Genomic DNA, 576716 nt, shown 5'->3' on the forward strand with positions numbered 1-576716 from the left:
TGGGGAAAAAAATTATGGGAGAGAGGAAGAAAAAGAGGCAGAAGAGTCAGCACTGCTCTACTCCACCCCATACACACACAGCACTTGGGGTCAGTTCCAGAACCTGACTCATGCTTGTCCTGGGCTCTAACCCCATTCTCAACCCCAGACAGCTAATGCAGGTATGATGAATCAACTCTAAAAGATGTGTTTTACACTAGAGACTGTGTACTTCAGTGGTAAATACACACTGATGTGAAATAAAAAAAAAAAAAGAAACATTGCTGGGTGGAAAAGCAATGCTTTTTTTTAAAGGAAAAGACGAATCAATCACATTTGGAGGGAGAAGATACTTGACAGGATGTTTTCTTTTTGAGTGGTGGAGAAATTCACTTATGTCTACTTAAAAGTAGGTTCAACTCAAATGGTTTTATTTGAAACTTTGAAAACACTGAGGTTGAACAAAGGATGGAAACTAGAATGAATGTATCTTCCACATGGCCAAGTGTTCTGCCAAGAGACAACAGTTCCTGCTTTAGATCTCTGCTGGGTGGGTCCTCAAGAGGGTTTTCGCCCTCTGCTTCAGAAAGGTTCTTCTTTCGAGGGCTGTGACCGAGTGGGATTTCTCGTGTTGGCAAGCGTAGATGTACAGAAGCTTCTCCTCCTCCTGCCAGGCACACTAGATGAAGCGGCAGCAAAACCCTCCCTGTTCTTTTTACCTTTATTGTTCTCTTTACCTGGGATGGAGGGGGGCACTCGGGCTGTTTGTTTAGAGGACACCATTTCTTTTCTGGGGGATAGACTTTCCATCCCTTTGTGGTCAAATGCACATATTGTTCTCCTTTTGTTCTGGGGAGCAGTGCAGGAAGCAGAAGAGAATGGCAGTGAAATCCACACAAGCCCTTCATTTTCCAGATCTTTCTGCAGCCTAGTGCTCCGTCTGACTTTGGTCTCACGGTTTGTTCTCTGGAAAGTCTGCTCGATGGCGTCAGATAAGTCTCTGTACAGGTCACAATTTTCTAAACCGTTTTCTATGGAGCTGCTCACAGAAGACTGCCGATTTCCACTTTTATCCAAATGTATTCTCTGAGTATCAGGATGACACATGGAACGCCTTCTCTGTTTCCTTTCTCTACTACTTACTCCACTACTATTTTCTGTGGCTGCTTTTCCCAAATCCTCACTTTGACTTTCCTTTATACTACTAATTAAGACACCATCTGAACAATCATTTTCTTTTAGTGAGTTGGGCATGGAATGCCTGGCCTGCAGCTTTTCTTCTCGAGATCCTAAGATATCAACCTTTTCCTTACATCTTACATTGATACCTTCTGATCTTTGAAGAAGGTTTTTCACAAGTTGACCAGTAGCAGAGAATTCTTGGGACTCCCTGAGATAATCAGGTTTGGGGTCGTACGCAACAGTGTGTGGTGCCATCACAGAATTACAAGAAATAGCATTGCTTTCTTTTTCAGTCCCTGTTTCTACTTCGTTTTCACTTTCCAATTTGATTTCAGCTTTTGGAAGCTTTTGATTTTCATAAACTTTTTTAGCATTTATATGTGTGTCTTGATCAGAAGTAGAGGTAGAAGAGGAAGAGGAACTTTTTATGCAGAGACTACAGGCCTCAGACACATCACATTCAGTAAAGCCTTGGTATAGCTGTAAATCTGGGCTCTCTGGCCAAAGATTCTTTCTTTCAGTAATGTTTCCTTCTTCAAGCTCACTATCTGAGTTGACGTTATCTATGGGCATGGAAATAAGGATGGATTTAATTAAAAATTAGCAGTGGAAAAGAACTTCAACAAATTAAAGTGGCCCTGTTGTGTTCTTTATTTTAAACTTTTATTTAAACAGGAACAGATTTATAAATGTCAAACTAAGTATTGCCTCACCTGTCATGTTATTCTTTTCCCCAAACTCACAAGGAAATAAAAATTTAATGCATGAATAACACAAATAACTTGGACCATGGAAAGGAGAAGTTTACTTAAATTTAAATTACTACCTCTATTATAATACTTTCCACACTAAAAGATCAGGTAGCATACAGTAATCACATCGCCGAGTACCTCCCAAAAGAATTATTGAAAACATGTTTGCTTCTGCAACTTTGCTGTGTCCCCTAAAATGGAGGAGGGAAAACTTGGCCTTTGGGGGGTGGGAGGGAGTTAGGGGATTGGCTAAGTCCACACACACACTCAGGTCTCATGGCCTGAGTTAAATCAACATAAGCTACACTGTGCTCTCAAGCTGAGTCACGGTTATTTCAATATTCTGAAAATCTCTTCCTTCTGCCTCAATCTCTAAAATTTCTTCATCAAGAAGATATGCCACATGAAGTCTATCAGTTTATAGTACATGGTGTCCCATCACAGGGGAAAAAAATGATTAAGTTTCTAAAGTTCACATGTAATGCAGCTGAAATAGATTCAGTTTTTCTGAGTTCTAATTCTCAGGATGATTAGATGCTCTCTCAAAATGTTTAAAAGAAAATCAAAATTGAAAGTCATAAGGGACTGAGCTATGTGCACACGTTACCATGCATAAGGCCCTAGGTTCAAGCCCCTGGCCCCCACCTACAGGGAGCAAGCTTCACAAGTGAAGCATGTCTATAGGTTATCTCTTTCTCTGCCTACTTCCCCTGCCCTTTGTATTTCTCTGTTTCTATCCAATAAATACATTCATATAAAAACAACAACAACAAAAAAAAAAACCTTGAAAGATATAAAAATAAAAGTAGGCCACAAAATCAAAAATCCATGTTTAAGTGTAAAAAGATGTATGATCATAATTTGTGTACTTAAAATCATGTCATGTGAAGAGAATAACATAGAATAGGACCCACTCAGTGTCAATTCATGTGTCAGTTGGGTTCTTTATACAACTTAAAAAAAAAAACCTCATCTTTGTCTTTTTTCATGAAAGTAACATAGTAGAGAAGAAAGGGAGGAAGAATGAAGAAAGTTAGAGAAAGTAAGAGGTGGGAACAAGGAGGGTGGAAGGAAAGGATGAAAAGAAAAAAAGAAAAGCGAAAGAGCTTTAAGCTTTCGTAGCAAGTGATATCACTGACCATACACAAAAAAGTGCTCCAGATGTTTTTATAGAGAAAACAACTCGGGGGTCCGGCGGTAGCACGACAGGTTAAGTGCATGTGGCGCGAAGTATAGGACCAGTGTAAGGATCCTGGTTCAAGTCTCCTGCTCCCCACCTGCAGGGGAGTCATTTCACAGGCTGTGAAGTAGGTCTGCAGGTGTCTTTCTCTCCCCATCTTCCCCAACTCTCTCCAATAAAAAAAAAAAAAAAAAAGAGAGAGAGAGAAAAAACTTGTAGGAAATATGGACTAAATCACTGTTTAAATTACCTTTGTTTGGAAAAAGTGTTAGGAACTAGGGTGATGAAAAAGAAAATAAAATTTAACTAAATCTCGGGGGACTGCAATTTGCAAGGGAAGGACATGAAATCATTATAACCCATGGCAAAGGTGTAATGCAAATGAAGAGTTTTCCTGAAAAAGCTGCCAGAGCACAGCTAAGTCTAAAAGGATAAGGAACACTAAACCAGATTTAGAAATGAGTGAGTGTGTGTGTTTGTGTGTGTGTGTGTGGGGGGGGGGGGTTCCTGATCTAAGACACACAAGAAGGAAGCATTTAAGGCAGGAGTGTCAGCCCTGCCAGTACCTTGGGGCTGGAGAAGCCTGTGTGTGACAATGGGGGATGGTTGTGTGTACTTAAACCTCTGTGCTTTTCTCAAGTACAGAAGTCTATTATAGACAGGGGACTGGGTCATGGTGCACCTGGTTGAGTGCACATGTTACAGTGTTCAAGGACCCGGGTTTGAGGCCCCAGTGCCCACCTGCAGAGGGAAAGCTTTGCAAATGGTAAAGCAGGGCTACAGGTGTCTTTCTCTCTCCCTCTCTATCTCCCCTACCCTCTCGATTTCTGGCTGTCTCTATCCAATAAATAAATAAATAAATATTTTTTTAAAAGACTATAGACAGTAACATGCATAATAGTCACCCCTGGATAGGCCATAAATCCTAGACAGGATGTTGTTGCTAGTGGCACGCAGGCTATAAATATGCAATGACTGACAAAGGCTATTTATAAAATAATTTTATACAAAAGTAATGTGTGCCAAATGGCTACATGATCTTATTATTTGCAGCATGATTTACTCAATTTAAAGCATAGGCATTATAAGGCTGATGTAATTCAAAGCCAGTTTTTCTATCTACTAAGGATACCAATAGATTTAATCTTCACTTAAAAAAAGCTTTCATGATAATCAAGTTCAACTTATATTATTTCTAGAAGATGTTTAGTAGCACCATAGCTACTTGAAACGAGTATAATTTTGTCCTTAATTCATAGAGGATATATATATTTTTAAAGATTTTGTTTTTAGAATGTTTTTCCTTTTTTTTCTCCTCCTTTTGTTGCTCTTTTTTTTTAATTGTTGTTGTAGTTATTATTGTTGTTGTTATTAATGTTGTCGTTGTTGGATAGGACAGAGAGAAACAGAGAGAAGAGGGGAAGACAGAGAAGGGAAGAGAAAGACAGACACCTGCAGACCTGCTTCACCACCTGTGAAGTGACTCCCCCGCAGGTGGGGAGGTGGGGAGCCGGGGTAGAACCGGGATCCTTATGCTGGTCCTTGTGCTTCAAGCCACATGCGCTAAAGCTGCTGTGCTACTGCCCGACCCCCAATATATTTATTCCTGTGTCACCAAGCTTGCTCACTTTTAATAAAGGGTTAAACCACCAAATAGTAGTACTCATTTTTGCTTTAACAAAATGCTTAGAAAGAAAAAAGGGGGGAGGCAGGTGGTGGTGCACCTGGTTGAGCTCACGTTACAGTATACAAGGACCTATTCAAGCTCCCAATCCCCACCTGCAGGGGGAAAGCTTTGCAAGTGGTGAAGCAGTGTTGCAGATGTCTCTCTTTCTCTCCTCTATCACCCCCTTCGCTCTTAATTTCTCGCTGTCTCTATCCAGTAAATAAAGATAATTTAAAAAGGGAGGGGGATGGGATGAAAGGGAAGGAATTTCCCCTAAAATTATACGCAAGCTCTTTCCTCAGTGGTTCTGCTGATACTTTCATTTAAAATCCCTATGATAATGAGAGGAACTCCTGATGTTTCCATGTATGTCCTCTTTGTATAATGAATGGAGAAGAGAGAAGAGAAAGACAGTGAAAGAGCAGTAAAGGGATGAGGTGAAGAGATAAATGTAAATAACAGAAGAAAGATACCTAAGCAGGTGCTTTGGGTGCCTGGGACTGAGGGTGTCAGCTCAGAGAACTCAGGCAGTTCAGGAATGGGACTCAGGAGTGGCTTCTTAGAAGCAATCTCTCGTTCCCCATACAGAGACTTCTGGACAGCTTTCTTTCCTCTTCCTTTCTTCTTTCTGCCAGTTTTTAAAACCTGAGAAGACATATTACAACACTGTAAATGAAAAGGGTACGGTATATTTTCAGTGTTCACCTTTTTATTATTTTTTTATTTTCCCTTTTGTTGTCCTTGTTGTTTTTTGTTGTTGCTGTAGTTATTATTGTTGTTGTTATTGATGCCGTTGTTGCTGCATAGGATAGAGAGAGATGGAGAGAGGAGGGGAAGACAGAGAGGGGGAGAGAAAGATAGACACCTGCAGACCTGCTTCACCGCCTGTGAAGCGACTCCCCTGCAGGTGGGGAGCCGGGGCTCGAACCGGGATCTTCACTCCACGTGCGCTTTACACGCCACATGCGCTTAGCCCACTGCACTACCGCCCAACTCCCCAGTGTTCACCATTTAACCAAAGTTTACAGGAAAACTTAAAACCAGCTTATGATGCCATTTAAAATCTGAAGAATTTCCGTCAAGGGTTGGGAACGATGTAGGCTATACAAAGTCAAGTTATATACGAAGCAGAACTCAACTTCCAAGTATTAAGGTTATGGTCTAGGCTTCCACGAAGTATTTATTTGCCAAAAAAAGTGATTAAGAAATCATATGCTTGTAGAGCTAGACTATCTTGAGATATACTTATGGAGTTTTAAATAAAGATGTGATGTTATACAACAATCACCTCAATAAAAGTTTATTTAAAATAAACGAGATACTTGTAATAGGATGTAGTTCAGATGACTCAGGATTAAGTTATAAAGGAAGAGATGGGAGATTTTTTTATTCATAGATCTGGAGGAAGAAATAATTGGTATGTACATAAAATGTGAAAAGAACATATAATTCCCTTAGCTTTAAGCAAAAGATTTAATCAATATTAAAGTGAATGGATTTTAAAGATGAGAAACAACAGCTTGGCAATAACTGATGGAAAATGTAGATTTTTAAAAATTAAATTACAAAGTATTAATTCAATTCTGACGGACTTATCAGCAACTAAGAACTAATGATATATGCTTTAAAAATGTTTTATAAATAAAAGACTTAGAGAGGGATTAGGGAGACAGCATAATAGTTATGCAAAAGACTTTCATGCCTGAGACTCCCAGTCCCCAGGTATAATTCCCTGTACCACAAGCCAGAGCTAAGCAGTGCCCTGCTGTGTGTGCATGTGTGCGTGTGTGTGCGCGCGCGTGTGTGTATCTTCTCTCTATAACTGATTACAATCAATAAAATGTAAAAAGGGGCCAGGTGGTGGCACACCTGGTTAAATGTTCACATTACAGTGTGCAAGGACTATACAGTGTTCAAGCCCCTGGTCCCCACTTACAGAGGGAAAGTTTCACGAGTGGTGAAGCAGGGCTGCAGGTATCTCTCTGTCTCTTTCCCTCTCTATCTCCTATTCCCCTCTCAATTTGTCTGTCTCTGTCCAGTAATAAGTAAATAAAAATATTTTTAAAAATGTAAAAAAAAAAATTAAAGGAAAGGGAAACTCAGATACCGTATTGTAAGAATAAAATGGATGAAGCACATTCGATGTGGTAACACCATAGAGACCCAGGCTTGAGGTCAACATAAGGAATATATTTATTTTTTTTATTCTTTTAATATTTATTTATTCCCTTTTGTTGCCCTTGTTGTTTTATTGTTGTAGTCATTGTTGGATAGGACAGAGAGAAATGGAGAGAGGAAGGGAAGACAGAGAGGAGGAGAGAAAGATAGACACCTGCTGACCTGCTTCACCACCTGTGAAGCGACTACCCTGCAGGTGGGGAGCCGGGGACTCAAACCAGGATCCTTGTGCCTGTCCTCACGCTTTGTGCCACATGTGCTTAACCTGTTGTGCTACCGCCCGACTCCCAAGGAACATATTTATAATATTTATAATTAATATATTTATTAATTAATGCTATATTTATAATTAATGCTTCCAGAACATGGAACTCTTCCCAACATTTTCTGACAAACGGCTCCGTGCAGGTAATAGCTTGCTAGGAATGACATAAAAGCGAACAGTATGTGGTACTCAATGATCTCAACAGTCTAGTGGTGAATCATTACACTATACACATCCCAAGACAGACTTTCCATGGGCTGCATAGATAGCTAACTGGCCTACTGGAGGTGTTCATCACAGGTGACAACGACCACGTAAAATCTTTAATTTTTTTTTTAATCGTGCAATTTTCTTTTTTTTTAAGAAATGAGACATTAACAAAACCATAGAATAAGAGGGGTACAATTCCGCACAATTCCCATAACCCGATCTCCATATCCCATCCCCTCTCCAGATAGCCTTCCCATTCTATATCTCTCTGGGAGTATGGATCCAGGGTCATTGTGGGTTGCAGAGGGTGGAAGGTCTGGCTTCTGTAATTGCTTCCCTGCTGAACATGGGTGTTGATTGTTTTGGTCAGTTGTGGCAGGAGTTTTTTCAAAGGGGAGGGAAAAGTACATGCAAAGACTCTCAGTGGAGTAGTACACAAGAGGCTGAGCTCCAAGAAGACACATGTGCCTGCTGGTCTTACCTAGGACACAAGCTAAGGTAAGAAGCAGGACTAATGGGAGTCGGGCGGTAGCGCAGTGGGTTAAATGCACATGGCACAAAGCGCAAGGACTGGCGTTAAGGATCATGATTCGAGCCCCCGGCTCCCACTTGCAGGGGAGTCGCTTCACAGGTGGTGAATGAAGTAGGTCTGCAGGTGTCTATCTTTCTCTCCCCCTCTCTCTCCATTTCTCTCTGTCCTCTCCAACAATGACAAGAACAACAGCAATAGTAACTACAACAATAAAAAAACAACAAGGGCAACAAAAGGGGAAATAAATAAATATAAAAAATAAAAAATATATTTAAAAAAAGAAGCAGGGCTGGTGCATGCAATGAATATGACTGAAATGAAGAAGAGCTCACTGCATGGTGACTCGGAGTGACAATGCTTGCTTTTCCATTTAGGAAAAGTCGTTTGGGTTGACAGCATAGAACATTTGGGTGAAAATAATGGTGTGAAAAGAGTAGATGGCATTCAAGAATACAGAAATGGCACAGAACGGCATGTCCATGAGATCTATATGATATCCTGAAGTAACAAAACATTCCATGGAAAAATTATTTTAGAACAGAAAAAATGTTCCTCTTGGTGATTTACAGTATACAATTAACACTAAATTCTCTGAGAACTCCTTAGTATAAACAGTATCTCTATATATTAAGAAAGTACTAGCATAAAGATTTTTTGATTTTTTTTTTTTTTCATAGAACATCTGCTGACATTCCATGGAATAGTTGTGAGAAATGACAACTCGGTCAGTGGATGTGGGAACCAAAAGAAAAATCTCGGGAGTTGGGCTATAGCGCAGCGGGTTAAGCGCAGGTGGCGCAAAGCACAAGGACCGGCGTAAGGATCCCGGTTCAAACCCCGGCTCCCCACCTGCAGGGGAGTCGCTTCACAGGCGGTGAAGCAGGTCTGCAGGTGTCTATCTTTCTCTCCTCCTCTCTGTCTTCCCCTCCTCTCTCCATTTCTCTCTGTCCTATCCAACAACGACAACAACAATAATAACTACAACAATAAAACAAGGGCAACAAAAGGGAATAAATAAATAAAATAAATATTAAAAAAAAGAGTTAAATATCAGAAAAAAAATACTTTTAAAAAAAAAATTTATTTACTTATCAATGAGAAAGATCAGAGGAGAAAGAGAAAGGACCAGACATCACTTTGGTACATGTGCTGCCAGAGATTGAACTGAGAACTTCATGCTTGAAAGTCCAATGCTTTATCCCCTAGGCTACCTCCTGAACCATAAGGAAAAATCTGAAGCTGGGTTCCATTGATGAGTTGCAAAAGAAAAACAATTGGTGTCCGACCTACCCCATTAAAGACCTGTTTAGGTTAACTAACAAGCTTCATAACTGAAGATATTTATTATATATTTATCAAATGAGGATCTCAATAATACACGATAGAAAACTGTGGTATTAAGGGGCCAGGCAGTGGTGCACCCAGTTGTGCACATCTCTTCCCATAAGCAAGGTCCCAGGCTCAAACCCCAGGTCCCTATCTGAAGGAGGAGAGCTTCCTAAGCAGTGAATATCTCTCTCTCTCTCCCTCTCTGCCATCAGGGTTATTACTGGGGGTCAGTGCCAGGATTACTAATCCATCGCTTCCGGTGGCCATTTTTTTCCCCTTATTTTATTTGATAGGACAGAGAGAAATTGAGAAAAGGGCAGGGTGGAAAGGGACAGAGAAAGACAGACATCTGGAGACCTGCTTCACTGTTTGTGAAGCATCCCTCCCTGCATGCATGTGGGGAGTAGGGGCTTGATCCCAGGTCCTTGCATATAGTTCTATGTTTGCTTAACTGGATGCACCAATGCCTGAGCCCCCCTTTCTCTCTCCTTCTCTGTCTTCCCTCTAAATTTCTCTCTGTCCTATCAAATTAAAATATTTAAAAGGAAAACTATGGTATTGAGTTAATATATGAAATGGTTAAAATAGGGTTTGACTCTAAAGGTTATATGTTATCTCTTCTTGTTCTTTCAGATTTCTTCCTATTTCAGAATTGGTATGAGAGAAAATATTTTTAATGTCAAATCATGCTCTTACTATTACTGGGCACAGTAGATGTCATGAAATTATAACAAGTAAAACAGTCTCTGATTCCTATGTAAGAAAAAGAAACCTTTCCAGCAGGTTTACAAATACATATAAATATACTTATAGAAACAATAGTATTCCTCTCCTGGGGATATATCCTAAGGAACCAAACATACGCATCCAAAAAGATCTGTGTATACCTATGCTCTTAACAGCACAATTTGTAACAGCCAAAACCTGGAAGCAACCCCAGTGTCCAACAACAGATGAGTGGCTGAGAACATTGTGGTCTATATACACAATGGAATACTACTCAACTATTAAAAATGGTGATTTCACCTTCTTCACCCCATCTTGGATGGCACTAATTAAAAAAATAATAATAATAAAAAAGAAGTAATAGTCAACCCATACCTGTGACCTTGGAAGAACTACTGCAGTAAGGAACGGGGACACAGAACCCTGATGGTGGGAACACTGTGGAATTATACCTGTTATCTCATTACATCAAAGGACCCCAGAACACACAACCTTAACTGAAATAGTGGCTATTCAACAAAGGAATTAAGTGTATGAATAAATGAGTGAATGTAAAAGCAAAAGAGGTACACTTTGACTTAGATAACTAAACCTATGATCTGCCTGTAGATCTCAAACTACATCTGGCAATGCTGATCTTATTCATGAAAAGGCTTCATCTGCAAAGGCTAGAACCGTAAACTAAATTAGAATGTGCTCAAATAATCTTGCTTACACTGCGACAAATTGATGAAGCCACAGATGAATGGAATTTGATAAGAGTCATGTGCTCAAGAAACGGCTGTTTCAGCTACAGACATGAATCAACTTGCCAGTGCTCAAGTGCAGCAAAGAACCAATTACAGAAGCCAGACCTTCCACCTTCTGCATCCCATAAAGAATTTTGATATATACTGGGGGGGGGGGGGGGCAGGGAGGGCAGAGGAGGAGGAATGTTAGGGGAAGATAACCAGAAGGCTTTGAACTCCAATTCTATCAGGACTTGGAGAGAGAAAAGGGAAAAAGATTCAGAAGCAGTAATAGGTGTAGGTGTGAATTAGAAAAAGAAGGTAGGATCATAGAAAAAAATGGGCAAGTATATATAGTTATATAGAGAGAGATAACAGTTAGAGTAATGATAGTTAAGCCCCATTTGTGACCTTGGGAGAACTACTGTGGTTTCCAATGGAGGGAATGAGAACACAGAACTGGTGGTGGGAACAGTGTAGAATTATACCACTGTTATCTCATAATTTTATAAATCACTAATAACTTTTTTTTTAAGAAAGAAATGGTTGTTACATGACTTGGAGTAGACAAAGGGCAGAAAACTGCAGATATTCACCATAAAGAGTTTCCACTTACTCTAGAATTACTGTTATTTCTTCTCACACAATGAAGGAGGTCATGAAACTAAGTAAATACGTATCTATTTTTTAAAATTACTTACTTATTCCCTTTCGTTGCTCTTGTTTTATTGTTGTAGTTATTATTGTTGTTGGACAGGACAGAGAGAAATGGAGAGAGGAAGGGGACACAGAGAGGGAAAGAAAAAGACAGACACCTACAGACCTGCTTCACAGCCTGTGAAGTGACTGCCCTGCAGGTGGGAAGCCAGGGGTTCGAACAGGGGCTTTACGACACGTGCGCTTAACCCGCTACACTACCACCCAACTCCTGTAAATGCATATCTTTAATTTACACAATTAAAACAAATTGCAAAGTATTTTAAAATAATTCCCATACATGGCAACATAAAGTAGAGGACAAGTTCACAATGGACAGCATATACTTTCCTATCATTGATGCTTATTCATTAGTTAAGATTCTTAATTCTTTCTTTGTTTGCTTGTTTGTTTTCATCTCTGGCTTCAGTAATGCCGGATATTGGACCAGGGACCTTGGAGGCTCAAGCATGAAAGTCTTTTACATGACCACTATACTAGTTCCCCAATCTAATACTAGTTTTGTAACTAGTTTTTTCTGTCTAAATAAGAGATTCACAGTATATTTTTAACTTATAGTGAAAAATTTTAAACACTCAAGTTTAAAAAGAGTAAATAGTATACTGAACATCCCATGTTCCAATCAACCAGTTTCTAGACTTATACAAAAATTATGACTCATTTATTACTCCCTCCCCTCAGGTTAAAGAAGATGCCAAGCACCATATAGTTTCAATGGAAAACTTAGTATCTCTAAATTACACAGTTAGCAGGCATTTGATTTTTCTTTTTTTCTTTGATAGAACAGACAGAAATTGAGAGGGCAGGGGAAGGGAAATATAGATAGATAGAAAGACAGACAGACAGACAGACTAACCTGCTTACTTTACCACTCATGAAGCTTCCCCTCTGCGGGTAGAGACTGGAGGCTTGAACCCAGATCTTAGTGCATGATAAAGTCTGTGTTTAATTGGTTGTGCCACCACCCTTTATTTGTTAATTTTTTTCCCCTCTTTTGCAATATTTTATTCATTTCTCCATCTCTCGAGATATAATTGACATGTAACATTGTCAGAGTTTATGATAGCCAATAATTTTTTTTTTAATTTATTTGATAGAAAGAGAAACTGAGAGGGAAGGGGGAGTTAAGAGAGGGAGAGAGATGCACCTGCAGTACTGCTTCACTGACTGCAAACTTTCCCCCTGCAGGTGAGGACTGGAGGCTTGAACTTGGATCCTTGCACACTGTAACATTTGCATTCAACCAGGTGTGCCATGACCTGACCCCAGGCATAATAATTTGATAGATGGTTACACCACAAAATGATTATTTCTTTTTATATTAGCTACAAATACTACTCTGCCTGACAAAGACCTCCTAAGACAGCGAAGGGAAACATCTCCAGAGAAGTATGCTGAGCGAAAACTCCAGTCCAAAAAGGCTACAAATGGCGTGAAGTCATTTAGATTCCATTCTTGAAATGAGAAAATTAAAGAAATGGAGACCAGATTGACTGGCAGGAGTTAAAGTAAGGCAAAGGTTGGAAATGAACCTAGCTACAAACGAGAGCCAGGAAAGATCCCTGGGGTGATAGAAGTGGTCTCTTGTCAGTATATTAATGCATTATTATGATACTGTAAGATAATTCACAAAACACTACCACTGGTGAACACTGGGAAAAAGCTATAAAGGGAAGTTGAGTAATTCTTACAAATAGCAACTCTACCTTTAAGGTTAAAAAAAAAAAAAAGGTTTAAACATACAACAAGAATCTTAATATTTGTCCAGAGTTCAAATATCCCAATTGGCCCACCAATGTCCTTTCACAACGTTCAAATCAAGATTCCAACAAGGTCTTCATACAGATCTTTGTCCCTTTGTTATTTATCTGGAGAATAAGTTCAGGTACCTATGCTCCAGAATAAAAAAATTCTGGATTTGGTAGACTTCAATCATGGTGTATAATTCCTTGTATCCTCTGTATTTCTTATACCAATCAGTTGCTAGAACTAGATAATAATGACTATTATTTTTATTTAACAAGGTTTTCATGAATGGCTGTGATGTACTTTTTGTGTCAGGAGATCCAGAATTTTCTCCTGTGACATCATGACTGACAGTAGACTCAGGGCTAGAGTCTGGTCCAGCCATAAGCTCCTATCAGCCTCCTACGCAGAGCATTTTAATAGCTTTCACAAACATGCACTTTTTCTCTCCTAACAGAGAGGACGAAAGAGGGAGAGAGAGGAGACAGTATAGCACTGCTCTATTGTTCCTGAAGCTTCCCAACTGCATGGTGCTCTCATGAGGTGGCAGGACTCAAATTTGGGTTCTAGCATAGGGATCTATTCTGCTCCACACGCTTTGCACAACCCCCATGCATCTTTGTCTTTTGAACGTATTAGCTAAAATTCTTCTTAAAAACAAAAAACAAAAAAACCTTTCCTTGCATCTATTTGTTTACCTGAACTGGAGTTTAGATTGTGGTTTTTTTTTTTTTTCAGCTTTGAGAAAAATGATGTGTTGTCCTAGACAGCTTCTAAGAAGGCCTTTAAATTCTGTGGTTTTGATTATAAACTTGGCATGCTTTTAAAATGTAATTAACTTATTCATTTATTTTAATTGTTGCAAGGGCTTCACCACTCCAGGCTGATTTTCTTTCAGAAAAGAGACCACAGCACTGAAGCCTCATCCAGTGGGGGGGGGGTGGGCCAGGCTTGAACCTTGGTCTGGTACGAGACAAAGCAGGTGCACTAACCCAGATGGGCATATTGCCACTCCTTGGCGTGTATGCGTCAAGCCACTGCAATCAGTATTTCTGGTCACACTGTCCCATCTTTAGTCAGAACTCATTCCAGGATGGTATTTATGTCCTGCCGTAGATTTTTATTCTGTCTTTCTTGTTAATTGGTTAAACCGTAAGCTCATTTCCTCCATCAGTGGCTGTACATCAGAAAAGTTAATTCCCCCCAACAAGGCCCTGGTCCCTTTTAGTGAACACCTATAAGAAATACTATCCTAGGCATGCTTACTGTGTTTTTAAAATATTTATTTATTTATATTTATTTTCACTTTTTGTTGCCCTTGTTTTATTGTTGTAGTTATTATTGATGTCGTTGTTGGATAGGACAGAGAGAAATGGAGAGAAGAGGGGAAGACAGAGAGGGGGAGAGAAAGATAGACACCTGAAGACCTGCTTCACCGCTTGCTTGTGAAGTTGACTCCCTTGCAGGTGGGGAGCCAGGGGCTCGAACCGGGATCCTCACAGCAGTCTTTGCGCTTTGCACCATGTGCACTTAGCCCGCTATGCCACCACCTGACTATTTATTTATAACCAGAGCACTGCTCAACTTTAACTTATGATGATGGTACTGAGGAGTGACCTTGCTCTAGAGCTCAGAGCCTCAAGCATGAAAAGTCTTTTTGCAAAACCATTATGTTGGTACCCCAGTCCACCTAACTGCTTTTCAGCCTAATTTAAGAAAATTATTATTATCTTATTTATTTATTTATTATTGTATAGAGACAGACAAAAATTGAGAGGGAAGGGGGAAAAGAGAGAGAGACAGACACTTGGAACCCTGCTTCACCACTTGTGAAACTTACCCCCTGCAGGTGGGGACCAGGGGGCTTGAACCTGGGACCTTGCACACTATAATGTGTGCACTCCACCAGGTGCACCACCACCTGGTCCCAAGAAAATGAGTTCTTAAATGTTGTTCCTGATGGAGATGACCAAACATGGTGAAGGGGATGGGATACGGAACTCTTTGTTCTTTTTTAAAGTTTGTCTATTTGTTATGAGAGAACCTGAGAACTGTCCAGTTCTGTCATAAGGTGGACTGGGGACTAAATATGTCGCCTCTGGGGCTTCAGGCACACAGATGAATGCTCTAGCTGCTAGCGCCATCTTTCCAACCCAAGCAGTATTTACTTGCCCACAGATCTGAGGACTGGGAGTCTGAGATCAAGGCGTTCCTGCCACCTCCTCTTCTCCCCATGGGCATTTTTTTTTCTGCCTCCAGGGTTATTGCTGGGGCTCGGTGCCTGCACCACAAATCCACTGCTCCCAGAGGTTAATTTTTCCCCTTTTGTAGCCCTTGTTTTATAATGTCGTTGTGGTTATTATTATCACTGTTGTTACTGATGTCGTTGTTGTTGAATAGGACAGAGAGAAATGGAGAGGGGAGAGGAAGACAGGGAGGGGAGAGAAAGACAGACACCTGCAGACCTGCTTCACTGCCTGTGAAGCAACCCCCAGGAGGTGGAGAGCTGGGGGCTCGAACCGGGATCCTTATGTTGGTCCTTGCACTTTGTGCAATGTGCACTTAACCTGTTGTGCTATCGCCATCACCGACCCCCCCCCCACCATGTGCATTCTTAATGTCCCTTTTATGTCTAAATTTCCTCTTACACAGACACCAGCCAGACCAGCCTACAGCTCATCCTAACAGCCTCTTTTTAATCATGTAATCATAACTGTAAGGGCCCCAGCTACAAATATAGCCACATTCTAAGGCACATGATGTCAAGGGCTTCAACATATGAAGTGAGGGAACAATTCAGCCCATGACATGCAGGGCATTTCACAACTCTTCTTTCACCAACAATGAATACATCCTGGCCTCATTCCATTTTGGAAAGTATCTGGAATACTTACTGATCTGTAGTTAAAAAACACACACTTTATGAACATACTTTTTAACCGACCAGTCTCATGATGATGGAACACTTGCTTTGCTTTTTAATTTTCTGAATTATAATGAGTGTTACAATAAATAGCTTTGTACACATCTTTCAGAACTTTTGTCACAGGATCATTGAATTAGATTCTTAAAAATGGAACTTCAGGGTCAAAAAAGTAAATGAGTATGTGGCACAATAGTGCCAAATTGCCTTTTATAAGGATCTGTATGACCAAAACTGTTTGCCATCTAATGTCATTAACAGAGAATTTCCTCAAATTTGGGGGTTTCTGCTAATCTGAAAGGTTAAGAAATGGCATCTAAGGGGGCCGAGCAGTGGCATACCTGGCTAAGCATACACATTACCTAGCTCAACAACCAGGGTTTGAAACCCCACTCTCCCCAACTGCGGACACACACATGCGCACACACACTACAGAATCATGGTCACAACCAAGGTAACAAACATATCCATCGCATCATAAAGTTGCGGGTTAGCATTTCTGCATATGTGGTAAGAACACTGAGGACAATGACACATAATTTTTATCAAATCCTGAGTGCAATATAGAGGTCTATGGACACCTACCACAACTGATAGAGAGATCACTGCTCACTTAGACTAAAAATCTGTTTCTTAGGTTAGTTTTGATCAGTTACTTGTCCTTGAATTTACTTGTCTAGTTCTTTTCACCAACTTGCAAAATTTATCTCTTTAACCCCTAATTTATAAGAGGCAATTAGGTAAGTCTGAGTGCATTCACAAAGGCCAGGCACTGTTTTGAGTTTTGCATGGGTTTGACTTATTTACTACTCACAGTAAACTTGAAAGTACTATTACTATATCCTTTTTTTTTAATATTTATTCCCTTTTGTTGCCCTTGCTGTTTTATTGTTGTAGTCATTACTAATATCGTTGTTGTTGGATAGGACAGAGAGAAATGGAGAGAGGAGGGGAAGACAGAGAGGGGGAGAGAAAGATAGACACCTACAGACCTGCTCTACCACTTGTTAAGTGACTCCCTTATAGGTGGGGAGCTGGGGGCTTGAACTGGGGTCCTTACCCGGTCCTTGAGCTTTGTGCCACCTGCACTTAACCTGCTGCACTACAGCCCAACTCCCTAGATCCTTTTTTTTTTAAACCAGAGTACTGCTCAGTTCCGGCATGTGAAGGGGACTGAACCTAGTACTTCAGAGCCTCAGGAACGAGTTTCCTTGCTATCTACCTGCCCCTACTGCATCCATTTTAAAATTAAGGATCTTGCCCCAAATTTCCACTGTTAGGAAATGGTCAAGCTAGGATTTAGAAGCTACCATTTGACTCCAGAGCCTGTAATTTTAACTATATCACTCTCAGCACAACATTTATGTTTCTGTCTTTTCTACCAACTTTCCCCCTCTTGTTATCAGCTACCTTTTACTTAGCATCACACAAGAATTCATTTGTTTTGACTTTAGCTGAAAACATCACGGCTGTATAGACATTTTTATGCTTTAGTCAGAGATAGAGTTATCACGTGCCTTAAGTTATATTTTTCTTTTAATCTAGAGTTAAGAGATAAGCCACACTAGTCAAAAATTTGCTTCATATTTGTTCCAAAACTTTTCTTTCTTTTTTAAAAATATTTTTTTATTTCTTCCCTTTTGTCACCCTTATTGTTTTATTGTAGTTATTATTGTTATTGATGTCGTCGTTGCTGGATAGGAAAGATAGAAATAGAGAGAGGAGGGGAAGACAGAGGGCAGAGGGGGAGAGAAAGACAGACACCTGCAGACCTGCTTCACCGCCTGGGAAGCGACTCCCCCGCAGGTGTGGAGCCAGGGGCTCGAACCGGGATCCTTATGCCGGTCCTTGCACTTTGCGCCACATGTGCTTAACCCATGTGTGCCACCACCCGACTCCCTGTTCCAAAACTTTTCTACAAAGAATTTTGTTGGAAGTGATTCCTAACGATCCCTTCTCTCTCTTTTACCACACTGTCCTCTTTCTCAAACATAGTAGTGGTTTTTGGCTTGTTTTGTTTACTGCTTTTCTCTATAGAGACCAGGTCTCCCTGTGATACTCATTCTCAAATTTGGACTAGGTTGGCTAAATATGTGTAATGAGTTTTCTCTTATATTGCTTTCCTACTATTAGATACTACTATGCTCTGAATTCTCAAGCTTACTTCCTCATCTTACTACATAATTTTTTTTAAATTTTTTATTATTATTATCTTTATTTATTAGATAGAGATAGTCAGAAATGGAGAGGGGAGAGAGAGATAGACATCTGCAGTCCTGCTTCACCACTCGTGAAATTTTCCCCCTGCAAGTGGGGACCAGGGGCTTGAACCAGGGTCCTTGGGCACTGTAACATGTGCGCTCAATCAGGTACACCACTAGCTGGCCCCGTCTTACTACATAATTTCTTCCAATAATATCCAAAGAAAAACTTTGAACCCTCGAGTAACTGAATGTTATCCTTTCTTTCATGTTGGATTGAACTTAGCTGTCTATAGAGTATTGGGTTGAAATAGTTTTTCTTAACATTTTCAGTGTCCTGTTGAATTATCTTTCCATAATTGGAAAAAAGCTCAAATTGACATGACTCTGATTCTTGTTACTTGATAGGAAAAACCCACTTTTCTCATTATTCTTACTGCTCAATTTCCCATGCCCAAGTTCAATGTGACAAGTCTAAGGCCTAACCCAACCCCCACTTCTTCTTTCTAGACTGGGCATCCAGTGGTCCTTTTAATATGAAGACTACTTTTTTAATGATGGGAAATCCTTCATTTTGATAATAGCTTCCATTCAGGTTTTTAATGTTCTCTCCAAGAATCCTATTTAGTTTCCTATTAGCCTTTCACCATTAGACTGTCTCTTGTTAGCTCTATTTTCGAAAAGACTTTTATTTTTATTTCCCTAATCCAACTACATTTTCTATTTCTGCAAATATTCTATGACTTCTTGTTATAGCATCTCCTTTGTAGTTTCATGCAGATAATACTTAATCAAATCTAAGTATATCAGTTTTTTTTTTTTTTTAATAAGGGTCTGTTCCAGATGTTGAATAGCCTTTCTTCCTGGAATCAGTCCCCCACACCCTCATATGTCAACATTGGTCTTTCATGTACTTGGTTCTATTCAGCTGTCTAACAATTATTTAAGGAACGACTCAATAAATTCATAGAGGTTTCCTCTGCAGGCCAACTAAGTCTCTCTCTTGCATGGATATTATTAGAAACGTGTGTTTTGCAGGGCAATGTGGATGGGGAGTGTCAACTTTAGTCTCTGCTTTAGGGCATGAGCTGCATGTCAAGATTGAGGGACTATTCAAATGCCAGAATGAAGGCTTAACCTAGACGGCAACATCTGTTCTGAACTTCAGTATGGGGGGGTGGGGGCTGGTGAGGTGCCAACTAGTGAAATTTGTTTCATAGATAGGCCTTCAATTAATCTCTCTGTTTTTCACTACCACTTCTCACTCTCGCCATCCAATGTACCTGCCAAACTGGGTCCAGAGTCTCCTGGGATTCCATGAGCAGGCTGGCTCCCAACGCCTCTCTAGCTTCCTCCTAGCACATTCTGGGCTGTAAATCTTTCCACCTCTTTTTATCTGTCAACATGCTTCCATCTGCTTTGTCTTCAGAAATTCATTGAAGGCTCTCCTCTGCATTAACACCCATCCCTTTTCTCACTGCTTTCCTATTTCATTTCTTCTTCTCCTCCATTTTTTTAAAAATATATTTTGTTTTTATTTCAATGAGAGCGTGGCATAGAAAGATCAGACCACTGTTCAGTTCTGGCTGATGGTATCGCTGGGGATTGAGCCTGGGCCCTCAGAGGCTCAGGCATGAAAGCCCTTTGCAGAACCATTATACTGTCTCCCTAGCCCTGCTGTTCTTTTTTTCTTTTTTCTTTTCTTTTTTTTTTACTATATCAATTATCTTAATTTAGTAGGGTCCTGGCAAGGCCTAGTGCAAAACTTGAGGCTTTACCTTTCTTGAACTTCTTGAATAATGAATGTATCTGAAAAAAATAATAAAAGTACAGTCCTGATAACAGCAGAGTATTTCTAAGTATAAACAAAGAGAACAAATTACTAATGCTAAAAAAGTTACATTTAAATTTATGTTTGCTTGAGTGTTTTGCCACCAGGGTTACTGCTTGGGTTTGGTGCCTGCATGACTCCACCATTCTAGCAGTATTTTCTTCCTGTGTCTGTTTAGATATTCCTTCATTCCTCTAGACAGAGGATGAGAGACAGAGACAGGAGTGATGCCATAGCACTGCTGGTGAAGCCTCCCTGGAGGCACTGCCATGTAGTGAACTACTGCTTGAACCCAACTGCTTCTGTATGGTAGCATGTGTGCCTCGTCAGGTGAGGCACCTGCTGGCTCCCATTAAGTATTTATTAATTAAGATTTTTAAAAAATATTTATTTTGTTCCCTTTTTGTTGCTCTTGTTGTTTTATTGTTGTAGTTATTATTGTTGTTACTGATGTCTTTGTTGTTGGATAGGACAGAGAGAAATGGAGAGAGGAGGGGAAGACAGAGAGGAGGAGAGAAAAATAGACACCTGCAGACCTGCTTCACTACCTGTGAAGTGACTCCCCTGTAGGTGGGGAGCAGGGGGGCTCAAACTGGGATCCTTACGCCAGTCCTTGCGCTTTGCGCCACATGCACTTAATACGCTGCGCTACCACCCGATTCCCCAATTAAGTATTTCTTCTTAATGGGGGGTTGGGGGGAAATCACTCACACGTGAGGCCAAGGATCAAACTCAGGGGCTCTCATGCTTGAGGTTCCAACACTTTCTTAGCTACACCCCACCTCCCAAGCTGCAAGTCTATTCTATATTTAAACACCTTTTTTTTCTTATATTTACTTGTTTCCTTTGTTGTTTTTAACCATTGTAGTTATTGTTGTTATTGATGTTGTCATTGTTGGATAGGATGGAGAGAGATGGGGAAGAGAGAGAGGGGGAGAGAAAGACAGACACTGCAGACCTACCTCACAGTTTGTGAAGTGACTCCCCTGTAGGTGGGGAGCCAGGGGCTCAAACCAGGATCCTTAAGCCGGTCCTTGTACTTTGCGCCAATTGCACTTAACCTGCGGTGCAACCCCCGGACTCCCAAACACACCCTTTCATACCTGATTCTTTTTAGGAAGTGCTTTGTCTGTGCGCTTGCTTTCTTGAGACTTCTTTCTCTTAACTTTCTTTTCTTTACAAGGTTGAGTGGTGTTCTGTAAGTTGCAAGCACTCTCTTCTGTGAAACCAACCAACTGTTTAAAAAAAAAAAAATTAAAAGTAGGAACACTATAGAACATAAGCAGTAATATTTTAATGTATATCCCTCATTTTTACTTTCCTTCCTGCATGGGTTCTATCATTTTACATTTAATTAAATTATTATTATTATGTTATTGTCACCAGAGTTATTGCTAGGGCTTGGTGCCAGCACTATGAGTCCACTGCTTCCAGCAGTCATTTCTTCCTTTTTGTTTTTTCTCTTAATTTTGATTAGGTAAGACAGAGATGAAGTGAGAGAGGAGGGGGAGACAGAGAGAGGAAGAAAAAGAATGACACCTGCAGACCTGCTTCATCACTCACGAAGTGTCCCCCTGCAACAAGGGGCATAAACGCAGGTGCGTCACTGCCCAGTCTCCCATTTAATTTTACTTTTAATTCAAAAATTCCATTAGAAATACTTTAAACAGCTTTAACTCTAATGGGAAAAGCAGTAATCACCACTTTCCAAGCTATCAAACATTTAGATGTATATGCATCTGACCAAATTCTTTTAAGAAAAAATGAAGAATGAGCTGATTTAGGGATGGCCAAGTAGCTCACCTAGAAATAAATTAGCTGATTTATTTGTTCATCAAAGATTTATTGAGCATCTGCAATTTAGCACATGACTGCTGTTATGTTATGGTAGCATAAGATTGTGAACAACTAAATTTTATTTAAAAAATTGAATATGTTTATGACTTATGACATCAATGACAAACAAAGTTTTATGGAACTTAATAAGAATAGCAAAAGATATATTAGCATTGGTTAATTTTTGTTGTTTTCTTTGAAAGTGGAACTTGAGTCGCTGAAGATACCTTTACGACTTACAGAGTTCTGCCAAAATTTTTCTCTAAATATTTGATGGTTTCTGGTTTAAGATACAAAACACTAATCCACCTGGAGTTAACAACTGTGTATGCTGAGATGAAGTGGTTCAGTTTCAATCTTTGGCATCTTTCAAGTCAATGTTCCCAACACCATTTGCTGAAAAGACTCTTCTACATCTACTATTTAGGGACCCCTTAGTCAAAAATGAGATGTTCAGGGGGTTACTTCTGGGCTCTCAACTCTATCCCACTGGTCAGTGTCTACTCTTGTTCCAATGCCAGGCAGTTGTGATCACGATAGCCTTATAACATTGTTTAAGATCTGGGAATATGATGTCTCCTATCTTGTTTTTCAAGATTGCTTTGGAGATTGTAAATAGACTACTTAAAGAATGGAAGATGATTTATTAATGCCATATTTCAGGCAAAAAAATTAATGACCAAAACATACAAAGAGCCCATCAAGCTCAGCAACAAAAAAGCAAACAGCCACATCCAAAAGTGGGGTGAGAATATGGACAGAATATTCACTAAGTAAGAGAACCAAAGAACCAACGTCACTGATTAAGAGCAATATGCAAATAAAGGCAACAATGCATCAACATGCAAACAAGTGACCCCATCCAAAAATGGGGAGATAATATGAACAGAATATTCACCATAGAAGAGACCTGAAAGGTCAAAAGACAGATGAGGAAATGCTCCAAGTCTTTGACTGTCAGAGAAATACAAATAAAGACAACAATGAGATACCACTTCACTCCTGTGAGAATGTCATACATCAGAAAAGGTAGCAGCAACAAATGCTGGAGAGGCTGTGGGATAAAGGAACCCTCCTGCACTGTTGCTGGGAATGTCAATTGGTCCAACCCCTGTGGAAAGAAGCCTGGAGAACTCTCAGAAGGTTACAAGTGGATCTATCCTATGACCCTGCAATTCCACTCCTGGGCATATAGCCTAAGGAACCCAACAAACCCATCCAAAAAGATTTGTGTACACATATGTACATACCAGAACAATCTGTAATAGCCAAAACCTGGTGCAACCCAGGTATCCAACAATAGATGAGTGGCTGAGAAAGTTATGGTCTATATACACAATGAAATATTACTCAGCTATTAAAAATGATTTCACCTTCTTCTCCCCATCATGGATGGAGCTTGAAAGAATCATCTTAAGTGAGATAAGTCAGAAAGAGAGGATGAATATGGGATGATTTAACTCAAAGAGAGAAGTTGAAAAGCAAGATCAAAAGGGAAAACACAAAGTAGAAATTGAACTGTAGTTGGTGTATTGCACCAAAGTTAAAGACTCTGGGTAGGTGGGAGATTTCAGGCTCTCGAACATGACGGCAGAGGAGGACCTCATGGGGGTTGAATTGTTATGTGGAAAACTGGGAAATGTTATGCATGTACAAACTATCGTGTTTTACTGTTGACTATAAACCATTAATCCCCCAATAAAGAAATTAAAAATAAAATAGTATAGATTTAGGAGGCCAAGAGGTATCTTGCCTGGTACAGGAGCCTGGAGCCTGGTCCTGTAGCATGAATGAGGCCCTGAGTTCCTTCCTGGCACCATATGAAATAAAAAGATTTTTTAATGTGATATTTATGCCATTATTCTGGTTCCCCTAATTATATGCCACACTTCTTTACTTTATACTTCAAATAAAATTCATAAAAACAAAATTTTTCAAAGAAATTACCCTCCACAATAACACAGACACCAAAAGCACATACTGTTGTTGGATTTTTTTCCCTAAAAGAACACATTAACATCAAACCAGGAAAACATCATTCCTCTGGGTTACGTGCTAGGTAGAAGCATCAGTTCTGGTGCCAGGTGGTGGCGCACTTGGTAGAGCGCACATGTTATAGTGAGCAAGGACCCAGGTTCAAGCCCCCAGTCCCCACTTGCAGGGGAAAAGCTTCACAAGTGGTAAAGCAGAGCTACAGGTCTCTCTTGTCCTCTCTACCACCCCCTTCCCTCTCAATTTCTGACTGTCTCTGTCCCCAAATAAAGATTTAAAAAAAGAAGAAGAAGAAGCATTAGTTCTTACTGGCTTGATTAAACCTATTTTTTTTTTCTTTTTTTTTTGCCTCCAGGGTTATTGCTGGGGCTTGGTGACTGCACTACGAATCCACTGCTCCTGGAGACCATTTTTCCCATTTTGTTGCCCCTGTTGTTATTGTTGCCACTGCTGCTGCTGTTGTTGGACAGGACAAAGAGAAATTGAGAGAGGAAGAGAAGACAGAGGGGGAGAGAAAAACTGGCACCTGCAGACCTGTTTTACTGCTTGTGAAGCGACTCCCCCTGTAGGTGGGGATCCGGGGGCTCAAACTGGGATCCTTCCGCAAGTCTTTGTGCTTCACGTCATGTGCACTTAAACCACTGTGCTTACCACCTGGCCCCCGATTAAACCTAAATTTATCTGTAATCACTTGATTATGAGAGCTCAAAAAAAAAAGTCTACTGAGATATTTAAAAGCAAATAAATGTGACAAAAGAAACACTCACATTTCTTCTGTTTGAGGGTCGTGTTACTCTACCGACTTTATGGGAGGACTTATTCTCGTGGTTATTTGAAGAATTAATAACATCAGTCCCTGATCAAAAGAAAAGTCAGTCAAACAAACAAACAGTTATAAAACATTATATATATAACTATTGCTCAGCTCTGGCTTACGTAGGATTAGGGACTGAAACTAGGACCTCAGCATCTCAAGAATTATAGCCTTTTTTACATAAGCCTTATGCCATGTCCCCAGCCCCAAAATCCATCATCTTCTGGACACACAGTACATTCCAATATTCCAATAGATAATTATCTTCTTAAACTTTGTTTCTTAACTATACAGAAGCTTTTCTCACCAGCAAAGTAGACCGCAGAAAAGAAAAACAAAAGGTTCAATTTTGTCATAATAAATGCCCATATTTTCACTAATGTCCATTTATTACTGGTTACGCTTTGTATGATGAAACCGCAATAAACAACATTAAGATAATCAGAAAGTATTTTGTTTAATTTTCAAAAAACTTAGAAAGTTTAGAGAGCTCTTTTTTTGTCATCACAAACCTTAAAAAAAAAAAAAATTTAAAAAGCCAGGGGAGTCAAGTGGTAGCCCAGCGGGTTAAGCGCACGTGGCTCAAAGCGCCAGGACCCACATAAGGATCCAGGCTAGAACCCCCGGCTCCCCAGCTCCCACCTGCAAGGGATCACTTCACAAGCAGGTGAAGCAGGTCTGCAGTTATCTGTCTTTCTCTCCCCTCTGTCTTCCCCTCCTCTCTCCATTTCTCTCTGTCCTATCCAACAATGACGACATTAATAACTACAACAATAAATAAATAAAGCCAAAAAAAAAAAAGCCAGAGATCTTACAAAGGACATGTACCCAAAATGCCATGTTAACAGTGATAAACAATTCAGATATTTAAACTTGAAATGGATGTACTTTAGATAGTACCTAACTATTCCGAGCAGATATCTCAGAGTTCAGAGGGCAACTCCACTGTGTGAGCAACTTGGAAAATGGGTAAGCAGCTAAGGAAGTTGGTCCTGTGAGTGACCATAAAGTACTGGGATGTGTGGACAGACAACCCCACCAATGTGTCCTAGAGTTCCGATTCCCCAGAACCACACCCCACTAGGGAAAGAGAGAGACAGGTTGGGAGTATGGATCAACCTGTCAATGCCCATGTTCAGCAGCGAAGCAATTACAGAGGCCAGACCTTCCACCTTCTGCATCCCACAATGACCTTGGGTCCATACTCCCAGAGGACTGAAGAATAGGAAAGGTATCAGGGGATGGGATATGGAGGTCTGGTGGTGGAAATTGTGTGGAGTTGTACCCCTCTTATCCTGTGGTTTTTGTCAGTGTTTCCTTTTTACAACAACAACAAAAAATAGTATGGGATGTGGAATGAAAAGAGACGGATATTAAGTTTTATGCACTACTGTTTTGTTTTTTTTAAGTTTTTAATATTTATTTATTTTCCCTTTTGTTGCCCTTTTTGTTGTTGTAGTTATTGTTATTGATGTTGTTTTCAGGACACAGAGAAATGGAGAGGAAGGGAAGACAGAGAGGGGGAGAGAAAGATAGACACCTGCAGACCTGCTTCACTGCCTGTAAAGTGACTCCTGTGCAGGTGGGGAGACAGGGCCTCGGACCGTGTTCCTTACGCCAGTCCTTGCACTTTGCGCCATATGCACTTAACCCACTGTGCTACCGTCTGACTCCCACACTATTTTTTTAATATACTCAACCTGTATTGTTATAATCTCAATAAAAATCTAAATGCAAAATCAGTTTCATAATACAAGATATGCCATTATAGGAAAAAAGGAAATCACTACCTGAAAGTGTCTCAGAGGCTGAAGACTTATTAAGAGGACTCAGAACTGCAAATGATTCCTGAAGAGGCTCTATATTTTCCTTTAAAAAACAAACAAACAAAAAAATAAAGCAAAAATGAGATAAGCTAAATTCAGTGAATGTAAATAATATGCCCAGAAGGAAACACATAGGACTAAAATCTGTAGGAAAAACTGCAGTAAGTCTACAGATAAGATTCTCTCCTTAGGCTCCTCCCTGTCCAAGAGCCCCACGTGTTTGCACTCACCAGTGGTTTGGTGTGTCCTTGAAGTCATGCTAGTCCTGCCTTCCATTTATTAGTAATGTTTAGCCCTACATTTAACATTCTGATTTTAACATTATTTGGTGGGTAGAATTGCTATTCTTCAGAGACAAGCAGAGTGGCAAAAAGAGACTAGAGCACCAAAGTCTCCTTCAATGAAGTTAGGTTCAGACTCAAACCTGGGTCACAGATATGAAAAGCAGCATACTATCCAAGTGAGTTGTTTCACCAACCAGATGGGTGTTGTTTTCTATCTTAACTCCTCTAAAATCCAAGTTCATCTTATAATAATTCATGTTCTGCCACAGCTTAGTGTAAGACAATTTTTCTCGGTAGTACAAAAAAACGATGGGAAATTTTACAGTCATCAACAGCATTTAGATCTCATGACATACTCTAAGTACATACAGTCATGAAACTAATCTTTTTTTTTTAACCTCCAGGGTCATTGCTGTGGCTCAGTACCTGCACTACAAACACACTGCTCCTGCAGGCTTTTATTTTTTCCCTTTGGTTGCCTATGTTGTCTATTGTTGTCGTTATTGCTGTCGTTGTTGGACAGGACAGAGAGAAATGGAGGGAGGAGGGAAAGACAGAGGGGGAGAGAAAGATAGACACCTGCAGACCTGCTTCACCGCCTGTGAAGCGACTCCCCTGCAGGTGGGGAGCCAGGGGCTCAAACTGGGATCCTTATGCCGGTCCTTGCGCTTTATGCCACCTGCGCTTAACCCTCTGCGCTACCTACCACCCGACTCCGATTTCAAAGTCCTAAGTATTACTGATAGAAAAATAAGGTTTGATCAAACTGAAGACTTTTTATTTAATTTGCCACACTTACAAGATTCTCCTCCTTGTCGTCATCATCATCAAAGTTTGGTTGTGGCAGGGGTAGAGCCACCGGAGACTGGTCAGGGGGCAGGGGACTAGCAGCACTCACATCCTTCCGACTAACAGGAGTTCCTCCTTTGCGTAGTGGAGTGTTTGCTGGCAGGGATTCATCAAAGACTTCAGGGCTCAAGTCCTCTCCAAAAGTAACTCTCTTCCTCTTCTTCATATTTAAAGAGGTGGGTTCCTTAAAACTTTCTTGACCTATAGACAACATACCAGAATATATTTAATATATTTAATATATTAATATATTTAATATATTTAATTTTGAAGAAATTTTAATTTCTTGTTTAAAAGGCAAATCCTAGAGCCTTTCAACACTATGTTAGGGTTATTATTTATATAATATAAGAACATTATGGGGGGGATCAAAATGGAGAAACTAATCACTGTTTGTTGTTTTGCTATTGTTGTTTTTTTTTGGTTTTTGCCTCCAGAGTTAATGCTGGGGCTCGCTGCCCACACTAAAAATCTACTGCTCCTGGAAGCCATGTTTTTCCCATTTGGTTGCCCTTGTTCTTGCCCTTGATGTTATGATTACTACTATTGTTGTCACTGATGTTGCTGTTGTTGGATAAGACAGAAAGAAAGGGAGAAAGGAGGGGAAGAAAGAGAGAGAGAGAAAGATAGATGTGTGTAGACCTGTTTCACCGCTATGACGCAACCCCCTTGCAGGTGGGGGGCCTGGGGTCAAACCAGGATTCTTACACCAGTCCTTGCGCTTTGTGTCATGTGCACTTAACCTGCTGCGCTACCACCTGACCCCCCTAATCACTGTTTCTAACATGTAGTAGACTTTAAGACATAAAATGGTCTGAGTACAATAGCTTACAAAACTACATTCCAAATTATCTTTATAGTGTCTACCATTATATGAAAATGGATGGATAAAATAGGTCAATTGCTAGACCCTCCAAAGAGATTCCATCCCTCCTATGTAACTTCAAAAGTACCAAGGCATTTGCAGGTTACTGAAATTACCAGGGGTCAGGCAGTAGTGCAGTAGGTTAAGTGAACATGATGTGAAGCGTAAGGACAGATGCAAGGATCCCGGATCGAGACCCCCGGCTCCTCACCTGCAGGGGGGGTCGCTTCACAAGCAGTTAAACAGGTCTTTAGGTATCTATCTTTCTTACCCCGTCTCCCCCTCCTCTCTCCATTTCTCTCTGTTCTATACAACAAGAACGATATTAATAACAACAATGATAATAACCCCAACAATGATAAAACAACAAGGGCAACAAAGGAGAAAATAATAGCTCCAGGAGCAGTGGATTTGTGGTGAAGGCCCCAAGCCCCAGAAATAAACCTGGAAGAAAAAAAGCAAAACCATATACTGTGGTCCAGGAGGTGGCACATGGATAAAACATTGGATTCTCAACCATGAGGTCCTGAGTTTGATCCCCGGCAGCACATGTACCAGAGTGATGTCTGGTTCTTTCTCTCTCCTCCTATCTTTTTCATTAATAAATAAATAAATTCTTTAAAAAAAAAAAAAGAAAGGAAGGAAGAAACATATACTATATACCAGACTTCTACTTATTTTTGCCACCAGGGTTATCACTAGGGTTCAGAACCTTTACAACTCTATCACTCCTACTGACCAATTTTCCTTTCTTCCCCTCTTTCTCTCATTCTTCTAGATAGAGGGTGAGAAAGAGAGCAGAAATGGAGGAGACAGAGAGAGAAAGAGATAGACAAACAGAGAGAATGAGCAGATACTGTACCATAATTCTACCATTGGTAAAGCTTTCTCCCTGCAAATGCTCCTATGTAGAGAGAGGTTTGGGGCTTGAACCCATGTCCTTACTCATGGTAACACATATGGTTTACTTAAGGTGAGTCACCTGCCAAATCTCTGTATCCGATTTTTTATAATAGGAAAATAACAGCTTTAAGCTTCAAAATAAACACAAAATCTTACCGGTCTTTCGTTCTTTGCAACAGTTTGTAAGTTTTGAGGTCAAATTTGGATGAGTTCCATCTTCACAGAAGTTGTCACGATGTTCCTTAAAAAAAAAAAAAAAAGCATCAATAAGCATCAATGAGTAATTCTGCTTATATAAATAGCCATGAAGAATGACAATTTTGACTTTTATTTTCTACCAAGAATAGACACAATACTGGAGATCACTCCTTCTAATGGAGAAAAGAGAGACAGATACTAGAGCATTTTTCATGCCATACACATGTTAAGCTCCAACCCAGGGCTACCTCACATATACAAGGCATGAATTCTATCACTGAGCAATTTCCCTGGCCCATCTGTAGAGTAGTACAGTATCTGTATTTTCATAAATGTTCTAATAAAAAAAAGTATCTTAACAGTACTTTAGGCCAAAATGAAAAAATAAATATATGAGGGCTAATGTTATTTTCTCATTTTTAATCTGACAAGCAAAGGTCACTGAAATGTAGGTAGCTCCAGAATTTTAATGTACTATACACACTGTCAGAAAAAAGTAGACAAAATAATGGCTTAAGATGTAAGAATTATGGTCCGGGAAGTGGCGCAGTGGTAAAGCTTTGGACTCTCAAGCATGAGGTCCTGAGTTTGATTCCTGGCAGCACATGTGCCAGAGTGATGTCTAGTTCTTTTTCTCTCCTCCTATCTTTCTCATTAATAAATAAAATCTTAAAAAAAAAAAAAAAGAATTGAACTAAAACAAGGGAAAAAAGAAAAATAAATGATATAATAGGGTTTTTAACCTTATAAACATGAGGATCCACACTTCTTAAATTAAAAACAAAAATGCAGGTGAAGCAATGGTGACTTAAGGCAACGAAAGGTGGCTTTTCCCCAGAAAACATTATTAAAACAAAATATCTCAACGAATCTCCTCAAAGCACAGTTGGGATTTCTGATACATAAAATCAGTGTCAGAAGGTTGGGGATTGCACATGTACAGTAGTAACCAAGACAGGAGGGAGAAAAAGCATCTAGTAAAGACACAGCATTGCACTGTCAGTGGTGCCACATATGTAATTGCTTCACATCTACATAGTAGATTTAAAGCACTTCACACAGAACCAGTCAGGAACCAAGTGGTATAGGAAAAGGAGGTCAGAGCTCATATTTAGAGCTATAGAAGTCTCAGGCTCTTGAGTGAACCTCAGGAAGACATCCAGGGGAAACAGCTGAACTGAACATGTTAACCTTACGGCAGCTGAAAAGTCAAGCAAACTTTAAGGTATCCCAGCTGCCAAAGAAACCCTGGTAATTGGAGTCAAGTTTCCCTGCAGGCCAAAAAGTGACTCTGAACTCACAGCAGAGATTCTACTTTCAGGAAACAGGTCGAGAAAGGAAGAAGGTGGTTTGTTTGGGACCCCTTCCCTTTCTTCCCATACTAGGGCTCTAGTTAAGGGTCATTAAATGTCATAATACTACATCACTTAATGAAAAATCCTCCTCTCCCCTACAACTCATATACAAAGCAGGCCCCAGCCAATACCCACCGACCAACAAGAGAAATAAAACAGATGAGTAAAAGTAGAAAACAGACATTTAATGATGCCAATCCAAAAGAGCTACCCAAGAATTTAGGAAATACATTGTCAGGAAATTTGATGAAACACAAAGCTCTTAATTTCATATAGGAAAAAAAAAAAAAAAAAGATTAAGAAAAAACTTGTTGGGGGCTAGATGGTGACATATGCATTAAGTATATACATTACTTTGCACAAGGACTCAGGTTCAAGCCCACACACTATCTGCAGAGAAGGTTAAGTGGTGAAGCAGGGCTGCAGGTGTCTCTCTTCTCCTCTATCTCCCCTTCCCTTCTCAATTTCTCTGCCTATTCAACTAAAATAGAAAGAAAGAAAAATGGCTCACAGGAGCAGTGGAGTCATAGTTCCAACACCAAATGCCAGTGGTAACCCTGGTATCAATAAAAATAAATAAATAAAATCCATGATCTCAAAGATTCACTTAATAGGAAAATGGGAAACATGAAAACAGATCTACAGGATGTGAAGGACGCTCTCAATGCATTCCAAGCAAGTCAAGGGAATAGGCTTATGAATGTTGAGGACAGACATCAGAAACAGGGGGAAAAAAAAATGACCACATGCTTTGACTGCAAAGTAAAAAACACAAATAGGAAAAATGAAGTAACTCCTTGAGAAGCTGAGAAGTCCACTAGAAAGACAAAGACCAGAATTACAGGGGTCTCAGAAGGAAAAGAGAAAGAGAAGGGAGCATAATCACACCTCTATAATCTATGATCTTATAAATCACTAATAAAATATTCTTTTCTTTTCTTTTTTTTTTTTTTTAGTGTTTTAGTGATTTACTTCACTTGCTAGTTGTGGTTATTATTATTGCCCTTGTTGACGCAATTCGTTGTTGGATAGGACAGAGAGAAATGGAGAGAGGAGGGGAAGACAGAGGGGGAGAGAAAGACAGACACCTGCAGACCTGCTTCACCGCCTGTGAAGCGACTCCCCTGCAGGTGGGGAGCCGGGGGCTCGAACCGGGATCCTTACGCCGGTCCCTGCGCTTTGCGCCACATGCGCTTGACCCACTGCGCCACCGCCCGACCCCCAAAATATTCTTTTCTAAATCACTATACTCTTGAGGAAGATATGAAATGTATACTGAAATGTAGGTAGCTCCAGAATTTTAATGTACTATACACTGTCAGAAAAAGCAGACAAAATATTGGCTTAAGATGTAAGAATTGTGGAGGGCGGGCGGTAGCGCAGCGGGTTAAGTGCACATGGTGCAAAGCACAAGGACCGGCATAAGGACCCGTGGTTCGAGCCTCCGGCTCCCCACCTGCAGGGGAGTCGCTTCACAGGTGGTGAAGCACGTCTGCAGGTATCTGTCTTTCTCTCCCCCTCTCTGTCTTCCCCTCCCCTCTCAAGTTCTCTCTGTCCTATCCAACAACAACGACAACAATAATCGTAACAACACTAATAAACAAGGGCATCAGAAGGGGGGGAAAAAAGGCCTCCAGGAGTGGTGGATTAGTGGTGCAGGCACCGAGCCCCAGCAATAACTCTGGAGGCAAAAAAAAAAAAAGATGTAAGAATTGTACTAAAACAAGGGAAAAAAGAAAAAGAAATGATATAATAGGGTTTTTTTTTTTACCTTACAAAAAGTACACTTTAGTACTTTTTCACCCTTTGTATTTACCCTGAAGAAAGAGAGAAGAGCAGAATTACAGAGCAGGTCTGGAACAAAGCAAGACAGTGTCAGGACTGTGGTCCAGGAGATAGCACAGTAGATAAGGCATTGGACTCTCAAGCATGAGGTCCTGTGTTCAATCCCTGACAGTCATGTACCAGAGTGATGTCTGGTTCTTTCTCTCTCTCCTCCTATCTTTCTCATTAATAAAATCTTAATTAGACAGAAATCTTAATTAAAAGAGATAGAATATGTCAGGACCATAGGCTACATGAGAGTCCCCTCAAATCATCACCTACTGGCCCCATCCCCTATAAATCCTTGACCAGGCCTTGTTCTTTAGAGCTGTCCATTTTCTCCAAGAATCATTCCAAAAGCAGTACCTATTTTTAAAAAAACCAGACATCTCTAAACAAACCTCCTTAGGGCCAGCTATCTCCCAAGTCAGTTATTTTTCTGAGCAGAAAAAATGTATTTATCAATATTTATGAAGTAAATTTCTAAAATATGTGTTACCTTTCAGATTTGCTTTTAATTAAAGGAGACCTGACTACTCAAAACATTGGGCAGCTAAGCAGAAACATTATTAGTTGTAAGTAGTAATATGATTTTAAGATGGTACTTAATTTTTACTATGTAACGAAACTAAGAGTATTAAGAGCCCTAGCTTGGAGCAGAAGTAGCAATTAGAAGACATCACCCAGTAGTAAACAGAAACCAAAATCAGTTCTGAATAGCAAAATTGTTAAAATGTTACAAATAAAAACTGACCACATTTTTATTTAGATACAAATTAACCTAGCTTATTTTAGCTTTAGAATCAAAGATGCAGGTATATTTGTATGCCAACATGCCTGTAGACTGGAAAATAAAAAAATAAAACAAACAAAAAACTGGGTGCTGGACAGTGGCAGACCAGGTCCAACACATACAATTATCATGTGCAATGTTCAGGGTTCAAGTCCCCACCTCCACCTACAGAGAGGGAAGCTTCACAAATAGTTATGCAGAACTGCAGGTATCTTTCATGGCCCTCTCATCTCTATTTCAAGGAAAGAAGGAAGGAAGGGAGGGAAGAAGGAAGAAGGGAGGGATGGATGGATGATAAGGTCACTGGGAGCAGTAGATTCATTCTGCGGGTACCAAAGCAAAAAAAAAAAACACTACTTCCCAAGCTAGCAGTGCTGTAAGCTAAGCTGATTTCCTGTCTCATTATTTTAATGTTCACATTTCCCTGTAAAGTTACTAATAGTGTCCTTATATAAATGAGAAAGTAAGAACACAAACATACATGGTAAAATCATCTGCTCATGTTTTTTTCAGTCAGGACTTGAAACCAGAAAGCAGCTTTGATTCTTGAACCTATTCTTGCACTTTCTCATTGTGTTTAGAGTCTGCCATGGATTTGAACACCAGATTCACCTGGATTCCTTGAATAAGCTTGTATAAAACTAGAACTAGGGATCAGGCGTTGGCGCACCTGGTTAAGCGCACACACTACAGTGCGCAAGGACCTGGGTTCAAGCCCCGGTCCCTACCTGCAGGGGAAAGCTCACGAGTGGTGAAACAGGGCTGCAGGTGTCTGTCTTTCTCTATCTCCTCTTTCTCAATTTCTCTGCCTCTATCCAATAATAAATAAAAATATTAAAAAAAAAAAAACTAGAAATAATACCTTTCTGGAGCACTACTGCTATATGCACACACAACATGCAAGAACTTCCACAGAAACGAACAAAAAATACCAACTAATGCCTATCAATCTACTCTTCTCATGCGAGCTGAGCTTACAGGAAAACTGTATACTGGCAGAAGACCAAACTTTTGGTTCTAAAACCAAATAACTGGGATGGAAATAATCAACAAACTGGCTCGTTAATATCTAAAACTCTTACAACTATAATCTACTTATTTATGGTCTATACATAATATACCACACTGAGAACAAAAGTCAAAAAGAATAGAAAGACACAAAGTTTGCAGTGCTATAAATAAGAAGGGAAATACCTTAGGACATTTTTTTAAGCCAGTATGACAGAAAAACATTTCACAGGTATTGTTTTGAATCAAAAGAAATTTTTGTGCCATCAACTCTGGAAAAGTGTTTTTTCTAATATTCACCTGTAGGCTTTCCACGCATGCCTTAACAGAAGGTTTCTTCAGTACAGAACGAAGGACAAAGGTCTCAGAAGGTGGAATTTCCCTCTTATACAGTGTAGAAAACAGGGACCTGATTTCAGGAGCTGTATCTGTGCTCACCTCCACAGCACCACTTGACTCTTTGCTTTCCACACAGTTAGCAACCTTGATCCCTGCAGAATAAGCATGTAAACATGAAAGGTGAAAGGCATCCAAACCCACTGGATCTAGAACAGAGCAGTAATGTATTTGCAAAGGGAGTTACATCTGGAATTTCTCTCTCCTTTTTTTTTTTCTTCTTTTCCTATTGCTGGGCTCGGTGCCTGCACCATGAATCCACCGCTCCTGGAGGCCATTTTTTTCCCCCCTTTTGTTGCCCTTGTTGTAGCTTCGTTGCCCTTGTTGTAGCTTCGTTGTGGTTATTATTATTGCCCTTGTTGACGAGGACAGAGAGAAATGGAGAGAGGAGGGGAAGACAGAGAAGGGGAGAGAAAGATAGACACCTGCAGACCTGCTTCACCGCCTGTGAAGCGATTCCCCTGCAGGTGGGGAGCCGGGGGCTTGAACCGGGATCCTTAACGCCGGTCCCTGCGCTTTGCGCCACATGCGCTTAACCCACTGCTCCACCGCCCAACCCCCTGGAATTTCTTTTAGAGCTATAAGGAGACAGGGAAGTGGCACAGGGCACAGCTTTTACCTCAGGTCTAATCACTGAGGGCAGAGGTAAGTAAGGAGTTTTGGTTCCCGTGGAAATCAAAGGAGCCGTACCTCAACCATTTGTCTTCCTCTGTCTACTCAGATGTGCAACAGATCCCTATGATAGAGCTGGTTTCTACTGTAATGGAATGTAGTCAAAGCAAACAGAGATGAATGACTGGGACAGGAAAGGTAAATAAAATGTTTTAGTTGCTATTAAGACAGCTTACCTGGGAATGTATCATGCACACAGTACAGGTTTGAGCTCTGCCCTTAGCTCACTGGAAAAGTTTTGGTATTACGGTCTTTCCTCTCCATCTCCCCACACCCCTGCCCCCAGTCTGTCTATGACTGAAAAGGCTTGGCTGAAGCAGTGAAAGCCTGACAAAGACAAACAACAAACAACAAATCTGTTGGAATACGTTGTGGAAGGACTGCAGAGGGTCAAGGAAGCTTAACTTAGCCGTTCCTGTGTAGAGATGGCAGCCAGATTTAGCAAATGAAACAGCATAAATAAATCAAACTTAATTTATCTGTGACTATAAGCACACAGATATTAAATAAAACCATTGCAAGGGACATAGCTACTCTAGAGAATTCATTTCTGTTCATAAGAAATCAGTATCTTAAGGGAAAGCAGCAAAAGGAAGGTTGCAAACTTGATGGAAAAGAGGAAAGTATGAAACAGTGAACCGGTTAAGGGACAAAAGTGCTGCCAAGGGAGTCGGGCGGTAGCGCAGCAGGTTAGGCGCACATGGTGTAAAGCTCAAGGACCAGCATGAGGATCCCGGTTTGAGCCCCCGGCTCCCCACCTGCTCGGGAGTTGCTTCACAGGTGATGAAGTAGGTCTGCAGGTGTGTCTACCTTTCTCTCCCCTCTCTGTCTTCCCCTCCTCTCTCCATTTCTCTCTGTCCTATCCAACAACAATGGCAACAATAATAACTACAACAATAAAACAACAAGAACAACAAAAGGGAATAAATATTTAAAAAAGAAGAAGAAGTAGTAGGAGAAGGAGAAGGAGAAGGAGAAGGAGAAGGAGAAGGAGAAGGAGAAGGAGAAGAAGTGCTGCCAAGCAGAACCGAGGGGCCAAAATGCGTGAGGTAAACATTTTGGCATGTTCGCCAACATACAAACAGTTTCAGCATAGATACGTGGGGGGCAAGAACAGTGAGCAGAGATTCACGGGGATGGAAACTTGACAAGACGGACAAATGAAGTGGAAAGAGCAGCAAGAGACATACTGAGGTGTTGTGTGGGCTCACTCTAACAAAGAGTTGTCTCTGTGAGTTGACAGGCTCTTTTTTCACATCTTCCTTAAAGGGGTACAATTGGAAATAAAACCATTTCTGGATGCTACTAGAGAACTAATTTAAAGCACAGAAGTCAGCACGAGGCACCTGTAATCAGCCCTTTCACCATCTCATACCATTATTTGAGCTTAGTGAGGTGTTAAAATGAGATTTGTTGACTCTTACTGTGATGTTCCCACTTAGAGAAATTTGACAGTAAGGTGTTTGGTAAGATGACAGTTTTAAATGACTGTACTTATACATTCTATAACTACTAACGAATAATATGTCACTCTAAAGTCAAAGACCCATGAGAATAGAACAAGGAGAATTAGTAAGAAATGCTGATTGTAGGGAGTCGGGTGGTAACGCAGCTGGTTAAGTGCAGGTGGTGCAAAGCGCAAGGACTGGAGTTAAGGATCTTGGTTCGAGCCCCAGGTTACCCATGGCAGGGGAGTCGGTTCACAGGTGGTGAAACAGGTCTGCAGGTATCTTTCTCTCCCCCTCTGTCTTCCCCTCCTCTCTTCATTTCTCTTTGTCCTATCTAACAACAATAATAACTACAACAAAACAAAAGAAAAGTTTACCTTAAAAAAAAAAAAAAAGAAAAGAAATCCTGATTGCAAAAGCATCTGATGTGGTATGGGAGGTGGTGCAGTGTAAGGCTTTGGACTCTAAAACATGAGGTCCTGAGCTCAATCCCTGGCAACACATGTACCAGAGTGATTTCTGGTTCTCTCTCTCCTATCATTTCTCATGAATAAATAAATAAAATCTTAAATTAAAAAAAAAAGCATTTTATTTCATCTGGGGGACCAAACTCAACCCAGAACTATCCTTTATCCACCATCATATTCATCATATGATTAAAAGTCAGAGCAACATAGAATGACCCTGGGTCCATGCTCCTAGAAGGATAAAGAATAGGAAACCATTCAAGGGAGGGGATGGGATACAGAACTCTGGTGGAAATTCTGTAGAATTCTTATCCTATGGTCTTGTTGATATTTTTTATTTTATAGATAAATTAATAAAAAAAAATTTAAGTCAGAGCAGACAGACACTAAGAGAACTAAAGTTGAGTTCTTTTTCAGGTTGAAGGGGAAAGTTATCAGAAGGAAATTCAAGATTGTCAATAAGGGGATGGAAGACATAGCATGGTGCTTATGCAAACAGACTCTCATGCCTGAGGCTTCAATCTCAGGTTCAATTCCCCATAGAGCTGGGCAGTGCTCTGGCAAAATAAAAAAATAAAATAAAGTAAAATAAAACTTAAAAAAAAAAAAAGATTGTCAATATGGAAGAAAGCATCAGAAATGATAACTGTCTATATAACTAGAAAAGGTGTCCCCAATGATTTTAAACCAAAGAAGTATTATCTTGTGAAGTTTAAAATAAATATATATAATCTACAATGTAAATGACAGGCATGGAGTAACAGATCATAAAAGGCACAGAGGGCAGATAGAACTACACAGCTTGTAAAGTTTATTTTACTTGAAGTTTTACAATATTCACCAAGAGTAGGATGTGTAAGGTTAAGGAAATATACAGCAATGGCTAGAGTAACCATTCCAACATGGTACAGTTTAAAAGATAATGGGTACATGGGTACCTATATGCAAACAGACAGGACAACCTAGATGAAATAGAGTCATGTCAACTCCCAAGACTGACCAGTAGACACAACCTCAATAGGCTGATAACTTGTATAGAAACTGAAGACTTAACCAAGTTTCCCTAAGAACAAAAATCCAGACCTAGATGACTTTATTAACATATCCTACAAGATTTTCAGAGAAGAACATTAACCTGACTCAAACTCTTCCAAAATATTTAAGTGGGAAAAATTCTCCCAAAAATATTCTATGAGGTCAACACCATTCTGATCTTAACACAGGGAAGGACTCTACAAAAAAAAAAAAAAAAAAACCTCAAAAGATCAAAATCCCTAATGAATATTGGTGCAAAAATTCTCAAAACATTATTGGTGAATTAAATCCTGCAACATGTAAAGGAAATAATCTATCATGACCAAATAGGATTCACTCCAGGGACATAAGAAGGGTTCAAAGTAAGCAAACCAATCAATGTTTTACACATCTACAAAAATGAGAAAAACATGATTATATCCATAGATACAGGAAAAGCATTCAACAAGATTCAACATCTATTTATGATAAAGACTTTGAAGAAATTAGTAACAACAAAAAAATTCCTCTGTATATAAAAATCCATAAGTGATAAATCCAGGGTCAGTATCAGACTCTTTGGGGAAAAACTAAAAGCTTTCTCTCTAAAAACTGGATCTAGAAAACAATGTCCACTTTTATCATCACTACTGCTCAACGCAGTCCCAGAAGTCCTTGACAGAGCAATTAGTCAAGAAAGGAACATAATGGAAACCATACTGGAAAGGAAGATATTAAACTGTCACCATCTGCAGAAGGCATGCTATAAGACACAGCAAATCCTAAAGACGTCACCGAAATCATTAATACATTTAGTAAAGTGTCAGGATACAAAATTAATATACATAAATTTGGATTATTTCTGTATGCAAACTAAGTCAGAGGGAAGGGAAATGAAATAAGCAATCCCAATCACAACTGAACCAAAAATTCTAAAATACCCTAGAGTAAATCTAACAAAAGAAGTGAAAGACCTTTACAATGAAAACTGTAATACACTGTTATAAGAGACAGAGGCACAAAGACCAGCCAGAATACTCCCTGTTCATGAATTGGGAGAATAATTATTGTTGAGTTGGCTATTCCACCTAGAGGAATTTATAAACTGACTGCAATTCCAGTCAAAACTCCAAATACACTCAAGGAAACAGAACAAACAGTACTAAAATTTGTGTGAAACCAAAACAGCCAAAATGATTTTGAGAGAAAGAAAGTGAAGACATTGTACTCCCTGTATTCCAAGTATACTACAGAACAACACTAATTAAAACAATGTGGTACTGATACAAAGAGTTCTCAGATCAACGGAACAGAATAGAGAATCCAGGAAGAAAACTACACACATGGAAATATATGATGAAGGATATAAAAATATTCAGTGGGGGGAAAAGAAAGACTCTTTTAACAGATGGTGTTGGGAAAACTGGACTGCCACATGTAGACAAATAAAACTAGATCTATTAATACCAGGTGTCAAAAATTAACTCAAAGTGAATCAAAGGCCTTGACACTAGACCTGAAATTATAAAACCCATAGAAACACACAGACACACACAGAGACACACACAAATGAAATATCAAAAGGTTAGTTAGCATCAAAGACGTATTTGGAAACTCAACCCCAAGGACCTAAAAACTAAAGAAAGAACAAGCAAATGGGATTATACCAGATTTAAAAACCATCTACAGTTAAAAAGAAACTGCCTCCGAAAGATTAAAAGGAAAAAAAAAAAAAAGCAGTCAAGCAACTAGCAGGTATCTGCTCATCACACATGTGCAAAGAGTTTGATTAGGACAAATGTGTGTACATGGAGGAGAAAGAATTCTGGTACACTGTCAGTAAGAATGCAAACTGGCGCATTATAGCCACTATGGAAAACACTGTGGAGAGTCAAACACATACAAATGGAAATACAAGCTAGATGGTGACACACCTGGTTGAGTGCATACATCACAGTGTGCAAGGACCAAGGTTCAAGCTTCCAGTACCTACCTACAGGGGTAAAGCTTCATGAGCAGTGAGGTAGTGCTACAGATGTCTCTAACTCCCCCTTCTCTTTCAATTTTTGTCTCTATCCAAAAATAAATAAATGACTTTTTTTTTTAAAAAAAAAAAAAGGAAATTAAACAAAAATAAAAAAAGCAAATGCCCTACAGTCCAGCAATATCATTACTAGGCATATATTCAAAGAACACAGAAACACTCCTATGTTTATAGCTATTTAACTATTTATAACAGCTAACATATGGCAACAACCGCAATGTCTAACATTAGATGCCTATGTAAAGAAGTGATGGGGTATATAGTCAATGGAAAATGACTCCACAATCACAAAGGATGAGACTGAATCATCTAGAATAAAATGGATGAAACTGGAGGTGACTATGCCTAGTGAAATAAGGAGTAGAGAACAACTACTGGATGATTTCACTCATATGCAGAATGCAGATGGTTAAAATAAATGAACTTGCAAAAAAAGGGGGAGTTAGCCAGAATGTCTCTAGACTGTGAGAATTAAGGTGGTTGGGAGTTCAAGGCTACACAGAATTTTGGTGGAACAAGTGGTGATCTACACACATCATATGTAGGTATGAATACATCCCTGAAATCTTATAATTTTGAAAAACATTGTTAAGTCTCTAATAATAATTTTTTTAAAAGTTAACTGGTAAGAGGGCCAGGTGCTGGTGCACCTGACTGAGTGCACATGTTAACATGCATAAGGACCCAGGTTCAAGCCCCCCAGTCCCCACCTGCAAGGAGTCTGTCTCCCTCTCTATCTCCCCCTTTCATCTCAGTTTCTCTGTCTCTATCTAAACAAATAAAACACACATATATATGTAAAGGAATTTCTTTTTAAACAATCTAGAAAAGGAAGAAGAACAACAACAACAACAAAAACCCAGAATAAATACATGATAAAATGGTATATTTAAATCAAACTATATTAATAATGACTTGAAAGTTACTTCATCAAAAGATACAACTGAAAGGCAGAAGCTATCAAAATGGATAAAAAAAAAAAAAAAAAAAAGACCCAATTATTTGCCTACGAAGATCTTCAACAAGTCACAGAAATATTGAAAGCAGGTTAAGTTTTGAATGCTGGTCCTTTTTCTCGACAACTAAAATCAGAAAGCATCATGTAAGGAATTTTCATCAAGAAATACATTTAATATACTTAGAGATGCTGTCACACATAATAGACTCTATCTGCTTGAAAATATTTCACTAGTTCTCACTGACAGCAATTTAAAAATATGGAAGGCATCTCGCACATAACAAAAATTCTGACACATTTCCACTCAATGAATTCCCCAAATTCAGGGAACTGTTTTCATTTTCACAATTCTAGTAGAGAGCTACACCAACTATTAATGTTGACCGAGCAAATGCTTCATTGGGTGATCTGACACCTGTTCCATGAAAAACTTTAATACTCACCCAGTGAAGCCTCTGTGATATCCGAAAGTGGAACGGACTCTTCAGCCAAGGATCCAGACTGTGATAAACAAGTCTCAGAAAATTTCTCAGGGGGAAAAAATTAAATAAATATTAAATTTCTACTGTAAATTTTTACAGTAAATTTACGACTGTAAAATTTACTGATACCAATATAAAAAAAATTAAACACTACAGATTTTCTGGAAATCTTACTATAAAATAAACCGAGTCACCTTCATTATTTAGTTAACTGTTACCAGCGTATCGAGGAATCTAATTTAAAAATGACTATGGTATACTCTCATCTGCTATTTTGCTTTCCCAGATTATAATTATCTACAGACAACTAATTTCCAGACATTCTACATGCAGTGACTTTTTGGAGCAGACCAAGGTCCTTACACATAATAATGTGTGGGCTCTACCGGGCGTGCCATCACCTGGACCCCAATTTGAGAGAGAACACATCCACCCAATGTTTAGGAACATATGCTGCTATGTTTGCTCTACCATAATTACTTATTGCAAATATCTCTTACTATATATTCTGTGTAATCAAGTTTTGTCACAGATATAGATAGATATATGGCATAGCATATATATATATAAGGGGCCAGGTGGTGGCACACCTGGTTAAACACATGTTACTATGTCCAGGGACTCAGGTTCAAACCCCCAAGTCCCCAACGGCAAGGTGCATTAGCTTCCAGCCCATTAAAGAAATGGGAATCAGCTTTATCAAATCAGAAATAAAAGCATAAAACATGAAGTCAGTTATGCTTGTTCCTACAAGCTTCTAATTTTCATTTGAAAAATGGTTATAAGTCTGCATTGTTTTTACTTAACTCATGACAGTCATCTTGTGGTCATTTTGCCAAGTTATGGGCAGTTAAGAGCGACAATATCCCTACCACTTGTAACAAGTGGACAGAGCACAGGAGAAATTGCTAAGCAGCATGCTGCCTCTTGGCAATGAGCCAGCTCAAGGCCAACAAGAAAGAAGAGCCAGACCCCAAAAGCTTCGTCAAGTACGAAGTATGTATGGATGTGTTACTGCGTAACCCCCCTACCCCTCATCGAGAACACGGTTGTGACCTTCTCAGTGTTGTGGCATTGGCATTCAGAACAACAGCTCGCCTGAGGATAAAGAGGTTGACTTCTCATAAAGTCTTTTTCATAATCAAAACCATCATATTAATAGAAACTGTCTAACTGTCTATCTCCTCTGCAGAACACAGATAACTGAAATACATGAACTTGCAAAAAAAAAAAATTAAAAGTAACCAACCTATCTCTTAAGACTTTATGAGAAGTATGGAGGCTGTGTGTACACATACATACACACTGAATTTTCATGATGAGTGTCGTGTCAAGCAATACCTCTACAATATTATCATCCTGTTAACCATTGTTAAATCACTAATAAAATTCTATTTCATCTAAAAAAAAGCACTTCTCGTAACAAACAAATTGAAAAGTAGAATATACACAAGCACAATTTTAAAACTCAGCTATGAACACAGTACAAGGTATTACAGGGTTGTTGGAAAAGTCATGATATTGTCCCTACATTTTTCTACGTAAAAATGCATTGACTTCTCTGACAACTTGATATAATTGAGAAAAGGTATTGGTAATCTTAAATTGTCTAGCCAGAAAAACCAAAGCTTCATTTCCCAGTTTCTAGTTATTTAATTACCTCGGGAAAGCCTGGGAGAGAAGTTTCAACAGCACAAGTTTTGTCTGTATTGGGAGCAGAAGCGATATTAAATATCTGGAGACCAAGTGCAGCATCAGTTAGATTTTCACAAGAATTGCTGTGAGAGGATATTCTCCGACGTTTGGACAATAACTTTGCAGGTAACTCATACTGGGGACATTTATCAATGCTTTTCTTTTTGGCTACAAACACAATGCAAAACAAAAAGGAAGAAAGAAATTATACAAGCATGAACATGTATATTTGTAAACTGGAAGGATTTGTGTAAGATGTAATGCTAAGGCTAGGTAATTTGTCAAGGAAAAGAGGAAATTGAACTTTTTTTTATCTCATATTAATTAGTGATTTATATGACTACATAAACACCATTCCTGGGGAAGGGGGGCGGAGCCAAGATGGCGACTTTGAAGCCGCAGCCGCCCTGAGCTCCAAGAGGCAGCAGCTTGCAACCGGGGATCTGCTGAATAAGGTAGGATTCTGGGCTGTCTGTAGGAGGGTGAACACGGGCTGGTCAGAGTGACACCAAAATACAGTCCCATAACTCTCTTGGGCTGACAAACACCATTCCCACCACCAAAACACTGTCCCATCCCATCCTTCCCCCTCCACGCCAGTGAAGCCGAACTGAAATTTACTTTATTCAAAAAGAGGGGGAAACCTATGGACCTAGAAGGTGGCTCGACAGTGGAGTGCTTGCTTTGTACGTGTCTGACCCTCCCCCCCCCCCCCCCCCCGCCCCAGCCCCAGGCCACATAAATAGCAGAAAGGTGCCATGGTCTCTTCTCACAAAAACTTGGGTCAGTGAGCCAGAGCACCGAGGGAGGTTCCTGCTTCACCATGTGTGTCACCCAGGTTCTAGCTCCTACCCCCTCTCGGCACTGGGGAAAGTTTTACTGGAGTGATTTCTTTTTGTCTATTTCTATCTGAAAACGTTGGCCTAGAGTGGACAAACCCCAGACATAACTACTGATAACTAACTAAATATATATATATATATATAAAGAAGTGAAGTTTAAATGAAAGTGCTGAGGACATTCTAAAACTTCATCAAGGTTTAATAATCAGAACTATTTCTTTCCAGACTTTAAAGTGCACAAAGATATGCTAAAATGCACTGCAGAGACGGCAGTTTCATTTCTGAATTTTGCAATGAGACCTCTTCTTTTTCCCCCTTTATGTGGTGCTGAATGAAAAACCCAGGTCTCGTGTGCATTTCACCTTCCCCACCTTCCTGACCCAACTTTCCACCCACCCCCTCACCTTTACCAGGAGGGAGAGGGGAAGAAAGAGAAGAGAGCATTCTATCACCATCCACCTGGGAATTCTCCCTGCTATTCCCATGTGGTGCTGGGGACCGAATTAGGCACTTAGCTCATGCCAGTCAGATGCTGTACTGCATACTGTCTCCCTGACCCCCAAAACTTTTTCTTTTGAGCATTTTAAGAGTGTTTGTTGTGGTTACAGTCTAGCTATGCAGTTATTCTTTGATGGTATGCAGCTTTGAAAAATACAGTCACATTGTGCCTTGGTCCTTAAGCAGTCATTTAGTCATCTACTGAACTACAGCAATTACAAAAATATTTTAAAACTCAGCTGAAAATTGAAAAGCAGGTAGATTACAAGCTAAAGCTGAGTCTGGTCAGCTGGGAGTGGGTCCCAGACAGGGGAATTGGACTTGTCTGAGTAACAGTCACTACACATAAGGTCTTGAAGTTAAGATGATTCAAGAAATCAAAATAAAATCAGTTGGGGAAAGGAACACCAAAAGTTCTGACAGGCTTTTTCTTTTTGTTTTGCCTCCAGAGTTATCGCTGGGGTTCCATGCCGGCACCACGAATCCACTGCTCCTGGAGGCTATTTTTCCCATTTTGTTGCCCTTGTTGTGGAAGTTATTGTTATTGTTGTTATAGCTGTTGTTGTTGTTGTTGTTGGATAGGACAGAGAGAAAATAGGAAGACAGAGAGGAGAAAAGACACCTGCAGACCTGCTTCACCGCTTTGTGAAGCAACCCCCCTGCAGGTGGGGAGCCAGGGGCTCAAATCACGATCTTTAAGCCGGTCCTTGTGCTTTGTGCCACGTGTGCTTAACCCACTGTGCTACCGCCCAGCCCCTGACAGGATTTTTCTAATACTGCTATTTGAAATGAATTGTGACCAGCAAATGTCCCCATATTTAATACCATAATTCATTTAAAAGTAGTTATGGGCCAGGAAGGATGGCTAAATATTACTGCATCAGCCAGTGCTGAGCAGTGCTCTGGTCTCTCTCATAATAAATAAATAAATAAAAAAAATCTTAAAACGACAGCACTCCTATGCTGTGAAGATACTGCTTTCCACACTGCAGAATGAAATCTCTTATATATCAAAAGCGTGTTTAAATAGATATGTTATGTGGGAAACTGGAAAATGTTATGCATATACAAATGATTACATTTACAGTCGACTGTAAAACATTAATCCCCTAATAAAGAAAAGACAAAAAAAAATACATGAATCCAAAATGAATTCTTTCTACTCACCAGAGTCTGTTATCTCAAAATCTCCTTTCACCTCTGAGAATTTAGGAAGGTCAGTCATTTTCTCGTTTTCCTTTATGGAGTGAAAAGCCGACTGGAAAGCAGACATTCGCTCTCTCAAAGAATTAACATTTCTATATAATCCAGGACTGTGCTGTTGAAGTAGAGAAACAGCGGACGTACTATAAATCAAGTCAGTTTTTATCCTTGGTCTAGAACCACTACAATCAAATAAGTCATGACTTTTCTGACACCCTAATATATATATACACAAAAGCTTATGATGATCAAAGGAAATTATAGACCAGAGGCTCTTAGCTGGACACCACAACTTTTAGTCTGAACACTTCAGGTGCTGCTACCATCTGAATTTTTGTTCTTTTCCTAACCCAGCTTGTAATAAAACGCAAACAAAGAGAAACAGTGATCCATGGCACAAGTGAATTATAGGCAGGTCAATACAAACACCAACTACTCCCACGGACCAGAAAAGAGAAGTGTGGGGCAGGTGAAAAGATACCCAGACACAGCACATTCCCAATTATTTGTGGGCTAGACAACTCTTATTAAATGGTGGACTCTTTCCAGAGGGGCTTAAGAGTTCTCTTTCATAGCCTGGAGTCTATAACTTACGCCGTCACAGTGGAGTAAAACTAGAAGAGGGAGAAGCTTAGCACAAAAATATGAAAGAGCTAAGAGGTCATATAGAGAACACACAAAAGGAGTGAATCTGGAGATGGCACAAGGGAAAGAGGGCGTGGAGATCCTGCCTGCCTGAAATGTTTACCAAAGATTTGCTAAAAATATCCACTGAAAAAATCACCTATTAGCATGCCTTTGTTACACACAGATCCCCGAGTACCTCGTTACCCCAAGCTAGTCTACCCACACCTCCCCAGAAAAGTCACTGATTACCTTTACTCTTTTGGTTCAACCCAGCTGAGTTTTCCTACTTTTAGGGAACCTTACACTTCCTTAAAGTTAAAATCCAGTCATTCACTTAAAAATACAAAGCTGAAATATTAAATGAGCTAAGCACAGGCACTCTCTAGGACCCCTAAGGCAGTCGTCCTCATCAGACGAAATTATACTACCAAGCTTAGAACCGCCAAGTAAGGATAAACAATTTTAGTAAGAATAAACAATTTTAGAGTTCTGTTTAGCCAGAAAATAAATTACCAGTTTAGTCCTCAGTCCAGGTTATTTTTATTTCTTTTACTGTTTCAATTAACATGTTCCTACTCATTTGTAGCTTATGACAGTTTCAGAAAAAGTTAGAACAGCAGGCAAAAGTTCAAAGTAAAACTCTACTTCCCTATTAGATATTATGTGGAGGTAAACCAGTTAAAGCCTTGGAGCCATGCTTGATGGTGAGACTGGTCACATACTTGATTCTATTCCTAGTTTCACATTCCTAAAACAACCTATTATATGGTAATAGAACATCTGAAATTCAGGTATGCCTGATGATGTAAGCCTTTATGACATCAGCAGCACATAACATTCCCAGAAAGCTTGTGGAGAGCCAAGGAAGAAGATAGTTCAGCAGCAGAGTGCAGGACTTCAGGACTGAGGCCCTGGGGTTTGACTCATGGCACTGTTTATGCCAGAGATCATCAGTGCTCTGGTCGTTCATAAACAACTAGATGGGTTTGTGTGCATAGTCAACTTCTATCTGAGAGATAAAGAGGTTAGCCCCAAGTTACAAAAATTTTCTGAGTGTTCTTTTTTATTTGTTTCGTATTCATATTCAAATATGGCAGAGGCAGGCTACTGTCCTAGGGATTTGAAATGCCTTGGAATACTGCTTTACAGTAAATTAAAGGTTCTCTAGGCGACACTTTTATGGGGATGGAGGAAGAAAACAATGGTTATATGCAAGAAAAAGTAAATGAGACATTCAAAATGCAGTGCTTTTCCCCTTGTGGTTTATACAGACCAGTCAACATTCCTCCCATGAGCCAGAAATTTGAGAAGCTCAGAATACAGAGGCAAAATTACACTTGAGGGTGGAATTTGAAAAAAAAGAAGACTGAGAAGAGGGAAAAAAAAAAAAAGTAAAGCGAGCCAGTAACAGTAACAAAGAGAAAGTAGTAGTTAAAGGGAGATACTGAGGGAGGAAGACATTCTGCAAGAATAAAATCCAGAGATAGGAAAAGGATGTTGGAGCAATGTGGCCAGAGTGCCCACAAAATGGCAGGTGGGGAGAAGAGCCAAGGCAGTGAGGACTTCAAGAAGTGAGCTGCGGGGCCAGGTGGTGGCGTACCTGGTTGAGCGCAGATGTTACAGTGCACAAGGACCCAGGTTTGAGCCCCCTGTCCCCACCTGCAGGGGGAAAGCTTTGTGAAGTGGTGAAGCAGAGCTGCAGGTGTCTCTCTGTCTCTCCCTCTCTATTATCCCCTCCCCTCTTGTTTTCTGGCTGTCTCTATCCAATAAATAAAGATAATTAAAAAAAAAACAACAACAGAAGTGAGCTGGGTAGTAAACTCTTAGCATAGCAGGCAGCTGTGGGAAAGTTCTAAGGATATACTGGTTTAAGCTTTCAATGTATCTCTTGGACAACTTTGGGAAATAGTGGGTGAATTAAAGAAGGAAATATGGAGACCAGATAGGAAGAAGCGGGGTTGTACTCATTTTATCTATGCTGCTTCCCTGTAGTGCTTTGTACTCTCCCCTGAAATATAAAAGAAAAAGACTGAGTCAGAGGTGGCTGCATGGTGGTATGTGCATGTGCACGACCCTGAGCTCTATGTCCAGTATTATGTTAAAAAAAAAGATTCTGGATAATAGCTAACCCATACCTGCAATCTTGGGAGAACTGCTCTAGCTTATAATGGAGGGACTGGGGATTCAGAACTCTGGTGGTGGGAACAGTGTGGAGTTGTATCCTCGTCATCTTGTAATTCTGTAAATTAATATTAAATCACTAATTAAAAAAAAAGGAATTAAAAAGTATATTTGTGGGCTGGCAAAATAACCCATTTGGATAGTGTGCTCAGTTCTTGCCATGTGTACAACCCAGGTTCAAGCCCAGAGCCCACAGCAAGGAAGGAAGCTTTGGTGCTGTCGTCTCTTTCTCTCCCTCTCCTTCTACCTGTCTCTAATTAGGAAAAAAAAAGGAACAACAAAAACGTATTTGCAAGAAAATTTTATACTGTTAAAAATGGAATCTGCGGGAGTTAAGAGGTAGTGCAGCGGATTAAGCGCACATCGTGCGAAGCGCAAAGACCAGTGTAAGGGTCCCGGTTCGAGCCCCCGGCTCCCCACCTGCAGGGGGGTTGTTTCACAAGCAGTGAAGCAGGTCTACAGGTGCTCTCTCTCTCCCTCTCTGTCTTCCCTTCCTCTCTCCATTTCTGTCTTATCCAACAGCGACGATGACAACAACAACAATAACTACAACAATAAATAAGAGCAACAAATGGGAAAATAAATCAAAAAAATTGAAATAAAAATAAAATTAAAAATACAGGCCAATTTAAAAAAAAAGGAATCTGCAGGAGTCAGAAGGTAGTGCAGTGGGTTATGCGCACATGTCATGAAACACAAGGACTGGCTTAAGGATCCCGGTTGGAGCCCCCAGCTCCCCACCTACAGGGGAGTCACTTCACAGGCGGTAAAGTCAGGTCTGCAGGTGTCTCTTTCTCTCCCCCTCTCTGTCTTCCCCTCCTCTATTTCTCTCTGTCCTATCTAACGATGACATCAGTAAGAACAATAAATACAACAATAATAAAATAACAAGGGCAAAAAAAAATAATAACAAGGGCAACAAAAGGGAAAATATTTTAAAAAGGCGTTTGCATTGAGTAAGGATTAACAGAAGAACTCCTACTTTTTGGTTCCTGTTCATTAACCATTTTGTCTCAATTTATTTCCTGACACCAAGATACAGATGGTACCATGATTCATCCTGACTTCTCTGGGCAGATGACCTCACCAATGTGTCCCGGAACCTTGCCTCTCCAGACCTCTGGCCCACTAGGGAAAGAAACAGATTGGATCGACCTGCCAATGTCCACATCCAACAGAGAAGCAATTACAGAAGCCAGAACTCCTACCTTCTGCACCCAAAAACAAGTCTGATCCAACTCCCAGCAGGGGACAAGTGACAGGAGTCAGAAGATAAGATGGTTCTGAACTCTGGCTCCATCAGCACCCGGAGAGAGGGGAGGAAGAGACGGACATATGGAGGTAGTAATGTTGTCATGAGTGGCTTGGAGGGGTAAAAAAGGAATGGATCAGGAAGAAAAAGAAGGCAATTTTGTATAAATGTAGACAGACAGTTGTAGGGAAGGGATGATGGTTGACCTCTGTCTACAACCTTCGGGGAACTGTGGTGGCTTGTAGTTGGGAGACTGAAGATTCAGAACCCCGGTGGTGGGAACAGTGTGGAATTATACCCCTGTTGACATGTACTTTTGTAAGTCAGTATTAAATCATTAATAAAACAAAAATAAATACAATTTTAAAAAAGGATGAACACAGGACATACTGTGTGGGTAACAGACAGTGAAAATGTAGGCAGCTCAACAGTTTGGGAGGTTTTAAAGAAACTGAAATGATAAAATGCAGGGAGTGAGATAGGTAAAATAGACTACAAAGGCAATATGCTAGCAGGTGACTGCATCTGTAGGTGACGAAGGTGGAGGAGAAGATCACCGACAGGCATGACAGACAGCAAGGACTTGAGCCAGTCAGGATGTTGAGTGGAACGGTTATGTGGTTGCTCAAATACTGAAGCACGAAGATGAGCAGTATGAAGACGAGCAATGAGAAGACAAGAATTATTATTTTTCTATGAAGTGTTTCATTCTAAAACAGGAGAAAATAGAAATGGAACCAATTACTTAATATACTTTTATACTTTATAAGGACATAAAATGGGTCTTCTAGCAGACCTGGAGAACTATTCAGTTAATTAGCATATTAACAACTATTTAAAATCATTTCAGTTATGCCATCAAGAAAATTGTTGAGCAAAGAGCACAAGAGATGAGAATGGAAAGGTTAAATTAATTCTAACTACTTGTAAACCTCAAAATGAAAACAAAAGGTATTTATAGTAAAGGCAAATCCCAAAAAGTCAAGAAGTTATAACGGTCTAGCCAGACAGTTCACCTGAATAAGGCACCTGCTTTGTCATGCCCACTATATCCCAGTTTGAGCCCAGCTCCAGCTATGGTATCTTTCTCCAACCCTTCTGGCCCTGTCTCTGTCTTTCTATTTGAAAAATAATTGATCCAGGTAAATGAAGCCCTGTGATCAAAATCTACATGTGCTCTCACTTGTTCATATAATATACTCAGATTAGGGCCAGGGAGATGGCTCAGCATGTAGAGTACATGGCTTCTACCCATGCATGAAGCCATGGGTTCAATCTCTGTCATCATAGGAGTACCAAAAACAAAAAGAGTAAAAAATTACAACTGCCAAGATGGCTCACCTGGCAGGGTACCCATCTTGGCATACACACAGCCCAGGCTCAAGGCCACAGTACATGTGGGAGTTCTAAGGCATGGAATTGGGGAGCTTCAGCACTTCTTCTCTTGCGGCCTGTCTCTATGTACCTGAAAAAGTCATCCCAGGTGACAAAATTATACCTGCACTGCATCGTGGCAAACAGAGCCACAACCAAAGTGCAACTCCACAGCCGATGGAGCAGTATTTGGGTATTTCTCCCTCCCTCTCATAAAATCTGGGTCAGGGAGGTACCTCAACAGTAGAGTATAGGCACAGTCCCTGGGCTCAATCCCTTGCACCGCCTTAAAAGGCAACTATTCCTAGAGTCAGGCGGTAGCGCAGCAGTTTAAGCGCACGTAGTGCAAGGACCGGCGTAAGGATCCCCATTCGAGCCCCCGGCTCCCCAACTGCAGGGGAGTCACTTCACAGGCAGTGCAACAGGTCTGCAGGTGACTCTCTCTCTCTCTCTCTCTCTCTCTCCCCCTCTCTGTCCCCTTCTCTCTCCATTTCTCTCTGTCCTAGCCAACAACAACGACATCAATAATAACTACAACAATGAAACAAGGGCAACAAAAGGGAATAAATATTAAAAAAAAAACAAAAGACAACTATTCCTCGGTAAAATTGTTACTTATAGATATCTTCTGTCTTCAAACTTGAAACCTGGATCTCAGATTATTCAGAACAGCTTCCCAGTTAACTCCCTCAGATCACTGAGCAGTTGGCCTTTACTGTGGTTCTTCAAGCAAGAGGATAAGCTATAGAAACTGGGTAGTGGGAGTCAGGCGGTAGCGCAGCGGGTTAAGCGCAGGTGGCGCAAAGCAAAAGGACCGTTGTAAGGATCCCAGTTCAAGCCCCCTGGCTCCCCACCTGCAGGGGAGTCACTTCACAGGCAGTGAAACAGGTCTAAAGGTGTCTATCTTTCTCTCCCTCTCTCCGACCATTTCTCTCTGTCCTATCCAGCAACAATGACAACAATAATAACTACAACAAAACAAGAAGGCCAACAAAAGGGAATAATATTAAAAAAAAAAAACTGGGTAGTTAAGTATCAGAACTAATCAGGATCATGTCACCTGAACTTTTAAGAAAGATTTCCACTAAATGTGCAGATTAAAAATCTGTATTTTCCAACTATACAAGGTCTATAAATATGTTAATTTTTTAATATATTATTGGGCCACCAGGCTCCATCCTTTTTAGACAGTGATACAGTGAGGGATAGAGAGACAGAGAAAGGAGAGACACCACAGACCAGCTTCACCACCACTGTGAAGCTTCCTATATGTAAGTACTCCCATGTAGAGGCTGGGGGCTCCAACATAAGATCTGGAGTATGGTAAAGTGTGTGCTCTACTGGGTAAGCAAGCTCCCCCAAGTAAAATTTAAAAAACAATAAAGAGGGAGTCAGGCGGTAGCCCAATGGGTTAAGCGCATGTGGCACAAAGCACAAGAACCAGCGTAAGGATCCTGGTTCGAGCCCCCGGCTCCCCACCTGCAGGGGAGTCGCTTCTCAGACGGTGAAGGAGGTCTGCAGGTGTCTATCTTTCTCTCCCCCTTCTTTCTCCATTTCTGTCTTATCTAACAGTGACAACATCAATAACAATAATAACTACAACAACAATGAAAAAACAAGGGCAACAAAAGGGAAAATAAATAAAAATAAAACTTTTAAAAAATAATAAAGAAAAATTAAGAGAAGGTGTAAAGTACCAGAAAAGAAAACTCACTTAGGCCAGAAAAGGCTGGGGCTGATGGGAGCTCTTTAGGGCAATATGACAACAGGGAACAAACAGACCTTCTGCAGAACCCCAGAAAGACTCAGGTAACAGAAGCATCAAGTATTTCTCAAACAAGGGTCAAGGGCAAGACTCAGAACAGGAACACTGGCACTGTACCAGCAGAACTTAAACCCACATATCTCACTACAAATAACTTCCTTGATTGGGCAGAGGACCCCAGCATGTGTCTTGGAGCCCCACCTTGACAGATCCCTGTCCCACTAGGGAGAGAGACAGGCTGGGAGTATGGACCAACCTACCAATGCCCATATTCAGTGGAGAAGCAATTACAGAAGCCAGACCTTCCACTTTCTGCACCCCACAATAATCTTGGGCCCATATTCCCAGAAGGATAAAGAATAAGGAAGCTATCAAGGGAGGGGACTGAATTGGATATGGAGCTCTGGGGGTGGACACTGTGTGGAAATGTACCCCTCTTATCCTATAGTATTGTCAATATTTCCATTTTGTAAATATAAAAAAAATAAAATTTTAGAGGGTACGTATTTGGGATTCTGAGAAAACAGGAACAGCTAAGGATAGGAGACCCACATTGGGAAATTGGGATAGTCCAAAGTGTCCCCAATGAACAGTGAGACTTTTGCCTTATTCCACAGCCTACTTCAATAGTTGTAACACTCAGATTCATACCTCCAGAAATTCCTCAGAGAAAACAAAAAGAAAAGACTCATTATTCTGACATTTGGGAGTTTTTTTCAATAAAAAAAGAGGCCCTTCTGGGGGCCGGGTGGTAGAGCAGTGTGTTAAGCACACATGGCGTGAAGTGCAAGGACCTGCATAAGGATCCCAGTTTGAGCCCCCGGCTCCCCACCTGCAGAGGGGTCACTTCAAAAGTGATGAAGCAGGTCTGCAGGTGCCTATCTTTCTCTCCCTCTGTGTCTTCCCTTCCTCTCTCAATTTTTCTCTGTCTGATCCAACAACAAGAGCAATAATAACAACAAGGACAATCAAAATGGGAAAAATGGCCTCCAGGAGCAGTGGATTCGTAGTGCTGGCACAAAGCACTCTGAAGGCAAAAAAAAAAAAAAAAAAAAAGGGAGGGGAGAGAGGCTTTTCCTATATAGAAATATACCAGTTAGTGCATATTGAGCCCCCAGTGAGTGTTTCAAAGTGCCTCACTTTTAGAAATGAACAATCTAGGCTCAGCAGGCATGTGGGTGGAGAAAGATCTGAGCATGAAACAGATCCCAAGGTAACTGAACAGCAAAACAGAACCTGAAAGAAAAGAGCAAGGAGAAAACTTAAGCAGCTCTATACGGTCCTTAACACTTCATGATTAAAAGTATTCCAACTTGAGGTAGAACTTACAGGACAGAAGCAGACTACATAAAAGATCAGGAATCCAAATATCTGTTGATTAAAGGAATTAGTAAACAGACTTTTCAACTTTGTGAACTAAACTACAAGGGAGCAATAGTTTAGAAATTGATGGGGAGGGAGTCAGGTGGTAGTGCAGCGGGTTAAGTGCTGGTGGTGCAAAGCGCAAGGACCAGCTTAAGGATCCTGGATTGAGCCCTTGGCTCCCCACCTGCAGGGGAGTCGCTTCACAAGCAGTGAAGTAGATCTGCAGGTGTCTATCTTTCTCTCCCCCTCTCTGTCTTCCCTTCCTCTCTCCATTTCTCTCTGTCTTATCCAACAACAATGACATCAATAACAACAAGGGCAGCAAAAGGGAATATATAAGTAAATATATTTTTTAAATGATAGGCAAGTTGGGTGGTAGCATACCTGGCTGTGTGCACATGTTAATGTGCGGGAACTCAGGTTCAAGCTGCTAGCCGCTACCTACAGGAGGGTAGCTTTGCAAGCAGTGAAGCAGTGCCGCCAAGTATATGTCTGTCTATCTGTCTGTCTACTTATCTATCTCTCTCTATTCCTCTCTGCCTGTCCAATAAGTAAATAAACAAAATAAATTGATGGGAATGTTCCTAGCCTAGATTGCTAAAACAAAGATAACTAACCATTCACAAGTGCTCACAGAATAAAATTATACAGATATGTAGATGTTTGAAAAGTGTGTAAATCAAAAGATGGAAACAGAAGATCATATTGTTGAGAAAAGGAGAATTAGCAAGGATGGTGAAAGAAATCCACAAAATCGCAGCAGTCTTATAGTACATGGGAGCCACACCAAGAGAGGAGAGACGACAGAGGACACCAAAGACTTAGAGTTTATACATTTGCCAAAGTTTGGGGACGGTGTTAAATAAGTGAAAGACTACAAAAGGGGAGGGGGAACTTATTGTCTAGAGGAATTAAAAACAAAAACTGTGTAAGAAAGAAGATTCAACTATAGTATATTACTTAACAAAATGTAAAAAAAAAATACCTCTGTGGTTAAATAGTAGTGAGTCCAATGTAAACTAAGTGGCATTGCCTTACTTTATAAAGTGGCAGTGTCTTGTAATGTCTTTGCGTTATTAGGGGAAAAAAATACAATGTAGACATCCCTGAAAGGATTCAGGAAACCCTATGGATCTACAAAGCAACTCTGAGAATAACTGGGCTATATTACATAATACTACACTATGCAAAAATAAATAATGTTTTTCACAGTAAGCTTGGTACTATTATTTGACTTTTGAGAGCATATAGTATTCTGGCAAAAATCTGAAAGGAAAAAATTATTTCCCCACCAGCAGAAAAATAACTTGCTTCCTTCCACAAACTTGTACCAAACACACTTTTTTCCTTAAGAAACTCTTACCTTTCCATGCCAAGCACGGCAAGAAAGACTTTGATACTCAGACCCAAGATAGTAACAGAAAAAAGACCGGGAAACAGCACTTTCTCTCATTTTAGAGATAGCAGATACTAACTAGAAAAAAAAATGCAAAATAAAGCCATCTAGAGTTCCATAACTCTTAAAAATCCATCCTCAGGGAGTCGAGCAGTAGCGCAGGGGTTAAGCGCACGTGGTGCAAAGCGCAAACCGCAAGGACCGGCATCAGGATCCTGGTTCAAGCTCCCAGCTCCCCACCTGCAGGGGAGTTGCTTCACAGGTGGTGAAGTAGGTTTGCAGGTGTCTATCTTTCTCTCCCCCTCTCTGCCTTCCCCTCCTCTCTCCATTTCTCTCTGTTCTATCCAACGACATCAATAATAACTACAACAATAAAAAACAAGGGCAACAAAAGCGAAAATAAATAAATAAGAAAAAAAAATCCATCCTCAGCATCACCACTTATGCCAACTGTACAGTCTCTGTAAGACAAAGAGAATTATCTTCCCTGATTCAAAATATATGAGATGCAACAGAAGGAACAAACACTGTACAGGAAAGCAAAACAATAACCCTAGAAGAATTCATGATTTAAAAAAAAAAATTAAAAGAAACTCATACCTGAAAAGGGGAATTCAGCAGCAAAGGTGATTTCTCTGTGTTCTTTAAACTGCGCTGTTGAGCAATGAAGCGAATAAGATGGTTTGTTTCAGGAGAACCCCGAGCACCGATTGTAGAGCGCCTTCGGGATTTCTTAAGAGAGGACAGTGTCTTTCCTGTAATGAAAACTCTCTTTGAAAGTGGGAAGGAAGCTAAAAGAGTTGACTGAGCAGATGAAGCAGATGCTTTGTTCTGGGTACCACATGAGAGTGCCAAGGACAGCATACCAAGGGAGCCCCATGGATGGCTTTGGTATCTTGCCTTCTTTCTGTCTTGTGTATGAAGAGTAAAAATTGAATGACTGAGTTTACTCAGCAGTATCATATACCAGGCCCTAAATTCAATCCCATACTGAAAGATGGTGAGTAAAGCTGTTTATACATGATCAGTCGGTCAGGTCCATTCATTCATTCCATACCCCCTGAGCAGTGTCTGGCATGTAGAAGGCACAGGTCAAACAATGAATACTTCTCATTTTTGTGTTGTAGTTCCTGGACACAGAGGTGAGTAATGCCTTGCTTGGGACTAAGGACTTCACTATTTCTGAATCAGTCATCTCCTCAAGGACTGCAGAGGAAGCATCTGCACCCAGGCACATGTACTTAATGTGTTTATTATCTCTAGATAACCTGGTTAAGATCTCTTAGATATCTACCTACCTACCAAACATTAGTATACTACTATTAATCTTGCTCACACATCTAGAGACACAAAACAAATATGGCTTTTCAAAGGGCTAAGAGATGGTTTTGAGAAAGGAACAAGACACTGGTTTATGCCAGTCTGGTCTTGTCTCATTCATGTTATCACCTGTATGTTTTCACTTAAGGTCCTCACCACTCTCCTCACTTTCTACCTGCACTCTAACTGCATCCCCTACCCCCCCCCCCAAATTCACAGGTGTCTTTCATTTCTGCTCCTTGAAGATTAGCCTGAGTCAAATTTTTGTGATTGTGAAAGCAGCAAGCCCCAGTCTTTCATATCATAACATTCTTCAGTGTTCTCTTACTTTTAGTATACATGATTTATATTCTTTTTTTTTTTTTCCTCCGAGGTTATTGCTGGGGCTCAGTGCCTGCACCATGAATCCACTGCTCCTGGAGACCATTTCCCCCCCCCCCTTTTATTGTCCTTGTTATTGTGGTTATTATTGTTGTTGATGTCGTCCGTTGCTGGATAAGACAGAGAGAAATGGAGAGAGGAGGGGAAGACAGAGAGGGGGAGAGAAAGACACCTGCAGACCTGCTTCACCACCTGTGAAGCGCTACCACCCGACCCCCCTCACCCCCGGGATTTATGTTCTACACCCACCTATAGTCCAGGTGTTGTGCCAAAAAGTAATTCACACATGCTGTTCCATGGAGCACAAGTGGCTGAGGGGAACTGTCACTCCGGATGTATAGGTGGGCATCAAATTCTCCCTGATCAGCATGACTGCAATCAGTCACTTCCAATAAAGCAATACAGATGATGACAGCACCAAGAGAACAAAATTAAGTACTATCAAAGTTGATTCTTAGATTGACTGATTTATTATGCAGAGGAAAGAACCACAGTACTTTCATCTCTGGCTTAAAATGGTGTCAGGGATTGAACCTATGTACACTGGGGTCTCAGGCATGCTGATGGCAGGTCTCCCCTGGATAGAGTTGTTTTTAAAACCTTAAAAGAACTGACAGAATAACAACTTCTCTTACCTGCAGAGTTCTTGACAAAGCTCTGTGGCGTAATTCCCAGCTGCTCTACAGTTACAGTGGAAAAGTTCATAGGTGATTTAAATGTATCTGGAGTACAAAGACTGGAAGTCACTTCAGCTGAACGCTTCTGAGGAGATGTACACCTATTTCCCAAAATCAAAGAGGCATTTTCTGGAACAGAAAACGGGAGGGGTTGGGGGGAGGGTGTGAGGGCGGGGTCTAGACATCATCCAGACAAACACCTAAACCCTAAATTTCACCCAAAAAAGCAAGAGATGACTGCATACCAGCGGTAGGAGTTAGAGGCCCCTTAGCTTCCAGAGACTCGCCACCCTCGGAATTGGCATCCATCTAAAAACAAAGAGAAGAGAAATGAGTGTGATTCTCCATCCAGATCCTCATTCAAGACTGAATTCTAACACCATCTCTACTGGCATGAAAACAGAAGTGGATTAAAAGGTGGAAAGGAGGAATAAAATGTTGATCCCATCCTAGAAGGCAATCCTCGCCAACAGTCGGAGCGTCTGGACAGACTCTGAAGACGCGGCTTTGCTCCAGGAGGTCTGCTCACCCCGCACCCCGCCCCCGACCTGCAGAGTCAACAGCGCGCGGGGCCCCGCACAGTCACGCCTGCGGGCAGGGCAGCGGGAGGCACCGGACACAGACACCGAGCCAGCAGCACCGGGACGCGGGGACGCCGCCCTACCTCTCACTTCCGCTCCGAGGTGCGGGGCGCCCGGCTGCAGCAGAGCGTCTAGGGGCCGTGCCTCCCGGGCAGCCGCTTTGGGGGCTTGAAGGCTTTTCTCGAAAAATGACAACGAGCGCGGTCCAGTCGGGGGTCGCGGACACCGCAGCCCCGCAGCCCCGCAGCCCCGCAGCCCCGCAGCCCGCCTTAGCAGCCCCGCCCCTCACTCTCCGCCGCCCGCCAGCAGATTCAAATCGCGGCCCCGCCTCCCAGGCGGACGGCGTTACTCTACAGATCTCTGCGCCGCTGCCGCCCGCACGTGTCGGCGCGCACCATGCACCCTCACAGATCTACACCGCGCCGTCTCCGAAACAGGCTTCATAGATCCGGGGAGAAGCCCCTCGCTAGCTGCGGGTGACTTAAGAATCAGCGGCCAGCGGCTAAGCTGGTGCCTCAGGGACTACTTTCCGTGAGAATCTCGCGGAGGATTTCCTAGAACCGCTTTACAACGCTCCGCACCTTCCGACTGGATGCTGCAAACTTCGAAAAGAATCACTGGGCCAATCACGATGCAATGCCTGGCTGGCTCTTCCCCTGTCAGCCAGTCCGGACCGCTGCCGTTTCCTCTGTGGGTGGAGCTAGTGAGAGGGCTTATAGGCAATGAGAAGTGGCTGGAGTCTCTCCCAGCGCTCCACCTCCTTCCCTCAAGACCTGCCTTCGTATGCAAATGAGCTCTACCTGGAGCTGAGTTTGCGCCTGCTCAGTAACGCTTTGAGCCGCCTTTCGGCTCCAGGCTCTTCTCTGATTGGTTGATAGCCCTCCCGTCAACTAGACTGCAGTCTTTCAGCCCTCCCTCCACCTGGGCTGGCTTAGTAAGAACCCACCCGAGGCTGAGCCATGATTGGCTAAGCTTTGACCGCTTCTTCCGCTTGATTGGCGGAGCTCAGCGTCAGTCTGGCGAGGTGGGGGAAGGGCCCCAGCCAGGCTGAGAAGCCCAGGGGCGGGGTGGGGAAGAGGACCCACGGAGCCTGGGCTGCGGGACAGAGTGTGCGCCGGTGTGTGTGTGTGAGTGTGTGTCTGAGTGTGTGTGTGAGTGTGTGTGTGAGTGTGTGTGTGTGTTTCTGTAAGAGCAGGAAGGTGGCGAAGGGCGGAGAGTCCGAGTGGGTGGAGGGAGGGGCCGGGCGGGAGAAGAAGAAGGTGGGAGGAGAGCCAGGTGGGAGGGTGGCGGCTCTCTCCGGACCTGGCGGGGGCAGCGCGATGAGGCGGGTGACCCTGTTCCTTAACGGGAGCCCCAAGAACGGAAAGGTAAGGGGCGGGCCGTGGCGCGGGGCAGGCGGCGCGGGCCGGGGCCGGGGCTGAAGTTGGGGAGCGGGCTGAGGGGGGCGTGTGCCGGCCGCCGGGCCCCGGGGGTGCCAGGTCGGGTGCCCGCGGCCTCCTCCCGGCCCGGTTTGCCCGACGCCAGCCCGCCCTGCACCCCCGGCCGCCCGGGGCTCCAGCGCCAGGTCAGCGGGCGCCCGGGTCCAGGTGTGCGGTCGGGAGGCTGCGGCCACCTGCGTGCCCGGCGCTGTGGCTCCTCCGTCCGCCGCCTGCCGGAAGACCCCGGGCGGCCTGCCGGGGGCGCTGGCTGGCACCTTCATGCTGAGTAATGGTCCCCTCATCCAGGTGGTGGCAAAGGCTAAGGCAGGTGTGGGTGAGCGGGTGAGAGAGCTAACCTCTTTGCGGTGGGTAAATACAGTGACCTTCCATCCTAGGTCGAGTAGAGGATTGAAAATCCGCGGGTGTCTTGATGCCGCCTGCGCCCCCCACTACGCTCCTTCCAGCTGCCCCGAGTCCCCTCGGCGCCCAACTTCTCCAGCTAAGCTTCCTTATCTCGCTTTGCCTTTTTAGTTCCAGCGTGACAGTAGATCAAACCGGGTGGATTTGTCACGACAACTAGCAGTTAGGCCTGTGTTGAGGGTGTGGTGCTGAATATTTTCCCAAAGCTGGAGCAAGCCAGAAATGAATGCCATGTCTCCTGATTTCTTGCCCCACCCATGAAAGTTAAGCTTTTTTTCTTTTCTTTTTTTTTTCTTCTTCTTTTTTTTTTTTCTTCCCCTTTCTCAGTTTTCCTTGGAAAAATTGAATATACCAGGCAGGCAGTTATGGTGTGGTTGAGATCTACAAGTTAACTAAGTGAGGTGAATTGCCCTCACTGTATTATTTGCCAGAAAGCTTTCTTTCCTGAGTCTTTGGGGAAGGTAAGTTTCTAAGTGGCATAATTGTGCTCTAGAATTAAAAACAGAAAGGAGGGAGGGAAAAACCTTTCCAGCTACTTGGAGTTTTGAGTAAACATTCCGTAAATGTCTGAACCACTGTGTACTTTGTTGACTATGATTTTGTGTTCTGAACTTTAGTAGTCAAAAACTTGACATGAATTCAGGTTAAGTTTGCTTAAGTGCTGTCTTATTATGTGTTAAGAAATTTCATTCTTTCTGACTATTGACGTTTTCTAAACCCGTTTGTCAGTAATACAACCCATAACATGAAACTCAAGGTCTTTACTGAAAGATTTGGTGTTATTCAAAGTAAAAGCTATTACAGGTCTCAAAAACAGTTGTCTGGTTGATTTTTTTTTTTTTATCCAATATCTGTTATGTTATGAAAGATAAGATGTTTTAGAGCTGGTTATAAATATTTAATTTGCTATAAATCTCTTCTGAAAACACTAAATGTTGTTTTTGTTAAAAGTTGGCTGTGGGCCTGGGGAGATAGCAAAATGCTTATGCAAAAAACTTTCATGCCTGAGCCACCAGAGGCCCCACTTTCTTTCCCTCACACCACCCTAAGCCAGGGCTGAGTAGTGCGCTGGTAAAAGTAATAAAACACTTATTTTTAAAAAGTTGGCTGTAGAGATCTGGGCGGTGGCACAGTGGATAAAGCATTGGATTCTCAAGCATGAGGTCTTGAGTTCAGTCCCCGGGAGCACGTGTACCAGAGTGATGTCTAGTTCTTTCTCTCTCTCCTATCTTCCTCATTAATAAATAAATCTTAAAAAAAAAAAAAAAAAAGTTGGCTGTAACAGTCTTGTCACATTATTTTAATAAAGTTTTCTTGCTCCCCTTCTCTCTTTTTTTACTTTTTGGCCTCCAGGGGTTATTGCTCGGTGCCAGCGCTGTGAATCAACTGTTCCTGGTTGGCTTTTTTTTTTTTTTTAATTATCTTTATTTATTTATGTATTTATTTATTGGATAGAAACTGCCAGAAATCGAGAGGGAAGGGGGGATAGAGAGACAGAGAGACACCTGCAGCACTGCTTCACCACTCATGAAGCTTTCCTCCTGCAGGTGGGGACCGGGGGCTCGAACCTGGGTCCTCATGCATTGTATCATGTACACTCAGCCAGGTGCACCACCACCTGGCCCCGGCTTTTTTTTTTTTTTTTTTGGTATAGGACAGAGTGAAATTGAGAGAGATGGAAGGAGGATAGAGAGGGAAAGAGACAGACACCTGCAGACCTTGCTCACTGCTTGTGAAGCTTACTCCCTGCAGGTAGGGAGCCAGGGAATCGAACCTGGATCCTAGCACAGGTCCTTGTGCATAGTACTCTGTGCACTTAACCAGATGCACCTCTGCCTGGCCCCCACAAAATACTCTAAAGCTATATTTTTAACATTTTTTGAGGTTTATTTATTGATTTTACATAGAGACAGACAAATTGAGAGGGAATAGGGAAGTAGAGATGAAGAGAGAAATACACCTGCAACACTGCTTCATCATTCATGAAGTTCCCCTCTGCGGGTAGGGGCCAGAGGCTTGAACGTAAGAGCTTTGCACACAGTAACATACGTGAACTACTAGGTGCTCCACTGACCATCTCTAAATCTATTTATAAATACTTATATCATAATCTATCTTTTTTAAGGTAAATTTGCTTGTCTCAAAGATCATAAAAAAAATCCAAACTGGAGAGTACTGTTACAATCAGTATAAAAAATAACCCATGCCATAAGCCTTGCTACTCAGCTAGAAAACATACTCTAAACCAATGTTGTATTTCCTGTCCTTTCCCTTGGGGGGGTGTGTGTGTGAGTGTAAATAATGAGCTATTCAGCAGTGGTTGGCATGATTACTGCTGCATGATGCTTATGAAAAGCACCAAGCTCTTACTATATAGTGTTGATTTCCCATCCAGCAGTTGGAATACCTGTGACTTTTATATGTCTGACTTCTGTGTCTGATTTTTAACTGAAGTTTTCCCTCTGTAAGACTTTTAAGTGGTTTCTAGACTAGATCATCAAGCCCCTGACTGGGGGTGGCACAGAGTGACCACTGGGTGGGGAGCAGGGGTTGTATCAGACCTTTCTGTGTAACCAATAAACCTATGTGTCACTCACTAGTGAGCATTTGAATCTATCAATAGAAGAGGGGCTTCCTAGTCACTAAAAAGTGCTTTTCGGAGGGTGTGCAAAATGACCCCATTAGAGTCTGAATAGTACTATACTTTTCAATTATTTTTTTAAACTTAAAATATGTAACATTGTCAAAATGTGATTTTTTTTTTTTTTTTTAAATCTCATTTGGAAAGGCAGACACACTTTCATTTTTTAGTTTTTGGTCAATAGGCATTTGCCATTTCACTACTCCCAGGCTGACTTTTGTAAAAATTTTAGATGGGGGGAGGGTGAGAGACAGACAGGACACCCCTTAACCAGGAGGGAGAAGACGAGAGTCCAGTTAGTAAGATTTCAAATATACTTTCCAGCACCTGACATAGAGGTTTCAAAGTTTTTTCTTTCTTTTTAAGGATTTAAAAAAAAAAAATCAATCTTAAGTTTGGCAGAATTTCACTAAAATCTGTAATATTTAAGTTCTTCTTGGCCAACTCAGGCATAGCTCTATCACAGATTTTAAATTTTGAAGGACGTATTCTTTCCAAGTGTGGTATATATTTGAGGACATACCCCAGTGAAGTCTTACTGTTAGGGGCAAAGTTAAAACATTTAAGTATTGACGTCGTTACCTGGGCTTTCCTACTGTGTTTTTTCTTTGTTTCACTTTCTCGATACTGATGCCAGGCGGTGAAGGTTTATTTTACAGTGTAATTGTTGTCACATAGGCGCAACCTCCTCCTAACAGGTAGTCTGCAAGATCCTCTGTCCCCTAACCTCCGCCATCATCATGTCCCAGCACCCCTAGGCCACACCCCTTTCCCTTCTCCTCCCCCTTAATCCTTTACCACAGTACACCACATCCAGTCCAACTTTCACCTTGTTTTCCCTTACTGTTCGTGCTTCTTGATTTTACCTATGCGTGAGATCAGCTGGTATTAGCCCTTCTCTTTCTGGCTTATTTCACTCAACATAATGACCTCAGGGTCCACCCAAGTTATATACCAACGGAGATATCATCATTTTGGGGTTGTTTTTTAAACTACCCCAAAAGGGTCAGTTATGCTTACATCTTTCACCCTTTCTCTGTGTGCCTCAAAATCTCAGTTGTTCTTTTTTTAGTACGTCCTGTACTAAAGAGCTGATGATGAGCAGGTAAAGTAAGGATCCAGACATCTGAATGCAGTGAATGACTCCCGTGTGACCTGATGTCAACTAAAAACTTCAATGCTTTTTTAACCTTCAGAATGTTTCCATGCAAATCAGAAGCCTTTGGTAACTCATGTTGGATGATTCAACCACCATTCATTTGCTGAGTCCCATCTTCACATGTGGGACCACGCCACTCACTGTAGACATAGTATGTTATGAAATAAATTTTAATTCTTTTTTAAATTTATTTATTCCATTTTGTTGCCCTTGTTTTTTTATTATTATTATTATTATCATTGCTGTTGGAGAGGACAGGTGGGGAGCAGTGGGCTTGATCCTTACACCCGTCCTTGCGCTTTGCACCTTGCGCCACATGCACTTAACCTGCTGCACTATAGCCCGACTCCCAATAAATCTTAATTCTATGCTGATGATTACTGTCTTCACCCAGGGAGGGGAAGGGGACATTCTTTCTGCTTTTGATGAGTCAGACATATGTTGTATTGATGACATCAATAACAACAGGAGTTGGGCCGTAGCACAGCGGGTTAAGCGCACGTGGCTCTAAGCACAAGGACCAGTGTAAGGATCCCCATTGAGCCCCTGACTCCGCACCTGCAGGGGAGTAGCTTCACCCGAGGTGAAGCAGGTCTGCAGGTGTCTTTATCTCCCCCTCTCTGTCTTCCCCTCCTCTCTCCATTTCTCTCTGTCCTATCCAATAACTACAACAATAAAACAACAACAGGGAATAAATAAATATTTTTAAAAATAGATAAATAACAATAAAACAAGGGCAACAAAAGGGGAGAAAATCTTTAAAAAATAGTTAAATTATGTGTATAGGGTTTTCCCTGTATTTTCTTTTTCTTTTTTTCTCAGACATTTCATTGAGTAGTTAATGGTTTGTAGTATACCCACAGTTGTTCACACATGGGTACAATTTCTCATCTCCCAGTGATAAGTGTCTGCAAAACACTCTTCCATCTTAAGCCCGTTTCTCCCATCATGCACCAGGACCCCAATACCCTCTCAACCCTCTCTCTTCCCCTTAGTCCCAGAATCTTTTGCTTTGGTGTAATACATCACACCCAGTCCAAGTTTCACTTTTTTCCTTTCTGTCCTTTTGTAAGTTCCACCTAAGTGAGATTATCCAGTATTCGTCCTTCTCTTTTTGGCTTATTTCACTTAATACAATTCCTTCGAGTTCCGTCCAAGAGAAGGCAAAGGGATACTTTGCCATTTTTAACAACTGAGTAATATTCATATATATATATATATCAAGCTTTCTTAGCCACTCATCTGTCTTTGGGCATCTGGGTTGCTTTCAGCTTTGGGCTACTATAAATCATGCTGCTGTGAATATAGGCATACATAGATCTACATAGATATCTTTAGATAGGATTTTTTTTTATTTACTTCCTTTCAGTATATTCCCCAGGAGAGAAATTGCTGGGTCACAGGATATGTCTATTTCTAGTGTTTCTATCTTACTATTTCTAGTTTTTCTATCTTACAATCAAATTTGACTTCAATGGAGAAGAAAGGCAGATGGTAATTACTCAGCCCTCTGCATTAAATGGCAGATATTTTGAATTGGACTCATAGTTTGTTGCTGTAGATGGCTATGTTGTAGTGACACTTAACAAAATTAAAATAGGTCATGTTTTTGTTTTCTTAAGATTGATTTATATTTCAGAGAGAGAAAAACCAAAGCAGTGCTTGCTCACATCTGGCTAATGATGGTACTGGGGACCAAACCTGGAACCTTGGAGTTGTAGGCATACTGTGAATAATACTGTGTTTTAACACGATGAGCTATTTCTCCGGCTCAAAATAGGTGTTTCATTATTATTTTATTCTGCTCTTTGAAACAAATAGCTGTGTCCGATTGAACTTTCTGAGATGATAAAAATAACCCATATTTGTGATGTTTAGTATAATAGCCACTAGCCATAGTGGTTGTTGAGCCTTTGGAATATGGTGAGTGGGAATGATGAGCGTGTGTGTGTGTGTGTGTGTGTGTGTGTGTGTAGTGTGCGGCAGGAAATGAACCTAGAGCTATACCCATGCACATTGCCTCTACTGAGTGGTCTTCCTGGGGCTATCTTTTTTACTTTCTTAATTTTAGGGACAGGGAACAAGACCTTAGCACCAGTCCACAACCTATGGAACTTGTTTCCTATCCTCACAGTGCTGTCCATTTTATTCCCTTGTGTCAAGCTCAAATCTGAGTCCTACTTGGCAAGGGTCAAGCATTACTGAATGTTGTAAAAAGCTCTTAGAACTAGACCTTTTAGAGAGTCTGGCGGTAGCGCAGCAGGTTAAGAGCATGTGGCGCGAAGTGCCAGGAGCAGCGTAAAGATCCCAGTTCGAGCCCCTGACTCCCCATCTGCAGGGGAGTCGCTTCACAAGCAGTGAAGCAGGTCTGCAAGTGTCTGTCTTTTTTTCCCGTCTTCCCCTCCTCTCTCCATTTCTCTCTGTCCTATCTAACAATGATGACATCAGTAATAACTACAACAACAATAAAAACAACAAGGGCAACAAAAAGGAAATAAGTATTAAAAAAAAAAAGAACTCGAACTTTCAAAATACTCAGATCAGCTGTAAGAACATGGTGAATGGCCTTTACTTTATTTGGAGACAACTAAACAACAGGAAAAATCCAGTCCATCAAATGGAAATAGAAAGCAATCTCACTTGTATTCTTTAGAAACAAGTCATTAAGGGAAGGGTATATAGTGTAATGATTATGCAAAGAGACTCTCATGCCGGGGCCGGCAGTGGCACTGCAGGTTGAGCACACGGTCTTTGCGCTCCAGCTGAAGGATCCAGGTTCGAGCCCCTGGCTCCCCACCTGTGGGGGGGGCCTTCACAAGCAGTGAAGTTAGTCTGCATGTATATCTATCTTTCTCTCCCCTTCTCTGTCTTCCCCTCCTCTTCCCATTTGTCTCTGTCCTATCCAACAATAGCAGCAGTAACAACAATAACAGTAACAACAATGATAAAGAACAAGGGCAACAAAAGGGGGAAAATGGCTACCAGGAGCAGTGGATTTGTAGTGCAGGCACTGAGCCCAGCAATAACCCTGGAGGCAAACTAGCTAGCAGAGGAGGCTCCAAGGTCCCAGGTTTAATCCCCCACACCATAAGCCAGAGCTGAGCAGTGCTCTGGTAAATAAATAAGAAACAAGTCATTAAAATGTCATGCATGCTCTAATATTTAACTACAGAACCGTAACTCAGCCAGTGACTTGATCTTGGTTATAATATGATGAATTGGGATAATGTTGAGGAAGAAAGTTAGTGTTGCATCCAGGTAAAGGAAATTTTAGACAAAATAAGGCCCTGTAAAAATATAAGAAGTATGGGAGTCGGGCGGTAGCACAGAGGGTTAAGCGCATGTGGCACAAAGTGCAAGGACCAGCGTAAGGATCCCGGTTCAAGCCCCCGGCTCCTCACCTGCAGGGGAATCACTTCACAAGTGGTGAAGCAGGTCTGCAGGTGTCTGTCTCTCCCCCTCTCTGTCTCCCCCTCCTCTCTCCATTTCTCTCTGTCCTATCCAACAACAGCAACATCAAGAATAACTACAATAAAAGCAACAAGGGCAACAGAAGGGAAAATAAATAATTTTTTTTTAATTATATATATATATATATATATATATATATATATATATATGAAGCAAAACTAGAGGGGACATAGCTTTATGGTTATGTAGAAAGACTTTCATGCCTGGGGGCTCTAAGCACCCAGCGTAAGTCCTCAGTATCACCTTAAACTCGAGTTGAGCAGTGCCCTAGTTTAAAAAAGAAAGAAAGAGTAAATAAGAGAAAATTCTTAGTGTGATAACAAATAATTAGAGTGCTGCTGCAGCTGCTGAAAAGAGGAATCTTATTTCCTCCCCGTAATACTTTCTTTTCATTTTTTATTAACTTTTAAAATTTTTATTAGTGACTTAATACCGATTTTCAAAATTATAAGATAATGGGTACAATTCTGCACCATTGCCTACCGCCATTGGAAGCTACAAGTTCTCCCAAGGTTGCAGATATGGGTTGACTATTATTGTTATAACTGTCTATATTTTTATATATTTTCCCTATGGTACTGTCTTCTTTCTCTTCCTTTCTTTTCTCCTCCCCCCTTCCTTCTTCTTTTTTTTTTCTTCCTCCAGGGTTATCCTTGGGGCTCAGTGCCTGCACTACGAATCCACTGCTCCTGGTGGCCATCTTTTTTCCATTGTTGTTGCTGATGTTGTTGGATAGGACAGAGAGAAATTGAGAGAAGGGGAAAGACCTGCAGACCTGCTTCACCACTGGTGAAACGACCCCCCTGCGTTATGTGTGCTTAACCCAGTGCACCACCACCCAGGCCCCTTCTCTTCCTTTCTAAGTCACACCTACACCTGTTACTATTTCAGAGTGCCCTTCCTTTTTTTCTTCATCTCTTTCTGAATCCTGATGGAGTTGGAGTTCAGAGTCATCTTCCCCTCACCGTTTCTCCCCCTATGGGAATATGGACCAAAATTCTTTATGGGGTGCAGAATCTGTAATTGCTTCTCCAATGGACATGGGCATTAGCAGCTTGATTCATACCCCCAACCAGTTTCTGTCTTTCCCTGGTGGGGTAGGGCTCTTAAGAGGTGAGGTTCCACAGCACATTGGTGAGGTCATCTGCCAGGGAAAGTCAGGATGGAATCATAATAGTATCTGCAGCTTCATGGCTGAAAGGTATTAAGATATAAAACAGAACAAAATGATTAATGAACAGGAACCAAAAAGTAGGAGTAGAGCAGATAAGGATTCTTAGGGTAGAAAGAAACTAGGAAGTCTATTTTAGGAATTTTCATAGAGGTGCATGACTTTTGTAGTTTTTGCTTGAGTTTGATAGCTGACATGGAATTGGACAAAAATACTGTCTGGAGGCAGGAGTATCGATCGACCTGCCACCGCCCATGTTCAGCAGAGAAGCAGTTACAGAAGCCAGACCTTCCACCTTCTGCACCTCATAATGATCCTGGGTCCATACTCCCAAAAGGATAAATAATAGGAAAGCCTCCAGTGGAGGGAATGGGATGTGGAACTCTGGTGGTGAGAATTGTGTAGAATTGTACCCCTCTTATCCAACAGACTTATCGATCATAATTAGATCAATTTAAAAAAAATTCTGTCTGGGAAGATGGTGTTCTGATGGTGAATATAGAACTAGGAAATTGGATTAGGATAGACAGTAACCCAACTTGAAGAAAATCTATTGATAAAATTAGCTATCTACCCCATCAACCTGATACAGGGCCCATGTCTTGTCATACTTAGCACAGGAGCCTGTAACATCTGAGTCCCTTCAGTCTGAGCTCGAAGTTCATGGTCACAACTGGGAACATTCTAGGCTACACTCATTTCAGGACCAGTCTTCCTCAAGTAGCAGGGTAGGATGGTCCAGCCTCCCTTCTGAAAGTGGGGCACTCCCTAGTGTTGCTACTTTCTAAGGAAAAGTTCCTTGAGTGGCCTGTGAGAGGGCTTATGATGACATTCCTGATGGAAATGACATTGATGGTGAAGAGAGGGATCTGTTAGAGGTCTAGGCCCATCCTATCTGTGTGTGAATCCAAGGATTCTCTAACAAAGGCCCCCGATGATATAGTGGTCTGGTATTGACCAAAAAGGCCATCATTAAGTGTGCCAGTCTCTTGCCCTTATCCAGTTTTGTAATCCTTTCTTTATCTGAGGAGCTTAGACTTTTTTTCCAGTTGCTAAAGCGTTGAGTGTCACTTATTGTATCAAAACCTGTATTAGATTTATGGGGTCTGCCTACTTTGGGCCTTTCTCGTCGACTGCTAAGCTTACTGGGTCTAAGTCGATTAGAGGAATTTATGATGCTTTCTTTAGGGCCTTCTGTTAGGATCCCAGGCTTCTTCTAGCGTTTGCCCTTCTTCCGTAGCCAGTCAACAGCGTCAGGTTGAGCCTGATGTAAAGTTTCGAGACCTCCTTTGAATCTGGAGAGGTGGCAGTCGTTGACTATGTGGGTCATAGTCTGTCTGTAGCCGCAGGGGCAGTTCAGGTCGTCTCTGGCTCCCCAGCGATGGAACATAGCGGCACACCGGCCATGGCCTGTTCAATAGCGATTGAGGAGGGCCCAATCATAACATGCTAGGTCAAAGCCGGGTTGACGCTTACAGGGGTCTGTGATGAGGTACTTGTTCTTTACCTCAGCTGACTGCCAACTCTGTTTCCAAGAGTCTGGAACAGAGAAGTTCAGTGTAGGCGTAGGGGACCAGATTGGGTGACGAGACATCAAGCGTTGGACAGGGTGGGCGAAGATATCTGCGTATATTGGCAGGTCCGGTCGAGCATAGACGTAGGAAATGAACTTAGATGATGCCGCATCCCGACGAATATCTGATGGGGCGATGTTGCTAAGAACTGGCAGCCATGGAACCGGGGTGGAACGGATGGTTCCAGAAATTATCCTCATGGAGGAATATAATTTGGAATCGACCAAGTGGACATGGGGGCTACGGAACCATACTGGGGCACAGTATTCTGCAGTGGAATAGCATAATGCCAGAGATGATGATCGTAGTGTGGAAGCGCTCACACCCCATGAGGAGCTGGCCAGTCTTGCAATGATGTTATTCCTCGCGCCCACCTTTGCTGCAGTTTTTATGAGATGTTCGTGAAATGACAGGGTGCGATCGAGAGTAACGCCAAGATAGACTGGCTGGGCTTCATGCCGGATTCTCGTATCGCCAAGCTGCACATTAAGCTCACGCGAGGCCGAGGCATGGTGTAGATGGAAAACAGATGATACCGTTTTTGCGGTGCTAGGGATTAGTCACCATTTTTTACAGTAATCAGATATCAGAGACATGTCTTTCGTGAGTATTTCCTCGAGGATGTCGAACTTTGATGCCTGAGTTGCAAGCAGATGTCATCGGCGTAGATGAACTTCCTTGAAGAAGTTTCTGGGAGGTCATTGATGTAAATATTAAATAGCGTAGGAGCCAGAACAGAGCCCTGGGGGAGGCCACTTGAGACAAGTCTCCATCTGCTAGACTTGTCACCCGGAATCTTCTGTTTTGGAGAAGAAACCATATAGTGTTGGCCACCCATGGAGGCAGGCATCTTGAGATCTTGACCAGGAGGCCACGGTGCCCGACCGTGTCATAGGCTGCTGTGAGATCAACAAAGACAGCACCCGTCTTTAAATTCTTCTGGAATCCATTTTCAATGTAAGTTGAGAGGGCCAGGGCTTGTTTGCAGGTAGATCTTCCTGGGCGGAAACCAGCTTGGGCGGGTGATAGGAATTTCTCTGTAAGAGGAGAAATTCGTGACAGAAGCAGCCTCTCAAGGAGTTTGTAACACACGGAGAGGAGAGAAATTGGTCTATAGCTGGCGGCCAGTGTTGGGTCTTTCTTTGGTTTCAAAACCCAGGCTTATTAGGTCTAAGTCTAATCTTGGAGCGCTATTGAGCACTTTTACTTTGAGATATATGATTACCTGTTGGTTATGGATACATGTACACCTGTACCCAGTACCCTAGGCCCTAGCCTATTATCTAGTGTCTGTAACTTTGTTAGATGTTGTGCCATCTGAAATAGAACTAGGTAATCCCGTGTGACACCTTCTAGACTAGAAAGGCTGTTTTGCATTTGCTTTAGTCAGTCTCTTCTTCCTACACATTTTAGATTTCTTTCTCCAGGTCTCCTGCTTCAGCTTCCCATGTCTGCAGTACATATGTACTATAACCACCTTCTCTTTTTACTCCCCAGAAATTTGTCTCTACATTAAAGGTAAGAATCCCAGGCTGTTAGAGAAGTGAGGAAGAAATACATAAATAAGATAGGAAATATCAGGGACACATTTTTTTTCCAGGCTTCAGCTATTTATCACGTCTGCTATGCACAAGATACTGTGTCCAGGTATTTTGCATTTCTTTCTGTAGTCAAATACACATAATAAAAGTTACATGGACCACTTCAAGTATAAAGTTCACTGGTACTAAATCCAGTTATGGCATGTGTAGCTGTCACCACCATTTCATTCCAAACTGGTTTCATCATCCCAGAAGGGAACTCTATACCCATTGACACTAATTCCCCATCTTCCCATTACACCCTGGAAGCTTCATTCTACTTTCTGCCTCTGTGAATGTGCCTGTCCTAATTACCTCATATAAGTGGAACCATACATTTGTCCCTGTATGTTTCTGGCTTCTCTGGTGTAGCTTAATGTTAAGATCTGTCTATGTTTTCGCATACATCAGAATTTCTCTCTATCCATTTGTCTGTTTATGGACACCTGGCTTGTACACCAATTTCCCTTTAAATTGCGCTTGCCTACAGCCCTACTTCCTCAAAATGCCCTTGCTTGAAACACTGCTATCTAACCTTTGACCTTTTTCCCAAGAGGGGACAGTTAGAACTGAAGTTCTCTGCTACTGAAAGGTTGCACAGCACTATATTAGCAGCAGTTCTTCCCAGACTCTGATGATAATTCTTTTCTTTAAACTATGAACTCAGTATATAGTGCAGTCACTCACACACAAAGGGCCAGCCCCCAGCCTCATTTCAAAGGCACCTTTGTCTGGGACGCTGTGGGCTCTCAGCTGGCTACTCCTGCTTCTTGTTCAGCTTCCCATCTACTTTTCTTGTTGAGAACCTAACCAGTGATGGTGCAGCTGTGCTACTCAGCTACGTGATACCAATACTTACAGTTATGACCAGAGCAAATAGTTACCTTCAAGTAGAGTCTCAGCTCCCTTCCACCTATGTCAGTCAGACTGTACCTTATTTGAAAGAGGACTGATCATCTCATTATAACCCAGCTATTTGCTGTATTCAGAATGCTAGCTGAGACCTGGCTTTTATAAAACAACATAGGTAGGGACCAGGTGATGCACCTGGTTGAGCACACATGTTACAATGTGCAAGGACCCAGGTTCGAGCCGAGCCCCAGCTGAAAGGGGTAAACCTTGTGAGTGGTGAAGTACTGTTGCAGATGTCTTCTCTGACTCTCTATCAGCCCCTCCCCTCTCAATTTCTGGCTGTCCCTATCAAATAAAGATAATAAAATAAATATAATACAAAGAACTTTTTCTAATTCTTAAAAGACAAATAGTTATCAAAGAATTAAGTGAGGCGAGTTATTGTTGAAGCAGTAAATGTCAACAGTAGTTCATTCTTCCTGTTTAAAGAACCATTCCTCTAGCAAAGGGGTCAGGTAAAAGCAGTATTAGAACTCTGCTAAACTCTTACACGTTAACTCTTCATCTTTGTGACAGCCTCATGGAGGTACAGCTTTTTGGACTGTTCCTGGTTAAAGCAACAGAAGCATAAAGTTAAACCTCTTGTATTAGAAGACAGCTCCAGAAAAATCAGAATCTAAATTCAAGTGCAAGTCTATCTTCAAGACTGGAGCACTGCTTAATATATCTTCAGATTGTTGATTGCTTTTAGTCATAGAGGACTGTGTTCTGTTTTAGATTTCAGTGTTATTAAGTACTAACATTTGCACCATAGAAAAAGGATGACACTTAACATCTTGAAAACCATCTGTAGTGTGGTGATTTAAATTTGGGGGTGACAAAAGCCACTCTGAAGTTGTTCAAATGAATCTGGTGTATTTTCAGGTGGTTGCTGTATACGGGACATTATCTGATTTGCTGTCTGTGGCCAGCAGTAAACTGGGCATAAAAGCCACCAGTGTGTATAATGGGAAAGGTGGACTCATTGATGATATTGCTTTAATCAGGTAACTTTCCTTTTTGTTTGTTCACTTGGATTTCTGAATATTCCAGATAGATGTATGTCTTTAAAGCAGTGTCTGTCTAGTTAGATTACCTGGTGGGATAAGAATTTTGGAGCAAGAAAAGGAACCTAAAGAAAAATTAAGGACAGATTATATGCAGGTTATTTTTTTATATATAAACCTTTTAAAAACATTTGTTTGTTTATTGGGTAGACACAGAAATTGATAGGAGAGAGGTAGACAAAGACAGAGGAAGAGAGATACCACAACAGTCCTTCATCACTCATGAAGCTTAAACCTGGGTCCTTGCACATGGTAAAGTGTGCCCTCAACCAATTAGGCTATGCTAAAATTGCTCTGTCCAAGTTACCATGTTTAACTGGCAAAGCATGGATTTTTTTTTTCCCTCCAGGGTTGGGGCTGAGTGCCTGCATACGAATCCACTGCTCCTGGTGGCCATCTTTTTTCTTTTTTCCATTGTTGTTGTTGCTGCTGTTGCTGTTAGATAGGACAGAGAGAAATTGAGAGAGGAGGAGAGAAAGATAGACACCTGCAGACCTGCTTCACCATTTGCAAAGCAACTTGCCCTGCAGGTGGGGAGCTGGGGACTCAAACCAGGATCCTTGCTTTTTGCATTATGTGTGCTTAATTCGGTGCCTACTGCCTGGCCCCTGGATTTTTTTCTTTCTTCCTTTCTTCCTTTCTTTCTTTCTTTCTTGTCTCCAGAGTTATTGCTGGGGCTTGGTACCTACACTACAAATCCATTGGTCCAGGAGGCTTTTTTTTCCCCCCCTTTTGTTGCCCTTGTTCATCATTGTTGTTATTGTTGTTGTTGATTGTTGTCATTGTTGGTCATTATTATCATTGTTGTTCCATAGGACAGAGAGAAATGGAGAGAGAAGGGGACGATAGAGAGAGGAAAAGAAAGATAGACACCTGCAAACCTGCTTCACCACTGTGAAGTGACTCCCCCCACACACACACAGGTGGGGAGCCAGGGGCTCGAACCGGGATCCTGAAACCAATCCTTGTGCTTTGTTTACCCTGCTGTGCTACCACCCGACCCCCAGATTTTTTTTTTTATTGATGGCATGTAGATAATAATCCTTTGAATTACCGCAGTATGTAAAGTGTAATATTTGTTTAAATCCATGCTAGGATGGGTTTGTTTTTTATTTTTATTTATAAAAAGGAAACATTGACAAAACCATAGGATAAGAGGGGTACAGCTTCACACAGTTCCCACCACCAGACCGTCGTATACCAAGGATGGGATTTTATTTTTTCTCTTTGTTTCTTTCATCCCTTCCTTCATTCCTTTTTTCTTTCTTTCTTCCTTTCTTTTTTCTTGTTCTGATTGCCACCAGGTCTGTCACTTGGTGCCAACACTACAAATCCATCATTCCTGGTAGTCATTTTTATTTATTTATTTTTCTTTATACTTTATTTGTTAGGATAGAGAAAACTAGAAGGAAATGGGGAGATCGAGAAGGAGAAAGGCATCTACTGACCTGCTTGCTCATAAAGTATCTACCCCTGCAGGTGGGGAGCAGGGGTTCGTTCTCCAGGACCTAGCCCATTGGTAATGTGTGCGCTCATGGGTATGTCACTGCTTAGCCCACCTTGATGCCTTTTCTGTATAATATATTGCCCACTCCAAGCTGGGGAGACAGTGTAATGGTTATGCAAAAGATTCTCATGCGCTTCAACCGCCAGCACCATTAAGTCCAGCGGAGCAGTGAGTGCTCTGAGCTCTCTCTCTCTTTCCCCCTCCCCCTCCCCCCCCCCCCCCCCCCCCCGTCCTCTCTCTCTCTCTCTCTCTCTGATATATGACATGTAAAGATCTCTCATTCTGTAGGAGGTCTCTTTGTTTGGATGATGGTTTCTTTGCTGTGCAGAAGCTTTTTACTTTGATGTAGTCCCATTGGTTCATTTTTTATTTAGTCTTCTTTGTAATTGGATTTGTTTCATTGAAGATGTCTTTAAAATATATATGGAAAAGAATTCTGCCTCTCTCTCTCTCTCTCTCATTATAATAAATAAAATATATTTTTTAACTTTTTAAAAAATTTTATTTATTTAATTTTCCCTTTTGTTGCCCTAGTTGTTTTTATTGTTGTAGTTATTATTGTTGTCGTTGTTAGGTAGGACAGAGAGAAATGGAGAGAGGAAAGGAAGACAGAGAGGGGAAGAGAAAGAGAGACACCTGCAGACCTGCTTCACCACCTGTGAAGCCACTCCCCTGCAGGTGGGGAGCTGGGGGCTTGAACGGGATCCTTACTCCGTTCCTTGCACTTTGTTCCACATGTGCTTAACCCCCTGCACTAACGCCCAACTCCCAAAATACATTTTTTAAAATGACCATTATTCCCTTCGCCTTTAGGTGGTGCATAGTCATCTCTTACATGAATCATTCAGTGCACCTAATTTTCTCTGTAGTGGCGCAGTCCCTACTTGTAAGAAGGAAGGAAACACTTTAAGATCATATGAAACTTTCTGAAACATAATGTCCTCACCTGTTTTACAGTGTGTAGTTCAATCTCTCCTGACTTTAATTTATACAGATAAGGCAAGGAAGGAGAATTGTGTATGATGTACTCGGTTACATTTGGAAGTGGTTGGTGTATAGTGAGTGAGTCACTGTTTACAGAAGAGTTACCTCCAATTTTCTTTTTTTTTTTTTTAATTGGGGGATTACTGTTTTACGTTCGACAATAAATACAATAGTTTGTACATGCATACCATTTCTCAATTTTCCACATAACAATACGATCCCCACTAGGTCCTCTGTCATCCTTTTTGGACCTGTACTCTCCCCCCAACACACCCCAGAGTCTTTTACTTCGGTGCAATACACAAGTCCAATTTTATTTTGACAGATAGAATAGGAAATTTTATCTTCACTTTCAAAGCAAAAAAAAAAAAAAAGCCAATGATTTAGTAGAAAACATAGGTAATTTTTTCAGGGTTAAAATTAAGGTAGGTATTGGGAGGTGGCACACCTGCTTGAGTGCACATGTTGCAGTGGTCAAGGACCCAGGTTCAAGTCCCCAGTCCCCACCTACAGTGGGAGCTTTGCCAGTGGTGCTGCAGGTGTCTCTTTTCCCCCTTTCACTCTCAGTTTCTGACTGTCTCTATCCAATAAAGAGAAATTGCCTACGACTCTAATATTGTTTGAATGTTGGATTTCCTGCAGTTGCTAAGAACAGTGAATTCACATAATTTGCATTGTGATTTTTTTCTTGTTTTTCCATTTCAAAAGCACTTTCTTGAACAAGATCTTATTTTAATTAGACCCAAGGAAAAGTTAAGTTAGGGGTTAAGCAAAACACTAGAAGTTCAGTCAATTTCTATGAAACATAGATTGATAGAAAAACCCTATGTAGAATTTTAATAACTTTAAGAAACAGTTAAAGTCAACAGATAAGTTAAAGAGATTTCTGGATTTTGCTGATGACTTTTTAAATTATATTTCTCCAGGGATGATGATGTTTTGTTCGTATGTGAAGGGGAACCATTTATTGGTAAGTAGCTTCTTTTATTTTTTTCAATATTATTATTTTTTATTATCTTTATTTATTTATTTATTGGATAGAGACAGTCAGAAATAGAACAGAAAGGAGAGACAGAGAGAGAAAGAGACAGAAAGACCCCTGCAATCCTGCTTTACCACTCGCAAAGCTTTCCCCCTGCAGGTGGGGACCGGGGGCTTGAACCTGAGTCCTTGTGCATTGCAACACGAGCGCTCAACCAGGTACGCCACCACCTGGCCCCAGTAAAAGACTTCTGTAAAGAGCCATTGTATCTGCCAAAATATGAAAATGAAATGGCAGGCATTTCACAGGGACTTAACTAAGTTCAGCATGAGAAAGTTCTCTGCGGTAGCATTCAGATCTTTGATTCTATTTTGAATGTGTGAAAGTAAAATTTTATTTTAATTATATAATCATCTTTAGTGTGGACACCTCCTCTTTTACATGCTCCTTAAAGTGCTCTAGATGTGCACATTTCGTCACAATGATATAGAGGGTGGTTTTGAATTTAAAAACTACAGCTGCTGGGGGCCAGGTGGTAGCACACCGGGTTAAGCACACATAGTACAAAGCGCAAGGATCCTGGTTCAAGCCCCCTGGCCCCCCACCTGCAGGGGCGGGCGTCACCTTGCAAGCAGTGAAGCAGGTCTATAGGTTTGTCAGTCTTTCTGTGCCCCTCTCTGTCTTTCCCTCCTCTGTCCTATCCAGTAACAGCAACAACAATGGAAAAAAGATGGCCACCACGAGCAATAGATTGATAGTGCAGACACTGAGCCCTGGAGGCAAAAAAAAAAAAAAAACACCACAGCTCTTTAAGTTTCTTTTACTTAGGAGTAGTAGGAATTCCTGTGTTGATGGAATCGGGCGATAGTGTAATGGGTTAAGTGCACATGGCACAAAGTGCAAAGACCACTTACTGTAAGGATCCCGGTTCAAGCCCCTGGCTCCCCACCTACAGGGGAGTCACTTCAGAAGTAGTGAAGCAGGTCTGCAGGTGTCTGTCTTTCTCTCCCCCTCTTCTTCCCCTCTTATCTCCATTTCTCTCTGTCCTATCCAACAACAACATCAATAACAATAGTAATAAGTACAACAGTAATAAAAAACAAGGGCAGTAAAAGGGAAAATAAATAAATATTTAAATTTTTTTTAAAGTAGTCCGGGAGGGTGGCACAGTGATAAAGCTTTGGACTCTCAAGCATGAGGTCCTGAGTTCGATTCCCAGCAGCACATGTGCCAGTGATGTCTGATTCTTCTCCTATCTTTCTCCTAAATAAATAAAATCTTTAAAAAAAAATTTTTTTTAAGAATTCCTGTTGTTAAATATTTATTATCTCTCTCTCATTCTTCTTCCCCCCTCTTCAATTTTTCTGTGTCCTATCCAATAAACCAGAAAGGGGGGGGGGGAACCTGACTTAAATAGGCAAATATTCTTTAATAAATATGTGTATAGTTATTGGGTTGTCAGAAAAGTTATAACTCACTTTTGCATAGAAAAAAAATCTCATGACTTTTTTCATCATAGTAATTACACTTAATGAGTAAAAGTAATTCTCAAGATTGCCAAACAGACAGTTGGCCAATTTTAAAGTATATGGTTAAAGGGCCAGGTGGTGGCACACCTGGCTGAGCGCACATGTTACAATGCACAAGGACCCAGGTTCGAGCCTCTGGTCCCCACCTATAGGGGGAAAGCCTTGCTAGTGGTGAGGCAAGGCTGCAGGTATCTCTCTGTCTTTCCCTCTTTATCTCCCGCCACCCCTCTCGACTTCTGGCTGTCTCTTATCCAATCAATGAATCAAGGACAGTGAAAAAAACTTCTTTAAAAAAAGTATAAAGTCTTCTCTGTCTCTACATTAATATTGTGAGAAGGACTTTTTTTCTCAGCTTTTATCTATTTCATCTTCATAATATCAGTAACAGTGGTCAGCAGATCATAATCTTGTAACTATATTGTTGCATGCGTATATATAACCAACAAAATTAAAAGTAACCAACAAAATAAAAAGTGACTAAGTAGGGTTTGTTTGGTCATTTTTACCAAATGGATAGACCCTTACATTGAAAATTATTTAGTATGTTTTCATTCTCTGCATTTGTTGATGATCAGATTGTCTTATTTTGAACCCATGAAACACAGAGCATTATTATTTTAGAATGTTTTTACTGTCTGGAACAGCAAGTACAATTTCATCTTGTATTTCTCCAGAGACCATAAACAATGCTTGTTCTAAGAACCCTTGATTTCTTTTACTGGAACTTGGCTTTTTTTTTTTTTTTAAGATTTTATTTTGTCATTGCTAAGAAAAGTAAGAAAGAGAGGGAGGGAGAGAACATCACTCTGGCATATGCAGTGCTGGAGATCAAACTCAGGGCCTCACGTTTGAGAATTCACTGCTTTCAATACTGTGCAAGGTTTCTAGCTGCTGTGTCACTTCTAGACATAGTCTGCATGCTGCTGTCTTCATCATTACTACTACATTTTATGGTGCAATGAACAGAATAAATTGTAAGTGGAAAATTGCAAATGTATACTTTCACCACTTGTGGTAAAACTTTCCTGCAGGTAGAGAGACATTACAACACTATAACCCTCTGCCATGGCATTCCCTATGTGATGCTAGCTCTTGGCCTTAAGAGAGAGAGAGAGTGTGTACACATATATATACGTATATATATGTTTATATATATTTGAGGGGATGAGAGTGAACATGCCTTTGCACAAAGCACTGCTCCACCATCCATCTATTTCCACTCTTTTTGTCTTTGTCACCCTCAAGTTGCACAGGGTACAAGCCCAGGGCTTCATGCCTTCAAGGTAGATACGCTGCCCACTGAACCATCTCCTATGCAACTTTCCTTTATAAATTTCCTCACTTTGCCTCCTGAAAGGTGTTGCAGTGGATAAAGAATGAACTCAAGGAATTGAGGTCCTCTCAGATTTGAACTCTAGCATCTCATTTGCCAGAGGGACGCTCTGGTTCTCTTTTAAGTAAATAAGTATATTATAAATGTCCTCACTGTTAAAAAAGATTTGTTATTCAAATCATATAAGAAAAAAGAAAAGCCAAGTCACAGGGTTGTGAGTGGGGAGCCTTGTGGATACAAGTTCTGTGCTTTGACGACTGAGTTAGTTTCCAGGTATTGCCATAAAATTTTGATGCAAAAAAAAAAAACCTCATCTTTCTTAAGTACTTTTTTCCCTAGGTCACTCAAAGGATTTTTTCTCTCTTTATAACACAGTGATTTTAGTAAACTGTCTTAGGATCCTCTGGGCTGATTCAAATAGTGGTAGGACATTTAGTATGTCATTTCAATTATTTATTTATTTATTTATTTTGGCCTCTTGCTTCAATTTTTTTTTCTTTCAGGACTCCTGTTGTATGGTAATCTATACCCTTCCTTTTTTAAAATATTTTTCCCTTTTCCTACCCTTTTTTTTTTCATTGTTGTAGTTGTTGTTATTGATGTTGTTGCTGGATAGGACAGAGAGAAATGGAGAGAGGAGGGGAAGACAGGGGGAAAGAAAGATAGACACCTGCAGACCTCCTACACCACCTGTGAAGCGACTCCCCTGCAGGTGGGGAGCCGGGGACTGGAACCGGGATCCTTACCCGGTCCTTGAGCTTTGCGCCACGTGCGCTTAACCCGCTGCGCTACCGCCAAACTCCCCTATACCTTTCTTCTATATTTAACTCTTACTGGTCTTATTAGTCTTATTAAATCTTTCTGCTTCTTTTTGATTTTTTTTTTAAGCTTTCCTCTTTTTCATCTTCTGTTTTCCTTAAGGCCATTACTTATTGTCTTCACCCATTCCTTTATTCCTTCTAAGTCTTTATTTCCATAAGAATTTTTCATTTATTTCAAATACTCTCATGAGTTCTTTAGCCTCATTCCTGAATTTTCTTATTCTATTTTGTTAGTCTGTCATGTGTGGTAGTACTTAACTATGTTTAGCGTGGTTTGTGATACTAGCCTATACTTTCTTTTCTGTTTTGTAAAGTGTTAAAAGATAAGGAACTTGTTCTGATTCTATTATACTGTCATGACTTTTATCCAGAGGCCTGTATTTATTTTTTTATATTTATTTATTTATTCCCTTTTGTTGCCCTTGTTGTTTTTTATTGTTGTAGTTATTATTGTTGTCGTCATTGTTGGATAGGACAAAGAGAAATGGAGAGAAGAGGGGAAAACAGGGGGAGAAAAGGATAGACACCTGCAGACCTGCTTCACCGCCTGTGAAGCGACTTCTCCTCAGATAGGGGGCCGGGGGCTCGAACCGGGATCGTTACTCCGTTCCTTGCGCTTTGCACTACCTGTGCCTAACCTGTTGCGCTACTGCCTGACTCCCAGGCCTTTATTTTTTGTCTGTTGATTCTGTCCTATTCATCATGGATTCTTTTCTCAGCTCTTTGTCCTTATGGAGACCTGTCTTTGAAGAGTTTTGGCTGCTGGGCATTGGGAGTTCATTTCTGGCCTCCTCTGTTCTGCTGCAAAACTACCACCATTAAAGTAGTTATATCATTCCCACCTTCATTTTGCTGTTTGTTTTTATGCCACCAGGGTCATTGCTGGAGCTTAGTGCCTAAGACACAAATCCACTGCTCATGGTGGCCTTTTTTTTTTTTTTTTTTAATAGTACAGAGAACTTGAAATGGTAAGGGAGATAGAGAAAGAGAGACGCCTTTAGCACAACTTCAATTATCCTGAAGCTTCCTCTCTGTAGGTGGTGAATAGGGGCTTGAACTAGGTCCTTGTGCATAATAATGTGTGCAGTCAACCTGGCATGCCACTGCCCAACTCCAATTTTGTTGTTTTCAAATAGATTTGCTGAGCTCTGAAAAGCACACTTAAAGATTACTTTGGTTTTTTTTCTTTTCTTATTTTTTTTTAACTATAGCACTGCTCTGCTCTGACTTATGGTGGTGTGGGAGATAGAACTTTGGAGCCTCAGGCATGAGAATCTCTTTGTATAACCATTGTGCTCTCTCTCCTGCCCTAATGATTACTTTGGATTCTAAGTTTCATCAACAACCTCTTGTTTATTTCTGTCAGATTCTTCCTTCAAAGATACTCATACCATGCTATTCTGTTAAGCTGTTGGTATTAATGGGAATGCTATACCACCTAGTTTGGCTTTAAATGCTCTCTGAGTGTGGGTTTTGCTGCCCAAGTGACTTTGATATATGTATATGAACATGTGTTTAGAAATCTTTGGTCCATACTTCCAGAGGAATAAAGGATAGGGAAGCTTCCAGTGGAAGGGATGGGATACAGAACTCTGGTGGTGGGAAGTGTATGGAATGGTACCCCTCTTATCCTACAACTGTCTAAAGAAGTGTGTGTGTGTGTGTGTGTGTGTGTGTGTGTGTGTGTGTGTGTGTGTGTGTGTGTGTGTGTGTGTGTGTGTTTTCAATTTATTTTCAATGAGTCAGAGAGAGACCAGAACATTGCTCAGCTCTGACTTACGGTGGTGCTGAGCATTGAATGTGGGACCTCAAAGCCTCAGGCATGAAAGGCTTTGCATAACCATCATGCTATCTCCTCAGCCCTGGGTGTGCTATTAGTATAAAAAGAAAATGCTTGTGGGGCCAGGTAGTAGTAGCACACCCAGTTGAGTGCACATGTTACAAAGTGCAGGGAAACCTATTGAAGCCCCTAGTTCCTGCCTGAAAGGGGCGTTGGGGGAATTTCACTCATGCTGAAGGAACATTGCAGGTTCTTTCTCGCCCACTGCCTCAATTTCTCTCTGCCTCTATGCAAAACTAATAAATAAATAAATAATTTTAAATGCTATTGTCACCTGCCCCAAACCCCAGGTCTTCATGGTTTTTATTATCTTCTGCATATCATCTCTAGACCCTCAGGCAGATTCTAAACCACCAGCAGGGTCATCAGGATCTCATACAGACTGGCTAACACTGAATGTTGGGGGCCGGTATTTCACAACTACAAGGTAGGTGCGCATATGTCTGTGGCTTTGTGGTGATGGGGCACTTTGTACTAATTTTTTGTCCCTTCCATTTGCTGATTTTTCCTTAAAAAATATATAAATACTGCTTAAATATACTATAAACTGAAACTTTTTATAAAGTTAGTTTTATAGAGTAGAAAAATAGTTCATAAGTCATTCTAGGAGAAACATATGAAAAGCATGAATTGACTGTTTTAGTTAGCAGACTGTCTAAACACAGAGAGAATGAATGATGTTGAAATTGTGCTTCTAGTTCAAGGAGTCAGAAAACTGGGAGTACTGTGAAATAAAAGCTTGCAAGAAGGATAGATGAGTATTTAGACTAAAGGAAAGTAAGACAGTGCTTAATCAAAGGATGTGCCAGATTAGAAGGGATTTTTGATCAATGGCCACTTATTACGTTTCTGTTTCCCAGCACCACTCCTCCCAGGCTATAGCATGCATCTTTTTGAGAGAGCAGCTGTGATCGAGTATCTCTTGACTTAAATATGTTTGTTTCTAAAGACAAATGGAGAAATCAATTTTTTCCCCTGACTTCTTAGGAGCACTTTAGTGAATAAAGAACCTGACAGTATGCTGGCCCACATGTTTAAAGACAAAGGTGAGTATTAAGACATCGTTCCAGTATGTTCTGTGATCTGTTTATAACTGTATTGATGCATAGCTTCTCCTCTTAATGATGTCGGTAATTTCTAAGACAACAGAAAGCTACTGACTTATTGGACAAATGTGTAGCCCTGAGTTTCTAACTTTTTTTTTTTGGGGGGGGGGGCTTGTATTTATTTCAATGGTTAATCCAGGTGTCTGGGGAAATAAGCAAGATCATAGAGGAGCTTTCTTAATTGACCGAAGCCCTGAGTACTTTGAACCCATTTTGAACTACTTGCGTCACGGACAGCTCATTGTCAATGATGGCATTAATTTGCTGGGTAAGTTCTCAGTATTTTAACTTTAGGATTTTTGTTTTGTTTGTACTTAATGTAATCAGTTTCATAAAGTGAAAGTGTATAAAACTTTTCAATTCTTTTTTTTTTTAATTTTTAAATTTTCCCTTTTGTTGCCCTTGTTGTCTTTTATTGTTGTTGTAGTTATTATTGTTATTATTGTTGTCGTCGTTGTTAGGAGAGAGAGAAATGGAGAGAGTTGGGGAAGACAGGGAGAGAGAAAGCTAGACACCTGAAAACCTGCTTCACTGCTTGTGAAGCGACTCCCCTGCTGGTAGGGAGCCAGGGGCTTGAACCGGGATCCTTAGGCCGGTCCTTGCGCTTTGCACCACGTGCTCTTAACCCACTGCGCTACTGCCTGACTCCCCAAAACTTTTCCATTTTTGAAACTAATTCAGCATTCTGTATAGGTAGATAAATTCAACAGATATATATAGGTAAGACAGTTCTTGCATATATGGATATATGTCTAATTCATTGAGTCCTAATTTTAGATTATTTTTTAATTTTTTTTATATTTATTCCCTTTTGGTTTCCTTGTTTTTTTTTATTGTTGTAGTTATTATTGTTGTTATTAATGTCGTTGTTGGATAAGACAGAGAAATGGAGCGAACAGGGGAAGACGGGGAGAGAAAGATAGACCAGCCCTGCTTCACCACTTGTGAAGCAACTCCCCTGTAGGGAGCTGGGGGCTCGAACTGGGATCCTTAGGCTGGTCCTTGTGCTTTGCATCATGTGCACTTAACCCGCTGTAATACCGCCCGACTCCCTATTCTTTTTTTTTTTTTTCCAATATTATTTATTTATTTATTTTCCCTTTTGTTGCCCTTGTCTTTTTATTGTTGTTGTAGTTATTATTGTAGTTGATGTTGTTTTTAGATAGGACAGAGAGAAATGGAGAGTGGAGGGGAAGACAGAGAGGGGGAGAGAAAGAGAGACACCTGCAGACCTGCCTCACCGCCTGTGAAGGGACTCCCCTCCAGGTGGGGAGCCAGGGGCTCGAACCAGTCCTTGCGCTTTGCGTCATGTGTGCTTAACCCGCTGTGCTAACGCTTGATTCCCTTCTTTTCTTTTCTTTTTTTTTTTATATGTGTGATACTAAAGATCAAACCCTGAACCTCACACATACGAACATGGCTCTAACACTGAACTAACTGCACACCTTGCCTTAATTTTAGATTTGAAATAGATTTGTTTTATCCAGAATAACTTTAAAGGATTTTTCTCCCGTTTTTTGTGATTAATAGTGGATTACAAAATTGTAAGATTATAATGTATAATCCCAAAAATTTTATTTTATTTTATTTTATTATGATTTTTTTGCCTCCAGGGTTATCATTGGACTCAGTGCTGGCACTATGAATCCACTGCTCCTGGCACTTTTTTTTTTTCCATTTTATTGGCTAGGACAGAGAGAAATTGAAAGGGTAGGGGGAGAAAGAGAGGGAAAGAGAAAGATAGACATCTGCAGACCTGCTTCGCTGCTTGTGATCTTTCTCCCTGCAGATGGGGAGCGGGGGCTCGAGCCTGGATCCTTGAGTGGGTCCTTAGGCTTCATCCTATGTATGTTTAACTGGGTAAACCACCACCCCGACCCTTTTGCTATTTTATTTACTTTTAAATAGAGACAGAAGTTGAGATGGAACGGGGAGATAGGAAAGGAGGGAGGCAGGAAGAGAAAGAGAGCTGTAACACAGCTTCACCACTTAATGAAGCTTTCCCCCCTACAGGTGGAAACCAGGGGCTTGAACACGGGCCCTTCTGCACTGTACTGTGTGCACTCAGTCAGGTGCACCACCACCTGCCCCCCCCCTTTCTTTTTTACATTAAATTGTAGTTGTCACTTGACTTCAAATTATGGACACCCATTATATTAAGAAATGGAATGGATGGGGCAGTATATTGGCACACCTGGTTGATCACACGTGCTGCAATCCCCAAAGACCCAGGTTCCAGCCCCCACCCCCACACCCCCAACTCTCTACCTGCAGGGAGAAAACTTCACGAAAGGTGAAGCCATGAGTGTTACAAGTGTCGCTTTCTCCTTCTCTACCATCCCTTCCCCTCTCAATTTCTCTCTGTCTTATCAACTAAAAGGAAAAGGAAAGAAAAAAAGGAAAAGATGGCTATCAGGAGTGGTAGATTCCTTATGCAGGTATCAATCCCCAGTGATAACCCTTGCAACATAAGGGGAAGAAAAGAGAAAACTGGGGAGTTGGACGGTAGTGCAGCGGGGTAAGTGCACGTGGCACAAAGCCAAGGACTGGCCTAAGGATCCCAGTTCAAGCCCCCGGCTCCCCACCTGTAGGGAGGTCACTTCACAAGCAGTGAAGCAGGTGTGCAGGTGTCTTTCTCTCCCCCTCTCTGTCTTCCCCTCCACTCTCCATTTCTCTCTGTCCTATCTAACAATGACAATATCAATAATAACTACAACAATAATAATAAAAAAGACAACAAAGGCAACATAAGGGAAAATAAATAATTTTTTTTTAAAAAAGGAAGAGAAAACTGAGGGGGGCCAGACAGCAGCACACGTGGTTAAGCATACACAAGGACTGGTCCTCACCTGTAGGGGGAAAACTTCACGAGTGGTGAAGTAGAGCTGCAGATGTCTCTCTGTCTCCTCTCTCTCTCTCTATCCCCCCTCCCCTCTCAATTTCTCTCTGTCTCTATATAATAATAAATAAAAATCTGAAAACAAGAACTCCTTTCTTGGGGCCAGGTGGTGGTGCAGTCTGGTTGAGTGCACAAGGACCAGGGTTTGAACCCCCGCTCCCCACATGCAGGGGGAAAGCTTTTCGAGTGGTGAAGCAGTGCTTTAGGTGTCTGTCTCTCTCCCCCTCTACCACCCCTTCCTTTCCCTCTCAATTTCTGCCTCTCTGTATCTTATAAATAAATAAAAATAGGGAGTCGAGCAGTAACGCAGCAGTGCAGCAGGTTAAGCACACATGGCGCAAAGCACAAGGACCGGCACAAGGATCCCAGTTCGAGCCCCTGGCTCCCCACCTACAGGGGAGTCACTTCACAAGTGGTGAAGCAGGTCTGCAGGTGTCTGTCTTTCCCCCTCTCTGTCTTCCCCTCCTCTTTCCATTTCTCTCTGTCTTATCCAACAACAACCTCACTGACAACAACAACTACAAGAACCATAAAAAACAACAAGGCCAACAAAAGGGAATGAATAAATAAATAAATAAATTTGACTCCAATCTGATTATTCTGCTAATTTAAGAACTTGTTCAGTTTTTGTGTATTTTTTGCCCATGAAGTTAACATGAATTGTATGAACCCCAATTTGATATAACAAAAAAAAAAAAAGAATGCTCAGAGTCAGAAGGTGTGGCCTTTCATAATAATCATGGTGATCATTTATTGAGGTTGCACGATGTCTTTTAACACGTCTGATCCCTTTGTGAGGAAGGTAATAGTGTCCCCAGTCCTGTAAGGCTCAGTGTCAGGCTGAACTTCACTGATGGGTAACAGACGACCTGGGACTCATGGTTGAGCTGTAGGCAGTATCTCTTTATTCATGCAGGACGCAGCGCAATCTATACCAAGCTAAGCTAAACTAAACTAAAAACTACAAACAATCTTGTCCTTATAACTATACTAGCCCAGTAGGGTGGGAACAGGATGCCAAGCAGAGAGGGTGGGAACAGGGTGGGAACAGGATGCCACGCAGAGAGGGTGGAGAGAAAAGTGACTGGTGAAAATCAGGGTATGATAAGGAGAGGGGGCCGGTGCAGGCGAGAATTCCATCACTGATCCACCAATGCCCTGGAGGGAAGGTGGTGCTTGTTAACAGCGGTTATGTAAATAGAATGAAGTGGTTATGTAAATAAAATAGTGTTAAGCAGGGAGGATTAAACCAAATGAAACAGAAGAAGTTTTTTAAAAGCATACCAATAGCTCAGTATCTTCTCTAAGACTAAAAACCTGGTGCTTGGCAGAGCTGAGGTTGAAATCTCGGCCTGCACTGCTAGGAACAGAATATACACCTCATTAACTTCAGCTGTTCTCTATGGGCATCTTTTGTGTTTATAAGATTTTTCGTGAGGTTTTAAATATTTAACTCAGGTATAGAAAAAAAAAAAAATCCTGGGAGTCAGGCGGTAGTGTAGTGGGTTAAGCACACATGGCGCAAAGCGCAAGGACCGCTGTAAGTATCTGGGTTCAACCCCCCGGCTCCCTACCTGCAGGAGAGTTGCTTCACAAGCGGTGAAGCAGGTCTGTAGGTGTCTCTATCTTTCTCTCCCCCTCTCTGTCTTCCTCTCCTCTCTCCATTTCTCTCTGTCCTATCCAACAACAATGACAACAACAACAACAGCAATAATAGCTATAACAATAAAAAAACAAGGGCAACAAAAGGGAAAATAAATATTTAAAAAACTTAAAAAAAGAAAAAAAATCTTTAGCACATTTCCCAACGTGTTCCGATTTACTAAGATGACATCATAAACCAAGAGGTACACTAGAACCCCTTTTCTGTATTTTTTTAGCAGGTTTTCTTTTGGGAGGTGGGGGTGACTGGGTTGGTGCCTACCAGGTTCCACCATTCCCAGCATGTTTTTCTTTTGTTTTGGGGGAGAAGTGTTGGGGTGAGGGGGCTTCCGTACCACAGTACTGCTTATGAAGCCCCCCCAACAGTTGGGGCTGGGGGCTTGAACCTGGGTTCTTGAGCATGATAATATGTGAACTCTTCTGGGTAAGCCACCATCTAAGCCCTCTATATTTTTCCCAGAGACGGAATTTGAAGTAGCACTGCCCTTTGAGAATAGCCCAGTGGTGCGACCACTGTGGTTGCTGTGGTGTTAGGCCAGTACAGCTATCTGAATGCTGTGCTCATCTCATGACCCATGGAATACATTTGGGTTATTGCAGTGGAATTTTGTTTTTAGTAATCTTTTTTTTATATTTATTTATTTCCCTTTTGCTGCCCTTGCTGTTTTTTCATTGTTGTTATAGTTATTGTTGTTATTAATGTTGTCGTTAGATAGGACAGAAAGAAATGGAGAGATGAGGGGAAGACAGAGAGGAGGAAAGAAAGACACCCGCAGACCTGCTTCACCACCTTTGACGCAACTGTCCTGCAGGTGGGGCTTTAACCGGGATCCGGGATCCTTGTGCTGGTCCTTGGGCTTTTTGCCACGTGCGCTTAACCCACTGCGCTACCGCCCGATTCCTATCCCTAGAGAGATCAAAACCTTCTTCCCTCCCCCCCCCAAAAAAAAACCTGATACTCATAATCACATGCACTGTATCAGTTAGTATAGGAAGGTATCTAGGATCAGGTGCAATGAGGACTGAACTTGAATCTGGGTCATCCACATGACAAAGTAGGCACCTTCTCAGATGAGTTCTCTTGCCAGCCCTTAGGATTCTTGCCTGTATGCTATTTAAAGTGATTTTCATAGGGGTTTGGGTGGTGGCGTACCCAGTTAAGCACACATATTACCAAGCACAAGGACACAGGTTCGAGACCCCGCTCCCCAGCTGCATGGGGTCCATTTCAGGAGTGGTGAAGCAGGTCTGTAGGTGTCTGTCTTCTTCTCCCTCTGTCTGTCTCCCCATCCTTTCTTAATTTCTCTTTGTCCTATCTAATAAAAAAAAAAATAGGGGGGGAAAAGGAAAAAGTGACTGCCAGGAGCAGTGGATTCATAATGCTGGCACGGAGCCCCCCACTGATAACCCTGGTGGCAATAGGAAAAAAATTAATAATTATAAAATGGCAGCCAGATGGTGGTGCACCTGGTAGAGTGCACATTACCGTGTACAAGGACCAGGGTTCACTCTCCTTGTCCCTACTCTCAAGGAGATACTTCACATGTTGTGCAGCAGTGCTGCAGGTGTCTCTCCTCTGTTTCTCTCACTGTCTAAGGGAGGAAGGGAAAGAAATGACTGTTGATCAAGTTGTTTATGTGGGCTTCAAACCCCAGTAGTAACTTATTGCCAAAAACTAAAAATAGTATTTCACCAAAGTAAAAGACTGGGGAGTGTTCAGGTTCTGGAACATGATGGCAGAGAAGGACCTGGGGGGGTTGAATTGTTATGTGGAAAACTGAGAAGAAATGTTAAACATGTACAAACTACTGTATTTTGCGGTTGACTGCAAACCATTAATCCAACCCAGTAAATGGGGAAAAAAACGAGTTTACAATATCAGAAAAATTCAATAAATAAATAAATATAAAACCTTCAAAAATAATTTTGAAATATTGAAGGCTTATTTTTAAAATATTTATTATTTAATATTTATTTATTCTCTTTTGTTTGCCCTTGTTTTATTGTTGTAGTTATTATTGTTGTCATTGTTGGATAGGACAGAGAGAAATGGTGAGACAAAGGGAAGACAGGGAGGGGGAGAGAAAGATAGACATCTGCAGACCTGTTTCACCGCTTGTGAAGTGACTCCCCTGCAGGTAAGGAGCCGGGGGTTCGAACCAGGATCCTTAAGCTGGTCTTTGCGCTTTGCGCCACGTGCGCTTAACCCTCTGCGCTACCACTCGCCTCCCTGAGGGCTTATTTTTTTCTAAGTGCAAACTTGAAAACCTGTTTGTTTCATATATACATTCTAAACTTTATTTTTCTTCTACATTATTTGAAAGCCTAAATCGTTGGTCTTTATGGTATTTACAAACAAAGAATAGTATAAATACTAAAGTGGTGCTTTCATTTGTGACAGGTGTGTTAGAAGAAGCCAGGTTTTTTGGTATTGACTCATTGATTGAACACCTTGAAGTGGCAATAAAGGTAAGGGTTTTTTTTTTATGTTAACTATCATATTTATTGTAGTTAGTTCCCAAAATGTCCCACTAATTTCCTACCTAATATCTTTTTTTTTTTTTTTCAGAATTCTCAACCACCAGAGGATCATTCACCAATATCTCGAAAGGAATTTGTTCGATTTCTACTTGCCACTCCAACAAAGTCAGAATTGCGCTGCCAGGTAATTAAATTTTTGTGTGAACTTATTGTCAGCACACCTATAAGTAAAGCTTTACATTCTTCTAGAATTTCTTGTTCCTTTAGTTAGTATTATTATTTTGCTAAATTTTCTTTTTTTTTAATGCAAGGTATGATTTAATTACGGTTTATAGCATTGATTGAATCCCAAAATGGTAAGTAAGGAAGAGATGTAATTGCCTTTTTTATTATCTAACTATGCCTCATGTAGCCATTTCCTGAGTAATATAAGGAAATGATGGCAATTAAAATCAGTCAGTTGTTTGTATAGTTGCTGTGTGACTAGTCGGTCACAGATTCTTTTATGTGTTACAGTGCTAAAGCGTTTTAAGACCACAGTCATCATATTTGAAAAATGAAAGTGATGGAGGTTGACTGGTGGTACAGCTGGTCAAAATGCACAAGTTACTGTGCATGAGGACACAGGTTCAAACCCCCAACCAGGAATGTTATGCATGTACAAACTATTGTATTTACTGTTGAATGTAAAACATTAATTCCCCAATAAAGAAATAAATTATTTAAAAAAAAAAAACCCAACCAGCCCTCACCTGCAGGGGGAAGCTTCATGAGCGGTGAAGCAGTTCTACAGGGGTCTCTCTCTTTCTCTTTCTTCCTCCTCTCTCCCTGCTTCTCTCCATCTCTATCACAGTTAAATATTTTTAAATAAAAGTGATGTATTGAATTAATAAAATAATTTATTTTTGCTTATATAATATAAATGCATATCCTATTTATATTGTTTTATAAAATGAGAAATTCTATGTCTCATAAAAGAAAGCTGGGAGTTGGGTGGTAGTGCAGCGAGTTAAGCGCACATGGTGCAAAGTGCAAGGATGGGTTAGTATCCCAGTTCAAGTCCCCGGCTCCTCAAGTGAAGGGGAGTTGCTTCACAGGCGGTGAAGCAGGTCTGCAGGTGTCTCTCTGTCTCTCTTCCTCTCTATTTCCCCCTTCTCTCTCAATTTCTCTCTGTCTCTATCCAATAACAAATAAAAAAAATAAAGAAAGAAAGAAAGAAAGTCGGGGTCGGGTGGTAGTGCAGTGGGTTAAGTGCACGTGGCGCAAAGCACACAGACCAGCATAAGGATCCCAGTTCGAGCTCCTGGCTCCCCACCTGCAGGGTAGTCGCTTCACAGGCAGTGAAGCAGGTCTGCAGGTGTCTATCTTTCTCTCCCCCTCTCTTTCTTCCCCTCCTTTCTCCATTTCTCTCTTTCCTGTCCAACAACGAACGACTTCAACAACAGTAACCACAACAAGGCTACAACAACAAGGGCAACAGAAGGGGGGAAAAATATGGCCTCCAGGAGCAGTGGATTCATGGTGCAGGCACTGAGCCTCAGCAGTAACCCTGGAGGCAAAAAAAAAAACAAGCAATATTTTAATGTGTGAGTAAAGTTTCTTTTACTAAGAACCCATTAAAAACAGTTGTTTTATGTTTCTGTATTCATTCAGTTACATCTTATAATAAACTCTAAATGACTGAACTGCCAGTTACTTCTAAAAAAATCCTGGTGGTTGGTTATAGTAATTAAATTTAATGTAAACAGATGGCTTAAGTATTGTAATTTTGTTTTTCTTTTTATAATTTTAGGGTTTAAACTTCAGTGGTGCTGATCTTTCTCGTTTGGACCTTCGATACATTAACTTCAAAATGGCCAATTTAAGCCGTTGCAATCTTGCACATGCTAATCTCTGCTGTGCAAATCTTGAGCGAGCTGATCTCTCTGGATCAGTGCTTGACGTAAGAATCACTTTTGGTTACAAAAGAAAAAAAAAATTCAGTTTCTTTCTGAATAGTTTCAAATAGTAGAAATTTTATCTGTTACTGGAACAAATTATGAAACTAGACCCTGCCCTCCTCAATGCTTTATTGCTCAGAGCTCTTAATTTCCAGAAAATTCTAAGGGTCTAAACTGAAAGAGACCTCTGACATTTTGCAGTACGCCTCACTCTTAAGTGAAAATGTTAATGCTTTAGGGCATTGGGCAGAGAAGTTTTTGTGAATGAATTTTATTCATTTACAGTTCTGTAAAACTTTGGGACTAAAATCTGTGCAGAGATAATAAAGGAAATATGATATGCACCAACTTGAGTAAATGAGCGTCTTGGTGACTAGCTCCTTTTCATGTGTGTTTGCATGTCTATATCTGTTTCCTTGTATACATGTATCTATAGTGTACACATGTATGTAGTGTATTTATGTAACCATTATCTGTTCTAGTCTGGGGCTAGAGTTGGTATATGTTACCAGTAGCGTAGCTGTCTTCACATTTCACATTTCATCTACCTCCGTAGCCATAGTTTCTGCTAGCCCAGTCACTACTGATCATTAGAACTCAAACCTGAGACATTACTTAGAGGTGAATCAATATAATTTAAAATTCCAACACCCATTCTAGTTGTTTCACCCCACATTTGGTGCTGAGAGTTGACTGACTACTCAGGGATGATAATGTCACTTTAGCGGTGGTTGGCACACAAAGACCCAACAGCCATCTTGTTAGTGTTGGTAATTAGATGATGCTTTGAATTGCTGATATTTGAAATAAAGGCAGTAGTAGCATCATTGATATCAAGAATGTCATTAATTTCCTAGAATAATAATAACATCAGTGTTATGCTTTCCTTTTTTTTTTTTTTTTGTTTTGTTTTTTGTCTCCAGAGTTATTGCTGTGGCTTTAGTGCCAGTCATAGAAACAACAAATCCACTGCTCCTGGTGGCCTTTTTTCTTTCTTTCTTTTTTTTTTTCCCCTTCCATTTTATTTGATAGGACAGAGAGAAATTGATAGGGGTGGGGTAAGGAGAGAGAGAGAGAAAGAGAGAGAGAGAAAGACAGAGACCTGCAGACATCGAGAAGCATCCCTGCTGCAGGCAAGGAGCAAAGGCTCAAACCCAGGTCCTAGTGCAGGTCTTTCTGCATAGTACCAACCCGGTGCACCACCGCCCAGCCCCACAGTGTTAGGCTTTTCTTACCCAGTTGTCATATTGTCACAGCCAGAGCTGTTTAAAAAATATGAAAGCCATAGTTCTTTCAACTTCCTTAAATTATTCAACAGTTGTAAATTATTGTTGGGTTTAGTAGGAAAAGCCTTAGTTGTAGAAAGTGAATGTGAGTGTGGCAGGCTTAGCATCCCCCCCACACACACCTTCTTTTTTTCCCCTTTACTGTTTGAGCCACTATTTTCTTTTCCAAACAAAATTCTGGACCTTAAAAACATGGTCTTTTTTTCTTTGCCAGTATGCAAATCTCCAGGGAGTCAAGATGGTCTGTTCTAATGCAGAAGGGGCATCTCTGAAACTGTGTAATTTTGAAGATCCTTCTGGTCTTAAAGCCAATTTAGAAGGTGAGATTCTGTCTTTAATTACCTTTCCTAAGGTGAAAAAGTAAAAAAAAAAAAAAAAAAAAGTCCAGCCAAATTAAATAATTGTGATAGATAAACTATGATAACTGTAGGGTGATGATTTTTTTGTTGTTGTTGTCATACTCAAGAGAATTTTTAATCGGGTATTAACATCTTGATCTCAGACTCGTGTGCTAACCATCAAGACCTGAGGGATTATCCAGCCTCATATATTTAATTCAACCTTAGTTGGAAAATTAAATATCACCATCTTAAATTTTCAGATAGAATATTATACCCCTGTGCTGATCAAACGCTAGGATTTCAGTTTGCATAGTCAAGCAGGTTTTTGTCATTTTAATTAATGTTTCGTTTATAAATTCATAACTGCTGTGTTGTGTCTGTGAAATGACCACTTTATGTATTTGGAAAATAGTGTGTCTCTTCCCCCCCCTTGTCATCTGCTTCTAGAGGCTAATTATCATAAAACTAAACTGAATTCATCCACTAAAATTGAAGACTGACACACTCTTAATTTATAGTAAAAGCAAACCATTAACAGTGAATTCTCTCTTTTTTTAGATTAGCCTGAAATTCATACTCTCGGAGTTATTTCCAAAAGTTAAAAGTGATTGTCATTATTCACTTTTATTAAGTTATCGTGAAGCCTTTAAGTTTTGGGGTTGTTTTGTTTTCTTGGTGAAGGTGGGTAACTATAAATCTTTTTATACTCAACTACTCTCTAAATCTGTTCACCTCAGGTGCTAATCTGAAAGGTGTGGATATGGAAGGAAGTCAGATGACAGGAATTAACTTGAGAGTCGCTACTTTAAAAAACGCGAAACTGAAGAACTGTAATCTCAGAGGAGCAACCCTGGCAGGAACTGATTTAGAGGTGAGTCAGTAGCTTTGAAGAGTTTTTGTTAAGGTAGAATCACTGCAGAAGTGTCTCATGCAGAATTGACTGGAAACATAAAGTTATTGACTTTGTAAAGACCGCCAGCGGTTGCCAGCACAGCTGGGAGGTTATTTGCCTCTCAATTGTTTGTTTAGACAGATTTGAGTCCCAGAGTAGGACATCAGTTACCTCAGTCATAGATGCCAGTTTCACATTTGCATATTCAACTCGCACTCTGAGTGGACTGATTGTACCTCTTCCTTTTGGGTCACTCTTAAGTAGATACATATTACAAACTTAAAAAAAATTTTTTTTTATATGTATTTTCCCTTTTTGTTGGCCTTGTTTTATTGTTGTAGTTGTTGTTGTTATTGATGTCGTCGTCGTTAGATAGGACAGAGAGAAATGGAGAGAGGAGGGGAAGACAGAGAAGGGGAGAGAAAGATAGACACCTGCAGACCTGCTTCACCGCCTGTAAAGCGATTCCCCTACAGGTGGGGAGCCAGGGCTAGAACCGGGATCTTTACGCGGGTCCTTGAGATTTGCACCACGTGCACTTAACCTGCTGCGCTACCGCCTGACTCCCATTACAAACTTTTTTTCCCCCCTTCCTTTTAGTTTTAATTCCAGACAGAACTAAATAGGGTCAATTATTTTATGAATGACATGGGAAATTTAAACGATATCAAGGTTCTAAAAAGCTGATTCTAAACTGACGTCATGTTCTTCCTGAACCTCCCCTTGAGATCTTAATATTGCCCAGTAAACTCTTTCATAAAGGTGGTATAATCTGTGTTCTCAATTTGAAGGTTTAGCTAGCAGCCTCAGAAGCTGTTGCCCGATCTCCGTTGGCACTGTAGAATAGTAATTTTGACAGTGGTGGACATAGTCTTTGTGCTGCTCAGTGCATGTGGCTATTGTTCTCTTGTGACCAGTACAAACTAGGTAATGAATTTGTTTTTTTTCCCTACCAGGGTTATGGCTAGGGTTCAGTGCCCACAGAGTAACTCTACCACTCCTGGCAGTCATTTCTCTTCCCCTTTTTCTTCTCCTTTTATTTATTTTTTTTTCCTCCAGGGTTATTGCTGGGCTCGGTGCCTGCACCATGAATCCACCGCTCCTGGAGGCCATTTTTTCCCCCTTTTGTTGCCCTTGTTGTTGTAGTCTCGTTGTGGTTATTATTATTGCCATTGTTGATGTTGTTCATTGTTGGATAGGACAGAGAGAAATGGAGAGAGATGAGGAAGACAGAGAGGGGGAGAGAAAAATAGACACCTGCAGACCTGCTTCACCGCCTGTGAAGCAACTCCCCTGCAGGTGGGGAGCCGGGACTCGAACCGGGATCCTTACGCCGGTCCTTGCGCTTTGCACCACATGCACTTAACCCACTGTGCCACCGCCCGACCCCCTCTTCCCCTTTTTCTTTGATAGTGTGAGACAGAGATGGAGAAGAGTACCTTTCTCTGACCCATCACTCCTGAAGCATCCCCCCTGCAGGCTTAGCCCCTGTCTTCTTGAATGTACTACCCAACCCTGAGAAATGGATTCTTTAATTTTAATCTATTTAAATGTAAACAGCCAGGCATGGCTGGTGGCTGTCCTACTGAATGGTCCAATTCTGTGCAAGAAGATCTGGTGTAAATTGTAGTGCAGGGATAGTTTGTTAAAATGTAGATTGCCTTGGTTTTTAAAAAGCTACTGCTCTTTTCTTTTGATAACAGTCAGATGTAGGATAGCAGGCCCTTTAAACATAAAGGCAAAATTTATCAGCCAAAGGCTAAAGGTGTAAACCAATGATTTCATATACAGTTTGCCTCCACGGTTATCGCTGGGTTCAGTGTGGCCGTTTTTTCCCCTCCCTCCTTTCTTCTTTTTTCTCTTCCTTTCTTTCCTTCCTTCTTTCTTTCTTTCACTTACTGGACAGGTCAGAGAGAAATTGAGAGGAGGGAGAGGAAAGAGACAGAGACCTGCAGACCTGCTTCCCTACTAGTGAGGTGACCTTCCTGCAGGTGGGGAGCCAGGGACTCCAGCCAGGATCCTTGTACTTTGTAACCTGGCACACCACCTCCGAGCCCCCTTCATTATGGTATAGTCACATAAAATGATCTTTTCCCCATGGTTTTAGTTGCCATGTCATTGTTGTGGTTAAAACAATGAAAGGCTCCCTCTGTCTAGCTGATTACAAAGACTATTAAGAGATAGCTGCTGGCATTCCATCATCCTAAAAAGTTAGGTAACCTCACCATGTCTGTAACCGCTGTTCCCACCATCTCCAGAATGGCTGTCTCATCCGTTACTCTGCTCTAAAGAGAAATTTAGAAGCAACTCTCAGTCACAGAGGCTACACTGTTATTGGTTAAAAGTCATTGAAATGTGCCACCCATGAAGGACAGAGTGTTATAGTTGGGGAATAGAAAAATGAATTGCATAATTTATTAAGCAAAGTCTCAGATTTGTTACCAAAAAAATATTTTCATATTTTATGAAGGAGGGAAAACAGAAACCAGGACACCCCTAAATCAAGCCTGGGGCCTCATGCATGCAAGGAGTGTGCTCACCAGCTGAACCCCTTTCCAGCTCCATCTCTCAAAAAAAATTTTTTTAATCATGTTATTGGGAGGTTAGTGGTTTATAGTACAATTGTTGATACATGGGTACAATTTCTCATCCCCCCATAATAGCTGTGTCCTTCCCCAGAGTCCTTTTGGACCACATGCAGTTCAAGTTTCACTTTGTGATTTTTCCTTTTTGTCCTCATTTTTTGTTAACTTCCCTCAGTATGTAAGATCATCTAGTATTTGTCCATTTTGGTTTATCTCCTTGACATGATTCCTTCAGGTTCCAGCCAAGAGGAGGCAAAGGAGATGACTTCAATTATTTTTAACAGCTAAGTAGTATTCCACTATATATACCACAACTTTTTTAGTTTTACCACAACTTTTACCACTCATATATCACTAGACATCCAGGATGCAGACTCTGCTTTCTCATACATTTTTTTGGTTTTGGTTTTAGTTTGCTTTGTTTTGGGTGTGTGTGTTGGGGGGTGGGGGACACCAAGGCCTTGCACATGTGTGGTTTCACCACTCTGGGCTGACTTTTTCAGGTAGAGAGGTAGAGATATACAGACAGACAGACAGACAGACAGACAGACAGACACAGGAGCTCCAATCTGGGCCTATCAGGTAAGCTATCTTGTCAACCCTTGCCTGTGCCTTTTATTGTTTTTGTTGATTTATTTTTGCTTTGTTTTGTTCTCGGATTCTCGTAAATGTGTTAGATAATATTGGAGTCCATTCTGGAGCTTAAGTGCTTGATTCTAAAATCAGTGAACATGCTTTTTGCTTTAACTCTTGTTTACACATATTCCTGTGGTGGACAACCTAAGAATAAACTGGGGAATAAAGAAAAATAGAAGAAAATCTGACTTTCTTCTCAAAGTGCCTGAGAAATAATTAAGTTGTGCAATGTGGAAGCATTATATTAATGTGCCCCAGAAATCATTTTCAGGAGCTAGGTGGTGGCACACCTAGTTAAGCATACACATTACAATTTGTGAGGACCCAGGTTCAAGCCCCTAGTCCCCACCTGCAGGGGGAAAGCTTCACAAGTGGTGAAGCAGGGCTGCAGTTATCTCTCTCCCTCTCTACCTCTCCCTTCTCTCTCAATCTCTTTCTATCCAATAATAAAGGAAGGAAGGAAGGTAGGGCGAAAGAAAGAGAAAAAAAAAGAAATCATTTTTTAGAGAGAACAGATAAATCTCAATGCTGAGTATTATTTGGTTTTTTTTTTTAATTTATTTTAATGTATTTATTTATAAAATGGAAACACAAGACCATGAGAGGGGTACAATTCCTACCACTGGAGCTCCATATCCTGTCCCCTCCCCCGTTAGCTTTCCTATTCTTTAACCCCAAGGGAATATAGACCCAGGTTCATTATGGGCTGAAGAAGATGGAAAGTCTGGCTTCTATAATTGCTTCCCCGCTGAATATGGGCGTTGACAGGTCAATCCATAGCTGAGTATTGTTTTTTTTTGTCTTACAGAACTGTGATCTTTCTGGGTGTGATCTTCAGGAAGCCAACCTGAGAGGTTCCAACGTGAAGGGAGCTATATTTGAAGAGATGCTGACACCACTACATATGTCCCAAAGTGTCAGATGAGAATTTTAGAACTGGAGGAAGATGCCCCAGCTAAAAATTAAGCTTTCCTTATCACGTAAATTTCTCCACCCACTCAGTTGTCTAGAAGAAGTAACACTGTAAGGGAATAAAAACACATTTAGAGGATTATACTTATTCTCAGAAGTCTTATAGACTTTTGGGGGGAAAAATGACTTTTTTCCCACATTCTGATTTTTGCCAGAGCAGCACCCATTTAATAGATGTAGGGAAGCTAGGGTAGACTGTTGCCTTTTGAGTGTGGTTGCAGGATTTGCCTGGTTTTGTGACCAGGAATAGTATCTACTATATATGCTTTTAAGTAGACATGATATGGAAATACCATCTTGGTTTGAAATGCGTTTGAGGATTTTAATTTATGAAAAGCACAACGTATGCAATTATATTTATTTAATCACTAGATGCAGTATGGGTATTTAAAGTGTTAAATGTAATAAAGATTTTGGGAAAGGTTGTTCAGGTTTAAAAAAAAATAGCTTTAGTGATGCCTCCCTACTTTCTGTACCTGTCACACCATGTGAATATGGTGAGGTCAGACTCCCCAAGGGGCTCTCTCTCCAGGTTCATTTTTATAACTTATTTTTTTAGAACAGAAAGAGTAGCTAAATTGAAGGAAAAAAATTCTCTGTTCTTAACTAATTGGGACAGAGTGGAAGAAAATACATCGGCAGAAGGTACAGTTCAACCTTCTAGAGAGAGGAGGACTTGGTCTGTAGCTACATCTTCTAGAGTAGCATTCCTTAGAATCTTATTCTAAACAAGTTCTGTTCGACATCAGTTTTATAAGTACTTATACTACTAGCGTCATTTCCTCCTATTGCCCAAACAAGTATAGGGAGATACTTCAAAACCAAAAATCCAAGGTGCATTTTTAATTTCCTTTCATTCAAATGCCAAATCACTTAAACCAAGCCAGCTTAGAGATTGGTACGACATCCTAATCCATTGTCGTCAAAGCTATACGATAACGTATATTTAGAAGTGAACAAAATGCAGTTACATCTAAAATCCGCCGATGGAAAGTTAGGATTTTAAAAATCACTAAATATAGCCAGCAAAACAAACAAAACAACAACAACAACAAAAGCCGACTTAGTAAAAATAAAGGCATCTGAGTCATCTAAGATGTAATACCGATCAACCAGCACCTGTGGTTCTTTTACTTATTCTGATAGCGTTTTGTTTATTCTTAGCAGATTTTTTTTTTCTCTGTAGCAGCAGAGATAAGGCCTGTATTTCCTTGCCAAAAACTGGTATCCTTATGTCTGCCCCAAGAGCAGGGATAGAAGCTGCGTCCAAATGGGTTCTGAATTCTACGGACTTACCAGTTGGAGGCAATGTATCATAAAAAAAAAGAAAAACTACATGTGTCTCCTTTGGGAGAATGACACGTCTTCAATATTTACATAGCTTATTCTTCTATATATACATATGCAAAGCTTTCCTTGACAGTAAAGGCTACACATGCATAGTGGGAGGAGATCAGACCTTTCCAGGTGAAGGAAAGCTACTTCAGAAATGAATTATTTTCTTTGCTTTATTATTTTTATCAAGACAGAGAAGTATTGTACTGAGAGATATCTATTTTCATAATCAATATGTGCCTAAATTATATTTAAGTCATTTCACTCTGTACTATATTTTCAATAATTCCGGAATGTGTTGTTCATCCACATATGGGTACCTCTGTAGACATTACCTTGAAACTGCAGACAAAGATCTGGTAGGTCTAAACAGTATGCTTAGAAACTGCAGATGAATGTATACTGTATTAATAAACGATGTGAAATCTTGAGAATGAGTTTGTCTTGCTTCTGAAAATCATCACTTGAGGGAGCCGGATGGTGACACACATAGTCAAGTGCCTTTAGTACTAAGAGCACCCAGTTAAGCACACATAGTACTAAGTGCAAAAACCTATACGGGGATCTGGATTTGAGCCCCCTGCTCTCTGCCTCACGGGGGACGCTTTACAAGCGGTGAAGCAGGTCTGTAGGTCTCTCCCTCCCCCCCTCCCCCTCCCTCCCTATCTCCCCCTCCCCTCTCAGTTTCTCTCTGTCCTAACCAATAAAATGGAAAAATGGCTGCCAGGAGCAGTGGATTCGCAGTACAGGAACCAAGCCCCAACGAAAGCCCTGGAGGCAATAAATAAATAAATAATAGGTTGGAACAAAAACTGTCTTCAAATAATTCACTTACTCTTAATTACTCTTTAATAGATGATCATTTACCATTTAGTTAGCTTACTAGGTTGATTAAATATAATGCTTCCAGAATCTCTTCATCTTGACAGGAGAGAGAAGTGTAAAGCAAGAGAATTGACTACAGCAATGCATGTTGTAATCTAGTTCTTTCAAGTGTAGTTTCAAGGAAATTGTAGTAGGAAGCTGTGCATTTGTTGTTTTAAGATGGTTACAATTATAAATGAAGACTTGGAGTATTTTTCTCCAACTTTTTAAATGTTTTATGTGTTTTTTTTATAATGTAAATCTACAACTTAACTTTAAATGGTCTTTTGAAATATGAAAAGTGTTTGAATTTTACTAAATTCCAAGAAAGTATTATCTTTAAGATTGAAAGTTATGTCTACAAAGAAAAGCAATGATTATTATTTTCCATGTAAAGCACTTTAGCCAAGGATTAAATTCTCAAAGACTTTGCATGCCTCTTGGTAAGCATTTACTGAGTTTCTTTCTGCTGAGATTTTTACATTAGGGCAAAAACAGATTTTCGTGTCATTCAATAGAATCAGTAAATTTTCAATATTGCACTTCAGTGATTTTTGAGGTAAACTTTATATGCTGAAACTGAAGCTTTTTACGAAACTGGATTTTAAAATTTAGAAAAATTCTAAACTCAGAAAAAAAATCTTAACTGTAAAGTCCAGTTATTTAAACTTGATTTACTAAATTCAACTTCTTGGTAAACTGACCTATGTTACTATGAAGAGGTCCAAGGTTTGTCATCACAAAGTCATTAGTTGCTATTTACTTGATCGTACCTTATTTAATTAACGCTGCTGTAGAAAATAAATTTGGGGGGCCAGGTGGTGGCAAACCTGGTTGAGCACACATCTTACAGTGAACAAAGACCCAGATTGGAGACCCCAGGTCCCCACCTGCAGGGGGAAAGCTTCACAAGTGAAGCAGTTCTGCAGGTGTCTTGTCTGTCTCTCTCCCTCTGTATCACCCCCTTCCCTCTTGATTTCTGACTGTCTCTATCCAATAAATAAAGTTTTCTTAAAAAAAATATTGGGGGCAGTCTGGGAGGTGGCACTATGGATAAAGCATTGGACACTCAAGCATGAGGTCTTGAATTCAATCCCTGGCAGCATATATACCAGAATAGCATATGTACCCTGGCAGCTTATGTCTGGTTCTCTCTCTCTCCTATATTATAAATATAAATAAAATATTTTTTAAAAAAGAAAATTGGTTTTTGTACCTGTGCCCTAAGACAACACTAATACAAACTTACACAACTTAAAAGGATATTACGTGAGTTCAAAGATGCACCTCTGTTCCTCTAAAAATTTCAAAGCATTTCCCAAACAGACAGGATAAATTAAAAGAAACAATGAAATGAGTGAGTAATCTGACCAGGTCAAAAGTCTTAAATCCCATTTCATTACTCCTAACCTAAGACCACATCTGTTTAAACAACACAGAAGCACATCTCTAGCAAACGGGAAATCATTTGAATAATTTAAACTGTTCATACATCATGAACTCTTTCTGAGAAGCAACTTACTACTTTTATATCATGATGAGACGGGCTTCACACCTTCCTGCAGATTGGCATTTTATTTTTTTATTTAAGAAAGGATTAATTAACAAAACCATAGGGTAGGAGGGGTACAACTCCACACAATTCCCACCACCCAGTCTCCATATCCCACCCCCTCCCCTGATAGCTTTCCCATTTTCCATCCCTCTGGGAGCATGGACCCAGGGTCATTGTGGGTTGCAGAAGGTAGAAGGTCTGGCTTCTGTAATTGCTTCCCCGCTGAACATGGGCGTTGACTGGTCGGTCCATACTCCCAGTCTGCCTCTCTCTTTCCCTAGTAGGGTGGGTCTCTGGGGAAGCTGAGCTCCAGGACACATTGGTGGGGTCTTCAATCCAGGGAAGCCTGGCCAGCATCCTGATGGCATCTGGAACCTGGTGACTGAAAAGAGAGTTAACATATGAAGCCAAACAAATTGTTGAGCAATCATGGACCCAAAGCTTGGAATAGTGGACAGGAAGTGTTAGGGAAGTACTCACTGCAAACTCTAGTGTACTTCTGCTTTCAGGTATATATTTTGCAGTAGTTTATGGATGTGTGTGAACATATGCTCTCTTTCACAGAAACTGGTGTATATCTAGGTTTGGGGACTTTGTTAGAAAGTGAACCACCTGAGATGGAATTAGAGTATACTATGAAAGGAAAGGTCTCACCCAAGTAATGAAGCTGAAGGGTTGTCATTCCACACATGAAGTCTCTGGACACAGTCTGAAGTGAAGCACGTTCATTTTATTTTTCTCTTTACTTGTAGTTCATTTAGAATTTTTTTTAATATTCCCTTTTGTTGCCCTTGTTTTATTGCTGTAATTGTTGTTGTTGATGTTGTCATTGTTGGACAGGACAGAGAGAAATGGAGAGAGGAGGGGAAGATGGGGAGAGAAAGACATACACCTGCAGACCTGCTTCACCGCTTGCAAAGCAACTCCCCTGCAGGTGGGGAGCCGGGGGTTCAAACCAGGATCCTTAGGACAGTCCTTGCACTTTGCACCACCTGTGCTTAAGCCTCTGTGCTAAAGTTAATTCTATGCTTTACCTTCTCATGAGGATCTCATAACCTCCATAGAGGTGTCTATGCAAAGAGATCTTTACAAACGTAATCATGCCTGAGGACACTAAGCAGTGACCAGTTGGCTTAGTAAGATTTTTTTTTTTTTATCAGAGCACTGATCAGCTCTGGTTTATGGTGGTTCAGGGGAAATATTTTATTTGTTAACTTTAATTTGATAGGACAGAGAGAAATTTAGACAGAGGGTTGGGAAGTAGGGAGGGAGAGAGACACCTGCAGACCTGCTTTAGCATTTGTGAGACTTTCCCACTGCAAGTGGGGACCCGTGGTTTGAACCCAGGTCCTTTCTGACTGTAATGTATGTGCTTAACCAGGTGTGCCACCACCTGGTCCCTGATTTAGTAACCTACCAAAGGGAAAAGTGGTAATACTTTTAAAAATAAATATCTAGTTATATATTAACTAATTAATGTAATAACTAATAATATTAACCAATTAACTGTTCAGCTAATTGTGTATGAAGGTTAATTCTATGTCAGACCACACACATCTTTGATGCAGAAATAGAGAAAGTACGAGGCATGATCTTGTTAAAAGGCAGTTAATTTCCATTTACTCATGCATTCATGTGCTTATTGAACGTCTACTAATATTTGCTGGATGGTGTGGGGGGCAGGAGTGCACCAGCGCGGGTGCACCTGATTGAGCACATGTTACCATACGCAAGGACCTGAGTTCAAGCCCTCACTTCCCACCTACAGGGGCAAAGCTGAAGTGGTATTGCAAAATATCTCTCTCCCTCTCTATCTTTCCCTCTCTCAACTTCTATCTTATCTAATTAAATAAATAATAAAATCTAGGGGGCCAGGTGGTGACACACTTTGTTAAGTGCACTCATCAACATACACAAGAACCCGGTTTGAGCCTCCACTCCCCACCTGCAGGGAGGAGCTTCATGAGCAGTGAAGAAGGTCGAAAGTATCTATCTTCCTCTCTCCCTCCCTCCCCTACCCTCTCAATTTCTCTCTGTCCTATAAAAAAAAAACATTAATAGTAATATTTTAAGTATATGCAAGACATTTACTAACAGATGTTTGAATAACATGATGTTCTTATATTACAGTCCAAGCACAAATTACAAGACAATCATACAGGGGTCGGGCAGTAGCACAGCGGATTAAGCATACATGGCGCGAAGCAAGGACCTGCTTAAGGATCCGGGTTTGAACCCTCGGCTCTCCACCTGCTGTGGGGGGGGGGGGACTCACTTCACAAGTGGTCTGCAGGTGTCTGTCTTTCTCTCCCCCTCTCTGTCTTCCCCTCCTCTCTCAATCTCTCTCCTATCCAACAATGACATCAATAACAACAATAATAATAACCACAAGGACAATAAAAAACAAGGGCAACAAAAAAGGGGGCTAAGTAGCCTCCAGGAGCAGTGGATTCGAGGTACATTCACCGAGCCCTCAGCTATAACCCTGGAGGCAAAAAAAGACAATCATACGTTCAAATTGGAATAAGAACTACTAACAGTTCTTTTTTGTTTGTTTTGTTCTTTTTTGTTTTCCTTCAGGCTTATTGCTGGGGAGAACCCACTGCTCCTGGAGGCTTTTTTTTTCCCCCTTTTGTTGCCCTTGTTGTTTTATTGTGGTAGTTATTATTGTTGTCATATGGATGTCATTGTTGTTGGATAGGACAAAGAGAACTCCAGAGAGGAGGGGAAGACAGAGAGGCAGGGGGGAGAAAGGAAGACACCTGCAGATCTGCTTCACCACTTGTGAAGCTACCCCCCTGCAATTGGGGAGCCGAGGGTTCAAAACAGGATCCTACACGGGTCCTTGTGCTTCATGCCATGTGCGCTTAACCCACTGCGCCACCACACAACCCCCTAAACCACTAATGGTTCTCTTTTAAACTCTTTTAAACATCTATGTGCAAAATTTGAATAATTATAACTATTGGTGCACTTCGGATGAGTGGAGTTGTTCTTACATCTTGTGTAAATATTATTTACCTTGTGCTTATTTAGCATAATAACAGGCATGTTGTAAACTAAGAGGCCTCTACTGAAATGATTTGAACTGTAGATGTAAGACTAAGTTCTAAAATACACTGTTCCACCATTCACTTACTGCTTTGGAGATGTATAATTGATAAGCAGGCATTTAAAATGCAGTGACATGATATATACTGAAAAGATTCCCTCCACTGAGTTAAGCAGTATACTCACCAGACCCTATGCACTTAGCTGCCACATATGTGAGAAAATTCAGATCCTACTTTCTTAGCAAATTTCAGTTACTAATGGAGTGTTGTGATAAACTCTAGTCGGCATGTTCTATAGTAAGTTCTTTGACCTTGGTCATTTTATAACTGAAAATCTGTGCCATTTTACTAACCTCTCTCTATTCACACTGCACAGAGTTCATGGCAACCACTTTTCTGTTCCTATAGAATTTGAGAGGTTTTTATTTGTTTTGTTTTTGTTTAAGATTCCATGTGCAAGTAAGACCATTAGTTTTTGTTTGTTTGTTTGTTTTTGGTTTAGTTTTGTTTTTCCTCCAGGGTTATCACTGGGGCTCAGTGCCTGCACTATGAATCCACTGCTCCTGGAGGCTATTTTTCCCCTTTTGTTTTCCTTATTGTTTATCATTGTTACTACTGTTGCTGTCATTGTTCTTGGATAGGACAGAGAGAAATCAAGAGAGGAGAGGAAGACAGAGAGGGAAGAGAAACATAGACACCTGCAAACCTGCTTCACTGCTTGTGAAGTGACCTGACCGCCCTGCAGATGGGAAGCCAGGTGCTGGAGTGGGGATCTTATGCCAGTCCTTGTGCTTAATGCCATGTGCGCTTAACCCACTATGCTACTTGCCTGGCCCCGAGACCATTCGTTTTTAGTACTAGATTTTCTCTATTAGGTAGATTTCACTTAATAGAGTGCCATTAAGTTTCATCTATCACAAACAGTTTGCTTCCTTCTCATGCATGAATAATATTCTATATGTTTAGTTACAGCACTGCTTTTTTCCTTTTGTTTATAAATATTTATTATTTTTTACATTTATTTTCCTTTTTGTTGCCCTTGTTTTTTTTATTGTTGTTATAGTTATTATTGTTATTGATGTCATTGTTGTTGGATAGGACAGAGAGAAATGGAGAGAGGAGGAGAAGACAGAGGGGGATAGAAAGAAAGACACCTGCAGACCTGCTTCACCACCTGTGAAGCGATTCCCCTGCAGGTGGAGAGCCGGGGGCTCGAACCTGGATCCTTATGCTGGTCCTTGTGCTTTGTCCCACTTGTGCTTAACCCTATGTGCTACCACTGGACTCCCATTTATCATTATTTTTAAAGTGATATGACAGAGATAAATTGAGAAGGAAGAGAAAATAGAAACAGATAAACTTATAGTATTGTAGGTTCACTGCTTGTGAAGCTTGCCCTGTACAGGTGGGGACTGGGGGCTTGAACCTGGGTCCTTGTGCATGGTAATATGTGCTCTCAACAAGGTGCACCAGCACTTGGCCCCTCCTTTTCATTTTGGAAAGAATTTATTTAATAAGAAACCTCAGAAACTATCAGATACTTAGAGGAAAATAGTGGCAGAACTCTTTTCCACATAAATTTTAAAGACATCTTCAGTGAATTGAATCCAATTACAAAAAAGACTAAGGTGTCAGGCTAGTGTCTTGAGAGAGATAGAGATGACCCAGGAACCAAGCTCGTGGCGGCAGGACAATTCAAATCTTTATTCATCCGAACACCCCAAAGTCGGGCGGTAGCACATCTGGTTAAGCCATGTGGCACAAACTGCAATGGCCAGCATCAGCCTCCTGGTCTGCATGCCTGCCCTCCTCCAAGTCAGGACACTAAAGAGACAAGACAGAAACATAAGTGGCTTGACAATACCATACCATGGTTAGGAAAGGGGCAGAGAAAAGACAAAGGGGGCTGGGAATGGTATGGAGGGAATGGTATGGACCTTCCCAGCAATTGTTGGTAGGGGTTTTAACCTGTAGGATTAACAATACCCTGTGGTCTTGAGGGTAGAAAAGGAATATGTTAAAGGAGCAGAATGGGTGGGGAAATAGGGTGGAGACCTTGAGCCATTTGTTAGACAAAGTAGAATATTGATATGTAGATAATACAAGGACAGGCTATAGTATCAGGCAATGTAGGATGGAGCAGGCTTAATGTTTGAAGGAATGTCGGGCTCCTGGAGGCGGGAAGATGTAGGGTGTTTTTGTGAGGCAGGAATGACTTAAAATGGCTGCCAACCTTTTGAGGTTTATGTGTCCCCACTTTAGCTCAACCCCTCCGTAGAGAGACTTACCAGAAGGGACTCACCTCTCAGGTCAAGCCCTGCCAGGCTCCGCCACATCCCTACAACCTCCCTTCACTAAGCAAGTATAAACCTGTGGGACTACATCAAATTAAAAAGCTTCCGCACAGCAAAAGAAACCACTACCCAAACAAAGAGACCCCTCACAGAATGGGAGAAGATCTTTACATGCCATACATCAGACAAGAAGCTAATAACCAAAATATATAAAGAGTTTGCCAAACTCAACAACAAGAAAACAAATAACCCCATCCAAAAATGGGGAGAGGACATGGACAGAATATTCACCACAGAAGAGATCCAAAAGGCCGAGAAACACATGAAAAAATGCTCCAAGTCTCTGATTGTCAGAGAAATACAAATAAAGACAACAATGATATACCACTTCACTCCTGTGAGAATGTCATACAGCAGAAAAGGTAGCCAGCCGCAGCAAATGTTGGAGAGGTTGTGGGGTCAAAGGAACCCTCCTGCACTGCTAGTGGGAATGCCAATTGGTCCAACCTCTGTAGAGAACAGTCTGGAGAACTTTCAGAAGGCTAGAAATATACCTACCCTATGATCCTGTAATTCCTCTCCTGGGGATATATCCTAAGGAATCCAACTCACATATCCAAAAAGATCTGTGTACACATATGTTCTTAGCAGCACAATTTGTAATAGCCCAAACCTGCAAGCAACCCAGGTGTCCAACAACAGGTGAGTGGCTGAGCAAGTTGTGGTCTATATACACAATAGAATACTACTCAGCTATTAAAAATGGTGACTTCACCATTTTCAGCTGATCTTGGATGGAGCTTGAAAAAATCATGTTAAGTGAAGTAAGTCAGAAACAGACGGATGAATATGAGATGATTTCACTCTCAGACAGAAGTTGAAAAACAAGATCAGAAGAGAAAACACAAGTAGAACCTGAAATGGAATTTGTGTATCGCACCAAAGTAAAAGACTCTGGGGTGGGTGGCAGGGAGAATACAGGTCCTAAAGGATGACAGAAGACCTAGTGGGGGCTGTATTGTTATATGGAAAACTGGGAAATGTTATGCATGTAAAAACCATTGTATTTACTGTTGAATGTAAAACATTAATTCCCCAATAAAGAAATAAAAAAAAGAAAGAAACCAGCACACCATGAAATCATATATGTGACTGGCATTGAACTCAGGACCTCATGCATGCAAATCATGCGCACCTCCCTGACTGATCTGTCACACAGACACAGACACACACACACACACACACACACACACACACACACGCACGCACGTTTTGTTCTTCCACTGGCTGGGCTCAGTGTAAGCATGACTCCACTGTTCCTGGTGATCACCATTTTTTTTAATAAAGAGTAAGAAGCAGACAGAGAAAAAAGAGAAAGAATGAAACCTACAACACTACTCCTCTTCCCGTGAAGCTCTGCTAGCCATGCCAGTAGGGACCAGAGTCCTGGTGATGTCTGTGAGCAACCACCTAGCCCTTTGGACACTATATCAGTACTCGAGACTAACCCCTTGTGAACATGAACATGCAGAGAGCTCTTTGCCATCCTGTTTTAATTTTCTTTGGACTCACATCTAGAATTAGAACAACTGGATTAAATGGCAATTCTGTTTTTCTTTTTTAACATTTTTGTTTATTTATTAATGAGAAAGATAGGAGAGAAAGAACCAGGCATCACTCTGGTACATATGCTTCCGGGGGTCAAACCCAGGACCTCATGCTTGAGGGTCCAATGATTTATCCATTGCGCCACCTCCCAGACCACGGCAATTTTATTTTGAAGTTAGGAACATTCAGATGGCATCTCCTCACTAATGTATCATATCTCTCCACCTATTTTAATGTTATAAAGTTTTTCAAGATAAGTTGAGGAGGGAATATGGTAGGTAGAAGACTGCAGAATTTTCAAGTTCATTTGATCTACTTGCAGACCCTTCCTGGGTTATTTATGTAATCCTGATAATCACATTATTATTTAGTAAGTCCACAATTATAAACTAACAGTAGCTCTATGCCCTGAACTAAATTCTTCCTTTGACAAAGGAGGAGTCTAAGAGCTGAGATTAGCTTCCAGACATTCTGACTCAACTTCTTGCTATAATTACTACATGACCTCCCTTGTAAAAACCTTGTATGTGTGCCTTTCACTTCGCTTAATCTAAAACAGTTATTTTCCTCAAACTTTTGATAGAGCTGTCACTTTCCTCAAGGGAATCAAACTTCACTAGATTTTAATCTCTTCAAATTGTGGTCTGAGCCATAAAAGTCTTAGTCAAGGTTTTAATGGGCAAGATTTAAGTAAACAGATAGAGCAGCGGGTGTCCCAATTACACACACCATTAAAGGGCTTTATGTAGGGATTTTACAAAACTACTTAAAGAAATCATAGTCCATGTGCAGTACAATTTATCAGCAGGAAAGATTTCAGTGTCCTGGAAAAGCCTCCTATAAAAAGGAAGCTAAGAAAATTAAAAAGTCACTATACTTCGTACACCAAAGAAAGCTTGGAATCCCGTTGGCTCTTTGCCCACAAACAGGTAAAAATGCTTTGCCTTCCTAGCACTGTTTTTAGACCTTCTGTCTAGGGGACATCTCACACCCTGACGGCTAGAAGTCTAGGTGTGATATTGTCTAAAGATGCCTTGCTCTTTGTTGTCCTTGTCACCCTTGACCACAGAGATCCCGTCTTCAGGGAAATTGCAACAGATCAACAACCAGTATTGGGTTTTGCCTTTAGCTTCCCACTCATCAAACAAAAATTAATTTGAAATCTCTCTGTGAGAATTCCACGTGTCATGAGATAGCTTGAAGCCCCCTTGACCAAGGAGGCATCTGCTCTGGGGCTCAGTCCAATGAAAGGTGTTGAGTCTTCTCCAGTCTTGCAGATGGTCCAGCCAGCAATTACCCAGGAATACTAGAAGGTGGACACTCAGCAAAATACAATTAGTAATGGAGGATAGTCATTTAATGTCAAGAAACTATACAGTCAGTTTTCTAAAAGGAGCTACTTTTTTTTTTCTTTTTGCTTCAAAAGTTATCTCTGGACTTGGTGCCTGTACTACAAATCCACTGCTCCTAGCAGCCATCTTTTTTCCCCATTGTTTTTGTTGCTGCTGCTGTTGTTATTGTTGGATAGGACAGAGAGATATTGAGAGGGGAGGGGAAGATAGAGAGGGAGAGAGAAAGACACCTGAAGAGTTGCTTCACTGCTTGCAAAGGACCACCCTGCAGGTGGGCAGCCAGGGGTTCGAACCAGAATCATTGTACTTCTCCTTGCGCTTTGTACTGTATGCACTTAACCCAGTACACTAACGCCTGGCCCCGGGAGCTACCTTTTAGAGCAGGTGGCCCAATTCTCTGTCTTAGGGATGACAACAGTGGAGAAAACCAATTATTTGAGGGAGGTGTTAAAACAGAAAATAGTCCGACAAGGGAGGTATCATAGAGTTTGGAAAACTAGCTAAAGAAAGAAAGGAAGGGAGGGAGGGAGGGAGGGAGGGAAGGAGGTAGAAAGAGAGAGAGAGAGAGAAAAGAGAAAGAAAGAAAGGAAAGGAAAGGAAAGGAAAGGAAGGAAAGGAAAGGAAAGGAAAGGAAAGGAAAGGAAAGGAAAGGAAAGGAAAGGAAAGGAAAGGAAAGGAAAGGAAAGGAAAGGAAAGGAAAGAAGGAAGAAGGACTTGGAGGGAGAGGGAAGCCTACTGTCTTATGGTGGAGGAGGCTGATGGTTTGGTGGTGAGGTGTGATGACACATACCAGAGGAATATATGGAACTATACCTCTGTGACCAGGATCTTGTAGATCCATATTTCTTCAGTAAACTGGCTTAAAAAATAAAACAAGAGGGTCAGGTGGTAGTGCAGCAGGTTGGGCTCATGTGGCACAAAGTGCAGGGGCCGGCATAAGGATCCCGGTTCAAGCCCCCAGCTCCCTACTTGCAGGGGAGTCCCTTCACAGGTGGTGAAGCAGGTCTGCAGGTGTCTGTCTTTCTCTCCCTCTCTCTGTCTTCCCCTCCTCTCTCCATTTCTCTCTGTCCTATCCAACAACGAATGACATCAACAACAACAATAATAACTGCAACAAGGCTACAACAACAAGGACAACAAAGGGGGGGGGAAATAGCCTCCAGGAGCAGTGGATTCATGGTGTAGGCACTGAGTTCCAAAGATAACCCTAGAGACAAAAAAAAAAAAAAAAATTCAGTACTCAAATGTGCTGAGCATATGAGTTTAAAGAACTGGTTTTACTGTCAGTGACAAAACTCCAGGCTAAGCCAAGGGAATGGGTGTTTAAGTGACTGTAGAAACTGTAGATGACTTCTCTTCTGCAGAGTTAATTATGAAAGTGGGGTGTGTGTGTGTGTGTGTGTGTGTGTGTGTGTGTGTGTTTATCCAAAGACTAGGTCTCTGTGTTTGCTCCATATAGCCTGAGTCTATTCTGAATGAGCACTAATGTTCCCCAGGATGGAGCCACTCCCCAGACTTCTCACTGGACTTTTCCTGCTCACTCTCTGTGTCATGGGCTGCTCTGGGCAACACTGGTCCTACGGACTGCGCCCTGGAGGCAAGAGAAACGTGGAACACTTGGCTGATTCTTTCCAAGAGGTAAGTTTCTCTCAGGCCCCAAATAAGATGTCATTTATTTGATTCAATTCAACTATGATAGATACTCAGTATGAACTGCTACATAGATGCTATTGACTACATGAGGCTCTGCCCTCTTATCTGGAGGAGATGAGTCACAGAATTCCATTTCCTGCTTTCAATTCAAATAGAAGCTAAATCTATATAGAGTATTAATTCTTCACAGAAATTAGGGGGGAAAATCAGGTAGGTCCCAAGTGAAAGATTATTCTTTGGTTTTGGGAAACTAAATATTAGGACATTTGTTTGTGTCCTTTTAACTTAATATAAAAGTTATATTAAGTTAAAAGTTATATTAAGTTAAGTTATATTAAGTTATATTAAGTCTCTGGACTCGGTGGCTGCCCCAACAAAGATCCTCTTTTTTGGTCCCCTCTCGCCTCTCTCCGCTCTCCTCTGCAACCGTGTCTGACAAACCTGACACGGTTGGAATCGAGAAATTCGATAAGTCGAAACTGTAGAAGACAGAAACTACAAGAGAAAAACCCACCGTGTTTAAAAGAAATGATTGAACAGAAGCAAGCTGGTTCATCGTCATGAGGCAGGTGTGGCCTCTCCTCACACACTGCACACTCCACAAGCATTGAATTCTTCTTTTCCTTCTTTCTGCTGTTTAACTTTGTAAGATGTAAAGAGGTTAGATCAAGGTGTTTTTTTTTTGTTTTTGTTTTTTTCCTCCAGGGTTATTGCTGGGGCTCAGTGCCTGCACCATGAATCCACTGCTCCTGGAGGCCTTTTTTTTTTTTTCACCTTTTGTTGCCCTTGTTTTGTAGCCTTGTTATGGTTATTGTTGTTGTTGATGCCATTTGTTGTTGGATAGGACAGAGAGAAATCGAGAGAGGAGGGGAAGACAGAGGGGGATAGAAAGAAAGACACCTACAGACCTGCTTCACCGCCTGTCGCCTGTGAAGCGGCTCCCCTGCAGGTGGGGAGCGAGGGACTCGAACCGGGATCCTTACACTGGTCCTTGAGCTTTGTGCCACATGCGCTTAACCCGCTGTGCTACCACCTGACCCCCTAGATCAAGTTTAAATGACTGTGCTGACCCTTTTCACATCCAAGAACTACTGGCAAGGATAGCTGGTCCTGCCTCTCCCACCACCTGGCTGGCAGGGAAGGGAAAGAACTTGCGTGTTGGTGGAGGAGGAAGTTGGGTGGGAGACAGTGAAATCTAGAGTCAAAACTAAGTTGGTCTAACATGGCCTGCAGGCTATAAAATGCAGTTTAATCAGAGTGTCATTTTGTTGTTGTTGTTTAATTAACTTGATTATTGGAATGCACAATTTTTAATATGCAAATAAAAAGTTTTAAAACCTGGGGAAGAAAAGAAAAACATATATCTGTCCTGGGGCTGGGGAGATAGCACAATAGTTATGCAAAAAGACTTTTATGCTAGAGGCAACAAAGGTCCCAGGTTCAGTCCCCAGCACCACAATAAGCCAGAGCTTAGCAGTGGACTGGTAAGATAGATACATCTATGATGGTAGACCACCAATACAGTTTTTTATTGCCAACAGGGTAATTGCTGGACGTGGTACCTGAATGACAAATCCACCACTCCTACTGGCCATTTTTTTTCTTTTTTCTCCCTCTCCCCCTCTCTTTTCCTTCCTCCCTTTCTTTCCTTCCTTTCTTCTTTCTTTCTTCCTTTCCTTTTCTTTCTTCCTGTAGAGACAAAGAAATAGAAAGGGGGTAGAGGGGGAAGAGAGAAAGAGAGACCCTTTTTTTGTTAATATTTATGTATTCCTTTTTGTTAACCTTGTTTTTCTTTTATTGTTGTAGTTATTATTGCTGTTGCTATTAATGCCGTCATTGTTGGATAGGGTAGAGAGAAATGGAGAGAGGAGGGGAAGACAGAGAGGGAAAGAGAAAGACACTTGCAAACCTGCTTCACCACTTGTGAAGCGATTCCCCTGCAGGTCAGGAGCCTGGGGCTCGAACCGGGATCCTTATGCTTCGAGCCATGTGCGCTTAACCCACTGCATTACCGCTCAACTCCCTTGAGTTCACTTTCTATGGACAATTTCTTGGGAGAAAGTAGAAAATACTGTTTTTTTGTTTTTTTTTTAAATTCTGTCTCTAAGAAGTATGTTCATTTTCATCAGATAGCCAAAGAAGTTGATCAAGCAGCGGCACCTCAACACTTGGAATGCACCCTACACCAGCCACGTTCTCCCCTCAGGGACCTGAAGGGAGCTCTGGTAAGTGGAGATGGTAACAACATGGAGCCCAAGACACAAGCTCTTTTTTTTTTTTTCTTTATTGGGGGATTAATATTTTACAGGCGATAGTAAATACAGTAGTTTGTACATGCATAACATTTCGCAGTTTTCCACACAACAATACAACCCCCACTAGGTCCTCTGCCATCTTTTTCCAGGACCTGTAATCTCCCCACCCCCCACCCACAACAGAGTCTTTTACTTTGGTGCAATACAACAACTCCAGTCCAGGTTCTGCTTAGAAGACAGAAGCTCTTAGGTATCCACTTAGGACAGTATCTCTCAGCTGCTCCAAGGCTTACCTTCTTGATGCCCTGAATTCCCCATTGGAGCCTTAGGGCGTGAAAGCCATTTTGCAGGACTTGTATGTTATGCTTCTAACTACCGTTCATTTAAGTGGTTGGGAACTTTCTTTTTCTTCCTTAAACGGAAATGAAATCCCTCTGTAAGTCTTTCGGATGAACCACAAAACAAATTTCTCCCCACTGCTCCCTGAGAGTTGAGAGTCTTTCAAGTGTGTCTATAACTTCCTGAGATGACTCTTTTCTAAGCTAATCCATGGTGTGTGTGTGTGTGTGTGTGTGTGTGTGTGTGTGTGTGTGTGTGTGTAGGGACTCATGCATGTGTGATTTCTGTGCTCTGGGCCACTACTTCATTCAGACAGACAGAGAGAGAGAGAGAGAGAGAAAAACACCACAGCAGCTGAATCTCCTTTTTTGCTAGAGCAACTCCCACGCAGTGCCAGGGTTCAAACCTCGGTCACATAAATGCCAATGCAGGCAATCTCCCCATGAACTGCTTCTTTAGCTATTCCACTCCACTTCACCAGATTCTTTCACTGATCTTGGTATAACATGATTTTCTCAAGTCCTGGAGAATGTAGAATATAATATCTTTTTCCCTCTTTTGGAAAAAAAACAAACAAACCCACATTAGTAAAATTATGTTTCAGAATCTCACATTTGATTTCCAGTTTTCCTGATTGGATTATAACAATTTCAGTTTCCAGGGGGGCAGGCAGTAGTGCAGTGGGTTAAGCACACATGACGCAAAGTGCAAGGACCGGCTTAATGATTCTGGTTCAAGTCCCCGGCTCCCCACCTGCAGGGGAGTCGCTTCACAGGCGGTGAAGCAGGTCTGCAGGTGTCTGTCTTTCTCTCCCCTTCTCTGTCTTCCCCTCCTCTCTCCATTTCTCTCTGTCCTATCCAACAACGAATGATATCAACAACAACAGTAATAATAATCACAACAAGGCTACAACAAGAAGGGCAATAAAAGGGGAAAAAAAATGACCTCCAGGAGCAGTGGATTCATGGTGCAGGCATCGAGCCCCACCAATAACCCTGGAGGCAAAAAACAAAACAAAACAACTTCAATTTCCACCAAAAATGGAAACCTATTTACCAAATGTAAGTTTTTCATGTTATCAAAATCAAAATAATTAAATTATATAAATTGAATATTGAAAAAATGAATAATGAATTCAATATCAGTACTCTATGATCTTAACGGACTACTGGTGAAGCAGTTAGATGGCACTGACTTTATTTACCCGTCACATGTGGAAGCAGGGAAAGCTTGAATAAAGAGGGAAGGAAGCACAATGGTTATGCAAAAGACTTAAGTGTGTGAGGCTCTCAGGTTCAGTCTCTAGCACCATCAAAAGCCAGACCTGAGCAATGCTCTGGAATTATCATTTACTTCGCTGACTTCAGTTTATCCACCCATAAGACAAAACAGCAATACAAACCAAAGCAAACATCTTTAGTTTTCTCATTCTATTAGCTATATGATAAATGAAAGGATACATTTAATAGCAATCAACTAAAATTCCAAAATATGACTATTAAAAGGAAGGAATTGAAGCCAAATATAGATGAAGAGTAAATCAATGTCTCAGACTTCTCTTTCACCTTTTGAAAACTTGTTTTATTAGGGAAATAATGATTTACAAGACAGTTGTCGTCACATGGGTTGTAATTTCTTCTTTTTCTTTTTTTTAAAATTTTTAAATCTCTATTCATTTGTTTATGAGAAAGATAGCAGGAGAGAGAAAGAACCAGACATCACTCTGGTAAATGTCCTGGAGCTCCAGTTCCCCAGATCCCCACCCTACTAGGGAAAGAGAGAGAGATCCTGGGAGTATGGATCGACCTGTCAACGCCCATGTTCAGTGCGGAAGCAATTACAGGAGCCAGACCTTCCACCTTCTGCATCCCACAATGACCTTGGGTCCATACTCCCAGAGGGATAAAGAATAGGAAAGCTATCAAGGGAGGGGATGGGATATGGAGTTCTGGTGGTGGGAATTGTGTGTAGTTGTACCCCACTTATCCTATGGTTTTGTCAATGTTTCCTTTTTATAAATAAAAAAAGAATAAAAGTGATAAGTACTATTTATGGAACAAAACGTAAACAAGAAAGTTGGTTCTGGGGAAGCAGAGCTCCAGAACACATTGGTGGGGTTGTCTATCTAGGGAAGTCTGGATATCCTGCTAGCATCTGGAACCTGGTGGCTGAAAAGAAGGTTAACATACAAAGCCAAACAAATTGTTGATCAATCATGAACTTAAAGGCTGGAGTAGTGCAGATGAAGAGTTGGGGGGTCCTCCATTTCATAGATAGCTAGTAGGCATATTTTAATTATATCCCAGAGGGCCTCTGGCTATACTAGTTATTTTTTTGGTGGTTGTTGTTTTTTTTCCCTGAGCCTGAAATCTGATATGCAGGTGGACCCAAGTTATTGTCTGGGGAGATGATGTCATGGCTGGAAAAGGAACAGAAAACTGGATCAGGGAAGAGAGTAGCTCCCAAATATGGGAAAGGGGTATAAATATTGTTGGCTGTAAACCCCATTGATTTGATTTGCTATTCGTGTGAATTTGAGTAATACTTGAGGTTCGTGTGTGTGTGTGTGTGTGTGTGTGTGTGTGTGTATGTGTTTGTGTGTGTGTGTGTGTGTGTGGCGTTTTTGTTTGTTTTTATAAGCACACAGCTCAGCTCTGGCTTATGGTGATGCACTGGGATTGAACCTGGGACCTCAGAACCTTAGGCATGAGTCTCTTTGCATAACCATTATGTTATCTATTCTGCTGTTTGTGTGAATTTTATGCTTATTATAGACAACTTTGAGAGGCAGTCTATTCTATCCTCTAGCACTTCCTAGTGAACAAAACTCAGCAGACTTATTCTTTCTGTGTTTATATTTTAGAAATTAAAATGCCAAACATAATGAACTTTAGCCAATAAAATCAACTCTGTAACATTTATCACTCACCTATTTTTCAGGAAAATCTTATTGAAGAGGAAACTGGGCAGAAAAAAAATGTAAATCTGCTGTAACAGAAAGTCTGACAAAATAAATACAAGTCTGACACAAATTTGTGGCCCATGTGAATTTCAGAATTCTCATGCTAGGCTGTATATATTTCACAATGAAGTACTGTGTTATGAATAAAGAAGCATAAATGTTAATCAAGTCTCTATTTTATTTTTTAAAAAACTTTTTAAAATGTATTAGTGATTTAATGTTGATTTACAAAATTACATGTCAACAGGGGTTTAACTCCACACCGTTCCCACCTCTAGGGTTCTAAATCTTCAGTCTCCCCACTATAAGCCATCTCAGTTCCCCTAAGGTTGAAGGCATGGGTCAACCATCATCTCTACAAAACTATCTGTCTACATTTATATTGCCTCTTTTTTCTTCCAGATCCAATCCTTTCTTCCCCTCCAAGCCATTCATGACAACATTACTTCCTCTGTACGTCCTTCCCTTTTTCCTCCTCTCTCTCCGGGGTGCTGATGGAGCTGGAGTTCAGAGCCCTCTTATCTTCTGACTCTTATCACTTCTCCCCCACTGGGAGTATGGATTAAGATGGTTTTTAGGGTGCAGAAGGTAGGAGTTCTAGATTCTGTAATTACTTCTCCACTGGACGTGGATGTTGGCAGTGCGATCCATACCCCTATCGTATTTCTCTCTTTCCCTAGTGGGCCAGAGCTCTGGAGAGGTGAGGTTCTGCGACAAACTGGTGAGGATGTCTGCCCAGAATCTATCTATATTTATTTATTTTTATTGCCACAAGGATTTCTAGGGATCAGTGCCAGCACTATGAATCCACTGCTCCAGAGGCCTTTTTTTTTTTAAGTCAGTCTATCTATCTATCTCTCTTTCTTTCTTTCTTTCCTTCTATTTATTTATTTATTATTTGACAGGACAGAAAGTGAGAGGGGGAAAAAAGATAGGGAGAGAGAAAGATAGACACCTGCAGCCTTGCTTCGCCATTCGTGAAGCGGTCCTAATGCAGGTGGGGAATAAGAGCTCAAACCCAGGTCCTGCACATGGTAGTATGTGTACCTAACTGAGTGCACCACTGCCCAGCCCCCAAGTCTTTCTCTAATTCCAAACTCTGATGGGGAATGTCGGCTGTAGGCCCACAAAGCGAGGTCCTACAAGTGAGTCTGTAAAGGGAAGATGAGAGACAACATGAAATCAACATTATTGGTCACTAAAAGAATCACCCAGTTTTCCCCCACCACAACCATAAGGACAGTGACATAATGGTTCAGGTCAAAAATATTGACTCAGCCTGTTTCCTCTTTCTTTCTCTCGCTTCCTCTTTTTCTCTTTCTTTCTCTCTCTCTCTCTTTCTTTTCCTTCCTTCCTTCCTTCCTTCCTCCCTCCCTCCCTTCCTTTCCTTTCTTCCTTTTTAATTATCTTTATTTATTTAGATAGATGAGTCAGAAATTGATAGGGGAGGTGCCGTACTTCTTGTGGGGAGGCCTCTTCTCGGGCACAGACTCCCAGCTTACCTGCCCTGTTATATACCAGATGCAGAGGCCTAGAAGAATGTTCTGAGGCAGCAGGAGTGAGCCTACAGGACTAACTCAGAGTCTGGGGCTAGTGCTGCAACAAGACATGACCCAGGGACTTGTGTCTGATAACAATCCAATCCATTTATTGAACAGCAAAGCAGGGTTTATAAGGAGTTGTGGGAAGAAGTTAAGTTGTCTGTTCCATATATGGTTTGGGAGAAAAGGGACAAAGAGAGGTAAGGGGTTGGGAAAAGGTCAGAGCATTCCTAACAAATGTTGAGCAAGGGGCTTAATTGATCAAAGGAATGAGGAAAATAGGGTTATCAATAACCAGCAGACAGAGGGAGGTCTTAAGGGCAGAGAGAAGATAGATCATGTGAGATCAAAGGACCAGAGGGGGTGGAGGAGTAAGGAGAATGCTCCTAGTTACTGTTTGATGGAGCAGAACAATGATATATGGGTCATATGTGATCAAAGATTGTTGTTAAAAATTCATGGGCTCTAGCTGGCTGGGCTAGCTTCACGGGCGGGTAACAGAGACGACCAGAGACATACGGCTGGGCAGGGAAGCTGTATTTCTTTATTCGGGAACAACGATTCATAAACTAAACCAAACTAATCACCAAACAGAACTCTGCTGTCTCTTTGCAGTGGCGCAAGCACTCTCTCTAACTCTGCAACTCTGCAACTCTCCAACTCTGGAACTCTGGCGGGGTTCCTAGGGGCGGGGCCAAGCAGGCCTGCGAAACTAAGTGGACTGATCCAATTCTCTTGGGGGGGGGGAGAACTAGAACAACCCAATGTAAAGCATACAACAAAAGAAGATGAACTTCTACTAACCTCTTCAACTAACATCTGGTTTGGAAACAAGAAAATGGGCTGCGTGCAGAGTCTTTGTGAGGCAGGGGGACTGACAGAGGGGACATTTCCTGGTGGTCGTTTTCCTCCATGCTCCATCTCAGGTAGAGACTAATAGGAAGGTCATGGCATCCAGGCCCCCATCTTTCAATAGGAGATCCCACACCATGCTCAACCATATCCTCGCAATTTCCCTACAGGGAGGGGGGAGGAGAGGGAGAGAGACAGAGAGACACACCTGAAGCTTTACAACTCACAAAGCTTTCTTCCTGCAGGTAGGGACTGGGGGCTCAAACCTGGGTCCTTGTACATTGTAACATGTGTGCTCAGTTAGGTTTACCATCATCCAGCCCCACTCAGCCTGTTTTCTATGGGTTTATAATTTTATCTTTGTCTAGACTCTGAGTTTATGTTCAAGGCTTTCTTCCACTTGGGAAGAATCCATTCTAGATTGCCTCCAATCTGAAACTAAGAAAGGATTAAAAAAAAATTAAAAAAAGAAAAAAGAAACTAAGAAAGGATTAAGGGGAAGATGGCTTCTCAGAGCTCCTGATCCAGTGGTCCTCCTGGCTCCCTGTGGTCTCTTCCAGGTCGCCAGAGCAAGGGGTACACATTAAGATAAACTATGAGTGTTCACTTGCCTGGTCTTTTTGGTGTTTCTCTTGAGAAGATAAGTCTAGAGTGAGTTGAAGACAAGACTTCAGTGTTCTCTTGTGCTGGCTGGATAGGATTCTTCAGAAACCAGTGTCAGGCTCTCAGTTAAGATATACATGTTTTCATGAACTCTTTCAACTGTGGGGAGTCAACTTGGTGGTGTTCCATTTACAGTGAGGAAACTGAGGCTAGTGAGATAGCTCACATGGGAGAGGGCCTTCTTTGTATGTGATCAATCTATGTTCAAGCCTCAGTTACACCGTATGAGAAGTTCTACAACACAGGGGAAGCTTTGGTGCTATGATGTGTCTCTTTCGCTTTTAAGATTTTTTAATGTTTCATTTTATTTTTCTTATATTCGATAAGGCAGAGAGAAATTGAGAAGGAAGAGGGAGAGAGAGGGAGGTTTGTAGTACTACTTTACTGCTGAAGCTTGTTTCCTACAAGTGGGGATCAAGGGCTTGAACCAGGATCCTTTTGTGTGGTAACATGCACTTAACCAGGTGCACCTGGCCTTGTGTCTTTCTTACTATCTGAAAAAATTCAACCCAGAGCAGTGAACCCTTGCCAATGGCAGATTCCATGATTAGTACTCCTGTTCTATTATTACCTTGGACAACTAATGGAGCTTAATGTCTAAGCCTCCTTATTTTAGTGACTGAGAAGATGATTCAGTAGTAGAGTACAGGATTTGCAGGTGTGAGGTCCCAAGTAACTTATTTGGCACTGTACATGCCAGACTGATGCTCTAGTTATTTCTCTCTCTAATAAATGCTTTAAAAAGAGAAAAAAAGTTGGGGAGTCAGGTGGTAGCACAGAGGGTTAAGCGCAGGTGGCACCAAGCGCAAGTTCCAAGCGGTTCCAGCCCCCGGCTTCCCACCTGCAGGGGAGTCCCTTCACAGGTGGTGAAGCAGGTCTGCAGGTGTCTATCTTTCTCTCCCCCTCTGTATTCCCCTCTTCTCTCCATTTCTCTCTGTCCTGTCCAACAACGACAACATCAATAACTACAACAGACATCAATAACTATAACAATAAAACAAGGGCAACAAAAAGAGAAAAAAGTTGCTTGTAGATAGCATAGTGGTTATACAAAAGACTTTCATGTTTGAGGCCTCAAAGACACAAAGGTTCAGGCCCTGGCTCCACCACAGACTAGAGCTGAGAAATTTCTGGAAATATTTATTTATTGCAGAGGGACTGACAGAAATCAATAGTGAATTAGAGGGGGGAGAGAGTGATAGCTGTAGCACTGCTTTGCTACTCAACCTCCCCTACAGGTTGGGACTGGGGGCTTGAACCTAGGCACTTTTAGATTGTACCATGTGTGCTCTACCAAGTACATCACCACCCAGCCCCTATGCTCCATTATTTTCTATTGGAGCTGAGACAGGATATTGGAGTTCACATATCGACTTAGTTTTATAGGCCATTTCTAGCTAAGGTCATAAGTACTTATAACACCAGTATCCTCATTTATTCTCCTGACCCTCAGTTCTTGGACATAAGCCACTGTCTGGCCACTCCTGCTTTGTTGTTATTATTGTTTTAAGTACTAGGTTTTTTTTTTTAAAGATTAAAAAAAATATTTATTTCATTTTGTTGCTCTTTTTCTTTATTGTTGTTGTAGTTATTATTGTTGCTGTTATTGCTGTCATTGTTGTTAGATAGGACAGAGAGGAATGGAGAGAGGAGGGGAAGACAGAGAGGAGGAGAGAAAGACACCTGCAGAACTGCTTTACCGCATGTGAATTGACGCCCCTGCAGGTGGGGAGCCAGGGGCTTGAACCGGGATCCTTATGCCTGCCCTTGTGCTTTGTGCCATGTGTGCTTAACCCGCTGCGCCATCGCCTGGCTTCCAAGTACTAGTTTTTTATTTCACTTTGAGGAAATCTTGGTTTGCAAGCCAATAAAGCTTTAGAAGTGTATAATCTCTCACCTTCTTGAAGTGTGTTACCGCACCACACCTCCACTAAAGAACAAGTGTCCCTCTATCTAGGTCTACTGACCCACCTGCTTCCTGGCAGCTCTTACCCAGAAGTCCTCTTTATTGACTGACCTCAGTTCTTCAATCTGAGTCCTCAGTGTTGTTGGGCTTTGCTGATTTTCCTATAAATGAAATCTATCTATATTTTCACTTTATCTAAGTCCCTTTAGTATTTCTTGTAGGTTTGATTTAGTGGTAATGGATTACTTTAGCTATTGCTTGTCTGAAAGTCTCTTCACTCCCATGTGAAATTGGGGCTCAAACATGAGCTACTTAAAGGACATGGATACAAAGTAAACTATCACCCAGCCCTCCATTTATTTTTATTTTTATTTTTATTTTGCCTCCAGGGTTATCGCTGGGGCTCAGTACCTGCACTACCAACCCACTGCTCCTGAAGATCATTTTTTTCCATTTTGTTGCCCTTGTTATTGTTATTATTGTTGTCATTGCTATTGTTGTTCTTGGATAAGACAGAGAGAAATTGAGAGAGGAGGGGAGAGAAAGACAGACACCTGCAGACCTGCTAAACCTCCTGTGAAGCGACTCCCCTGCAAATGGGGAGCTTGGGGCTTGAACTGGGATCCTTACACCAGTCTTTGCGCTTCGTACCATGTACGCTTCACCCGTTGTGCTACCCCTGGAACCCTCTTTTTTGTTTTTAACAAGCATACTTATGTATTGACAGTGCAGAATTTGTTCCAAGAAGTAAATGATTGCAAATATTTGAAAGCATTGGAACATTTTCTTAGAAACAAGTCTTAGGAATTAAAGCAATGTCACTCTTCCAACTGAAGAGCAGCTGCCCTTTCTCCAGCTTAACTCAAGGATTTGAAGAAATATAACTTGAACAATATTTTAAAGCTGTATAATGATTTTTTACAACAGTAGCTCTTGGGGGCTGGGCAGTGGCACACCTGGTTAAGCGCACATAGAATTAAGCACAAGGATCCAAGCAAGGCTCTGGGTTAGAGCCCCTGCCTCCCCACCTGCATGGGAGATGCTTCACAAGTTGTGAAACAGGTCTATAGGTGTCTAGCCTTCTATCTGCCCCATCCCTCTCAATTTATCTCTGTCCTATCTAACAACAACAACAACAACAAATGGCTGCTAGGAGCAGTGGATTTGTAGTGCAGGTACCAAACCCCAGTGATAACCATTATCAGAAAATCTTCAGTTCAGAGGGCCACATACAAGGGTGGAGGTGAGGAAGAACCACATGATTTGCAGTTCCATTGCTTCTGGGCAAAGATGACTGCTTGATGTCACAGTATAGATTTAAATTAGCTTAGACGTGTAATGAAATGAGGTCACCGGGACTCTGTGATGTGCCAAGGTGTCAAAAAAAAAAAAAAAAAGATAGTGACTCTCGACCTTAACCTAACATAGTAAGTACATGAGACTGAAAAATAAAGACCAGATGCTTGAATCCTATCCCGTCCCTTAGAATTTATCCTGCTTTAATTGGTCTGGAGTGTCATTTCTTCTCTGGTGATACTCTAGTTTAAGACTTGGTTTCTGTCCTTCCCTTGTAAATAATTATTATATTCCTTATAACCTCTCTATTTCCAGTTACCTCTAATTTTTTGCAGCAAATAACTGAGTAGAAGCTTTGTGCACTAAATGAACCATTATCAGATAATCATCAGTTCAGAGGGTCACAGACAAGGGTGGAGGTGAGGAAGAACCACATGATTTGCGGTTCTATTGCTTCTGGGCAAAGATGACTGCTTGATGTCACAGTATAGATTTAAATTAGCTAGATCTGTAATGAAATGAGGTCACTGGGACTCTGTGATGTGCCAAGGTGCCAACAGGCAAAGGCTCAGGAGTGATTTCGTTCATTAATGCAAGGATAATAAACACATTGTAAACTTTAAAATACATTTCACTTTTAATTTAAAAAATAAATAACAGCAAACCTGGACAAAATATTCCTGCCTCAATCCACATTTTCCTAACTGTCCATGCTAGAAACCCAACTCAACTAGTTTACAAAACCATGACAACAGAACTTTGACAGAGTTTGAATGAATAGCTAGTGACATTTGACAAATAGATGAGTTTGGGTGGCATATACTAGAAACCAGCTTTGGTTGGATTATATGAATCAGCCTGAAAGAAATGTTTTTTTTTTCCCTTTGGGGGGTAAATCATTAAAACTGATGATTCTACTCTCAGCTCACCAAAGAGAAATTTATCTTTTTTCATTTGATTTAAAAATATTACAAAGTCCTGGACCTAGACTCTTTGTATAAAGACTTAGCTTCCTTCTAGTATTTTCATTTACTGAAAAGAAAGTTGGGGTTAAAAGGAATCCTTATATAGTTTGCTTCTTACATGAGGAAACTGAGGCATAGGACCACATACAAACTCACTTGCCAATAGGCAGTCTGGACTGTTGGGTCGACTACAGGCTTTTTCTCCCACCATTTCAGGAAGGGGTATCATAAAAAAAAAGTCCAAGAATAATTACATCTCATTAACATCATAGTTATGTGGGAGGAGGTGGCACAGATGGTTATTGCTTGTAAATGAGCATAGGCACAATGTGGAACTTTCTGGTGTGCTGGACATAGTCTCAAAATGGCTGGAGACATGGGGGCACAGGCGTGTAGTTCAACCATCTATACACTTGAGACATGTGCACTATTCTCTGTGTAAGCTCTACCTCCACTTGAAAATAAGAAATCTCCCCCATGAAACGTGAGGAGTTAGTAGTGGAGAGTTAACAAAGGTTGACTATTAGCTCGAATCTTGCCTGACCTCTTCTTGTCTCAGGCATAGGAGCAGTTTGCTACTGATTTCTCCCTGGCAAGAGAAAATCACTGCACTTCTCAATTCAGGGTGTGAAGATGGAAAAGGGGAAGACAGCCCATAGCCCAGCTGCCTGGTGGGGATCTCTTTCCTCTAAAATCACTTGCCTTCCAACTCCACAGTATGCCTTAGTCTTTGCACACATGACCTATTTTTATTGAACACACTGAGTAACTGCTTCTTGAGTGTTTAGTTGGTATTCAGTAAGAACTTAATGTTTGAGTAAAATGGTTCTTGAAAAAAAGTCTCAAAGCAAGACAAGTTGCCAAGACAGAGAGAAGTTAAAATAATCTCATAAACCGGTATCCACAAGTTAGTGACACTTTCCTACTCAATGGTTTCCCAAGATAAAACTTCAAGATTCACTGTAATTTATTATTTCTAACAGTATCTGGAATCCTCTGTATCCCCAGTGGAGACCTCATCTTTTCATTAATGCTGAAAGGGGATCACATGTACAAATATGTTATATTAAAAGGGAAACTATCTGGTCCATTGGCTTTGTCCAGTCTCTGACTAAACACCAGCCTTCAGGGTTCACTTCCACTGTTCTGGAGGGGCTGGTCTGAGACTGGTTTTTTTTCTCCCTTTCCAACATCATGTCGACCTGGAAAAAGGACTCTCTTCTTGGTGGGCAACATCTTGGAAGTTACTCCAGGCTCCACACAAGCCCTGGGTAGCTTTCTTGCAGCTTCCTTCACTCTCCCTAAGGTTCCAATTCTTCCTACAGAAAGCCTTGCTTATTTATTTTTATATTATTGATTTTGATAAGACATAGGGAAATTGAGAGGAAACTGGGAGATAGTGGCAGAGACACCTATAGAACTGCTTCACCACTCATGAAGTTTCCCTCCTGCAGGTGGGGGCTGGGGCTTAAACTTGGGTCCCTGCATATGGTAACCTGTGTGCTCGACAGGGTGTGTCACTGCCCCCTCCACCCCAGTTTAGTTCATAAAATCACTTCATCTCCAATAATAAGTCATGATGTGGGAAGACTCTCAGAAGGTGCCATTTGTTGAAAGGGACCGCATGTGCAGAATTATGCTCACTCATGTTTTAAAGTACCACAAGAAGAAATCCTGCTATAGGATAAGCCCAGCTTGAATTTAGGCCTAACAGAGAAGGCCTTTTCATGAGCACCTGCTACTTACTGTACTTGATCTCATTTAATCTTCACAATAACTGACATTAGCCCTATGTTGAAGGGTGAGGAAGTAAAAGCTCAGAGAATTTCAAATCATTTGTGGAGGGGAGCTGCAAAGTTAATCGCTGGCAAGATGGAGGATCTGAAACTCAATAGGTCGAATTTCAAAGTTCATGTTCTTTCCAAGACCCAACATAGGGTGTCCCGAATGGGGTTAAGGAATCCCTTTCTCTCTCCACTTCTACAACATGCACACTGGTTTCTTGAGTGACAAGGGACACAACCCTGGAGGTTTGGTATCTGGGAGGAACTAGGATTAATCTCCTAAAAGGGGAGAGTGATGAGACAGGAATACCCAGAGGCAGGCGAGCTGATCCAAATTATAGGAGCTAAACTTTCTCTCCCTGTTCTTTAACATTGGGGGAAAGGAAGACTGGCTGGGCAAAGTGGAGAGAGAGAGAGACCCCAGAAAATTCCCTTATGTGATCAGCTAGGGGATTTATAATAAAAATGGTTTCTATGTGCTTTATATGCATGAGTAGAGATCCCTGGGATTTTCCCACTGCTGTTCCAACTACGAATTTATTTGAGTTGTCTTTTAGATTTTAGTCTTATACTGTAAGAGTCTAAATAAGCAAGCTGGGTAAGATATTCTGTATTATGATATTCTGTGTTTGGATTTAATTTCTATATCTATCCAAATGAGGAGATTGCTTATATGAACTTTAGGAACTTTCCTAACTCAAAATATTCTCCCAGGGGCTGGGTGGTGGTCCACCTGGTTGAGCGCATGTTACAGTGCTCAGGGACCCAGGTTCAAGCCCCCAGTTCCCACATGCAGGGGGAGAGCTTTGCAAGTGGTGAAGCAGTGCTGCAGGTATCTCTCTGTCTCTCCCTTCCTTCTCTCTCGATTTCTGGCTGTTTCTAGCCAAAAAATAATAAAGATATTGCAAAAAAAAAAAAAAAAAAATCCTCCTGTCTTTTGTTGTCTGTTTGTTTTTTTTTGCCACCAGTATTATTACTGGGGTTCAGTGCCTGAGTAACCAACACTTCTGGTGATAATTATTTTTTTTTTTCGAGAGAGACTCTGAAAGAGGAGACACACCACAGCACCACTCACAAATCTGGCTTCTTGTGCATGTAACATGTGCAGTCTACTGGGTGAGCCACTCCCTGGCCCCAGGTTCAAAACATCTTAAACTGTATATGGCTGCTTATGAATGTGTTGGAAATATCTGATGATGTAAATTACCCCCATTTTCCCTTTGAAAGAAAGACTGGCATTGGGAAATACACTCAGATTAACTCCACAATTTAGAGGAGTAATCCAGAGGAATAAATAATACAAGAGAGATATTTCACTGCATTCTATGGGGTTAAATCAGGTTACAGATAGGGGACACTGAGTGGGATTAAATCAGGTTACAGATAGGGGCCACTGAGTCATTCGTATGTGTTCTGGAAGAGAAGCTGTGGAAACCAGACTTATATTCAGTTCTTTATATGTACTCAAAGGAGAATAATGGAATAGGAAATATATGTGCAAAAGAAAGAACTTCAAAGGAGTCCGAACAGAAAGGAACAATTGCCCTGCAGTGAGGGTCATTAGGTGTGTCAGGCTCTGGGCAGGTGGGGGCAATTTCCAAGTGGGGGGCTGGGGGGAGGTGCTCATGGTTCATAACTGAGTCCCTGTTTTTACAATAATTCAATAATGAATCTATAACCTAAGGCAACCAATCTCCACTCAAAGGGTATCCACTGCCTCAAAGGAGACACGGTGACACCAGAAAAACCTGATTATTTCAGTTACAACAGTGTCCGTAGCATCAGTGTCTCTTTCAATGTTACATGAGGTGGAGTGTATCCATGTGAAAAAAGCCAGTCTCAAGAACAGTTTGTTCATTTGTTTTTTGGAAACAAAGCAAGAAATGTCTTCCAGGAACAGGATCATCACAGAACTTCTCTGGGCATCTTCAGGGCCCAGTGGCTCTGTGCTGGAGGCTGAGATGGAGCCATGGTGAGGGCAAGTTTGAGAAATGCGATCCACCCAACATGGAGTCCCTCATCCTGGCGCAGGGAAAGCAGTCAGCAGGGCACCTCGTGAAAGGAGGACCCTTCCAGGCCAACTTCCGGCCCCTTCCAGGCCAACTTCCGGCAGCGTCTGTCTAAGGCATTCAAGTTCCAGGGGACAATGACCATCACTGGGATGCAGGCTCAGATGAAAGCATACTAGATTTTCGAGCTTTTGGAGGCGGTGGAGGTGGGGCTTTGGCTTCCCTTCGAACAGGCAGTGGGGGAGCAATCTGAAGGAGCAGACCCGGGAGAGCAGAAATGAATCCCATCTTCCTAGTAACCCCTTTACTCTCCCCACTTTACACTCTGCTTTAGCTCTGAGGTGAGCAGTTTATCCACCTAAACCTTTGCGAAGAGCAGGGCTGGTGTGTCCTCCCTCATGCCCCTTGAGTTAAGTTAGATATTCAGGGGCACTGCTATAACTTTAATCACTGATGTGCAGACAGTGGACACTCAACAAATATTTGGTGAATGAATGCAGGAACTTCCAGAATGATTTCCATTCATTTGAAAGACGGAAAAAAAGGGCTGGCAAAATAGCTCGATTGGATAGTGCCCTGTTTTGCCCTGTGCACGATCCAGCTTCGAGCCTGCCTCCCATCACACTGAAGGGCACATGGATGCTGTGGTCTCTTTCACTTTCTCTTTTTGCCTCTATCTCTAAAAAAAAATTAAAAAGAGGGATAGGGCAGTGGTGCACCTGGTAGCACATTTACATTGCAGTGAGAAAGGACCCATGGTCAAGTCACCGTGAAGGGACCCAAGTGAGCAGCACTGCAGGTGTGTATCTCTCCCCTTCTCAGCCTTTCCTCACTTTCTCTCTATCCCTATCCCAAATAAACAAAATCAATGAAATATTTTTAAAGAGTAAAACTCTTCAAATGTGAATCTCACAGAGTAAAGTAACAGAGAAGAGCTTATTTTTTTTCCTTCTCAGTGAAATTTTCTAAGCTTTGTGACTTCAGGATGAACCAAGAATCAATGGGAGAGATGAATCTGGGGGGAAGCCTGCCTGCCTGCTGAGAAGCCTGGGAAATCCTAGGCCCCACATCTTCCTGGGACATGCCCTCTGTCCATCGGTGTCCCTACCTCCGTGGAGTGCCTCTGGCTGCTCTTGGGGGGTGGGGGTGGCGGGAGAGTAGCAGTTATCAGCCCATCAGTCTGCAAAGATGGGGAGCCTAGAAACAAAACAAAGCAGAAACAGGGAGAAGGCAGTCATCAAAGAATGTAGAACTTACGTCTGTCTTCGTAACACCCCAGCCAACCTGGTCTCTTGATGAGGTCAGAGTCTGTGGCTTCTCTAGACAGAATGGAAAGGACCTCTCACCCTTCATGAGGAATGCAGCACCTGTAGCCATTTTTTTTTTTTTTTAATGTTTTGGATAGGACAGAGAGAAACTGAGAGGGGAGGGGAAGATAGGGAGAGAAAGACATCTGCATCCTCCAGGAGACTTTTCAAGAAATTATTGGCTAAAATCTCATTTTTCTATTGCACCAAAGTAAAAGACTCAGGGATGGGAGGGGCAGTTCCGGCCCTGGAACATGATGGCAGAGGAGGACCTAGTGGGGGTTGAACTGTTTCGTGGAAAACTGGGAAATGTTATGCATGTACAAACGGTTGCATTTTACTGTCGAATGTAAATCATTAGTCCCCCAATAAAGAATTTTAAAAAATCTTATTTTTCTTTTCAAATCAGGGGTTTGACTATGATATTAAAGATTCTAGAAGTAAGGTATTTCACTATTTGCTGGGGCATCTAGTCCATCTACTTAGGAAAAGAAAAAGTCCTACTATATAGTAGGTGGTCAATGACTATTGGTTAAAAGTACTCTCTTAGCTCGGTCATTTAAAGGGTGCAGTAGCCACTTCCTCCGGGAATTCCTACCTGAGTGGCTCTAATTATTGGTTGAGTATTGCTTCCCATTGGATACTGATGGCTCACTTAAAAAAAAATGTTTATTTTTGATCTTTATTTATTTTCCCTTTTGTTGCCCTTTTTTTTTATTGTTGTAGTTATTGTTGTTAATGATGTCGTTGTTGTTAGATAGGACAGAGAGAAATGGAGAGAGGAGGGGAAGACAGAGAGGGGGAGAGAAAGCTAGACACCTGTAGACTTGCTTCACCACTTGTGAATCGACTCCCCTTCAGGTGGGAAGCCGGGGCTCGAAATGGGATCCTTACGCTGATCCTTGCGCTTTGCGCCACGTGCGCTTAATCCGCTGAGCCACCACCTGGCTCCAATGGCTCACTTCTTATAAGCATTTTGCATTAATTTCCTGTGCCAGGTTATAAGTACTATATAGAATGGGTCTGTTTCCTGTCCTTGGACATTTTCATATGTAACATGCTCCTCTAAAAGGCTATTTACCTAAATGTCATAAGTTACTTGCTTCCTGTCTGGTTCTAGTCTGAAATCCACTTCATTTCTATCTTCATGATTGGAAACGGGACAATGAGACTAAACTTTCTGCAAACAAGTAGCTCCTTCCAGACTTCTACTCTAATTGTATTATATCTACAGCTGATGAATTGAACCAATTGTACAAAAGTCTTATATGGTCTGTGGCTGGTGTGGTTAAAATGAACTGGGTTAAGTACACACATTACCCCATGCAAGGACTGGGTTCAAGTGCCCACTCCCTACTACAGGGGTGTTATTTCACGAGCGGTGAAATAGGCATACAGGTGTCTGTCTCTCTTCCTCTCTAGGACTCCCTCCTTTCTCAATTTCTCTGTGTCATATCCAATTAAAAAATAGAAAGGAAAAAAAAAAAAAGGAAAATAGCTGCCAGAAGAGGTGGGTTTGGAGTGCAAAAAGACTCTCGTGCCTGAGGTTTCAAAATCCCAGGTTCAATCTCTCACCACACCATCATAAGCCAGAACCTAGCAGTACTCTGGTAAAAAGGAAAAAAAAAGAAAAAGTTGGTTCTGTGCAATTGTGCACAGGCCTTGACAGTCGTGTTCCCATTCCCACCCCACCTCAACATGCACACACACACGCACACATACATACATACACACACACACACACACACACACACACACACACACACACACACACCTAGTTTCACAGTAGCAGAATATAAGGAATACAAGAAAACTTACTTAGGGTCCTGGTAGCTTTAGGAGTGAGTGGAGGTGGGCTCAGGGGTGTTGTTTGAGGAGGTGAAGAGCTATGAAATGGTGTCAGCCGACTATCCACCAACTGGAGACTCTTTGGCCGCTGTGCTTTTCTGGATGGGCTCTAGTCCAGGGGGAAGAAAGGTAACATTCACATGGTGAGGAAGGCAGGGCTCATCAGTGATCTAAACAACACTGTCTGTTGAGCAGAAGCTTATTTCAGGGCATCATTCCAGGAGCCATTTTCAAATTTCCTGCATTGCCATGGGGCAGGAACCATCATGACAATGACATTAACTGGGATGATCTTCTAGTTAGATGTGGGCTTGATTTTGACCAAACCTGAGTTGTGTCATTCAAGCTAGATATAAGCCACTGTGTTCTCTCAGAGAAAGCTGGTGTCACCAGCACTTCACAATGTGATGTGACTTTTTCTTTCTTTCTTTCTTTCTTTCTTTCTTTCTTTCTTTCTTTCTTTCTTTCTTTCTTTCTTTTTTTTTTGTCTCCAGGGCTATTGCTGGGGCTCGGTGCCAGCACTACAAATCCGCTGCTCCTGGAGGCCATTTTTTCCCCATTTTGTTGCCCTTGTTGTTATTCCTGTGGTCGTTGTTGGAAAGGACAAAGAGATATCCAGAGAGGAGGAGAAGACAAAGAGGGGGAGAGAAAGATAGACATCTGCAGACCTGCTTCACTGCTGGTGAAGCGACCTCCCCACACCCTGTAGGTGGAGAGCTAGGGGCTTGAACCGGGATCCTTACATCGGTCCTTGTGCTTCACACCATGTGCGTGCTTAGCCTGCTGTGCTACCCCGTGATGTGGCTTTTGGAAGAGAAAGTACCTTTGATGTATTTAAGTTAAAGAAGATAGCAGCAGTGTTTGGACTGATTCATGGGACATGGTAGCAAGAACCACAACTCTTAACACCAACCCACATGTTTACACTTTGGATAGATCTTGCGGAAATAATGCTTTAGAGATTTGAATTTTCTGTGTGCTTTGCTGAGCATGATCTAAGAGCTGACACTAATGCAGGCTGCTGTGCTGTGAGAGAGCCACTGCCACAGCCAGACTTTCATCCGGTGACTCATGGCTGTGAAGCCATGGCAATGTGCCTGGCTGCACAGGAGGCCCTGGCAAAACTCCAGAGCATTTTTTTTTTCTTCTTACCATCAGATCAGGTTCTGGTGCTTTCTCTGCAATGACTTGGGATTTGCTCAGGTTCCAGTCTTTTCTCTTTAATTTGCCAACTCGGTTCTCATTGTCCTCTTTGAGGGCCAGATCTTCAACTCTGGCACCCGATGAAGCCCTGCGCTCTAAAAGTGGCTCAAGAATTGACCTGCCAGTCAGGAACAAGGAGAGAAGTCACTACACCCTATCACTTGACAGGCAGCATTTATTCCAGAAAGAAGCACTCAATCTAATCTTCACTTGGGACTTTCCTCTCACGTTCAAAGTCTGAATTTCCAACTGACAGCTGAACAACAATAATAACACACACACACACACACACACACACACACACACACAGTAATCTAAGTAAAGGGAAATTATTGGTGAATAACATATCCCAAGAAGATAAGGTCATATTAAACTTAGAGGCACAGAATCCACACAACAGCAGCAAGTGGAATAAAAACTTTATGTAATAAGAACACGACATGTTTGGAGCCAGAGAGACTGTGTTCAAATCCCACCTACACTGGGTAGTTGGGTGACACTGGGCAAATAATCTATCATTCTTGTTTCCTGGCCTGTAAATCAGGGATAATAGTGGCCTCTGCTCTAAAGGGTTGTTACAAAATAGTATCTAGCACAGATGTATGCTCCTTTGATGTTTTTTAATTAGTGTTTTTTAATTTTTGCATAGAAAAATACAAGGTGGCTTTTCTGACAACCCAACATAATGATGCATTTTTAAACACCAGTTAAAGTCCATTCATTTAATCAGGCTAAGACACTGTATACAGGTGGGAAGAATCTGACAAGAAATAGGAGTCTCAGAGACTGAGTGGTGACATGCTCAGTTAAGCAGATGTTACTACGCACAAAGAGCTGGGTTCAAGCCCTCAGTCCCCACTTGCAGGGGGGAATCTTCACGAGCAGTGAAGCAGTGCTTCAGATGTCTTCTTTCTCCTTCTCCACCTCCCCTCTTTAAAAATGTTTTATTTATTTATTTATTGGATAGAGACAGAGAGAAATTGAGAGGAAGGAAGGAAAGAGAAGGACAAGAGACAGCACTGCTATACCACTTGTGGAACTTTTTCCCTGCAGGTGGGGACCGGGGGCTCAAACCCAGATCTTTGAGCATTGTAGCTTGGACACTCAACTAGGTGCACCACCTTCTGGCTCCATCTCCTTCCTCTTTCAATTCCTCTCTATCCTATCAGATAAATAAACACTTTACAAACAAACAGGAGCCTCAGAATATATCTCTAATAAATTAATCTTGCTGTGAATCTAATACTGCCCTAAAAATTAAGTAAAAAACTATGCTTTGGGACGAGTGGTCAGTTTTTAATTACTGAAAAGCTGCAGGCTGTTCAGTATAAAACATCATTAATAGGTAGTCGGGCGGTAGCGCAGCATGTTAAGCGCACATGACAGGAAGTGTAAGAATTGGCATAAGGATCCTGGTTCGAGGCCCCAGCTCCCCACCTGTAGGGGAGTCTCTTCACAGGTGGTAAGGCAGGTCTGCAGGTGTCTATCTTTCTCTCCCCCTCTGTCTTCCCCTCCTCTCTCCATTTCTCTCTGTCCTATCTAACAATGACGACATCAATAACAACAATAATAACTACAACAACAATAAAAAACAAGGGCAACAAAAGGGAAAATAAATAAATATAAAAAATTTAAAAAACCATCATTAATAAACTAAAACTATTTACTGTCCACATTTTAGACAGAGGGCACATATCTTTATTACTCAAGAACCATTTAAAAATTATAAAGAAAAACAAATGTGGTTTAATTATCTTAAATTGTTGAAAGATACGGGCAGGAATTTCATTAAAAAGGTCCAGATAAGGGGCCAGGTGATGGATGGCACACTGGGTTGTGAGCATACGCTACACTGTCGAAGGGCCTGGGTTAAACCCCTGACTCCCACTTGCAGGATGAAAGCTTCACAAGTGGTGAAGCAGAGCTGCAGGTGTCTCTATCTCCTCTTTCCTCTGGATTTCTCTGTCTCCATTCAATAAATAAAATAATTTAAAAAAAGAAAAGAATGTATACAAAAAAAGAAAAAAGTCCAAATAACTGTAAAAATTTGTTGTAATTTGTCATTACATACAGAAATGTCAACTAAAGATATTTTGTAGAGATAATTGGGAGAAAATATTTTTGTATTTTATTATAAAAAAGGGAGAAACTGCCTCTTTTGTCCTAAATCATATTGCTGTTATTATTATTAATACTCTTTTTGTCACCAGGATTATCACTGGCACTAAGTACCTGCAATGAAGTCTCCACCACTTCTAGTGGCTAATTTTTTCCTCCCCTTCTTTTAGTTGATAAAACAGAGAGAAATAGAAAGGTTAGGGAGAGAAGGAGAGAGTTAAAAAAAAAAAAAGGCCTGAAGCACTGCTCCCCTCTGGGACATTGAACCTGAGTTTCTGTATGTGGTAACGTGTGTTGTAATGGCAGCGTCACTACCCAGTCCCTAAATTCTATTTTATTTATGAAGAAGAGACAGAGAAAGAAGATGACTGCACAGCTCCATGGTACCTGGGGTTGGGGTCATGCTCAGGGCCTCAGGCATACAAGGCGTGCAAAGCATGTGATCTACCACTGAGCCACCTCCTTGGCTCCCTAAACCACTGATTTTTAAGAACTCATTGCAATTCTGTTGTGACAGTAAAAGACTGAAGCCAGTGTGGTCCTGGAGGTGGCGCAGTGGATAGAGCACTGGATTCTTAGCCATTAGGTCCCGAGTTCAATTCCTGGCAGCACATGTACTAGAGTGATCTCTGGTTCTTTCTCTTGAATAAATAAGTAAATACTTATTAAAACTAACAAATACTTAAAAAACTAACAAACAAACAAAAAAGACTGAAGCCAACTAAATGTCTACATGAGGAGGGAATCACTGTGAGAAATGCTGTTCAGAGAGGAGGCTCAGAAATGGCACAGTCATTCAGGATACATTCAGTGAAAGAAGCAAGGCAGAGAATATTCTTCATAGTGTTTTATACTAGAAATAGTGCCAGGAAAGAATGTTTACTTAGAGACTGCGAGTGCATACATGTGCATTCATGTGTATGAGTGTGTGTGTGTGAGAGAGAGAGAGAGAGAGTAAAAAGAGATGTTACCACTGGAAATTAGTGACTCAAGGGGGTGTTTTCATTAGATAGTTTTCTGAACCTCTGAAATCTCGTATCACATAATTGGATTATTTATTCTTAAAAATAGTATGAATTTAACATTGCCTTAAATGTTAACTAATGAAAGAAATCAAGCAATAACCATTCAATAAAAAATGGTATGTGATATGAGTGATATTTTTTTTATAACTTCTGTGGTCCTTGTGTAGAGAGTGCTACTCCTCATGAGAAAGATCAACGACAATTACCCAAAAGCTAATAACCCTGGCACCCTGAATGATTGATATTTCCCTTATTATTGGATGATACATCCAAACTGACCAAATTTCATTTTTTTAAAATATTTTATTTATTTATTCATGAGAGGGATAGGAGAGAGAGAAAGAAACAGACATCACTCTGGTACATGTGCTGCCGGGGATTGAACTTAGGACCTCATGCTTGAGAGAGCAATGTTTCATCCACTGCGCCACCTCCCGGACCACCAAATTTCATTTTAGTGACCAAATGCAGACACTGGTCAAGCAGTACCCCCAGCTCTCCCATTGACTATAGATCAAACCTTACCCATCAGATCCTGGCCTGGAAGGAGCATTATCAGATGAGTTTGAGGAGGTGGAAACCACAGAGGAAGCCACTGAGGTGACGGACAATCTCCGCAGTGTAGATGACATGATGTAGGGTAGCACAATAGACCCGGTGCGACTTTTCTTTCTATCCGTCAAGTTGGGAGGCTGAAGAACACGTGATCCCTCATGTTTTAAGTGGTCTGGAATTCAGCCCAGGTGAATGTACCACCCCACCCAATGACAGGTTTGCATCCTATCCTGACTGGTTGGTGTCTGCACTGCCTCAGTTATTAAACACTGTGAACACATATTCTTAGCTATAGAGAGAACTTCAATGAAATCTACTTTCATTCTAAGATTAGAGAAAAATTCATCATAATTTTCTTCTTTTTTTTTTTAATTGCCACCAGGGTTATCACTGGGGCTCAGGGCCGGCACTGAAAATTCATTGCTCCTAGTGGCCATATGTTTGTTTGTTTCTCCCTTTTTGTTGCCCTTGTTGTTTATCGTTGTTATTATTATTGCTGTTGTTGGATAGGACAGCAAGAAATCGAGAGAGAATGGGAAGACAGAGAGGGGAAGAAAAACATAAATACCTGCAGACCTGCTTCACCACTTGTGAAATGACCCCCCGCAAGTAGGGAGCCGGGGGCTTGAAACAGGATCCTTACACCAGTCCTTGCGCTTCGCACCATATGTGTTTAACCTGTTGTGCCTGACCCCCTCTTTCTTTCTATTTTGACTGGACAGAGAAAAATTGAGACAGAAGGGGAAGACAGAGAAGGAGAGAGGAAAAAAAAGACACCTGAAGACCTGCTTCACCACACGTGAAGCACCCCCCCCCCCACAGGTGGGGAGCCGGGGCTTGATATGGTGATATTTGTGCTTTACTGGGTGTGCAACCACCCTGCCCCTCATCATAATTTTCCGTCAGACACACAAAACAGGGAAAAAACCAAAGTGTTAATTATTTGTAAAACCCCCTATCCGATTCTTGAGTTGAATTATCTTGTAAACAAAACAAAACAGAACAACAAAAACTGGAATATTGCTCAATAGAAAAGTTTTAGGTTGAAATGACAGACCTGAAACTAACATAGAGAATCTTAGGAAGTAAAGGGACACTGATATTCTTTCATAGAAATGGCACCAGCATGACTGACTGCCTCACATAATATCTTATCAAATTTACATGCTAATACTGACCTGATTCTAATGACTACTAAATTCATTCAGTCAGAGTTATAATTTTTACCATCTAGGAGCTTGTGACAAATGTCAACTATTCTAGAAGAAAATACCTTTTCACTGATGATAAGGGAGAAAGTTAGTTCTTACGAAGGCATGAGTTAAATACTTGGGTATAAAAAAAAAAGAGATTACTGAAAAGATACTCAGTGGAAAAAATTAGTGAAGGAGTTATGGGGCAGGGGAGAGGAGTGCATGAAAAAACCCAGTTTTTGATTTGAGGAAAGAGATGTGAAAACCAAATGCTTAAAAATAAGATAGTAAAAGAGACTGGACAAACCATGCACACAATCAGCTGTTGGACAGAAAAAATTAATGTATGTGTACTTCCAGCCAAATCCTTAACAGGTCAAGAGAAATTTTTTTCTTTTTTTGCCTCCAAGGTTATTGCTGGGACTCGGTGGCGGCACTGTGAATCCATTGCTTCTGGAGGCTATTTCCCTCCCATTTTTGTTGCCCTTGTTGTTATTGCTGTTATTGATGCCATTGTTATTGGATAGGACAGAGAGAAATGGAGAGAGGAAGGGAAGACAGAGAGGGGGAGAGAAAAATAGACACCTACAGACCTGCTTCACTGCTTGTGAAGCGACTCCCCTGCAGGTGGGGAGCCGGGGGCTCAAACCGGGATCCTTAAGCCGGTCCTTGCGCTTTGTGCCACCTGCACTTAACCCATTGCACTACTGCCCGACCCCCAAGAGAAAATTTTTATCTGTGAGAAATCTGTTGGCTCAAACTGGCAAAGCATCAGACTCGTATGTCTGAGGTTCCTGGTTCAGTCCCTGGAATGGGATGTGTGGTGTGGAATGTGATTGCATATAAATAAAATAAATTTTACAAAGAAACATGAACTTGACCATATGCACTGTGGAGTATATTTGCTAATTCTTTTTCTCCTTCATTTCTGGAAAGATACTCTATTTTATTGAGAGACACACAAGAAAGGGCAGATTGATAGCGATCAGCTCTTTCTTATGGTGGTGCCAGGGCTTGAACTTGGGAACTGGGAGCCTCAGGCACAAAAGTCTTTTGCATAACCATCATGCTGATTCTCCTTCAAAGGTGTAAAGTATATAAATTTTTCATCAAAACAAAACACAACAAAACAAAAAGATCAGGAAAAATTATGAGAAATGAGTGAGAAAGGACAGGAGGAATCAGTGTCTGAGATCTGGAAAACCCTACCTTCTAGCAGAGTGGACCTTATACTGAAGTACTCAGACAGCACCACTTGGGACCAAGTTAGAAATGCAAAATCTTGGGCCCCATCTGAGATCCAGTGATTCACATTATGGGGATGTTGGCCAGCCATCTATTTGTATAAGCCTTCCTCGTGGTTCTGATGGCCATTCATGCCTAATGATGGCTGAAGGTCCTCAAGCACAGACTACGTTTTCTTCGACTTGGCCCTTTATGTTCATGCTGTATCTATACTGTCATGACTCACTTGGCCTCTGAAAAAGTAGATTAATATTATCAAAGCTGAGGGAAATGAGAAAAATCCTACCAGTGTTATAACCCCATAAAGCTTTTCTACTTTCTCCTTGAGTTCCCGGAAGCAAGAAGACAGTCGCTCATGCAGCGGCTTTAGCTGTTCCGTCAGCTTCTCCCCATGGATGCGGATCCCCTCTGTCAGCAAAGGCATCTGGGAAAAAGTGAATGAAAGGAATGAAAGCTGATTTAAGAAAATAGATATGAGGAACTGGAGGTTGAGGGAGGGGATGGCCATGGAAACTAGTCAAAAGAATAGTATCAAACGGCAACACTAACTTCTCATAGTGTGGCTTGGGAACTGGATGGCCTTGGGTCACAGATGTGGAGAAAACACATCCCAGTGCTACAAGTAGGACTAGGCTGGAGAAAGGCAGACACATAAGTTAAATCCACCTAAGCCCAGAAGCTTTTCTGTGGACTTATGACTGGTAGATTGTAATCTTTGAGTCTGAATTCATGGTTCTAATTTCTCTCACTGAAAAAGTGAGAAAAACTAAAGCCAACATAATATCTCTCAGCTGGAAACAGGCCAGGAAACCAACTTGCTAAGTCCCTTTGCAACAGTGTGTAGTTCCGTGGCAAACAAAACAGTAAACTAGTAAATTCTGATGCCATATAAGATCAAAAGGAAAAAGTAACTTTAAAGGTGGGCTTTCAGATTTAAACCTCATTGCCAGGCACCCTCCTTTCTGAGGCATACCTGTAGTGCTATTAGTCTCTTCAACAGCTCAATCTTCTCCTGGTCTTCAGGATGCTCCTGCAAGTACTTTTCTGTAAAAAAGGCCTAAACATAATACATATAAGATTTTAAATCAGTGACTTAATAGTGGTTCCCACTTGTGAATCATAAACAATGTATTCCTATCTGTGTACTTAATCCTAGAAGGGACAGAATCCACTCAAAGTTCTATTCTATCCAAGTTGGTTACCAGGAGTAACCAACTAACTATGTAATTAATTATTCATCCCTGTCTTGGACTAGCCCTTACAGCAAAGTGAACAGTTCCAAAAAGTTTCAGTGTCATTCTATGGTCTCTCTGGAAACCTACAATTCCTAGGGATGGGACATCCTCTGCATTATCACAAACACAAATATGCAAACACATACATCAAACACACTCATCACTAGCATAGCACCAAGCATAAAACAACAACAACAGCAAAACCTGACACTATGAAAAGGTCATTCATTAGATTAAGTGCATAGATGATATAAAGGAAATAGCAATAAATAATCAAATAAACAAGGAAATAAAGTACTAGGTAATAGATACCGTCACACATTCCTCCTCTGCTATTTCCACTAAGTGGAAATTAATATGTGTATTTTTCTTGTTTACTTATTATTAATTCAGAAGGTTATTTAGGAGACTGGTTAACAAGTTTACTTAGTGTCTATTCAAAAGACTAATAAATATGAAATATGGATGTCAAATATTATAAAGACATTAAATGCAGGCTGCCTGTATTATTTATCACGGCCATGTATGTTACCTAGAACGTCATTATAAAACACTCAGGGTCCCCATGGCTAAGCCCAATAAAAGGGTAGTAACACTTAACACTCAAACTATATCCACATATTTTATATAGAAAACCATTTTAAAGCTAATTCATAAGGGGGATTAAAAAAAAAAGCCGGTCTGTAAGTAAATATTTCCAAGTAGAGTCCAAAATGTTTACGTTTTTTGTGTTTTTTTTTTTCCTTTTGGGCGGCACCATAGCCTTGCACATGTGTGATTCCACAGACTCTGGTCTGATTTGCTGTTGTTGCTGTTTGTTTTTTGATTGCCACCAGGGTTATTGCTGGGGCTAAGTGATGGCATCATATACCAACACTCCTGACAGCCATTTTGTCCTGTTTTTTTTTTTTTAATTATTCATTTATTATTGGATAGAAACAGAGAGAAATTGAGAGGGGAGGGGGACAGAGAGACACCTGCAGCCCTGCTTTACCACTTATGAAGCTTCCCCCCTGCAGGTAGGGGCTGGGGGCTTAAACCTGGTCTTTGCACACTATAACGGAGTGCTTAACCAGATGCGCCACCTCCTTTTTTTTTTTAATTTAATTTTTTTCTTTCTAATTTTTATTAGATAGGATAGAGATAAATTGAGAGGAGGAGGAGGAGGAGGAGGTAGAGAGGGAGAAAGACAGACACCTGCAGACCTGCTTTACCGCTCATGAAGTGTCCCCCTGACCTTAGTTGGGATCAGGACTGATGAAGATGGAATCAATTAAGATGAGGTTCTCCTACAGTAAGCTGGGTCCCTATTCCAATAAGACTGGTGCTCTTATTAGAAGAAATCTGAAGACAGCAAGGTGCAGAGAGGGAGAATATCCTATGAAGAGGTACAAGAAGATGGTCATCTATAAGTCACAGAAGGCCAAGTAAGTAACCAGAAGCTGAGAGAACAGTAGGGAACAGATTTTCCCCTCCCAGTTCAGAGAGGGAATCAACCCTATTGACATCTGGGTCTAAGAGTATTTATTGGGTTCCAGAGTTGGGCCAATCAAGTCAGTGGCTGGCTTGCTACGACAGTTCTAGTCATAGCAACATATGCAACATAGAACAAATGCAACTGAGAGTAAAGTCTATTGAACCCAGTTAACACAAATAGGAAGGGAGACCATGCATGTGCAAAGCAGGTCATTCTAAAAGACGGACTGTCAACAGAAATCAACGTGTTCTTTCTATTTGAATCTTCATTCGTCTTTACTCTGCAAACTGCTTGTGCAGATTAAATTTTGCACCATGTGCGCTTAACCCGCTGTGCCTCCGCCCAACTCCTGCAGATTAAATTTTGAGGAGTTAAAAACATATATATATATATATATATGACAAAATGCACTGAAACTCCATTCTCTAATAGAATCCAGCTTTGCAACAGAAAGGCCTGATGGATGAATTACACCAAACAGCTCGTATGTTATCACTCAGATAGTAATTAAGGAGGCTGTTTTAAGTAGGTGGGTTATGATGAGTTCCTAGTTGGTCACAATAGATGACAGCACCAATAAATTTACTGTTTTCTTATATTCAGAATGGTAGAGAGTTAAATATATTAAGAGCCTCAATTAGTGGGTTTTTTTTTGCTACCAGATCTACTGCTAGGGCTTAGTGCTTGCATAACTTTACTGCTCCCAGCAGCCATTTTTTTTTCTTTCTTCCAGATAGATGAGAGACAGACAGAGATAGCAAAAAAGAGAAAGGCAGAGAAGGAGAGACGCTGCCAAGGGTTCTACTGCTCATGAAACTTCTGCCTTGTAAGCACTCCTATGTGGTGGTTAAAGAAGTTATGGGATACATACTCCAGGGAATACTACTCTGCAATCAAAAAGATGATATTGTGTCCTTTGGGAGAAAATGGATGGAACAGAAGAGAATACCAGATGGTTTCCATTATATGTGGAATCTAGAGAAGAGATACACACTTGTCAACACCCATGTTCAGTGGGGAAGCAATTACAGAAGCCAGACCTTCAACCTTCTGCATCCCACAATGACCTTGGGTCCATGCTCCCAGAAGGTTAAAGAATAGGAAAGCTATCGGGGGAGGGGATGGGATACAGAGTCTGGTGGTAGGAATTGTGTGGAGTTGTATGCCTCTTATCCTATGGTTTTGTCATATAAATAAATGATGATAGTAATAATAAAGAACAACAAAAAATTGAAACAAAGAAACTGTCTCTAAGACTTTGCGAGAGGACTATGGTGCTTACTATTGGGAGGGTAGGGGCCCAGAACTTTGGTGGTGGTGTGGTGTGGAAGGAACCATACCCTGTAATCTTATAATCTTGTAACCCACTATTAATCAAGAGTAAAAAAATGGCTTAAAAAAAGGAGAATCAACACACTCAATATCCACTCATCTCTACCTCCGCTCCCTGTTCACTCCTCTCAACTCCACGGGGGGGGGGGGTGAACTAGCTAAACATTTATTTATATTCAGGGAGAGGACTCCAAAAATCATTTCACTACTGAAAATGTACCTCCACCTGCCCGATTAAAAAAATCCTGCTTTAACATTGGACTCTCCAGTTTGATCCTTGTCATCACTCATGCCAGAGTGATGCTCTGGTTCCCTCTCTCACTCTTTCTCATTAATAATAAATAAATATTTATAAAAACAAAACTAGCATGTTGCTTTAAGAAAAAAAGAAGGGGAGTTGTTTGTTGTCCTTGTTGTATTGTAGTTATTACTGTTGTTATTGATGTCGTCGTTGTTGGATAGGACAGAGAAAAATGGAGAGAGTAGGGGAAGATGGGGGGCGGGGGGAGAAAGATAAACACCTGCAGACCTGATTCACGGCCTATGAAGCGACTCCCCTGCAGGTAGGGAGCTGGGGGCTTGAACTGGGATCCTTACGCTGGTCCTTGTGTTTTGTGCCACCTGCACTTAACCTGTTGAGATACTGTCTGACTCCCACAAAATATTTTTTTAAGCAAGGTTTACATATTTCTTCGTATAAAGAAAAACCAGAACACTTCTTGGCCCTGGCATTTGGTAATGCTGAGGATTGAACCTGGGGCCTTTGCCGTGAAAATCCTATATGCTACCACTGTGCTAGTTCCTGGGCACTGAAATAAAACGTTCACCAGTTCCACAATGGACTGTTTGCGCATTTTGACAAACCTACGCAACTAGGAGTGTAACCAATCAGGTTAAATCTTTTCGTTTCACAGAATGCGACAACCGAACTGTATCTTTCACTTTGTGTTCACTTACATCTTGGCGGCCCAGATTGGGCATGGAATGTAACCAATCCACCCCATCCTACCTTTTACATACCTTGATGACTCATAATGTGACCAACCCGTTTACACATTAGCCTTGTACCTGAGCACACCTGATTGGTGAACCTTGTAACCAACTAAAATGTACCTTTTCCAAAACCACCCTGTAACCAATCAATGCACACTGTGCCTGGCTTGAAGGGTATATAAGTGGCTTTCCAAATCATGTGAACAGTTCAGCAGGGCAGGAGACTGCCTGCTATGGGGTTTTGGCCTCAGGCTCATTCTTTGTAGCTGCTTTACCTTAGAGCTATAACACCCTAGAGCTGTAACAGCATTACTTTTTTTTTTTTTTAAAGCCCAAGCCAGAGAATTGAACCCAGTATCTTGAACATGTGCAAAGCCACTTTTGAATGAACAACTCTGGTCAAGCTCTTCATTAGAGAGTGAGAGAGAAAGAAAGGAGTAAGAAAGAAAGGGGGGGAGGAACCCATGAGCTTTCCAGATGCTACCCATAGTTCTCCCATGTGGTATTGGGATTTGAACCCTGGGTCCTACACATGGTGAGGCATGTGCTTTACAGTGTGAATTCTTGCTGGACCCCTGTACCACCTCCTTTCTAAGGCCTGTACAGTGTAATCATATGTGGTGAGCAACCTTAATGTGTTTCAGATAACAAGACTAAGCTGAACTAATTTAACGGTCAAGCCAGATTCATCTGTCCGTAACACCTGTGACACAGGTAGGGATTCCTAGAATCTATTTCTAAAAAGAGCAAGGGTCTGTTTTTCCCAATGACTCTGCTTTACTTCCAGAGTGAACCCAGTTCTGAAATCCACCTGCAAGTTTCCATGTCCCAGGGTAGAGGGCAGGTGGGAGAGGAAGTACGTGAGTCACCCGGGAAGAGGCAATTGAGTGACCACTGCTCGGCCATGTTGGGTTGACTCTTAGTCTGACCGTGCCTGGGCTTCTGAGAGCTTCTGGGAGGAATGAGGTCAGGGACTAGCTTTTCCTTTATTTTATCTGCCTATTCATAAAGAGGGAGAGCGAAAGCCTCTCAGAGAATCTGTCAGAAACAAATTTGCCCACTGTACAATGCCTCAGAGGAAAGCATGAACCTGGGGTCCCATGTGGGCCTAGGCCCCAGCCCACCTTTTCATAGTTGGCGTAGCCTCCCATGACTGCAGGGTCAACGATACCATTGAGCAGCATGGAGAGGGGGTGCACAGACAGGGTCCTGTCCCAGGCGTGCTGCTGCACACAATTGCTGATCCGCTCGTTGGTGAGCTCCATGGTTTCAATGGCATTCTCCAGAGGACTGATCTCCTCCTGGGGGAGAGAGGGGGAGAGAGAGAGAGAGAGAGAGAGAAAGGGAGAGAGAGGACACTCTTGTGAGCTTAGCAGAACTGCAAACAAAACACAATAAAACAAAGAACAAAGGAAAAACAAACAAACAAAAACTCCTTGATATTCAGGGCTGGGGAGACAGTATAATTTCTGCAAAAGACTTTCATGCCCAAGGCTCTAAGCTCCCAGGTTCAATCCCCAGCACCACCAGAAACCAGTGCTGAACAGTTCTCTGGTCTTTTGTTAAATAAATAAATAAGGGTCAGGTGGTGGTGCACCTGGTTGGGTGCACATATTACAGTGCACGAGGACCTGGTTTCAAAACCACGGCCCCCACCTGCAGGGAGGAAGCTTCATGAGTAACAGAGAAGAGCTGTAGGTGACTCTTCCTTTCTCCCTCTTCTTTGCCTCTCAATTTCTGTATCTACCCAAAATGAATAAAATATTTCAGACTAAATAAAACATGTTGAAAAGACCCTATATAGTCATCTCGAAGGGTACAGAAGGGCTAGAGAACAGCAGAAGTGCATAGCATTTGTACGTGAGAGGTCCCAGGTTCAATCCCTGGTACCACCAGTTGACTAGAGCTGAGAGCAGTACTCTAGTCAAGCAAATGAATGTATAAAGTATCCAGCAAGTTCTAGAGGCAAACTTTTCTTGTCAAGGTCACTTGTTAGGTACTCTACTTAGGGAAGAAGCTGTCGATGAGAAGTCTCTTTGAAAAAGCACATTCATACTTGCTTGAAGAGTAATTAATTTTTCACTAGTGATATGGACCACATCAAACTTTAGTTCAGGGGCCGGGCAGTGGTGCACGTGGTAGAGCACACATGATAGTATGTGTGAGGACCCAAATTCAAGCCCCCAGACCTCACTTGCAGAAGGGTAGCTCTACAAGTAGTGGAGCCGTGCTGCAGGTGTCTTTCTTTCTTTTTCCCTCCCCTCTCTATTTCTGTATCAAGAAAAAAAAAAGAAGAAGAAGGTTGTCTAGGATGGTGATTCTTTATGCCCCAGTGGTAATCCTGGTGGCAGACAAACAGACAAAAACCCCCAACAAAACAAAATAAAACAAAAACCTTGAGTTTATAATTTTTTTTTTTTGGTCTCCAGGGTTATTACTGGGGTTCTGTGCTGGCACTACGAATTTACTGCTGCTTCTGGTGGACATTTTTTTCCCCTTCATTTTTATTGGATAGGACAAAGAGAAATTGAGAGAGATGGGGAAAATAGATAGGGGGAAAAAAAGATAGCACCTGTAGACCTGCTTCATGCTTGTAAAGCCACCCCCCCTGCAGGTGGGGAGCTGGGGGCTCAAACTGGGATCCTTACGCTTTCACACTATGTGCGCTTAACCCGGCGCGCCACCAGCCGACCCCCTGAGTTTACTTATTTTTTATTTTTAAAAAATATTTATTCCCTTTTGTTGCCCTTGTTGTTTTTATTGTTGTAGTTATTATTGATGTTGTTGTTGGATAGGACAGAGAGAAATGGAGAGAGAAGAAGACAGAGAGGGGGAGAGAAAGATAGACACCTTCAGACCTGCTTCACTGCTTGTGAAGCGACTCCCCTGCAGGTGGGGAACCGGGGGCTCAAACCGGGATCCTTGTTGGTCCTTACGCTTTGCGCCACCTGAGCTTAACCTGAGTTTATATTTGTTGCAGACATATTTTCTGAACACCAACTTTATGCTCAGCACTGCTCTACATGCACCATCGTCACAGAGGTATGAGCAGGATGGGGAGGAGTGGTTTTAGTCAGGGCTCTAAAATGTAAACATGGCAGGCACTTGTCAGAAATAAGACCAAGTTACCCACAGGCACAGAGAAATGTCACAGTAACCTCATTTAGGAAGAGTCTGGGAGGACCTGGTGAAGCTGAATTGTCTACAGGAGTCAGTTAAGCAGTAGTGAGAGTGCAGTTAGAGCTGAGAAAAACCACTCATTGTTGAGGAGGGCAAAGAGAGCATGGAGTGTACTGTTTAGCTCCGCAGATAGCGAGGTAGAAGAGCTGAGTCACAAAGAATCTGTATGTATGAGCTCAGGGCTTTATGTTCTAGGCACCAGGCAGCATGATACTAACTAGAAAGACTTATGCTTAAGGCATTCACTCCTGAGGTACTGAGGAAAATGGACTTGAGGAAGTCAGTCATGAGGCTATTTCAGTGGTATCAACATGAGAAGAGAGACCAGAAACAAGTCAATAACAGGAGGGCTAGAAATAAAGAAATCATGGGGGAGGGGGAGTTGTGGTGGTGGTGCTCCTGGTAAAGTGCACATATTAAAATGCTCAAGGACCTGGGTTCGAGCCCCCAGTCCCTACCTGCTGGGGGCGGGGGTCGCTTTACAACCATGAGGCAGGTCTGCAGGTGCTTTCTCTCCCCCTATCTATCTTTCCCTCCTCTCTCAATTTCTTTTTGTCCTATCCAGTAAAAATGAAGGAAAAAAAAGAAAAAGTCCGCCAGAAGCGGTAAATTCATAGCACCAGCACCAAACCCCTAGTATTAACCCTGGAGACCAAAAAAAAAAAAAAATTCTAAACTCATGTTTTTTGTTTTATTGGGTTTTTTTTTTTGTCTGTTTGTCTGTCACCAGTGGTAAAGCAGGGCTGCAGGTGTTTCTCTCTCTCCTTCCCTTTTTCTTTTCTTTTCTTTTTTTGCCTCCAGGGTTATCACTGGGGCTCGGTGCCTGCACTACGAATCCACTGCTCCTGGAGGCCATTTTTTTCCCTTTTGTTGCCCTTACTGTTTATCGATGTTGTTGTTATTAATGTTGTTGTTGTTGGATAGGACAAAGAGAAATCGAGAGAGGAAGGGAAGACAGAGTAGGGGGAGACAAAAAACAGACACCTGCAGACCTGCTTCACTGCTTGTGAAGCGACTCCCCTGTAGGTAGGGAGTCGGGGGCGCAAACTGGGATCCTTATGCTGGTCCTTGAGTTTCACGCCATGTGTGCTTAACCCCCTGCGCTACAGCCCGACCGTGCTCCTTCCTTTTCTATCTACCCTTTCATCTCAATTTCCCTATCTAAAATAAATAAAAAGTAAAAAGGATATTTTTAAAACTAAATAATTCACAAAGTATAACCCAAAGCAATCAAAAAGAAGTCAGAGACAAAAACATCTCTAGAGAATAGTTAAATGGTTGAGAATTGCATAACACACATACTTAAATATGCCCTCAGATAAAAAGGAAATTAAAAAAGAATCTGAAACATATTTGGGATGGAATGAATATGAAAACAAACTGCACTTTGTAGAGTGCTACCACAGCAGTACTTTCTTGAGGTTTAAAGGGTTGAATTTATACCTGGGTGTGAGCTGTTGCAGCAAAGCCGGGGGAGGGGAGGAGGGCAGGGTTAAGAGGGTATTGGGGACCCAAGGCACAGTAGTGGAGGAGGACTTAAGTTGGTGGTGGAAGTGGTATGCAGATGCCTTTCATGGCGAGATGAGAAATTGTGCTTATGTGACAACTATTTTGGAAATCATCATTTCCCTAATAAAATGTTTTAAAAAATCAGATTTGATAAATATAAAAAAGTAAGATGGGCAGCTTTTGAGGGTAATAAAAATGGAAGTGTCTCCAGTGATGGGATTAGCTGAGAGGAAAGGTTCTGGGCCAGAACCCTCAGAGGAAGCATTCCAAAAACGTTTCTGGGTGTTAGGGCAGGCTCACTGAGGAGACAGTGCTCACTTGGCCATAATGGAGTCATTTACTGTGAGTAACCTTCAGGGTCACTGTTGTCACATCAGTTTTACAAAGCAGTTCTGTCATAAAAGCATGTCTTTCATTTCTCTATTGGAAAACGAAGTTAGTCAGAGGAGGCTGCCCAGGCTGGTGACAACCAGAGGGGGACATTTAACAAAAGCTGGTATTATTTTTGGAGCTAGAAAGGCTCCCCCCATGCCCCCAACCCCAGTTCTAGTTTTCAAATGACTCACTGTTGAAATCTGTTTGGCTTCAAACCACTTGAGAATCCCAGGGAAGGTATATGCAGTTGTATATGTGGTCCTTTCGATCCACATGGTCTGGTGGAAGGAAAAATAGGATGTGTCAGTCAGTTCTCAGGCAAAACAGAAAGACTCTTGAGTTTGGGTTAGGGAGACCGCATAGCAGTTATGCAGAAGACTTTCATGCCAGTGGTTCTAAAGTCTGAGGTTCAATGTCCAGCATTAACATAAACCAGAGCTGAGCAATGCTCTGGTCAACAACAACAAAACCAACTCCCTAGTTTGGCTAAATGAAATTCTACTCCTAAGTGCCACTTAAGTGGGCCATATCTGCTCAAATTTTTCAAGGACTCCGGGATGTTTAAAGTTATAAGAGATAGAACAAGAGAAGGGGCTTAGTGGAGGAGGACAAAACTTTCACAGATAGGCCCTGGATTCGCAGAACATCATAAAAGGCAGAGTGGGGAGTTGGCGGTAGCGTAGCGCATGTGGCGCAAAGCGCCAAGGACCAGCATAAGGATCCTGATTCGAGCCTCCATCTCCCCACCTACAGGGGAGTCGCTTCACAGGCCGTGAAGCAGGTCTGCAGGTGTCTCTCTTTCTCTCTGTCTTCCTTTCTCTCTGTCTTCCTCTGTCTTCCCCTCCTTTCTCCATTTCTCTCTGTCCTATCTACCAATGATGACATCAACAACAATAATAACTATAGAAAACAACAAGGGCAACAAAAAGGGAAAAGTAAATATAAATAAATATTTTTAAAAAGGCAGAGTGATGCTCTAATTTTCCTGTATATAAATAAAGCTTATGGGGTCATCAACACGGGCAATATGCGATACAGAGAGGTGTGATCTGCTCAGTGTCACACTAAGGCCCACACATGGAATCTCATTTCTGGACTTCCGATTTCAAGTTTTGCACTGAGGGCATAGCCTGCTGTCCAGGAAGTGAGCTAGGAAGTCTCTCTCCCTAAGGCTGCCATTGCTTCTGCTACATATGCTGGTCAGGTGGGAGACCTCCATCGGAAATGTCTGCTTCATGTTTTAGAAGGCAGGAGGGGAAGACTCACCGCAAATTCATTGTCTGGATCCTTCTCTCCTTTCCGGAACGGCCGGGAATAGCTGAACTGCTGAACTTCATTGGCTCTATAGTAGCTGGGGGGGAGGGGGGGAGGAAGAGCCATGCTGTAGTTTCGAACGTAGTCTGGCTAGACTAAGCACTGCTAGTTTAACTTTAACCAAACCTGCAAGACCTCTTACACAATCTAGTCTTACCCACGAAACTATCTAACACTGACATGACTTCCACAGTGAAGGCTGGAGGCACTCACTGCCCAACCTATTTCACATCTTAATTATTCATGAATCTGCTCTGTAGATCACTGTCTAGAAAGGTTATATGTGAGAGGGGGTAGATAGCATAATGGTTATGTAAAGAAATTCTCATGCCTGAGGCACCAAAGTCCCAGGTTCAATCCCTCACACCACCATAAGCCAGAGCTTAGTACTCTGGTAAAAAAAAAAAGACTGTATGTATGTCCACACGTGTCTTCTTATTTGCAGCATTTTCTATCTGTTCTATAAATCCTCCTAAGGACTTCAACTTCTCAGGAGAAAGGAGTAGGCCTCTGATCAGAGGGGACCCACCAGGCAGAGAGAGGTCAGCCACTACTCAGGGAAAGTGACGGACTGGAAACAAGAGCCAGGAGACGGAAAACCCGAGCATGAAATGACCGTTTTTCCTCTACCTAGGATAATACCTCCAGCCCACATCAGCTTACGAAGGTCTTGAACTGAAAATGGAATAGAGAGCTTTTGTGATCTGATTATTTACATTCCATGGGGTTCACATGCTGAAATACATTTTTCTCCCCCTCTGGACATCACTGGGGCTTGGGGCTGTACAAATACTTTGCTCCCAGGGGTCATTTTGTATTTTCTTATAGGGGTGTGTGCGAAGGGAGAGAGATAGATAATAAAGATACTTGTAGCACTGCTCCACCACATACGGAACTCCACCCTGTCGGAGGGGGGTGGGGGCTTTAATCAGGTCCTTAAATATGGTAACGTGTGAGAGTATTCTGGGAGTGAGCCACCACTTGACCTTAAATTTTCATTTATTTGCTTATTTTTTTATTTTTGTTGTTATTGATGTCATTGTTGTAGGATAGAACAGAGAGAAATTGAAAAAGGAGAAGACAGAGGGGGGAGAGAAAGATAGACAACTGCAGACCTGCTTCACCACCTGTGAAGTGACCCCCCTGCAGGTGGGGAGCTAGGGGCTTGAACCCAGATCCTGAAGCTGGTTCTTGCACTTTGCGCCATGTGTGCTTAATCCACTGCGCTACCTCGAGACCTACCTTATTTTTAATTTTTATTTTTTTTTTACCAGAGCACTCCTCTGCTCTGGCTTATAGTGGTGTTGGGTATTGTACATGGGACTTCACAGCTTCAGGCATGAAGTTCATATGAATAACCATTATGCTGTCTTTCCAGGCCAGAAATATATACATTTTTTTCTTAAAGAATTTTATTTTAGGGCTGGGGAAGGGGGTGACAGCAGCAAAACAGCTATGCAAGACAACTTTCATGCCTGAGGCTCTGAAATTCCAAGTTCAATTCCCAGCCCCACAAGAAGCCAGAGCTGGTCAGAAAAAATTTTTAACCAGAGTACTGCTCAGTTCTGGCTTATAGTGGTGTGGGGGATCAAACCTGAGACTTGATGGAGCCTCAGGCATGAGAGTCTGTTTGCATAACCATTATGCTACCTACCCCCAATAATTTTATTTTAAATGTATTTATTTTTATTACAAGAAAGGAAGAATGAGAAAAGAGGGAGGGGGAAGAAGAGTATGAGAATCAGAGCACTGCTCAATTCTGGCATTAGATGGTGTCAAGGAGTGAACCTGCACCCTCTCGGGCCTCAGGGAGACAAGTTGGTGCTCTAACAGGCTGAGCTGTGTCCCCGGTCCTGACACCTTACTGCCAAATGTGTATTTACTAGGAGGCGAAGCCTTTGGACTGGGGCCAGGTCATGAGAAAGCAGCTCTTATGCAAGGGATTTCCTTGTAAACAAAGAGAACTCTGTCCTTCTGGCCACCACATGAAGGCACAGGAAGGAGGCAGGTGTGTGAACCCCAGGCAGCTGATGCTCCCCAGACACTCAGCCTCCCAGCACCTTGATCTCCCAAGACTGAGAAATAAAAACATGCTGTGCATAAGCCATCACATCTGTGACATTCTGTGATAGGAGCCCCAACAGACCAAGAGGCAGAAAAACTCGCAAGCTGTAATGAATTTAAAGCTTTGATTTTGAGGGAGTTATTGAGAAAGTATGTGAAAGAGACACATATTTGAAAACAAACAAACACTTACTTTAAGATCTGCTCTGGAACTGGCTTATCCTTGTAGTTGGGTGGCAGGCTCATCACGGGCTTCACGGTGAAACACTGCATGTCTGAGATGCTCGTTAAGGAAGGGAAAGGAGTCAAGCCCTCACACTGTTAGCAGACAGGGGAAACCGCATCTACACTCCTTATTATGTGAGGAGTGGTCTTCCCTTATGTATGACCATGCCGCCTTACTAAGTTGAAGATATTTTTCATTAAAACACCTGGCAACCAGCTTTAACACAGAAAAAAGGGGCATCAATGAAAAAAAAAAAATCAAGAACTAGGGATTAGAGGCCGTCCAGTCAGATCTTCAGGACAAGTACCCTTCCTCAATAGATAAGAAAGAAAGAAAGAAAGAAAGAAAGAAAGAAAGAAAGAAAGAAAGAGGAAAAAGAAAGAGAGAAAGAGAAAGAGGAAAAAAAGAGAGAAAGAAAACTCAGGGCACAGGATTTTTTGTGCATCTTCAGATAACCAAGCAAGACCTACACAATTATTTTGCTTGAGAAAGGTCAAATGCATAAGCCAAAGTTGACAGACGGCCCAGAACTCAGATGTATGTTTCTATACCCACTCATTGAACTAAGTCCAAATGTCGAATAAATCTTTTCATTCATACACAAAGGTGACACCTCCATCATTTTCTGAACCCCCAGCAGCCAGATGTTGAAGCCTAGACGATCTTTTGACTTCAAAGACATGACTACTTTTCATTTCAAGATGTGCCGGCTGTTTGTCTCTTCTTTACCTATTGCCTATTGTTTGTAGCTATCATAACAGTTAACATGTATTGAATTTCCACTACATACTAGGCGTTGTTCTGGATATTTTACATATATTATTTGACTTAACCTTTACAAGAACTCAAGAAGAATGATCATCATACCCATTTTACAGATGATAAAACCGAAGTAGACATAAGCAACTCACCCAAAGTGACACAGTGAGTGATAAAACGAGGGACCGGAACCCAGGCAGTCAGAAGTTGGAGCCTTTTTTCATTGACCATGTCACACTGGCTCTATCTCCCTCTCTTAGAATACTGTTCAATTTCATAAGGCCTTCATTGTGGCGGGGAATATAGTAAAAACCAAAAAATTTGGGGGGCTGGGTGGTGGTGCATCTGGTTGAGAGTACATGTTACAATGTGCAAGGACCCAGGTTCGAGTTCTCGGGCCCCACCTACAGGGGGAAAGTTTTATGAGTGGTGAAGCAGGACTGCAAGTCTCTCTATCACCTCTTTCCTTACCTCTAATTTCTGGCTGTCTCTATCCAATAAGTATATAAAGATAATGAAAAAAAATTTAAAAAATAACTGTTAGGGCCAGGTGGTGGTGCAATTCATTGAACACACACATTACAGTGTGCAAGGCCCAGGTTCAAGCCCTCGGTTTCCAACTGCAGGGGTGGGTGGGCGTGCTTCGTAAGCAGTAGAACAATGCTGCAAATGTCTCTCTTCATTTATCTCCTCAATTCTCAATTTCTCAGTCTCTATCCAAAATAAAATGTATTTTAAGAATAAAATGTTAAAAATGTACTTAAAAAAAGTGTTATTGCCCCTCTCCACTACTGATTCTTTTTCTTTAAAAAAATTATCTTCATTTATTAGATAGACAGCCAGAAATTAGGAGGGAAGGGGGTGACAGAGAGACACCTTCAGCACTGCTTCACCACTTGCAAAGCTTTCCCCCTGCAGGCAAACACCAGGGGTTTGAACCTGGGTCTGTGCATTGTAACATGTGTGTGTGCTCAACCAGGTGCACCATCACTCAGCTCCTTGATTCTTTTCTTAAAAGAAAACAAGTTTAAAACAACGAGGGCAACAAAAGGGAATAAATAGATATTTAAAAAAAAGCAAAAAGCAAATGATTTTTCAACAAATTGTTACATTACAGGGGGATAAAAAAAAAGAGCTACATATCTTTAATCCAAAACTCTGAACAAAAAAGGTCCTCATTTTCTACAAAATCTAACTTTTCCCATTTGAGATTTGTTCATCTATTTATATAATTATAAGGTAATTTATAACCTTTAGTTCTTTAAAACCATAAGTGGGACATCAGGACCTCAAAGCTTTGATAATAGAAGGGAAAGCAGAGTCCAAGTAACTACATGCTTTAGCCTGAAGATATAGATCTACTGTGTGTTGAGAGGTGGATGGATGGAACTCTTAGCCTCTGGTTGGCTGGGGTTCCACCAGACAGAAGGACCTCTGGCCTGGTCTCCCGTTGGCAAGGATACATTGCTTTGGGGAGGCCTTAATGTCCTCGCCCGGGGGTGTGGTGCTGGTCATCTTCTCTGCGTTGGGGAACTGGGTCAGCAACCTCAGGCTGAAGTCTTCGCGCCTCTCATATTCCTTCCCCCGATAAATGAAAATTTTATTCTGCACGTCAGAGAGAAAAAGCAAGAGGAGCCATTAAGTATAAAGAGCAGTGAGGCTATTGAAAATTCTGGTACTGAGAAAGCCATTGTCCTCCCCGGGCAGAGTGCAATTCACCTTAAAAAACATTTCATGTGGCGGTGGTGCACCCAGTTAAGCACACATAGTACTACAAGCAAAGACCTGTGAGAGGATCTGGGTTCCAGCCCCCGGCTCCCTACCTGTAGCATGGACACTTCACAAGCAACGAAGCAGGTCTGCAAGTGTCTTTCTCTTTCTCTACCCGCCCCCACCACTCTCTAATTCTCTCTCCCCTCCCACACTCTTAATTTCTCTGTCTTAAGGAAAAAAAAAAAGGAAAAAAAAAAAAACAGTTGCCAGGAGCAGTGAATTCATAGTGCCAGCACTGAGCAACGGTGATAACCGTGGAGGCAAAATAATAATAATAATAATAAAAATAAAATTTATTTCATGCAGTATTTCCCATAGACTAGCCCAATAATTACAAATATCCTGAAGACTACCTATACCTGACCTTCAGATAATAAAGATCAATTTAGCTGATCTCTCTCTCTCTCACTCTCTCTCTATATATATATCTTGCCTTCAGGTTTATTGCTGGGGCTCAGTGCCAGCACTAAAAATCCACTGATCCTGTGGCTATTTTTTTCAAATTTTTTTTTCTTTTGGATAGGACAGAGAGAAATTGAGAGGGAATGAGGAAGATAGGGAGAGGGAAAGATAGACACCTGCAGACCTGTTTCACCACTTGTGAAGCTACCCCCCTGAAGATGGGGAGCCGGGGGCTCAAACTGGGATCCTTGTGAGGGTCTTTTCACTTCATACAATGTGCACTGAAGTGTACCACTGCCTGACCCCCTTAGCTGATATTTTCCATAGCTTACTACTAGGAAAATAGCAGAGGAACTAAATGCAGTGATTTACATTTAGACAAAAGCTCCTTATCATATCAGGGCCCGTAACATTCTGGGGGGCCACTACTTTGAATGGCATCACTGTAGAGAACATACCAAGTAGAAAAAGAATCAACACTTCTGATGCTGGGTCATAGTAAAGGGATAGGCAACTGAGCGCAGGAGTCAATTACAGCAATCCCCAGTCAATTCCAAAAAATCACTAAGAATGACACCATCAAACTGTCACAGAAAATGCCTGCGCTAAACATTATCTCCATTTCCAAGTGACAAGAATAAGGGTCACGGGAAGAAAGTATAGAGTTCAGATTGAAGAAATAAGGTTGGGCTGGTAGAATGACCCAGTCATTGGACCCAGGCAGTCAAAATTTCCAAAGGCCTGGGGATCCTCTGAAAGCTCTGGAAGTAGGAGGCGACATGATGAAAGTCGTGTAGACATGCTGATGTGGCAGTGAGTGTGTGTTCTACTGTCAGAATCCAGTGCTGGACTGAGGGGGCAAAGAAGTAAGACATCCGGTGTTTGTGGAAGACACACAGAGGGGGCAGTCAACAAGTATGAGATGAACAGTCTTGGAACAGTGGTGTCATTGACAGAAAGAATGTGCCATGTGCGTTGGAGTAAAAGGAAGAACAAACACAAAATCATGTTTGTGTTTGGGGACATAGTCTATAACATAGAGGTATGTAGGTTATATGTCATTCAGGAGGACTATGTGTTTTTCGGTAGGTGTTGTCAACATGTAACATCTACAAACTATAGTTTGTAATACACTGCATCATGCTATTTAATCCTCAACCCATCCCTGTGATGTGGGCACTACTTCTCTTAGGGCCAGAGAACCAAGACCAGACTTGGTGGTTATGTGAGCTTTGGTCAGCATCATACAGTCACTCAGATGATTCAAACTCCAGTTCTTTCAACTCAAATGCCTAGTGTTCTTGATTTCACAGAACCACTGCTATCTCTTGGTTATTTCCTGTGACACAATGATCTTATGTAGCAAGGTGCTAGATCAAGCACCCAAGTTGACAGCAAACCTAAGACTAAAACTTTCTCTTTCACAACCATGGTTAAAACTACACAGTGACTTTTATTATTTATTTATTTTTTTCCCCTTAATTTTTTTTATTATCTTTAATTATTTATTGGATAGAGGGAGGCAGAAATCAAGAAGGAAGGGGGGGGACAGAGAGGAAGAGATACAGAGAGACACCTGCAGCACTGCTTTACCACTCATGAAGCTTTCCCCCTGCAGGTGGGGACCGGGGACTTGAACCTGGGTCCTTGCGCATTGTATGTAACATGTGCGCTCAACCATCTGCACCACCACCTGGCCTCTTTTTTCCCTTTTGTCGCCCTTGTTGCTTATCATTGTTGTTGCTATTATTGTTATTGCTGTCATTGTCACTGGAGAGGACAGAGAGAAATGGAGAGAGGAGGGGAAGAGAGCTGGGAAGAGAAAGATACACACCTGCAGACCTGCTTCATCACTTGTGAAGCGACTCCCCTGCAGGTGGGGAGCCAGGACTCGAATGGGGACCCTTATGCAGGTCCTTGCGCTTTGCACCATGTGTGCTTAACCCGTTGTGCTACAGCCCGACTCCCACATTGCCTTTTATCTCCAGTTCAGAACCTTCTTTTCAGTTCCACAACCATAATCAGATGATTGTGATTCACATTTTTTGGACATTTCAAATTTACACTGAGTATGTCCAAAACCAAGATTTGATTATTATTATCATCATCACCATATTTTTTACAGAGCATATTTTTTACTCAGCTCTGGCTTATGGTGGTGTTGGGGATTGAACCTGGAACTTCAGAGCCCCTGGCACAAAAGTCTTTTGCATAACCATAATGCTATCTTCTCTACCCTAAAACCTAAAGCTTTTAAAAATGCATCTACTAAAGATCTCAAAGGGCCTCTGCATCTCTGGTAGCCAGAGCTTGCTGGCTTTGTTCTTCTACTTATCTTCTTGTTCATGCTTCTCCAGCCTTACGGCCTTCAGCCAGTGATTCTCACTGTTCGGTGTCCTCCCTCATCCTTGTGATAGCTACCCGGCTTTTCCCTTCATTTCCTGTCAGGTTTTGGCTTCAGTGTCATTTCCTTACTGAATTTTTTTTTCTATTCACCGTATTCGATTCGATTCACCTTCCCTCCCTCATGTTCTGATCGTCACCAAGAGCTTGCACTGTACAAGGCACTGTTATAGGCCTTCTCTTAAATATCACTTTTTTTTTGGGGGGGGGCTCTCCAAGCTCCATCATTTCAAGGACTTGGACTCTTCTCCTATGCCTACAGAGCAGCTGGGGACACAGTAGAATTTAGTAAATATTTATTCAATTAAGTGGATTGATTCTCTTCTCACAACCCCAGTATTTTCCCATATTGACGTCTTAGCAGGGTACAACTCCACATAATTCCCACCACCCGATCTCCGTATTCCATCCCCTCCCCTGATAGCTTTCCCATTCTCTATCCCTCTGGGAGTATGGACCCAGGGTCATTGTGGGTTGCAGAAGGTGGAAGGTCTGGCTTTTGTAATTGCTTCCCCGCTGAACAGGGGTCCTTCTTGACAGTTACTTCTTCCTCACTTCCCGTAAATCAGCCATCAGAGACTACCACTTTACCCTCCCATCATGCTAATCTTTCTCCTGCTCCCTGCATAGTGCAATCTGTCATCTCTTGCCTGAACATCTGTAACAGTTTCCGGTGGTGGCTTATCTGCACATACCTTCTACCCAACTCCCCACCTCAAAGCCAGTTGACTTTGTTAACACGAAGATCAACAGTGATACCTCACTGCTTTCAGGATGCGGACAAGTGCCCCAATCACCCCTGAGCCCTGCCTGCTCTCCCCACACTTCCTGCCCACTTCCACCCTGGCTCTCTTCTGCTGGCTGTTCCCACTGTGCAGGTCTTCAATTCCTAGGTATCACCTATGCTCTGCCAGCTGTTTCCTCTTTCTGCAACGCTCTTTCACATCCCTTTTACCTCTTCAATTACGAGCTCATATTTTCAAATTGTAGCTAATGAAGAAATTCTCAAGAAGTCCTTCCTTCCTTCCTTCCTTCCTTCCTTCCTTCCTTCCTTCCTTCCTTCCTTCCTTCCTTCCTGTATGTGTGTATATATATACACACACACACACACATACACACATATGTATGTATATATATATATACACACACACACACATACATCACATATGTTAAAAGGCATCCTTTTTAGTGTAAAATTCTTTGAGTCTTGGTAAATAAGACTATGACAAGATATAGAAAAGTTGTTTCACCATCAAATATTTCCCTGTGCTTCACTGAGCCAACTCTCTTCTCATCCGCAGGAGAATCTGGTCCTTGAGAAATCCTTAGCTTGGCCATAATGTCACATAAAGAAAAGCATCCTGTATATGTAGCCTTTAAGGTTTTATTTGTAGCATGGAGCAGAATATATCTGAGATTCAACCAAGGGGTTGTATGTATCAGGAATTCATTACTTTTAATATTATTATTATTATTATTAACCACAACATTGCTCAGCTCTGGCTTATGGTGCTGCAGGGGATTGAACCTGTACTTTAGAGCCTCAGGCATGAGACTTTCTTTGCATAACCATTATGCTATTTTCCCTACCCGCATTACTTTTTTATTATTGCATGGTATTCCACTGTGTACATAAAATAGTTTGTTTATACCTTTACCAGTTGAGGAAATTTAGTGTTTGGTGATGAATGAACGAGTGAACTTCCTCATTAGGCCTGTGCTTCCTTTTCTATAAATTATTATAAATAAGAGGAGGGAAGATGGCTAATATAGCCACTTAAGCATAGCTCACTGCTGAGACTTCCTTCTTGTGGGAGGAAATATGAATATTTGTTTAATAGATTAAAAAATCAGTATCTTATTATAGAAAATTTCTAATAAGAAGGAAAATATTGTCCTCACTAAAAACAACATGACTGTATGATTGCTCAACAATTTGTTTGGCTTTGTATGTTAACTCTCTTTTCAGCCACCAGGTGCCAGATGCCATCAGGATGCCGGCCAGGCTTCCCTAGACTGAAGACCCCACCAATGTGTCCTGGAGCTCAGCTTCCCCAGAGACCCACCCTACTAGGGAAAGAGAGAGGCAGACTGGGAGTATGGACCGACCAGTCAACGTCCATGTTCAGTGGGGAAACAATTACAGAAGCCAGACCTTTTACCTTCTGCAACCCACGACTCTGGGTCCATGCTCCCAGAGGGATAGAGAGTGGGAAAGCTATCAGGGGAGGGGGTGGGATATGGAGATTGGGTGGTGGGAATTGTGTGGAGTTGTACCCCTCCTCCCCTATGGTTTTGTTAATTTTTCCTTTCTTAAATAAAAAATAAATTAAAACAACAACAACAACAACATGACTGTTTTGATTTTTGTGAACTCCTGCAGTCTTGTCCTTGGGATATTTGCTCTCAAAGTACTTCTGGCGGGATACAAAATAAACAGCTGACTACATCAATCCACACACATGGGCCTGACCCATGGCAAACGACCAGTGGAGGGCGGTTCTGTTGTTCCCCTTCTTCGTTCCACCTGGGAAAATCATTTTACAAAAGCGCAGCCAGGACAGCAGAGGTGGCCGGGGTGTGGGGTGAAGAGGCGGTCTGTTCAGGAAGTGGTTTCCCTCACTGACCTCCCACAGTGAGAACACAGGTCTGCAGCTGCGAGTGCACTTGGACCCATCTGGAAAAGAGATGAACACCTTCCCTCCTCCAGACTCTACAGCTTAATAGCTCTGGAGGCTACCCTCGGGGCTCTTACCCGCAGGAAAGAAGGGAAGCCCTGTCCGTAGTATCCAACTGCAAAGTATTCGGGCTGTGGCCTCATAGCCTTAATGATGTTCTCATAGAATGAGGCTCTTTTTTGCTGGAAAACAAAAGAGAACATTTTATGGGGGAGGTTACAAGGATGCTGGAGAGAAAGAAACAAAAGGAAGGAAGGAAGGAACATGCAGAGAGAAAGACTATTTGCTTTGTCCCCATATAACACAGAGAGATGAAAACTCTTTGGAAAATATCTCCTGGCCAAAGAAATATATTCTTGGTGGCGGGGCGATAGCACATGGGTTAAGTGCACATAGTACAAAGCACAAGGACTGGTGCAAGGATCCTGGTTTGAGCCCCCGGCTCCTACCTGCAGGGGGATCGCTTCAGAAGTGGTGAGCAGGTCTGCAGGTGTCTCTCTTTCTCTCTTCCCTTCTATCTTCCTCATCTCTCTCAATTTCTCTCTGTCCTATCCACTAAGAAAAATGGAAAAAAAAAAAAAAAGTCCACCAGGATCAGAGGATACGTAGTGCTGTCACTGAGCCCCAGCAATAACCCTGATGGCAGAATATATATTCATTTCCTGATCAGAGTCTTTTGGAGCCAAAGTCCCAGAATGCACCTTGGAGAGTCTGAGAATTGCCAAAGTCGCACACAGAAAGTTGTGCATATGCGCCTTTTCTATGGGGAAAGGCAGTGCAGAGGTTTCACCTCTGTTGTGAAATGTGTTTGGGCCCTTTACAAGTTAGGAAATACTTTTTGAGAGGTGTTGAGAGAGTGGCTCCATTGAACCAGCGACTTATGAGAAAAGAAAACAAAGAACTTCTATTAAGGACAGATAGGGTTAAAGACCCTGATTCAGTTACAAGTGCCCAGAAGGTGGTAGCAATGTTCTGTTTCTCAACAAGATGATGCTGGTCTGATCTTTAATTCTTCATATGGGCAGAGGCTTCCAAGCTGGGGTTCAGAGTCAGAGCACCCCTACCACCCCATCCCTTTTCTCTAAACTTTTTTTTTAATTCCTTCAGATTTTGCTCCCCCCCTTTTAAAAATATTTTTAATTTTATTTTGGATAGAGACAGAAGTTGAGAAGAGAGAGAGAGAGAGAGAGAGAGGTCTTCAACACTGCTTCATTACTTATAAACCTCCCCCCTGCAGATGGGGATTGGGAACTTGAACCCAGGTCCTTACACACTGTAATATGTGTGCCTAACCAGGTGCACCACCACTGGGCTCAGGAAACTTCTGTTACTAGCAATTTAACAGTGGTTTATAAAACTGCAAGTTTCCAGGAGGTATACTTTCACACGTGCGTGTGAAAGTCAGTACACACACGACCAAACTCACCCCTCTCAACCCCTCAGATAACCACCATAGTTCTTGCAAAGCTTAAGAGGCAGTTTGGTTACTTCTACTTTCTTCTGGAAAATAAGGGAGCTTAACTGGCTCCCTGAGCTTTGAGGAATGTCACTAAGGCCCTCCCAGACACTGAGGCAGGACTAACTAAATGGCTTCTTTCACAATAAGGCTTCCTTAGAGAAGTTGAGCATGTTGTATTTCTAACATCTTGGATCAATTCACATAAGAAAAGAATCTGATTCTGTGTGTGTGTATGTGTGTGTGCGTGTGTGTGTGTGTGTGATAGCAGGAGTAGGTATATTACACTGGTAAACTTTTTACCAGGTGACTGTAAAACCATCTTCTCAAATCAATTAATGGGACATGACAGTTACCAGACTTTTTGTGCCTCCTCTACTAAAAATTTCAAGTGTGATACTTTGACTACTGCTGAGCTTTTCAAAGTCTACCTTTGTTTTTCTTTCTTTTCTTATTTATCTATTTATTTTTGTACTGCCACCAGGTTTACTGCTAAATCTTGGTGCCTACATGGCAAATTCACCATTCCTGGTGACTGTTTTCCCTTTATTTTTGGTCTTGCTTCTTTTACTTGATAGGACAGAGAAATTGAGAGTGGAGGGAGGGAAGGAGAGGGGGAGAGGGAGGGGAAGGGGGAGACGGGGAGGGAGAAGGAGAGGAAGAAAGAGAGAGAGAGAGAGGGAGAGAGAGAGAGAGAAGCACTAGCTTCACCAGTTGTGAAACTTCCTCTGTATAGGTGGTGACCATCGATTTGAACCCAGGTCCTTGTGCATGGTAACGTGTGCAGTCAACTGGGTGTACCACCACCCTCCACCTGCTTTTCTTGACTGTTTTAAATAGCAGAACTGTGCCTATGGCCAACGGCAATATATATATATATACACACACACACATATATATATATATATTCAGGGAAGAGCTACATCCCAGTGATACTGAGAAGGAAGGTTCAAGATGAGGCACACACATTTTACAACTGTCAAATGTACACAAGGAGGCTCTTTAGAAAAAAAAAAAAGTAATACAGTAGTAGGGTCATGGGCCCCTTGGAATATACCTACAATAGACCTATTAGCTTTTTCCAAAACGGAGACCCCAAATCTTCATCTGCAATATTCCAGCCCTTAGGTTCATGACTAGTTAACATTTTGTTCTGTCTTATACCTTAACTCTTTTTCAGCTACCAGGTTCCAGACGCTATCATGATACCAACCTGACTTCTCTGGGTAGATGACCACATCAAGGTGACCTGGAGCCCCACCTCCCCAGGTCCTTGCCCCACTAGGGAAAGAGAGAGACAGGCTGGGAGTATGAATCGACCTGTCAATGATATGTTCAGCAGGGAAGCAATTACAGAAGCCAGACTTTCCAGCTTCTGCATCCCATGATGATTCTGGACCCATACTCCCAGAGACAGTATGAGTAAGAAAGTATCGAGGGAGGGGATTGAATATGGAGTTCTAGTGGTAGGAATTATATAGAATTGTACTCCTCTTATCCTATGAGCACTTTGTTTATCTGGCAGGACCCTGAGAACATGGACCACCGGACAAATGAGTTGGATGATAGGAAGACAGCAGAAACAAACATCGGAAATATGAGAAGAGAGGATATAGGAAGGTCAGAGACATGAAGGGTCCAGGAGAAACAAGGAACAGAGGGCTGCGGGCTGGGATCTTGAGTCCGCTGTTCAGGGTAACCTGGAGAAATGCTAATGAAAGCTTAGGGACCACATCTTTGTTCACTCGTATTTCCCAGCAGGGTTTATGTTTTCATTGTCAACGGCAATGTTTATTCTGACTTTTAAAAACTTACAAAAACATTTCTGTGGACACTGATTTCAGCAACCCCATTGGCAACCTGACATCCTCTGACCCAGACTCACCAGGAGATTGCTCAGGCCTTCATAGTCAAATACTTGGCTTTCGTACATCTCGGCCAGCTCTTTGCTCATTTTGATCGCCTTCTCCCACATCTTTAGAGAAAGAAAAGCAGGATTACGAGTTACGAGCACAGAACAATCACCGACCCAGTGGCAAGTGCCATTTGAAGGCCGCTAGCAGGGAGCAAGGAGTCAGGTGGACTGGGTTTCTACAGACCTCACCTCCTCGATCACCTTACTCCCTATTCTTCTGATGTCATAAAGCTACTACAGAGCAGCTGATTTCTCAAGGGGCACCTTCAATAATTCTGTTCATAAGAACATAAAAAAACACCCTTTGTCTCTCTAACAAAGTGAAATTGAAAGGGCAAAGCACCTTAGTTCACTGAAAGAGAAGGGAGGGGGTCAGTTCTGAAGCCAAGGCCTGGGAGCCAAAGGGAGAGAAAGATGGTGTGGGTTATGCTTATGGTTTTGGGCCGAGTGTGTGTGCACACATTTGTAGTTAGGTTGTTTGAGGTGTGAAATCCCTTTAAGCACTTAAGACCCAGTAAGTTATAGCTTAATGTAAATATCTGGTATCAGAGGCCAATACCCTAGAATAAGCCTGTCAGTAATTTTGGCATTTTATAAAATGTCTCCTAGGTAAACATTTATACTTTATTTAAAAGGGCTGGGGAGATAGCATAATGGTTATACAAAGACTTTCCTATGAGCCTGAGGCTCCGAGATCCCAGATTCAATTCCCAGTACCATTATAAGCCAGAGCTGAGCAAGTGCCTTGGTTAAAAAACTGAACTTTTAGGCACTGGGCATGGTAGACCTGGCTGAGTGCACACCTGGGTTCAACCCCTTGTTCTCTACCTGCAGGTGGGAAGCTTCCTAAGTAATGAGGTATTGTTGCAGGAGTCCCTGCCCATCTTCTGCTTCCCTCTCAACTTCTCTGCCTCTATTCAGAACAAATATTTTTTTTAAAAGCCTTTTAGCTGGGCATACTATCTCCAATAGACTACAGACTCTATAACCTCCTGATTCAGTTCATGTTTGTATTTTACTTTGTTGGCCATCAAAACATCTGAGTTACTTATGACCTGTAGCCTAAGGTATAAAGGAGGGGCTGACTTGGGTTTGCGGTGTGAGGTAGGTATTAGTCAAAGATCTCTTGAGAATGCATACAAAATAATGCACACATTACACACACACACACACACACACACACACACACACACACACACACACACACACACCAGGCCCTAGCAAACACCTATCTGATAGTAAAATTACAGTTCTGGAGAGATGAGGTCTGCGTTGCCTGCTCTGTTCCCCACTGGGTTAAATGTTACCAAGATAACTGATCTTCATTTTTTTTTTTTTTTAATAAACCTGAATAGTTCTATTCCCTTTTTCACCCATTAAAACATATCAAAATTCAGGGAGCTATGAGGAAAAAAAAATAAAAGGGTAAGTCATGAGTTGTTCCTGTATAATAAAGAATCTGTTTGGTCTTTATTCTGGGTTCTGGGTGTGGGGGAAGATCAGAGATAGATATTCTTTATTTTTTTGCCTGTCTACCCTTCTACCCCTCTTCCCTCTCTTCCTCCATGCCTCCCTCTTTCTCATCCTTTTCTTCTCTTTCTTTTAATTGATAGGACAGACAGAAATTGAGAGAGGAGGGGAAGAGGGAGAAAGACACCTGGAGCACTACTTCACCACTCATGAAGCTTCTCCCCTGCAGGTGAGGGCCACTGCCTGACCCTGGAGATAGAGCTTCTAATTCTCTGGAGTTCCCAAGTGGAAGGACTGTTTCTGCTATTCCCATTGAACTTCTTCTACCAAACCTGGCTTTATGCTAATGAGATAACTCAATGTGGCCACTAAGCTGTCTCAGGATGAGGGAAGATCAAACAAAAACCACCGCCCATGTGGTTAGAGGCCTGGGGTCTTCAGTGACATACTGTCACCTAGACCTCCAGGGAGGATGTAGGGGGCTGGAGATCGTGTTCACTCATGAGGGGGGGAAGATTCACTCAGTGAGGCCTGTGTAAAGAAACTCCAACAAGAACTCTGCACCGAGGCTCAGATGAACTTCCTGTCTGGTGAACACAGCAAGATAATATCAGGTGACCTGCTCTGAATCTACAGATCTTGCTATGTGAGTTTCTTCATTTGGCCGGGCCTAATTCTACCCTTTTAAGTGAAACTGTAGTAAGAAAAAAAAAAAAAAAGCACATTACCAAGTTTTTTTCACTGTCACATACACAGCATATTATCAAACCCTGAGGGAGTCAGGGGACACCCTCCCACACTTACAGTCAACTGAATTGAAAATTGGGAGTTGCTAAGGGAGCCTGGAACTTGGGATTGGCATCTGACGTGACACCATCTTGCTAGAGATTGTATTTAGCCTGTGGAGTCTGCGCTAACTCCAAGGTCAGCAGCAGAACTACATCAGTGCTCAATTGCTTCTCTCTTTACCCTCAGACAAACACAAACCTCCCAATACTCACTTTGCCTTTGTCAAAATATGATATAATTTCTTGGTACAGCTTCTCTTTGAGCTCTTGCTGAGTATAAACATAGTAGCTATCCCTCTGAAGCAGATGGGGTGCACAGGGCTTGTCAGACCACTGAAAGGCAAACAGAAGGAACAAAAGAGATTAAAGTGAGAAACCAGTTAATCAAATTAATAAACCAGAGGACATCAATGTAACACAAAGGGCCATAGAAGCTCAGTCAAAAAAAAAAAAGTCACTCAAGTATTTGTATGTATCATTGATTTATCTTCGATTATTTAAGAGTAAAAATCATACTCTCTCTCTCTCTCTCTCTCATAAAGGCCACATAGCCAGCAGCTTGGGAAGTGGCACAGTGGATAAACACATCACACGTGACAAATCGATACTGCTGGCTCTCTTTGTCTCAAGCCCTCCCCTTCTTTCTCAAAAACACACACACACACACACACACACAAAAACACATATATATTTTAAAATCTCGATCACCAGTCTATACAAGCGCTATTGTACAGGAGGTATCATCAAAACAACGAGGTAAGAGAGAAAATAAAAGCAGAATGAAAATAGGAAGCAAGGTTACTGCAGGTGGTGAGCAGGGATGGGATTCTTCACAATCCCTTCACAAAGGGAGCCACAGCTCAGATACTAGCACAAATAATGGCAGCACTGGTGAGTAGTGGAGACAGGAATGTAGCATGTGCACCACTAATTTGTATGTATCACATACATATACAAAACCAAGCAGAAGGAGCAGAAGGAAAGACGCCATCAAGAAGAGGTAGGGATATATCAAGGAGGGGAGGGGAGTATCCTTCCAACATGTTAAGTTTGAGTTGCTGTCTAATCAAAAGACTGGTGTTGGCAAAATTAGACCCATTGTCAGAGCAAGAACTACTTGGTTGAGATCCAGGTTATATAGGAATACATTTATGCATTTGTATCCCTGGTACAATACAGTTTTATTTTCTTCCTTTATTGGGAGGTTAAAGGCTTACAGTACAGTTGTTGACATATGGGTATAATCTCTCATCTCCCTGTGACAGGTTCTACAAAACACTCTCACTCCCAGCTGAGATCCTTTTCCCTCACCATGTACCAGGGTCTGAAAGCCACTCCCTACCCCAGCTCCACCCTCTACATATTTTCCCAGAGTCCTTTGCTTTCGTACAGTACACTGAAATCAGTTCAGGTTTCACTTTGTGTTTTCCCCTTTCTGTCCTTGTTTAAGTTACACCTAAGAGTGAGATCATCTGGTATTTATTTATCCTTCTCATTTTTGTCTTTTCTCACTTAACATGATTTCCTTCAAGCTCCATTCAGAATGAGGTGAAGGAGATGACTTCCTTTTTAATAGCTGTGTAGTATTCCATTGCATCACAACCTGTTGTTAGGCAACTGGGTTGCTTCCAAGCTTGGGCTGTTAAAATTGTGCTGTTAGGAACATAGGTATACAGACATTTCTTCAGAGTATATTTGCTTCCTCTGGATAAATCCCCAGGAGAGGAAATACCAGGTCATAGGGTAGGTGCATTTTTAGCTTTCTGAGAAGTTTCCAGACTTTTCCACAGGGGGTGAACCAGTCTGCATTCCCACTAGCCGTGTAGAAGAGTTTCCTTTTCTCTAACATCCTCATCAAAATTTGTTATTACTGTCCTTTCTTTTTTTTAAATAAGTTTTTTATTGTTTATTTTCCCTTTTGTTGCCCATGTTGTTTTATTGTTGTAGTTGTTGATGTCGTCGTTGTTGGATAGGACAGAGAGAAATGGAGAGAGGAGGGGAAGACAAAGAGGGGGAAAAAAGAGAGACACCTGCAAACCTGCTTCACCGCTTGTGAAGCGACTCCCCTGCAGGTGGGGGAGCCTGGGGCTCGAACCAGGATCCTTACACTGGTCCTTGTGTTTTGTGCCACGTACAGTTAACCCATTGCACTACCTGCCCGACCCTCATTACTGTCCTTTCTAATGTGACAGTCTCACAGGCATAAAACAGTATCTCACTGTTGTCTTTGCTTGCATTTCTCCAATAATTGATGACTTTGAGTATTTTTCCCCCATGTCCGTTGGCCCTTTGAATCTCATCTTTGCTAAAGATTCTGTTCATGTCCTCTCCCCATGTATTCTTTCTGTCTTTTTTTTGTTGTTGTTGTTGTTAATAGGTTTATGGGACTTGGTGCCTGCTTGGCGAATCTACCATTCCTAATGTCTACATGTCTACTTCTTTCCTTTCTTCCCTTTGTTGCTACATATTTTATTTATTTACTGAAGACAGAGAGAAATTGATAGGGTTGGGGGAAATATAGACACCTGCAGCACTGCTTCATAGCTCAGGAAGTGTCCCCCTGCAGGTGGGGACTTGGGATTTGAGGCAGAATTTTTGCACATAATGTGTGCATACAACTGCTTAGCCTCTCTCTTCCTATTTTGTCTGTGCTTTTTTTGTTGTTGTTGTTGTTGTCGTCGGTTTGGTGAGCTTTTGATATATTTTGGCTATTGGTCCTTTGTCCAATGTGTGGCATGTAGAGGTCTCCTATTCTCTAAGGGGGTCTCTCAGCTTTACTGGTGGCTCCTTTTGCCTTGGGGAAGCTGTTAGTCCCACTGGCTTATTTTTGTTTTGGTTTCCTTTGCAGAGGTACTTGAGTCACTGAATATGCTTTTAAAGCTTAGATTGAAAAGAATTTGGCAAATGTTTTCCTCTAAATATTTGATGATCTCTGGTCTAACACCCAAATCTTCAGTCCACTTGGAATTTGCTTCAGTGCATGGTGAGAGGTAGTGGTCCGGTTTCATTTCATTCTTCTGCATGTTTCAACCCATTTTTTTCCAGTACCACTTGATGAAGAGACTCTCCTTTCTTCATTTAATATTTTGAACCTAGTCACCAATTAGGTGTCTGAAGGTGTGGGGACAGTACGGTTTTATTCAGAGGCTATGACCAGCAAAGCATCCTGTGGACAATACTTACTCATTTACAACACATTTCTTGGCACTTTTCTGAATATTTTCACATCTATTATTATTTTTAGATTTTTTTCTTTTCTTTATTTATTGGACAGGGAGAAATTGAAGGGAAAGAAGAATTTAGAGAGACAGAGAGACACTGGTAGCACTGCCTCAATGTGTGCTTCTTCAACTACTGTGGCCCTCTATGCTACATTCTACTGGCAAAGGATTTGCTAAAAAAAAAAAAAAAAAAAAAAAAAAAAAAAACTTAAAAAATTTTTAAAGACTATTTTTTTTTCCCCTGAGGAGGAGACTAGAGCTAGGGACTGAACTTGGAATCTTTTTTTTTTCTTTTCTTTTTTTTTTTTCTCCTCCAGGGTTATTGCTGGGCTCGGTGCCTGCACCATGAATCCACCGCTCCTGGAGGCCATTTTTTTCCTCCCTTTTTGTTGCCCTTGTTGTAGCTTCGTTGTGGTTATTATTATTGCCCTTGTTGACGCAATTCGTTGTTGGATAGGACAGAGAGAAATGGAGAGAGGGAGGGGAAGACAGAGAGGAGGAGAGAAAGATAGACACCTGCAGACCTGCTTCACCGCCTGTGAAACGACTCCCCTGCAGGTGGGGAGCCGGGGGCTTGAACCGGGATCCTTATGCCGGTCCCTGCGCTTTGCGCCACGTGCGCTTAACCCACTGCGCCACCGCCCGACCCCCTGAACTTGGAATCTTAAGCCTGCAAGTCCAGAGCTTTGCACTGAGCCACCATCTTCACTCCCTAGGATTTTTTTAAAGAAAAAAACAAATGATAGCTGACATTTCCCCAAACTTAATCTGAAAATTAGCTGTTCCTACAAATGTACTTGGATGAAAGAAGCTCCTTCCCAGAAATGTCTTTCTCATTAAAATCTTGAAATGCACGGACGGGACTTGGGTCTGAAAAGACTGTTGATATACAATATTTTGTCTGCCACCCTGTTGAAATGAGTGTCTCCAACCGACCTACTTACTTGCAAAAGCTCAGCGTGCAAGAGAAGTGTGTAAGCAGCTTCTGTGTAGTTCTCACAGTCCCGGTGCAAATCACGCAGCTTGTACAAATACCTGTAGAGGAGGGAGAGAAGGAGTGCAATTGTGTTTAGGCTGCCCTCTAGGTTCTTCTCCCTGACTCTGTGAGGTGAAGTGTTTCCTTTTCTCTTAAGCAAAGGATCCCTTGATCTTCTATTTCTGAATCTTTTGTCTTGCTTCCTGCCAGTGTGCCTTTCCCACTCCAGTCATTTGTCAAGAGAGTGATATTGAAATGTTTACTTTCTAAGAAGTTAATGAGAACTACAGAATCATTACCCAAGAAAATGCACACACGTTCTGTCTGAATGCATTTCACGTTCAGGTCTGCATGGAGCCCAGCTAACAGTTGTAGAAAGACGATACGTCTCCTGGCCTCTCCCCAGTGCAGCCTTGCCTGACGGCCTTGTTTAGTCTTCTGTTCCATGAGCTTCCCCACACGCCCTCTTGGACTTCACTGATTTGTGTATCTATGCAGAGATTTCACACTTGACTGGGGAAGGAAGGAGTCTACCACCTAAGTTTTGGTGTTTCTCAAAGTAGCAATGATGGTGAAATACGGTTAAGAAATAAATAACCAAGCCCTGACATGAATGGTAACAGCAGACGTGTCCTTGAGCTTACCTTATGTATATGTCCTCTCTCTTCTTTTCTTTATAGAAGTTCTAAAAAAAAAAAAAAAGAAGAAAGAGTCATAAAAGCAGTGTAAATCCAAAACCACTGATGAGTTCCCCATGGACCAACTACAACTTCTGCTTTTTCACAGTTTCCCTTTTCCAAAGAGCCAATGCTTTCTCTTTAGCAAAGAGCCCCACGAGTTTCAGAGAAGGAAGCATCATTTTTATAAAGATCATGTGAAGAACGGGAGGCAGGAGGGGGGGCAGACAACTCCAATTTTTGAGAAATGTGAAAAAAATGGTCTAAGGAAATAGTTCATACTCAAGCCATCTGTCAGGCAAGGAAGCTTATTGATTTATATTGAAAAAGATGCACTTTAATCTCAAGGTCTGTGATCCCAAACACCAATGTCTAGAGAAAGGCAAGACCAGAGTTGTATAACCATGAGGACTTTGTGGCATGTTTTTAAATATTTATTTATTGTCCTTTCTGTTGCCCTTGTTGTTTTTTATTGTTGTTGTTATTGATGTCGTTTGTTGCTGGATAGGAGATAGGAGGGGAAGACAGAGAGGGGTTGAGAAAGATGGACACCTGAAGACCTGCTTTACCGCTTGTGAAGCGACTCCCCTGCAGGTGGGGAGCAGGGGCTCGTCCGCCGGTCCTTGCGCTTTGCGCCACGTGCACTTAACTATGGCATGCTTTTTATACTTAAAAGCCTGAGCTCAGTAACCCCAACCACAAAGCAACCACATAGAAACAAGACAGAAGGGACCTGGTGGTGGTGCACCCAGCTGAGTAGACACTACCATGCCCAAGGACCCAGGTTCAAACCCTAGTCCCCACCTGCTGGGAGGAAGCATTATATGCAGTGCTGCAGGTGTCTCACTGTCTCTCTCTCCTTCTCTATTCCCCTTACCTCTGAATTTTTCTTCTCCAAACCCTTGCCCCCCCCCCAAAAAAAAATACATCAGGAGTGGTAGCAGAAAAAACAAACAAAAACAAGACAGAGGAACAGGCTGAGGATGATCTGCAGACAGAATGAATGAAATGGATGAAATGAATGAAATTTTATGAATGAAAAAGGACTATCTTGGGGGCTAGGCGGTGGCACAGCACATGGCATGAAGTGCTTGGACCGGCTCAAGACTCCCAGTTTGAGCCTCCGACTTCCCACCTTCGGGGGGGGGGATTGCTTCACAGGAACAGAGGTCTGAGGTCTGCAGGTGTCTGTCTTTCTCTCCCTCTCTCTGTCTTCCCCTCCTCTCTCGATTTCTCTCTGTCCTATTTAACAACGATAGCAATAACAACAACAACAACACTAAGAACAAGGACAACAAAAGGGAAAAAATAGCCTCCAGGAGCAGTGGATTCGTAGTGAGGCACCGAGTCCCAGAGATAACCGTGGAGGAAAAAAAAAAAAAGAATGTCTTTTACATCCCTATTTCTACCTGCATCTCTATATATTTAATTTATTGGATAGAGACAGAGAAAAACTGAGAGGGAAGTGAGAGATAGAGTAGGAGGGGGAGAGAAAGAGAGACACAAGTACAGCAATACTGCACTGCTTATGAAGCTTCTCCCTATAGGCAGGGAAAGGGGGCTTTGAACTCAGATCATTCACTGCCCATGCTCAACCAGGTGCACCACTGCCTGGCCCCTTCCACCTGCATCTGAAGGTCTGTCTGTAGCAGGTGATGTCTTTTGAGTCCAAAATTGAGTCAGCTGTTTCAGTCAGACTCAGTAGGACACAGACTTCACAGAGGTGGTGCCTTAGTATTTGTGGGACCGCTTAAATTAAAGCTGTGCTGAGGGATGATGGGGGGGGGGGGGTTGGCATTGGCGGCAGTGCCCTCCTTCTATTCCAGGGAATGGCCACATACCAGCACGTTGACGGTACAGCTCATGCGGTTCTCCTTGCTTTCGTCCTGCATGATGATGGTTCTGTAGTCTAAGAGATTCTCTAAGAGGCTGCTGACCAGGAATGCAAACACTTCTCCAGAGCTGGCCAGGTATTTATGTTTGCGGCAATGTTCTAGGAGCCTGGAGGGGGAGGGGGAGAGGGAAAGGGAGAGGGACAGGGAGAGGGAGAGAGAAATCATTGTCCCAAACTGTCATTTCAGTGTGACTTAGGAGTCACTGTGTGTACGACCTTGGCAGCAGCAGACAGCCCTGGGCAATCTTGCACAAGATTGGTCCCGGCCTGGGGCCTTTGTTTAAGCTACTCAGTTACTCTGGCTGTGTTTTCCTTTTTAGGGCTTAGCCCAAATCTCAATATTATCTAGAATCTCAGAACCAAATGTTTTTTTTTAAATATTTACTTATTTATTTTCCTTCGGTTGTCCTTGTTTTTTATGATTATTGTTGTAGTTATTATTGTTGTGGTTATTGATATCGTCATTGTTGGATAGGACAGAGAAATAGAGAGAGGAGGGGAAGACAGAGAGGGGGAGAGAAAGATAGACACCTATAGACCTGCTTCACTGCTTGTGAAGTGACTTCCCTGCAGGTGGGGAGCTGAGGCTCCAACTGGGATCCTTACCACCCACAGTCCTTGCGGTTTGCGCCACGTGCGCTTAACCCGCTGAGCTACCGCCCGATTCCCCAAATGTTGTTTTAGAGCTCTTTCTTCCCCCATGTTGGGGAGGGTGCCTGTATGATTGTACTGCTCCTGATGGAACTTACCTCCTTCTCTCTCCATACATAATGTTAGACTGGGGGGAAGGGCCCAAAAAGACAGCAAGAAAAGGCAAAACTATAGCATCACATCACCACTCATGGAGCTGCCCTTGGTGCTGTGTATGGTGCTCCCATGTGGTGCTGAGGGCTCAAACCTGGGTTCTTGCACATTAGGTAAAGTGTACAGGCCAGCTATCTCCCACAGTTTTATCTGGTTTTTGGTTTCTTTAACCAGCCCTCCAGAAATAGAACCTTTGCCTATACAATGAATCCACTGCTCCCAGGTGGCCATTTGTACCTTTTTATTTATTTATTTTGATAGGACAGAGGAAAATTGAGAAGGGAGTGGGAGGTCAAGAGGGAGAGAGACAGAGAGGCACTTGCAGCTCTGCTTCACTGCCTAAGAAGCTTCCCTCCTGCAGGTGAGGACCTGGGGCTTGAACTTAAGTCCATGAGCATGGTAAAGTATGCTCAACCAGGTGTGCTACCACCTGGCCTCGAGATCACCTTTTCTGAATCTTTGCTCTCTCAGTTGCCTGCTCTTCACAGTATCCTGGGAAGCCTGGGCCTGATGTCTACTCTAGAGGAAATCTAGAAACTTAGTACAAAACTGTCATATGGCTTTTCAGATAAAAGTATTTTACCATCAGAAGAACAAACAAACATGCACAGTAGCAAGAAATGAACTTTGGGACTCAATTCTTTCTCAATGGACTCACATAGAGCAAAGCCTCTAGACAATTAGGAGAAATCTTAGGAGACAAGGGGGGAACTAAGAAAGAAGTTCAAAGAACTGATTCAGGAAATTCTAGGGTACTGGAGATTTGTACAGTCATATTTTCTGAGCTAGTAGATCCAGGAAGGTTGAATAAAACAAAGCGCTTTATGTGAAAAATTGGCTGTATGATTAAAAAAAAAAAAGCTAAATAGTTTGTCCTTTGTAAATATTATGTATGTGTGTATCATTTCCATATTTAGTTCCTGTCTGAAATCAGAACCACAAAACTTATAAACTGGCAAGTTTGAAGTGTGAGCTACCAGACATAATGGAAAAGCGACTCAACAGATCAAGACAGGGTCATTGAAAAGAAACAAACAAAACCCCCCAAAACTTCAGGTTCTTTAAAATGCAACAAGTCATCAGTTCCATTCCATTTTTGATATCCAGTGTGCTAGTTCCTTAAAAGTAAACAAATAAATAAACAAATAACATGGGAAGTCTGCCCTCAATCTGACTCACTACATAACTCAATCAACAGGCCATAGAGTTGCTCATTATCATGAAAATTACAGGAATATATAGATACATATATATACCATTGGTATAGTGATGAGCATAACTGCCTTCCATAGAACTCATGTTCTGAATACTGAAGAATGGTCACAAACTGAAAAAACCATCCTGGAATGAAGTCTTGATGATGACAAAAAAGTATCTGCATAGACATTATGTATTCAGTATGATGGTTCTGACAGATATGACTGGCTCATTCAATCTCCACCCCAATGCCAAAAACACAGTCTCTATTATGTCAGATTTTTAAAAAAAAGAAAAAAAGTATCTGACAGGTTAAATCAATTGGCCAAAGTTAAACTCCTCCACTATGAAGAAAAAAGGTTTCTTTATTATTGCCACCAGGGTCATCGCTGGGGATTAGTACCGGCATATGAATCCACTGCTCCAGGTAGCCATTTTTTCCCAACCCCCCTCCCCATTCTATTGATAAGGGAGAGAGAAAAAAAACCAAGAGAAGAGGGAGAGAAAAGGAGAGGAACATGCAGTCTTGCTTAACCACTCATCAAACTTTCTCTCTGTGGGGACTTGAACCCAGGTCCTTGCACATGGTGATGTGTGTGTACTCTACCAGGTGCTTCACTTCCCAGCCCTTATAAAGGATTTCGAAGCACAATCTCTCTGTCAACCCAATATCTAAATGTGTTTTTAGCCACTGGTTTATTATGATTATTGATTTAATAATGGCTTACAGAGTCTGAAGATTTCAGTGGTACAGTCCCACACCACGCCTATCCCCAAATTCTGTCCTCCTCCCATAACCATCATCATTCTCACAAAGTCTGAGAGATCATTTGGTTAATATTAGATTGGCTTGTCAGAAAAGTCATGACATATTATTCCATGCAAAAGCGCATCAAAACTTTTCCAACAACCCAATTTTTTTCTTTATTGGGGGATCAATAGTTTACAGCCAACAGTAAAAAACATTAGTTGGTACATGTGTAACATCTCTCAGTTTTCTGCATAACATTCTAACCCCTCACCTAAGTCCTCCTCTGCCATCATGTTGTAGGCCTAAACACTGCCCCCCACCCCACCCAGGTCCTTTACTTTAGTGCAATATGGCAACTCTGGTATAAGTTCTGCTTTGTGCTTTCCCTTCTGTTCTTATTTTCTTATTTCGGTCTATAAGTGGGACCATCCCATATTCATTCTTCTCTTCCTGGCTTATCTGACTTAACATGATTCCTTCAAGCTCCATCCAAGATGGGGAGAAGAAGGTGAATTCACCATTTTTAATAGCTGAGTACTATTCCATTGTGTATACAGACCAAAACTTAACTCAGCCACTCTGTTCTTGGACACCTAGATTACTTCCAGATTTTGGCGATTACAAATTGTGCTGCTATGATCATAGAACAAACCCCCCTTTTTTTGTCATTGCAAGTTTGTATGTTTTAATCACCTACAATCCACATATAGGTAAAAAGTAGCTACTTTTTTTTTCTTCTTCTTCTTCCCTCCAGGGTTAGAGCTGGAATTTGGTGCCTGCAGTACAAATCCACTGCTCCTAGAGGCCATTTTGCCCATTTTTGTTGTCCTTGTTGTTATTTTTATTTTTGAATAGGCCAGAGAGAAATCGAGAGGAGGAGAAGACAGAGATGGGGAGAGAAAGACAGACACCTGCAGACCTGCTTCACCGCCCTGCAGGTGGGGATTCAGGGCTTGAACTGGATCCTTATGCCGGTCCTTGTACTTTGCAGAGAAATACACTAGCAAGAAGGTGAAGGTGGGGGTCTGTATGTGTGTGTGTGGTGGGCGGGAAGCAGTGGTGAATATGTGAACACAGGCAGACCTGGCTGTGTGGGTGTGGGGAGGAGGGGGCAAAGGAGAGACAGTGAAAAGGCTAACCTTGCTGAAATACACCTGGTGCTCTTCACCTTCAGAGGTAAGATATATATATCCACTTTTCATTTAAATATATATGCATATATATTTAAATGAAAAGTGGATCTTGCAACCTTTTTTTCCTCCTCCCTTCTCCTTTAAAGTGTTCTGGAGCCATAATTAGAGGTGTGAACACTTTTGTTGAAGTTCAGCAATTCAAACACTGGGCATGATGCCACTGGTTGGCATAAGTCCCCTCTCTTCCATCTGTTCTGTTCTCTAGGGCCAGGCTGGCCAGGGAAACATGGACATTTGATTCACAGCAGAGAAACAAATGTCAGCACTAGATAGGGTGAAACTCCATCGATCCCGACAACACCCAACTGCAGCCGTGACCCTGGTGATTCTGGACTTCTTGGCAGGCCTGCAAGTACAGCAGAAGCTACAGTCTCTCTACCACTATGTAAAGCCGAAACCAATTTGAGTTTTGTCGTAGAAATACTCACAGTTTTTCCAAAAGGATCTTGTATTGTTCATCTCCTCTTCCCCCTTCTACCTCTTGGTCCAGCTTTGTGATCAGCTCATTCTCAAACTGAAAGCAGAGGCAGAATGTCTCAGGGCAATGCCATCTCCTTAGGGGACATGAATGACACACAGCCAGCCCACCTATGCTTAGCCCAATCCTTTACTGAGTTGTGAACTGTTTTCAGCAACATTTTTCATGTTAACCATTAATCACACATCAAGGTCCTATTAAAACTTGCTAAACCTGTCTCATGCTACTATCCTTTCCAGAAAACAAACAAACAAACAAAAAACCCAAACATGATTTTCCTCCTTCAACTACACTTGCAAACATAGCTCAATTGTTCTAATTTTTCCATACTACTTTTGTTTCTTGTGTAAGTCTAGGCAGTGCAACTGCTTCTGTGGAGTTTCATAACTGCAAATTTTTCATATATTAATATGTTGCATAGATAAGGAAATTTAAATATATATGCAAGGTGAGAACTTAAAGCCAGATGCCTCTGCATGACTGTCTCAACTACATAACAACAAAAGAGTTCCCTCTCCCATCCACTACATTTTACTCTCTGCCATGAATCAAGAGCTAAGATTAAAATGGTTAATAATGCTATACTTTATTTATACAGGGACAGAGAACCGCTTTAGGAAATACATACAGCAAAATGATTGCTCTAGACTATGGCTTACAGTATCTGATTCTATCTGTAATTGCTTTACAAAGTTTTTTTTTTAATATATCAACTCCAATTTGTATTATTCAGGTCAATACTTCTATATTTAGAAAGGCCATAAATAAGACTCAACTATATACCCATATTAGTAAGATTATAGGTCTATCATTCTTACCATGTGGAAATTGCCATTTCCACTGAAATTAAACTCACACTGCATCATATCAAAGAAAATGGGGATGGTGGCTTTCCGGAGTTCTACTTCAGGGGTCAATGTGACCTCCAGAATGGGGCCCACCATGGACGGAATGAATTTGATTTTGTGGGGACCTAGAATGAGATATAGTAAGGGTATTAAAAACTAATCTCACTGAAAGTAAAGTGTTACAGTCTTCCTCCACAGGCCCCGTAAGGAAAGAAAAAACATTTATGAGGGTATATCAACTTCTCTCAGAAGTGTGTGATGGAAATTGTCTTCTGATACTATATGAATGGCCGAATAAGAGACAGTTTAGTGTCAATGCCACAGCTGAGATCAGTTTTTGAAACCCACCAGTCAACTTTCACTTCCAGACACAGAAATGAACAAATTGTAGGCTTACTGGAATTAAAACAGATTTGACTGTGGGAAGTTTATCACACTGGAGTTGTACAATTCAACATCTTCCACTCACCCAGGTTATACCACATGTCCCGGATTCTAAAGCCAATTTCCTTTCTCATGTCCCCGTATCTAGGAAGAAGATCGTAAACCAAGGAAATGATTTATAGTGGAAATGAATCCATGTAATACACTGACAAAGTGAATTTTACAAGCCAGGGTTTCTCTACATCACATTCATAGCACTTTGGAAGGCAAAAGCTACTTGAAGTGATAAGGTCAATATCTAAACAAGCCCCCCAAAGAGAACCCAGACACAGGGGAGGGACCAGAGGTAGAGGGATTCTAAATAATCCGGCTGGGATCCCAGATATTCTGGCAAGGGAAATAAATCATAGTACTGAGTGATAAATTTCTCAAGTGTTTTTTTTTTTTTTCTTTTTTAATTACTCAGTTGTTGAGGGTCCAGGTACTCAATGAACTCTCCGACACAGATCTGAGATAAAAGCAAGGAAAAGCTTTCCTAAATCTTCCGTCACTTTCCTGTATAAATTGATTTTAAACTTCAAGCTAGGAAAGTGTGTGTGTGGTAGAGGGGTATTCTGAGGCAATGTAGTCATCTTGGCTTCTCTACAGAAGTGGCTGAGAAGAAGAGCTACTGTGTCAAAGGCATCACTTTGCAAAGTGGGAGTGAGAGGCACTAGGTCTGCAATTCGGATAAGCTGCGGGCAGAGGGGCAGCTGTTGTGAGACAGGAGGACTGGCTATCCTTTGTGCCTCTCCAAGAACAGAGTCTATAAAAAGAACATCAGCGGTGGGGCGGGGTGGGGGGCGGGGAGAGGCAGTGATTGCACCTGGTTGACTGCAAGTGCTACAATACACAAGGCCAAGGGAGCAAGCCCCTAGCCTCTAGCTTCAAGAGGAAAATTTTGCAAGTGGTGAAGCAGTGCTGCAGGTGTTTCTCTCTCCCTCTCTATCTCCTTACTCCTCTCTTGATTTCAATAGGTCTCTACCCAAATAAAATATAAAAAACAAACAAACCCAGGACTGGGGAGCTGGGAAGACAGAGAGAATTAAGAGGGGAAGGAGGAGACAGAGAGTGAGACCGCTGCAGCCCTGCTTCACCACTCCTGAATCTTCCCCCCTGCAAGTAGGGAGTAGAGGTTTGAACCTGGATCCTTGTGCATTGTAATGTGTGCATTTAATCAGGTGCACCACTGCCTGGCCCTAGATAATGGTTTTCTTTAATTTTTTAAAAATTTTATTTATTTATTTTCCCTTTTGTTGCTCTTGTTGTTATTGTTGTTGTAGTTATTGTTGTTATTGATGTCGTCGTCGTTGTTAGATAGGACAGAGAGAAATAGAGAGAGGAGGGGAAGATAGAGAGGGGGAGAGAAAGATAGACACCTGCAGACCTGCTTTACCTCCTGTGAAGCAACTCCCCTGCAGGTGAGGATCCGGGGGCTCGAACCGGGATCCTTACGCTGGTCCTTGTGCTTTGCGCCGTGTGCACTTAACCCGCTGTGCTACGTACCGCCCGACTTCTCAGATAATGGTTTTCTAAAAGACGTTCATACCTGAGGTTCTGAGATCCCATGTTCAATCCCTAGCACCATCATAAGCCAGAGCTGAAGAGTGCTCTGGTTTTGTTCTATACGTCTCTCTATTTCTCATTAAAATGAAAGTAAAACGACCGCAAGAAGAACATAGTTTATGGGAAAGTGGATGGGGTCTTGAGACTGGGAGAAAATTAAGTTCTGATGAGTGATAAATGAAAGCCCCCCCCCCTTATCATCTGAAAGCCCATTTTACTGATAACTTGAGTCATAGATTCTGTACTGAAGAGAAATGGAAGAGTCGTCTTCACAGGCTTGAGCAAGATGAAGGGGGCACTTACTTTTTTACAATTTTGTTGCGCTTGGCTTGAGAGAAGGTTTCGAGCTGGAGGGACTCGTGCGTGAGAAAAGCTACGGCCAAATGGAAGTAATTGTTCCAGAGCTGTGCAAAGTGAATTGTGTGGGCAAAAAGAAAGAGACAATGACATTCAGATGGAAAATGGCATTAGTGAGGGTTGTGAAAAGCTGGTACTTATAGTAGAAAGTCACCTGCCGAGGATAAATAAAATCTACTGAGCTTTTTCTTCTCTGTGTTTCAGTCATTTGACCTTGGAACTTTTGATACTTAGTATTATTAATTGTTTGTCAAGAGAAAATGCAAACTTTGGAACTAAGGACCATTATTGCCAGGAAGCCTGCCTATTTATAGAAGGCAGCTTAAGCAATATGGATTAGAAGTTCAACGATTCTGCTGGAACTTTTAAGCCAATGAATATTTTAGGGTTTTGTTCTGGCAAAGAAGGCATGAGTGTTTAAAACAAGACGGGGGGCGGGGGGGCTCGGGCGGTAGCACAGCGGGTTAAGTGCATGTGGCGTGAAGCGCAAGGACTGGTGTAAAGATCAGTGTTCGAGCCCCCGGCTACCCACCTACAGGGGGGTTGCTTCACAAGCAGTGAAGCAGGTCTGCAGGTGTCTTTCTCTCCCCCCTCTCTGTCTACCCTTCCTCTGTTGATTTCTTTCTGTCCTATCCAACAGCAATGACAGCAATAACAACAATAATAACAACAATGATAAACAACAAGGGCAACAAAAGGAAAATATGGCCTCCAGGAGTAGTGGATTCATAGTGCTGGCACCAAGCCCCAGCAATAACTCTGGAGGCAAAAAATAAACAAATAAATAAATAAAAATAAAATAAGACAGGTCCTCATGGTACTATTTAGGATAACAGGGAAAACAAACAAACAAATAGCTAAATGCCCATGAAAATAATTTAGTTAAATTAGTTATAACCCAGTTATACAACTGACTGCATTTATTCATTAAGATACTTTGAAAACATTTAAGGTAACTGAAAAGATCATAGACAGGGTACTAAGGTAGACTAAATAGATTACCAAAGGCTTATACAGCTTGATTCCTTTTCTGCATTAAGATGGAGCTAGTTTTGCTAACATTGTGGACTTTCAAACACAGTTTTTTCTCTTTAGAAATTAAACAGTTTGTAGGCAGAGATATATTTATATGCCTATTTGTAAGCACAGGTGTGTGTGTAAGTGTGTGTATTAGTTACATTATAGAGGAAGTGGGGGTATTGGGTTGTTGGAAAAATATGTGACACATTTTTTTACATAGAAAAACAGAAACATAGCGGTCTGGGTGGTGGCACAGTGGATGAAGTACTGGATTCTCAACCATGAGGTCCCAAGTTCAATCCCCAATAGTACATGTACCAACTAGAATGATGTCTGGCTCTTTCTCTCTCTCCTCCTATCATTCTCATGAATAAATAAATAAAATATTTTTTAAAAAAGAAAAATAGGAACATATACATCATGACTTCTCCAACAAACCAATATTTGCTTTCCAGCTTTCTTCTTTTGATTATCCGTTATCTTCTAAACCCTAAGATAGCAGGAACCTTCCCTATTCTCTACAAAACCCATATTTCTCAGGAGTCGGGCGGTAGCGCAGCGGGTTAAGCGCACGTGGTGCGAAGCGCAAGGATGGCATAATGATCCCTGTTCGAGCACCTGGCTCCCCACCTGCAGAGGAGTCCAGGCGATGAAGCAGGTCTGCAGGTGTCTGTCTCCTCCCCCCCATTTTGCTGTCCTATCCAACAATGAACGACATCAACAACAACAATAATAACTACAACAAGGCTACAACAACAAGGGCAACAAAAGGGAGGAAATATAGCTTCCAGGAGCAGTGGATTCATGGTGCAGGCACTGAGCCCCAGCAATAACCTTGGAGGCAAAAAAAAAAGGGGGGGGGGAGAATAAGAAAGCTTTCAAGGAAGGAGATGGCATATGGAGTTCTGGTGGTGGAAACTGTATGGAATTGTACCTCTCTTATCCTATGGTCTTGTCAATATTTCCATTTTATAAATAAAAATTAAAAAATGTATATATTGAAAAAAGGTTAAAGTCAAACCTTTAACCTTAGGAAAACTATGGTGGTTCCTGCTAGTGGGGTTGGGAACTCAGAAGTTTGGTGGTGGGTGTGGTGTAGAACTATACCCCTATTATCTTGTAAAATAAAACAAAACAAACAAAAACTCTAACCTTTAAAGAAAGAGGACAAATACTTTATTTTATTCTGTTTGGAGGGCAGAGTGACAGGACTATGGGTTTTAGGGAAAGGAGAAAAGGAAATTTCTGCATTTCTGATGGCATCTAAAATGATATTTTCTAAAATGAAATAGTTCTCTTGCCAGGGCCAGGCAGTGGGGCACCTGGTTAAGCACTCACATTACAGTGCACAAGGACCCAGGTTCAAGCCCCTGGCCCCCACCTGCAGAGGGGAAGCTTCACACGTAGAGAAGCAGGGCTGCAGGTGTCTCTCTGTCCCTTTCTATCTCCCTCGCACTTTTCAATTTCTGTTTCTACCCAATAATAAATAAAATATTAAAAGAAGAAGAAGGAGAAGGAGAAGGAGAAGGAGAAGGAGAAGGAGAAGGAGAAGGAGAAGGAGAAGGAGAAGGAGAAGGAGAAGGAGAAGAAGAAGAAGAAGAAGAAGAAGAAGAAGAAGAAGAAGAAGAAGAAGAAGAAGAAGGAGAAATCATTCTCTTGCCTAGGCTGAGAATTTAGGAACCCTGAGGTGAGGTACAAGCTTACCTGGAGTTCAAAGTTTGTCTGATCCATATATTGTCTTGTGAGAACCTCAGCGAACTGGTTGATAGCACGAAGGAAAACCCTGTGGAAAGAAAACACTGAATAAAGAAGACAGCTTTATGAACACTTTCCTCGTAGCTTACAAACTGAACCAAACCAAACCTAGACTTGATGACATGAGACCTTTTGATCTCTTGGGGCTCTTAGGAACCACCAAGATAGCACTTAAAGAGAAGGACAGTGAAGGTCAGATTCGAGAGATGACTGCAGAAGCCATTCAAGACTGTATCTAAATGGAGTCAGTTGAGGGGAGCAGAGCCAGGATGAGAGACCAAGTCTCCTGAGCATTGGATCAGGAGTTTTTGCACTTAACTGTGATATTTCTATTGAATGTCTAAGGGTATTGATGCCATTCTTTTTCTCTAACTGGTATATACTTGGGAGGGATTTTCTGAATCAGGTATCAATAATGCAATAATGCTTGTAATAATGATTTTTAAAAAATTTAATAGCTCTTTAAATTTTCAGTAAGCACTTGAATAACATGATCATAATAAATTATACATTACATATATGTATACATATGTGTATATCTCCCCCCCCCCCCAGACTGACTTTATTTTCTAATCCTAAATGTATTTGTTGTAGATAGACAATTGCAAAGCACTGGCTGGGCAGTGGTGCACTGAGTTAAGTGCACATAGTACGAAGTGCATGGACCTGCACAAGGATCCCACTTTGAGATCCTGACTCCCCACCTGCAGGAGGGTCGTTTTACAAGCAATGGAGCAGGTTGGCAGGTGTCTATTTCTCTCTCCCTCTCTATCTTCCCCTCTGCTCTCAATTTCTGTCCTATCAAAAAAGAAAGAAAAAAAGAAGCAGTGGATCCATAGTGCAGGCACCAAGCTCCAGCGATACCCCTGGAGGCAAAAATAAAATAAAATAAAAATAAAGAAGTCTGTAATCTTGTGGGGACCATTTGCAACCTATACATCAAACCAAGACCCAACAGCACAGGAAACTCAATACAGATGACTCAAAAGGAAACAAAAGATGACATTCAGGTTAAAAGATTTCCTTTAGAGATGGTATTTGAGAAGGACCTGCAGGGATGGGTGGCAAGCTGAAGACCAGAGATTTTGGGAGGTCACTATAGATGGAAGAAATATATGAAGAAAAACACCAGAGGAGTTCAGAGACTCCTGAGAGGCCAGCTGAGTTGGGGGTACAGATCATATACATACAGAGGGCAGCAGTTCAAGATGAGGCAGGAGAAGGAGGGCGGGCCAGGCCACAGAGGCCTTAGAAGTCAGGATGAACATTCTAAAGTGCCCCAATATCGACCCATCTATCTCAGGTGCAGCTTGGAATGTCCCTACTCATGACCACAGAATGTGAGCTCGGATCTAGAGGGATGCAGAGGTCACATAGGCTCCTAAGCTCAATATGGACCCCAGATCACATCAAATTGATGGGGTTTACAGTCAACAATATTTATACCCCTTTCCCATATATCCCTTCCCTCCCTGATCCAGCATTCTGGTCCTTTTTCCAGCCATGACATCATCTTCCCATAACTTGGCTCCACCTGCATATCAGATTTCAGGCTCAGGGAAAACAACAACAACAACAATAACAACAACAAAACTAGTATAGCCACAGGCCCTTTGGAATATAACTAAAATATGCCAACTAGCTATCTACAAAAATGGAGGAAAACCCCCCCCCCCAACTCTTCATCTGCACTATTCCAGCCTTTAGGTCCATGATTGGTCAACAATTTGTTTGACTTTGTATGTTAACACTCTTTTCAATCACCAGGTTCCAGATGCTAGCATGATACTGACCAGACTTCCCTGGACAGACAACTCCACCAGTGTATCCTAGAGCTCTGCTTCCCCAGAGCCCTTCCCCACTATGGAAAGAGAGAGACAGGCTGGGAGTATGGATCAACCTGTCAACTCCCATGTTCAGCGGGGAAGCAATTACAGAAGCCAGACCTTCAACCTTCTGTATCCCACAATGACCTTGGGTCCATACTCCCAGAGGGTTAAAGAATAGGAAAGCTATCAGGGGGAAGGGATGGGATACAGAGTTCTGATGGTGGGAATTATATGGAGTTGTATCCCTATTATCCTATGGTTTAGTCAATGTTTCCTTTTTATAAATAAAAAAATTTTTTAAAAAGGGTAAAGATGGGGGGGTGGCGGGCGGTAGCACAACAGGTTAAGTGCACATGGCACAGAGCACAGACCAGTGTAAGGATCCCAGTTGGAGCCCCTGGCTCCCCACCTGCAGGGGGGATGCTTCACAGGTGGTGAAGCATCTCCCCTCTCTGTCTTTCCCTCCTCTCTCCATTTCTCTCTGTTCTATCCAACAACAACATCAATAACAACAATGATAATAACCACAACAACAATAAAACAACAAGGGCAACAAAGTAAAAAAATAAATAAAGAAAGAAGTCAGGGTGAAGGAGACCATCTAGAGCTGCTGAAAAATGCCATGGTAAAGCTGACTGTTGACAAATAGCACGAGAGCAAGGAGGAACCTAGAATCTCTCTCTCAGAGAGAGTAGAGAGCCTGAGTTGGAGCGATAAGTGCAACCCAGGTGAAACTATGAGTAACTATGACTATGGAATGGGAGAACCCTGACTTCACAGATGGCGCATTTCAGGCAAAGACGTCTAACAGCACAAGCTGACAGCTAGTTACCAGAACAAAACCTACTCCAGAGTCAGGTGGCTTGGGGCTCCACCAAGGGCAATCTTACCTGTTCTGTGTCATATTCATGACCATCCAGTCTTTGGCATAGACATTCTTCCCAGTCAGATCCTTAAACATGATGAAAGTTTCCATGAGGAAATCCTGCAGAGAACAATGGAGGAATGGTTGGGGGGAGAAATTGAGTTGCAGTCCCAGGTTTTATCACCATTGTGGAGAAGAACCTCTGTATCACAACAAGATATTCAGTCCCACAATTACAGCCCATCTCTTCAGTAGGCCTTCAGGAATAATAAAACCTCCTTAGAACTAACAGGCAACTTGATTTTTTACATTGTGGAAGCTGAAAAGAAAGATAAGGTAAAAAATACTGCCCACATTTTATAAATGATAAAATTGTGGTTGCAAAAGAAAAATGATTTGCTTAAGGTGTTAGAAACTAGCATGTAGGGAGGAATACTTGAGGTTCTGGACACCCAAATGTTTTGAGTCAGATATTGTTAGTATCCTGCTAGGTGTTCTCTGAATAGATCTACTGGACTTAAAATAAATTCACCAACAACTGTGAGAAAACAGACTTGCATGACCTCTGACTAATTCTTTGATATTGTTAGAAGAGAATGAAAATGCTAATAAGAAGCAGAGCTATGATGTCTCCTAATTCAGGAATATTATCATATGTAGCCTTAAAAAAGGACTCTAGTGCTTAAAGTGAGGTCATAGCAGTGTACATAGCAGTGTAGGGGGAGGGGGAGCTTCATGAGCAGTGAAGCCAGTACCGTAGGCATCTTTCTGTCCCTGTCCATCTCTATTACCCCCCCCCCAATTTCTCTCTGCCCTATCAAACAAAATAAAACAAAACAAAAAGAAAAGAAAAGAAAGGGTAGCCACCTGCAGTGGTGGAATTTTCATGCAGGCACTGAGTCCCAGCAATAATCCTGGTAGAAATAAAAACAAAAAAACAAAAACAATTTAAAATATCCTATTACATATAGGGATTAAGGATCTAGACTTTTATTTTATTTTAATCATGGTAGATAGTTATATAGCAGTGGAGGTGGGTAGGAAGAAAACCATGGGCCATGACTCTCAGTTTTGATCATTCTTTTCTATTGGCAGAAATTAGAAGTCTTCAGGTTACCAACACCCAATGGAGACAACTTACAGTGACATCAAGCGGGGTTTTGAAAGTGGTGATGTAATGGGTGTAGTGGCTGTCCTCCATCTGCCTCAGGATGGCAATCATGCAAGCGACAAAACTCCCCTGGAAGGAGAAGAAAACAAACATAAGACGCCTTAAGCCATTAATGACAAAATAAGATGAGTCCATGTGTTTTGCTTTTCTATCTAATCACCTGGGCAGTCGCCCCATCAAAATGGAAGCATATGTAACATTCTCAAGATCCCAAGGGTGTCAACTTTGCTTTTTCTGCTTAAAATGGCCTCCTACCAGGTTTGAGTCAATAAAGTAGGCTGTGAAGGGCTTTACTCATTCTGTTACCAGCTGTGATGGGTGGAATCCTGTATATAGGTCAAGGGATACGAATTCTAAGATCTCAGCTAGACTATCAGTGAAAGGGTAACCACTTTTCAATTTGCTGTTTCTGTTGAGACAGTTGTGAGTTGTGGTCCATGGAAAAATGTCTGACATATTTAGATCACACAAACAAATGAGTTTGGAAGAGAAAAACAGAGGTGGTGACACTGAGAGTGGAGGAGCAGGGAAGGTGACAGGAAATGACAATTCTCTGCTAGACGGCAATGGCAAGCCTCCAACTCTACCACCCCAGAGTTAATCTTTCTCCCCATTTGTTATGCGAGGAAACTTTCTTTTCCTAATTTATTAAATGGCAAGCTCTTAATGACTGAAGGAAATTATGAAGGAATAATGAGGCGGCACTGCTTTTTTTGCTTTTGTAAAAAAAAAATATTTGGGGGGAGATTAATGGTTTACAGTTAATAGCAAATACAGTTGTTGGCACATGTATAAAATTCCTCAATTTTCAGTAAAAGACTGTAACTCCCTGCTGTGGCCCTCCCCACCATGGTGCACCAAGACCTGAAACCCCCTCCTGTTTCCTCCCAGACTCCTTTACTTTGTTGCAATACACCAAACACAGTCCAGCTTCTGCTTTGTGTCTCCCCTTTGTTTCTTATTTTCCTACGTCTGTCTATAAGTGATATCAACTCATATTTATTCTTCTCTTTCAGGCTTCTCTCACTTAACATGATTCCTTCAAGCTCCATCCAAGGTGAGGTGAAGAAGGTGAATTCATCAGTTTTAACAGATGACTAGTATTCCATTGTGGGTCTCCTCACCCCCCATCCCCACCTCCATGGGCACTCAGTGCTGGCACTACAAATCCTGGCGGCCATTTTCCCCCCCATTGGATAGGACAGGGAGAAATTGAAAGGAAGAGGAAGACAGAAAAGGGGACCACTGTGTTTTAAAACACTTTCAGCTTCTTTAGATTTTACTTTTATGTGTATGGTGATTTCACTAGTTATCTCTTCTAAGTCAATCTAAGAGTGAATAGTTGAAAAGATAGGTTAAATAAAACACGCTATTTTTGCATGAGGAATTAACAGCAGTTTTAGGACAAAAATGAAAGTAACAGGTTTTTTTTCTCACTGTCTTTTTAAAAATCATATGCACTAATGTACCAATATTTTGTATGGGTACACACAGAGAGAGAGAGAGAGAGATTTGCTAATTACGGAGCTATGAAAATAAAAGCCTTACAAAGGAGATTTTCTAGCTCATACAAAACTTGCAGTATGAGCTACTATTCCTGCAGACATTTCCTTGAACCATAGATCTAGCATTAATCTAACTAAATTCTACACGTTTAAATTTTCACACAGAGACAGAGAGAGTGAGGAGAGACAACACAGCATGGCTCATGGGACTTCCTCTTGGTGTCATGCACAGTGTCTAAACCTGGGTCTTCCAGACATACAGAAGTGGGTGCAGGAGTCGGTGGTAGTGCAGTGGGTTAAGTGCATGTGGCGCCAAGCTCCACGACTGGAGTAAGGATCCTGGTTCAAGCCCCTGGATCCCCACCTGTAGGGGAGTCACTTCACAGGCAGTGAAGCAGGTCTGCAGATGTCTATCTTTCCCTCCCCCTCTCTACATTTCTCTCTGCCCTGTACAATAACAACAATAACTACAACAACAATGAAAAACAAGGGCAACAAAAGGGAAATAAATTAATAATAATAATAATAATAAACCACTAAAAGGTATCAGGCCTGGGCTATGGCCTCCGCCTACTGCCTTTGCCCATAAATTCAGGCAGCTCACATTTGAAAGCGTTTGCCCAAACTTCACCTCTTTTGTGAAGTCATTCTTTTCTATTTTGCCTCCAAGGTTATTATTGCTGGGGCTTCCTGCCTGCACTACAAATCCACTGCTCCTGGAGGCCATTTTTTTTCCCATTTTGTTGCCCTTGTTATAGTTGTTATTGTTGTTGTACCTGTTGTTGTTGTTGGGTAGGACAGAGAGAAATTGAGAGGAGGGGAAGACAGAGAGGGGGATAGAAAGATAGACACTTGCAGACCTGCTTCACTACCTGTGAAGCGACCCCCCTACAGGTGGGTAACTGGAAGCTCGAACAGGGATCCTTACACAGGCCTTTGTGCTTTGCTCCATGTGCGCTTAACCCACTGCGCTACTGCCCAGCTCCTGGTGAAGTCATTCTTAACCATTTTTACTTAAATGTGTGGCTCCTATGGCCCAGACTTTTCTGACCCTGCTCAGTCTTTTCTCCATAACACCACCCTGTAACAAAAACTAATGGTTTACTTTGTCATTGCTGTAACTGTCAGAACTAGAATGCATGTTCTCTCAAAGGGAGCGACTGCTGTTGTCTTTGTTCTCTAATAAATCTTCAGTGTCTGGAACCGTGCCTGGCTTCATTGATTACAAATTTGTTAAAAAAAATAGTGATTTTTATTTACTACAGCAATTCTGCAGCATTCTTTCCTTATGCCAGCTAACTAAAATTCATTGTAGCCATTAATATTGCAAGTCAAAGATACTTCATTTTCATGGTAAGCTTTTAGCATTACAATAGGTAGTTCTGGTCTCAATTAGACTTCTTATCTGACATCTACTTAGACAGTGTAGATGAAAAACAAAAGAGCTCAGAGCATCTCATAAAGCATACTAATCACAGTATTTTTCAAAGTATCTTGCTCCTTAGTTTGAACTAAAGGGAGTTACCCAGTACCATAAGGCACCAACTTACATACAAGCCAATCATCAGGAGGAGTATGTGTTGGAAGACTGATGACTCAGAATCTTTTTTTTTTTTTTTTTCTGCCTCCAGGATTATTGCTGGGGCTCGGTACCTGCACTACAAATTGAGAGAGGAGAGGAAGATAGAGAGGGGGAGAGAAAGACAGACACCCTGTAGACCTGCTTCACTACTTGCAAAGTGACCACTCTGCAGGTGGGAAGCTGGGGGCTCGAACCGGGATCTTTGTGTGGGTCCTTGCATTTCGTGCTAGGTGCACTGAACCCGGTGCACCACCACCTGGCCCCCTCAGAATCCCTTTCATAGCAACCACTTTGCACAACTGGAAACATACTTTGTCTACTGCTTGACTTGGAGGCCAATGCATGCACTCTGATGCAAGCTACTTGTCTGACTCCAGACCTAATTCTCCCACCTTGTAGTTCTGAAATCCTGGGGAAGTTTTTAATTTTTGTTGGTGTTATCACCTAAAATTCACTTCTCCAAGCAGAACTTTTAAGATAAAAACAGAGAGACAGAAACATAGGGCAGGAGGGAGAGGGAGAGTGATACCAAGGCAATGAAGCTTCCTTCAGTGCGGTGAGATCTGGGCTTGAACTTAAGTCAACCAAGCATGGCCAACCAAGAGTGTTATCCAGTCATCCAAGGAGCCATCTTGCTGACACTCCTCTATTTCCCATGTCCCCCTCTCCACCCCCAGCAAGATTTTTAACCTCTGTTCTTCCTTCACTTGAAAAACACAGAGCTGGTCAAACCCTCTCATAGGATTGGTGTGAGGTTTCAATGAAACGTACAGTGTTTATCTCAGACACACACTGGCTAATTGCAACCGCTGTTCCCATCATTGGAGCTGGAGCTGCCATAACTCCTGTCATTTTTCTAGTGAGGGCAGGCTCAGCCAGAGCCTATGTAACGAGAGTCAGAATTAAATTACTTGAGATAATAGAGGAAATACTCTGTGTGTGGCCACCAAAGGCCCTGATTTTTCTGTTTGCAAAGGCTCCTGATTTCCTTATAAAAACATTAAACAAATGTTTCAGGGTATCAGGTTAAATGGTACCGAATTACCAGCCTACCTGGGGGAGCCCATATGTCTCGACAGGTGTCTGCTATCCTGTGTATATAAGAGGCTTGACTTTTATCTCCTCTGTGAACAAAACCCCTCATGGATGGATTGGCAGGCTTTGTCCTCATTGGCGTTTTAACTAACTTCCTGCCTTATCTACCCCAACAGCCTTGTCATTTTCTCCCAATAGAAACTCAGCATCAGAATCAAGAGAGATTCAACCAAATATTAAGGGTCACCACTCAGGGAGTGTATGAAGTTCCAGACCTGCCTCCTTTTCTAAGGTTGCTGGCAGACTTCAGACTGGCATGGCAGAGATGCTTGTGAGTTTGGCCTCAAGTCTCCAAAACTCCCTCAACAGGCACCAATGTGAAACAGCAGGGGCAGCTTGACTCCTGAAGAGATACTCACTATGTGAGGAGACTCACGGTGCATCCCAATCACAGTCCGGTTGATCCTTCTCAGAAGCCGTTGCATGATCAGCTTTGTATGTTTTTCTGAGGGACCCTGAGGGGAGAACACAGGACCTGTCATCATGTCTGTGAACTGTGTGTTACTTTTCTATTCTTTTTGTCATCATCACTGTGCCTTTCCTGCTCCAGGCAGACTTTTCAGACAGAAAGAGACAGAGAGAGATTGAGGGAGAGAGACATCAAGAACCACAGTTTTTCCCCAGTGCTGTGGTACTCTCAGGTGGTATAGCAGCGGCTTGAACCTGGGCTGCATGAGCAAAGGAGATGCTCTTTCAGGTGATTTTTTTTCCCTCTGGCTCCAGCATCTGTTTTAAGAAAACCTTGGGCAGAAGTAAACCTTTCTCTTCTTTGAAGCACTGACAAAAACCATAGGATAAGAGGAGTACAACTCCACACAATTCCTACCATCAGAACTTCATATCCCATCCACTCCCCTGATAGCTCTCCTATTCTTTATCCATCTGGGAGTATGGACCCAGGGTCATTATGGGGTGCAGAAGGTGGAAGGTCTGGCTTCTGTAATTGCTTCCCTGCTGAACTTGGGCATTGACAGGTCGATCCATGCTCTCAGCCCTCAACATGGATTAACAACGGTACAGAATGTTCCATCCTCCGAAGGGAGGCTGGACAACATAGTCTATGTTCCATGTGAGGAAGATGGGTCCTGAAATCGGGGGAGCTTGGAACGTTCCTACTCATAACCACAGAATGTGAACTCAGATCTACTCTATCTATGCAGAGGTCACATAGGCTCCCAAGCTGAATGTGGGCCCCAGATCACATCAAATTGATGGGGTTTATAGTCAACAATATTTATACACCTTTCCCATATTTGGGAGCTACTGTCTTCCCTGATCCAGCTTTCTGGTCCTTTTTCCAGCCATAACATCATCTCCCCAGACAATAAGTTGGATCCACCTGCATATCAGATGTCAGGGTCAGGAAAAAAAAAACACAACCAAAACTAGTATAGTCATGGGCTCTTTGGACTATAACTAAAATAGGACTACTAACTATATACAAAATGGAGAACCTCCAACTCTTCATATGAACTATTCTAGCCTTTAAGTTCAAGATTAGTCAACAACTTGTTTGGCTTTATATGTTAACTCTTTTTTCAGCCAGCAGGTTCCAGATACTAACATGATACCAATGGGACTTCCCTGGACAGACGACCCCACCAATGTGTCCTGTAGCCTTAAGTCCCCAGAACCCCACTAGGAAAACTTTCTCTTCTGACCTCATTATGGCTATTCCTGACACAACAGTTTTGTTTTTTTTTTTCCCTAAAAGAGACAAACAGTTTCCCAGAATAATACTAGGGTATCAGTGATCAAGAAGCTGTGAGTAAGGGTGGGGAGACATCATAATAGTTAGACAAAATGCTTTCATGCCTGAGGCTGAGGTCCCAGTTTCAGCACCACCATAAGACAGAACTGAGCAGTGCTCTGGCCTATCTCTCTTAAAGTAAAACACACACACACACACACACACACACACACACACACACACACACACACACACTCATACACACGCATGCACGCACGCACGCACACACGCACGCTGTGGGTTATAAATGCCATAAAATACTACTCAGCCATTACAGAGATGACTTCTGAGGAGAAAAATGGATGGAACTGGAGATTATGTTAAGTGAAATAAGGAAATGAAAGATAACTACCAGATGGCTTCACTCATATATAGAATATAAATAATAAAGCAAATAAAGCCACAACAACCAAGTTCAAGGGTGATCCCTTTTGTAATGGGGGAAGAGTCAAAGCTATAGTGCTGTCTATGCCTGTCAGTCTGTCTCTCTGAAAGGATCACGTTGGACTGGAGAAGCCCTGCTGACTATTAGACTCTCAAATCATGGTGGTTATAAGAGGGAATGGGAAGGGGGTCTCATTGGTGTAAGGGCACTGGAACTTTGGTGATGGGTATGGTGAGTCAGAGACATATGGAAAAGTGAAACTATATCCCTCATTTTTTTTTTTAAACCAGAACACTGCTCAGCTCTGGTTTATGGTGATGCGGGGGATTGAACCTGAGACTTTGGAGCTTCAGGTGTGAGAGTCTCTTTGTATAACCATTATGCTATAAGCCCCCGAGACCCCTCAAGTTTTCACTTTTCTCATTTTTTAAACTTTATTTGATAGAGACAGAGAAATTGAGAGGGATGAGGGAGAGTGACAGAGAAACACCTGCACCATGACTTCACCACTCATGAAGCTTCCCTCCTGCAGGTAGGGACCAGAGTTTGCAACCAGGTCCTTGCATGTGGTAACATGTTCACGTAACCAGGTGTGCCTGGCCCCTTAAATTTAATAGTATTGTATATTGATCAGTAAATAAATAAAAAGAATCAGTCATAACATTTAAAAGATGAGCAGGGGGTCCCTGCTCTCAATCTCCCAGATTGTCTGGCCCTACAATGGTCACTAACTCACTGGAGCTCACTGTGGTCACTAACTCAACAAATACCTTGGGGGTAAGGGGCCTGAAGAACCTCTTTAGCATGAGGTACTCAGACCAAAACTGGAGGCACATGTATAGAAAGTGAAAGACAAAGCTACAAAGTTCTTGTCATCTTCCATGCAGGAAGAGCAAGAAATTCACATCAAAGGGATTGTCATATTTTAAAACATTTGTATTCCCAAATTCTTATGTTGAAGCTTTAAGCCCCAATGTGAGGGTGTGTGGGGGTGAGGTTGGCAGCAGCAGTGGTGGGTAGTGGGGGTTGCTTTGGGAAGCATGAAGGCAGGGCCTTGGTCAGACAGAACTCGTGTCTTTGTAAGAGGCTTAAGAAAGCTAGTCCTTTCCCCACAGGCCATGTGAGGACAAAGGGAAGGAAGCTGCCTGCAGACCAGGGTCCTCACCACAAACTCATCCAAATATCAGCTTCTAGAACTTGGAGAAATAAATTTCTGCCACTGAAGTTGCCCGGTTTTTACAACAGTTTGTTACTTTGCAGCCTGAGAAGATTAATGTAATACAAGGATTTACTCATGTCTCTGTCATGTGACAGCCCTATGTCATCTTAAGTCCCCACAGGGACCTCTGTAACAGGCACACCAAGAAAAGCCGTCAGGAGCTGGTGTCAGTGCTAAGCAGACCAGTCTCTCCTGGACTTGGATCTACAGAGCAGCCTTGAGCAAGCAAAGGCTCTCTAGTCACATTTAGAATGGGCCCTGCTTGTCTCAGTCCTCTGGTTCTGAACTGCCTGGGCCACACCTGAGAGCAGGGCCCGGGAGTCAGTGTTGTCTGGCAAAGGGGCAGGTGTGTGTTGTCTGCTGTGTCAGCAGAGCGGTAACTCACCACATCCTTCCTGTCCAGCACTTCCAGGATGTTGCTCAGAAGCTGCGAGCTGGCCTCATGGTCAGGCTTGCTGGAGTGGTCGTCTAACTGGCCGCTGAGCTGGTCTATCAGCAGTGGCAGCAGAACTTCTCTAGACTCTGAGAAAGAGCAAGCAGACAGCTCAATGGCACTCTCCGGTATGAAACCCCATCACCTCCAAGCCTTCCAGCTCCTTCTGGAACTCTTTCTCCTTCTCTTTCTCTCTCTCTCTTTTTTTTGACTCCAGTGTTATTGTTGGGGCTCAGTGCCAGCACTATGAATCCACTGCTCCTCAAGGCTATTTTAATTTTATTTTTATTTGATTGGACAGGACAGAGAGAAATTGAAAGGTGCAGGGGGAGATAGAGGGAGAGAGACAGAGAGACACCTGTAGGCCTGCTTCACTGCTTGTGAAGTGATCCCCCTGCAGATGGGGAGCTGAGGGCTTGAACTGGGATCCTTAGTGGGCCCTTGCACTTCGTACTATGTACTCTTAACCTGGTGCACCACCACCCGACCCCCAGAACTCTCTTACTGACAGTTCCCACTGCTAGATGGGCAGCTATGAGTCTTTTTTTTTTTTGTAATTACCATAAGGCCAGAGGATGAAGAGGTCATGTTATCTGTATTGCCTGGAGGGTGTAAAAGCCAGTAGGACTCCTCAGAAAGAGGAGAACCCTATATATGGCTCCTCTCCACCTAGCAGACTGCTGATAATTGACCATCCCAAGATTTATAACCTTTGCCAACTCTGTGAGGGAAATGCTTCCACCATGACAATTAAAACAAAATTTATTAGCTTTATTTATAGGATAGAGATAGTGAGAAATGGAAAGGGGGAGTTAGAGCAGGAGAGAGAGAGAGAGAGAGAGAGAGCAAGACCTGCAGCCCTGCTTTACCACTTGCAAAGCTTTCCCCCTGCAGGTAGGAACTGGGGGCTCGAACCTGGGTGCTTGCACATTATAATATGTGCGCTCAACCAGGTGCCACCACCCAGTCCCACCATGATAATTTCCAGTTAGCAGTGTGACGTGAGTAAGCGCAGGGATGAGAAGAGGTACAGAGCCCACTCTGTTGGGGGCTGCCCTACCTCTGATTTTGAAGGTGATACAGTAAGCTGAGGTTGCTTACAGGAAGATAAATATGCTTAGAAAGACCTTATTTCTTGCTAGTCTATTACTTTCCAAGGTTCTTAATTTGAGACCAGAGTTCTCTAATTAGTGAATCACTGATTGTTGTAAGTAAAGAATATACGATTTTTCCCTTTTAGGAACTATTGGAAAAAACCAAACTGACCTCAAAGTCATTCTCCCCATCTGTCCAAAGTGCTTAAATATTCAACAGACAATGGGCAAAAGATTTTTTTAAAGCTATTTTTTCTTTCCCCCTTCCCCCCCTTAATATGTTATAAGACTGAGATGAAAGGAGATAGGAAGAAAGAAAGAGAGACACCTATAGCCTTACATCACCACTTCTGAAGCTTCCCCACTACAGGTGTGGACTGGGGACTTGAGCTAAGGTCCTTGTGCATGGTAATGTGCACTCAACTGAGTGTGCCATCACTGAGCACAGCAAAAACATTCTTGAGATTTTATTTGTTTATTTATTTATTTATTTATTTATTTATTTTTACCAGAGCACTGCGTTCAGCTCTGCCTTACAGTGGTATGAGGAATTGAACCTGGGATGTTGGAGTCTGAAGCATGAAAATCTTTTGCAAAACCATTATGCTCTCTCCCCTACCCTCTTGAGATATTTGTTAAGGCCAGGTGTTGGCTGAAGAAGCAAGACTAGATCTCAGGAAGCAGCCAACTTTGGCTTAGACTTACCTGCCTGCCGAAAGAGATTGCTCTCTACTACCTTGGTCATGCAGTTGAGTTTCTGACGAACTAACTGGTTGTCAGGAATGCTTTCAATGAACTTGCAGAAGAGCACGCTGGAAAGGAAACCCTGAAGGTGAGTGTCCACATTTTGCCAAGTTGAAGGAAGGAATCTACCATTCCCCACTGCTCTGAGATTTGGGCATGGAGAGGTCTCCCTGGATCTCTGATGCAAATGACCTGAGAATCTGTCTCCAGGAAGGAGAGGAAAGACTGTATGCCAAGCTCACTGCGGGATCCCCTCCCAACAGCTGATTCTTCAATCTGCCAAAACACATCCAGATTCATCACTACTTTGCAAAGCTGTCTGACCACTCAAGTTCTGCAAAATCCTTTTCTGGCTACAGCTACCTCAATATCATTCACCTTCTGACTTTGCATTCTTGGGGTATTTTCAGCATAGGGATGTAATTACTTTCATGTCTTCCCGTGTCTTGTTTCCTTCCCCCAAAGGTACAAAATTCCCAAAAGATAGGTTGTGTGTTTTGTATACCCTCCAAAGAACTGAGCACAAAAATGCATTCAGTTCCTGTGTGTTGGAAGAAATATAGGAGCAGTATTTCAGACCCCAGCCAAGCAGTGGAGCCGCTGTTCTACTAACGTTAACACAGAAATCTCTTTTTTCTTTTTCCCACTTACCTGAGTTCAACTGGGTCAAACACAAGTTTGACATCATTGATGATGCTAGGCAAGTACTTCAGTGCTGCCCCCTGTTAAGAAAGAGACAACCACATACAAGTTGAATTGCCAGGCAGGATAAATAAGAGAATAACTGTTTGACCCCAGAAAGGAATGGCTGTGTTTAGATCTTCAGTGGGAATGGGACATAGATGCTCTTTCAATGGGGGAAAGGTGACAATGCTAGAGGCAATCTCTTAGGACAGGGGTGGGGAAGTCTGGCCTTTGGGCCATATATAGCCTGTGAAATCATTTTGGTCTGATCCTACCAAGGCAACTGGGTCTATTTTTATAACAACTTTAACTGCTAATTTATTTTTACTTTTTATTGCTACGAAGATTTCTGCTGCCACTGCTGAGGCTCACAACAAATCCACCACTCATGACAGCCATTTTTTTTTTTGGGGGGGTCGTTTCTTATTTTTCTTTCTTTTACTTGATAGAAGACAAAGAAATTAAGAGGGGTGGGAGAGATAAAGAGTGAGTCAGGGGGGTGGGGGCTGGTGGTGGTGTACCTGGTTGAGCGCACATGTTCCCGGGGGGGAATCTTCACAAGTGGTAAAGCAGTGGTGCAGGTGTCTCTCTGTCTCTCTCCCTCTCAATCTCTCCCCTCCTCTCAATTTCTGGCTGCCTCTATCCAATAAATAAAGATGATTAAAAGAAGATAGAGAGTGAATGTGAGAGAGAGAGAGAGAGAGAAAGAGAGAGAGAGACAGAGAGACACCTGCATCACTGCTTCACCACTCATGTAGCTTTCTCCCTGCTGGTGGGCGCCAGAGTCTTGAAACTGTCCTTGCACATTAGTTTGGCACCTCCTGGCCCAACGCTAATTGTTGAGTTGTTAATTTGTATCTCTTCCTTTCTCCTCTCAGTTTCTCTTCCCATCAGGGAGGAGAGAGAGAGAGAGAGAGAGAGAAGAAAAAATTACTCTGGGAGCAGATTTGTTGTGTAGACACCAAACTCCAGCAATAAACCTGGTGGCATAAAAAAAAAAAAAAAAAAGGAACAGAGAAGAGAGAGAAAGATAGAGAGAAAGGACAAAGAAAAAAAGGTAGGGATGGGGGGTGGCACAGGAGATGGCACAATGAGTAAGGTGTTGAACTCTGAAGCATGAGGTCCTGAATTCAGTCCTCCACATTGCATGTTCCAGAGTGATGCTGTGGTTCTTTTCAGTAGGGACTGACTGATAAGTAAATCTTCTCCCCCTCAAAAAAAAGAAACTGTAAAGAGGGCTGGGCACTGGCACACCTGGAGAGCACACACATGAAGACCTGGGTTCAAGTTTCAGGTTATATATAGTGGAAGCTTCTCATGTGATGAAGCAGAGCTGTAAGCCTCCTCCCCTCAATTTCTGTCTCTATACAACAAATACATAAATAGAGTTTTCTAATAAAAAGACTATAATGAAAATGGGAATATGCAACCTGGGAAGTTGTATAGTGGATATAGTGTTAGGATTCTCACTCATGATATCCTGAGGTTGATTCCTGGCAACTTATGCACCAGAATGATGCTCTGGTTCATTATCTCTCTTTCTCTCTCATAAATAAGTCAATAAATACATCTTTAAAAAATGGGTATAATTAAAGTACACAACTGTTAAGGCATGTTTCTTCCCCCTTTCCGTTCTAGGACTCATTGTAAACTTCACAAGTTTTTATGAATTATTCTTCACATTCTCTCCCACCATAGCTGTGTTGTCTAAAAACTTCTGCACGAATAGAATGTTAAACATTATCCATGTTGACCCCATGCTGACCTTGATCTTGACCGCTTCCTCCAGAGGCCTGTCCATCAGTGTATTGAATGACAGAAATAACCGGCGTATGGAATCATTAAATTCATCTCCATTTTCACTCTGTCCATAGAATCTTGACAGGAGAAAGAGAGTAGTAGTCAGATTCTTTAATCATTAAAAGAAATATTTAAGCAGATCTACTGCCTAAATAATATTGGACACCCCTACCCTCTCTGGTCACCACTTTAAGTTATGTAAAGAAAAAGAAAAATCATGGGGTGGTCAAGATGGCTTCCAGGAGAAGCCAACCCTTTCAGCTGAGAAGATAGTACCACAAGCAGGGTCATAATTACTCTCTACTTGATCCACTATGGTCAGTCAGTTGGGAAGGATTATTTGAAGCTGTTTGAAGGCCCTAGCTTTGGTGACGGCCCCCAGTCCAATGGTCTGTGGGCATTTCCAGTCAGACTTTAGAAGAGCAGGAAGCTGTTTTATCAGAAGAAGCAGATGAGCCCCCCACCCCCTTGTCTGCTTTCTTCAGCTAATTAGTGCAAAGTCCAAAGAGCAGGGAGCTCCTCCTCCCCCAAGCATATTTCCACCACCTATAACACTGACCAACTGTACCCTCTTCCCTCTTCTGTCAGTCTCCTTTTCTTGGTCACTTTTAACTATTCTGCCTTATCAAACCTGGTCCTTATCACTAGAGTTGAAGTGTCTGACAATGGGTAGAGAAGCTGCTCTACCTAGAAATATTTTGGAGCCAACCCTATCTGCAAATCAGTTCATGTCACTCAGTACATTCAACTGTTGTCCTGGTGCTGGCCTTCTCTCCAAAAGGAATTTTTCCAGGACAGGGGATACCTTACTCTTCACAGGTCTGTGCTTGTTTGGGTTCAAGTACTTTGCATATCAAGGGAAAAACCCGTTCTTTCTCACAGAGAAACATCAGGAGACCTTTGGCTGGCTGATTTCTCAGGAATACAAAAGTCTCTAATTGTAGTCTGAGAGCATAAACACTGGATATAGCAATTTGGCCGCCAGCTGGTGAAGAGTAGACAGCTTGAATTCAGAATTTTACAGACATACTCAAACACATGTATTTAAATTGGCCCTGTCCATCCTACTACCACCAACCATGGAGTAGTAGGTACCCTTGGAATATGAACCCTTCTGAAAAAAAGTATGGATGGACTACTGGAAATCTCTATTCATCCATTTTGTAGAACTAGAAGAGAATTTTACTTGCAATTTAGTATACAAAGCACTGCAAAATTAAAATGTCCAAAACAGAAATCACTTGGGTTTTCCATTTATCTTTTGTTATTCCAAGACTCAGCACATAGCACCCCAAAGCTTAACATTTTTCTTTTTTACAAGCCTCCCATTCTCTCATGGCCTCATCAAATCTACAGCAAATTTACTGTCTCTTAGGTACACTCTAAGTCAGTCCACTATCTATCATCTTAATGGAGATAGAGCCACCATGTCTCACACTTGAATGACAACAGTCTACTAAGTGGTCCCCTGCCTCTCACCCTTAGCCTGCCCATAATCCATTTTGCAACTGAAATGACACAGTCATTTTAAATGTAAGTCAGATTCTATTTCTCTACGTGTGATCTCCCAATGGCTGCCCTTTACACCTGGAATAAGATCTTAATGTACAATGACTTATACGACCCACATCAATCAATGATCATTTACTTGCTACTCCTAGTCTTGCTCTGACACTGTCTTCTCTTGATAGTTACATGTGTCTGAGCACTGTCTGCTTCTGGATGTCCAGGCCCTAAGGCTTCAGGAGGCAGCATCCTAATCTCTCTGCTTCAGCTCAAAAGCCAACATCCAAAGAGGACTTCTTCTTCATTCAGCTGAGCTCAAGCAGTGCTCTCTCTCATTTTTTCAATTTTAATTCCATCTGTTAGCTCTCTAATGGAGGTAATCTCTAGTGTGGATCAGTAGGATGAGGTGGTTGTTGGCCCCATTCTTTTCTAAAGCCATGACTAGCTAGGCAAGGACAAGTTTGTAAGACAAATACAGGCAAAGTGGCTTGCTTTGGCCCTGTGGGAAAATGCGAGAACGTTTGGGTTTCAGGCAAAAGAAGCCAGAAAAAGTTTGTGTCCGCCAAGTGGATGAAGAAGGAAAAGTAGATTTGGAAACAGAAGGAGAAGGAGGTTTTAGGAGACAGTTTTGTAAAGAAACCTGCAGTTGCTTCAGAGCAACTAGGCAGATTATAGGTCCGAAGCTGTTCTGCAGTGACCACACCAATATATCTACATAAATCATTGCCAAGTTCTTTCCATATCTCAGCTGGTAAAGCTCCATGTTTGGGAAGACTTGAGGCGACAACCTTGATTACATCTAACAATGTACACAATTCTTGGCTAGACCAATGAATTCCACCTATCTTTAAAGTCTCTTTCAACTGTCTGAGGTGAAAACTGTCTTCCTTAGAATGTAGTATAACCATAGTGAGAGTTTCAGAACAGGGTGAAAGTAGAAGAAAGCTTAAAATGATATATTAGACTGACAATGGCTCTGAATATGTCTCTAGATTATAGCTTATTTCTTCTAAGCGTGCAATTGGCATGCCTTATTACCCCACTAGATGAGCAATTGTGGAATGCTGTAAGTCACCCTTAGAGGAATAGTTCTCAAACAGAAACAGGAGAATACAGACAGCCTTATATATTTTAATTTTTGTGTGCTGTATAATTCTAGTCAGACAGCTGCTAAATGCTACTTATCTCCACAGAGCTTCTATTCTTTCTCCAGCAGATGCCTCATGATTTGTTTAGCCTCTTTGTGACTGACTGAAGTCAATAAGATTATTACCTTAAGATCTAGGGTGTGTTTGTTTTCAGTTTGCCATTTACAGGTCCCATGTTTAAACCCATGCTGAGCAGTTAAGCCCTTTGCCTGCAAACTCCTCACAAGAACACGATGAGTTGAAGCCTGGATTATAGTACTCCAATACTCTGGATGCACCGTGAACCCCACACCCAGAAACTACCTGAACTCTGGGCTACCTCTGTTAGTCTCTGATCTGAGTTTCCAGTAAGTGTTGGGCTGTCTCTGGGTTAGACACAGATAGCAGACCAAAAGGTCTCTAGGGTAACAGGGCCTTATTTCATATACAGTTATTGTGACCACACTTTTGGGGGCAAAGTCAGGGCTTGCAAAGGGAACCCTGTTAGCAATAGAAGATTTGCTTCTTCTTCTATACTCATACAGACTCTGAGCATCTTGTCCATGTTTATGCTAAGAAGTGTGGAACTGTGACACAGCACACAGATTTTGGGACATGATTAGCATACATCTGACTTCTGCCTATGAGCATAGTATGAACTTATGCAAACCACAAGGGATTGTGGGTGTGTCCAAATTAAGGATGCACTGGGTGGAAGTTGGACTCTCTCTTTTCCTGTACTCACTGCTTTCCTGCGAGCTTGTGGTGCCCACCATGGCCACTCCTCCCGGGATTTGTACACATGTAGCCGAGATCTGGCAACTAACTTATGGATCACGGGCCTGGCCTAGACTTACTTACCTCAGCCAATATTTGCCTTTTTACCATACCTAATCACTGCCATGTAATACACCTTGATTCTTTTAAATCCGTGCCAAGCCAGCCTGTGAAGACTTTACTTTTACAACCACAATCGAATCCTAGTGCACTTAACTCTTATGCCTAGGTAATACTAGTTAAGAGTCTATCATGGACCTGCCAACGTCTATGTCCAGCAGAGAAGCAATTACAGAAGCCTGACCTTCCACCTTCTGTGCCTCATAGACTTTTGGTACATGCTTCCGGAGGGAAAAGAATAGGGAAGCTTCCAATGAAGGAGATGGAATATGGACCTCTGGTGGTGGGAACTATATGGAATTGTACCCCTGGTATCTTACAATCTTATTAATAATTATTAAATCACTAATACAATTTTTTTTTTAAAAAAGAGTCTATCATGGCTGTTTTCTCCTCATTAAGATACCTTCCATGCTGAAAGGGCTGATTATACATACTTTAACATTCTTCTTGGCTCACAGATAGTGAAACTTTGTCCATTAGATAAAAAGTTATAAGCTGTATTATCAAAGAGAAAATGTATTTTCCGTTTTGTTTTGCTTTCTATTTGTGATTAATTTTCTCTTCTTAAAAATTTATAAACCTAACAACACTAAATACAGGTCCAATTCTGACCACATTTTGTAAAGGGATAAAGATTCTCTTGTCATCTTTCTCAAATGTATAGTGCCCTAGTATCTGCCAGTTTCATATCTGGGGATTCAACCAATTTTAGATAGAAAATACATTCTGGAACCGGGTAGTGGTGCACCTGGTTGAGCACACATGTTACAGTGCACAAGGATCTGGGTTCGAGACCTTGGTCCCCACCTGCAGAAGGAAAGCTTTGCAAGTGCTGAAGCAGGGCTGCAGGTGTCTCTCTTTCTCCCTATCTCCCTACCCTCTTGATTTCTGAGTGTCTCTATCCAATAATTAAAGATACTAAAAAAAAAAGTTAAAAAAAAAAGAAAATACATTCTATGTAGTTATGACTATAGTGGCTATATCTGTACTGAATGCGCACTGACTCATTCTTGCCATTATTTAATAACAGTGAAGTATAACAATTGCTTAAATAGAATTTGCACAGTATTATGCAGTATAGGCAATCGAGACATTATTTTAAATAGACAGGGAGCTGTTTGTAGGTTATAAGCACGTAGCTTCTTAAATAAAGGTCTTGTGCTTCCATAGATTTTGATATTCCTAAAACCATTGGACACCAAGAGACAACTATATAGGTAAATATGATACAGGGGTACATATTACATGCTGGTAGAATTCATGCTTTAAAAAATTTAATAAACCATTTGAATTTTTTTCTTTTGTATACTGCCTGCAATGCCTGTTGATATATAAGAATCCTTTTTTTTTAAAAAAATTATTTATTGGTTCATGAGAAATGATAGGAGAGAGAGAGAGAAAGAACCAGACATCACTCTGGTACATGTGCTGCCAGGGATTGAACTCGGGACCTCATGCTTGAGAGTCCAATGCCTTATCCACTGCGCCACCTCCCGGACCACAATATACAAGCATCTTTAATCAATAAAGCTACTAGTCTTTGATCTCAAATACAGACTGCATATTCTCCCCCCTCAGGCTAATTCAATTTTTTTTTTTTTAATATACAAAGTTTTTTTAAAAAATGAAAGTGCTCAAATCCAGAAAATTTCCCCTTTTTTTTCTTAGAAAAAACTGACTGTGGAAATCCAGTTTTCATTGAAGATTAAGATGCTGAAGGGGTTGTGGGCATTTTCAGTAAAGGTACTTCCTTTAAAAATATATATATTTTATTTAGTTTGTTTTAATGAGAGTGAGACACACAGAGAAAGACACAAAACAGAGAACTGCTCAGATGAGGCTTATGGTGATGCTGGGATTGAACCTGGGACTTCACTCAGAGCCTCAGGCATTAAAGTCTTTTGCAGATCCACTATGCTGTCTCCTTAGCTAGGTATTTCATTTTCCTAGATTTTTTTTTCTATTTTTTTAAAGCTGTTATTCCAGGAATTATTTTATCTCTATGGCCTAGCTTCACCAGGTAGCTAAGCATATCAGCAAAGAAAGACATACTTCATGAAACATCTTTCCAAAACAAACTGTGCTATTCTATCACCAATAGCTTCTGGTGTTAGATTTCAGTACCTCACATCATCATGAAGCCCTGATCTATATAAGCACAACTATTTCACAATGACCTGCCTCCGTAGAGCTTTATCATCAACAAAGGTATCTAGCATACTGCACATTTTAGTCATCTAAAGACTCTAAGTCTTGCTGTGAAGACTGCCCTAGAATTTTTGTTGGTCCAAAAGAATTTTGCATGGGTGATGGTTTATAGTTCTCCTTCTATCTTTAGCACTGAAGATCTGAGGTTTAGCAATTCCATGCATGACCCCACTATTCCGAGTTGAACGAGAGAGAGAGAGAGAGAGAGAGAGAGAACACTAAGGAAAATTGCCTACAGAGAGAACAGACAGAACAACCATTCTTATCAGAATCATCATTACCTCAAATAGAGAACTCGAGATTGGATGATGAATCGAAACAAGTACTTCAAGGCTTTCAAAGCAGCAAAAAGCAATTCTGTCTTGCTGGAGTCTTCTGCATTCGCCACATAAAAGTTCAGTACCTTGGAGAGTTTCCTTAAATGTGAGAGAGGGGGAAAAAAGTATCAGTGGGGAGAAGTGGCACTCTGAGGTTTGGGATATGCCAGGTTATGGATAGTGAACTTGGCATACCAGAGAGGAAGTAGCTGTTATACTTATCAGTATGTCTTATAGTAAGAACATTGCTGGAATTGAGAATGTTTAAGCTCCTTTGCAACTTTTTGTTTGTTTGTTTGTTTGTTGCTGGGGCTTGGTGCCTGCACTACAAATCCACTGCTCCTGGAGGCCATTTTCCCACTTTGTTACCACCGTTGTCACCCTTACTGTTGTTGTTGCCGGATAGGACAGAGAGAAGTGGAGAGGAGGGGAAGACAGAGAGGGGGAGAAAAAGATAGACACCTGCATACCTGCTTCACTGCTTGTGAAGTGACCCCCCTGGAGATGGGGAGCTGGGGGCTCAAACTGGGATGCTTATGATGGTCCTTGTGCTTTGGACCATGTGCGCTTAACCCTACGCGCTACTGCCCTTCCCCCACCCGTTGCAACTTTTTTTCCTCCTTGTAATGCAGGTTTAGAGCTTTCCTCCTGCTTAGAAACAGGGGATAGTTTCCATTAGTGAGACTTTTTAAAAGGATCAAGACATTAAAGGGCTGAAGGGATTCACATTGTGAGGACATTTTAGCCATAGATGTTATATATGAACATGCTCGGATGTTTTTATAAGGGAGAGACTGGCTGTCCAAGGTAATCATCTTTAAATAAATTTAATTCTCTCTAATCTGCCCAAAGGGACCATAAACCTGGAACCAGATGGAAAATTCACTGAGCATAGAAAATGCTGTTCAAATCTAACTATGGCTCAAGCTGGCTAGAACACTGGGGTTCTGAGCATTTCAACAGATGGAGCTTCCTTTGGCTTTGGCCTTCTCCAGACTAGACATTGTCCTTCTTTCATGCTAACTCAAGTTTCTGAGGGTAATGATATTTTGAACTTTCGCTTTTGGGAATCTCTAAGTTCTTCTAGCATTAAAGAAAACCCACAAGAAACCCAAGACTTGACCAAGTTCAGTTCACTGCCACCTGGAGGGGTGCATTCGACTTTGTATAATGAAGATCCACAGAGACTTTCCTCACTTGAAGCTATGGTCTGCTTGGAGAGTGAAGCCAGGAGTATAACAAACCCATCACCAATACTGGTGTTTCCCCCAAGCAAGTGGACATTTTACCCATTGTGTTAAGTTGATGGAATGGTACATGGACCTCTTTTACATCACTGATAACTTGTTACATTTCTTGTGCAAATCAAGAGAACTTTCTTGCTTAGTTCAGAAATGTTCATAGGAATCAATGATAAGATCTTGTGGGCAGCTACTTGATAGGTCAGTCAGCAGCAACTGGGCAAAAGTCAATGTCAGAAAAAAAAAAACTTTGCCAAATTCAACTTTCTGGTCAGCATAAATCACACTGATCTGCAGCATGGGCTAGGGGGACAGAGTCATAGTGAGCTGAGTCCTTCAGGGTCAGATGCAGGGTGAACATTAACTGCTTTCCCTAGTTAGGGGCTTCTAAGCCAAAGAGAGGAAGGAGGTTTCACTATAAAGAAGGTAAAGGACCTCTGTCCTTTATGAAGAAGAAGAAAAAAAAAAAGATTCTTCTTATATTCTGTAAGTAGTCCATTTTACAAAACATTCATAATGCAGGCTTAAAAATAAGACCTGTCTTTGATAAGGTTAGCTTTGGAGTGAGTGAGAGAACTGTAATAGGAAGTAGTTGAGGAGGGTATCTAAGTCTAAGCATGACGGTGACCAGACTTCCTTGGACAGACAACCGTACCAATGTGTTCTGGAGCTCCGCTTCCCCAGAGCCCTTCCCCACTAGGGAAAGAGAGAGACAGGCTGGGAGTATAGATCTACCTGTCAACGCTCACATTCATCTGGGAAGCAATTATAAAAGCCATCCCACAATGACCTTGGGTCCATACTCTCAGAGGGTTAAAGAATAGGAAAACTATCAGGGGAGAGTATGGGATACAGAGTTCTGGTGGTGGGTATTGTGTGGAGTTGTACCCCTCTTATCCTATGGTTTAGTCAATGTTTCCTTTTGATAAATAAAAAATTAAAAAAAAATTTTTATCCAGGTTTGAGCTCCAGCTTGTTGTTTTTCTATTGTTGCTAGAGTTATTATTGTTGTTGATGTCGTTGTTGTTGACAATGACAGAGAGAAATGGAGGGAGGAGGGAGGAAGACAGAGAGGGGGAGAGAAAGATAGACACCTGCAGACCTGCTTCACCACCTGTGAAGCGACCCCCCTCCAGGGGCTCGAACCCGAAACTCCGGTCCTTGCACTTTGAGCCACGTGGGCTTAACCAGCTGTGCTACTGCCGACTCCCAAAATATGATAGTCTTAATGACAGGTGGTTCCTTTGAATTATACTTACACATATGCCAAAGTGGCACTGAAGTGCTTGTAAATGTAAGTTTCAAGGACGGGATTAAAATGCTGGAATTTGATGTCTCCTATCAGAGAAATGATAAATACCTGCCAAAAGTGAAAAACATAAATAAATAGCAGCAATATATTACTCAGTAGGAGTCTTAACAACAAGCTGGCTTTATCATCAAGAATTGGCAAATTTAATTTTTTTTGTTGGCCTCCCATGCATCAATATGCAAGCACACACAGACACAGTAATCACAATGATTTTCACTAATAGTCTCTCCTAGAAAATTTAAAATTAGATAAAGGGACTCCTGACTTTTATTTTATTTATTTATATTTTTTTTGTTATTTATTTATTTGGTATTTCTTTACTGGGTAGAGACAAACAGAAATTGAGAGGGAAGGGGGATGGTAGAGAGGACGGGAGATGAAGAGACACCTGCAGACTTCCTTCACCACTCATGAAGCTTTCCCCTCTGCAGGTGGGGATCAGGGGCCTGAACCAGGGTCCTTAAGCACTGTAAGATGGGTATGCAACCAGGTGTGCTACCTCCCACCTCATCCCCCCGACTCCTGATTTAAACATTTAAAAAAAAAATTATTTTGGATAGAAACAAAGAAATTTTACTACTAAGAATTTAGTTGTAAGAAATAATGTTTTTTTTCAGCCACCAAGTTGCAAATGCTACCATGATGCCAACCTGACTTCACTGGACAGATGACGTACCCTGGTACCCCACCTCCCCAGACGCCTGCCCTACTAGGGGAAGATAGAAAAAGGTTGGGAGTAAGGATGGAACTGCCAATGCCCATGCCCAGCGGGGAAGCAATCACAGAAGCCAGACGTTCCACCTTCTGCATCACACAATGACCTTGGGTCCATACTCGCAGAAGGATAAAGAATAGGAAAGCTTCCAATGGAGGGGATGGGATATGGAACTCTGGTGGTGGGAACTGTACCCCTTATCCTATGGTCTTGTCTATCATTATTAAATCAATTTAAAAAGGAAAAGAAAAAAAAAAGAAAAGAAAGAAATGTGAGAGGGACCAGGTGGGGGAGCAGCTAGTTGAGCGTACACATTACAGTGTGCAAAGACTTGGGTTCAAGTCCCTGGTTCCCACATTTAGGACAATAGCTTCAAGAGCAGTGAAAAAGGACTGTAGGTCTTTCCCTCTCTATCTTCCCCTCCCCCGTCAATTTCCCTCTGCCTCTACCCAAAATAAATAAAATATTTAAAAAAATTTAAAAAAATAGTATGAGAAATGCATATTTACACATCACAATAGTTTCTAATAGTAAAATATTAAAAACCAAACAGTGCAAAGAATAACCACTGAAGGGAGTCGGGCTATAGCGCAGCGGGTTAAGCGTAGGTGGCGCAAAGCACAAGGACCGGCATAAGGATCCCGGTTCGAACCCCGGCTCCCCACCTGCAGGGGAGTCGCTTCACAGGCGGTGAAGCAGGTCTGCAGGTGTCTATCTTTCTCTCCTCCTCTCTGTCTTCCCCTCCCTCTCTCCATTTCTCTCTGTCCTACCCAACAACGACAACAACAATAATAACTACAACAACAAAACAACAAGGGCAACAAAAGGGAATAAATAAATAAATATTAAAAAAAAAAGAATAACCACTGAAGTGTTGTGACTACTCACCAGTGCATCGAACACGAGGAAGTCATATGCCTCATTGTCTGACATTTCCATCATTATGTTAAAAAGTGCGTCTAGTGTATCTTGCAAAAACTGAAGGTAAGAGAAATAGGGATGTCACTTGGTGCTTTCATTTCAGTTGCATACTACAGAAATTTAGAGGTAATTAGGGCTTTAGAGGGTTAAAAATGGTATTTTCTTAAAAATGAGCAAATTTGTTTCCCAATGAAGATCACAAGCTTCTTATGTGCAGTGACTATTTTTTATTTAACACTTGAACTAATGATACAGTGGGTTATAAGCCTATCATTACAAAAACATACCTTAACAATTTCTCCTCCATCTACCTCCATTAATTTCTTTAAGTTGTGTTTAATGTTCTGGGAGTTCGAACGCCAATTTAACAAACCTAACAGGTCAACTAGGAAAAAAAATAAAACAAAAACAAAAACCACAAACATCAGATATTAGACAATGATTAGAAAGAGTAACCCAGATCATTGCAGCTTACGGTTCTCTAAAAAAAGGATCATGGCTCTTAGAGGTAGTTAATACTAGTTCTTACATTTCCTGTTTCCTATCATAATCAGACAGGACACCGTGGCTTTCTTTGATCCTCCAAAGAGGAAAGAGATTAACTGTCAATGTACAAGGACACAAAATAATACCCGAACTGAACTCACATTTTTTCAAATAACTACATCACTGAATAACAGACAAAGCCTGAAAATAAAAATCTTGCCTTCAATTTCTTGCACGGTTTAATCTGTTTCTTATCATCATGTTTTGGTGGATCCAATTAAGGAAAAACTTTTTGTACATAGCCCAATTCAAACACCAAGTCCATAAAGCAGCGTAGGTTTTTCTTCTTCCACTTTTGAAATGATGAAACTAAGGCTTTAGGAAACTGAATTACTTGCCTTGGTTACACAACTGCTCTCGAGTAGGATAAAGGAATTGAATTATAGTTATCTCATTCGGAGAAATTATGTCCTTGATAGTCTATCATATTGCCTCCCCGCAGTTCTTCAAAGAAATAAATAGACAAGCAAGTCTGACAGGTTGCTATTTCAAAGGAAGGCAGAACACATTCATGACCCTCAGGGTGAGCTGGGATTAAACTCTCAAGGTGTCTGTGGATTTAAAATGCTGAATTCACATCTGTACACCACTTACAGATTTAATGAACACAGCTCCTAACTATGTCACTGGGAAATACAGAAGGTTTTTACCATTTTGTCATGTTGCTTAGTGTATCCAGCTACAACTATCTACAGAGCATTTTCTACTCAAAGCAGCAATATATACTACTTACTCAGAAGACGTGTATAAACCCAAGTGGACAGCAATAGTTAATTTTCTTCAGAGGTGTGTTTGTTTTATTGGTAAGCATATGCTTCAGGCCCTAGAATGCCCACAAGGCCCACTTCCTAGAGGCTCTACTATCAATGGAAAGACTGCAAACACCACTTAGAGATGCAGGTAGGCCCCACCTCCTGGCAGATGAGTTCTATGGTGTGCTCTGTAGCGGCTCCATGTCTTTGCAAATATTGTTTGAAATGCCCAGAAATACTTTCTGTACTTGGTAAGCTCCTACATATATCTCAGGATCTATCTGAAACTTTAGTCCTTCTGGCATAATAAAGACAATGGTTTCTCTCTGTCTCTTCCTATGGCTTTGAGCCATCTGATGGCAGGGACCATTTTTATCCTCCAACATAGTGCCAGGTTGCAAGTGGAGTGCACTATACATCTAAATGAACAAATGAATGGATGGACAGATGAATGGATGGATGAATAAATGCATGGAAGGACAGGGAAGTGGCTTTCCTGAGGAGGTTGATACGCAATTATTCAATTTGTTTATTCGTGAAGTAAAAATAGGCTCTGTGCTGAACTTAGCCTCTAACTGTCTACTGGCATTTCCTGTCTCCTAGTTTAGCCACATACTAGTCAATGTGACTGCTCCATTACTTAATGTTGCCCAAGAAAACAGATTTAGAGATCTCATTAGAGGTAAATAGTTATTAGAAACTAAAAGTGCCTTCAAAAGTCCCATTCATCAGCCCAGAAATTTATTCCCTAGAGATATTTGTGTGCCATGCCATGACTCAGATTAGGAATGTATTTTGGCATCTGGTGAATCACAGATTTTAGGATTTTAGGGCTAGAAAAGTTGTGACACTGTCATAAAAGTAGTCCTGGGTTAACCATGATTTTTTTTTTTTCTTTGTCTTTGCTTTTGTTTTTTGCCTCCAGCATTATTGCTGGGGCTCGTGCCTGCACCACAAATCCACTGCTCCTGGAGGCTATTTTTTCCCTTTTGTTGCCCTTGATTTTATTGTTGTTGTTATTATTATTGTTGTTGTAGGATAGGACAGAGAGAAATTGAGAGAGGAGGGTAGCACAGTGGGTTAAGCGCACATGGTGCGAAGCACAAGGACTGGTGTAAGGATCCTGGTTTGAGCCCCCAGCTCCCCACCTGCAGGGGCACGGATGGTAGAGATCACTTCATGGGCAGTGAAGCAGGTCTGCAGGGGTCTGTCTTTCTCTCCCCTTCTCTAGAGTTCTTGCTGTCCTATCCAACAGTAACAACAACAGCAATGGCAACAACAAAAATAAGGACAGCATAACAAGAGCAACAAAATGGGAAAAATGGCCTCCAGGAGCAGTGGATTCATAGTGCAGGCACCTAGGCCCAGCAATAACCCTGGAGGCAAAAAAAAAAAAAAAAAAAGAAAGAGAAAAAAGAAAATAAAAGTGATGACAGGGTCCACACCTACAGGGACCTGAATGCCCCTCTCCTTTTCTGGAGAAACAAATCCAGGCTTGCCCACTGTCATGGCCCAACAAATGATATCATTCAGACTGATCTGTTCTAGTTTTGAAAAATTAATCACATAGATAGTCTACATGATCTATTTGTACCAAAGGCCAGTGCCTTTTAACCTTTTAAGTCTGAATAGTTCTCCTAAGGCTGAGGAGAAATGCCTTTGGTCATGGACTCTGTGTGAAATGAGAACACCTATCCTCTTTATTAAGTAATACTCTCCTACAACTGATGAAATTCCATCGGCTTACTCTTCCTCAGAATAAAATAAATGGGTCTTTTATTCTGCCACCAAATTAGCAACTATATGGGATGCATTGGATCGACCTTCTCATGGTGCATCCCGTGAGTACCTATTCATTGGGGAAACTGACGATCCTTCCTAGCCGACTGAATCCACATGGATCCCAGTCACTTTCAAAGCCAGCAACAAGCAGCTCCTGACAGCTTTCAACCTGACCTGTTGACTGGCTATGGAAGAAGGGCAAACGCTAGAAGAAGAAGAAGCAACTATATGAATCGTTGGACACAAGCTGTTATTTGTTCCTGCTTTATCTGACACTTGTGATATCTGTGTTATCTTCATACTTCCAACCTATGTCCCTTCTTCTCGCTGCAGTCCACTCAAACAGCTGCTTAAGCTGCCTACTCTCTGGTTCAGATTAGTTTGCTTCTTTAAACCATGGGGAGAGAATACTATTTAAGGCTTTTGTTTGGAACGGTTGAGTGCTTTTGAGAAACCTGAAAGCTAGAAATGGGATGAAGGAAAGAGTGGAGCTACACTGAACAGAACTTTGTGCAATGATTGAAAGACTTAATCTGTGCTGTCCAACAAGAATGTCACTGGTCACATGGAAACACTGAGCACTGGAGAGGAGACTTGAGTGACAAAGGACACAAATTTACAACGTGAGTTAACCTCAGTTCATTTAAATTTCACAAGTTACATCTGATGAATGGCTGCCGTCCTTCGACAACAGGGCATTAGAACATGTATGTGATGGGTGGCAAAAATTCAGATGTTTAAGTTGAATTCTGCTATTTTTTTTGCCTCCAGGGTTATTGCTGGGCCTCAGTGCCTACATCACAAATCCACTGTTCCCAGAGGCTATTTTTCCCCTTTTGTTGCCCTTGTTTTATTTTTTTTTTATTGTTGTGGTTATTATTATATTGCTGTCATTATTGTTGGATACGACAGAGAGAAATCGAGAGAGGGAGAGAGAAAGATAGACACCTCCAGGCCTGTACCACTGCTCGTGAAGTGACACCCCCCCCCCCCGCCCTGCAAGTGGGGAATCAGGGCTTGAACTGGGATCCTTATACCAGTCCTTGCGCTTTGCACCATGTGCACGCTTAACCTGCTGTGCTACCACCCGACCACCGAATTCTGCTATTAATAAGCTTCTTAAAGATTTAACGTGAAGACCATTATCTCTACTGGAAATTCTTGTTTTACATTGTAGCTTTAAAAGTTTTGCTACTAGTTTTCTTTGAACTCTAGTCTCTGGAAAAGATAATCTAGTATATGTTTAGAAAAATGTTGTTCTAGGGGCCAGGCGGTAGCTCACTGGGTTAAGTGCACATAGTGTGAAGTGCAAGGACCCACGGGGGGGGGGCGGGCGTTTTGCAAGTGGTGAAGCAAGTTTGCAGGTGTCTATCTTCCTTCCCCCTCTGTGTTTTCCTCTCCTTTCTCATTATGTCTGACCTGTCCAACAACAACAACAACGACAGCAATAACAGCATCAATGGAAAAAGGATGGGCACCAGGAGCAGTGGATTCATAGTGCAGGCACAGAGCCCTAGCGCCCTGAAAGCAAAAATAAAATAAAATAAAAATAAAATGTTGTTGTTACTTACTCTTGCCTATCCAATGGTAGCACCTAATCTATACTAATTTTTTTTTTATGTTGCCTATTTTAACACCTTTAAAAATAACATTGCTCAAGCTGGGGAGCTAGCATAATTGCTATGAATAAGACTTCATGCATGAGGCTCCCAGCTCTGTTCTCAGGTTTAATCCCCAGCACCACAAGCCAGAGTTAAGCAGTGCTCTGGTGTTTCTCTGTCATTCTCACAGTATCTCAGTAAAATAAAATGAACAAAATATTTTTAAAAATAGCTAAACATTTTGGGAGGCAGAGCTAGGACAACCTAGTCTTGGGAAACTGACTTTACCCCAGAAAACAAATATTAAAACAAAATCTTTCAAAAAATTTCATCAGAACACAGCTAGGATTCTGGTAAAGAAAAAAAATATATATCACTGTCTGAAGATTGGAGTTTGCACATGAATAGCAGCAACTGTTGGTGAAGAAGAGAAAAGTTCAAGTGGAAACAGGGAACTATATTGCCAACAAGCAACATATTTACAATTGTTTCAAATCCATGTGGTAGATTTAAAGGGCTGGCTCATGCAGGACTACTCAGAAACTGAGTGACTTAGGAAAAGGAGCTCAACACTAGTGTTTAGAGCTTTATAAATCACACAGGCTATACCCCCAACAGGCCAGCCAGGGGAAACGGAACTGAACATTGTATTTTGGTAGCATCAGGAAAACCAACAAAACTTTTCTCAGTTGTCCCAGCTGCCACAGACCCTGGTGAAAGGGGTCAGAAAGTTCTACATGCAGAAGAAGTTGACTTTGACTTCACTGCAGTTCCCACTTTCAGGAAAAAGTCTAAGAATAGCAAAAGGAGGTCTAGGATTCCTCCACCCTCCTCCCAGACTAGGGCTCTGTTTAAAGGACACTGAGTACCTTAATAATACATCACTTATTCAAAACATTCCCCCTTCCCTGAAACTCACATACAAAATAGAATCTAGTGGAACCTGCTGAACAACAACAGAAATGAAAGTAGGAAAATACTGGTTCTGGATAATCAACATGATTTCCAGACACTTAATGATGCAGATTCAGAGAAGCTAGCAGAGAAAGAACTTGGGAAATACACTGTCAGGAAATCTGAAGGTCTCAACTTAATATAGAAAAATAGATTAAGAAAAAAATTAATGACCTCAAGGACTCACTCAACGTGAAAATGGAAAACAGGGAGTCGGGTGGTAGCACAGTGGGTTAAGCGCACGTGGCACAAAGCGAAAGGACGGGCGTAAGGATCCCAGTTCAAGGCCCTGGCTCCCCACCTGCAGGGGAGTCGCTTCACAGGCTGTGAAGCAGGTCTGCAGGTGTCTCTCTCTCCCCCTCTCTGTTTTCCCCTCCTCTCTCCATTTCTCTCTTTCCTATCCAACAATGATGGCATCAATAACAACAACAATAATAACTACAACAATAAAAACAAGGGCAAAAAGGGAAAATAAATAAATAATTTAAAAAAACTTAAAAACCAAAAGAAAATGGAAAACACGCAAACAAAGTGACAGGGTAAAAGGCATTTTGAATGCAATCCACTCTCAAATATCAAGTCAGCTTACCTGTTTAGAAGACAGAACCCCAGAAACAGCAAACAAAATATTATTATTATTTTTTTAAATCAGAGCACTACTCACCTCTGGCTTATGGTGGTGCAGGGGATTAAACCTGAGATTTTGGAGCCTCAGGCACAAGAGTCTCTTTGCATAACCATTATGCTATCTACCCCATGCCCAATACTACACTCTTTGCTTTCTGAAGAGGAGAAAAAAGGTTTAAGAAAAATGAAGCACCTTCAAGAGATTGAAGGCTCCATTAGAAAAGTAAATATCAAAATTATGAGGGTCTCAGGAGTGGAGAAAGAAAGATAAACCACATTCAATGAAAACATGGCATTTTTTTTTCTAATCTGGCATATGGTTAAGATGTCGATATTCAGGGAGCCAAAAGAACTCCCAAATTATTAAACCCAAAGAGATTTACACTAAGACACATTTTTTTGTGTGTGAAACTATAAAAAGTCAAGGTCAGTCTCATAACTTACTGACTTTCAGAGACCAAAGTTGTAGGTACTACTATGATTTCATCCTGGGCAGAAAACAAAAGCTGTATAACAGCAAAAGACTGGCTCACTTATAGTGATGACCTTTGTGGCCACTATCAGGCCACCCCATCACCCGACGTCCTAGACAGAGAATCCTTGGATTTCCCCATAGATAATATGGGCCTAGACCTCTGAAAGATAACTCTTTCTATCATCAAGAATATCATCATAAGCCCTTTTGTAGCCTTCTTCAGGACCTCACTATGAACTAGCAATGGTAGTGCCTGTCCCACTCTCTTAAAGGAGGCTGGGTTACCCTACTCTGCCACTCAAGGAAGACTGATTCTGAAAGAAGCACAGCCTAGAACGTTCCCAGCTGTGACTATGGACTGTGAGCTCAGTCTGTCCGGGACTCAAAGGTTGTACAGGCTTCTGTGCTAAATATGGATGGATATGGGCTCTGGGTTAGATAATTTTGATAAATAGCTAATTGCACTTGCTTATCTTCTTCAAGTTTGTGAGCAACTCTCTGCCCTAATCCTGCTTCCTAGTTCTACTCTCAAATCTGACACCATCTTTCCAGACAATATTTCTAGTCCACCCCCATGTTAGCTATCAAGCTCAGGCAAAGATTATTAAGACACGGACTCCTAGGAACATTGCTAAAACAGACTTCCTAGCTTCCTTCTACCTTACGGTCTAGACTTTCATCTACTCTATTCTTACTTTATGGTTTCTTTTAATTAAACATTTTATCTTGCTTTCTATCTAGCAAGATATTTCATCCAAGTTCCAGATGCTACTGGGATTCCAACCTGACTTTCCTGGGATGATCTCACCAATGCTTTTTGGAACCTCACCTCTCCAGAGCTCTACCCCACTATTTGGGGGTGTGGATCAACCTGTCAATGCCCATGTCCAGCAGAGAAGCAATTACAAAAGTCAGAACCTCCTACCTTTTGTACCCCCAAAATAATTCTAGTCCATACTCCCAGTGAGAGAAACAACAGCGACGTTTCCAGTGGAAGGGATGGGATACAGAACTCTGGTGGTGGGAACAGTGTGGAAATATACCCCTATTATCTTACAATCTTGTAAATCAATATTCAATCACTAGTAAAAAAATAAAACATATCAAGCCCCCAGCTCCCCACCTGCAGGGGAGTTGCTTCACAGGCGGGAAGCAGGTCTGCAGATGTCTATCTTTCTCTCCCCCTCTCTCTGTCTTCCCCTCCTCTCTCCATTTCTCTCTGTCCTATCCAACAATGAACGACATCAACAATAACAATAATAACCACAACAAGGCTACAACAAAGAGGAAAAAAAAAGGCCTCCAGGAGCAGTGGATTCATGGTGCAGGCACTGAGCCCCAGCAATAACCCTGGAGGCAAAAAAACCCCCAAAACATATACATATATGTGTGGGGGGGTAAAGTTGAGAAGTTTTATTCTTCAGCTTTATGTGTTCAAGGACTCTTACTACAAGAGTTATTACTGTTACCAAATGACAACTACTGGATGGCTTAGCTCATATGTGCAATATAAAGAACTGAAACACATGAACTTGTAAAGACAAAAAAGTAGTCAGACTGTCAACAAGACTTACTGAAAACTATGTGCTTATCTTTAGGGTGTAAGACCCGGGGGGAGAGAAGAATATGGAGAGAGGGCACAAAACTGTGTTGATGGGCGTGTTGTGGAACCATATTCTTAAAACCTTATGACACTGCAAGGTATTATTAAGTCACTAATAAAAAATAAACCAAGACATTAAATAACTAATGTTTTACAGTCATGTGGAAAAGAGCCAAAAGCAAAAAGTTGTTGCTGTTGCTTTTTTTTTTCTCTCATTAAGAGACTTAATTATTTGAGCAGTTTCAGATTCACAGGAAACTTAAGCAGAAATCACAGAACCTTTATACACACTCCTTCACTGCTCCCCAGCTTCCCTACTGTTGACACCTAGCATCAGACTGGCGTATCTGTGACACTTGATGAGCCAATATTGATACAGTTCATTCCTGAAAGTCCGCAATTTACATCGGGGCTCACTCTGTGCAGTACATTCTGTGGATTTTGCAAGAAATCTAGGATATGGGTACTATGTGACATCATGTAGTATAGTGTCACAGTCCTAAAAACCCCCTGTGCTCTGCCTAGTCCCCCCCCCCCCGCCCCCCGCCCCCCGCCTCTTTCTCTCCCAAGTCCTTTGCAAGTATGGATCTTTTTACTTCTCTAAAGTCCTGCCTTTTTTTTTTTTTTTTTGCTTCACTTCTGGTGTGTGCATACTTTATTTCCCCTTCTGTCCATTTTGAAATCCACTCTGTTGAGTCTAGCTACGTATCCAAGTTGAAATGCTATCTTTATTCTCTAACCAACCATGATTCATCAAAACAAACAATATTAACCTCTTCTAAAAGATCAACTAACATGTGAACCCGGATACTGTATCTAAACTGTTTCATGTATCTTAACATCTCTGTGAGGCAGAACCTCTAGTAGGCATCTCATCAAAATCTTCTAAGGAAAAGGGGGGCTAATCCTCTACATAACATATGGGATAGAGAATTTCTCAGGCAAATGCTCTGGACAGCTAAGTTCTTGGCTCCCTTGTATTCAGCAGGATTCCTTATACATGTCAGAGGTTAAATAAATAACAAGCTATGTTTGGTAATCAAATATCATAATATATACATAAGGGATAATAAAGCTGAGAGCACAGATTTCAAAGAGGAACAAAAGGAAGCTACATTTGAATAATCCAGCTAGTTTTCTGGAAAACTCTTTACTGCTTGGGAAAAGATGGGAAAGAGACAATTTGACAACAGATATAACTCCTCCAGGAAACCTTCCCTTTGAGCCATACCTGCTGGACAAGAAACTTGCTTCTATGCCAATCATCTCTCCTTACGAGTACTAAACACAGCATGCTATTAGTGTCCTTTGCTGTGTTGAAGGAAACCCAAGAAGTTTGAATTTCATATACTCACTTATTCTATTACTTGTTTTTTTTTAAATTTTTTTAAAAAATTAAGTTATTTATTTATTTATTTATTTTCCTTTTTTGTTGCCCTTGTTGTTTTAACATTGTTGTGGTTATTAATGTCGTTGTTGTTGGATAGGACAGAGAGAAATGGAGAGAGGAGGGGAAGACAAAGAGGAGAAGAGAAAGACAGACACCTGCAGACCTGCTTCACCGCTTGTGAAGCGACTCCCCTGCAGGTGGGGAGCCGGAGGCTCAAACTGGGATCCTTACGCAGGTCCTGGCGATTTGCGCCATGTGCGCTTAACCCACTGCGCCACCGCCCGATTCCCTCTACTACTTGTTTTTTTTTAGATTTTTAAAATTTATTTTTTAAAATTATCTTTATTGATTTGTTGGACAGAGACTGTCATAAATCAAGAAGGAAAGGGGTGATAGAGAGGGAGAGAGACAGACACCTGCAACACTGCTTCACCACTCATGAAGCTCTTCCCCCTGCAGGTGGGGACCAGGGGCTTGAACCTGGGTCCTTGCGCATTATAACATGTGCGCTCAACTGGATGCATCATGACCTAGCCCCTATTTTACTACTTTTTTTTTTTTTTTTTTGCCTCCAGGGTTATCGCTGGGGCTCGGTGCCCGCCCTATGAATCCACTGCTCCTGGAGGATATTTTTCCCATTTTGTTGCTCATCGTTATTATTATTGCTGTCATAGTTGTTGGATAGGACAGAGAGAAATGGAGAGAGGAGGGGAAAACAGAGGGGGGAGAGAAAGATAGACACCTGTAGACCTGCTTCACCACCTGTGAAGTGACCCCCCTAAAGGTGGGGAGCTGGGGGCTCAAACCGGGATCCTTACTCTGGTCCTTTTGCTTCGCGTCATGTGCACTTAACCCGCTGTGCCACCGCCCAGCTCCCTATTTTACTACTTTTATAGTGAATTTACTAATCTTTTATGTGTAGGTTTATGGTATTAGTAAAAAGACCAAAGTGTTTTCTGTCCTGTGTGAAATACAAAAAATGAAACCTCAGACAGAGTTGAAGCTACACAATTAGCATCACCTACACCATTTTTTGACAAGTAGAGTACAATCGAAATGGCCCACCCACCAGCCCACCTTTGTAGACACAACCTCCTGTAGTATAATACCCAAGGATAAAGAACCATGTCATCAATAAGGGCCCCATACTTACCGTTCTGGGTGAGCTTTGTGGAGCAAATGAGAGTGGCGATCTGAAAGCTATCTTTTGTGCTCTCCTTGGATGCAGTAAAGTTGGTTGAAGCTCTGGATGCTTGCAGCTCTTTTTCTTCCATCTCTGATTTGGTTCCGGGCAGGGTCAGGTAGAATTTAGCATCATCCATTTTCTTGTTGTCGCCCTGGAGAGGGAGCATGTTGACAACACTGAGTGGTGGACCCACTCATGCAGATAAAGGTAGCTTCTTTCATTAGTACAGTGTATTTCCAGTGTGAGAGACAAAGGTTTCCAGAAACAAAGGTCTCCGGAATCGAAGCCCAGAAACAATTATAACACTGAATGAAAATGAAGTTGTAGAAAGAGAACCAAGTATCCTACTCTGTGTAAGTAAGTGGAACTCATAAAGAATAAGGCTGGGGAGTTGGGCAGTAGCGCAGCAGGTTAAGCGCACGTGGCGCAAAGTGCAAGGACCTGCAAAAGGATCCCGGTTCGAGCCCCTGGCTCCCCACCTACAGGGGAGTCCCTTCACAGGCAGTGAAGCAGATCTGCAGGTGTCTATCTTTCTCTCCCCTTTTCTGTCTTCCCTTCCTCTCTCCATTTCTCTCTGACCTATCCAACAACAATGACATCAATAACAGCAATAATAACAATAAAACAACAATAAAAAGACAAGGGCAACAAAAGGGAAAATAAATAAATAAAATAAAATAAAAAAAGAATAAGGCTGGATTACATTTTTTTAAACTGGTGAAGAATCACAATTATACTGAGCCCACTAGTAAGAAATAAGTTCCCAAACTACATTATTAAGTACAGTGCTATTAAAGAAAACATACATCAGGGGTCACTCAGTAGCACAGCAGGTTAAGCGCACATGGTGCAAAGCGCAAGGATGGGAGTAAAGATCCCGGTTCGAACCCCTGGCTCCCCACCTGCATGGGGGATGCCTCACAAGCAGTGAAGCAGGTCTGCAGGTGTCTATCTTTCTCTCCTCCTCTGTCTCCAATTTCTCTCTGTCCTATCAACAACAACAATATCAATGGCAACAATAACAATAATGACATGGGCAACAATAACAATAATGACATGGGCAACAAAATGGGAAAAATAAAAAGAAAAGGGGGGCCGGGCAGTAGCACAGTGGGTTAAGCACACATGGCATGAAGCACACAGATCTGGTGTAAGGATCCCAGTTCAAGCCCCCAGCTCCCCATTGCAGGGGGGTCGCTTCATAGGCGGTGAAGCAGGTCTGCAGGTGTCTATCTTTCTCTCCCCTTCTCTGTCTTCTCCTCCTGTCTCCATTTCTCTCTGTCCTATCCAGCTACAGCGACAGCAATAACAAAAATAATAATAACCACAACAACAATAAAAAAAGGGAAAAAAGTAGCCTCCAGAAGCAGTGGATTCTTAGTGCCGGCACCAAGCCCCAGCAATAACCCTGGAGACAAAAATAAAAAAGAAAGAAAGGAAGGAAGGAAGGAAGGAAGAAAGAAAGAAATTAAAAAAGAAAACATACATCAAGTAGATGCTTCGGAAGCAAACAAAGTCATGTGAAGTCTCCTGGATATATTTCGCTAAAATTAGAGACCACATGTGGTCTGGTAGGTGGCGCAGTAGATAAAGTATTGGACTCTCAAGCATGAGTTCCTGAGTTTGATCCCTGGGCAGCACATATACCAGAATGATGTCTGGTTCTTTCTCTCTCTCCTATATGTCTCATAAATCAATAAATAAAATCTTTTAAAAAAATAAAAGAGACCGTGGTAGCAGACTTTGTACCCTAAGATATCAGTATAAGTGATATTCTTCATAATGTAAGAAAAGAATAATGAAGACAAAATTATGAGGGAAGGAAATAAGGCCCCATGGCAGACAAATAAGTGGTGCCTGACTCACAGTGATATGAAAACCACATCCTACCCCACCCACCACACTAACCAAGCCGACAGTGCAACTGCCGACACTCCACACAGGATGACACCAAGAGTGGAAGGCAAGGGGGCAAGTTCTAGATTATTCACTGCAATTAAGCATTTGCAAGAGAGGGAGAGATCTGGGGCTGGCTGGTGGCACACCTGTTTGAGAACACGTGTTACAATGGCTCAAGGACCCAGGTTCAAGCCCTCAGCCCCCACCTGCAGAGGAAAGCTTTGCGAGTGGTGAAGCAGTGTTGCAGGTATCTCTCTGTCTCTCTCCCTTCCCTCCCAATATCTGGCTGTCTCTATCTAATATATAAATAAAGGTAATACAACAAAGAGAGAGAGAGAGAGAGAGAGAGAGAGAGATGCTCATTAGAAGACTAATACTAATGCAACTGTGTCTTCCCACAAATGAATGGGAGACCAAGAAACTGCTATGACAGGCCTAATGGTTTCCAGACTTTAAATGAATATACACACGTCCAGTCTTAGAGAACTTTCTGACATGTAGCTGCACAGAGCTGAAAGGAGTCCTTAAAATAAATTTCAGAGTGAACACGTTTCTTCTCAGCAATTGTCGGAGCCTTGCCCCATAAGCGCCACCTTATAAACCACCAGATCGTGCCTCCCATCCTGCAGAGTGGTGCCATCCAGGTTCATCAGTTTCACAAAGGCCACACCAAATGCTCGCTCCGATTTATCTCTGGCTGAAAAGACAGAAAGGTGGGTCTGAGCAATACAGAGAGATAACAGAAAATGGGGCTAACATGGCTGATTCATATTTTGTTCTGGGGTGTGATGTTTAAGCATACTGTCAATAGCACAATTCAGCTAGCGACACTAAGCTGTACATACTACCTATGTCACAGGCTCCTCAAAGGGAACAATTCCCAGGGGCCAGGCTAAGCACACACATCACTATATGTAGGACTCGGATTTGAGCCCTGGCTCCCCACCTGCAGGGGGGACGCTTTACAAGTGGTGAAGCAGGTCTGCAGGTGTCTTTCTTTCTCCTTCTCTATCCCCCCCTCATTTCGATTTCTCTGTCCTGTCAAATAAAACAGAAAGAAAAAAAAAAGGCCACCTGGAGCCCTGGATTGGTCAGAAAGGCACGAGCCCCAGGAATAACTCTGGAGGCAAAAATAAACAATTCTCAAACAAAAAATCTCGGCTCCCGAAGGACACTCTCCATCTGACATTTAAGAAAGACTTAAAGGAAATGATTATATAAATATTGATGTTTACTCCAACTTCATATCCTGAATGCTTCCGGAATTTGTGTTTTTTTTGCCATCTTTTCTGTTCAGGCCAACTTCACCTGTTCCTTCTATTTCTTTCTTTTTTTTTTTTTTCTTTTTATTTATTTATTTATTTCTTTTGTTGCCCTTGTTGTTTTATTGTTGTAGTTATTATTGTTGTTGTTGTTGCATAGGACAGAGAGAAATGGAGAGAGGAGGGGAAGACAGAGAGGAGGAGAGAAAGACAGACACCTGCAGACCTGCTTCACCGCCTGTGAAGCGACTCCCCTGCAGGTGGGGAGCCAGGGCTTGAACCGCGATCCTTAATTGTTCCTTCTATTTCTACCTGTTCTATGTATGATCATTTGGGCTGTGCCAGCTTTGGAGGTCTAAACAAACAAAAAACAAACAATAACCCTCATTATCACAAGCCATAAAATACACCTTAATGGTTCCTCCATGTAAAGATTAAAAAAGAAAAACCAAACCAAAACAAAAAAAAACAAAGCCTTTATCCATCATGATCTGACCACAGCCCACATGAAATTGGATGGTAGAGAGGTGAGTCCAGGCACTGCCACCTACTAGCACTGTGGGTTTGGGTAAATAGTTAACCTGTTTCTATATAGATTCAAAAGTAGCATACACTTTAACAGATCATTTTGTATGACATCAATAAGGAGTGTATAAATAGCCTTTCACTTAGTACTTGGTACAAACTGAGATGTGGTGAGTGCTACAATTGGGTTATGCAGAAAGACATGACATTGCTGGCAATGTGATGCTGTGGACCTATGAGAATGGAAATGTTATACAGTTTAGTGGAAATCTCTTGATTATTCTTACTGTTCCTCCTTTAGGCTTACTGAATTCACTTTACAGTTTTCAAACACGTTTTGCCACCGTCATCTTTCAATGGGCAAACGTTCACTTCCCTCCTGGGGAGAGCTCAGATGGAGGGTGGTCACACTCTCTGACCTTTGTTTTTCTGACTCTTGCTTGTCTTCCTAACTAGACCACAGAGAAACATCAGAGCATCATCTGTATCTCTTATTTAAGGTCCCATACCTAAGGCCTAGTCCGCACCCTGTCTGCAGATGGTATACAGAAAGCTCAGTCTGTAACAAAGGACTATGTTTCTATATAGTATTGGGCAGGAAACATCCAGAAAAGTTGAGGCCAATGAGAAAACAATACATCTTCTTCTTTTATGACAGAGATAGTAATTTGGGGAAGACACCAGATTAGTTTTCTCATTGCAGTTTAAACTGTTTAAGAGGGAGTTGAAATTGACAGCATTTTTTCTCCCTATTTAACTTAAAACATTTCTTGTCTTAGAACCTTATGTAGTATCATCAAATTTAGTATTCAAAGAACAGGTTTTGGGGGAGTGCTGAAGCAGAATGATAAATACAGTTCTTGGAAGTGCAGAAACATGAATTTTTCTGGTATCATAGCATCAACCAATAATGAAATACATATTCTGGGGGCCGGGTGGTAACACAGCGGGTTTGTGCAGGTGGCACAAAGCGCAAGGACTGGCATAAAGGTCCCGGTTTGAGCCCCGAGCTCCCCACCTGCATGGGGGTTGCTTCACAAGCAGTGAAGCAGGTCTGTAGGTATCCATCTTTCTCTCCCCCTCTCTGTCTTCCCGTCCTCTCTCCATTTCTGTCTGTCCTATCCAACAGCAATGACAGTAATAACAACAATGATAAACAACAAGGGCAACAAAAGGGAAAAAAAAACAGCCTCCAGGAGCAGTGGATTCGTGGTGCAGGCACTGAGCCCCAGCAATAACCCAGGTTCCAATAGTATGGTTCTCCAGACTGCTGTGAAGCCAGAGTAATTATTTTAATGGGGAAGGCTGGATGTTGGCACATCACAGAGTACAGACACTGCCATGTGCAAGGACTCAGGTTCAAGCCTCCTGTCCCCACCTGCAGGGGGTAGGCTTCATAAACTGTGAAGCAGTGCTGCAGGTGCCTCTCTTTCTCTATATGTCCCTCCCTTCTTAATTTCTCTCTGTCTCTATGAAAAAAAAAATTTTAGTTTAACTAAAATTTAAGTATAACTAAAAATAATGGTTAATGGATACATGTCACAGGGTTCCTAATACTTACATTCCTGAGATGACCTGTGGCGGAAAGTGAATCTAATATGGCAGCGAGTGACCTCTTCTATAGCAACAGATACCTGCAAATTCATAAGGAGTCAACTGTTTATACACACACATAAATACTTTGCACTCATAGCTCATTTTACAAAATTTCACGCAACTTTATGATTTTAATGTAGCAATGATTTCTGTAGAGTAAGATTTGATGTAAGGTTGCACTCAAAGGAGATTTAGCCTTTTGTCTTTTTTTTTTTTCTAAACAATAATTTCAGAAGAAGATCATCTTTGCTATTTGATAGCTATATTACAAGTTTTGAGTCCTATGGCATAGAACACAAATCAGAGAAGATCAGCCCTGTGCAGTCCACAAGGAACCTTCCAGACTATGAGGTATATGTCCATCTCACAGTGATAAGAAAATAAAGTAGAAGGGAAAAGGAGACAAGGGAGTATTCTGCTGATTATATATGAAAGGGGATGAGGCAGACAGAGGGATCGGATAATGGGAAGAATAGAGGAATTGTACTACAGTTGAATGAACTATGGTAAGATTATGCAGCAGGTCGGACAATGATACATCCTTTAGTTCAACACTGTTGTGCTATAATGTTGATAAGAAAGAGAAAAAAAAAAAAACAATCCTTGCTGACAATGAGTCAAACAGGGTCATTTGATGAACATCTTCAGTTTCATGTTTTGCTTAAAGATGTGATTTCTAAACAATCTATTGATGGCGCTGAGGATTTGTTACACAGAGGAGTATTATGCAAGTATTTAAAATACATTTATAAAGATAAGATTTTTTTTTTTTTTGTCTCCAGGGTTATTGCTGGGTCTCGGTGACTGCACCATGAAATCACTGCTTCTGGAGGTCATCTTTTTTTCACTGTTGCTGTTATTGTTGTTGGATCGGACAGAGAGAAATTGAAAGAGGAGGGGAAAATGGAAAGAGAAAGAGAGACACCCGCAGATCTGCTTCACCACTTGTAAAGGGGACCCCCCTGCAGGCGGAAAGCTGGGGGCTTTAACTGGGATCATTGTGCTTTGAACTGCATGCTTAATGGGATGCGCTACTGTCCGGCCCCCTATAAAGAACTTTTTTTTTTCCCTCCAGGGTTATTGCTGGGCTTGGTGCCTGCACCATGAATCCACCACTCCTGGAGGCCATTTTTCCCCCCTTTTGTTGCCCTTGTTGTTGTAGCCTCGTTGTGGTTATTATTATTGCCATTGTTGATGCTGTTCGTTGTTGGATAGGACAAAGAGAAATGGAGAGAGGAGGGGAAGACAAAGATGGGGAGAGAAAGATAGACACCTGCAGACCTGCTTCACCGCCTGTGAAGTGACTCCGCTGCAGGTGAGGAGCCGGGGGCTCAGACCGGGATCCTTAAGCCGGTCCATGCACTTTGCGCCACGTTCGCTTAACCCACTGCGCCACCGCCCGACCCCCATAAAGAACTTTTAATAAGAAACTTTTAAAGGGGCTGGGTGGTGGCACACCAGTTATGTGCACATATTACTATGTGCAAGCCTTTGGTCCCTACCTGCGGGGGACGTTTCACAGGAGGCGCTGCACGTGTCTCTCCCCCTCTCTAGCTTCCCTTTCAATTTCTCTCAGTCCTATCAAATTAAAAAGAAAAAAAAAGAAAAGAAGGCTGCTGGGAGTGGTGGATTCCCTGTGCAGGCACTAAGCCCCAGTGATAACCCTGATTAAAAAAAGCAAGAAAGACAGACATTAAAGAAATTTTTAGAAGCACAACTGGGGCTTCACTGCTCTGGGCTGACTTTTTTCATATAGCAAGAATGAGACCGAGAGGGAGAAAGAGAAAGAAGGAAGAAACCACGGTGTAGAAGTCTCTTTCGGAAGTCGGGCTGTAGTGCAGCGGGCTAAGGGCAGGTGGCACAAAGCACAAGGACCGGCATAAGGATCCCGGTTCGAAACCCGGCTCCCCACCTGCAGGGGAGTTGCTTCACAGGCGGTGAAGCAGGTCTGCAGGTGTCTATCTTTCTCTCCTCCTCTCTGTCTTCCCCTCCCTCTCTCCATTTCTCTCTGTCCTATCCAACAACGACGACAACAACAATAATAACTACAACAATAAAACAACAAGGGCAACAAAAAGGAATAAATAAATAAAATAAATATTAAAAAAAAAAGTTTCTTTCAACAAGGTGGAGGCTTGGCTCAAACCAGGGTCACACACAAGAAAATCAAGTACGATCCAAATGAGCTATTGATATTTTGCCAGCTCCGATTTTTGTTTTCTGTAAAGAGTTCAAAAGACCATGTCACACAGAAAGAGCACTTGGGGCCTAGAAGAAGCGAGCCCCTATGCAGGCTCCGACATAAAGCAGTTGTAGGAGCCTGAAAAGTCACTGAGTGTACTTGAGTTTCAGGTGCCTTGTCAAAAAGAGCATTGCAACACCTGGCTGTCTTAGTCACAGAGCTACTGTGGGGCCTGCAGGAAAGGACTGATCTGGAAAGCACTTTGGAATTTGCAATACACACATGTAAGCTGAAAAGAGGCCCAGAAAACCTGACCAGAGGCCAAGAAAAAAAAGATGTTAGCTGCCCACAGAGTGTGAACATTTCCACTGGGTCTTGGACCATTTTGGCAGCCTCTGGTGTTATTAAAACCACTTTTCTCTACTCCAACTTGCATACATTTAAAACTGAGGATGTTATATATGAACTAAGCTTAATGAAGATGTATACTCAGGAGTCAGGGGGTGGTATACTAGGTTGAGTCCTCATGTTACAATACACAAGGATTCTAGTTTAAGTACCTGGTTCCCACATGCAGGGGGGAAGCTTCCCAAGTGGTGAAGCAGTACTACAGGTGTCTGTCATTCTTTCCCTCTCTCTATTTTCACCTTCCGTCTCAAATTCTATTTGTCTCGGTTCGGGGTATGGGTAGACTTGCCAATGTCCATAACCAGCAGAGAAGCAATTACAGAAGCCAGAACTTCCACCTTCTGCACCTGGTAAAGAATTCTTGTGGTTCATATTCCCAGAGTGATAAAGAATAAGGAAGTTTCTAAGCGATGGGGTGGGACATGGAACTCTGGTGGAAGGAACTGTGTGGTATTATTGTACCCCTGTTACCTTACAATCTTGTTAATAATTATTAAATCACTAATAAAAAAATGATGTCTCTATCCAAAATAACCAAATAAAATATTTTAAAAGTTAACTTAAAAGAATACTCTTAATGATCGATTCATGTCGTACTGCACAACATAGACAAGCTATCTGGAACCTCAGAAGAATGTAGGAAAGAGTCACAGGAATAAAGAAGAAGGGAATTCAAACTTCCATATTAGACAGGTATTACAGATGGCGTAGTCTCACCTTGACAGTCTCGTACCAACAGGGCTGTTTGACTTGGTAATAGACCACGGATTTGTATTCTGAAACACCTTCATATCCAGCACCAGGGTGAATTGCTTTCTTTGAAGAGAAAGAAAAAATTAAGAAGGGATAGTAACTAGAAAAAGGCACCTGGGTGGCAGAGGTAGCAAAATGATTATGTAAACAGATTTTTTTTTTTTGCCTCCAGGGTTATTGCTGGGGCTCAGTGTCTGCACCATGAATCCATTGCTTCTGGAGGCCATTTTTTCACCTTTGTTGCCCTTGTTGTGGTCATTATTGTTGTTGTCGTCTTTCATTGTTGGATAGGACAGAGAGAAATTGAGAGAGGAGGGAAGACAGAGAGGGGGAGAGAAAGATAGACACCTGCAGACCTGCTTCACCAAGTGTGAAGCGACTCCCCTGCAGGTGGGGAGCTGGGGGCTTGAACTGGGATCCTTATGCCAGTCCTTGCGCTTTGCACTTTGCACCTCGTGCGCTTAACCCGCTGCATTACCACCCAACCCCCTTTGTAAACAGATTTTTATGCCTGAAGCTCCAAAACTCCAGGTTCAGTCTCTAGCATTTATCAGTGCTCTGGTCTATCTTGTATCTTTTTCTTTGTATCTATCTATCTCATTAAAATGAAAAAACAAGAATAGATTTAGGAAAAAAAAAAAAAAGAAAAAGGCATACTGTGGGTAAGCCCTTTACCTCCACCTTGCCAATGCATACATTGTATGAGAGTAAGAAGGAGCTTATATCACTACTTAAACATCTAAGCATACAAATGCTGTCATCATTAAAGGACTCTGTCACTATTTCCAGTGTGGTGCTGGAGACTGAACCCAAGTCCTTATGTGTGCACAATACTACTGAGTAGCCTCCCTGGTCCATTGTTTTCATTATTTACTTTGGAAAGAGAGGTGAGGGAATACACTATCCAAGTGAGCTATTTAGCCAGCCCACTAACATAAATTATGAAAAAAAAACTGGACTAAGCAGGCAATAACATCAAGCATGCATGAAACCCTGTATTCATTACCCAATGCCAAAAAGGAAGAAGGAAGAAGGAAGGAAGGAAGGAAGGAAGGAAGGAAGGAAGGCAGGAAGGAAGGAAAGAAAGAAGGGAGGAAGGGACAAAGGATAGATAGGAAGGGAAGGAGAGAGGGAAGGAAGGAAAGAATCTAAGAATTATTTTTTAGTACATGTGCTTGTTAGTAAAACTGGTCACTGCTAATCATCAGATTTCATACTTGCTCCTTATAAAAAAACCAAAAGCACCTGAATGTAGAGAAATAAACATCAGGGCAAGAGTCCATCAACACCGTGAGTAAGTGTGTGACAACACCAGGACTTCTGGGTGACACCACATACCTCTTGGAGTTTGCCCTCCTCATCATACACAGACATGGTCACCTCCACATTCTTCGGTGTCTTCTTTTTCCCTTTGTCAAACTCACCATGTATCAGGGTGACGTAAATATCATTTCGGACATCTCCTAAAATATGACAAGTCATCCTGTGAGTGGTGCTGAAGAAGGCATTTTTAATTTTCAGGATGTAATACAGATATAAAAGATAAGGAAAGCATGCAATGGCGATGTGATGAACTACTCATGGTAGCATCAGGGACCAAATTTGGGATATGGGATCTCAAGGATTCACTAACACATGGGCCTTCCAAAGTTTTAACTGGCATGGAAACTTTACATGTAACATTTATCCAAAGGGATTAACAAGGTAGCAATCATTTATATAGCAGGATACTTGTTCATGGTTATGGTATTGATGAAAGTGAAAACTCGGAAACATTCTCAGTTTCCCACCACAGACAGTTGAATGAATGAACAGTAGTACAATCAGATGCGACGACGTTCACCTGTTCATGAAACACCCCACAGAACACCTATTAAGCACCAAGCACCGTTTGAGGGAGATGATGGTAAGCCCTGAGAAAACTCACCATTACACAGGGAGCAACACGTCAGGCTCTATAAGTGTCCTAACTACACCTGACCTTGATACTGGAGGGATGGGAGTAAAAGGTACAGACAGCAGCATGTGAAAAGGCCCAGGACTAAGACACAACATGAAGAAAGTCTTCACAGTGATGGGGACCTGGGGGGAGATGAGCTAACAGAAATACACAGAAGGAAAATGTTCGTGAGTCAACAAGATATCTCACTTGGATAGCGTGCTTGCTTTGTCATAGGCACAACTCAGATCCAAGCCCAGGCCCCACAGCACTGAAGGAAGCTTCAGTGCTATAGTATTTTTCTCCCTGTCTTTCTTTCTTATTAAAAAAAAAAATTTTTTTAAAGAGAGATGCAGAGAAAGACACAGAGAGAAATACCAGAGCACTGCTCAGCTCTGGCTAATGGTGGTACGAGGGATTGAACTTGGGACTTCGGAGCCTCAGGCATAAGAGTCTCTTTGTATAACCATTATGATATCTACCCCCACCCCTCCCCGTCTTTCTGTTCCAACTTCTCTCTACTCCTATAAAGTTGACCTGCAATGGTGAAGCCTCGGTGATGACCAAATAAGTACAACTGAACAATAATAATAATAACTTTGTGAGGTATGCAGATTGACTTAAGAACTTGCATCACTGTCTTTCATATTAACAGAAGTCTTCAAAAATACGTTCTGCAATGGAGAGTAGGATAAAATCATGAAGCCATTCACAGAAGATCACTCACAGCACAGATTGGAAAACAGGATATGAGGTAAGAAAGGGCAGAAGCAGGGAAACTAGTTAGGAAGATAGCCAGATAGGCAATGCTCTGCCTTCAACTTGGGTAGTGTGGCAATGAGAATGGAGGGAAGGAGATGGGAGCCAAGAGGCTTTGAAGAGGTAAAATTGGCTATTCTTACTAATTTTGTGAGGTATAATGAAAAAGGAGGTTATCCAGAGTGATTTTCAGTATGTAGGCCCAGGTCTAGACACATAGGAGCACAGGACTGGAAGTTCCAAATGGGAATTTTGAGTTAAGAGCTAATCTTTTTTTTATTTGTATAGAGATAGAAAGAAATTGAGAGTAGTGGAGGAGAGACAGAGAGATACCTGCAGCACTGCTTCACCACTCATAAAGATTTTCCCCTGAAGGTGGGGATGAGGGGCTTGAACCTGCATCCCTGCACACTGTAATGTGAGTGCTTAACCAGGTGTGCCACCATCTGGCCCTGGGTTTTCTAAGTAGTTCTGGTTAACTGGTCTAAAGATTCACATTTGGGAGTCACCAATCAAGATGTGGAAGGAAATGAGATGCAACCAGAAAAGCAAAAGCAGAAACAAAAAGCAGGCAAGCAAATAACAAACATCCAAACTACTGTAGAGTAACTACACTCTTGTCACAAGTGTGGGGGAGCCAAGAACACCACGGGAGCTCAAATAAGTGGAGCAAAGGGTCCAGATGGGACACAGGCAAGCAAGCATCTCCTTGAGTTTCCTGGCAAGACCACCACCATGCTGGTGATGTCATCATAAGAAAACGTATATGCAGAAGTTGGGCGGTAGCGCAGCAGGTTAAGCGCACATGGCACAAAGCACAAGGACCGGCGTAGAATCCCAGTTCGAGCCCCTGGCTCCCCACATGCAGGGAAGTCGCGTCACAAGCAGTGAAGCAGGTCTGCAGGTGTCTATCTTTCTTCACCTCCTCTCTGTCTTCCCCTCCTCTCTTCATTTCTCTCTGTCCTATCCAACAAGGATGACATCAATAACAACAACAATAAAACAATAAGGGCAACAAAAGGGAAGAAAGAAAGAAAGAAAGAAAGGAAAGGGAGAAAAGAACAGAAAAGAAAAGAAACGAAAAGAAGAAAGAAAAGAAAAGAAAAGAAAAGAAAAGAAAAGAAGAGGTATATGCAAACAAAGCTAATTATTCTTGGCACAAGAAACCAGTGCTATGATTAGCTCTTCAGAATGGAAGGCTGGAAAAAGCATTTTAGAGAGCCTAAAGCAGGGCAGAAAAGAGAATGCATAAAAATTTGGCGCTACGTTTCAAAGTATAATCTTGGGCTTGTTTCCAGAAATTCTTAAAAGTTACTGTGATGTAGGTACCTCCCACAGGCTTGGTGCCACTGACGGCAGATAACTGAAACTCATGAGCCTAGCACAGTGATTCAATGTCTCTGATGGAAGGGGCCGGTGCCTGGGAGAACTGACCAGAGTAAAGAGAACAGGTGAATCAAGAGAAGTATTTACCTGGGAGTATTATCTCGGGAAAGCCCATCTTCCGGGCAATCGCTGTTGATCTATCCACCAAGTGTGAGAAATTCTTCTGAACCTGTGTGAGGTCACCTGGCAACAGCTTCAAGGACACCCAAAGTCCTTTATAGAAAGAAAAGACAAACCTTTAGCACTCTAAGTGACCAATACACACACAAATACATACACACACACACATACATACACAGAGTGCAGCAAGAAGTGTCTTGGTTTGTTAAAGAAATGTCTTATTATAAAGTTCACCCACACTTAAATTAATATTTTAATATTATTACAATCAAAATCAAACCAGAATTTCCTTGAGAATTAGAGGAGATGCAAACACATATTTCCTTTTGAGGAAAAACGGAATAAAGCCAGTACTTATCAGATACCAAACTAGTGTAAAGCCAAACAGCACTGTTTAATCCTAGTGATAGAAAAGATAACAATTGTGGTCCGGGAGGTGGTGCAGTGGTAAAGCTTTGGACTCTCAAGCATGAGGTCCCGAGTTCGATCCCCGGCAGCACATGTGCCAGAGTGATGTCTGGTTCTTTCTCTTCCTATCTTTCTCATAAATAAATAAAATCTTTAAAAAATATTAAAAAAAAAGAAAAGATAACAATTAATATTTATTTATTTATTCCCTTTTGTTGCACTTGTTGTTTTATTGTTGTAGCTATTATTATTGTTGTTGGATAGGACAGAGAGAAATGGAGAGTGGAGGAGAAGACAAAGAGGGGGAGAGAAAGATGGACACTAGACACCTGCAGACCTGCTTCACCGCCTGTGAAGCAACTCCCCTGCAGGTGAGGAGCTGGGGGCTCAAACCGGGATCCTACACCTGTCCTTGTGCTTTGCACCATATGCACTTAACCTGCTGTGCGCTACCACCCGACTCTCGAGAAGATAACAATTAATAAAAACAATGATGTTGGGAGTTGGGCTGTAGCGCAGCGGGTTAAGCGCAGGTGGCGCAAAGCACAAGGACCGGCATAAGGATCCCGGTTCGAACCCCGGCTCCCCACCTGCAGGGGAGTCGCTTCACAGGCGGTGAAGCAGGTCTGCAGGTGTCTATCTTTCTCTCCTCCTCTCTGTCTTCCCCTCCTCTCTCCATTTCTCTCTGTCCTATCCAACAACAACAACAATAAAAAAAAAAGGGCAACAAAAGGGAATAAATAAAATAAATATTTTTTAAAAAATTTAAAAAAAATTAAAAACAATGATGTTAAGTGTTGCAAAATATGGAAATTTAACTGATACATGGCAAAAAAGTTATAAAATAATAATAATAATAAAAAGAAAATCCCATAGTTGTGCTGAGATGATTTGCTTAGTTGAGACAAGGATGAGCCTGAGATTACAAAGAGAATTGAAATCTTCATGAACACAGAGTGTTGAGTCTGCTTCAGAGATGCATATGTCACTGGGAAGGTCTCACCAACCAGGTGGGAATATGGACTCAGGTGTCCAGTGGACTGTCCACAGGAACAAGAGTCACTTCTGCAAGGCCACTGGGTAGAATGCGGAAATCCAGCCAATTACTAGACTACCCACTGACAACCCGTCTGTTTCAACATGGACAGCCAGAGTGGCCCCGGGAGGCAAAGCTACCATGAGAATGGAATCAGTACACTGCAGAATGGCAGACACAAGACTCAACTCATCAAGAGGCTGGAAGAGGAACAGCAGGCAACGGCACACCCAGCAGAGTTGCACATGTTGCCATGCATGAGGATTCAGGTTCAAGACCCCAGTCCTCACCTGCGGGGGGTGGGGGGAGGTGAAGAACTTCACAAACAGTGCAGCAGAGCTGCAGGTGTCTTTCCTTCTCTTTCTCCCTTTATCTCTCTTTCTACCTGTCTCTCACCCTCTATCAAAAAGAAAGAAAAAAAAAATGGGGGGCAAATTAATGGAGGAGCCATACAGGCACAGAGCACCAGCAATAACCTTGGTGGAGAAGCAAAAACAAACAAACAAACATACAAAGAGAACACAATTAGTCAAATTTTACACCACATGTTTCCATTAAAGTTAATTCCTTTATTAAGATACTTAAGTATCTTAATAAAGATGGAACACTTAAGAAAATAGTAAGTGTATAGTTATTAAATACTGGATAAACTATTTTTTAAGGAAAACAAATAAGAACATCAGAAAAGCAAAAGTGTTATTTATAAAAACTGAAGGTTCTGATACAGGAAATAAAAGTGTACTACCAAGTGGTGACATTCTAAGAGAAAATTATGAATTTATATTTATCAGGAGAATAGTATTGGGGGCCAGGTGGTAGCACAGTGGGTTAAGTGCAAACGTGAGAAGTGCAAGGACTGGCTTAAGGATCCTGGTTCAAGCCCCCGGCTTCCCACCTGCAAGGGAGGGGGGTCACTTCACAAGCGGTGAAGCAGGTCAGCAGGTGTCTATCTTTCTCTCCCCCTCTCTGTCTTTCCCTCCTCTCTCCATTTCTCTCTGTCCTACCCAACAACAATCACAGGAAGTAACAACAACAATGATAAACAACCAGGGAAACAAGCGGGGGGGGGGGGGGAGATGTCCTCCAGGAATAGTGGATTTGTAGTGCAGGCACTGAGCCCCAGTGATAAGCCTGGAGGAAAAAAAAATTAAGATCCTCACAAATGAATGAGAAGTGAATAGAGAAGTCACAGGTTTTAGCAGGACAAAATATATAAAAACATTGTTTCCTAACTATGATAGGCACCTTCACCATATGAAGAGTTCAAACAGACTGAGAGCTAGAACATTATTATTTTTTAATTCACAGATACAGAAGTGTCAACATGTGCTCACTTGGTAAAGCACACGTGCCCCCACCTGTAAGGGGGGAACTTCATAAGCAGTGAAGCAGTGCTGCAGGTGTCTATCTCCTTCTTAATTCTCAATTATTCTCTATCAACAAAAGGGGAAAAAAAGTACAATTCACAAATATATAAGTCTATTTGTCCTCAAGTAGCATTCTATTCTATTATTATTTTATTATCTTTATTTATTTATTGGATAAAGACAGCCAGAAATCGAGAAGGAAGGGGGAGACAGAGAGGGCAAGAAACCGAGAGACACCTGTAACCCTGCTTTACCACTGGCAAAGCTTTACCCCTGCAGGTGGGGAATAGGGGCTTGAAGCTGGGCCCTTGTGCATTGTAACATGCTCTCAGGCAGGTGAGCAACTGCCAGCCCCTTCAAGTAGCATTTTTAAATGCAAGACAACTTTAAAGCCTACTCATTTTTCAGGTAAAGATTTTTAAATGTCAGGCATGACAGTAATGTCCATTAGCAGAGATTTAATGGGAAGATGACTCGGTTGTTCCTACAAATTCTACTTTGAGGAAATTTCTTAGGGAAATTCTTCTAAACAGGTAAACAGGAAGAAAGTTCCATGCATAAAAGCAGTAGTAGAAAAATTATTTAAATGTCTAATAGTGAAAAAAAATCTTATAATGGTAACATATTAGAGTATACGTAAGTTTAACTAGGGGACGTAAGTTTAACTAGGGGATTTCATGTCTTGAAACCCAAGCAACAAAATGTTATGCATCCATGGAGGGGGGCGGTGCTGGGCATGGGAATTGTAGGATAAACAAAAATGAAGAAAAGACACATGAATAAAAATTTGTTTCGTGGAATTTAGAAAACACAGCTGCAGCCCAATTCAGTGTTGGGTGCATTCTCAGAACTCTTCAATGTTCAAAGCCTGGAGTAAGAAACTGAGGTGGGCAGAACCCAACACCAAGGCCTGTTTCCTATTAGAGAAGGACTAAGAGGAGCTAAGTGGTGTACCTGACAGAGTACACGCTATCATGCACAAGGACTAGGGTTCAAGCCCCTAGTCCCCACCTGCAGAAAAAAGCTTCATGAGCTTCATGCTGCAGGTGTCTCTCTCATTCTTTCTCCACCTTTCCTTCTCAATTTCTCTCTGCTTTACGAATAAAAGGGGAAAACAAGGCTGCCAGGAGCAGTGGAGTGGTCATGCAGGCATCAAGTCCCAGCGATAACCCTGGTGGTGAAAGAAAAAGAAGGAAGGAAGGAAGGGAGGAAGGGAGAGAGAAAAAGAGAGAAACAAAGAAGCAAGAAGCTTTTTTTTTTTTTTTTTGCCTCCAGGGTTATCACTGGGGCTCAGCCAACACGATGAACTCACTGCTCCTAGAGGCCACTTTTTTGGATAAGACAGAGAGAAATTGAGAGGGAAGAAGATAGAGATTGAGAGGGGAGAAGATAGAGAGGGAGAGAGAAAGATAGGACACTTGCAGACTTGCTTTACTGCTTGTGAAGCGACCCCCTTGCAGGTGGGAAACTGAGGGCTTGAACCAGGATCCTTGTGCTTCATACTATGTGCCTTTTATCCGGTATGCCCTCCCCCTCCCTTTTTTTTTTTTTTTTTAAACAAAATACTGCTTGGCTGTGACTTATGTTGGTGTTGGGGACTGATGGGACCTAGGAGTCTCAGGCATGGAAGTTTTTTTGCATAAGCACTATACTATTTCCCCAGCCCAGAAGAAAGGAAGAAAGATTATGAAATGGCCATAGTCTAAGCACTCACTTCTGAACGTCATCCTCACCAACATCCCCTCCCTGTCGAATACACGGGGCTGTGTACCTTGTCCTTTGTGATTCACTTCCTTTGCTGCAATCACTTTATTCAAGACTGAAGTGAGTGGCTCATTTTCTCCAATCACATGGGATGTTATCAGTGGTGACATGATTAACTGCCTCTGCCGGATATAAGTTTCCATTGCAATTCTGAAAGGACAAAAGTGATAAGTGGTATGGAAAGAAGAGGAGTGGTCTATAGCAATAAGAAGAGCTATTGGTGAGCCTTCTGGGCAAAATCTGGAAATATAAATAGCAAACACATCTAGGTAGAGGACTTTGTCCTCTGTTAGATATCTATCTTAGACATAATTGACTGTAAGAAAAAAAGGGGGAAAACACAAGGACAACCAAAATTAGTGGCCAAATGTTAACCACTGCAATCAGAGGTCATGCTTGACACTCTTTACAAGGTGGGAAAGGCTGCCTTAAAGGAAATAAAGAGAGATTGGAGAAGTTTGGAACTCAGACCTTGAAAACATCTATTATCAACACCCTGTGTTTAAGAGCGGTAAGTCTACAGCAATATTTGGAGGATGTTCTTAGTCCCCCATGAGATGATGAACTACTCTGAGGATTGTAATGTCATCAGGACAAGCAAACAAGCTCCAGGCTGTGGCTCACAGAGGATGACCAGAGACTAAACACAGTCCCAGTTCTGTTCATTGTACAAGCGCTATCAGCAGCTGCGTATCAGCCTGGTCTAGTACAATAGACTCCAGTCTTTGCTGCTGGGGTTTTGTTTCTCTGGCCCACTGTGTAAGCCAGCTCTCTCTGAGGATGTGGCTCTGTAACATTTGGACAACAGAGGGAACCTACTCCAATGTGTAACTAAACATAACCAAAGGAAAAAGGCCACCTCTAGGATAAACAAACATAAAATTGCACGCTTGAGGTGATTTTCATAAATGCTGCTCCTATTTTATACGTACTTATACAGTTAAATATTTTATGTATAAATATATATGGAACATAATAAATAACTCTGACAACCAGAATGTCAATCCTACTATGTATACATTTGTATGTACATAACACCTACAAATGATATGCAGGATTACATATAGGGGCTTTTAAGAATAGCACAGGGGGGGCGGTGTCGGGCGGTAGCTACGCTACCATTACTTTAAATAACAATATTTCTAAAATCAGCTTAAACAATCAAATATCATAACTTGGTTTCTGGAATTCTCAGCTTGCATGTGGGATCTGCTATTGGTGAGAGAATCCCACCCTGTTCCATCTGCCCGTGGAGACTAGGTCAAGAGCAGGGTCCCAGCCTCATGGGGGCTCCCATCTGTGCTGGGGTAGATAAAGCATGGCCACTAGAGTCAGTGTGGTGCTCACACAAACACTTCTCCTATGGTGTGGGGAGTGAGATTCCTTCCCGTCCACTCACAGGGAGCCATTGATCAGTCACTCCTTCACTCTTGCATCCCACCCCTTGCCACTCAAAGGGCAGTCCTCAGACTTTGAGCATTGGCATGAGTTGGAAACCCGCTTGGGGACAGACTCCAGACTGTCTGGGTCACATCTTGCTCTCTCAGAGGACACCAGGTGAGTGCCATGTATGGTCCTGTGTGCCATAACACCTACTGCACAGGATAAATGCCAGATGTACTTGGCAATGCTGATACTTAAATAGTTCCCCTAGCACCTGGTTCTGTGTGAACACACCATTCAAAGAAAGGGCTAATCCAGTCTCAAGTCGGCTGGGATAAGTGCCAAAGTACTTACTGCTGAAAAGGAATAAAATACTGCTTTTCTTCATCATCCACCTTCCCATGTACGATATCAGTAATATCCATCACTAGGAAAAAAACATTAGCTTAGTTAAAGAAACTAATTGCTTTTGGGATTGAGATAAGTTACTATAGAAACTACAATATCATCAAGCACAGAACAGCCGAGGAAGAAAGATACCAAGTATAGACACTTCTTTTATTCCTTTATCAAAGATGATTCCCATTCTGCCCAGCCCAGCCCAGCAGAAGAATTCATGTAGGGGCTTGAGTTGTCTTAGATCATCCCTGAAGACTATCCTCCTAAAAACTTCAACAAGACCAAGCTGCTAAATTCTTGAGAAACTGGATTACTTTTTGAATGAGTTTGCATTCAAAAATATAGAGAACACCTATGTTTGGCAGAAGTGTTAACAGAATTAAAGATCTGATGAGTGGCTGAGCAAGTTGTGGTCTAGATACACAATGGAATACTACTTAGGTATTCAAAATAGTGATTTCACCATTTCCAGCCCATCTTGGATGGAGCTTGAAGAAATCACATTAAGGGAAATAAGTCAGAAGCAGAAGGATGAATATGGGATGATCTTACTCTCAGGCAGAAGTCAAAAAACAAGATCAGAAGAGAAAACACAAGTAGAACCTGAATTGGAGTTGGTGTATTGCACCAAAGTAAAAGACTCAGGGATGGGTGTGGGGGGAGAGTACAGGTCCTGGAAAAGGATGACAGAGGACTTAGTGGGGGCTGAATTGTTATGTGGAAAACTGAGAATGTTTATGCATGTACAAACTATTGTATTCACTGTCGACTATAAAACATTAATCCTCCAATAAGGGGAAATAAAAAAAAAAAAAAAAAGAGGGAGTCGGGCTGTAGCACAGCGGGTTAAGCGCAGGTGGCGCAAAGCACAAGGACCAGCATAAGGATCCCGGTTCGAACCCTGGCTCCCCACCTGCAGGGGAGTCGCTTCACAGGCGGTGAAGCAGGTCTGCAGGTGTCTATCTTTCTCTCCTGCTCTCTGTCTTCCTCTCCTCTCTCCATTTCCCTCTGTCCTATCCAACAACGACAACAACAATAAAACAACAAGGGCAACAAAGGGGAATAAATAAATAAAATAAATATTTAAAAAAATTTTTAAAAATTAAAGATCTGAGAGAGAGCCAGCAAAGTATCTCATTTGGATAGTGTACTACTTTGTCATGTATGCCACCTAGGTTTGAGCCTGGCCTTCACAGCATTGAAGGAAGCTTCGGTGCTGTGGAATCTCTGTCTTTATCTAAAAAAGGAAAACAAAAAATAAAATAAGGTAAGAAACCAGGGGGGCCAGGTGGTGGTGCACCTGGTTAAGTGCACATATTACAATGCGCAAGGACCCCAGTTCAAGGCCCTAGTTCTGCAGAGGGAAAGCTTTGTGAGTGGTGAAGCAGGACTACAGGTGTTTCTCTCCCTCTCTATCTCCCCCTGCCCTCTTGATTTCTGATGCTCTCTATCCAGTAAATAAAGATAATAAAAATAAATAAATAAATGAAAGAAACCTGGGAGAAAAACTCTGACTGAAAGTGGCTATCAGTCACTTTGATTTGACAATCTCTCCTGGTTTCCACATGAATGAAAGGAAGCATGGATAACAGAAGCTCAGAGAAAAGATAATCTAGTGACTTATTTCTCTATGCAAAAGAAAAGCAATGGAGAAAGCACTGCTCTAAGCATACAGCGTACATTATCTTTTTTTAATTATACTTTTTATTTATTTATTTATTCCTTTTTGTTGCCCTTGCTGTTTTATTGTTGTAGTTATTGATGTCATCGTTGTTGGATAGGACAGAGAGAAATGGAGAGAGGAGGGGAAGACAGAGGGGGTGAAGAAAGATAGACACCTGCAGACCTGCTTCACTGCTTGTGGCGCGATTTCCCTGCATGTAAGGTGCCAGGGGCTCGAACGGGGATCTACGCCGGTCCTTGTGCTTTGCGCCACGTGCACTTAAACCACTACGCTACTGCCTGACTCCCAGTGTATGTTATCTTATTAATTTTTGTCACTATCACTTAGCCCTACTTTGAGAAATAAGGAAAGTAGGGGATGGCAGGTGGTTCACTTGGTAATGCACACAGTTTACCAATATACAAAGACCTGGGTTCAAGCCCTGGGCCACCACATGGGAATAGATGCAATAGGGAAGCTGCACGAGTGGTAGAGCCATGCTGTAGTGTCTCTCCTCTCTCTGTTGCTCACTAATCACACACAGTATAAACAGGGCCACTACAAATAGCAGAGTGCTACAGACACTGACTGAGTCCCAGCAATAACCTTGGTGGAAAAACAAAACAAAAACAAAGACAAAATGAGGAAACTGAGCACAGCACAGGTAAGTAATTTCAGAATATGAACCTATCAGTGACTGGTAATCAGTGGGCGGCATGATCAGTGTTATCTCACAGCTGCTTCAACTAGGCAGAGTTCATGGCAAGAGGGAACCTCTTGATAAATGAATTCGAATCCGGTTATGAAACACATGTTATGCATCCCTTTCCCTCAGACATGTTTGAAGATGAAAAGAAACACTGAGATACAAGGCCATTCTCACAAAATAAAGGAAAGAGTTGCCTTCTAGAAACAGGCCAAATGGCATAGTAGTGTGCAACACCTGCCTGGGAAAAGAAACTGATAAAAATAGAAAGAAAGAAAAAAAGAAAGAAGGAAAGAGAGAGAGAGAGAGAGAAAGGAAGGAAGGAAGGAAGGAAGGTAGGAAGGAAGAAAAATTGATGGAAGGAAACTGTAGGAAGGGCTATGGTGCATGACATCAACTTGCTGTCAGCTCTAAACAGAATGTAGCCAAAACTGTATCAAAAATAATGCAAAATGTATATTTGATTTCCCTGAATTAGCAGTTCATTTGTCAAGGTCGTCATCTATTTCCTCCTAATCCCTGCTAATACTCAGCATCAGAGCTCAGAGTACATCAGCCTCCTCTGCACTGCTACACAATGTCCTGTGTAAACACATAAAAAAAAAAAAAAAGACTCCTGTTTGAAATTGGAATCTCTGGCTTTTTCCATTTATTTATTTATTTATTTATTTATTTTTTATTACCACTAGGATTATTTCTGGGGCTAGGTGCCTGCGTCAATTGTTCCTGGTGGTCACTTTTTCTTTTTCTTTTCTTTTCTTTTTTTTTCCTTATTAGATAAGACAAAGAGAAATTGAGAAGAGTAGGAGACAGAAAGGAAAGAGAGAAGTGGTCCAGGAGGTAGTACAGTGGATAGAGCATTGGACTCTCAAGCATGAGGTCCAGAGTTCAATCCGGACATGTACCAGAGTGACGTCTGGTTCTCTCTCTCTCTCTCTTCCTATCATTCTCATGAATAAATACATAAATTCCTAAAAAAAAAAAAAAAAAAAAAAAGAGAGAGAGAAAAAGAGATACCTGCAGACCAGTTTCACCACTTGTGAAGCTTCTCCACTGCAGATAAGGAGCAGGGGCTTGAACCTGGGGTGCTTGTGTATGGTAACTTATGCATTCCTCAACAGGGTGAACTGCTGCCCTATCTGATGGCTTATTCTGAATGGACCAATTTAAAGTGGTCACTTTTGAATGAATATGTCTTAGATCTCTCAGAAACTATGAATGGGCCACCAGATAGGTGACTCAGATAGACTTGGATCTTAGGTGCCTCAACTTTTCTGAGATTTCAATTTAATTCTCCATCCAGAAGCAGTGCCGCCCCTCTGCTCATCTGTAGCTGTGGAAGGGCTGTGCCATAAACAGCCCCAGGAGAGAGGGAAGTTACTTCCTGATGTACACACCCTGCCAGGTTAGCCTTGTGAGATAGTTTCTCCAGAGCCCCGCCCCACTAAGGAAAGATAGGGACAGGCTAGGAGTATGAATTGACCTGCCAACGACCACGTTCAGCAGGGAAGTAATTACAGAAACCAGACATTCCACCTTCTGCATCCCATAATGACCCTGGGTCTATGCTCTCAGAGGGATAAAGAATAGAAAAGTTTTCAAGGGAGGTGATGGGATATGGAACTCTGGCGGTGGAAATTGTGTAGAATTGCACCTCTCTTATCCTATGGTCTTGCTGGTATTTTTTTATTGTATAAATAAGTAAAAATAAATAAATAAATAAAAATAAAAGAGTTTCTGAGTATTTGTTCCAGGAAATAGAACTCAGACCTTTTATAAGCAGTGGCCAAAACTTCTTAGTGAGCAAAATGCCAATGTAAGGCCAGGACTGTCTTTCATCAATTTAAGAAACTACCACGAAACATGTAAAAGCTTTTGTAAGGTTGTAGAATTTGACTTAGTCAAGGACTTCCTTTGAAAGTGATTATAAACACTATGTTGACCTTAAAGAGTAAATCTCCTAGCTAGGTAAACTATGTTCCATGAGAATTTTATTCCATTGAAGTCAATATGTGGTCATATCTGAGGCTTCACTGGAGCCCAGAGTTGTATAAGATTACACTGGGCACAGAAGAAAACAAAGCCTGAGAGGTCTAAGTGAAGTGAAGACAAGGAACTCAAGTGAAGGTCACCCGCACTGTCTCTGTCTTCTTCCTCCCCTCATTCCTTTTCTATCTTTAAGATAAGACAAACATAATGGGGCAGGGGTTGATAGCATAATGGTTATGCAAAGAGACTCTCATGCTTGAGGTTCTACAGTTCCAGGTTCAATCCCCTGCACCACCATAAGCCAGAGCTGAATAGCGCTCTGTTAAAATAAATAAATAGTTTTAAAAAAAAACACAATTACAATGTACTATTTTTTTAAAAATTTTTTTAAAAGATTTTACTTATTTATGAGAAAGACAGGAGGAGAGAGAAAGAACCAGACATCACTCTGGCACATGTGCTGCTGGGGATCGAACTTGGGACCTCATGCTTGAGAGTCCAAAGCTTTATCACTGCACCACCTCCTGGACCACACAATGTACTATTTTAACCACGCCATAAGTCCGTAGTTGACTGCCATTAAGAACGTCCATTTTATCTTGCAGCCACCCCCACCACCTTGAATGCTTACCATCTTGCCCAGTAGAGACTATACCCATCAAATACTAACTCCTCACTCCCTAGCATATGACCAGACCCTCAAACTAACCACTGAACTTTCTGCCTCTAAATCAGACCAAGCTACTAGCTACCTCTCATCAGTGGGGTCATACAGAATTTATCTTCTGGTGGCTGACATTTCACTTAACCTATTGTCTTTGGGGTTCAATCATGTTTAGCATGTCTCAGACTATCCTTCTGTTTTAAGGCAAAATAGTATTCCATTGTCTGGCCATATGATACACACTGTTAGTCCATTTCTCTGTCAGTGGGCATCTAGCTGGCTTCTGTGTTCAGGCTGCGGTGAATAAAGCTTCCATGATCCTGGGTGTGCATATATGTTGAGACCCTACTTTCAGTTCTCTTGTATGCACACACACACACCGGCCCCAGAGGGGGACGGCTGGAACATATGCTCCATTTTTTTTTTTTTTTTTTAAATTTCTGAGGGCCTGCCGCACTTTCTGAAGCACAACTACTTTTATATTTGTTTCTTGGTCCTCCTGTACCTGCTACTCCAAATGGTCTTCGGAGTCCACAGGTGTGCTTCTTGCCCTCCTTCAGCTCCATGTGGCCCACGCGCACGATCTGGCACACCAGGCTGATACGGGGCCGGATGAGGTCCGTGCTGCTGAGATCCTACAGGGCAGGCAGTGCGCACACAAAAGGAGGTCAAGCTGGGTCACCCTGTCACCTGCTTCTTTTTTAAAAAAATTATTTATTTATTCCCTTTTGTTGCCCTTATTGTTGGATAGGACAGAGAGAAATGGAGAGAGGAGGGGAAGGCAGAGAGGGGGAGAGAAAGAGAGACACCTGCTTCATCACCTGTAAAGCAGCTCCCCTGAAGGTGGGGAGCCGGGGCTCGAACAGGGATCCTTACGCAGGTCCTTGTGATTCATGCCAGCTGCGCTTAACCCACTGCGCTACCACCGGACTCCCTCTCTTTCCCTTTCATCCGACACTAAAACACCACTGAAAACCTACATCCATGTACCCCTTTTAAATATATCTTTTTTAATATTTATTTTCCCTTTAGTTGTTCTTTTATTTTATTGTTGTAGTTATTATTGTTGTTGTTATCAATGTCGTCCTTGTTAGATAAGATAGAGAGAAATGGAGAGAAGAGGAGAAGACAGAGAGGGAGAGAAAAAGATACCCGCAGACTTGCTTCACCACCTGTGAAGCGACCTGCCTGAAGGTGAGGAGCCGGGGGCTCAAGCCAGGATCCTTCTGCTGGTCCTTGCGCTTTGCACCACATGCACTTAACCCGCTGTGTTACTGCCTGACTGCCCCATGTACCCCTTGTATCCTATGGTTTAGTTAGTGTTTCCTTTTTATAAATAAAAATTTAAATAAATAAAATTAAATTAAAAAGAAAACCTACATCCGAATGCCAAAAGACTAGAAACAAAACAAAAAGACTAGAAACAACACCCTTCCTTCCTCATATCCATCCAGCACATAAATATGACATTGCACAGAAATGGCTTTGCAACAATAAAGTCCCAGGATCTCTTTTTACCCCTCAGTTATTAATTCAACTTGATAAATCAGACCACATCAATCTGAAGTCTCTGTCAATTTAAGCAGGATATTTAAGAATCGAGACACCTACCCCCCAACTCTTCATCTGCACTATTCCAGCCCTTAGGTCCATGACTGGTCAACAATTTGTTTGGCTTTGTATGTTAACTCTTTTCAGCCACCAGGTTCCAGATGCCAGGATGATGCCGGCCAGACATCCCTGGACAGATGACTTCACCAATGTGTCCTGGAGCTCCACTTCCCCAGAGCCCTTCCCCACTAGGGAAAGAGAGAGGTGGGCTGGGAGTATGGATCAACCTGTCAACCCCCACGTTCAGCAGGGAAGCAATTACAGAAGCCAGGCTTTCAACCTTCTGCATCCCACAATGACCTTGGGTCCATACTCCCAGAGGGATAAAGAATAGGAAAGTTATCAGGGGAGGGGATGGGATACAGAGTTCTGGAGGCGGGAACTGTGTGGAGTTGTACCCCTTTTATCCTATGGTTTAGTCAATGTTTCCTTTTTATAAATAAAAAAATAAAAAAGAATAGAGACACCTGTCGTTGCTACTTTAGTTCCTGTGAAGACAAGTCTGAGGGCAGGATGCCTTCAAGTGTCAAATGAAACTAAAACTTGCATGCCCCTGACATTAACTGGGCATCCATCCACACACATTCATCCAGTGGAATTTCATTTCATCTTCCAAATAATCCGGAGCGGCAACTGACACACAGAAATGTACATGTAATGCTTCCTGTAATTATGCATCTGTTTTTAGGAGACGTCTCCAGTGAGATTTCCTGGGAGTACACTGACTCATGAGAGATGTGTAGACAATATGCATCAGGCTTTTTATGGCTTAGACGCCCCACTTCACTGTATTTGGCTTTCTTTCCTCCTCTTTTTTTTTTTTTAAAGAGACACAGTAGAGCATGGATGCAAAGTGGGCGACCTCCCAGGTCCTCTATCTTCTTGGCAGCCTCCTCTTTGTATTCTTACTGATAAGTAAGCAAACACCTTAATAAACTCACACATCTCATTTCACTTTCACACCAGAAATAATCTAATTATATCGCAATTGTTTTCATGAAACACTACCCGAGGCCTCTTTACTGAAACTAAAGCAATGTTTTATGTAATTATTTCAAACCTATCTCCTGTAATTTAGTTAATTCAGGTTTCCAAGATAGGGCTATACACCAGTGAAAATAAAATGTGTGACTTTTGGGGCAGGTTGGTGGTGAGGGTAGTTAAGTGCACACATTACAAAGCACAAAGACCTGGGTTCAAACCCCAGAGTGGCTGCTTGGAGGGGGGAAAGTTTCATAAATGATGAAGTAGGTCTGTAGATTTTTCTGTCTCTCTCCCTCCCTGTCTCCCTCTTCCATCTAAATTTCTCTCTGTCCTGTCAAATAAAAATAAAGCTTATAAAAATAAATTATAAAAAAGCCATGATATTAAAAAAAAACCTGATTTTCTGCCCTAGGTTTTGTAAGAGTTTTAAAAGGTTCATAGAAAGGTTTTTTAAAAAATTTTTTTTATATTTATTTATTCCCTTTTGTTGCCTTTATTGTTTTCATCGTTGTAGTTCTTATTGTCGCCATTGTTGGGCAGGACAGAGAGAAATGGAGAGAGGAGGGGAAGACAGAGAGGGGGAGAGAAAGACAGACACCTGCAGACCTGCTTCACCGCTTGTGAAGCGACTCCCCTGCAGGTGGGGAGCTGGGGGCTCGAACTGGGATCCTTACTCAGGTCCTTGCGCTGGGTACAACCTGCACTTAACCCGCTGTGCTACCGCCCAGCTCCCAGGTTTTTTTTGTTTTTTTTTTAAAGTTAATAGTAAAAGACACCAAATGGTTAGCAACATTGTGATATGATGATATTATTCAATAATATACAAGTTTTCATTAATGAAATGAAATTTTCATCATATGTTTAATGACTAAGGAAATGGTCACTACATTTTATTTAAGAGACAAAGGAAACCTCGAAAATTACAGTCAAAAAGATCCTAATGGTTGGGGGGTTTAATTCTAGATATTCTGAAATAATCATTAACTCAAAGATGGAATAAAGATTCAACAATACCTTTTAAAATATGTTCTTAATCTACACATTAATAAATTCCTTTTGATTTTAGGGAAAAACAAAAAAACCTCTATAGGACCTTGCCCTCAGTGTGGATCAGCAATGGTAGGGACTGGTCCATTCTCTGAAGGGAGGTTGGGTCACCATACCCTATCTCTCGAGGAAGATGGGTCCTGCAATGAGTGCAGCCTAGAATGTTCCTAGCCATGACCACAGAACGCAAGCTCAGACCTATAGGGATGCAGTGGTTACACAGGCTCCTGCACTGAATATCAGATCAAATTGATGGGGTTTATAGTTAACAATATTTCTATACTTTTCCCATATTTGGGAGCTACTCTCTGCCCTGATATAGCTTTCCAGTCCTATTTCCAACTTTGATATCATCTCCCCAGAAAATACCTTTGGTCCATCTGCATGTTAGCTGTCAGACACAGGCAAAAATTAGTAAAGTCATGGGCCCCTTGGAAGATACCTAAAATAGACATACTAGCTTTTTCCAAAATAGAGACCCTAAATCTTATCTGCTATATCCTTGCCTTTAGGATCCAGACTACTAAATAATTTGTTCTGCTTTATATCTTAATGCTTTCTCAGCCACCAAACTGCAGATGCTACCATGATGCCAACCTGACTTCCATAGGCAGATAAACTCACCAATGTGTCCTAGAACCAGACCTCTCCAGAACCCTGACCCACTAGGGAAAGAGAGACAGGCTGACAGTATGGATCGATTTGTCAACACCCATATCCAGTGGAGAAGCAACTACAAAAGCCAGACCTTGCACCTTCTCCCATCCCATGATGATCCTGGGTCCATACTCCCAGAGGGGTAAAGAATAGCAAACCTTTCAAGGGAGGGGATGGGATGCAGAACTCTGGTGGTGGGAATTGTGTGGAATTGTACGCCTCTTATCCTATGGTCTTGTGGATATTTTTATTTTATAAATTAAAATTTAAAATAAAAAACCATGTCTACAAATTGAGGAAGTACTCTGTGTTGGGAAGAAGCTTTGGGGAAGTATTCTATTTGCTTTGGGTTTGGGTTTTCTTTTGGTCTAAGTTTGCTACTGATGTGATGCAGACACAGATGAGGCAGAGAAGGGGTAGTAATAAAACCACAGGTGTGTTGGGTTGGAATATTAGTGGAATGAATGAATAAATAACAAGTATGTATTGGGATCACTGCTCTTTGCCATCACTTCCTTTAATCTTCCTTTCCCAGATCACTTTGTTGGGGAATGACGATTTTATAAGACAGTTGCGGTCACGTGAGTACAATTGCTAATCTCCCTGTGACGGGTGTCTGCACATCACTCCCACCACCAGCTGAAATCTTCCTCTGCCATCGTGCACTGGGTCCCTATCACCTCTTCTGGCACGTTCACTTAAGACTCCCTTTTCCTTGCCATAAAAGTGGTGAGAGAAAGGAGGAGAAGTAGGTGTGGGCTTAAGGAATGAAGGGAGAAGAGGAAGGGTCTCAAGACTAGTGGGAGTGGAGAAACCAGCCCACACAGGTTCCTCAGGTCAGTAGTCAGGAATCAGGAACATCACTGATCATCAAGCACTGTGATGTCATAAGTCATTGAGCGAGACCTAAGGAAGCTCAAGCCTGAGGGGAGGGGAGGGTGATCATGGGGAGTTCTTGTGCCAGCCACATGCTCCCCTCAGGCCAAAACATTTCCTGTCTCCCCATCCATATACAATAGTATTCCACCTACTTTGGGCAAGAGGAGGTGAGGCATGAGTCAATTAAATATACACAAAGTGTCTAAATTTCAGTTGTAACCTAGTCTGTAATGCTCCTCCCCTTCCTCTGCAAAGTTTACTCCCTCATGGAGAGGGGGAGAGAGAGTCCTTCCTCAGCAAAGTTCACTCCCTCAAGGAGGGGGGGGGGAGAGAGAGGTGAGACCACAGTACCAGAGTGTCCTGTTCTTCAATGCAGCAGGGGCCTGGCAAGGCAATGCATTCATTATCCACGGGAGCTACTTCACTGGTCCTACCCCATGTTCTTACTCAAACGCCTGCTTGATGCACCCACTTCCAGGGGCAACTCTCCTGTAGCCATGAGCTCCAGATTCCCTTCAAAGCACTTGCAACTGCTAATATTTTATATAGTCTGTCCATTCATTTGATTAGTTCTATATGTCTCATTAGCACTAAAATGCATTAAGAACAGGATTTTTTTTTTCCTGATATGTCAGTGCCTAGCATCTGCTAAAGGAAGTTATATCTGTTAAATAAAAGAATAGTTTAGGAAGTCGGGCGGAAGCGCAGAGGGTTAAGCGCAGGCGGTGCAAAGTGCAAGGACTGGCATAAGGATCCCGGTTCGAGCCCCCAGCTCTCCACCTGCAGGGGAGTCGCTTCACAGGCGGTGAAGCAGGACTGCAGGTGTCTATCTTTCTCTCCTCCTCTCTGTCTTCCCCTCCTCTCTCCATTTCTCTCTGTCCTATCTGACAACAATGACATCAATAACAACAATAATAATAACAACAAAAAACACTGGGGAAAAAAAAAAGAATAGTTTACTCTGCTAGCGAGACCATGATGGTTTCTTTCTTTTATTTTTTAGACTTTCCCCTCATACTTGTCCACCTACTAATATCAAAGGAAGACAATGATTAAACATAAGGCAGCACTTACACTAAAGACTGCTTGAAGGTTATTGAGCTTCTCTATCTCCTTCGGCATGCCGTTACTGCCCCAACGAATAAGATAGTTCTCACTGGAAAAGGAGAAAAAAAAAAAAAAGTATGATTCTTGATTTTTTTCTTTATTGGGAAATTAACAGATGACAGTACAGTAGTTGACACATGGTTATATCTCTCACCTTCCTGTGCTAGGTGTCTACAGAACACTCTCACCCCCAACTTACGTCCTTTTCTACCATTATGCCCCAGGACCACGTCCTTCTCCCCCAGAGTCCTTTGCAATGATACAATATACCTGAACTGATCCAAGTTTCAGTTGGTTGTTTACCCTCTCTGTTCTAGTTCTTATGTTGCACCAAATGAATGAGATTATCCACTATTTGTCCTTCTGAGATATTATCATATCTCACTTTAACATGGTTCCTTCATTCAAGATGAGGTGAAGGTGACTTCATCATTTTTAATAGCTGAGTGGTAATTTCATTGTGTATATAGACCACAACTTGCTCAGCCACTCATTAGTTGTTGGTCAACTGGGTTGCTTCCAGGTTGGGGCTATTACAAATTCTGCTACTATCTACATATATCAAAGGACCAATAACCAAAATATACAGAGAACTCAACAAGAAAAAGCCAAACAAGCCCATTAGAAAATTGGGAGAGGAAATGGACAGCATTTTCACCAAAGAAGAGGTCTGGAGAGTCAACACATAAAAAAATGCTTGGTCACTGATTACCATAGCACGGCAAATAAAGACAACAATGAGGTGCCACGTTACACACGTGGGGATATAACTTGGTCCAAGCCCTGTGGAAACACATCTGGAGAGCTTTCAGAAAACTAGAAATGGACCTACCCTGTTACCAGGCAACTTCATTCTTGGGGATATATCTCAAGGAAGCAAAAAATTATTAAGTGGGGAGGGCGCTGCCCTCAGTGTAGACTGAAAACAGTCAAAAAGAAGCCCCGACAAGCTCAGTTGACTTCATCATGCAAGGGCAAACCGAGCATACAGAGGAGCACTCTCACCTCCTGCCTTTACGGTGACGTGCCTTCAGTCCAACATCACCAAGCGCACCGCTCTAGAGCCCTGAGAACACTATAAGCACAAGACACAGGACAGCGCAGACAAGGCAGGTCCCACCAGATTCTGCCTGGGATTTTTCTTTCACCTAAGATCTTTTTTTTTTTTTTGCCTCCAGGGTAATTGCTGGGGCTCAGTGCCTGCACCATGAATCCACTGCTCCAGGAGGCCACTTCCCCTCCCCCTTTGTTGCCCTTGTTGTAGCCTTGTTGTGGTTAATATTGTTATTGTTGATGTCCTTCGTTGTTGGATAGGAAAGAGAGAAATCGAGAGAGGAGGGGAAGACAGAGAGGGGGAGAGAAAGACAGACACCTGCAGACCTGCTTCACTGCCTATGAACCCTGCAGGTGGGGAGCCGGGAGCTCGAACTGGGATCCTTATGCCAGTCCTTGCGCTTTGTGCTACGTACGCTGAACCCGCTGCACTACCACCCGACCCCCTCACCTAAGATCTTTTGCACCAGTGTTAGCTTTGCTGAACCAGGAACATAACTTTATAACAACTGTTCTAAATCCATCCCCTGGAATCCACATCATTGTGTTCAAATGAAAATTCAATTTTATAAAGAAGCCATTTTTTTTTTCACTGCTTGTGAAGCTCCTCCCCACCCCACCCTGAAAGTGGGGACTAGGGTGTTGAACCTAGGTCCTTGTACATGGTAACATGTGCGATCAACCTGGTGCACCACCACCATCCAGCCCCCCAAAGAAACGATTTGTCAGTACTTATTTTTATCCACCTTTTACAAATCAATGTTCTAGTCTCCCCCTTTTTTTATCACTGGGATTATTTCTGAGGCTCAGTCCCTTCACAATGTCTCTACAGCTCTACGCAGGCCTCCCCTTTTCTTTTCTAGAAGAGATAGACACAGAGAGAAATAAAAAGGTAAAGAGGGGGAAAACAGAAGGGAAAAAAGATACCTGCAACACTGCTTCAAAATCATGAAACTTCCCCTTTGTAGGGGGGGACTGAGCACTTGAACCCAGGTCCTTGAACATGGAAATATGTCTAAATATAGCAGGTGCAGCAGTGCCCAGCCCTACCCTTTCACTTATTACTTTTTTTTTTTTTTAGTTAGGTAGGACTGAATAAAGCCCATTACTACATTACTACTTCCTTTACTCTTTATAGACTTCAGTTGTTTTCTTTTTTTTTGAGCTGTTCCAGGTTGACAACAAACTTAAATAAAAAGTAGAGTTTCCTGGAGCCAGGCAGTGGCATACTTGGTAAAGCGTGCACATCATGGTATACAACACTGGGGCTGAAGCCTGCAGTCCCCACCTTGGGGGGGGGGGGGGAACGGGGTAAGCTTCATGAGCAGTGAAGCAGGTCTGCAGGTATCTCCTTCTCTCTCCCTCTCTGTCTCCCCCTTCCCTCTTGATTTCTCTACTCAAAATAATGATAAAGCAGAATTTCCCCCATACTGTCTACGTTGCATGAGCACAGCCTCTCCCACTGTCAGAGTCCTAAAGCAGAGTGGCCCTTCTGTGAAAATAATGATCCTATGCTGACTCACCATCACCACCCAACTCCACAGCTGTCATTAGTGCTCATTCTTGGTGTTACACAGTCTGTGGTTTTAGACAAGCAGGGAATGGCATGGATCCCCCATTACAGTATCATACAGGGCACTTCCTGTGCCCTGAAATCCTCTGTGCTCCTCTGATTCATCCTTCCCTCACCACTGGCACACAGTCTGTTGACTTCTTTGCTCTTATCTTTCTTCTTTAATGTTTTATTTATTTATTTATTCTCTCTTCTTGCCCTTGTGGCTTTATTGTTGTAGTTATTGATGTCGTCGTTGTTGGATAGGACCGAGAGAAATGGAGAGAAGAGGGGAAGACAGAGAGGGGGAGAGAAAGATAGACACCTGCAGACCTGCTTCCCCACTTGTGAATCGACTCCTCTGCAGTGGGGAGCCGGGGGCTCGAACTGGGATCTCTATGCCGGTCCTTGTGCTTTGCGTCAAGTGCACTTAACCTGCTGCACTACTGCCTGACTCCCTCTTATCATTTTTTAAAAAATATTTTATTTATTTTGTTAGAGACAGAGAGACACTGAAAAGGAAAAAAGAGAGACACCTGTAACCCTACTTCATCACTTGTGGAGCTTCTTTCTGTGCAAGTGGAGATTGGAGGCTTGAACCTGGGTCCTCGTGCACTGCAATGTGTGTGCTGCTCTAACAGGTGTGCCACCACCATCCAGCCCCCTTTACTCCAATCTCTATGTTCTGATAAACTGTATATGCCTAGAGCTCTACTGCCTAGAAATATTTCCCTTCTTCTCTATCACCCGTTCTCACACCTAGTAAAGAGCTCCTTAGGTCAGGTGAAGACTGGTTCTTTTTGTGAGATTGACAGCAGATGACCTGGGCTTCCTACCTGATGAAAGTGGACTGGTCAGGATCATAGAGGGCCATGAACAACTCTGCATCTTCCCCAATATTGCAGACAAAATTCTTGAAGTTCACATAGAGACCGTAGGTGTGGACCGCACTGAAGATGGACTGGCCCCGCAGGTCGAGGTTCTGAAGAACTGACTGAACACAGGGGGGAAAAGTGTATCCTTACTTCAGCTAAAGGGAAGCAATGGCAAGATATTTGCCTACAAACAAGGGATGAATATAATCATCACCTGAGAGGAGACACACTAAGAAAGAGTATGCGAGTGGAAAAAGGACTGAGGAGTGATGTCCTCATACGTGGCTGAGTGTTCAAGTCAGAAATGCGGCCAGATACAATTATAACTGTGCTAGAGAAACAAGGTCTACGAACTAAGTAAAATACGCACAAATTCATTTGTTGGAAGAGAAAGAGGACTATGTAATAAAATCTCAATCTAGTTGTACCTAGGAGGTCATAATGTGGATAATGCTTTTCTCTTTCTACCTTCTTTAAGAAGTTGAGGGAGTCGGGCTGTAGCGCAGCGGGTTAAGCGCAGGTGGCACAAAGCACAAGGACCGGCATAAGGATCCTGGTTCGAGCCCCGGCTCCCCACCTGCAGGGGAGTCGCTTCACAGGCGGTGAAACAGGTCTGCAGGTGTCTATCTTTCTCTCCTCCTCTCTGTCTTCCCCTCCTCTCTCCATTTCTCTCTGTCCTATCCAACAGTGACAACAACAATAATAACTACAACAATAAAACAACAAGGGCAACAAAGGGAATAAATAAATAAAATAAATATAAAAAAAATTTAAAAAAGAAGTTGAGATATTACTACTTCAACGATTACTTTCAACATTTGACTCATAAATACTATTTATTTTGGAAATCATAATATCTGCACCAAATAAAGTGACTGAATAAAAAGCCTCCCTCCCACCCAGCCTTCCCAGAGGCATCCACAAAATATCAACTTCTCAGCTACCACTTCAGAGTGAGTCTTCACAGATTTGAGCACAGATGTGTGCAAATTCTTTTTTAAGCTACAAATAATAGTTTTATGCACACTGTTCTACATAGTGCTCTTTTTTCAATTAATATATCTTTATAATATTTCCACATAAGAATATGTACATCCTTGATTTCTTGTTTTTTCAAATGAAGAGATGAATTTCTAAACACTTCTACCTCTACTGTCAGATTCCCTTTCTTTTTTTTTTAATATTTATTTTCCCTTTTGTTACCCTTGCTTTTTTATTGTTGTAGTTATTATTGTTGTTATTATTGAGGTCACTGTTGTTAGATAGGACAGAGAGAAATGGAGAAAGGAGGGGAAGACAGAGAGGGGGAGAGAAAGAGAGACACCTGCAGACCTGCTTCACCACTTGTGAAGCGACTCCCGCGAGGAGCCAAGGGCTCGAACGGGGATCCTTACACCAGTCCTTGAGCTTTGCACCACCTGCGCTACCACCCGACTCCCCAGCCTCCCTTTCTTAAAGAGAAAATAAAAGCAAAAATGGAGCCTCCATGGCCAAAATCTGCATATTCAAGAAAAAGTACTACCTTTTCTTCTTGGATCTTTTCCTCGATCCTTTTGGAGGCCATCTCATGGGCCTTGAACAGGGCAATGGTGCTGGTTTCATCTGGATCCAAGATGTTTCCATTGTCATCTCGTACTACCAGATCTAACCCGAGCATTCTAGAAAGAGAGGAGTGGTGAGATAAGTTTTCCTCAGGGGAAGAGAATCTCTAATCAAGAGCCATTCAGAAAATTCCCCTGATGATTCAGTTAAAAAGGGATGCATTCTGGATGACGTAAGTTGAAAAGTGTACCGACTTCTCCATCATCTCAATTTCATTCAAAAATACATGTTAACCATACGTGGATAACTACATGCAGAAATAATTTGGCTCAAAGAATCTCAACAAGAAAGGCAAAACCGGCGCTGATTCTAACAAAATTCTTCCAGTCAATACCACTTTTCTCCTAGCCTCCTGTTGCTTGGCATCAGAATGATAAAGATCAATCATTGTACAAAGTTGGAGGGGAGGGGGTGACCCTGATCACCTTAAGGCTACAGACAAGAGGCAATACTGTCTGTAGACAGTCCAAGGGTGATCCATGAATTAAGTCCTGATGGCTGTTATCTCCTAACTGACCCACCTCAGAGTGTGAGCAACAAGGTCAGTTGAATCCTGACTTTAACACTTGCTGGCAAAGTGATTCTGGGTGACTTACTGAATTTCTACAAAGTCCTCAACTCCTTAGTGACAAATACTCTCTCCCCATCAGGACTAGAGCAAGAATTTAATAAGCAGGGGCTGGGCAGTGGCTGGCCCAGTTGAGGAAACACATTATTTTGTGCAAGGATACTCTCACACCCCTGTCCCCACCTGCAGAGAAGAAGCTTCACAAGCGTTGAAGCAGTGCTGTAGGTCTCTCTCACTCTCTTGTTGTCTTTCCTTCCTCTCAGTTTCTCTCTGTCCTATCGAATGAATGAATGAATGAATGAATGAATAAGTAGCTGAATATTTTCTTATATTATAGCATGCTCTTGGTAAGTGTAAGGTCTTACTCCAGTAACTGGCATAAGGAACCACCCAGCTGTGTCAAGTTACAGATCCGAATGTACACAGAGCCACAGGGTCTCCATAAAGCACAGTTCCTACCAAGTCCTTTATATCCAACATGCACAAAAAGCTTAGGAAAAAAAAATTGCTTAGCTCTAAAAAGTCAGGGACTGTGGGGGAAATAAGATACCCCTCTTTGAGTGCCCGGTGTACATTCTAGGCACTGGCAATCTGGGAGTGGGCATGTCCAAACTGCCAAGATGGCTCAGGGAGAGTGGAACGATGTGCCAGGTCTTAGGAAAGAAAGCAAAAAATAAATAAATAAAATAAAATAAAATAAAATAAAAAGCCCAACTTCCCTTCTCCTTCTACTTCTGCAGCATCTTCATTATCTGATTTACTCTGGCAGGTTCCTTTCCATGGTAGCCAGACACACAAGGCAGCAAGACGCACAGGCCACCCAGACTCAGGTGCAATGGGCCTTGCTGGCTGCTCAGAGATGGAATCACTGATTCACTGATGGAGCAGCTTAATTTTGTGAGCTGCTTCCAAACGCTGAACCGAGAAGACAGGCATATTCTGCTATTTGAGGGATGTTAGTATTCAGTGCCAGAGATCAGGGTTCTTGGGCAAGAACCCTAACACAAAAGGCAACATGTGTGTTAGGGAATGCTGTGTTGCCTCACCCTAACCAGCCTTTAAAGAAGTCACCAGTACTATGTGGTTGGTAGGACACCTGCTGTAGATATAGTCATATGGATAAATGCGTGGCAATGTAGGAGGCTATTTATTTTGAATACTAAGAAGGGAATCTCAGGCATGAAACTGAAAGAAAATGTCAGAAAAGTTATTATGACATTTTTTTAGATGCAAAAGTGCATTATAACTTTGTGGACAACCTAGCAAGATTTCTCATATATTATTCACACAACTTGGAAGTAAATTCTTTTTGTCTTTTTTTTTTTTTTTGCCTCCAGGGTTATCGCTGCAGGACTTGATGCCAATGGGTGTTGGCACTACCAACCCACTGCTCCTGGTGGCCATATGTTTTCCTGTTTTATTGGATAGGACAGAGAGAAACTGAGAGGGGAAGGAAGAGAAAGATAGACACCTGCAGACCTGCTTCACCGCCTGTGAAATGACCCCTTCCCTCCCCACAGGTGGAGAACCAGGGCTTGCTAGGGTCCCTGTACTTAATCCAATGCTCCATCTTCCGCATCCGGAAGTAAATTCTTTATAATCAGTTTCAGTAACAATGGAGTCAACAACTGCCTCAGCAAATTATTATATATATAATCAAGGGAATATACAGGTTGTGTGAATAGAACATTTCATAAATAATGGTCGAATCTAAAATTTTCTATTCTGGGCTTATTCTAACTATTGCTGAATACAGCCACTAGTCTGTAATATTTAAATGAATAGGATAGTAAACTGCATTTTAACAGATTTCTGAAGTATGTGTAAGGGTTCTAAAGCTTCTGTGTAAAAGGAGAATGCATACACATACAAATTGAAGAAATCCAGAAAATGTTATTGAGTAGCAAATGAATCATCAATAATACCTATCTGAGAAACCATCCTAGGTATTTGAAAACAGCTAGCAGGAGATAGGAAACCTGGGTACCATAAATATGAAAGTGCTGAAGTCCTCATTTTCAGAAATGCAGAAATATCTGGAAATCGGTCAGATTTAACCAGAGCTAACCAAAAGATAAATGAAGTGATGAATTCTTTGGTGGTTCCTGAAGACTTTCTTAGAAGGTCAAACACAAGTTTTCCTATTATGGCAAGTCTATTTCTGCAGACTGTAAAACAATGATTCTAGTTAGGAGAAGTTACAGAGAAATAAAGATTGATAAGGAATCTGACAGAACTAAAACTGAGAGAGTTCCAGGACCTTAAAAATGTGAGTCTGGGATGCTCAGGCCCTTTTGATCCACTTGGCAGGGGAGTCACTTCCATCCAAACACTGATCGTCTGTCAACTCCTTGGGATCAGAGGCCCAGCACTGGCCTGCCCCTGGGGGGCGGGAGGTTACTTTCAATAAAATATTATGCTTTTCAAGACAAAAAGGAAGTAGTAAGCATAAGTTTTTGGCAACTCTAACATCACACAGTCATAGTGAGTGGTGTCCTTAGCCTGCATGGACCCATCATTGTCCAAGCTCTCAGGAAAAAGTCAGCTGGGCTTTACCTGTTCCCATGATCAATTTTGGCTGTGACCTTCTTCTTGAGCTCGGCCAGTTCATCCTTGGGGAGAGTTCCAGACAGGATCTGGGACCGCCACTCGATCAGGCTGTATGTCATCTGCTGCAGTTGGCGGAAGAGTGTGACCTTGTTGTTCTAAGATGGGGAAATGAAAATGTATAATGGAGGCTAGTCTTTTTATTTGAAAGGTGGTACTTAGCTACTTACTTTTCCCATACTGGGATTTTTAAAAAATATTCCTAAGAAAGGGTAGACTGGGGGTCATGAGGTGGCACACCTGGTTAGGTGCACATGTTACAAGCTGCCAGTCCCCACCTGCTGAGGGAAAGCTTTGCAAGTGGTGAAGCAGGGCTGCAGATGTCACTCTGTCTCTCTTCTTCTACCCTCTCAATTTCTGGCTGTCTCTACCCAATAAATAAAGATAAGAAAGAAAGAAAGAAAGAAAGAAAGAAAGAAAGAAAGAAAGAAAGGAAGGAAGGAAGGAAGGAAGGAAGGAAGGAAGAAAGAGGGAGGGAGGGAGGAAGGAAGGAAGGAAAGAAGGAAGGAAGGAGGGAGGAAGGAAGGGAGGAAGAGAGAAAGAAAGAAAGAAAGGGTAGGCTGGTGAAATAGCTCACTTGAATAGTCAAGTCAGGTTCAAGCCTGGTCCCCACTGCATTAAAGGAAGCTTCAGTTCTGTGGTGTCTATCTCTCTCTGTCTCTCAAATAATAAGTAAGTAAGTAAGAAAGTAAGTAAGTAAATATCCATATGTAGAGGGATGCAGAGGTCACATAGGCTCCTAAGCTAATTATGGGCCCCAGATCACATCAAATCGATGGGATTTACAGTCAACAATATTTATACCCCTTTTCCATATTAGGGAGCTACTCTCTTCCCTGATCCAGCTTTCTGGTCCTTTTTTCAACCATGACATCTCCCCAGACAATAACTTGGATCCACTGGCATATCAAATTTCAGGCTCAGGGGCAAAAGGAAAAAAAAAAAAATCTAGTATAGCCACAGGCCCTTTGGAATTTAACTAAAATATACCTAGTTAGCTGTCTACAAAATGGAGGGACCCCCCCCCCCCAACTCTTCATCTGTACTATTCCTGCCCTTAGGTCCATGATTGGTCAGCAATTTGTTTGGCTTTGTATGTTAACTTTCTTGTCAGCCACCAGGTTCCAGATGCCAGCATGATGCCGACCATACTTCCCTGGACAAACAACCCCACCAATGTGTCTTGGAGCTCCGATTCCCCAGAGCCCCACCCTACTAGGGAAAAAGAGAGACAGGCTGGGAGTATGGATCTACCTGTCAAGACCCACGGTCAGCGGGGAAGCAATTACAGAAGCCAGACCTTCAACCTTCTGCATCCCACAATGACCTTGGATCGAGGGTTAAAGAACAGGAAAACTATCAGGGGAGGGGATGGGATACAGAGTCCTGGAGGGGGGAATTGTGTGGAGTTGTACCCCTCTTATCCTATGGTTTAGTCAATGTTTCCGTTTTATAAATAAAAAATAAATAAATATCCATAAGAGGATCAGGGATATGGCATAGCAGTTGAGAGCCTACTTTGTATATGTTTCTAGATACAATGCCTGCATCTCACTGGAGCAGTAAGAAATCCATGGGCCTTGAAAGGTAGTTCACCTGGACAGTGAGTCTTACTTTGTCATGCATGTGACCCAGGTTCAAGCCTGGCCCACACTATACTGGGGGAGCCCTTGGTATTATGGTATCCTTCCCTTTCTCTGTATGTCTCTGTGTCGCTCTAGCTATCTGACAAAAAATTATTGATCTGGAGTTGTTGAAGCCCTGGTGATTAATAATAATAATAACAACAACAACAACCTCCATAGATGTTGGGGTCAGGCTTTGCATCCTTTTCCTCCTTCTCCCTTATTTTTTAAAAAAAGCAAAACAAAAACAAAAAGGAAACCATCTCAGGCTGAAGAGGTGGCTCAGTGGTGATGCATGCCTGAAAGGCCCCGAGCTGGATCTCTTGCACTCATGTAACAAATGAAAACTGAGTGGGAGGAAGAACCAGCCAAGGGACAGCACACTCACCTACAAATGAAAATTGAATTGGCCTCTTTTTTAAGCCATCCCCACTCCCTCTTCTCTTGCTAACTTTAGAAATAGAGAAGCAATTATAGGATCAATAGTTAGTTATAACATACAAGTATGTCAAACCATCATGGAACCCCCAAATTCTGATCCCGGCTCCTTCCTCTGATGAAAATCCTTCTGTAATTTCCACGGCCCTCCTAGCTGTAGACCCCATGGCACATCCCTCCCTATCTTGGCTTCTATGACACTGCCCGCAGCACTGTATGGACATGTATCTCTGCTCAGAAATTTATATGCCTTCATGCAGAGCAGTGTCCTTTTAAATGCAGGCCCATTCAACATATCACTTTCTCTATGGAGAATAACCATTTTTCTCTTCTTGCTCCAAGCTCACTCCCATTCTCCTCTCCTCTCCCTTATACTAGGTCTCTCTGCCAATTCTGACTTCTTTGGTCTCAGCTTAAAACAAAAAGTCTCTTCTAGGAGCTAGGGGGTGGCATACTTGGTTGAGCACACACCTTACCACGGAAAATGACCTAAGCTAAAGTTCCCACTTCCCACCTGCAAAGAGGAAAGCTTCACAAAGCCATGCTGCAGGTGTCTCACCCCTCCTCCTCTTCTCAATTTCACTCTGTTCTACCAAATAAATAAATATGAAAATTTTACAAGTCTCTTCTCAAACTCCCAATCCTGAGTTGGCCACCCACCAACACAACTCTTAGGACTGACATCCAGAATTCTGAAATGCCTTGTTTGTTTTCCTGACCACAAAGATGCCTTCTGTTTAATCACCCAGAGCTTGCTCACCTTTGTAGCCCTAGGAGCTGGCGCAGAGTAGGTGCCCCAGAAAGTCTACAACAGATGTGACTCACGGATGGAGGAAGGACTCTCATTTCAGGTACATGGACAAATAGAACAACATGACTTTTAAAAAAATTTTATTTATAAAAAGGAAACATTGACAAAAGCCATAGAATAAGAGGGGTACAACTCCACCCAATTCCCACCACCAGAATTCCACATCCCATACACAAACAGGATTTTTAAAAAAACTTCCCTTTCTAGAACACTGTTAAGACCTAGAATAAGGGAGTCGGGTGGTAGCGCAGTGGGTTAAGCGCAGGTGGCGTAAAGTGCAAGGACTGGCATAAGGATCCCAGTTCGAGCCCTTGGATCCCCACCTGCAGGGAGTAGATTCACAGGTGGTAAAGCAGGTCTGCAGGGGTCTATCTTTCTCTCCCTCTCTCTGTCTTCCCCTTCTCTCTCCATTTCTCTCTGTCCTATCCAATAACAACAACAATAAAAAAAAGGGCAACAAAAGGGAAAATAAATATAAAAAACAAAACAAAAAAAGACCTTATTCCTGAAATTGAACTAAATAAATATAGATAGCCAATTAATTATTTGTGCCTCGATTATTTTAAAAGTTAAATATTTCATGTCAGAGCCATTACAACCTTTATTTTAAAAATTAATTAATTCATTGTATTAAAAAAATGTGGCTTGGAGAAATAGCTGACTTGGATACTACTTTGCCATGTGTATGAGCCAGTTTTGAGCCTGACCCCTCACTGCACTGAAGGGAACATCACTATAGTTGTCTCATTCTCTCTGTGTCTATCTCTTTGTCTCTTTCTAGAAAAAAAAAAGTGTGGCGCTGGGGAGACAGGACAGTGGTTCTGCAAAAGAATCTCATGCCCAAAGTTCTGAGGTAGCAGGTTCAATCCCCAGCACCACAATAGGCCAAAACTGAGCAGCGCTCTAGACTTTCTTTCTGTATTATCTTTTTCCTCTGTATCTCTCTTGCATTAAAATAAATAAATAAGGAAACAAAATACTTTTGAAAAATACAAATGAGTGCCTACTCTGGGCTAGAAATAAAGTTCCTGCCACATTGCGGGGGGGGAGAGTCACAAGAAAGTCAAATATTATACACACCTGCATAAGATAATCTCAGGTTATTAACAGTTCAAAAAGAAAGAAAGACAAGGCAGTATGATAGGTGAATGTAAGAGAAGTAGGTGACTATAAACAGGATGGTCCGGAAAATAACACTGTGCCCATCATAACTTTCTAAAAATAAATAGCTGTACAATTTTACTCACTTATATATGGTATGTAACTACTTCTTTGCAATTTATACACAGAAAGGTGTGAGGCATCTATATAAAGATATACTCTTGAAATTAAAGGAAAATATTGTCTGCTAGAAAAACAATGTTAAACACACACACACTCACACGCATGCTCACACATGTTGCTGGTACTTGTACAACATGTTCTTTAGTGATGTTCTTCTGAGATAACCCTCCAAGGACAGATTCCTGGGTGAGGCACCAGATAGAAAGAAAGAATCTGGACAGAAAACACTGGAAGTGCTGCTGAACAAAGAATCAACGTCTCGTGAGGGGCCCTGGGCTGAGAAGTAGATACCATGGGGGCACAGAGGTTAGCAGAATGTAATAAAAGTCTCAGTGCAAGTTCAAAGTTCTCAGAGAACACAAAGAAAGAGATGAGACATTATTTTATGCTTTTAGCATTTTCTGAGTTGCCTATTTCCATCAATCCTTAGAGAAACATAATAAGAGGAAAATTTCATATTGCCAAATAATGATAAAAATCCCACGTTTTCCATTCAGCTCAGCGTATGTACTTCCAGCTCACCCTCTGTCAAGGTGGAAAAAAGAATGGAGAATTAAGGTCATAAAATTCTGTGCCTTCCGATGCTTCTAGGCAGAATGGGGTTTTTTTTTTTTTTTTTTCCTTTCTCGCCACCCATCTGTCCACTTTCAGTTAAGACTTTTCTAAAATTTTTTCTAACTTTAATGAAGATATTTGTTCTCATATGGTAAAGAAAGGGCTGAAAGGCTCAGGTCACCATCACACAGAGAGACTGCTTTGTTTGAGGTGCATATTCACAAGTTCTTGGTCTCGATTATATCAGACACTAGCCAAGCCAATTTAATTATGGCCTGTCCATATCAGCCTTGTTGGCCAATTTCTCCCTCCAAGAAGGATGAAGACAACCGTTCTTCTCCCATTCACTGTGCCAAATCAACTTTGAATAGACAAGCTGGAATACATCATAGGAAGCAATTTCCCCAATTACTTAAAAGAAATGGATTTTTTGTTGTCACATTCCTAAAATTGTTTTGAGTAGGATATTCAGGCATAGTTGGCCCCTGTCACTTGATGGCTTCCTGGGGGGAGGACAGGTGAGGAGGAAATCAAGTACCCCATCTTTTCTTCCTGCCACGTCCTCCTGCTGCCTACTTCCCGAAATCCTTTGGTGATGACCTGATTGTGCACAGTGCCTTCTCTCCTGCTTCTAGTCCTCATTAATCTGGATCTTTTCATTTTTTAAAAACACTATCAGCCATTGCCACAGAACTCACACAGCAGAGGATTTATTCAACAATTGCTTTGATCCCCTCTATAAAAGTCGGTACAATCCTGGGGGCATAGGAGGAATTCAAAAACAAGATAGGATAGCTCAGACTTAAAACAACACTATGATTGTGTCATTTGAGGAACAGCTCTATGAAACGGCAAAAGTTAGATCCATTCCTACTCAGCAGTAAAAATATTTCCTGGTTTTGCTTACCATTTCTCTTGCTTCAAGATCTCTGAGGCTCCAGTTTGTACTTTTTTCTTTTCTTTTTTAGTAGTGATTTACAAAACTACAAAATAACAGGGGTAAAATTCCACACTATTCCCACCACTAGAGTTCTGTGTCCCTACCCCCCTCCATTGGAAACTGTAGTGGTTCAACCAAGGTCACAGATACGGGTTGACCATTATTTCTGTAACTACCTCTCAAGTTTTTACACTTTTATTTAATGTCTATCTTTTTTTTTTTTTAATTTCTGAAGATGAAAGCAGTCACATAAAGATGAGCTTAGCTCCTCTCCATGGTCAACTAAGAGTAACAAAGATCACCTGAGAACACTACAAGAGTGGAAACACTTTGGGAAACCACCAAGTTGTGGGTGAGTGCAAACATGTGGACAGAGAAGGGCTTAAGGAGAGATTCCTGGGGCTAAAGACCATATGTACTCCCGAGTGGCTGGTAACTGTCTGGTAGTTTGCCAGTTGAGGTGCCACTCCAGTCTGTTTTACCAACAAAAAGACTGCTGACTGGAGGAGAGGATCCCCTAAGACTTGCCAAATGCAACTGTGAGTCTCCACTGTTACTATCCTTGGAGGTGAGCACAGCAGCAGGGAGGCCCTGTGCTGACATTGGGTGCAGAGACCTGATCCTGCAACTCAGGAGAAGACATACACTACCAGTCGTCTGGAAGCAGGGCTGTATAGTGGGAGCCTTTCCACATTGTTTTTCCCATGAATTCAGAGACACGTTGAATAATTGGCTCAGAACCCACAGAGTATAAACAGGATTTTTAAAGAAACTCACAGGGCCAAGGAATGCTGCCCAGCTTGGCTCTTGCTAGTCAGAGAAGTTGATTGGGCCTGGGGCTGTGGATCCCTGAGGTATGAGAGGCTCTTTGCATAGCCACTATGTCATCTCTCTGCCACCTTCTTTTATCTCTAGGTTAGGAGTGAGTAATTAAGCTAAAAAATCTACTTAAAAAGTCCACAGGCTCCCATAGCCTACAGGGAAGATAAAGAACAAAAGAGGGCTTAACAGCCACCATGCTTCACCTCAGGACTGAGATAATATTGAAACAACTATTAATTTCCATAACTGTGAATTTTTTAAGTACCTTACTTAGACACAAATCAATCCAGGCAAATGTGATTAGTGGACTGAATAGAGGGACCTCACAACACATAATACACAATGGTTAAACCAAGAAGAAACATAGGATAAATGAACTGGGACAAAAGCCCAGATTTACAAAAACAAAAACAAAAACAAAAAAACAAAGGTAAAAGCACATAAGAATGAGGACAAGATCCTAACAATAAATGAGGCATTAGTCACAGGAGTGAGGAAAGAATTTGAAAGAAATATCATCAGAAAAGGGTGAACAGCGAATGAGACTCCTAAAGAAAACACTAACTATCTCAAGGTGACTAGAAAGTTGAAAGCTGAAATAGCTGAGCTGAGAGCACAAGTAGCTGAACAAGCTAATACAATATTGGAACAGGGTAACAAAATAGCTGAGTTACAGAAAACAACAGAGGGGAGACAGAATAAAATAAGTGAGGCAGAAAATGTAATTAGTAAGACTGAGGATGAATCAGAGAAAAGAAAAAAGTAAGAGATCTCAAAGAGAGATTAAGAGATACTGAAAACAACAACAGAGACATATGAGATGACTTCAAAAGAAGAAATATAAGCATTACTGGCTTACCAGAGGAACAAAGAGAGGGAGAAGAAGAAAGCATTCTACAAGACATAATAGCTGAGAACTTCCCTAGTCTAGACAACATAAAAGACATAAAGGCTCAAGAATCCCAGAGAGTCCTAAACAGAATTAACTCAGACTTAAAGACACATTCTATTTAGAATGAAAAGGAATAAGAATAAAGAAAGGATCTTGAACACTGCAAGAGGAAAATAGTCATTTACAGATTAGCTGCAGATTTCTCCACACAGACACTACAGGCCAGAAGAGAATGGCAAGATATCTATTGAGTGCTCAATGAGAAAGGTTTTCAACCAAGACTACTGTATCCTGCTAGATTGTCATTCATACTAGGAGGCATAAAAACCTTCTCAGACAAGTAACAGTTGAATGAATCAACTATCACCAAGTCTTCCCTGAAAGAAGTTCTGAAAGCTCTCTCATAAACCATCACATTATCATAAACATGCCATATATCAGAACACTCTAAAAATTTTAGAAAAATGGCATTAATATATCTTCAATCTATAATATCAATAAATGTCAGTGATCTGAATTCACCTATTAAAAGGCACAGAGTAGGAAGATGGATCAGAAAACACAACCCAACCATATGTTGTCTGCAGGAAACCCACCTAACTCAACAAGGCAAACACAGACTCAAAGTAAAAGGATGGAAAACTAACATACAAGCCAATGGACCACAAAAAAAGGCAGGAACAGCTATTCTCAATCTGACACAATAGACCTAAAAATAAATAAAATTTACAAAGACAGGGATGGACATTACTTTGACTGATCCTCTGAGCATTAAGTAATGTCCATAACTGTCTTTGTAAATTTTATTTATTTATCAAGAGGTCTTAAATGGTTATTAATGTCTATGCACCCAAGGAAAGGCCATGTAAATACATCAAACATCTACTGAAGGAGCAATAGCAATATATTAACAGCAACACAGTAATAGTAGGGGATGTTAGGCCAGAAACTATCAAATACTTAGAGGTAAATATTGACAGAATTCTTTTCCATATGAATGTTAAAGGTGTCTTCAGTGAAAGGAATCTAATTACAAAAAAAAAGTTGAACAATAAACACAAAGCAGAACTTGAACTGGGTCTGGTGTATTGCACCAAAGTAAAGGACTCTGTGGGTGGGGGTGGAAGGTTCAGGTCCTGGAACATGATGACAGAGGAGGACCTAGAGGGATGTTGAATTGTTATGTAGAAAACTTAGAAATGTGAACAGGGGTAGATGGCATAATGGTTATGCAAAGAGACTATTATTCTTGAGGCTCCAAGGTCTCAGGTTCATGGTTAATTCACCAATTTACCATTCATTCTAAATATGATGTGTCTTTATAGGTCAGAAACAGACTGGATGAATATGGGATGATCTCACTCATAGACAGAAGTTGAAAAACAAGATCAGAAGGGAAAACTTTAAGCAGAACTTGGACTGGATATGTTGTATTGCACCAAAAGACTTGAGGGGAGGGGGGGGTTTCAGGTCCTGAAAAGTGATGACAGAGGAAGATCTAGTGGGGGTTGTATTGTATATGGAAATGTTATGCATGTACAAACTACTGCATTTTACTGTAGACTGTGAACCATTAATCCCTCAATAAAGAAACTAACAAAAACAACAAAAAAAAGATGAGCTTAGACTTTAATACTAACAGGAAAACAGAAGCTGCCTTTTGACTACTTCAGGCATCTGGACGACATTTAGCGAATGGCACTACCTGATTAGATGATCAAAATACCAGATCATCTTGCACCTTCTCAAAGAATGCAGACCATAGATACAGACTCTTCTCTAGTTCTTTATCTGTACATCTACAAAAGAATCAGTACTTCTTCTGTTCTATAATCTCTCCTCTTGTGTATGAATTTTATCATTTGAAGGCAAAACGTGTTTGAATTAAAGCCCTTGGGATCTGGACTCCATGTCTAATTTGAACATCAAGTTGCTGGGTGACTTCAGGCAAATTATCCCTCCTGGGATATACCCCTCTGTCTAATAAGGAGGCTGGCACTAAGATCCATTCTCGAGGCTGAGCGTCTTTGAGTCTGTGTCTGAGATAATAAATTAAATTACTGCTCCAAGCAACTTCCTGATTGACTGTGTCTGACTCCATTTACCTCACTCCTTATGGAGTCACACAGCGTCTATCAAATTTCACCTGTATGTCACTCTCTGCACTTACCCTCAAATCTTTCCCAAGTATCTGAAACTCATAGGTCTACAGTGATATTTTTTTCTGTGTCTAGCTCTGAATCAGTAAATTTGAGAAGAAGGGAATCCATCTCTTCTCTTCCTGTCCATGTCATACCTCCTTTCCATTTTGATACCTTCTCTCTGGCCTAAAAAGGTACTACCTGACTAACAAAGACTTGACTTTCACAGAAGAGGTTCCAGTGGCTTAGTGGGCTGAATGCTGGATTTGCATGTATGAGACACTGAGTCTGATCTCCAGCACTGCATATGACAGAACAGTGCTCTGTCTATTTTGATATCTCTCTCTCTCTCTCACCCTCTCTCTCATCTTTAAAAAGAAAAAAGTAAAAGACAAGCAATGCCAGAAATCCTAAAAGCTAGGTAACAAAGAGGAGAAACAAAACTGGAAAATATCCCAAGCACCATTTCTGCCCTGTGCCTGTCACTTCTCCATTTCCTCTCTCCTTTCATGAGGGCTGCACTGGAACAGGGCCTGCAGACAGAAAGGCCCTGACAATAGAATGAAATTTTCTATGGGAATTTTCTGTCCTGAGTAATAAGCAATCAGACACTGGTTTCAAACCACAATTCCAGCTTAATTACACCTCAAAGCATATGCTCCAGCAATCTGTAGTAAGCACCAGTTCAAGAAGATTTTTATTATATATATGTATATATATATATATATATATATATATATTTTTTTTTTTTTCTCCAGGGTTATTGCCAGGGCTCGGTGCCTGCACTACAAATCCACTGCTCCTGGAGGCCATTTTTTCCCCTTTGTTACCCTGGTTGTTTTAAAATTGTTGTGGTTATTATTATCGTTGTTATTGATGTCGTTGTTATTGGATAGGACAGAGAGAAATGGAGGGGGGGGAAGACTGAGAGGGGGAGAGAAAGAGAGACACCTGCAGACCTGCTTCACCGCCTGTGAAGCGACTCCCCTGCAGGTGGGGTGCCGGGGGCTGGAACCGGGATACTTCCACGGGTCCCTGCGCTTTGCGCCACGTGAGCCTAACCCACTGCACTACTGCCCCACTCCCAAGTTGTTTTTTTTTATGTTATCTTCAATCTGCCTCCATAAACAAGGATGGGAAGAAAGAGCGTTTCACTGTGTCTAGCAAGTCCCCCACCCCTACTTCAGTTATAGGCTCCTTTTTTTGTTCCGGAAGTTAAAGAACTATAGACTGGGGACCGGGTGGTGGCACACTAGGTTAAGGGCATATAGCAAGAAGCACAAGGACAGGCGCAAATATCCCTCTTTGAGCCACAGCTCCCCAACTGCAGGGGGTGTAGCTATGCAAGCAGTGAAGCAGGTCAGCAGGTGTCTCCCCCTCCTCTCTCAATTTCTCTCTGTCCTATCCAATAAAAATGGGGGGGCTGGAAATGGCCTCCAGGAGCAGTGGATTCATACTGCAGGCACCAAGCCCCAGCAATAACCCTGGATGCAAAACAAAAACAAAAAACCATAGACTGGCAAAAGGTTAGATTTTGTTGATAAATACAAGCTGATGGGTAACTGGTCTTATAAACTTCATTTAAACAAATTCACTTGATCTCACGATCTATCCCCCCCCCCTCTCTCCCTCTCTCTCTCTCTATATATATATATATTATCATAACCAAGTTCTTGAGCCTTTTTTCCGTAAGAAGGTCATGTTATGGGAGTCGGGCAGTAGCACAGAGGGTTAAACGCAGGTGGCGCAAAGCTCAAGGACTGGTGTAAGGATCCCCGTTCGAGATCCCGGCTCCCCTCCTGCAGGGGTGGTTCACTTCACAAATGGTGAAGCAGTTCTGCAGGTGTCTATCTTTCTCTCTTCATCTCTGTCTTCCCCTCCTCTCTCCATTTCTCTCTGTCCTATCCAAGTACAACAATGAAACAACAAGGGCAAAAAAAGGTAATAAAATAAATAAATATTTAAAAATTAAAATAAATAAAAAATATTTAAAAAGAGAAGGTCATGTTACATGAACTCCTCAACTTTATGGATCAAAGAACCAGGCTGAACAAAACTCACCAAATGACATTTCACAACTGGAACAGTCCTGAGCTAAATCTCTGGGTGAGAAGCTGGCAGGTGTGCTGATGTCAACCAGACCTTTGGAATTTTCAGAAAGTCCCCTTCAAAAATTCTTATCCGACAGCCCTCACAAATCTGCACTAATTTGTCAGTTTGAAAGACCCGATTTTCAGTCGAGAGGACACAGTTTTGTGCCGGTTTTCAGAGTTGCTACTAAAAAGGTAAAAAAAAAAAAAAAAAAAAAAAAAAAAGGTAAAAATTTAGATGTTAAGCCAACCTTATCATGGGTAAATCAATTTCTTTTTTCTTTTTGCCTCCAGGATTATCACTTGGGCTCGGTGCCAACACTATGAATCCACTACTCCTGGGGGCTATTTTTCCTATTTTGTTGCCCTTGTGGTTGTTATTGTTGTTGTTGGATGGGACAGAGAGAAATCGAGAGAGGAGGGGAAGACAGAGAGGAGAGAAAGACACCTTCAGATTCGCTTCACTACCTGTGAAGCGACCCCCCTGTAGGTGGGGAACTGGGGGCTTGAACTGGGGGCTTGAACTGGGATCCTTACGCTGGTCCTTGTGCTGTGTGCCATGTGCACTTAACCTGCTATACCAGGCTAAATCAATTTCTTTTTTTTCTTTTTGCCTCCAGGGTTATTGCTGGGGCTCAGTGCCTACACCAACCATGAATCCACTGCTCCTGGAGTCCATTCTTCCCCCTTTTGTTGCCCTTGTTGTTGTAGCCTTGTTCTGATTATTATTGTTGTTGTTGATGACTTCCGTTGTTGGATAGAATAGAGAGAAATGGAGAGAGGAGGGGGAAGACGGGAAGGGGTAAGAAAGACAGACACCTGCAGACCTGCTTCTCCACCTGTGAAATGACTCCCCTGCAGGTGGGGAGCCTGGGGGCTTGAACTGGGATCCTTACACCGGTCCTTGCACTTTGCACCAAGTGCCCTTAACCCACTGCGCTACCGCCTGACCCCCAGGGTAAATCAATTTCTAAGACAGCTTCCGTTCCAGCTAGGAGAACTAACATAGAATTAGGAAGATATGCTACTAGAAAGAAATGGGGGGGATACACCTGATTGAGCGCACATATTATAATGTGCAAGGACCCAGGTTTGAGTCCCCAGCCCCCACCTTCAGGGGGAAAGCTTTGCAAGTGGTAAAGCAGGACTGCAGGTGTCTCTGTCTCTCTCTTTCTCTCTTGTTTAAATATTTTTATTTATTTTATTACTAGAGACAGAGAGAAATTGAGGAGGGGGAGATAGAAGAGATAGACACTTGCAGTCTTTCTCACCACGTGTGAAGCTTCCCCCCTTGCAGGCAGAGACCAGGGGCTTGATCCTAGGACCTTGTGCACTGTAATGTGTGCACTTAACCAGGTGCGCCACCACCTGGCCCCTCTCTCTCCCTCTCTATCGCCACCTCCTCTCTCGATTTCTGGCTGTCACTATCCAATAAATAAAGAATGATAATTTTTAAAAAATTAACTAAAGAAATGCATAAGTGTTTGGCTTGCTGGATCTATTTCCTATGGCTGAGGAAAACTGAGAGATCTTGGAAGACAGCAAAGAATACTAGAAAACCAATGACCTATTAGATTTCAGTTTCTATAGTGCTAGAAAGGAGCCCATTCTCTTCATCCCTAGTTGGACAATGAAGGAGTGATCAGAGTAAGAGACAAGAACAGCCTTTAATGATTTCTGGGCAAAACTCCATGGAGTGACTGAGATCTTCTCCTAATACTTTTGCAAAGGATAGATTCGGGACAGAAGGTGGCCCTGTGAAAAGGGTGTCAGACTTATTTATGAACAATGATATGCAAATGAGTTATCTGGGAATGACCAATAGGAGAGGGACTGGGACAACCAATCCCTGCTGGCCAAAGGCATAAAGCAGGGACCAGCAGCAGAGGAGCTGGAACAACCAATAGCAGAAGGGGCTGACCTGCTACCACCTAGGTCCACCAACAGCCTATAAAAAGACTTGGCCCTAGGCCTCAGATATCCCACGTATGTCTGTACCTACATCTTGCTTTCTTCCCCATAAAGTGATGAACCCAATGCCTGGATGCCTAGCAGGACTTCCGTAGGAGAACTCTGACATTTAGGAGAACCCTTGGACTTCCCTAGGAGAGCTATACCACTTCACTGGACCCAGGAATCCACTTCCCCTTTAACACTTTGATGCCATCATCAGTCATCTTTTTCACAATAGCAATTCAGAAAGAGACAGTGGGGGGGGCTGTTTTTTATTGACAAGAGTATGTTAGGCACAATTTGGACTATCAGAGCAATTTTCAGAGCAAATCTGCAAAGCATAGATATCACCTCACTGCCACTTTGTGGGGGGGGGGGGAGTGAAATTTAGATGGTCAAAGGTCCTAGCTCATGCTCAAGAGTCAGTTAGCAATATATCCTAAACTAAACTCCTTGCCTTCAGAATCTTGAGTACTTTCTGTTCTCACTTGTTTGCTTGCAGTGACTATTAATTGGGTTTGTTGGGGTCTTGTGAAGACACAAGCACATACCAGGCGAGGCTGTGATGCAGCGTTGCAGCACTGGATGTCTGTGTGACCTCAATATCTGCATCTTGTCTTTCTTTTATTCTAAAATACTTTTTAATATTTATTTATTTTCCCCTTTTGTTGCCCTTTTTTATTTTCATTGTTGTTGTAGTTATTACTGTTGTTATCATTGATGTCGTCATTGCTGGATAGGACAGAGAGAAATGGAGAGAGGAGGGGAAGACAGAGAGGGAGAGAGATAGATAGAGACACCTGCAGACCTGCTTCACCGCCTGTGAAGGGAACCCCTTGCAGGTGGGGATCCGGGGGCTCGAACCAGGATTCTTCAGCCGGTCCTTGCGCTTTGCGCCACGTGTGCTTAGCCCACTGCACTACCACCATACTCCCTGCATCTTGTCTTTCACCATGTAGTCGGCTCCTCACTGAAGTTCTTCCTCTCCTAATCAGTCACTGAAAGCATGCCCAGTGTACAGGTTCCACTTGAGGTGCATGCGTGTGGGCGAAATTCTTCTGATTCTGTTGTGAATCTGCACTCTGTGTTGACATGCTTTCTTTTTTTCCCTTCCTGGAATGGTCTGTGCTTCTTGAACTTACTTTAAGGAGGCTCACCTTCTTTTTAAAAAAACAATTTAGTTTTTTTGATAGTGACAGAAAATTGAGAGATGGGGCAGACAAAAAGAGAGATAGATACATGCAGCACCGCTTCACTGCTTGTGAAACTTTCTTCTTGCAGGTGGGGGCTGGAGGGCTGGAACCTGGGTCCTTGTGTACTGTGACACGTGCATTCAACTGGGTGGGCCACTCACTGCCCTGCCCCCAAAGAAGGTTGGTTTTATATGATGAGAAACTCAGCCTGGTTGTTGGGTGCTCAAGGCCATTCTGCCTTAAGATAACAACACGGGACAAAGGGAGTGGCCCTGGCAAAGGGATCTTTAGTCTCTGAGATTCTTGGGAAGGACACACAGAGCTGCTACTGTTTCCAACTAAGATCCAAGGTCACATGCTCCCATCTGCAGAATCCCTGATGGTCTGCACCATAGTTTTATATCCCACCTTACTTTCCATATGCTCACAGCTTCACAGAGTGAATAAAGCAGACTCTCACTTTTGCGGAGAGAGCAAGACCCAGGAGATGTGTGATATTCCAGACCACATTCCAGGGCAAGAGTCTAGGCAAGAACCCAAGCTTCCTTATTTCTAGTTCTGTAGTCTGCTTCTTTTGTCCCCAAAACATCAGGCCAACAAAGAGGAGGAAAAATGACTAAATACTAACGTAACAAAATGAAAAAGAAACACAGAACATTCCTTCTTTCTGCTCTGACTGGCTGGGTTCCCTCTCTTTAGCACAGGCACAGCCCTCCCCTTTACGATGTATTCATGGTTACCTCCCAGGGTTACTGGCAGACTAAGAATAAATCACAACCAGGCAAATATCTTCCCTTTCCAAGATAATTACCTGTGTCTGCAAGGCTGGCCTTCATTTGGTTGGTGGACTGCATTTTCCAACTCACACAAGACTCGCACTAAATTTCTTGTGAACTGACAGTGAAAATAATTAGGAGATTTTTTCTGGAGAAAAGTGAGGTTTAGAGACCCCCATAGCTGCCATGAAGGACACTAAACAGAATGTCTGGTTTTTTTTTAATCTGTGGGAGGAAATGCATGAGAGCAGTAATACAAATATTGATGTAGAACAGTAAAATTTGCATATATCTTTACAGTCTGAGGGAACTTAAACATAGAATCATAAACAAAAGCAGGACCTGTGAGGTGGCACACCCAGTTAAGTGCAAATGTTACCATGTGCAAGGACCCAGGTTGGAGTCCCCGACCCATGCAGGGGGCAAGTTTCACAAATAGTGAAGCAAGTACTGCAGGTATCATTCTCTCCCTGTCTCCCTTTCCCCTTTCAATTTCTGTCTTCCAAATAAAGTGGGAAAATGGCCACCAGGAGCAGTGGATTTATAGGCACAAAGCCCCATTGATAACCCTGGTGGTAATTAAAAAAGAAAACAGAGGGAAGTCGGGTGGTAGCACAGTGGGTTAAGTGCACTTGGTGCAAAGCTCAAGGGACCGGCTTAAGGAACCCGATTCGAGCTCCCGGCTCCCCACCTGCAGGGGAGTTGCTTCACAGGTGGTGAAATGGGTCTGCAGGTGTCTATCTTTCTCTCCCCCTCTCTGTCTTCCCCTCCTCTCTCCATTTCTCTCTGTCCTATCCAACAATGAACGACAATAATAATAAGAACCATAACAAGATATAACAATAATAACAAGAACCATACAAAACAATGGCAAGAAAAGGGGGAAAATGACCTCCAGGAGCAGTGGATTCATGGTGTAGGCACTGAGCCCAGCAATAACCTTGGAGGCAAAAAAAAAAAAGAAGAAGAAGAAGAAGAAGGAAACAGAAAAGAAAGGCACCAACGGAAGTATGCATGTATATATGTGTTATGGGAAAGATGTGAACCATAGATTTCGTTTGTTTTCCCTGTTTTGTATCATATTGCTTTTACACAGATTTTTGATAAAATTTTCTGAAATTTTGCTTTCAAGTGTTAGCATTTTAGGAAGGAAAAGGAAAAAAAATGGATAGCTATAATGAACTGCTAACTAATTTTAACTGAATTTTTCCTTTCTTTTACTTTTTAAATTTAATGTATTGTTTCTTTATAGGACAAAGAGAGAGGTAGAGGGAGAGTGAAAAAAAACAGAGCACTGATGATTTCCTTCAATATGGTCACTTTGCCAAGCAGTGCATTATCCCAAATGAGCTTGTACTTAAAGTCCCGATGCATTTTTGAACAGAGAAACAGAAAAACACAACATGACTTTTCCTACGACTCAGTATTTCACCAGCCCTTTCTTGAGATTTGTAAAATGGTGAGCATGTGTCAAAAACAGGAGCAGCCTGCTCTGCCCCAAGAATTGTTTAAGCTCCCTTAGTGAACATCTTTTTAAAAATATTTAAGAGGGAAACAGGAGTTACAGAAGGAGAGAAAAAGAGACACTTGCAGCACTGTTTCACCACTTGTAAATTGCAGGTGGAAACTGGGGGCTTGAACCTGGGTCCTTAAATATAGTAAGTAGCATGTGTGCTCAACCAGATATGCCTTCACCTGGCCCCAGTGAACATCTTTTAGTCAAGCAAAGTGGTGCTGGGGCTTGAACCCTGGACTTTACAAATGCTAAGGTATGCATCTTACTGAACAAACTATCTCAGACTTATGGTTTTCACATATTCACAAGTAGTAAAATAAACATTACAAGTGTCAGAATTATGAAAAGAAAAGTGCTATTCTTTGGGTAGGGCTATATTTCTTTTTCATTTTGAACTTAATTCTGTTAATAAGACTCCCACATAGGAGATGTTTAACCTCAGTTCTTATCATTTTTACTCCCAAGGGAGTTTGGAAACCCACACACATGAATCCTAGTTCTTCCTCATTGGTTCATTTCTGTTTTCATTTAAATTCAAGAGAAGACTTGGTATAATTACTGGTGACTACATAAAGACATGATAAACTGAGTATAAGAATTGTATTCTCCCAAGAAAAGTCTATCTCATTCATACTGTGCAGTTTTGTACACTCTGACTTACAGAAATCTTACCATTCATCAATTTCCAGAAAGAATAATTTTGAGTGGGAGTTGGGAGGTAGCGCAGCGGGTTAAGCAAAAGTGGCACAAAGCCTTACTGGTGTAAGGATCCTGGTTCAAGTCCCCAGCAGGTCTGCAGGTATCTATCTTTCTCTCCCCCTTTCTGTCTTCCCCTCCTCTCTCCATTTCTCTCTGTCTTATCCAAGAACGATGATATCAACAACTACAACAATAAAACAACAAGGGCAACAAAAGGGAATAAATATTTTTAAAAAAAGAATATTTTTGAGGAATTAACCTATGCACATGCAATTTCCCACACAATACACTTTTCACATCCGCCACTAGTCAATTAGCCAGAGTCAGAGAGTGCTTTCAGTAGAAGTACAAGATGATCGATGAAAGCCAAAGAACTTAACAACAGCATCTCTAGCCTCCCAAGCTTGTGATTTAAGAACTTGCCGGTTAGCTCTCCCCTCAATTAAATACAAAGAGATCAAAAGGTCACTTGCATCAGAAGGCACTCTGCCCCAAGGGCCAGATGATGGGTTTATCAGCAAGAACTCCTACCCTCCAGAAGTAAGCTAGATGGATTGGTGTGTTCAGAATACATTATAGCCAAGAAAGAAAGAAAGAAAAAAACTTAACACAGGTCTTGAAGGATTGATTGGCAGGCAGAGAAATTGTGTTTTTTTCACCAAAGGGGTTGGGGAATTCCATTGCTGTGATGCACGACAGGGAATAGCAGACCTAGTGGAAAATAAAACATCTTGCATTAAATCTTAGAAGTTATGCAAGAGCTTTTGGTTACTAGGAGAGAGGATGAGGTGTTCCCCAGTAATTTAAAGAGACTGGGTTTTGAGAGTTAGAACGAAGAATCAAGACATAACAAAACAAAAGCCTAAATAACAGAGCCACATAAAGGAAAGTTAGCGGGGGGGGGGGTAGATAGCATAATGGTTATTCAAAGGAAAGAGATCACAAAGCTGAGTCTATTTGTCAGTCACAAGTGGAGTTAAGAGATTAAACATCCCTCATAGGAAGGGCCAGTCAACCAGAGGTGTCTGAGAGATGAGGTCTGGTGGTGCTTATGCTTGACGTCACCAGGAAAGAAATTATTACATACAGAGCACTGTTTGTGCACCACCGTGTCGAGAGAAAGTACTCCCTAAAGTGGAGACAAAGATAAGCTCACTGCCACCAGGCTGTGGGCCTTCTTGCCTCTTACAAGTTCATTTCCCTGTGTGTTCCTATTCTGGCAATATTAAATACCATATTTCCCTTATCCTTACTGCCATCTGACACACAGCACGTAATTATGGGAGATCCTGGAGAGAATGCATCGGTTCCCTTGTAATGTCCCACTGAACTGGCCTATCTTACTAGTCTGAGGCCAAACCATCATTGGTGAGTAGCAATCAGAATTAGCCTGGACACCGGTTTTCCACTACTTAAGTTTCAGAGCCTGTATGGTATACTGGCTGAGGGACAGAATGCCATCCTTCTGGGAGCTCCTATGATTTTTAGTACTGAAAGATATACAATTTCGATTCACTGGGATTCCTAGTAAGACAAACTGCAAGTTGCAGCATTTCTTCACAGGTAAGTCGCTAATAATAATTGCATCTGGGGCTGGGGAGTGAGTGGCACACCTGGTTGAGTACACATGTTACAATGCTCAAGGACCCAGGTTCAAGCCCCTAGTCCCCACTGACCAAGGGGAAAATTTCAAGAGTGGTGGAGCAGTGTTGCAGGTGTCTCTCTCTTTTCTCTCCCTTTCTCTCTCTTCAATAAGTAGAATATTAAATAATAGTAATAACCACTGCATCTACTTTATAGGAGTGTTGAGAGGATCGAGTACTTTGTAAGGACTGTGCAAGAGCTTATAGGTGTTGTTAGCCTGATTACTTCAACAGCCAGTTAAGAAAAGATGTTGCCCACTTCCTCTAGCACTCCGTGTTATTAATGACCCTATCTGGGAGGAAATGGGACTCAAGTGGGTCTCCGTCATCATGGGGTCCAGGTAGCACACACCCTATTCCACACTATTAACATGTGGCTGATACCCAGCAGCAGAAGTTCAGACAGTCTGAGGACACACCAGCTCCCAGGCCTTGGGACAACTCACCACGTAGAGTTTGCGCCAGATGGCAGCCCATTCCCTCAGCGTCGATGTGAGCTCCTGCACCAGCGGCAGCTCTCCAGGAATCACGGTCTCGTGCTGCCTAAAGAAAACCAGACAAATGTTCAGCTTCCTCTGGATGGCTCATTGCTGCTTTAACCGAAGGAACCCATAGTCGCTAAAGGTCCAAAACTTACGGGGAGCCTTGTCTGTGTACAAGATTTTATCTTATCTGAGCACCTGAGTTCTCAGCACCACAGTTCTCAACGTGAACGTAGTCTGTATCATGAAACAGACTTTGGTTTAGCCTGGAACCCTGTGTTAAGTATCTCTCTTTTTTAAAAATATTTATTTCCTTTTTGTTGCCCTTTTTAAATCATTGTTGTGGTTATTATTATTGTTGTTGTTGCTGTTGTTGGATAGGACAGAGAGAAATGGAGAGAGGAGGGGAAGGCAGAGAGGGGAAAAGGAAGATAGACACCTGCAGACCTGCTTCACCACCTGTGAAGCAAGTCCCCTGCAGGTGGGGAGTTGGGGGCTCAAACCAGGATACTTACGCAGGTCCTTGGCTTTGCACAACGTGTGCTTAACCCGCTGTGCTACCGCCCGACTCCCGTGTTAAGTATCTCTATGGGAGCCAGGCTGGCTACTGTGATTCCCATGAATGAGATCCTGTGTATTTTTGCTGGTTCTCCCAAGCAACTGCTTCATTAGAAAATATGGGAGAAGGGGGCAAGACACAAGAGCCTGGGGCTTGTAACCTCACACAGGCCATCTCTGCTAGTGGCTGGAATGGAATGGGAATGGAACCCAGCCAGCTACACTGGAGAACAGACATTGCATACTGACTCAAATTCTTTTTTTTTTCCAGGAATTTTAAACTTTATTTAGGGAAATAGAAAACATTCACATGTTAGGCCTAGAGAAAGGGTAGGGGGAGATGGCCCTTATTAACATGCTGGCAGGCTCATCTAGGCAGAGAGCTACACCCATAGAACTAGTTTATAAACATCCAAGTCCCACCTTCACCTTCTTTCTAAGCCACACCCACACCTATTACCACTCCCATTTCCTGTGAAGCAATTTCCTTCTCCCAGGCACAGAGGTGTGCCAGGGGAAGATGTGTTCTATGTGGCGCAGCAGTATCTGTGTTCCCCTAGATACTTTCTGCCATTTCTAACCTCAACAGCTTGAGCACACATGTCACCATGCACAAGGGCCTGGGTTCAAACACATGCTCCCTGTGTGGGGTGGGGGTAGGATTCATGAATGGTGAAGCAGGCTTGCAGGTGTCTTTCTCTCTCCCTTTTTTTTTTTAATTTATTTTTTATTTAAGAAAGGATAAATTAACAAAACCATAGGGTAGGAGGGGTACAACTCCACACAATTCCCACCACCCAATCTCCATATCCCACCCCCTCCCCTGATAGCTTTCCCATTCTCTATCCCTCTGGGAGCATGGACCCAGGGTCGTTGTGGGTTGCAGAAGGTGGAAGGTCTGGCTTCTGTAATTGCTTCCCCACTGAACATGGACGTTGACTGGTCGGTCCATACTCCCAGTCTGCCTCTCTCTTTCCCTAGTAGGTTGGGTGTCTGGGGAAGCAGAGCTCCAGGACTAAATTCTTTTTTTTTTTTAAGTTTATCTTTATTTATTCATTGGACAGAGACAGAAATCAAGAGGAAGGGGAGATAGAGACGAAGAGACATATGGACCCCTGCTTCACCACTTGCGAGCTTCCCCTCTGTAGGTGGGGACTGGGGACTTAAACTTGGGTCCTTGTGCATTGTAAACTGTGCACCCAAATTCTCACTCGTTCAGAGAGATCTGGAACAAGGAAGGTCTGGCATCTGCTCATATAAGTTATCACTTGTTTTTTAATTTTTTCTTTTTTTCTTTTTGCCTTCAGGGTTATTGATGGAGCTCGGTGCCTGCATTACGATTCCACTACTCCTGGGGGCTACTTTTTCCCCCTTTTGTTGCCATTGTTATTTATCATTGTTGTTGTCATTATTGATGTTATTGCTGCCATTGTTGTTGGATAGACAGACAGAAATCAAGAGAGATGGAGAAAACAAGAGAGGAGGAGAGAAAGACAGACACCTGATGATCTGCTTCACCATTTGTGAAACGACCCCCCTGCAAGTGGGGATCCTGGGGCTCAAAGTGATCCTTAATCGCCAGTCCGTGCACTTCACTCTGTGCGCTTAACTAGCTGTGCCCGGCCCCCATTGTCTCTTGTTTTTATCAACAAAAGGAGAAAGGACTAGAACAAGAACAAACAAACCAATAAGAACAAAGGGTCAGATTGGCTGGTAAATAAAACACAGGATTGCTGAGGAGACAGCACAGCGGCTATGCAAAAAGACTCTCATGTCTGAGGCTCAGAAGTGCTATGTTCAGTCTCCAGCATTACCAAGAGCCAGAGCTGATCAATCCTCTCTCCTCTCTCTGAAATCTTATTAAAATAAATAAAATATTAATGAAAATACACAATACTTAGCTAAGTTCCATCTTTAGATTAAAACAACCATTTTGTCACCAGTGTTACTGATGAGGCTCTCTACCAGTACAACAAATCCACCAGTTTCCCTCTCTCTGTCTGCTCCACCCTCTCTTTGTTTTTGTTCTTTCCTTTACTGGGGGATTAATGTTTTACATTCGACAGTAAATACAATAGTTTTGACATGTATAACATTTCTCAGTTTTCCACCCTCTCTTTGACAGAGAGAAGAGAGACACTTGCTGCACTGCTCCACTGCTGGCACCCAAATCCTCATGCCGAAGTGCCAAAATAATTTTTGTTTGGATTTTAGCAAGTCTCAGGAAATGCTGACATGCTGTAAAAAAGTATTTGTTAAGTCTGAATTTCCTATTTATCTAGGCATCCTGCATTTCCTGGAGACCCTAAGTGTTGGGTTTATGATTCTTCTTGCCTTTCTTCCACACTGGAGGCTATGCAGGTGTGGCACACAGAAAAGATTCTCCAGACACAGGGATTGGGCAGTGACACACCCAGTTGAGCAACATGTTACAGTGAACAGTGACCTGGGTTCAAATCCCCCATCCCCACTTACAGAGAGGGAGCATCACAAGCAGTAAAGTAGGTTTCTCTCTTTTACCAGCTCTTAATTTGTTCCCTTCCCTTTCAATTTCTGTCTCTACCCATTAAATTATAAATTTTTTATATATAAAAGAAAGATTCTTCAAGGGAAAGAGATACCTGGTTATCAGCCCTGGCTTTTATTCCTGAGGAACTGGGTGGATTTGGTTAGTTCTTCACCTCTTGGTACAGAACTGAGAGTGTTCTTGGCAGCTCTGAGTCTGTGTGACTCACTCTGAGTCAGAGTGAGTCCGTCCTACTGCTGAGCCAGCCAGGGATCCTGGTCCAGCTCCAGGTTCTCCTAACCTCACTGGCCAGCAGGCTTAGGGCTTTGCCCTTCTTGGCTGCCCTGGGGGAAGAATTTCTCCAGACACAGGATAAGGTGGACAGAAAGGAAAAATACAAAATAACAAGTGCAGTGCAGCAAAGCAAAGGACCTTGGGAAAGGAAAGGAAAACAGTGTGGGGGTCCTCATCCATGATGGTGGAAATGTGTTTTGCAGATACTTGACATGGAAAAATGAGAAATTGTACCTGTGTGTCAATAGTGGTGCTATAAATCACAAAGGCCCGGGTGGAGGGTAGATAGCATAATGGTTATGCAAACAGACTCTCATGGCTGAGGCTCCAAAGTCCCAGGTTCAATCCCCTGTACAACTATAAGCCAGAGCTGAACAGTGCTCTGGTTAAAAAAAATAAATAATGAAGGCCCCAGTTAAATGATAGAAATAAATACATTGGGAGTTGGGTGGTAGTGCAGCAGGTTAAGCACACGTGGCACAAAGAGCAAGGACTGGCGTTAAGGCTCCGGGTTCGAGCCCCCGGCTCCCCACCTACAAGGGAGTTGCTTTACAGGCGGTGAAGCAGGTCTGCAGGTGTCTATCTTTCTCTCCTCCTCTCTGTCTTCCCCTCCTCTCTCCATTTCTCTCTGTCCTATCCAACAATGACGACAACAATAGTAACTACAACAATAAAACAACAAGGGCAACAAAAGAGAATAAATAAATAATTTACAAAAAAAGAAATACATTAATTAGAAGGGTTAGGTGATGGTACACCCAGCTGAGTGTATACATCATTTATTTATTTATTTATTTATTTATTTATTTATTTTTAGCCTCCAGGATTATTGCCGGGGCTTCATGTAGGCAATAGGAATCCACCGCTCCTCGCAGCCATTTTTCCTTTTTCTTTTATTCTCTTTCTTTCTCTCTCTTTTTTTAATTTGATAGGACAGAGAGAAATAGAGAAGGAGGGGGAAGAGAAAGATGGACACCTGCAGACCTGCTCCACCACTCGTGAAGCCTCCCCATTGCACGTGGAGAGCAGGAGTTCGAACCCTAGTCCTTGCACAGAGTACTATGTGCACTTAAGGTACCCCACCACCTGGTCCCCGAGTGCATGCATTAGTATGTGCAAGGATCTGGATTCAACCCCCTGGTCCCTCCTTTTGGTGTTGGGGGTGTGGGATGAAAGTTTCATGAATAGTGAAGCAACAGTACTACAAGTATCTCTACTGCTCTCTGTCTTCTCCTCTCTCAATTTCTATCTGTTCTATCAAATACGAAGAAAAATAAAAGGAAAAATTAGCTGCTGAATTCATTCTTCAAGCCATAACCCTGGTGGCAAAAAAAAAGAAGAGAAAATGAAAATATTCAAAATCTAATGTGTTCACACGGATGATTATGTAATTTCACTTCAAGCTCAGGTTAAGTCAGATTTGTTCTTCTTAGATTTGTGCTGGAAAGGCCCAAGGTGCACTGACGCTGCCTGAAGTGTCCAAGGTTCAGAGCTGACTAGCACAAGGTACAGTCTGTACATCCATCTCTTAAAATTCCCAGACTAGAGGGAGTCAGGCAGTGTAGCACAGTGGGTTAAGTGTACGTGGCGCGAAGCACAAGGACAAGTGTAAGGATCCCTGTTCGAGCACCCGGCTTCCCACCTGCAGGGTAGTCGCTTCATAGCAGGTGTCTGTCTTTCTCTCCCCCTCTGTCTTCCCCTCTTCTTTCTATTTCTCTCTGTCCTATCCAACAATGATGACATCAATAACTACAACAACAATAATAAAAAAGGCAACAAAAGGGAAAATAAATAAACAAATTAAAAAAATTTTAAATTCCCCAGACTAGGGGCTCAGGTATCTAACCGGCAAGCACAATCATGTGTCTGTGCACATACAGGTGTATGACAACTGACAGCAGATAGTAAGAGAGGAAGGAAACGGTTCCATTCTGGGGAAGGATGAGAGGAGGGACAGTTTTAAAGACAGAAGACAGAAGAACTATGTCAGGCTAGAGTCCCCTTTCTTTCTCATATGAGAAGTAGAACCGAAGAAATGAGAGGAATGTTCTGCAATGATTTCATAATTTTGTATCACCCCATTTTTTTTTTTGAGCATTCATCCGAGATTGGAACTTACCCTCCTCGGTCTTCCACAGTTGCCTCTTTCAAATGGATATATGTTTCAGGGAAAATGCCCTGCAAAGAGAAGAACTTCAATTATGAGACCATAAAATTCCTAGTCAGAAATACAGAGCATAAATGATAACAAGAATGAATGGGATGAGAAAGCACCATCAGGCTAGCAGGCAATTGATTACTGTGACAGTCAGATAAAGAGGAGGAGGAGGAGGAGGAGGAGGAGGAGGAGGAGGAGGAGGAGGAAGGGGAAGAAGAAGAAGAAGAATGGGAGGAGGAGGAGGAAGAAGAAGAAGAAGAAGAAGAGGAGGAGGAAGAAGAGGAAGAAGGAGAAGAGGGGGAAAAAATGCTGGACTGAGAGAGAAGAGTATAAATGCTTCCTAAGTGACGGGCAAACATGTCTGAGTCAGAGCAGAGATGCAAAAATGGCCAGGAGTTTAAGACCAAGCAGCTGAAACCTCTGCAGATTCCTATAAGCCACAAGAGCCTTCCCTTATAGAGCTTCAAATATTAGCTGATGGAGGGCCTAGGCACTTAGCGCCCATAAAATTGTAGTGATTTTCTAAAGTAATTCCTCTCAACACTTTACACTTAAACCAAATGCAGCCCAAATCAATTAGTACTGGTTATCTGGTTATTTTTAGCACTTCCTTGGGCTCAAATTGCTCTCCATTCTATATCCATAAGAGGCAATCTTGCATCAGTTATTGTGACATGGCCCTGGGGAAAACTAAGGCCCAGGACGACCCTAGAGAAAGCCGTGAAACCAGTCAGTAGAATAGGAAGCAGAGACCGTCAGATCTAAACCAAGTGGAAGCATGGGTAGGAGTTTTCTTAAATTCCAGAGGCATCTGTTGTTTCATTGTGTGACAGCTCATTCATAAACAGAGAAACTCTGGATGTGGAATAGGCAGTATGCCTTTTACTTCATGGTATCTTGCAGACCAGACTAGAGATAAGAGAAAGACAGGTGTAATATGCCAGGTTAGTTCATTAAAGTGGCATCAACTACAACTAGCCATGTACCTGAGAAGATCAGTGTATTCTGTGGACGTTCCATATCAGGGAGGGACTGAGCACAAAGGAGAGGGAGAGGGGTGCCCCACTGCCTGGCAGACTGGGTTCAAAAATGCATGTCTACCCTCGATCCTTCATCCAAAAATACTAGTGGATTTCAACCAGCCCCTGTCTTCTGTCAAGTTTTGTGTACTATGTTTATCTGCCTTATACTCACTATTCTCCTTTTCATCCTTTGCCAATAAAATGGGAAATTTGGTGAGAAGTTTTAAGATTAAGCTGCTCCCAGCAGGGTGATGGCAGGATAGTGCCTGTCACAGCTTGAGTCAGAAGCAGAATGACCATTCTTTCTCATCAGGTAGTAGCTAGAAGGAGGAAAATTTGGAGTCTGAAAGAAGGTTAAATATTGCTAGTCCTAAGGAATAATCCTTGAAGAAGATTTTGACAAATCAAGAGGGTAAAAGGACCAATTAATATTTTCAGGCACTAACACACCTGCAGTAACTGGCCTTGTAACTGGGGGAAATCTGATAGAAGCATTAAGAGTTATAAGTAATGACTTAGTTTGTGACATGGGAGCAAGGAATTTATACTGGCATATAGACAAGATGATTTTCATATTAAAAGGCTATTTTATGAGGCCGAGTAGTGATGCTTCCATTACTATGTGCAAGGATCCTGGTTTGAGCTCCTCTCCTGCAGGGGAGACACTTTGCAAATGGTAAAGCAGGTCTGCAGATATCTATCTTTATCTCTACTTCTCTATTACCTCTTCACCTTTCAATTTTTCTCTGCCTAGCAATAAAAACAGAAAGTAAAAAAACAGGGGGAGGGGGCCCTGGGTCACGGCACACCCCGTTAAGCACACATAGTAAGAAGTGCAAGGGTCTGTGCAAGGAACCAGGTTCAAACCCCCGGCTTCCCACCTGTGGGGGGGGGGGGACACTTCACAAGTGGCTATAAGCAAGTCTGCAGGTATCTGTCTTTCTCTGCCCCTCCCCTCTCAATTTCTTTCTTTCCTATCTAATAAAATGGGGGAAAAAATGGCTTCCCATAGCAATGGATTTGTGGTGCCAGCACTGAACCCCAGCAAAAACCCTGGAGACAAAAAGAAAGAAAGGAAGAAATAAAGAAAGGTAGAAGGAAGGAAGGAAGGAAGGAAGGAAGGAAGAGAGGAATAAATGTTCACCAGAAACAGTAGATTCATAGTGTTGACACTGAGCCCCAACAATAACCTTTGTGGCAAAAAAAAAAAAAAAAAAAAAAAAAAGGCTGTCTTGTTTAACTGTCCCTATGTCATTTGCATCACCAAGAGAGCGTACGTCTGACAGCATAAATCCTCTGCTGGCCACTTAATTGTTCTGGTAGTTACGATGCTTCCAGAGCCTTTCCTATATACTATAGTCACAGAAGGTAGAGGTAAGCCTGGGTAATGTATTTCTGACTTATAGCTTATCCCTCAATTTTGCTTTTTCTTTCTCATTCAAGTAAAAGAAAATTAATGATTTTCTTCTAGATATTGCCCTTATCCACATGTTCACAATCCTGCCAGGATCAATAACTACCATCTGCAAAGCTCTTGGCTTCTTCATTCTGTAAAACCACAGGTTTGTTTCATTATCCCTCTAAATGACTAGGTCTGCTTATAAAAGGACAGCAAAGTTTTCTGTTAAAATGATAGGTCTTTCCAATATCCCTTCCCCTAAAGACTGGAAAAGGAAGAAAACAAAATGGCACTGAGAGCATTTCGAAAAGACCAGACCTCTTAATGAAGGGGTATCCAAAGCTGAGCATTAATTCCTAACAGCTGACTTGGAACTCCCTTTATTTTTCTTAAGTCTCTCTACGAGAAAGATGTTTCCACTTAAACAACAAGTAAATGTATCGAGCTTGTTCTACGAGAAAGATGTTTCCACTTGTTTGCACCATCATTTCACTGACTTAAAATGTCTAGTTATATGCCTGGGAGATGGCTGAGCAGGTAAAATAACCTCGGCATGCACTGAGGCTCAGGGTCCAATCCCTAGCACTGTAAGGGAGCACCATGGACAGATAAAGGGTGGGGTGAGGTGGACAGGACTCCATGGTTGGTGGAGCAATGCTTTGGTATCAGCTTTTCAAAGCGGGCAATGATTGTATCAGCTAGCTCGATTTATTAAGTTAGAAATCATAGGATTTCTCAGAAAACTAGACTTTCTGAGCTACAGAGGGATCTTTATGCACTGTAGACTTTCATGGAGGTCTTATTGTACTTAGACATTCTCCAGTTATAAATCACCTACAGAGGGGTCACTTCACAGGCAGTGAAGCAGGTCTGCAGGTGTCTATCTTTCTCGCCCCCTCTGTCTTCCCCTCCTCTCTCCATTTCTCTCTGTCCTATCTAACAACAACCACATCAATAGCAACAATAATAACTACAACAACAATAAAAAACAAGGGCAACAAAACAGAAAATAAATAAATACAAAAATGCATAAAAAATCAGTATTCTTTTTTTTTCAGGCTATATGACAGTGCTTTGGAGTTCCTGTTTATTTATTTATTTATATTTATTTTCCCTTTTGTTGCCCTTGTTTTTTTATTGTTGTAGTTATTATTGTTGTTATTACTGATGTCGTTATTGTTAGATAGGACAGAGAGAAATGGAGAGAGGAGGAAAGATAGACAGGGGGAGAGAAAGATAGACACCTGCAGACCTGCTTCACCGCTTGTGAACTGACTCCCCTGCAGGTAGGGAGCAAGGGGCTCGAACCGGGACCCTTATGCGGTCCTTGCTCTTTGTGCCACGTGCGCTTAACCAGCTGCGCTACTGCCTGACTCCCCGGAGTTGCTGTTTAAAAATTAACTTTTTCTAAAAGAACTAGGAATTAAATTAGATAGGTTTTCTTGCTCATTAATAAATTCAGAACTTTGAAACTAGTAACTCTATTTAGGCTGTGAAATAATTACCATTTCCATATTAAGAGTAAAAAAATAAATAAGAGTGTTGAGTCAAAGAGCAGGGAAAGCTTTCAGTTAGTTACTCCTGTGTAACCAAGGATCCTGAACAACAGGAAGGCCTTGGGCCAAAAAAATAGCTCATTTGGCTATTTTATTTGCCTGTTTAACATGTATGTAACCCAAGTTCAATCACTGCACTGGAGGAAGTTTAGTGCTATGGTGTCTTTCCCTCTCTGTTTCTGGAAAAGTTGGTCTGGAGAGGGAGGGAGGGAGAAGGAGAGGGAGGGGGAGTGGGAGGGGGAGGGGGAGAGGAGAGAGAGGGGAGGAGGGAGAGGGAGAGGGAGGGGAGGAGGGAGAGGGAGAGGGAGGGGAGGAGGGAGAGGGAGAGGGAGGGGGAGGGGAGGAGGGAGAGGGAAAGGGAGGAGGGAGAGGGAAAGGGAGGGGGAGAGGGAGAGGGAGGGGGAGGGGGAGAGGGAGGGGAGGAGGGAGAGGGAGGGGAGGAGGGAGAGGGAGGGGGAGGGGGGAGGGAGAGGGAGAGAGACTGAGACTCCAGAGTTCTACCCTACTTGGGAAGACAGAAACAAAGCTGGGGGTATGTATCTACCTGTCAACACCTATGTCAAGCAGAGAAGCAATTACAGAGGCTAGAACGCCTACATTCTGCACCCCCAAAACAATTTTGATCCATACTCCCAGAGGGGTAGAAGTGATAGGAGGTACAGGATAACAGGACTCTGAATTCCAACTCCATTAAGACCCAGAGAGAGGAGAAAGAGAGGGTGGGGCATTGGATGTAGTAATAGAGTTATATGTAGTTTGGAAAGAGAGAAAATGGGAACTTTAAAAAAAAAAGACAATTATATACAAATATAGACAGTTGTAGAAATAATAGTTAAGTCATTTCTTCACCCTTAGGAAAACTACTGTAGATTACAGTAGAAGAATTGGGGATTTAGAACTCTGATGGTGCAACTGGTATGGAATTATACCCGTTAACACGTAATTTTGTAGATCAATATTAAACCACTAGCGAGAGAGGGGGAGAAAGAGAGAAAGAGAGAGAGAAGGGAGGAGGGGAGGGGAGCTGTGGGGAGAGGAAAAAAGAAGGGGAGGGGAGGAGAGGGAGTGGAAGTGAGTGAAGTAAAGGAAAGAATGGAAGAAAGGAAGGAGGGAAAGAGGGGAGAGAGAAAGACAGAGAAAGAACGGAAACTCTTGCTTTAGTTCGTTCTTATTCCTATACATGCCAGAATATCTGCTGTTTCAGGTCCCTATCTGAAGGCCTAGAAGAAAGGAAATCACAGAGAGATTGGGTAAAATAATTAAGCTACAAAGTCACGTGGCAAAAGAATCTAGCTGCAGATTGAAAAACTGAGCATCAGGATTTGGAGAGGATGAAAGGGCCAAAAAACTGTGGGGCTGACATTTGCATTAAAAGCCAATACTCTTTTCATAGGGCAGATTATTCAACGGTCAAAGTAAACTCTGTGTGTGTGTGTGTGTGTGTGTGTGTGTGTGTGTGTGTGTTGTGTGTGTGTACACATGCATATCCAAATACTGAGTAACTTATGTAAGAGCCAACACTGTAGGAAGTTTGACCAGGGGAGTCGGGCACAACGGATTAAGCGCAGATGGCGCAAAACGCAAAGACCAGTGTAAAGATACCAGTTCAAGCCCTTGGCTCCCCACCTGCAGGGGAATCACTTCACAGGTGGTGAAGCAGGTCTGTAGGTGTCTATCTTTCTCTCCCCCTCTCTGTCTTCCTCTCCTCTCTCCATTTCTCTCTCTCCTATCCAACAATGATGACAACAATAACAACAATAATAACTACAACAAGGGCAACAAAAGGGAATGAATAAATAAATATTAAAAAAAAAAGTTTGAGGACAGTCCCGGTTTTAATGGTCTATATACTTGGTTGAAAGAAAGTGGGGGGGGGGGTGGCAGGACTTGGACTCTAGGGAATTTTATTCTTGCTGTATTTGAAGGCAAGAACTGTGGGTTTGTTTTGACTCTCCTCTTGGATAGATTTCAACATGTCTCCCTCTTCGCTGGTTTGCTATTTTGCCTATGAGCTAGCTGTGGAATGATATTGATGGACCTACCAATTTTGCTCTCTCTCAAAGGAAAGTGCTGACAGGTTATGCTGCCCCAGCAGACAGTGTCAAAGCAAAAGCGCTGACCTGGCCTAAAATAAACCAAGAGGGATTAACATAATTAATAGATTTCCCTTAGTTTGATGCCCAGTAGCTTTGGCATAGACAAAAGGAACCTGCTAAGGTCTGTATTTTTCAAAGTCTTTGTCCTGGCAACCCAGTACGTACTCTACACACACACACACACACACACACCCTAAAACAAGTTCATGAAATAATGCTTATAGCATTCCTTTGTTCTTTTTTCCTCCCTATTTTCATGGTATTGTTGTTGTTTTGTTTTGTTTTTTTTGTTTTTTTCCTATTTTCATAGTGTCCCCCCCTCCCACTTTCAAGATTTTTTTTTCTTTTTTGGGGGGTGGGGAAGGTATTGGTTATAACCTACTTCACTGATTTCACAATACAGTTATTAAGATTGTGAGACTCATTTTGAAACTTACTACTTTTTTATGAAACTCTTACTGAAATAATCCTTTTAAAGGGTAAGTTTTAGTAAGAGGTTTTTGTTTTTTACACTCCTGTGTCACTTTTATGATTGTTGCTAACTTTCTTTTAAACAATTTTTTTTTTGTTTTACATTTTGTGTGTGTTACTGAGAGGAAATGATAGAGGAACCAGAGCACTGTCCAACCTGGCTTATGAAAAAGCAGGAGATTGAACCTGCGACTTCACAGTCTCAAGTAAGAAAGTCTTTTTGCATAACCATTATGCTATCTCCCTTGCATAATAGGAGCTTTGGAAAAATGAATTTAAGAAATTAAATACACAGCCAGAACTTGTCTTTTAGAAATCAGTGGGACATACTGCCTGTTTTCTTTTCAAAGCAGGCAAAAACACTTGCTAAATGGATTTTGAAGTTGGGAAAGTAAAGATACCTTTGATTCTCTAATGAAGCAGAGAATGAAGTGTAAGTGGGGAGAGACAGTCCCTTGAGCTCTGAGATTCTAGCCTAGAAACTAAAGGATAAATAAAGGGCAAAGAACACATCCCCTCCATAAGACCACCAAAGTCAAAGCCATTTATATATAATATTGTCACTGTATCACCATTGTGCTGGTGTTGAAGGACAGGTGCCCTGAATTACCTCCTGGCCTTGACCCCTGAACTGTGATTATACAGTAGATGGGGTTACACTATTTTATTTGAGCTTGGAGGTCAGAGAATTTGCTTTCAAACTTTAAGACTAGGCGTAAAAGAAAAAAGAAAACGAAAAGCAAACTAGGCCTAGAGAGAGCAGAGAGATTTCAGATTTGAAAAATTGAACAATAACGTCATACCTTCTTAGATTTATTTTGAAGGGTATATCCTCTGTACCAACCTGTCAGGGTGTAAGAGAAACAAAACCTTTCATGTCAACTCGTTTTAAATAAAGGGATTAGTAATAAACATTCTCTTTTTCTGTAGAATACTGGGAAGAAATTCAAGAGATAACTAGACAACATTATACTTGAATATAAGCATTTTTACTTATTCCACAATTAAAAGTATCTACATCTACTTTAGATCTTTACTCTTAATAGGTAAAACGTTTAAAACTCAATTAGAAAATATGCCTTATCTCTCTCTACTCCCTTGAAGGCTAGAACAGAAAGTACAGAGAAGGTAACCCAAACTTACTATAAGTGCTGCGTGAATAAATATATGTTTCAAGCATACACATTCTACAAAGTACCAGATATTAACCAAATAAGTATTTTTAATATTCTCAGCCTTTCCCTCTGTGCCCTGCCCTCCTCCCATCCACCTACCCTTCAAGTTCCCAGGTTAATCAGGAAAGATTTTAAATTTGGGTAGCAGGCCTTTTATGTGCAAGAATATCTACCCCTAAAGTGAATAAGACAAATAATAAAACAGCATCTTAAATAATTCTTAACAATGAGACATACATCCTTGTACACACAATAGAAACATTTTCTGTGTTTGCCTGACGAGGCTTTTTTTTTCTTTTTCCTCTAACCAGAGCTCTGCTCAGCTCTGGCTTATGTTGATACAGGAGATTGAAACTGGGTCTTTGGAGCCTCAGGCCTGAGAGTCTCTTTGTGTAACCATTATGCTATCTACCCTCCACTCAGCTTTAAGTAAAGGTTTTAACTTCTTTCTTGAAATTCCAATCAATACACATTTCCTAAGGAGGCTTTCCTGCCCTCTGTCCTGCAGAAGAAGTATACAGTTGGTCTTTGCCTATGTCAGATTTTTTTTTTTACTTTCTTCAAACTTTATTACAGAAAAATTTTGGGTGATTTCTTTTTCACCAGTCTGTTCTGGCATGCTTATTTTTTTTAAAGAATTTATTTATTAATTCATGAGAAAGATAGGAGGAGAGAAAGAATAAGGTATCACTCTGGTACACGTGCAGCCGGGGATGAACTTGGGACCTCATGGTTGAGAATCCAATGCTTTATCCACTGCGCCACCTCCCGGACCACCTGGCATGCTTCTAATGATATCAGAATCACCTGGCTCATTGATGGCCAGTGTGCAGACTCTAGTATTTCCCACATGCTGTGCCCAATTCAATATTATTGTCACTGTCATGATGGACACCAGTTTTGGACAACATGGCGAAGTACTCAATTTCTGACTTCCTCAAGGCAGGGCAGTTGTTGATGATCTTATCTGATCATCTTCAGAGTCTGCTTGTATCTCAGCATGTGCTTCCTGACTTTCATAACCAGCTGGAGCCTTGAGTAGATCGACTCCATTGACTTTTTTGTCTTCTTTGCAGCCACAATCTTTCTGCCTTAGAGGGACAGTCCCCAACCAAGAGCAGCTGCCAAGATGGCCAGGGAGAGAGAAAGGAAGGAGTTCCCATAATGCAAAGCTCTTCACGACCCCCCCCCATGACTCCCCCCCATGTCAAGTATTTTATATCAAATATGTATTGATCAGCGAGTAGAGGAAACTCATTGTAGTCATTTTGCTCACTTCCCATACTCATGGAGCGCCTGTGTGTTCATCTTTCCCAAGCAGACTGTACCACTGGTGGGACCTATGTGTAAAACAACCATATCCCTATAGGAGAGAGATGCAAGTGACAGTAAAATGTTCAGATATCTACCCATAGGATTCTATAACAGTCTTGTAATTTATTCTAGATGAAGCCATCCAGAAAACAGATTCATACTCTATCTGGAGATAGTACAAATAGAACCTTTTACATTTTTACAATTTTTACATTTTACATTTGAATGAATTTTACATTTTTTCAATTTATATTTTTTTCTTATATTTATTTATTCCCTTTTGTTGCCCTTGTTTTTTATTGTTGTAGTTCTTGTTGTTGTTATTGATGTCGTCGTTGTTGGATAGGACAGAGAGAAATGGAGAGAGGAAGGGAAGACAGAGAGGGGGAGAGAAAGATAGACATCTGCAGACCTGCTTCACCGCTTGTGAAGTGACACCCCCCTCCCCCGCCACAGGTGGGGAGCCGGGGGCTTGAACCAGGATCCTTATGCCAGTCTTTGCTCTTTGCACCATGTGCACTTAACCCGCTGCGCTACCACCCGACTCCCGAATTTTACATTTTTGGGGCATTGACATAATAGCATCTTCAGAAATCTCAAGCTGCCAGTATATAAAGCAAGCAAACAGACAAAGGAGTTGGCTATTCTTTTCCAGGGAGGACAGGGGCATCATGCTGTGGTAACGTTTTAGATCTGTGTCAGGTTCGAGGCTGAGAAAATGATATTTGAAGAGAAAACTTGTCTCCCATCTTAGGATGCCAAAGTGTACCAGTAGGTCTGAATGTTAAGAACATCATGTTAAATCTTTCCCAAACATTAAAACAACCAAACATTAAAAAAAAACATTAACCAAACATTAAAAAAAATTTATTTATGTATTTATTCCCTTTTGTTGCCCTTGTTGTTTCATTGTTGTAGTTATTATTGTTGTTGTTGTTGATGTCGTTGTTGGATAAGAGAGAGAGAAATGGAGAGAGGAGGGGAAGACAGAGAGGGGGAGAGAAAGATAGACACCTGCAGACCGGCTTCACCGCCTGTGAAGCGACTCCCTGGCAGGTAGAGAGCCGGAGGCTGGAACCGTGATCCTTACTCAGGTCCTTGCGCTTGGCACCACGTGCGCTTAACCGGCTGTGCTACCACCCAACTCCCAACCAAACTTTTGTAATACAGGCTTTACTATACTTTCAGAGAGGAATTCATCTGTACTTTAGTGAACACTATCTTTTCACATTCATCACACAATCATGTTTCCTAGGTCTTCCAGTTTTGCAAACTTTTTCAACACCTTCTAAGTAGTTTCCAGAAATGTAGTTGATGCAAAACCTCTGTCCAAAGGCACAGAAGTACCACCCTGAACCTGTCGAAATGAATGCTCCTGTGAGTGGGGAAATGGTTTTGTCCGTGGAGTGGCATTCCTTGCATGCATTCCTTGCATGCATGAGGACCCAGGTTCAAACCCTGATACCACATATGATGAAGTGATGTTCTGGTTGCTCTCCTAAAATGAATTAAGTCTTCAAAAAAAGTTGCTTTTTTTAAATGAAGCTTTCACCTAGAAGACAAAGTATGGTGAGGGGGAAAAGTAGTGTTGCACGTGTCTCTTTTTCTCCCCCACTACCTTTCCTTCTTGATTTGTGCCTCTATCCAATAAGTAATAAATAAAATATAAGTTCTAAAAAAGAGGGAACATTCATATTGCTTGGCACTGTGTGGCAGCAGAACATTTCTGGCATTTTAATCATACCCTCTCCCAAACTCCATAAATGTAACTGCTTACAACAGCAAGGGATGTGTTAACAGTTAACAGGTAGGACTTTGGAAACAAGGACAGGAAAGCACAAAGTGAAACTTGGACTGGGTGTGGTTTACTGCACCAAAGCAAAGGGCTACAGGGAGGGAGTGCAGAGGTCACTGGGATCCTGGGGCATGATGGTGAAAAAGTACGTTAAGTGTGGGAGAGAGTGTGTTGTGCAGATTGTCACGGGAAGATGAGAAACTGTATCCAAACAGTACAGTATAACCATACTGTAAAGCACCAACACTTCAATGAAATTCTTTTTTTTAAAAAAAAGGTTCATTTCCTGGGCGTCCGGTGGTGGCGCAGTGAGTTAAGCGCACATGGCGCAAAGCGCAAGGACCCGTGTAAGGATCCCGGTTCCAGCCCCTGGCTCCCCCCCCACCTGCAGGGGAGTCGCTTCACAGGCGGTGAAGCAGGTCTGCTGCAGGTGTCTATCTTTCTCTCCCCCTCTCTGTCTTCCCCTCCTCTCTCCATTTCTCTCTGTCCTATCCAACAATGAACAACATCAACAATGGTAATAATAATAACCATAAGGAGGCTACAACAACAAGGGCAACACAAGGGGGAAAAAACGGCCTCCAGGAGAGGTGGATTCATGGTGCAGGCACCGAGCCCAGCAATAACCCTGGAGGGAAGAAAAAAAAAAAAAGGTTCATTTCCATATTACAAACCTATGTTTGTAATCCAAGCAAGAACACAATCATGTGATTAGCCCTAATACTTAAATCCAGATGGTCACTCTCAAATACAACATACAACTCTCCTCTGCAAAGAGCAGCGAAGGAGACAAGGACACACAGCTATAGTCAGTGAGGGGTGGGAACTGTCACAGTCTCGGATTTTGATTCAGTGGTTATCACTTTATTTATGTTTGACAGAAACAGAGGAATTGAGAGAAAGGGGGAGATGAAGGAGGTGGAGAGGAAGAGGGGAGTAGAGAGGGAGGCGGGAGGTAGAGGACAGAAGTGGAGAGGGAGAGAGAAGTGGAGAGTACTGGCAGACTATATTCACATAGCAAAATCTTTCTTGATGAGAAGAGGAATAAATTACTTTTATGAACATGGGTGAATTTAAAATACACTTTTCTTTTTTTGGTCACCAGTGTTATTACTGGGGTTCAACGGTTCCCAGTGGCCGTTTTTTTCCATATATAAAATTGTTGTTGTTATTTGATGTGGAGAAGGCAGAGAGAAGGGAGACAACTACTGCACTGCTTCACTACTCATGAAACTTCCCACCTGCAGGTGGGGACCAGGGGCTTGAACCCAGGTCCTCGTACATAGTAACATGTGCACTCTACTGGTGAGCTAGCATCCAACCCAACACTGTGTTAAAGAATCCAAACATAGTCATGTATTAATTTCAGTTACATAAAGTTGAAAAGCAGGTAAGTCAAACCATCGTTATGGAAATCAGAATATTAGTTGTTTTAGGGGGTAGGAATTATGTGGAAGAAGGCACAAAAAATTTTCTGGAAATGTTCTCAGTACATGGAGTACATTCATTTAATAAAACCCACTGAACTGTATATCTAAAATGATAGGCTTCACTACATATAGAGAGAAACTTTTTAAAACTCCACAAGAATGTACACTATTAAATGCACATCACAATGTAAGCACCGCAAAGCAAAACGACAGAATCCAGGGATGATGGCCCTGCTCAAACATCACTGAATACTTTGTTAAAAACTGCCTTGGAACCAATTTGAGTCACATGTGGAAAAAAAGCACTTCCTATTATTCCTTTTTCCTGTTCACTTTCCTTTTGATTGTGCCTCCCTGAAGACATTATTCATCTTAATTACTGACGCTGCACTCCAAAACTGATCCTGAGTTTTGCTATTTTCAAAAGTTCAGCCGTAGTCTGGAGATTCATTTAACAAGACAGATGCTAAAGGAACAAGACAGACAATGTCCCCATTCTTCTAACTCACATTTTATGATGGGAAGAGAAAAACAAGACAGAAGCACACAAGTAAATGCATAATTTCAGAGGACTGAGTTCTGAGAGGGGGAAAGGGAGTATGGGAAAGAAACCAGGGGTTGGGGGAGAGGCGTTGAGGGGGATGGCTACTTTAGAAAGCCTGGTTAGGAGCTCTCTCTAAGGAGGTTCATTGGAGCTAAGGATTTGCATTAGTAATGTGGTCGTTCATTCATTATACATGAAAACATTATTGAACACCAGTGCACCAGGCTTTGTCTTCAAGGAGGAAGGGAAAAGGCCCATAAACAAATAATTAAATACAAAGGGACCTTTAATGGTAATGTTTGGAGACACTGGCACACAAAGGGAGGATTATGAATATGTTAAAAACTCAGAAGACAATTACTGAAGGGCCTCTGAAGATGTTTGCGAACCACAATAGCATCATTTAGATGTCTAAGTCAAGGAGGGTTTTGTAAAAATTTCTCCTTGCCTCTCAGTCCAAAGGTAAGTTAGTTTCCTCTTTTCCCAGATCAATAAATCATTTCTTAGTTGTGGTAAAATATACAAAGCACAAAGCTGAGCCCCTTAACCATTTTTATGGGTACAGCTCAATGGCATTAAGTGCACCCACACTACACAATCATAATTATGGGTTATTTTTGACCTCTTAGGAATTAAAGGCAAGGGTCAGAGAGGGCCATTGTTTACATGCTCCCATGTTGTGTGGGGAGTAGGAGGGTGGACTGGGGAGGGTCTACAGAGGCAGAGCAGCTGCCAAATCCTGTTGTGTTTCCTTTAAGTGTCACCAGACTGTTTGCTCGATGGGTAAATCACAGTTAATTAGGCCAAAATTAAAGTCTCTGTTCCTTGTGTGCTACAGTGTAAACCTGTCAGTTTCCAGGGCAGTAGCCTAACCTCTGTTCCCCAGTGAGTGTCCCTCCAATCAATGTCCCTCTGGGGAAACCCAAGCAGTGAGCAGAAACAGATGGGAGCACATCCCTGGCAGGACAAAGATAGAGCCCACTTGCTGGACTTTTGTCTACAGGCAAAACACACTGGCTTATAATCTGTGACTTCAAAGTACTTGTTGCCAAATGTGCTGAGCACTGGGCGAATAAGTTGAAAAGGACAAAGTCAAATGACACCAAGACAATAAAAGACAATGGATTCTCTGAAATCCAAACCACCCTTCTCAGTTCCATAGCTTAACACAACTTTGAGATAAGCGGGTTAGAAGTCTGAGTGCTGAAGGAACTCTGAGTTCATTCGATGTGCTAACTTAGGGGGGTAGAAAGAGACAGTTTCCATCTCTTGTGTTTCTGAAGGAAATAGAAAGAGGTCTGCTTTAGGGGGCGCCTGGCACACAGCAGGGACACAATAAGCTTTTAACACATCTATTAAAGAGAAAGAAAGGCATGGGCTCTATAAGTTAGTGGCCATAAACAGACTAAACTGATGCAAGGAATGTGTCTGCAGGTTCTGAGCAACCCTTCGCTCTGCCTGACCCTAAGCCTAGAGTGGCCTGGGCACACTGCCTAGGATTCCAGAAAGTCAGCGAAGGTCTTGGCTGAAACTGAAATGCTGAGTCTTCTCTTTCCTGGAGACGAGCTCTAGGGACCCCTATTTCTTCAACTGCTCATTTAAAGTAATTAAGCTGTGGCTGGGCAGTGGTGCAGCTAGTTGAGTGCACATGTTACCTACCAAGTACAAGGACCAGGGTTCGAGCTTTTGGTCCCCACCTGCTTGGGGGAAAGTTTCATAAGTAGTGAACCAGGTCTGCAGGTGTCTTTCTCTCTTCCTTTCTGTCTTCCCCCCCCCCCCGCCCCTGCCCTATTTCTCTCTGTCTTATCTAATAAAAAGGAAAGACGGAAAAGGAAAATGACCATCAGGAGCAATAGATTCATCGTGCAGTCACTGAGTCCCAGCAATATCCCTGGTGGCAAATAAATAAATAAATAAATAAAGTAATGAAGGTTGCTGGGAAGATAACACAATAGCTTATGCAACAGACTTTCACGCCTGAGACCTGAGGTCCCCGTTCAATCCTTGGCACCACAGAGAGGGGGAGAGAAAGACAGACACCTGCAGACCTGCTTCACCACTTGTAAAGCAAGCCTCTGCAGGTGGGGAGCTGAGGGCTCGAACCGGGACCCTTGAGCCAGTCCTTGCAAGGATCCTCAGCTCATCTTCTCTCCCTGTTGTGCCTGTCACACCTACAGAGGTTTGGCAAACTGTCAGTGAGGGGAACCCACTGCTACAGCAATTCTTACTTGCAGAATGTGGGTTGTGGGAGGGAGACCATCATCTCTGGGTTTGAATGAGAAGGTATGAGCTTCTCATGCCTACCTATCTGCCCAGTGAAAACTTGGCAGGGGAGGCAGGTGCAGGAAGAGAAAAGAGGAGACATCCAGGCACTGGGGTGCATTTCTCCTCAAATGCACAGAGCTTGCAGTGAGGAGACCACCTGACTGGGACAGCAGTGTCTGTATGGAAGAATCTTAGGGCGGAGGAAGTTCAGCACTAGTTTACCCCCTTAGAACAACAATGGTGGAAATTGCCCCACTCTCCGATGGGAGGCTGGGTCAACATATTCTGCCACTCGAAGAAGAAGGGTCCTGAAATGAGTGTGGCCTAGAATGTTCCTAGCTATGACCATGGAAAGCGACCTCAGACCAACAGGGACACGGAGGTTACACAGGCTCCTGTGCTAAATATGAACAGACATAGTTTTGTTAATGTCTCCTTTTAAAAAATAAATAAATAAATAAATAAATATACCTAAAATAGAATCCCTAGCATAAAGACCCCAATCTCAATCTGCTATATTCCTACTTTTAGGTTCTTGATTATTAAACAATTTGTTCTGCTTTATATCTTAACGCTTTTCAGCCAAGAAATTGTAGATGCTACCATGACACCAACCTGACTTCCCTGGGCAGATGACCTCACCAATGTGTCCTGGAACCTCACCTTTCCAGAGACACACCCCAGATGGGAAACATAATCACAGGCTATAGACCAACCTGTTAATGCCTATGTCCTGCGAAGAAGCAATTACAGAAGTCAAACCTCTTACCTTTTACACCCCATAAAAATCTTTGGTCCATACTCCCAGAGGGATAAAGACTTCTAGTGGAGGGGAGAGGATATGGAACTCTGGTGGTGGGAATTGTACCACTCTTATCCACTTATCTATCATTATTAAATCACTAATAAATTAAAATTAAAAAAAAAAACAACTAGCTTGCCACAAAACGAGCTCATTTGGGGGTGGTGCTAAACTTGTCAGTCCGCTATGTGAAAAGCAAGAGCCTTGGGGCCAGGCAGTAGTGCAGCGGGGTTACGCGCACGTGGTGCAAAGCCCAAGGACCGGGGTAAGGATCCTGGTTCGAGCCCCCGGCTTCACAAGGAGGTGTAGGGAGGTTGCTTCACAAGTGGTGAAGCAGATCTGCAGGTGTCTATCTTTCTCTCCCCCTCTGTCTCCCCTCTTCTCTCTTGATTTCTCTCTGGCCTATCCAACAACAACGACATCAATAACAACCATAACCACAACAACGATAAGACAACAAGGGCAACAAAAGGAAATAAATAAATAAATAAATAAATAAATAAATAAATAAATAAATAAATAAAAGATAGGACCCCCAGTTCGAGCCCTCAGTTTCCCATCAGCAGGGAGAGTCGCTTCCCAAGCAGTGAAGCAGGTCTGCGGGTGTCTACCCTTCTCTCTCCCTTCTGTCTTCCCCTCCTCTCTCGATTTCTCTTTGTCCTACCCAGCGATAATGAAAGCAATAACAACAATAATAATGATGACAACAACAATAAACAACAAGGGCAACTAAAGGGTGGGGGGATGGCCTCCAGGAGTAGTGGATTCGTACAGAGCCCCAGCAATAACCTATAGGCAAAAAAAAAAAAAAAAAAAAAAAGCAAGAGCCTTAATCCTTAGGAAAATTGTACTCTGTCCAAAATGTAAGAGTCATTTCATCAAAGGTCTCACTCTGTAGAAAGAGCACACTACTTGGACACCATAAGGCCCTGCCTCATGGTCATGGCCTCAACATGCCATGGGAACCTCTCTGAACAATCTCTGCCTTGATCCCCACATTTACTAAACAAGTCTCAAGTCACCTGACCTCCCAGGATTATAAGAGCCAAAATCCAGTATCTGAAAGTCCTCAGCTCCATGGCTGGCACAGAGGATACTGGGCAGATCAAAAACTGAGGGCACCTGATGGCATCACCCAGGGGCCTGTCTTCCACTCCTCCGGCTAACAACACACTGCTTAACATGCTGATGATTGGTGGCTATAAACCATCTAGAACTCTCTTTTGCTTTGTTGAGGAATGCATTTGTGCTCCCTTAAAGGGGAGGAAGCTTTTGGATTATTTTTAAAAAGACATTTATTGAGTTATTTATTAATGAGAAAGGAGGAAGCATCAGAGCGTCACTTTGGCAGATGTAATGCTGGAGTTAGAACTCAGGAACTCAGGATGAGAATCCAGTGTTCACTGAGACTCACTGAGAATCCAGTGTTCCATCCATTGAGTCACCTCCCAGGCTGTGAATCTTTCTAAATGCTATTAAATGACTAAAGACAAACAAAATGGAAACATACCTCCACAGCTCCAGTACCATGCCAGGGGAAGTCCAGAGGGGCTGTGGGGCTGGTAACGAGATATTATCTACCAACAGAGCAAGCTCTTTGTTCTGAGAAGATGGTCATAAATGACTCTAAGGCAAAAACATTTAAAAAAATAAAAGAAGAAGCAGAAGAAACAACTTGAATGATAAAAAAAAGACATAAGATGGCAACTGAAAGTATTAAGAAATATGCTCAATAATCTGGTATTTGAACACAGACTGAAAGCAGCCAAAGAACTCAATGACAGGGACCCGGTGGTGGCGCACCTGGTTGAGCGCACATGTTACAGTGCACAAGGACCCGGGTTCGAGCCCCGGTCCCCACCTGCAGAAGGAAAGCTTTGCAAGTGGTGAAGGAGGGCTGCAGGTGTCTCTCTTTCTCTCTCCCTGTCTCCCCTACCCTCTTGATTTCTGACTGTCTCTATCCAATAAATAAAGATAATTAAAAAAAATTTTTTTTTTTTTAAAGAACTCAATGACAACTCAAGCAGGTCATCTAAGGTCTGATTAAACACTGAATCTTAACATTTAAGACTAATTTTTAAAAATTCCGTACAGGGCCAGTGGTGGAGCACTGGGTTAAGTGCACATAGTACAAAGTGCAAGGACCCACGCAAGGATCCTGTTTCGAGCCCCCAGCTCCCCACCTGTGAGGGAGTTGCTTCTCAAGTGTTGAAGCAGGTCTGCAGGTATCTATCTATCTTTTCTCCTCTTTATCTTCCTCTCCTCTCTTGATTTCTCTCTGTCCTATCCAACAGCAATAACAACAACAAGGGCAACAAAAAAAAGGGGAAAACTGCCTCCAGGAGCAATGGATTCATAGTGCCAGCATCAAGCCAAAGTGACAACCCTGGAGGAAAAAAAAAAAATTCCCTGCTCATACATGTCCAGTATCCTTTAATTCCAACTTTAATAACAGATTCTCAGACATACATGGTGAAATTGACATAGTTATTGGAGGGTAGGAATTTAGTGTGAATTGCTCTTGCCATGTAAAAATGAACTAAATTGCTCCATATGGCTACTTCAAATCTTACAGTACTACAGATGAAGTTGCACACACATACATGTGGTGTGTGTGCAACACACTCACACAGTTATGTTCTTTTATTCCTTTTTTTTTTTTTTTTGCCTCCAGGATTATCACTGGGGCTCAGTTTGGATGACAAACATTGTAGATATGTAAGGAATAAACTGGTAGTCTTTATTTAACAAGATCCTTTCTTTTCTTGCTATGTTCATAACTATTTAGAGCCTGAATTATACATGCAGGTGAGGAAAAGACCAGAACTGGAGCTCTAATGCATTTGAAAGACTAACTGGAGACATGCAAGATTTGCACAAAGTGCTTTTCTGTTCCTTATGGTACTTTCTGTTGGGTATTGTGCCTCTACGGGCTAAGTAAAATGGGGGCACTCAAGCACAGATACAATATGCATGAGGTACTGGCCTCCTTACATTCTTCTAGAGACCATAAATTACTCATATCTGATGATCAGAGCAGAGGCATACATTTAAACTTCTAAGAGAAGAAGCTTGCCATCAATCAACTTGGAAATTTCATCTAGGACTTTCTTCTTCTCCTTCTCCTTCTTCTTTTTGCCTCCAGGATTATCGCTGGGGCTGGGTGCCTGCACTATGAATCCACTGCTCCTGGAGGCTATTGTTACCCTTGTTGTTGTTGGCTAGGACAGAGAGACATTGAGAGAGGAGGGGAAGACAAAGAGAAGGAGAGAAAGATAGACACCTACAGACCGGTTTCATGGCTTGTGAAATGACTCCCCTGCCGGGGGCTCAACCAGGATTCTTATGACAGTCCTTGTGTTTAACCCACTGTGCTACCACCTACCCTCTTGGACTTTCTTCTTAAACTAATTCTGAGTCTAATCTGATCCCACGCTGATTTGATATGCCATAAGATAGATACCTGAATGGCATGAAGTCCTGAGTTCAATCCCAGGTATCACATAGGTCACAGTGATATCCTGACTCCCTCTCCTTCATTCTCATTAAGAAACTGGGGGAAACCAAAAGCCCCTGTGAACATACCCCCAAACACCTTAGTTTAGGCTATGCTTGCCTCCGTATGTGTATAAACATCTGCCTAGATGGGTCAACTCCAAGTACCAGTTTATGACCAAGTAACTGAACATTTAGGAAAGGGTTCTCACTCCTACCCTAGAAGACCCCATGTAGACACAAAAACTATACACTTAAACGATGGACTTTACAAAGTTCATTTAATTGAATCTCAAAAGGGGGTGGGAGGACAGGAGAAGGCATGCCCTTTTGTAATAAGGTTAAATTTGAGATGAGATCCTTTATTCATTGCTTCAACTGCTGTTTAATTAGTTTTCTCCTTGTAAACACACTCCTACTCGGACACACATCTTTTGAAAAACACAACTCAGGAACATCTGTCCCCAGCAGTAGTCACTCACAAGCTGTACTTAAGGTAAAGGTCAAACAGATGTGGGAAGTGACCAGCACACTCAACAAAATGCCACACGGACAAATTTGCTTTCAAGGCCAATGCCAGAATGTTTGCACGCGGTTCTTGTCATAAAATCCAAGCTGTTGGGCTCACTGCCATTTGTTTTGAGAGAGTTATTTTTATAATTAGAACATAAGGATGCTATGGATCCCAGAGTGCAGGAAAAATGTCAGTGGCCTTGATTTTTTTTTTTTTTTTTTTTGCCAGAACTCTATTCCACTTTTGCTGATAGTGGTGCCAGGATTGAACGTGGGACCTTACAGCTTCAGGCATGAAAGTCTTTTTCAATAATCACTATGTTATATCCCAGGCCATCAATAAATAAATCAAAGTTATACCACTGCACCAAATGCCTTACACTTGGTAAACTTTTATAAATGCTGTTAAACACTGACTATTTACATGAATTTTTCTTTTCTTCTGTTGCTCACCTGTCATAAAGGATCACTGGACATAACTTACCAAATAAGAGAGGGAAGTGAATAGAAAAGTAGGAATGATAAAGTGACATGAAGTCTAGAGTTGACTAGCTGTTAAGTAGGATGGCAGGATGTGACTATCTTCTTGAACTACATGCTCTGAAGAACTTCATATGGTCCTGAATCATATGGTCCAGCAAAGAGCTCTTCTTTCTACATCTCAGAAAGATACTCATTAAGCCTCTGTTTGAAATTTAGAGGGGGGGAGAAATAACTGTGTTGTGTGTGTGTGTGTGTGTGTGTGTGTGTGTTATGCATTCTTTTCCTCATGTTAGACAGTTTTGCTAGAAAACATATATCAACTAAAGGACAATTATTTTCCCTAAGATACCTTTATTAAAATCAACAAACAAGTAAATGAGTAAAATAGAAGGTTAACACAGACTCCACTTTTTAGTTCTAGGTGTCTTTCCTCCCTCACTTGATGATATCATCTGAGGCCCTAGTCAGAGAATCCTTGGACTCCCCCATAGATACAATGAGCCTAAACATCTAATAGATCTCTCTTTCCACCATCACTGGTCACTTCCATTAGGAACATCATCATAAGCCCTCTTGTGAGCCTCTCCAGGACCCTATCCTCTCTGTAGATTAGCAATGGTAGGGACTGCCCCACTCTCCAAAGGGAGGCTGGGTCATCCTACCCTGCTACTAGAGTAAGGCTGATCCTGAAATTGAGTGCAGCCTAAAATGTTCCCAGCTGTGACCATGGACTGTGATCTTAGACTGACAGGCACACCGAGGTTACAGAGGCTCCTGTGCTAAGTATGAATATATATGGAGGACCTGGATCAGGTTGACCGGGTAACAGTTAACTGTATATTTTCAAGTATAGGAGCTACTCTCTGCACTCATGCAACTTTCCAGTCCTGTTCTCAACTCTGACACCATCTTTCCAGGCAACATTTTAGGTCCACCTGCATGTTAGTTATCATGCTCAAGCAAAAATTACTAAAGTCATAGATGACTTGGAACATACCTAAAATAGATTTCCTAGCTTCCTTCCACCCTAGGATCCCTATTTTCATCTGCTTTAGTCCTACTTTTTGGTTCTTGTTTATTAGTCATTTTGTCCTGCTTAATATCTTACTGCCTTCCAGCAACCAAGTTGATTCCATCCCTAACTCCCTGAGCAGACAACCTCACCAATGTGTCCCTGACCCTCATCTCTCCAAAGTCCTACCCCACTACGGAAAGCTAGAAACAGGCTGGGGGTATGGATTGAAATGCCAACATCCATGTCCAGTGGAGAAGCAATTACAAAAGCCAGAACTCCTACCATCTGCACCCCATAAAGAATTTTGGTCCCTATTTCCAAAGGGTGAGAAATATTAGGGAAAGATGACCAGAGGGCTCTGAACTCTAATTCCATCAGGACCCAGAGGAAAAAAGGAAAAAAATCCAAAAGTAGTAATACATGTAAGTAAGGCAGGATCATAGAAAAAAAGGGGGGAGGAGATATATGTGACCTTGAGAAAATTACTAGTTTCCAATGGAGGGAATGGAGACACAGAACTCTAGTGGTAAGAACAGTATGGAATTATGTCCCTGTTATCTTATAATTTTGTAAATCTATATTAAATCACTAATAAACTAAAGGAAGTTTTTCCAGCCATGAAACCAAAATTCAGTATCCTGTAACCTTAGCTATCTAATCTTACCGACCTGTCCTAATTCTGCCCTTTACCCCTACTCTAGAAGTCTATTTTATAAAGTTGAGAATCAAATTATAGTCTATCTTTACTCATTAGGAAGGGAGTGAATTTCTTGAGTAAGGTGCATTTCAAAACCAGCCCCAATCTATTGGGAGACCATACATAGGCTCATCGGGGGTTTCCAGTACAGGTACACCAATGTTTTGGGTTACTTTATATTTCTTTCAACCTTTCAGCATTCTCATGTCCTCTACTTTCAATTGAATCATAAATGCTATCCTTTGGGCCTTTACAAGTCACACTGAAGTGATAGACTCTTCCTTCCTTCCTTCCTTTCTTTCTTTCTTCCTCTCTCTTTTCTTTATAAAAAGGAAGCATTAATAAAACCATACGATAAGAGGGGTACAACTCCACACAATTCCCACCACCAGAACTCTGTATGCCAACCCCTCCCTTGATAGCTTTCCTGTTCTTTAACCCTCTGGGAGTATGGATCCAAGGTCATTATAGGATACAGAAGGTGGACCGTCTGATTATTTTTAACAGGGGCTACTTGTACTACCTTAGTCCTAGAAATCACTATTAATATCAGCCATCCTTTCTCAAGAGTCTGTGCATAACTTCTGGAAATGAAAATTAGTTCACCAATACACATGAATCAGAACACAGAAAACGGGGAGTCGGGTGGTAGTGCAGCGGGTTCAGTACACATGGTGTAAAGTGCAAGGACCAGCATAAGGGTCCCGGTTCGAACCCCCGGCTCCCCACCTGCAGGGAAGTCGCTTCACAGGCGGTGAATTGGGTCTGCAGGTGTCTATCTTTCTCTCCACCTCTCTGTCTTCCCCTCCTCTCTCCATTTCTCTCTGTCCTATCTAAAAACAACAACATCAATAACAACAACAATAATAAAACAAGGGCAACAAAAGGAAATAAATAAATAAATAAATAAATAAATAAATAAATAAATAAAACACAGAAAACCAGTACCCAGTGGTGGAGCAGTAGACTCTTATGCAGGAAAATTCCTATAACTGGACTTCTTTCTTCTTCTCTGCCTGCTCCCCTCTTCCTCCACCTCCTCCTTCTTCCCACTTCTGAGGGAGTCTGTGTCACACACATGGCAAAACAAAACTATTCAGCTGAGCTATGTTACGGCTTCTATGATTAGAACTTGGTTTAAAAAGTAAGAAAGCAGAAGTACACTAGAGTTTGCAGTGAGTACCTCCCTAATACTTCCTCTCCACTTTTCCAAGCTTTGGGTCCATGATTGCTCAACAATTTGTTTGGCTTTGTATGTTAACTCTCTTTTCAGTCACCAGGTTCCAGGTGTCATCAGGATGCCGGCTAGACTTCCCTAGATTGAAGACCCCACCAATATGTCCTGGAGCTCAGCTTCCCCAGAGACCCACCCTACTAGGGAAAGAGAGAGGCAGACTGGGAGTATGGACCGACCAGTCAACGCCCATGTTCAGCAGGGAAGCAATTACAGAAGCCAGACCTTCTACCTTCTGCAACCCACAATGACCCTGGGTCCATGCTCCCAGAGGGACAGAGAATGGGAAAGCTATCGGGGGAGGGGTGGGATATGGAGATTGAGCGGTGGGAATTGTGTGGAGTTGTACCCCTCCTACCCTATGGTTTTGTTAATTAATCCTTTCTTAAATAAAAAAAAAAATTAAAAAAAAAAGAAAAAAAAAGAACTTGGTTTAATACAGGGAGGAGAGCTTCATGGTACTGGGGATGCTGAAACCTTCATAGCACTGGGGATGCTGAGACATGGGGAAGATAGAGAGGAGGAGAGAAAGATAGACACCTGCAGACCTGCTTTACCACTTGCAAAGCAACCCCCCTGCAGGTGGGGAGCCAGGGGCTCGAACCGGGATCCTTGCACCAGTCCTTGCACTTCACACTATGTGCACTTAACACGGTGCTCTACTGCCTGCCCCCCCCCCACCCTTGTCTAGTCTTCTAGTGGAAACCCTAGGAGAGCAGGGACCTTGCAATTTTGTTACTCGGGTGACCTCAGTGCTGAGAACATCTCCTGTACTTGGGAAATAGACTTGGCAATGGAGTAAGTGCTAAGTGAGGAAAGTGGGATGAGTCAGCGATCACTCTGGTATCTCTGGGCAGCGCTGTTGGCCATGTCCACAGATGTGAAGTGGGACAGAACATTCAAGGAGCAGAAACGCCTCCTTGTCAAACTCCTCTGATGGCGGAGTCAGCAAAGATGTGGCAATGCTTACAGCCGGGACCAAAGAAGGAGAGCTGAGACACCTGCCTTTAAGATACCTGACATTTTCAGGGACTTCGATTTCTGGTCCCTAAAAATATTTCTTAAGGTAATTTTTGGTGTCCTCCAAAAGACGAAGGAGGTGTAGCTTCTCTATTCTTTCCCTTGTCTTCTACTTATACGTACAGTTGGGCAGCAAGGCCACAAAGAAACAGGGGATCCAAACTGTGCTGTTTCAACTCTGGTCTCCTGTTTCAGAGCCTGGGCTGAAACAAGTGGCCTGGAGTCCCTCAAAATGTGAAATATGTAATCACTATATGACTAGGACAATAACACTCCTAGAAACACACCCAAGAGAAGTGAAAGCATGCCACCCCACCAAAAACCAGTTCACAAATGGTCATAGCAGAATCATTTCTGAGAACTTAAAAGTATAAATAAAACTGGGCTGGGTGGTGGCGCACCTGGCTGAGCGCACATGTTACAATGAGCAAGGAAGTGGGCTCGAGCCTCCAGTCCCCACCTGCAGGGGGAAAGCTTCACAAGTGGTGAAGCAGTGCTGCAGGTATCTCTCTATCTCTCACCCTCTCTGTCCCTCCCTTCCCTCTCGATTTCTGACTTTCTCTATCCAATCAATAAATAAAGATAAAAAAATTAAGTATAAATAAACTAAAGAAGGTAGGAGAAACAGCTCACTGAGTAAGATGTGTACCTTGCCAGAAGCTCAGCCAAGGTTCAAACCCTAGCACCACATGGGAGGTGCTATGGCACTAGAGGAAGCTCTATGTTGTGGCATCTCTCCTTCTCTGTATCTCTCTCTCTGAATGAAAGAGTGGCCTGGAGTGGTAAAAACCAGGCAAGTCGCAAAGCCCCAGCTCCACAATTAATAAATCACCCAAATGCCCATCAATTGGTAAACGGATACATAAAAAAGGAAGTATGAAGTACAACAAGTATTATTTGATGATGACGAGTAGAAGTCCTGTCCTACACTGCAACATGGACGAACCTTGAAAACGAACTTTGAAGGAGCCAAAGACTGGGAGTGATATGATTCCGTTTATATGACACGTCTAGCACAGACAAATGCCAAGATGGGAGCAAGCATGCTGCTAGTGTCGGAGCTGGCTGGCAGTGAATACTCATAGGCACCGGGTCTTTGAGAGAATGATGACAATGTCCAGAAGTAGCCAGTGGTGACGGTGACCCACCTCTATGAGCAGCACACTCAGCAAATTGCCACTGCATGCTACATCTTAAAGGAGTGATTTGTGGTGGCACAGTGGGCTAAAGTACTGGACCCTCAAGCTTGAGGTCCTGGGTTCAATGCCCAGCAGTGCATGTGCAGGAATGATGCTTTGGTTTTCTTGTGCTCCCTCTTTTTCCTTATTAAGTAAACAGATAGGGAGTCCGGCAGTAGTGCATCAGGTTAAGCACACATGGCGAGAAGTCCAAGGGACTGGCAGAAGGATCCCGGTTCGAGCCCCAGCTCCCCACCTGCAGGGGAGGTCGCTTCACAACTGTGAAGCAGGTCTGCAGGTGCCTATCTTTCTCTCCCCTTCTCTGTCTTCCCCATCTCTCTCCATTTCTCTCTGTCCTATCTAACAATGATGACATCAACAACAATAATCACTACAACAAAGGCAACAAAAGAGAAAATAAATGTAAAAAAAAATTAAAAAAATAAGTAAACAGATCTTTGAAAACATTTTATTTATTTATTGGATGGAGACAGAGAAATTGAGGGGGAAGGGAAGATATAGAAGGAAAAAGAAAGAGAGACACCTGCAGCACTGCTTCTCCATTTGCAAAGTTTTCCCCCTGCAGGTGGGGACCAGGGGCTTGAACCTGGCTCCTTGTGCACTGTAATGTGACTCAACCAGGTACACCACCACCTGGCCCTGTAAGCCAACAAGTCTTTAAAATGAGGAAATAACTAACCTATCGTGGTGATTTGTGGGGATGAGAAATAGCTCACTAAGTAGAGAGCACATGGGAGTGCCTGTGACAGGGAAGCTTCCTGGGGGGTAGAACAGTGTTGTAGTGTCTTGTGTTTATCCTTCTCTCTGTCTCTCTTCCCTTCTCTACCTCTACCCTTCACTGGCTCACCTTCTGAGCCAACCACTAGGAGTGGTGAAATATTGCAGGTTCAGGTCTCCAGAGAGAATGTTGACAGAAAAAAAACGGGGGGCGGGGGGGAGAGTAATCTGTGTATTTGAAGCACACACACACACACACACCTTCAAATAAAAATAATAAGAAAGAAAGAAAGGAAGGAAGGAAGGAAGGAAGGAAGGAAGGAAGAAAGAAAGAAAGAAAGAGAGAAAGAAAGGGGGTGGGCAGTAGCACAGCTGGTTAAGGACCAGCTTAAGGATCCCAGTTCGAGCCCCCGTCTCCCTACATGCAGGGGCGTTGCTTCACAGGTGGTGAAGCAGGTCTTCAGGTGTCTGTGTTTCTCTCCCCCTCTCTATCTTCCCCATCTCTCTCCATTTTTCTCTGTCCTATTCAACAACATCAAAAGCAACAATAACAATAATGAGAACAACAAGGGCTATAACAAGAAGGGCAACAAAAAAAATGGGGAAAAATGGCCTCCAATAGCAGTGGATTCGTGGTGCAGGCACCAAGCCCCAGCAATAACCCTGGAGGTGAAAGAAAGAAAGAAAGAAAGAAAGGAAGGAAGGAAAGGAGGAAAGGAGGAAAGGAAAAAGAAAAAAAAAAAAAGAGAAAACTTCAAGGCTAGGTGGTGGAGCGCTTGGTGAGTACATATGTTACCAGGTGAAAGGACCCAGGTTCAAGCCCCTGCTCCTCAACTGTGGAGGGTGGGGGGAGGGAAGTTTCATGAACAGTGAAGTAGGCTTGTACATGTCTTTCCCTCTCCTTTTCTATCTTCCCCTCTCATCTCAATTTCTCTTTGTGCTATCAAATAAAAAGGAACAACAACAACAAAAAGCTACCAGAAGCAGTGCAAACACTGAGCACCAGAGATAACACTGGTAAGCAATAAAAAAATAATGAAAGGGAAGTTCCTACAATAACTAATCTTTCTGCCTCCTTGAGAATACAGAGAAGGCAGGGAAATGTAGAAGGTCCCTGTATTTCTCTCATGGAAGAGAATAACAGCTATGTACTCTAAGGGCCAGGATTTTAGCGGGGACCTCACCCCTACCTCTCTCCAAAGGAGCTTATCACACTCTGTTTTACCTCCAGTCATTGCACCAGACAGAGGCCAGCAGCTCTCCTGGGCAGGGTCCCTGGTGATGGAGGCGAGAGCTTTGCCTTCAAGGAGCTACCAGTTTCAGAATGATGCAGTCAACCACAGGGCTGGAAACAGCAAAAGGAGAGCCCGAAGTGGTATTCCACTGTGGGTTGTGGGCAGAAAAGAATTTTTCATGCTGGGTTCCAAAAAGGTGAACTTGAATTTTGCACCAAAAATGCACACAGAGGGCCGGGAGGCCAAGATTTCAAAGGTGGAATGGGGCAGGGATGTGTGTATGTGTGTGGGGTGGGGGGTTCTGGTTGGCCCCTGGAAGTTGGCTCTCAGAGGAAAGACACTAACCCCTAGGGACAGGAAGCCATGCCAGCTTACTCTTGAATTCTTTCTGGCAGTACAGTGGGTATTTTCATTATGTTTATTTTCCTTAAAGGAGAGGAGACATGGGGGAGGAGGGACGAGCACAAGTTATTACTCAGCATTTCCACCACCGTGGTGAATGTTTGCAAAGCTGCCCTGCCCTGGCTCAGGCCACTGGCCTGGGATAATAAAGGAATCTGAGAACCCAGCCAAGAACTCCAAGTACTTAGCAGATATAAGAACCTATCTCCCGTTTGGCCAGGCAGGTGCTTGTTTTCCAAATTAATTCTCTAAAATCAGTACCACTTAGAAACTTAACCCACTACACTGACTCTGTCAAATGGATATGACAGTTCATAGTGACTGATTTGACTGAGCTCCTGTTCATTTTGTTATTATATTTTTATTTACTTTTAATTATGATAGAAACAGAGAAACAGGGAGAGGTGGGGAAAGAAAAGAAAAGAAAAGAAAAGAAAAGAAAAGAAAAGAAAAGCAATAGTCTAGTCATGTTTAAGGAGACTATGGTACCAAAATTCAAAGGAATCATGGGAAGCTCAGCAGATTGTGTCCTGGTAATGTCACGATACCAAGGAGTCACTGAGTTTAGTTGGAACTGAAAAGATGGGAATGAGAGCAAGGAGTGAGAAGAGGCCACTCAGCCTTCCTTCATGTCGCTCTCTGTCCCTAGGAGATTCAATCTGACCATTCAGGAAGGGGAAAGGATGAAGCAAAACCCCAGCCCTACACCTAAAACTCAAGAAAGGAGACAGTGGCAGTAGAGGCCTCTGTGTAAGCAGACCAGTAACTTAGCTCTAATTTTCTGTTCTCTTCTCTTTTTTTGTCTCTAGGGTTATTGCTGGGACTCAGTGACTGCACTACAAATCCACTGCTCCTGAAGGCCATGTTCCCCATTTTGTTGCGCTTGTTGTAGTTGTTATTGTTGTCATAGCTGTTGTTGGATAGGACAGTGCTGAGAAATTGTGCCGATGCAGTCACATCTGCCATGTTGTCCCCTCAGGCTATTGCTAGTTCCCGCAAGAGTTAGGACATTCTCGGAGTGCCTGTTCAGCCATGTTGTGCCCTCAGGGCATTGTCTATATCCCCGCGATATTTGGAGTGCTTTGGTTACTCCTCCCCCCTCCCATTCTCATGAGAGTTATTATCCTATCCTGGAGTGCTATGGTTGCTCCTCCCCCTTCCCATTCTCGCAAAAGCTGCTCCTATAAAAGCCTTTCTTCTTCCGCACCTCGCTCTCTTGCCAGCGCTTCACTCTGGTGTTCAGACGCAGGAAAGGTTACTGCGTGAGGCAGCCATTTTCGCTGCCTCCACGTGGCCCAACCTGCTTCTCCAGCACCCAACTCTGAGGTGCCAGCGCAAATAAAGATTTGTGTTTCCTCTTCGCTCCGGACCCCTCCTCTCTCTCTTCTCCGTGGCCCGCGCTCAACAACATCTGGTGCCCATCGTGTTCCGCACCCATGCCCCGCTGGGTGGCCTGGCCTGAGGTCCCCAAAAGACGCCCAGACACAGGTAAGTGGCATCCTCCCACCTCTGTGGCCCTACGTTTCCCTCCACCATGGGAATTTTTTCGTTTTATGAGAAGGTGTCCCAGTTATTATCTCCTTCTGCCCTGGGATAGATTTGCGCTCTCACAGACGGTTTAATTTTCGCTACCCCTTGGATTTTTATAACTGTGGTCGCCACTTAGAAGATATGTAAAATGTGGTCTGCCATGAGGATAAGTGACCTTGAGGCTGAGATATGAGAGTTAAAGCACATGTGCTTAAGACTCAGACGCCCTCAGCGATCAGCAGATAGACCCAGAACTTCCATTCCCACAGACACGTACACGTGTTCAGAAGCTCCTCCTCCGACCCCGCCCCCTGCCGCCCAGGGTTCAGCTTCTCCTGAGATTCGAGAGTTAAGAGATATGTGCTTACAACCTAAACACCCGAAGCGATTTGCAGTCAGCACCCAAACTTATGTCCCTGCAGACACGTGCTCAGTTCCTTCTGCGGCTTCCATGACCCCTTCACCCACTGTCCCTGCAGACACGTGTTTTGTTCCTTCTGTGGCAGACACGTGTTCAGTTCCTTCTGCTTCTCTGGCCCTGCCCCCTGCTTCCCCTGAGGCTTCCGTTTCTCTAGCCCCTCCTCCTACCGCCCCGGTTTTGGCTTCCCCTGAGGCTTCTGCTTCTCTGACCCCACCCCCTGCTGATACGTCATCATTAAGAGACCTAGTGGCTGAGGTACAGGAGTTAAAGGATATTTTTTCAGCATTTAAGGACTTTAAACCATGTGCAGTCCACCCCGAGAGCTCCGTCCCCGTAGATATGCGTGCAGTTTCCCCTGTGGCCACTATAGCAGTTTCCACGGCACCTTCCACTTCTGTAGCTCCCTCTCCTGCGCCATCGGACCAAATCCACACCTTCCCGGTAAACGTGGCCCCTTCTAAACAAAACCCTCAGCCGTGGCAGCCATACTCCTCTAACGACCTAAGAGCACTCAGACAAGCCGTCAGGGAGGACGAAATGCACGCTCCATGGACCAAGTCCATTTTAAGGAGTTTTTACCACCATCTTAACACGCCGCAGGATTGGAAGGACCTAGCTCGTGCTGCACTCACTCCCAGACCCCCTCTACCTACAGTGGAAGGCATGATACTGCGATGAGTGCTTTAGACAGTCACAGGAAAATAGTAACAGGTAGAATGGGATTCTGATGCCTTGTTTGGAGAAGGAGCTTATGAATCTGGAGCTCAGCAGGCAGAAGCCAGGTTTCCAACCGGTTATTTTGAACAGGTACGTATCTGCGCAACACAAGCATGGGAAAGGGTGACCCCACCCAATGTAGATTCGTCAGTTCCCATTAACTCTCTTCACCAAGGCACTGATGAATCATTAGCGAGCTTCATCTCAAGGGTGAAGACAAGCTTAGAGAGAAAGGTTTATAATCCTGATGTCCGCTCACTACTCCTGCGCTCTATTGTCTGGGAAGGCATGATACCACAATTCCGTCAGGCATGCCTTAATCTTAAACACCTACACCCAGATAATTGGATTTTAGTGACACAGGAACTTACATCAGGTAATTATGGGGCACCCGCTACAACACAGGTTTATGCAGTTACCTCATGTAATCACAACGGAGCCTGCTTTCAGTGCGGTCGCCAAGGACATTGGCGTAACCAATGTCCTGATAAGCTGCGACCACGCCTCCAGTCAGGGAAACCCCGCCTCCAGTTAGAGCGACCCCGCCTCTAGTCAGAGCAACCCCGCTTTCAGTCAGGGAGCCAGAGGCCACGTACTGTTTGTCCAAGATGTTGTAAGGGGTTTCATTGGAAGAGAGATTGTTGGTCCCAATTTCATAAAGATGGTTTGCCCCTGAATGGTACAAATTCGGGGCCTGAGATTTTGTGGACCACTCCTGTTTTAGAACAGGGTTACCCTTCTATGACAGTAAAGATTGGCAATATTCCTTTTAAATTTTTGATTGACACGGGGGCAGCAAAGACGATTGTAAGGCAAGAAGAGGTTCCTCAAGATTGGGAACTTATCCCTGGACCCAGTATACATGGAGTAGGAGGGGTGACCCAATCATTTCGCACACGAGACTCGCTACCGGACACTTCCGCCCTTTGGTAGCTGATATTAGCACCAACCTACTGGGCAGGGATATTCTGGAATGTCTTGATTTTAGGATATCTACAGATGCCTCTGCAGAGCATAACACTCGTTCCCGCGAGACCAAGTCTAATCAGCACCCCCAATACTAAATGCCACTGTTCGTAGCCAAACACCCCGCTTAAGCTGGCTTTCTAATGAGCCTGTCTGGGTGGAACAGTGGCCTTTACCTAGCGATAAACTAGAAATTTTAAAAGAGCTCATCCAAGAGCAGTTGTCCTTGGGACACATTCGCCATTCTAGAAGCCCATGGAATACTCCTGTCTTTGTGATTAAAAAGCGCTCGGGAAAATGGCGCCTCCTTCAAGATCTCCGTGCAGTAAATAAAACCATGCAGGTCTGGGGCTCCCCCCAAAGGGGTTTGCCTCCTGCTTCTGCAATTCCCATGGGAATTCCAATCATAGCTATTGATATACAAGATTGTTTTTTCTCTATTCCCTTGCATCCGCAAGTTTGTAAACGTTTTGCCTCTCTGTTCCTTCTATTAATAACGCCAGCCCTGCCGATAGATTTGAATGGGTAGTGCTGCCCCAGGGCATGGCCAATAGTCCTGCAATTTGTCAAGAGGCTGTTAAATCTGCCCTTTTTCCATATATCCATAAGGGCCTTAATGTTTTTCATTACATGGATGATGTATTAAAATGGGGAAAATCAGATACAGATCTCAGTGCCCTACGTGATTTTCTCATTCCTGCCTTAAAGAAAAGAGGCCTTAATGTGGCTCCTGAGAAGATACAGCTAATTCCTCCAATATCTTTTTTAGGTTCAGAGATTTTTCTAACACAAATTCGTCTCTTAAAACCTAATGTCACCTTTCCCTCTAACCTTACTCTTGCTTCTTTACAAAGTGTTCTAGGAAATTTAAATTGGCTTAGGCAGTATCTCTATCTGCCTACAAGCTGCCTCCAATCACTGTTTGACCTGTTAAAAGGAAACAAACAGCCCTCCTCAAAACGTAAGTTAACTCCCGAGGCCTCCTTGGCACTGGAAAGGGTTAATCAGGCCCTCCAGGACATGAACCTTGTTCGATTCTCTCCGTCCTCTCCAGTTAAACCACCTTCTAATCTTTAAATCCACCCCCACAGTAGTAGGGGCATTGTGGCAGAACCATGGGGTTCTCGAGTGGTTTCACACGCCAGTAGGCAGAGCTCCAAGACTCCTCACTGAGATAGATGCATTAGCATTCATGGTTCGCCAAGGGAGAAATAGATCTGTGCAGGTCTTAGGGAAATAACCGGATTTAATTATTCTGCCCTTTTCTCTCACAGATACAGAGTGGCTTATATGCCATCATTCCCGCTTTGCCATAAGCTTCGTGGGGTTTCCAGGACAAATATATAACCATTTTCCTTCTAATAAATTGATAGGTTCTTTACCTCTTTTGCCTCTACTAGCACCTAAACTTTTCTCTTGAGATCCCATTCCTTCTGCTCCTACAGTCTTCACTGATGGTTGGAAAAAAGGGAGCTGCTGCCCTTATATATTACCTGGACAAACAACCCCTTAAACCTCTCTTTACTGAGCTTCCTGAGAATTCCCCTCAGTACAAAGAACTTTATGCTGTTTTCCTTGCATTAAAAGCTGTACCAGAATCCTTCAAACTTTTTTCTGACAGTGTGTATACTGTTAACTTACTTCCATGGCTTGCTCGTTCTTATGTGAAAATTGATGACAACCCACTTTCCCCTCTTTTGATTCAAATCGCCTCTATGCTCTCTTCTCAAACCCAACCACTATATATTCAGCACCTTCGTTCCCACAGCCCTCTTCCTGGAGCCCTGTCCAAAGGGAATGCTGCAGCTGACTGCCTTGCCTCCATAGGAGCTCTCCAAGTCTCTGTCTCTGATCCTGCTAACTTTCATTCCCTAATCCATGTTAATCTTAAAGGCCTTCGAGCTCGATTTCCTGATGTTCCATTACCACAGTTAAAACATATCCTAGCTACATGCTCTTCCTGTGCAAGTCTCATAAAAACACCTGCTATTCAGACTCTTGGTGTTAACCCCCGAGGCTTAAAAGCTAATGCTATTTGGCAAATTGATGTCACCCACATACCCAACTTTGGCAAACAAAAATATGTGTTTGTCTCAATTGATACCTTTTCTAAATTTATGTGGGCAACAGCTCAGACAGGAGAAAGCTCTAAAAAGCTTATAAGCCATATGCTCTCCTGTTTTGCTGTGATGGGCTTTCATCTTCAACTAAAAACTGACAATGGACCTGTGTTTACCAGGAAACAATTTAAAGATTTTTGTTCCCTCTGGAACATTACTCATACCACAGGCATTCCCTATAATCCACAGGGACAAGGCATTGTCGAGAGGGCCCATCAAACGCTTAAGGCTCAATTAAATAAAGATAAAGGAGGAATGTACCCTCCCAATATCCAGCTAGCAAAAGCCTTAACTACGTTAAATCTCTTTAATATTTACTATAACTCGGACTTACCTCCTATTATTCTTCACTGGCAAATACCATCTACTCTCCCATCTATTAAAGTCAAATGGAAAGACCCACTTGATAAAATTTGGAAAGGGCCTGACTCTCTATTGACCATGGGAAGAGGTTTTGCATGCATTTTCCCTCATAATTACTCTAAACCTGTCTGGATTCCTGCCCGCCATGTCCGATAATACCCTCATGATGGCACTGTTATCCCTGAAGAACTAGAAATAATACAAGAGGACTAGATGCAGGATACATCCCAGGATCCATGATATGACATGGCAGAACCTACAAAAGTTGGCTCACAGAGCCCACTCTCCTACACCTTCTCTGAATGTCTTATGTTATAACTGGCCAGTTGTGTTTTGTGAGTGTGTTGAATGACAAAAAATTTTTGTATGACCCATCTGCTCAGAGTACTCTAAATGTTAAAACCATTGTCACTAACATGTGTTAACTCTCTAAGTAACCTGAGTCTGTTTATAGTCCAAAGTCAATTATAGTAAACCTCTAACTTGTTACAAGTTTTATTGTTTTTCACAAGTAAGTGATTACAGCTATCAAGCCTTCATATGAGGAATCATCTGTTCATATGGTAAGGTATTAAACTGTAAGAAATTCCTCCACATCCAACCTATGTGAATTAACAACATTCACATATTCTTGTACACTTAACTGGTGTATCTTGTCTTGCCACCATAGGCCTGTCTTTGTCAGCCAACAATTTAAAGATGTTTCCCTTTATAACATCACCCATGCCACGGACATCCTTTACTACCTCCAAAGACAAATGGCTGTTCCCCTGGACATCACATCCACTGACTGCTTCCCTTAGACTTAAGATATGATCCTACCTCTTCATACCAATGGATACATTCCCCCTTCCTTACCTGTCTACCCTGAGTTGTGGGACCCTAGCTTGTTTTATTTCTTCTGCTCACAATAGGTCCTATAATTCTACAGGTGTCTTTCTCTCCCCCTGTCTTCCCCTCCTCTCTCCATTTCTCTCTGTTCTATCCAACGACCACAATATCAGTAATAACAACAATATAAATTACAACAATAAAACAACTAGGGCAACAAAAGGCAAGATACAAAAAAAAAAGGGGGGATAAGATAGTTCCCGCTTCCCTACACCTTAGAGTCTTTGTTAAAAGATAAGCTTTTTTCCCCATGAATATATAATAATAAATGAATAGGAAAGATACATCCCCCAATACTCTGTTGGCTAAGGCACCAAACCTCTTTTTCTATAAAGCATTCAAATCAGATGCCCTGCTAACCACGAGAAGCTGATTGTTTGTGTTTCTTCCACAGGAATCCTGGAAAAAACCATCTGGACCACTGCACACCCTAACAGCACCCACTAGATGGCACGACTACAGTGGCACCCCCCCCCCCCGAAACCCTAGATGTCACCTGACACGATCTGAAGAACCTGATTCACAGACTCCAAGGACAGAATTTTTTTACTGCCTGTCTGCCTTTCCTGCTTCTGCTTTGCCTGTCACGTTTTGGCGGTTCCAGCTCACAATCTACAGAAAAGTGGAATTCCAGGGACTGACCTTCCTCATGCAGCATTTCATCCCCTGCCACTTCTCCCCTAGTTGCCTACTTTGGACTGAGACTTCTATCGGACTTGCTGATATACCCTTTGGACACTTTAGACAATTTTACAGCAGCTTCCTTCCCTTCATGTTGCTGGTTTTTCATAGACTGACCCTGAGTAGTTCATAGACTTTACACACTGTTGCCCTGGGCATTAGATAAAAGGAAAGGGGGAGATGCTGGGAAATTGTGCCGATGCAGTCACATCTGCCATGTTGTCCCATCAGGATACTGCTAGTTCCCGCAAGAGTTGGGACATTCTCGGAGTGCCTGTTCAGCCATGTTGTGCCCTCAGGGCATTGTCTATATCCCCCCGATATTTGGAGTGCTTTGGTTACTCCTCCCCCCTCCCATTCTCATGAGAGTTATTATCCTATCCTGGAGTGCTATGGTTACTCCTCCCCCTTCCCATTCTCGCGAAAGCTGCTCCTATAAAAGCCTTTCTTCTTCCGCACTTCGCTCTCTTGCCAGCGCTTCATCTGGTGTTCAGACGCAGGAAAGGTTACTGCGTGGGGCGGCCATTTCGCTACCTCCACGTGGCCCAACCTGCTTCTCCAGCACCCAACTCTGAGGTGCCAGCGCAAATAAAGATTTGTGTTTCCTCTTCGCTCCGGACCCCTCCTCTCTCTCTTCTCCGCGGCCCGCGCACAACAACAGGACAGAGAGAAATTGTTAAGAGAGGAGGAGAAGATGGGGGGGTGGGGAGAAAAGATAGATACCTGCAAACCTGTTTCACTGCTGTGAATGACACCCCAAAAGGTAGGGGGCCGGGGGCTCGAACCAGGATCCTTACATCGGTCCTTGGTAACTTAGCTTTTCTACGGAATGGCCGGACACCTCATCCTGTCTCCTCTTTCCCATCTTACACCTTCCTGTCCTAGAAAGTTGCAACGGACTCTGGATGACCATGATGGACAACCTATTCCCATAAGCAGGGACCATGGGGAGAGTGGGGTCCTGGACATCCAGAGCGCCTGTCCTAACAAGCTTCCTAACTCCCTCTGGTCCCAGTCTTCAAAGTGAAAAATACAGGCCCTGATGTCTGTTCCTTGTTTTGATACTCAGCTCCAAGCACAGTGAAGACTAGGCTGAGAGCTGTGGCAACATGAAGAGTTCTCCCAGGATTTAGTGAACTTGAGTTGGAGCCAGAAGCCCTGGGGAGGGTGGAGGAGGTGCGTGCAAACATGATGTGAGTCAATGCAGACAGATGAGGCCTCCTGAGTACAGCCCTCCAGCCCCAAGAACAGGTTAACTAGAACCACCCCCTACCCAGCCCAACCTAGTTGGAGAAAATGCACAAGGAGGCTTTCTGAACATGCTGTAGCCCTCACCTAATTCTCTGACTGAATCTCAGCACTACCAGTATCTCTCTTTCTCTCTCTCATCTCTCCCCCAAACTGGCAACAGTGAGGGTTGAACATGGAGCACCACTTAACCAGTAGCGTTTTCTTGCAGTGCCGGGCAGCACCCCCCCACACACACACACACTTCTCGGTCCCAGGTGTCTTTTCTGAAGAGAGCACCGCATCTGGTCTCCTCAAGATGGGGCCCTACCACCATGTCTTTTGTACACTCAAATTCTTTGATTCCAGTGTCTGGGCATGTTTGCACTCACGGGTTCAGCTGGTTGTTTTGAAATCACCCTCAGCAGGCAACTGTATCACCTAAAGACTTCCTGGATTTTTACTAGCACCACTTCAGGAAGTAGAGCAAGTTGATGTTTGCTCTATGTGCCGTATTAATAAGTAACTTCCCTCTGGTTTTCCTGGCCTGGCAGGTGGCCACACTGACTTACCCTCATACATCTCCAGGATGTGAACTGTGTCTCCAATCTGCAAGGACAGCTCCACATCTTGTGAGGCATTGTAGTTATAGATCGCTGAAAAATGAGGGGGGGAAAGAGAAGGGGTGGTATTAGTGACAGATCAAAAAGCAAGTCACTGAGTAGCACTTTCAGTAGAGAGTAAACTACTTATCCAACAAATACCCTTCTACTTAGTAGTGATTTTGAGTGAGTCATCCACTATCAGGCAGAGACTATGCTCCCAGATGCCCATCACTGGTGTTTCACCTTATTCCTCCACCCCACAAACACTGGCTGATTGCCAACTGTGTAACGCATGCTGTTTTGAGACCCATGATAGTGACGAAACACACAGAGATTCCCAGAGATTCTGTAGCCTACTATGGAAAGAAAGATAATAAGTATATTCTAACAGATATAGTGATTTAATTAGCTTTGGGTTGGGAGATCTCTCACCTAGCAGAACACACAGCTATCTACAAGGACCCAGAATCAAGCACCCCCCCCCACCACATGGGAGCATCATGCATGCCACCAAGAAAAGCCCCATGAACAGTGGGGCAGAACTAGAGGGTCTCTCCTTCTGTGTGTGTGTGTGTGTGTGTGTGTGTGTGTGAGAGAGAGAGAGAGAGAGAGAGAGAGGGAGGGAGACACTTCTATCTGAAATTAAAAGGGAAAAATGTCCACTGGGAGCAGAAGATTTACTCAGGTCTGAGTCATGAGCACTATATATATATATATACTAAATTTTAGTTCTAAAAATAGATACGAAAGAAAAGAAAAAAAAGCAAGACTATGTTTGTTATAAGGCCTTGTGGTTGGTTCCTTGTTCTTCAGACAACATCCTGTCTAGAAACGCCAATGAGTTAATGAGCAGAGAGGAACCCATGTCCTGGTTCCTCTGCTATGGTAGCTGGTGGCAAAAGGGGCCATTGAATCCCAGCTAGTCTTCAGTGATAGACCGACTGACACAGGGTACAATACAGAGATTGTCCCACTACCCTCTTTCCATGCACCCTGGCCAGTGGGTTGCCCCCATAACTTTGTTATTAAGATGACCTCAACCATCGCAGTCCTTAGTAGTCCTTTCTACTGGGCCAGACAGTAGAAATCAGTAGGCTAGATCTTACAAACAAAAAGATTGATAAGCCAATTTCAAGACGTATACGTGTTCTGAATAGACATTTACTATCATCACGTGAAAGCTAACAAGTGCATGTGAAGCTGTTCAGCACCGTTAGTCATCAGAGAGAGACATACAAATTGAGATTTGACCACAGCAAGGCTGGGGAGATGGCTCAGCAGATAGAATTACTCCAGTATTGCATAGGCTGGAATACTGCTCTCTTTCTAACCTTCCCTCATAGGTTTATTTCCTTAAAATCCCAGTGAGACATCACTTCATACCTACTTGAATGTTTATAATGAATGGTGAGGAGGGGTGGCAGTCACCTGGTAAAAATGCAGAGAAATTGGATCCTTCATGTGTACTGTAGGGATATAAAATGATACAGCCCCTTCAGAAAACAGTTTGGCAGTTTCTAAAAAAAAGTTAAATATAACCTTACAATGTAACCTACCAATCTACTCCCAACTATCAAAGGAGAAATGAAAATGCATGTGTGCAGGAACACTTTATGTGAAAATTCATGGCTGCTGTAGTGGGCAGGGAAACAGCCCCCAGGGGGTCTTTATATATATAAACGCTAGGCACTTGTTAGTATCACCTCATATAGCAAACCTATTTGAGTAAATTAAGGATCTTATGAGAAGGAAAAGAGGAAGATAGGTCCTAAAAATCACACGGTTGATACTGACAGAGAAAAGAAGGCAACGTGAAGACGGTGGCATAGACCATTGCACCCCCAGAAGCTGGAAGAGTCAAGCCATGGAATCTACACCCTAGAACTCCCAGAGAAGCATGGCCTGTCAACACACTGATTTCAGACTTCTGATCTCCAGAACCATGACAGAAGAAATTTTGTTGTTTTCGACGGGTTATGTTGTTTTCTCCGGGCTGGCTTCACGGGCGGGTAACAGATGACCAGGGACTCATGGTTGAGCTGTAGGCAGTATCTCTTTATTCATGCAGGATGCAGCCAAGCTAAGCTAAACTCTAGGTACTGTAAAACTCACAATGCTGTCTTTATATATACTTGCCAAGTAGGGTGGAAACAGGATGTGACATAGAGAGGGTGGAGAGAAAAGTGACTGGTGAAAATCAGAGTGTGACAAAGAGGGGGCAGATTAGGCGAGAATCCTATCACTGAACCACAAATGTCCTGGAGGGAGGGTGGTTATGTAAATAGAATAGTGTTAAGCAGGGGGGATTTAAACCAAATGAAACAGAAGGGGTCTCATGCATACCAACAAAATTTGTGTTGTTTCAAGCCATTAAGCTTGTGGTAATTTGTTATACAGCAACTACAGAAAAACAATGCAGCACCAATGTACACTATAGCCACAAAAAGAAAGAAAGAAAGAAAGAAAGAAAGAAAGAAAGAAAGAAAGAAAGAGGCAAATCGTGTATCATCTGATGAGTGGCATGTATACAATGGACCACTACTTAGAGGGAACACAATTTGGACACTTGCTTCATTGTGGATCTCATTCCATTGTGCTAAATAAATAATAAATAAAGTCCATGTGCAGAGAGAGGGAGAGACTGACTTTAGGCTTCCATTCATTTCACTGTTTTGAAAACACAAGTCTAGCAGGTCGGGTGGTAGCACAGGGGGTTAAGAGCTCATGGCGCGAAGTGCAAGGATTGGCGGAAGGATACCGGTTCAAGCCCCCGCTCCCCACCTGCAGGGGGTTAGCTTCACAGGCAGTGAAGCAGGTCTGCAGGTGTCTGTATCTTTCTTTCCCTTCTCTGTCTTCCCCTCCTCTCTCGATTTCTCTCTGTCCTGTCCAACAAGAACGATAGTAAGGACAACAATGATAAAGAACAAGGGCAACAAAAGGGGAAAAAATAGCCTCCAGGAGCAGTGGATTCATAGTGCAGGTGCTCAGTCCCAGCAATAACCCTGGAGGCAAAAAAAAAAAAAAAGCAAGTTATCAGACAATATGGCAGAAGGACTATTGGTTGCCTGAGGCTGTGTGTGGTAATAGTGATGGAGCACAACCAACCCTGGGATATGCCCTCTGGAATATGGACTCATCCCAGAACTGGGTTGTGGTGATGGTCATAGGATTCTGTAAATTGGTTACAAATCACTGGACATGCAAATCTCATAGCATGTGGGTTACACTTCAATGAAGCTGTTTACATTTCCTTTCTTTCTTCCTTTTCTTCTTCTTTTCTCTTCATTTTCTTAGTCACCAGGGTTACTGCTGGAACTCTGTGCCTGCATGGTTCCACTGTTCCCAGCAACAGTTTCCTCCCTTCCTTTTTTTGATAGAGGGTGAAAAACAGAAAAAGAGAATGAGAGAGACAGATCAAAGGGGAGACACCTGTAGCACTGCTTCACCACTCATTAAGCTTCCCCATTGCAGGCTGGGGTCAGGGGCTTGAACCTGGATCCTGTGCATGGTAATATGTATGCTTTACCGGGGTGCCACTACCCAGCCCCTCGATTTATTTTGTACTCTCCCTCACACTCTTAATGAGTAATCTGCATCCGCCCAGGTTAAAAGCGTCACTGGAGGGACTCCATTTTAGCCATTTACCCAATAGTTCAAAAGACAATGTCTTCCACCTCTCAGTGCTTATAATCACATGACAATGACCACTCAGTGCATCTGCTAGATTCCACAGGGATCATTAAAAAGGTAGAAAAACGGAAGTCAGGCAGTAGCCCAGTGGGTTAAGCGCAGGTGGCGCAAAGCACAAGGACTGGCGTAAGGACCCTGGTTTGAGCCCCTGGCTCCCCACCTGCAGGGGAGTCACTTCACAGGTGGTGAAGCAGGTCTGCAGGTGTCTATCTTTCTCTCCCCCTCTCTGTCTTCCTCTCCTCTCTCCATTTCTCTCTGTCCTATCCAACAATAACAACAATAATAACTACAACAATAAAACAAGAGCAACAAAAAGGAATAAATAAATAACTATTTTTAAAACATTTTTTAAAAAAAGGTAGAAAAACTACCCTTGTTGCTGTCAGTTGTGGGCACTTACTGTTCTTTCTAGAACCTGCAAAGCTCAAAGCTTTTTCTTATGCCACAGTCATCAGTGGTATTTTCTTAAGTGGCTTCTTCTTTACCAAGGAATCAGCCACAGTACTCTTCTTGGGCAGAAGCCGGGCAGTGGCGCACCTGGTTAAGGACACATAGGGCCCATGCCAAAAACCAGGGTTGGAGCCCCCGTCTCCCCACCTGCATGGGGGACACTTCATAAATGGTAAAGCAGGTCTGCAGGTGTCATTCTCTGTCCCTCCCCCTCCTCTCTCAATTTTTCTCTGCCCTGTCAAATAAAATTGGGTCGGGGAAGATGGCCACTCATAACAGTAGATTCGTAGTGCCTCCAGCTTGGTGCCCTGGAGGCCAAAAAAAAAAAAATTGTTCTTGGGACAGAGCAAATCACAGTGAGATTTGTCTCCTACTAAGCTTTTGAACCAGACTCCTAATTTAGAACAAGGAGTGGGTCCAATGTGTTTTTGGAAACATCACACAGCATTCACCACTTGCAGCTAGTTGTTCCCAATGTCTAGACCTATCTGTGGATCCTAGGTCACAGCAACCATTCCACAGAAATTCACCTTCATCATCTGACTGCTATTGGTAATCAGTGTTTTGCTAAGTATATGATTGGTTTTCTGCAGGAAAAGTAGATCTCTTATCCTTGAACCTCTCTCGTCCATTCACTGCTTTCCACTAAACTGGTTCCTTCCATGGGTCTGGCCCTCAGATGGAAACAGGAAGCAGTGAGGTCAATGTGTCACAATGTGTTGTGTAATGACCAAGCTTCACCTCTTCCTCCTTCTTAGTCATCAGAAAGTAAGCAGAAGCTCCCAGAGGCAGCACCTAGCACTGATAGCTCCAGGCACAAACCTATCAAAGACAGTTACAAATACACTTAACACACAGACCAGTTTGTTTCCTTAAACCACAAATGATCCTCAACCCTCAAGGTGACAGTGTTCCCAAAATGATTCCGGCCTTAGGTATCTGACTTTGTTTTGCCTCCATGATCTTTCAGCTTTCATCCTCCCTACCAGTGAAGACATTTATATTCTTTTCTATATTATGTGCTCAAGCCTCAGGTTTTTTTTTTTTTCCTGCCAGGAACAATAGCTAAAGTTTTTCTTTGTGACAATTCAAAGCTTACATTGACAACTCAGACAAATGATTACCGACTCTGTTCCCTTGCTGGGTGACTGTAATTGCAGTCTACAACAATTTGGCATTTCAACACAGTTTGGCTTTTTAATCACAGACCGTGTGTTATCTGCCACCAATCAGAAGGCAAGCCCTCATAAATAAGGACCTGGTTACAAACTGATGTTTGTGTCATTCCCATTTGTGAGACACTGAATTGGACCCAAAGAAAGTGCTCAGAGCACAAGAGTGACTTTTTTTTTTTGCCTCCAGGGTTATTGCTGGGGCTCAGTGCCTGCACCATGAATCCTGGAGGCCATTTTCCCCCATTTTTGTTGCCCTTGTTCTTGTAGCCTTGTTGTGGTTATTATTGCTATTGTTGATATCGATGTCATTTGTTGTTGGATAGGACAGAGAGAAATCGGGAGATGAGGGGAAGGGAGAAAGATAGACACCTGCAGACTTGCTTCACCGCCTGTGAAGTGACTCCCCTGCAGGTGGGGAGCCGGGGGCTCGAACCGGGATTCTTACTCTGGTCCTTGTGCTTTGAGCCACGTGTGCCTAACCCACTGCGCTACAGCCCGACCCCCAAGAGTGACTTTTATAAAATCCACCAATCCAGATGTTCACCACATCTTCCCCATACTCCCAGATACTTCTGCTTTTCTTTTTTTTTTAATATTTAGTTATTTATTCCCTTTTGTTGCCCTTTTTTTGTTATAGTTATTAATGCCGTCATTGTTGGATAGGACAGAGAAGTGGAGAGAGGAGAGGAAGACAGAGGGGGAGAGAAAGAGAGACACCTGCAGACCTGCTTCACCACCTGTGAAGCGACTCTCCTGTAGGTGGGGAGCCGGGGGCTCAAACCGGGATCCTTATGCCAGTCCTTGCGCTTTGTACCACCTGTGCTTAACCCATTGCGCTACCGTCTGACTCCCACTTCTGCTTTTCTTAGAAGCAGTACCTGCGCTTTCCCACTTCTCAAGAGAGAGTAAAAATGCCTCTGCTCCCACTCTGTGCTTAGTATCCAAGAGTCTGTCTTTTTAACTCAACCTTGGTTCTCATATGCAGCAATGCCCTTACCAGTGCTTTCACTAAAGTGAAAAGTCAGCCCTTAGACTGTCTTTGGACTGTTTCATGTCTTTGACATTATACTGGGTTTTCGGAAAAGTTGTGACATATTTTTATGTGTTTTGAAATTTTCGTGTTATCTCTATTGACATATTGGAGAGACTGCCAGAAATCAAGAGGGAACAGGGTGATAGAGAGGGAGAGAGAGACACCTGCAACACTATTTTATCCCTTGCAAAGCTTTTCCCCTGCAGATGGGGACCAAGGGCTTGAACTGCCATCCTTGTGCATTGCAACATGTGTGCTCAACCAGGTGCGTCACCACCTGGCCCATATTTTTGTTTTTCAATCTCCTCTTTTATAAATTTTTTAAAAATTATAATTATTTATTTGATAGAGACAGCCAGAAATCGAGAGGGAAGGGGATGATAGAGAGGGAGACAGAGAGACACCTGCAACACTGCTTCACCACTCTCAAAGCTTTCTCCACGCAGGTGGGGAGTGGGGGCTCGAACCTGGGTCCTCATACATTGTAACATGTGTGCTCAACCAGGTGTGCCACCACCTGGCCCTCATATTTTTCTTGTTTTTCCAACAGCCTGAACTTGTCATTTATTCATTCCAAGGATGCACTGCAAAACCATGACTGCCCAACTCCTTCTTAAAAAGCCTCAACTTCTATTATATTTTATGGTTTTTATCTCCATATCTATCATAGTAAATGTATGTAGTGGATGTCACTGTTTAATGCAAAAATAGACACAGGACACTGGAGAACCCTGCTCCCAAGAAACCCAGTTTTACAAGTGAGCAAGTCTTACAGAGAAAGAGAAAGCATTAAGAGTATATAAAAATGAATTTGTAGGCTCAACTCCTCCACTTGGACACATACGTGATCATGAAGGAGCTCCTAGCCTGGGCCTCAGTTTCCCATCTGCAGACTGAGCAATGGACCAACTGGCTCTAAGTCCCTCTAATATCAACAAAGCTCTGACTTGCGCAGTGATGATAAGAGGCGAGAGTAACATGCTGCGCCATTTTGAACTGGCAGTGGCCACACAATCTTGTTTTGTCTGAGAAAATTAAACGAGACCAGGGAGTCACTATATATAAATCGCCTTGCCTTGTGCAAGGTTGGGAAAGACGAGTTGCTGGAATTCTTCCCTGAACAGCTTACTGTTTATATCAGAAAAGTGTTATTTGGCAGTCAAGCAGACAGGGCAGCCTGCCGACTAATGTGAAATAGTCTGCAATTTACCAACTCTTTTATTTGGCATTTTCTTTTGAACTAGACTTATATGAGAAAGGGTGGGGGACAGAGAAACTGAAATGTTGGGATTATACAGTAAGACACTAACATAAAAAAATTTAGACTCCCAAGAGAGAGATCAGTTTTGATGATGAAAAGTCTGTGGGTTACTAATAATTCATCTTGATAACAAATTCATTTCTTATACAAATCTTCAAGTTATAGCATTTCTAAGTGGTTACTAATGGACTATTTTTCCATACATACCTGATTGAGACAGAACAGAACTCACTGAGGAAAGGAATGCTCACACTGACTTTTGCAGCCCATTCATTTACAAATACCAACCCCAGTGGGGTACAGTGGTAGGGTGAAATAGATAAGGGAATTAAGAGGTAGACATTTCCAGTTATAAAAGAATCCACAAAAGAAAGAGCCAGCAGCATGAACTAGTGTGTTATATACCATATGAATTGTACACTATTCAGAATATTAAAAAGATGATCAAATTAAGAAGGGGTCAGCATATGAGACAGAGCAACGTGTACACGTATCCGTAAGTTAGGGGGAAATATAGACCTTAAAGTGAAAGTGCACAATAGTGTGCAATGGATCAGTAAGTGCAGCAAGCAAGTAGAGACCTAAAGAAGACACCATAAAGTACTTGATCAAATAGTTTCTACTTAAACCTAGATACCCTACTTACCTACTTGTTAGATAAAGTAAGGACTACAAAAGCTGGATAAGGAAGGGCAAGAGACTGGCCTACTTTAATGATGGCTCTTTTGGTCACTACCAGGCCACCCCATTGTCTGGGACCCTAGTCAGGGAATTCTGGGATTCCTACATAAGATATAATGGGCCTAGACCTCTAACAGAGCCCTCTCTCCACTGTTGCTGGTCATCTCTCTCAGGAACAGCATCGTTGACCCACCTGTAGCCTCTGCAGGGCCTTGCCCTCAATGTGGAACAACAATGGTATAGGGAGTGCCCCACTCTCCGGAGGGAGGCTACGTCAAATACTCTGCCACTCGAGGAAGATTGGTCCTGAAATGAGTGCAACCTAGAATGTTCCTAGCTAAGACAATAGAATGAGAGGCCAGACCTACAGGGACGCAGAGGTAACACAGGCTCCTGAGCTGAATATGGGCCCCAGATCAGAGTGATGGGGTTTACAGTTAATGGTATTGATATACTTTTCCCATGTTTGGGAGTGACTTTCTTCCTTGAAACTGTTTTCTAGTCCTAGTTCCAACTACAACACTATCTCTCCAGACATTACTTTTAGCTCACTTGCAAGTTAGCTGTCAGACTCAGGCAAAAATTAGTAAAGTCGATAGGCCCCTTGGAATATACCTAAAACAGACTTTCTAGCTTTTTTCCAAAATGGGGGACCCAAATCTCATCTGTTATATTCTTACTTTTAGGTTCCTGATTATTAAACAATTTTTTTTCTGCTTTATATCTTAACTCTTTTTCAGTCACCAAGTTGCAGATACTACCATGATGCCAACCTGACTTCCCTGGGCAGAGGACCTCACCAATGCGTCCTAGAAACCCCCTTCTCCAGAGGCTCCCCACTAGGGAAAGATAGAAACAGGCTGGGAATATGGAATGACCTGTCAATGCCATGTCCAGCAGAGAAGCAATTATAAAAGCCAGACCTTCCACCTTCTGCACCCCATAAAGATCCTGAGTCCATATGTCCAGAGGGATAAAGAAGAGGAAAGTTTCTGATGGAGGGGATGGGATGTGGTACTATGGTGGTGGGAACTGTGTGAAATTGTACTCCTCTTGTCCTATGGTCTTGTCGATCATTATTAAATCAATTAAAAGGGGGGCAGCAAAATAGCTCATTTGGATAATGTACCTGTGGATGGGGGAAACAGCATAATGGTTACGCAAAGAGACTTTTATGCTTGAGGCTCCAAGGTCCCCGGTTCAATCCCTAACAACACCATAAGCCACAGTTAAGCAATGCTCTGGTCTCTTTCCCTTCTCTCTATATCTCTCATTTAAATGAAAAAAAAAATAACAACAACAACAACAAAAAGATAACACACCTGCTTTGCCATGCATAGTCCAGGTTCGAGCCTGGATACTACTACATTAAAGGAAGCTTTTCTAGTGGTCTGGGAGGTGGCACAGTTGGTAAAGCATTGGACTCCCAAGCATGAGGTTCTTCTGAGTTTAGTTCCCAACAGTACATGTGCCAAAGTGATGTCTGGTTCTCGTTCTCTCTCTCTCTCTCTCTCTCTCTGTCTCTCCCTATCTTCCTCATGAATAAATAAATAAAATCTTAAAGAGAAAAAAAAAAAAAAAAGGAAGATTCTCTGCTGTAGTTTCAATCTCTCCCTGCCATGAAAGGAAAAAAAAAAAAAAGTCAGCCCAGAACAGTAAAGCCCCAATGATAACAAAAGAGAAAAGAAAAAAGAAGAAGATACAGGGACCAAAAGTACTTTACCCACTAGAACACACAAGTTAGCCATGTGCAAGAGCCTGGGTTCAAGCCCCTAGCAACAGGTAAGTGCTAATGAGGGGATGAAGGGGGTGGTGAGAGAGACACTTCAGGAGTAGAGCTGTGGTATCTCTCTTCTCTGTGTCTCTCTCTCCCTCTCTCTCTTTTACCCTCTGAAAGAAAAAAAAGCCACCAGGAGTGGAGTATTTGTGCAGGTACCAAACCCCATCGAGAACTTGGGAGACCAAAAATCATTAAATAAAAACAAAAACAAAACAAAACAAACAAACTAAAGAGGGACAGTTCACCTTGGAGCTTCACCCTGGGTTTAATGCAGTGATGTTCTAGAGGGCCAAAGGCACTTCTCTTTTTAACTCTTTAATTTCATGCTATGCTAAAGATTAGAGAATCAGCCTCTGTGGTTTTATCTAGTTAGGCTCCGAACTAGGCTTTTTAGGCTCTCTCTCTCTCTCTCTCCCTCCTCTCTAGGGCAGCAACTACTACATGAGAACAGAAGCTGCTACTTTTCACCAACCATGCTTCACAGGAAGTGAAGTACTCTTCCAGGATTCTTCTTCTGCTCCTTCTCTTCCTTCCCTTTGGGTGGGTCATTTTTCCCTCAGTTTCTTGGGGGTGGGGTTATTGGTTTGCAGTACAGTTGCTGACAAAGGAACAATTCTCAACTTCCCATAATGGGTGTCTACAAGACACTCTGTCCCCCAACTTTTGTCCTCTTCCACCATCGTGCTATTACAGAATTACTTTTATTTTAAAAAATGTCTTATTTATTTATTGGACAGAGACAGAGAGAAACTGAGACGGAAGGGTTAGATAGAGGGGGAGAGAAAATGAGATACTAACTTCACCGCTTGTGAAGCTTTCCCTACAGGTGGGAACTGTGGGGCTTGACCCCGGGTCCTGGCACCATGTAATATGTGTGCTCCACTGGGTGCGACACTTGCCAGCCTCTCTGTTACAAAACTCTTTTGACTTTGTTTTCTAAACTACTTAGAAGAAAAGATCTCATACCTATTTATGACCACATCTATCTGTAGATAGGTTAAATCAGAATCTTCAATTGGAGATAAATTTCACAAGCATAAACTGAACTACTTAGCTATCAGTTTACTGGCACCCAGTGTTTGTAAAACTCATGTCATTTAAGCTGCATAAAATTGAATGTACATGAAACCTTTAAAGGAGGAAGAGATCAAATAAGGGGGCTAGGTGGTGTCACACCCGGTTAAGTGCACATGGTTATGTGCAAGGATTGCGCAAGAACCCCGGTTTGAGCCTCTGCTCCCCCACCTGCAGTGGGGACGCTTCACAAGTGGTGAAGCAGGTCTGCAGGTGTCTATCTTTCTCCCTCTCTATCTCCCCCTGCTCTCTCGATTTCTCTATATGTTTTCAAATAATATGGGGGGGGGGACATGGCTGCAGGGAGCCCTGGATTCGTAGTGCTTGCACCAAGCCCCAGCAATAACCCTAGAGCCAAAAGGAGAAAAGATCAAATAAGATAGCTCAAAATTATAGGTTAGGGGCCAGGAGAAAACTCGCCCAGTAGAGAAGGTGCTTTCTTAGGTGCAAGGCTGTTAGGTCCTGAGTTGCAGCCCCAGTAAGACATAGCAGCACTGTGATACCAGGGAAAGCTCCGTGGATGGTGAAGCAGTGTTGTAATGTCTCCCCCAACCCCTCCCACCCCCACCTTCTCTTTAAAAAAAAAGTTGGCAGGAGCTGGGTGGTAGCACAGCAGGTAAGCACACATGGCACAAAGCGTAAGGGCCGGAGAAAGTATTCCAGTTCAAGCCCCTGGCTCCCCACCTGCAGGGGGGTTGCTTCACAAACAGTGAAGCAGGTCTGCAGGTGCATTTCTCTCCCTCTCTCTGTCTTCCCCTTCTCTCTCCATTTGTCTCTGTCCTATCCAACAACAACAATAGGTAAGAAAACAATAACTATGACAATAATAACAACTACAACAAGGGCAACAAAATGGGAAAACGGCCTCCAGGAGCAGTGGATTCTTAGTGCAGGCACCGAGCCCCAGTGATAACCCTGGAGGCAAAAAAAAAAAAAAAAAAATGTTGGCCTGGGAAGATACATGCACAAGGTTTTAGCACCAAAATGATAGAAGAAAGTGTCTGTGTTCTCCAAGCGTGGGGAGATTTTTGCCCACAACTTCCCCATCTAAAAACCTGCGCAACAGCAAGTTCCTCACATGGTTTGAGAAGTCCAAATAGAATAGCATATGCAGAGGCCCTAGGACAATGACTAACACCTGGCAGGCGCTGAGTAAGTGACAGTCACCTTCTAAACCTCTTCCCCTTTCTTGCCCTGCCCCAGCTTCCCACTCTGAGCATGGGACACCCACAGACATCTTCAAAGATGGACACCCCCTTCAGCAACAAGCCAGTGGGAGTCATCCAATCAAATCTGGGAACCAGGAAGGACTATGGGTTAAGGGGAAAAGTTACCCTCGATGGTGATTCCAAGTCAAAGGGTGTTGAACCATGAAATGCATGTGTTCTTTTTTTTAAAATTATCTTTATTTACTTATTGGGTAGAAACAGCCAGAAATTGAGATGGGAGGGGTTGTGGAGGAGAGAGAGAGCTTTGCAGTGCTACAGAGATAAAGACAGACCTGTAGCACTGCAAAGCTTTTCCCCTGCAGGTGGGGAGCGGGGGCTCAAACCTGGATCCTTGCACATTATAACATGTGAGCTCAACCAGGTGCACCACCACCTGGCCCCCAATGCAAGCAGGTGTTCTTTAGGTGAGCAAAGACATTCAATGTGGGCAACTAAGTACACTGCTGAGACACAGTCAGAGACTCAATATTTTTTTAAAAATTTTAAATGGAAATATTGACAAGACTATAGGATTAATTCCACACAATTCCCACCCCCAGAACTCCGTATCCCATCTCCTCCCTTGATAGCTTTCTTATTCTTTATCCCTCTGGGAGTATGGACCCAAGGTCATTATGGGGTGCAGAAGGTGGAAGGTCATCCCAGTTCAAGACACTGGTTCCCCATTAGCAGGGTAGTTGCTTCACTGGCAGTGAAGCAGGTCTGCAGGTGTCTGTCTTTCTCTCCCCCTGTCTTCCCCTCCTCTTTCCATTTCTCTCTGTCCTATCCAACAACGACATCAATAACAACAACCATAATAACTACAACAACAATAAAAAAAAAAACAGGGGCAACAAAGGGAAAATAAATAAATATAAAAAATTAAATTAAAAAAAAAGAAGGTGGAAGGTCTGGCTTCTGAACATGGGCATTGGCAGGTCAATCCATACTCCCAGCCTGTCTCTCTCAATATTCTTATTTCTAACCACTCTTTTCTTCTAAAAGCTACTTAATTTTTTCCACAAAGAGGTTATGTTTGCACTAGAGATGACGAGATCCCTGGCAAAGGCAGTGCCAGGGATCAGAACTGGATCCTCACACATGCAAGCAGCACATGCTTGTGCTCTGTCTAGACGTTATCTGCCAATCTCTTTAGCCATTTTTGGGCTGCCCTTTCAAGCATATCTGCAGTGGTCTAGCTGAGGGACCAGGGTGTTATTCAGGATGCCACCAATGCTTCATCATATGATATATGACTCCCTGGAGTACTCTCAATATGGACCTAACGTTAAAGGTACCCATTAATCCATTCTATTGCTATCCACACTAACACCCTATTGATGCTGTATTTTTAAAATATTTTTAAAATATTTATTCCCTTTCGTTACCCTTGTTGTTTTTGATTGTAGTTATTATTGATGTCGTCATTGCTGGATAGGATAGAGAGAAATGGAGAGAGGAGGGGAAGAGAGAGAGGGGGAGAGTAAAATAGACACCAGCAGACCTGCTTCACCACCTGTGAAGCGACTCCCCTGCAGGTGGGGAGCCGGGGATCGAACCAGGATTCTTATGCCGGTCCTTGCGCTTTGCGTCACATGCGCTTAACCCGCTGCGCTACCGCTCAACTCCAGATGCTGTATTTTTTTTTTACTTATTTTTTTTTTAGATTTATTTTATTTATTTATTCCCTTTTGTTGCCCTTGTTGTTTGCTGTATTTTTTATTTTTCCCTCCAGGGTTATTGCTGGGCTCGGTGCCTGCACCATGAATCCACCGCTCCTGGAGGCCATTTTTTTCCCCTTTTGTTGCCCTTGTTGTTGTAGCCTCGTTGTGGTTATTATTATTGCCATTGTTGATGTTGTTCGTTGTTGGATAGGACAGAGAGAAATGGAGAGAGGAGGGGAAGACAGAGAAGGGGAGAGAAAGACACAGACACCTGCAGACCTGCTTCACCACCTGTGAAGCGACTCCCCTGCAGGTGGGCAGCCGGGGGCTGAAACCGGGATCCTTACTCCGGTCCATGCGCTTTACCCACTGCGCCACCTCCCGACCCCCGATGCTCTATTTTTTTCAACTTCCTTTTTATTTTATTTATCTTCCCTTTTGTTGCCCTAGTTGTTTTTTATTGTTGTATTCTTGTTGCTATTGATGTCGTCGTTGTTGGATAGGACAGACAGAAATGAAGAGAGGAGGGGAAGACAGGAGAGGGGCAGAGAAAGATAGGCACCTGCAGGCCTGTTTCACTGCTTGTGAAGCGATTCCCACCCCCCATCCCCCGCAGGTGGGGAGCTGGGGGCTCGAAGCAGGATCCTTCGCTGGTCCTTGCGCTTGGCGCCACGTGCGCTTAAAACCCGCTGTACTACCTACCAACCGACTCCCTTGACATCATATTTTTAAAGTAGACATATTTTATTTGCATTTCTCTTTTTTTCCCCCTTTTTATTTAACATGGCAGAGAGAAACTGAAATGGAAAGGGGAGGCAGGACAGAGGGAAAGAAGAGACACCTACAACACTGCTTCACCAGTCGTGAAGCTTCTCCACTGCAAGTGGAGACCAGGAGTTTGAACCTGGGTCCTTCCCCATAGCGATGTGTGTGCTCAACCGGGTGTCTCACCACACAGCTCCTGGCTTCTATTCTTTTCACTTGGTCTCTTTCTTGTTACTGAAAATGAAAAAGAAAGATTCCTAGTGTAACTAAGTTGGGGTTTTAATGATAGAGTAAAAAAAAGAATAGCTGAGTAACCGAGTCCAACAGCTTTCCTCAATCAAGGAAGATATTATCAGGTTTTCCTTGGTAAGCATTCTTAAGTAAAAATGAAACAAACAAAAATGGTCAGAGCTCAGATGCTGTCACGTTTACTGCACTCAATTATGAACAGAAATCATAACTGAGGAACCGAGAATCTGAAGGGAAAAGCGAGGCTACGGAGGAATTTAGAAGAAGCACTTTCAGGATTACCATCAACAATCTCAGTGTCTATTTCCTCCATACACACAGGATGTGAGAGAAAACCCAGCTCACTGAGAAAAAGAAATGTAATGCTCATTCACTGATTTCCAAGCACTGTGAATAAATGGGTGAGAAAATCCAAGGGGAAGACATTTCCAGTGAGGAAACAATGAAGTCATAGAGATGCGGCAGTATATAGCATGGGCCCCGCAGGCAACATTACTAATTTGAAAAACTACTAAGAATGGACTGGAAACAGACTTATCGTAGTGATCCTTTTCCATGGTGTGCACAAGTCAGGTAGGTCATCCCAGTATGTACCTGAAGCTAAGCTGTGCATCAATTATAAGTTAAATAAGTCAATAAGTTAAATAATAATGATGATTATGATAACGATAGTAAAAGGCTAAAAAAGGCTATTTCTTTTTTTTTTTCTTGATCTTCTCATAAGGACATTATTCCAATTGTGGGACTCCCTTATGATTGCATCTAAACTTAGTTACTTTTCCTATCTTCACCGCTAAATGTCATCATCTTGAGGGTAAGGAATTCACTATAGGAAACATCTGTTCCATGAAAAGTAACTTCTTTAAAAATTTTTTTTCGGGAGTCAGGCAGTATAGCACAGTGGGTTAAGCGCAGGTGGTGCAAAGAGCAAGGACCAGCAGAAGGATCCCAGTTTGAGCCCCTACTCCCCACCTGCAGGGGGGTCGCTTCACAAGCGGTGAAGCAGGTCTTTGGGTGTCTTTCTCTCCCCCCTGTCTTCCCCTCCTCTCTCCATTTCTCTCTGTCCTATCCAACAACGACATCAACTACAACAATAAAACAACAAGGGCAACAAAAGGGAATAAATATTTTTTTTTAATTTTTTTTCAAGAGGGCGGTAGATAGCATAATGGTTATGCAAAGAAACTCTCATGCCTGAGGCTCTCAAGTCCCACGTTCAGTCCTTCAAACGATCACAAGCCAGAGCTGAGCAGTGCTCTGGTAGAAAGAAAAAAAAAAATATATATATATATATATATATATATATATATATATATATATATATTCCTAAGTGTACTTCTATATTTCAAAAGGATTCATGTTCTTTTGGTATTTTTTGTCTACATCATTCTGAGATTAAATTTCTCTTCATAGGGAGGCCCCGTACCTCAAGCTTTTATTTAGCCTGTGACAACTGATATCCCTCAAATTTGGGGAGGGGGGTGGCAGGGGGAGAGACTAAAGCATCGCTGTACTTTCTATGGAGTCCTGAGTTCTCCGTCATGCTGCTGGGGATTGAACCCCAGGCCTCATGCATGGAAGGCATGTGCTATACCCACTATGCCACCTCCCAGGCCCCTTTCTGAGTCTCCTGTGTATTTCCCTTAGCTTACCTAGCTTTGGTCTACACAGCACTTAATCACCTTCTGAGGTTCGTCATTTTTGCATACTGCTCTATCTATAGCAACTAAGGGATTTAAGATTGCACTCAAGTAAAACGTTTAATGAATGAAGCATTGCTACCTACATTTGTATAGGTTTTCTTTATTTTTTAATTCTTTTTTATTTTTTTATATTTATTTATTTATTTTTCCTTTGGTTACCCTTTGTTGTTGCAGTTATTGTTGTTATTGATGTCATTGTTGTTGGATAGGACAGAGAGAAATGGAGAGAGGAGGGGAAGATAGAGAGGGGGAGAGAAAGATAGACACCTGCAGACCTGCTTCACCACCTGTGAAGTGACTCCCCTGCTAGTGGCAAGCTGGGGGCTCAAACCAGGATCTTTACGCTGGTCCTTGCGCTTTGTGCCACCTGATCTTAACCCACTGTGCTACCACCCAACTCCCTGTATAGATTTTCTTATTTCTTTTGTTTGTTTGTTTTCCTGAATTCTTAATATATTTTTAAATATTTTATTTAAAATACCTTTTACCCAGTGGCAATTGTGGTAGCTTTCCATCCATAAGAAAAGAGCACAGGAGCCAGCATAACAGCTCACCTAGACGGTGTGCTTGCTTCGCCAGGCACTACAATAACAGTAATAACAATAGTGCTCTGGTTAAAAAAAAAAAAAAAATAGAGGTCTGGCTGTGGCACATTACCATGTGTAACAATCCAGGTTCAAGCCCCCAGTCCCCACCTTCAGGAGAAAAGCTTCACAAGAAGTGAAGTAGTGCTACTGGTGTCTCTCTTTCTCTCCCTATTTTCCTTTTCCCCTGTCAAGTTCTGTCTCTATCTAATAAAATAAAAATAAATAAAATATTGGGGAAAAAAACAGAGCATGTACCTCTCTCCCAGTCTCATCCCAGCCAGCCCATGTAAGGACACAGCAAGAGAGTGGCCATCTACAAGCCAGGAAGAAGGTCATTGTCATCGCCCAGCCACACTGGCACCTTATCAGACTTCCTAGCTTCTGGTGTGTGGGCAGTGAGGGTCTACTATGGTACTTTATTATTCATTTATCATTATTTATAGTGTCTATACGGCACTATGGTATTTTATTATTGCAGCCCAAACACTGAGACAAATACTTATCAATCTTACTTGACTTTTTAATGCTGCACTGTGGGAAATGCCCAAAATCCTTCACTTCTTTCTTTATTTATTTGGTATTATCTTATTTATGTACTGGATAGAGACAGCCAGAAATCGAGAGGGAAGGAGGTGGGACAGAGAGGAAGAGAGAGGGAGAGACACTTGCAGCGCTAATTCACCACTCGCAAAGCTTTCCCCTACAGGTGGGGACTGGGGGCTCGAACCTGGGTCCTTGCGCATTGTAACATGTGTGTTCAATCAGGTGCGCCACCACCCGGCCCCATTTATGAATTTTTTTAAAATACTAAGGCATTCTAGCACATGGGCTTTGTTTAGAAAGCAGATACCAAATCTTGGCCCGTAGGTCAATCACAAAGTCCTAAGCAAAGATGATGAATCAGTTGCAAGGGCTTTCAGTGGAAACACTCTGGTCCACTGACCAGAACGAAAGCCTAAAAGTAGCACTTTGGGGAAGGGATGATGAGAGGGAATCAGCAAAGTGGGAACAAACTGTGTATATGCTGCTAAGCAGGCAGTTGTTGGATGTGCCAGGTGTGGAAGACACCTTCTGGCAAATCAAACACATCACATTTTCTTGCAGATGGGAAGCTGGCTTGTAGCAGAAGATATAACAGTGCCCACAATCTTTATAAAAGTCTTCTCGTAGGGCACCAAAGTAAAAACCCAGTGGTGAGGGGTAGACATGTAGCTTCCTGGGCCAGTGGGGGGTGGGAATGGGCGGGAGGGATGGGTCACGGTCCTTTGGTGATGGGAATGGTGTTTATGTACACTCCTAGCAAAATGTAGACATATAAATCAGTAGTTAATTAATATGAGAGGGGGAAATCAATTGTATGTCTCAAAGGTTCTCAAAAGACAAACTGAATCTTTTTAATAGATAGGCTACGTATTTGATATGCGGACTCTCTCAAAAGCCTAGACCAAGTAGATTAGAAGCTTCCAATAGCACAGCTATATACAAGATACTGGGTACTGTACAGCAAACCATAACAAAGGGACTTTTCAAAGTTAACCCAATTAACAAATAATGTGTGGGTAATATTAACTATTGATTGTCTTTTTGAACCCTAAGACAGCAGGAACCTCACATCTTCACTATAGAGCCCCTACTTCCCCCAGTCCTGGCACCCTTGGATAGGGCTCACTTTCCCGTATGCTTCTCCCAATCCATACCAAATAATATTGCATCCGCCGATCACAACCTAACCAACGCAATGATTGCCATCTCAACATGCTTCACCTCAGAGTGTATCCAGAGACTTCACGTGTGGAATGACAACCCTTCAGCTTCATTACTTGGGTGAGACCTTTCCTTTTATAGTACACTCTAATTTCATCTCAGGTAGTTCACTTTCTAACAAAGTCCCATAACCTAGACATACACCAGTTTCTGTGAGAGAGAGCGTATGTGCACACGTATCCATAAACTACTGCAAAATATATACCTGAAAGCAGGATTACACTAGAGTTTGCAGTGAGTACCTCCCCAACACTTCCTCTCCACTATTCCAATCTTGGGATCCATGTTTGCTCAACAAATTGATTGGCTTTGTATGTTAACTCTCTTTTCAATCACCAGGTTCCAGATGCCACCAGGATGCTGGCTAGGCTTCCCTGGATTGAGGACCCCACCAATGTGTCCTGGAGCTCAGCTTCCCCAGAGACACACCTGACTAGGGAAAGAGAGAGGCAGACTGGGAGTATGGACCGACCAGTCAACACCCATGTTCAGCAGGGAAGCAATTACAGAAGCCAGACCTTCTACCTTCTGCAACCCTCAACGACCCTGGGTCCATGCTCCCAGAGGGCTAGAGAATGGGAAGGCTATCATGGGGAGAGGGTGGGTTATGGGGATTGGGTGGTGGGAATTGTGTGGAGTTGTACCCCTCCTACCTTATGCCTTTGTTCACTAATCCTTTCTTAAATTAAAAATTTAAATAAAAAAAAAAAAAAAAGTCTTCTCGAGGGAGTTGGGCGGTAGTGCAGCAAGTTAAGCGCACGTGCCGCAAAGCGCTAGGACCGGTAAGGATCCCAGTTTAAGCCCCGGGCTCCCCACCTACAAGGGAGTCGCTTCACAGGTGGTGAAGCAGGTCTGCAGGTGTCTATCTTTCTCTCCTCCTCTTTGTCTTCCCCTCCTCTCTCCATTTCTCTCTGTCCTATCTAACAACAACGACAACAATAAACAAACAAACAAAAAAGGGCAACAAAAGGGAATTAATTTTTTAAAAAGTCTTCTCGAGCTGATGAGGCTGTGTGCTTTCTAAAAATCAGCAGGAGCATTCCAGGTTCACTAGAAGCCTCTCCTGAAAGGTAAGACCAGGTGGGCCAAAGAGAGATTAGACAGAAAGGATAGCTTCTCCCCCCAGGAATCCCCACCCCTAACCTGGGTTATTGCTAGGGCCTGTTGCCTGCACTGTGAATCCACCACTTCCAGTGACCATTATTTCCATATATATATATATTATTGTATTTTAATTTGTTTTTATTTTTTCCCTTTTTGTTGCCCTTGTTGTTTATCATCATTCTTGTTATTATTGTTATTGCTGTCATTGTTGGATAGGACAGAGGGAAATGGAGAGAAGAGTGAAAGACAGAGACGAAGAGAGAAAGATAGACACCTGCAGACCTGCTTCACCGCCTATAAAGCAACCCCCCTGCAGGTGGAGAGCCAGGGGATTGAACCGGTATCCTTACACTAGTCCCTGTGCTTTGCGCCAAGTGCACTTAACCCACTGCATTACCGCCCGGCTTCCCATTATTTCCTTTTTATTATTATTATTATTTTTCTTTCTTTTTTTATCTGATAGGACAGAGAGGAATTGAGAGGGGAGGGGAAGATAAAGAGGGAAAGAGAAAGACAGACACCTGCAGACCTGCTTTACCACTCATGAAGCACCCCTCCACCCCCACCCCCTGCAGATGGGGAGCAGGGGCTCAATCCTGTATAGTAACATGTGTGTTCACTGGAGTGCGTGACCACCTAGCCCCCTAGAAAGGAAGGCTTTCTAATGAGTTCCACGTTTGGTGTGTTTGTGTGGCAATCACTGATTCCTGGTATTCATCCTATCTGATTATTGAATTTTCAGATATCCTCTTACTTATTCTCATGGAAGCTCTGTGAAACTGCTAGAGGGAGAGCATGTCATTCTTGTATTTATATTTGAGAAAATAAAGGACTGTCTGAGTCTGAGAGGGAGACTCAAATCACCAGGCACTTGAAGTGAACATGATATGGCCAAATGAATTACAGTTCCTTTTATTTTAAAGGGGGTGGTGGGAACTGCTCACACATGATAAAGCAGAGGCCCTCCACGGTACACTGTGCCATTCAGAGTCCTCTTGAAATCGTAATGGAATCATTACGAAAGAAAGAAAGTAAAGAAAGTAAAGTCTGTATCCACAAGCCAGTGTCTTGGGATGGTTCTTCCTATGTTACAGCTCAGATGCAATTAGCACAAAGAAGGGCGGACACCAAGCGGTAATTTCTACTTAGGGGAAAGTATTGATACAGTGTCCCCAGGAATGGCAAAGATTCCCCAGCAAAAGCCAATACTTTCTGCTCTCTTCTGGAGGGAAAATGGCAGGAGCGTATGACTCAGAAAACACTCACCTCTATATCACCTAGAGCCAAAATATCAAGGAGAGCAGCCCTGGCAATGCTGAGCTGATAGGATCAGCATCTCTCTGCACTCAAGGTGCAGTCTTACTTCTACCACCTACTAGCTCTGGGATTCTGGAAAAGTTATTATAGTTTTCTAAAGCCTCCATTCTTTCCTCTGCCAAACTGGCTAACAGTTGTGCCTTCTATGCAGGACTGCTGTTGTGAATTAAATAACATGAGACTATAAAGTGCTTAAAATTAAGTCCCTAAAAAAATTTAAAATTAAAAAAAAAAAAAGTCCCTGCAAGTCCTCATGTACTGATGATGATGGTGATGGTGATAACAGTTGTGGAGGTACTGGGTAAGAGAACAATGGTGATGCACATGAGTATGATAAGTAGCAGAACTAGAATTAAGATCTGGCAAAACGTAGCTATAGCTTTTGAAAAGCATCACATATTTTAAAGCAGTCTTACTTTTGGACCTAGTAATTCCATTTCCTGGAAATATTCACTTGGAAATAGAAACACAGCAGAATTTAAGCCAGCATTTAACGGTAATTGGAAAACAACAGATAAGCTACATACCTAACAACAGGAGAGCATAATTAAAAAAAAAAAAAGCTTTATAATCTATAATAGCTGCCCCCAAATTACAGGGAGACAGAAGAAGGAAGCCATCAAGATGAAGAAATTTGAGAGGATGTTTAAATGAAGGGCAACCTGCCCTCTCCACAGTTCCAGACAGCAATTTGTTCTCCATCCCCCACAAGAGACAAGAAATTTTTTTCCCTCCCTATTCTGCCTCCATGCTGTCCCTCTGTCAAAATGAATGACGACCAGGACACAAGGCAAAGCCATGAAGTCCTTACTTACTTACTCTGCGCCTAAATCAACTGCGAGCTGGGGTACCCTGCGCACTGATGCCTCAGTTCCTGCACTCAAAGAGGTAGAAGTGCTGCCCCTCTCTGTCCTTGAGTAAAGGGATCCAGGGAACAGAAGAACCCTCACCCCACACAGTGAGACCCTGTTTTGTTCCAAGGTGCTTGGTTCCCACCGACTATGCTGACTGCCATATCACTCTAGCTTATCCAGATTTTAAAGCTGAAATCAAACTGGTTACCCAACTCCTTTATGTTTTTCAAACCAACACAAAGAGTCAAGCTGAACCATTGTCACGGCATTGCCCGGTCTGGAAAACCATGTCCTGATGGTTGAGAGTCCAGGATTTCCCTGGCTCCCATGACCTGCACAGTTTCCCAACCCCCCCCCCCCAACCCCCAAGCAGGCTACTTCCTCCACACATCTTGTCTGGTGCTGCCTGAGAGAAGAACCAGGTCTGGCCAGAATCACAGGAAGCCTTCGCTCTCATCATAGACTGGCTGCTGGTGACAGGGGACATCTGGAAATAGCTATCGGGGGATAAAAACGAAGTGGAGGATCTGAACCCTGAGGTCACTAGGCCACTTCCATATGTCCAAACCCAGGTCTATCCTGTCCCCCTCATGTGTACATGGTGCACAGCTGCAAAATCAACAAGAGCTACTTCCATATAAGAAATGAGAGGTGTACCCATGTTCATAGTTGCATTATTCACAATAGCCAAAGAGTGGACACAGCCTAAATACCCATAGACAGATGACTAGCTAAAGAAGTTATGGGATATACATTCCATGGAATTCTACTCTGCAATAAAAAAATATGGTATTTTGTCCTTCGGGACAAACTGGATGGAACTGGAGCCGATTTTGCTTAGCAAATAAGAAATGAAAGACAACTACTGGATGGTTTCACTCATGGAATTTAGAGAACCGATACATGTGAAGATGCAAAAACAAATAAACAAACACACAGACAAACAAACAAAGCCAGAAGCAAGCAAATTGTTTCTAAGACTCTGTGAGAACTATGGTGGTTATCTTTGGGCGGTGGGAAAGTGAGGATACAGAACTTTGGTGGTGGATGTGGTGTGGATCTATAACCCTATGGTCTTATAATTTTGTGTCCCACTGTTAATCACAAATAAAAAGTGGGGGGGGGGCTCAGAAAGTCAGTGGAGAAAGTAGAAAAGGAGCAAGAGGGCCACAGTGAGGGGGTGGGGAGTGGGGCTTTACTTGGACTTAGGCAAAAACCACCAGGGCAAAATTAGTGGTACTGACAGTGACTGCTACATAAGTGGGGGTTGAAGAGACCAAGGAGATTAAAATCAAGACCCACTGGATCAGAGATGTTCTACAATCAGGTGTGAGAAATGCCACTTCCTCTTCATGAGAGGTGCTTACCCTTGTTCAAACCCCTACCCCACTCCCCATTACTTAACCCAAAACCACTTCCGGTTCATGGGACACACACACAGGATCCCAGCTCATCCACCCCCCACTCAGCAGACTCACTGAGAGCATGTACAGAACCCCTCTGGTTCAAATGGAAAGTGGAACCAGCCAAGTGAAGTGAAGAATCCCTTCTCCAAAAGCAGTACCCCATTGACAAGTTTGTTCATCACAGCACAGTCTCCCCATCTTTCTGAAAATCCTGAGGAGACCTCTTGGCCCTGGCCACCAAAACAAACAAGCAAACATAGCCCAGGCCCACTGCAGTAATTTTCAAGAATAAAGGTGCTTATGATATCAGGATTACAATGTGTGTGATTGTGGCTATGCATTCACTGTGTGTCAGGACTTCTTGGGGTGTGGGAAGATAGTCACAGGGAAAATTTATGCCTCCCAGAAGGCTTCTTGAAAGATGCTTGGAATTAAGTGCTGATGGAGCAAGAGGAAAACCCAACTAGGGTAAAATGAGCTCTGTCTCCCAGGTTTCCAGTTTCTTTAAAGCTTTCAGAAAACAGCACAAAGGAAAAGCCACAGTTTTCCCAGCCAGAAGGGGGGGGGGGGGTTTGTAATCTGGAGATTATCAACTTTGGTTTGCTACATTCATTTACTTTTTCAGGCAGCTCCCAACTTCTGTATGGAACAAAACAACAGTGTCTAGGTGAGTAGTGCTTTGAACAGGAGAGCCCCCCCTCCCCCTGGGAAGTTGAGGGTGGCCCACCAAGGCTTTTCATACTGCTTTTTCACTCCAGGCCAGAGAGAGAGGCCTCCCCAACCTCTTAGGTCTGGCTCAATCCACAGGAAACTTCTCTCTTGATTAGACTCCCACTGAGCCCAGGGTTCAGTTTTCCATCTTTCATTCCAACCCACACACACACTCACCCACTCCACAAAGAGTAGAGTCTCTGGGGGCCTTTACAAATAAACTCGCCCACCCACAAGCACTATGGGCAATCTGCAAAGCTCACACTAAGCATCAACCAGAGACCTTTCTCTTGAAATCAAGTTAACAATCTTTTGAAGCACCAGGGAATAGTCTCTGAGCAGCAGATGAGCCTTATACTGAGTTTTGGCAGTCAATATCCGGGGATCAGTTAAACACAGCTAACCCCCCACCCCCACCCCCAATGTCTTCATCTGTTCCCAGGGCGTTTACATGCAATGGCTTGAAGTAGGCATAGGAATTTATCAGCCCGTCCAGAAGACAGCGCTGAGAACCACAGTGACCTCACTGGGTCTTCTCCTGGGGTTTCCTATAGTTCAGAGCAAGGCGGGTTTCGACCCCCTCACTCTCAAGCATCCACATAAACAGAACGATTTCACACTCTCTAACTTCTTTGAATGAACTGGTCACAGTCACGTGGCACATGTGGAATTTCCTTTCGAAACAAGCTTCTCAACTGAAATAGGATCCAGATATTGTAAACAGAAAGATATGCAGTCCCTTCCTAGGAAGACTCTACCTTAATTAAGACTACTCAATGTTATCCAGCTTTTAGGAGTACTTCTTGGCCCTCCTACAAGGTAAATTCCTCCAGGCCTGGAACAGAGTGTTTTGCCCACTGCACTGAACACAATACCTGACTCACCAGTGCTTTTTGTTTGTTTGTTTGTTTTTAGTGATTTAATAATAATTAACAAGATTGTAAGATAACAGGGGTACAATTCCATACAGTTTCTACCATCTGAGTTCCATATCACCTCCCTTACATTGGAAGCTTCCCTATTCTTTTTAAAGGCTGGCCCAAGGGGCTAGGGCCCTGTTGTACCTGGTTGAAAGCAAACATTACAATGCACGAGGACTAGAGTTCAAGTCCCCAGTTCCCACCTGCAGAGGGAAGTTTTCACAAGCAGTGAAGAGTGTTATATGCGTGTCAGTGAAGGATCCACTCTTAATTTCTCTGCTATCAAATAAGTAAATGAATAAATTTTTAAGAGGCTAGCCCAACACATAAAAAAGGCCCATGTAGGGAGTCGGGCAGTAGCGCAGCAGGTTAAGCGCAGGTGGCGCAAAGTGCAAGGACCGGAGTAAGGATCCCAGTTCGAGCACCCAGCTCCCCACCTACAGGGGGGTCGCTTCACAGGTGGTGAAGCAGATCTGCAGGTGTCTGTCTTTCTCTTCACCTCTCTATCTTCCCCTCCTTTCTCCATTTCTCTCTGTCCTACCCAACAACGATGACATCAATAACTACAACAATAAAACAATGGCAACAAAAGGGAATAAATACAAAAAAAAATTTAACAGGAGTAAATATTTTTTTTTAATTCGCAATAATTGACATGGTAAACGTTCTTTCATCTCTATCAGATACCTGCTGAATGAACAAATATATCATTTAAAGTTGTTGTAGAGAGGAAATAGCGAGGTTGATAATTTTTTTTAAAATACACATGTAAACACAGTGAAGACAATTCAGATATATTGGACATAGTACTAATCAATACCAAGAACAAAATAATGTTTCACGTACAGGGTTTACAGTTTGAATTTATTTATTTATTTATCTTGACACCAGTTGTTGCTGGGGCTTGGTGCCTGCACTACAAATCTACTGTTCCTGGTGGCCATTCTTTTTCTTCTATTTGTATTTGATAGGACAAAGAGAAATTGAGAGGGAAGGAGGAGATAGAGAGGGAGAGAGCGAGAGAGAGAGAGAGAGAGAGAGAGACACCTGCAGATCTTCATTCATTCATTCATTCATTCAGTGGCCAGATTTTGGTGTTGTTGTTGTAACAGCTGGTTATCTCTATTCAATGGCTCTTTACATAGAAGCCATATTTAAAGAGAACAGTTCAGTTGATAATCAATTATACAGACAAGCCTTTTACATAGTACAAGAAGTCATCCCTAGCACTACCATAAGCCAGAGCTGAGCAGTGCTCTGGTCTTTCACCCTGTATCTTTCTTTCATTAAAATTAAAATTTAGGGAGTTCGGTGGTTAAGCGCACGTGGCGCAAAGCACAAGAACCAGTGTGAGGATCCCGGTTCAAGCCCCCGGCTCCCCACCTGCAGGGGAGTCGCTTCACAGGCGGTGAGGCAGGTCTGCAGGTGTCTGTCTATCTTTCTCTCCCCCCCTCTGTCTTCCCCTCCTCTCTCCATTTCTCTCTGTCCTACCCAACATCGACATCAATAACAACAATAATAACTACAACAACAATAAAAACAATAAGGGCAACAAAAAGCAAATAAATAAATAAATATTAAAATCTTTTTTTTTTTCAATTTTAGAAAAAGAGGTCTAAGCTTTCTTTAAATCCTTACTCCAGTGATTGGTCACATTTCTTGAGCACTTTAACTATAAGCCAGACTCAAGTATACTTTGTCCTTACAGCCCTCTATGGCAGGTTTAATATTATCTTACTCTCATGGGTGGAGAAACTGGCTTGGATATTTCATGGGCCTCCCTGGCCTCTCCAAAAGAAAGCATTCACTTCCTCTTCTGAAACCTTCTTGACCACATTTTCTGCTTCTCTTATGAAACATGTCCTAGTCTCCCTTGTACATAGAACATTTCAGACATTGACCTAGCCCCCCCTCACTGTACCTCGGTAGAGATGGGGCTGTCTGATTTCATTACACATAGATGCAGGTTCAGCACCATGTGTTAGAATCAATCTGTGAAGTTTTTGAAACAAAACACACCCCTACACTATGAAGATTCTGGTTATGGTTGGGACTCTGAAACCTTTCCCTTCAGAAAGATATTCAAGGTACCAGTGACATAACCAGATTTGAGGATCACTGTCTTCTTCAAATAGCTCAAAACCTTGTGCTTCATAATGAATAAAAGTCAACAAAGGGGGCAAGGTGGTGGCACACTTGGTTACGCGCACAAATTACAGTGCTGCAAGGAACCAGGTTCAAGCCCCCAGTCCTCACCTGCAGGAGGGTAACTTCACGGGTGGTAAAGGAGGGCTGCAGATGTCTGTCTGTCTCTCTCACTCCCTCTCTCCCTCTCTCCATTCAATTTCTCTCTTTCTCTATCCAACAATAAATAAATAAAACTTTTAAAAAGATTAGCAAAGAAGGGATGGCTTTGTGAGTGAATATTAATTATAACCTCCCTATGTGTGAAAAGTAGCAGGCAGACCTGCATGGGTGTGCAGCTGTAGTTCAGTGGTAAAGCATGTATTTTGCATGTATGTGACCCTGGGTTTGATCCTTAGCACCACCACTACCATAACTTAATAATTAACTACCATCTGATAGTGATGTCTGCACAGTGTTTTGTGGAAAGACGCATAGCGTTCATTAAGAGTTTCAAAGGAGCCTTATTTCACAAACAAAAAGTTAGGATGTTTTGAGCAAAACATTTCATTACAGATGAGGAAACAGGTTCTCAAAAAGCAACATCTATCAGGTCAAGTGGGTGTGGAGTGAGAAATCTTAAGAACTTGTGGGCGAGGGTTGACAGCATAATGGTCATGCAGAGATTCTCATGCCTTGAGGTTCCAAAGTCTCAGGTTCAATCCCCCACACCACCATAAGGCAGAGCTGAGCAGTGCTCTGGTAAAGATAATAATAAAATAAAATAAAATAAAGAAGAACTTGCATGTGCTGACTCCCAGACAGTGCTCCCAGTTTCACCCCATACTCCCATGGAAGGGGGAGAGCCTTCCCTCATGATGCCAGTCAGACTGTCCTCTGAATCCCTGGACTCTCAGCGGAGCTGCTTTACTGTGGGTCTGACTAAGCCTGGGGTCAAACAGCGAAGCATGCCCCACCATTCCTAACAATTTTATTTTTCACAGATTTGCGTGTGGTGAGAACACCAGACAGGACTAAAAGCTCACATTTGCCCTAAGCCTCTATCAAAAGGCATTTCAGACCAAAGCAACCCAGGGCATTTTCACATACCAGATACCCTCAGCAAATAAAGAACTCCTTTTTCTTCCCTATTGCCACTGGCTCCAATTTTCTTGTGACTTTCTCTAATGGTAAGTGTCAACAAAATATCACCACCGCCACACAGTCTAATGACTTTTTTTTTTCAACTTCATGGATTCTAAATCAGTCCTGTGGGAATGGAAAAATAAAATAAGATGTACAAAGTCATTTGGGAGGGGTGCAGGGAGGAAGGGCGTACAAAGAAACGGAGGATAGAGGCGTATTTTAATCTCAATCAGAAGCGCATGATCTGTCTGCCGTGCTTGAGAGATTTGCTGCATTCACAGAAAGTACTCTCAAAGGGGCCACGTCAACTTTTTCAGTCAGGGCAGTACATTACTAGGAATTATTATTAGGAATACACACCCCACCTAAGTTATCTCCAGAGAGTGTTGGGCAGTAGGTGCGCCTAGATGAGCACAAAAGTTATAGTGCACAGTGATCTGGGTTCAAGCCCTTGGCCCCCACCTGCGTGGGGAAAGCTTCAAAAGTGGTGAAGCAGTGCTGCAGGTGTCTTTCTCTCCCTCTCTTATTTCCCCCCTTGTCTCAATTTCTCTTGGTCTCTATCATCAGATAATTAAATTTTCTCAAAGTTACCTCACGATAGAGGGTGTTTGAGACACTGGAAAGCTGCTATGGACAGAGTCTGTCCAGTGCCTAAATACTACCCCCAAGCTCATCGGCTACGTCATCCCCTACCTCTGCATCCTCAGTCAGTTTCCTTATAACATAGAGGCTTTCCTTTTTTGTTGTTGTTGTTGCCACCAGGGTTATTGGTGGGGGGCTCATTAATCCACCCCTCCCAGAGGCCATATTTTCTTTCCTGTAATAGGAGGTGAGGGACAGGAAAAGAGAGAGAGAAGCAATGAGATAAGGAAAGATACCGAAGCACTGCTCCACTGCATGTGAAGCATCCCTGCTGTGGAAAGTACTCCCATGGGATGGCCTGGGATTCAAACCAGGTACTTGTGCAGGATAATGTGTGCATGTTATAAATGAGCCACCTGCCAGCCCCACCATGAGCATTTTCATTGGGACACCAAGCACCTTCAATGTGTCTGGTTTCAACTCTCTAAAATGGCATCCTCTTAACTCTTGGCTCGTAGCAAAACAAATCTTGAATTTCCTTCATGCAAACACTCATAGAGAGGGAATCTGATTAACTCATGTACATTCAGCCATTTACACATCTTTGTCCAGACCATGGAATGGCCTTCCTGGAGCAGTGTGTTCACCCATGACCCAAATCTGGCATTTGATATGAAATGAAGTAAAACATAGCTACTTCTGTCTCCTCTTGGCCTGCAAAGGCTGTGCCCAGGCGGGTTGATGACTATTATGAGTTATGCACTAAACCCAGTGGCTCAATGGTGTACTGTAGCAGGCTTGTATCTTGCATGTGAGAGCCAAAGGATAGACTTTCAGACACTCGGTGTGCCATGTGTTAATGTGCTCATAGTTGAAAGTTGAAAGTAATCACAGTGAAAAGTATTTACACCATTGGCAAGTGCTGCAAATTAGGGTCCCTTCTGACCGTCCTGAAGAGTTGGTTTGTCAACATTATACTGCAGCAATAATGTTTAAGGGGGAGAATCAAGGTAAAGTGAGGCTCCCCACTAATCTGACATTTGATGGTCTGTGCCATTTCCCTCCTCTCTTCTTCACCCATCTTTTGCCCCAGCCAGCCTGGACACCTTCCTTAGCCCCCCTCCCCCAACTTGTCACAACAGCTGCATGGCAACCAGTGCTCACGCTAAGCTAGAGCTACAGTTTTCTCTGTTTTGGAAAGTCCATCTCTATGAAGTTCAGCTTCTTCCTCAAACCGCCCCGACCAGTTCCCCAAATCAAAATATGGTACATACAGTACTAGAACAAGAGCTAGAGGGAGTCGGGTGGTAGCACAGCAAGTTAAGCACAGGTGGCGCAAAACAAGGACTGGCATTAAGGATCCTGGTTCGAGCCCCCGGCTCCCCACCTGCAGGGGAGTCGCTTCACAGGCGGTGAAGCAGGTCTGTAGGTGTCTTTCTCTCCCCCTCTCTATCTTCCCCTCCTCTCTCCATTTCTCTGTCCTATCCAACAACAAACACATCAATAATAACTACAACAATAAAAAAAACAAGGGCAACAAAAGGGAATAAATAAATAAATAAATATTTTAAAAAATAACAAGAACTAGAATTAAACCAGAATCTGAAGATGTGACTGAACTTATCCTCCTGGGTAAAGATGCTGTGAACATTACTGAAGTGACTGCGAAGGAATTAGAACATGACATAAACCTCGTAGGCAAAACAGCAGCAGAGTTGGAGAGAGCTGATTCCAGTCTTCAAAAACGTTTTCTGTCCATAAAGTACTGTCAATGCCATGGCAGGTTATAGAAAAATCTTTCCTGAAAGAAAGGGTTAATCTCAACAATTTGTTTGGCTCTCTTTTCAATCACCAGGTTCCAGATGCCACCAGGATGCCGGCCAGGCTTCCCTGGACTGAAGACCCCACCAATGTGTCCTGGAGCTCCGCTTCCCCAGAGACCCACCCTACTAGGGAAAGAGAGAGGCAGACTGGGAGTATGGACCGACCAGTCAACATCCATGTTCAGCGGGGAAGCAATTACAGAAGCCAGACCTTCTACCTTCTGCAACCCACAATGACCCTGGGTCCATGCTCCCAGAGGGATAGAGATAGAGAATGGGAAAGCTATCAGGGGAGGGGGTGGGTTATGGAGATTGGGTGGTGGGAATTGTGTGGAGTTGTACCCCTCCTACCCTATGGTTTTGTTAATTAATCCTTTCTTAAAAAATTTTAAAAAAAAAGAAAAGGTTAATCATTGTGGCAAATTTTATTTCTGTTTTAAGCAATGGCTGCAATCATCCCAATCTTCACTAAGAGACCTCTGACCGGCAGAAAGATGCTAGTTCACTGAGGGCTCAGGTGATAGCACTTTTAAAAGATTTTTAAATTTTTTTTTAAATTATCTCTACTTATTTAGTATATAGAGATAGCTAGAAATCAAGTGAGAAGGGGGAGAGAGACAGAGAGACATCTGCAACCCTGCTTCACCACTCACAAAGCTTTCCCCTTACAGGTGGGCACCAGGGGCTCGAACCTGGGTTCTTGCACATTGTAATATATGCGTTCAACCAAGTGCGCCACCACCCGGCCCAATGGTGAGCACTTTAAGCACCAGTGTTTTTTTTTTTTCAGATATGACCATATTTTAAACAGGTGCACTTCTTTGCACACTTAATAGACTATAACATTGTGCAAACAGAATTTTATATGTACTGGGAAACCAAAAAGATCATGTGGATCACCTTATTGTGAGATTCATTCACTTTATTCTGGTCTGGAATGGAGCCTGTGACAATCTCGAGCTGTGCCTTTTACCTGGTAAGCACATGACGAATGAATACAGAGCACTGACTTCCAACACTATGCCCACAACTATAGACCTCAAAAGTGTTCCACAACAGAACAGTGAAGATGAAATCAGTAACAACAGGACTCAAGTCTAGAAACTGATAAAGGAGTGGGTGTGACTGACTGAGTGAGTGAGTGAGTGAGTGAATTACTTTCACTAGATTCAAATGCCTGAAAAAAAGGGGAAAGTCAGGGATTCAACTAAGAAGATCAAGGTTTAATCTGGTAAAAGCATCTTCAGATTTCAAGTCATGCTAAACTCCCTAGTAAAACAGATCTCCCGTCAAAGCTCTGGAAAAGATGAGTCAGTGTTGGGAAATCTCAAGATGAGAAACTAAATGAATAAGGTCACATGTTCAATGTCAAGTGGACTTCATAATATAGCTCTTCATAGTATAGATCCCTGAAATAAATAAATAGATAAACAAACAAATAAATGAGTTTCTATGTCACCGACACTTTTTCTAGACAAAACCGGAGGAAGTTTCAAGCAGAAAAGCCCGATGGCAGGTCAACTTGAGGCCTTCGAGAATTTTGGTCAATAAACATGACCTTCCTGGTATTGCTTAATTAGTGTGGAGAGTTTTCCAAACAATTAAAAATTCTTCACTCTCTAGAGTCTAGAAAGTAGGTAAAAAATTATATCTATCTTATAGGTAGAAAAACTAAGCTAGGAGGCCGGGCGGTAGCTGGGTTAAGCGCACGTGGCACAAAGCACAAGGATGGGCATAAGGATCCCAGTTCCCCACCTGCAGGGGAGTCGCTTCACAGGCCATGAAGCAGGTCTACAGGTGTCTGTCTTTCTCTCCCCCTCTCTGTCTTCCCCTCCTCTCTCCATTGCCCTGTCCTATCCAACAACAATAATGTTAACAACAACAACGATAGATAACAAGGGCAACAAAAGGGAAAAAATGGCCTCCAGGAGCAGTGGATTCCTAGTGCAGGCACCGAGTCCCAGCAATAACCCTGGAAAAAAAAAAAAGAAAAAGAAAACTAAAGAGATCAGAGCAAGTGTATCTTTAACAAGAGACTGAAATGCAAGCCTGGCTTCCTAATCCCGGCATGAAAACTTCTCTTTTATTACCATTCCACCTGTGGGTCAACCCGAAGCCCTAAAATGTCCTTGAATGTTTTACAAAGTGACATTTATGAAATGGATAATTCCTGATTAATCTAAAATAAACTGTATATATATATATATATATATATATATATATATATATCAGAACTAAAGCAACAAATAAACATGGTATAGTAACTATTTCACCAAGAAAATAAGCCCCTTTAATCTCTCAAAAATATAAAACCCTGAGGCCAGGTGGTGGCGCACCTGGTTGAGCGCACATGTTACAATGCCCAAGGACCTGGGTATGAGCCCCCAGTCCCCACATGCTGGGGGAAAGCTTCACAAGTGGTACAGCAGTGCTGCAGGTGTCTCTCTGTCTCTCACCCTCTCTGTCCATCCCTTCCCTCTGGATTTCTGACTGTCTCTATCCAATTAATAAAGATAATTTTAAAAAATTAAATATATATATATAAAATCCAGTCACTCAAGGCTGCAAGAACATAAAAAGACAGTATGGTTGAGCAGATGTTTCCTTTTAGATGTCAGTTAAATTTCAACCTTCTGTCGCTTTTCCCTCTTCCTCTTTCCTTTCATTAATGGGGGTGTCACCAACCCAAGTTTACTTTTTCATATAGAGAAAAGGACAAAAGGGGGCCAGGTGGAGGCACACCTGGTTAAGTGCACTTGTTACAATGTGCAAGGACCCGAGTTCAAGCCAGTCCCCACCTACAGGGGGAAAGTTTCACAAGTGGTGAAGCAAGCCTGCAGGTGTCTCTCTGTCTCTCTTCCTATTTCCTCCTTCCCTCCTGATATCTGGTTGTCCCTATCAAATAAAGAAAGATAATAACATTTTTTGGAAAGAGAGAAATGATAAAAGGAGAAAGAGATACACTACAGCATGAAGCTTCCCCCAGCGCAGTGAGGGAGGAGGGTCTCATTCATGGAAGGCTGATGCATTATCCAGGTGAGGCACCTTACCAGCCCCATCTGTCATTTCTTGTTAAGAAAAGTTTTGAGGGGGAGTCAGATGGTAGCGCAGTGGCTTAAGTGCACATGGCACGAAGCGCAAGGACCCCAGTTCGAGGCCCCGTTTCCCCACCTGCAGAGGAGTCTCTTCACAGGTGATGAAACCGGTCTGAAGGTGTCTTTCTCTCCCCCTCTCTGTCTTCCCCTCCTCTATTTCTCTCTGTCCTAACAACGATGACATCAGTAAAAACAATAATTACTATAACAGCAATAAAAAAACAAAGGCAACAAAAAGGAAAATAAATAATAAATAAATATAAAAGATATATATTTAAAAAAAATAAGAAAGGTTTTGAGAAGACTTACAGAGGTACCCTCTTTTCCCAAGAGTTTTATAAGCTAAAATCTTCAGCTAAATTCCCCAACATGGAATGCAGTTTCCTTTGGCCCAGAAGAAATCAAACCAAGAATTCTGCAGGGTAGAAAGCAACTGAAAGCAAAAAAAAAAAAAAAATCACGTTTACATGTCCCCTTCACTCTAGCATACCTGATCTGATTCTTGAAAAATCAAACTTTGGGCTAGGGAGACAACATAATGGTTATGCAAAAGACTTTCAAGCCCAAGGCTCCAAAGTCCCAGGTTCAGTCCCCAGCACCACCATAAGCCAGAGCTAAGCAGTGCTCTGGTAGCTCTCTCTGTGTATCTTTCTCTCTATATATATCCTTATTTCACTTAAAATAAATAAACAAAATACAAAGAAAATTCAAACTTTTTGGGCAACAAATATGGGACTCTAGTTTGGACTTAGGTCACTAAATCAGAATCAAAATGCTACCAAGGGAGCAATGATGGGACTTTTGCTTTGCTTTATGGAGTTAAATCAGAATCTAAACTGCGCAGGGAGACTCATATCTACGACCAGGAAGAAAATTTTTAAGAGACAGATTTAAAATTTCCAAAGTTCTTGGTTTAGATCAGAGTGCAAACATGAAAAGAATTCTCCTACCGACTCAAGCCATTTCTAAACTCACAAGCCTGCAAACAGACCTCCCTGAAGCTATCCAGCAATCTGCAAACAGGCTTGAACAGCCAGTCCCACAAGGCCAAAGGTGAAAGGGGTACCAGCCTCTGCGAAGGCATGACAAGCTCTTCTGGAAAATGATTCCAGAACCTTGAATCAAATGGGCATTGGACTTCTTCAAGAAAGGCGGTTCAAACCCCCTAGTCACCACTTGCAGGGGGAAAGCTTCACAAGCGGTGAAGCAGTGCTATAGGTGCCTCTTTCCCTATCTCCTGTTTCTCTCAATTTCTTTTTCTTTCTTTTTTAAAAATATTTATTTATTTTCCTCTTTGTTGCCCTTGTTTTTTTATTATTGTAATTATTGTTGTTGTTATTGAAGTCATTTTTGTTAGATAGGACAGAAAGAAATGGAGAGAGGAGGGGGAGACAAAGAGGGGAAGAGAGAGACACCTGCAGACCTGCTTCACTGCCTGTGAAGCGACCCTACAGGTGGGGAGCCCAGGCTCCAACCGGGATCTTTACTACAGTCCTTGCGCTTTTGGACCACGTGCGTTTAACCCCTTGCGCTACCGCCCGACTCCCTTCTCTCAAATTCTATCTCTATCAAAGAATACTTCTAAATCCAACCGTCTTTGTCTATATGAAATAAAGGACTCTTAAAAAAAAAAAAATCCCGGGGGCTGGGCGGTAGCGCAGCAGGTTAAGCGCACATGGTACGAAGCTCAAGGACAGACAAAAGGATCCCGGTTCCAGCCCCGGCTCCCAACCTGGGGGGGGGGGGGGGGGGGGTCGTCGCTTCACAGGCGGTGAGGCAGGTCTGCAGGTGTTTGTCTTTCTCTCCCCTCTCTGTCTTCCCCTCCTCTCTTGATTTCTCTCTGTCCTATCCAACAACAACGATAGCAGTAACTACAACGATAAACAACAAAAGCAACAAAAAGGGGTAAAATAGCCTCCAGGAGCAGTGGATTCCCAGGTGCTAAGTGGTGGTGCCAGGTGAGCACACACATTACAATGTGCAAGGAGCCCCCAGTCTACAGTTGCAGGGGGAAAGTTTCATGAGTGGTGAAGCAGTGCTGCAGGTGTCTCTCTGTCTCTCTTCCTCTGTCCCTTTCAATTTCTGGCTGTCTCTATCCAATAAATAAAGATGATAAAAAAAGCTTTTTAAAAAAAAATCCCAGTTTTAAGAAACTGGTTCATCTACCTTGACATTTTTATGTCAAATGTAGCTTGGCCACAGAGAACCAGCTACAGGCTGCAATGGTTTAGGTTGTGTTGTCATGTGGCAGTAAGCAAATAAATCAGTGTCTCAATCTTCTTTAATAATGTAGGGCGCGTCCAATAAAATGGGGAAAAAATGGCCACCAGGAGCAGTGGATTCATAGTGCTGGCACCAAGCCCCAGTGATAACCCTGGAGGAAAATAAATAAATAAATAAATGATAATGACAATAATTAAATGCATTAAAAGCGAGTAAAAAGCAATAATCTAGGGCACTTTTTAAAGGTATTGTCAGATTACCAGTGCTATTAGGCTACCAAGATAATCACATATAAGTATCCCTTTTCATTAGGGAAATACTCTACTACATGTAGTAAAAATCAAGTGTTATAATGTTGCAGGGAACTATCCACTGACTGTCTTGTCAGAATAGGACAATGAAATGGTATTTTACTGTCCTCGAACAGATGGGAGTCACAGCCTGAGACCAATGCTTTATCCATCATAAAAATACCCCCCCCCCAAAGCAACCAACAAGTTAAAATGAATAAGACATGACTCTTTGAGTTGAAAATATTCGGATTATAAAGACACAAGACTAGTCTAAACATGAAATTCCATTTTGCCCTTAACTGAAGTGAAATCTTGGATCTGAAATTCATGTATAAACAGAGATTGAGTGTGTCATAAATAATTAACTGAATGGCTAAAGGCAAAATGCACGACACTACTGGTGGTCACCAAAAGCACAAGAACATGAAAAGTTAGATTTTTGCAAGAACAGCCAAGACTCAGCATACTTTGGGAGATATGTGGAGGACCTACTTGCCAGACCCAGCCAAAATATCCTGTGTGGTTTGGGGCAAACCACCAATTATTCTGTTTCACTTGCTGGATCTTTAAAGCAGAGATGACAATAACTGTGTCATTTGAGTCACCAATTACATTAACAGCTGGCAAGCCACTCACTATGCAACCTTTAAAAGATATAAAAAATAAGAACTATAAGATATTTCTACTTCTGAAACTCAGTCACACATTGACTTCCAAGATACAACTGGCAATTTCTTGTATACATTTCAGAAACGGTCTAGCAATTACCAACACACACACATACACACACACACACACACACACACACACACACACACACACACACACAATTCGTAAGCAGTAACTAGAATAATGACTGACATATGGTTGGTACTACATAGATAATACTTTAGTGAATATAATACTAAACATTTTTCTATCTTCTCCTTTTAATAAATATACCTTTAAAATAGTCCATGTAAAATATTTATAAATACAGGAGTCTGGCAGTAGTGCAGCGGGTTAAGCGCACATGGCATGAAGCACAGGGCCAGCTTAAGGATCACGGTTTGAGCCCCTGGCTCCTCACCTGCAGGGGAGTCGCTTCATCACAGGCTGTGAAGAAGGTCTGCAGGTGTCTATCTTTCTCTCCCCCCACCCCCACGTCTTCCCCTCCTCCATTTCTCTGTCCTAACAATGACAGTAACAATAATAACTACAACAACAACAAAAAAGGGCAACAAAAGGGAAAAATAAATAAATAAATATAAAAAATTATAAATACAACAATACCATCAACCTAAATGTGCTACTTATCTTCCTTTCCAGAACATTCATCACCAGCTCACCCCTACAGATATTTATGGTAATCACTATCCTGACTTCCACACATAAATTAGCCTTGTAGTATTGTATATATTGACATTGACCAGTAGTGTGTATAGCTGAATTTACTTTTTTTTTTTTTTGGCCTCCAGGGTTAACACTGGGGCTCCATGTCCAAACTACAAATCCACTGCTCCTGTGGTCATTTTTTTCTTTTTTTTTTTTTTATAGGAGAGAGAGAAATTGAGAGAGGAGGGGTAAACAAAGATAGGGAGAGAAAGACACCTACAGATCTGCTTCACCACTTGTGAGGCGACCCACCTGCAGATGGGGAGCCAGGAGCTTGAACCAGGATCCTCACACAGGTCCTTGTGCTTTGTACTATGTGCATTCAACCTGGTGTGCCACTGCCCGGCCCCCTCTGAATTTACCTTCTTTCAGACACCCCAGTATTTGTGAGGTTTGTCTGTATTTGTTATCTAGATGTGCATCACTCACTCCCGTTGCTTGACAGAATTTCATTCTGTGAGGTCACCACAACTTGTACCTTTATCTTTTTTTTTCTTATTTTTATTTATTTATTATTGGATATTAACTGAAATTAAGAGGAGTGATAAAGAGGGAGAGACAGAGAGACACCTGCAGCACTGCCTCACCATTCATGAAGCTTTCCCCCTGCAGATGGGGATAAAGGCCTTGAACCTGGATCCTTGTGCACTGTAATGTGAGTGTTTAACCAGGTGCGCCACTGCCTGGCCCCTACATTGGTTTACCTATAGGCATATGTATGGTTTGAAATTTTGGCTTATTCTGAAAAGTGCACTATGATCATTCTGTACAAGCCTTTTTGGGGAATGTGTTTTCATTTACCTAAGCGTAGAACCACTAGATCATAGGCTATAGGCTAAAGGTATGTCTAACTTTACTAGGAACTGCTAAATAGACTGCCAGAGTGGTTGTACCAACCTACTCTCCTCTCCCACCAGTGCACGAAACTTCCTCCCATCTCCACCCTGGCTAATAGCTGGTATTTCTGTGCTTTGTTTCCTGTTTTTTGGGGTTTTCTTTCTTATTTGTTTTTCCAGTTTAGTCCTTCTGGGAAGGTCTTTAGCGCTGTGTTTGCATCTATCTATCTGATTACAGATGGTGACCAGAACCTTTTAGTATGTTCACAGGACATAGATATAATTTATTGTGAAGTATTGGTTCAAACCTGTCGCCCATTTCTCCACTGGCTCATTTTTTTAAGACTTTATTTATTAATTAATGAGAAAGATAGGAGAGAGAGAAAGAGCCAGATATCACTCAGGTACATGTGCTGCAGGGGATTGAACTCAGGACCTCATGCTTGAGAATCCAGTGCTTTATCCATTGCACCACCTCCCAAACCACCATTTTTTTGCTCTTGATCTGCTATCTTTAAATATATTAATCAGACCTGTACTATAAATATCTTCTTCCATTCTATTAATTGCTTTCTTAATCTCTTAAGGATACCTTGGGGTGAACAGAAATTACTTTTAACAGGGCTCGGCATAGATTTTGCCTTAAAGTTAGCATATTTTTAATAGTGAACAGTCTGGTGGTATGGTGTCTTCTCCCACTTTCTGCATTTCTCGCTCTTACTGTCTATCTGAATGGAAAAAGCAGCCTGGAAGCAGTGAAAGAGTGCATGTGTAAAGCTGCAGTTCCATTTAGTAAGTCAGTCAGTCAGGTTAGCATTCCTGTGTGTGCCCTTAGAAAATCACAGCCTCAGGGAGTCGGACTGTAGCACAGCTGGTTAAGCACAGGTGGTGCAAAGCACAAGGACCTGTGGTAGGATCCCGGTTGGAGCCCTAGCTCCCCCACCTGCAGGGGAGTTGCTTCACAAGTGGTGAAGCAGGTCTGAAGTTGTCTACCTTTCTCTCCTCCTCTCTGTCTTCCCCCTCCTCTCTCCATTTCTCTCTGTCCTATCCAACAACAATGACAACAATAATAACTACAACAACAAAACACCAAGGGCATATTCAACAATTTGTTTGGCTTTGTATGTTATCTCTCTTTTCAGCAACCAGGCTCCACATGCCAGCATGATGCTGACCAGACTTCCCTGGACAGACGACCCCACCAATGTGTCCTGGAGCTCTGCTTCCCCAGAGACCCACCCTACTAAGGGAAAGAGAGAGGCATTCTGGGAGTATGGATCGACCAGTCAACACCCATGTTCAGCGGGGAAGCACTTACAGAAGCCAGACCTTCTACCTTCTGCAACCCACGACCCTGGGTCCATACTCCCAGAGGGATAGAGAATGGGAAAGCTGTCAGGGGAGGGGATGGGATACAGAGTTCTGGTGGTGGGAATTGTGTGGAGTTGTACCCCTCCTATCCTACGGTTTTGTTAATGTCTCCTTTTTCAAATAAATAAATAAAATCAAGGACAACAAAAGGGAATAAATAAATAAAATAAATATTAAAAAAAAAGAAGAAAAGAAAAAGAAAACCTCAGCCTCCTCTGAGGTCCACAGAATGTTCTCTTATGTTTACTTCTAAAAGTTGTCACAGTGTTCTCACTCATACAACTGGAATTTGATTTCACATGGCATGAAGCAGGGGCCCAGTACATTCTTTAGAATAGACAGCCAACTCACCCAAACCCCATTTTTTTCTAACGCAGTGCCAGTGTCTTGCAAATGTATGCTACCAATGTTCTCACTTTTTTTTTAATTTCTTTATTGGGGAATTAATGTTTTACATTCAACAGTAAATACAATAGTTTGTACATGCATAACATTCCCCAGTTTCCCATTTAACAATACAACCCCCACTATGTCATTCATCATCCTTCATGGACCTGTATTCTCCCCACCCACCCACTCCCACCCCAGAGTCTTTTACTTTGGTGCGATATGCCAATTACATTTCAGGTTCTACTTGTGTTTTCGTTTCTGATCTTGTTTTTCAACTTCTGCCTGAGAGTGAGATCATCCCATATTCATCCTTCTGTTTCTGACTTATTTCACTCAACATGATTTTTTCAAGGTCCATCCAAGATTGGCTGAAAACGGTGAAGTCATCATTTTTTACAGCTGAGTAGTATTCCATTGTGTATATATACCACAACTTGCTCAGCCACTCATCTGTTGTTGGACACCTGGGTTGCCTCCAGGTTTTGGCTATTACAAATTGTGCTGCCAAGAACATATGTGTACACAGATCTTTTTGGATGGATGTGTTGGATTCCTTAGGATATATCCCCAGGAGAGGAATTGCAGAGTCGTAAGGTAGGTCCATTTCTAGCCTTCTGAGAGTTCTCCACACTGTTCTCCACAGGGGTTGGACCAATTTACATTCCCACCAGCAGTGTAGGAGGGTTCCTTTGACCCCACACCCTCTCCAGCATTTGCTACTGTTACCTTTTCTGATGTATGACATTCTCATAGGAGTGAAGTGATATCTCACTGTTGTCTTTATTTGCATTTCTCTGACAATCAGAGACTTGGAGCATTTTTTCATATGTTTCTCAGCCTTTTGGATCTCTTCTGTGGTGAATATTCTGTCCAAGTCCTCCCCCCATTTTTGGATGGGGTTATTTGTTGTCTCATTGTTGAGTCTGGTAAGCTCTTTATATATGTTGGTTATTAAACTCTTATCTGACGGTATGGCATGTAAAGATCTTCTCCCATTCTGTGAGGGGTCTCTTGGTTTGGGTAGTGGTTTCTTTTGCTGTGAAGAAGCTTTTTAATTTGATGTAGTCCCATAGGTTTATGCTTGCCTTAGTCTTCTTTGTAATTGGATTCGTTTCATTGAAAATGTCTTTAAAATTTATGCGGAAAAGAGTTCTGCCAATATTTTCCTCTAAGTATCTGATAGTTTCTGGTCTAACATCCAAGTCCTTGATCCACTTGGAATTTACTTTTGTATTTGGTGAAATACAGTGATTCAGTTTCATTCTTCTGCATGTTTCATCCCATTGTTTCCAACACCATTTGTTGAAGAGACTCTGCTTTCCCCATTTAATAGTCTGGGCACCTTTGTCAAAGATTAGATGTCCATAGGTGTGGGGCCTCATTTCTGGGCTCTCAATTCTATTCCACTGGTCAATGTGTCTATTCATGTTCCAGTACCAAGCAGTTTGATGACAATGGCCCTGTAATACAGTTTGAAATCTGGGAGTGTGATGCCTCCGGTTCTGTTCTTTTTTCTCAAGATTTTTTTTTTGGCAATTCTAGGTCTTTTTTGGTTCCAGATAAACATTTGTAGCATTTTTTCTATTCTCCTAAAAAAATGTGCTTGGGATCTTGATGGGGATAGCATTAAATTTGTAGATGGCTCTGGGTAATATATTCATTTTGATGATGTTAATTCTTCTAACCAATGAACATGGAATATCTTTCCACTTCTTTGTGTCTTTTTCAATTTCTTTGAGTAACTCACATTTTTTTTTTCTGTTGTTATTTCAGAGAAATACAGACAGAGGAAAGACACCTCGACACTGCTCCAATATTCATGGAGCTCCACTTGTGCCATCCATGATGCCTTCACATCAATGGTGCCAGGGCTCAGGGCCTCCGGCATGGTAACGCACACACTCAAGCAGGGTTAACGATCTCCCAGCCTACCACCCCCATCCGAGGAGGAGATCCTGCTTTAGGCATTACCTGTCAGCGCCATCTTTGGTAGATATGTTGTCAATGACTGAGCTTGATTTTTTTTTTAAGTAACTGTATCACAATAAGTTGTGTGCATGTGCCTTAAAAAGATAAACTCATTTTCAGCTAACATCTAAGCTGGTTGCATGCTTTGCTGCAAATAACATTGTTCTGAATAATGTTGTCTCTATAACATTTCTCGTGTGTATTAGTATATCTGTAGAATAAGCTCATAAGGACAAAACTGCTAAATCACAAGGTATGTTACTTTTAGATTTTAACCAATACTTGGCAGGGGGTTTACCAATTTTAACTGGATTCTTCAAACCACAATGAACTCCACAATACTATTACGATAAAACCACATAGAATTTCAGTTACGACAAAGTATCCACTGTTTTTTGAGCGTCATAGCCCTTTTAAAAATGACGAGGGCATGACTATGGTTCTAGCATCCATTGTTTACAAAAATATCTACAACCATGTCCGTTTACAGAAACTCAGCCTCGGAAACCTGTAAGATGGAAACTAAGATGAGCTGTGCTATCACCAGTTGAGAGAGTGGGTTTTCCCTGCTTAAAGAGAAGGAAAGAACAGGGGCATTAGCCAACTGCTCAGATTCTGCAGAAAGTTCAGAGCATCCCAGAAATCAGGAAAACAACGTCCCTGTTCCAGAGGCCATGAGCACAAGACCAGGCTGCATATCCTCCCTATGGACTTGACTATTCCCATCAGAACAGACAAGAAGAAAATGAATACACCCTGAGAGGTAGGAGCCTTGTTCAAAATTTTCCTAAGTCAAATTTTCAGAATAAGGTAATATCACTTTTTTCCTCCAAAATATAGGTTTATGAAGTGAAAGATGACATACCTAGGTATCTCATTCTCACAGGATTACAACCCCTTATAATCAATAAATGACCTTTCCCTCAGCCTTCAATATTTTGTAAACCATAGTCTCACACATACTATAATGTGATGATGGTCACACTACTACAACTTGTTACACACTACTTATTGCTACTTATTTTTAATAGACTCATGTGTGAATACTAAGGTACAAAGGACCAAAGAACCTTGTGACCATGTGGCCATGGTAGACTCCACATTGCGACTTCTACTTTACAGGCCCAAAACTCTAAAACACACTTCCTTCCCAGAGCTCTTAAAAAGGGGAAGACAAACAGCAAAGGAAACCAGACAACAGCAAAGGAAACCAGCAAAATGAGAAGGAAAAAACCCACCAAATTCAAGAAAGTATTTGCAAATCAAATATCTGATGAGAGCTTAGTATCTAAAACATATCGAGAAATTATATAACTTCAGGACAATAATAACAATAAACTATAAAATTCAAAGTTGGGCAGAGGAACTAAGGCAATTAATTTAACCTTAGAAAGGCATACAGATGGCCAACAAGGACAGGAAAAGGCACCACTAATCATCAGGGAAATTCGAATCCAAGTCACAGTACCATCTCTTCTTACATGTATTAGAATCGCCATCGCCAAAGAGACAAATAATACATTTTGGCTGGGACGTAGAGAAAAAGGAAACTCGTGTGTGGGATACACAAGTGGGAATATAAATTGATGCAGACACTATGAAAAACAGCATGAAAAAAATTTTAAAGAGAACTGCCATATGGTCTAGCAATTCCACTTTGGGATATTTACCTGTAAGACAGGAAAGGCACTACCTCAAAAAGACATCTGCACCTCATGTTCACTGCTGCACCGTTGGGTAATAACCAAGACTTGGAAACAACTTACATGTCCATCAACAGATGAATGTATAAAGAAAATGTGGCTCCGGGGTCAAGGTGGTGGCGCTTAGTGGGGGCTGAGCGGTAATGCAGTGGGTTAAGAGCAGGTGGCGCAAAGCGAAAGCATTGTATAAGGATCCCAGTATGACGCCCTGGCTCCCCACCCGCAGGGGGGGGGGAGGTTCGCTTCACAGGCAGTGAAGCAGGTCTGTAGGTGTCTATCTTTCTCTCCCTTTCTCTGTCTTCCCCTCCTGTCTCCATTTCTCTCTATCCTATCCAACAATAACAGTAAAAACGATAACAACAAGAGCAACAAAAAAATGGGAAAAAATGACCTCCAGGAGCAATGGATTTGTAGTTCAGGCACCAAGCCTCAGCAATAACCCTGGAGGCAAAAAGAGAGAGAGAGAGAGAGAGAGAGAGAGAGAGAGCACTTAGTACAAAGTGCAAGGACCTGTGTTTAAGCCTTTGGCTTCCCACCTGCAGGGGGGTCGCTCTGCAAGTGGTAAAGCAGGTCTGCAGGTGTCTGTCTTTCTCTCCCCCCTCTCTGTCTTCCCCTCCTCTCTCTATTTCTCTGGGTCTTATCCAATAAAAGGGGGGGGAATGGCTCCAAGGAGCAGTGGATTCTTAGTGCAGGCATGGAGCCCCAGCAAAAACAGCGATAAAAAGAAAAAGCCCCCAAATCTAACAGCAATAACCCTGGAGGCAAAAAAAAAAAAAAGGGAAAAAATGCAGTATTTGGGGCAGGTGGTAGCACACCTGGTTGATTGAATATATTATCGTTCAAGGGGACCTAGGTTCATGAGTAGTGAAGCAGATGAGCGGGTGTCTCTGTCTCTCTCCCTAGCTCCCACACACCCCTCAATTTCTTTCTGCCCTATCTAATAATGAAAGAGGAAGGAAAAAAAAAAAAAGGAAAAATGGCCACCAGGAGTGGTGAGTGCATTGTGTAATCCAGGAATTCCAGCTATAACACTAATAGAAAGAAAGGAACGAAGGAAGGAAGGAAGGATGGAAATGTGTTACCTCTCTCTATATAAAAATAAGTCCCCCCCCCAAAAAAAGGGAGGGGGGAATCCTGTCATGCTAATGGACCTGAAGGGCATTATTTTAATTATCATGCTAAGACAAATACCCAAAAAAAGCAAATATTGTATCATGTCATATATAATGCAGGTTCTTTTGAAAGGGAGGGGGCATAAAAGAAAAAGAACTCATAGGTAAACACAGAGAGCAGACTGGGAGATTCCAGAAGCATGTGGCAGGAAAGCAGAGTGAAAGAGGCAAGCTAGGTGGAGGAGGTCAAAAGGTGCAAACTAGCAGCACTGAGTGAATGACAGGGATGAAATGTATAGCATGGTGACTATCACTAACCACACTGTGTTTTATATTTGAAAGTTGCTAAATAAGCTGCTTTTCTTAAAGATTCATTTATTTACATTGTCATGCAGGAGGACCTAAGTTCAAGTCCCTAGCCCCCATCTGCAGGAGGGAAGCTAAATGAGCAGTGCTGCAGGTGTCTCTTCTCTCTCTGGCCCCCCCTCATCTCTTTGTCTCTCACCTTCTATCGAAAAAAGAAAAATGAGCCACCGGGAACTAGTAGTCATATAAGCACTGAGCCCTACTGATAATCCTGATTGGAAAAAAGAAATTCAGGGGCCGGGTGGTGGTACACCTGGTTGAGCGCACACATTACAGTGCTCAAGGACCTGGGTTCAAGCCTGCAGTCCCCACCTGCAAGCGGAAAGCGTCACAAGTGGTGAAGCAGTGCTGCAGGTGTCTCTCTGTCTCTCTCCCTCTCTATATGCCCCTTCTTATTGATTTCTGGCTGTCTCTATCAAAGAAATAAAGATAATAAAAAAGTAAAATATAAAAAATAGGGGGGGAAACTTTATTTGTTCACTAGTGAGAGAGGAGAGCCAGTGCATCACTCTGACATATGCATCTCCTGGAATGGAGCTGAGACCTCATGTTCACACGGCCTGCACTCTACCTACCTCTCCATCTCCTCCCAGGCTGCATGAGAGACCTGACAATGCCTCCTCATCGGGGTCATATAACTAGGTGGACTGCATTCTGTGTCCAGATGTTGCACAAGGAAATGAAATTGGCAACTGAGGTAGTGATCATTTTATAGTAAAGGCATATCCCCAGCCTCCTGAACGTTTTCACTAAACCACTCTGCTTTTTCAGCCCTACATTATTCCCAGTTTTCACTGAATAGAAGAAATTCAAAGAGGACCTTTACCTTTTTAAAATTTTTTAAATTTATGTTATTTATTCCTTTTTGTTACCCTTGTTTTATTGCTGTAGTTATTATTGTTGTTGTTATTGATGTCGTTGTGTTGGATAGGACAACGAGAAATGGAGAGAGGAGGAGGAGGAAAGACAGACACCTGCACTGTCTGTGAAGCGACTCCCCTGCAGGTGGGGAGCCAAGGCCTCAAACCGGGATCCTTACGCTGGTCCTTTCGCTTTGCGCCACCTGCGCTTAACCCGCTGTGCTACCACCAGACTCTGGAACCTTTACTTTTTTTTTAAATTTATTTATTTGCCCTTTTGTTGCCCTTGATGTTTTTCATTGTTGTTGTAGTTATTGATGTCATCGTTGTTAGATAGGACAGAGAGAAATGGAGAGAGGAAGGGAAGACAGAGAGGGAAAGAGAAAGACACCTGCAGACGTGCTTCACCGCCTGTGATGCGACTGCCCTGCTGGTGGGGAGTCAAGGGATCAAACTGGGATCCTTAAGCCCGGGCCCTTGCGCTTTGCGCCATATGCGCTTAACCTCTGTCCTATTGAATAAAATAGAAAGGGGGTGGGGAAGTGGCCGCCACCAGGAGCAGTGGATTCATAGTACTGGCAATAAAGCTGGTGGAAACAAATGGGACTAGGGGAGGGGGGGAGGGGAGGGGAGAGAGGAGGGGAGGGGAGGGGAGGGGAGGGGAGGGGAGGGGAGGGGAGGGGAGGGGAGGGGAGGGGAGGGGAGGGGAGGGGAGGGGAGGGGAGAGGAGAGGAGAGGAGAGGAGAGGAGAGGAGAGGAGAGGAGAGGAGAGGAGAGGAGAGGAGAGGAGAGGAGAGGAGAGGAGAGGAGAGGAGAGGAGAGGAGAGGAGAGGAGAGGTAGAAATAGCAACCAGGTTGGTATCACAGTGATAAAAGTACAAAACATACAAGCCAAGGTCCAAAGTTCTAGCCCTGACAACTAAACATGGCAAAATGACACAGTCTCTTGTTAATACATTAATCTTTTAAAAAGCGAAGAGCAGATGCCACCATCGTTTGTTTTACAGCAGTCATTCTAGAGGCAGCCATTAGTCTCAAGCAGCCAGGCTCCTTCCTGTTTTTATTATATGAAGGGTTATTTTACACTGTGTGTCATTTAGTATGGTTTTCAAGATTACTTTTTCTTTTTAGTGAGATACAGAGAGAAAGCTACAAAGAGAAAGAAAAGTGAGGGAGAGGAGAGGGGAAGGAGGAAGAAAGGAAAAGAGAAAAGGAAGGGAGGGAAGGAGGGGAAACCAGAGCTGGGGACTGAACCTGGGATTTCAGAGACTCAGGCATCAAAGTCTTTTGCATAAATAAACATTCTACTGCCTCCCCAGACAAAAGAATGGCGGCAACTGCTTCTTCCATTATGAAAGGTTTCATAGGAATACTCTACTTTCAATAGCCTGGGGGAAAGGTGTTATATAAACAGCAAACAGCCATGCTGTACTCCAGAATCATATGGGATGTAACCTGTGTGCTCAGCTGGGCATGCCACTGCCTGGCCCCAGAATCTAACAGAATGCTAGATAACCCAGGATCAAAGGAAGGGTAAGGTTATGATAACAAAACCTCCACTGGGGGGGGTGGGGGGGTGGGGGAGAAGAAGACAAGAAAGAAAGGAAAAGTAAAGAAAAAGAAAAAAACACACACACACACCCCACTCAGGATTAAGAGGAGAAAACTGACTCTCCAGACTCTGAAGTTAAAGTGATAAAGAAATGAGTTCTTTCCAGAGTCATAAAGATAAAGGAAACAGCCAGAAGACAAGTTAAAACACGAATTTGCTACTAAGCTGGATGATGTTGGTTAAATCACTTTGTGCCTCTCAGGTATATTTTTCCAGTAAAATGCTGGTGTTCGCCAAGAAGTGATGCACACAGAATCTAGCTCTTCATATCCTATTAATCATCGTGCAAAAGGGGCAAGGCCTGAGGCTTCTGTTAAGCTAGTCTTAAGTGTTTTTCTTCCACCTCTGGCAGGAAAGGCTCCTGCCTCATGGGAGTGTACAGGTAACTAGCCGGTCAGCAGGACTCCTTCTCACTCAAGGTGCTTGACTCAACAAAGAGCTATTTTCAAATGGGAATCATTCTGCTACAACTTCCTTCCCTCAAGCTGTCTTAAAAGAGAATTTAAAAGAATGGACACCCGGGAGTCAGGCGGAAGTGCAGTGGGTTAAGCGCATGTGGCGCTGAAGTGCAAGGACTAGCGTAAGGATCCTGGTTCAAGCCTCTGGCTCCCCACCTGTAGGGGAGTCACTTCACAGGCTGTGAAGCAGGTCTGTAGGTGTCTTTCTTTCTCTTCCCCTCTCTGTCTTCCCCTCCTCTCTCCATTTCTCTCTGTCCTACCTAGCAACGACAACATCAATAACAATAATAACTACAATAACAAAAAAAAAAAGGGCAACAAAAGGGGAAAATAAATGAATATAAAAAACTAAAAAAAAAAAAAAAAAAGAAAGAAAGAAAGAATGGACACCCAAGCTTACTGGAGTTGAACGTCTTGGGAAAAGAGTGGGATGAGGCGGGGGTGGGGTGGTAGGGGAGAGTCTATTTCATTTGACAGACAAGATGCTGAATCAGGTTTGGTAACTCCAGAGGAAAGGGCATAGTCTGGAAAGGTAACCCCCTGAATACAAAGCCATTTGAACAGCCACAGCTTTGCGATAGCACAGAGATTTATGAGTGACAAAGACCACTCTTGTCTCCTTCTGGCAACAGGCCACTAATGATTCAGGCAATCCTTTGAGCGAGCCCTGATTGTAGGCCCAGGCTCCCAGGAGACATGATTCAAGCATCACTTAGAAAAATAAAATCAGCAAGACCATCCTCTGCTTCCCTTGGCTAACCCACATCACACCAAATAATTGTTTCACGGGAGGTGAAGCAGGTCTGCAGGTGTCTTTCGCTCCCCCTCTCTGTCTTCTCCACCTCTCTCGATTTCTCTCTGTCCTATCAATAACAATAAGAACAACAACAACAAGGGCAACAAAAATGGGAAAAAATGGCCTCCAGGAGCAGTGGATTCATAGTGCAGGTACCGAGCTCCAGCGATAACCCTGGAGGCAAAAAAAAAAAAAAAAAAAGAATATTAAAATTTAAAAAAAAATGAACCATGGAGGTAGACAGCATAATAGTTATGCAAAGAGACTCTCATGCCTGAGGCTCCAAAGTCCCAGGTTCAATCCCCTGCACCAACATAAGCCAGAGCTGAGTAGTACAAAAAATTAATGAACAAAACCCTATTATCCGTGATGTGTGCTGGAGGTTACTTATAAACTCATGCCAAGGGGCTCCCAATGTTTGTATTATAACCTTTAATGTTCATAGAAAGCAGACATCCCATGGCCCAGGGGTGAAAGCAATGGACTCTCAAGTATGAGATCCGGAGTTTCATGCCTGGTTCTCTTCTCCCCCTCATTTTCTTTAATAAATAAATCTTAAGTGGTCCGGGAGGTGGCGCAGTGGATTAAGCACTGGACTCTCAATCATGAGGTCCTGTGTTCAGTCCCTGGCAGCACACAAACCAGAGTGATGTCAGGCTCTTTCTCTCTCTCCTCCTATCTTTCTCATGAACAAATAAAGAAAACTGTTAAAATAAATAAATCTTTTTTAAAAATGGGAAAAGAAAAGAAAAGAAAAGAAAAGAAAAGAAAAGAAAAGAAAAGAAAAGAAAAGAAAAGAGATACCTCCCAGATAATTTTCATTTATTTGGCAGGGGGAACTATTGCTCTATCCATTGAAATATTTAGTGACAAACTATGTAACTTGGGAGCCGGGCGGTGGCCCACCGGGATAAGTGCACATGGTACAAACTATGTCACTTTACTCAAGTTTTTGAGCCACAGAGATACAGATCAAAATCTATTGATAGGGGGCCAGGAGGTAGTGCAGTGGGTTAAGCGCATATGGCGTGAAGCGCAAAGACCGACGCAAGGATCCTGGTTCGAGCCCCCAGCTCCCCACCTGCAGGGGAGTCACTTTATAAGTTGTGAAGCAGGTCTGTAGTTGTCTATCTTTCTCTCCCCTGTCTTCCTCTCCTCTCTCCATTTCTCTTTTTCCTATCCAACAATGACAATAATAACAACAATGATAAACAAGGGCAACAAAAGGGAAAAAATAGCCTCCAGGAGCAATGGATTCATTGTGCAGGCATCGAACCCCAGCAATAACCCCTTAGGCAAAAAAAAAAAAAAATCTATTGATACCCTACTACAAACGATGTCAAGAAGCAGAAATGTTACAATAATAAACTTGAACCACACTCCTTTTTTTCTTTTAATCCCTTTGATAGCATAGTGGTAATCAGTGTTGTTAAATTAAATATTGCTGGGATAAATTTGAAGCTGAAAAAGCTTGACTTTAGGGGGGAAAATCCATTCCAATGAGATTTGATTCCTCAACCCCCAGGTCCCATGGTTTGTCTCTTGAAATTTGACTGAAAATTTTAAGTTTCGATGAACTTGACATCAGATCCAAATACCACAAAGATCCTCCTGTGGGGCTAGGTGGTGGCACACCTGGGTGAGCGCACATATTACAGTGCACAAAGACCTGGGTTCGAGCCTCTGGTGGTGAAGTAGGGCTGCAGATGTCTCTCTGTCTGTCTCCTTCTCTATTTCCCCTCCTCTCAATTTCTGTCTGTCTCTATCCAATAAATAAATAAATAAAGATAATTAAAAAAAATTTTTTTAAGCCTCCTGTAAGTTTGGACAAACTGAGCAGCTAGTCCTGTCTGAAAGCCTCTGGTTAACACTACATCCCCTTTCTTTTCCGAATTACTTATTATCACTGATCTTTTTCTCTTTAATTTTTCAGCGTATGTGTTCTTACTGTAAGGCAGCGCAAATATTTTTGTTGTTAAAATTTCGGAGGCTCCGAAACTCAAGAGCTCTGTCACTCTGGCACTCTCTCTTACTCTGAAACCCTGAAACTCTCGAACTCAGGAACTCAGGAACTCTGGCACTCTCGAACTCAGGAACCCTCTCCTGGGGTTCCTTGGGGCGGGGCCAAGCAGGCCCGCGAAATTAACAGGACTCATCCAATTCTCTTGGCGGGGGAGGGCTAGAACAAACCAATGTAAAGCATACGACAATTCCCCCTTTTCTTTTTAACTAAATGACTATAGTATCAAGGGTGTGGGGTGAACAGAAACATATATAACAAAAACCAGCATGTTGCCAAGGGAAGGCCTGAGGGGGCCATATCTGCCTCTGGGGGGCTACTTGCCTCGACGGGCAATTGCATGGGGGCGGGGAACGGCCTAGGGTCCCACAGGCAGCTGGCTGCAACTTACTTACTATGAAACAAAACTTGTTATTAGCATATCTACTGCATGATCCAACGTTTCTAATAGAGAAGGAATTTGAGACTTTTACATATCAACAACGTCTTTAAACGTTTTGTTACACCCATTCAAGATGGAGACACACCCTAGGTGTGGGCCGGAAAGGAAACCTCAGGCATGAGAATAATTAGCATAGCCATTGTGCGATCTACCATTTCTAATAGAGAAGGTAGTGTTAGGGTTGGGCGCCATTTGTTGTTAAAATTTCGGAGGCTCCGAAACTCAAGAGCTCTGTCACTCTGGCACTCTCTCTTACTCTGAAACCCTGAAACTCTCGAACTCAGGAACTCAGGAACTCTGGCACTCTCGAACTCAGGAACCCTCTCCTGGGGTTCCTTGGGGCGGGGCCAAGCAGGCCCGCGAAATTAACAGGACTCATCCAATTGTCTTGGCGGGGGAGGGCTAGAACAAACCAATGTAAAGCATACGACATATTTTTTCTTTTTTTGGTAAAGAAAAGTAACGAAGGTATTTAAATGCAAATTAGGCTACACCTTCCTTCCTTTCTCTGCATCACACACTAATACGAGTTAAGCACACGTGGCGCAAAGCACAAGGACCAGCAGAAGGACTCTGGTTCGAGCCCCTGGCTCCCCACATGCAGGGGAGTCACTTCACAAGCGGTGAAGCAGGTCTGCAGGTGTCTATCTTTCTCTCCCCCTCTCTATCTCCCCTCCTCTGTCCATTTCTCTCTGTCCTATCCAACAATGACATCAACAACAATAATAAGCACAACAAGGCTAAAACAACAAGAGCAACAAAAGGGGAAAAAAATAGCCTCCAGGAGCAGTGGATTCACCATGCAGGCACTGAGCCCCAGCAATAACCCTGGAGGATATATATATATATATGAAAGGGGTTGTGTGAGGGTGGTGCACCGGGTAGAGTGTATATGTTACCATGACTGAGAAGCAGGATCCAGTCCAGTCCAGTCCCTACCTACATGGAGCAGCGCTACAGGTCTCTCCTGTCTACTGTCCCCAGGTCTCCTATCACCTCCCCGCCCCCAAACACACACACACACACACACACACACACACACACACCTCTGCAGGTGGAAAGCTTTGCAAGTGGTGAAGCAGTGCCGCAGGTGCCTCTCTGTCTCTTTCCCTCTCTGTCTTGTAGCATAACAGGCAAAGAGACTCTCATGCCTAAGGCTCCAAAGTCTCTGGTTCAATTCCCTGCACCACCATAAGCCAGAGCTGAGAATAAAATAAAGTGTTCTGAAGACATTAAAAAAAAAAAAAAAAAAAAAAAAACACCCTAGGGCCAGGTGGTGGCGTACCTGGTTGAGAGCACATGTTACAATGCTTAAGGACCCAGGTTCGAGCTCCCGTCCTCACCTGCAGGTGGAAAGCTTTGCAAGTGGTGAAGCAGTGCTGCAGGTACCTCTCTGTCTCTTTCCCTCTCTGTCTTGCCCTTCCTCTCGACTTCTGGCTATCTCTATCCAATAAATAAATAAAGATAATAAATATATATATATATATTTTTTTTAAACACCCTAGTAGGGAGTCCTGGGATTCCCACACAGACATGATGGGCCTAAACCTCTGACAGATCTCCTTCTCCACTGTCACTGGTCATCTCCATCAGGAACAACATAATGGACCCCTTTGTGCCCCATATAGGACCTTGCCCTCAATGTGGATGAATAATAATAGGGACTGCTCCATTCTCCAAAGGGAAGTTGGGCAACATACTCTACCACTCAAGGAAGATGGGTCCTGAAATTAGTGCAGCCTGGAATATTCCTAGCCATGACCACAGAATGAAAGCTCAGCCCTACAGGGATGCAGAGGTTATACAGGCTCCTGTGCTGACTATGGGCCCCAGATCAAATTGATGGGGGTTACAGTCAACAATATTTATACACCTTTCCCATATCTGGGAGCTACTCTCTTCCCTGATCCAGCTTTTTAGTCCTTTTTCCAACTATGATACCACCTCACCAGACAATAACCTGGGTCCACCAGCACATTAGCTGTCAGGACCAGGCAAAAACTGGTAAAGTCATAGGCCCCTTGGAATAGACCTAAAATAGACCCCAAATCCTCATCTGCAATATTCTTGCCTTTAGGTTCATGATTAGTCAACAATTTGTTCTGCTTTATATCTTAACTCTTTTTCAGCCACCAGGTTCCAGATGCTATCATGATGCCAACCAGACATCCCAGGGCAGAGGAACCGTTCCACCATGTGTCCTAGAACCCCACCTCCCCAGACCCCTTCTCCACTAGGGAAACAAAGAGACAGGCTGAGAGTATGGACCGACCTGTCAAGGTCCATGTTCAGGGGAGAAGCAATTACAGAAGCCAGACTTTCTACCTTCTGCATCCCATAATGATCCTGGGCCCATACTCCCAGAGAGATAAAGAATAGGAAAGCTATCAAGGGAGGGGATTTGGATGTGGAGTTTTGGGGTGGGAACTGTGTGGAAATGTACCCCTCTTATCCTATAGTCTTGTCAATATTTCCATTTTATAAATAAAAATTAATAAATAAGAAAAGTGCTTTAAACGTATTTAAACATGTTCCATTTCCTGCTTCTTTTGCTCCTACCTCACTGGAATCATGCACAGAGTAGCATATTCCACAGTGTGGGGGATCTTCCCTCTTCTGATCTGAGACAAACTCAGATCAATGATGGGTTCTGCACTCATTCATTCCTTCATTATTTATCTACTGAGTACTGACACATGCCAGGAGCTACTTCCACTGCTAGGGTACACTCATCAAGACAATATGTTCCTGTCCTGACTTCACATTCTGGTGTGGGAGACAGGAAAGCGAAATAATTAACTTTCAGGGCTCTCATAGATGATGTGAAGAAAGTCAAGTAAGAAGGTAAGACAATAAAAGGTATGGGCAAAAACCATGGAGTGGTACCGTTAGCAGGGGTTCTCAGAAGGATCGAGAAAGAACTTATTCAAACAAAGAGCTGAATGAATAGTTGTTGTATGCTTTACATTGGGTTCTAGTTCTCCCCTGCCAAGAGAATTGGATCAGTCCTGTTAGTTTCGCGGGCCCGCTTGGCCCCCGCCCCAAGGGACCCCGCCAGAGTTTCAGAGTTACAGAGTAAGAGAGAGTTCCAGGGTTCCTGAGTTCCAGAGTTCCTGAGTTCCAGAGTAAGAGAGAGTGCTTGTGCCACCGCAAAGAGACAGCAGAGTTCTGTTTGGTGATTAGTTTGTCTTAGTTTATGAATCGTTGTTCCTGAATAAAGAAATACAGCTTCCCTGCCCAGCCGTTGTCTCCATGTCTCTGTTACCCGCCCGTGAAGCTAGCCCGGCCAGCTAGAGCTTACAAATTTTAACAACAAATGGCGCCCAACGTGGGGCTTTTTATTGGGCGACAACCAGAGGTGACGTGTAGGGCCAGGATTGGTTGAAGGGGGCAATGCTAGGGTTTCGCGCTGCGTGACGTGTAGAGCCAGGATTGGTTGAAGGGGGCAATGCTAGGGTTTCGCGCAGCGTAGTAAAACCTGGGGGCAGAGACTGCATCAGAATAACTCCTCAGCAACAAATAGTATAAGACAATGATTCCATTTTCTTTTATTAAATATCTCATTTATTTACTTATTTGATAGAGACAGAGAGGCAGCAAGATGGAAGGTAGGGAGATAGAGAAGAGAGAAAGAGAGACATCACAGCACTGCTTCACCACCTGTGAAGCTTTCTCCCTGCATGTGGGGACTGTTGACTTGAACCTGAGTCCATGCTCACCACAACCTGGTCCCCGGTGATTCCATTTCCAAATCTCTTTTTACCTAAGTAACTAGAGTTGACTCTCATTATTCACAGATTTTGCATCTGCAAATTCTTCTACCTGATAAGATGAACTTGAAGGCCCCAAAAGATGTGCCTTCACGGTAAGTTGCAGACAGGGGCACAAACGTGACAAGCAAGTTACCCCAGAGTTCAAAAACTGACACCGTATCTTCTTGTTTCATGCTGTTACCAAGCGTCCTCACAATTTTAAATTTAGAGCCAGGTTTTTCTCACTTTGTGAGAAGAGATGTTCTCTTTTTGTTGATGATTTTGCTATTCAGTGGCCCTCAAGTATAGTGGTAAAGTGCTGTATAATGTCCCTAAGCACAATAAAAGGATGGGACTTGCCTCATGGAAAAAATATGAGTGCTAGATTAAGTTTCTTCTTTCTTTCTTTGTTTGCCTCCAGGGTGCCTGCACCACAGATCCACTGCTTTTGGAGGCTACTTTTCCTATTTTATTGCCCTTGTTGTTATTGTTGTTGTTGGATAGGACAGAGAGAAATCTAGGGGGTCGGGAGAGACAGACACAGAAAGGGAGAGAAAGATAGACACCTGCAGACCTGCTTCACCGCTTGTGAAGTGACACCCCCCCACACACAGGTGGGGAGCTGGGGGCTTGAACTAGGATCCTTATGCCTGGTCCTTGCACTTCTGCTCCATGTGCACTTAACCTGCTGCGCTACCGCCCTGCCCCCTAGATTAGGTTTCATTCAGATTTGAGTCAAAGTGCTATTGGCTGAGTTCAATGCCAGGGTATCACTGAGGCTTATTAAATAGGGCCTTAAACTCTAAGCATAAATACACTCAAAGCAAGATTATATATACAGCAGATAGAGGCTAACCGGCACCTGACCTTGGGGCCCCTTCCCTCAGCAGCAATAGCTCCGTATTCACTCAGTCTCTATTCCTAGTGAGTCTGCTGAACGTGATAGCAAACAAGAGAATCCAGGGACCAGGTGGTAGCTCACCTGCTTGAGTGCATATGCTACAACGCCCAAGGACCCAGGTTCAAGCCCCCAGTCCTCGCCTAGAGGGGGAAAGCTTTGCAGTGTTGCAGATGTCTCTCTGTCTCTCTCCTTCTCTATCTCCCCCCCCTTTCCTTTTCGATTTCTGGCTATCTCTATGCAGTAGATAAAGTTAACTTTAAAATTTTTTAAAAGATAAATAAAACAAGAAAATCCAAGGCCCAGAGCAGCCAGAGTTGCAAGTGGGCGGCAGTGTCTTCCTCTTTCATAGAGAAAACAGGGGTTTTCAAGGGGGCCAACTTTTATAAGCAACAGTTTTAGACTGTTAAGCTGCTGTTTTACTTCACTTTTATTGCCTTTACTTTAGTTTATTTCTGGGTCAACTTCCAGGACGACCAGTAGCTTATTTCTGTAGCAAGTGAGGCTGGTTCTCCTGTAATGCTAAGGATCCAACGTTTATGTTTCAACCAGTGTTTATAGCAAAAAGAAAAAGAAGCAGAGGGGCCTGGTGGTGGTTCGCCTGGTTGAGTGCACATGTCAGAGTGTACAAGCACCGGGTTCGAGTCCCCATCCCCACTTGCAAGGGGGGAAGCTTTGCAAGTGGTGAAACCAAGCTGCAGGTGTCTCACTTTCTCTCTCTCTCTCTTTTTTCCCCCTCCCCTCTCAATTTCTGGTTGTCTCTATCCAATAAATAGGTAAAGATAATTTAAAAAAATAATTAATTAAATTAAAAAAAGGAAAAGAAGCAGGCAAGACAAAACACAAACATTAAGTAGGAAACAAAACAGGTGACAAATAAGGCCTGGGTCTGCTACCCAAGGGTACACAGGGGTGGGGTGGGGACAGGAAGATGGTGGAAAAATAACTGAAATCAGGAGAGCACATACAGAGCAAAACTTGCTCAGGAGTGAATATATTTGGGAGCCGGCAGTTGGGCACTGGGTTAAGCGCACAGGGCTTAAGGATTCCGGTTCAAGCCCTCCAGCTTCCCACCTATGGGGGGGGGGGAAGGGCACTTCACAAGCAGTGAAGCAAGGTCTACAGGTGTCTGTCTCCCCTTCTGTCTTCCCCTCCTCTCTTGTTTTCTCTGTCCTATTCCACAACAACTAAATGGGGAGGAAAAATTGGCCACCAGGGGCAGTGAGTTTGTAGTGCAGGCACTGAGCCCCAGCGATAACCCTGGATGCACAAAAAGGGGGGACGGGGGTAGTGAAAGGATTTGGGTAGAGATAAGGGATTTTATTTTCTAGAAATCTCAGTTGGGAGGGAGTCGGGTGACGGCACAGCACGTTAAGCGCACATGGCTCGAAGCACAAGGATCCCCATTCCAGACCCTGGCTCCCCACCTGAGGAGGGTGGGGAAGGGAGGGCACTTCACAGGCGGTGAAGCAGGTCTGCAGGTGTCTATCTGTCTTCCCTTCCTCTCTCCATTTCTCCTCTGTCCTATCCAACCACTACAACGATAAAACAAGGGCAACAAAGGGGAAAAAAATAGCCTCCAGGAGCAGTGGATTTGTGGTGCAGGTACCAAGCCCCAGCAATAACCCTGGAGGCAAAAAGAAAAGAAAAAAAAAAAAAGAAAGAAATTTCAGTGAGGAAAAAAATTACTTTATCCAGGAACGTAAATAATATGTGAGGGTCATATCAATATACCTCAATTTATTTAGTGAAATAACATACATAGCAGCGAGAGTAAATAAATATCTGGCCTCTTCTATTTTTAAATAAAATTCTTATTAAATCTCTCATGTATGTACTGTATATCTCAGGCTGGCTGACTTTTTTCTCCTAACGCCCTGACCTGCAAACTACACTCGGTTCCTCTCCATGTTAAGTCAAACAGCCTCATTATAGGTGTTTCATGAAGCTGTTGCTGCAGAGAACTGAACTCTGGAATCTTGCTATTTTTAGAAATGATGTGAAGGTTTCTGAAATGTAATTTAATTGCTGTTGCTCATGAATGCTGATGAAAGTCGAATGGGGGAATGGCCCAGTGAATAAAGTACTGGACAATCAAACATAAGGTCACAGATTTCACCCCTGGCACCATAAAGCAGAGGGATGCTCTGGTTCTCTCACTAAGCAAATAAAGGGGCTGGGCCAAGTGGTACACTCAGTTGAAGGCACAAATTACCATACACAAGGATCTGGGTTTAGGCGGAGGGTAGATAGCATAATGGTTATGCAAACAGATTCTCATGCCTGAGGCTCCAAAGTCCCAGGTTCAATCTCCCGCACCACCATAAGCCAGAGCTGAACAGTGCTCTGGTATAAATAAATAAATAAATAAATAAATAAATAAAAAAAATATTAAGGAAAAATAAAAAACAAGGACCTGGGTTTAAGTCCCCAGCCCCCAACTACAGGGATAATGTTTCACAAGTGTTGAAGCAGGGTTGCAAGTATCTCTTTTCTCTTTTCCTCTCAACTTCCCCCTCCCCTCTCCATTTCTCTCTGTCTTATCAAACAAATAATAATGAATAATAAGCAGTTAAAACAAAACTTTAAAAACAATGCGTTTTGATCTCAAAATTCTTGTACACTCTTAAGTTTCTGAGAAACCCACATCAAAAAGTCAAATAGGTGGGAGTCGGGCGGTAGCAAAGCGGGTTAAACGAATGTGACACAAAGCGTAAGGACCTGCGTGAGGTCCCGGTTCGAGCCCCTGGCTCCCCACAGGCGGTGAAGCAGGTCTGCAGGTGTCTGTTTTTCTCTCCCCTCTGTCTTCCCCTCTTCTCTCTATTTCTCTCTGTTCTATCCAACAACAACGACATCAATAGCTACAACAATAAAACAAGGGCAACAAAAAGGAAAATAAATATAAAAATTTTTTAAGTCAAATAGGTATTTAAAAAAATTCTTATTTAAATATGGTGTATAACCGATGTTATAATCAAAACTACTTCTCTGAACAAAAACAGAGTAAAACCCTTGCTTTGTATGTTTGAAGATCTCCTGAATGGCTAATTTCATTTGGGTTTTCATACCTGATTCTGCACACAAACTGTTGCCATATCAAACTTCATGTAGCCTCTGAGAAATTATTCTGCATCCTCATGAGAATAAATGAACAGGGGCCGGGTGGTGGCACACCTGGTTGAGCCTACATGTTACAATGCACAAGGACCCAGGCTTGAGTCCCCAGTCCTGACCTGCAGGGGGAAAGCTTTGCGAGTGGTGAAGCAGTGCTGCAGGTGTCTCTCTATCTCTTCCTCTCTATCACACACTTCCCTCTAAATTTCTGTCTCTATCCAAAATATAATAGAAAGAATAAAAAAGAATAAATGAACATAAAGCAGGTCAATAACATCTTAGGACTGCAGTTACCTCCCAACGCACACGCACAAACACTTTTTGACAGTTCACATTTACAAAAGACCTACATTCATACTTGTAGAAAAAATACCCAAAGAAGGGGTTGGGTGGTGGCGCACCTGATTAAGTGCACATGCTACAATGCACAAGGACCCAAGTTCGAGTCCCTGGCCCCACCAGCAAGGGAAAAGCTCTGAGAGTGGTGAAGTAATGTTGCAGGTGTCTTGCTTTCTCTCTTCCTTTCTACCCCCCCCCCAATTTCTGCCTGTCTCTATGCAATAAATAAAGGTAATAAAAATTAAAAAAAAAAGTACCCAAAGAAGATGTCTGATTCTATGACTGCAAAGTGAAAACAGCCTTTAGCATTGGGTATGCGCTGAGCCCTCAGCAAAGCAGCACCATCAAGCCCCTTCCCCAGGAGGAGCTGGCCTGCAAACTGTCAGGGCATCCCTGCTTTTACTATATCTTAGGATGTACCTAGGTTTGCTGGGTTATTGGGTATGACTTGTTAGGTTAGTTTTTGGATCTGAGAATACTCAGTTATCTTTCTTTTTTTTTTAATTTTTATATTTATTTATTTTGCGCCTCCAGGGTTATTGCTGGGGCTCCATGCCTGCAGTATAAATCCACTGCTCCCGGAGGCCATTTTCTCCATTTTTTTTTTTAATAAGATAGGACAAAGAGAAATTGAAAGAGGAGGGGAAGATAGAGAGGGAGAGAGAAAGAGAAAGAGAGACACCTGCAGACCTGCTTCACTGCTGGCTTATGATGGTGCAGAGGACTGAACCTGGGACTTTGGAGCTTCAGGCAAGAGAGTCTGTTTGCATAACCATTATGCTATCTAATTCCTCCCTGTTTTGATAAATTTCAAAATACTGTTGTGAAAGGCTAGCAGGCTGCATTAGCAGGTAGAGTGTATGCCTTCTATGCATAAAATTTCTGGGTTCAAAATGACAAAATGGGATAGAACTTCATGGATGGTGAAGCAAGGACTGTTGTCTCTGTCTCTCTGTCTTTCTCTCTCCGTGTGTATGTCTATCTCCCCCTCTATCACTTTTTCTCCCCCTTATAAATAATGTAAAATAAAAACTGAGTTTAGAAATAGTTCAGGAGTAGCGTGTATGCATAAGGCCCTGGGTCTGAACTCCAACACAATAAAGTAAAATTTAAAAATTCAAAACAGGGGTTCACTGGCCTAATCAGATGTCCCAAGTGCTTCATACAGTTAAAATGGTCACAACCTGTGCTTGGCAGTTGGTTTTACCCTTCAGGCACCAAGTTCCACTTTTTGAAAAGTATCTGGGTTAGTTACTCTCTGAGACCACTCCCCCTTCAAGCATTCAGTTGTGGAACTGGACTGTGGAGCCCGTGGGAAACATAAGACCCACAGCATGTCTGAATTCATTAAAAAGGAACTACAAGAATCTGGTTTCAACGTTCACACCAGCATTTGAGAATCTATAAAGTAGGGGTGGGGTAGATAGCATAATGGTTATGTAAAGAGACTCTCATGCCTAAGGCTCCAAAGGCCCAGGTTCAGTCCCCTATACCATCATAAAGCCAGAGCTGAGCAGTGCTCTGGTAAAAGTAAATAAATAAATAAATAATAAATCTACAAAGCCAAATTCCTTCAGGTTAACCAGCCTCAGTGGAGCCAAACAGATGAAGAACTAATGATGAAATCATGTATCTCCCCCACCCACCCCCAACTACCTTTTATCACATTGTTAAAATAGACACATCACTGATTCTAACAAACAATAACAAATTATTGACAAAGAATCCATCCACAACATAATCTGGGTCTGATAGAGTGTGTCTGGGAGCAGACATAAATGTTTCAATAATCAGAACAGTGATGTGGATTAATACTCATGTTTGCTTAACAGCCAATACAAGTGTTTTACACAACCTCAAATATGAAAGAGAAAGAAGGGAGGGAGGCGTAGAGAAAGAGGCTGAATAAAAGAAAAAACGAAGAGCAGGGACTGCAGCTCAGTGGTAGAGTACAGCACATGCTTCTCATGTATGAGGTTCTGGGTTCAGTCTCTGCCACCACAGGAAACAGAGAGAGAGAGAGAGAGAGTGAGAGACTATGGTTGGTTCCAGGGAAGAGCGTTTGATCCTAACTAAGCACTCTGCATTAAGCATTTCTTAACCGAAGTACTAACAGATCAGAAGTTGAAAGAAGCAAGTCCTTTCTCTTAGTAACACACAGAAGCCATTTAGGCCCACTGAGTGCTACAGACATAGCCAACAAAGGTGTTTCAGAACTAAGGAAACCCAGGCAGATTACATTTCAGTCTCAGGAGAGGAAAATGAGACCACATCAAGAACAACCAGTAGTGGCACCAAGATTAAAATAGGAAAACAGAGGCAGTTGGGCACCATTCAACTGAGAATAAAAGCGCTGTCCTCACACACAGCGACACGGACTGACTGAGATGATTCAAAACGGCTATCAGAGGAATTCTTCACCCATCAAGGAACTCTCACTGCAGATACTCACAAGTGGTAACAATCCCCCCACCCCACCCCCAGCAAAATAAGTCCATTTTCTCAATTACACTTCAGTAAGCCCACGGACTGGAGATCTCCGCGCTTTCTCAGCAGCATACTGATTTTTTTTTTTAATTTGTAAAGACTGAAAGATTTCACTTTATCCCTCTATCTAAACACTGGAAGGCTTATTGCCATGAAGGAGATGCTAAAATTAAACAACAAAAATACAAAACAACACCAGCCCCTCTATCGGGCCTGAGAGATAGCTCACCTGGGAAGATGCCTGTGTTGTCATCCACACAACCCAGGTTCAAGCCCCTGACCCCTGTGGCTCTATGGTCGGTCTCATTCTCTCTCTCTCTCTCTCTCTCTTTCAATTTTGTTTGTTTGTTTGTTTATTTATTTATTGGATAGAGACAGCCAGAAACCGAGGTGGAAGGGGGTGGTAGAGAGGAAAAGTCAAAGAGATACCTACAACACTGCTTCACCACTCATGAAGCTCTCCTCTTGCAGGTGGGGACCAGAGGCTCGAACCTGGGTCCTCGCACATTGTAATATGTGAACTCAACCAGATGCGCCACCACCTGGCCCTGCACTATGATCTCTCTATCTGAAAAAGTCATTCCCAAGTAGTGAAGCACCAGGGAAGCCCAGAACAAAGCACAAGCCCGCCTTAAATCATCAAAAATTAACTGGGGGACCTTGGAGAGGCTCACCAGGTAGGCACTCCTGTTACCATGTGCAAGGACCTGGGTTCAACCCCCCATTCCCCTCCTACTCGTGGTGGGTCCCTACCTTCACAAGTGGTGAAGTATTGCTGCAGGGGTCTCTCTTTCTCTCTCTTTCTCTAGTTCCCCCTTCCCTCTCAATTTCTGTCTCTATCCAAAATAAATAAATGATTTTAAAAAGAGATTAAGTGAAGGCTCAAGTTAGCTTATTTTATCTATTTATTTATGTTATCACTAGGGCTTCACTGCTCCAAGTCAACTTCTTCAGATAGAAAAACAGAAACATCACAAGCTAGGGAAAGATGCCACAACACCAAAGCTTCCCCAATGTGGTAGGGCCCAGGCTTGAACCTGGGCCCCCATACGTGACAAAGCAGGCAGGTACAGTAACTTGCTGACCCTAGTTACTTTTTTTTTTTTGCCTCCAGGATTATTTCTGGGGCTCAGTGCCTGTACCGAATCCACTGCTCCTGGGGCTATTTTTTTTTCCCTTTTGTTGCCCTTGTTGTTTACCGTTGTTGTAGTTATTATTGTTGTTATTGCTGTCGTCATTGTTGGAGGACAGAGGAGAAATGGAGGGGGAGGAGACAGAGGGGAGAGAAAGACACCTGCAGACCTGCTTCACCACTTGTGAAGTGATTCCCCCGGCCCCCGCAGGTGGGGAGCCGGGGGTTCAAACGGGATCCTTATGCTGTCCTTGCACTTCGAGCCATGTGCATTTAACCCACTGCACTACTGCCTGACCCCTTAGCATATTTTTAGTAATACTCCTTTTAATGCAGTGACCTGGAATGAACCTTCAAGCACATGTAATATAATCACTGAGCCATCAGTCTCTCAAACCCAACTTCACTTTTTTTTTATTTTCCCTGTTGTTGCCCTTGTTTATTATTATTGTTGTTGTTGTTGTTGTTATTGATGTCGTCGTTGTTGGATAAGACAGAGAGAAATGGAGAGAGGAGGGGAAGACAGAGCGGGGAGAGAAAGACACCTACAGACCTACTTCACCGCCTATGAAGCGAATCCTCTGGGTGGAGAGCCAAGGGCTGGAACTGGGATTCTTACTCTGGTCCTTGCACTTTGCACCACATGCGTTTAACCCGCTGCTACCACCCGACTCCCTCCAACTTGACTTTTTATTGAAAGAGAGAAAGAGACAGACAAAGAATAAGAGGAAAGACACCACAGCTCCACTCTACCATCCATGGGACTCCCATGTGGTGTAGGGGCTTAAGCTCAGAGCCTTGCCAATGTTAAGGTACACACTCTACCTAGTAAGCTATCTTCTGATACACACACATTTTTTTTAGACACAGGACTAGCACATTGTACAATGCTACAGCGCACTTAACAGATTACAGTTACAGCTAACCCTAACTTACAGAAACCATATGTTTGTGCCTCATCTCACTGCAATATTTGCTTTACTGGAGTGATCTGAGACAAAACTGCACTGTGGCTGAGGTGTGCCTGTGTGGAGAGACAGAGATACGAAAACCATTACTTCCTGATTCACTGGGCTCAAAGGAAAGCAGAGAAGTGACAAAGTAAGTTACGGCACAATGTAAGGATTGTAAAGGAGAGATCTGAAGGTTTGCACAGGTCAGGTAGACTAGCAAGTCTGGAGACAGTGGGAAGGAGGAAGCTGAGCCCCAGAGAAAGGTTGGATTGTGAGGTGCGGCTATGGGAGGGCACTGTGAACAGGGCACAAGCACAAAAGAGCAAAGTCCCAAGGGGGGGGTCTCCAGGGCATATTGCATAAGAATGAGAAGGGCAGTGTCTGTTTTGGAAGGTTCAAGAAAGAAACTAGGAGAGGTAAGGTTGGGGAAGATATGTTCAGTCAGATTACTGCACTCAGTTTAAACTTTACGCTGGAAGTCAAGGAAGGCTTCAGAGTTGACCAGAACAGCGACCAGTTTAGGAGTGAACTACGGAGAGTTTTCCAGTCAATTAAGTTGTCCTCACAATGGGAACTTTTGTCAAATCCTTATTACTCAGAATCTAATCGTGTCTAGTGGAAAAAGTATCTCAAAGTATATCTTGGGGTGATCTTGCTACCATCCATGCCCCGGAAGTGCACTTCAAATTTTTTTCTTGAGTCCCCACCTGCAGGGAGAAAGCCTTACAAGTGGTGAAGCAGTGCTGCGGGTGTCTTTCTGTTTCTCTTCTTCTCTACCTCTCCTCCCTTCCCTTTTGATTTCTGTCTCTATCTAGTAAATTAATAAAGATAATTTAAAATTTTTTAAAAACCAATTATTTTTCTTGACTGATGATAAACAACATGGTAACCTGAATCCAGAATAAGAAAAGCAATCTGAAGAATAGCAATATCATACTTTTTATTCCCCCAGGATGATGGCAATAAAAACTACATTTGAGGGAGTCTGGGTGGTAGCACAGAGGGCTAAGCGCAGGTGGTGCAAAGTGCAAGGACTGGCATAAGGATCCCAGTTCCAGCCCCTGGCTCCCCACCTGCAGGGAAGTGCATCACAGGTAGTGAAGCAGGTCTGTAGGTCTTTCTCTCCCCCTCTCTGTCTTCCCCTGCTCTCTCCATTTCTCTCTGTCCCTACCCAACAACAACGACATCAATAACTACAACAATAAAACAAGGGCAGCAAAAGAGAATAAACAAATATTTTAAAAAATTTTAAAAACCACATTTGAGGAAAGGGACATATTCACATTAATTACAGCAATGTCCTAAATGCTGCAGAGACAGCTTTTTTTTCCTTGCTGAGCAAAATTAGAATTGTTAACTTTTAGCAGTAATAACTGCTTAGGAATTTCCAAATGTGCTTTAATTTTAATACTTAGTAGGGAGTGATACTCTAAAATAAATTGCTTCTACATAGTCTAGTGCATTTCAACTCCAAATTGCTGGCTACTTACTAGCACCTGAGGCCACTCAAGAATTCCTGCCTGAAATCTCATGACCAAATCATGATGTGGTTTGCTTCAGGCTGCAGAAGTAACAATTATAAAGGTGTAAGCCATAAAGACTGCAAGGATTTTAAAAATGATTTCAACATACACTTATTAAAAGGTCATGTATGTGCAAATGTATACACACCAAATAATTTCCTCGAATATATATATATATATATATATATATATGTTATTTTCTTCAAATCCAAAAGCTTTTTATACACATGTAGAGGCATACGATCTAAGAATAATGTAGTAAATTTGAGGGTTGGTTGTTGAACTGACTCATGGCTACAGCGCTGAAAAGCACCTAGTGCCAAAAGGATTTCTAAAACTGACTTAGCTTTCAGAAAATGGCAAATAGGTTCAGGGTCGACCACTGCTTGGGAACCCATAAGGCGAAGGAGGCACTGAAGTAAAAGAATAAAATATAACTGGACTAAATGAATGAACCTGAGAAGAAGTGATCAGATCTCCCCCTCCCCACAGGGAGAGAGGGAAAGAGGGAGAGAGGGAGAGGGAGAGATATTGAAGTGCAACCGGCTCAGCGCCGCTAAAGGCAGAGCCCCGCCTCTAAGACCTGGGCACTTCACCCCTGGATAAAAGGGATCAGAGCTGTTCACCCGGTGTGTGTGGGGGTGTTCTTATCGGAAGTGCTCGTCTCACCCCCAGGACAACACGGGATTCAGATGGCAGCCAGCACCCCTCTCCTCGCACGTCACACAATCAGCCGCAGGGGACAGCCACCCCCCTTTCCTTGTCACACACTTCCTGCCTCTTCCATCACCTCCACACCAGAACTGGAGTTTCCCATTCAGTTTAGCAGGGCTCCCGGGACCCCCACCCAGGTCCCAAGGAGGAAGCGGGGCGGGGCAGTTGTCTACCCGCCACCTCTCACGTTGAGGCTTCAGAGAAGCCGAGGGGAGCGCCAGAAAGCCCTGGGACAGTGTGCGACCCCGCCTCGGGGCGGCTAAAGACTACTGAATGAAACCACTCGGGTGTGGGGAGGGAGGCAGGCCAGCCCGGGCTGGGGGCGCCGAAGGACTAACAGGCGAGCGCCCTCGCTCTGGCCGTTTCTGCCCCGCCGAGTGCGGGGGTTCCGGGTCCAGGAGCAGGGTTCGCAGCCCCGGGTCGGGGAGCTTGTCTGCCCCGGGCTCCCTCCTACAGAGCAGCGGCTGCGCCCGGGCGAGCGGGAGCCCGACCCGCGCAGCGCGCCCGGAGCCGCGGCCCCAACTTTGCGCGGCGCGGGGCGGGGCGGCTCCCGCGAACTTGGCGGCGCGGCGCGGGGACGGCTGGCGGCGCGCACTCACCAACCCCGTACTTCTGCCTCTTGGTCGGGATCCAGCGGGCCATGGCGGCGACCTCGCCCCGCGGCGGCTGCTGCGGCGGCTACAAGTCCTGGGACGCCGGCCACCGCCGCGCTGCGATCCTGCGCGCCCCGGGCTCTTCCGCCATCTTCCGGCAAACTTCGTTCGACTCGCGAGCCCAGTCCCCGCTGCGGTGCCCGCGCCCGCTCGGGATTCGCTCCGGCTCCGACTCCCGCCCGCGGTCACCTGCTGGGCCGGGCGGCCGCGCCGCCCAACGCCTCCCTCGCGGCGCCGCCCCGGCCCCTCCCGCCGGCCGCGCCCTCCGCCTGCCCAGGCCGCCTCCGCGCCGGGAGCCGCCGGCCTCTCCCGCCTCTCCCGCCTCTCCCGGACCCCGCTCTCCCGCGCTGCCTCGGTGGGAGCACCTTTCCTATGCAGGCTGCGGGGCGGCTCTTGAGCACTTCTTTGGTACTTTACTACCCCATCGGCCCCCACCCCCAGGGCTTTCTCCACCGGATGAACCCCTGGAGGCCGGATCCCAAGGGACGTCCCTCCCAGCCCGCGGGCGCCGGGCAGGCGCGGGGCACACCCGGGCGCTGGGTGCTGAGGAGTGCGGGGTCCACTCCCGCTTCGGGGCTCCTGGGACGACTGGAATGAATGAGTGATTGAGAGCTGCTGCTCGCCCCCCGGGGCACCCCCAGTGCTGGCACTCAACTGGCGCTCTAAATATTTGTTGAATGAATGAGCAGTTGACTCCTGCGTTCAACCCTTCTGCAGTAACTGAACTGCAAGAGCCGGAAGCGGGGCTCCCGTGGCCACCTTGATGTATAGCCTTCAAAGCAGGAACGTGGGTCTTCTAAAGGGACTTGAAGCAAGGGACACGGGCTCCTCAGGGGAACTGAACAGATTCTTAAGGCATTCTCTGCCGAGAAACTACTTAACCCATACTTGGAAATCCTGTATCAAACACTAGAACTATGCCACCGATGAAGCAACTCAGAGACCCACACTCAGAAGGAAATTTCGCCCCCAGACCCTCCTTTTTCAGCTGAGCAGCAGCCTGAAGAACATCCTTTCAAGGAAGGGTAGCCTGTTTATCCATCTTTTCTCCTTCACTGGCAGTTGTGTGTTGAGGAAGATCCCCAGAATAAAAAATGCTCCCTTGAACTGCCACTATTGAAGTCCTCACTGAAACGCCACACACACACACACACACACACCGCCTCCCAGACCTCAAGAATAAAGATAAGATCTTTGTCACATTAGGAAGACTACCCTCCCCCATCCCATGCTACTCCCACACATAGAATTAAGATCTAAAAGTGAAATTGTAATATCCTTCCAGTCCTTAAGTCAACCGACCAACTTACCTACCTACCTACCTTCCTCCTTTCCTTTCAATGCAGCACACACACAAGGAACCCAGGGCCTTGCCAGTGTGCAGTGCAACCTCCTTAAACCAACCTTTTCATACCTTGCTTCCCAGAGAAAGGGAAGAAGGGGGGGGGGGGGGAGACAGCACTGCTCTGCTCCACCATCCACGGAGTTCCCCTGGTGGTGTCCATGGTACTTCCTGTGATGTGAGAGTTGGAACTCAAGGTCTCTGTAGTGTGGGCACTTAACCAGGTGCGCCACCACCTGACCCTAGAACCCAAGGTCTCTGTACCCATGGATGATACCCTTTACTGGAAGAGCTATCTCCCAACCCAGACTTTTCCTTCCTATTTGGAAAGAGACACTGAACAAACATAGTAAAACAGAAACTTGATTGAATAATGAGTGCATTTTATCTTTGCTGAAACTGCTAAGTCAGGTTTTAAAATGGGTTGGGGTGGGGAGTCCTTTTCATGACGTCATGATGATAGCTATCAAAGCATACTTTTTTTTACATTAAAAATAGGTTTTTTATTCACAAAGTATAATGATTAAGTTAAAAATCTGATTTTTTTTTTTTTTTAGTGTGGGGGTTGCTTGTTCTTGTTGGACTTCAGGGCCTGCACAATTCTACTGCTCCCAGAGGACACATATATGAAGAGAGAGAAAGAGAGAGAGAGAGAGAGGTGGAACACAACAGCACTTGCTCCACTGCTCATGAAGCTTGCCCTACACCCAACAGGTGCTCCAATAAGGCTGAGGTGTAGTTTGACCCAGACTAGAACCTGGGTCCTCATGCATCGAAAAGTGTACACTTTACTGGGTTAACTATTGCCTGGTCCCCCAAGTTATCTGATATTTTTACAGTCAAACAAAAACAAAAACAAAACCTCAGATGAAGGCTGTGGGGATAGAAGATGTGAAATGGGTTGGTGGAGGTTTTGGGCTGTTGTCCTGGCATAACCAGAGGCAATTCTAAGCCCAGTGCCTAAAGATTTCTCTGCCCTGCAGGGTTTCACCAATGCCCAGTGGGAGCTGCTTGCCACCCCTACAAAATCAGCAACTACAGTTAAGGGCACACATTACTATGTACACAGACCTGGGTTCAAGCCTCTCGTACCCAGCTGCAGGGAGGAAGCTTCACAAGTGGTGAAGAAAGTCTGCAGGTCTCTCCCTCTCTCGATCTCTTTCTCTAGATCGCTTACTTTCTCAATTTCTCTCTGTCTTATCAAAGTCAAAAAAATAAACAAAAATTGTGTAGAAAAGGAGGCTCATTGGCCCTAAGCTTGTCCCTGGCAACACAAAACCAACAGGAAGGAAATAAGCGAGCTAGTTACTTGAGTCTAGGACTGTCTGGGGTGAGTTTGGAAAGTGATAAAGTTCTAAATGAACCCAGAAGACAAGAGTCAAGAAGAGGACCACTGGGCAGAGGGCAATTTACTATAAGGCTTCTAGACTCCTGAGTATACTTTCATCAGCATGTATTTACAGAAAAAGCCACACACATGTAAGCAAATGTTTGTATTCTTGCTTAAAAAAATCTCATTCTATATTGTTCAGGTCCCAGCAATCATGGAAATTTTTTCTGGGGGTGAGACACAAGATGGGTCAAAGATGACTCTAAGATTTGAAACTTGAGCTACAAGGAGAATGTGTTGTCATTCTCTTAGTTCATCCATGATATCTACCTTGTCTTCCCCCTTTACCTCTAAGACTTTGTTTTATTTAATGAGGGGTGGGGTGGGGAACCAAAACATCATGGACTTTCTCTTTGTTGCTCTCCTTTGTGATGCTGGGGATCACACTCAAAGACTCAGGCATGACATGGTTTTGGTTCATACCCACCTCCCCAGTCCCAAATTGTTTTTCATTGAACTTTCCCTTCAATCTTTCTTTTTTTTAAATATTTATTTATTTTCCCTTTTGTTGCCCTTACTGATTTTTATGGTTGTTGTAGTTGTTGTTACTGATGTCGTTGTTGTTAGGACAGAGAGAAATGGAGAAAGAAGGGGAAGACAGAAGGGGGATAGAAAGATAGACACCTGCAGACCTGCTTCACCACTTGTGAGGGGACCCCCCTTGCAGGTGGGGGCCGGGGGCTTGAACCGGGATCCTTACGCTGGTCCTTGCGCTTCGTGCCACATGCGCTTAACCCACTGAGCTACTGCCCAACTCCCTCAATCTTTTTAAATCAAGACTTATCTGTTGATTAATGAAAGGAAGAGAGAGAGAGAGAGAGATAAAGAGAGACAAAGAGGACCAGAGCATCACTCTGGCACATGCAACATCAGGTATTAAACTCAGAACTTCATGCTTGAGAGCCCAATCCGCCATCCACTGTGCCACCTCCCATTGACACCCCTCAAGATTTCTTTTTTAAAGAAATACTATTTATTTATTTATTTATTTATTTATTTATTTATTATTGAAAAGAGACAGAGAAATTGAGATGGGATGAAGAGATAAAGAGGGAGAGAGCCAGAGTGACACCTGCAGCCCTGCTGCACCACTTGTGAAACTTTTCCCCTGCAGGTAGGGACCAGGAACTTGAACCGAGATCCTTGCGCACTGTAATGTAATGGCAGACACCACTACCTGCTATCCCACCCCCACTCCCCTCCTCCAAGATTCTTTAGGATCAGTTCTTCACACCTTCCTCATCAACTATTCCATGTTAAACCATTTTAGGAACTAAACCATTTTGTACTATGGAACAGGGCTTACAAAATTTTACTTCATCTTTGTTCAAGGATACTGGATGACCCATGTTCTCTAACCACTGGTATATTGCAAATGTAATACATACCCAGTGGAACTGGGTTTCTTCTACAGTGACTTCAGCTTTCTCACTCCACACTTGCATTGTAACTCTCCTCTTTCCCCTCCCCCCCAAAAAAAAATAGAGGTTTGAATTTGGGCACTACATATTTCAAGTTTGATAATAATTACGTGAGGAGGATTGGAGGAAAACAGCAAATTTAATTATAGCTTTCAGTGTTTATTCTTCCCCTCTGAAGACTGAAGTCCACCCACTTTGTTATATCAGATAGTTAAATCCCAATTTGGGAGCCCATTTAAATCATAAAAGCAGAGCTGTTCAAAGTCTCTTATTAAAATAAAACTTAAAATTAGAGAGTCGCCCAGATGGATAGGTAGAGTGACAATATGATTCCCAGAAATAGCCTTTTTCCTTTTCCTTGCCTATCTTTCAAAAGAAACATTAAGCATATTCTGCAACCAGAGCTATTTAGACTCTAGAAGCTACTCAAACATACTTACCCACACAGAGTCAAGTGCCTGTTCTCTTTGAAGGCTCACCATGGATAAATTGGGGAATCTAGTTTGACATGAATATTGTGACTGGCCCTTACAATGCCTAAGAGAACAGATAGCATGAAGACACTTGTCAATGGCTTCACCTCCATTGATTACCAGCTTGCTTTTACCAAATCTGGTTCACGTGATCACTTCTCTTTTCTTTCTTCTCCCTTTCTTTCTTTTCTTTCCTTTTTTTTTTTTCCTTTTTGTTGCCCTTGTTGTTTTTATTGTTGATGTCATCATTGCTGTATAGGACAGAGGGTGATGGAGAGAGGAAGGGAAGACAGAGAGGGGGAGAGAAAGACAGACACCTGCAGACCTGCTTCACCACCTGTGAAGTGACTCTCCTGCAGGTGGGGAGCCAGGGGAGGGGCTCGAACTGGGACCCTCATGCCTGCCGGTCCTTGCGCTTGACGCCATGTGCACTTAACCCGCTGCGCTACCGCTGGACTCCCCTTTTCTTTCTTTTTTTATTGATTTAATTATGAACGACAAGTTCATTGGATAAGAGGGGTACAGCTCCCACCCCCAGAGTCCTGCATCCTATCCCCTCCATTGGAAGCTTTCCTATTCTGTATCCCTCTGGGAGTATGGACCCAGGATTATTATGGGGTGCAGAAGGTGGGAGGTCTGGCTTCTGTAATTGCTTCCCTGCAGGACATGGGTATTGGCACGTTGCTCTATACCCCCAGCCTGTTTTTGTCTTTTCCTACTGGGGCAGGGCTCTGGAGAGTTGGGGTTCCAGGACACACTGGTGAGGTCTTCTGCCCAGGGAAGTCAGGTTGATGTCATGGTAGCATTCGTAACTTGGTGGCTGAAAGGCAGAACAAATTGTTTAATAATCAGGAATCTAAAGCTAAGATTATAGCAGATTAGATTTGGGGTCTCTATTTTGTAAAAAGCTAGAAAGTCTATTTTAGGTGTATTCCAAGGGGACCATGACTTTAATAATTTTTACCTGAGCCCGACAGTTAACATATAGGTAGGTAAAGGCAGTGTCTGGGGAGATGGTGCCAGAGTTGGGACTAAGACTAGAAAGCTGGATCAGGGCAGAGAGTAGCTCCCAAATATGGGAAAAGTATAAAAATACTATTAGCTGTAAACCCCACTTACCTGATCTGGGGCCCATATTCGGCATAGAGCCTGTGTAACCTCTGCACCCCCTTAGTTCTGAACTTGTATTCCATTGTCATAGCTAGGAACATTCTGGGGTGCACTCATTTCAGGACCAATCTTCTTCGAATAGCAGATTGTATTGGCCCAGTCTCCCCTCAGATAGTGGGGCAGTCCCTACCATTGTTATTCCACATTGAGGGCAAGGCCCTGCAGAGGCCACAAGAGGATCCATGATGCTATTCCTGATAGAGTTAACCAGCGACAATGGAGAGAGGAATCTGTTAGAGGTCTAGGCCCATTATATCTATGTAGGAATCACAGCATTCCCTAACTAGGGTCCCGGACAATGGGGTGGCCTGGTAGTGACCAAAAGAGCCATCATCAAAGTATGCCAGTTTCTTGCCGTTATCCAGCTTCTGTAGTCCTTACTTTGACAAGGTTAGCCTTAGAATGATTAAGGGAAGTGAAATAGGAAGTAGGTAAAGAGGGTATCTAGGTCTAAATAGAAACTATTTGATTAAGTACTTTATGGTGTCTTTTTAAGTTCTTTCTACTTGCTTGCTGCACTAATCACTAATCAATATGAGAGGGGAAAATTAGATTGACTATCTCAAAGTTTTTGCTGCATTGGCCTCAATTCTCAGTATATATTTCTTCAGTCTAAGCACTTAAGGTTTCAAATTTGTAACCTGATTGAATTTCAACAGTGGGCTTAATTTATTAATACAAGTCTAATAATGACTTTTTCTTTGAAATATTTAAATCACCTATAATCTTAGACCAGGGAGACCAGAAGCAGCTGGTCTTGTCAGTATATAAGATACAAAGACAGAAATCATGGTAAAGTCTTATATGGTACAGTAAATCCTACCCATGGGATTTTCAAAGTAAACTAAATTCCCAAATAATTTGGCTATAGCAATAACTATCTACTGCCCTCTTAAACCCTAAGACAGCAGGAACCTTCCCCATTCTCTATAGGAGCCATATTTCTCCCAGTTTTGGAATCTCTGGTTTGTCTTGGTTTGTCTTGTTTACCTTCTCAATCCACACCAATTGATACTGTATCTGCTGATCTCAACCAAGTCCATGCAACCAGTACCACCTTGACATGTTTCACTTCAGACAGTGTCCAGAGATGCCAGGCCTGAAATGCCAGCCTTTTAGCTCCATTACTCTGGTGAGACTGTTCCTAGTTCATAGAACTCCTTAATGCTATTTCCGGTGGCTCACGTCCTAAGAAAGCCATAGCACCTAGATATAGACCAGGGCCCATGAGACAGAGCACATGTGCACATGTATCCATAAGTTATGGGAAAACACACACCTTAAAGTAACAGTGCACAGTAGTCTTTCTTTATTTTTTAATCTTACCCGAGCACTGCTTAGCTTTGGCTTGTGGTAGTGCTGGGGGATTGAACCTGGTATTTGTAGTCTCAGGCATGAGTGTCTTCTTTGCATAACCATATGCAATCTACTCCACCATTGATTGCTTCTCTGAGGAAGCTGGGGGAGGGGTAGGATTGTAAGGAGTTTATAGGAAGCTCATCCTTTGATTCTGCATATGAATGAATGGTTACTGAGGCTGAAACAAAGGAGGGAGAAGGAAAGCAAGCAAGCTGAAGAAAGAGAAAGGAAGGAAGGAAGGAAGGAAGGAAGGAAGGAAGGAAGGAAGGAAGGAAGGATGGAAGGAGGGAGGGAGGGAGGGAGGAAGGAAGGAAAGAAGGAAGGAAGGAGAAAGGAAAGAGAAAGGAAAGAATGAGTGACTGGGGTAGAGTGGTATTACGTAAGCCAGAAGCAGAGTGAAGTGTCGTAATTTGGGGTCTGTGAGCCAAACTCAGGGAAGGAAATGACTTCCCTAGCCCTAGAACACCTTTCTCACATACCCCAGGATTCACATCGGTGTTTACTCTGGAGTTCCCCAAATGGCTTGGGTCTGCCTTTGACTCCCTCAGACTTCTGAGGCTGTTTTCCTGATGAGTGGGGAGATGATGCAAAGTGCTTTCAAGTTATACATACATACATACATATATTTATATGCAGAATACTACTTACTGTCCTGGGGATTGTAACCTGGGACCTCAGAGCCTCAGGCATATGAAAATTGTTTACGTAAAAATGTTATCTTTTTAACCCAATATCCATTAATTTACATGGAATATTTTGAGTATTCTTTAGACTGAAAAAAAAAAAAATCCGACCTTCCAAATCACATGAAAAAAACACAGATTGATCTTGAGGCTTCAGAGGCCTCATATATGACATGAGCAGTGCTTTTGTTCTTTTTCCCATGAAAAGAAGTGAATAAATAAACTAGAAGAGCACTAGTATAGAATAAAAGCAGGAATGGCATGATGACAACAACCTGTAGAAAGTACTTCTGAGGAAGGGGCTTGACAGTACCTGCATGTATGCTACAATAATCAGTGCTGAATGCTGTGCGTACTTTGTGCCTTTTGTTGTAAAAGTCAAAATCCTCTCCGGAAGGGGTTGGGTGGTGGCACACCAGGTTAAGTGTATATAGTACTAAGTGCAGGTTCTAGCTCAAGGATCCTCATCTGCAGGGAGGTCCCTTCATAAGCTGTGAAGCAGGTCTGTTTTTCTCTTCCCCTCTCCATCTTCTCCTCCCATCTCAATTTCTTTCTATCCTATCCTATCCTATCCTATCCTATCCTATCCTATCCTATCCTATCCTATCCTATCCTATCCTATCCAATGGAAAAAAAAACCCTCTCTGGATTGATCTTGGTTATAGTGATCAAAACAGGTGCTAACATAGGTCTTCTGTAAAGTGAGTCTTCTGTGCAAACTTTTGAAAACTGGAAAATATATCTAAATGTTCTTCAAGTTCACCTTTAGGAAGCATTGATGATGTGAATAGTTGGAAGTTAGTGGATGAATGGCAACTGAGTCGATAGTCAGATGAGGGAGAATGAAAGTGAATTGCATTAAAAAAAATCTACACTTAGGGAGTCCCCTAAGTAGTGCAGTGGCACACAAGGTTTAGCACACATAATGCCATGTGCAAGGACTCAGGTTCGAGCTCCTGCTCCTCATCTGCAGTGCAGACACTTCATGAGTGGTGAAGCAGGTCTGCAGCTGTCTGTCTCTCTCACTTCCTCTCTATTCCCTCTCAACTTCTCACTATCCTATCAAATAAAATAGAAAAAAAAGGGGAAAAAAAAAGGATAAAATGACTGCCGGGAGTGGTGGATTTGTCATGTCAGCACTGAGCCCCAGTGATAACCCTGGAGATAAAAAGAAAGAAAGAAAGAAAGAAAGAAAGAAAGGAAGAAAGGGAGAAAGAAAGAAAGAGAGAAAGAAACACCTGGTCCTGAAATGAGTGCAGCCTATAATATTCTAGCTATGACCATAGAATACTAGCTCAGACCTTCATATTTTTTCATGCTGTGTCAGTGATTAAGCCCACAACCTCACATGTGCAAAGTAAATGCTCTACTATGAACCCACCTCCCTGGACCAATTTTAATTTTTTGTTTTAAGATCGAGGCTACTAATTTGTGAATAGACACTTAGGTTGACTCATTATCTTGGCTATTGTGAGTGATACTACAATGAAGACAGGTCTGAAAGACCAGCAAGATAGCTTACCCAGGAGGGTGTCTGCTTTGCTATGCCCTTGTATTAGGTTCGAGTCCGCCTACCACCAACACTGGGGGAAGCTTTAGTGCTATGGTGTCTTCCCCTCTCTCCCTCTGTCTCTTTCTGTTCTGAAAAATTGGCCCAGATCAGTGAAATCCTGGAAAAACAGTAACAATAAAAAAGATAGGAGTGCAGACATCCTGATTCATTTGCTTCAGATATATATTCTTTAGCTTTAATTAATTAATTTTTAAGAAAAGAGAGCAAACTAAAGCATCACTCTAGTATTTACAGTACTAAGGACCAAACTTGGGACATCATACATACAGGTTCAGCTTTTGCTATAATAGGTGATATTCTTAAAAAGGGGGGGGCAGGTGGTGGCACACCTGGTTGAGTGCACATTTTAAAATGCACAAGGACGCAGGTTAGATCCCCCATCCCCCACCTGCAGGGGGAAAGCTTCACAAATGATGGAGCAGGGCTGCAGGTGTCTCTCTATTCTCTCCCTCTTTATTTTCCCTTGCCCTCTTCATTTCTGACTATCTCTATCCAATAAATAAATAAAGATAATTTTATTTTTCATTAGAGACTGGTCCTGAAATGAGTGCAGCCTAGAATGTTCCTAGCTATGACCATGGAATACTAGCTCAGACCTACAGGAATGCAGAGGTTACACAGACATGAATAATATGAATAGACATTAGCTCAAGTCAGATTGATGGTATTTATAGTTAATGGTATTTATATAGTTTTCCCATCTTTGAGAGCCTGATACAGCTTTCTAGTCCTATTCCCAACTCTTTTTTTTTTTTAATTTTTTTTTTTTATTTAAGAAAGGATTAATTAACAAAACCATAGGGTAGGAGGGGTACAACTCCACACAATTCCCACCGCCCAATCTCCATATCCCACCCCCTCCCCCGATAGCTTTCCCATTCTCTATCCCTCTGGGAGCATGGACCCAGGGTCATTGTGGGTTGCAGAAGGTAGAAGGTCTGGCTTCTGTAATTGCTTCCTCGCTGAACATGGGCGTTGACTGGTCGGTCCATACTCCCAGTCTGCCTCTCTCTTTCCCTAGTAGGATGGGTCTCTGGGGAAGCTGAGCTCCAGGACACATTGGTGGTGTCTTCAATCCAGGGAAGTCTGGCTGGCATCCTGATGACACCTGGAACCTGGTGACTGAAAAGAGAGTTAACATACAAAGCCAAACAAATTGTTGAGCAATCATGGACCCAAAGCTTGGAAAAGTGGAGAGGAAGTATTAGGAAGGTACTCACTGCAAACTCTAGTATACTTCTGCTTTCTTACTTTGGTGCCATACTCCAAACTCAGACAATTTCTGCTTTGCGTTTCTACTTCTTTTTTTTTTTTTTTTTTACATGCATAACATTCCCCAGATTCCCATTTAGCAATACAACCCCCACTATTTCATTCATCATTTTTCATGGACCTGTATTCTCCCCACCCACCCACCCACCCCAGAGTCTTTTACTTTGGTGTAATACTCCAATTCCATTTCAGGTTTGACTTGTGTTTTCTTTTCTAATCTTGTTTTTCAACTTCGGCCTGAGAGTGAGATCATCCCATATTCATCCTTCTGTTTCTGACTTATTTCACTCAACATGATTTTTTCAAGGTCCATCCAAGATCGGCTGAAAACGGTGAAGTCACCATTTTTTACAGCTGAATAGTATTCCATTGTGTATATATACCACAACTTGCTCAGCCACTCATCTGCTGTTGGACACCTGGGTTGCTTCCAGGTTTTTATTCCCAACTCTTGACACCATCTTCTCAGACAATACTTTCAGCCCACCTGCATGCTAGCTGTAGGGTTCAGGCAAAAATTAGTTAAGTCATAGGTCCCTTGGAATATAGCTAAAATAGACTTTCTAGCTTCTTCTACCATGAAGACCCCAAATCTCATCTGCTACATTCTTACATTTAGGTTCCTGTTTTTTTTTTTAAAAATTTCCTGCTTTATATCTTACTGCTTTTCAGTCACTAAGTTGCAAATGCTACCATGATGCCAACCTGACTTCCCTGGACAGATGATCTCATCAATGTGTCCTGGAACTCCACCTCCCCAGAGCCCTACCTCACTAGGGAAAGATAGAAATGGGCTGGGGGTATGGATTGACCTGTTAATGCCCATGTCCAGCACAGAAGCAATTGCATAAGCCAGACCTCCTATCTTCTGCACCCCATAAAGATCTTTGGTCTGGGAGTCGGGTGGTAGTGCAGTGGGTTAAGTGTAGGTGGCGCAAAGGGTAAGGACTGGCATAAGGATCCCACCTGCAGGGGAGTCTCTTCACAGGTGTTGAAGCAGGTCTGCAGGTGTCTGTCTTTATCTCCCCCTCTCTGTCTTCCCCTCCTCTCTCCATTTCTCTCTGTCCTATCCAACAATGACTACATCAATAACTACAACAATAAAACAACAAGGGCAACAAAAGGGAATAAATAAATATTAAAAAAAAAAACTTTGGTTCATACTCCCAGAGGGATAAAGAACAGGGAAGCTTCCAATGGAGGGGTCAGGCTATAGAACTCTGCTGGTGGGAATTGTGTGGAATTCTACCCTTTTTATTCCACAATCTTGTTGATCATTATATTTATTTATTTATTTTCCCTTTTGTTGTCCTTGTTTTTTATTGTTGTTGGAGTTATTATTGTTGTTATTAATATCATTGTTGTTAGGACAGAGAGAAATGGATAGAGGAGGGGAAGACACAGAGGGGGAGAGAAAGATAGACACCTGCAGACCTGCTTCACCGCTTGTGATGTAACTTCCCTGCAGATGGAGAGCCAGGGCCTTATTGATCATTATTAAATCACCAGCAAAAAAGGGGAAAAAATGGAGCTGAGGAACAGCATGATGGTTATGCAGAAGACTCATTCCTGAGACTCTGAGATCCCAGGTTCAGTCACTTTATTCCTTTGGAAGAAACCACGTTTAGCATAGAATCATTATTGCCACCACAAGCAGTGACTCGGTTTTGGGAATTATTCATTTGCATGGAAAGATTTCAAACTTGGAGAGACTGAAAATTGTTCTTTGAATCAAGAAACAATATGCTTCAGAGCTAGTTAGAAATGGAGAGAGGAGGGGAAGACAGAGAAGCGGAGAGAAAGATAGATACCTGCAGACCTGCTTCACTGCCTGTAAAGCTACTCCCCTGCAGGTGGGGAGTGGGGGGGCGGGGGCTTGAACCTTTCATGTCCAAAACATAGGTAACATTTTAAAATGAGTTTTGTCTTCTATAGTCTTCAGTCTCAGGAATGGCTTCATGCTAGGATGGTTTGGCATCAGATTCAAATAATCTTCCAGAACTCACTTCTTTCTGGACTGCAAGATAGTTTTTGATATTTTGTGCCAATCACCTGGCTCAGTTGCCAACAGAGTCTGTTAGTCATGTTGCTGTGGTATAATCTTCTTATTTAAACAAGCCCTTCCCTGCTATAAAAACGTGCCTCTGAGCTTGTTCCTCAGAAAACTCAGACCACATACACGAAAAGTTTCAAGAGGAGAAATAAACTCACTGTGTTCTTTCTGGAGGCAAACTCCATTTAGAAATGATCTGACTCTTAATGTCTGCCCTGGGTAACATTGGGTTTGTCCCACATTTAAAGTACCAAGCAAGGGCTGGCCTGGGAGTTTTGTTTGGATTTCTCCTGGGATTTGCCAAATGGCTTCTCTTGACTTCAGGATTTATATTTGGCAAATTGCTGGAACTGGTTGCTTAGGTAATGATGTTGGAATTTTTTAGAGTGGCATATTATTTGAAGATAGAAAGCTTCTATTTAGCTAGGATGTGAACAACAAAGAATCAAAGTACATATATACACATATATATATTTCTTAATATTCTGTACACCACTTTATTTTATTTTGATAGGATATAGAGAAATTGAGAAGGCAGAGGGAGTTAGGGAGAGAGAAAGCGACACCTATAGCACTTCTTGTAAAGGTAATGTATGGCTGCAACTGGGTGTGCCACCACCCAGCCCTGTTTAAGCCATTTTATGCAGAAGATCGTCAATGAGAAGTGACCTGTAGTGAATCTAGTCAGAAATAACACACACACACACACACACACAACACACACACACACACACACACACACACACACACACACACAGGAATGTAGCCAATTAGGAATAAAAAAAAAAGATATAGGACCATGGATGTAGAAAAGCAAATTTGCATATGACTATGTATAGTTCTTACACAATGAATGGTAAAAAAAATCACAGCAAAAGAGTTCACAAAGAAATGGAAGTGAATACAATTAAGCCAAGAAATAGAAAATCTGAAATGACTAAACATCATAAAAATAATTGAAAATATAGTCAAACTATTCTGTCCAAAAATGTGCTAGGTCTAAAAATATGATGCTAAGATTTTTATACTCTCAGGCAATAGATATGTTGAATGCAATAAAAATTGTACCACAGGGAGTCGGGCGGTAGCACAGCGGGTTAAGCAAGTAGAACAAAGTGCAAGGACCCGAGTAGGGATCCGGGTTCGAGCCCCCGGCTCCCCACCTGCAGGGGAGTCCCTTCACAGGCGGTGAAGCAGGTCTGCAGGTGTCTATCTTTTTTTCCCCCTCTCTGTCTTCCCCTCCTCTCTCCATTTCTCTCTGTCCTATCTAACAAAGACATCAATAACAACAATAACTACAACAACAATGAAAAAACAACAAGGGCAACAAAAGGGAAAATAAATGAATAAATAAATTTAAAAATTCATTAAAATTGTATCATGGGGAAAAATAGAATGCTTAACTTTTAAAAATATTTATTTATTTTGTTGTCCTTGTTGTTTTATTGTTGTAGTTATTACTGATGTTGTTGTTGTTGGATAGGACAGAGAGAAATGGAGAGAGGAGGGGAAGACAGAGTAGGGGAGAGAAAGACACCTGCAGACCTGCTTCACCACCTGTGAAGGGATTCCCCTGCAGGAGAAGGGGGGGGGAGGCTTGAACCCGAATTCTTACTCTGGTCCTTGCGCTTAGCACCACCTGAGCTTAACCTGCTGCGCTACCGCCCAACTACCACTTCTTAACTTTTTTTTTTTTTTTTAATAAATAATAATCTTGGCAGATGTGGTCTGGGAGGTGGCACAGTGGCTAAGGCACTAGACTCTCAATCATGCGGTCCTAAGTTCAGTTCCCGGCAGCACATGTACCAGAGTGATGTCTGGTTCTTTTTCTCTCTCTCATCCTATCTTTCTCATTAATAAATAAAATCTTAAAAAAAAAAATCTTGGCAGAAAAAACTTAAAATACAGAAGGAAAATAAATACAAGTTTATATTTGTACAGATATGGTTATGAGAAAATATAAGTAACATTTTAGTGAATTCCATCCAGAGCAACAATACTTAATAAATAAATAAATTTTATCCTGAAAGTACAAAGTTTAGAAGTAGACAGTTTGATAATGCAATTGATCTTATCAAAAATCTAGAAATAATCAAATGATTCGCAAGATAAATATGCCAGAGGCATTTGATAAAAACCAACATTTAGGGAGTCGGGCAGTAGCGCAGCGGGTTAAGCGCACGTGGCGCAAAGCGCAACGACCGGTGTAAGGATCCGGTTCGAGCCCCCGGCTCACCACCTGCAGGGTAGTCGCTTCACAGGCTGTGAAGCAGGTCTGCAGGTGTCTGTCTTTCTCTCCCCTTCTCTGTCTTCCCCTCCTCTCTCCATTTCTCTCTGTCCTATCCAACAAAGACGACACCAATAACAACAATAATAATTACAACAATAAACCAATAACAAGGGCAGCAAAAAGGAATAAATATTAAAAAAAAAACCCAACACTTATTCTTGACCCAAATAGTACTAACAACAAGGTGGCTATCTTCAATAAAATGAAAAAATATATAGACATACACGCACCCCCCCCCCCACACACCTTCAGCAGCTAGTGTCACAGCTAAGAGTGAATTATCATGTGCTCTCATTCATTAAAAATAAAAAATAAAGTCATATTGGGGCTGGGTGGTGGCGCACCTGGTTGAGCTCACATGTTACAATGTGCAAAGCCCCCCCCCCCCAGTCTCCACCTGTGGGGGAAAAGCTTTGCAAGTGGTGAAGTCCTATAATACTGCAGTTTAAGCCATATTTAGAAGTTCCTCTCTCCAATGCAAGGAAATACAAGATATAAACTGGAAGGCATCGAGTTGTCCTTATTTGCTAGTGATAAAACTGACAGAATAAATGTCAAATATTTTCAAATAAATCAGAATTTCTTTTGCATGTAAGATATTTAATTCTTTTCTCATTTCTTCAAATTTGAGAGGACTTCATACATCAGCATCCTATCATTGAATTTACTATTAGAGTATAATATGTGATGACGCAGTTTCTACAAAGTTTGGTCACCTCTCCCCCCCACCATACTTACTCATCTTTAAATACAGAGGAGTATCTCCCTAAAAGCAAAAGATTTGTTTTCATTACAGTCAAGTAATGCAAGTTTAAAGCAGGCCAGCTGGACTTCTAGGATTTGGTTGAAGAGGGTATTCTGTTTCTAGAATGGTCCTTTGTGTAGGGTTGGGTGGTGCTGTTCTGAATTCTTCCTGCAAGGCTAGTACCCCTGCTTCCTTCCAAAGCAGAATTTTCTGAGCTCACCTCCAGCTGTGAGCTGACAGTGAGCTGACAGCTCAACCCTTGTTCATTTCTGCTAACACCGCCCATTGCAAGTTGACCAGTATTACTGCAGGGTGTGGTTACAAAGACACCAAAATACATTTTGCATAGACCTTACGAACTGAGTTACCTCTTAGAGAATCATCAAAGCCTGTGATCCAACAAAAGCAGAAAGAGATCCAGGTTGTAGTTCAAGTCTGATATATACAAATAAGGTCAAATGTGTTGCCCCTACCCCCTTCCTCCAGCTAAAGAATGAACCACTTGCAGTGGTAGTAGTATTGTATGTTAGATATACCAAGACACTTGTGGGTGAAACACACCATCATAAATATAACTACAAACACTACACCTCCACTGAGCAATTTAGAAAGGATGCCAGAACCATCTATACTTTTTCCCCTGGTTGTGCTCAGATTTTTTTCTTAGATCATGTCTTCTGAGGAGAACATGCTGTATGGTATACTACAGAAAAGGGGTGGGATCTTCCTTAGGACTAAAATGTTCCACAAATGTAAAATACTGTTTTTTTTCAATAGCTCATGCCAGAACAATAGTATCAAATTTTGAGGATGAATAAAAAAAGAAAAAGACAGAACTTCAAAAAAAATTGTCAAATTTCATGATATTAAACAGTGGCAATTTGTGTCTGTCTGTATTTATTTAATTATCTATTTGCTAATAACTGGCACCAGGGAGGGAAGGATCTTATATACAAAGCCACTAAACAATTTCCCAGATCCAGTTCTTTTTGGAGACATTAATGGTTTATAGTCAACAGTGAGATACAATAGTTTGTGCCTGTGTCATCTTTCCCAGTTTTCCACACAATAATTCAACCCCACTAGGTCTTCCTCTGTCATCATGTTCTAGGACCTGATCCCCGGAGTCTTTTACTTTGGTGCAATAGAAGCGTCTTGTCAAAGAACTGTAAAATAGAGAGTTCACCTGGGTAGTGCAGCTTTGGTACTGTCCTTTCTTCTTCTCCCCCTCACTATCTCTGTCTCTCTCTGAGAAAGTTGACCCAGTAATGACAGAAAAGAAAAAAAAAGCCTTAAGATTTTGGTTGATTGAAAACTCTCATTCAGAAAGCATTTATCATTGTGCTTACAGATTTGGGAGTTGTGTTAATTAGTGTATTGTCAAATGTTGATTAAGATTAGAGTTTATTCTCTAGGGCATCTCATTTGGTTTAAGTACAGCGATTGTAATAATCCTGCAGATTAAAACTGGGGTAACTATAATTTTTTAACTGGCAAAACTTGAATTTTATATTTTCTAAACTTTGAATTAGGCATTGTAAATGGTGCAAAGTGTCACCAATGACATTAAAAAGACTAAAATTTAAATAAACTATTGGTCTAGTAGAATTTTTTCTTCTTTTTTTTATACCAGAGCAATGCTCAGCTCTGGCTTATGGTGGTACGGGGGATTGAACTTGGGACTTTGGAGCCTCAGGCGTGAGAGTCTCTTTGCATAACCACTATACTATCTACCCCTGCCTGGCTAGTAGATTTTTCTGTTAAAATATAAAATCTTTCTGAAGTATTCTTGGACTTAAACTATTATGTATATATTTGCCTCCAGGCTCATTGCTGGGGCTCTGTGCCTGCACTACGAATCCACTGATCCTGGAGGCCATTTTTTTTTTTTTTTTTCATTGGATAGGAGAAATTTGAGAGAGAAATTGAAAGGAGAGGGGAGGGGAAGACAGAAAGACTCCTGCAGACCTGCTTCACACTGGAATCCTTACATGGGTCATTGCAATTTACACTGCACGTTACTGCCTGGCCCCCTTTTCATTTTCCTTTCCCCTTTTCTTTTTAAAAATAAGATGAGACAGAGAGAGACAGACAGAGACAGAGAGAGACAGAGAGATATAGCAGGGAAATGATCAGAGAAACATATTAGCATTGGTCCGCCATTTGTGGAGTTCCTCCTTCAGCTCCTCCTATGGCGCTCTTGCGTAGCATTGAGACTCAAACCCTACACTCCCGAGCATGTTAAGGAGGCACTTTACTGGCTGAGCTGCTTTCTGTCCAGTGTCTGCATCTTTTTGATGGAAATAATTTACTGTGTTATGCTATGCTATTGAAAATAGCTTATGAAACTATAAAGAAACATCTAGAAAGTTAAAAGTTCAAAGGGAAAATGCTGCTCTTCCCTTTTCATAAAAGAGTGCTGAAAAGGAAGGCGTAAAAGGGCAATGTAGTACTAAATATCAATAGATATGGTACTAGTGCCACCTGCTGTTGCAAATGGAAATTGCAGCCATTCGAAGCTTAATTTACTCTGAAAATCCAGAGTTCTTTTAAAATCTGCCCCCTCATGGCAGGAACAGGTGTTTTTATGTTTCTGTTACTATTTCCACTACTCAAATTTTGTTCTGTGCTAAAAGCTTCGTCTCTCATCTATTTGTCGTAACAGCTCACCAGTTTAGTAGTCTGTTTTACCCTTACTGGACAGATGATCAGAATAGAGCTTCAGAATCACTGAATAACTTAGTCATAGTCATAGAATGAAGAACTTGGATGTTCAGAAGTCAGCCTCAAGGCCACTATTCTGCTTTTGATCTATGTTACCTTGTGTTTGAGTTTGTCTTTTTGGGGGACCTTTCCCTTAGCTTTAGCTGACTATCTTCAAAAAGATTCCCACAGGGAAATGAATGAAGCATTGTTTAAGACAAAGATGAGCACCTGAAATTTGTTTCTGGTGGTGTCTTCATTTTTAAGTAAAATTCTGTGTATCAAATTTCAGGACTTTATGGTAATTTGTGACTGATATTAATAACTCATTCTTCAAAGTAGTATAGCTTAGAGATAGGAATGTGGGTCTGACTTCTTTCTCTCTGTAATAAAAAATATTTTATTTATAGGGGGCCAGGTGGTGGTGCACCTGGTTAAGTGCACATAGTACCAGGTTCCTAAGGGGGACGCTCAATAAGCAGTGAGGCAGGTCTGCAGGTATCTAACTTTCTTTCCCCCCTATTTCCCTCTCCCCTCTCTGTACTATAAAAAAATTTTTTTCCAAAAAAGGAAAAAATGACTACCAGGAGCATTGGATTCATAGTGCTGGCATTGAGCCCCAGCAACATCCTGGGAGGCAAACAAATAAATAAAAAGAAATATCTTTATTTATTTAATTTTCAGTGGCCACCAGGGATATTGCTGGGGCTTGGTGCTAGTATAGTCAATCCACCATTCCTGGTTGATAATTTTTCCTTTTTTTTTTTTTAATTTGATAGGACAGAGAGAAATTTAGAGAGGAATTCAGAGAGAAATTTAGAGAGGGGAGACACTGCTTCACCACTTGTGAAGCTTCCCCATCACAGATGGGGAATGGGGACTTGAACCAAGATCCTTGTGCAAGGTAATGTGTATGTCCAACCAGCTGTGGCACCACCTGGATCCTGTTTGTTTATTTATTTATTTATTTATTTATTTGTACCAGAGCACTGCTCAGCTCTGGCTTATGGCGGTGTGGGGGATTGAACTTGTCGCTTGAGAGCCTCAGGCATGAAAGTCTGTTTGCATAACCATTATGCTATACCCCCACTGTTTATTTTTAATTTGAATTTTTCACTTGTGATTAATAGTAGGTTACAAGACTGTAAGATTACAGTGTATATTTCCACACCACGCCCACCACCAAAGTTCTGTATCTGCACCCTCCCCTCTCCCCAAGATAACTGCCAGAGTTCTCACAAGTCTTACAGTTTGCTTGCTTTTGCTTTTTTGAAGTTCATGTATATCAGATCTCTAGATTCCACATATCAGTGAAATTATCTATATATATATTTTTTTGCCTCCAGGGTTATTGCTGGGGCTCAGTGCCTGCACTACAAATCCACTGCTCCCGGTGGTCATTTCCCTCCCCCACTTTTTTTTTTATTGGATAAGACAGAGAAAAATTGAGAGAGGAGAGGACAGAGAGGGTGAGAGAAAGATAGAGACCTGCAGACTGGTTTCGCCGCTTGTGAAGCAACCCCCCGAAGGTGAGGGAGCCAGGGGCTCAAACCGGAATCCTTGTGTGGGTCCTTGTACTTTGTACTATGTCTGCTTAACCCTGTGTGCCACCACCCGACCACCTGAAACCATTTTTTAATCTCTTATTTCACTGAGCATAATCATCTCCAGTTCCACCCACTTTGCTCCAAAAGACACAGTAGTGTCTTTTTATTGCAGAGTTAGTATTCCAAGATATATATATATCTCATAAGTTTTTAAGCAAATCATCTGTTGGGCATTTAGGTTGCTTCCACTCTTTGGCTATTGTGAATAATGCAGCTATGAACATCGGGGTTCACAAATCTCTTCTAGTGTTTGAGTGTCCACTGGATAAATGCCTAAGAGTGCTATTGCTGGATCATAAGTTGATTTCACTTTTGTTTAAGGACTGTCCGTATGGTTTTCCACAGGGGCTGCACCAGCTCCAAGGTCCTAGGTTCAATCCCCAGCACCACCATCATCCAGAGATGAGCAGTGCTCTGGTGTTTCTATGTGTGTCTTTTTCTCTATGTCTCTCTCCTTTCTCCTTTAAACAAATGAGAGAGAGAGAGAGAGAGAGAGAGAGAGAGCAAGAGAACCTTGAATCTCAGAGCCTCAGTCATGAAAGTCTTTTGCATAACCATTATGCTGTCTCCCTGTCCAGATCTGACTTTTCCTGAAAGATAATCCTAAAACAGAAGATTTCATGAATTTCTGTCAGGCAGACTGTGATTGCTATCGAGAACTTATTGGATATTGTATGTGAATGCTAAGAAATCTTGGCACTGTGTTCTAATGAATCCCAAGGTATGCTATTAAGTGTAATTTTATTTTGTGTCCAAGTCTTGAAAACACACAAAAAAGGGGCTAGAGCAAATAGAGAAGTATGGCAAGTGATGGGATATGTCAGGGCAGAGAGAAAAAGTGGAGGCAAATCAAAGTGAATGACAGGCAGTCTGGCGGTAGCACATCGGATTAAGTGCACATTGTGCAAAGTGTAAGGACCTGCGTAAGGATCCCAGTTTGAGCCTCCGGCTCCCCACCTGCATGGGGAGTTGCTTCACAAGCAGTGAAGCAGGTCTGCAGGTGTCTGTCTTTCTCTCCCCCCTCTGTCTTCCACTCCTCCCTCCATTCCTCTGTCCTATCAAACAACAATGATATAAATAAGAGCAATAATAACATTACAACAAGGGCAACAAAAGGGAATAAGTAAATATTTTTAAAAAGTTAATTATAGCTGTAAAATCAGGAGTCAGTTAACAGAAGAGTAGAAGTTGGAAATGCAGCCCCAGCATGGGACCATGATCAGTACAAACAGCTGAAGTGATGTGTAGTCAAGGCATGTGGCTGGAGTTCCATGACAGTGTGTGTTGGTTCTTAAGTAAATGTTTCTGAGATGGACTCAAGGCCAAATAGCATTAGGGTCCAGTCAGTGCAGCTGGGGAAAGATGAATCTATGGCTTTCTGTGAGAAAAGTACTGCTAATTGTCCTCTGTGAATAATAAATAATCTGCTTCAACTTATCTCCTTTCTCTCTCTTCACTTCTGCAGAGTTGCTCTGGGAGTATGTAATTTGCTCCAGCTGTACAGAATTGAAAGCCTCAATAGTCAAGTTTCAATCTGATCAAGTGTGGTACACCCAAGAACTGTGGCTTAGTTATGTAGTTACAGCTTAGTTTGGTATCTCAACGTCATCCAGTTGTTTCTTGGTCTGTATCTTACTCTTTGCTGGAGAGCCCTGCTTCTTACTTGTGTGTATGTTGTAATGTTTATCCTGACACTAAATTTACACTCCTGATCATTTTTAGTGCACAGTTCAGTAGATTGGTTATATTAACATTGCTATGCAATGGATCTCTAAAATGTTCTCATTTTGCAAAACTGAAACTGTGCTCTGCTTCCTTCTTACCCCTACACCCCAGGTCTTGTCCACCACCTTTCTGCTTTCTTTTTCTGAGCTTTTGACTACAATAGCTACTTCACGTGGATGGAACCCTGCAGTGTCCTTTTGTGACTGCTTTATTTCAGCTTGTTGTACTCTAAGCTCATCCATATAGTAGCATATAATAGGGCTTTCTTTTTCCTGTGGCTGCACAATATGCCATTGTATGCATACACCACAGTTTCTTATCTATTTATCCTTCAATTTCACCTCTTGGCTATTGTGAATAACTGTGCTCCAGCAAGCATGGGCAAGCTACTTTTTTAGTTTAAAAAAAAAACAAAAACCAGGGGGCTGGGTGGTAGTGCCACGGTTAAGAGCACATGTTGCAAAGTGCAAAGACCAGTGTAAGGACCCCAGTTGGATCCCCCAGCTCCCCACCTGCAGGGGTGAGGGGTGTCACTTCATAGGCAGTGAAGCAGGTCTGCAGGTGTCTATCTTTCTCTCCCCCTCTCTGTCTTCCCCATTTCTCTCCATTTCTCTCTGTCCTATCCAATAACAACAGCTGTAACAACAATAACAACCACAACAAGGGCAACAAAAATGGGAAAAATAACCTCCAGGAGCAGTGGATTCATAGTGCAGGCACTGAGCCCCAATGATAACCCTGGAGGAGAGGCAGAAAAGAAAAAAAGGAAAAAAAGATGCAGCTCTATGTAAATAGCATAAAAGGGCATTAAAAAAACCCCAAAACCAAAAAACCACTACCAGGCAGCACTGATGAAAACTGAGGCAAAAAGATGGTCAGTAGCAAGCTAATTCTCTTGGAGAGCAGAGCATGTGGAAGACTTCTTGGTGTCCATGCTTGAACACTTGTATCTCTCACTTCAAAAATATTGGATTGTCAGAAAAGAAGTCATGATGTATCTTTTTCTATGTTTTTCAATGCAAAAAATGCTCCATGACTTTTCTGACAGCCCAATCGTTTCATTTACCACCCTCTGGTTTAAAGAAAGACAATATCGGCGGTGGAGCATTCAGTTAAGCACACACATCAGCCATATGCACAAGGATCTTGCATGGAGCTCCCACTTTCCACCTGCAGGGAGGATGCTTCACGAGTAGTAAAGCAGGTCTGCAGATACCTTTTATTCTCTCTCCTTCTCTCTCTCTCTCCCCCTCCTCTCTCAATATCTCTGTCCTGTCAAATAAAAATAAAGTAGAAAGAAAGGTTAAAAAAAAAAGAAGAAAAAAATGGCCGCCAGGAGTGCTAGATTTGTAGTGCTGGTGGCAATAAAATAAATGAATAAATAAGTAGAAAGACAATGTTGTGCCAAGAGGTTTTCTTCCTTCTTTCCTACCTTCTCTTCTTTCTTTCTCTCTCTTTTTCTTTCTTTCTTTCTTTCTTTCTTTCTTTCTTTCTTTCTTTCTTTCTTTCTTTCTTTCTTTGTTTTTCATCAGTGATCTAATATGTTTCCTAGCTTGGATCTTGGATCCTAAATCACTCAGAGATTGAATGGGACCCACTGCTATTCACTTACAACACGTGGCCTGTGTTTTGTCAAATTCCCCCAAGGAAAATATTAAAATAGAAGAGCATAGGTCCTCAAGTTTTTGAGGACACTAGTGTTGGCCTCTTTGCTATAAACTTAGGTAAATCTTTTAAATTCTAGTTTTCCTGTTTATTATGTCAGTAAAGTTGATGCTATGAATGACAAATTTTGGGTGAGGATTTAATGAGGGTAATTACTAATTTAAAGAAAAGTGTTATGTAAACATTGACTACATTTATTTTTATTCACTACCATTATAATGGTGTTTATTTAAAGTAATTTTCTGCTTCAGCTTGTTGTCTTTTAGCTGCTCTAATCCACATTATAATTTAGGAGAGTACAGTGCTTTTTTTTTTTTTTTAAAAAAAAAGATTTTATTTATTAGAAAGATAGGAGGAGAGAGACAGAAAGAACCAGACATCACTTTGGTACATGTACTGCTGGCGACTAAACTCAGGACCCCATGCTTAAGAGTCCAATGTCTTATCCACTGTGCCACCTCCTGGACCACAGGAAAGTACATTTCTTTTTTTAAATTAAAAAAAATTTTTTTTTAAATTAATTAATTAGTTATTGGATAGTGACAGCAAGAAATTGAGAGAAGGGGAAGATAGAGAGGAAGAGAGACAGAGAGACGCCTGCAGACCTGCTTCACCGCCTGTGAAATGACTACCCTGCAGATGGGGAGCTGGGGGCTCGAACTGGGATCCTAACCAGTCCTTGCGCTTTGCACCACATGCATTTAACCTGCCATGCTATCCCCCAACTCCTGAGTACAGTTCTTAATCAGATATCCTTTGCTGTTCCAAGGAGTAAATTCATCTCAATCCCAGTGGAATATGTTTTCCCTGGTATATATGGTACCTTTAAAGAATACAGAAAAAGTTACTCATGATTTTTACAATTAAAATGTTTCTGGTGTATGTAAGAGATTGCTAGGGGCAAGGAAGATAGCATAAACATGATGCAAAGAGACTCATATCTAAATCTCCAAAGTCCTAGGTTCAATCCCCTCCTTCACCAAAAGCTAAAGTTGAGATGTTCTCTGGGGGGGGGGGGGTGAAGAAAAGGTTCCCCCCCCCATATATGCATTATTCCCCACTCTTTTTTTTTTTTTTTAACCAGAGCACTACTCAGCTCTGGCTTTTTGAATCTGGGACTTTGGAGCCTCAGGAATGAGAGTCTCTTTGCATAAATAACCATTAGGCTACCTCCCTCCCTCCCCACTCCTTCTTTGATAATAGGAATCCCAATTTTTTAGATAGCCTATAGGTACCTAGAAGAAATATGAGTATTCTATTGGAGTATTACACCAAAGTAAAAGACTCTGGGGTGGGTAGGTGGGTGGGGAGAATACAGGTCCATGAAAAATTATGAATGAAATAGTGGGGGTTGTATTGTTAAATGGGAATCTGGGGAATGTTATGCATGTAAAAAAAAAAAAGAAGTAGAAACGCAAAGCAGAAATTGACTGAGTTTGGAGTATGGCACCAAAGTAAGAAAGCAGAAGTACACTAGAGTTTGCAGTGAGTACCCTCCCTAACACTTCCTCTCCACTATTCCAAGCTTTGGGTCCATGATTGCTCAACAATTTGTTTGGCTTTGTATGTTAACTCTCTTTTCAGCCACCAGGTTCCAGGTGTCATCAGGATGCCGGCCAGGCTTCCCTGGATTGAAGACCCCACCAATGTGTCCTGGAGCTCAGCTTCCCCAGAGACCCACCCTACTAGGGAAAGAGAGAGGCAGACTGGGAGTATGGACCGACCAGTCAACGCCCATGTTCAGCGAGGAAGCAATTACAGAAGCCAGACCTTCTACCTTCTGCAACCCTCAATGACCCTGGGTCCATGCTCCCAGAGGGATAGAGAATGGGAAAGCTACTGGGGAGGGGGTGGGATATGGAGATTGGGTAGTGGGAATTGTGTGGAATTGTACCCCTCCTACCCTATGGTTTTGTTAATTAATCCTTTCTTAAATTAAAAAAATAATAAAAAAAAAAGAAATATGAGTATTCTTCAGCTTCCTCTGTGGCTAGCTGTAGTTAGTGCTAAGTTCTGACCATTTGAAACTGGTTTGGCTTACAAAGATTTTATTTTTTGAAGTCATTTAAAAAAATTTGTAATTAATAGTGATTTACATGATTATAGAATTCCAGTTATAGAATGCAGCACCTATCACCAAAATCCTGTGCTCCTGGCCTCCCAAAGAGAACCACTATAGTCCTCACAGAATCTTAGGGTCTAACATTTAATTTTTTTTTTTTTTTGCCTCCAGGGTTATCACTGGGGCTTGGTGCCTGCATCATGAATCCATTGCTCCTGTTTTCAGGTTTTCAATTTTTTTGGACAGGACATAGAGAAATTGAGAGGGGGGAGGGAGATAGGGAGAGAGACAGAGAGACACCTGCAGACCTGCTTCACTGCTTGTGCAGCACCTCCCCACAGGTGGGATCCTTGCTCAGTCCTTGAGTTGTCCTTACTGTGTGCTTAACACAGTGCACCACCATCTGACCCCCAGGGTCTAACATTTTTTTTTAAGTTAATAGTAGCGGGTGGGTGGGAAGAGTTGAGGGCACACATTACCATGTGCAAGGATGTGGCTTTAAACCTCTGCTCAGCCTGTTAGAGTTGGTGACTTGCATTCTTGAGGCCTCCAGAGGCCATGAGTTCAATTCCCCAGTACCACCTTATGCCAGAGCTGAGCTGTGCTCTGGTTTCTCTGGTGATACACAGAAACAAATAAAAAAATTTTGAATAGAATTAAACAAAATAAATAAATGAATGAATGAAAAGTCACACAAATCTCCTCACTTTTTCCATAATTTCATGCAGGTTTTAAAACCACTTGGGATGTCCTTATCAGTTCAGGAGATGCATGTGGTATAATTCAAGTGAAATACGATCTTCCTCTCACTGAAGAAGAGGAAGAGAAGGTAATGCCAGAACAGGTGACAAGCCCAGTTGAGAGCTCTGAAGTGTCATTTGGTATGGGTTCAGGGAGAAAGACCAAAAAGAGTGCATTATAGTGGCTTGTTCAAGAAATTCTCCACAGGAAGTCAAGCGATAGTGCAGTGGGTTAAGCACAGGAGGAGCAAAGCTCAAGGACAGCAGTAAGAATTCCGGTTCGAGCCCCCGGCTCCCCACCTGCACGGAAGTCGCTTCACAGGCGGTGAAGCAGGTTTGCAGGTGTCTATTTTTCTCTCCTCCTCTCTGTCTTCCCTTCCTCTCTCCATTTCTCTCTGTCCTATCCAACAACAATGACATCAATCAACAACAACAACAATAATAACTACAATAAAACAACAAGGGCAACAAAAGGGAATAAATAAATAAAACCAAAAAAATAAGTCTTTAACGGGGAGTCGGGCTGTAGCGCAGCGGGTTAAGCCAGGTGGCTCATAAGCGCAAGGACCTGCGCAAGAAAGAATCCCGGTTTGAGCCACGGCTCCCCACCTACAGGGGAGTTGCTTCACATGCGATCAAGCAGGTCTGCAGGTCTCTATATCTTTCTCTCCCTCTCTGTCTTCCCCTCCTCTCTCCATTTCTCTCTGTCCTGTCCAACAACGACGACGACAACAATAAAACAACAAGGACAACAAAAGGGAATAAATAAATATCTTTTAAAAAAGTTTTTAAAAAGAGATTCTCCATCAAAAAAAAAAAAAACTCAGCACCTCTTAAAAAGGTCTATATTTATTCAAAACTCCTAAGTGTTGATGCTTTTCCTACATCTGATAATTCTCTTCTAAAACAAACTTTTTTTTTTCTTCTTCTTTAGTTAATAGGACTGTTCTATTAGAAACTAGTATGGGTTGACTTTTGTCTGCTTTTGGTTCTTGAAAGAAATATTTATTCCTAGAAAAAAAAATAAACCATTTTGCTTTCCACTTCTTCACCAACAGGTTTACACTAGATTGCTTCTGTTTCTTTTAGTTTTTTAAAGTTGCACAAGTGGCAGATGCATATTTGTATACAAGATATATACTGGGTTGTCAGAAAAGTCATGACATATTTTTTCATAGAAATATATGTTGGGTGTAGGGCGTTAGCACAGCGGGTTAAGCACACATGCGCAAAGGGCAAGGACCAGCATAAGGACCCTGGTTCAAGGCCCAGGCTTCCCCCCTGCAGCAGGGTTGCTTCACGGGTGGTGAAGCAGGTATGCAGGTGTCTTTCTTTCCCCCTCTCTGTCTTCCCCTCCTTTCTTGATTTCTTTCTGTCCTTTCCTCTTCTCTCGATTTCTCTCTGTCCTATAAAACAACAACAGCAGCAATGACAACAATAACCATAACAAGGGTATCAAGGGCAACAAAATGGGAAAAACGACCTCCAGGAGCAGTGGATTCATAGTGCAGGCACTGAGTCCCAGCAATAATGCTGGAGGTTATATATACATATACATATATATATATATATATGCCAGGAATTTTTCAACAGCCCAGTATTTTTACACACTCTCTCTCTCTCTAGTAGTACAAGTGACATATATAGTGGGTTTCCTGTTGATGCTATAACAAATTACCATTGACTCAGAAACTTAAAGTGACACAAATCTACTGTTTACTCACTTTGTTAATGAAAGAAAGAGAACAGAACTCTACTTCATCATACGTGCTACAAGGACTGAATCTGGGACCTCAGACATGGAAGGACTGTATTCCACTTGCTGAACAGTCTCCTGGTGTCTCTCTCTCTCTATCTCCCATTCCCCTATCAATTTATCTCTGTCCTATCTAAAAGAATAGAAAGAAAAAAATAAATAAAAAAGAAAAATAGCCACCAAGAGCGGGGTGGATTCATAGTGCTGGCACAGAGATCCAGTGATAACCCTGGTGAGAAAATAAATAAATAAATAAGTAAATAAATAAATAGCCATTTTGTTTTTGGGAGAATGGATTTATTGGTATTGCTCTCTCAATCAATTGAATATTTGATGCATTCCAACAAAAATATAAGTGTGAATATTTTCTTACATGAAAAATTATCATAAGGGTCATCTGACAGAATAATTGGTTAACTACAAAAATCTATTAATAAAGAGGTATGTATTAGACATTTTTCTGCATCATAGTAAACAAAATTATGCTATAATTGTCTTTCACCTCTCTGCTTACTTAGTTAAGCGAAAACACTTCCAGTTCCATCCAAAAGAGTTCCCCAAAGGACATAATACATCCTTTTTAATTGCAAAGTAGTATTCTGTCAAGTATATATTTCATAATGATCAGATAGTTTAACTCACATGAGTAATCTAGGGAATTGAAAAATATGAGCTTACAAAAACAAACAAAACAACTAGAAGAAGAGAAGAACAAACTGTCTCTAAGACTTTGTGAGAACTATGGTGGGTTATCTATCACTGGGGGTGTGGGCGCACAGAATTGTGGTTGGGAGTGCAGTGTAGAACTAACTATACCTGGGTTGTCAGGCCCGGGCAAAAACTAATTGGGTCATGGGTCCCTTGGAATAGACCTAAAATAAACCTATTAGCTTTTTCCAAATTGGAGACCCCAAATCTCCATCCATAATATTTTTGCCTTTAGGTTCATGATTAGTTAACAATTTGCTCTGCTTTCAATCTTAACTCTTTTTTTCAGCCACCAGGTTCCAGATGCTACCATGATGCCAATCAGACTTCCCTGGACAGATGACACCACCATGTGTCCTGGAATCCCGCTTCTCCAGAGTTTTGCCCACTAGGGAAAGAGAGAGACAGGCTGGGAGTATGGATTGACCTGTCAACACCCATGTTCAGCAGGGAAGCAATTACAGAAGCCAGACCTTCCACCTTCAGCACCCCATAATAACCCTGGGTCCATACTCCTAGAGGGTTAAAGAATAGGAAAGCTACCAGGGGATGGGATGGGATATGGAGTACTGGTGGTGGGAATTGTATGGAGTTGTACCTCTCTTATCCTATGGTTTTGTCAGTGTTTCCATTTATAAATAAAAACTAAAAACAGGGGAGTCAGGTCGTAGCGCAGTGGGTTAAGCACATGTGGCACAAAGTGCAAGGACTGGCGGAAGATATCCCGGTTCAAGCCCTGGCTCTCCACCTGTAGGGGGGGTCGCTTCATAGGCGGGGAAGCAGTTCTGCAAGTGTCTATCTTTCTCTCCCCTTCTCTGTCTTCCCCTTTTCTCCATTTTTCTCTGTCCTATCCAACAAGGACAACATCAATAACAACAATGAAAAACAACAAGGGTAACAAAAGGGAATAAATAAATAAATATTAAAAAAAACCCTAACAAGAACAACAACAACAAGAAAAACTATATACCTAGGAATCTGGCAACCCATTAAAACACTATTAAATCACTAATTAAAAAACAAAACAAAACACCACAATGCTCCTAGTTAGGACTATTGGAATAAATACAAGCTCTAGAAAAAGATCACTTAGGGGGCTGGGTATTGGTGCACCCAGTTAAACACACACAGTACTACGCTGATGCATCTGTACAAGAACCCAGCTTCAAGCCTCCACTCCTCACTTGCAGCAGGGACACTTCATGAGCAGTGGAGCAGGTCTGCAGGTCCTTCTCTCTTTCCATCTTTTTTTTTTCTCTTTCTTCCTCTTTCTTTTTTTAGGTGTCAAACTTTTCATTTTCATATATAATATTTATTTTTTTAAAGATTTAAAAAATACTTATTCCCTTTTGTTGCTCTGGTTCTTTCATTGTTGTAGCTATTATTGTTTTTGTTATTGATGTTGTCATTCTTGGATAGCACATAGAGAAATGGAGAGAGGAGGGGAAGACAGAGACAGAGAGAAAGACACCTGCAGACCTGCTTCACTACTTGTGAAGTGACTCCCCTTCAGATGGGGAGCCAGGGCCTTGAACCAGGATTCTTTTTTTTTTTTTTTTGCCTCTAGGGTTATTTCTGGGGCTCAGTGCCTACACCATGAATCCACTGCTCCTGGAGGCCATTTTTTCCCCCTTTTGTTGTCCTTGTTGTTATAGCCTTGTTGTGGTTATTATTGTTGTTGTTGATGTCATTTGTTGTTGGATAGGACAGAGGGAAATCGAGAGAGGAGGGGAAGACAGGGAGAGGGAGAGAAAGATAGACACCTGCAGATTTGCTTCACCACTTGTGAAGCGACTCCCCTGCAGGTGGGGAGCCTAGGTCTGGAACCAGGATCCTTAAGCTGGTCCTTGCGCTTTGCTCCACGTGCACTTAACCTGCTGTGCTACTGCCCAACCCCCCAAACTGGGATTCTTACACAGCATCCTTGTACTTTGCGCCATCTGCGCTTAACCCGCTGTGCCATCATCCGACTCCCCATATTATTTATTTATTTTTATTATTGGATAGAGACAGAAAAATTGAGAGGGGAGGGGGAGATAGAGAGGGAAAGAGAGAGACACCTGCAGCCCTGCTTCACCACTCATGAAATTTTCCCCCTGCAGGTGGGGACTGGGAGCTTAACCTGGGTCCTTGCAGATTGTAATTTGTGCACTTAACCAGGTGACTCACTGCCGGGCTAACTTTGCCGGTGGGAGAGAGACGACTAGGGACTCATGGCTGAGCTGGGAACGCAGTTCAACCTTTATTGACGAGTGGGGTTGCAGTTCAACAATCTAATCTCTATTCATTAGAAAATACTGTCCTTTATATCTCCTGAGGCGGAAGTGTCAGGAAGAGGAAGTACGTAGGATAGGGAGTGGGGAGAAGGAAAAACGCAGGAACCAGTGGGGATTAAACCAATAAAAACAATGATTATGTAAATAGACCACAGTGTTAAGCAATACAAGCGAACCTAATGTGATGATCAAAATAGAACGTCTTATAAGCAGAATTTAGAAGCATACCAACACGTCACTGCCTGCTCCCCTCTCTCTCCCTCTCTATCACCCTCTATGCTCTCAATTTCTCTCTGTCCTATTGAATAAAAAATAGAAGAAAAAGAAAGAAATTGATTATATACCAAAATCTGATTTATGTTAGAATAACATTTCAAATCTAGTAAAGGTAAAAAGCAAAAGCTTAAGGACTGGGGATTTGGGGAGGTAGTTCAGGGTATCGGCATTGTGTTAAAAAACAATGTAGCATTAGAATATAGGGTGCAGTGCTTCAGTAAGAACAAGACAAGACACAGCTTAGAGGAGTGCTGTTCAAAGTATGGGTCACCAGCTGTTCTTTGTCTATGGTGGGGCAGGTCTATGAGGAGGCTGCCTTTCCACCCACAGGCACAGCCTAGGCAGAGTGGGGGGGGGGCGTTGTTAGGATAAGCAGACTTGTCTGAGGGGTCTCAGGCATAAGAACCATGAAGAGGATACAGAACTTCATCATCCAGAGAGCTGAGGCAAGTCCTGATATTGTGCCCAGGTGCTATGTGACTGGGGCTCATGACTACCAGGCCTGGGTCTCACTTTGCTCACCCAGGAATTGGAGAGAAGTCTCATCTGGCTGGGGCATGGAGACTATGACAAGAGATTGTATGTGAGCTCAGTTCTAACACTGAGCACGATGGAAGCACGATCCGAAAGCAGCAGCACCTCATAAACTGGATGCAGGTAGCATGGATGTTGAGGGCACATGTAGCACATCTGCTTACATCCGCTCCCAGTGGTCTTCCTCCCTTCCTCCTCCCTCTCTCCCTTCCTCCCTCCCTCCCTTCCTCCCTTCTTCCTTTCCTTTCCTTTCCTTTCCTTTCCTTTCCTTTCCTTTCCTTTCCTTTCCTTTCCTTTCCTTTCCTTTCCTTTCCTTTCCTTCCCTTCCCTTCCCTTCCCTTCCCTTCCCTTCCCTTTCCTTTCCTTTCCTTCCTTCCTTCCTTTCTTCCTCCCCCCCCCCCAGGGTTATCATTGGGGTTTGGTACTGGCACTACAAATCCACACTCCCAGTAGCTTCCCCCATCCCTTTCTTTTTATTTTATTCAACAGGGCAGAAAGAAATTGAGAGGGAAAGGGGAGACAGAGAGGGAGAGTGACAGAGGCACCTGCAGACCTGCTTCAGCACTTGTGAAGTGTCACCACTACAGGTGAGTTCTTTCTTCCTTTCCTTTTTTAATGTTATAGGTTGGTGAGAAATTGAGAGGGGATGGGGACCATAGAGAGGGAAGGAGAAAGAGAGACACCTGCAGCTCTGTTTCACCACTGGTGAAGCTTCCCTCTTGCAGATAGGGATTGGGGACTTGAACTGGGTCCTTGTGCATGGTAACATGTGCACTCTAACAGTGTCCCATCACTCGGCCCCCTTGGTGCTGTCAGTCGTGTTGTTTCTCATTGTGATTGTAGCTTCATTTCTCTAAGTGACTATTGATGTTGAACTTTCCCCCCTGTGTTTATCAGTCATTTGTGTATCTTATTTTGGAAAATACCAGTTAAAATAGTTTATTTTTAAATGAGTATATTTGTCTTTCATTATTGAGTTAGATATCAGTCCTTTGTTAGGTAAGCATTGTAATTTCTCCCCATTCTCTGACTTGCCTTTTTATTATCTCAGTGATGTCTACTATAAAAGCTATTTTGTAGGGGACGCCGGGTGGGGGCACACCTGGTTGAGCGCACGTGTTACAGTGCTCAAGGACCCAGGTTCGAGCCCCGGTCCCACTTGGAAGGGGAAAGCTTCACAAGTGGTGAAGCAGGGCTGCAGGTATCTCTCTGTCTTTCTCCTTCTCTGTCACCCCTTCTCTCTCCATTTCTTGCTGTCTTTATCTAATAAATAAAAATTAAGAAAAAAAGAAAAGATTAAAAAAGCTATTTCATTTTTTTCACGGTTTATTTTTGTGTGTGTCCTAAGACAGCATTGCATATCCAAGAGTCATGGTGATTCCACCCCTCCCCCCATTTTTCTTTTCTAAGGCCTTTACAATTTCTGTTTTGTTTTTTTTTTCACTTAGATTTACAACGCACTCCTATTTTTTTTGTTGTGATATAAGTCAAGGACTAATAATATTCATTTTAAAAATCCAGATGTCCAATTATCCTAGCAGAATTTGTAGAGGAGACTGTCCTTTCTCTTGATTGGCATGTTTGTAGAAAAAGAATGTATTGAGCTGGAAAAATAGTTCACGTGGAGAGTTTGTCTGCTTTCCTGTGCATGTGACTCAGGTTATATGCTTCTTCTTCTTCTTTTTTTAACTCTGTACCATATTGGCTTAACTAATGTGTATTTGTGGTGGATCGTGAAAACAGATTTCCCCAAACTTCTTTAAAAGACATATTTATTTATTTATTATTAGATAGAGACAGAGAAATTGAGAAGGGGAGAAGGAGAGAGAGGGAAAGAAACAGAGAAACACCTGTACCCCTACTTTACCACTTGTGAAGCTTTCCCCCTGCAGGTGGGGACCAGGGACTTGCAACTGGCTCTTTGACCACCTTTTGCACCCCATAATGACCCGGGGTCCATGCTCCCAGAGAGACAAAGAATAAGAAAGCTATCAGGGAATGGGGTGGGATGTGGAGTTCTGGCGGTGGAAATTGTGTGGAGTTGTCACCCTCTTATCCTATGGTTTTTGTCAGTGTTTCTTTTTTATAAATAAAAATTAAAAAAAAAAGAAAGAAAGAAACTGGCTCTTTGCGCACTGCAATGTGTGCACTTAACCAGGTGCATCACCGCCTGGCCCCAGCTTTTTTGTTTTCAGTGCAGCTCTGGGAAATGGGCTCAAGACATGGAGCATGCCTGACACTGCGAAGTGACTTCTTGGGCCCTGGTTTTTGTACTTTTTAAAAAATTTATTTAGAGAGAGAGAGAGAGAGGAGCAATATCACGGCACTTCTTCACGATGCATCAAGCTCCTCTGTGATATCTATCCATGGTGTCTCTATGCAAGGCAGGGCTGTACTCTGTAGTTTTGTGTATGGTAAGGCAGGTCCCCTACTGGGTATGCTATCTCCTGGCTCCCAGTCATTTTATTCATTTTAAAATGAATAAAAGGTTGGTTTACCTGGTAGATCATATCTTTTACTATGCACGAGGACCCAGATTTAAAAAAAAAATTTATTTATTTCCTTTTGTTGCCCTTGTTGTTTATTGTTGTAGTTATTATTGTTGTTGTTACTGATGTCATCGGCATTGTTGGATAGGACAGAAAGAAATGGAGAGAGGAGGGTAAGACAGGGGGAGAGAAAGATAGACACCTGCAGACCTGCTTCACTGCTTGTGAAGTGACTCCCCTGCAGGTGGGGAGCCGGAGGCTCAAACCCGGATCCTTCTGCCGGTCCTTGCACTCTGCGCCACCTGCACTTAACCCGCTGCACTGCTGCCCAACTCCTGAGGACCCAGATTTAAGCCCCTAACCCCCACCTGCTAGGTGGAAGCGTCATGAATGGTGGAGCAAACTGTGCCTCTTATCTCTGTCTCTCACCCTCTATCAAAATAGCCACCATTAATGGTGGAGTTGTGCAGACACTAAGGACCAGCATTAGCCCTGGTGATGGAAAAAAAAATTTTTTTGTGGTAGGGATGTGTCTCAGTAAGTAAAGTCTATTACTAGTATATGTGAGGCCCTGGATTTTGTTTCCATAACCACATATGATGAAGTAGTAGTACTCTGGTGTCTAGCTCTGTGTGTTAAAGAAATAAATCATTAAAAAAAATTGAAGTGCTTTTGCTTTTGTTTCAATTCTTTTCAGTTTTCCCCCTTTCTTTTTCCTTTCTTTCTTTCCTTTTCTCTCTCTCTCTCTGTCTTTGCCACCAGGGTTATTGTTGGGGCTCAGTCTCTGCAAAATGAATCCATGATTTCCAGAGGTCTTCCCCCAACTTATTTTTTTATTTTTTTATTTTGATAGGACAAGGGGCTGGGTGGTGGTGCACCAGGTTAAGCACACGTAGTATGAAACACAAGGACCTGATCAAGGATCCCGGTTCCAGCCCCCTGCTCCCCACCAGAAGGGGGGGGTCAACTCACAAGCGGTATAGCAGATCTGCAAGTGTCTCTCTTGTCTGTCTGTCTGTCTGTCTGTCTGTCTCTCTTTATCTCCCCACTCCTCCCAATTTCTCTCTGTCCTATCCAATAAAAATGAAAAATGGCTGCCAGGAGCAGTGGATTCATAGTGCTGGCGCCGAGCCTCAGAGATAACCCTGGGGGCAAAAAAAAAAAGAAAAGAAAACGAAAATTAATAGGATAGAAAAACTGAGACAGGAGAGGGAGAGAGAGAGAGAGAGAGAGAGAGAGAGAGAGAGGGAGCGCAAAAGAGAAATGCCTGCAGACATGCCTCACCTCTCCTGAAACTTCCCCTTTGCAGGTGGGAAATGAAGGTTTGAACCTGGATATCTGAGAATGGTAATCATATATGTGATCAACTGCGTGTACCACCACCGAACCCCTTGGTTTTGCTTTCCTAAGTCTGTAAAGAATTTCCATTATAAAGTTCAGTTTTCTTAATTTTAGAAGTGGTCATTTAATGAAAGTGGCTTTAAGAATTCAGAAACTTAAGAAGCCAGAGGCTGGCAAACAGCTCACTTTTCCATGAGCATAACCCAGGCTGAAGTCTGCCTCCCCACCCCCCTACATTGAAGGATTTGCTGTGGTCTCTCTCATTCTCTCTCTCCCTCTCCCTCTCTCTCTCTCTCTCCCTCTCCCTCTCTCTCTCTCTCTCTCCCTGTCTTAAAAAAAACAAAAAGAGGAAAAGAGGGAAGGAAGAAAAGAAAAATTGTCATTTAATTTAATTTATTAATTAAATTAGAATAACTAATAATATCATGTGTTTGGGCTGGGAATGGTGTATCTGGTTGAGTGAACATGTTACCATGGACAAGGACCCATGTTCAAGACCCCAGTCCTTACCTCAGGTAGGAAGTTTCACGGGTAGTGAAGCAGTGTTGCAGGTGTCTCTCTGTCCCTCTTTCTATTTATCCCTTCCCTTTTTATTTCTCAGTCTCTATACAGTAAATGTAAATTAAAAAAATATATCAAGGAGTTGGGCGGTAGCGCAGCGGGTTAAGTGCAGGTGGTGCAAAGTGCAAGGACCCGCATAAGGATTTCAGTTTGTGCCCCTGGCTCCCCACCTGCAGGGTAGTTGCTTCACAAGTGGTGAAGCAGGTCTGAAGGTATCTATCTCTCTCTCCCCCTCTCTGTCTTTCCCTCTTCTCTTTATTTCTCTCTGTCCTATCCAACAACAACAACATCAATAACAACAACAATAACTACAACAATAAGAAACAAAAAGGGCAACAAAAAGGAATAAATAAATAAAAAAATATTTAAAAAATCATGTCTTCCTTTCCTTGAATATACACTACACTATTGCTTAAGTCTTGATTTCTTTCAGTAAATTCTGTTCTTTCCAGTGAGGGAAACTTGCATGAATTAAAAAAAATTTTTATTAGTTCTATGGGGGCCAACAAAGGGGTCTAGTGTGTTGTTCCTGATTGAATGACCAGTAACAATGGAGAGAGGGATTTATTTGAGCTCTAGGCCCATCATGTCTGTTTGGGAATCTCAGAAGTCCTCCATTAGGGCCCCAGCTGATGGGGTGGCCTGATAGTGACTAAAGAGTCATCGTTAAAGTATGCCCATCTCTTGCCCTTATTCAGCTTTCACTTTGATAAGGTTAGTTTTGGAATGGGTGAAAGAACTGTAATAGGAAGTAAGGTGAGGAGGGTATCTAAGTCTAAGTAGACACTATTTCATTATAAACTTTATACTGACTCACTACAAACAACAATGGTAGAGAATGTTCCATCCTCCGAAGGGAGAATGGACAACATACCCTATGCTACACCTGAGGAAGTTGGGTCATTATTGGGGCAGCTTGGAATGTTCCTACTCATGATCACAGAATGTGAGCTCAGATCTAGAGGGATTCAGGGGCTATATAGGCTCCTAAGCTGAATATGGACCCTAGATCACATCAAATCAATGGGGTTTATAGTCAACAATATTTATACCCATTTCCCATACTAGGGAGCTACTGTCTTCCCTGATCCAGCTTTCTGTTCCTTTTCCAGCCATGACATCATCTCCCCAGCCAAAAACTTATATCCACCTGCATATCAGATTTCAGGCTCAGGGGAAAAAACAAATAAACAAACAAAAAAACCTAGTATAGCCACAGACAATTTGGAATATAACTAAAATATGCCTACTAGCTATCTACAAAAGGGAGGACTCCCCAACTCTTCATCTGCACTATTCCAGCCTTTAGGTACATGATTGTCCAACAATTTGTTTGGCTTTGTATGTTAACTCTCTTTTCAACCACCAAGTTCCAGATGCTAGGATTATGCCGACCAGACTTCCCTGGACAGACAACCTCACCAATGTGTCCTGGAGCTCCGCTTCCCCAGATCCCTTCCCCATTAGGGAAAGATAGAGACAGTCTGGGAGTATGGATCAACCTGCCAATGCCCATGTTCAGCGGGGAAGCAATTACAGAAACCAGACCTTCCACCTTCTGCATCCCACAATGACCCTGGGTCCATACTCCCAGAGGGATAAAGAATAGGAAAGCTATCAGGGGAGGCGGTGGGATATGGAGTTCCAGTGGTAGGAATTGTGTGGAGTTGTACCCCTCTTATCCTATGGTTTAGTCAATGTTTCCTTTTTTTTTTTTAATTCTAAGAATTTTTTTTTATTTAAGAAAGGATTAATTAACAAAACCATAGGGTAGGAGGGGTACAACTCCACACAATTCCCACCGCCCAATCTCCATATCCCACCCCCTCCCCCGATAGCTTTCCCATTCTCTATCCCTCTGGGAGCATGGACCCAGGATCATTGTGGGTTGCAGAAGGTAGAAGGTCTGGCTTCTGTAATTGCTTCCCCGCTGAACATGGGCGTTGACTGGTCGGTCCATACTCCCAGTCTACCTCTCTCTTTCCCTAGTAGGGTGGGTCTCTGGGGAAGCTGAAAATGTTTCCTTTTTATAAATAAAAAATTAATAAAATTATTAGTCACTTAACATTGATTTACAAAATTACATGTCAACAGGGGTATAATTCCACACTATTCTTACCACCAGAGTTCCAAATCCCTTACCTTCCTACTGCAAACCAGTGCTGTTCTCTTAAGGTTGTATGGATCAAAACTGTTTTTGGGGTGCAGAATGTAGGAGTTCTGTAATTGCTTCTCCAATGGACATGGGCATTGTCAGGTCGATCCACAGTCCCAGCCTGTTTCTATCTTTCCCCCACAGGCTAGAGCTTTAGAGAGAGAGGTAGGGTTCCAGGAACCATAGTTAAGGTCGTTGTCTGCCCAGAGAAGTCAGGGTGGAATCATTAGTGTCTGCAACCCAGTGTCTGGAAGGTGGCAGGACACAAAGTGAGACAAAATGTTAATGAACATTTACCAAAAGTAGTAACAGAGCAGATGAGACCAGAGATCTTAGGGTGGAAAAAAGTCGGGAAATCCACTATAGGCAAGTTTCTAGGGGCCACAACTATGGTAGTGTTTACTTGAGTTCGATAGCTAGCATGAAGTTGGATAAAAATATTGTCTGAGAAAATGGTGTCAGAGTAAAGAAAAGGGTTAGAAAGTTGGATTAGGGCTCCCATTCTTGAAAAAAATTCTGTGCATAGAATTAACAATTTACCTCCACCCACCTGACCCAGGGCCCATATATATCTTTATATTTAGCACCAGTGCCTGTGGAACCTCTGAATCCCTTTTGGTCCGATCTCACAGCTTTATGGTCACAGCTGTAAACAGTGCAGGCTCCACTCATTTCAGAACCAGTTTTTTTTTTTTTAGTGGCAGAGCAGGAAATCCTAGTTTCTCTTTGGAGACTAAGGTCTTGCATGACTTTTGTTAAATTTAATGTGTCCTGTTACTGTATTTTTTGGCTTTTGTTCTAAAATTTATTGAAACTTAATTTCATTTTTATTAAAACTAATAAAGGCAACCCCCCTCCCAAAAATAAAACTAATAAAAGCAAGGAAGATGGAATAATAGTTGAGGCTCTGAGAGCCCAAGTTCATCCTTAGCACCACCATTAGTCAGAGCTGAGAAGTGCTCTGATTAAAAAACAGCAAAACCACAGTGAAAACTAATAAAATATTTATGGCTTATATTTCTTAATTACTTCACATTTCCTAGTGATTTCATTTTATAGCACTTTTTTTAAAATTGGTATTCCCCATCTATAAGAGACTATCACTGGGACCAGATAGTGGCACATTTGGTGAAGTGTACACATTACTGTGCACAGGGACCTGGGTTCAACCCCTCAGTCCCACCTGTAAGCTGCACAAAGAATGAAGCAGTGCTGTAGGTGTCTCTCCTTCTCTATCCTATCTCCCCTCTCAATTTCTTATTTTTAAAAATATTTTAAAAATGTTTTATTTATTTATTCATGAGAAAGACAGGAGAAAGAAAGAACCAGACATCACTGTGGTACAAGTGCTGCCAAGGATTGAACTTGGGACCTTGTGCTTGAGAGTCCAGTGCTTTATTTATTTATTTAATTTATTTTTTTTTATTTAAGAAAGGAGACATTAACAAAACCATAGGGTAGGAGGGGTACAACTCCACACAATTCCCACCACCCAATCTACATATCCCATCCCCTCCCCTGATAGCTTTCCCATTCTCTATCCCTCTGGGAGCATGGACCCAGGGTCGCTGTGGGTTGCAGAAGGTGGAAGGTCTGGCTTCTGTCATTGCTTCCCCACTGAACATGGGCGTTGACTGGTCGATCCATACTCCCAGTCTACCTCTCTCTTTCCCTAGTAGGGTAGGTCTCTGGGGAAGCAGAGCTCTAGGACACACTGGTGGGGTCAATCTTTCACCTTTTACTAAAGATTTCCGTGGAGAGTCCAGTGCTTTAACCACTGCGCCACCTCCTGGACCACTCATTTTCTTTATGTCCTATCAAATTAGAGAGAGAGAGAGAGAGAGAGAGAGAGAGAGACTGACTCATCAAAGAAAAACACTTTTCATGCCCAATGGTAGTTCACCAGTTAGAGTACACGTTACGATGCTCAAAGACTTGGGTTTAAGCCCCCAGTCCCCACCTGTGGGGTGGAAGCTTCATGAGCTTGAAGCAGTGCTGTAAGGGCCTCTCTCTCTCCCCCCCACCCTCTCTATCTTCCCCTTCCGTCTCAGTTTCTCTATTTAATAAGCAAATAAATAGATAATATAGCATTCATCCAGAGATATAAAGCTCAGGTCTGGTCAATACTTTCCATCATTATAATCTCTCAAGCATTACTAGGAAAGGGCAAAGAGTGAATGCTCAGCTGATTGGGAAAAATGAGCTGAAAGTGACACATATTATTCCTGCTTCTCTCCCATGGCCACTACTCACTGGAAGAAAGACTGGGAGATGTGGCTTTAGCTGACTAATATGCATCCACTACTCTTACAGAAGAAGGGGAGCCCTGGTGTGGACACGGTGCAGGAACCATGAGCATTCTGCTGCCGTTGAGCCTTCTAGACCCCCAAATGTTAATGCACCCTCTCTCCTGACACACAGAGATTCTACATATACCTCCTCATGTAGAGTACCTCAACAACTTTATCCTGCTGAACTAGTAGGATCTCAATCTAATTCTCCTTCATCCAATGTGGATGTGACTTTTAAATTTTTTTTAAAGTTGTATAGAGACAGAGAGGAATCAAGAGGGAAGGGGGAAATAGAGAGGGTGAGAGAAAGAAAAACACTTACAGCATTGCTTCACCACTTGTGAAGCTTTCCCACTGCAGGAGAGGACTGGGGGCTTGACCCAGGGTCCTCGTGCATGGTAACATGTGCATTCTACCAGGTGCACCACTTCCTGGCCTTGGATGTGACTTTTTAAAAAAAAATTTTATTGTTGTAGTTATTGATGTCATTGTTGTTGGATAGGACAGAGAGAAATGGAGAAAGGAGGGGAAGACAGAGGGGGCGAGAAAGATAGACACCTGCAGACTTGCTTCACCAACTGTGACGTGACCTCCCTGCAGGTGGGGAGACGGGGGCTCAAACTGTGATCCTTAAGCCGGTCCTTGCACTTTGCGCCATGTGCGCTTAACCCACTGCAGTACTACTGTGACTCCCGGATGTAACTTTTTATGATTTGATGAGTTCTTGGGGAGTAGAGTACTGTGCTCCTGTCCCAGAGGCAGTCTCCAAGTCCTTGAGTAAAGGTCATTTCTCTGCTGATCACCAGTACATTGCATCATGGTGACCAAGGAAGATATAGCACTAGATAGTAAAATGCTTTACTTATTTAGAAGGAGAGGGAGAGGGGAAGGAAGAAGGAGGGGGAGGGGGTGGGGTAGAAAAAGAGAGAATAACCTCAGTAATATACTACAAAATTGACAACTATTTCATTATCTATTTTAGGGAGAGAAGGAGGACAGGATGACTCTCACAGCATTTGGTGGCCTATACCATTGTGTAACTGCAGGGTAAATATATACATGTATATATGCATTATATATAATTTTTTCATTGCCACCACTGTTATCACTGGCCTTGATGTCTGCACAGTGATCTCTTTTTAAAAGTGAAAAAAATAAATTGCATAAAATGATCAGTATTTTTTTCTGAAAATTGATAAATATGATGCATAAATTTTATTCAACTAACTCCCTAGATGTATTTATATAGATCAAGATAGCAAAAATAAAATTGCAAAGGTAACATTTATTTGAGTATTTAGTATATTGTAGGCAATTCACTACCTACTGTATATGAATTAACTAATTCAATCCTTACAACAGTCCTATAAGATAGTGCCACTTTCATTATTTCCATTAAAAAAAATTATATTTATTTATTTATTTTCCCTTTTGTTGCCCTTGTTGTTTAACGTTGTTGTGGTTATTATTGTTGTTGTTATTGGTGTTGTTGTTGTTGGATAGGACAGAGAGAAATGGAGAGAGGAGGGGAAGCCAGAGAGGGGGAGAGAAAGATAGACACCTGCAGACCTGCTTCACTGCTTGTGAAGCGACTTCCCTGCAGGTGGGGAGCTGGGGGCTCTAACCAGGATCCTTAAGCCAGTCCTTGCGCTTTGCACCACGTGCGCTTAACCCGTTGCGCCACCGCCCAACCCCCTATTTCCATTTTTTTGTGCAGTGCTAAGGTGTGACTCCAGGACCCTGTGCATGATAAATATATCTTTGCCTTTGTTCTGGTCCAATTTTATATATTGGGGGGGGGGGAGAGAAAGAAGGAGGAGGAGGAGGGGAAGGAGAAGAAGTGAGAGAAAGAGAAGTGCCAATGAGAGAGAGAGAGAGAGAGAGAGGCCAAAAACTGCACCATTCTATTTTACAGATAGGGAAATGAAAACACAGCAAGGTTAGGCTACATGTGCAAAGTCACATATGTAATGCCACTAATATTCACAAAACACTTAGTGCTTACTAAAAGTGCTGTTGTATGTGTTCTATATGGGGCAACACTATTTTGTTCTTTCTATGTGGTAGGCAACCATGGTCCACATTTCCCGATTTGTATAAACTGAGTCAAGAAAAATTTAGTTCAGTGGTCTGGGAGGTGGCACAGCGGATAAAGTGTTGAGCTCTCAAGCACTAGGTCTGGAGATCAGTCCCTGGCAGCACATGTACCAGAGTGGTATCTGGTTGTTTTTCTCTCTCTGTCTGTTATTCTTCATGAATAAATAAATAAAATCTTCAAAAATAAATAAATAAAAGAAACACTGAGTTCCATTTTCCAGTTTAAACAACTAGTCAGTGGCAAAGCTGGGAGTTAAATCTGAATAGTCTGGGTCCCGATCCATGCTTATCTTATGTTGTTATTGTTATTCAGTACCTGAACACGTTTATCTTTTCAAACAAAGGATTCTCTGCAGAGACTACCTTCAAGAATCCTACTGTCAGGGATGCAGGACCTGGTGGGTTCTGTGATTGCTCGGCTATCGTCAGGAGTGTGTTAGGTCTGTGGAATTATGGTCCACTGTGGACTCTTAGGCTGGTGCCTGCCTGCACAGTAGGGTGGGAAGACTCCTTGGAGGGCCAGGCTTGAATTACAGCAACCTGAAAACCAAGGGAGCCTCTTGCCTGGAAAGTAAACATCAGAATGCTTATTCAGAAAGCAAAGCCTGGATTTGTTAGGCTCTCTCGAGAGATGCCATCATTATGAAAGGCCTTCCAGCAGCTGGCTTCCTGTGAGCAGCAGAGCCTAATGATGCTGACAGGTCACATAAGCTTGCACTAATGGGCTCGTGTTTTATTTATTCAGGTGCTGATTTGACATTTCCCAGCCCGATGAATCTATGGGTTTGGAAATAAGGGGCTCCTCTAGACGCTGAGATGTTATCTCCCCAAATGAAGGAAATGAGAAACAGGAAAGGCCGAGATTCCCTGCAGATAGCTCTTGTGGCTTATAATAAGCATTCAAATATGACAAAAAAGCATTAGGCAAAATTTAGCAACACAAATCATTGCCGTTTAACATGATGTATTGCAAAGACATTTCTGGCACGGAAAGTCTCTCTTTAAGCAACACTTCCACACAGTGCCAACTAAATAATATAACAGCATCTGGCCTCTTTCTAAATTGAGTATGAAATTATGGATTTCTCCCCTGGTACAGATGATACCAAAAAGCAACATTTCCTAAAATAAAAAATTAAGGGTAAATTAAGCTATGGCTAAAGAAGACTCTCTCATGCTTTCTTCTGTCTATTTATTTTTTAAATGAGTTTTATTATTGAGGTAAAACATATACACAGAAGGGTGAACAAATAATGGTTGTTTATTCTGGAACATTCTACCCCCCCTTTTTTTGTCTCCAGGGTTATTGTTGGGGCTCAGTGCCTGCACCATGAATTCACTGCTCCTGGAGGCCATTTTTTTCCCCCTTTTGTTGCCCTTGTTGTAGCCTTGTTGTGATTATTATTGTTGTTGTTGATGTTGTTCGTTGTTGGATAGGACAGAGAGAAATGGAGAGAGGAGGGGAAGACAGAGAGAGGGGAAGAGAAAGATAGACACCTGCAGATTTGCTTCACCGCTTGTGAAGGGACTCCCCTGCAGGTGGGGAGCCCGGGGCTTGAACCGGGATCCTTACGCGGGTCCTTGCTCTTTGCTCCACGTCTGCTTAGCCCAATGCGCTACTGCCCGACCCCTCTGGAACATTTTTATACATTTAGGTGGAAAATGAGAAAGCCTCCACTCAGAATGTTCTTGTATCCCTTAAAACCTGCTCTCCAAAAGGAACAAGCATCCTGTCTTCTTTTAAAAAAATCATTAGTTTTTTTTTTTTTAAAAAGCACAGATGCATAAAACACATAAAACCTATACATGTAATAAAGAATTATTAGGGGGCTGGACAGCCTATACATGTAATAAAGAATTATTAGGGGGCTCAACCTGGTTGAGAGCACATGTTATAATGCATAAGGATCCAGGTTTGAGACCCTCTGCCCCTCTTGCAGGGGGAAATATTAGCTAGTGATAAAGTAGTGTTGCAGGTGTCTCTCTGTCTCTTTCTCTCTATCTCCTCTTTCACTCTCGATTTCTAACTCTCTATCCAATAAATAAATAAAGATTAAAGAAAAAGAACAAGTACTGAAATGAAAACTCCATAGGCTATTGGTGGACCCTCACTTCTGCATTCCAATATCTGGAGTGGTGGGCTCTGATTGTAGCCAACCTGCTCTCACCCTTATTGTCAGCACCTTGATGGACTTTGTTTGTAGCCAATCAGCTTGTGTCTCACCCAGTTTGTTACTGACAAAGCTAGGTACTGAGATGTGTACTGGTCTGGTTTGAATGGCCTATAACCCATTAACTGTAAAATAAACTGAACTCCCTGTCCTCTATACAGCCTCAGGTCTCGTTTTCTGGTTACTTTTGAGCTAGAATATGGAATTTTTTTTGAATTTTTTTTTATTACAGTACTAGAAGGCAAACACTTGTCACAACCACCCAAAACAAGGAACATGACTTAAGTCTACACACTCAAAACCCTACCACATGCCCCAAAACTCTAGAAAGGAGGCCGAGACTTATCTGCTTCCAGGTAAGATAAAAATTATCTTCTGACTTTGCTTTTTAGCCCTACCCTCCAACTATGTATTTCTTTTTAAAAAATTTTTTATTTATAAAAAGGAAACACTGACAAAACCATAGGAAAAGAGAGGTACAAATTCACATAATTCCCACCACCAAACCTCCGTCTCCCCTCCCCTCCCCTGATAACCCTCTGGGAGTATGGACCCAAGGTCATTGTGTGATGCAGAAGGTTGAAGGTCTGGCTTCTGTAATTGCTTCCCCGCTGAACATGGGTGTTGACAGGTTGATCCGTACTCCCATCCTGTCTCTCTCTTTCCCTAGTGGGGAAGGGCTCTGGGGAAGCGGAACTCTAAGGCACATTGGTGGGGTTGTCTGTCCAGGGAAGCCTGGTCGAATCCTGCTAGCATCTGGAACCTGGTGGCTGAAAAGATAGTTAACATATTTGCATGCCAAACAAATTCCAACTATGTATTTCTTTTTTTTTTAAATATTTATTTTATTTATTTATTCCCTTTTGTTGCCCTTGTTTTATTATTGTAGTTATTATTGTTGTTGTCGTTGTTGGATAGGACAGAGAGAAATGGAGAGAGGAGGGGAAGAGAGAGAGGAGGAGAGAAAGATAGACACCTGCAGACCTGCTTCACTGCCTGTGAAGCGACTCCCCTGCAGGTGGGGAGCCGGGGTTCGAACTGGGATCCTTATGCTGGTTCTTGTGCTTTGCGCCACCTGCGCTTAACCCGCTGCGATACAGCCTGACTCCCTCAACTATGTATTTCTAAAGCAAGTTTCATTTTATCTGTTGAAAACTGTGCCATGTGAACCATTTTTAGTCTAGTGATTCTCCCTCTGTCATCATAACTACTCATTTATTGTGATTGTTGAGGAAACTGGGTCTTTGTCCAGATCGTGTTTTCCACTAAGAAGTAATCTGGGGGCTGGGCAGTAGTTCAGTACATATTTTACCATCAGAAAGGGCCTGAGTTAAAATCTCTCCTCCCCACAGATGGAGGGGGAACTTCACAAATGATAAAGCAGATCTACAGTTGTCTTTCTCTCTGTCCATCTTCCCCACCAGTACCAAATATGTCATCTCTATCACAAATAAATAAATCTTAAAAAAAAAAAAGGAATAGGGGCCCAGCCATGGTGCACCTGGTTGAGCATACACATTATCATGTGCAAGGACTCAGGTCCAAGCCACACACTCTCCTTGTTTTTTTTTTAATTTTTATTTATTGTTTATTGGATACAGACAAATAGAAATTGAGAGTGGGTGGTGAGATAGAGAAAGGTAAAGGATAGGGAAGCTTCCTATGGAGAGGATGGTATATAGAACTCTGGTGGTGGGAATTGTATGGAATTTTACCCCTCTTATCAACCACAATATTGTCAATCATTATTAAATAACTAATAAATAAAAGGTAAAAAAGAAAGAAAGAAAGAAAGACACTCGTAGCACTGCTCCACTGCTCATGAAGCTTCTTACAGCAGGTGGGGACCAGGGGTTTGAACCCAGGTCCTTGCACGTTGTAATACATGCATTCAGCAGGTGTATTACTGCTCACTCCCCTTCCCTTTTCCCTCTCAATTTCTCTCTGTCCTATCAAATAAAAGTAGAAAAAAAATTGGCCTATGGGAGCAATGAGTTCATAGTGTAGGCACTGATCCCCAGCAATAACCCTGTGGAGAAAAAAATAATTCAACTTCAACTTTCAAGCCTGAATATCATTGATCCTGTGGATCCATATGCCAGTTTTAGAAAATGCAAAAGACAGAGGGACTAGTTAAAATTCTCATAGCTGCTCTCAGTAGTATCCAGGTCTGCTCCTATAAGAAAGTTAGAATAAATACTTAATTCTACTTTTTTATTGTATTAAGATACACATTTATTTATTTATTTATAACAAGGGTACTGCTCAGCTCTGGCTTATTGAAATTAAACAGGGGACCTTGGAGTCTAAGGTATGAAAGTCTATTCAAATAACCATTCTGTTATCTCCCATATCCTCTTTTTCCTTGTTTAAAAATATTTTTATTTATTTATTATTGTGTAGAGACAGAGAGAAATTGAAAGGCGAGGGAGAGATAGAGAGGAAAGAAACAGAGAGACACCTGCATCCCTGCTTCACCACTCGTGAAGCTTTCCCCCTGCAGGTGGGGACCATGGGTTTGAAACTGAGTCCTTGTGCACTGTAATCTGTGTGCTTAACCAGGCGCATCAATGGCTGGTCCCTCTTTTCCTTTTCTTAAACAAACTCATTATTAAAAAAATGAGTTGTTGGACTGAAGACCCCACCAATGTGTCCTGGAGCTCCGCTTCCCCAGAGACCCACCCTACTAGGGAAAGAGAGAGGCAGACTGGGAGTATGGACTGACCAGTCAACGCCCATGTTCAGCGGGGAAGCAATTACAGAAGCCAGACCTTCTACCTTCTGCAACCCACAATGACCCTGGGTCCATGCTCCCAGAGGGATAGAGATAGAGAATGGGAAAGCTATCAGGGGAGGGGGTGGGATATGGAGAATGGGTGGTGGGAATTGTGTGGAATTGTACCCCTCCTACCCTATGGTTTTGTTAATTAATACTTTCTTAAATAAAAAAAAAAGAAAAAAAATGAGTTGTAACAGATGAATGGCTAAAACCTTGAGGTAACATACACAGTAGACTGCTACTAAGCTGTTTAAAATGATGAAGTCATCTCCTTTGCTTCATCTTGGGTGAGCTAGAAGGCATTTTGTTAAGGGAGATAAGCTGATGAGAGAAGGACAAATGTTCTCACTTGTAGGTGGGAACTTAAGAAACAGGACAGAAAGGGGAAACACAAAGTAAAACATGGACTGGGTGGGGTGTACTGCACAAAAGCATAGGACTGTGGAGGAAAGGGTTGGGGCCAGATGAAGAGGGCCTTGGGGCCTTCATGCATGATGATAGAAAACTTGGGGGTGAGAGCTTCCAGCAGACACCTATCATGGGGAGATGAGAAATTATACCTATGCATCAACGACCATATTGTAAACTCCTCAATAAAATGGGGGCAAGGAAGGATGAGTTTATTATTATTTTTTGAAAAGTAGTTAGAAGTTTAAAGTGTTTTTATATACATAGTTTTTTCATTCAAATACAAAGATACACACAGAAATCCAGAGAGACACACACAAGAAAGGTGAGAAGCAACAACAATAAGCCTCCCTTGGAGTTGTTGCATCTTCCATGCGATGTTGGGATTCAAACTTAGCCTGTGTGCATATTACCCAGCTGAGCTATTTCTCTGGCATGCATCTGAAGCTTCCTATGTGAAATTTTTAATGTACAAATACAATTTCTCTCAAAGATGTTTGGTCTCATGGGTGATCATAATCTTCTTGAGTAGTTTCTATAATTTATGTTTTGCAATAGATTTGTCAAGTACGTCTACAGTTTCAAAATTCATATGTAGTTCTCTTCCTGTGAACTTTTAATATGTATAAAACCTATCTATCATGGTGTCACCTTTCTCATCTCTGATACTCATAATTTATGTCTTCTTTCCTTTTTTGCCCTGTTAGTCTCAACCTTAGCTTTAGCTTATATTTATAACCACATAATATTTTAATTTTTTTCTGGTAGGATATATAACAGCTTTCCTTTTTCTTCTTTAATACTTTTTTTTAATTTTCAAAGATTACATGTCCACAGGGGTTTAAATCCACACCATTTCCACCACCAGAGTTCTGAATCTTCAGTCACCCCACTGCAATCCACCACTGTTCCCCTAAGGTTGTAGACTTGGGCCAACCATCATCTCAACAACTATCTGTCTACATTTATACATAATTGCCCCCCTTTTCCCCGTGATCCAATCCCTTTCATCCTGTAAGCCACTCATAACAACATTACTATGCCCATATGTCTGTCTCCTTTTTCTTCTCTCTCTCTGGGTGCTGATGGAGCTGGAGTCCAGAGCCCTTTTATCTTCTTCCTCCTATCACTTCTCCCCCACTGGGAGTAGGGATCAAGGTTGTTTTTGGGGTGCAGAAGGTAGGAGTTCTGGCTTCTCCGCTGAGCGTGGTGGTCGACCGGTCGATCCTGTTAACAGGTCCCAGCCTGTTTCTATCTTTCCCTAATGGGGTAGAGCTCTGGAAAGGTAAGGTTCCAAGCCATAGTGGTGAGATCCTCTAAGCAGAGAAGTCAGGGTGGAATCATGGTAGCTAGTGTCTGCAACTTGGTGTCTGGAAGGTGGCATGACCTGAGTTGAGACAAAATGGTTAATGAAGAAGAACGAAAAAGTAGGATTAGAGCAGATGAGATTAGGGTTCTTAGGGTAGAGGAAAGCTAGGAAGCCCATTTTATGCATGTTCCTGGGGGCACACACCTATGGTAGTTTTGATTTAGTTTGATAGCTAGCCAGAAGTTGGATAAGAATATTGTCTGAGCGAATGGTTTCAGAGTAGAGAAAAGGGCTAGAAAGTTGGATTAGGGCAGTGAGTAGCTCCCATTCTTGAAAATAAAATTATGTGGCTAAAATTAACTATTTACCTCCACCCACCTGGCTCAAGACATATATATATATATATATATATATATATACCAGGGCCTGTGTAACCTCTAAGTCCCTATTGGTCTGAGTTCGCAGCTCATGGTCACAGCTGCAGACATTGCAGGCTGCATTTATTTCAGGACCAGTCTTAGATGAGTGGCAGGGCAGTATACTCCCAGGCACCCTTCAGAGACTGGGGTTATCCCTACCATTGCTGCTTTATGGTGAGGACAAGGTCTTGGGAGGGCCTATAAGATGGTTCTTGATGGAAGTGACCAGTGGTGGAGAGAGGGATCCATTAAAGGTCTAGGCCCATCATATGTGTGTGGGAATCCAAGGATTCCCTAACTAGGCCCCCAGATGATGAGGTGGTGTGATATTGACCAAAAGAGTCATTACTAAATAGGCCGGTCTCTTGCCCTTATCCATCTTTTGTAGTCTTCTCTTTATCTGATGATCTTAGACTTTCTCTCAGTTGTTTAGACATTGAGTATCATTTGTTGAACCCAACCCGAATTAGGTTTGTGGGATCTGTCTTCTTTGGGTCTTTCTGCTAGGCTGCCTAGCTAATTTGGTTCAAGTTCAATCAACTAGAGAATTTATGATGCCTTCTTTAGGCACTTAAACCATTATTGAGCACTTTGACTTAGAGTTATATAATTGCCCTTTGCTTATGGATACATGTATATCTGTATCCAGTACCCTAAACCCTAGCCTATATCTGGTATCTGTGTAACAGCTTTCCTATAGACACAGAAACACCGAGCTGTGAAGTACAAATTCACTCCTAGATGGGAATTGCTGGGATGGAGTTTGATTACTTTTTTTGACCTTTGCAAGATACCAGTGTTGAACTTCATGGAGATAGACCATTTTCTATTTTTTGTGACTCAACTTGATCTAGTCATTCTTCTTCTAACTTATTGAACACAGACTACAGTTATAATGACCAGTTTCTTATCTGTTTCAGATTATTTTTTTAAAGTACTTAATTAATCACTTAATTTTTATTGACATCAGAATTATCGCTGAAAGTTCAATGCCTGTACAATAAGTCCATCGGTTCCAGTGGTCATGTTTTCCTTCCCCCCCCTTCATATTTTATTTGATAGGATAGAGTAGGGGGGATGGAGAAGGGGAGAGAAAGAGAGACATCTGGAGACCTGCTTCACTGCTCCTGAAACTTCCACTTTGCAGGTGGGGAATATGTGGTTTGGGTTCTTGCACATAGTAATATGTATGCTCAACCTGGTGCAGGTCCTTGTGAATCCTATTCCTGGAACCTTCTTTCTTTCTTTCTTTTTTTTTTTTTCCATTAAGATTTATTTATTTTGTGGTTGACTATTTGTAAGTTAAAAATACCCAGAGCAGGGCCAGTGAAATAGCTCACTTGGATAGTGTGCTGCTTTGCCATGTGCATGACTTGTGTTTGACTTCAGCCCTACAACACTGAAGGCAGCTGTAGTCTTTTTCACTCTCTATCTCTGCCTCTATCTAAACAAGTAAGCAGCCCATTAATCAAACCAATAGATAAAAATGCCCAGAACAATCTCTCCTTACTTAAAAAAAAAGTGCTGTTTACTTGTTTTACAAACCACATCAGTTGTCTTATAGAATGACAATGAATCATTTTATTTGATAGGACAGAGATGAGATGGAAAAAGGAGATAGAGAGGGAGAAAGAGAGGTTTCTACAACACTGCTACACTGCTGATGAAGCTTCACCCCTGCAGATGGGAACTTGGGACTTGAACCCAGTTCCTCATGCATGGCAAGGTGTGGGCTCAGACAGGTGTGCCACTGCCGTATAGCTTGTTCTTCTGGCTCTTATATTTCTCACAAGTGGAAGTCGGTGTCAGAGTTCAAACAGCAGGATTTCATTTCTTGACCAGAATACTCTATATAGGTAATGCTGCCACGCTTGTACTGTATCACAACAGGAGACTCACAAATGTTCTATCATTTGATTTTTTAATGATGCTAAGATTGATTACTCACTGCATTGTAACTATCATCAGTGTCTCTTCTGATCATCTCATTCATTGATGATACTTGACAGAATCAAGCTTTTGCTAGGGATGGCAAAAAGGCAATTTGGAAAAATTATTTTAATTTTCCTCTGGCTGGCTGTTTCCTAAAAATGATTTTTCTTCATTAACTAAAGCAATTTGTTTGCCCTTAAAGTAAGATAAGTGATGAATTTTGTTTTTTAATTCTAATTTTCAGAATGAGAAACTGGTGCCATATGTGTTCTGTGGGCCAGCTTTTTTCTTTTCATTTTCAGTCTTGCTCTTGCTTGACTTTCTCTTTCTTTCATTTTTCATTTTTTTCCACAGTAAGAACTATGGGCATTTAAAAATAGTTTCTGTGTGCTTTAAATCAATTTCTTCTTTTCACTTAATTTTTTTATTATCTTTAGTTATTTATTGGATAGAGACAGTCAGAAATTGAGAGGGTAGGGGTTATAGAGAGGGAGAGAGACACCTGCAACACTGTTTCACCACTTGCAAAGCTTTCTCCCTGCAGGTGGGGACTGGGGGCTTGAACCTGGGTCCTTGTGTACTGTAGGCCATTTTTTTCCATTCTTATTGCTATTATTATTGTTATTGATGTTGTTGAATAGGACAGAGAGTAATCAAGAGGGGAGGGGAAGACAGAGAGGGGGAAAGAAGATAGACTAGACACCTGCATACCTGCTTCACCGCCTTGTGAGGTGACCCGCCTGCAGGTGGGGGGCTGGGGACTCTAACTGGTTGGTGTGCTTCGTGCTATGTGTGTGTTTGACCCACTGCATACTGCCTGACTACCCAACCCCTTCACTTCTTAACAATACATAAAGTGTTCCATTTTTGACCAAAAACAACCGCTTGGCTTTATGTTTGGCATTATATGAAGATTAACCTTTTGTCTTAGAAAATTTACTTGGTTTCTATCATGAAAAACATTTGGTACACGAGAAATATTTGGATTGTAGATTTTTAAGATTTCTTCCCTCTAAGTACCCATGGAATGTGGATTAACTGTGAATAAAATGTTGCCAAGAAGATATTCCTCTGGGTTTCTTGTAGAAACTCATTTGCACGTTAGCAGTAAATTATTAATATTTTTCAAACATTTTGCTTCACTTGTTCAATGTTTGACTCAATAAATATTTATTAAGTGCCTAATATATTCCATGTGGTATCCTAATGGCTGGATAACCAACAATAATCAAGCACACCAGTCTCCCCATTGATAGCAAATTTATATCCTAGTGAGGGAACTAGGAAAAAAACTTGGGAGAGAGCACGGCAGTCATGCACAGAATTTGCATGTAAGAGGTCCCGGATTTGATCCTTGACACTACTAATAGCCAGAGTTGAGTGGTATTCTGGTTAAATAAAACCAGTTTAGTATGCTTTATGATAAGTAATAACTAAAAAAATATCAGAATATTTAGGAGAAATCATTCTTGAGCAAGTTTTTACTGGGAAGATGACAGCTGAGCAAAGATCTGAAGGAAATGAAGGAGTGAGCACGTACGAGCAATGGGACAGAGCACATGTAGGCAAAGTTTGTACAGAGGCAGTGCTAAGGGTGCTAAGACCAGTGTGACTGGAGCACATGGTGTCAGAGGAAGAGGCTGGGGAGTTTAGAAGCGATAAAGAGAGAAGACCAGATCATGGAGGGTCTTTGGGAGTGGCAATGAGAATATGTCTTGCTGGTCTTTTGCTACCTAGAGCTTGTATTCTGAAACCCACTGGTACTTCCTAGGGATGCTTTCTTGCTTTCTTCAGTCAGTGCCAGTTATCAGAACAAGCCTGAATCAGACCTGTGCTGAAACTCCACTACCAGCACTGCATGTGTCACAATGATGCTCTGGTTTTCTCTCTTAATCTTTTTTTCATAAATAAATACATATCTTTTGAAAAAATGAAAGCGGGGTTTACGGTCTTCATAGCATATTTGGCCACACATTCCATAGAGCCTGTATTCTTCCTCCCCTTCCCAATCCCTTACAAACATAGCTTCTTTTAAATATCTTATTTTACTGGGTAGCCTCATCCCTGTATTTCTGGGGGCACTTAGCTATTTTTTTTCACCTCCAGGGTTATAGCTGGGGCTCAGTGCCTGCACTATGAGTCCAGTGCTCCTGGAGGCCTTTTTTTTTCCCATTTTTTTGTTACCCTTGTTGTTGTTATTATTGTTATTGCTGCTGTTATTAGTAAAGACAGAGTGAAATTGAGACAAGAGGGGAAGACAGAGAGGGGGAAAGGTAGACACTTGCAGGCCTGCCAGCAGGCGGGGAGCCAGGGTGGGGAGCTCAAGCTGGGATCCTTACACCAGTCCTTGGGTTTTGTTCCATGTATGGTTAACTCACTATGCTACTAACCAGCCCTCGGCCTTAGCTATTTCATTGTATTCCTCAACCAATGATCTTTTGCTCTGGGTGTTTGTGAGTCTGTAGAGCTCTCATGGTTTCCTTCAGTTTGTACTAGTTTGAGATCCAAGGTGTTTTTGCCTGTCTGAACTCTGAGTTAGGCAATACCAAGTAAAATATCTCCATGGCTTGTCTTCCTACACGCTTCACTCAATCCACACCAACTGATACAACATCTGCTGAGTTCAATCAAATCAATGCAACCAGTATCACCTCAATATGTTTCACTTTGGATTATGTCCAGAGACACCAGGCATGGCATATCAACCCTTCAGCTCTAGCACTCTGGTAAGATTATTCCTAGCTCATAGAACTCCTCAATTCCATATTGGGTGGTACACCTCCTAACAAAGCCACAGAACCTAGATATAGATCAGGGCCCATGAGACAGAACACATGTTTACATGTATCCATAAGTTAGAGGAAAATATACACCTTAAAGCAAAAGTGCACAATAGTTTGCAGTGACCCAAAACAATAAGCAAGTGGGAAGAAAAAAGGACACCATAAAATGATACCTATGTACCTTTCCCATATTTGAGAGCTACTCTCTGCCCTGATCCAGCTTTCTAGTCCTATTTCCACCTCTGACACCATCTCCCCAGACAATACCTCTGGTTTATCTGCATGTTTGCTGTCAGGCTCAGGCAAAAATTAGTAAAGTCATGGGCCTTTTGGAATATACCTAAAATAGACCTTTTCCAAAATGGAGACCCCAAAACTCACCTGCTATATTCTTGCCTTTTGGGTCCTGACTAGTAAATAATTTGTTCTGCTTTACATCTTAATGCTTTTTCAGCCACCAAGTTGCAGATACTGCCATGATGCCAACCTGATTTCCTCGGACAGAGGACAGCACCAATGTACCCTGGACTCCAAACTCTCCAGAGCCCTGCCTCTCTAGGGAAAGATAGGGACAGGATGGGAGTACGGATCGACCTGCCAATGCCAATTTGGTGGGGAAGCAATTACAGAAGCCAGACCTTCCACCTTCTGCACCCCATAACTCTGGGGCCATGTTCCCAGAGGCATGAAGAATAGGAAAACTTTCAAGGGAGGGGATGGGATATGGAGCTCTGGTGGTGGAAATTGTGTCGAACTGTACCCATCTTATCCTATGGTTTTGTTGGTATTTTTATTTTATAGATAAATTAATAACAAAAATAGATCAACAATGAAATAAAAAAATTAGGTTTTTTTTTTGATGGATAGAGACTGGAGACTCTTCCATTACTTTCCCCAAACTTCCCCACACCAGGGAAGGTGTAGGAAGAGAGACAACAAAATTTTCTACCGTTTGAATGACTTTTTAAAATATTTGCATTTGCTTAATTGTGATAGATTTTTGACTGACTTTCTGGAACACCTGTAGTTATTTAATTCAATTTCTTGTTGTCTATGTAATGTGTCTTCTTTTTTGGTGTCCTCTTCTTATTATTATTTAATTTTTATTTATAAAAAGGAAACACTGACAAAAACATAGGGTAAGAGGGGTACAACTCCACACAATTCCCACCACCAGAACTCTGTATCCCCTCCCCTCCCCTGATAGCTTTCCTATTCTTAAACCCTCTGGGATTATGGACCCAGGGTCATTATGGGGTGCAGAAGGTGGAAGGTCTGGCTTCTGTAATTGCTTCCCTGCTGAACATGGGTGTTGGCAGGTGGATCCATACTCCCAGCCTGTCTCTCTCTTTCCTTAGTGGGAAGGCCTCTGGGGAAGCAGGGTTTCAGGCCACATTGGTTGGTTCGTCTGCCCAGGGAAGTCCAGTTGGCTTCATGTAAGCATCTGGAACCCAGTGGCTGAACAAAGAGTTAACATATAAAGCCAAACAAATTGTTGACTAATCATGAACCTAAAGTTTGGAAATTATAGATGAAGATTTGAGGTCTCTGTTTTGAAGATAGTTAGTAGGCCTATTTTAGTTATATTCCAAAGGGCCCAAGACTATACTAGTTTTTTCCTGAGCCTGACATCTGATAGGCAGCTGGACCTAAGTTGTTGTCTGGGGGATGATGTCATGACTGGAAAAAAGTCTAGAAAGCTGGATGAGGAAAGGTGTATAAATAGTGTTGACTGTACACCCCATCCATTTGATATTCAGCTTAGGAGCCTATGTAACCTCTGCAGCCCTGTAGGTCTGAGCTCACATTCTGTAACCATGAGTAGGAATGTTCCAGGCCGCCCCAATTTCAGAACCTATCTTCCTCAGGTGGTAGATAGAACATGTTATCCAGCCTCCCTTTGGAGGATGGAACATTCTCTACTGTTGTTGATTCATATTGAGGGCAAGGTCCTATGGGGGCCCACAAAGGGATCTATTGTGTTTTTCCTGGTGGAGATGACCAGTGACAATGGAGAGAGGGATCTATTTTAGGTCTAAGCCCATCATGTTTGTGTGGGAATCTCAGGACTCCCCAAGTAGGGCCCCAGCTGATGAGGTGGCCTGATAGTGACTAAAGAGTCATCGTTAAAGTATGCCAGTCTCTTGCCCTTATTCAGCTTTTGCAGTCCTTACTTTGATAAGGTTAGCTTTGGAGTGACTAAGGGAAGTGTAATAGGAAATAGGTGAGGAGGGTATCTAAGTCTAAGTAGACACTATTTCATTAGGAACTTTATGGTGTCTTTTTAGGTCTTTCTACTTGCTTGCTTCATTTATTGACTCACTGCAGACTTTTGTGCACTTTTGCTTTCAGGTATATATTTTGCCCTCATTTATGGGTACATGTGAACATATGCTCTATCTCACAGGACCTGGTCTATATCTAAGTTTTGGGACTTTGTTAGGAAGTGAACCAGCTGAAATGGAATTAGAGAGTCCTATGAGAAAGGAAAGGGCTCACCTGAGTAATGAGGCTGAATGGTTGACTTTCCATGCCTGACGACTCTGGACATAGTCTGAATCAAGCATGCTGAGGTGATACGCCATTGCACTGATTAAATTGCAGATGCAATATCATTTGGTATGAATTGAGAGAAGCATTGCAGGAAAGTGAGCCCCATGCTAGATGTTCCAGGACTGGGGGAAATATTGGCTTTGTAGAGGAAGCAGGAGGTTCCTGCTGTCTTAGGGTTTAAGAAGGCAATAGATAGTCATTGCTATAATCAAATTATTTGGCAATTGGGTTAACTTTGAAGATCCCATTGTTAAGATTTGTTTTATCATACACGACATCACCATAGTTTATGCTCTTTGATATTACTTATACATAGCTGTGTCTTATAAAGTGTCACCACCGGTTGCTTCTGTTTTCCCTGGTCTAAGCTTTTAGAAGAGTTAACATTTCAAAGAACCAGTCATTATTAGAAATGTATTAACAATTTAAGACCACTGTTAAAATTCAGTCTGGTTATATGTTTGAAGTTTTAAATGCTTAGATTGAAGGAACATATACTCAGCCTATGGTCTGTGCTTTAAAAGGTTTGAGACACTCAAACATCCCTCCCATATTAATTGAATAGTGACTTATGAGACTACAAGTTAATAGGAGTGTATATCAATACCCTTCCCAACACGAAAAGACTGTGTCCCGACTTCACCCCCCACCCTGCCCCAGTGAAGATGACCATCTACTCTCACCCTCCACCCACAGTATTACTTTGGTGCCCTACTCCAAACTCGGTCAGATCTTGCTTTGATTTTCCCTTTTTGTTCTTTCTCAAATTTTGTATTTATTGGGTAGACACAGAGAGAAACTGAGAGGCTAGAGGGAGATAGAGATGGAGAGAGAATGACACCTGCAGCAATGCTTCACTGTTCATGAAGCTTCCCCCCTGTAGGTGGGGACTAGAGGCTTGAACCTCCATTTGTGCACGATGTAAAATGTGCACTCAACAAGATGCACTAGTGCCTGGCTCCTATTGAATGTTTCTTCTGCTGTATACAGACGTCATACTTTTGAGATGTCAGTGAATCTTACAGGAAGGAGTGGATACGTGTCCTAAAGTGCATGGGAATGTCCAGGCTGAGAAAACAAATTTTGGGTGGTAAATAAAGATGGTACAGATGGTAAAGAAAGCAGTGAGACTAAATCTTATCATCCAGGCAGTGAGTGTACAATAGAAAACGCAGTTGGTTCAGTGGCAGAACATGAGCTTTCAACAGTACAGAGTGATGAGGAAGAACCAATAGCAACAATAACAACAACAACAACAACAACAACAAAATGTTAATATGATAATTAGTGAAGAAATTCACAAAAATGTCATTCGTATAATTTATTTCCTTGGAAAAACTGATCTCAGATAGACTCAATAATAGACAAATTCTGTGAGGTTTTATAATACATCCACATTATTCACATATAGTACATACTAAAGTCACTTTAACAGTCATATAAAATCTATATAAATTATGAGCAACTACTGCCTTGTACTTAACAGAGACATAGATCTAGTATTTTAAGTCTTCACAATGATTTGATATTTAAAAAAAATTGCCACCAGGATTATTTCTGGGGCTCTGTGCCTGAACAACAAATTCACTGCTCCCTGCAGACATTTCCTAGGCCCCTTCTTTTTGTTGATAGAGACAGAGGGAAATTAAGAGGGAAGGGGAAGAGAGAGAGAGAGAGAGAGAGAGAAAGAGAGACCTACAGCAGCACTGCCCCCTGCAGGTGAGGGCTGGAGTCTTGAATCTGGTAATGTGTGCCTATACTCAGTGTGTCATCTCCTGGTCCTGAGATACTATATTATGATACATTCTGTACACAGTATCAATCACATGCTAATATAACTCATGGATGTAGAAACAGAATATAGTAAGTCACCTTGTGATAAGTAAATTTTTCATAAGCAGAACACTTAAATCTTTATACCTTCAAAGAAAAATAATTCATTGGCTTATCACACCAAAGTAAAAGACTGGGGTGGGCGGGTGGGAGAGAATACAGGTCCAAGAAAGATGACAGATGACAGTGGGGGCTGTATTATTATATAGAAAACTGAGAAATGTTATGCATGTACAAACTGTCAAATGTAAAACATTAATTCCCCAATATAGAAATAAAAAAAGAAAAATAATTCATAAATTGGTTTCATTAATATTAAAAACTTTGCTTCACCAAAAGGGATAATTTTGTAGAAATGAAACTTCACAAGTGGAAATCCAGATAGTAAGTGTGTGAAAAGTGATATGACATCATTGTTCATCAGATGTATTTAAGGGTTCTGACACATTTTAAGATCTACAGTTGGAGGTCCAAGAGAGTTAAAGGTGTGATTCAAATCTGAATTCCTCAGAACTGGACAATTCATAATAGCTAAAACGTGGAAGCAACCCAGGTGCCCAACAACAGATGAGTGGCTGAGAAAGCTGTGGTATATATATACAATGGAATACTATACAGCAATCAAGAACAATGAACCCACCTTCTCTGACCCATCTTGGACAGAGCTAGAAGGAATTATGTTAAGTGAGCTAAGTCAGAAAGATAAAGATGAGTATGGGATGATCTCACTCATCAACAGAAGTTGACTAAGAAGATCTGAAAGGTAAACTAAAAGCAGGACCTGACCAAATTGTAAGCAGGGCACCAAAGTAAAAACCCTGTGGTGAGGGGTGGACATGCAGCTTCCTGGGCCAGTGGGGGGTGGAAGTGGATGGGAGGGATGGGTCACAGTCTTTTGGTGGTAGGAATGGTGTTTATGTACACTCCTAGCAAAGTATAGACATATAAATCAGTAGTTAATTAATATGAGAGGGGGAAAATCAATTGTATGTCTCAAAGTTTTTCAAAACACAAACTGAATCTTTTTAATATATAGGCTGTGTAATTGATATGCAGACTCTCTCAAAAGCGTAGATCAAGTAGATCAGAAGCAACCAATAGCACAGCTATATATAAGATACTGGGTACTGTACAGCAAACCCTAACAAAAGGACTTTTCAAAGTTAACCCAATTAACAAATAATGTGATGATAACATTAACTATCAATTGTCTTTTTGAACCCTAAGACAGCAGGAACCTCACATCTCCACTATAGAGCCTCTACTTCCCCCAGTCCTGGAACCACTGGATAGGGCCCACTTTCCCGTATGCCTCTCCCAATCCATAGCAAATAATATTGCATCTGCCGATCACAACCTAACCAACACGATTGCCACCTCAACATGCTTCACTTCAGACTGTGTCCAGAGACTTCACTTGTGGAATGACAACCCTTCAGCTTCATTACTCAGGTGAGACCTTTCCTTTCATAGTACACTCTAATTCCATCTCAGGTGGTTCACTTTCTAACAAAGTCCTAAAACCTAGATATACACCAGTTCCTGTGTGAGAGAGCATATGTTCACACGTATCCGTAAACTACTGCAAAATATATACCTGAAAGCAGAAGTACACTAGAGTTTGCAGTGAGTACCTCCCTAACACTTCCTCTCCACTATTCCAAGCTTTGGGTCCATGATTGCTCAACAATTTGTTTGGCTTCGTATGTTAACTCTCTTTTCAGCCATCAGGTTCCAGATGTCATCAGGATGCCGGCCGGGCTTCCCTGGACTGAAGACCCCACCAATGTGTCCTGGAGCTCTGCTTCCCCAGAGACCCACCCTACTAGGGAAAGAGAGAGGCAGACTGGGAGTATGGACTGACCAGTCAATGCCCATGTTCAGCGGGGAAGCAATTACAGAAGCCAGACCTTCCACTTTCTACAACCGACAATGACCCTGGGTCCATGCTCCCAGAGGGATAGAGAATGGGAAAGCTATCAGGGGAGGGAGTGGGATCTGGAGATTGGGTGGTAGGAATTGTGTGGAATTGTACCCCTCCTACCCTATGGTTTTGTTAATTAATCCTTTCTTAAATAAAAAAAAAAAGAAAAAAAAAGAACTGGAAGAACCAGTGTCGCCATTTTTGTAAAAAAGCTGGAAGACCTGAGACTGACAACAACCTAATGTTTCTGTAGGCTGAAACGGGAAAGATAACTGATATTTCCATTCAAACACAGCCAGGAAGAGGCTCCATTTATTTAGTCCCTTTCCTGATTGGATGAGACCTACTTTTTTTTTTTTTGCCTTCAGGGTTATTGGTGGGGCTTGGTGCCTGCACTAAAAATACACTGCTTCTGGAGGCCATTTTTTTCCTTTTTTATTGGATAGAACAGAGAGAAATTGAGAAGTAAGGGGAGATAGAAAGAGAGAGAGAAAGAAACCTGCAGACCTGCTTCACCACTTGTGAGGCATTACCCTGCCTAGGGAGTGGGCGCTGGAACTCGGATCCTTGGGCAGGGCCTTGCGTTTCCTACTATGTGTGCTTAACCTGGTGCGCCACTGCCCAGCCCCCCCCACCAACCTGCTTTTTATTGTGTTTACTCAGTCAAAATACCCTCATAGACACTTTGCCACCTATTTAGGTCTCCCATGATCTAGTCACTTTGATTCATAAATCAACCATCACATATGTATAGTGTCTTTATTTCTATATTTGCCTACCAGTGCTATTTGACTTTTTTTTTTTTCTTTTTGCTGTGAAAGAAAAAGCTTGAGGTGTGAAGCAGAATCATTGCTGAAAGCCTCCATGTATTAGGACATAAGGAAATCATGAAGCTCAGGCTGTAGGACTTAATCTCTGGAATTAACTTCTCAAATAAAATGATCAGATTAATTATAAATTATAAAATTCTACATAATCGAAGTCTTATTTGCAACATGTTTTCACATAATAGAGTTTCCTGACTGTTGAATATGGTAATTTATGAGGTGGAAGGTGGAGGGATTTAAGCAAGAAATGCATTGCGGTCAATTGGGCAATTGGATGTATGTCCCCCAGTGGATCTTTTGAAATAGAAACATAATTTAGGCCAGTGACTGTCAAATGACAACCTGTAGCAGTCATCTAATCTGGAGATTATTCTTCCTGTTTCACACATGAGAAATCAGGATGTAGGAATTTACCTAAGGATATCCTACAATTCAGTGACAGAAGGAAAAATATGATTTAACAGGCTGGATAAACATTCCATTGCAGTTCATAGACTTTCCTGGCTCTGATTTAATGACTTTGACCTAGTGTTCAGTGAAAAAATCATGGTTTAGTGAATAATCCCTGTAGAGATCATTTCATGATGTCAATTAAAAAGTTTTTCCCGGTTGCCTTCTAGTCCTCCTTCCTTTATTAGTATAACTTTCTACCTCAAGCGCCTTAAAGAGATTCTTTCAGGTTGTATGCAGCTGTTCCAGGTGTTACACAGCTGTCAAAACTCAAAAGATGGTAAATTCTCAGGGAGCATAGTATAGATCTCCTATGTATATGTGTGTGTGTGTGTATATATATATATATATTTATATCTTCTAGAATTAATACATTTTTAATCAGAGTTTTGTTAGTGCTACTGGTTATTGAAAAAACATGTGTTCATTTTAATGTAAAGCATATATGCTGTGGTCTTGGAGGTGGCACAGTGGATAAAGCATTGGACTTTCAGGCATGAGGTCCTGAGTTCAATCTTCAGCAGCACATACATGTACCAGAGTGATGTTTGGTTCTTTCTCTCTTTCTCTTCCTATCATTCTTCACGAATACATAAAACCTTAAAAAAACCAATTTAAAAAGGCATTTATGCTCATTGTACAAAACTGTGAGAGAAGAAGGAAGATAAAACATGTATTTCCAGGACTAGGTAGTGGTGTGCAGGGACTCAGGTTCAAGCTCCCAGTCCCTACCTGCAGGGGGAAAGCTTCACAAGTGGTGAAGCTGGGCTGCAGGTGTCTCTCTTCCTCTCTGTCTCCCCCTTCCTTTCAATTTCTAGCTATCTCTATCCAATAAATAAATAAAGATAATTAAAAATATTAAAAATTATGTATTTTCTCCAAAATAGGTAACACTCCAAAATTTTCCAGTTTCTTTTCCTATCTTTATTTTAAATATAAGCCCCATTCATGTACACACACTTTATCATCTGTGTTTTTTTTTTGCCTCCAGGGTTGTTGCTGGGGATTAGTGCCTGCAAACACTAGAAGAAGTGCCTGCACTACGAATCCACTGCTCCTGGAGGCCATTTTATTTGTTTATTTTTTACCCATTGTTGTTGTTGGATTGGAGAGAGAGAAATTGAGATAAGAGGTGAAGACAGAGAGGGGGAGAGAAGGATAGACACCTGCAGACCTGCTTTACCACTTGTGAAATGACCCCCCCTGCAGGTGGGGAGCCGGGGTCTTGAACCTGGATCCTTGCGCTGGTCCTTGCACTTCACACATATGTGCTTAATCTGGTGCACTACTATCCGGCCTTCTGTGTGTTCTTTTCTGTTGTTAACTTATTATTACTGTTTTTAAGTTATCTTTATTCATTGGATAGAGACATCCAGAAATAGAGAGTTAGGGGAAGATAGAAAATGAGAGAGACTTATGGAGAGATAACTGCAGCACTGCTTCACCACTCACCAAGCTTTGTCCCTCTAGGTAGAGACTGGGGCTTCGAACCTGGATCCTTGTGCAGTGTAACATATGCACTCAACCAGGTGCACCACTACCTGGTCTCAATGATAGTCTTTTCTTATTTATTTATTTATTTTTTTTAACCAGAGCACTGCTCAGCTCTGGCTTATGACAGTCTAGGGGATTGAACCTTTTTTGCTTAATTTTTTTTTTTAGTATTTTCTTTTATTTAAAATTTTTTAATTTATTTTAAAAAGGAGACATTAACAAAATCATAGGATAAGAGTGGTTCAACTCCACACAATTCTTACCACCCGATCTCCGTATCCCATCCCCTCCCCTGATAGCTTTCCTATTCTTTATGCTACTGGGAGTATGGACCCAAGGTCACTGTGGGATGCAGAAGGTGACAGTCTTTTCTTTATCTTAACATAGAAAAAATTGGAAGAAATGATGTTGAATGAAATACAGCAAGCGGAGGATGCATGATCAGGATTTCGCCTGTAGATCATATGTAAGAAACAAAACATGGGGCAAATATAAGGTGAAACTTTAATAAACAGTGATAATTTGGTAAATCCAACAGACTCAAGGGAAGGTAAAGGGAGTTCCAAGTGGGCTGAAGACCTTTGTCTTTGTGTGTCAGTTTAGTGAAAAGTGAGGTATACTGACATTTGTGTTGGGGAGATTTGAGACTTTAGTTTTGACACAATGGTCTTACAAATCAGCATTTTTTTTTTAAATGAGAATGATAGGAGGAGAGAAAGAACCAGACATCACACTGGTACATGTGCAGCTGGGGGTTGAACTCGGGACCTCAAGCTTGAGAGTTCAGTGCTTTATCCATTGCGCTACCTCATAAATGCACTAAACAAAGCTTCATGACATAGAGGATACTGAGAAGAAGAGAGTGGGGTAAATTACAGTGGTGCAAATTCTACTCTCTCTAGGAGGAAGAATCATTTAAATTAGAATTTTTTTTTTAAAAGATATGGCATAATTAGTAAAAGCAAATAAACTCAAATCTAGCCCTCTCCTAGACCATATTCTCCCAGGTAGGAATATTCATCTCAAAGCTTATCTTCTTGTCTCCAGGGCTCTCCCAAGAAATTAATCCTTTTGCCAAAGACATTTGGTGCAGGGGTGGGGGGTGAGGGCTGGGTGGAATGACTCATTATTTTCTGAGAATTTCTAGAAAGGAGCTGTTTTATAGGCTGAATTTCAGAATGGAATTTCAGGGTATAAAGAATGACATATTTTTGGTGTTTTCCATACAGTTTCCAAGTGCCACACAGCAATATGCCAAGTTAAACTACTGCCAATTTTAGAGGAAAATGTATTTTTATGCCAATGCCTACACATTTTTTACAATTTTCCATTGTGTGGATGGGAAGACAGCATAATGACTCTGCAAAAGTCTTTCATGCCTGAGGCTCCAAGTTCCCAGGTTCAATCCCTAGCACCATCAGAGTTGAGCAGTGCTCTGTTGTTTCTTTCTGTATCTATCATTAAAATAAATAACATTAAAAAAAATTTTCACTGTGTTATGATTGGACTTGGAGAAAAAATATTTCCCTGTTTTTCTTCCCTGTTTTTTTTTTTAATGTTTTAATTACTTTATTGAAAAAGTGTTGATTTATGGGGTTGTTGCCACAGGGGTACAGTTCCACTTTTATCCAAGCTAAGTGTCCGTACACCTCATGCTCCATTGAACCTTCATCCTCTTCCTTCATAGGACACTACAACCTCATGTCTCTCCTCCTTAGCGCTGCCCCCTTCTCCTTTCTGAATCTCCAAATCTGCTACAGTAGACCACAGCCCATTGTATTTTACCTTGTATTTTCTTTAGCTTTGATTCTTAGGTCCCACCTGAGTGAGATTATCCAGTAGTAGCCCTTCTCTGACTCATCTGGTTTATTTCACTCACCATAATCCCCTCCAATTCCATCCATGTTGTAGCAAAAGAGAAGACCCATTTCTTATATCTGAGCAATATTCTACTGTGTGATATATATATTTATTATCAGTTGTTGGACATTAGGGTTGATTACAAATATTGGCTATTACAAATAGCACTGCCACAAACATAGATGTGCACAAGTTATTTTTTGTTCTTTGGAAAAATACCAACGAGAGGACTTGCTAAATTGCATTGCAGAAACTCATCACTTCTAGTTCTGTGGCTGAGAGGTCCAAGTGTAGGACTATGTGAAAGCTTGGTAGAGCTTAGGGGAGCTCTCCCATCCTTGTGATGGAGGTCTGGAAAGACACCCCACTTGTTAGACTCTCCCTTCTAGGGATGGAGCTAAGAGGGAAATGCTTTCTCTAACTCAGTTTCCCCTTGTTAGCCTCTCAAGCCCACAGAATGCCTACAAGCTTCTCACACTTACTTCACCCTTCTAGCAGGCCAAATGGCTGCCTGCTTGAGGGCTCACTCAAAGTTCACTATAGTCATTCAAAGTTCACACATTCATGATAAGTTCACCTTTTGATCATATAAGAGAACACACTTTATCATACACCCTTGCCAGTGACTTGGCAATGAGACCCCCACATCTATTTCCTTGCTTTTGATATCTATGACTTACATCAAGCCTTGCCTCTTTCTGTTTCATCTCATTCTACTGGTTTAGCCACTATGTCTTTCTTAATACTTTCGGATAATTAAGATGTCCACATAATGGAAACTAATTGTCTTTACCTTTTGGTATTACATCAATTCTTGTCATTCCTACCCCCCCACCATAGGGGCAAGCTGACCTTTAAGAAACCTGTAATTTCTGGCATATTTGAAAAATGTCCTTTGTTCTGTTGGCTATAAAGCCTGTACTTACTCTGAATAAAGTAGAGGTTCATACTAAGATTTCTCCTGGAATTCTCACTGCCTCACAGAGTCCCTAGAACTTGTGACGGAGAAGACAGTGGCTTACCTTCTGGTTGGAGGCACTCCACGTGAGTGCCAGCATCCAAGATTAAGTTACAGTGGATCAGAATCTGTTTTAGGGGGGCTGCTTTCCATTTCAGAGTTGGCTGTCTCCTTGCACTATCTTTATATGGTATAGGGGACAAGATCTTTCCAGGGTCTCTTAGAAAAGAAGTAATCCTGGGGGTCAGGAGACAGTGCAACGGGTTAAGTGCACATGGCGCAAAGTGTAAGGACCGGCATAAGGATCCCAGTTCAAGCCTCTGGCTCCCCACCTGCAGGGGAGTCACTTCACAGCTGGTGAAGCAGGTCTGCAGGTATCTATCTTTCTCTACCCCTCTCTGTCTTCCCCTCCTCTCTCCATTTCTCTCTGTCCTATCCAACAATGAATGACATCAACAACAACAATAATAACCACAACAAGGCTACAACAAAAGGCAGGAAAATATGGCCTCCAGGAGCAGTAGATTCGTGGTGCAGGCACTGAGCCCCAGCAATAACCCTGGAGGCAAAAAAAAAAATAAAGAAAAGAAAAGAACTAATCCTGTACATGAAGGTGTCCCATCTATAACTTCACCAGCTCCCAAAGGTCTCACCATTACATTGTAGATGTTGGGGAAACACAACTATTCAACCCACAACAAATCATCTGTCTCACAACTCCCTCTGCCCTTCTCTTATGAGCATACGTGAAACATTAACAATCTCCCAGATAACCTCTTCTCAGTACATATCTCTGCCACAGAAAGTAGTAGTCACATTTTTGCCATGCCATAAGGCAACACTGACAGGCTATAGAGATTAGGATGTGACCCTAACTTTTGAGGGGTCATCACTTCAGGCTCTAGGCTATCTGATGGGGTGTTATTCTAGTTTTTAGTTCCTGTATATGAAAATAACCAAAACCAATTCCAAATTCCCAATTAAGAACTATATGATATCAAAGATCTTCAGAATATTTATATATCTTTTCCGAGATGATTTGTTGCTACAGGTAGTTCATATTCCAGCTGACCGCCACTCCTGTCCCTTCCTAACCTTTGATCATGGTAATGAATGAGTACTTTTATTTTGTTTGCTGCTTGGGAGCTGCTTACATTGGTGATTTCATCAATCCCACGACGATTCTTTTCTGTTTGATATAGAATAAGAGATAGGAATAGAGGTATATATATATATGAAGGGGTGGGACTTCACAGCACTAGAGCTTTCTCTGGTACCATATCATTTTCCATATGGTGCTGGGGCTTGACCCTAGGCTAGTCACATGACATAACATACACCTTTCTAGGTGAGCTATCTCCTAGTTCTCTGGATGACTAACTCTTTATTTAAGCCAATTTTAAAATTTGTGATTAGTTGTCTTTACAGGATTGTAAGACTACAGGGTATAGCTTCATATAACACCTATTGCCAAAGTTCTGTGTCTCCAGCCTCCCAAAGATAACATCACAGTTCTCACAAAGTCTTAGTGACAGTTTCTCTGTTTCTGCTTTTTTTTTTTTTTTCCTGAAAGTTTATGTGTGCCAGTTCTCTAAATTCCACATCTGAGTGAAACCATCGAATGATTGCCTTTCATCATTTACTTATTTTACTAAGCATAATCTCGAACTGCCCCTGCGGCTACAGACAGACTATGACCCACATAGTCAACGACTGCCACCTTTCCAGATTCAAAGGAGGTCTCGAAACTTTACATCAGGCTCAACCTGACGCTGTTGACTGGCTATGGAAGAAGGGCAAACGCTAGAAGTAGAAGAAGCATAATCTCCTCTAGTTCCAGCTTTCCCAAAGGACACATGTTATCTTTTTTAATGAAGGGTAGTATTCTATGGAATATATATATATATATATATATATATATATATATATATATATATATATATATAATGTAAATAGGCCATAGTGTCAGCAATGGAGGATGGAGCTGGGGGCTGGCTTAATGCCCAACATACTGTGCCACCTCCCGCAACGCTATTCCATAACTTCTTTATCTAGCTATCTGCTGATGGGTATTTAGGCTGCTTCCACTCTTTGACTATTGTGAATAATGCAGCTGTAAATACAGAGGTGCTCATATCACTTTGAATTAGTGTTTGCATGTCATTTACATAAATGGTTAAGAGTAATATTGCTGGATCATAAAGTAATCTGTCCAGACTGCCTTCCAAAGAGGCTGCACCTGGATGATTATTAAAAAATTTTTTTTAGTGATTTAATAATGATTAACAAGATTATAAGGTAACAGGGGTACAATTCTAAACAGTTTCTACTACCAGAGTTCTGTATCCCACTCCCTCCATTGGAAACTTCCCTATTCTTTATCTCTCTGGAAGTATGGACCCAAGGTCATTATAGGGTGCAGAAGGTGGAAGGTTTGGCTTCTGTAATTGCTTCTCTGCTGGACATAGGCATTGGAAGGTGGATGATTATCTTCTATCCCCAAATAATCAGGTTTCACAAGTCTACAATGAGCACTTTTAAATCTTTCCCAGTGTTATTTACATTTTCTAAAAATTTGCTTTTTCTTTGTTGTGCAAAAGAACTATGTATATATTTTGACACTGCCAAGATGTATTTTTGCTTGTTTTGCTTTATTCCTACTTGTTAGAGAGCATCCAGGCAAAGCTAATCCAGAAGAAAGAGGCACCTATGTGCAGGCTGCAGACTATACCTTACAGATTGCTGGTCAGTGAAGGAAACCTGTGCTCATCACTTCTGGTCTCTTCAGCCTGGAAATTCGATCACTGTTGTATCGAGAGGATGAGCATCCTGACCAGTGGGGTGGGGACTTGTGGCAAGAATGGAACAGGGAGTCGGGTGGTAGCGCAAGGACTTTCGTAAGGATCCCGGTTTGAGCCCCTGGCTCCCCCCCCCCCCCCCGCAAGGGAGTCACTTCATAGATGGTGAAGAAGGTCTGCAGTTGTCTATCTTTGTCTCTACCTTCTCTCTCCATTATTCTCTGTTATCTAACAACGACAACATCAATAACAACAATAAAAAAACAAGGGCAACAAAAGGGAAAACAAATAAATAAATTAATTTTTTTTTCTTTTTTTATTCCCTTTTGTTGCCCTTGTTGTTTTATTGTTGTAGTTATTATTGTTGTCATTGTTGTTGGATAGGACAGAGAGAAATGGAGAGAGGAGGGGAAAACAGAGAAGGGGAGAGAAAGACAGACACCTGCAGACCTGCTTCACTGCCTGTGAGGCGACTCCCCTGCAGGTGGGGAGCCGGGGGCTTGAACCGGAATCCTTAAGCAGGTCCTTGTGCTTTGCGCCACATGTGCTTAACCCACTGCGCTACCTCCTGGTCCCCTGGAAATTGAAATTGTTATAATCCAGAGAGGGCGAGACTTGCTTCACTGCCTGTGAAGCGACCCCCCTACAGGTGGGGAGCCGGGGGCTCGAACCGGGATCCTTATGCAGGTCCTTGTGCTTTGCGCCACATGTGCTTAACCTGCTGAGCTACCGCCTAACTCTCAAATATTAAAAAAAAAAAAAAAAAAAAAAAAAAAAAAGAATGGAACAGAGATCACCTTTCCCCATATTGCGCAGTGATTCCCACTGCTCTCTCCCTTCCATGTATTGTACCCCCCGTGAGGGCACATGACATCAGGGTCCTTAGGGTTATTGCAGGGGTACCAATATCAAGGCTTCAACCTTTCATTTTGCCTCAAGGCAGTGCTTTTGGAGAATCAGTCCCCAAATGGAAGATGCTCCAGGAATCATTTGATGCTTACCCTACTCTCCACCTCCCGCCACCAGGGTTATTGCTGGTTCTCCATACCTGTACTATGACTGTCATGCTCTCAGTGGCCAGCCATTTTCCCATCCTCCTTCCCTCCCTTCCTTCCTTCCTTCCTTCCTTCCTTCCTTCCTTCCTTCCTTCCTTCCTTCTTTCCTTCCTTCCTTCCTTCCTTCCTTCCTTCCTTCCTTCCTTCCTTCTTTCTATTCTCTCTAACAGAGACAGAGAAAAATAAGGAGAAGGAAGAAGAGGGAAAGAAAAAGGCACCTGCAGTACTGCTCTACCATTCATAAAGCCCTACCTCCCCTGCCAGAGATGGTGATGGAGGACTTGAACCTGGATCCATGCATATGGTAACATGTATACTGGGGTGCACAACTACCTGTTCTCTCTCACCATACTTACTCAGGATGGATATGCCTTGAAAGGTCCTGTAGTTTGGGGCTTAGAGCTGTAACTGGTTTGCTTGCAGGGGTGGAAGAAAGAACTGGAATTCAGGTCTTCTGATAACTATCTGTTTAACTCTTCTATTTTATATCTGCTCTTTTTCTATTCTTGTCATGCAAACAACTGTGTACTTCTAAAATAAAGAAACTAGAGAAGATCAAAAGATTGTCTTGCAATAAAAGGAACTATAGTATGCTTTTGGCCTCTTTTTGAGAAATAGAAGTAAGAATCACTGTTTGTAAAATGATTATGATGGCTCCACTCACAAGCTGTGGCCTCAGACCGGGTGTGAAGGTGACCTCACTGTGGGTTCTCAGCAAAGTAGGATTTAAAAAAAATATTTTTATGATCTTTATTTTTATTGGCTAGAGACAGCCAGGAATTGAGAGGAATGGGGAGATAGGGAGAGAGACACTTGCAGCCTTGCTTCACCATTTGTGAAGCTTTCCTTCTGTGGGTAAGGACCAGGGGCTGGATCCTAGGTCCTTGCACATTGTGTAACATGTGCGCTCAACCAGGTGCGCCACCACCCAGCCTCTATGTAGGACTTTCTTTGTGTCAGCACCCTCCTTCACATTTGTATCACCTAGTTGATGCTGAACGTGAGCCTGCTTATACCTTGGACAGGGAACTAATGCAAATATGAGCTGTAGAGTAAATAACACAGATATCCTCTTGGCTGGAAGCACACTATAGTATTAGAATTTTTTTTTAAAAAAAAAGGCTGGAAAGAAATTGTGGAATTAAGGTTTCTTTGACAAACTGAGTTTGGAGGAAACAAAATACATTTCCCTGAGTTCTCAGTTTTAGCTTGAGGCAGAACTGGAAAGATGACGTTCGGTCCATATTCCCAGAGGGATAAAGAATAGGAAAGCTATCAGGGGAGAGGATGGGATACGGAGATCTGGTGGTAGGAATTGTGTGGAGTTGTACCCCTCTTATTCTATGGTTTTGTCAATGTTTCCTTTTTATAAATAAAAAAATCAAAGAAGGGAAGCTATCCAAGAGCAAAGGAAGGAAAACTGGGGTGATGCCAACCCTTTGGGTCAAATAGAATTCAAGGAGCCTGGTGTGTTTTTGAAAATACTTGGTGCAGTAGTTAAGGAAAACCTCCTGGGATGGAAATCCATCTAGATTGGGAAGTCTGTTGAGATCTGTCTGGTCAGGACAATGGAGACAGTGAGTACCAGACCTTCTGCAAGTGACCATCTTAAAGCTGTTACCCTTTGTTGGAAGATCCTTGAAACTATTTCTGCTGATACTTGTGCAGAACCTGCAGATTTTGGGATTGTCAATGACAGTCAAGTTTTTTTTAAGTTTTATTTTTTATTAGTGATTTAATATTGATTTGCAAGGTTATAAGGGGCATAATTGTAATGGAGGTGTGATTCCATGTGTTCCATCCTCTCCATTGGAAAGTTCCTTATTGTTTATCTCTCTGGGAGTATGGACCAAAATTCTTAGTAAGCAGGTTTAGGGCACAGTGTTGCTCACAAACTTGAAGACAACACATAAAAGCAACTAACTGTTTACCACCATGATCTAACCTGGGGCCCATATCTTTATATTTAACACAGGAGCCTTTATAACCTCTGAGTCCCTGTCAAACAGCTCACAGTCCATAGTCATATCTGGGGACATTCTAGGTTGCACTCATTTCAGGACTGATCTTCCCCAACTGGCAAAGTAGGATGACCTAGCCTCCCTTCAGAGAGAGGGGCAGTCCCTACCGTTGCTATTTCATAGTGAGGGTACAATCCTGAAGAAGCCTACAAAAGAGCTTATAATGATGTTCCTAATGGGTGTGACCAGTGATAGTAGAAAGAGGGATCTACCAGAGGTCTAGACCCATATTATCTAGATATCCTGTCTAGGACCCCAGGTGATAGGGTAGTCTGATAGTAGCCAAAGAGGCTGTCATTAAGTGAGCTAGTTTCTTGCCCTTATCCAGCTTTTGTAGCCACTTCTTTATCTTACAAGTTTAGATTTTCTCCAGTTGTTAAAGTGTTGAGCGTCCTTTCTTGTATCAAAATTAGTGTTAAGTTTATGGAATCTGGCATCAAGTTAGGGAGGAAACAGACACAGAATTCCAGTAGGGTCTCACATAGTTTCAAGTTTTCTGCATTGTTTAATGACTCTTAAGAAAGTCTGTCAAAGGAATAGTAATTGTCCTTTACTAGATATATAGTTTTTGTCAGTGTAACTCTTGGTCAGTTGTATAGTGTTTCTTCTGAAGCCTAAGAAGGGGCAACAATAATGCTGATGCTCTGTCAGAAGAGATTAAAAAAGATGAAAGAATATTTCTTCCTTTTGTATAGTTAGCTGAGTGGATAGAGTGGTTGACGGAAGTAAAGTCAGGGGTAGGAGAGGAGAATGTTTAGGCCTAAGTAATATTTGATTGTGGAATTTATGCTATCTTCTTTAGGCTATTCTACTAGAATGCCAGGCTTATTAGGTCTAAGTCTAATCTCAAAGGACTATTAATCATTTTTTACTTTGACGTATATAATTGCCCCTTGCTTGTGGATACATGTACACATGTACCTTGGGCCCTAGCCTGTAGCTGGTGTCTATAATTGTGTTAGAAAATGTCCATTGGAAATGAAACCTGGTAGTTTCATGTGTTTGAAAAGGTCTTACCATATTAGAGGAGTTGGGAGGTTGACATCTCAGACTTGGCATCTCTGTAGACCATCCATAGTAACAGGTCAGTAACAGCATAACGAGGTATAGTGGCACTCGTAGCATTGATTTCTTTGTGGTCAACCCAGGCAGTATAACAGGGTAGGGTACTAGAGAGAGAGAAAAAAAAAAACATCAAGAAATATGAGCACAGGTTCCAGGACTAGGGTTAAAGAATAGGAAAGCTATCAGGGGAGGAGAGGGAATACAGAGTTCTGGTGGTGGGAATTGTATGGAGTTGTACCCCTCTTACCCTATGTTTTTGTCAGTGTTTCCTTTTTATAAATAAAAATTAAATAATAATAATAAGAAGAAATACAAAAAAGAAGAAACATTACATAGACAACAAGAAATTGAATTAAATAACTACAGGTGTTCCAGAAAGTCAGTCAAAAATCTGTCACAAGCAAATGCAAAAATCACTTTAAAAAAGTCATTCAAATGGTAGAAGATTTTATTGTCTCTTTTCCTACACCTTCCCTGGTGTGGGGAAGTTTGGGGAAAGTAATGGCAGTCTCCAGTCTCTATCAACCTAAAAAAAATCTAAATTTTTAAATTTTGTTGTTGATCTATTTTTAATTGTTATTTAATTTATTTATAAAATAAAAATATCAACAAAACCATAGGATAAGATGGGTACAGTTCGACACAATTTCCACCACCAGAGCTCCATATCCCATCCCCTCCCTTGAAAGCTTTCCTATTCTTTATCCCTCTGGGAACATGGCCCCAGAGTTATGGGGTGCAGAAGGTGGAAGGTCTGGCTTCTGTAATTGCTTCTCCACCAGGCAGGTCGATCCATACTTCCAGCCTGTCCCTATCTTTCCCTAGTGAGGCAGGGCTCTGGAGAGTCCAGGGTACATTGGTGCTGTCCTCTGTCCGAGGAAGTCAGGTTGGCATCATGGTAGTATCTGCAACTTGGTGGCTGAAAAAGCATTAAGATATAAAGCAGAACAAATTATTTACTAGTCAGGACCCAAAAGGCAAGAATATAGCAGGTGAGTTTTGGGGTCTCCATTTTGGAAAAGGTCTATTTTAGGTATATTCCAAAAGGCCCATGACTTTACTAATTTTTGCCTGAGCCTGACAGCAAACATGCAGATAAACCAGAGGTATTGTCTGGGGAGATGGTGTCAGAGGTGGAAATAGGACTAGAAAGCTGGATCAGGGCAGAGAGTAGCTCTCAAATATGGGAAAGGTACATAGGTATCATTTTATGGTGTCCTTTTTTCTTCCCACTTGCTTATTGTTTTGGGTCACTGCAAACTATTGTGCACTTTTGCTTTAAGGTGTATATTTTCCTCTAATTTATGGATACATGTAAACATATGTTCTGTCTCATGGGCCCTGATCTATATCTAGGTTCTGTGGCTTTATTAGGAGGTACACCACCCAATATGGAATTGAGGAGTTCTATGAGCTAGGAATAATCTTACCAGAGTGCTGGAGCTGAAGGGTTGATATGCCATGCCTGGTGTCTCTGGACACAATCCAAAGTGAAACATATTGAGGTGATACTGGTTGCATTGATTTGGTTGAACTCAGCAGATGCCGTATCAGTTGGTGTGGATTGAGTGAAGCGTGTAGGAAGACAAGCCATGGAGATATTTTACTTGGTATTGCCTAACTCAGAGTTCAGACAGGCAAAAACACCTTGGATCTCAAACTAGTACGAACTGAAGGAAACCATGAGAGCTCTACAGACTCACAAACACCCAGAGCAAAGATCATTGGTTGAGGAATACAATGAAATAGCTAAGGCCGGGGGCTGGTTAGTATAGTGAGTTAAACATACATGGAGCAAAACCCAAGGACTGGTGTAAGGATCCCAGCTTGAGCCCTCCACCCTGGCTCCCCACCTGCCGGTAGGCCTGTAAGTGTCTACCTTTTTCTCCCCCTCTCTGTTTTCCCCTCTTCTCTCAATTTCTCTCTGTCTTATTCAATAACAGCAGCAATAACAATAATAACAACAACATACTCCCAGAGGGATAAACAATAGGAAAACTATCAGGGGAGTTCTGGTGGTGGGAATTGTGTGAAGCTGTACCCCTCTTACCTATGTTTTTTGTCAGTGTTTCCTTTTAATAAACAAAAATAATAATAAAAAAAAAAGGCCTCCAGAAGCAGTGGATTCATAGTGCAGGCACTAAGTCCCAGCAATAGCCCTGGAGGCAAAATAAATAAATAAATAAAAATTAACCCAAAGTGAAGTTCACCATAGCACATAATAGCTAAAATGAAAAAGACTGAAGACAACATGATTTTTCTGGGTTGGGGGAGACAGCATGATGGTTATTCAAAATGATTTTCATGCCTGATGTTCCAAAGTCTTTGGTTGAATCACCCACACCCACATAAAAAAATTATTCTGAAGGCTGTCAGAGATAAGCAAAGAGTCACCTGTAAAGGAAAGCCTATTATTTCTTAATAGAATCACTAAGTGCTAGAAAGGACTGGCAGCGCCTATTCCAAGTTCTGAATGAAAAAAATTCCTCCACAATAGAATGCTTTATGTTGCTAAGTTATCAACCAGGTTTGAATGAGACACCCGTGCTTTTCAGATAAGCAGCCCTGAAGGAATTCGTCACCTGGAAGCGAGACCTAGAGGAGATTCTAAAATGATACTAAATGAAAATATAAAATGAATTCATCCATGGGAGAAAACAAATAAAATTAGACCATAAGCAAAGTCCAAAGAAGACAATGGACTCAACAGCCAATACAAGGCCAGGGGTGGCAGTGAGGGTGTAAAAAAATTGTTCTTTAAAACACTTAAAGGCATGTAAATCAAGGTTACCTAAAAAAAAAAAAAAAAAAGAAATAAAGAAAGAAAGAAAGAAAGAAACGATCATAAAGAAGTTTAAAAAGGAAAAGAAGTCTGTTTTTTTTTAAAAAAATTATATTTATTTATTTACTTTCCCTTTTGTTGCCCTTGGTTTTTTTATTGTTGTTGTAGTAGTTATTATTATTATTGTTGTTGCTGATGTCATCATTGTTGGATAGGACAAAGAGAAATGGAGAGAGGAAGGGAAGACAGAGAGGGGGAGAGAAAGATAGACAACTGCAGACCTGCTTCACTGCCTGTGAAGCGACTTCCCTGCAGGTGGGGAGCCGGAGGCTTGAACTGGGATCCTTATGGCAGTTCTCGCACTTTGCACCGTGTGTGCTTAATCCGCTGCCAAGAAGTCTTGATAGATGGGTTCTTCCCACCATGTTTATAGTTGAAACTTTAGTTTATGTCACATGATCTAGACATCGCTGAGTCCAGGGGTGGTGCAGAGTGGAGGGTCTTCGGAAGCCCTGTGAGGGAAGTTGAAAGCTGTCAGGTGGCTAGGGGAGCTACAGCAGCACAGTATGCTCAGGGCAGTGGTGACTGAAGCTCACAGGTATACTTGTGGTGTGACAAGTCAGCAGGGTCTCAGTTCTAGTTTTGCTCATCACCTCTTTGCCCAGCACATCCCCACTTCTGTCCCTGCCCTGCCTTTTTATCAAGTGAATTAGTAGGGAACTTCAGCTGAAGGATTATGGCTGCAGGTGATGGTTGGCTGCTCAAGACTGAGGGCAGTTGAGAATAAGTCAGCAGACTGGTTGAGGTGGCCTGACTGGTTTTCTTCAGGTTGCCTAGAATGAGCAGGAAAGAGAAATTTCATTTTGGGTATTAGAAGAAGGAAAAAAATAGAGTCTTAGAACAGGAAAAGAAGAAATAGTAAATCCATATTAGATCACTGTCTAACACCAGTATAGAATTTTAAGTCTACTATTGGCCTCTTGAAGTTTTCTTGAAGGGCTTGTTACTTTTTAAAATTTTAATTTTAATTTTTTTCTTAGTGATTTAGTTGTGTTTTACAAAATTATAATAAGAATATAAGTGTCTACTATTTCAAACAACAATGTTCTCTGCTCCTATCCCTTTCCAACAGTAACCAATATAGTTCCCCTAAGATCATTTTTATATTAAATCGACACTAAAGAGACTGAAAAATAAACATTACATGAGTCTATACTATATTAAAGCTAATAGCCTGAAAGCAATTTTTCGTTCTTTTTTCACTATATTTATCTATTTACTTATTTTTTTCACTGGGCCACTAATGGCTTACAGTCAACAACAACAACAACAACAAACAGCAACAAGAAAAAAACAGGCAGTGGTGCAGCGGGTTAAGCGCACATGGCATGAAGCGCAAGGACTGGGATATGGTTCCCAGTTCAAGCTCCTGACTCTCCACCTGGGGGGGGGGTCACTTCCCAAGTGGTGAAGCAAGTCTACAGGCAGGTGTCTGTCTTTCTCTCCGTCGTCCTCTCCTCTCTTGATTTCTCTCTGTTCTATCCAAGAGCAACAACAACAACAAGGGCAACAAGAAATGGGAAAAATGGCCTCCAGGAGCAGTGGAGTACTACAGGAACTGAGCCCCAGTGATAACCCTGGAGAAAAAAAATACAATAGGTTGTCCATATATAACATTTTTCAGTTTTCCACATAACAATTCAACACATCATGTTACAGGATCTGAACCCTCCCCTGCCAATACAGAGTCCTTTACTTTGGTGCAATATACCAAAGAGCTTGCTAATTTTTAAATTGTTATTGTACAAGATAAATAGAATAGAAATCATAGTTAGATGCAATGGTGAGAGCCTGAGTAGTTTAAAGTGGAACTCTCTGACTCTATCAAAAGTACTTGGTCTTCACTAAGGGAAAAAAAAAGTGCAAGTGAAGCTTATATGTTTACATGAACTAGTACTATGGGCATAGTCTCTGCTGAAGTAGGCCTGCCAACATGTGAGTAAATAGCTGTCTTTCTCTCTCTCTTTCTCTCTCTCTCTCTCTGTCCATATGTACTCCAAACACATGGGTGCTTTCAATTTTCCTGAATAAAATATAAAATTCCTGAGAATAAAAGTACCTGGAGTCAACGTAACCACTGTGATGAGTTTGCTACCTGCAATGCAGTTCTTTTTGTATTTACCCTTTGGGTTTAAATCTTTGATATAATCAGTTGTCCATCTAATTCTCCTCTTTACTAGATAAGAAAGGCCCATTGACTGAATTGGCAATAAAACTTGCCTCAGATCCTGTATTATTTTAATCATGTTAACTGTAGGAGTTTCTGCATATGTTTGACTCAGATGAAATTGCTCTAATGAGGTAAGGCTCAAGTAGTTTTAATTGCTCTGTGTGAGAAATGTAGACATCTCATGCTGTTTTGTGTGGGCTAATCTTTGAGAGAAAGAGCAATCCATCTTCTCGTTCCCCCAGTTTCCTATTGCCCCAATCCTCAAGCACCATTATCTCTTACTTACTTATTGATCCAGTTAACAGAGAGTTGGATAGCTTTACCAGCAGGTATTATAAAACTCTAAAATTAGAATAGCTGAAATTCGATATTGTAGCAAATTAAGCCCTTTGGTGTGAGAAAGTTCTGAATGTTCCTTGAAAATTGTTCCCAGAATGCCTTTGTTTTCTGGAACCCACCAAAGCCCTTTTGTTCCTGACATCCTCAATATGAAAGAGATCCCTGGGCTTCTATTTGATGGAACACAATCAGACTGCAAATACATTACTTCTCAGAACTTGGCTAAGTTTTGCACTCTTGAAACAATCTATAATAGTTTTAAAGTTCTTTGGCCTTTGTGAAACACTGCAGAGACTTGGCTTTAGAACTAAGCAAATGAAAAAAAATGCTTTTCTTAACTTAAGAAGGTCATATTCAGAGATTTTTTTATCCTGCTTTCAAAATACTTGAAAAACATGCATGATTTTATAAAATCTCAGGGATAAAAGGAAAAAAATATGGGGAGGATAATTTTTTTTGTATATATATATATATATATATGTATATATATTCACTTTACAGAGGGTTTACAGAGGTAGTTTGTAGTATGTTTGTTGGCATACGGGCACATCAATACTCCAAAACCTTTTTCACACCCTTCAAACTTCTCCCTCCCCAGTACATGTTGTTCTGTCTAAGGCTCACTTTGCGTTTTCTTTTTCTGTTCTGTTTATTTTTCTTTTCTTTTCTTTTCTTTTCTTTTCTTTTCTTTTCTTTTCTTTTCTTTTCTTTTTTATACTAAATTATTTTTCATTAGTGATTTAATAATGATTGACAGGATTGTGGGATAAAAGGGGTTCAATTCCATACAATTCAATTCCCTTCACCAGAGTTCCATATCTCTCCCTGCCTTTGAAGTTTCTCTATTTTTTTATTCCTCTGGGAGTATGGACCAAAGATCTTTATGGGGAGCAGAAGGTGGAAGTTCTGGCTTCTGTAACTGTTTCTCTGCTGGACATGCGCCTTGATAGGTTGATCCACACCCTCAGCCTGTTTCTATCTTTCCCTAGGAAGGTAGGGCTCTGGAGAGGTGGTCACCTGCCCAAGAATGGTAGCAAGTGCAACTTGGTGGCTGAAAAGCATTAAGATGCAAAGCAGAAAAATTGTTTAATAATAATGAACCTAAAAGTAAGAGTATAACAGATGAAATTTGTGGTCTTCATGTTGGAAGAAGTTAGGAAGTCTATTTTTGGTATATTCCAAGAGGCCTATGACTTTACTAATTTTTGCCTGGGCCTTACAGCTAACATGCAGGTGGGCTAAAAGTACTGTTTGGGAAGATGGTGTCAGAGTGGAGAATGGGACTGGAGAGCTGGATCAGGGCAGAGAGAAGATCTCAAATATGAGAAGAGTATATAAATATTGTTAACTGTAAACCCTATCAGTCTGACCTAGGGCCCATGTCTATTCACAGGAGCCTGTTACACCTCTGTATCCCAGTCAGTCTGGGCTGAATTCCATGGTCACAGGTAGGAACATCCTAGGCTGCACTTATTTCAGGACCAGTCTTCCTCGAACGGCAGATTGTGTTGACCCAGCCTCCCTTCGGAGAGTGGAGAGTGGGGCAGTTTCTACCACTGTTGTTCTACATTGAGGGTAAGATCCTGTAGAGGCCCAGAAGGGGGTTTATAATGTTGTTCCTGATGGAGATGACAGTGGAGAGAGGAATCTGTTAGAGGTTTAGGTCCATCTATGTGGGAATCCCAGGATCCCTGACTAGGGCCCTGGATGATGGGGTGGCCTGGTAGTGACCAAAAGGGTCACTATTAATGTGTGCTGGTCTCTTACCGTTTACCTAGCTTTTGTAGTCCTTGCTTTCTTTATCTGACAAGGTTAACCTTGGAGTAACTGAGGGAAGTGAATAGGAAGTAGGTGAGGAAGATATGAGGGTCTAAATAGAAACTATTTGATTAAGTACTTTATGGAGTCTTTTTTGTTTGTTTTTGTTTTTCTACTTTTGCTGCACTTATGGAGTCACTGGAAACTATTACTTAAGGTATATATTTTATACATTACTTTTACTTTAAGGTATATATTTTCCCCTAACTTATGAATACATGGAACACTTTTATTTTAAGGTGCTGCTATCACCACCAGGGAGTCCCTACAGCCCTCCATTCCTCAATTTCTTACATCATTTATTCCAAAGCAAAATCCTACAGGAAGCATCTAGTGGGCAGAGACCTATTTCCACATCTGGCAGGACCTGGAAAAATAAATGTCAAATGTGGGGCTTCCATAGAAGGCTGACCTCTTTCCAACCATCAAAAGCCACTCAGTGGCATATTCTCCATAGGAAGGGCATTTAGATGAAGAGTAGAAGAAAATGGGGAAAGGTGAAGAGAGAGAGAGAGAGAGAGAGAGAGAGAGAGAGAAAGAGGGAATTCAGAAAGATAAAGATGAGTATGGAATGATCCCACTCATCAACAGAAGTTGAGAAAGAAGATCTTAAAGGGAAACTAAAAGCAGGATCTGATGAAATTGAAAGTAGGGCAACAAAGTAAAAACCCTGTGGTGAGGGGTAGACATGCGGCTTCCTGGGCTGGTGGGGGGTGGTGGGTGGGTGGGATGGGACCCAGTCTTTGGTGGTGGGAATGGTGTTTATGTACACTCCTAGTAAAGTGTAGTCATATAAACCACTAGTTAATTAATATGAGAGGGGGAAAATTAATTGTATGTCTCAAAGTTTTTAAAACACAGACTGAGTCTTTTTAATATATAGGCTGTGTATTTGATATGCAGACTCTCTCAAAAGCCTAGACTAAGTAGATCAGAAGCAACTAATAGCACAGCTACATACAAGATACTGGGTACTATACAGCAAACCCTAACAAAAGGACTTTTCAAAGTTAACCCAATTACCAAATAATGTGATGATAACATTAACTATCAATTGTCTTTTTGAACCCGAAGACAGCAGGAACCTCACATCTCCACTATAGAGCCTCTACTTCCCTCAGTCCTGGAACCCTTGGATAAGGCCCACTTTCCCTTATGTCTCTCCCAATCCATATCAAATAATATTGCATCTGCCGATCACAACCTAATCAACACAATGACTGCCACCTCAACATGCTTCACTTCAGACTGTGTCCAGAGACTTCACTTGTGGAATGACAACCCTTCAGCTTCATTACTCGGGTGAGACCTTTCCTTTCATAGTATACTCTAATTCCGTCTCAGGTGGCTCACTTTCTAACAAAGTCCCAAAACCTAGATATATACCAGTTTCTGTGAGAGAGAACATATGCTCACACGTATCCATAAACTACTGAAATATATATACCTGAAAGCAGAAGTACACTAGAGTTTGCAGTGAGTATCCCCCTAACACTTCCTCTCCACTATTCCAAGCTTTGGGTCCATGATTGCTCAACAATTTGTTTGGATTTGTATATTAACTCTCTTTTCAGTCACCAGGTTCCAGATGTCATCAGGATGCCAGCCAGGCTTCCCTGGACTGAAGACCCCACCAATGTGTCCTGGAGCTCTGCTTCCCCAGAGACCCACCCTACTAGGGAAAGAGAGAGGCAGACTGGGAGTATGGACTGACCAGTCAACACCCATGTTCAGCGGGGAAGCAATTACAGAAGCCAGACCTTCCACCTTCTACAACCCACAATGACCCTGGGTCCATGCTCCCAGAGGGCTAGAGAGTGGGAAAGCTATCAGGGGAGTGGGTGGGATCTGGAGATTGGGTGGTGGGAATTGTGTGGAGTTGTACCCCTCCTACCCAATGGTTTTGTTAATTTATCCTTTCTTAAATAAATAAATAAATAAATAAATAAAAAAGAAGCAACCAATGGCATAAGATAACTGGGTACTCTACAGCAAACCCTAACAAAAGGACTTTTCAAATTTAACCCAATTACCAAATAATGTGATGATAACATTAACTATCCATTGTCTTTTTGAACCCTAAGACAGCAGGAACCTCACATCTCTACTATAGAGCCTATATTTTCCCCAGTCCTGGAACCTTAGGATAGGGCCCACTTTCCCGCATGCCTCTCCCAATCCATATCAAATAATATTGCATCAGCCGATCGCAACCTAATCAACGCAACGATTGCCACCTCAATATGCTTCAGTTCAGACTGTGTCCAGAGACTTCAGGTGTGGAATGACAACCCTTCAGCTTCATTACTTGGGTGAGACCTTTCCTTTCATAGTATTCTCTAATTCCATCCCAGGTGGATCACTTTCTAACAAAGTCCTAAAACCTAGATATAGACCAGGTTCTGTGAGAGAGAGCATATGTTCACACGTATCCATAAACTACTGCAAAATATATACCTGAAAGCAGAAGTACACTAGAGTTTGCAGTGAGTACCCCCCCAACACTTCCTCTCCACTATTCCAACCTTTGGGTCCATTATTGCTCAACAATTTGCTTGGCTTTGTATGTTAACTCTCTTTTCAGCCATCAGGTTCCAGATGCCATCAGGATGCCGGCCGGGCTTCCCTGGACTGAAGACCCCACCAATATGTCCTGGAGCTCTGCTTCCCCAGAGACCCACCCTACTAGGGAAAGAGAGAGGCAGACTGGGAGTATGGACTGACCAGTCAATGCCCATGTTCAGCAGGGAAGCAATTACAGAAGCCAGACCTTCCACCTTCTACAACCCACAAGGACCCTGGGTCCATGCTCCCAGAGGGATAGAGAATGGGAAAGCTATCAGGGGAGGGAGTGGGATCTGGAGATTGGGTGGTGGGAATTGTGTGGAGTTGTACCCCTCCTACCCTATGGTTTTGTTAATTAATCCTTTCTTAAATAAAAAGTAAATTAAAAAAAAGAAAGGAGGAGAAAGAGGTTCTTGGGGGAAGTAGGTGATGCAGAATGATTGACAACACAACTTAAACTAGATCTACCCCTTCTAATAGGGAATCCATAGGAGAACCTTGTAGGCTATTTCCAGAATAAATTTGCACTTTGGAAACAATAAATGGTCAGAGAGATAGATCTCTGGTTAGAGTATGTGCCTTGTTATGTGTGTGACCCAGGTACTAGTTCTGGCACAAAATGTGGTGTGTCTTCTTTCCTCCCTTCTGTATGTAACCTGGGAACATGTGTGAGGTACAGGCTCAGCGTATTATTATTATTAGTCCCCAGGGTTATTGCTGGGGATCCGTGCTGGCACTATGAATCCACTGCTACTGGTGTACTGGTGGCCTTTTTTTTCCTTTCCATTTTACTGGACAGGACAGAGAAATTGAGAGGGGAGGGCGTAAGGAGGCGGGTGGCGGAGCACCTGGTTGAGTGCACATGTTACAAAGTAAAAGGACCCAAGCTTGGGCCCATGGTCCCCACATGTAAAGGGGGAAGCTTTGTGAGTAGTGAAGCAGGAATGCAGGTGTCTCTCTGATTCTCTCTTTTTATATCACCCCCTTCCATCTTAATTTCTGGCTGTTTATTCAGTAAGTAAATAAAGATAAAAAAATAAAAAAGGAGACAGAGAGGGGGAAGGAGGAAATAGAGAGGGAGAGTGAAAGATGAGACACCTGCAGACCTGCTTTGCTACTTATGAAATGTCTCCCTGCAGGTGGGGAGCAGGGAGCTCAAACCTGATCCTTATGCTTTACTATGTGTGATTAACTGGGTGCACCACCGCCCAGTCCCCCTGAACTTGAATTTTGCTGCAATGTAATTCCTCCCACTCAGCTTCTGGGAGCTATCTCTGGTTCTCAGATTCTGATATTCCTCCTAATCTTTATTCACAAATTTAGACACCTCAGTTGTTAGGTGTTTCCTTGACAGTTTCACTATTATTTACTTTAACCAACATCCAGACTCCAGGAAAATGAATTTAGTGTTTAAAAAGAAGGTGCTGGAGGGAGAGGAAGATGGCGGCCTGAGAAGTTACTGACAGCGAGCGCTCTGACCGCATCGTCGGCAACGGTAGGATTTTCTGCCTTTAGCAGGCCAGTTAATAAAGGGTGACACCAAAAAGTGAGTACAGTTTAATTTGGGTTAAGAATTAGAGTAAAGGTGACACGGACTAGCGGGGCTCCAGAATTCCCAGGGTGCCGGGCAAGGAGAGTGCGCCGGGCATTGTCCTCCGCCCGCCCAGGAAGGCGGCTCCTCCGCCGGTTGCAGAGCGCGGCGGGCAGAGGACCCAGAGTGAGCACTTTAGCTCGGGATTTCCTCTTGGGAGAATCCAGGGTCCACCGCGACCCTGAGAGCAGATCCAAAGACTTCTTGAGTATAGCTCTCATTGGATCAAAGGATTTGGAGCTAGTTTTCATTTTTGAGAAATCCTTTAAAAAACTCTGGAGGGGGGGTTTCCCGGAAGATGGCGCCCGGAGAAGCAGCTAGCCTTTGAGCTCCGGACACATCTCGTGTAAACAATAGGATTTTCTGCCTTTAGCAGGCCAGCCAATAAGGGGCCATAGTGGTCATACCAAGGAGGTGTCTATAACTTAATTTGGGTTAAGAATTAGAATAGGGGAAAAAAAATTCTTTTTTCTTCCTTTTAATTTTCAAGCATACATCCTTCCCGCCGCCCCCCCCCCCCCCCAATAAGCAGTGCCTGGGACCAGCTACTAGCAGGATACCCCATACCACCAAACAGGTTTTTTTTTTGTTTGTTTGTTTTGTTTTTTTTTTAAACTCACTGATACACATTTGGGAAGTTCCTCGCACTGCTCTTTAATTACAACCCTTCTTCTTATCTTCTCCCTTTTCTCTCTCTTATCTCTCTCTATCTCTTTTATTATTATTTTTTATTATATTTTTTTATCTTATCATACACTTCTTTCTTCTTTGCCTTTCTGAATTTGTGAATTACTTTGGGGAAGAAATCTGACCCAGAGTGGACTCTCTATGTGTGTATCTCTGCTCTAGTTCCCTTTACACTCTAGTTACCCCTAGAATATACACTGGATAGTAGATTTGCATAACTGTCTATTCTTGCTATCCTCTCTTTCTTTTCTCTTTCTTCACTGGGATTTGGTTACTATTTTTTCACGGACTGGAGAAATTGTTTGGCTAACTGGTAATGATTAAACTCCTTCAATACTTACTTCAGTTGCTACTGTTATTCCGGAGGTTGGTGAGTGCAATTGTCATAAAGGTATTTAGTACAGTGTTACTTGTGCTCAAAACACAACAACTGAGGAACAACAGAGCATTAAAAAAAAAAGAGAGAGAGAAACACATAAATAAAAAAATGGGTAGATTAAAAACAAATAAAACTGCTACCCCAATGAATGAAGACAAGACCAGAAGAAACCACAAATCAGTCAGAAGTAACCATAGATAAGAAAAGTATGCAAGCAATAATAAACTTATTAATCACAGAAATGAAAACAACATTGGAGGAAAGGAATGGCAGTATTAGGGAAACAACAGTTGAGACCCCCAAGGAAAATACTGATTATCTTGAGACAATTAGAGAACTGAAAGCTGAAATAGCTGTAATGAAGAAAGAAGCTGAGGCAAGGGAAAGCAGACTAACAGAAGCAGAAAACAGAATTAGTCAGACAGAGGATGAGTTAGAGAAAACTAAGAAAGAGGTGAAAGAGCTTAAAAAGAGATTGAGAGACACTGAAAACAACAACAGAGACATATGGGATGATCTCAAAAGAAGTAACATTCGTATAATTGGCCTGCCAGAGGAAGAAAGAGAGGAAGGGGAAGCAAACATTCTAGAGGAAATAATACAAGAAAATTTCCCAGACCTGAATAACAGAAAGGATATCAAGGTGCAAGAGGCCCAGAGAGTACCAAACAGAATCAACCCAGACCTGAAAACACCAAGACACATCATAGTCACAATGAGAAGAAGTAAGGATAAAGAAAGGATCCTAAAGGCTGCAAGAGAGAAACAAAAAGTCACATACAGGGGAAAACCCATAAGACTTTCTGCAGATTTCTCAACTCAAACTCTAAAAGCCAGAAGGGAGTGGCAAGATATCTATCGAGCCCTGAATGAAAAAGGGTTCCAACCAAGGATAATATATCCTGCTAGACTTTCATTCAAGCTAGATGGAGGGATCAAAACCTTCTTAGACAAACAACAGTTAAAGGAGGCAACTATCACCAAGGCGGCCCTGAAAGAGGTACTAAAAGACCTCTTATAAACAAGAACATCACTATAATACTTGTAATATATCAGAGTAAACAAATAGTTTTTTAGAACAATGGCACTACAATACATTAAATCCATAATATCAATAAATGTCAATGGCTTAAACTCACCCATCAAAAGGCACAGGGTGGGGGGATGGATCAGAAAACATAACCCAACCATATGCTGCTTGCAAGAATCCCATCTGTCACAACAAGATAAACACAGACTTAAAGTGAAAGGATGGAAAACTATCATACAGGCTAACAGTCCACAAAAAAGGGCAGGAACAGCCATTCTCATCTCAGACACGATAGATTTTTAAATTAAATAAAGTAATAAAAGATAGGCAAGGACATTACATAATGATTAGAGGATCAATCAGCCAAGAAGACTTAACAATTATTAACATCTATGCACCCAACGAGGGACCATCTAAATACATTAAACACCTACTGAAAGAATTTCAAAAATACATCAATAGTAATACAATAATAGTGGGAGACTTCAATACCCCACTCTCACACTTAGACAGATCAACAAAGCAGAGAACCAATAAAGATACAAGAGAATTGAATGAAGAGATTGACAGACTAGACCTCTTGGACATTTTCAGACTCCTTCACCCCAAAAAACTGGAATACACCTTCTTTTCAAATCCACACAACACATCCTCAAGGATAGACCACATGTTAGGCCACAAAGACAGCATCAATAAGTTCAAGAGCATTGAAATCATCCCAAGTATCTTCTCAGACCACAGTGGAGTAAAACTAACTTTTAACAACAAACGGAAAATTATTAAAAGACATAGAATTTGGAAACTAAACAACATGCTCCTTAAGAACCACTGGGTCAGAGACTCACTCAAACAGGAAATTCAAATGTTCCTAGAAACAAATCAAAATGAAGACACAACCTATCAAAATATTTGGGACACAGCGAAAGCAGTACTGAGAGGGAAACTTATAGCCATACAATCACATATTAAACACCAAGAAGAAGCCCAAATGAATGACCTTACTACACACCTCAAGGACTTAGAGGAAGAGGAACAAAGGAACCTAAAGCAACCAGAAGGACAGAAATCACTAAAGTTAGAGCAGAAATAAACAACATCGAAAATAAAAGAACCATACAAAAGATCAATGAAGCCAAATGTTGGTTCTTTGAAAGATTAAACAAAATTGACAAACCCCTAGCCAGACTCACCAAACAAAAAAGAGAGAAGACTCACATTAATAGAATTGTAAACGATGCAGGAGATATCACAACTGACACCACAGAAATCCAGAGAATTCTGCGAAACTTCTATAAAGAACTATATGCCACCAAGCTAGAGAATCTGGAAGAAATGGAACAATTCCTAGAAACCTATGCACTTCCAAAACTGAACCAAGAAGAACTACAAAATCTAAATGCACCAATCACAGACAAAGAAATTGAAACCGTTATTAAGAATCTCCCCAACAACAAAAGTCCTGGACCAGATGGCTTCACAAACGAATTCTACAAAACTTTCAGGAAACAGTTAATACCCATACTTCTTAAGCTATTCCATAAGATTGAAGAAACAGGAATACTCCCTTCCACCTTTTATGAAGCCAACATCACCCTGATACCAAAAGCTGATAGGGACAGAACAAAAAAGGAAAACTACAGACCAATATCTCTGATGAACATAGATGCCAAAATATTAAACAAGATCTTGGCCAACCGGATACAGCAACACATCAAAAAGATTGTTCATCATGACCAAGTGGGATTCATCCCAGGAATGCAAGGCTGGTTCAACATCTGTAAATCAATCAATGTCATTCATCACATCAATAAAAGCAAAGCCAAAAACCACATGATTATCTCAATAGATGCAGAGAAAGCCTTTGACAAAATCCAACACCCATTCATGCTCAAAACTCTACAGAAAATGGGAATAGATGGGAAATTCCTCAAGATAGTGGAGTCTATATATAGCAAACCTACAGCCAACATCATACTCAATGGAGAGAAGCTGAAAGCATTCCCCCTCAGATCAGGGACTAGACAGGGCTGTCCACTGTCACTGTTACTCTTCAACATAGTATTGGAAGTTCTTGCCATAGCAATCAGGCAAGAGAAAGAAATCAAAGGGATACAGATTGGAAGGGAAGAAGTCAAGCTGTCACTATTTGCAGATGATATGATAGTATACATAGAAAGACCTAAAGAATCCAGTAGAAAATTACTGGAAGTTGTTAGGCAATATAGCAAGGTATCAGGCTACAAAATCAATGTACAAAAATCAGTGGCATTTCTTTATGCAAACACTAAATCTGAAGAAGAAGACATCCAGAAATCACTCCCATTTACTGTTTCAGCAAAATCAATCAAATACCTAGGAATAAAGTTGACCAAAGAAATGAAAGACTTGTATACTGAAAACTATGAGTCGCTACTCAAGGAAATAGAAGCTGATACCAAGAAATGGAAAGATATCCCATGCTCATGGATTGGAAGAATAAATATCATCAAAATGAATATTCTCCCCAGAGCCATATACAAATTTAACGCAATACCCATCAAAGTTCCACCAGGCTTCTTTAAGAGAATAGAACAAACACTACAATCATTTATCTGGAACCTGAAAACACCTAGAATTGCCAAAACCATCTTAAGAAAAAGAAACAGAAATGGAGGCATCACACTCCCAGACCTTAAACTATATTATAAAGCCATCATCATCAAAACAGCATGGTACTGGAACAAAAATAGGCATACAGACCAGTGGAACAGAATTGAAAGCCCAGAAGTAAATCCCCACACCTATGGGCATCTAATCTTTGATAAGGGGGCCCAAAGGATTAAATGGAAAAAGGAGGCTCTCTTCAATAAATGGTGCTGGGAAAACTGGGTTGAAACATGCAGAAGAATGAAATTGAACCACTTTATCTCACCAGAAACAAAAATCAACTCCAAATGGATCAAAGACCTAGATGTCAGACCAGAAACAATCAAATACTTAGAGGAAAACATTGGCAAAACACTTTCCCACCTACACCTCAAGGACATCTTTGATGAATCAAACCCAATTGCAAGGAAGACCAAAGCAGAAACAAACCAATGGGACTACATCAAATTGAAAAGCTTCTGCACATCCAAAGAAACTATTAAACAAACAGAGAGACCCCTCACAGAATGGGAGAAGATCTTCACATGCCAGACATCAGACAAGAAACTAATCACCAAAATATATAAAGAGCTCAGCAAACTTAGCCGCAAAAAAGCAAATGACCCCATCCAAAAATGGGCAGAGGAAATGAACAAAACATTCACCACAGAGGAGATGCAAAAGGCTAACAAACATATGAAAAACTGCTCTAGGTCACTGATTATCAGAGAAATGCAAATCAAGACAACACTAAGATACCACCTCACTCCTGTAAGAATGGCATACATCAAAAAGGACAGCAGCAACAAATGCTGGAGAGGCTGTGGGGACAGAGGAACCCTTTTACATTGCTGGTGGGAATGTAAATTGGTCCAGCCTCTGTGGAGAGCAGTCTGGAAAACTCTCAGAAGGCTAGACATGGACCTTCCATATGACCCAATAATTCCTCTCCTGGGGTTATACCCCAAGGACTCCATAACACCCAACCAAAAAGAGGTGTGTACTCCTATGTTCATAGCAGCACAATTCATAATAGCTAAAACCTGGAAGCAACCCAGGTGCCCAACACCAGATGAGTGGCTGAGAAAGCTGTGGTATATATACACAATGGAATACTATGCAGCTATCAAGAACAATGAACCCACCTTCTCTGACCCATCTTGGACAGAGCTAGAAGGAATTATGTTAAGTGAACTAAGTCAGAAAGATAAAGATGAGTATGGGATGATCCCACTCATCAACAGAAGCTGACTAAGAAGATCTGAAAGGGAAACTAAAAGCAGGACCTGATCAAATTGTAAGTAGGGCACCAAAGTAAAAACCCAGTGGTGAGGGGTAGGCATATAGCTTCCTGGGCCAGTGGGGGGTGGGAGTGGGCGGGAGGGTTGGGTCACAGTCCTTTGGTGGTGGGAATGGTGTTTATGTACACTCCTAGCAAAATGTAGACATATAAATCAGTAGCTAATTAATATGAGAGGGGGAAATCAATTGTATGTCTCAAAGTTTCTCAAAAGACAAACTGAATCTTTTTAATATATAGGCTATGTATTTGATATGCGGACTCTCTCAAAAGCTTAGACCAAGTAGATTAGAAGCTTCCAATAGCACAGCTATATACAAGATACTGGGTACTGTCCAGCAAACCATAACAAAGGGACTTTTCAAAGTTAACCCAATTAACAAATAATGTGATGATAATATTAACTTTTGATTGTCTTTTTGAACCCTAAGACAGCAGGAACCTCACATCTTCACTATAGAGCCCCTACTTCCCCCAGTCCTGGAACCCTTGGATAGGGCCCACTTTCCCGTATGCATCTCCCAATCCAAACCAAATAACATTGCATCTGCCGATTACAACCTAACCAAAGCAACGATTGTTACCTCAACATGCTTTACCTCAGAATGTATCCAGAGACTTCATGTGTGGAATGACAACCCTTCAGCTTCATTACTCGGGTGAGACCTTTCCTTTAATAGTACACTCTAATTTCATCTCAGGTAGTTCACTTTCTAACAAAGTCCCATAACCTAGATATACACCAGTTTCTGTGAGAGAGAGCTTATGTGCACACGTATCCATAAACTATAAAATATATACCTGAAAGCAGGACTACACTAGAGTTTGCAGTGAGTACCTCCCTAACACTTCCTCTCCACTATTCCAAGCTTGGGATCCATGATTGCTCAACAAATTGTTTGGCTTCATATGTTAACTCTCTTTTCAATCACCAGGTTCCAGATGCCACCAGGATGCTGGCTAGGCTTCCCTGGATTGAAGACCCCACTAATGTGTCCTGGAGCTCAGCTTCCCCAGAGTCACACCCTACTAGGGAAAGAGAGAGGCAGACTGGGGGTATGGACCGACCAGTCAACGCCCTTGTTCAGCGGGGAAGCAATTACAGAAGCCAGACCTTCTACCTTCTGCAACCCTCAACGACCCTGGGTCCATGCTCCCAGAGGGATAGAGAATGGGAAAGCTACCATGGGAGGGGGTGGGTTATGGGGATTGGGTGTTGGGAATTGTGTGGAGTTGTACCCCTCCTACCTTATGCTTTTGTTCACTAATCCTTTCTTAAATAAAAAATAAAAAAAAAAAAAAAAGAAGGTGCTATGGACTAAATGTTTGTGTCTTCTCCACACCAATTCATACTTGAAGTCCTAACCACCAATATGACTGTATTTGAAACTAAAGAATGTTGGAAATAGAAGAGGTGATCAAAGCTAAATGAGATCATAGGGGTGGAGACCCAATGATGCCCTTATTAAGGAGAGGAAGAGATATTAGCTTGCTTTTCCACATGCATGTGGAAAAAGATCACACTAGGACAATGTAGTCCCTTGAAAGCTAGGCAGGAATTTCTTACTAGGGTTTGAACTCTTTCAGAATCTTGATGTTAGATCAGAGTCTAGAAATGTAAGAAAATGAATTTCTGCTGTTTTAAGTCCCATGGTTAATGGTATTTATTTTATTTTATTTATTTTTTTGCCTCCAGGTTTATCGTTGGGGTTAAGTACCTACACTATGAATCCACTGCTCCTGGCAGCCACCCCCCATTTGGTTGTTGTTGCTGTATTGTTGGATAGAACAGAGATAAATTAAGAGAGGAGGGGAAGATAGAGAGGGGGAGAGAAAGATAGACACTTGCAGACCTGCTTTACTGCCTGTGGAACGACCCCCCCCCTGCAGGCGGGATACCCAGTTCTTGAACTGGGATCCTTGTGTTGGTGCTTGTGTTTTGTGCCATGAACACTTAACCCAGAGCGCCACCTCTGGGCCCCAGTTAATGGTATTTTGTGATAGTTTATGACAATTGGATGGGACATATGATACCACAATTGACTATTTCATGTTAGTAGGTGTTTTTCATCTGCTGGTCCACTGGTTTTCTGTCTCTTGATTTGAGAAATTATTCAACTTTTAATTATACTCCAGTGTTTATGGAATGGTAAAAAAATTAATCTGTCTAAATTTGTGAGCAGTTATTATAAATCATCTCGAGTATAATTGGATGTCATAAAGTAATTGGGGAGTTTATCCTTGAGAAACATTATAGTAATTAAAAAATAAAGGACTTTGGGGTGTAGCTTGGTGTGGATTTAAGACATTCAAAAGTTTGTTACACAGCAGTTATTCAGGTACAGAGAGATAGGCAAAAGGGCAATATTGACTAGTCATTTTGGTCGTAGAGGTGTGAGTCTTTTAATCTAGTTTTACCAGAGCTGAGCTTCAATGTGTGCAGGTCCCGGGAGGAGTGGTCATGGCGGTCCATGCAGGAAAAGAGAGGCCTGAAAAGAGGATGACTTCTGGCAGCTTGGCACTTAAATAAGTTCTAACGTACCCACAATCCCTTCTGGGTTAGCATAATTTCATACTATGCTCTTAGGCTGATGTCAGCCTTATGCTAATTAACGTTCAACAGCCTCAGCCATATGCTATTACACCCCAAAATCCAATTCACAGGTTGTGATGCAACAACACAACTCATTTAGATGAAAATTGCAATTAAGTAATGAAAGTAAAATGTTGGGGAAGCATATAGATTTCCCCTCACCCTTAAGAGACAACTAAAATACATGGTCTATAAACACTGTGCCCATCGGAGTAGGGCACCAAAGTAAAAATCTCTGGGGGGAGGTTCAGCTTCACTGGGGATGGGGGTGGGGGTTGAGGGGGTGGAACCCAAATAGTCCTTTGGTGGTGGAAATGGTGTTAATATACACTCCTATTAACTTCTAGTCTCATAAATCACTATTTAATTAATCTGAGAGGGGAAAAACAGATTGAATGTCTCAAATTTTTTAATGCACAGACCATAGACTGAGTATATGTTCCTTCAATCTAAGCACTTAAGACATCAAATGTGTAATCAGACTGAATTTTAACTGTGGTTTCAAACTGTTAATACATTTCTAATAATGACTGGTTCTTTGAAATATTAAATCTCCTAAAAGCTTAGACCAGGGGAGAACAGAAGCAACTGGTGGCAATACTTTATAAAACACAGCTATATAAAAATAGTGTCAAAGGTGATGTCATGTATGATACAGCAAATTTTAACAATGGGATTTTCAAAGTTACCCAATTGCCAAATAATTTGATTATAGCAATAACTATCTTAAACCCTAAGACAGCAGGAACCTTCCGCTTCCTCTACAAAGCCCATATTTTCCCCAGTCCTGGAACCTCTAGCGTGGGGCTCACTTCCCTGCATGCTTCACTCAATTCATACCAAATCATATTGCATCTGCTGATCCCAATTTAATCATTGCAATGAGTATCACCTTGGCATGCTTCAATTCAGACTGTGTTCAGAGATGTCAGGCATGGAATGTCAACCCTTCAACCTCATTACTCAAGTGAGACCTTTCCTTTCTCATAGGCTTCTCTAATTCCATTTCGGGGGGTTCATTTCCTAACAAAACCTAGATATAGACCAGGTCCCATGAGACAGGGCATATGTACACATGTATCCATAAATGAGGGCAAAATATATACCTGAAAGCAAAAGTACACAATAGTCTGCAGTGAGTCTATAAATGAAGCAAGCAAGTAGAAAGACCTAAAAAGACACCATAAAGTTCCTAATGAAATAGTGTCTACTCAGACTTAGATACCCTCCTCACCTATTTCCTATTACACTTCCCTTAGTCACTCCAAAGCTAACCTTATCAAAGTAAGGACTACAAAAGCTGAATAAGGGCAAGAGACTAGCATACTTTAATGATGACTCTTTAGTCACTATCAGGCCACCTCATCAGCTGGGGCCCTACTTGGGGAGTCCTGAGATTCCCACACAAACATGATGGGCTTAGACCTAAAATAGATCCCTCTCTCCATTGTCACTGGTCATCTCCACCAGGAAAAACACAATAGATCCCTTTGTGGGCCCCCATAGGACCTTGCCCTCAATATGGATCAACAACAGTAGAGAATGTTCCATCCTCCAAAGGGAGGCTGGATAACATGTTCTATCTACCACCTGAGAAAGATAGGTTCTGAAATTGGGGCAGCCTGGAACATTCCTACTCATGGTTACAGAATGTGAGCTCAGACCTACAGGGCTGCAGAGGTTACATAGGCTCCTAAGCTGAATATGGGCCCCAGATCAAATCGATGGGGTGTACAGTCAACACTATTTATACACCTTTCCCATATTTGGGAGCTACTCTCTCCCCTGATCCATCTGTCTGGTCCTTTTTCCAGCCATGACATCATCTCCCTAGACAATAATTTGGGTCTACCTGCATATCAGATGTCAGGCTCAGGAAAAAACTAATATAGTCTTGGGCCCTTTGGAATATAATTAAAATAGGATTACTAGCTATCTTCAAAACAGAGACCCCAAATCTTCATCTGCAATATTCCAGTCTTTAGGTTCATGATTAGTTAACAATTTGTTTGGCTTTATATGTTAACTCTTGGTTCAGCCACCAGGTTCCAGATGCTAACATGAAGCTGACCAGACTTCTCTGGGCAGATTATCCCACCAATGTGTCCTGTAGCCGTGATTCCCCAGAGACCCTCCCCACTAAAGCATGAGAGAGACAGGCTGGGAGTATGGATTGACCTCTCAATGCCCATGTTCAGTGGGTAAGCAATTATGGAAGCTAGACCTTCTACCTTCTGCACTCCATAATGACCCTGGGTATATACTCCTGAGGGATAGGAATAGGAAATCTGTCAAGGGAGGGGATTGGCTGCAGAGTCCTGGGGGTGGGTATTGTGTGGAAATGTACCCCTCTTATTCTATAGTCTCTTCAGAATATCCATTTTATAAATAAAAATTAAAAAAATGAGAAACACCCAAAGTCACTTGGAGCCAAATCTAGTTACACATTATAATGATGTAAAAATATCTTATTTGGTTACAAAAAATGAGATTTAAAAGAAAGTGATCAAGTTAATCTTCTTCTTCTAGTGTTTGCCCTTCTTCCGTAGCCAGTCAACAGCATCAGGTTGAAAGCTGTCAGGAGCTGCTTGTTGCTGGCTTTGAAAGTGACTGGGATCCATGTGGATTTAGTCGGCTAGGAAGGATCGTCAGTTTCCCCAATGAATGGGTACTCACGGGATGCACCACGAGAAGGTCGATCCAATGCATCCCATTAAGTTAATAATTTTATGGTTCTCAAAAAGTGACTAAAAAAATCCAGAATGGTTACCAAAGCACTTCCAAATATCACTGAAATGTGTATATTCTCTCCCTTCTAACTATTCTGAAGGATGACTTGCATTTATACTTTAATTTTTTTACTGTTATACTTCCATGCAGACTGTCTCCAACCTTTGTGGGGTCATCTTCCTTCTACTCACTTCCCTGAGTTAATAAGGCTTTTAAGATTCAGACCTGTCAGGATAGCTGTTAATACTGATTCCCAAGAAAAAAAATATATATGGCGTTTACTCATAGAAAAATTTATGGACTCTTCTCTACCATGACCTCTACAACGTCCCTAAACATGAGCTGTAAATCCTTGAATTAATGCACTTAGATAACATTACAGTGCTGTAAAGTACAAAGAAGAACTGAGTGGATCTGGCTCACAGACATCTCATTCTTCTTAAAATCCAAAGAATCATGGAGACATAAAAGCTGAAATGTGAAGGTTATTTACTTTCCATGGAAATGAGGCATTGAAATAAGAGAAGTTTGGAAGGGTACCATCTGGTGAATCAAAGCAGAAAGAGCTGGACTTGGGACTCTTGGGTTTAACCCTCTTTTTCTTTTTTAGTTCAGGGAAATATTTAAAATTTTAAAAAAATATTTATTTATTTATTTTCCCTTTTTGTTGCCCTTGTTTTTATTATTATTGTAGTTATTGTTGTTATTGATGCCATGTTGTTGGACAGGACAGAGAGAAATGGGGAGAGGAAGGGAAGACAGAAAGGGGAGAGAAAGACACCTGCAGACCTGCTTCCCCATCTGTGAAGCGACTCCCCTGCAAGTGGGGAGCTGGGGGCTCGAACCGGGATCCTTCGTTGGTCCATGCTCGTAGCACCACCTGTGCTTAACCCACTGCGCTACAGCCCAACTCCCTATTCAGGGAAATATTTACAAACTTTTATTTTAAAAATATTTAGTTTATTTATTATTTATGGGATAGAGATAGAATTGAGAAGAGGGGAAGATAAAAAAGTAGAACAAAAAGGAGAATAAGAAGGAGGAGGGGGTGGAGAAGGAAGAGGAGGAGGAAGAGGACAGGGAGAAGAACAGGAAGAAGAAGAAGAAGAAAAAGAAGGAGGAGGAGAAGGAGAAAAAGAAGAAGAAGGAGAAGGAGAAGGAGGAGGAGGAGGAGGAGGAGGAGGAGAAGGAGAAGAAGAAGAAGAAGAAGAAGAAGAAGAAGAAGAAGAAGAAGAAGAAGAAGAAGAAGAAGAAGAAGAAGAAGACCTGCAGCACTGCTTTAGAGTTCACCAAGCTTTCCTCCTGCAGGTGGGGACTGGTCTTTGAATATGCAACACACGTGCTCAACCATGTGCTTCACTGCTCCCTCCATCTGTTTTCTTTTTCTTTTTTGTTACAGAAATGAGATTTTGGGGAAAGAATGAAAGTGGCTTTATTGTGGGTTATTATAGGCTCCTCATCAAAATAGTCTTTTAAATAAAGGGCTGCTAAAAAAAAAGTTTTACACTTAAAAAAAAAAACATTTGGGCCAGAAATAGCATTGTGTCTGATATTCTAATATAGTAACTGAGCTACATATTTTCCCTGAATATATTCAGTGTTGCAAAAATTGCACTTTTAGTTTCACTGCCTGAAATAAATTTACATTATCATCACTAATAAGGGCATAAGAAAATATGAGTCCAAACAAAGATTTCTCTGAAAGTTGACTTCCACTTTCAGTTAAAAAATTATCACCAGAGTTCCATATCCCATCCCTTCCATTGGAAGCTTTCTTATTTTTTAAATTAATTAATTTATTTTTATTTTATAGTTTTTATTTATAAAAAGGAAACACTGACAAGAACTATAGGATAAGAGGGATACAACTCTACACAATTCCCACCACCAGAACTCTATCTCATCCTCGCTCCTGATAGCTTTCCTATTCTTTATCCCTCTGGGAGTATGGACCCAGGGTCATTATGGGTTTATTGAAGGTGGAAGGTCTGGCTTCTGTAATTGCTTCCCTGCTGAACATAGGCACTGGTAGGTCGATCCATACTCCCAGCCTGTCTCTCTCTTTCTCTAGTGGGGCAGGGCTCTGGGGAAATGGGGCTCCAGGACATATTGGTGGGGTCATCTGCCCAGGGAGGTCCAGTTGGCATCACAGTGGCTGAAAGAACAGTTAGCATACAAAGACAATCAAATTGTTGACTAATCATGAACCTAAAGGCTGGATTAGTGCAGAAGATGATTTGGGGGTCTCCATTTTTTAGATAGTTAGTAGGCCTATTTTAGGTATATTAGGTATATATATTTTTTCTGAGTCTGACATCTGATATGCATGCAGGTGGACCCACGTTATTGTCTGGGGAGATGATGTTATGGCTGGAAAAAGGACAAGAAAGCTGGATCAGGGAAGAGAGTAACTCCCAAATATGGGAAAGGTATATAAATATTGTTGATTGTAAACCATGGCGCAAAGCGCATGGACCCGCGGAAGGATACCGGTTCGAGCCCCTGGATCCCCACCTGCAGGGGAGTATGCAGGTGTCTATCTTTCTCTCCTCCTCACTGTCTTCACCTCCTCTCTCCATTTCTCTCTGTCCTATCCAACAACGACGACATCAATAACAATGATAATAATGACCACAACAATGGTAAAACAACCAGGGTAACAAAATGGACTCCAGGAGCAGTGGATTCGTGGTGCAGGCACCAAGCCCCAGCAATAACCCTGGAGGCAAAAAAAAAGAGTCATGATTATTAATTAGCACACATTTAAAAATAATAAAGGAGACTACTGGAAAAACTGTAGCGAGAAAGAGCCCTGAAATTGTTGGTTGGAATTCAAACTGATACAACCCGTATGGAAACTTATACAGGGAGTCCTTTAAAAAGCTGAAATGCCTGAAAGACATCAAAACATGAATTCAAATGTACCCTTACATTTATAGCTGCACAATTTGCAATAGTCAAAATATGTAATCAACCTAACAGTCCATTGATAGATGATTGTGTGTTTGGGGGGGCCGGGGGTCGGTCTGTAGCGCAGCGAGATAAGCACAGCAGGGACTGGCATAAGGATCCCGGTTTGAGCCCCCGGTTCCCCACCAGCAGGAGATTCGCTTCACGAGCGGTAAAGCAGGTCTGCAAGGTGTCTCTCTTTCTCTCCTCCTCTCTGTCTTCCCTGCCTCTCTCCATTTTTCTCTGTCCTATCCAATAAGGGCATAAATAACGACAACAATAATGATAAACACAGCAACATTAAACATCAAGGGCAACAAAAGAGGAAAAAATAGCCTCCAGGAGCAGTGGATTAGTGGTGCAGGCACCAAGCCCTTACAATAACCCTGGAGGCAAAAACAAGAAAATAAAAAGGCTGTTGGATTTATACTCAGTGGAATACTGCTCTTCTATTCCGAAGGATGACATTGTGTCTTTTGGCATGATAGGTATACAACTGTAGGTGATTTTGTTAAGTGAATTAATTAGAGATGTTAAGGACAACTCTCAGCTGATTTCATTGATATGTGGAATACAAATGACTAAAACAAATGAATTTATTATTACTATTATTATTATTATTATTTTGCAAGCCCCCAATCAAACTGATAGTCAGAATCTGAAACTATGGTGATTATCAGAGGGACGGGGAGAAGGAATGGGGAGATAGAGAAGAAGCATCGTTGGTATAATGACACTGGGATTTTGGTACCAAATGTGGTGAGTAGAATGCACATGTAGATAAGTGAAGCTATACTCCTAAAATCTTATATTTGTATGAACCAATGTTATATCAACTACTTTCCACTCAGAATTTACATTAAAGTGTTGGTGATACCACATGACAAATAAATAACAATGAACAATCAAAAATAAGAACTAATGTCTGCTGAGTGATATCTGAGGCAAAGATCTGGAAGAAGAGCATTCAGATAGGATTTGCAGAAGTCCTTTGAAGCAGAAATGTCAAGGTATTAGTGGAGTAGCCCAGAAGTGATATGCTTACAGGTGAGCAAGGGGTGGAAGATGAGATTTCAGATCATCAGCACTGAAGAGATGAAGAGCTTCATAGGAAATGAGAAGTCAATTAGATACTAGTGTCTATCATTCAACAGAGAGAACAATTATTCTTTATGTGTTTGTTCAACAAACTTTTCCAAAAGAGCTTTCTATGCACAGCCACTGTGCTGGTACTTTGGTTGCAAACATAGGATCAAGAAGGAACTCATGGTCTAGTGGGGGTGGTGATGGGGGAACAGAAACACAAACAATTAATTGAAATAGAATGTGGCAATACAATTATATATAGAATGCTATGAAGTAGTCCACACTGGGTTGACAAGAGCTGTGGAGGAGGCGTCTTGGAAAAGGAGATTGAGAACAAGAGCCAAGCTAAAGGATGAATGGGAGGCTTTATTGGAAATGAAAGGAGAGGTGATGTTCTAGGAAATTCCAGGCAGAGAGAAGTACTGTGAGTGCATGTGAGTGTGCGTGTGTGTGTGTGTGTGTGTATGTGTGTTGTATAGTTTTGTGTTCATACAAGACCAGACTAGAGTGGTAATTAGGACCAGAAGAGTGGAATTTTCTGAAGACCAAGATAGGTCTGGACTTTATCTTGTAATGGAGAGGGGACTGTAGGAAGGATTTAAGCTGGGTAGTTTCATGACAAGCTTTATATTTAGTTAGATCACTAAAGGGAGAGGACACAGGGAGATCACAGTTGTGGCAGGAAAACATCACTTACAGGTGGGGCAGATAGGTTACATGGAGTCAGGGGTCAGAGAGTAAAGTGCTAGAGTCTAAGACGAGGGCAGATCTTTATTGCAGACCACATGTAAAGTGTCGGGTCTAAAGCTGATGTGTATAAATGCTTCAGACCCATGTACAACCACAAAGAACCCTACTTTGTTTTATGTGTTGTGCTGGGTTTTTATGCATGCATGATACCACTTCTGAGCAGATCTTTGGGTCTTTATCTCTTCCTCTCTTTCTTACCTTCTTTCTCTCTTTCTTTGTTCCTTTATTAGGTAAATACAGAGAGAAATTGAGAAGGGAGAAGGAGACAGAGAAGAAGAGAGACAGAGAGACACCTGAAGCTTTCCCCCTGTAGCTGGGGATCAGGGGCTTGAACTTTGGTCCCTGAGCACTATAGTGTGTGCGCTTAATGAGGTCTACCACCACCTGGCCCCTCTTTTTCATTCTTTATTTTAGAGAAAAGATAGAGGGATAGGGGAGAGAGAGGCAATGAGAGAGAGAGAGGAGAAATACTATAACATCCCCCCCCATCCATTGAACATCTACCCCCTGCCTCTGCCCCTGAGCTGTACGTGGTGCTCAGATATGGTGACACTTTAATCTTACACTTCACTTATGGTAGCACATATGTTGTACTGGGTTGTCTGACCCTAGGGCTCAAGTTACACTTTTTTAAAAAAAAAATTTTGCCTCAAGGTGTCGTATGCTTTACATTGGTTTGTTCTAGCCCTCCCCCACCAAGAGAATTAGATCAGTCCAGTTAGTTTTCACTGGCCCGCTTGGCCCCACCCCTAGGAAACCCGCCAGAGTTCCAGAGTGCCAGAGTTGGAGGGTTCCTGAGTTCCTGAGTTCGAGAGTAAGAGAGAGTGCTTGCACCACCGCAAGGAGACAGCAGAGTTCTGTTTGGTGATTAGTTTGTCTTAGTTTATGAATCGTTGTTCCTGAATAAAGAAATACAGCTTCCCTGCCCAGCCATTGTCTCTGCATCTCTGTTACCCGCCCGTGAAGCTAGCCTGCCCGGCTAGAGCCTCGGAATTTTAACAACATCAAGGGTTGTCACTTGGGCTTAGTGCTTGCAGTATGAATTCCCTTCTACTGTGGCCATTTTTTCCATTCTTCTTTTCTTTTCTTTTCTCTTTCCTTTCCTTTCCTTTCTTTTTCTTTGAACAGGACAAGGAGAAGTTGAGAGGGGAGGGGAAGCTAGAGAGGGAGAAAGACACCTGCAGACCTACTTCATCGCTTGTGAAACTCTAGTTTTCTGGCATATTTCTCCTTCTAGAATAACTAATTAGATATGGCCTTCTTACAACTTTAATACCATGTTAAATGGGTGTCACCCGTTTATAAAGATCATGTAATCCCTACTTCTAGTTTCTTGCTCACTCTTCAAACTAGCTCCTGTCAGATTTGTCTTCCTAAACAGAAATCTGATTATATTGCTTGCCTAGTCAAAAACCAACAACAAACAAACAATAAAACAAAACAAAAACTCCCTCTTAATGAATAAAATCCAGAATTGATGGTATGTTATTCAAGAGCACTCTTGAACAGGCCTCCAGTCATATCTCCAAATTCTGCTGTTAGTCCCTCTCCTAACCATGTGCTCAGAGGTGATGCTCAACCCAGGTAGTGACCAGTACAATCTGGACCCCAGTCAGCCCAGACTGAAGGAGCTATGGCACTACACACACCTGTTGGATCTGGGCCATGTTTCTGCTTACTTTGCAGTGGGAGAACAAAGCAGCTCATGTAGCAGGTGGGATGGCAACGTGGGCACACAGAGGCTGGGACAGGTGGTTTTTCATAAGGAATTCAGAAGCACTTCATGATTTTAGTAGCTTGCATATGCTTCTGCTCATGCGAGGGAACATTGGCCTTCTCCAGCCTTGCATTTCTGTTCTCTGTTCTTGCATGCAACATATTCTCTACTTTCTTGCCTATGTTGTTCTCTCCTTGTACCCCATATAAAACCTCTCTGTATTTCCAAATTGTAAGGTCTTCCAAGTACTACTTCACATATAGTACCTTTTCTGTCAGGATTTTCCTAATATCTTTTGCAAACAAACAAACAAACCGACAAACACAGTTGGATTTGGTGTCCTGAGACCAATTATTACATGTGTGTGGAGGCTTACCCACGCCAAGAAGGATGTCTCTGTTACCAGTAGAGCATAAGAGAATGCAATTCAGCTCACTGCCGACATTATCTACCCAGAAATAATCTCAGACTTTAAAGACTAAGGATTCAGTTTTTCAAGGCTGTCCCCCCAGTTTAGATTCTAGTACCACATCTGTGTTGTTAACTGTGTTTCTGACCACCCATCTATAATCTGAAATGTCCCCAGCCCTCTCCTTAGACTTCAGAGCCAGCACTGATCTTTGGTCACTCCTGTGCTTCTGACTTACTGGCCATCAACCAGAAGTTCTTAAGACCACACATTCTTCACATTCCATTAATTTTCTGGAGCAGTTCACAGTATCTAGTTCATATATTGGCTTACTATATAATAGATCCCTCTAATTACAAAGGATTGGAAATAGGAACAGCTCAGTGGGAACTGTATGGTGCCAAATATGGGGAAAATGTATCAAGTTTCTATACCATTCTCCCCCAGGTCAAGGTTCACCCACTTAGAATTCTGTTTTCCAAAGTCCCTCCTTTTGCTCTTACAATGGCTTTTTTAATCAGGCATGATAGACCAAATCATTGGCCCCTTGTAACTGAACTCAATATTTAGTCACTTTCTCATCTCTGGAGGTCTGATGGTAGGATTAAAGTTTGAACCCTTTACTTATTTGATTGGATCTCCTAGCAACTAACCTCCACCACTTATGCTTCCCTGTAAGTGACTTTGTTAACATAAGCAAAGATATCTTTACCCAGTCTCAACACTTAAGAAGTTCCACAGGGCCAGGTAGTGGCACAGAGGGTTGATCACACATGCCACAGTGTGCAAGGACCCAGATTCAAGGCCCCCATCTTCACCTGCAGTGAGGAGCTTCATAAGTGGTGAAGCAGGGCTGCAGGTGTCTCTCTGTCTCTCTCCCTATCTCCCCTTTCCTCTTGATTTCTGGCTGTCTATATCAAATAAAGATAATAATAATATTGTTAATAATAATAATGAAAGAAATTCCAGCACATGTGGGAGTAGTGAGCCAGAAACTGTATATGAAGTTCAAGCATGTCTGGGAAAGAAATATTTCACTTATATGAAGGACCCAATATGCATGTCTCATAAATCAGAATATTACACGAATGCGTCTTTCCTATGAGCTGCTATAATTTATTCACCTCTCTTCAATATTATCACTGCCAGAGATTGCCCAGATACATAGAGACCCTTTTTTTTTTCTTGCTGAAGAAAGAGCTGTTATATTTCCAGCTTTGCTAAGGCTGGCTATGCAAATGAGTTCTAGACCATGCAGATAGAGATGTATGCCAGTTCAAACTCTGGCTAACAAAAGGCCTGCTATGTAGTCCTTAACTCTATTCTCCAGAATGCCAGATGATGCTAAGCATCCATTGAGGGGCCCCAATTCTGTAGGAGATGGCAGAACCATGAGAAGATAGATGGAACTTAAGCTCTTAAGTCACTATTAAGAATGGAGTCTCCTCTTTCTGCACTCCAGAAAGAATTTTGGTCTTTATTCCCAGAGGGGTAAGTGATAGGGAAGTCAACCAGAGGGCTTTGTACTCCCAATCCACAAGGACCCGAAGTGTTTGTCATCAGGAATCTTGTTTTTATATCATCAACAAAAGGGAAGCAAATCTGGAAAACAGCAGAGGAAGTCAGGCATTGTTTCTTTTACACTTCCTGTCCAAATCATACCTGGTATAGGGAATATATTGATTCCAATTTTCTGTAGTGTTTTGATCATAAAGTGATGTTGTATTTTGTCAAAGGTTTTCTCTGCATGTATTGAGATGACCATGTGTTTTTTGTTTTTGATTTTCTTGATGTGGTGGATCACCTTGATTGATTTACATATGTTAAACCAAACTTGCATCCCTGAGATAAATCCCAGTTGGTCATGATGAGCAACCTTTTTAATATACTTCTGTATCCAGTTGGCTAGAATTTTGTTCAATATTTTAGCATCTGTGTTCATCAGAGATATTGGTCTGTAGTTTTCTCTATTGGTTGTGTCCCTGTCTGCTCTTGGTACCAAAGTGATGTTGGCTTCATAGAAGCTGGAAAGGAGTATTCCAGTGTCTTCAATCTTCTGGAAGATTTTTAAAAGTAGAGGTATTAGTTCTTCTTTGAAGGTTTTGTGGAATTCATTTATAAAGCCATCTGGTCCAGGACTTTTATTTTTGGGAAGGTTTTTGATAACTGTTTCAATTTCATTAGCTGTGTTGGGCCTGTTCATGCTATCTAGTTCCTCTTTACTTAATTTTGGAAGTTAGTAGGTATCTAGAAAAATCATCTATTTCTTCCAGGTTCTCTAAGTTGGTGACATATAGTTGTTTATAGAAGTCTTGCATGATATGCTGAATTTCTGTGGTGTCTGTTGTGATATCTCCTCTTTCATTTACAACCTGATTTATTTGGGTCTTCTCTCTTTTTTGTTTTGTGAGTCTGGCTAAAGGTTTGTCAATTTTGTTCACCCTTTTGAAGAACCAACATTTACTTTTGTTGATCTTTTGCATGGTTTTCTTATTTTCAGTGTTATTGATTTCTGCCCTAACTTTAGTTATTTCTGTCCTTCTGGTTGCTTTAGGGTTCCTTTGTTCTTCTTCTTCTAGGTCTTTAAGATGTGCAATCAGGCTGTTTATTTGTGCTTTTTCTTGTTTCCTAATATGTGCTTGTATGGCTATGAACTTCCCTCTCAGTACTGCCTTACCTGTGTCCCAAATATTTTGATAGCTTGTGTCTTCATTTTCATTGAACTCTCGAAACAGTTTGATTTCTTCCTTTATTTCCTCTTTGACCCAGTAGTTGTGTAGGAGTGTACTATTGAGCTTCCACATTTTGGGACTATTACTAATCTTTTGTTGATTGTTAAGTGTTAGTTTAATTCCACTGTGGTCTGAGAAGATGCTTGGCATTATTTCAATGCTCTTGAATTTGCTGATGCTGTCTTTGTGGCCTAACATATGGTCTTTCCTTGAGAATGACTCATGTGGCCTTGAGTAAAATGTGTATTCCAGGTTCTTAAGATGAATGACTCTGAAAATGTCCAATAGTTCTAGTTTATCTTTCTCCTCATTTAGCTCCCTCATTTCTTTATTGATTTTCTGCCTGGATGACCTGTCAAGTTGAGAGAGTGGGGTGTTGAAGTCCCATACTATTACTGTGCTGCTGATAATATATTGCTGTAGCTCTTTCAGTAGATTTTTGATGTATTTAGATGGCTTCTCACTGGGTGCATAGATATTAATAATTGTTAAGTCCTCTTGATGATGAGCATTAAATAGTGTACTTTCCTGTCTTTTTTAATTTTATTGATTTAAAATCTATTGTGTCATATATGAGAATAGCTGTTCCTGCCCTTTTTTGTGGGCCATTGGCCTGTATGATAGTTTTCCATCCTTTCACTTTCAGTCTATGTTTGTCTTGTTGAGTTAGGTGGGTTTTCTATTCACAGTGTATTGTTGGGTTGTGTTTTCTCATCCATCTTCCTACTCTGTGCCTTTTTAATAGGTGAATTCAGGCCACTGACATTTATTGATATCAAAGATGGAAGATAATTTAATGCCATTCTTGTAGATTTTTAGAATGTTTTGATATATGGCCTATTTATGGTTGCCTGAGTGTTTATAGGAGATCTTTCAGAACTTATTTCAGAGCAGGCTTGGTGATAGTTGATTCCGTCAACTGTTGCTTGTCTGAGAAGGTTTTTATGCCTCCATATAGTCTGAATAACAGTCTAGCAGGACACAGTATTCTTGGTTGAAAGCCTTTCTCATTGAGCACTCGATAGATATCTTGCCATTCTCTTCTGGCCTGTAGTGTTTGTGTGGAGAAGTCTGCTGCTAATCTTATGGGTTTTCCTCTATAGGTGTCTCTTTGTTTTTCTCTTGCAGCCTTCATGATCCATTCTTTATCCTTATTCCTTTCCATTCTAAATATGATGTGTCTTGGTGTCTTTAAGTTTGACTTAATTCTGTTTGGGGCCCTCTGGGCTTCTTGAACCTTTACGTCTTTTATGTTGTCTAGACTAGAGAAGTTCTCAGCTATTATGGCCTGAAGAATGCTTTCTTCCCTCCCTCTCTTTCTTCCTCTGGTAAGCCAATAATGTGTATATTGTTTCTTTTGATGTCATCCCATAGGTCTCTGTTTTTGTTTTCAGTATCTATTAATCTCTTTTTGAGATCTCTTACTTCTTTTTTAATTGTCTCTAATTTGTCCTAGATCTTGCTTATTCTGTCTTCAGCCTCATTTATTCTATTCTCTCTCCCCTCTACTGTTTTCTGGAGTTCATATATTTTGTTCCCTTGTTCTGACACTGTTGTAGCTTGTTCAGCTAGTTGTGTTCTTAGCTGAGTGATTTCAGCATTCAGCTCTTTAATAACCTTGAGATAGTTAGTGTTTTCTTCCAGAGTCTCATTTGTTGTTTCTGCATTTCTGATGACAATTCTTTTGAACTTTTTACTCACTCCTGTGATTATTTCCTTAACTGGTGTTTGGATGTTGACCTCATTATTTTGTGCTTCAACCTTTGGGGAGCTATTAGCTGGACTCTTGTCCTGGTCCATTTCTCCAATATTTCTTCTTTTTGGTTTAACCATTTTATATAGTATGTTATGAGGTCCCTCTCTCAGTACTTTTCAAATTACTGATCATTCTTGCCTGGAGTGACTTGTGTCTAGGTAAGGTAATTAAAGGTTTCACAGTTGTGGAAATTGACAGTTGTTTCAATATTATTTTAATCCCTGAGTTGGAGCACAGTGACTTAAAATCTTTTGTTCTTTTTCTCCCCTGTAGGCTATGGGAGCTTGAGGGCATTTAAAGTATAAGTAGGCTTCTTAGCTTAATCACTGACTCCTGACCAAGAGATAAAGCAGGGTGTGGCAGAGATAATCCAGTGGTTATGCAAAGAGACTCTCACAGCCCCACTACTAGGCCATCAAGGTATAGATCTTCTCTTGAGTTTCCTTATAAATTCTCTATCCCCTGGTGTCACCACAGGGCCTCCCCCCCTTCCCCTTGTTGCTCCAGATTCTGAGGGCAGTAGCAGTAGAGACTCACAGTTGCATTTGGTGAGTCTTAGGGAAGTCCTCTCCTCCCTTCAGCTGTCTTCTTGTTGGCGAAACAGACTGCAGGTGGTGTCTCAACAGGTAAACTGCCAGACTGTTACCAGCCACTTAATCTCTCCCTAGGTTCCTCTTTGTCCATAAGCCACATTTGTTTGCTCTTACTTGTGGTGATTTTGTGGGTTCCTGAAGTCGCCCTAGTCCTGTCTTGTTGTGGTCCCAGGTGTTCTCCTTTGGTATTCCTAGTTGACCTGGGAGAGGAGAGGAGAGAAACACAGCTGTTGCTGCTCCATAGCCCCCCATAGTCTGGTTTTACAAGTGAAGACAACTGTTTTTTATCTTCTCCAAAATATGTATGAACTGTATCTTCTATAGAAACAATGAATGTATTTTTTTTGTAAACCAACATAATTTGAATTAAGTTTATTTGAATTATATTTCAGGCCTGGGTGGTGGTTCATCTGGTAGAATTCACATGTTAACATGCATGAGGACCCAGGTTCAAGCCCCTGGTCCTGTAGGAGAGATGCTTCATGAGTCGTAAAACACTTCAGGTCATTTCTTCTCTCTCTCTCTCTCTCACTCTATTTTTCTCTCTCACTTTTATAAAAAAGATGAAATAAAATATTTATAAACTCTGACATTACTTATGCTATATTTATGTTATGAATGTATCATAGTAGTAGACCTATTTTTTATGTTTTAAAAATTTAAAATATTTCTTTCTTTCTTTTTGTTGCCCTTGTTGTTTTATTATTGTAGTTATTTTTGTTGTTGTTGTCATCATCCTTTTTGGATAGGACAGAGAGAAATGGAGAGAGAAGGGGAAGACAGAGAAGGGGAGAGAAAGATAGACACCTGGAGACCAGCTTCATAGTTAGTGAAGTGACTTTCCTGCAGGTGGGGAGCCAGGGGCTCAAATTGGGATCCTTAAGCTGGTCCTTGTCCTTTGTGCCACCTGTGCTTAACCTGCTGCTCTACTGCCCAACTCCCAAACCTATTTTTTATCAAATCAAATGCTACTGTATTAATAGCATTATACTATCAGTTATTCTATTAAATATTCTATTTCTACTCAGTTTCTATATTTTTATTTTACCAGTGGTTTTTCAAAAAACAAAAACAAGCAAACAAACAAAAATCCAACAACAACTCTTCTTCATGTTGAATCACTAATATGTGATAAATAAGCTTCTCTTTTACTCTTCTCTTTGAACAGAAGGATGTAGCATCATCTAGAACAGAAGTGGAAAATGTCAGGACTAGGAACCCTTTATAACCTGTGAAATCATTTGGCCCTGCCAAGACAACTACTGATGGGCTCAAAGTTCTAACTGCTAATTTTTAAGTTGATAATTTCCCCTGAATGATGTTATACATATCCAATTGGCCCTTGGCAGTAAAGAGTTACTCTATCCTAATCTAGATTAAATGTCTTCATGTTGGCTACACATTAGAATCACCTGGAGAACTTGAAGGATTCCAATTCCAAGCTGGCGAGACAACGTAGTGGTAAAAATAGGACATGCCTGTGTGCGGCCTCAGGCTTGATCCCTGTATGGCACTTGCCTGAACTGAGCAGTGCTTTGATCTCTCTCTAGCTCTCTCCTCTCTCATGTAAAGAAACAAACAAATATTAAAAACAATAAAACAAAACAAAAACAGAACCCAATTCCAGCCAGAACATCACACCATTAATTCAGTTTCTCTGGCTATGACATTTTAGGTTTTGAATCCTTGTAGATGACTGCTGTATGCAACAGAGTGTGAGGAAGTAGACTTTCAAAACTTCAGGTTTCAGATATGCTTTGTATTTTTCTAAAAAAAAGTTCATGGACTATGAGAGTGAAGATGCCTCCTTTATATCAGATAACAATTGCTTTGATATATTTCAAATGAGTCAGAATAATATCTTATTTTGACCAGGATTTCACCATGGCAACACAGTGTATCATTTGTCAGTATGTGGGATTTTACAACCCTCAGCCCACACTCTGGTAAATTACTTAGTAACCTTCTCACTGAATAATAAGACTGCAAATAAAATCTTTATTATTACTATTATCAAAAATTGCACATTATAATACTTGTTATTTCTTTCCAGTTGGTGTTAAGAAATTAAAGCCATTTAAAATCTAATAACAGAACTACTTACTATTCATTTAATTTCCTTCTAGAAGAAAACGTTCTCATTAATAATTTATTTTCTGGAGACCATCTTGCCATTCTCATTAAATGACAATTTAGTGAATGTGGAAAAAAAAAAAAAGGCCTTCTGAGCATAGAGACAGAAATGACTGAATTAGAAAAAGTAGAACCTTTGCCACCTAAAGAATTTTCTAAGTAAATATCCCATGAGAGTGAAGAATTGCTAAATCTGCTAAATCAGGGGAGGATTTTCAGAATAGAGAAAGAACAGAAATCAGAACACTGCCTGCTCAGAGATGATACTGTGATGACACTTAAGCTTATTTCTAGTTCTCTAAGTTGCAAGGATTTCTTCTCTTCTCTTCTTCCTTCATTTGTTTCCTTCTTTTTAAATCTGTTGTGTGGATGAATTCTATCTCTTCCTTCCTTCCTTCCTTCCTTCCTTCCTTCCTTCCTTCCTTCCTTCCTTCCTTCCTTCCTTCTTTCCTTTTTTGTTCCTTTCCCCCTCTCTCCTTCTCCTCCCCTCTCTCCCTCTTTATTTCTCTTTATCTTTTTCCTTTCTTCTTCTTTTCTTTGCTAACACAGATATACTACCATCAGAATTGCCTGTTGCACAGTCAGTTCTAAGGAATGTCATTCACACTGAGGACTTGTGACATATGAAGGAAATGACTTTGCACTGAGACCTGGACCTATCCTCCCTGAGAAGCGTTTCACACCTGTAAAGCAAGTTCAATGGTTATTTAGCAGAACTAGTTCACCTCTTCCCTTTGGCACACATAAACTCTCTAATTGTGGAAACTCCCTGAGTGGATGAATTCTGATTCCTACAGAAAAACGCTATCTGTGATTTTTGCATAAAGGAGACCTATAAGAAGGATATTTTTTTTTCAGTAAAGAAGTAGTGTGTGATCTCAAACACAGTTGCTAACATGTTCTTTTGCATTGTAGTCTATTTCCTCCTAAACATTTAATCCAGACCCAGGTACCACATTATGGAAGTTATGTTACAGACCATTCCATTGGTGTTCTATTTTTCTTTTCTCCTGACTAACTAGAAAGTTTCTGGTTTTTACCCTAGTCCTAGTTGCTTAGATTCTTATTGCCACCCCCTCATTTTTCCTTTTTATTTTTTGATCAGGAAAATTATGTGTGGAATAAGGAACCAAACACAGCTATCCAAAAAGACTTGTGTATACCTATGTTCATAGCAGCATAATTTGTAATAGCCAAAACCTGGAAGCAAGCCCAGGTGTCCAACAACAGATGAGTGACTGAGTACACAGTGGAATACTACTCAGCTATTAAAAATGGTGATTTCACCTTTTTCACCCCATTTTGGATGGAGTTTGAAGGAATCATGTTAAGTGAGACAAGTCAGAAAAAGAAGGATGAGTATAGGATGACCTCACTCATCGATGTTGAAAAACAAGATCAGAAGTGAAAACACAAAGCAGAACTTGGTCTGGGATTGGTGTATTGCACCAAAGTAAAAGACTCTGGAGTGGATGGGTGGGATGGGGGGAGAAGGTTCAGGCCCTGGAACATGATGGCAGAGGAAGACCTAGTGGAGGTTGTACTGTTATGTGGAAATGTTATATATGTACAAACTACTGTATTTTACTGTCAAATCCCCCGATAAAGAAATTAAAACAAACAAACAAACAAACAAACAAAAGAAAATTATGTGTCAAAGGTGATTGAACTATGTCACTTTCTTCTTCATTTCCAAATGGAAGAGGAATTTTAATGAACAATTAATAGGAGTGATACTTGTAAATCTCTTCAAAACATTGATGTATCTTTCCCAAAATCTTCCAAACATTTATTACTGTGGTAAAATACACAAAACATGAAGTTTACCATTTTCATCATTCTAAGTGTACAGTTCAGTGACATTGTATATATTAATTTTGTTCTACATCCATTACCACTATCCAACTCCAGAATGTTTCCATTTTCCCAAAATGGAAATTTGCACCCTTTAAATAATAACTATTGATATAGTTCCAGACAACCATTTTGTTTTCTGTCTTTACAGCTGATTACCTTACCTCATACAAGTGGAAATATACCACAAGGGGCATTTTTATGCCAAACTTCTTTCACTTTGCATCATACTGTCAAGATTCATCTCGTTGCAGAATGTATCAGGATTCCATATTTCAGTTGTTGTTCTTGTTATTTTTACCAGAGCCCTGCTCAGCTGGCTTATGGTGGTGCTGGGACTGAATCTAGGACGTTGGAGCCTCAAGCATGAATGTTTTTACTATTACACTATTCTTCTCACACTCCACACCCCCCATGATGAACAGCTAGTTGTCTCCCCCCCCCGTGAGAAATGTTTGCTGTCTTTATTCACCTTTCTCTATGGTTCTCTCCTTTTCATTTTATTTTAAGTATTTTTATTTACATATTAATGAGAAAGATAAGAGGAGAGAGAGAAAGAACCATATATTACTCTGGTACATGTGCTGCCTGGGATTGAACACAGAACCTCAAGCTTGAGAGTCTAACACTTTATCTACTGTGTCACCTCCTGGACTACTACCATTTTAATTTTAACAGATACACACATAGGTTTACATTTTAAATGTTTTTTTTTTTCCAGTTTGACATCTTTTATGGTATTTTTCCATGTATCGAAATTGTATTTATTTATTAGTCTTTGGTCAAATTGATTTATTTTTGTTGCTACTAGATTTTGTTACACACAGAAAGTTTGACTCTATGAAGAAGGTATAAGGAAACTAATCCATACTTTTCCTTTTTTTTAAAAAATGTATTAGTGATTTAATACTGATTTACCAAATTATGAGTTAATGGGCATAATTCTGTACTGTTCCACCACCAGAGTTCTGTATACTCACTCCCTCCACTGAAAACTACAGTAGCTCTACCGACGTCACAGATATGGGTTGACTACTATTTCTACAACTACCTATGGAATTTGTATATATTTATCCATTTTTTTCCTATGATTCCAGTTTCTTTTACATTCTAAGTCACACCTACACCAATTACTACTTCTGAACGTCCTTCCATTTTCCTCTTCTATGCCCAGGTTCTGATGGAATTGGAATTCAGAGCCCTCTGGTCATCTTCTCCTAACATTTCTCCCCCTCTGGGTGTATGGACCAAACAAAAAAAACTTTTCTTTTGGAATTTCCAATAAATTTTTTTTCCAATAAAATTATTTTTCCAATAAATTTTTTTTTGAATCGAATTATTATTTTTTTGGTAAGATTAATAGTACACAGTATAGTTATTAACATGCAGTCTCATCAATATCCCATGACCCTTTTCATTCCCTCTCACCACCACCACCCCCTCTTAAGAGTCTTGTTTTGGTGAAGCTTTGCCAGTCCAAGGTTCATTACGCTTCCTGAATTCTCTTATTGGTGATGACAATAGGTTTGCAATTACTTTCTTGACACATTGCTGTCCTCCATCTTTCTTCCTCTGATGCTTTACTTTAAAGTGAGGTCTGCAGCTGTCTCAGTTGGGTCTGGCTACTTATTTCCCTATGTAACCAAGAACTTCAATATTGTCACATAGTTTAGCTGTAGGCATTGATGATAGGTGGTTTTATCCACTTGTATGCATTCTCATGTTTTTTAGAATGTGAAGAAGTCAGGTGTCTGCCCCCTTCCATTTTCCAACAACAACCAAATGTCCTGATTTTTTTTTCAATGTGAACCACTTCAAAAATTCAGAAAACTAGAGAGAATTATATGAACAACAATGGAATTGACACAAAGTTTTGGAAAATCGTGGTTGGGGTTTGCTGGGTTTGTTTCTGATCATTATTCTTTTGCTAGAAAGACAGCATTACACTTGAAACTCCCTCTGAGTTCTCACCAACCAAATTCTCCCCCTCCCCAAGTAGTTGTGATTATAACATATGCTTTATTTTTAGTTAAATATTTGGTCCTCTTAAATAATGTATTATAGCCTTGACTATCCATAAACTCTGTACAAGTAATGTTTTACTCTACATATATGCTGCAACTTGTTTTTCCCAAGGCTTGCTTATTTTAACTTTTGAATAATGTTCCGTTGTTTATCTAAAACTCAATTTATTTATTCGTTCTTCCATTAGTGGGTATTGCTGTTTTTAGGACTTTTTTCCTGTCAGGAACTGCTACAATAAGTCTTGAAATACACATCTTCTAGTGCCTGAATAAGTGTTCCTGACATCTGTCTGTCTGTCTATCTATCTATCTATCTATCTATCTATCTATCTATCTATCTAATCTATCTCTAGGTGTGGAAATTTTTTTTGTTGTAGATTTCCAACACCATTGCTTCTTATTTCACTGCCAAAGACAATATTTGGAAGTCACCCTGTAAAGATATGCCCACCATCATTTAGCTTGTCAGATTTTCAGTTTTTCTTTCTTTCTTTTTTTGATAATCGGGCACATTTTTAAAATGTCCTCCCCAAGACTTCACGAGTACAACAATGAATTATTTAAAAATACTGAATCCATGTTATGAGAATTTAGTTGTCCATAGATATTTACATAGTAAACTCTACATTTATCCCAAAATTTCCTTTACTAAAAAAATGCTCATAAAACTTAATTAGTGCAAATTCTAATAGTAGTGCTTGATTGATGGCTAATTAGCTTTGCATATTCTGTTGACATAGCAGCTTCTAACCTTAACATATGATACTTTTTTTTAAATCAATAACAATGGATATTTCATTAGTATCCCTACATCAGTAATCTTCCTGAAGCATTTAGAAGTCTAATGGAGCAGGGAAAAGTAGAGAAACAGTTTTCAAGCTCCCTCCCAAGTAACAGAGCTAATAGGGGTAAGGGCAAGACTGAAAATCAATCTTGGCTCATACAGTCTGATCTTCCCTGTGGGGGTCACACTGCCCTTGTCCTCTGTCTCCCAGTGGAAACTAAATCTTTTGCTCTGTGTTCCCCTCTGCTCCTTCAGTTTGTGGGCTGTCACCTCTATTGTTGAAGTGTCAAGTCATCATCCATCGATTTATTTTATAGGAGTCTCTACTTCCTCTTTATTTTCTCTGCAGGTTGCTGGCTTCCTGCTCCAGTCAATAAATGGGTGGGCTGACCCCTGTCCCCCTTGTGCTCAGTCTCAGCACTTTCTGTTGTACTTGTATTTTTTTCTCTTTGCAGATTCAGCTCTGCCCTCTAAAATGTTTAATGAAGTTTCAAGAATTTTGGTCCACAGTCCCAGAAGGATAAAGAATAGGGAAACTTCCAGTGGAGGGGATGGGATACAGGACTTTTGGTGATGAGAATTATATGGAGTTGTGCCCCTCTTATCTTAAAATCTTGTTAATTGCTATTAAATCACTAATAATAATTGAGAAAAGACCCAAATCAAAACCATAACCTAGCCTAACATGGCTCTCCCTGCTGACAGATTGCTCAGGTCAGGCCTCTCCACAGGGCATTTCCTGGCCAGCTCTGTCCAGGGCCCAAGGCCTACCTACCACTCTCATCTTCCCAAAGGGATTGTCACTCCTATGCCCACCTTTCCAGGATTGTTTTCTTTCCCTTTGTCTTTTAAAGATTTTTTTTCTTCCTTCCTTTCTTTCTTTCTGAAAGAGGAGAAGGAGAGAGGGAGAGGAAGAGGAAGAGGGAGAGGGAGAGGGAGAGGGAGAGGGAGAAGGAAAGAGGGAGGGAGGGGGGGAGGGAGGGAGAGAGAGAGAGAGAGAGAGAGAGAGAGAGAGACCAGAACACCACTCTAGCTCCTGCCATGTCGGGGATAGAACTCAGGAACTTGTGCTTGTAAATGCAGGGCTCTTGCCACTGTGCCACCTCCAGGCCACTCTAAGCTTGTTTTCTAAAGAGGAGGAAGCCAACTTTCTCCCACTTCAAATCTTCCTCCCAGTTGGCCTGGTAAAAATCTGAAGAACTGGACTTTCTCTCCTATTCTCAACTCTCAAAGAGTCTTCCACATTGAGTTTCCAACCCTTCTTCAGACAAAATAGCAAAAAGTTTCTCCCAGAAGTAGATTTGTAGATTTCAGAAAAGTTGATAATATCTGTATATCTGGTATCTTACAATTTGTGGGTCAAAAATGTGTAGGCTGGAATAATTCATTGCTAATACTGATTAAATCTGTTAAATCATTGAAGTGAAAATATTAAAAATATTGTTAAACTTAATGACTTGAATGACTTTTTATTTAGAAAAAGTTTTATTTTTTATTTACTTCACCAGTGAGAGATTTTGGACAGTTTCTAGATAGAGGTAAAAGGGAAAGTCTTAAACTGGCGTATGCAATCCAAAAGTGAATTTTATCTTGTGGGGAGGGTCACTCTGTCCATAATTTTATTTTATTTATTTTAATTTGTTTTCCAATTTTAAAATTTTATTTATTTATTTAAGAAAGGATAAATTAACAAAACCATGGGGTAGGAGGGGTACAACTCCACACAATTCCTAACACCCAATCTCCAGATCCCATCCCCTCCCCTGATAGCTTTCTCATTCTCTGTCCCTCTGGGAACATGGGCCCAGGGTCGTTGTGGGTTGCAGAAGGTGACGGTCTGGCTTTTGTAATTGTTTCCCCACTGAACATGGGCGTTGACTGGTTGGTCCATACTCCCAGTCTGCCTCTCTCTTTCCCTAGTAGGGTGGGTCTCTGGGGAAGGACAAATTGGTGGGGTCTTCAGTCCAGGGAAGCCTGGCTGGCATCCTGATGACTTCTGGAACCTGGTGACTGAAAAGAGAGTTAACATACAAAGCCAAACAAATTGTTGGGCAATCATGGACCCAGAGGTTGGAATAGTAGAGAGGAAGTGTTAGGGGGATACTCACTGCAAACTCTAGTGTACTTCTGCTTTCAGGTATATATTTTGTACTAGTTTATGGATACGTGTGAACATATGCTCTCTTTCACAGAAACTGGTGTATATCTAGGTTTTGGGACTTTGTTAGAAATTGAACCACCTGAGATGGATTTAGAGTATACTATGAAAGGAAAGGTATCACCCAAGTAATGAAGCTGAAGGGTTGTCATTCCACATGTGAAGTTTCTGGACACAGTCTGAAGTGAAGCATGTTGAGGTGGCAATCGTTGTGTTGATTAGGTTGTGATCAGCAGATGCAATATTATTTGATATGGATTGGGAGAGGCATACGGGAAAGTAGGCCCTATCCAAGGGTTCCAGGACTGGGGGAAGTAGAGGCTCTATAGTGGAGATGTGAGGTTCCTGCTGTCTTCGGGTTCAAAAAGACAATCTATAGTTAATGTTATCATCACATTATTTGGTAATTGGGTTAACTTTGAAAAGTCCTTTTGTTAGGGTTTGCTGTACAGTACCCAGTATCTTGTATATAGCTGTGCTATTGGTTGCTTCTGATCTACTTGGTCTAGGCTTTTGAGAGAGTCTGCATATCAAATACACAGCCTATATATTAAAAAGATTGTTTGTGTTTTAAAAAACTTTGAGACATACAATGAATTTTCCCCCTCTCATATTAATTAACTAGTGATTTATATGACTACATTTTACTAGGAGTGTACATAAACACCATTCCCATGACCCAAAGACTGTGACCCATCCCTCCCACCCACTCCCACCCCCCACTGGCCCAGGAAGCTGCATGTCTACCCCTCACCACAGGGTTTTTACTTTGGTGCCCTACTTACAGTTTGGTCAGGTTCTGCTTTTAGTTTACCTTTCAGATCTTCTTACTCAACTTCTATTGATGAGTGGGATCATCCCATACTCATCTTTATCTTTCTGACTTAGCTCACTTAACATAATTCCTTCTAGTTCTGTCCAAGATGGGTCAGAGAAGGTGGGTTCATTGTTCTTGATCGCTGTATAGTATTCCATTGTGTATATATACCACAGCTTTCTCAGCCACTCATCTGGTGTTGGGCACCTGGGTTGCTTCCAGGTTTTAGCTATTATGAATTGTGCTGCTATGAACATAGGAGTACACACCTCTTTTTGGTTGGGTGTTATGGAGTCCTTGGGGTATAATCCCAGGAGAGGAATTACTGGATCATATGATAGGTCCATGTCTAGCCTTCTGAGAGTTTTCCAGACTGCTCTCCACAGAGGCTGGACCAATTTACATTCCCACCAGCAATGCAAAAGGGTTCCTCTGTCCCCACAGCCTCTCCAGCATTTGTTGCTGCTGTCCTTTTTGATGTATGCCATTCTTACAGGAGTGAGGTGGTATCTTAGTGTTGTCTTAATTTGCATTTCTCTGACAATCAGTGACCTAGAGCAGTTTTTCATGTGTTTGTTAGCCTTTTGGATCTCCTCTGAGGTCAAAGTTTTGTTCATTTCCTCTGCCCATTTTTGGATGGGGTCATTTGCTTTTTTGGTGCTAAGTTTGCTGAGCTCTTTATATATTTTGGTGATTAGTTTCTTGTCTGATGTCTGGCATGTGAAGATCTTCTCCCATTCTGTGAGGGGTCTCTTAGTTTGTTTAATAGTTTCTTTGGATGTGCAGAAGCTTTTCAGTTTGATGTAGTCCCATTGGTTTGTTTCTGCTTTAGTCTTCCTTGCAATTGGGTTTGATTCATCAAAGATGTCCTTGAGGTGTAGGTGGGAAAGTGTTTTACCAATGTTTTCCTCTAAATATTTGATTGTTTCTGGTCTGACATCCAGGTCTTTGATCCATTTGGAGTTGAGTTTTGTTTCTGGTGAGATAAAGTTGTTCAATTTCATTCTTCTGCATGTTACAACCCAGTTTTCCCAGCACCATTTATTGAAGAGAGCCTCCTTCTTCCATTTAATCCTTTGGGCCCCCTTATCAAAGATTAGATATCCATAGTTGTGGGGATTTATTTCTGGGCTTTAAATTCTGTTCCACTGGTCTGTGTGCCTATTTTTGTTCCAGTACCATGCTGTTTTGATGATGATGGCTTTATAATATAGTTTAAGGTCTGGGAGTGTGATGCCTCCATTTCTGTTTCTTTTCCTCAGGATGGTTTTGGCAATTCTAGGTGTTTTCAGGTTCCAGATAAATGATTGTAGTGTTTGTTCTATTCTCTTAAAGAAGCTTGGTGGAACTTTGATGGATATTGCATTAAATTTGTATATGTCTCTGGGGAGAATATTCATTTTGATGATATTTATTCTTCTAATCCATGAGCATGGGACATCTTTCCATTTCTTGGTATCAGTTTCTATTTCCTTGAGTAGCGACTCATAGTTTCCAGTATATAAGTCTTTCACTTCTTTGGTCAACTTTATTCCTTGGTATTTTATTGACTTTGCTGAAACAGTAAATGGGAGTGATTTCTGGATGTCTTCTTCTTCTTCAGATTTAGTGTTTGCATAAAGAAATGCGACTGATTTTTGTACATTGATTTTGTAGCCTGATACCTTGCTATATGCCTAATAACTTCCAGTAGTTTTCGGCTGGATTCTTTAGGTTTTTCTATGTATACTATCATATCATCTGCAAATAGTGAGAGCTTGACTTCTTCCCTTTCAATCTGTATTCCTTTGATTCCTTTATCTTGCCTGATTGCTATGGCAAGAACTTCCAATACTATGTTGAAGAGTAACAGTGACAGTGGACAGCCCTGTCTAGTTCCTGATCTGAGAGGGAATGCTTTCAGCTTCTGTCCATTGAGTATGATGTTGGCTGTAGGTTTGCTATATATTGACTCCACTATCTTGAGGAATTTCCCATCTATTCCCATTTTTTGTAGAGTTTTGAGCATGAATGGGTGTTGGCATAATTTTATTTTTAAATACTAATTTATTTAGTGAGAGAAAAAGAGAGAACAAACCACAATTTGCAGAGCCAAAGTTTGAACCTATAACCTCAGGCATACAAGTTTGATACTCCATTGCTGAGTTTTCTCCTGGACACTCTGTCCAAAGTTACACTTGGGTTTGCTGATTTCAGTAATTTCATATATATATATATATATTTACCTGTAGATGGGAGTAGGAGAGTATACAATTTTGAGAAGTATATTAATCACAATTATAAGAGATTTATAGGAACAAGGTAGTGATGCTCCTTGTTAAGCACACATATTACAATCCACAAAGACCCAGGTTCAAGTCCATAGTCCCCATCTGCAGAAAAAAGCTTCATAGGCAGTGAAGCAATACTGCAGATTTCTCCCTCTCCCTCTCCCCTTCCTTCCCCCCTTTCCCTCTCCCTCTCCTTCTCTCTCTCTCTTTCTCTCCCTCGCCCCTCTTGATTTCTCTGTCTATAACCAAAATAAGTAAGTAAATCAAATAAGGGAGGCAAGCAGGGGTGCACCAGCTAAGCACACATATTACCCTGCTCTTGGACCCAGGTTTGAGGATTCATCCCTCACTTGGGGGATGCTTCATGGATGAAGCTGGTCTGCAGGCATCAATCTTTCTCTCTGTCTCTCTCTCTCTGTCTCCTTCCCATTTCAATTTCTCTTCATCCTATCTAATAAAAAATTAGAGGAAAATACACACACACACACACACACACACACACACACACACACACACACACAGCCACAGGGAGCAGTGGATTCATAGTGCTGGCTCTGAGCCCCAGTGACTAACCTGGTGGCAATAAAAAGGTACATAAAATGAATAAATAAAAAGATAGGATATTAATGATGAAAAACAGTGAAGATTTATGGCTCAAGAGACCTTTATCTGCACTCCCCAAATATTTAGAAACTTATTAGGGGGCAACATGTTAGGAGTTGATATGAAGCTATTTAAATTCTCCTTTGATCTTACAGCACATGAATGTTCATGAATCAAACTATAGTGATGTATATTTCATGCATGGTGCTGCCTAAGATTGTGCTGGGGACCGCAAACTGTGGCTTACTGTTACATATATAGTGTACATCTAAGTGGCTCCTAGGTCACTATATGAAAAAGAATGTCAGAGGCAGTTCACTTTGCAGATAAAATAATGTTTACTGGACAGAACAGAGTGGATAGAAGGAGGTAAAGGAATAGGGCGAGGTACAATGAGTCAACTCTCCCTACAGGAGAGACGAACAGTAGGACTTTTATACTTAAGTCTATGCATTGGCTTCAGCAGTGCCAGGACGCTTTAAGGAAACACACACAAAATGCAGAAGAATGAAGCTTAACCACTATATTTCACCAAACACAAAAGTAAACTCTAAATGGATCAAGGGCTTGGATGTTAGGCCAAAAACTATTAAATACTTAGAGGAAAATATTGGCATAGCTCTTTTCCATATAAAATTTAAAGGCATCTTCAATGATACAAGCCCAATAACAAAGAAGACTAAAACAAAAATAAACCAATGGGACTATATAAAATTAAAAAGCTTCTGCACAGCAAAAGAAACCACTACCCAAACAAAGAGGCCCCTCACAGAATGGGAGAAGATCTTTACATGCCATACACCAGACAAGAAGCTAATAACCAAAGTATATAAAGAGCTTTCCAAACCCAGAAACAATAACAAAAAGCACACATAGGAAACAAAAAAACAAAACAAAAAACCAAATGACCCCATCCAAAAAATGGGGAGAGGATATAAACAGAATATTCACCAAAGAAGAGATCTAAAAGGTCAACAAACATATGAGAAAATGCTCCAAGTCATCCTGTGAGAATGTCATGCATCAGAAAGGATAGCAACAACAAATGCTGGAGAGGCTGTGTGGACAAAAGAAACCTCTGCTGGAGATATATCCCAATGAACCAAATGCAACCATCCAAAAATATTTGTGTACACCTGTTGGGAACATGTGTAAGCCTGATAGAGCTTAGGGAGAACCACTCCCATCTTTGGATGGAGGTCTGAGAAGATAACCTCTTGGTAAGTCTCTCTCAACCGAGGTGAGCATGAGGGGGGAAACTCAGACTTGGTTCTTTCCTTCTTGACTCTCAGGCCCACAGTAACTCCAGTACTTCCCTCCATTAACCACAGGCCACATGGCCACAGATTCACTTATTCAAAGTCACCTTCTGATCACAGAAGAACACACCTTATCACACACTTCATCACACACCTCAGACCCCAGACAAGAAAAATTCCAAACTATATGGCTTTTGATACTCATCTTTCTGTCTCACCCTACAGGTTTAACCCCTATGCTTCTCTCAAATACCTTTGGATAATTAAGTTGCTTGTGTTATGGAGAATAACTGTCTTGTATCTCATCAATTCCTGTCATACCAACCCCCTACCTTAGGGGCATGCTGACTGTTAAGAAACCTGTAATTTCTGTCATATTTCAACAATAATTAACTTCATTGCTTTTCTATTTAACTCATGTCCACTTTGATAATAAACGGACTCTAGGATTCTGGGATTCTAAGGACTCAGATTCTAGATTCACGCTAAGAGTCCCCTGGTGTCTTTTACTTCGTGTCACCCCGGTCGTGAGCGAGAAAGAACCAGCCCGTTACCTTTCCCCTGGAGGCCACCCTGCCGGAGAAGGAGAGAGACACCCCGAAATACACCTATGCTCATAGCAGCACAATTTGAAATAGCCAAAAGCCTGGAAGCAAGCCAGATATCCAACAACAGATGAGTGGCTGAGCAAGTTGTTGTGTATACACAATGGAATATTACTCAGCTATTAAAAATGGTGATTTCACCTTTTTCAAACCATTTTGGATGGAATTTGGAGAAATCATGTTAAGTGAAATAAGTCAGAAACAGAAGGAAGAATATGGAATGATCTCAGACTCATAGACAGAAGTTGAAAAATAAGAACAGGAGGGAAAACACAAAGCAGAACTTGGACTGGAGTTGGTGTATTGCACCAAAGTGAAAGACTGGGGTAGGGGGTAGGGTTCAAGTCTTGGAAGACAGAGGATGACCTAGTGGAGTTTGAATTGCTATGCAGAAAACTGAGAAATGTTTCACATGTACAAACTATTGTATTGTATTTTCCTTTACTGTTGATTATAAGCCATTCCCCAATAAAGAAATTAAACACACACACACACACACACACACACCTATAAAATATTCTTTGCTTTTCCATAAGTCTATCTGAGTGCTTATCAGCCTTTTATAGTTTCTTTCAGCTGTTACACTCTATCAATTACTTGTTCTTGGAGTAGCAGAGCAACTACAGTAAAATGGTCCACTGTTGCAGGCAGGCGAAGATGGTAATAAATGTGTTACCAATAAGCTTTACCTGTCTTTCACGCACTGTTTCCTTTCTAAAATGTGGAAAAGTCTGTGTTTGGGAGTACATCTCACCCTGAATGACTAGGGCTGCCCACCTTGGAGGCTCCCACCAGCATTCAGGGAAATCCCTTACAATATCAGTGTTCCCTGAGAAGAGTTGGGACCCCACCCACTGGAGACTAACAGGGAAGCCTGGCACTTGGTCAGGGGTCAGATGTACCTGGACCTGCACCCAGCTTATGAGAAAGCTGGGGGGACCATTCTCACATGTAAACATGGAGTCTACCCTATGACCAGATCATTCAATGTGTCCATGTCTTTTCAGCAAAAATCTGGATAAAATTATAAAACATGGGGCAGCTGGTAAAGTGCATAAATTACAAGGTACAATTACAATGTTCGAGCCTCCAGTCCTCACCTGCAGGGGGAGAGCTTCACTAGTGGTAATGCAATGCTGCAGGTGTCTCTCTCTCTCCCTCCCTATCTCTCCCTTTCCTTTCAATTTCTTCCTAGACACTAAATAAATTAGTTAATTAATAAAACACCCCTCACAACTTTCCTGCTATCAAAGCATTTATGTATCCATATCCCCTATCTTTGTCCAATAACTTAAAATTTTTATTTTATTATATTTTATCTCTCTGTTGATAGAGATAGTTAGAAATTGAGAGGAAGGAGGAGACAGAGAGGGATAGAGACAGAGAGACATCTATAGCACTGTTTCACTACTTGTGAAGATTTTCCCTTGCAGGTGGGACTGAGGGTTTGAACTCAGGTCCTTGTGCACTATAACATGTGCACTCAACCAGATGTGTCACCATCTGGCCCCCCGTTTATCATTAAAATACTGCTTCAAAAATACTTGTAGCTTAATTTTTTAGTGTTTTTTAATTTATGAAATAAATATATTGACAAGACCATTCCACCACCAGAGTTTCATATCCCATCCTCTCCCTTGAAAGCTTTTCTACTCTTTATCCCTCTGGGAGCATGGACCCAGGATCATCATGGGGTGCAGAAGGTCTGGCTTCTGTAATTGCTTCCCTGCTGGACATGGGTGTTGACAGGTCAATCCATATTCCCAGTCTATCTCTATCTTTCCCCAGTGGAGCAGGGCTGTGGAGAGGTGGGGTTCCAAGGTACATTGGTAAGGTACTCTGCCCAGGGAAGTCAGGTTGGTATCATAGAAGCATCTGCAACTTAGTGGCTGAAAAGCATTAAGATATAAAACAGAAAAAATTATTTAATAATCAGAAACCTACAGGCATGAGTATAGCAGATGAGATTTGGGAGAAAGTTAGTAGGTGTATTTTAGGTAGGCCCTACTACTTTACTAATTTTTGCCTCAGCTCGACAGCTAATACGCAGGTGGGCCAAAGAGAGACGGTGTCAGAGTTAGAAATAGGGCTAGAAAGCTGGATTAGAGAAAAGAGTAGCTCCCAAATATGAAAAAAGTGAAAATATGAAAATATGAAAATCGTTAACAGTCAACCCCATCGATTTGATCTGGAGCCCATATTAAGCAACATACAAGAAAATCTGTTGGTTGCTCTTTTCCTTTAAAATGTTTTTGGGACACCGAGAAGGCTACACGTCATAAGTGTACAGCTCAGTGATTGCGCACAAACTAAATCCATCTGATAATTAGCACTTAGATGACCAAATTCCCAGAATCCTGCAGTCGGGTCCTCTTTCAGACACAGTCCATAATGTGTCTCCTCAGTAACATGCTGATGAGCTGGAACCTTGGTATTTTGAGGATCTGTGGGTTATACAGTGCTTTTCTTAGTCACATTTGCAATATGTTATGTAATGGTTTCGAGACACTGTAAATAGTTACATAAATAGCTTAATTCTATTTTTTTTTTGCATGAGTTTCTATTATTCGTCTGAGACTGACCTTTTCTGACCTTGTCATCCCATTGTTGAGATGCAACTTATCTGTGGTCTGTGATTTTTGTATACTGCTTACAACTGTTTATTAAAGACCTCAGGAAGGTCAAGAGTTTCTGGGAAATATATGTGAAATCAAGAGGAGAAAAATATGTTATCTTTTGCAAACATCTGAAGCAAGACATTTCTGAGTATTGTGGATAATGGTTGTTTTGGCCACCGCAGCCTACCTTCCTGCTTATGAAGCTAGTCACCTCAAATGGGGGTCCCTTCTCTTTGTTCTAAGCATTTGGGGATTCTGCTCCCCACTTTGGCAAAGGACTGGTGAAATAGGAGGCCAGCTCTAAGTTAATGAGGACATTGAAATACTTATTGGGCAGAGGTACATATTTGCAAAGGGGCTTGGAAGGTGTAGGAGTGGGTGTGTCTAGTTCAGCTGATGTACAGATGATAGAACCTTCACTTCTTCAAGATCTCTGCAAGTCTCCAAGATATTGTCTTCATATTGAGGTTATTAAGTCTGTCCTGGACAATGTATATTGCCTCCCCTGTAGACTGTTATTTAATTTTTTTTTTAGAGGCAAGAGTATAACTGGAAATAGGTACACATGTGAAGTATGGAAAACTCCTCAAACTTGTTGTGTTTTGTGGGTTAGTTTCTGCTCCTCGAATAGGTTATATGCATTTGAGAGCAGAAAAGGTGTCTTCAAAGCTCATTGATTTTTTTCCGTGTTATTCTCCTGCAGACATGGGCTCAGATGCTTCATTCACATATTTGTAGGGAATTTTCCCATTTCTGGAAAAATACAACCAATCAATAGAATTTTTCTAAGGGTTTCCTCTCACATGCTTTACTAAAATCTTTTGTACCTTCTATTCTCCTGAGATAAGAAGAAGACACACACACACACACACACACACACACACACGAAAGAGAGAGAGAGAGAGAATGGAAACATCTACTTGTATTTAACCCAATAACTTGTTTTATTTTGAAATATAAGAACTTAATAGTTGTGACTTTTTGTTTGTTTTCTATTGTAACATTTGCCTTAATAAGACTGCTGTCAGTTTAGAGGATCAAATTCTCTCTTCCAGTGCATATTTGAAGTACACTAAGCCCATGCAATTCTGAGATTACATAAAAAAAAATCCATCCCATTAGTCAAATAAGTTTGAGGGAATTACTAAATTAAAATTTAGCTACTTTATCAGAGTACATGAAATGAGAGTGCATCCCGATCTCTCTAGGAAGAATGTGGAAACTTTCCCCAAACCTCTTTGACCCCAGAATCACATCTTGTAGGATGAACGTTCCATGGAAAAACACTATTTTCACATTGATATTGAGCATCTCAAGGTCATGTTTGTGTCAGGATTCCCAGCTGCTTTGCCTCACATACAACTCTGAGAATCTCTGTTGTATGTTACCCAGAAAAAAAAGCAGACACTACTGAATAGTAGTGTAAGAAATAGTACAGCAAGAAACTGCTGATTTTCCTCAGTATCCATCCTCTCCTTTTCTCTTTGAGAATTCCTTAGTCCTAACAATGCACAGAACTATGCCGAATAAAGTCTGTCATTCAGCCTAACTTGTATGTTGAAAGATAGATACTTGCCCCACCACCAACCCTCCCCCCTTCCCCCCCTTCCCACACACACACCTCCTATTGACACAGGTTGAGATACAATTATAGTGGCAGGAATCAAAGCAGCTATTCTGAAATAGGACAGGAAGTCTCAAGTTGAGAAAAGTAGTGAATATGATTAAAAAAAAAAGACTAACATGATTGTGGGGCCATTGTATCTACCCTGGAGTTTAAATTTAGTGCTTTACAAGAAAGAGAAGTGAATTTCAAGCCTTTTTTTTTTTTTGAGACTATGTTAAAGTGCCTTAAATGAACAATAAAGACATGGACAGGGCATGAGGGGGCCTTGCAGTGGCGCACTGGGTTAAGTGTACACAGTACTAAGCACAAGGACCTGTGCAGTCATCCCGGTTCGAACCCCCGACACCTCATCTGCTTGGGTGGTTGCTTCACAAGTGGTGACTTGGTCTGCATGTGTTTATCTTTCTCTCCCCCTTTCTATCTCCCCCTTCCCTCCAATTTCTCTCTGTCCTATAAAAAAAAAATAGAAAAAATATGGTTGCAGAAGTAGTGTAGATACCGAGCCCCAGCGATAACCCTGGAGAAAAAGAAAGAAAGAAAGAAAGAAAGAGAAAAAGAAAGGGTATGACAACTGGATTTTGCTGGTTAAAGAGTTGAATAGGATATATATATATATATATATATATATATATATATATATATATATATATATATATATACATTTTTTCCCCCTTTGGTTATTTAGACTTTAATCATTCCCATGTGCCCTCCCAACAGAACACATTTATTTAGCTGTGATTTTTCTTCCTTCAGAGAACTCTGAGGTTAAGACTATTGAAGGAATTTTCTTTTTTCTTTTGCCACTGAAGCTCAATGATGCCTACAAGTGAAATCTACTGCTCCTGGTGGTCATTTTTTCCCTTTCCCCCCTTTTCTTCTTTTTCTTTTTCTTTTATGGGACAGAGAGTAAATCTGAGAATAGGGAGAGTTAGAAAGGGAGAGAGTTACCTATAGCATTGTTTCACTGCCCTTGAAGCTCCCTCCGTGCAGGTGGAAACTGGGGGCTTGAACCTAGGTACTTGTGCATGGTGACCACTGGACCTATGCATCAATTCCTTTCACAGCATGTTTCTTTAAAATTCAATATGGAAAACTGGTTATATATATATGTATAGCAGCAAACAAATATCTCATTTTCTTTTCTCTCCTTTTTCTTCTTGTCACCCGGTTTGCTTGTTTTCAGAGAGAGAGAGAAAGACAAATATCTCCCAGCATGGTGATGGGATTGAAATGTGGACCATGCACATGGCAGTGAATGCCTCTTACATGGTGAGTTCTTTCTGCAAGGCAGGTTTCCAAGAATCTCCCTGGCTAAGACCTCTGTAGTCATTTGTCAAAAGAAATTAGCTTCCTTGTAGATGATTCAGATAGAGTCAGTGGAAGAGAAGATTGAGTTGTACAGTCTGGTAGTCAAGTGGGGAGTGGTCCCACTCCTGTCTCTACAGGTTCCATTTGGACCCGGGCCATTTGTCATTTCTACAGTTTCCCAGGTATCAAAATGACTTGCAGTGTCAGAGAACTTGTTCAGACGGTCAGAAAAGAAAACAAGTCAATGACTTCTGATGGAGACAAATAAGGTCCTTTTCAAAATACTTGCCGCCGGTGCTCTCTGTAGGTGTCTGTGTGATTTACTGAGGCATCTGCTCTCACCTGAGACTCACATTTTCTAGGTGAGAAAATCTCCTTTTGATACTGACTGTCTCATCTGCCGGCAGAAGTAATGACATGTTCTTGCTCCCCACTCATTTATACTCCTCGTTCTCTTTAGTCTTGGGGGAAGTGGGAGCAGTGACTTTAGATCATTTTTCTTTGAGGCTCCTTGTTCACTGAAGCTGTGTGGAGTTCCAGTAATCCCGCAGTATGGGAGCAGGGCCAATACAGCAGAATCTTTTGAGGATAAAGTTAAACCTCAGAGACAGTCTTTTTGGTAGACAAATACTATATATCCCTCCAGGGTATGCACTGCAATTTTTTTTCCCTCTCTTGGGGAGCTGTTTAAGAATAAAAGCATTCTGACATTTGTTAGAGCAATAAGGCAGACTTTTCTTAGAACTGTCTTGATAAATACAGGGACTCCTGTAGTAGGGGTTTTTCAGTAGGAGAGAATGGTGACATTCACCTCTGAATGTAACAGGGGGAAGTAGAAATTTAAGAATTTATTATTTTTATTTATTTTTTATCTTTAAAAATTTTATTTAGAGTCAGAGAGAAGTTGATAGGGGGGTGAGATAGAGAGGGGAAGAGATAGACACCTTAAGTCCTGCTTCACCACTCATGAAAATTTCCCCTTGCAGGTGGGGACCAAGGACTTGAACCTGGGTCCTTTCACACTGCAATATGTGTGCTCAACCAGGTGTGCCACTGCTTGGTGCTGAGAAGTGGAAATTTAAACTGGGGCAAGGGACAGCCAGTAGTAGCAAAATTACCAAGAGCTAGGGTAATTCCTTGCTACAGTGGTTGAATAGATCAGGGAGGTCAGTAATCCAAGGTCATGGATGGAGGAGGAGACAATGTAGCATGAGTGATCAGACATTGAGGCCAGAGGACTCTGGCTAACCACATTCAGGAGTCTTGCTATAGTTGCCTACTGACTTGCTGAAGGATAAAGCTTACTCACTGAGGTTCTTAGAGGCGCCTCTGCAGAGCTGGGATCATTAGAATCAGTGTCTGTTGGTCTGCTTCTAATTCTGCTTCTAAGCCCCCTTCTGTTTTGATCATCACATTAGGTTCACTTGCATTACTTAACACTGTAGTCTATTTACATAATCATTGTTTTGTTTGAGACCCGCACTGGCTTAATCCCCATTGGTTTAATCCCCACTGGTTCATGCGCTTTTTTCCCTTCTCCCCACCCCCTATCCTACGTACTTCCTCTTCCTGACACTTCCACCTCAGGAGATATAAAGGACAGGATTTTCTAATGAATGGAGATTGGTAGATTGCACTGCATTCCTGCTCGTCAATAAAGACTGAACTGCATTCCCAGCTCAGCCATGAGTCCCTGGTCATCTGTCTCCTGCCCACGAAGCTAGCCTGGCAAGTGTCCACTACTTTAAAGAGAATACCTGGAGCCTGTCCTGGAAAATAAAGAAGTGCAGTGTGATTGGAGGTGGTTGTTGCATGATGGCAAGATGGCAGGACAGATGCTTGGGGGTAGTGATTCTCTTTCAGGCCCGTACCTCCCTTCTCTAACTCCATCTGTGGGAAAAGAGACATTTAGAAAGATTAAAAAGAAGAAGAGGAATTTAGAAAGATTAAAAAGAAGAGGAGGAAAGAGGAGGAGGAGAAGAAGAAAAAGAAAGATTTTAACTGTAAAAAAAAAACAGATTGCATAGGTAATGAAATAGGAAAGTGTCAGTTGATTTAAAGGTAAATAAATATGTTAGTCAGTTTTAAGAACTAAAGAATTTTTTTCCCCACAAAATGTGTAAGACCTTTAGGATCTATAAGAAATTATTGACAGAAGGGGGGAGTTAGGAAGATGGCGGCCTGAGAAGTCGCTAACAGCGAGTGCTCTGATCGCATCGTCGGCAACGGTAGGATTTTCTGCCTTTAGCAGGCCAGTCAATAAGGGGGGACACCAAAGAAGTGATTACAATTTAATTTGGGTTAAGAATTAGAGTAAAGGTGACACGGACTAGCGGGGCGCCAGAATTCCCAGGCGGCGCCGGGCAAGGCGAGTGTGCTGGGCATTGTCCTCCGCCAGCCCAGGAAGGCGGCTCCTCCGCCAGTTGCAGAGCGTGGCGGGCAGAAAACCCGGAGAGAGCACTTTAGCTCGGGGGCTTCCTCTTGGGAGTCTCCAGCGTTCACCGCGACCCTGAGGGCGGATCCAAAGACTACTTGAGTATAGCTCTCATTGGATCAAAGGACTTGGAGCTAGTTTTCATTTTTGAGAAATCCTTTAAAAAAGTCTGGAGGGGGGGGTTTGTCGGAAGATGGCGGACTGAGAAGCGGCTAGCCTTGGAGCTCCGGACACATCTCTTGTAAACAATAGGATTTTCTGCCTTTAGCAGGCCAGCCAATAAGGGGCCATAGTGGTGAAAACAAGGAGGTGTCTATAACTTAATTTGGGTTAAGAATTAGAGTAGGGGAAAAAAATTCTTTTTTCTTCCTTTTAATTTTCAAACATACATTCTTCCCGCCGCCCCCCCCCCATAAGCAGTGCCTGGGACCAGCTACTAGCAGGATACCCCATACCACCAAACAGGGTGTTTTTTTGTTTGTTTGTTTGTTTTTTTAAATTCACTGATACACATTTGGGAAGTTCCTTGCACTGCTCTTTAATTACAACTCATTTTCTTATCTTCTCCCTTTTCTCTCTCTTATCTCTCTCTCTCTTTTTTTTAATCTTGTCATACACTTCTTTCTTCTTTGCCTTTCTGAATTTGTGAATTACTTTGGGGAAGAAATCTGACCCAGAGTGGACTCTCTATGTGTGTATCTCTGCTCTAGTTCCCTTTACACTCTTGTTACCCCTAGAATATACACTGGATAGTAGATTTGCATAACTGTCTATTCTTGCTATCCTCTCTTTCTTTTCTCTTTCTTCACTGGGATTTGGTTACTATTTTTTCACGGACTGGAGAAATTGTTTGGCTAACTGGTAACGATTAAACTCCTTCAATACTTACTTCAGTTGCTACTGTTATTCCGGAGGTTGGTGAGTGCAATTGTCATAAAGGTATTTAGTACAGTGTTACTTGTGCTCAAAACACAACTGAGGAACAACAGAGCATAAAAAAAAGAGAGAAACACATAAAAAAATGGGTAGATTAAAAACAAATAAAACTGCTACCCCAATGAATGAAGACAAGATCCCAGAAGAAACCACAAATCAGTCAGAAGTAACCATAGATAAGAAAAGTATGCAAGCAATAATAAACTTATTAATCACAGAAATGAAAACAACATTGGAGGAAAGGAATGGCAGTATTAGGGAAACAACAGTTGAGACCCCCAAGGAAAATACTGATTATCTTGAGACAATTAGAGAACTGAAAGCTGAAATAGCTGTAATGAAGAAAGAAGCTGAGGCAAGGGAAAGCAGACTAACAGAAGCAGAAAACAGAATTAGTCAGACAGAGGATGAGTTAGAGAAAACTAAGAAAGAGGTGAAAGAGCTTAAAAAGAGATTGAGAGACACTGAAAACAACAACAGAGACATATGGGATGATCTCAAAAGAAGTAACATTCGTATAACTGGCCTGCCAGAGGAAGAAAGAGAGGAAGGGGAAGAAAACATTCTAGAGGAAATAATACAAGAAAACTTCCCAGACCTGAATAACAGAAAGGATATCAAGGTTCAAGAGGCCCAGAGAGTACCAAACAGAATCAACCAAGACCTGAAGACACCAAGACACATCATAGTCACAATGAGAAGAAGTAAGGATAAAGAAAGGATCCTAAAGGCTGCAAGAGAGAAACAAAAAGTCACATACAGGGGAAAACCCATAAGACTATCTGCAGATTTCTCAACTCAAACTCTAAAAGCCAGAAGGGAGTGGCAAGATATCTATCGAGCCCTGAATGAAAAAGGGTTTCAACCAAGGATAATATATCCTGCTAGACTTTCATTCAAGCTAGATGGAGGGATCAAAACTTTCTTAGACAAACAACAGTTAAAGGAGGCAACTATCACCAAGGCGGCCCTGAAAGAGGTACTAAAAGACCTCTTATAAACAAGAACATCACTATAATACTTGGAATATATCAGAGTAAACAAATTGTTTTTTAGAACAATGGCACTACAATACATTAAATCCATAATATCAATAAATGTCAATGGCTTAAACTCACCCATCAAAAGGCACAGGGTGGGGGGATGGATCAGAAAACATAACCCAACCATATGCTGCTTGCAAGAATCCCATCTGTCACAACAAGATAAACACAGACTTAAAGTGAAAGGATGGAAAACTATCATACAGGCTAACAGTCCACAAAAAAGGGCAGGAACAGCCATTCTCATCTCAGACACGATAGATTTTAAATTAAATAAAGTAATAAAAGATAGGCAAGGACATTACATAATGATTAGAGGATCAATCAGCCAAGAAGACTTAACAATTATTAACATCTATGCACCCAATGAGGGACCATCTAAATACATTAAGCATCTACTGAAAGAATTTCAAAAATACATCAATAGTAATACAATAATAGTGGGAGACTTCAATACCCCACTCTCACACTTAGACAGATCAACAAAGCAGAGAACCAATAAAGATACAAGAGAATTGAATGAAGAGATTGACAGACTAGACCTCTTGGACATTTTCAGACTCCTCCACCCCAAAAAACTGGAATACACCTTCTCTTCAAATCCACATAACACATACTCAAGGATAGACCACATGTTAGGCCACAAAGACAGCATCAATAAATTCAAGAGCATTGAAATCATCCCAAGTATCTTCTCAGACCACAGTGGAGTAAAACTAACTTTTAACAACAAATGGAAAATTATTAAAAGACATAGAATTTGGAAACTAAACAACATGCTCCTTAAGAACCACTGGGTCAGAGACTCACTCAAACAGGAAATTCAAATGTTCCTGGAAACTAATGAAAATGAAGACACAACCTATCAAAATATTTGGGACACAGCGAAAGCAGTACTGAGAAGGAAACTTATAGCCATACAATCACATATTAAACACCAAGAAGAAGCCCAAATGAACGACCTTACTACACACCTCAAGGACTTAGAGGAAGAGGAACAAAGGAACCCTAAAGCAACCAGAAGGACAGAAATCACTAAAGTTAGAGCAGAAATAAACAACATCGAAAATAAAAGAACCATACAAAAGATCAATGAAGCCAAATGTTGGTTCTTTGAAAGATTAAACAAAATTGACAAACCCCTAGCCAGACTCACCAAACAAAAAAGAGAGAAGACTCAAATTAATAGAATTGTAAACGATACAGGAGATATCACAACTGACATCACAGAAATCCAGAGAATTCTGCGAAACTTCTATAAAGAACTATATGCCACCAAGCTAGAGAATCTGGAAGAAATGGAACAATTCCTAGAAACCTATGCACTTCCAAAACTGAACCAAGAAGAACTACAAAATCTAAATGCACCAATCACAGACAAAGAAATTGAAACCGTTATTAAGAATCTCCCCAACAACAAAAGTCCTGGACCAGATGGCTTCACAAACGAATTCTACAAAACTTTCAGGAAACAGTTAATACCCATACTTCTTAAGCTATTCCATAAGATTGAAGAAACAGGAATACTCCCTTCCACCTTTTATGAAGCCAACATCACCCTGATACCAAAAGCTGATAGGGACAGAACAAAAAAGGAAAACTACAGACCAATATCTCTGATGAACATAGATGCCAAAATATTAAACAAGATCTTGGCCAACCGGATACAGCAACACATCAAAAAGATTGTTCATCATGACCAAGTGGGATTCATCCCAGGAATGCAAGGCTGGTTCAACATCTGTAAATCAATCAATGTCATTCATCACATCAATAAAAGCAAAGCCAAAAACCACATGATTATCTCAATAGATGCAGAGAAAGCCTTTGACAAAATCCAACACCCATTCATGCTCAAAACTCTACAGAAAATGGGAATAGATGGGAAATTCCTCAAGATAGTGGAGTCTATATATAGCAAACCTACAGCCAACATCATACTCAATGGACAGAAGCTGAAAGCATTCCCCCTCAGATCGGGGACTAGACAGGGCTGTCTACTGTCACCGTTACTCTTCAACATAGTATTGGAAGTTCTTGCCATAGCAATCAGGCAAGAGAAAGAAATCAAAGGGATACAGATTGGAAGGGAAGAAGTCAAGCTCTCACTATTTGCAGATGATATGATAATATACATAGAAAGACCTAAATAATCCAGTAGAAAATTACTGGAAGTTGTAAGGCAATATAGCAAGGTATCAGGCTACAAAATCAATGTACAAAAATCAGTGGAATTTCTTTATGCAAACACTAAATCTGAAGAAGAAGACATCCATAAATCACTCCCATTTACTGTTTCAGCAAAATCAATCAAATACCTAGGAATAAAGTTGACCAAAGAAGTGAAAGACTTGTATGCTGAAAACTACGAGTCGCTACTCAAGGAGATAGAAACTGATACCAAGAAATGGAAAGATATCCCATGCTCATGGATTGGAAGAATAAATATCATCAAAATGAATATTCTCTCCAGAGCCATATACAAATTTAATGCAATACCCATCAAAGTTCCACAAGGCTTCTTTAAGAGAATAGAACAAACACTACAATCATTTATCTGGAACCTGAAAACACCTAGAATTGCCAAAACCATCTTAAGGAAATGAAACAGAAATGGAGGCATCACACTCCTAGACCTTAAACTATATTATAAAGCCATCATCATCAAAACAGCATGGTACTGGAACAAAAATAGGCACACAGACCAGTGGAACAGAATTTAAAGCCCAGAAGTAAATCCCAACACCTATGGGCATCTAATCTTTGATAAGGGGGCCCAAAGTATTAAATGGAAAAAGGAGGCTCTCTTCAATAAATGGTGCTGGGAAAACTGGGTTGAAACATGCAGAAGAATGAAATTGAACCACTTTATCTCACCAGAAACAAAAATCAACTCCAAATGGATCAAAGACCTAGATGTCAGACCAGAAACAATCAAATACTGAGAGGAAAACAGTGGTAAAACACTTTCCCACATACACCTCAAGGACATCTTTGATGAATCAAACCCAGTAGCAAGGAAGACCAAAGCAGAAACAAACCAATGGGACTACATCAAATTGAAAAGCTTCTGCACATCCAAAGAAACTATTAAACAAACAGAGGGACCCCTCACAGAATGGGAGAAGATCTTCACATGCCAGACATCAGACAAGAAACTAATCACCAAAATATATAAAGAGCTCAGCAAACTTAGCCGCAAAAAAGGAAATGACCCCATCCAAAAATGGGCAGAGGAAATGAACAAAACATTCATCACAGAGGAGATACAAAAGGCTAACAAACATATGAAAAACTGCTCTAGGTCACTGATTATCAGAGAAATGCAAATCAAGACAACACTAAGATACCACCTCACTCCTGTAAGAATGGCATACATCAAAAAGGACAGCAGCAACAAATGCTGGAGAGGCTGTGGGGACAGAGGAACCCTTTTGCATTGCTGGTGGGAATGTAAATTGGTACAGCCTCTGTGGAGAGCAGTCTGGAAAACTCTCAGAAGGCTAGACATGGACCTTCCATATGACCCAATAATTCCTCTCCTGGGGTTATACCCCAAGGACTCCATAACACCCAACCAAAAAGAGGTGTGTACTCCTATGTTCATAGCAGCACAATTCATAATAGCTAAAACCTGGAAGCAACCCAGGTGCCCAACACCAGATGAGTGGCTGAGAAAGCTGTGGTATATATACACAATGGAATACTATGCAGCTATCAAGAACAATGAACCCACCTTCTCTGACCCATCTTGGACAGAGCTAGAAGGAATTATGTTAAGTGAACTAAGTCAGAAAGATAAAGATGAGTATGGGATGATCCCACTCATCAACAGAAGCTGACTAAGAAGATCTGAAAGGGAAACTAAAAGCAGGACCTGATCAAATTGTAAGTAGGGCACCAAAGTAAAAACCCAGTGGTGAGGGGTAGGCATGTAGCTTCCTGGGCCAGTGGGGGGTGGGAGTGGGCGGGAGGGATGGGTCACAGTCCTTTGGTGGTGGGAATGGTGTTTATGTACACTCCTAGCAAAATGTAGACATATAAATCAGTAGTTAATTAATATGAGAGGGAGAAATCAATTGTATGTCTGAAAGTTTCTCAAAAGACAAACTGAATCTTTTTAATATATAGGCTATGTATTTGATATGCGGACTCTCTCAAAAGCCTAGACCAAGTAGATTAGAAGCTTCCAATAGCACAGCTATATACAAGATCCTGGGTACTGTACATCAAACCCTAACAAAAGGACTTTTCAAAGTTAACCCAATTAACAAATAATGTGATGACAATATTAACTATTTATTGTCTTTTTGAACCCTAAGACAGCAGGAACCTCACATCTTCACTATAGAGCTCCTACTTCCCCCAGTCCTGGCACCCTTGGATAGGGCCCACTTTCCCGTATGCATCTCCCAATCCAAACCAAATAATATTGCATCTGCCGATCACAACCTAACCAAAGCAGCGATTGCCATCTCAATATGCTTCACCTCAGACTGTATCCAGAGATTTCATGTGTGGAATGGCAACCCTTCAGCTTCATTACTCGGGTGAGACCTTTCCTTTCATAGTACACTCTAATTTCATCTCAGGTAGTTCACTTTCTAACAAAGTCCCATAACCTAGATATACACCAGTTTCTGTGAGAGAGAGCTTATGTGCACACGTATCCATAAACTACTGCAAAATATATACCTGAAAGCAGGATTACACTAGAGTTTGCAGTGAGTACCTCCCTAACACTTCCTCTCCACTATTCCAAGCTTGGGATCCATGATTGCTCAACAAATTGTTTGGCTTCATATGTTAACTCTCTTTTCAATCACCAGGTTCCAGATGCCACCAGGATGCTGGCTAGGCTTCCCTGGATTGAAGACCCCACCAATGTGTCCTGGAGCTCAGCTTCCCCAGAGACACACCCTACTAGGGAAAGAGAGAGGCAGACTGGGGGTATGGACCGACCAGTCAAAGCCCATGTTCAGCGGGGAAGCAATTACAGAAGCCAGACCTGCTACCTTCTGCAACCCTCAACGACCCTGGGTCCATGCTCCCAGAGGGATAGAGAATGGGAAAGCTACCATGGGAGGGGGTGGGTTATGGGGATTGGGTGTTGGGAATTGTGTGGAGTTGTACCCCTCCTACCTTATGCTTTTGTTCACTAATCCTTTCTTAAATAAAAAATTAAAAAAAAGAAATTATTAAAGACTTAATATAAAAGACTCAAAAAAAAATACAGAAAGATTAAGTAACTAGCACAGCTACCAGAGGTGGAATTCAAACTCTCACCTGCTTAGATCCTGAACAATAGGCAAATCAGACATGAACTGTCTGAGCTAAAGAAAAATGGGAAGCATTTTACTAAATGGCCTGTACAATTTAGGTTTCTTGAGACCTTATTAAACAGTAGATTTGAGAATTGTACAGAGGGAGCCTGTGTATTTGAGATACAGAATTTCATACTTGACAAAAATGAAAAATTTTGACAGCCTCATGGCATGGCAGTGCACATCAAATGTGGTTGGATTCAGGGGTGAGGGGAGGATACAGTATTTGATCTTATAGACTACAATGCATGTGGGTCACAGGTACAAAATGACCCCATAAATTTTAGTCATCTTGGGTATGAGCAAGTATATTGTGACTGTCCTCATCAGGGAACTGCTGGCCTTTATTTTGTCAACTCTAGGTGTCACTCTAAGATCGTGAATTAGATACATTCAGCTTCTTTCTAGAGGCCCTGTCTTCCCTGGTTTTTTCAAGCTGACTCATGATGCAGTTCTCTGCTTCAATCTCTTGTTTTGCGGTAGGAACTGATACAGAGAATAATATCATTGAACAGATGTCTCAGCTACCCATCAGTTTAAGGTCAGGACGCTGAATATTTTCCTGGATTCTCTAAGTTGTTCCTGTAACTCCAACTCTTTTGTGGGGGCTTTGTGACCTGTATTTGAGCTTTTTAACAGGGCAGAGATTTTGTGTTCTGCAGACACAATTTCTCCAAGGACACATATTCCTCTGAGGAAAAGAACAAAAACCAAAAAACACAAAACAACCCCCCCCCCCGCCATGGTTTCTCAGTGATCACAGATGGCAGGATATAATTATGCTTAACTGCTTTGTGGCTACATTATGCTTGTGTCCTGGAAGAAATATGAATCTAGGGCGATGCTGGAAATGAATGAGATTCTGGGTTTTAGGAAAGGAGTCCTTTGCCTCTTTAGTTCCAGAGTTAAGTAGTTGCTGGGGGAGATTGCTTCCAAAAGCAGGTTGTCTGAGAGAGCAGAAAACCAGAGGCTGGAGGGGAAGGGGGTGGCCAACCTCCTCCTTCACACTTTATCTGAGTCTTATCAGTTAATAGAGAGGGAAAGGGTTCTTCTTTCTAACTCTCTGTGATGCCTGACAACCTTCTCTTCTACTGTTTTTTTTTCCCCCCTTGAATATTTGGTTTGAAAAGGGTTGTAGCAGACTGCAAAAATTTTTGTTCTTTTGATTCACAAATGAGTGTTTTGAAGTAAGCACAGAAATGTGTTCAAATAGTATGCAGATTAAGAGCTCAGTGACTGAGTAGCTGAAAACAATCTGGGAGCACAGGTTTGCCCAGGAATTGATTTTGGATTATAAAGCATGCCAGTCCCTGTTCAGGGCACCATTAGGCTGGGCTAGCTTCTCGGGTGGGAGAGAGAGATGACCAGAGACCATGGCTGAGTGGTACGCAGTTCAGTCTTTATTCATGTGGAATGCAGCGCAATCTAAGCTATCTCTAATCACAATCCTGTCCTTGTATATATACTCGCCAAGTAGGGTGGAAACAGGATGTGATGTAGAGAGGGTGGAGCAAAAAGAGATTGGTGGAAATCAGGGTGTGACAAGGAGAGGGGGCAGAGCAAAAAGAGGGTTTGAATCAGCGGGATTAAACCAATGCCCTGGAGGCAGGGTGATTCCTAGGTAACTGGTTATGTAAATAGACCGTAGGGATAAGCAGAGGGAAGCTAGCTTACTGCTCAACAAAGCACACCAGTGTCTTCCAGACTGGACTGGGTTGCACTGGGTTCTGAACAAGGGAGTAGGGATCTGTGAAATAAGACAAGGGATGTGAGTAAATTGTTGAGCTTCAAAGATTACTAATGACCCTCTACTAACTAGACTTGCTAGTAAATCATTACTTCTGAGACTTGAAACCAAGTATACAACAGAATTTATGGACATGTAAATGACTTTGCTATTCCACTATCTTCACTGATAGAATTTTATTTGTCTAAGGTCTTTATTGTGCTGTACTATTCTGGAGACTTGCTGAATTAGAAGAAAGTTGTACATATATATGTGTGTAAATACATATATATATATATATATAAACATATATTTAAAATTACAGTGAAGATTATGTGGATGGTGCTTTCTGCCTTTCTTATCTTTCATTCCTAAAAAAGGCCAACAATAGGAATGTGAGAAAGTACTGTAACAGACTGAGATGGCATCAGTAGCAACAGGGGCCTAGCAGGGGACCCATTGAAAACCCAGGAAGACCTCACATTATGCTGTTACTGAATTCTTATTGTGAACTGTAACCAGAGATATGGAGCCTGAGAAGTCCCCCTCACAACTCTTCAGATCTGGTGAAATCTTTGCTAACACATGGGACTACCTACATCTACGTTAGACAGCACATCGTTTAACTAAGTAACAGATACTAGATACAAGCTAGGATCTGGGTACTGGTTACAGGTATACATGTAACCATAAGGAAGGGGGCAATTATATAACTCAAAGTTAAAGTGCTCAATAATAGTTGAAATGCCTAAAGAAGGCATCATACATTCTCTGATGAATTGGACCTAGACCAAATTAGCTGGACAGCTTATCAGAAAGGCCCAAAGAAGACAGATTCCCCCCCCTCCCCAAACTAATTCTGGTTGGGTTCAACAAATGACACCCAATGCTTAAACAACTGGGACAAAGTCTAAGGTCATCAGATAAAGAGAGGACTATAAAAGTTGGATAAGAGCAAGAGACTGGCTCACTTAATGATGGCCCTTTTGGTCAATATCATACCACCTCATCATCTGGGGCATAGCTAGGGAATCCTTGGATTCCCACACACATATAATGGGCCTAGAACTCTACTGGATTTCTCACTCAACCACCACTGGTCACTTCCATCAGGAACAGCATCATAAGCCATGTTGTGGGCCCTCCCAGGACCTTACGCTTACCATAAAGCAGCGTTGGTAGGGAGATTGGGGTATCTTGCCCTGCCATTCGAAAAAGACTGGTCCTGAAAATGAGTGTAGTCTGAAATGTTCCTAGCTGTGACCATGAGCTTCAAAATCAGACCAATAAACTCAGAGGTTACACAGGCTCTTGTGCTAAATATAAATATATATATAGGTCCTGGGTCAGGTGGATATAGCTAAATAGTTAATTTTATCCACAGAATTTTTTTAAATAGCTACTCACTGCCCTGATCCAACTTTCTAACACTTTTCTCTACTCTGGTACCACTTCAAAAGTCTTTCTCAATCTTGTGAAAGGGATTCAAGTTAACCTTAGCTTCACCCCTTTAAACAATCAAAGGGGGTGGCTAGCGGCCCACCAGGTAGAACAAGGCCCCAAATTCCAGCCACGAGTCCAGTCCTCACCTGGAGGAAGATTCATGAGTGGTGAAGCAGTGATACAGGTGTCTCTCTGTTCCTCTTTCTATATATCTTCCTTCCCTCTCTATTTCTCTATCTATTAAAATAAATATAAATAAATAAAGCCTATTAAGAATGGTGAATTCATAGTGCAGGAACCGAGTCTCAGGGAAAAACTTGGTGAGAATTAAAAAAAAGAACTATGCTTAAAAATAAATAGAGTAAAAAAAATATTAATAAACACAATCATAGGGAGTTCTATGCTGGGTCTTGAGAATCTTAGACTTTCCAGACCGTCTTGCCTTGATACAGCTGTCTTTTTGGTGTCTGTTGGACTCAAGAACTGTGTGGGCTGTTGAGTCAGGTCAACTTGGCTTTGTTGACCAAAAGGTAACAGAAAATTCTCTCCCAATGTACCTGATAATTTTGAGAAAAAGCAGATGCCAGAGTAGAAGTCATGTTTTTGTAGGGGAAACTTACATTTATAAAGGCCTTTCCCTCTCTGTATCAGGAAGAAGGGAATGACTAAATCACAAGAGAATCTTATCTGTAAAGAAGACATAGATCTGATTTAGTAGAGCAAATCTTAGTCTTGCTTACCATGGCTTTCCTGATAACCCCTTTTAGCTAATTTGTTCACTTTCTTCCTTTGTCTTTCTTTGAAGATGGCATTTAAACTGGAGTTCTAAACCACCTCTGTGAATTGTGCTATTTTTCATGTGGCTATATGTCCTGCATGTAAGAAGTCTTTAAGTTTTCCAGTTAGACCACACAAAGATGCTCAGGGTTGGTATTCTTAAAACTATCTCTTTGTTATGCAGACTCCTTCCTTCTTTCCTTCTTTCTTTCCTTCCTTCCTTCCTTCCCACCTGGGTGACCACTGAGGCTCAGTGCCAAGCAGCCATTTTTTCTTTCTTTTTGACAGTATGATAGAGAGTAAGAGACATAGAGAGACTGAGAGAAAGAGAGACAGAGAGAGAGAAAGAGAAACCCTGTAGCACTGCTTAACCATGTGTGAAGCCCAGAGATCAAGCCTGGGTCATAACACAAGGTAAGGAGTGTGCCCTAACTGGTGAGCCTCATCTGGCCTGGCTCCAGGTTTTCCAACAAAACTCAAAAGAACTCTGAGGCCTGGAAAAGCAAAAACTGCCTGAGGTTTTGGGTTTGGAGGGTGTGACAATCTGTCCATGGAAGCAGCCTACAAATAATAATTTTGGTTCTGATTGGACTAAGATGGAACTTTGGGGCCAAGCTGAATGGTGATGTACCCAGTTGAGGACATATATTACCAAGCACAAGTACTGGGGTTTGAGCCCCCACTCTCCACTTGCAGGGGAGAGTGCACTTCATAAAGTGGTCAATAAAAAGAAGAAGGGGAAAAAGGAAAGAATAGTCACTGGGAGCAGTGGATTCATAGTGCTGGTGCCAAAAACAAACAAACAAAATAAAACAGGACAGAACTTTGTTGATAAAGACCCCAGCCTTCCTAGATTTATGAGCCAGCCTTCCTAGATTTATGGTATGTCCAGTCACATTTTCTGTATAAATTATGTATGATTATTTTATGTTCCTCTACTGAACATATCTATCTCTGTCTTATATAAATATGCATTTTTTGAGTGGAAAAACTCTTAAATATGTATAGACCATTATGTCTCTTTAACTATAAAATCAGATCCTTACATTCTCTTTTTTGAAACTTACCCTATGTTTCCCAACTTGTGTTGTTTTGTAAGCCATCAACCACCGGCTTTTCTATACTCTGGTTCCTATAGATACTTTGGCTATAATATTTAACAGGGAACCCTGTCTCTTCAGCATCCACCAGTCTGAGCACCTCATGATTCTCTTGGAGCTTATTTAAGTCTTGAACGCAGAGCTGCAGTGAAGGATTCCAGCTTGAACTCTAATCTCCGGACTGACCCTCCCTCAGTGACCCAGGGGAGCAGATGAGAGAAGGGACCACACCTCTACCACCATGTACTCTGGAACAGGGAAAAGGAATACAGAACAAAATGATTCTGGCACAAGTCAAGGATTCCTCAGTTTGAAGACCAACTTCCTACTTCTTCCTCATTTCTTCCTCTATGAAGGAAAAGAAAAGAAAGAAACCTCCCAGCTCTAGCTGGTTCTAGTTAGTGCAGCACTAGTTGTAGCTTTCTCTTGTGTCAGCAGGAAAGAGCATTTCCTTGTCCCTCTCAACCTTCAGGCATCTTGCTTCATAACCCACAGCAGAGTCATCCAACCACAAACAGACATCAATTCTTTATTTACAGAGCTACATTTCAAATGAAAGGCAAGGCAAAGTAGAGAAAGTTGCTCCTCCCTAAGCTCAGACAGAAGCCTGGCATGCTGGAAGCACTGCCTTCCATTTCTCTTGTTCAGTAGTTCTGCATTCTTTTTTTCTCCTCCAGGGTTATCGATGAGACTTGGTGCCTTCACTATGAATCCCCTGCTCCTGGTGACCATCTCTCCGTCCCCCGCCCCCGTTGTCGTTACTGTTGCTGCTGTTGGATAGGACAGAGAGAAATTAAATTGAGAGAGGAGGGGAAGATAGAGAAAGGGGAGAGGAAGATAGACACCTGCAGACCTGCCTCACCGCTTGTGAAGCGACCCCCATGCAGGTAGGGAGCCAGAGGCTCACACCTGGATCCTTGGTCCTTGTGCTTTGTACTTCGCGCACTTAACCCAGTGTGTTACTGCCCGCCTCCCTGTTCTGCATTATTAGTTCAGATTTGCACTTCTTCTGTTGGTCTAGGGATGAGGATTCAAGTCAGTGAATTACATTGATTGGGCCTTTGAATCAGGTGCTTCCAAACTTTTAGTATTGTCATAATAGAGCATATTATGCTTGGCCATTGTACCACAACCCAAATCCTAAAGTTGCATCTTATTCTGTTACCCGGTCTAATTTAAATCTCAGTTCTTTCATGCATTAGCTATCTTACTGTTTGAGTCACCTACCTGCTTTGAGTCCCCATCTTTCCTCTGTAAAAACAAGGATGACAGGTCCTTTCTGATCCGGATTTTGTGATGAGAAAGATGTATCTAAGCACCCCACAGTGTCCAGTATATAGAAGGCAGCCAGGTGTTAGTCCTTTCCTACCTACCCACCCCCAACATTCATATAAATGAGAAAGAGAGAAGGCAGAAAGAAAATTATTTGGCCAGAGACCATGGTCATGGTTTAGGAGACACTACTAAAAAATAAACAAACAAACAAAAACAAAACAACAAAAATAACCTCAGGTTCAAAGACAATAGACAATACATTCTCCAAAGTCTTACTTTTAGTATTTGTTATTTATTTTTTACTCTCATAATTTATATTACATGTAAACAGAAATGTTTTTTTAAAGCCCTAGAGCCTTGCAAATACTTGATTCCCTTATTCCTAGTTGACTTTTTCATTTATTATTTCAGGCATAGAAGGATGGAAGAGGGAGAGAGAGAGAGAGAGAGAGAGAGAGAGAGATGCTAGAGCACTGTTCTATCCATAGAGTTTCCCTCATGTCTTAGCGCTCACATCTGGTAACAGGGCTCCAATCTAGCACCTTGTACACAGAAAGGCAAGTGTACTCCACTGGGTGAACTATCTGACAACCCAGAAGAGGTTTTGTTATGTATAGTATACCAATCACTATTTAGATTTATGGTGAAGTTATAGATAATGGGTGTGATGGTCTAAATTGTTTCCAAGTTATAATAGATAGTAATGTGGCTAAGCCATTCAACTGTGTACATGACATATATTTTTTTTAAAAAAAGATTTTATTTTTATAAATGGTAGAGAAATAGAACCAAAGCATCACACTGGTACACATGTTACTTGGAATTAAATTTAGAACCTCACACTTGAGTGCTTGAAAGTCCATTGCTTTATCCACAGTGCCACCTCCCAGACCATGTGACACCATTTTAATAATCATCGTTTCCTTCCTTGAACATTTTTTTTGGTCATGGTGCTCCATATTAAGCATACAGATGCTTAATATGGAGCAGGCTTTCTTGAGGCCACTCTTTTTGGCCCCATTTAGAAGGATAATAGATACTTTCTTGATTGATTTTCTCATTCTATTCTCCAGCTGAACTGACCATAGTTAAACTTCTCTACACCTAGTTCATGACAAAGGCAAAACCTGAATCCTTGTGTTCTCAAGTACTGTTCCTATTTCTTTTACTACAGAGTACTGAAGGAGACAATAGTCTTTTCTCAAGGGACTTGGAAAAAAAAAACATGCTCAAACATATGCTCTTATTCCACCTTGGTATGTGAGCTTGGAGGAGGAAGTTAACATTATCTATTTGAGCAAGTTTTAGTCCAAGAGAGAAGTCCATCAGGTTGTGTAAGAATAGCAGGCGTCTGTTTTGTGCTCTGTGGTAGTACAGTTTGACCATAAGGTGGCAGGAGACTCCAGATAGTGAATCCAGGTTGAAAAAGACTTTGTCGATGTTTGGTGCAAATATCATCCAGATGTGCAAACATAAAGCCCCTTCATCCTCTTGCCATTTCTTCAAAGGGTGAGTATTGTAACCAGTCACTTATAGAACAAATATCTGGAAGACAAATGCTCTAATAAAACAAAACTTTGTGGAGCCCTCCCTCACCTTTTCTCTTTCTGCCCAACATTTTGCTTTCATCACAAAAGAATAAGTGGGAGGGAAATATATGTGAGAGCATCCAGGAATGGGCTGGAACATTCAGTTCTTCTGTGATGACTGCTTGACAAGCTACATTATGAGACAACAAGAGAACAGGGACATATTTATATCTTTGTTTCCTTTTTTGGGCATTTCTTTCCGGATGTGATATGCAGTAAAATAATACATAGCAGCCTACATAGGTCCATCGTAGGGACCTGCTATTTTAAATGCCTAACTGGGTTTGTCATTTCTGTTAGAGCCGGGAGGTGTGGGAAGTTTAGAGACAGGAAGCAAGGCACTTAATTGGTGCTGTGTTCTATATATCTTTATGTAACAATAGGCTCTTAAGAGGGGGAGTAAAATCTTATAAAAAGAATATAAGAAAGAATGATCAAGTGATATAGGTTAACAGATACAGGCAAATCCTCCAAGAGTAGGCAGGCTCTGCTAGGGACTATAGCTAATGTTAACATAGACATTATGAACAAAAACCTGCTTCTAGAAGGCTCCTGTGTTTTCACAACCTTGGTAAGAGTCACATTTTTTAAAAGTCTTATTTTGTTGTTGTTAGGAAAAGGTTAATCAAACCTTCACCAAACAACCACAACAGATCAGAAAATCTTTTTAACTGTTAATAAGGAAATCCATAAAGCAGTCTTACTTGCATCCATGGCTTAAACTTATTACTTGCACCCCATTAAGTATTTTGCCTATAATTAATTACTTAACAGCTGGAGCCTTGTTTTAAAGAGTTTCTGCCTCCCTCACCCACATATTAATCTGTGCAGCTCAGGGCATAACCGAAGCTAAGCAACGCATGGGTGGCTTTCTGATGGCTGTCTATAAGGGCTGTCACCTTCAGTGACTGGGCTCAGCCTGGGCATTGGGACTGCAGGGCACTTGGGGCCGCTAGCTTGCTGCATGGAGCTCACTGCAGTAGCCACTGCAGCAAACCGCGCTGACACACCCTGTTAAAGGCATAGCATCCTATTCTCTCTGCCGAGCTCCATCTGCACTGGGCCTGGAAGAATCTAGCATATTTGAATCAAAGACAACAGAAATTTTTCTCCCTTCCTCCCTCCCTCCCTTCGTCCCTCCTTTTCTTCCTTCCTCCTTCCTTTCCTTTCTTTTTCTCCTCTCTGTCTTTAGAGTTGAGGTATGATCTTTAATTTTTATTGGGAGGATTAATGGTTTACTGTAAATACAGTAATTAGTACAGCCATAAAACTTCTCAGTTTTCTGCAAAACACAGTAACCCCTCAGGCCAGGTCCTCCTTCACTACCCAGCCTCTTTCACTACAAAGTCCTTTACTTTGGTGAAATATACCACGCCCAGTCCAAGTTCTGCTTTGTGTCTCCCCTTTCTGTTTTTATTTCTCAGCCTATGTCCATGAGTGAGATCATCCTTTATTCATTCTTTTCCCTCTCTCTCTCTCCCCCTCTCCCTCTCCCCCTCCCTCTCCCTTTTCCTCTCCCTTTTTTCCCTCTCCTCTTCTTCATCTCCCTGTTCCCCCCCTCTCTTTTGCCTCCAGGATTACTGCTGGGGCTCAGTGCCTGCACTATGAATCCACAGCTCCTGGAGTCCATTTTTGTCCTATTTTTGTTGTCATTGTTGTTGTTATTGCTGTTGTTGGATAGGACAGAGAGAAATCGAGAGAGGAGGGGAAGACAGAGAGGAGAGAAAGACAGACACCTGCAAACCTGCTTCACCAATCGTGAAGCAACCCCCTGCAGGTGGGGAGCCTGGGGCTATTCTTCTTTTTCTGGCTTAACTCATTTAACATGATTCCTTCAAGCTTCATTCAAGATGAAATGAAGAAAGTGAATTCATCATTTTTAATGCTGAGTAGTATTCCATTGTATATAAAGACTACAACTTTCTTTTTAAAATTTTTTTATTATCTTTATTTATTTATTGAACAGAGACAGCCAGAAAACGAGAGGGGGGAATAGAGGAGAGACAGAGAGACATCTGAAGCACTGCTTCACCACTTGTGAAGCTTTCCCCCTGCGGGTGGGGACCGGGGACTGGAACCTGGGTCCTTGCGCATTGTAACATGTGCGCTCAACCAGGTATGTGTCACCACCCAGCCCTTAGACCACAACTTTCTCAGCTACTCATCTATAGAGTCTATACTATCTTGGATTATTTCCAATTTATGTTGTATTTAAGTCAATACAACTCTTTTATACTTAGCTATTCCTGGGCTAAAAAAACTATTTATACATTCATTTATTGGAAGGAGAGGAAGGAAGGAGCAAAACACAGAGCATCACTCTGGCACATGTGATGCTGGGATCTGAACTTGGGACCCCATGCTTGAGAGTCTACAGTGCCACCTCTCAGGCTTCTGCTTCTGTGATTTTGGATGGTAACTACTGATATTATACGTTAGTACCATTAAACATTTTTTGATAAGACTGCCTCTCTTTCAGGTTATGAATGCCTGGGAGTGCACAAAAATCAATATCGTCAGTGTTGAACACACACACACACACATCACACATCAGAAAATATGCACATTTTATGCTAGTGGAGGGCTCTTATAGGATAAGTGATTAAAAAGTGAGTTGAATAAGCTAAGCAGTAGAGACTTAGGAACAGGGAAAGCTTGGAGAGAAAAAGATCAGTACAAGAGGGTGAGGGTGAGGGTGAGGAGTTGAAGCTGAGCAGAGTATGGGTCACAGGAGAGGGAAAACATTGACTGCCTCAGAGACAGGATTTTGTGTTGCTTCAGAGGACTCTGAGTATCAGCATGAGGGGCTTGATAATTTTCTGACATACGTGTTAAGCCAAGAAGGTGACACAATAAAAACTATGCTTTTAGAAGATGAATCTGGCACAGTAGCTCAGGATCGATCGGTGGAGCAAGGAAGCCCATCAGTTAGGAAATGATTGCGGCAGTCTAGATATGAGCTCTGAGAGCCCTAAGACAGGGCTATGCTGACCATCAAAGCCAGCCCACATTTCTTTTTTTTTTTTTAGATTATAATTTTTATTTCTATTTTATTTTAAAAAATTTATTAGTGACTTACTATTGATTAAAAAATTATAAGATAACGGGTATTATTCTGTACTGTTCCTACCACCAAAGTTCTGTATCCCCACTCCTTCCACTGGAAAGCACAGTAGTTCTCCCAAGGCCACAGGTATGCAAATTGTGGGACTATGTGAAAGCTTGGTAGAGCTTAGGGGAGCTCTCCCATCCTTGGATGGAGGTCTGGAAAGACACCCCACTTGTCATCCTCTCTCCTTATAGAGATGAGCCAAGAGGGAAAATTCTCCCAGACTCAGTTTCTCCTTGTTAGTCTCTCAAGCTCACAGAAAGCCTACAAGCCTCTCACACTTAGTTTCCTCTGCTAGCAGCAGGCCAAATGGCTGCCTGCTTTAGGGTTCACTTAAAGTTCACACATCCACTTCACTTTTTTTTTCCTACGGTCTTGTTGATCATTATTTAATCAATTAAAAAACAAAGAAAGGAAGAAAGGCAGAGGGAGACTTTCATGAGAAACATGGAGACAAAATCCAAACACTAGAAGCTTTGGGACCCAGTCCAGGAGGGAAGTGTCCTCCAGGCCAAAGTGTATTTTCTCTGAAGTTTAAAACATGACTTTTGGGGGGCCAGGCGGTGGTGCACCTGGTTAAGCACACACATTACAGTGCACAAGGACCCAGGTACAAGCTCCTGGCCCCTACCTGCAGAGGGAAAGCTTCACAAGTGGTGAAGCAGGGCTGCAGGTGTCTCTCTGTCTCTGTTTCTCTCCCTCTCTATCACTTCCCTCTCAATTTCTCTCTGTCCAATAATAAATAAATAAATAAAAACATGGCTTTGTTAGAGCTGAGTGGTGGTGCCCTCAGTTGATTGCACATGTTATTATGCACAAGGACCCAGGTTCAAGCCCACAGTCCCCACCTGCAGGAGGGCAACTTCACAAGTGGTGAAGCAGTGCTGCAGGTGTCTCTCTTTCTCTCTCCCTCTCTAGCCCCCACTCTTTGATCTCAGTTGCTCTTTGTCTCTATCCAATTAATTAATTTTTTTTGCAGGTGTTTCTATTTCTTTTTTTATTTCTTTATTGGGGAATTAATGTTTTACATTCAACAGTAAATACAATAGTTTGTACATGCATAACATTCCCCAGTTTCCCATATAACAATACAACCCCCACTAGGTCCTCTATCATCCTTCATGGACCTGTATTCTCCCCACCCACCCACCCCAGAGTCTTTTACTTTGGTGCAATATGCCAATTACATTTCAGGTTCTACTTGTGTTTTCTTTCCTGATCTTTTTTTTCAACTTCTGCCTGAGAGTGAAATCATCCCATATTCATCCTTCTGTTTCTGACTTATTTCACTCAACATGATTTTTTCAAGGTCCATCAAAGATCGGCTGAAAATGGTGAAGTCACCATTTTAAGTGGCTGAGTAGTATTCCATTGTGTATATATACCACAACTTGCTCAGCCACTCATCTATTATTGGACACCTGGGTATAGCTTCCAGGTTTTGGCTATTACAAATTGTGCTGCCAAGAACATATGTGTACACAGATCTTTTTGGATGGATGTATTGGGTTCCTTAGGATATGTCCCCAGGAGAGGAATTGCAGGGTCATAGGGTAGGTCCGTTTCTAGCCTTCTGAGAGTTCTCCAGACTGTTCTGCACAGAGGTTGGACCAATTTACATTCCCACCAGCAGTGTAGGAGGGTTCCTTTGACCCCACACCCTCTCCAGCATTTGCTGCTGTTATCTTTTCTGATGTATGACATTCTCACAGGAGTGAAGTGGTATCTCATTGTTGTCTTTATTTGCATTTCTTTGACAATCAGAGAGTTGGAGCATTTTTTCATGTGTTTCTCAGCCTTTTGGATCTCTTCTGTGGTGAATATTCTGTCCAAGTCCTCCCCCCATTTTTGGATGGGGTTATTTGTTGTCTTGTTGTTGAGTTTGGCAAGCTTTTTATATATGTTGGCTATTAAACTCTTATCTGATGTATGGCATGTAAAGATCTTCTCCCATTCTTTGAGGGATCTATTGGTTTGGGTAGTGGTTTTTTTTTTTTTTTTTTTTTTTTTTTTTTTTTTTTTTTTTTGCTGTGCAGAAGCTTTTTAATTTGATGTAGTCCCATAGGTTTATACTTGCCTTAGTCTTCTTTGTAATTGGATTCATTTCATTGAAGACATCTTTAAAATTTATGCAGAAAAGAGTTCTGCCAATATTTTTCTCTCAGTATCTGATAGTTTGTAGTCTAACATCCAAGTCCTTGATCCACTTGGAATTTACTTTTGTATTTGTATTTTTTTGTATTTTGAAATACAGTGATTCAGTTTCATTCTTCTGCATGTTTCAACCCATTGTTTCCAACACCATTTGTTGAAGAGACTCTGCTTTCCCCATTTAATAGTCTGGGCACCTTTGTCAAAGATTAGATGTCCATACACTTCACCTTTTGATCATAAAGGAGAACACACTCTATCATACACCTTGGCAGTGAGACCCCATATTCTATTTCCTTGTGCCATTTGATATCTGTGATTTACATTAATCTTTGTTTTTCTTCTTCTTTACCTCACCTTACTGGTTTAACCCCTATGCTTCTCTCAGATGCCTTTGGATAATTAACTCACCTGCATCATGGAGACTAACCGTTTTGACCTTTATGTATTTCATCAATTCTTGTCATACCAGCCCCTTACCATAGGGGAAAGCTGACCTTTAAGAAACCTGTAATTTCTGACATATGTGAAAAATGTTCTTTGTTTAACTCCCTATAAAAACCTGTACTCTTTTCCCAATAAATGAATGTTTGTACCAGAATATTCCCCAATGCCTCTTTCTGAGTTGTGTGGTCCCTAGAACCAGTGAGGGAGGGTGGGAGGCTTACCCCCTGGTTGGTGCCACTCCATGTGAGCCCCAGCAGCAAATTACATATATATATATATATATATATATATATATATATATATATATATATATATACTTGTTCTCTCTCTCTTTTTAATGGTCCTGCCTTCTCTTCCTTTCTAAGTCACACCTACACCTATTGCTACTTCTGAATGTCCTTCCTTTCTTCCTCTTTTCTCTCCTGGTCCTGATGGAGTTGGATTTCAGATCCTTCTGGGAATATTCCCCCTATCATTTCTACCCCTCTGGGAATATGGACCAAAATTCTTTGTGGGGTGCAGAAAGAGGGAGTTCTGGCTTCTGTAATTGCTTCTCTATTGGACATGGATGTTGGCAGGTCAATCCATACTCCCAGCCTATTTCTCTTTCTCTTGTAGGGTAGGGCTTTAAAGAGGTGAGGTTCTGGGACATTGGTGAAGTCCTCTGTTCAGGGAAGTCAGTATATAATCATGATAGCATATGAAACTCGGTGGCTGAAAGGTGTTAAGATATAAAGCAGGGCAAAATTATTAATGAACAGGAATTAAAAAGTAGGAATACAGCAGATAAGAATAGGGATATTAGGGGGGAAAGAAGGTAGGAAGTCCATTTTAGGCATGTTCCTAGGGGCTTACAACTTTTGTAGTTCTTGTTTGAGTTTGATATCTAACATAGAGGTGGCCAAAAATATAGTCTGGGAAGATGGTGTCAGAGTTGAGAATAGAGATAGAAAGTTTGATTAGGGCAGAGAGTAGCTTCCAAACTTGAAGAAAATCTACTAATAAAATGAACTATTTACGCCATCCACCTGACTCATGGCCCATAAATATTCATATTTAGCACAGAAATCCCTGTCAATGTGAGTCCATGGTCACAACTGGGAACATTCTAGGCTGCACTCAATTCAGGATCAGTCTTCCTTGAGTGGCAGGTTAGGATGACTCAGCCTTCCTTTAGAGAGTGGGGTAGTCCCTACCATTGCTACTTTAGATTAGCTAGGAGGAGACAAAAAGGAGGATGGAGGAAAGAGAGAGAGAGAAACAAGTTCCTCCCACAATGAATAGCACACTCAGTCACCTATCAATGAAAAAAGTAACAACAGTTAATTTTGGTCAACCTGAAGAGGAGGTAAAAGGGACATGCGTGTATATATTAATAGTAGTAGTAGTAATAATAGTAATAATAATAATAATTAATAAAAGAGAATAAAAACCCCTAACAGTCAATCTGCAGCTTGGACTGCTCCAGATTGGTTGCACACAGCCTAGTCCCCTTCCTAAACCAAGCAAAGACAAACAATTACAAGAAGTAAGTATCAAACAAACTTTAGAGGTAAATAACTAGTCTTTCCCAAGCAGGGCTGAGGCCCTGATTGGTCAAGTATTCTGTCACTCAAATGGGGCTCCAGCTCCCTTCAAAAAGAAAAAAAAAGACTTAGAATGACACCCTCGTTTTTCAACTTCTGCCTGAGAGTGAGATCATCCCATATTCATCCTTTTTTTTTCTGACTTATTTCACATAACATGAATTTTTCAAGGTCAGTTGAAAAACAAGATCAGAAGCGAAAACAGAAGTAGAACCTGAAATGTAATTGGCATATCACAACAAAGTAAAAGACTCTGGGGTGGGTGGGTGGGGAGAATACAGGTCCATGAAGGATGATAAATGACATAATGGAGGTTGTATTGTTAAATGGGAAACTGGGGAATGTTATGCATGTACAACTATTGTATTTACTGTTGAATGTAGAACATTAATTCCCCAATAAAGAAATAAACTAAAAAAAAAAAAAAAAAAGAATGACACCCTCGTGGAGCCAGGAATCTTGGTAAAGAAATTAGCTCCACAGGAAGCCTGCTAGGAGCAGCTGGTCAGCTGGTGGGTGCTGGTTTTGGGGTTAGGGGGAGGGTGAGTTCAGAAATAGCCAAGCCAAAGATCCTCCTTTCCTTTGTCCTTTATGACCTCTGTTTGCCAGCCTAAGAGTGGGTTATAGGACTCTTCTTTGGTGTCAATCCTGACCACCCCTTGCTCTCTCTCTCCACCACTGCCCCATAAAACCTACCGTCTCCTGAGAATCCTAGGTTGAAAGCTGCTTCCTTTAGGAACTCATACCAACTGTTGTCTCCAAGCTGCCATCCTGGCTCTTCCTCTCATTGCTACTTTATAGGGAAGACAAGTTCTTGGAGTGACCCATAAGAGGGCTTATGATGATGTTGCTGATGGGTCCACTTTTTTTTAAAAAACATTTTTTATTAGTAGTTTAATAATGACTGATAAGATTGTGGGATAAGAGGGATACAATTCCATACAATTTTCACCACCAGAGTTCCCCTCTCCTGCATTGGAAGTTTCCCTATTCTTTATCCCTCTGGGAGTATGGATCAAATATATTTATGGGGTGCAGAAGGTGGAAGGTCTGGCTTCTGTAACCGCTGGACATGGGTGTTGCCAGGTCGATCCATACTCCCAACCTGTTTCTATCTTTCCCTAGTAGGATAGGGTTCTGGGGAAGTGGAGTTCCAGGACATATTGGTAAGGTCATCTGCCCAGGGATATCAGTTTGGTGTCATGGTAGTATCTGCATTAGGCATTAAGCAGAACAAATTGTTTAGTAATCAGGGACTTAGGGGTAAAAGTATAGCAGATGCAATTTGGGGTCTTCATGTTGGAAGAAGTTAGAAAGTCTATTTTAGGTGTATTCCAAGGGACCCATGACATTACTAATGTTTGACTGTCTCCAACAGCTAACATGTAGGTGGGCTAGGAGTATTGTCTGGGAAGATGGTGTCAGAGTTGAAAAAAGGACTAGAAAGCTGGATAAGGGCAGAGAGAAGTTCCTCAATATGGGAAGAGTATATAAATACTACTAACTATAAACCCTAGGACCCATGTCTGTTCATATTTAGCACAGGAGCCTGTTATACCTCTGCATCCCTGTCAGTCTGACCTCACATTCCATGGTGACAGTGAGGAATATTCTAGGCTGCACTCATTTCAGGACCAGTCTTCCTTGAATGGCAGCATATGTTGTCCCTTTGGAGAGTGGAACAGTTTCTGTCACTGTTGTTCTACATTGAGGGCAAGGTCCTGTAGAGATGAATCCACTTTCTGGCCAGAGCTACTTTCAATGCTTCTACAGAGCAATTTTTTTTTTTTTTTACATTTCTTTTAGGTTTAACAGTCTGCAAGGGAGAATCTTTATTCTTTCTTTGCTTCTCTCTCTCTTTCTTCCTTCCTTCCTTCCTTTCTTTCTTCCTTTCTTTTCTTAAGAGAAAGACTCTCATGCTAAATGAGGTAATGTGACTTGTGATAATATTACAGCTTTTATTTATATACTTTCCCATATTTGGGAACTACTCTTTTCCCTGATCCAGCTTTCTGGTCCTTTTCCCAACTATGACACCACTTCTCCAGAAAATAACCTGGGTCCACTTGCATATTAGATTTCAGGCTCAGGCAAAAACTAGTAAAGTCATGGGCCCTCTGGAATAGATCTAAAACAGACCTACTAGCTTTTTCCAAAACGGAGACCCCAATCTTTATCTGCAATATTCATGCCTTTAGGTTCATCATTAGTCAAAAATTTATTCTGCTTTATATTATATCTCAACTCTTTTTCAGCCACCAGTTTCCAGATGATACCATGATGTCAACCCAACTTCCTTGGGCAGACAACCCCCCCCCCCCACCATGTGTCCTGGATATGTCTCCACCAGATCCCCGCCCCACTAGGGAAAGAGAGAGACAGGCTGGGAGTATGGATCAACCTGCCAGTGCCCATGTTCAGTGGAGAAGCAATCATAGAAGCCATAGCTTCCATCTTCTTCACGCCACAATGATCCTGGGTCCATACTCCCAGAGAGATAAAGAATAGGGAAGCTACCAAGGGAAGGGATTGGATATGGAGCTTTAGGGGTGGGCAATGTGTAGAAATATACCCCTCTTATCCTATGGTCTTGTCAATGTTTCCATTTTATAAATAAACAAACAAACAAAAAAGAGAAAATATTACAGCTTCAAAAGGCAGAAGAAAAATTGGTGTCAGATCTTTCTGACTTCTTAATTTGAAAATATAATGTTGTAGCCCACACTATACTTCTCCAACCACAACCACTTGTCAGCTTGGTTAGTAGTGTTCAGCCATGTCAGGACTCCTCATTCTGTCCGTGTGAGGACCTGGGTTTGAACCCCTACTCCCCACTTCACAAGCGGCAAAGCAGGTGTACAGATATTTCTCTCTCTCTCTCTCTCTCTCTCTCTCTATCTCTATCTCTATCTCTCTCTCTCTCCTCAGTTTCTCTCTGCCTTATGGGATAAAACAGAGAAGAAAATAAAAGGAAAAAAATGCCTGCCAGGAGTGGTGAATTTGTAGTACTCGTACCCAAGGATAACCCTGGAGAAAAATAAAAAGATGCAATTCAGTTCAACTCAGCAATAATTCCTGAGGATCCAAAGACACTGGATTAGTTAGCATAAAATATGAGGATAAACCTACCCTTAGGGAGATTGCAATATTATTTTACTACAGGACTCAGCATGTAGTAGCAATTCAAAAATAATTGTTGGGTAACAAAGAAAATCCTAAATTAATATACTGCTAGCTACACTTAAATTTTTGCTAGAGAATTTTCAGTTGGAATGTACACAAGACAATACGTTGCAGGGCTGAGTTAATGCACCTGCTTGAGATATTAAAGATTGTGCATGTCCAAGTTCATATATTTAACTAAAGGCCATAAGGTTTGTGTTTTCCCTTTAACAGTTTTCACAGAAGACAGAAATCTTGGGTTAGGGTTAGGGTTAGGTTTTTTTTTTTTCTTTTCTGTCTTCTCTCTGCATATAGTGGTGAAAGAGCTATTGTTATATCCATACTCAGAGAGTACTTGTTTATCTTTCCAGAGCGGGGTGGTACATATGCATTAACTGATAGGAATTGAGTACATGTCAATTATAAAAAGAAGTTTCTTTTGGAAGAAATGAGTCATTTCTGAAGAGTAAACTATTAAGACATAAAAGCTTATTGATTTGCTATTATGATTCTACACACACACACACACACACACACACACACACAAACACACACACACACACACACACACGGTTAATCTGTATTGAACTAGGCTATTCTGAAACTAAGCGATATTGGAGACACAGGATTCTATAGCAATGACATTAAGGAGGATATCTGAGCAAACAGCTGACTCACTGGGGAACCATTATGACACTATCTGTCTCTTTCCCTTTTCTTCCTTTTTTAGCCTTCTTGCATTAGTATTCTTTAGTAGATGATTCTCTACAGTTTTATGTCTTCCCATCTACCTTAATTAAAATCTAGAAATGGTCAGTAACTTCACAATTTCCAATACCTTAAATTTCCTAAGACACTCAACAGAATGATACTATTTCTTTCTTCCTTCCTTCTTCTCTCCTTTTTTTTTTTTTAACTAAGTGTCTACAGTAAATCTTTTCTTCAGGGAACCATAAGTGCTTTTAGTGAATTCCTTGATGTTTAATAAGTGATTTCTAAAACTACTTCCTATAATGAAAGCCTTAGGAACTGTCACGTTAAGCCGTTTATTAAAGTACATTAGACATGTTAAGTGAGATAGCTGTAGCAACCCATGTAAAAGAGCCGCAGTTGGCAGACTCAAGGGTGTAAAAAAAAGCAAAAAGAAAAAAAGTCACATTTTAATTTAAAGTCTCCATCAGTCAGCACTTTTTGGGAATAAAAAATGTACATTCTAGATTATGTTTGATATGCTTTTCACCATATATACTGATAGGCTGTTTTGTGGCTTTATTTTTAAGGATCTTACACTCCCACCCCCCAAAAAAAAGACAAAATCTATAAACAAGTAATTTAAAAATCATAGGATGAGCTTTTATTTAAAAAAATATATTTTAATTTGGAGGTCAGGCGGTGGCGCAGTGGGTTAAGCGCATGTGGCGCAAAGCGAAGGGACCGGCGTAAGGATCCCGGTTCGAGCCCCCGGCTCCCCACCTGCAGGGGAGTCGCTTCACAGGCGGTGAAGCAGGTCTGTAGGTGTCTATCTTTCTCTCCCCCCTCTGTCTTCCCCTCCTCTCTCCATTTCTCTCTGTCTTATCCAACAACGAATTGCGTCAACAAGGGCAATAATAATAGCCACAACAAAGCTACAAACAAGGGCAACAAAAGGGGGAAAAAATGGCCTCCAGGAGTGGTGGATTCATGGTGCAGGCACCGAGCCCAGCAATAACCCTGGAGGAGGAAAAAAAATATTTTAATTTATTTAATGAGACAGATATATAGAGAGGGAGGGGAAAAATATTTTAATTTATTTAATGAGACAGATATATAGAGAGGGAGGGGACAGAGAGAGAAAGAGATACCAAAACACTGCTCAGCTCTGGCTTATGTTGGTGTCTGGGAACTTGGGACCTCAGAGCCTCAGGCATGAATGTTTTTTATACAACCACTATGTTATTTTCCCAGCAGGGATTTCCTTCCTTCCTTCCTTCCTTCCTTCCTTCCTTCCTTCCTTCCTTCCTTCCTTCCTTTCTTCTTTCTTCCTTCCTTCCTTTTTTTTTAATATTTATTTTATTTATTTATTCCCTTTTGTTTCCCTTGTTGTTTTATTGTTGTAGTTATTATTGTTGTTGTCGTTGTTGGATAGGACAGAGAAATGGAGAGAGGAGGGGAAGACAGAGAGGAGGAGAGAAAGATAGACACCTGCAGACCTGCTTCACCGCCTGTGAAGCGACTCCCCTGCAGGTGCAGAGCCGGGGTTCGAACCGGGATCCTTATGCCGGTCCTTGTGCTTTGCGCCACCTGCGCTTAACCCGCTGCGCTACAGCCCGACTCCCCCTTCCTTCCTTTCTTCCTCTTCTTTTTACTAGGGCACTGCTCAGTGTTGACCCATGGTAGTATGTGAATTAAACCTGGGAACTCTGGGATCTCAGGCATAAAAGTTTATGCTAATTCCCCAATCCATAGGTTAGGCTTTTGAATACCAGTATACACAATATGCTTATACATCTACAGCTGTAGATGGAGAAGGAATTGTAGAATTGTGACTCCTTCATGGAATCCCCTTCTGCTGAATGTGCAGAGACTTGAGCTTGCTGAGTGTAGGGAACAGGGTTCTTCTTTCTTCTCATTATGAAGAAGCCTGTGTTTCTGTACTCATTGCACCATGGAGCAGGAGACTTGATTCTGGCTCTGGTATGACACTTTCTCTGACATGATTTCCCTCATTCATTTAGAGAACAAGGCCAATGTCTTTGTTGTATCTACCTCCATAAGGATAAAATGAAATACTACAATGGCATTCAGGATAAAATAGCAACAAATATTGTGTCTATCAATTAAGGCCCTCTAGATTTCATCTTTCCTCTTAGCTCCAAAAAAAACATAAAACTGTAAATTTATTTTAAAGTCTTTGGAAAAGGAGAATCTGCAAAATCTGGAAAACAACAGAGGAAGCCAGGCACTATTTCTCTTATCTGAGAGAGAAGGGAAAAAAGGAAAGACACTTGGAAGTAATAGTAGTTGTAGGGTAGACTTAGAAAGGAAGTGGGGGGGCGGGGGAGGGTTCAGGTGGTGGTACACCAAGTTAAGTGCACTGGCTTAAGTGCACACACGGGCTTAAGTGCACATAGTAAAAGTGCAAAGACCCACGCAAAGATGTGGTTCTAGCCTCCAGCTCCCCACTGCAGGGGATGGGTCGATTCACAATTGGTGAAGCAGGTGTCTTTCTTTCCCTCTCTCTATGTAACCCTCCTCTCTCAATTTCTCTCTGTCCTATCAAAAAAAAAATGAAAAGAAAGAAAGAAAGTGTAGGCAGGACCACTGAAAAATGGAAAAAAATATATACAGATAGTTATAGAATCAGCCCATATTTTTGGGAGAACTATTGCAGTTTCTAATGGAGGGGGTGGGAACAAAGAACTCTGGTGATGGGACTGTATGGAATTAAACCCCTATTAGCTTACAATTTTGAAAATAATTATTAAATCACGAATACAATTTTTTTTTAAAAATAAAAGGAGATTCTGTAATTCCTTTAACAAGAACTGATGGGCAGCATTGCATTGGGGGACAGTGTTGACCTTGGAGTTAAAGACCCAGTTTCCAGCTATGGCCCTTTGGGAAAACTTTTTAAGTTCTCTGGGCTGGCTTATATTTCTGTAAAATAAGTGATCAGGAGTGCATGAGTAAGAGTTTTCTTCTAACCCTTGACATCTATTGATTCTAAGATGTCGTAGACCCAGAAGGAAGAGCTAACATCCCTTGTGAGAGTCTACATGGAAACCATCTAAGAGAAAATCTAAGTCTTTATGTAAAGGGAATTCAACTAGCAGTCAATCAACGTAAGATCTCAAAGGAGCTGTCCACATGAAATATCTGCACAAAAACAAAACAAAAGCAAATAAACAAAAACCTATTTCTACCCAAGTAACCTGAACACAAGTGTTTATAACAGCTTTATTCTTGACTCCATGGACACAAACACACCCAAAATGCTTTTCGCTAGATGAATGGATAAATAAGTTGGTGTATCCAGACAGTGGAATATTATTTAATGCTAAAATAAATGAGCTGTTGAGTGGTGACTTCAAAGAAACGAAATAGCCTATTCCTAAGTGAAAAGAATCAATCTGAAAAATCAATCTGCGATTCCAAGTACATGACATCAGAAAAAGCAGAGCTATAGAGACAGTAAGATCAACAGTTATAAGGGCTTGGGTAGAGCAGAGAGGAATGATAGAGTGCAAAGGGATTTTAGAACAATAAAAATATTCTGTACAATCTTATAATCATAGATAGATATAATTGTGTATTTGTGATACCTATAGAATGTAAACTTGGAGAGTGAAGCTTAGTGTGTAATGTAGACTTTGAGTAATAATGATGTCAGTGTAAGTTCACCAACTATAAGAAATGTACCACTTCCTCAAAAGGCTGTCTATGCATATAGCAGGAGGTGGTATATGGGAAATTTCTGTACTATCTCAGTTTTGCTGTGAAATGATTTCTCTGGAAAATAAACTCTAATTAAATATGGTCCCTAGTCCTTGATTCTGCCTCTTATCCTTGCCATCAGTTGATCTAAAGCCCAGACAACAGGAATTTCAAGCTGCTGGTGGTTCACTTCTGCCTCAGTCCCATGTAGTACCCTACTTCCCTTTCTAAATTCTCTACTTCAGTAGAGGACTGTATTGTTAGGACACCCTCACCCCCCCCCCCAATTCTTTGTACTCAAGACTTCTGGGCAATGAGAATTACCTTATTTGAAACATACACATCAGGGTTCCTGAAGGTGCTCTCATCTATACCCAATTATGAGCACAATTTTCATGAATTTAGGTGTTCTGATAATGTGTACCTGTCATCCAGAAACAGATATTTACAGCGTGATCCATAAGTTACAGACAACAAAAAAGATGTGTGTTCATTGCTGTTCATAACTAGACATCATAGAAGTCTCTTCATAGTTTCTTTATAGAATGCCTTAGGGGCCAATGATGGAACTATGTGGCTCATTACTAAAGAACAGTCAGTTCTGCTTTCAGAATAAATTTCCAGAACTGCTCTATAAGTAAGCTGACATTGTTAAACTTAAGAATGATGCTGTTATCTTCACAGACAATAATCTTAGCTCAAGCTAAGATTATTAAAATAATCTGGGCCTCTAGGAACATACTTAAAATAGACTTCCTAGCCACTTTCCACCCTTCTGTTTCTATTCTCATCTTCTCTATTTCTACTTTTTGGTTCCTTTTTATTAAGCATTTTGTCCTGTTTAATATCTTATTGCCTTTCAGCCACCAAATTGCAGGCACTACTGTGATTCCATCCTGATCTCCTTGAGCAGAGGACCTCACCAATGCATCCTAGAGCGTCACCTTTCCAGAGCCCTTCACCATTAGGGAAAGATAGACAGGCTGGGGCTATGGACTGACCTGTAAACACTCATGTTTAGCAGAGAAGCAATTGCGGAAACCAGAAATCCCACCTTCTACACCCCATAAGTAGTTTTGGTCTATACTCCCAGATGGGTAAATGGTATGGAAAGATGACCAGAAGGTTCTAAACCCCAATTCCACAAGGACCCAAAGTATCTGTCATGAGGAATCTTCTTTTTATACTACCACTGAAAGAGAGACAAATATGGAATGTATCAGAGGATGTCAGGCACTGTACTTTTTATATGAGAGGGAAGAGGAAAAAAAAATAAAAGAAGGATGCTCAGAAGTAGTAATAGGTATTGGTATGACTTAGATATGAAATGAAGGCAGGACCATAGAAAAAATTATCTATATATCTATATCTATAGATATATATAAAGTCAGTCCACATCTATGACCTTGGGAGAACTACTACAGTTTCCAATGGAAGGGATGGAGACACAGAACTCTGGTGCTGAGTACAATATGGTATTATACTCCTATTATCTTTAATTTTGTGAATCAATATTAAATAACTAATGAAAAAGTACAAAAAAAAGAATGATGTTGTTAATTGATTTGCTCAAAGTCATGAAACATATTCTGCCTAAAGAAGTTGTTAGTCTGAAAGTGGACCATGTCACATCAAATTTGTAATCTTTCTCACTCAAGATGGTAAAAACATGAAAGTTGAACATACTGAGCACAGATGGTGACCTATGCTTTTGAACTGGTGACTACAAGTCAGGTATTGTCTCATTTCAAAAAGGTTTGTAATTTACCACGTTCAGATCAAGAAGACTGACTTCCTCAGTAAGAAGAGAGCCTGATAAGCTTTTACAGAAAGCTCCCTAACTTCATAGCCTCTAAATGCTTTCAGGTCATAATATGTCTTCTCTAGAGAGTTTTACAGATCCATAAGGCCTCATTTCCTTTCCAAAGAAATATTATCTAACCACCCATCTCCTGTTAGGCTCACATAACTGTTAATCAAATGTGGAAGGTGACCAGTTGTCCTAGATTAATATCATCATACATATTCAAAAGACTCTAAGAAGCATCTGGACATTTGAAAAAAAATATTGGTGAGTTGATTTAATTAAAACTGGAAGGATGATAGAGGACCTAGTGGGGGTTGTATTGTTATATGGAAAACTGGGAAATGTTATGCATGTACAAACTATTGTATTTACTGTCGAAAGTAAAGCATTAATTCCCCAATAAAGAAATTAAAAAAATGAAACTGGAACAATAAATTATTCCTATCTATAGCTGCTTAGTTTAAATTCTGTTTCCAATGATGTTTGTACAAAATATTAAATCCCATTAAATCTAAGAAAACAACAACTAGGGGTTGGGTGGTAGCACAGCGGGTTAAGTGCACATGGAGTGAAGTGCAAGGACCCTGCAGGTGTCTGTCTTTCTTTCCCCATCTCTGTCTTCCCCTCATATCTCCATTTCTCTCTCTGTCCTAATCAGCAATGATGACATCAACTACAACAACAATTTAAAAAAATGAGTTAGTTAAAAAAAAGAAAACAACAACAATAACATTCTTTGGTAATATTGCTGATTAAGAATGACTTATTTGCTGGTAGTAGAGTCTCTTCTTGGGGGTTTTCAGACTCCACTGAGTGCAGAGGGACACCATCTGCATTTGGAGGTGGAAAACATTGTAAGCAGTTTCCTGTAGCATGGCTGGAACAGATGAACAAACCACAGGCAGCCATATCTGAGCGTTAAATTTCCCAAGAAATTCAGGAGACTGTGTCCTGCATTTTTCAGGCTGACTCATTGACACTAACCAAATCACCCAGATTCACTAGACTTCATGCTGTGTCGACCCAGGCTTATTAACATCCAAAGGTCTTTTATCAATTCTGTGTTTTAAGTTTCTGCAAATGAAAGAGAGTTTATTGATCATAAAGCTCAAACTTGTAGGAATGCAAAGTCAGAGGGCAGGTGAGGGCCTAGACTATACTCCCTCAGCTTGTGAGCTTGTACTCAGATTCACAGGGTTTGAACAAAGGGTATACGGGACTGTGTGCAGGAGGAGCACAGGTAATGTGTGTCTGCTCTCACTGCTTATTATCTGGGGAGAACCAGACACTGGGTGAGATATGCTACTAGCTAATAGCGCCCATGATCCATCACCATCTTCAGGCCAAAGTCGATTCCTTTTAGCAAATTGGAATTTCAAAGTGACCTCTCCTGCATGTGGGAATCAGGCTGCAGGAGATCTGATACTGAATGTTAATGAATGCGCAGAGAGCACTGCAGCAGGGAGGGCTGGCTATCAGAGAGACTGCGGCATGACCGCGGGTTTCATTCGGAATGCAGTTCAGGAGAGTCCTGCCTTAGAGATGAACTCATCTGTACATACAGTCCATTTCCAGATTAATTGGCACTTACCCAGGTAGCTAAGTAAGAAGGACTCTTCTTATTAGTGATTTCTTAATGACTGATAAGATTGTGGGATAAGAGTGGTACAATTCTCACCACCAGAGTTTCATATCCCCTCCCTTCTGTTGAAAGCTTCCCTATTCTTTATTCCCCTGGGAGTATGAACCAAAGATCTTTATGGGGAGCAGAAGGTCTGGCTTCTGTAGTTGCTTCTCCACTGGACATAACGCTGGCAGGTCAATTTATACCCCCAACCTGTTTCTATCTTTCCCTATTGGGGTAGGGCTCTGGAGAGGTGGGGTTCCCAGGACATATTGGTAAGGTTGTCTGTCCAGGGATGTCAGGCTGGTGTCACGGTAGCATCTGCAACTTGGTGGCTGAAAAGTGTTAAGATATAAAGAAGAACAAATTGTCAAATAATCAGGAACAGCAGATGAGATTTGGGGAGTAAGGTTCTTAATATTTTTATTTATTTATTTTATAGACAGAGACACAGAAATCGAAAAGGGGGGAGGTAGAGGAGGAGGGGAGAAAAAGAGAGACACCTGCTGTACTGCTTTACCACTCTTGAAACTTCCCTCCTGCAGGTGGGGACTGGGGGTGGGGACTTGAACCTGCGTACTCATACATGGCAACATGTGTATTCAACCAGTTGTGCCACTACTTAGCCCTGTACAGAGGACTTTTTATTTTTATGAGTCACTTTTTTGGGGTGGGAGGTCGGAGAACAATACTGACTTACAAGATTATTGGTTGTTAATAAAAGTAGAGTTTCCTATCTCCCATGATAGGTGTCAAGCCGTCCAATAAAGCGAAGTACTACCACATACATGATATTATATGTCTCAAGCATGTCATGTTTGGATATCAATTGACAAGTCCCATTTTATCTGGACAACGTGAGTTTTAAGCAAGTTACTCTTGACCATGTGCACTTACAACTCAAAGAACAGTCAGGAAACTAACTCAGACTTGATGAATCTGAACTGCTGAGGCAGGAACTGGGACTGGGTTAGGTTAATGATGATCTAAAGTCATCCACAGTTTTACCCCCAACGCCCCCCTCTCTCCTAGCTTTAGGTGTAGAGCTCTAATGCCTCTCCCATTATGAAAGCATATGTCACCTGCTATCTCTAGCTTTAAGCCTTAAGCTGCTGTGTCAGGTGGCAGCTGACTAGGTACAGAGGCTACATCACAATGCACAAGGACCTGGCTTATAAGCGGGAAGCTGGTTTTGTGTTCATTGTCATCTCTGTAGGGGAAAAAAGGTCACACCCTGGTGAGAAAATGATCTAATGAGCTAAGAATCTCTGTGGGAGCTATTATCACTCTTCTCTTTTCTGAAAGGAGCACATATCTCTGGACTCCTATTAGACTGAAGAGGCCTTTTGGTCTTACTCTGCCTTTTGCTGGGGCCAGTCCTCAGGACATCCCTAAGAGAGCCCTAAGTGAATCCAACTTCAGGATCTCAGGAAAGTTTTATTATTAATATTATTATTAAACCCACAGGATAAGGCTCCCTATGCAAATCAGTCAGACCCCAGTCATCCATAATATTTAATTCCTTCTGAAATCTGCCCGACATATTTCATTCCCCTGTGCTCTTTCACAGACAGCCAAGGAGACTGGCTGCTAGAAATGGTAAAGATATGCAAACAGGGCAAAGTCACCCTGAAATGCAGGTGACTCTGTTTGGGAAGAACCCATATATGGAGGTCACCTTGTCCTGGGGTGACTCAGGAACCAGCACTTCACATATGTGGGGTTTAACAGCTCTGGGCAGCATTTTCATTCGTTCATTCATTCATTCATTCATTCATTCATTCATTCATTCATTCACCACAGCACTGGAGCTTCCTCAGGTGCCATGGCACTTCTTTGTGGTGCCAGGGACTGAACCAGGAATCGGTATATGGCAAGGTATGTACTTTACTCAGTGAGATCTCGCTCTAGCTCTCATTTCATTTCTCTCAGCAACCAAAGATTCTCAGCTGGCAGCTCTCCAGGACACCTATTCCTGGACTGTGATCTGGTCATTTAAAAAGGAAATGTCAGAAATAAGAAGACCAATGTGTGGTTTACAGCCAAGCCCAGTGGTACAGGATATAGGTATACCTTTCTGTCTCCCCCTCTTCTGTGCTGCTGCTTTCTGTTCTCTGCACAGCTTTGCAAAGGAAATTGCTGATTCATTCTAGTCTCCTTCTCACTCTCCCCAGGATGAGAGTATATAAATAAACTATATTAGGATGCCAAGACAAGTTGTGGTTTTGAATTTGTTGCATCCCAGCCCCGAATTGCTTTTGTGACACTGAATTAAACTAAAAAGGCCGCCGAGGACTGCTGTAAGCTTTTGGTATGGTCAGAGCTAGCCCATTTGCTGCAATGTCCTAGCCTTGAAGGTTAAATTAATATTTCATAATGCCTCTAGCTGGCTACTTGGAGTGCAGACATTTCCAGGAACCAAGATTGGAATTTAAATGGAGATGCTGTATTGGTTTTAAATAAAACTCTAGTTCAGCAAAAGGGACCACACACAGAGCTGACATTGCTGGCTTATCTGATATATACGGAATGTATAAGCTTTAGACATTTCAGATTCAAGCAGGCTTTTTAATTTTTTTTGAGTTTCTGACTAGAGGGATTCTTAATGCAGTTATATAGTGACTTTGATGCCATCTGAGACTTTGGAAGTTTTTGTGCATCACTGGAGGTGGTCTGATATATGTATGCTTTGTCAACCTGCACTGCCAAACACCGATTAAGAATAGGAAAGAGGGAAGAGAGCAGTGGTGCACATAATAAAGGCCACATGTTACTGTGTCCAAGGAACCAGGTTGAAGACCCCAGCCCCAATCTGCAGGGAGTAGGCTTCACAAGCTAAAAGTAGTGCTGCAGGTCTCTCTTTCTCCTCCTCGTCTCAATTTCTATCTCTATAAGAAAGAAAAGAATGAAAAAGGAAAAAAATATCAAAAGGGAAGGACACCTAGAGGTAGTATATGTGACTTAGAAAGTAAGAGAAGGCTCCACCATCAGTGGTTGCTTCCATAAGGAACGACATCTTGTGGGCCCTCCCAGGACCTTGTCCTCACCATAAAGCAATGACAGTAAAGATAGTCCTAGTCTCTGAAGGGAGACTGGGATTATCCTGCCCTCCCACTCAGAAAAGACTGGTCCTGAAATAAGTGCAGCCTGCAACGCACCAGTTGTGAGCATGAGCTATAAGCTCAGACCAATAGGAACTTAGACGCTACACAGGCCGTGGTGCTAAATAAAAACATATATATGGGCCATGGAGTAGGTGGAAGGAGCTAAATAGTTTATTTTAGACACAGAATTTTTTTTTCCCCAAGAACGGGAGCTACGCCCTGCCCTATCCAACTTTCTAGTCCCTTTTCTCTACGCTGACACAATTCTCTCAGACAATATTCTTATCCAACCCCAGAAGCTACTAAACTCAAGCAAAACTACCCTAGTTGTGTGCCCCCAGGAACATGTGTAAAGTGGATTTCCTAGCTTTCTTCTACTCTAAAATCCCTAAGCTCATCTGCTCTAAGCCTACTTTTTTGTAACCATTTCGTCTCAACTTAGGTCATGCCACCTTCCAGACACCAAGTTATAGATGCTACCATGACTCCATCCCGACTTCTCTGGGCAGATGACCTCACCAATGTTGCCTGGACCCTCAAATCTCCAGAGCTCTGGTTCACTAGGGAAAGATAGAAACAGGCTAGGGGTATGGATTGAACTGTCAGTGCCTATGCTCAGCAGAGAAGCAGTTACAGAAGCCAGAACTCCTACCTCTGCTCTGTGAAAACAACCTTGATTCACACTCTCAGCATGGTGGAGAAGTGATAGGATGAAAATAAGAGGTTTCTGAACTCCAGCTCCATCAGCACCCAGAGAGAAAGAGAGAGAGAAAGAGAGAGAGAGAGAGAGAGAGAGGAGCAAAGGGAGAGGGACATATGGAGGTAATTATGTTGTCATGAGTGGCTCGGAGGGGAAGATAAGATTGAATCAAAAAAAGAGGGGGCAACTATGTATAAATGTAGTCAGATAGTTGTAGAGATGATGGTTGGCCCATGTCTACAACCTTATGGGAACCGTGGTGGATTGCAGCGAGGAGACTGAAGATTCAGAACTCTGGTGCTGTGAATGATGTGCATTTGAACCCCTGTCGACATGTAATTATGTATAAAAATAAATAAATAATTTAAAAAAGAAGGTAAGAGAAGGCAGGACCATAGGAAAAAATGGGCAAACATATATAAATATAGAGAGTTATAGAAATAATGGTGAACCCGTATCTGTGACTTTGGGAAACTACTACAGTTTCCAGTAGAGGGATGGGGACACTGAACTCTAGTGGTAGGAAATATACTCTTGTCATCTTATAATCTTGTAAATCAATATTAAATCACTAATAAAAAGTCTGCATGCAAGACATTAAAAAAAACCTGGTGGCAATAAACAAAACAAACAAACACACACACAAAACAGGAAAGGAGAAAATAAGACATGAACAGAGTACCACCTCAGCAAGCTTCACTTCAGACTGTGTCCAGAGATATCAGGCATGGAATGTCAACCCTTCAGCTTCATCACTCTGTCACCAGGTTCCAGATGCTACCATGATGCCAACCGGACTTCCTGGGCAGATGACCCTACCGATGTGTCCTGGAATGCTCCCCCAGAGCCCCGCCCCACTAGGGAAACAGAGAGACAGCTGGGAGTATGGATCGACCTGTCAACACCCATGTTCAGCGGGAAGCAATTACGGAAGCCAGACCTTCCACCTTCTGCAACCCACAATGACCTTGGGTCCATGCTCCCAGAGGGTTAAAGAACAGGAAAGCTATCAGGGGAGGGGATGGGATACAGAGTCCTGGAGGGGGGAATTGTGTGGAGTTGTACCCCTCTTATCCTATGGTTTAGTCAATGTTTCCTTTTTATAAATAAAAAATAAAAAATAAATAAATATCCATAAGAGGATCAGGGATATGGCATAGCAGTTGAGAGCCTACTTTGTATATGTTTCTAGATACAATGCCTGCATCTCACTGGAGCAGTAAGAAATCCATGGGCCTTGAAAGGTAGTTCACCTGGACAGTGAGTCTTACTTTGTCATGCATGTGACCCAGGTTCAAGCCTGGCCCACACTATACTGGGGGAGCCTTTGGTATCATGGTATCCTTCCCTTTCTCTGTATGTCTCTGTGTCGCTCTAGCTATCTGAGAAAAAATTATTGATCTGGAGTTGTTGAAGCCCTGGTGATTAATAACAACAACAATAACAACCTCCATAGATCTTGGGGTCAGGCTTTGCATCCTTTTCCTCCTTCTCCCTTATTTAAAAAAAAAAAGCAAAACAAAAACAAAAAGGAAACCATCTCAGGCTGAAGAGGTGGCTCAGTGGTGATGCATGCCTGAAAGGCCCCGAGCTGGATCTCTTGCACTCACGTAACAAATGAAAACTGGTGGGAATTGTGTGGAGTTGTACTCCTCTTATCCTATGTTTTTTGTCAGTGTTTCCTTTTCATAAATAAAAATTATAAAAATAATAAAAAAATAAAAAGAAACACGAACAGGAAGAAAGCAGGAAGGGATAGGATACACATCTTCTTTCTTTTCCCTTTTTGTTTCTGCCTCTTCCTGTTTATGTGCTCCCCCTCCTCCCCTCCTTTCTCATTATTTTCTCTACCTTGTCTCCAAATTACTCCTATGTGCTCCCAATTTTCACTTTCTTATTTACTTGCTGGTTTTCTATTATGAAACTGTTTTGCGTATATAACACGAGTTCTCCCCCTCAACTAAATTTATTATGTAGGAATAGTAAAGAATACATTTTAATGTCATGGGTTTGACAGCTCTTCCACCAAGCCAATTATTTAGCAGGATGATAAAAAGTGAGAGATATCATCTACCACATCCCCTTATAACACTCAGGCCAAAGTCACTAATCAAATGGTACCTTTCCAGAAATCTTCAGAATCTTTTTTAACTTTGTATGCTTAGCACTCACAACCAACTACCAGAGCTGTTATGAAATGAAGCCAATTCGTTAACTACAATTCAGTAATTTCTGTGAAACTGTATGGGTTGATTTCAAGTGTCAGTGTTTAAACCACGTAGGAATGTAAGCAGGTGCTTTAATCAAGTAGCTGCAGCACAAAACACAAACAATCAATTGTACCAGATAAGCATGGACTCACATTGCGATGTGCTAATTGTCCTGACTATCATATTTGCTTCACAGAGACAGTTAGACTCATTTCCTAGCATTCTCAAATGATTCTGTAAACAATGAGGCAATACTTAGAGTTTAGGTCCCTGACTCCCATGGTCTTCCAGAGACTGAATCCCTCACATGGAGATACTCAGTACCACCCACCTAATTGTTACCACATCTGCTTCTCCATGATGGAGATGTCTTCACTCCCTGCAAGCTGCCAGACAAGTTGGTCCTCTGATTTTTTGTGTATCTACTTGATTGTCAAGATTTCTGTGGAAAGAGAAGTGCTTCTTTTCTCTTTTTCCTCATTCTTTAACTCTTGGCACCTGGTGCTCATTTCTTCAAGATGATTGAAACAGTTCTTTCGGAGGGCACTGGTGGTGCTTTACAAATCAAATGTTCAATTATCTAGCATTTTGTTATCTTGGACTCTCAACTGAATTGGATGGTATTGATTGCTTCTCCATTCCCACCTCCCTCTCTCACCTCTAGCCACTCCTTGCCTCTGTGAAACTCTATGCTCCCCTAACTCTCATACTACATTTCACTCTTCTGGTTCTCCTCCCATGACTCTGACTCATCTTCAGTCTCCTGAGCTGATTTTCTGCTCTCTTCTTTTTGGCCAAGCTCTTTCTATTCTCATACTTTAGTTGACATTGCTACTCCATTGATCCTAAACTAAACTGCATCTCAAAAGCGTATCTGCATTTTATTCCGTCAAAAATTAGGACATTAAGCAGACACCAGAGGAAGACCCTACATGGAATGTTCTGTCTCCAAGTCAATTTTCTCACATGAGCCCCAGTTATTTCAATTAAACCCTAATCTCAGATTATACTTATAACCATTTTATGCTAAACAGATCCAGTATCTTCATTCCCACACTCTGACTGGCATCACCTTATTGAAGCTACTTAGATTTCATAACCTAAAACTTCCTAAGATGTAATCTGATTTTTCTTTCCAAATATCTCATTTCAGCCCCCTCCACCACTCACCCCAGTCCTCAGGCCTCTATACCACTTTCCCAGACTGCTGCAACTGCCTTGTGTTGCCCTACCAGGTTTTTCTTCTTATTCTCCCATGTCATTTGAACAAATATTTTATCACACCTCTTCCCAGGAGAAGAACATTCAGGAGACCGTGATGTATCTATATGAGTGACTGCTTCTTGGCTTTGTTTTACAGTTTCTCAGTGTGATGCTTAAGGATGTTTGGCCACATGTTCAGTGCTATACCACTCAGCCTCAGCTTGTGACTTAGTCAAGTGTTTTTACAGCCCATCAACTCCCCAAGCTCAGCTCTACTTCCACAATGTTCTATGTCATTTCACCTCCTCATCACACAGAGGCTCCTTCCCACTGCCGCCCATCTAATCAGATTATAGTGATCATCTAAGACTCTGTTTGCATACATAGTTTTTCCCTATAATTTATTAACAAATTTTCCTGCCTGATTTGTCATTGCAGTCATGCCATTAGCCATTTAATTGTTCTCTATATTATCTCTGGCAGGTTTTTTTTTTTTTTTTTTTGCCTTCAGAGTTATTGCTGGGGCTCAGTGGCTGCACCATGAATCCACTGCTCCTGGGGGCTATTTTTTCCCCTTTTGTTGCCCTTATTGTTTTGTTGTTGTGGTGGTTATTATTATTATTCTTGTTGTTATTGATGTCATTGTTGTTGGATAGGACAGAGAGAAATGGAGAGAGGAGAGGAAGACAGAGAGGGGGAGAGAAAGGCACCTGAAGACCTGCTTCACCGCTTGTGAAGTGACCCCCCCTGCAGGTGGGGAGCTGGGGTCTCGAACCGGGATCTTTATGTCGGTCCTTGTGTTTTGCGACATGTGAGCTTTGCCCACTGTGCTACCACCCGACCTCCGTCTCTGACAGTTTTATCTCTCACTTGAATTTGAAATATTTAGTTTGAGAGATCTTTTCTTTTAGTTTTGAATTTCCCTTGGGGCTCAACACAGTCCTGGCAAGTAGGGAATGCTCAGTAAACATTGCATTGATTTACTGTTTCCAAATCCAACAAACACAAGGTGAATACATTGCTGGGTGAATATATCAGACATTGATTTATTGATGGATACTGTCTATCGATTCAATTTAACACTGTGCTCAAGTCTCTGTACTCTAATTTGAGTGGTGAGGGACATATAATATTTTATTCCCTTCCACTTCCAAATAATTCCTGGAATAGACTCCAATAAATAAGCTGTCGAATTCAAAGTATGTCCTCAATCACTTTCAAGTGCAATTGGGTGAGCAGAACTTTACTACCTGAGTGTTCATGACAGAGTCAACTTTTGCCAAATTATTTTTGTACTGACACATCAAAGAAACTATATAAATCTTAATGAAAAGACAAATTAAACTTTGGCTCTTTTCCTAGAATTGACACACTAAAGACCAGGCCATTTTTCTCTTTAAATTAAGAGAAAAATATGGATTCATATATCAGAATAAGTGACATCTCTGGTTTATCTCTATTTAACATAAAGTAGATTTGAGGAATTAAACAAATGGTACAATAGTGCTGTTTTTTTTTTTTCTTACTCTGTCCTGAAGAGCTTTGAGCACTATACTAGAAGATGGTATCTTCTAAAACTCATTGTCCTTCGTTCAGTAAAAGTTACATTTTGCTAGAACTTCTCATATTGAATTTAAGCATTCTGATGAGCAGAATATTTTCTTCCCAAAATCTTATGCTGAACATTTAACTCCCAGTTTAGTCAGAATGTGACTGTATCGAGAGCTAAAAAGTTTTAAATAACTGGTTAAGTTAAATGTAGATAGGGGTGGAATCCAATCCAATATTCTGTGATGTCTTTTTGAGAGGAAGAAATCTAGATACAGAGAAAGATATCAAGGACAAACATATAGAAAGGTGAAGAAGAGTTGAAGAAGAAACTTCACATGCAATAAATACTTCCAGTCTCTCTCTCTCTCTGCTCTCACTCTCTCTCTCTGCTCTCACTGTGTGTAGTCAGGACATTAGTCCTTTTTGTGCCAAGATTTGAATTACTGCCTAGCAATATAGAGTGCATAATACAAACTTTTGTGGTTGACTTGGACTATAGACAAAAAAGGGAACTGCCAGACAAAGTGAGACATTGGGGACAAGAAAAAGAAAGAGACCAGATGGAAGTAAGATGAACAGAATGTAAATAGGTAGGTTGTGTGAGCTCACTTATGATAGAGTGGATGCCATCTTTAGGCTGGTAGATCCAGACTAAGATAAATAGCTGCCTTGGTCTTGGTGATCTCAGAAGCTAGACAACCAAAGCATGTATTGTCCAATTTAAGGACTGAGAGACTGAATAAAGCTTACATTATGACAGTATGGGTCTAGGAAGTCAGAGAGTTACATTCAGAAAGACTAACTCTGTCAAGAGTGGAAAACTAGCATAGTCTGAAGATTCTACGTGCTAGGAAGCAGAAATTCAGTAAGTCTATTATTGATGAGCAAAGGCACCACCTTTGGTGACAATGTCAGTTTTTATAGCTACCTGGTTTACCCATAGTCTAGTCAGATCTTTCAATACTCTCTAAGGATAACAGATTTCTGATTAATTTTGACCAAGATCTTTATTGTTCAGAGACTGGGTCTAGCCAGAAAAGTAGGTCAGGGTACTTTGAGTAAAGAGAACAGAAAATCTCAATCAGAGATAAAATTATGATAATCAAAATAGTAGTAGCAAGATACAAAGTACTTTACATATATATCAGCCCTTTAAAATGAGTACTAAGTATTATTAGTCTATCTTATGTACAAAGAAATTAAGAGAGATTGTCTCTGTCAAGATCACACGTAAAGTTCACATATAGTATAAATTCATGTACTATCTCAGCCAATAGTGGCCTAGATAGTACATGAATTTATTCCATATTTGATCCAATACCTGTGTATTTAAATAAAACTTTATTGGAACATAGTTCCCACGTTTGCTTATGAATTTTTCATGGCTCCTTTCACTTTACCATGGCAGGGTTGAGTAGCTGCAATAAAGAACATATGATCCACAAACTCTAAAATTAGCTGATTCCTGATTTGCTCCATGGAAAGCTTATAGTCATGATCATGCTCGCTCCAAACTTTTAGGATTTCTATTTCCCCAACCTGTCTTCTCAGCTACTTACCATGTTCTCTAGTTTAAACGGCCACCACAGCAGACTATTCCACCCCAATATGGAGCCTTATAATGGTGCTAATTGATTCTGTCTAGGCTCCTGATGAAGCTCAGGCATTAGTGAAGTATCTTTAATGCTGAGTCTGGACTGGATGATATATAAAAAAGCTGCATGTTGGGATGAAGCAGCACTGGGAGACTGAACCCAATAGATATGAAAGTGAAACTTAATAAGAGTTAGTAAGACTTGGTGGAAATTGAGAGAACTCCCAAACAAAGCTTAACTGAAAAAGAAGAGGAGGAGGAGAGAGAGGAGGGGGAGAAGAGGAGGAGCTAAATAAGGAGGGAAGGAAGGAATGAGGAAGGAGGGAAAGAAATGGGTTCTAGATGGTAGTTAAGACCTTTTTCTAGAAGTTCAGTCACATGCCAAGAATCCAAAGAGCAAGTCTAGCAGAAATAAATGAACTTATCATGATTTCCACAGAAGAGCATACTCAGAAAGTCAGTCTCACTGTTCACAGTCAGTTGTGCTTCTGTTAAGATTGCTAGCTCTTCCTAGCATTCCTCCTCAATGCAGAAAAGCTTGCTCTCAATATAGAGTCAACAGCAACAGTTTTTCTCTCTCTCATGGCAACATCTAAGAGGCCTTCCAAGATTACTCATAGATTAGCAGTTTTCAAACACCTGCTGCATTCGTTTTGCTTATGAGAACATTGCAACATGGTTCATATGAAAATACCAGAATGTTCTTTCCTCACTACACCATCCTCTCCTGCACATGTGTCACAGGTATTTTCATTCTGCACCAAGTGAAGCACCATTCCAGGGTCCTGCTTTCTCTCTTCTTGTCTTTCAAGATTGCATAGCAAAATGCCTTATGAATTTATTCTTTACCTTTCCTTTCAATACCCTCATTAGTAAATTATTCCTAATAGAAATGGAAATGTCTAGGTTGCCACATAAAGAAAGAAGAATTCTGAAAGTCAAAGAAATGAAAACAAATATTCTTACAGCCCAGGGCTAGGAGCTAAAATACATGATTTTCTTTGTTTAGCATGTATTGCATGCATGCATGCTAGAAGCTTTCTGAATATTTATATCACAGTGATGGAGGTACTAATAAATAATGTATTTCCTATAGATAGCATCTGAGTGGAGTCAATGACACAAAGTAATGTTTCTGGGTTCCCAGTCCCAGAAAGTGCCCACAGCTGGGACTCAATCAACAGTCCCATGTGGTGTATGAAATAGCTCTTCTTTAATGCAAGTAGACACAATGTCTCTAAAGTTTTGCAATCTAAGAGGAAAGATTTGCCAAGTCCTCAACAATCTTACTGAGAACAGAAAAAAAAATCTCAGGAGTATGGCTTAGAAAAGAACTAATGTGATTAGATTTACAGTCAATAACTTCTATCAATATGTCATTCCTTGGGGGTCGGTTGGTAGCATAGTGGGTTAAGTGCATGTGGTGTGAAGTGCAAGGACCAGCGTAAAGATCTCAGTTCAAGCCCCCGACTCCCCACCTGCAGGGAGGCTGCTTTACAAGCAGTGAAGGTGTCTGCAGGTGTCTATCTTTCTCTCCCCATCTCTGTCTTCCCTTCCTCTTTCCATTTCTCTCTGTCTTATCCAATAACGACAACATCAATAACAACGGCAATAATAACTACAAAAAAAGAAGTCATTCCTTGTGGCTGAAATATTGAGGAGGTCTCAATCTTGTAATCTTCACAGACCTGGAAGGAAGTCAGCCTTTTTTGGAAGAGGGACGCTGTGAAATGAAAACCTACCATATGATGGATTTTGTAGCAGATCCAGAAACTCAGAAAGGGACAAAGGAGGAACTCTAAGGAGGGCTGTGAACCTAAATCCTTGAGGTGGAACAGAAAGAAGGCTTGGTGGAGGGTAAGGTGAACTGACACCTGTTTTGAAGATGAGATGTACTTATACTTATCTTGAGACATACTGACACTTAAATACGTACAAAAAAAATTTTAATGACATGTAAACTAGTATTCTCCCTATTATCTAGGAATAAATTTAACAAAAGATGAAAGACCCTTATACAGAAAAGTAAAAAAATTTTTTTTGAGAGATAATAAAGAAGATGATATATCCTAATCATTGACTGGAAGACTGAAATTGCTAAAATGCCAGTTCTTATCGCACTGATATATAGATGCATGCAATTCCAGTTAACATCTCAGCACTCTTTTGTTTAATGTAGAACTTCATGAGCTGATTCCAAAACAAGCTCAAAATGTACAGGGGATAGGTTATTCAGGACACCTTTGAAAAGTAAGAACACAACTACAGCATTTATTTACTATTTTTCAAGGTGTGTTTTACATCAAAGTCTTTCAAAGGCATTAGATATTTAATGGGAAACGAAAGTATTTAAAAAAATTTTTATATTTATTTATTTATTATTGGATAGAGACAGAAAGACATTGAGAGAGGAGGGGGAGATACAGACAGAGAGAGACAGAGACATCTGCAGCCCTGCTCTACCACTTGTGAAGCTTCTCCCCTGCAGGTGGGGACCGAAGGCTTGAACCTGGATCCTTGCACATTGCAGTGTGTGCACTTAACCAGGCATGCCACCAGATGGCCCCAACAAAAGTATTTTTTAACCAATAACATTGGAAACAAATAACCAGATGAATTACTTTGATTTATATTTCATCACACCCATAAAAATTAATTCATCAGGTAGGGGATAAAGCATAACAGTTATGCAAAGAGACTTGAATTGTTCAGCAAATCAGATAGCTAAAGACTTAATAAGTGCATTTGTAGGTGTTCCTCTTTTTATTTTTTAAGTGTTATTTATTTCCTTTAATGACAGAGATATAAAGAGAAAGATACAGAGAGAGTGAGATCAGAGGACTGCTCATCTCTGGATGATGGTGGTGCTAGGGATTGAACCTGGGACCTGAAAGCCTCAAGCATGAAAGTCTTGCAAAATCATTATGCTGTCTCCCCAGCCTAGTGTTCTTCTTTAAGCATCAGGCAAATGTAAATGAAAACTGTAGTGATGTTCCTCTTAAACTTTCTGGATGGCTAAAATTAGAGACCAACAATATAAATGTTAGTGAAGATGAAGAGAAACTACAACTTTATATTTTCCTGGGGGAAAGTGCACATTGATATAGCTGCTTTAGAAAAGTCTTTGCATGAAACACTATGCAGCAATAAAAAACTGACCTATTGAGACAGAGAACACGCATGGATTCTAAAACATTGAGAGTGAGGAGCCCAGCACCAAAAAGTACATATGCTGTATGATTCCATTCCAATATACAAATCCACTTATATGTATTTAAGAATTGTAAAGATAAATAAGTAAATCTATTAGAATAATGGTTTCCTTGCAGTGGAAGAAAAATTAGACTGGAAAAAGGTAGGAGGAAAGATACTGGGGAGATGGGAAAGTTTTTCACATTGTTTATATAATGAATATCACTTATGAAAATTTATCAAGCCACACACTTTGAATTTGTGGATTTATTATATATAAAGCATTTCCCAACGAAGTATACAAAAAAAGCATATAGACAGTACAAGATTGCTACAAGACAACAAATAAATGTTGCAGAAAATCAGATGAGAGAAAAGTGACTCAACAGGAAGAATGGGTGAGTCAGTCTTTAATGAGTAGGTAGAAGAGAATTGAACACTGTGGGATGACCAACCTTCCCACAGGGAGGGAAGGATGAAATGATTGTGGGGGCGGTTTCATCTAAACCAATGGATAGGAAAAGCTTCTAGTAATTCCATATCTCTGGTGTTATTAAATCAGTACCTCTCCATGAGTCAGAATTACTAGAGCAAACTTCAGTAGAAGACTTCTTCCTGCACTTCGAAGGTGAAAGGAGTGTGTCACAAAAACTTTAAGCCAGCCAAATAACTTTGGTGTTTGCACAACTCATATCTAGTGTTTTGCAAGTTTCTAGGATTACTTTGAAATGATCTTTCTACTTGGTTGAACCATACTTACCGTTATCCGGATGCCACTAAAGTTCATTAGACCCCTCCACCCTTCTAACCCACCTCCCTTCCACGTCTTTTGGTAACCTCAGTTATGAAAATAGAGTTCAGGATTTTGTTTCTTTTGATTTGCCTTATTTTCCTTTGTTTTATTATAATTATTATTTATCTCACATGAGTGAGATCATTCAATAAGTTCTCCTTTGATAAATTTGCATTTTTTATAGCCAGGCTTAGTACTAATGAAATGGTTTGGTGGTCTTTGTCTGGGAAGCTCTCCATTACTCCTTCAAATGTGAATAATTACCGAGCTGGGCAGAGTATTCACGGGTTATTATTTTCTGTTCAGAACATTGAATCTATTATGCCAGTCCTTTCTGGTTTTTAGAAATTCTGTTGGGAAATTTGTTGATTGTCTTGAGGGACTCCCTGGGGGTGGCTTTCAGCTTTTCTCTCACTGTGTTTAAAATTCTTTATGGGTTTTTGTTTGGGTTTATTTTGTTTGAAACTTTTAGAATGTCCCAACCATTTATCTTCTTTTTCAGTCTGGGGTGATTCTTGGCTAGCATGTCCTCAAATAAGAATTCTTGCTACTTGTGGGACTTCCCAGGACCTTGTCCTCACCATAAAGCAGTGATGGTAGGGATAGCCCCAGTCTCTGAATGGAGATTGGGGTGTCCTGCCCTGGCACTCAAGGAAGACTTGTCCTGAACTGAGTGCAGCCTACAGTGTTCCCATATTTGACCATGAGCTACAAGCTCAGACCAGTAGTGACTGAGTGGTTCCTGTGCTAAATATATGTGTGTGTGTGTGTGTGTGTGTGTGTGTGTGTGTGTGTGCGCGCGCGCACATGCATGCACACGCGCCCTGGGTCTGGAGGATGGAGGTAAATAATTAATTCTATTTACAGAAGTTTTTCAAGAATGGGAGCTACTCTCTTCCCTAATCCAACTTTCTAGCCCTTTCCTCTATTCTGACACCATTTTCTCAGATAGCGTTTTTATCCAATTGCATCCTAGCTATCAAACTTAAGCAAAAACTACCATAGTTGTGAGCCCCTAGAAATATGCTTGAAATGTACTGGCTAGCTTTCTTCCACCCTGAGATCCCTAATCTCATCTGGTCTTTTCATACTTCTTGGTTTCTGTTCATTAACCATTTTGTCTCACTTTTTGTCCCTCCACCTTCCAGACTACCATGATTCCAGCCTGACTTCTCCGCTTAGATGACCTCACCACTATGGCCTGGAACTACACCTCTCCAGAACTCTACCTCACTAGGGAAAGATAGAGGTTGGGGGTCTGGATAGACCTGCCTGTTGTGACCCCAACAGGAGTTTGGGACTACTAGCATATGAATGACATCAGCCTGAGGAGGTGAATGTATAAAAGGCATAGATTTGGAGCAGGTTGCTCTCTCTTTGGCTGCTGCTTCTTCTCCTTGTCAGAAGCATCTTGACAGAGATGCTCCAGATATCCACGATGGCTACTCCTCCTGGGAACTGAACACATGTGACTCATCTTGTCAACAAACTTTTGGACCCCTCTACAGCCATGAGCAACCTTTACCAGAGCTGATAATTGTTTATCTTATGGGATTAAACTTGCAATAACTATACTCAGACTTTATGGACCTAATGTACTCTTAACCCTTGATAATAATTGCTTATTTTGCCTTTTACCTTTTACCCTAATAAACTGTGTATTGTTTAAACCTGTTCCCAGCTCTCTGATAAGAATCCTTAAGTGGATGCAACCCAGGTGCCCAACAACAGATGAGTGGCTGAGAAAGCTGTGGTATATATACACAATGGAATACTATACAGCTATCAAGAACAATGAACCCACCTTCTCTGACCCATCTTGGACAGATCTAGAAGGAATTATGTTAAGTGAGCTAAGTCAGAAAGATAAAGATGAGTATGGGATGATCCCACTCATCAACAGAAGTTGAGAAAGAAGATCTGAAAGGGAAACTAAAAGCAGGTTCTGACTAAATTGAAAGTAGGGCACCAAAGTAAAAACCCTGTGGTGAGGGGGAGGGTGGACATGTGGCTTCCTGGGCTGGTGGGGGATGGGGGTGGGTGGGTGGGATGGGACCCAGTCTTTTGGTGGTGGGAATGGTGTTTATGTACACTCCTAGTAAAGTGTAGTCATATAAATCACTAGTTAATTAATATGAGAGGGGGAAAATTAATTGTATTTCTCAAAGTTTTTAAAACACAGACTGAGTCTTTTAAATATATAGGCTGTATATTTGATATGCGGACTCTCTCAAAAGCCTAGACCAAGTAGATCAGAAACAACCAGTGGCACCGCTATATAAGATACTGGGTACTATACAGCAAACCCTAACAAAAGGACTTTTCAAAGTTAACCCAATTACCAAATAATGTGATGATAACATTAAGTATCGATTGTCTTTTTGAACCCTAAGACAGCAGGAATCTCACATCTCCACTATAGAACCTATATTTCCCCCAGTCCTGGAACCTTAGGATAGGGCCCACTTTCCCGCATGCCTCTCCCAATCCATATCAAATAATATTGCATCTGCCGATCGCAACCTAATCAACGCAATGATTGCCACTTCAACATGCTTCAGCTCAGACTGTGTCCAGAGACTTCAGGTGTGGAATGACAACCCTTCAGCTTCATTACTCGGGTGAGACCTTTCCTTTCATAGTATTCTCTAATTCCATCCCAGGTGGATCACTTTCTAACAAAGTCCCAAAACCTAGATATAGACCAGGTTCTGTGAGAGAGAGCATATGTTCACACGTATCCATAAACTAGTGCAAAATATATACCTGAAAGCAGAAGTACACTAGAGTTTGCAGTGAGTACCCCCCCCCAATACTTCCTCTCCACTATTCCAACCTTTGGGTCCATGATTACTCAACAGTTTGTTTGGCTTCGTATGTTAACTCTCTTTTCAGCCACCAGGTTCCAGATGCCATCAGGATGCCGACCAGGCTTCCCTGGACTGAAGACCCCACCAATGTGCCCTGGAGCTCCGCTTCCCCAGAGACCCACCCTACTAGGGAAAGATAGAGGCAGACTGGGAGTATGGACCGACCAGTCAATACCCATGTTCAGCGGGGAAGCAATTACAGAAGCCAGACCTTCCACCTTCTGCAACCCTCAATGACCCTGGGTCCATGCTCCCAGAGGGACAGAGAGTGGGAAAGCTATCAGGGGAGGGGATGGGATCTGGAGATTGGGTGGTGGGAATTGTGTGGAGTTGTACCCCTCCTCCCCTATGGTTTTGTTAATTTTTCCTTTCTTAAATAAAAAATAAATTAAAAAAAAAAGAATCCTTAAGTGCTGCAGCCCCACAAACCCTTTATAAGTTAAATTACAACACCTGCCATTGCCCATGTTGAGTGGAGAAGAAGTTACAGAAGCCAGACTCTTACCTTCTGTACCCCAAAAGTAGCTTTGATCTATACTCCCAGTGGGAGAGTAGTTATAGGGGGAAGAGAATAAAAGGGCTCTGAACTCCAGCTCCATAAGACCCGCAGAGAGAGAAGGAAAAAGGGAGGAACGTTTGGATTGTCTTTTATGTGTGTCTATGTAGTAACAGGGCCATGAGTGGCTTGAAGAGGAAGAGAGGACTGGACCTGGAAGATAAAGAGGATAATTATATATAAATCTAGATACATGTCTGCAGTTTTGGGAGAACCATGGTGATTTGCAATGAGTGTGTGTGGGGGGAATTAGGGATTCAGAACTCTGGTGGTAAGAACGGTGTGAAATTACATTCCTGTTGACATGTAATTTTGTAAATCAATATTAAATCACTAATAAAAAATTCTGTCTACTTCTCTCTCTCTTTCTCTCTTTCTGGTATCCCTATGATGCAAATGTTGTTCCCCTAGATGTTGTTCCATAGCTCACTCATGTTATCTTAAAAACATTTTTTATATAATTTTTATTATTATTTATTTTCCCTTTCATTGCCCTTTTTTGTTGTAGTAGTAGTAGTAGTTATTGTTGCTGATGTCATCGTTGTTAGATAGGACAGAGATAAATGGAGAGAGGAGGGGAAGACAGAGGGGGGAGAGAAAGACAGACAGCTGCAAACCTGCTTCACCACCTGTGAAGAGACTCCCCGGCAGGTTGGGAGCTAGGGGCTTGAACCGGGGTCATTACGCAGGTCCTTGCACTTTGCGCCACGTGCCCTTAACCTGCTGCGCTACCACCCAACTCCCTTTAAAATTTTTTTATTATTACCTTTATTTATTTATTGGTTAGAGATAGCTAGAAATTGAGAAGAGGGAAAATGAGAGGGAGAGAGAGAGACAGAGACAGAGAGAGACCTACATCTGTGTTTCACTACTTGTGAAGCTTCCCCCTGCAGGTGGGGAACAGGGTCTTGAACCTGGGTCCTTGCTCATTATAACATTTGTGTTTAACCAAATGTGCCACCACATGACCCTCCCCCTTTTTTTGTCTCCAGGGTTATCACTAGAGCTTGGTGCCAGCACTGTTACTGGTGGCTATTTTTTCCACTTTATTGGATAGGAGAGAGAAATTGAGGAAGAAAAGGAAAGGGACATTTGGATGTAGTAATGGTGTTATGAGTGGCTTGGAGGGGAAGAGAGGACTGAACCTGGAAGGAAAAGGGGGAAATGATGTATAAATGTAGACAGATAGTTGTAGGGATGATGTAGGGCCCATGTCTGCAACTTTAGGCGAACAGTGGTGGCTTGCAGTGGGGAGATTGGGGATTCAGAATCTGATGGTGAGAACAGTATGGAATAATACCCCTGTTGACATGTAATTTTTAAAATCAATATTCAATAACTAAAAAATAAAAATAAAGAAATTGGGCTAGAGGATAGGGTAGAGAAAGCCATCTGAAAAGAAAAAAATAACTAAAATAAAGATAATATGGGGGGCCAGGAGATGGCACACCCGGTTAAGCGCTAGTGCTAAATGCAAAAACCTGCACAAAGATTGGGGTTCGAGCCCCTGACTCCCCACCTACAAGGGGGAGGCTTCACAAGTGGTGAAGCAGGTCTTCAGGTGTCTATCTCTCTCTGTATCTCCCCCTTCACTGCTTGGCTCTTGATTATGATGGTGATGGGGACTGAACTTGGGACCTCAGAGCCTCAGACATGAAAATATTTTGCATAAGTAATATTCTATCTCACTGGCCCTAGATGTGCCTTTTCTTTTCCTTTCTTTTTTAAATTTTTATATTTATTTATTTATTTTCCCTTTTGTTGCCCTTGTTGTTTAACATTGTTGTGGTTATTATTATTGATGTTGCTGTTGTTGGATCGGACAGAGAGAAATGGAGAGAGGAGGAGAAGACAGTGAGCGGGAGAGAAAGACACCTGCAGACCTGCTTCACCGCTTGTGAAGTGACTCCCCTGCAGGTGGGGAGTCAGGGGCTCAAACCTGGGTCCTAACGCTCGCTCGTCCTTGTGTTTTGCTCCACATGCACTTAACCCGCTGCACCACCGCCCGACTCCCAGATGTGCTTTTTCTAATATATATATTCAATCACTATTAGATGGTGACTATTCGTTCTTCTGAGGTTAGCAAGGTTCCCTCAGAAATGACCCTCATTTGGGGACTGCATTATTTTCTTTGGGGGTGGGGGTGGGGAAAGGAGAGGCATCAAATATGCACAAATGCAAATTCCTTTAAGGGAGGTACATTAGCTGGAAGGAAATGGTTTTCTGTGAAGTCAGGGAAATAGTAGCAGTGACAGGGTTGGAACCAGAGAGCTCAGACTTGGAGTGACGTTGATGGACTGGAACATGCGATCAGCAGAGTCAGACCAGCTAAATCACATACTGAAGAGCATAATAAGCTTTGGCATCCATTGTGCTGCTTAGCTAAATTAAAGTTTAAAAAGGAAGACATGAATAAATGAAATAGACCATTGAAGGCCAGCCTATCAACACAAGCTCCAGAACACACTATTAGCCATTTTGGGTTCCTCTTAATCTTGAAACTAAAAATATTCTGCAAGACCTCAGTTCACTCTGACTTTGTGCAAATGAATTAGAGTGAGAGGAGAGAATTAGCACCTGGCAGCACTGGGAATGTTAGTCTTTGGAAATTTGAGACTGGTTAACAAGTAATTGTTATAATATAGGCAAGAAACTACCCAACCTTGGGCTCTC

The 576716-nt window shown here is 41.9% G+C and overlaps 4 protein-coding genes and 1 pseudogene across 7 annotated transcripts; 2 read left to right on the top strand and 3 right to left on the bottom strand.

The window, feature by feature from the left end:
* Positions 1–389: 389 nt before the first annotated feature.
* Positions 390–60046, bottom strand: CDCA2 (cell division cycle associated 2). Of its 3 annotated transcripts, XM_060178850.1 has the most exons (16): positions 59414–60046; positions 58995–59058; positions 58708–58878; positions 56972–57126; positions 46376–46526; positions 43834–44036; positions 42135–42219; positions 34993–35183; positions 29671–29755; positions 27697–27947; positions 26578–26656; positions 24741–24829; positions 23735–23791; positions 21249–21380; positions 5233–5404; positions 390–1724 (listed from the first exon to the last, which is right to left on the bottom strand). In XM_060178850.1, exons 2-16 carry the CDS (start codon positions 59056–59058, stop codon positions 562–564), a joined length of 3048 nt encoding a protein of 1015 aa, XP_060034833.1. In that variant the 5' UTR covers positions 59414–60046; the 3' UTR covers positions 390–561. The 3 variants fall into 3 exon arrangements, with proteins under 3 accessions (XP_060034833.1, XP_060034834.1, XP_060034835.1); XM_060178851.1 differs by lacking the exon at positions 23735–23791 and having other exon boundaries at positions 21249–21383; XM_060178852.1 differs by lacking the exon at positions 23735–23791 and having other exon boundaries at positions 59414–60044.
* A 391-nt stretch (positions 60047–60437) lies between these two features.
* Positions 60438–102287, top strand: KCTD9 (potassium channel tetramerization domain containing 9). Of its 2 annotated transcripts, XM_007528884.3 has the most exons (12): positions 60440–60697; positions 74541–74662; positions 78140–78183; positions 84049–84145; positions 84706–84764; positions 84964–85092; positions 91787–91854; positions 91955–92050; positions 93659–93808; positions 95307–95412; positions 96171–96304; positions 100355–102287. In XM_007528884.3, the coding sequence occupies exons 1-12, from the start codon at positions 60650–60652 to the stop codon at positions 100469–100471; spliced, it is 1170 nt and encodes a 389-aa protein (XP_007528946.1). In that variant the 5' UTR covers positions 60440–60649; the 3' UTR covers positions 100472–102287. The 2 variants fall into 2 exon arrangements, with proteins under 2 accessions (XP_060034836.1, XP_007528946.1); XM_060178853.1 differs by lacking the exon at positions 93659–93808 and having other exon boundaries at positions 60438–60697.
* An 11777-nt stretch (positions 102288–114064) lies between these two features.
* GNRH1 (gonadotropin releasing hormone 1) lies at positions 114065–119930 on the top strand. The gene is made up of 3 exons (XM_007528889.2): positions 114065–114217; positions 116362–116457; positions 119767–119930. The coding sequence occupies exons 1-3, from the start codon at positions 114065–114067 to the stop codon at positions 119818–119820; spliced, it is 303 nt and encodes a 100-aa protein (XP_007528951.1). The 3' UTR covers positions 119821–119930.
* Positions 119931–130235: 10305 nt separating this feature from the next.
* On the bottom strand, positions 130236–392436 carry DOCK5 (dedicator of cytokinesis 5). The gene is made up of 52 exons (XM_060178855.1): positions 392154–392436; positions 324620–324703; positions 294600–294640; positions 287214–287272; positions 281701–281797; positions 261826–261974; positions 258622–258757; positions 257061–257218; positions 253587–253668; positions 247840–247969; positions 242268–242340; positions 240538–240680; positions 235923–236048; positions 233090–233214; positions 231716–231814; positions 228374–228446; positions 225619–225722; positions 223094–223277; positions 212498–212595; positions 212178–212267; positions 210522–210622; positions 207986–208120; positions 201929–202040; positions 200131–200201; positions 199441–199547; positions 197594–197730; positions 194214–194309; positions 189643–189741; positions 188527–188621; positions 185757–185835; positions 182979–183079; positions 181156–181214; positions 180657–180811; positions 179789–179874; positions 175363–175522; positions 173489–173529; positions 172813–172903; positions 168861–168980; positions 166360–166449; positions 163096–163200; positions 157226–157367; positions 154971–155052; positions 152666–152750; positions 151591–151677; positions 147460–147636; positions 142272–142355; positions 141585–141722; positions 138831–138997; positions 135112–135280; positions 133930–134068; positions 131913–132001; positions 130236–131053 (listed from the first exon to the last, which is right to left on the bottom strand). Exons 1-52 carry the CDS (start codon positions 392194–392196, stop codon positions 130949–130951), a joined length of 5598 nt encoding a protein of 1865 aa, XP_060034838.1. The 5' UTR covers positions 392197–392436; the 3' UTR covers positions 130236–130948.
* Positions 294830–304200, bottom strand: LOC107522839 (large ribosomal subunit protein eL30-like; annotated as a pseudogene).
* Positions 392437–576716: the final 184280 nt, after the last annotated feature.

Source organism: Erinaceus europaeus, chromosome 19, assembly GCF_950295315.1.
Source record: "Erinaceus europaeus chromosome 19, mEriEur2.1, whole genome shotgun sequence".
NCBI lineage: Eukaryota > Metazoa > Chordata > Mammalia > Eulipotyphla > Erinaceidae > Erinaceus > Erinaceus europaeus.

Coding starts and splice junctions, on each gene's coding strand:
- KCTD9 (XM_007528884.3), top strand. CDS start 60,650: ATGAGGCGGGTGACCCTGTTCCTTAACGGGAGCCCCAAGAACGGAAAG. Junction 78,184..84,048: donor TGAAGGGGAACCATTTATTG/GTAAGTAGCTTC, acceptor TATCATCTCTAG/ACCCTCAGGCAGATTCTAAA. Junction 91,855..91,954: donor ACCTTGAAGTGGCAATAAAG/GTAAGGGTTTTT, acceptor TTTTTTTTTCAG/AATTCTCAACCACCAGAGGA.
- GNRH1 (XM_007528889.2), top strand. CDS start 114,065: ATGTTCCCCAGGATGGAGCCACTCCCCAGACTTCTCACTGGACTTTTC. Junction 114,218..116,361: donor TGGCTGATTCTTTCCAAGAG/GTAAGTTTCTCT, acceptor CATTTTCATCAG/ATAGCCAAAGAAGTTGATCA. Junction 116,458..119,766: donor GGGACCTGAAGGGAGCTCTG/GTAAGTGGAGAT, acceptor CCTATTTTTCAG/GAAAATCTTATTGAAGAGGA.
- CDCA2 (XM_060178850.1), bottom strand. CDS start 59,058: ATGGATGCCAATTCCGAGGGTGGCGAGTCTCTGGAAGCTAAGGGGCCT. Junction 57,127..58,707: donor CTTTGTCAAGAACTCTGCAG/GTAAGAGAAGTT, acceptor TTTTCATTACAG/GAAAGACACTGTCCTCTCTT. Junction 5,405..21,248: donor CACTTCCTAAAAAGAATCAG/GTATGAAAGGGT, acceptor ATGTCTTCTCAG/GTTTTAAAAACTGGCAGAAA.
- DOCK5 (XM_060178855.1), bottom strand. CDS start 392,196: ATGGCCCGCTGGATCCCGACCAAGAGGCAGAAGTACGGGGTTG. Junction 181,215..182,978: donor CGCAACAAAATTGTAAAAAA/GTAAGTGCCCCC, acceptor TCTTCTTCCTAG/ATACGGGGACATGAGAAAGG. Junction 141,723..142,271: donor AGAGACTAATAGCACTACAG/GTATGCCTCAGA, acceptor ACTTTTTCCCAG/ATGCCTTTGCTGACAGAGGG.